Genomic DNA, 576716 nt, shown 5'->3' on the forward strand with positions numbered 1-576716 from the left:
TAATAATATAAAAGAATTAATTATTTAAGTAACTGCAACAATTCATTCAGGGATAAAAAAACCTGATACTACAGGGATATAATTACTTGTTTTATTTATTAAAAAAAAATTAAATTTTACATTTAGAGATAGATTAGATGATTACATACGGATAAAAGATCCATGTGAATATAAAATATCCTATTGGATTAAAATCACCAGGAAACGTAGAGTTACAGAAAGCCATTAGCTTTCAAGGTAATTACGTTACATAAAAACTGACAACCGAGTGGGAGAACAACCAATCGCGTTGTGGATGTAGGGAGTGGCAATAGACGTCTTGTCGTTTCAATTTTAGAAATCCAAACAGATCTGTTGTAATATTCTACGCATGTTTCCAATATAATCAGTTTTCTCAACCTCGTTGAGAAATAATAATGGCAATATAAAACATGATAAATTTATCAGTATATGGGTAAATTTATTTATACATCTTTTTTATTAATAGTTCATTTATTTAGAAAATTTACAAGTATATTCGGATTTTATATCCGGTAATTTTTTTTCTCTATAATACTGAAAATAGTATTTATAAACTATGTTTCGGAGGTGGTGTAGTGGTTACCATAGTTGCCTTATAAAAGTATTTATAAACTACTTTATTATATTAATTGACAGTTGTAACTCTGTTAAAGGTACGGAAATAGTTTATAAAATCTATTTAACAGTTTCTTTTTAAAACATACTTCACTGATTAATTTTTAATTTAAAAAATTCCAATAAAATTTATATTAAAAAAATGGAAGAATATAAAAATACATACTTGTAGGTGAAAAAGATGGATAAGTGTTTTCATTAGCCACCTGATGATGGTATTTGTTGAAGAATAGAAGAAAAGAAATCGAGATTTCCTCTGAGTTTAAGAGAAGATTACTATCGGAGAAGATAAATTTATTTACTATAGAAGAAGAAGAATTACTATAGGAGAAGAAGTTAAGAAAAGGTACTTCAGGGCACTTCTAAAACTAAACTTCCCAAAAAGCTTACAAAATTACCAAAATCGCTAAAGTTTTCACCAAATTTAAATTTACCAGAAGACTTGAAAAGGAATCTACTAGTTGTTTATAAATGTTTTTTTATACATTCTAATGTTAATCATGTTAACATGATTAACATGATCATGTTAATTTAAACATTCTTGGTTGAATAGCATTTACTCTTTTTTTAAGATAAAATATTTTAATTTATTTTCTGATAAAAAAAACTTATTACTAATCACTTATTCATTTTGTTATATCTTTTTAACAAATATCTTTTGATAAATGATCAAATTCTCGCTTTTAAAATAATACGGAAGATCTATTTACATTTGAGATATCTGTAATCATTTATTAGATAAAAAGTAAAGGTATTGAGAAATCTATATTTTATGTGACAAGTACGAGAGTTATTTTTTTTTCAAGGTCCGATCGGTCGCGAAATTAAAACCACAGTGAAACTAAATAAAAAATTATTTGTAACAAGTACTTACATAGTTACGCTATTTCTCTACATAGTCGCCACTCTGATTTAGACATTTGTCATAGCGTGGTACCAACTTTGCAATATTCTCGTCATAGAACGGAGCCGCCTGTGTTTTCAGCCATGTTTCTACGCTTGTCTGCAGCTCGATATCTGTGCCAAAATGTTGTTCTCCTAGCCAGCGTTTCATGTGAGCAAAGAGTTGAAAGATGGAGCAAAGCCCAGGCTGTATGGCTGGTGATCAAACACTTCTCAACGAAAACGCTGAAGGAGCTTCTTTGTTACAGCCGATAACAAAGAAGTGTGCGGCCGAGCATTGCCATGGAGAAAGACAATGCCTGATGACAACATTCCTCTCCGATTATTCTTATTCACCCACCATACTGCCCGGACTTGGCTCCATCCGATTTTCACTTCTTTTCTCACATGAAACGCTGGCTAAGAGAACAACATTTTGGCACAGATATCGAGCTGCAGACCAGCGTAGAAACATGGCTGAAAACACAGGCGGCTCCGTTCTATGACGAGGGTATTGGATAGTTGATTCCACGCTACGACAAATGTCGGATTGGCGATTATGTAGAGAAATATCGTAACTACGTATGTACTTGTTACAATAAAAAATCTTTTGTTTTCACTGTGGTTTTAATTTCGTGATCGATCGGACCTTGAAAAAAAATAACCCTCGTATGTTGAAAACAAATCTTCCTTTAAAAATCAGATAATGATTGAATTTATTATTCTAGATAAATGTTTTTAATTAAACAAAGATAAGTTAAGTAAAATTAATGAATTTAAACAAAATAAATAAGGGATAACGTGTATTATTAGCTCTTACTGTATTATAATCCTTGGAATAAATAAATAGAGAAGTTTGAAGAGTTAACTGAATCAGTCTAAACGTTTGGAGCCATCCACTCATAGTAAGTGGTTGAAGAACATAACTCTGTACTTCTAATTTGTCCTGTACTAAAAACTTTTGAGTGCTGAGTGATGTTTCCAATAATTTGCTACATTTTAAGGTTTTACTCCTATATACATATAAAAACTGTTTTGACTGAACCAAAATGTTTTATTATAAGAAAAGCAATTATATAATCCAAAATTTTCTTTTAAATTAAATTATATTAACCTAATTTAGCCTTTAGTAATACTAAAATTATTACATTTTATTTTACACAGTTAATAATTACGTAGTTTACACAATTTAAATAGAGATTTATAAATCTTTTTGTACAAGCCAATTTGTTATTTTAATATTTATTATTATACATCTGTTGTAAAAGAGACGCTAATGAGTAGTTTCTTCCTCTTAGCGGAATGATGTTTAAATATGTAGTCAGTTCCTATGGTGAACTTCTGATGGATGTTACTTGTATTGAATATGATTTACATTTCCACGAGCTTCGCATAAGTTTTATAAAACACAATGTTTATTTAGTGAAGAAGACAAGTGAAAAACCATTTCCCTTAATAAGACTGGTACAGAATATTTTTTTTTTATTTTTGAGAACGCTTAAACTGCTTCAGGGAAAGATGTGTGTATGAATTATTAAATTATAATTTAACAATTTTAATAATTATTTACTGTTGTAATCATAATTTTAATTAAAAACAGGACAAGTCTTCACACATACATAATCTTGTAACCAAGATTCGAATATATTTATACTGAGAAATTGTATTGTATTACCTACAACACAATCTGAAAAATCAAAAAAACCGAATGAAGATAATTTTTTGCCGCTTCAATACTCTTTTCCTTAATTTAATCTGTTATAACAGACGAAAAATTAAAAATATAATACGTACAAATCTTACTTTTTATATCATTAGTCAACAAACATCTTAAAGGAATTCCAATTAGGTTTTAATTATTCTTTTACAGTAGTTTTAATTAATAACTATAATTTCATTTATAATTGAAATGAAACAACTTTAAAAAATTAGATTTCATTTTATGTAAGATATGATTAAGATAACTTTATATAGCTAGTTACGTTTTTCATGAAAAAAATAAATAAATAAAGTTTGTTTACTTTTAATTAAATTTAATTATTTTTAAAAAGGCAGCATTAATTAAATCTAATAATTACAACAAATATAATACAAGTTTAATGATCATTTTATAATGATGAAGATTAATAGAATGATAAATTTAATTATTATAGATTTTGAATTGAATATGTATTTAATATCATGTTAAAAAAATAAATAATGTATATAATTGAAATGGGATAAAGCCAAACAACAGACTCTGGAAGTTGAAAAATAAGTACAAGTAATATGTCTCAAAATCTCCTTTGTAAAATCAAAATATTGACATACATCAAAATTCCACCAAGGCATCTTAAACTCGGGGAACAAAATCTAGAAATAGTCAAAGAATTTAAATATCTCGGAAAATGAATCAACGGCAATGCCTTCCAGAAAAATATTGCAGAATATAAAATAGAAGAAATAGAATATTTTGCAGAAATATTTGAAATTTGCGAAAAGAATAATTTCGTATCAATCACTGTACCCTATTTTAGTTTCATAGTTCATGGAATTGTTTTTTTTTTTTTTAGTTATTATTTCTTTGCTTAAGAAGTAGATAAATTTATGATATATATATATATATATATATATTTTATATCATCTTTACTTTATTATACGTTAAAGAATAATTTAGTACAATACTAAATTATTAATATTCATTCATAGAATATAATTCCATAATATAAAAACTAATCCTCAACAGTGTGTAAAATTTATATCTTAATTTGATAAGCTGGGCTACTATTTATGAAAATTAAAAAAAGATTTTCCAAAACAGTCGTACAATTTTGAAACAAATATATTATGTTTATTGTTTATTTCATACATTGAAATATTTTCTTATTTAAATTTTTATCGAGTGATTAAAAAAAATAAACGTTACAATATGATAATAGAGCCATATCTAGAATAGATTATTCTTCCATGATACCTTTACGCCCATAACCCTGTGAATTTCCTTCAAGTTATCCTCAAAGATTCAGATGGAACATTCATTCAAAATATGTTTTTCAAACTTATTTTTAATAATCAAATATTTTTTTCTCTTTTTCCCCTGCCTCCCGGAACCTAACCCCCAATTAAGCATGAACGCGGTTCCGGGAGGTGCCTTTGTCTCTAGTAGCCAGACGAGGGAAACGCCAGGCCCGGCTATGCCGTTCCCGGCTTCCATCACCCAGAACCGGGACTCGGTCCTTTGTGCTTCGCCTCTAACGGGGACACCCTCGGAGGGACGGTCCTGCCAGGACTCAGTCTGATAACCAAATTTGCTAACATATTTTTTTAACTTATTCCTATATTACCATGCTCTTTACACCTTCTCCATCCGATTCAACTGAACCCATTTCTTGAAGGCTAGATAAAATGAAACAATTTTACACTTATCATCGGAGGGATAAATGAATGCCATTGTTTTAGGAACTTTTTCTCGAACGATCATAGAATGCTTTGTATCTTTGTATTTCTCACAATTTTAAGCTGTAAATCAATTCAAAATCTTAAATCTAAGAAAGTTCTACACCGATTGCTTTAAAATTTTGATAGAACGTTGCATTCGAATAGGCGCGTGTTTTTATATACATACTATTTATATACCTAAGATGTCACACCTGTGACAGGTAAATATATGCTTTTTTTTTAAAAACAGCGTTACTTGTTGGGCGTAAAAGCAACACACGCTATACTAACTATTTTACGATTCCATTTCACTGTTGTCGATATGTGTATCCGCTATAGACTAAAAAACTACTGGAGCAATTTACGCGTGGGGGAAAACGGTGAAAGGGAAAAATCTAAAAAAACGGGAAAAGGAAAGGGAAAGGAGAAAAAAGGAAAGGAGAAACAGAGAAAGAGGAAGGGGGAAAGAAAATAAGAGGACAGAAAATGTAGGAAGGAATGGGAATGAAGAAAGGGATGGGGAAAATCGGGGATACAGGAAAATGGAGGAATGGGAAATTATCAAATTAAAATGGTAAAAAGAAATGTGGAAAGAGGAAAAGAAAAAGGGAAAGTGGAAAAGAAGGAGGGAGAGGGGAAAAGGGTAAAAGGGAAAGGTTATTTTGTGAAGTTCCATAATGTTCATATTGTTAATGTTTTATCAAACTTTTAATTGTGTTCATTTAATTTATATATACCCCAGATTTCTCAAAAACTGCAGTAGATACGATTCTGAGACTTATTTATTCGATTTTTCATGTCAAAAACCATAAGAAATGACTAATTCTGCACCTTAATTACCTCCTAAAAATTTCAGTATGACCTCATTTACTGGGGTAGGTGAAATCCGAGCGAAATCTTTCAGTAGCCGTATCTTGCAAAGTATTTTTGAACATAAGTTTATATCAACTTTTCCCATTATTTTTACAAGTAGAATAGGATATAGGATATGAAAATTCCGAAAAATCCTCGTGATACACTTTGTATATAAAGAAATGTTTATTTTTTCCTAAGAAGCTTAATTAATAAAAATAAGGATTTTTGATTTAAGAATTGAATAGGTTGAAAAGGGACTGAACATAAGAGCCAAGATCAAAGGAACAGAAACTTGATTTCTCTTTGGTAATTAGTTACTGCTAAGGTGAAGTTTTCCTACACTTACACTTACACTTAAAGAAGTGGTGAAGAGGTTTGCTGACCGATTTTCAGAATATCTCATTCAACTTGAAATATATAATAAGTAATATTTTAGTGCAGCAGTCCTCAGAGATTTACAGAACTAGCTGTACATTAAAAAAAATTCTATTAAGACGACTGCTTAGAAGAATAAGGGAAAAGAAAAATGCTTTCATTAACAGTAGTACATATTCAGGATCTATGTAGTGTTTTCACTCTATTTTATATTTCATTCAAATGTAATATACGCAAACTAAAATGTTGCTTTCACATTAACATTAGTTATAACGCCGCTACAACTGAGTCATAGACAAAGAAGCTTATTCCTGAGTTAGGACCATGATTCCGGAGGAAACACGCCTACGTAGGGTACTGCCGGTCACAATTCCTCTCCGGTCGCAGAGGTTTTGGTGTATACGTACACACATTTAGAAGAAGGGAGCTACCAAATTGTGTATACTGTGGACAAGAGGACACTCCCTGCCACACCTTTTTTTGAATGTGGACGTAGGGAGGACATAAAAACAAGATATAACATACAAGAGATTACCCCGGAAACTACAACAAAGTGTATGCTGAAAGATACAGAGGAATAGCTGGCAATATAAAGATTCGTGGCTGAGGTTAAACGAACAAAAGCAGTGGGAGGAGTTATTTTAAGAAAAAAAAAAATTAATGACCGAGACCCGGGTGCTGGGGTAGGGCCCGGAAACGGCATAGCCAGGCCCGGTGTCCGTGGCGGTTAGAGGTAGAGGAAAGATGAAAATAAGGAAAAGATCCGGAACCGGTGAGTCGACCTGCCATGCCCATGCCGTACGTACTGCCGGTAGGCGGGGATGCTCATTAGAGTCGCAAGGACACTCCCCTGGGGTTAGTAATACTTGATTGTTGTTGATTGTTGAGCAGGCCCAGGGGAGCAGGAGAAAAAAAAAATTTTATGGAAAAAATTATCGGAGGCCTCATTTTCATCGGTGTGATGCATTCTCGTGGATATTTATATCACGTTAAAACAATTACAATAAATTAACTTCAACTAATTATATATTTTGTTTTAAAAATAAATCGCAAAAGAACGTTTTTTTTTTTAAATTTTATATAACATTTGTAACAGATTTATCTAGAAACTATAAAGTCTGTAAACATGTTAGCTACGAAATTGTATAAAAATGAATTTTAGAATATTCCATTGCTGAAAGGAATTTTACTTTTAGAATGTTTTGGAAATGCTTTTAAAACGTGAAAGCTAATTCTTTAATACACACATATGTTTAAACATTCATTCATATCAAAGATCTAATGTTTCTATAGATTGATTTTTTGATAGTACTCGTCTGACGAAATATTTTTTGACAATGTACAGGCAAAAGTTAGAAAAAAATAAACTCACTATTCTTATGGGAAGATCGAATGTTTCAGTAACAGTTTTAAATTTTATTAAAATTTTTATTCAAACGTTTCTTACAGGCATTTATTAAATCTAATTTTAATTATACCTCAACACTTTATAATTTTTTACAAAAAAATGTTTGTTTTATAATTCTCGAAATGGTATTTAACGGCCATTATTTTCAAATCATCATATACTCTGTTTCATTCACTCAACTAGATAAACAATAATGAAAAAATGTTTCATGAAAATCGGTTCGGTCGTTCTGGAATTACACAGGAACAGAAAAACACCAACACAGAATCTTCTGGGGAAAAAGGGCCCATCAAAATAGCAATATTTAATGTAATTGATTTTTCAATGGATAAAACAATGATATAGAAATAATTTATTCCAAGTGACGGGTTTAAAAATTAAAGGTTTTCTTTTTTAATTACACAAAAAGAGGTTACAGGTAATTTTCGAGGATAAAAATAATAATTTATCCAACAACAGGCTAATAAAAGATAGATGTTTATCAAACAAAAAATGAAAATGTACACTAAAAGAATTTTTAATTAAAATCTCTTTTTTCGTATTTGAAAAGAAATAATAATTGAAAAATGATGAATCAACTGTCAGTCGTCCTGTGATCAGTTAAACTTCTATGTGGTTAACAAAAAAAAGACAAGAGTATTTTTATAATTATTTTTAAATTAAATTGCATTTTTAATGATATATATTTTGATAAATAAATAATAAATTCTTTGGGAAAAAGTAAAACATTTCTAAAAACACCCTACCAACTAGTAACCTAGTCAAAGTATAATTATTTTTAATTTTTATGTTTTACTTTATTTTTAAATAATTTGGGACCGTATCTAGAAAAGTGGATGAAGTATAATTTATAAAAATATATAAAATATACATAAAAGTTGCGATTGGTGAAAATGAAATAAATATTTCTGTAATAAGTGAAGATTACATCATTATTTGTATATGTAACAGACTAGAAAATAAATGTCAACTAATAGGTTAAATAAATAAATAAATTATTGAAAAGTACAAAGGATTTAAAATGTAAAATAATTATTATTATCCTAAATGTTTAAATTGTCTCTAAATTTATTAGAAAAAATTTTAGTCGTGAAAAAAAATAACATTATAAATAATGTTTCTTTTAATACAAATAACTACACAAGAGATAATAGATAATAATGTTTGTAGAATTATTCTAACTATTACTACAGTTGGTCAGTTCGACTAATAAAAATCATTATTAGCATTCCATAAACACTGAGTGCTAGGAAGTTCCTAAATATCACCGTTTTCAATTCACATTAGTGAAACCAATTTATCTGGCAGGCTTTACAAAAAAGTATACGGGATCCTTATTTAAGCTAAGTTTTAGAGAAATAAATCTTCCGGTTTTAATGTGGGACATTATATTGTAATGGCACATTATATTGTTTGGATTTTCCCACAGTAACTTTATTTGTTCTAATATGACGTGTAACTAACAAAATGTGTTTTTTTTTTTTTAAATTGTGCAAAAATGTTTTGAGATTTTTAATATAACCTTTATTAATTTATTTTATTTATTTCATTAATTTTAATGGTTATTTTTATTGCTTAGCTAAATATTTCCATCATTTCATTATACAGAGAAAGTAGTAGAAATTCCTTGAAAATTTAAGATAACCTATCATGAAATTAATTACGTGACCTTTTGGGTCATGGATAATGGATTTACCTGAATTTATTGATATTTATATTAATAAAGTACTTAAGAAGCTAGTACCCAAATAGAAACACTAGAACAAATTGCTGAAAAAATAGGTTTGAAAATATCATACGAAAAAACTAAAATTATGGTCAGGGATCCACTATGCATTAATCATGTATACTAAACGGAAACAAAGTGGAACTAGTGGTAAAATTTAAATTCGTAGGATATATCATAATACATAACATCAGTGAGAAAATAAACTGGCAAGAAAGAACTGAGAAGCTTAAAAAATCATTACTAACTACCAACAACATATACAATAAACAATGCCTAGCTACAAAAACTAAAATCAGACATTACCAAACAGTAATTCTTCTAGAAATACAATACGCCAGCGAGACTCTCCTCGGATTATACAAAACTGGAGAAGTAGAAAGGATCGAAAAGATACAAAGGAAGATAGTTAGAAAATGCATAAAGAAGTAAAACGTAGTAGAAGGACAGTGGAGGATAATCCCAAATGAAGTATATAAAATAATAACCCCACTAACAAATTTCTTCAGGAAAATAAGAATTTAATTTTTGGGGCTCCTACTTAGAGCAGAAAACACTAGACTTGCAAGCCAAATAATAAACTTATACTACGAATGAACAACAAAACCGAAATGGATAAAGTAAGTCCGAAAAGATATGGAAGAGTTGAGAATCTCCAAAGAAGATCTAATCACAAAAGCTGGAAAATACGAAAAGACGAATTAAAACTAATAAGATAACATTTGAACCTAAAATCAATAAGAAATCCAACAGGGTGTATTCAGACGAGGACAGGCGCCAAAGATCTGACGCCTCAAAAAGACGTGGGCAAAAAGAAAAAAAAGTAAGAATAAAACAACTCACACGATTCGGAAAGAAGAAGAACCGATTACAAAATGGACTGGCCCAGAAATTGAACTAAAATGATCCTATGAGGTCGTAAAAGAAACAAAAAAAAACTTTTATCAGGTAAAATTACTTCCAAATAACAAAATTTATACTAAAATTGAAAAAGTGTCAGACACGATAAGGAAAAGACGAATTGAATTTTACTCCCACTTATTTAAAATGAAAAAAAGTAGTTTGATTAAACAAATTTCTGATTTCTTCCAGTGTAAAAAAAACTAAAGGCAAATGGTTCACTCATAAGACCTAAAAGAACTGAAGATAACTTAAGAAATTATAAGAGAATGTGAAATTTTAAAGAGAAAGATTTAAAAGATCAAAAAAGAACTTTATTTAAAGAATTTATTTTAAAAGATCAAAATAAAAGATTCCAAGAAGCGCTAATTGGCAGACGATCTTAAACGTTATGCAATATGCACTCAACATTATATTTGCTTTTTAATAATTATTTCTATTACGTTTGGTGTACTTTTATATTTTAATGAATTCATATTTATTATTATTTCACGACCCATTACATATTTGATCTGACGATTTAATGTGTATGAAATTACCAATATTAATGCTTAGACCAGAATTTTATAAAAACTGAAGTTAAAGTTTTTCGTAGTCGACGAATAAACAAAAGGTTTTTTTGTAATCTTTTACAACTTATTTATAAGTATTTAAAGAAATAATAATAATAAATTTAGTCAACTAATAAAAGCAATTAAAAATCTTAAGATATAACAATTTATTCCATTATTTTAAAATTATATGAAATATAATAAAAAAGAGATTGATTTTTTTCCTGTTTAGACTCCGAAAATCACCGTCAGGTATTACTTCAGAGGATGATATGTTTGAGTGTAAGTGAAGTGTAATCTTGTACATTCTCAGGTCGACACATTTCTGAAATGTGTAGTTAATTGAAACCTAAACCACCAAAGAATACCGGTATCCACGATCTAGTATTCAAATCCGTACAAAAGTAAATGCCTTTACTAGGATTTGAAAGTTGAAACTCTGGACTTCGAAATTAGCTGATTTGTGAAGACGCGTTCACCTCTACACCAACCCGGTTGTTCCGTAGACATTATCTAAATCGATTGGGACTTACTGTGGGTTTCGACAAGCGAGAGTAACATCGAAGACGTACAGAGATTCCAGAATAATCTATTGAGAAATATAACAAAAACGCTGAAATACATGATTATCTGGGATTTCCAATCGTTCAAGAGGAGAATTATCGATTCAATGTAAGGTGCAAAATGAGAAGAAACATGTGAATTGGCTCGTGGTAGATCAGATCGAGAACGTTAGGCACCTAAACGACTAGATATATTAAATCTCTAAGTTCTCCGAGATTTGTGGTGAATAAGTTACCTTAGGGTGTTGTTCATCGTCAAAATTATTGATTTCATTTCCCCACTTACCTCTATTGGTTCTTTGATTTGTTTCACTGTTTCTTTGTTTGATTAGTTATTGTGCAACTGATAAGACTTTTTTTGTGTTTTCTTTGTTTTTTATGTTCTGAACTTTGATCATTGTTCTTTGGACTCTATTTTTATGTTCTTCTTTATGTATATATATATATGTGTCTGTGTGTGTGTGTGTGTGTGTGTGTGTGTGTGTGTGTGTGTGTGTGTATATAATATAATGTAAAATGAATACATATATATGTATACTTATACCGTAATTTGATAAATTTCAATGAAAACCTCTCTGTGCATGACATTTTTGTTTTCTTTTTAATATTCAAATTTTCTTATGGTTTCGGTAAATTAGAATCGATTGTAAATTAAATACTGCGGCAAAAAACGTTTCCTAAATCGATATTAATTTCATATCACACGTTTTTATCCTTAAAGCAATATTTTAGACGTCAGAATCATTGAAGATTTAGTTTAGTAAGAACCGCAGACCGTGTCATTTTGTTTCAAGAGTTTTGTAAATTTATATTGGTCGATTTTAATGTACTAAATTAGTAAAGTAACACTTTAGTGTTAAAAATTAATATTACTACTGAAACCTTTTTTTTTTTTGTAAAGGAAAAATAAATAATTCAAACGGAAGTACGTATTTGTGAACAGTCAAATACAATTAAACGATCTCGTGAATACGGTTGCCAGGAGAATATCTCATATTATACTCGAACAGTAAAATCTATTACTTTTATTTATAATGCATGTTATAAAATTAAAAAACATCTAACTGAACTGTTGAAAATTACTCTTTAAAAAACAAATCCAAAATTTCCTTTCGGAGTTGAGATAAAAATAATAGGTTAAAAAATGTACTGCGATGCAATTTAGGAGAGTCTGAAACTAATGCTAAACAGAATAAGCTAAAAGATGTCAAACTAAACGATAGAAGGAAGGCAAATAAAACAGGCAAGCACAGGCACGGGAAAAAGCACATTTCACAACAACAGCTAAGGAAGTAAAAGCAAAAGCAGTCCAGGGTGGCACCAAACTCATTTGCATGCATCGAGCTGGGCCGGGATACCAAATAACAACGCACAGCCTGAGGTATTATAGCATCGAATAAAGTTTAAAAAAAATCTGAACTCGCTTTAATATAATTTTAAAAAAAGTAGAACAAAAACGTATTTCATACTATAAGCACTAAATAAGTTTATTTTTATTTTATGGATAAAATGCCAGAAATATAATATAATACTTTAAAATATAATAAACATAAATTTTTAAGAAAACATATTTTTTTAAATAACAAAAATTTATATTTATTAATTTTTTTGTTTAAATGACTAATTTACAACTTAATTTCAAGTTTTGTTGGTTTATGATATAAAATACTTATAGTGAATAAAAAAATTCAGATAACGCTTATCTGGGATTCAAATCTAAATCTTCCGGAACGACGAAGACTACCACATAAGTTAGTAAAAATAAAATAAATATTTATTACTGTTTAAAATAAAAGAGTTTTAAAAAATATTAAGGACTTATTTTAAACGGTAAGAAATAAAAATAGGGGTTAAAACTGATTTCTAAAGTCGGCATTTCGGGTATTGATCGTGTCACATCTGTATAAAAAATTATATCAAGTATGTTTTTCTACAAAACGTATATATATATCCAAGAATACATCATGTCACATGTATCATTATGTACGAATGCTGATGGTCATCGTTTCAGCTATTATCGATCCGCTGCAGGATGAACGACTAATACGGTCTTACGCGACCTTAAACCAATTCGATCCAACGTACTTTATAATATCATCAATCCAACGAGCCTTTGGTCTTTTTCGTGGGCGTTTAACATCTAGTAGTATCCATTCAAATGCTAATTTAGACCATCTGAATCGGCGTTTAACGTGGAAAATTCATGTGAAGGAGAAAAGAAAGCAATTTAAGATGAAGTTCAAGGGGATGTACTAGTTAGTGGGTCGGAAGTCTTCGTTATCTTTGCCTTATAAACAATTTTTACACTCAGCAATTTTAAAAATAATTTGGATATAGGGCGTCCAAATATAAGGCACGGCAAGTAGGTCAAATGTTGAAATCATACAGCGGTTTCTAAAAACCTAAGGAGGTGTATACCAGAATCCCCGTGGTTTGTTAAAAATAATAAAATCTATGAATATTTGAGTCTACGGTACGTCAAGGAGGAAATGAAACGGTTTAGTTTGAAATATGAACTTCGGCTAAATGATCGCTTTAACCACTTCATAAACATCCTACACAAAAGTGAGGATGTTTGAAAATTTAAGCAGCTACACATTCTGAACCTTAGTAATTCTGTAGTGTGATTATACCCGCTGAGTGTTGTGCATTAATAAATCTTTCATTCCCTTCCCCACTGTTTCCGTTTTCACTTTCATTTTTTTATTTGTTGGTTTATTTTTTCTTATCTAACCATTTCATCGATCTTTTATTTTTATGATTATTATTATTATTGTTACTAGTTGCTACTAATTTTACAATTTTTCATAACTACATTGTGTACGTTCTACATTTAACCTTCTGAAGTTCTATATAGTATTAGTATATAATCTTTAAGGAATTTCAGTCGTAATTCCTTTTTAATGTGAATGTATCTGATTATACTTTACTTTAAGGAAAAAATGAAACAAGAAAAAATTACTTTTTAAATATAAAATATAGAGTATTTCTACATTTCTGTAAATTTAGATTAATAACTAACTATTAAAACAAGTCGTTATCTTTTATAACTTAGTATATTACAATTCAAAAAAATTACAATGAAATTGTAAATCGTTCGGTAAGAGTCTCGTAGATATTATTTCTAAAAACAAAAACAAAAAAACAAAAACTTACTGTAATATACATAAAACTGTTTTTAACAAAACGATACTGATATCAACAAAGATAAGACATTACATCTCAATTATGTAAATCTATTATTAATTTATAATTTTGTTTAAAAAATAATACATGTTAAATATGTGTAATAGACAATAGATATACAATAATAGATAATAAACAATATTTAATCGTTCCATATAATAAGCAAAAAATAGAAAAAAAAATGTTACAAAACTCTTACAGACCCGAATACATTTATTAAACAACGAATAATGTAACGTGATATGTATTACATATAAATTAAATTGGGCCGGTAAGAGTTCCGTAACAAATTTTTATTATTTTTGCTTATTATATAGAACGCTTAAAGATTGTTTATTATCTTTTTTGTATATAGATAGCCAATATTATATATATTTAACATGTATTTTTTTTTTAAAGAAAATTACAATTAATAACAGATTTTTATTATAGAAATGTACTTTCTTATTTTTTTTTTATGTCAATATCGTTTTGTTAAAAACAGTTTTATTTATATTACAGAAATTTTTCTTTTTTGAACGGTAGAAATAATTTCTGCGAGATTCTTGCCGTACGGTTCACAATTTCATTGTAATTTTTCACGGTCAATTTTTTTTGTTATATTATTCATTCACTTCATACCATAATTTAACTTTCTTAATAAAACTAGTACGAACCTTCACGAATCGAAGATCCGTGATGTAAAATTACACTATTACTTTGTAAGTGTAACCCTCGATTTTTATCGTTAAATTCGATTTTACCAATCAAATTTATTTCTGTTTTATTTATTCCTTTTTTAATAAAACTAATATAATATCTTGTAAACTAATTATTTTATTTTATTTTTTTTTTAAGGAAGTGTTAGGAATTTTAAAAAATGTTTCATTTACATAACAGCATTTACTATTAAAAAAGCTGTAGTATATTTTCTTTTAAATTTTATTATTTCAAGTGCATTATCAAGTTATCAAGTACGCTACTTAGTACTATCAAGTAATGCTATCTAGTGGTCCGATACGTAAAGATACATTAAAAAAATCAATATTAAAATGACATATTCGAGTCCCGCGGTTCATCAAATGGAAAAAAAAGTTATCTAACAAAATTCGAGGTATCTTTTAAAAGTATTCTTTATTACTAATCTAACTGAACTGAAATAATATGCGTTTTCACGCTTATTTTTCCCCCATTTTTATTTCATTGTTAGGTTAGGTCATGTTTAGAACTGTAAACGTAGTTCGCTGACTTCGTCGCCTCTTACCGACGAAGTTTTAACGAACTGTGATACGATAAATTAAAGAAAGTTGTACTGTGGCCAAGCGAAAAAGAGATTAAAATTGCGCACTGTGACGGCGAGCTCTAACTATCAGTCTTATCCAGAAATTTTGAATACATATTCGAGAATAGGTATTTTTGTATGTGTAACAGATAATTCTGATTGACTTCACTAGATATCGCTTAAGTAATTACTTCCAGTTTCTTCAAAATGAAATCTTTATCTATTGTGTATTTATCTATCTATTATGTATTTATAAATACAAAATTATAGCCTATTTACAAATATTCTGTCTTCAGAGAGGTTCTTAGAGATGAATGTCTGATTTTTAAATGTCAGGAGTTTGTTGTTATCTGGCTATAGAGACTTCTAAAAAGGAAAGAATTTTATGTTGGTTCAAAACTTTCAACTTTCTGTTCTTCTTTTCTTAGTTTAATGTAAACTTTCTATAAACAAGTGCAGCATGTTACATGCTACTGATAACAATATATGCTTCTATTTTAAATAATAAAATTATTTTCTAATCGGTTACATCAAAGCACACAAAATATCTAGAGGATCATGGAACAATTTTAAAATAGTTTCTTATTTCAATTAAGTTCTTTTCGTTTTTTTTGCCAAACAATGTTTAATATTTCACACAATAGCAAAAATTTCCAGCGTGGTAATTACTGCCCTGGTTATACAGCCAACAAAAATACACATTCTATGTTGCGAATCAAAGTGAAATCGATAGTATCAACATAAAACCTCCATTTATACTAAAAAGTAACCGCTTTCTTATTTTAATATTAAACCAGAATAAAGGAAAAGAAAAAATTCTTCTTTTGATGTTTGTGTAAAGTTCTTACCAAGATCCAGAATTTCCTGAAATAAGAGTATTTAACGGTAAATAATCAACATAAATACATTTATTCTTCTTCCTCATTATTCTCCCCTTCTATTAGAATAAATATTATTTATTGTTCTCTTTACTTTCTAAAAAATAATATGAGGATGTGACTCAGATAACAAATGATTGCAAAATTAAACCCCCGTCCAATCCAAGAGTCAAACGAGTGATTGATTCTAAATTAATAAAAATTCAAGCAAATATCTACCAACTAAGCTTTTGAGTGATTTAATAAAATAATCTAGGTAATAATAAAATTTACTAATAAATTTAAATTTCTAATTTTTTATATTTTTTCTGTTTCAGGTAAGTAATGGAAGCTATTGAAAAGGATATTTACAACAATATAATCATAATTCTCGCTAAATTTACTACTGTAAGTTAACAACACCAATGGTAAGTTTATAGCGTAACGTGTCTCTTTTACAGAAAAAAAAAATTATTAAAAAGGAAATAATTCGGGTCTTATTTCACAGACACAGACATTTCATAAACAGACACATTTCTTAATTTTCCATTTTCTGAATTAGTAATATCGTTCTGTAAATTATTTATAGATTAAGTGTTAATATACAACATTAATTTGCTAACATTTATCTTATCTGTCGTTTTTGTAATTATATATATCACAGTTATATCGCCGGCTGCGCACTAATCGGTCCAGTCAATTATTTCAATCAGCCGGCCTCCGTGACCCGAGTGGTAACGTCTCGGCTTTTCATCCGGACGTCTCGGGTTCGAATCCCGGTCAGGCACGGCATTTTCACACACGCTACAAATCAATCATCTCATCCTCTGAAGCAATACCTAACGGTGGACCCAGAGGTTAAAAAAAACAAAAACAAAAAAATAGAAAATTATTTCAATCGTGTACGGTGTGTTCGCTGTTCTTATTTTTTGTTATTTTTATCCGACATGGGTTTGATTGACTTAATTCGTGACCTGTCAGATAAAAAAAAAAAATTATATTCGTTTTTTCAACGAAAGGGATTTTACATAATCCTAGGTTATGCTTACAGGGTCATGAAATGTCTTATGTTAAGCGACAGGGAAGATAGACGGGGTTATTCAAAGGCGAGTTGTCACAATTCTTCTCGTTTAACAAGCGATATCGGAAATGGGAAGTTATTTATTTCCTGTACGCCTGGAATAGGGAATATACCAGTTCTAAGTTTTGTTACGAATAAAATGGTACGGGTGAGCTGTGTAACCAAAAAAATATACGATTAGCATAAATAGGTTAGGATTAGCTTCATTAGATCGTCGTTAGCCTTGTTGGCCAGTTTTCGTGTCATATTTATTGCGTTCTTCGTGTTTTCGCGTAATGGTTTATTTCTGTGTTCATTTTCATGCTGTATTTTCGTTTTATTTCCTTTTAAATAAATAAAATTAACCTGTAAGCTCGTTCGTTGTTTGCCGTATTGGCTTGTTTTCGTGTCATGTTCTTTTCGCGTTCATCGTGTTTTATTTCCTATTAAAGAAACAACATTAGCTTGTAAGATTGTTGTTTGCCTTACTGGTTTGTTTTCGTGTCATCATTGTCTTGCGTTGTTCGAGTTTTCGCATAGTTTTTTATTTCCGTGCTTTATTCTCGTATCTTAATTAAGCAAGGTTAGCGTAAGTTCGTTGTATGACTTATTGGCTGGTTTTCGTATCATGCTCATCGCTTTTATTGTGTTTCGCGAAAGGTTATTGCGCGTTATTATGTTATTATGTTCGTCTCAATCATTTGCGCTGTTTTTTTGGTACGAGAAGGTTCGTAGGGTGGCCTGCACATTATGAAGTTATATAGCACCTTATGGTGGTCCCGGGGTGCGTTGGATTTATTCCAAAAGGAGGATTGTTTTAGTCTGTAGTCTGCTGATGACGGTTAAATAAGATCACCAGTGAGAGCCCGATACTCGGTGTGTAAATACATTTTCATCTCCATCCCAAAAAAAATATAAAATAAAAAGAAAGGGAGATGTGTGCGGGCATGTTACTCCATAATCTAGTAATAATAGATGGAAGATATCTGAACGTGGATATAGACGAATCTCTTTTTCAAAGCGAAAGTACAATGTGAAGACGGTTACTCACAGCAGTAGGCGTTTGCGGAATCTGCAGAGAAAAAAAAGAATTTTTCGTATATTCGTTGCCCGATTGAAGTAAAGACACGTTACTAAGTGTTTAAAGGAGTTTAGTAAACCTGGAACAAACATAACTTCTGATTGTTGGCGGAGATGCAATAATGAACCTAATCTACAAGGTTAGAATTTTACAATAAAACTTTCAATCTCTCTGTTAACTTTCGAGATCCAGTTACTCGGGTGTAAATAAACACATTGGAGCGTTTATGGGCAGCAGTGAAAATATGGAATCACAAGGAGTGTGATACATTGATATCTACGCTAGACTGCTATTTATGCAAATTTATGTGACGCAACGTAACATCGACAGGGACACGTTCGATCAGATGTAGGATATTGCTTTGTTTGGGCCTAGACAAGAGTGAATATAAGAAAGACAACTTTTACTAGTATAATAGCAATTTACTAAATGAGTTCGCTTTCGAAAAAAGAGCCAATAATTCATTTAAAATGTATTAAAAATATAATTTTCTAATATAACTGAAAAACTAAAGAATACTAATGAACGTGTTTGTGTAATTTTTTTATATTTACTTAACAATGCTCATCATTTATGCACTTATTTATCTGTTTTTATTCTTTAATTATTGCTAATTATAAATCAGAGAGATTTAAGTAATAAACGAAAACGGAAAATAACTGGTTTCAGTAGATTATATTTTGATAGCGAACTAGGAATATCTTTTCTGAATACTAAAAGGGACGTAAGGATTAGGGTTACATGAAAAGTAGTTGCTGGATTGTAGAAGTAGTTGCTGTTCTTGTGATATCTCTCTTATCCTTTCTCACTTATTTTTTACAACAAATTACCATCGGGAATGTTCTCAAAAACAAGAAACTCCCTTTGCTTCTGAAAATTTCCTACCAAAGTTTGGAACCAATCAGCGTAAAGTTATTACGGTAAAGTTATTTATATTCAGCCAAAGGAGAAACCCCGAGAGTCCAGCGTTCAAGTCCTAGTAAAGTCAGTTAATTTTACACGGATTTGAATACTAGATCGTGGATACCGGTGTTCTTTGATAGTTGGGTTTCAATTAAGCACACATCACTGGAATGGTCGAACCGAGACTGTACAAGACTACACTTCATTTACACTCATACATATCATCCTTATTCATTCTCTGAAGTATAGTTTGAACCGTAAATACCGCAGGCTAAACAGGAAAAAGAAGTCAAAGGAGAATACCCATCGGATTGGTCTAGTGGTAAACTCGTCATCGCAAATCAGCTGATTTCGAAGTCCAGAGTTTTACAGTTCAAATTAGGATTTGAACCGCCTTTACTAGGGTAAAGGAAGTTATTTTTAAACGGGTTTTAATACTAGATGGTTGATACCGGTGTTCTTTGGCGGCTGTGTTTCAATTAACCATACACCGCAGAAATGGTTGCGAAATGGTTCCGAGACTTTACATGACTACATTTTATTTATATTCATAAATATCATCCTGATTCATCCTCTGAAGAAATACCTTACGATGGTTTCGGAGGCTAAACAGAAAAAGAAAGAAAGTCAAAGGAGATTATTTTTAATGGTTTTAATTATATCATAAATCGACCAGAGGAATTGATTTTGCTGGAAATAAGATATCACAGTTATTTGATTAAGAGAAAGTAGTATTTCAACGCTCGTTACATTCAAAATTGCAAATAACAGCAACTCTTCTTTTTCGACTACAAATGAAGAACGAGAAACAGATATATCATCAAAAACAGATATATTTCAATAAGAATGCGATTCGGAGATAACAGTAAATAATTTCTATAATAACTACAAATCAAGCCTTCATTAGATAATCGGTTTTCAAAAGCGTTCAGGACTTGGATTTTAAGATATGTTGGTCTTCATTTCGTAAATTAATCTTGAATCTTGGTTTAAAATGCAAAGTCACCTGATAATTGTCAAGTATTATAAAACACGATTTTATAGAGTGGGAATTTATTATTTATGAACAATAATGTAATACAGAAAAAAAGAACATAACATCGCCTAGATGAAATCTATGTTCACTCTAACCAAAAATTGAGTAAATGATGGAGTAAGGAAAAAGGATTTTCCCATTTCATTTTCTGAAGGCAAAAGAATTATTGTAATTCATCCAGGTGCGATAAAGGATTTCTTCATAGCAGTCTATGTTTAAGAAGTGTTTAAATTACGGGAGGAAAGGGTTGCTGTCAGGAATCTATAAAATACAACAATTTCAAAATGTGTGTTGAAAATGAGTTTCTACTTAAAAAATAACTGCGAATTCATTTCACGGTAGTGCGAGATATAATACAACAATAATACATAAAATTAATAGATTTTATACATACAACGCTATCATTGTATACAGTTTAATTGAAAATCCAAGTAAATATTTAAATTACCAAAAAAATTTAATGTAGGACGGCTAAAAAAACATAAAATTATCATTTAATATATCTATAATGAGACGTGATTTATATATCGTAACAATACACCAAATGGACAATAAGATTCAAATTATGTGCAATTTTTTTAAATAAAAGGTTTTTTTAATTTTAAAATTACCGCCCTACCAGCCGAACCTCTAAGCGATCGGAAGTCTTTAGTTCCTGATGAAAGATCATGCAAGTGTAACAAAGGCAAAAATGTTGACTGAGGGAGATTTTAAGACAACCTCATGAGACCGGAAACTATCCGTATAAGAATATAAAAAAAGAAAAAATAGAAAAAAACTTTTTTAGAACGGTAATACGTAACAGAAAATTGTAATCGATAAGTTTGTTTTAAATGTTGTTGAAAGTGAAACAAATTCAACGGACGATGAAATAAACAATTGACAATGACTTGCAAGTAATCTTTTTTTCTTTCATAAGAATATTTGAATTACAACTAGAACAAAGGTCTAATAGTTACGGTATGTTCGTCTTTTACACTAAATTGCAATTGTAATCAAAGAACTTTTTAATTATTACTATTTTAAATTTTTAATAAAAATAAAATTATTTTTAAATTTATTATTATTATAATTTTAATTAATAATAATAAATAAACTAAATTTATCATAATAATATTTGCAATATTTAAACAAACAATTTTTTAAATACCGTAGAATGAACTTGTTTTGGAAATTAAGATATACTGTTTTTTAGATTATAATTTAAGAATAATTTTAGATAATTTGTTTTAATAATAATTTTTAGAGATAACAATTGAGAAACTATTACAATACGGATGTTGTCACTTAGACTTAATTTTTTTGTTAGTTACTAACGTATTAGTTGAATACGGCTGAAGATCATAAATACCAACATTGTATTTGATGGCGCGTATTAAATCCATCACGTTGGCAACATTGCCGGCTATTCTAGCGCCAAACTGCTCTAATGATGTTTGAGTACTATTGTAACATGTAACTCTCACATAAACATACTCTGTTAAAACTAACTGAAGCGCGTAGCAATTTGGCAACGTTGTACATGCTTGAGAGGAATTGCAGCTTATTGTAACGACTAGAACTAATGCGTATGAGAAAGCTATGTATCCCTCCCAGCTGAATTTAGGAATAAAATAAAAAATACTGAAGGAGATAAAAACATTCGTAAGGCCGAGCGCCCCCCTTAATAATCTAATAGCAATAAAATTAAAATATGACATTTATATGATGTCTCTTAGAAGTCGAATGAAGATTACCAACAAAAAAAAAAAAAAAAAATGACTCATCGCCTACCGACGTGATACAAAAGTGAAAGACAAACAATTGCATCTCTGTGATAAGACTGCTTCATGTTACACTTATTGTTCCTTGTCTCTAATTCGTTGTTTTTATGACTGAATACATCTTCTTTTACGTTAGAATGTCTTCGTTTTCTATAAATAACTGTCTACCATTAAATATTCTGATTATTGTGTACAGTTAATATTACACTGTGCCTAATAAAATGAAAGGCGGTCCATATTAAATCGTAAATCTGCATCTTTAGTAGTAAAGCATCCTTCTTATATCATTACAGAATTTTTCTCACTGCCTTCTAGTACATTCCGATAAACTGGTAATTAAGGTCCTCAAAATAATTCTCCTTGATTACTTTCAGGACTAGCCAGACACGTTACAAAAATCTTCCTAGAGAAAGGTTGTCCATTACAGTTGTTAATTTCTTTATTCCGTAAAATATTTCATTCTACAGAAACTTGATTTATTTTTCTTTTTCTTAATAAGATCTACAAATCTATTATTTTGATATTTTCACTGAAATTTTAAGTCTAAGTAAGATTTATTTTATCAGGTCTTGATATTATAAAAAAATGCTCGCCGTAAGTTCTACCATTAGTCATCAATAGTTATTTTAAGCTAAATCGCACTTTTTTGGGTCTTAGCAGGATACATCCTGCAATATCGTATATGTTCTTTCTTCTTAAATTAATCTTATTTTATATTAAATTATTTTATTTCCTTAAAGGAAAAAACTTCACTGATTGTTTATTAGCCAAAAAGACAACAATATCTTGAATATTTTGCAACAAGAGAGTGTACAGTAGTTGAAATATGGTTGAATTTATACGATACAAAGCCTTTACTTAGTCAATTTTACAGATTCAAGACCGGGTAAATACTGGTAAAATTGTATTTACCTACATTAGATGGGAAAAGTTTTATGTAAAACCGATGATAAGAAAAAAGATAAAACAATTTTAACAGAATAAAATTCATTTTAATACGACGGATATTTCTAAAGTAAAGACCGCTGGGAAATTTCTCCCCTTAAGGTTGGAGAACCTATGTCGTTCATTGCCACGCTAGTAATGTACACACTGAATTGTTGTCTGTAAGTTGTTGCGTTGTAGTATCTTTAATTACGTGTGAGTTATTACGTTATAAAATGAATAGGAAAATCGGTGTAGCCGCCGACTGCGAAATACGTGAATTCATACGATTTTTAAACCATCAAAACGTTAAGTCGGATCAGATTCATGGGCAGTTGGTTACTACGTATGGCGATAATGTAAGGAATGAAATAAACGTCCGAGTATGATGTGAAAGTTTTGGAAATAAAAAGAATTAATGTGCACGATGAAAAACTTTCGGGGTGGCCCTCGATAATCACAGACGACTTGTTGAAAGGCGTCGATAATGAAATTAAAAAAAATCGTCACTCAATGATTTCCTACCTGGTCCTTCTTTTTCCTGATGTTTCAAGAGCTGTTATCGTTCACATTGTTCATGACCATTTAGGCTTCAGAAAGGTTTGTGCCCCCTGGGTGCCTCACGTCTTAACGGAACGTCACAAAAATATCCGAATGGAATCTGCATTGAAATTTTTGATGCACTAACAGAAAAAGGTGACGAGTTCCTTAATTTGATTTTTACCGGCGATGAAACATGGATTTCGTATTATACGCCAGAGAGAAAATTGCAGTCAAGTGAATGGCGTCATTCTCAATCATCAACTAGACCGACAAGGGTCGAGCCACAACCATTTGGACGCTAACTAATGGCCACAGTCTTTTGGGATCGGTTTGGCATACTGCTGATTGATTTCATGCCACGTAGAACGACTATAAATGCAGACGTCTACTGCAAAACTCTACGTAAATTACGGTGCGCCATTCAAAATCGGTGACGTGGGCGGCTGACTGATGGCGTCGTCCTGCTGCACGATAATGCATGTCCACATGTGGGTCATTGTGACCCACATGTGGGTCCATTTGTGGGTGCGACACGTGATTTACTGAGAATATTTAGATGGGAAATTTACAATCACTCACCATGTAGTCCGGACTTAGCTCTTTCTGATTGCCATTTAAATTTGGGAAATTGAAATAATTTTTGAGTCGTGAGTACGCGGGTGACGATGAACTTAAAAATGCTGTTAATCAGTGGCTAATGGACTGACGGCAGAAGAATACGACGAGGGTGTATTGAAGCTGATGTACCGCTACGTTAAATGTCTTAATTCATGTGGCGGTCATATAGAAATGTAGTATAAGGTATGTAATTTAAGAAAAAATAAAAAAAATATTTATAAAATTTTCAGAATACTTTTTGTACACAATGAAACGGTCTTTACTTTAGAGGAAACTTCTATAGAAATAAAACAAAAATATAAAATAGTTTAGTAGTAGATATAAACATTTTTATGTGTAATCTTACAAATAACAATAAAAATTACTACTACAAATGATAAAAAGAAACTAATCTTCTTGTGAAATAATATATGAAGATAATAAAAATGAAATACACAAGCGAAAAGTCTAAGAAAGTTTGTAAAATCTGTAATGTTAGCGTTAAACAGCAAACTGCGTATTATTCCGCATGAGAAGTACTATTATAATAAGGAGGGAGCAGGTGCTGCTCTGTTTCTTCCATTACCCTGATTAAAGTGTTTGACCGCGTAGTCGGTAGTCGTTGTCGCCGTTGTTGTTATATAATGATAATAATAATAGTAATAACAATAATGATAAAAGCAGTTATAATTTCAATAATACATATCACCAATAATGTTGCCGCTGAACAATATTTAATGCTTTAGAAAAAACTTTCTGCATCTTTAAATTATAGTAACCTCTTAGACTACGCTATTTATTTATTTTTTTAAGATTAACAGATAATAATACATTTTTTATGCATACTTGTTACAAATTTTTTTTCTATAAATGATAAATAATTAAAAAAATTAAATCCATGATCACTCCGCTATGAAGAGTGTTTAAACCAGCCGGCCTCCGAGTGGTAGCGTCTCGTGCGTTCATCCGGAGGTTCCGGGTTCGAATCTCGGTCAGGCATGGCATTTTTCACTGGCTATTGTCATTCATTTCATCCTCTGAAGTAATATCTATCGGTGGTCGGAGGTTGAAAACTGGTAAATACGGGTAAAAACCCGTAAAACTGACCCAAAACTAGTTAAAACGGGTAAATACTGGTAAAATTGTATTTACCTACATTACATGGGAAAATTTTTATGTAAAACCGATGATAAGACCAAACATAAAACAATTTTATCAGTGTACAATTCATTTTAATAGAAATAAAAAAAAAAAAATATAAAATAGGTTAGCAGTAGATATAAACATTTTTATATGTAATCTTATAAATATCAATTAAATTTACTACTACAAATGATAAAATGAAACTAATTTTCTTGTGAAATAATATATGAAGATGATAAAAATAAAACCGTTCAAATCCCAGAAAGGCATGGCATTTACACACGCTATTGTCATTCATCTCATCCTCTGAAGCAATCGGTGGTTCTGGAGGTTAAAAAAAAAGACATGAAGTATTTAAACCAAATTTATGTATTAAAAATCATCGAAATATGAGATAACTCGTAAATAATTCTTTTGAGACTTTTCAACTATATCTTAAGACGGTCTCGTAAATAAAACAATTAACAGAGGTAGAAGTTAACTTTATAATTAGGAAATGGGAAAATACTATGTATTAATATAAATTAACTATGTATAAATAGTTTATACATATATATATGTATATATATATATATATATATGTATAAACTATTTATACATAGTTAAATTTATATATATATATATATATATATATATATATAAATATTTTATTTTACTGAAATTAATCTTTTAAGATTTGTACTATGCCTCCGCACTTAAATTATATTTACATTCTGTTAAATAAACCAACTGGTACAGAATATTGAGATAAGACATATCTTACCTTAATTTTTAATGAAATTTCTTCCGCGGGATTCTCAGCATCCTCAGTCATGATTGAAATAAATCCGTTATTGCATAATAAAAATTAAAAATAAAAATAATGAAAATTACATATTAATTTACACGAGTTATTCTACGTGTAGCAGATTTTATAAGACCGTCTTCCTCAAACACTGTCTGATGGTTTTGTCAAATTGACTTTTTTTTTCTATTTATATATAATATTTTTCTAATATATTCAATTTTATCATCTTTATTAATTTCTAATATTTCTAAATTTGTGTTAATATTAAAAATACAATGTTTATTGTTTATTACGTGGTCTGCCGTATTAGATAAATCTGATTTATTATACTGTTCAAGAGATTGTAGTTACAAACGATTTGTTTTTTCTTATTTAAATATCATCACAATCATTATATTTATATTTATAAATTCAAAAGAGATTTTTTTTGTAATAAAAAAATGCTTTATTTTAATTTTATAAAAATCCATTTTTTCGTATCAAATTATATTTACAATCAGTTTCGTACATAAGAAAAGATAAGATAATTAGTTAACGATAAGTAATATTGATTAAACGATAATATAAGTAATTCCATCACAATTATCAAAGTTATAAAGGAGTTTCCTTTGAAACATCTTAATTACATTGAACACATCAACAGTAAATCAAGGTAGAAGTTAGCATATGCATTGATAATGTCCAACCTGTAATGAACTAGAAATTATAATAATTTTCGTTACTACGAGTAAATCCACAACGTAAAAAGAAATAAAATAGTAACGTAGGAACAAACAATACTGTATTACACACATAAATGATCATAAACGTAAATATTTTGATGATGCACAGTTTAAGAAGAGAGGCCTTCTCTTGACTATCAATATTAGGTCCAGTAGATGTACCCGATTTAATCACCTTACATCTTCCCCGTTGTTTAAGAGGTTTTGTTTTCACCCTCTTCCCCCCGGCCATATCCACAACAAAGCAAAGCACAGCCCAGGGGGTTGCCTAGTCAAACGGGCCTCCCCGTACGCCGGCCATAATTCTAGTCCGACAGATCAGCCCGCCGGTTAGATTTCCTGCCTCTAACCCCTAGGGCGAGGTATCCTAGCCCTATGTCGTTCCTGGTCTCATCCCAGAAGTCGGGACTCGATTTTGACGCCAATGCCTTTAGTGAGAGCATCCTGTATAGGGCACTCACACCGGGCCTCGGCCTTTTTCGGGAAGGAATGAGGGAGTCCCAGTGTCTCATTTCTAAGAGGTTAACAACTAGATCGTTTACAGTGTCGTTAAGTCTTATTTTTTACTTAGTTGCAAATCGATCAATCTTGTTATTTTAGTTCCTAAACTAATTTTATTATTATGGAAAAGTATTCTGACTTACAACAGTTTTTAAACTCAACTATATATATATATATTCTTTTGGTGCAGAATTGATTTTAAGTTACAAATAAAATACATCAATAAACAGAACATCTAACCTCAACTACTTTTAAAGAAAGATTCATCACTTCTGATGGTTGAATATCTTCTAAGTTGGTAAACATGTTCAATAACCACATTTATTAAAAAAATAAATAAATAAAAATTAGAATGCAGTATGTAAATTCTCTACCTTCAAAAATTTTATGTAAATATATTTACTGTATAATTTGTATTCTTTACATACTTGGGAAAATTTAGAGTTATTTACAAGAATCTTTATAACATCTGGTGGATCAAAATTTAAAAAAGGGAGACTTAACTAAAAAATATGATAGAATATTCACTTAAATTAGCATCATTATTATATATCATTAACGGAAAGAAAAAAACACTTTTTGCTATTCATAGGATTATATACCAATTAAACCTGTAAAAGTATTAATGAAAAGGAGAGTGAAAACGGATACCAAGACTGGAAGAGCTGAAATCTTGAAATGCAGCATTACAACAATACAAACTAGAAGTTTGAAATGCAGCACTGATATTTAACAGGAATATCTACTTCAAACGTATTCAAAATTATATGTGTAGGAATTTTTCTTAAAATTATTTCTAAGATTATAAAACATGATTAATGTTATATTCTTCAATTTCTATGAATTTTCCCACTTTAAGGTAATTTTAAAACTATCAAATATGATAAATTAAAAATTCAGGGAAAATTTTAAGGTTTTCCTTTCAATACATCTTAAAAGAATGAGGAGATTGAAGGGTGGGTTTTATAACTCTCTTATATTTTATAGTCCAAACTGCGATAATAGTTGAAAGCAATGATAACAATATCTGGAAAAAATAGAATTCCTTTATAATTACCGTTAAAAGAGTGAAAAATTATGATCGCGGGTTCCCTAAATCTATAAGCTACTTCTTACAAGTTGAATATAAAAAAAAATTCAGGTCAAATTTTACTAAGATATTTTAGGGAATGTTTTTCACGAATTCCCTTTAAAGCAGTATTACAAGGATGAAGCTGGATAAGGAGTTTTGTATTTCCAATTTATGTCACGAAACTGCTGTAAATGTTAGCATCATGCGAAGAACTAACTTTCGAAATTAGATAATTTGTATGTTACGAGTATAATTTTAACGGAAAGAATTTTAAATTGATTTAACTCTTTAAATCGCGTATTAATTTTGGTATAAAACTGTGTGTCCGTAAAGCACGGATGATGTTTTCTTGTGCTGGTACGGACTAAAACGTACAAGAGACAGTGAAAGATAAAATTTCAGTTACTTATTCTTTGTTACTGTAATTAGTAAGCACATTACCCCTAGAATGGATTAAACAAAATTATCGTAGTGTTGATTTTGTGAGGTATTATAAAAATTCTTTTCAGCAGTCAATTATTTTATCACAAAATTTATCTTTATTTGTTATTTCTTACAGTTGTAATTACTTTACAAATTTACCAATTCTATTTTAGTACTTTTTTTATTTTTCTATTCATTAACAGTAACAATTTAAATTATACTAGAGGCTAACTTAAAGAGATCATGAAGACAAAAATAACGAATTTATGGTTTCATAAGCTATTTTATCGCATTAGTTATTTTTTATCAAAATGCGATGAACGATTTAAAACTGATCATTAAAGCAATTTTTTAGTTAAAAAGATTATTTCGTAAGAAATCCTAAAAATCTTGGAGTTTAAAAAGTGTGGGAACGAAAGTGTATTGTGACATTCTAAAAATAAAATTATTCCCGTAATTAAGAAGGAAACGTCCTGATTCTCTCTTAAAAGGGATAATTCTTCTACATCATAACGACCTGCTCCCATACCGCTCAAATGCTGGGTAGGAAGGTCCACATCCACCTTGGAATCCCGATCTCTCATTACCAGATTTTTTTTGTTCGGTCCTCTCAAAGAGTTTTTACATACGTCAAGTTAATAATGAGCATTTCAAGAATGCGGTACTAGAGGCTGAGACATCAAGGTGAACAATTCACCTCTACTGGAATAAAAAAGACACAATGAAGATGGTTAAAATGCTTAATTTAGCCTAGGATTATGTTGAAAAGTAGCGTTAGTTTAATTGTCATTGAATAAACAGTAACTTTTTTATAGTCATTTATTTATTTAGTTACTAAACCACCCCTCATATGTATTAGAACAAATAAAAAATATAAAACATCAGTTGGATAATTAATTGACTGTAGTAAAAAATGTTACTCTTTTAAACAGATATTAAATAATAATAATAATAATAATAATAATAATAATAATAATTGCTTTTCAATATTTCTTTAAAATAATTATAACATTAACCGCAGAAGAAAAGTTAATTTATTTGGATGCAATTTTAAATCATGGAAATTCTATAAAATGAGTTATATTCGACTGCATAACACTAGTCTGCATTGTTTTCCCCCTTTTTCAATATTTTACAATATTCTGTCTTCATTAATTGTTAGAAAAAGCAATAATAGTATTGAACAAGCAGTGTGGAGGTTGGGTTGTGTCCAACAAGCGTAGCTTTGGAATTTTTCCAAAGCCGTCTTGTTTTCCGTGGCTTAAAAGATAATGATACACATGTTTACGTGTAGAGCTATATGGTGAGGTTTACTTTCGATGTTAATAGATATAAATTTTCTAGTACATTATTTAAGTAATGATCTTTTAAAAATAATAATTCTATAAAATTTACGATCTCCCTTTCTATATACACAAGCCTAAAGTACCCTTTCTTCGCACGGGTAAATTCGTAATTTTTATACTTTTTTTCTAATGTTGCCTGTTCCGCTACAACGAAGTATGTTGTACATTCTAAAATATATGGAATCAGTACATTCAAGTTAATTTTAAAATTTAACTGTGAACGGAATGTATAATAAGGTATCTTAATTTTAAGGTTTTATTTTACAAGATGTTTTGGTGAAATATTTTTTAAAATTACTGAATAAAAAAATTCAAAACCATTTATTTATTAATTTATTTATTTTTTTAATAGGATATTTTCACTCTCTCAAAATTGTTTTAAATTAAAATTTCAAATTATTTTTTCATAGAAATTTCGTAACTGTCATTTAGAAGTTTTGTTTTTCTGTATTAACCTCTTAAAAATGTTGATAATAATTAATAACGTATTCATATTGCTTATTCTGTTTTACCTTTTTCTTAGGATTGATTAAAAAAAAAATTAGGATGATAAAAAAGAAGATATTAACTGTGTAATCGAATTTTAATGTAGCTGCGTAAGTACATGGAAAGACAGTTTTGTTTCCACAGAGCTTTACCATTTATGCTGAATATTAAGTCTATTGTAAGTTTCTATTTCAAGGATGTCGGAAAATGCAAGAAGGTTAGAGAATTTTACTTCATTACTCTCTACTAATATGTTGGGTGTGGTTTTAAGGGACATTACTAAACGTTAGTAATTATTATTTTGAATATTGTTGAAGTTGTTATTGAAAATTTATCTTAGACCTTACTGGAATGATATTGATAGTTTTAAATATAATTCTTTCATTCTCTTTACCTAGTTAGATTTGGGTTAGGAAAAAGTATCGGCATAACTGTAATTTAATATTAAATATTATCTAATATTTACTTTAGATTTCAAGTTTCCAACACTTCCATTTACAACTCACATTAATCCCTTAAGGGTTAACAAACTAAACAAATTTTTCTGACTTCTCTGTTTTGTATATCTAATAGTGTATTTAATAAAGATTCAGGCGACTATTTTCGCTATAAATCCCCACTCCAATTAAAGGCTTTCTTAGAAATATTTATGCCAAAGTTAATGAGGACTTTTATACAGAATGTTCTAAAATGGTGGGCTGGCTATAATTTGTCGGATTCTGCTTGTAAAATTAAACAAAAAATATCCTTAGGAGAAATGGCAATTTCTTCTTCGTTCTCACCGTCCGTCATTTTGTTATTTTTATATCTCAAATTCGGATAAACGAATTACATTAATATTTGGTAAGGGTCTTGGTAATAAAGTTTTAAAGTTAGCAAAAAATCAGGACTTAAATACCTTCGCAAATTACAAAATGGCGGTTATGTCTATTTTTCGATCCATTATATCTCCATAAATATTAGTTTTATCAAAATTAATGTTATTTTCTAAAATATTAAGTCTTTTATTTTGAACAAAGTGGCATTCATTTTATTTTTGAAAATCGGCTAACAAATAGCACAGTTATGCCAGAAAATTGATTTTATAATATGTGTCTGTTTTCATATCCTCCACTTAGGTTCAATTTGATGAATTATTAATTGTTTTTATTTATTGTTAATTCTAGTATTGTAAATTAGTATCAAATTTAGTAATATTTTTTTCACAATAATAGACCTAATAAGTATGAAACAAAATTGCATACTTTTCTCCCATAACTCGATTAATTGTTAACAGATTGAAAAAAAAAAGTCATTTTGTTCAAAATAAAAGGCTTAATATTTTACCTAGAACATAAATTTTGATAAAACTAATATTCATGGAGATAACAGATTGAAGAATAAACATAGCTGCCATTTTTTAATTTGAAAAGATATTTCTGATTTATTTTCTAATTTTAAAACTTCATTTCAAAGACGCTTATCATATATTAATGTGATTTATCTATCTGAACTTGAGATATACATTATTATGTAAAGATAATAAAACGGCGGACAGTGGGAGAACGAAGGAGAAATTGCCATTTTTCCTAAGGATATTTCTTGTTTAGTTTTACAAGTAAAATTCGAAAAAGTACAACTAGCCCACCATTTTAGAAACACTCTGTATATAAGCATATTATATATTTCAAGGTAACGATTAAATATTTTATGAAGTAATTATTGATATTTAAGCAGATATTGCTTCTATGATCTTTTATTTTAATAACTAATTTAAACTACGGACAATATTAAAAAAAATAAAATTCTCATTATTGTAAAGAAACATTTATTTTTTATTTACCGCAACTAAATGACTTAGAAATAAATTATTTTATCAAATTTAAGTAATTATTATTTTTTATAATTTAATATCTACATAGAGTTGTTTTTTTATAAATTTAATTACAATAAGATGTCTTATTGATTTTAGACAAATGAACTTTGACGAGCAAAACAATTGTAAATTACTCAAGAGAACAAAGTATAATTTGTTTCTAATTTTTCCTTGTAATTAATGATTATGTTTCATTATTTAAATGTATTACTAATTTTTATTTGATTATTTTCAAATTAGTTACTTTATTTCATCTTCTACGAATAATCTATTAGTTTGGATAATAAAAAAAATATTTGCTGTACAGTACGTCATGTGTACGTGTAATTTTATAAAGGAGAAATGTGTATTTCTTCTTCTATTTATAGCAAGACAATTTTTACTTTTTACTATGCTCATTTCATAACAAGAAATTCTGTTGAGAGAGGTTGAATGCGATTCACAAAGAGCTGTCATGTTGCTCTACAAAAAAGTAAGGTAAAAATGAAATGAGACGAAGTAAGAGATATAATAAACGAGAGAGATAGAAGAAATAAGAAGAAGAAAGTAATATAAAGTAGTACTGAAACGGGCAGGCACCCTGTAATATTCATGAAGTGTCGTTAGGCGCACTTGAGCGTTGGCCTAGTGCAAGAAAAGCTCCCGGGCTATGAATAATATTAGCAGCAACCGAGGCTAGCGCTAGGCTAACGGAGTCCCCACCTAATTAAATCAAATGAGAGTTGTTGTTTCCTTAAATGAATTATGTCCTGAACAGTTCGGTTCGACCTCTTTCCTCATCCCTAGGGAAACTCCTCTACAGTAGTTTCAGTTCCTCTGTATTGCCCTTCTTCCTCTTCGTTACCATTTGTGCCCGTAGCGATGTCTAATTCTATCCAGTATCTGTAATAATTTCTTACCCTAGTTGTTTGGAATACTCATACTACCACTAAAACTAAATTTACGTGCAACTGAATTACGACCGACCACAAATAATATATATCAAAGACCCGATTCATACTCGTTTATTTTAGGCTAAGTTATAGATATCTGATAGTCGCGTAATTTTCGATAACTAAAAATCTTTTAACAAACGGCCATTATAGACGGTACGCTAATTAAACCTTATTTTGAATAAACTTCTGATAAGCTCAGATATACAATTAAAGTTAAATTAATCGTAATGTCTACAAAGTTAAGGTTAAATAGATTATATCAGCAATCATGTTTGAACACATTAAATTTTTATATTTCTATCGTATTTATAATATAATATTTTATATTTCTATTATAATATAATAAAACCTACGACAAAATAAAATACATTTTTCTGTATTTCATTAAATACAACTGGATTTTGCATCTAAATATAAAAAAATCCCTTTTGGTACTTCGGAAGGCGGAGGTAGATTTTACCGGTGCTAAGTACGGGATAAAAAAGATTTTCTCCTTAAAGTTGAAAAACTTAAACTTTACTCAATACGACAATGGTTGCATGTGAAAAAAATTTCAAATATTTAGTATACAACAAGCTCCATCTTCTTACAATTCCACCAACATTTTGGTCATCCCTTACATAAGGATTGGTCATATCAAAAATTGTTTCTTACAAACGTTTTAGGAAATGTTTAGAGGACTAATGATCACTTTAAACCGATTCGATACTGTGCCTATTAAGGGAGATATGATATTTTTTGTCTTCGATGTCCCATTTTTTCCATCCCTTGGGCCAGTGGTCGGTGATATCAAAAAACTTTACTTATATAAGTTTTAGGCTCTTATTCAATGAAAAGTATGAACTTAAAACGAGTTCGATACTTTAGTTAATAAGAGAGTTATAGCGCTATTTTTTTTTCGAAAAAGCTCCTCCCATTTCCATCTCCATGGTCCGATTTTACCCATTAACGAACTCGACTGAGAATTTTTGGTCGTTATATTTCATGTATCGATTTGAAAGTGGTTGGCGCAAAATTACGGCAGTTATCGTGCCAATAAAAAGTGAAATATATATATATATATAAACATTTGAACTGACAGTGGTTTTGGAGTCTAGGGGATGTGAAACGCGAAGATATCTCGAAATTTTCCGGAAGTCTAATCATGGTAGCCATTACAATAGGTAGCTTTCTTATGAAATCTAACTAATATCTTAATGACTACCTTTATCTTAATTCGTCTTTGCATTTTAATTACATCCACATTAAATAAATTTAATAATTTCATTATGCATAAAAATATCTATTTTTTTTTTTTGTCTTCAGTCATTTGACTGGTTAGCTGCAGCTCTCCAAGATTCCATATCTAGTGCTAGTCGTTTCATTTCAGTATACCCTCTACATCCTACATCCCTAACAATTTGTTTTACATATTCCAAACGTGGCCTGCCTACACAATTTTTCCCTTCTACCTGTCCTTCCAATATTAAAGCGACTATTCCAGGATGCCTTAGTATGTGGCCTATAAGTCTGTCTCTTCTTTTAACTATATTTTTCCAAATGCTTCTTTCTTCATCTATTTGCCGCAATACCTATTCATTTATCACTTTATCCACCCATCTGATTTTTAACATTCTCCTATAGCACCACATTTCAAAAGCTTCTAATCTTTTCTTCTCAGATACTCCGATTGTCCAAGTTTCACTTCCATATAAAGCGACACTCCAAACATACACTTTCAAAAATCTTTTCCTGACATTTAAATTAATTTTTGATGTAAAAAAAAAATAATATTTCTTACTGAAGGCTCGTTTAGCTTGTGCTATTCGGCATTTTATATCGCTCCTGCTTCGCCCATTTTTAGTAATTCTACTTCCCAAATAACAAAATTCTTCTACCTCCATAATCTTTTCTCCTCCTATTTTCACATTCAGTGGTCCATCTTTGTTACTTCTACTACATTTCATTACTTTTGTTTTGTTCTTGTTTATTTTCATGCGATAGTTCTTGGGTAGGACTTCATCTATGCCGTTCATTGTTTCTTCTAAATCCTTTTTTCTCCCGGCTAGAATTACTATATCATCAGCAAATCGTAGCATCTTTATCTTTTCACCTTGTACTGTTACTCCGAATCTAAATTGTTATTTAACATCATTAACTGCTAGTTCCATGTAAAGATTAAAAAGTAACGGAAATAGGGAACATCCTTGTCGGACTCCCTTTCTTATTACGGCTTCTTTCTTATGTTTTTCAGTTATTACTGTTGCTGTTTGGTTCCTGTACATGTTAGCAATTGTTCTGCTATCTCTGTATTTGAACCCTAATTTTTATTAAATGCTGAACATTTTATTCCAGTCTACGTTATCGAATGCCTTTTCTAAGTCTATAAACGCCAAGTATGTTGGTTTGTTTTTCTTTAATCTTCCTTGTACTATTAATCTGAGGCCTAAAATTTCTTCCCTTGTCCCTATACTTTTCCTGAAACCAAATTGGTCTTCTCCTAACACTTCTTCCACTCTCCTCTCAATTCTTCTGTATAGAATTCTAGTTAAGATTTTTGATGCATGACTAGTTAAACTAATTGTTCTGTATTCTTAACATTTATCTGCCCCTGCTTTCTTTGGTATGATGACTATAACACTTTTTTGAAGTCTGATGGAAATTCCCCTTTTTCATAAATATTACACACCAGTTTGTATAATCTATCAATCGCTTCCTCACCTGCACTGCACAGTAATTCTACAGGTATTCCGTCTATTTCAGGAGCCTTTCTGCCATTTAAATCTTTTAATGCTCTCTTAAATTCAGATCTCGGTATTGTTTCTCCCATTTCATCCTCCTCATCTTCCTCTTCTTCCTCTATAACACCATTTTATAATTCATTTCCTCCGTATAACTCTTCAATATATTCCACCCATCTATCGACTTTACCTTTCGTATTATATATTGGTGTACCAAAATATCTAAACCTTACTATATTTTAAAAGCATATTTCAAAAGATAAAAGTTAAATGAAACATTGTAAAAATACAAATATGTAAAATAAATTTTAAAATTGAAATTAAAATGTATTTCTAACCAAGAATATTTTAAAATTTAATTAATTAGGTATATTATTTTAATTTATATATAAATAATTCTATTTTTTGGGTAAAACAATATTGGAGTACTTGTTACTGGCCAATCAGGGCTCGCTTTGCTTTCCTTCCTGTCTAGCCAGTGTGTTCATTATCCTCATGTTTGTGAAAATAATACTGATAAGTAACGATTAGATCCTATTCTATTTATAAAAACTATTAAGTGTATTGTAATTTCTTCATAAAAACAGTTAAAATGTACAGGACTCGAAATTTTGAGTGATATGAAGTCAGCTCACTTATTAAAAATAGTAGTTGTAGCCGTTTACCAGTCCTTCGTAAGGGCAAAAATGTATTTTGCCTGGTTCTTAGCGATATCCGACAAACACTACGAAGAAATGATTTTACTTTGTTACTCATTTTTACATTCTTGTACGAAGTAAAGGAAGTATTGTGATCGCGAATAATTTCGGTTTTCAGATTTCAACCGAAATATCCATTTGACTAGTTTCGGTTTGACTTCTGTATGTACGTGCGTATGTATCTCGTAAAAGTAAAAAACTATTAGCCGTAGATGTTGAAATTTTGGATTTAGGACTGTTGTAATTGTGCACCTACCCTTTTTATTGCAATGAACTGGACTAAAATAAAAAAAAAAAATTGGATTTTGGACTTTTTCTTAACTGCAGTAATAAGCCTTCATTGAGAAATCTTAAACGATGTATCATAAGTGGTACTTAGTCTATTTTCATTGGTTCCAGAGTTATAGCGAAATAAGATTTTAATTAATGCAATATTTGCATCTTACGAGGGGAAGGCATGTCGGTTTGAATCTCCTTTTTTTAACTTTTTTTTAATTTAAATATATTGATTTATTAATAATTAATAACCTCTGATTGTAAAAAGAAAATTACCATAAATAATAATTCAATAACCACAAAAATAAAAAAATGCGAAAAAATATCTAAAGTTATTAATGAAATAAAATTTTATGTACTTTTCATTTTAAAAAAATGTGTAATGTAATTTAATAGGTGTACAAGGAAGTCATGTTATGTCCACATCAGAGTTTTCATTTCTAATCTTTCTGTTTAATTTTTTTATTTTATGTTATTTAGTCAAGTAACCGGAGGCAGGTGCTCCAGTCGCATCGCGTCGCGTTGTACACACTGTTGTAACAATGCCAGTGGCTGTTGTTTGGTTAAGCCACCGTGCCACATTTAAATTCTTTACACATTTAAAGTTACTTTCTTTGATAACCGAAAGAGATATTGAAAAAGAAAATTCAATTTCAAATACGGCAAGTAGTTTCCGAATTCGATTTGCCAATAGTAAAGTTGTATATCGGCAAGGAACATAATCTGGTTGTTACGGTAAGCCATTAAAACGAGCACCTTCTTAAAATGGTCAAACATTTCGTAACGGTAATAGTCCTACGTTATTTGCAGGTATAAAACCTTAGTTCTTTCAAAATTTCATCTCGATCGTTTTTGCGTGAAAGTGTTACAGACTCACACACACACGCTCGCGCGCGCGCGCACACACACACACACACACACACACCACTAGATTTATATGTATATATATATATTTATTTATTTATTAGATTTTATTTTGTACTGAAAATTCTATAATCTTTCTGAGATTTTCAAGCAAAATTTAAGCTTAGATAAAATTCATTTCATTTTAGCAGGTAAAGATTCCAGTAAATCTAGAACGCTGAATAATACTCTTTATAGAGTTTAATTGTCATACCATACGCAGTTTGTTTTAGCATATGTTTTTTTTAAGATCGCTGCTTGCATTTTTTTTAAATTCTTTCCTTTCGGGACCACTTTTAGGTATTGCTTCAGAGGATGAGGTGAATGATTTGAACCGAGTATGAAAATTCCAGATCTGACCGGGATTTGAACCTCCGGATAAAAGACAGAAACGCTACCACTCGCGCCACGGAGGATGGTAAATTTTATTATTTAAATATTCAAAACATTACAGTTAATTAGTTAGATTACTGAGCGAAGCAAGCGTAAGTTAAGTTTGGTTGGATTACATTTATAAAATAAATAAATATAAATGGTTATATCGTTATTTGCTTATTTCTCCAACCTGGTTATTGTTAATATCAATATTTCTTGCTAGTTTCAGTTATCGCCAGTGAAAAACTTGCAAAAGAGAAAAGAAAAATTACCAATTATTATTTTTTATTTTTAAACATACATATTCTTACTTAATTCTTATTGGATATTAAAATTACAACGATTTTTAGCCGATTGGTTAAACAATTAATTTTTTTTGGGGGGGAATTCAGAAAATAATCCCTATTTTTTTTTCTGAAGTAATCTATTTTTGATGTTACCCACCATTTCCTAGTCAATCTTTCAGTGATTATGTAAATTAAATAATTAATTCGCTGTTTATATTTTACCAGTAATAACAGTTATATTTTTAAACGGTCTTGCAGACAGTTTTCCTTTTATTGTACAGCATATAATGCTTTGATTAATGCATTACTAATTATTTATTCATATCTTAGTTTTCAATAAACATTTTTTTATTGTTTTCGAGAAGTAAACATACAAACATACAAAAAGAGAGAGAAATTACGGTTACAATTTCTTTATGGTTTTACACAATGAGCCCCCTGAAAAATTGGCCGCTTAAATGATTGTTTATTCGTACTTTAACAACGTTTATGCTTATGTTCATACAATAAGATTATATTTATTAAAATTGGTTAAACCTTACATAATCAATTATGTTTAAAACTTTAATCAATTTTAACTTTATTAATTTCATTTCATTGTAGACCAAAATTTGTTAAATTTAGTACAATATGAGCTAGATCTACTTACAGAGATTAGGAAAATCTAGTTTAGAAAACAGTTTATGTAATAGATAGTGTATTTAAAATATAGTTCATTTATTTCATTAATCTTTTGTTTGTTAATCCTGCCTACAATCCAGTTGTATTAATAGCCGTAATAATAAAGCAAAGAAAAAGTTCAATGAAGAGAAAAAGTAATCCTACCTGCATATATAAATGTTCTAATAATGTATACATTTGTTAAATATCGATCATTTCTTTATTAATATCGTATATTTGAAAATAAAATTCTATTAAAATGGAATATTTTTTTTTTGACCTTGCATTAATATGATTTCATTATGAAAGAAAATTATCGTAATATTTGTAGTAAAATTCAATGATCGGGAAAAATATTCTGTTGTTGGTAGAATTCTATTAAATCTAGGTCATAAAAAAAAACTGAATGTCTTTTAATTTTTTATTGAATTTTTATATATTATATTGTCATCCAATTTACTCTTGCTTTACAAGACTACTCCTTTCTTTTTTTCAATACATATTATTAATAATGTAAATTATATTTTCATAAATTTAATAATAAAGAAAAAAAAAATTAAACGGTATAGTTCTTGTTTACATTTATTCTAAAGTAAAAATAAGAGTAATTTAATGTATTATTAAAGCATAAAACTATTTTTTTTTAAAAACAAGAATTCTATGGAGACATACATTTTTTTATAAAGCAAACGTAAGTTTATTTCTTGTGTCAGAAGAATAAAGATCACGGTTTCATTTTGCGTGATGAAAAATATTAAAATCATGTAAACGTGTCAGTATATTTAATAGGAAAAATAGCTTTTACATAAAGAAAAATGCGTAACAAAGCAGCATTACCGGTTAAAGTGTTAGTGTATGTTTTTTTAGTGAACGAAAAGTCGCGACATTTTATAAGAACCTATACCGTTACTGAGAACAACCCCCATCTGTCATTTTCTTGAGATTTGCTTACACTCTTTTTTTTTAGCGCAGATTCTCACGATTCCCAAAGAGGAGTCCTGATACACGAAAAGAAATTAAAGACAGGAAATTTTTGACTATAATTTTTAAAAATTAATTTACGCAATTAATAGCCTAGATTTTTTTTCTAATTATGGAATCCTTAGTATATTACCATTCTTTTTCTACTAATCAAATTTCTTTTCTTTAAAATTAGGCGCATTATTCCTTCAATGGAAACTTGATGGAACGGTTTATACTTCTCACCTTGATACTATTAGACACATCTAATTCTTTAGTATTAAAATAAAAACGATTTGCATAACTTACACTGGACCAGACCTTCCCAAATTTATTTATTTTTATTACGTTGCTCACCTCCTAGATATTAATAACCTTTTTTTTTCTTCTTTTTTTCCCCTACTCCCTCGGGCCGGTTATCCAATTAAGTATACGCATATATTAATAACCTGATCTCTCAAAGGATTACGGAGGAATGAATGCCTAAAATTACTACAATGAGACGGGTGTTTTATCTCATTTCAGCGTTCCTGTATGGTCGAATTATCTCGTTGTCTTTAACGATCACTTTCCCTAATAGTTATTTCTCCCTCTCCAAGGGGTTCTGCGAGTGCAAGTTTTATCTTAACACTCCTTGGTCCAGGATGTGAATGTCCTTATAAATACAGAGTCCTAAGCATTTTTGTAGTTGGGTTCGAGAAGGTACTGCCAGTAGTGTTACGTCGGGGTCGGTATTTATCTATCCGATATACTCGTACTCGTAAGTTAAAGTTGATCTAGAAATTAAAGCTGATCTTGAAGTAATTAACAGGAAAGTTTGAACGTACTTATCCTTTCTATTAGACTAGAATATATTTAAATTATTAGGAAATACAATTTGGGCTTTTCATTTTAATTTTTATTTAAATATAATGTGAGCATTTCATTATGCGTGCACCTTCTAAAAAGATAAAGGTAAAATAAAATGAATATTTTCCAAATAAAAGTCGGATTCTTAATTAATACCTGTGGGATCTTTTGATAATAAACGTATTTAATTTATGTTAAAAAGAAGATTACAAAAAATGTATTTTTATTCTTCTCATAATATTTTCTTAGTACTTATGAATATGATTACCCTTATAATGAAATTAGGTTAAATATCCCTTAACTTCATTTGCAAATTAATAATTATACTTACTAAAATTCTATATATATATATATAGTGTGTGTGTGTGTGTAAGTGTTGTTCCTCGTAAAAAAAAGAAATTATTATTTTAAGTTAATTACAAATTAAATAGCAACATAACAAACAACAATTTTACAATCTTCAACCTGTATAAACTTTTATTTATATTTACAAGTAATACAAGCATTTTAAAAGATATATATGTCATAATACTGACAGTTATATTACTATCAGTTAATAACGAATATGTAAAAGATACATTATTATCCTTCCTTCCAAAATTTTAAATAGCCATCCATCTTTGTTAACTGAGAAGAAATATCAAGCACAGATAGAAAAAAATTACTTTTATTTTCCTCTCCATTTCATTCTTTATATTTCATTATTTTACATTGAAGAGAGGGTAGTGAATTGAGAGAAAGATGAGAGAGAGAGAAAGAATTGTGTGTTCGTGTGTGCATGTGTGTGAGAGCATGAATTTAGAAGAAAGGTTTGGTCTGCGGGGACTTCACAGTCCCATCTGTGCTTTCAGGAAATAAATACAATTCCCTTTCCAGTATCTTTTCTTCCACGCCTTTTCCAGTACTAGCTCTTTCTTCTTTTTCCTCTATTTTGTCTCTGCTGCCTTTACCTCCACCGCACTACGTTCTATCTTTTTCTTCGCTTTTTTCTCTCAGTCTTTATTTTGCTGTAGTAGTGTTGTTCTCGTCTTATTCTAGTCGCTTTATTCGATACATCGCTCAGTAATACAACGCTTCTGCATTAAAGGCCTTGCGGCCAGGAACGCGTTCTTAAATAAATAGTGAAAATAAATCTTTTTCATGTTATAAACCTCACGTTTCAATTTACAATTATTATACTTTTCTTTTTGGATTAGAGAAACCTATCGGTGATCTATTCGATTCATGATATGGTCTGACCAATAAAAAAATAATACTGAAATTTGTTGGAACAGTATTTACTTTGTAATGTACACAAGTAAAAATGACTGGGAAGCTATTACGCAGTTATAAAGATGTATACACAGTACTTTTATTTACAACATCAAATACGATTTAAAAAAAGTTATTATAGATAAGAAAGACTTCAGAATTTATAACCGGTGAGAATTTTTATTGCTGTGGCTTATAAAAAATAATATAGGTATGTATTATGAGAATACAAGAAATATTTGAATATAAGAAATAATATTATGGTAAGGCAGAAATCGTTAATCTCTTGGGCAGCCCTATGAGTCTTCCTATTAGGCCTTTCTCTTCAGCTGAAGTTCTACAAGTGATCAGGAAGGAAAAAAGTACAAAGAAGATTGTACTTTTTTCCTTCCTGATCACTTGTAGAACTTTGATGTAATTAAAAATAAGATAGTTTTTATGTTACGTTCTAAAGCAATAGTATATATTTCTCAATGGTAATTTCCGGACAACGTAATTCCCAGCGTAATTTACAACGTAATGTACAATCCCAGCGGATTGTAAAGCCACGTAAATAGTCATGATCATGAAACCAGGAAAACCGGTAAAAGAAATCTCTTCGTTCAGTCCAATAAGCCTGTAACTTATTGTGTTAAAGATATTTGGAATATTATTCCTTCAGAGGATACGGCCTATTTTAGAGCATGATCGTTTAAATCCTGACGATCAGTTCAGTTTGTAAACATTCCACTATCGGGCAAACGTATAGTAAATGTAATCAGCAAAAGCCTTACGGAGAGGAAATACTGTTCAACAACCTTCTTAGATACTCAACAGGCCTTTGAGGTCTCGTTCCCTGAGCTAAAGATGAGTCTTATTCAACCATACTAAATTTTTCTAAGCGGCTACCTGGAAGGACGTTTCTCCCGGATAATATATGACCAAAAACTGTCTATGTTCTTAAAAACTAAGTCAAAAGTACCTAAAAGCTCTGTTTTGGGGACCTGTTTTATACTTCATCTTTACTGCAGACCTTTCGCCTACAGACCAGATCTCTGTTGCTTCCTTTGCTGATGATGAGACAGTTATTTTGGCAGTCAACGTCACCCGAACTGTGTCATCAAATAATCTAAAATCTGAGCTGGATTTAACCAAAAGTTGATTGAGTACATGGAAAGTAGGCGATAAGCAAGCAAAATCAAACCATGTGATGTTCAAAATGTGGAGGGTGGCTGCCCATGGTTCCATTTTGATGGTGTTTTAATCCTATAGACTGAGAGTGTGAGATACCTAGGTCTACACCTAGATCATTTCTAACGTGGAAAGTTTATGTAAGAGAGAAGAAAAGCAACTTGAGATAAAACTCAAGTAAATGTTTTGGTCCTTAAGCAGAGGCAAATTATCTTTATCTAATAAGCTGCTGGCTTACTCAACAATTCTGAAACCGATTTGGAACTATAGGATCCAACTTTGGTAAACTGCGAAAAAAGAGCAATGTCGAAAACTTACAGCGGTTTCAAAATAAACTAACGAGGTGTATAACAGAGGCGCCTTGGTTTGTAAATAAACAACGAAATTCACGAATATTTAGGTTTACGATAAGTCTGACGGAAATAGAACGTTTTCTTCAAAGTACGAACTGCTACTTAACAACCACATGAATCACTTGGCTGTTGTTGAAACTTCTTCAACAACAGGAATTTTGTTAGAAGATTAAAACATCTACACGTTATGAACCTTAATGACTCTTAAGTTTAAATTTAACTGTGAGTGCTGTGCATTATTTCTTCAATTTTTATTGTTAATTTATTGTCACTGTTTTCTTTCTCTTCTCATTCTTTCATCCTTTTTCTTACTATTTACGATTTGTTTTATTTTGCTATTTATTGTTCTACGCTAAGTGTTAAATTTAGAACACAATTATATACTGTATGCCCTTACCACTAAAGTTCATTGTAGTATAGTGTGTAATTTTTGAGGTTCACTGAGAATTCTTATCATGCAATTGTAAGTGTGATCCAGTTTATTAAAGGTTTATATAAGAGGTAACCGACTGAAAATAAACTCTGGAAAAAAAGAATTTTATAACAAATAAATTTAGATGCAAATGCGTTTTTAAAGAGTACCAAAAACTTTCAAGATTGAGTAACAGAATTTCTACAATATTTTTATTTTAAATTTATTGACGCGCCCGAATGTGTGGAACCTTGCTACGTATCGAAAAAATTCTAAAGTATATCATATCTATTTTGCTTACTTCCAAAATATACATAACCATCCATGATATCAATTCATCCGTCCGTTATTTGAAATCAACAATTTTTTTATGTAGTTTTGTAGTTGTGTATTTTTTTTTTTAATAGTATAAATAAAGATTAAAATTAATACCGTTCGCTATTTTTGTCGTATTTATTTTAAATAAAATCGAGCAATCTCTTTATAATCAAATGTACACCCAAAGATTTCATTGTACGTCCTTATGAAAATCACTAATAATTATAAGTTATAAAATGTAACGAGCCTATAATGATAGCTGTCAGTGCACGAGTGCAAAGTAATTTACGTCACGAGCCTTGGCGAGCCTTGTCGTAAACTTTGCAAGAGTGGTTTAGTGGCCATTATAGAGCATTTTTTCTACGCTGAGAAAATATTATGATCATTGAATTAAATCAGTGATAGAATACACTGTTTACAGAATATTATTTTTAATTTTTCAAAAAATACATTAAATCATAGATTTTTGTGGCAATAGGTTACTAGTCATAAGTTCTACCTTTTCTTTAATATTGATCAGTGATCCATATTATTACTTAAAGACATTTCTCCCTCAGAATCTAACAAAATTAAGAAAAGTTTAACCAGTGTAATATAGAAACTTGGTTACCTAACGGGATATTTTTAAATTAACTTCTGCGTGCTAACTAAATCGGATTAAAATCAAAGTAAAAAGAACAGCTAATACACTAAAAACTCCCCGCTTCTGATCGGTCAGTGGTTGAAAAGAGTAGGCTTTTATCGATTGAACACCAGTATCATAATAAAATCAATTTCATAATGACCCTCTGGTTCCAGTCGCATAATTCAAACGTTATAATACAGCCGCAGAAAAGTATACATATTGCATATTATTTTATAGTCTTTTAAAATGAAGATATATCTATATTTGTCCATAAATTATAACGGAAAATAGCATGGATAGATTATCCTAATATTATTTTTCCATCCGCATCAGAACACATAAAATATATTTTACTTAAAATCAGACTATTATCCGAAGATATCTATTATCATTAGAGTGGGCATAGAAAAGATATGAACCAGTGGGGGGAAGCCAGAAACGGTTTACACCCGGCAAAAATCAAAAGTAGGGATCCAACCGGCGATCCTCATTTGAGTTTCAAGAACATGCCCCTGCGCTGCGCCATGCTTAACTGTTGATCCTGTGCAGGGGTGGAGGGAGAAAAAATCTGTTATCCGAACAAAAATTTATTTAACTTAACCTTAATGTAATATTTTAAATATTTTGCCTTTATTTTATTATTTTTTGTTTCAAAAAAAAGCTACACTAGAAAATGTGAATAAATTAAGAGTTTTCAATTATAACGTTATAAGAAAATGTTCCATATTTCACGAATAAATAAACTTACAAGGATTAATATAGAATATTTGTTTTTTTGTCTTCAGTCATTTGACTGGTTTGATGCAGCTCGCCAAGATTCCCTATCTAGTGCTAGTCATTTCATTTCAGTATACTCTCTACATCCTACATCCCTAACAATTTGTTTTACATATTCCAAACGTGGCCTGCCTACACAATTTTTCCCTTCTACCTGTCCTTCCAATATTAAAGCGACTATTCCAGGATGCCTTAGTATGTGGCCTATAAGTCTGTCTCTTCTTTTAACTATATTTTTCCAAATGCTTCTTTCTTCATCTATTTGCCGCAATACCTCTTCATTTGTCACTTTATCCACCCATCTGATTTTTAACATTCTCCTATAGCACCACATTTCAAAAGCTTCTAATCTTTTCTTCTCAGATACTCCGATTGTCCAAGTTTCACTTCCATTAAAGCGACACTCCAGACATACACTTTCAAAAATTTTTTCCTGACATTTAAATTAATTTTTGATGTAAACAAATTACATTTCTTACTGAAGGCTCGTTTCGCTTGTGCTATTCGGCATTTTATATCGCTCCTGCTTCGTCCATCTTTAGTAATTCTACCGCCCAAATAACAAAATTCTTCTACCTCCATAATCTTTTCTCCTCCTATTTTCACATTCAGTGGTCCATCTTTGTTATTTCTACTACATTTCATTACTTTTGTTTTGTTCTTGTTTATTTTCATGCGATAGTTCTTGCGTAGGAATTCATTTATGCCGTTCATTGTTTCTTCTAAATCCTTTTTACTCTCGGCTAGAATTACTATATCATCAGCAAATAGTAGCATCTTTATCTTTTCACCTTGTACTGTTACTCCGAATCTAAATTGTTCTTTAACATCATTAACTGCTAGTTCCATGTAAAGATTAAAAAGTAACAGAGATAGGGAACATCCTTGTAAGACTCCCTTTCTTATTACGGCTCTTTCTTATGTTCTTCAATTGTTACTGTTGTTGTTTGGTTCCTGTACATGTTAGCAATTGTTCTTCTATCTCTGTATTTGAACCCTATTTTTTTTAAATGCTGAACATTTTATTCCAGTGTACGTTATCGAATGCCTTTTCTAGGTCTATAAAGGACAAGTATGTAGGTTTGATTTTCTTTAATCTTCCTTCTACTATTAATCTGAGGCCTAAAATTGCTTCCCTTGTCCCTATACTTTTCCTGAAACCAAATTGGTCTTCTCCTAACACTTCCTCCACTCTCCTCTCAATTCCTCTGTATAGAATTCTAGAGATAGAATATAGTATTTTTAAATCTTTCAGAACAGAAATTTGAGCACATGATTTGATAAAAAAACCGATGTAATGTAAAGCAATAAAAACCGATAACTACCAAATTATGCACTAAAAATTACGAGTAAGTCTTGACTGAACTACGAGTTTATTGATTTTAATACTAGTTACACAGTATTCAAATTAATAAAACGAGGAAGTCGTTTGGATGATCACATCAACCGATCATTTTCCAAATTGAATTTATTAATTTATATTTAATTATTATATATAACTACATTAAAAGAGGAGCTTCATAAATTTGCTGAAATAGAAAAATATAAATCTTATATTTAAAAAAAAAATCATTAATTATATTTTAATTAAAGAGCTAGCTTAAAAATATGTAATGATTGAAAAATTTATAAAGAAATTATACGAAATGTTTTAACAAAGGATGCATTACAATTCGTTTTACTTTCTTAAATTCATTATAATCAGAAATAATAATTATATGGGAAAAAAGAACAATAAAGCAGGAAAAAAACATGTTTCCATTCTGTCTTTCATTATCCATTCACCTTAATTTTTTTCTGTTATCCGTTTACTTTAGGAAACTCTTCCAAACCGGACCTAGAACTTCACTAAAAGTAAGTCAAATAAATTACATTCTTTAGAAGAAATCATTACCGAAAGAATAATTAGACTAATGGATATTTAAAAACGGGTTGGTCTAGTTGTGAACGCGTCTTCGCAAATCAGCTGATTTCGAAGTCGAGAGTTCTAAGTTTCAGATCCTAGTAAAGGCAGGGTTTTATAGGGATTCGAATAGTGAATCGCGGACACTGGTGTTCTTTGGTGGTTGTGCTTCAATTAATCACACATCTCAGAAATGGTCGACCTGAGACTGTAATACACTTGATTTACAATCATATATATTATCCTCATTAATCCTCTGAAGTAATGCCTAACGGTGATTCCGGAAGACTAAACACGAAAAAAAGTAGCAGGAAAGATAAATCATTTGATATGATGCTGGATCATTTGTAATAGATCCGGTAAAAGCGTATTTTAATCTAAAAATTGTGATGATTTATACTTTTTGTCTTGTTTAACACATTAATTGCTAGGTTTTAATTGGCATTTTAACCCACCGTACTGAATTAATTTTTGTTTTTAACTCACTTAAGTATACTAGTAATCAACATTTATGTTGTCTTGGAATATAGATCGTTTGAAAATCCCGAAAAACACGACCACGCGTAGTGCGCACAGGAGACGAAAAAGCATCGTATTTACATATTTATGTAGCCCGTGCTGTACACTCACTCTCCCGGGGTAAAGCGTATTCGTAAATTTCTTATTCGTTCATCCTGGCAGTTTATGTTTCATAATTTTCTAGGCTTTTAATTAGATAAAAATAATTTATCTCTTGGTTTTAGGAAAAAAGAAAGACCTAAGTTTAGGGATTTTACTTATAAAAAGTCTTCATTAAATTTACCTGCAATAAATCCTCAATTTATTCCGTACCTTAGTAATTGATTTAGAATATTTTATTTCACTTTTGTATAAGTTAGATTAATTTATAGTTTATTTTCATCTCATTTTATGTATCATCTGAGTTGTTTACGACTTGAAAATTAGTTTACGTAAATTCCACTTAACGTTTTATAACAGATCTGACAAATAAATAAATTAACTCTACTATTTATGTTTTAAATACATAATGAAATAATATATTCTTTATTTTAACGTTTTTATTTATATTTGTTGAGTGCATCATTTCTTATCCCCCCTGGACCCGGACACACAACTAAGCTTTAACACAGCTCCAAGGGGTGCGTTCCCCTCAAACTACCTCATCGAAAAATAATTTTCCCCACAGGCAGCCGGGAGTCGGTCTTTTGGTGATATGCCATGCCACTAATGAGGCATATATATATATATATATATATATATATATATATATATATCTGAAGCCACGTGGAAGTCCCCGCCCAATCATCGAAGGTGCGATACCTAAGCGGCTCATCCCTCCTAGACGGGGCTGTCCCAACCCTAAATTCATCCTAAATGTGAAGATGACGGGATTCATTTCCGAGCGCCGGTCCTGCAGCCATGGCCCTCAAGGGCGTGCTCAAAGGCACTGCAGTGCGAACACTTAGCCTCGGTTGGAGAGTCTTTAAGGAGATGCCCCCCCCCCCCCAGCACCTCAATTGAAACATCGTCCCCTTCTGTCAGGACCGTCGCAGGTTCCCGCCCGATACCCTATATCCCAAAATCGATAGAAACGATCTTCGCTGGACCTCTTGGACACCCGAAAAGACACCTACCCGACTCTAATTCGGCTAACCTTCAATAATTCTGTCGCCTTCAGAAAATAACGTTTTTATTTTAAAGAATAATAATAGAATTAAAAACATTTATGTAACGTACATTTATGCTCGTACATCCTTTTTATAAAGGATGTAAATAATCGCATAAAGGTATTAATTTAAAATGAAAATAATAGTACCGGTATATAATTATAAAATAAAACTAAAATATAATTGTCTAATCAATACTAACTGAAATACATATAATTTATTAATTAAATATATTTATTATAAATTTATCCATTTATTATACATTTCAAAAATGATAAACATTCTCAGAAATTTAAAATTTCGTAAATAAAACAAACGGTTTGTTTGTCCAATGTAATTACAAACAAACCGCATAAGTTGACCCTACTCTACTAGTAGAGATAAAAAGATGCTGTACTTCCACGCGTATGTGGTAGTCAGCAAGTTGCATGTACGCATAGACCATCTGCCTGCAAGTGCTCATCAATGAATGTATTTTAAGGAGTGAGATTATTAATGGCTACTCAAGATTAGTAAATATTAAATTTCAGGATTTACAATGATTAGTAATGAGAGTACTAATCATGATATCGAACAGAGATTAATATAACTACATTAAGATGTTCAGTCATTAATTTCACAAAGTTAATTCATCTAAAATATTCAAATTTTATATATATTTACTACTACTACTTGAAGAAAACATAATAATATATACTAGTGCTGCTCGTAAATACTAATTAATATTGAAAGCTAAAGCCAAGAATTACGATCCATAATTAATTATTGATAATATATTCAATAAATTAATTATACTATAATTAATAATTAGATTTGAGGCAATAAATCTATCACGAAACTAAACTATTGACATTATTAAAATATTAATGTATTACATATACTGTGCACAACACATGTACTCTGCGCGCGTGCAGTATATACATTCATAAAATTTCTTGAACTTTCCCAAGTTGGATATAATTTGTTATACGTCGTACATAAGGACTGTGAAACGATGAATAAATCCAATTTAAATATAAAAGAGCACTCCTTCCGCGTTGCACCTGGGGGAGTCTGATGACTGTACAGCGAGAACGTCATCCTTTAACTCATGAATCTTCTCAGTGACTTGACGGAGAACCTGATTTCTTCTTTCTTTCATAATCTAATTGTGTTACTATTTTATTTGTCTTTTTTTGTTTCGTAATGTTATTGAATTTTGCTTTGTTTTTCGTTAAGTCTTTTATGGACTGAATCAGTTAAAGTGCATTTATATATTTCTACTATTTTCTTACATATGTATGTTTTAATGAGAGGATTCATTGCAAACCCTCATCAAGCGCTTATTGTAATACTATTTACTTGTGGTTCCTTAATTGGAACGGATTGTAAACAAACTGTGATACAAAAAAATATTTAAAATTAATACCATAAATCTCATAGTGGTTGAACAGTTGTAAAATTACTAGTCTTTTTTTTTCTTTTTAATTTGTTTGTGAATTGAATTTTTTGCAACCAAATAATAAATTTGTATTTATCTGTTTTATTTACACAATGAGTTTTGTACTTATACAATATATGAGATTTTAAAGAAAAAATCTTATTTTTTATAGTCAGAATTTCATTTTTTATTTTTTTAAATTAAAACTGAAACAAAAAAAGGGTTTTGGTCAATTTCACATAAATATATTTCATAAAAATATTATGAATTGTTTTATTCAGCTAGTACAAGTTTACTGTTTAAAAACAGCTTAATGTTACTTGAATATATACGATTTTAAATTATTTAAAGTTTTTATTATGACAGGATATTAGTCATCTATACGATTAATAACGAAATCACTCATGTATATCAATCGCTAACGCTACTGCCACAGTCTTTTATTTTCTTTTTCCTGTTTAACCTCCGGGAATTACCGTTCAGGTATTACTTCAGAGGATGAATGACATGTATGAGTGTAAATGAAATGTAATATTGTACAGTCTCAGTTCGACCATTTCTGAGATGTGTGGTTAATTGAAATCCAACCACTAAAGAACACCGGTATCCACGATCTAGTATTCAAATCCGTATAAATTAACTGCCCTTACTAGCTCTTGAACGCTGGAACTTTCGACTTCCAAATCAGCCTATTTGGGAAAACGCGTTCACCATCACACCAACCCGGTGGGCTACTGTCGCAGTCTGACGCGAAATTACAACTACCCATCTATTTTTCTGGTGATGAAATGAAATTTTAGCAACAGAAATATTCCAAATCTAACTCAGAATCCACTACAAAAAGGGTAATGATGATATCACTTCGTTAACTGTATTATGTTGTTCAAAAAATAAAAATATTCTAAGTGATTCTATAATTATAATAAAAGAGAGGTCGTATAATATCATATTCATAATACTTTACAGAGTAATAGTAATAACAGCAATAATAATAATAATAACAATACAAATCCAATTCCTTCTGTTATTGTTATAAATTATTTTTATATTAAATAACGATAATTTAATATATATTTACTTTAAATGACAATATTCGCCATTTTACACTACTTGTAATGTAAAACATATTGAAATCGATCTCGCATTTCTACATTGTTTGTTTCTATTATTGACAATACACAATCAAAGTTGACTGCGAGCCATCAAAGAGTAAAATTGTAGCGATAACCTTCAAATAAAGATATATTTACATACATTATTAAATTAACTTCTGATACTCCATTTTTTTTTTTTTTTATTGTCACAATGTTTTCTTGATTACACATTTTTTTTAATATTAGTTTCGTGTGGTTGTTTATCATAAGATTTATTTATGGTTTCACAAAGGAGAAACCGATTGTTAAATAAAGCATTACAGAAAATATATATATGCACATATATATTACATGTTACATAAATGCAATTTATTAAAAAATAATAATAAATGTATAAAAAAAATTAATTTGAAAAAAATGTAAAAATTGTTTAAATTTATTTACAATTATAACATAAACATTTTTCCCCCCAGGAGTTACCATAATTAATAAACATTAATTATTTAGTCAAAACCATCTTCTGAAGCTTAAAAATTAATACTAATTTACTCCAAATTTATCATTAAAAAAAAAAAAAACTGGTGGGGCTGTGTCGGGGCGCACGGTTTGTTTAATATGAAGCGTAACAGACCTTGGATGTATTTCCTTCGAGCTACAGACCGACCAACTAATCTGTAGAGTTAAATGAAGAGGCAACCATCGTATTTTTTGAAGAAAAATAAAAGTCCCCAATGGAAAATCTTAAGTCCTTTCATGTAGTCAACTCTACAGATACATTTGTCGGTCTGTATGTCAGCGAGTCACTTTTAGTGAAACGAGATATTGGCTGCATACGAAATTTAATTTTAACATAAAACACAGTAAATGGTACATGATATTTATTTCGACTAATATTCGACGATGATATTGTTCAACATCGGTCTGCAATATGAGAAGCAGGCGACATGACACAATAAGCAACGGTAGAGGTGCTCACGCCGTCGGCGTCGATCACAGAGCGCGTGCCAGCTTTGCGACTCTTCCGAAACAGTTTCGCTCGCTCGGCACCGGACATTGGGATAACTGTGGGTGGCTCATAACCTCCCCTTTCCAATTATATACGCAATTTATATTTCTGCCTGGCTTTTGCGCGGGTTGAGGCTGACATATTCAATTTTTATACTTTTTTACATGTTTACTTTCATATTTTACACATAAATATTGTCCAAAATACACTTATTATTACTTAAATCGATCTATCTTAACGAACTCTAAACAAAAGCACACGAATCACTATCACGTCTAAGTCGTGAGCTATACTGAATGGAAATTAGCAGGAGCGCCAGTTTTGGCCGATCTGCACTGTGCCTCCTCCTCTCCCACCCGCTCGCAGTGACGCACACTGAAGATGGTATCGGTGAGGTGACCAAGTAAGTTATAAAATGACACCGCATGTACGTCTCTGAGACTAATAGTTAGGGAGTTGTTTTTAAGGTAAAACGATATAGAACTTTTCGTTACGCTACAAATTTCTGTTTTGGTACCCATATGTCTCGGTGTGATTTTATAAATGTTTCACGTCAAAATAAAATAACTGCACATACAAACGTTCAAGAGAGATAATTTCCGAATAAAATTCAAAGTAATAAATAATAAAAGTATAAATACAGTGCCATTTTTAATTTACACTTTTTTTGGATAATTCACCATTTTTGGATAAGTTTCAAAGTTGGGCGAAGGAATATGGATGGGAACATTTTAAAGAATAAAAAATGCCATGCCTGTCCAGAATAAGTACCTGCGACCTTGCAGGTGAAAGGATGAAACACAACAACTGCATCGTGGAAGACGGGATAAAATGTTTTATAAATTTGTATTATGAGTATTTTGATAATTTAAAAAAAAAATATTGTTTGCGCATTATATTTCAACAAAAACATTGTTAATGCTAACACTAAATTCCAAATGTATACTAATCACAAATATATAATACTATTTCTTACTACTGCGGATATTAAACCCAAATTATAAAATCTCCAAATAATTATAAATATAATATTAAGTGAATAATATTTTAAATTTTCTTAGCTTATATCAACCAAACTAAATGTAATCCAACTTAAAGGTTTTGATGAACACAAGTTTTAACAGTTTTTAATATTTCTGATAGTACCTTGAAAATGAAGCAAAGCCCTTTAAAATTACATAGAAAAAAAGAAACATAGTGGAAGTTTATTAATGAGAAATTAAGTCAACTGTATAAAATGTACTCACGACCTACATTACTGATCATTCTAGGTACTATTATAAATGTAAAAACTAAGTTACTAAAAAAAGAACCTTGTTCAGTTACTAATTAAAAGAAAATCTATATTAGTCTCGCTTTATACGTTTCCCGATGACGTTTGAAATTTAATTCGTTTCGTGTCAGTAAAAATATCAAGAATTGTCTTACTTTTATTTACCAATAACCTTTATATTATTAAAAACGTAAGGCAATTATCTTGAATACTTACAGTACACTTAGAGTTTACACTTGTGCACTAAAACAAATATGATATTATAAGTTCTATTAACATATTATTTTTAAAGTTTTGCTCTTTTTTCTAAGTAGTAATTTTTCAAAAATGATAACATTACCAAGACGTAATAATGGTTACTTTTAACCACTATTACTAAATACTCATTTTCTTATAAAGATTATCAAAATGAAAATACCGATTTTTAAAGGACGGTATAAGAGTATATTTATACACATATGAGACATGTTTATAAAGTAAGTACCGTTTTGAAATTCGCCGCTGCTACGCTGCGGTCTGCATTCCGCACATGCGCACTGTGTACTCGAATCTGTTAGCAATCCACAGACGCCATTACGGAAATATTCAACTGTGTTTACGTTTTTTGTGAGTATTTAAAATGCCTCCGCTGATCGAGAATACCGTCGACTGTGAAATACGTAGTTTGATTCGTTTTCTTACTGCTAAAGGCGTGGAAGCGACTGAAATTTATCGTCAGATTAGTGGTGAAGTATATGAAGAAAACATTACGAGCGATGGAATGGTACGAAAATGGGTTAGAGCTTTTAAAGATGACCGTCAGAAGGTTCATGATGAGGAACAGAATGGACGACCAAAACCAAATTTTCAGTAATGAAGATTCATTACTGAAGATTTAGTGCAGAAAGTTGACGAAAAAATGAGAGAGAACAAACTCTTTACGATTTCTTCGCTATCTGAAGAGTTTTTTCAAGTTTCAAGAAGTGTTGTCTATGAAATTGTGATCTAACATTTAAATTATCGAAAATTGTGACAGTGTCGCAATGGTTATTAAGTCAGGCCGCAGACTTCTATGACGACGGTGTTCAAAAGCTGGTTGCATGATATAAGTGCCTTAATATTGGTGGCAATTATATAGAAAAGAAGATTAAGTAAAGGCTTTCACGTAAAAATAAAACTCGAAGCTTTATCAAGTGTAAAACATAACCTACTTAATCATATGTTCAACAATATTCAAAATGATCTTATTATTCACCCAAATTTGAAATTTAATTTTAAAAAAATAATAAATCATATACATTTAATATATTTATCTTTTATCACTCAATTTAAATCACATAAAATATATTAAATTAAACTAGCATATAACACATGCTTATCGGCAAAACGAATTTTATTTTATTCTGTTTTATTAATGGGTTAACTGGGGTATATGCTTGTATTGTTTAATATGTTTTATCTGAATTAAATGGAGTTATAAAACGTTATTGCATAAAAGAAGTGCTATTTGGGTATATGTAAGAGTATATGATGTATTATTATTTGTTATCAAATTTCCATTTTGGCTGAATAATAAAACCAGTTCCAATATTTTTGAGCATATGATTAAATCGATTATGTTTTTCAGTTACACTTTATATAACTTCGAATTTGTAGTGAAAAATCGTCTTATTTTTTATTTATTTTTTTATATAATAATATTTTAATATTATAAAATAGTTGTGTTAATTGAAGATTTGTAAAATAAAGAAATAGTTGTGTGTGTATATATATATATATATATAGTACGCATATTGAATTCTTAACGGAACAAACTATTATTTCAGAAATAAGTATTGAAAAATATTTAAAATGCCTAGACTCAAGGAGGTATATTAGAAAAGTTTATTTACCTAGCATTAAATATTTTTAGAAAGTTGTTTCGTGTTTTACAATGCGGTATTAGTATTAGTTAAAAAGTTTAATTTTCTATAGAAGAAAAAATGCTTCTAATAAAATAAAATAATTTACGTTAACTTAAACTGATTATGGAATAATATTAGACCACCTTTAGTTTAATACCGTGATCATGAAGTGACCTATTAAATACTGACATTTATCTAACGCAATTAGTATGACTACAAATATATAAACATTTTTAGGTGTTAGATCACTAGTTCCATTATCTTAATTTATAGTTAGAAATGATAAATGTAATGAATGTGTTGAAAACTCATCTCTACTGATCTAAAAACATAGACATACTTACAATTTGGCGTGATTATTTTAATTACTATAATCTTTACTTAGTTATAACTTCGGAACATCTAATATCATTTTCCTAATAGATGAATACTAGGTACAACCTTTACAAGTAATTTTAACGGGTTTTATAAATTATTTAACATTTTAATATGTTAATAATAATGAATATAAACTATAAACTACGAAATTAATTTATTAATTTTATTGTAGTTTACAGGATATAAATTAACAAGGAATACGTTTGATTCAATAAATAATATACCATCAAATATAATTATAATGTTCGTTAATTATATAAAGAAGGATAGGATTCTAATTAAGGAGAATGTAGCAAGGTATGGGAATTATGTTAAATACTAGTTTAAACGTACACGCATAACCCATAAGCACATAAAACCATCCGAACACAACGAAAGCACAAGTGGTTGATACGATTTATAAAATGCGTTACAAATAATTACATTATCATTTAGATGAAGAGGAAATTATTATTATTATAATTATATTACTAATATTAACGTAATTTACACCCATTTCCACATATTAAACAAACTCATATTACACAAACACAAACTCAGAGTAAACGTATAGCGAACAGAGAGAATTTTCACAGACAAGACGACATTGTCATAAGTAGATCGTGAAAGTGTAGATGGAATAAACGGGTGAATGTGATGGGAAGAAATGAAACGGCATCAAATTTCAACACACAGTTATGTTGAACCGTATGATTGGGTACTTCAGTGTAATTTGCACTTCCGTTCGACAGAGAGTTGCTGCAAATGTTCCATTAGCGTTATCGTTTCGATAAGTTTACCGTTTGTTATGCGAGAACGAGTGTGAAATAGAGAAAGTGATATTATTATGAGAGCGAGGAAGATAATATCAGAGAAATAGCGATAAAGGATGGAGTGAAGTAATCGTAGAATATTGTCGTCTTTCTCAACTGTAATATCACCCATTTTACAGTATATATGAACAATATGTGTAATTTTTTAAACTTTATACAATATTCGACAAAAAAATTTTATTCATAAAATTTTTATGAAATTAATAAAATATGCATTTTGCTATAATCATTATAAAAATAAACAGTTCAAACAATGATTATAAAAGCTGTGAAAATCAGTTTCCAAACTTTAATTTCTTTAAAATTCTAGTGTTAATTTGTATTCCAAACAGTTAATTAATCTTTTATTCTACTATATTAAACTTCTCCATAAAAAAATTCACTGGATATTTTCGTTTAGATTAATGTAATTATTTTTTAAAATATCTCTTATCTAACCCAAAGTAAAAATTTCATGGCTTAAATCAGTTGGTTTTGATATATTTTAGCAAGTTATAGCCCATTTATAACTTTCAGGTTAAATACCTATTTTATTTAAAATTTTGCTGGCCATACCCCATACTAAAATTATGGAGAATACTTCTTATGTAATCATATGATGTAACTGAAATTATATAAGATAAATTATTATATTGCGTTTATTTTGTTGGAATTATGTTTAACTTTTTATTGTTTAATTCAGCTTATCTGTACCGAATTAGAAGAATATATGTGGTAAAATTGTTTCACTTGAGAATTAATAAATGCTAAAAGCAGTGATTCCAAAACTTTTCCGAGTTGCGGGGCCTTTTTCAATTAAAATGTTTCCATGGCGTCCTACCCAAAGTAAAAGTATGAGTAAAAGTGTATTTTCAATATTTTTTTATTTCATTAATATAAATTAATAATTATAAATGTCTTAGTTCAATTAATTATGAAGCTTTTACAATATTTCACGGCGCCTCTGTGAAGAGCCGCCATATTAAAACACAATATAACAGGTTTTAATTCTTAGTTAAAACAATAATCTAACCAAAATTAAGTTTGAATAATAGAATTTGATTGTTTTGATGCTTAAACTGAGTTGACAGCCAATTAATTACCTCGTCTCTTATATAAGGAGCGAATGAACTTTAATCTCATAATTTTTGCATATACAAATACAATTTTTTTTTATATATACAAATGGTATGTTAACGTCGTAAAGAAGAACGAATCAATGGTTTATAATTTGAATGAGAATGCATTATTAAATAGTCATCTATTTTTTTCTTAGTTATTCATCGATCGATGTGAAATAAAGACAACGTTTTAAAACCTTTAGTCAATATTCCATTTATACCTGTATTTGTAAGGTGGCCTTTATTTAGATTAGACAATCAAGGTATAGCAGAACAAGTAGGCGCAGGGGTAAGTTGGCGAACGTATATTGACTTTTAGGCAGTTGGCAGTGCTGATGTCAGAAACTCTCATCTAGCTAGATGTGGTCTTTGTTGTATTGTGATTGTAGTGATCTTAAAAGCTTTTTTTGTAATTATACGCGAAATGTGAACATATTTATTAATGTGCTGTTCAATTGTCATGTATTAAAGCTTTAAAAGGGTGTAATATTGACACTATTTGTGCACAGTTAACAGGAACTGTAATACCGTAACTTTTAATGATGCATTTGGGGATAGTTGGAGACTCCGTACGCTAGTTGGCGCATGCGCCTATATACCCCGCTTTGTAAACAGTCAACATTTATAACTCTAATAACTTATTTTCGATATTTAAATAGGAATTTCTACATAAAATGCACATAATACATGATATGAATGATAAATAATATATAAATGATATGAAATCTTATAATATACACGTATAACCGCTAAAAATAAAAAAATGTATGAGCGGAAAAATTAGGGGTGAATAAAAATACAAAGAATATAAAATTTTCCGTTTACAATTATAAAAATTTTCAAAAATGGGAAAAACAACATTTAATCTTATTTTGATTTACAAAAGGTCTGAATACAAATTTACAAAAAGAAAAACTAATAGAAGCTAATAATGTGAGGATTTGCATTTTGCGTTTAAGTTTATACGAGATAACTTTTTAGATTTATTTTTTTATTGTTTTTGGACTATAATTTATGCTTATTTCTTCAGGAAATGTAGACCTACACAAGAAAAATAGAAAGGGAGAAAACTCCTTGTGTTGTCATTCTACGATCTACAAAAATAGTGTAGCTGGAAAAGAAATTCATCGATTTGTGCGACCGGAAATACTGTTCCACAATTTTTTTCTCCAGATTTACTTTAAGGATCATTTTATTCCAATCCTTCCATCTGGAAGTTCAGGAGGGGTTAATCCATCAAGCTGGATGACTGCTATTAGATAATGAGATATTTACTGCTATGAGATATTTTATAATTATTTAAAACATTATACCAAACTTAATTTCTCAAACATGGTACCGCTGATATGTTAAATGAATAAATTAACAATTAATGGGAACGAAACGCAAGAATGGCAGGATTTTCAATATTTCTCCCTACAGATCTCAGAGCCTGGACAATGTCCCTTCCTGCTGTATCTTTCTATTATCGAGCGGATTTCATTGATTATTTAGTGGTGGCTATAAATTTTAAGTTTTATTTATGGACGGATTTGGTAATTTGCATTCCTATATGGACCATGGTGTAATTTATTTACTGGTTCTGACCGTGATAGACTAAGCTTTTTAGCATAGTAATCCCGGTGTGATTCCTTCAGTTTATCCGCTGAAGTACCCTCGGTACCAGCACCTATGGGCTAGCAGGAGTGCGCCTACCGGAGCTCTAGTTATTCGGAGGGAGAAATGCGCCCCGTTCTCCGGTGGGAGTCGCATTTGCTGACTAAATGAAATTGTGGTCTCTTCGTGGAACGGTGTGTGGTGATGGCTAGCTTTTTATAGTTTTAACAAAATTTAATTGCGAAAACGTTCACTTTCGCGGCCGGAATTTTTGAGCGGTATCCATTTATAGGTTACGCAATATCCTCCTAAGCCTGGTTTGTCATTTTTGACTCTCGTACCGCCTCTAAACGTGGTTCGTTTAATACGGCATGAGGCCGTTTTCTTATACCCTGTGGAGTACGGTCCTCTCGGTAGATGTTCCGGAGATGGCCGAGATCCCCCGAACAGTCTGCGTGCCTGCGCCACTCCCACCTCGGATACGGTGTGTACTCCCGTGCTGGTAAGGTGGATTACATTAATTTTTAATATATTATGATAAACATACTAGATGTTCCAAGGATCAACCAGTAATTTTACTTGTAGATAACCATGATTTTCATTTCTCAGTAGAAGGTTTAGATTTCTATAAAGACAATGAGATTTCAGTTTTGTCTTTTCCACCGTACTGTCCACATAAGTTACAACAGCATGTTTTATATGTAAAAAATGCGGTAGTAAAACATGTCTATAAAACATGCGGTTACTTGTTTACCTGTAAACATATGTTTACAAAAACATGTAAACACGTAACCGCATGTTTTTTGATAAAATAATTTATGAGCCGTTAAAAATGTAAGTAAATAGTGCTTGTGATTCATGGCTGGTGAGCAATGCAGGTCATATCAGTGACTGTCTATGATATTCCGGAAATCGTAAGAAACATATTACCTTTAGCCGCTTGCCCATCCAACTTTATAAACGGTTTTAAGAGTACGGGGATCTATCCCTTCAACTGTGATATTCTCCAAGACAGTGATTTTATGTCATGCTATGTCACTGATATACTCAAACCTTAATATTCTGAGCTTGAAACTGATCCCGATGTCAATCCAAATGAAAGCGAAATGGTAATAACAAGAGTAACTGATAAAAATATTCCCGAATAAAAATTCAGTTGCATTGTCTTAGAGTTCTTTGGATAATCTGGTCACTGGCGTATTTAGTCGATCAGATATTTTATTAACACCAGAAAATACTGGACCTTATCCTAACGCTGATCCTCGTTCAAGAAAAAGCCATAAACCGAAGAGATCAACAGCTATATCTACGGAGATAGTGAAAAATACTCTTCAAACTAAGCAAAAGTGCGAGTTTTAAAAGAAAAATATATCATCATCAAAGAGAACGAAAGGAAAGAGTGGTAACCCAAAAAAACCCAATGGCCGACAGAAAAAAACAAAACAAAATCGATTATGAGTCAGTAGAGGATGAAGAAACCTATTGTCTCTACTAAATGTCACCCTTTTCAGCAAGCAATCTTGGGGAGTCATGGATTCAGTGCACCGATTGCCTTTTTTGGACACATGAAAAATGTGCTGGTGGTCCAGACATATTTTTTCGTTGCCAGATTTCTAATTCTCTTGATGATATATAAGAACTTAATTCTTTCTTTTAGAATCTTTATATTTAAAATTTATTGGTATGATAATGTTTTATTTAATTTTTATACAAGTTTCGTTTCATGAATTTGGTTACATTCGATATAAAAAAAAAAAATTGTGCAACAATATTTTATCAGAAATTCTAGGAATACGTTTATTAACTTTTTAAACGATTATTTCTGTTCTGTAAATATTTATACTTAGGGAACGTATATTTGAGTTAACGTTAATTTTCCTATTATGAATAATACGCCAACTTATCCTAGGCAGTTCGCCAAATAATCCCGTACATGGGGTACGTTGGCGCAGTTACAATATTTCTCAAAATTATTCATAACTGCTGTTATAGTTCTGATTAAGTACATTTAATTTTTTTTTGGTAATAACTAAAAACCTACTGTATCACGTAACTAGTTAAAGCACGTGAAAAAGCATTGGTCACCCCTAATCATAACTGAGTTATCGTTGAGTTGGAGTAAATATAATTAAAGAAATAAACAAGTGAATATTAGCACACTACTCTTTGAATCTAAATTTATAAAACACCTAAAATATTTAATTCAATACCATTTTATTTCCAACACTCAAGTGAGGTCTGGATTTTAGAAAAAAAAGACAAGGCGTAAAATAGATGGATGATTCCTTTCAAATTTTATCAGATCATTTTAATGATGTTTACCTAATAATAATCTTATTCCACTATAAGCATTGTTTTATAACATGTGATCTTATGATTCGTATTCAAATATTAGTTCCGTGTTTTACGAATAAATTAAATGAATAACGAAAATTTACCATCAGGAAAAAGAATACAACAAAAAACAAACTAAAAACTATCATTATGTGAAAATACAAAATAGTGCAGAAAGTTAATAAATAGATAAATCTACAAAAAAATCCCTTTCGGCACGCCAGAAAGCGGAGGTAGATTTCACCGGAGCTAAGTAGGGAATAAAAAATTTCGACCTTAAAGTTAAGAAAAACTTCAAATTTACTCTATACAATAATGGTTGCATATGAAAAAATTACATATGTTGAGCATACGACAAGCCCCATCTTCTTACAATTCCAGCAACATTTTGATCATCCCTCGCCGTAAGGGTCATATCAAAATTTTTTTCAGACAAATGTATTTGGTAATGTTTAGAGGGCTAACGACCACTTTAAACCGATTCGATACTGTGCCTATTAAGAGAGGCATGATTTTTTTGTCTTCGAAAACCAATTTTTTCCATCCCCTGGGCCAATGGTTGGTGATATCAAAAAACTTTACCTACATAAGTTTTAGTCCCTTATCCGAAAAAATAGTAGGAACTTTAAACGAATTCGATATTTTACTTAATAAGAAAGTTATATCTATATTTTTTTTTTCGAAAAAGCCCTCCCCCATTTCTACCACCATGGTCCGATTTTGCCAATTAACAAACTGGACCGAGATTTTCGTCGTTATATTTTATGTAACAATTTTAAAGTAATTGAGGCAAAATTACGGTAGTTATCGTGTCCAAAAGAAAGTGAAATATATATATTATAGTTTATATATAATAATAAAGTATATATATATATATATATATTAAATGTATATATAAACTTTAGAACTGACGGTGGTTTTGGGGTCTGGGGATGTGAAACGCCAAGATATGTAGAAATTTTCCGGAAGTCGATTCATGGTATCCATTACGATAGGTAGCTTTCTTATGAAATCTACCTAATACAGAGATCTACAAAAACGGGTAAGTTCTATAAAGAATCTCGGAAAGAGGAATTATAATAAAAATAGAGATTGCTGCAGGAAATAATTAAGGATGTTATTTAATAAAAATAAAATAATAGCTTATTTATAGTAGAAGATGGAGAAGAAAACTATAAAAATATACCGATTAATTAGTTTTATTAATTATATATTTACCAGTTCAATGGTAGTTCTACTTTATTGTAGAAGGAAAAAATTGTGTAGGCAGGCCACGTTTGGAATATGTAAAACAAATTGTTAGGGATGTAGGATGTAGAGGGTATACTGAAATGAAACGACTAGCACTAGATAGGGAATCTTGGAGAGCTGCATCAAACCAGTCAAATGACTGAAAACAAAAAAAAAATATATCTTTACATCATTTAATGATGATTTCTTTTTATCCATCTTCTATATACACATATTAATGTTTGTACAAATAATTGATAGTATATCCTATATTACTTGTATTAAAACATTAAGTAAAAGTTGATGGTTTAAGTAACTTTAAATTTTTTTCAACAAACAGAAGATAATATTAAGTTCGTTGACGAAAAAAGAAAACAGATGACGAACAAAGAAATAAAAGAAAAATATACTAAATTTAAGGGTTTACAGAGATCTACAAAATTATAGAATACTAATAATGATGTTAATCAATTTTTTATTTTATTTTTTTTCTAGGATGTAAACAATCGGGTAGTTAATTTACTATATGAAAAAAGATAGCTTATTTTATATTACAGCAAACTTCTTTATTTTCTAACACTTGAAACTACGTATAATCTAGCTTCGTAACAGCTAAACTTTTAACAAGGCAACAGTTTTTTATGACCCATAAAAATGATGAACGCTCGAATAAAAAAAATTAAAATTCTGTCTGTTTTCTGTTTGTTTTGTTATCATGCCAACACCAAAAACGCCTATTATAATTAATAGAAATGTTTATTTTTTTTGTTATTCTTTTTAACTTTTTTTTTCAGGATTATATTTGGAACAAAGTAATTCTACTTAAAATGTGACGTATTGTATGAGATTATTTAATCTTATACTGCCGAAAAATATATTTACGCAAATAAGGTCTTCAAAATAGAAAGGTGGGGTTTTGAACATGAATTAACTGAAAACAAAAATACTTACAGTTGCTGTTGTTTATTTATAAAATTTGCTATCTCAAACAATTTTTTTATAAACTAATAAATTTCAATATGTACACCATTAGTTGTTCGGCAAATGTCAAATCGATACTCAGTTTTGCCCATACTCGAATTAACATGTCTTCTATTACGGTTACAATTGCTTTATTAATCCTTTCCTTTAAGTGACTTAGATCGCATATTTTTTGCGAATAAAGAATGTGTTTTATATACCCCCGCATGAAAAAACGCAAGGTGTCAAGTCTGGACTCCTTGAAGGCCAAGGTTTAGGTTCTTTCTGGCATATCCATCGGTGTCCAAATTTTCCGTTCAAAGTCTGACTGACGAATGCATTAAAGTGCAAGAATGCGCCATCTTGTTGGAAATTGATTCCTTGTAAGTTTTCAAGTTCATCCAGTTGAGGAAAACAATAATGGTTTAACATATCGAGATAAACGTTTCCATTAATAGTCTTTTCAACCAAGAAAAAAGGTCCGATTACACGATTTTTCATCATACTACATCAAACATTAACATTATTTTTATTAACTTCGCGTCGTTTCTTAAAAATTACATGTGAGTTTTTAGATCCCCATATTCGTGAATTGTATCTGTTAACACACCCATTAATATGGAATTTAGATTGATTCGTAAAAATTATATCAACTAAAAATGATTCGCTTTTATTCATTTTGTAGAAACAGTTCTTCATCATCCGCTTTCAATTCTTGCATTACCTGGATTTTGTTTGCATGTAATTTCATTCTTTGTGTAAAATTTTGTAAATTTTTGTCTTCGGAATATACATATAACTCAAGGCTACGATGAGAGATGGGATTTGTTATGATTTCTGATTACAATTTCATCTGATACTCGTGGCCTGCCAGTTGATTTTTCCTTGAAAACCGATTCAGTTTCTTTGAACTGTTTAAACAACACGTCGTATGTTATTCTCATGCTGTGGCTCTTTTCTATACTTACGTTGAAATGGACGTTAAACTAAAATTACAGACTTTAATTCAGCCTGCCACAAAACACATTTTGCATTTTCTTGAACAGCGAACCTAGTAACAAACTAAACACATCTCAGCAACAATACAAAAACTGGTTTGGTGGTACACACAACCACAAACTGATGTTACACAAACTTTGGAATTGAAGGCTATCAGCGACACCAACATAACTTTTCAAAATTTCCAACTGCCTTGATCTTTTTTTTTCTGTATAGCCTCCGGGAATCACCGTCAGGTATTACGTCAGAGGATGAATGTGAATGATATGTATGAGTGTAAGTTAAGTGTAGTCTTGTATGGTCTCAGGTTGACCATTTCTGAAATGTATGGTTAATCGAATCCCAACCACCAAAGAACACCGGTATCCGCGATCTATTATTCAAATTTGTATAAAATTAACGGCCTTTACTAGGATTTGAACGTTGGAACTATCGACTTCGAAATCAGCTGATTTGCGAAGACGAAATCACCACTAAACCAACCGGTGTGTTCTACTGCCTTGATCTTCTTTCTTTCTTTTTTCTGTTTAGCCTCCGGTAATTATCTTTCAGATAATACTTCAGAGGATGAATGAGAATGATATGTATGAGTGTAAATCAAATGTAGTCTTGTACAGTCTTAGTTCGACCATTCGTGAGATGGTGAAACCCAACCACCAAAAAACACCGGTAACCACGATCTAGTATTCAAATCCTTGTAAAAATAACTGAATTTATTCGTACTTGAACGCTGGAACTCTCGACTTCCAAATCAGCTGATTTGGGAAGACGCGTTCACCACTAGACCAACCAGGTGGGTTCTATTGCCTTGATCTGAATTACAGAAACCTCACCATTCTTTTATGAAGACATTGTTTATACATTATATACGTAAATTTACAAATATATAAACAAAAAAAAAAAATTATTAGTAGAAATAACTACTAATATATGAAATACATATTTAGAAAGATGAATTTTTAGGCAGCGTTAAAATAAATTGTGGCAATGGCAAGAATCGAAATGGTACAACTGAGCAAAAGGTCTATTCTGTTCTATATGTATCGTAGAAATTTTAATTGTGGAAAAAAGGAATTTTATTTTGTTTTTTTTTGACAATTTGTATACCCTACCAAGCGTACAAAGTATTACAAGATATTTTTTAACAGTCACTTTACAATTTTTTCCTTAAATTTAATGTGATGATCAAATTCAAACGGTTTGTTTAAAGCGGGTATTGTTAATGTGAACATTTTTGTAATGAAACTCAATCTTTGATAAGGAGGTATAAGATTACAAGAATTAATTTCACAGCTATTATACATTTAATAACATACATTAATACTGATACTCTGCTAAGCTAAAATCTGGTGAGAATACACAATTGCAACATTTATGCAATAAACATACAGCAACTGACCTCAATGGGGACACATTTTCGATTTCCTAAAGAGATTACAAAAAGAATTGTAGCATAGATAAATGGGTCTCATAAGATCCAATAAAATAAATATACCAGTAAATTTAAAAAAAAAAATTAAGTATTATATAGTTTACTTTCATAATTTTTTGTCTCTTTAAAAATAAAAATTTTAGAAAAGAACACCGAAAAGTAAAATGTAATTTTCCTATTTTAATGTGTCTAAATATATATATTTTTTAATTTATAAATTCTAAAAAATTGTATCCGAAAACTCTTTAATAAAGAAAATAATTCGTTGCATTTTAAAACGTTATAGGATAAGCCAATGATTTTAAATTTAAATTAAAACACGGATATGTTTTCATGTCTCTTTAAAACGACATTTAATAAAAGAGATAAATATTTTAAATCTTACAGATAAACCGAGTTAATTCATAAATAAAACTGATAGAAATGTTATAAATTTTATAAACTAAGTGTCTGATAGAATTCATTTTTATTAATATTACTATTACAAATCTTACAAGATAATTTTTTTCTTTATTCGATCATTCAAGGGAATAAACTGACAGAGAAAAATGATTTGTTATAATAATCATGTGTCTTGAATTTATTTAAATTCTATAAAATGATAAAATGTACCGATAAAAATAAATATAGGTTCACAAAATAACAAATGTTTATTTTTGTTGAAGCACATTTCCCATTATAAATAATTATTTTTTTAAAAATGATCAAATACATCATAGAAAACTGTCACAAGTTTTCTTCTTTCTTTTTATATGTAAAATTATTACTTTCATTTCAGTTTGTCATTCCTTTAATTGTATTAATAAAGGTAATTGTGTAACGATTTCATACCGGATTTTATGCTTAACTAAAAGTAATTTGCTTTAAGTATCTTAACCCTAAAAGTTAAATTATGCGATTACTTAATCATATTTGTGATACTCATAGTATTGTAAATTATATGATGAATTTTTTCTGTATTAAATGAATCATTATCATCACCATCATGTGGTATTCTGCCTGCTGGCAGGTCCCTGGTACCATTGTTGCCTCCATCTGTTTCTGTCGCATGCGTTTCTTTTCATCTCATTATAACTACCCTTCATGTCATTTATTTTCATCACCCTGTGCCTTTTTTTTCACCTTCAACGAAGCCTTCAAGAATCGTATTTATTGTTTTCTTTCCCCATAATTATATCCCCGAGGCAGTTTCCTCCTTCCGATAGTCGCAAATATTTTTCAATCTTCATTTATTCTTCTTAATACTTCTACGTTACTAACTCTGTCCATCCATTTTATCTTCTCCATCCTCCTTCAGACCCACATCTCAAAATCCTCGATCCTATCTTTTTCCTTTTTTCCGAGTGTCCATGTGTAAGTACTCTACAAAAGTATACACCAAACATAACATTTTCCAATCTATTCCTCCAATTCAAATCCATGTTGCTGCAGAGTAGGTTTTTCTTTATCAAAAAAGCTTCCTTTACCATTGCAATTCTCGTCTCACTCTTCTTCAGTCCTCTAATCTTCAGTTAGTACTGTCCCGAGATATGTGTATATTTTTTCTTGATCAATTTTTCCTTCTGCTGTTACATCATCTTTCTTCTCATTCTCCTTCATAACTTTTGTTTTCCTTACATTTATCTTCATGCCATATTACAGTGATTCAAACTGTGCGCCGCGGCACCCCAGGGAGCCTCGGCCTCTTCACATGGACGCCATGAAATATTGTAAAACTTCATAATTAATTAAACCAAGGCATTTATAATTATTAACTTAATATTATTAAAGTAAAAAAATAATTAAGATACACGATTTTTATTTATTTGTATCTCTTACTTACCAGTAATCATACTTTTACTTAGGGTAGGGTGACATGGAAAAATTGTAATTGAAAAAGAGCGCTGCGACTCGGAAAAGTTTGGGAACCACTGCCATATTACTTTATCCCTACTTCCAATGCTTCTCATTCCTTGTAATGTCTAAGTGTCTTTAGCTACAGTCAGCAGATCGTCAGCATTTCTGGCCCAATTTATATTTCTTCCGCCTATGCTTGCTCCTTTTTGGCCATCCAATATTTCTTTCAAAATTTTCTCGATATAAATGGTGAAAAGTGTTGGTGATAAACAGCAGTCTTGTCTCACTCTTCTGACTAATTCTAACCAATTTGTGAGAATCTCTATTATTTTTACACCCCCTTTTTGCTTAATATCCACATATCCAGCTCTCTGATCAGTCTCCTATCCTTCCAATCAAACCTTTTCTATCAGAATCTCAAATAACTTTTTCCACTGTACTCTGTTGAATACCTTTTCCATATATATAAAACACAAGCTTAATACTCTTCCAACAGCGTAAAGAATCAAAGAACCAACAAAAGTAATTGACGAAAGGGAATTAAGAATTTTGATGATACATAACACTCTAGGGTAGCTGATTCACCTCAAATCTTGGAGAACTTGAAATTTAATACACATAGGCGCTTTAGGCGCCTATCATCCTCGCTTTTATCTAGGATGGTAACCGCAAGCCGTTTACATTTTTCTTAAGTCTTATTTTGAACCTTTTACGGAATCACCGAATCTCCTCTCGAACAGTTTGAAATCCCAAATAATCGTGAATTTCTGTGTTTTTCAAAAATCCTGGCGGTTCTGCTATACTTCTCAAAAGTTTGTTCTGGAAACGACTTCTATGTTACTCTCGCTTGTCATATCCCACAGTTAGATTCTGTAGGTCCAACTTAACTGCAGGATCCGGCCCTGGGAAGAAAGTGTAAGAAAAAAGAAAGAAATCGGTTTCACGAGCGCTGAGTACAGTAATTGCTTATTTGATAATGATAGTTATATCTCTGAACTGTTCAGGACAATCCGCAATTTTATAATAAGAAATGACCAAGAGTAAAACAACAGAATAAATATGTTAATGTTATGTAAAATTTTCTCTCAAATTTTACCAATAAAAAGATTAAAAATTCGCACATATTCACTCCTCTGCTAAAGTTGTTAGTAAAATATAGTCTCTCATGAAAGATAATATTCCGGTCTATTTAAAAAAAAATGTAACTAATAAAATTAACATCATATATAAGTAATATGGCTTAAAAATTATTAAACCGCCCCTAAATAATCTTACTCTAATAACTATTTGTTTTAGCTATTCTAATAATCTCTATATTGATAAATATGTAAAATATATCAAGTTGTTAGACTAAAATTGTAAAACATTACAAAAAAAAATCTGTGAAAAATTAACTTTTTAAGGGTTAGAGATTGTTTTAATTTGTTTTCATACTTTTTAAATGATATTATTCCTACTCCTATTTTTCGTATTATTATTTAATTAGCGAGAAAAAACTTACGACTTATTCTCATAAACTTCTTTCTTGTTATATTCTATGCCTCAACGGGTTATTTCTCTTAACTAACATTTTCTAGTTTTTTATTAAATCGTTTTTGTGTTTCAAGAAAAAAAAATGCAACAAATACTTCACAGGTGCGTGTATAGATATTTTAATTTTTTAAGACCTCGTCAAAACTTCGAGAAATACAAAAATCTGATTTGGTATTTTTTTGAACCGTAGCTTATTTACTGCAAAATATCGTATAAGAAAACAATGCTCTAGTAATGTCATTCATAGATTTCCAAAAAGTCTACGACAGAATTCATAAACCATCAGTGCTGAAAATACTAAGAAACCTAGGATTACAGCCGAAACTAGTAAAAATTATAGAACTAACGTTAACTGACACATACTCCAAAATAAAATTCGAAGGAGAGATATCAGAACCATTCCTAATCAAAACAGGTATAAGACGAGGAGATGGACTATCTCCACTGCTCTTCTACTGCACTCTAGAATATGTAATGAGAGAGAGGTACTAAAAAGACCCACTACACGTAACAGTTGAAGCAAGGAAACATGTAAACCACATCAAAGTAAACTGTCTAGGATTTGCATTTGACCTAGTGTTTCCAGCCAATAACATCACGTAAACTAGAATTCACGTAACCTCATTGGAAGAACTAGCAGGAAAAATAGGCCTAAGAATATCACATGAAAAGACTATTCTAGTCTTTTCATGTGAAAAGACTAGAATAGTCCCACTTCATGCAGAACACTACGTGCAGACTGGAAGCCATTTTTCGCGAATTCCACAACTGAACAATTTCCGCTGGTGACAGTTTCTTCACTCGAAGATTTCTTCCCGCACTTCTGATTTGTAGCCAGAGTAATACTTCTCGTGCAAGACCTACTGAATACGTAACTGTATTCAGACTGATGGATTTATTGTATCCTCGTCAAAATTCACAGGAGAACTGAGCAGTTCATGGCGGTAATGTGCTTAAAATGGCCTTCTAATACCTTGATCCAATGGCTGGATTAATGCCGTCATGATTTTTGGCAACAACATAACTCTGACGATTTCATTTCGTGACTATATGTATGTAACTCGTGACTGCATACGTAGGTAGTTGTGGTAGACAATGGTCAGGAGTAAAGAAGCTCTCTCCAAGTTTAAGTGATCGCAGATATTTCCTCACTGATGGAACAAATTTATCATGGAACCTCTTTGCGAAAATTTTACTAGTCAACCAGGCATTTTGCGTATTTCTGTACCAGAACAGTAGTGAAGCCATTTAACATGCTTAAAACATCTCGGACTACGACTTTTTCCTACGAAGACAGGTTTAAATTTTGTGGCTTCCTAATTTTTTTTACTGCAAAAAGGAGAATCAGTCTGTCCTTGTTCATTATTATTCCTGCTTTATTAACAGTATTCCTCATGTCCAGAGTTTATAAAGGATGCAATCGATAATAGAGTGCAGTTTCATCGCAGCTGTACTCTTAATGTTTTATTTGTTTAAACTGTTATCAACTTTGTTTAATTTTTGAGGAAAACGTTCTACAGATTTACTGTCACATGACCAAGATTTTTACTCAACGCTCGTTTCACTTATACCGAGACGGAATTTCCACAACGATAACCTAACATCAGATATATCTATCAAAATTAATGGTCTCATGTATATCTTTATAGAAGCTCACACCTTCAGCTCTGATGACCGGTCCAGATAGTGATACCTCTTCGCTACGTTTTATTAAGAACCATCGGTGTAAGCACTCATCAAAATCTATCTATTATACTATCTGTAATTTTTATTTATTTTCTGTTCAATTTCAATTTAAATTGTCCCACGAAATTTTTAAGTTTATCTTTCTTTTTCATCTACCTCCTAATTGTTGCTTTTGGAACGCCACACTCACGCGATAAACTTGCATTTGTTTCACCGTTTTTTTACACGATCGATAATTTTCAGTTTATTTTCTAATGATTACGATTTCCGCTTCTGCAATATTTTGTATTCCGAACTCCGGACTTTACACTCCGAATTAGTGATTCAGAATAAAATAATTTTTCAACTTCCTAAGGTTTTAAGAATTTCTGGCAGGTGCACATTTTTTTGAAGGGTTGTAGAAATACACTATTGTTTCCATGTCCTGTTAGTTCTGTGAAATCCATTGGCATGTAGTAGTCACGGTCAACTAGTAGATATGGGGACGGCGAATCTAACAGTAAAATTGTACTGCAGAACCTTTCTCTGCATATTTAAACTGTTTTCACTCAATTTTGAAATGTAAAAATTTTATTTAAAAAACTTCGGTATTTTTTATTGGGGGACATACTTTATCCACCGTCACATCCAAATCCGCGATTTTTGGAACTGCGCTATTTCGGCTTCTACATTTCTGAAAAAGTTAATTCACATTTAAATATTATATACCCATATTATAAATTTTGGGAATAACTAAAGTAAAATATATTAAAGAAACTTTCTTTAAAAATATGTTTGAACTAATTGTAAATCTTTGTTATATTGCCCCCCAAAAAAACAACATATTTTTATATTAGAAAATTATCTCTGCACTCTATAAAAATAATCAAACACATCAAAAATGTAAATATTTGATACAAATATTCAAAATCACCAAGATTCTGACATATCTATTTCTTACAAATTTATAATGTTTCCCTTAAACTCAATATAATGAATAAATCATTTTTTTAGTCTTTGAAAGGTACAATTTCAAAACTCTTTACACAAATAACCTAATCAATAACTGGTTTTATACCTAATCGAGATATTTCCGTTTTATCAACAGATAATATCAAATTACATATTTAAAGTTAGAAGTACGACATATTAGATAAGAAGTATTCATATATTATTTCAAATATGATTGAAATTAATAAAACATTTGTTCAACTACAAATATTAAATCCTGTTTTACAGAGAATAAAATGCGGGTAAATGTCTTTGATCTCTGACGCCTGTAATTTTATAACAGATTAATATGTATATGAGTATAACAAAACTAAACTAACTTTAATAAAATGTGATTGGTTTCCCTTCATAAATAGTTTACAAACCATTAAATAATATATGATGTGTATGTTCTCTTTTTTATACATGTATATGTATTAAACAAAGTCTAATACAAATTTTAGCATGCATAATATATATTCCAACTGGATATTAGTTTACAAGTAATCTATAAAAGTCATTTGCCGATTTATGAGCTACACTCTTACTTTCTACATGGACAGGTGATTACATGTATCACTAATGTATTCCTGCCTACAGGCTGGAAAAAGTATATAAATTCCAATTATTACTAACCCGCACCCGTTAATCTTTTTATTCTTTTTATCTTAAATGATAGACAAGAGCTCCAAAATTTTGTTTTATTCTAAGGAACTCCTTTTGCTTGATGCAAATATCTCCTAACGAATAAGAATTTAACGTTTCCAGTTTTAATAACGTATCATGTTCTACAGAGTAAAAGAATATATTGCACAATAATCTTTAGAAAAGGTGTAACCAAAATGACAAGTTTCACTTATTTTTTAAACAAATTTCGTGTTTCAAATCATTTTATATTTCCTTTTAATTTTACTAAAGTTTTTATTTTAGATTTCTTGCTTGTTTCAAATTATCGATAGGATAAGAGATCGCGCTCTTAACAAACTGCGTGACTTTTCTTTGGAGTTGTAATAAATAAGAAAATTTAGTGGCGATTTAGTCACAGCCACTATTGACGGTTCATCATTTAAAGATGGAGCCAAGAAAGTATTATAAGCTGAAACTTAAATAAGAGTTAGGGTTTTATACAAAAAATACTTAATTTTACGTTTGAGTAAGTTATTTCAAAATAGAAAGTTGTCGTAAATAAAAAAATCTAAAATTTAAAAACTTTTTTTGAAGATAGAATAGATTGGGAAAAGATTTTGAGATATGTATTTACACGAAGAAATTACTGCTTCAAAACCAGCTTTAATAAGAATGGAATGTTGAAATAAATACGGATTATAGAAATTTAAGTGAAGAGATTTTAATACGATTATAAAAGAAAAGGCTTGTATAAAATCAGAAAACACACACACACACACACACACACACACACACACACACACACACACACATATTTCCCCAGTCAGACGAAAAATGAACTGCATTAGTGTCTATCAAGCTACATGTTACCCGAATGCATCACTACAATCATCTACTTACTGTTGAATGCGGTAAATCGCAACCCTTAGAAGTACTTAATCTGATGATTGCAGTATATCACCTCGTTAGGCCATACGCTATTTTCCTACTGTCATCGTATTAAGATTTAATGATGTTCACCCATCAATATTCTCAGTTGAAGAACAATGGCAACCTCATATGAGGGATGTGTGGATCAATTTATTCTTATCCAACTGGATTTTACTGGACGGATTGAATACTAAAAAAAAAGTGTCCTTTATAACATCTGTAAAATTTCCAGTTTCTATAAAAATAAAAGTTTTAAGTAATCAAGCTGACATAACTTTGAAGGTATATTTTTAAATAAAATTTAATTCTCTCGGGTGTGGCGGTACTAGCGGCGACGGTCGGCACTAAATAATCGGTAGACTGGTGTAGCCGCGAGGCTTAACGTACCAAGTACCGAATCAACCGGGCGATCGAATTCGATACCCAGCTAGACTGACTTAGTTTTTTACACTTTAAATATTATTCATTTATTTAATTCTATCGCTCACCTATGAGAACAAACACTTACAACATGCACACCTAGCACAACATAGCAGACGACTGCAACAGCTTTACGTCAGTGCTACAAACTTTTGAAATATTAACTAAATCATATAAAATAAATAATTTATATTTAAAGTATAAAAAATAATTTGTATGGCAACCCTGTGAAATTTCAAATTTTCCGATTCAAGAGGTCTAGGAAAAAGGGAATTTCTCACAGAGAAAAAGGTAAATTCCACGACGGCGAACTGTGACACTAGTGCTACTTGATAGACAGGGGGTATTATTGATACAGTATACCATTTACTCACTAGTTTAGAATATGTTTACGGAGGAGGGAGTGATTTTGTAAAATTTTTTATCCAAATATTGTTAAATCTGACCTTAATTAAGAAAAAATTGGAAGATACTGAATGAGAGTGACCTTGCTTTTCAGCTTCATCCTCCTGACCTTGAGTCAGAAAATCTAAATCTGACCTTGAGTTGAAAATCTAAATCAATACCCCATATATAGAAGTAATCTGACCAAGTTTGGTCAAAATCCGTCCAGTAATTCTGGAAATATAAGGTGATTTAGAGGCAAATTAAAAATACACACACACAAATACATACAAACATTAATATCCGGAAAACTTCTATCCGGTTTTATGGGCTCCTTTGGTGTCAAAACGTCAAGATCCGGTGGCAACCGACTATTCCCAAATTGGACCGATTACAGTGCTTTCCCTTCTAGAGCTATAGCGCTTTCTAGAAGAGAAAGTAAAATGAGGTCGGATATCAAATCTGTTATATATAAATTGGATTAATGCATTATTTAGGCATAAAACAAGGTATTCATATTCATTGTATGCAGTATATAATACATTACCCACCACAAGATTGTGAAATATTCCATACCTGAAAACCTTATACGAGGGCTATTCAGAAAGTAAGGAAAATTTCCACCTGACGCCGCCAGGCGCACGCCAATTGCGTATATATTGGTGTGCTCGTGCTCTGCACCTCAGTCAGCGTCCAGCCGTGACAACGGGCACATCTCCGCACTGCCCGTTTTTTTATATACAAATTTGAAATGTGTGCTGCAATCGAAAATCCCGCCAGTTGTGAGGTGCGGTCTGTGATTCGTTTTTTGTTGGCAAAAAACTTAAAACCAATAGAAATTCATCGGAACTGTGTGAAGTGTACGGGAACAACGTAATGCGTGAAAGTTATTTCAGTAAGTGGTACATTCAGTTTAAAAATGGCCGATCAAACGTTCCGATAAAGGGAAGAGGAACGTCCGAGCATTGTGACTGACGATCTGGTCTCCAAAGTTGACGAAAAGATTCGTGAAAACGACCGTTTCACAATAACTGAGCTTTCTCTATGTTTCCCACAAGCTTCACGGACTTTATTCATTGTTTCACAGAAGCTAGGCTATCACAAATTTTGTGCAAGATGGGTGCATCACTGAGTGGTTGAGATCACAGGCGGCAGAATTCTATGACACAGGAATTTCAAAGCTTGTACACCGCTATGATAAGTGCCTGAATTTGTATGGTGATTATGTTGAAAAGTAGTATTTTAGTCCCTCTTTCACATGAATGTAATAAAAATTTTTCTTGTACTTGGTTTTTTTAAATTTCAAAACGTTCCTTACTTTCTGAATAGCCCTCGTATATTAGTAACTATGATAAATTTTAGGGATTTAAAATCAAAATATTAGATAAAACTATGATTTTGAAAATAATAAAATCATAACATCGGTAAAACACTTCTTAGCAGCCGATCTTTAATTAAGTCGGCACACCTTAAGAAATATACTTAAATAAAATAAGCAGGAAATATGATACCAGAATTCTCTAAACACGAATTATGTAAATTGTGGAAGGTATTTACTGTTACGATCAGCATACACCCTTTCACATTCAAGATTTTTGTTGTGAGCAGTAATGTTTGACATGTAAACGTTCCTTAGCAGATAGAGTATTTACAGGATTTATTTTTTAGTTTCTTTTAAAAAACGTTTTTGTTTATTAATTACTAGCAGACCCGGCAGTGCTTCTCTATTGCTACATTTAAATATATATATATATGTCGGAGAGGCGAGGAGATTTGTCAGGGATTCAACGCCTTGTGCTTCACTCATTCCCACCATTACAAGTGGAGAATATATAAGATTACAATAAAGTTCAATTAATAAAAATGAGTAGATAACTCGTACAATGAAATAATTACAAATGAAAATTATCACTTATCAATAACTCAGTAGCACACGAATTACAATATAAGATTAATTCAATTTAGAATTCAAATAATATTAAAACAACTTGCGATAGACCGAGGCTCAGGGAAATAACGAATTCGCGATCACCAGGACGTCTGTTCGATCTGGGTTCCAAAGCAAGACTGACTTTTCTCAATATTCTCAAATAATATGCCTACTGCATATTTCCCTTTCCTTATTAATTTTATGATACCCCTATCGTCCTGGGATCCCGACTACGTTGACAACCATGTGCCTACCTGGGCCTAAGCCTACCGCAATAAAACAATTTAAACCTTATTCTACAAAATATTACAAGTAATAGTACATTTCTTAAAACTACTAAAAATACAGATATTCTAAAGAATATTCTCATCGTTTTGTCGGAAGATACTCCACTGTACTTTATTCTCCGACATATATATATATATATATAGATTAAATGAACACAATAGAGAGTTTGGTATAAAATTAACAAGATGAACAATACGGAACTTTACAAAATTTAACTTTTCCCTTTTCCCCTTTCCCCTTTCAACCATTCCGGTTTCTTTATTTCCTTTTCCCCCTTTTCCCATTTCCTTTCTCCCATTTTCATATTCCATTTCCCTATCCCCCATTTTCTCCTTTCCATTTACATTTTCCCGTTTTATTTTCCCTTTCAATTTCCTTCCCCCATATCCCATTCCTCTTACACTTTTTCCTTTTTTATCATTTCCCCTTTCCACTTTCTTTTTCCCGTTTTCCCATTTTCCCCTTTTCCCCTTTTTTATTTTTTCCATTTTCGATTTCTTCCCGTTTTACATTCTTTCCTTTTATCTTTTTCGATTTTCCCTTTTCTGATTTTTTCCTTTCTCCCTTTTTCCCCGCGTGTAAATCGGTCCAGTAATTTTTTAGTCTACAGCGGACACACATATCGGAAACATTGAAATGAAATCGTAAAATAGATAGTGTAGTGTGTGTTGCTTCTACGTCCAAGAGATAACGCTGTTTTTAAAAAAAAAAGTATGGTTTTACCTGTCACAGGTGTGATATACTATTACGTATATAAATAGTAGGTATATAAAAACACGCACGTATCCGAATGCAACGTTGTGTCAAAATTTCAAAGCAATCGGTGAAGAACTTTCGGAGATTTAAGATTTCAAACAAACGAACATTTACATTTTTATTTATATAGATTTTATATTTACCTAATATTTTACTTTTTGTTACATATACAATATTTTAATGATACAGCACGACAAACCCTTTTTCATAATTGTATTTTCCAGTCGGATGTTCAGAATTGTATCACAACACAGAATTGAGATTATGAATATCGATATATAATTTTTATTTCAGAGAAAAAATTATTTCAGTCGTTTTAGAGAGAAAAAATACGTGTAGGATTATTAAATATTCCTGCTTAAACAGTAATGTAACAAATCTGGGCCGCATAAGTTATCATTTTTCAAAACATTTTTTCGAAGCAAATTCGGTTCAGTATTGGTTAATTTACACAACCATACAGCGAGAATTTCTAATAATAAAACTTGTAAAATTATATACTACATCGTAAAAAAAGAAATGGGGAAAATGGTTGATAATATACTACCATAAACCGTATTTTTTTTTTTTTTATACTGCTGCAAGAAGTTTATAGCTTATATTAACAGTTACGTGTTCTCATACAACGATTTATTGAATCCTTTTTCTTTATACGGTGTCAACAAAATAAGCTTTTGATAAAAAAAATCCGTTGTTATGGTTACCGATATTATTTGATTGACATGTGATCGTGCAATGAAAGCTTTTATTCACTTCATTTTTACCACCCTCCTTTCTTTGATATCAAGGTAAACTGAAAAGCTCTTGGATTTTTATTACATTGAGTACGTTTTTTTCTTTTATTTCTTTAATATATTTTAAAATTTTAATAAAGTTTAAAATTCTATTATACATAAATTTAATTAAAGAAATTTCTTTAACTTTCAAAATGTTATATTGGATTTACCTTTATAAATTAAGTTAAGAAATATTTTTATATTTTAATATCTTATTAAGTCTGTATTAACTTTAAAAGATTGGATGTCGGAACTACTTACATAATCATATTATTCTAATAATGTTGGGTACGTTCATCAAAATTATTTAATTTTTAAGTTTATTAAATAAATAAGAATGCTATTGTTATATTAATATATTATAATTATTAATTATAATAATAATAATCTCAAAAGAGATTAGGAAATCCCAATATTATTTTGAATTAAATATTTCATCCTTGCGATACATAAAGGACAAGATATCCACACCAATAATACATATTTTCATGAAAATTCTTTTTCAAGCACCTTTAGAAACATCATCATTACCATCAACACGGTCTTATAATTGTCTACCCTGGGTAATTCACTAAGCTCGACCCTTGTCCATCTTCGTCTACTTCCAGCTAAACCTTGGAAGTTTCAGATAGTCCGCATTTCTTTTTAGATCATGCATAATTTTTTTTATTGCCTTCATTTATTTTAATCAATCCTTCTTTCTTAGTAAGTTCCAGGCTTACCTATACTTCCTGTTCCAGTTTAGCTTCTATTCTCGTTGACCTTGCTCAGTATTTCTTCCATTTTAACTCATTTTTCTGTTTAGCCTCCAGAACAACCGTAAGGTATTAGTTCAGAGGATGAATGAGGATTATATGTATGGATGTAGATGAAATTTAGTCTTGTACAGTCTCAGGTCAACCATTCCTGAAATGTGTGGTTATTTGAAACCCAACCACTAAAGAACACCGGTAACCGTTTTTGTATTCAAACCCGTATAAAAGTCTGCCTTTACTAGGATTTGAACCTTAGTACTCTCAACCTCGAAATCGGCTGATTTGCGATTACGTACTCACCATTGAACCAAACCGGTGGGTTACTCGCCCGTTTTTTACTCTGTTTATCCATTTAATCTTCTGTAAACTTCCAAATTCTAGTTATTCAACGTTTCTAATGTATTATATTTCCTTTTTCCTTAGTGGTCATTTTTCATTCAAATTGCAACTTCAAACCTTTCACAGTCAATTGCAAATCCTTTATATAATAACTATTTATTTCTGTTAAACATTTACTTAGCCAATGATCTTCTAAGTTTTATTTAATTAACAATTTTGAATTCTTCTATTAAAATAGCAACAACCGTTTTACTTCATCAGTCGAATAACGTATGGTTCAAAAAACATAAAAATATTGTCACCTGTAAATATTATGAAAACTTTTCCTTTAATGCTATTTACTTTATACTTTTTTTTGGAAGTTTTTAATCACATTTTCAGAAATATTTATTAAACCAGTTTGGGGACAACTAGAAACTTATTCCTCTTTCGTCAAACCATTAAGTTTCGGCTTCCTCAATTTCCATTTTTTTTCTGATTAAAATGCAGTTCTTTAATTAATCTTTTACTTTTCGAATTTTATTTTAGGCTTTGGTAATACTGACATTAGTAATTCATCAGTCATCGTCTAATACTCTTTATATATCGATAAAATAAAATACAAATTTACTCTTCCTTTCAAAATATTTCTTTACTTGTTTCAAATGTATTAAGAACTTTAATTTACATAAAAATTCATTATTAATTTCTATCAATAATATTAATTGTATTTATGAAATACATTTAAGGTATTGTTTAATGTAAATTTAAATATTTTCATCTATATTTGGTTTAAACTAAATAAATACATTTCAAGGTAAGGAACTGTAACTATGATTTGCAACTGACGTTTTCCCGATCATAAATTGACGACGAGTATTTTAAATAGGTCATAGTCTCTGTTTAAATCTATTCTGTTGAAAGGCAGAGTTAGAGAATGAAGTTGTACGTTGAGATTATTCTAAATCGAAAATAGTGTTGCTAACTTTTGATGATAAATGGTTTTGATGCTAGAGACTTCGTTATTTTAGATTTACCACAGTCTATATCATATATTTCTCCTTTTGAGTAACTTTTAGCACTAAAATATAGGCGTAAAACTTTGTAACTATTCGTTAACTTATGAGAAATTATTTTCGTTAATACTTAATATTATTTATTACAGATAGAAATACTGTGAAATATTTGTCAAATGGTAATGTATATATTAATTACCCAGTATTATGTATTACTGTTGAAACGTTTCAAGATTTACCTCAGATAACAAAAAAGTCTTAAAAATACTTCATAAATATTTTAGTCCTTCGTATTTCATAAATACATCACAAATGAAGTTTAATAAAAAATAATAATGCCTTATTTTCGATATTTCATTTTAAAATAGATTTTTTTTGTGGGTGAAAAACGCCATGGCGTTATCATCGCCTGGGTATAAAATTTTATTGAAGAAAAAATAAATAAATAAATAGCTAAAGAAAATCAAACCTTGACACTAAAAAATTAAACAAAAACTTACAACTAATATCACAGCAAAACTTTCTTTTTTAAAAGAGACAAAACTAGTATCACAGTATTAAAACTAAAATTAGAAACAAGCGTAAAATTAAAAACGTAAAATCTAACTAAAACAAAAAAGAATTTAATAATGTCCAAGAGGGGTGTAAAGGGCCCCAACTTGAATAACGGGAAGATAAAAACTTATAAATAAATAAAAACAACTATGTACATAATATATAAAACTGAAATAAATTTAACGAACTCCGAGAGGAGTGTAAAAGGTTCCTTCTTGGATAACAGAAGAATAGATAATTAAAAATCAAACACATAACAGTAAAAATAGAACACCGCTATTGAAAGGTATGTAAAATATTAATACATCTAAGATATAAAAAGACCCGGTCCAAAACTTCCTTACTATTGCCCAGGTTTTGACGAATGTTCACAGGCAATTAAATTTACGATGCAATGCCGCATAATAAATGCAATTCACAAGAATGTAGCAGCGGCAGTTGCATTGTACGCATTTTGGTGCACTTACTTTTGACATTAGACATCCGTGTGTGACTCTAGTATGGCCTAACCGCAATCGACACACCGAAGAAAATCACGACATATAATTAGGTTAAATTCTAGAGCTTAATTTAAAAATCGTCATCTGGAAAGCTGGAGTATTAAGAACATAAAATAATACTATCATTCAACAATGGAAAACTACTTACTGATTTTAGAAGATTAATAAACAGAGTTAAAATGTTATTAAATACTTAAATTTTAACTAATAACAATAATATCCAATAACATTGTTATTTGCTAATACTAGCATGCTATCTTTGTAGAAAGAAACAATTTTCTTTAATACAATAAAGATCAAATTTATTTTAAATAACGAAGCGCAAATTAAAAACAAAAAGTAGCATGAACTGTAGAAAAAGATAAATTTACATAGCACGTATTCATATTTAACGTAATTCACACAATAACATAATTTAACAAGGAACTGAATACACAAAAAAATTAAGAAATTATATTTAATTTTACTTTTCATTTTTAATTTACCAGTTACATTTACTTTTTAATAATTCAAAGGTATAATAAATATATTGAATAGATTCGAGATCATCCACTTTTTTTTTCTTTTTAATAGATGAGTCGAAGAAATGCCATTTACGCATGCCCCAGTGTTGGACTCGCACAGATTCCGCTACATGCTACATATTGTTAAGAGCGTATGTATACCTGCAACCTACCGACTAAAACTCCTATCTCACCATCTCTCCCCACCGGGGCTGGGCCACAATGAAGTACTCTCAGCCCCGGGGGGTGCCTTCAGGCTCAGGGGTTCGAGAGTTCTCGTGTATCATCACCGTAGCCCATTCATGCAAGCACGAACAATCTACAGCTCCGCAGGAGGCTGTCCATCCCCCCTCACTCTTCTCACTTAGCAGCTGGAAAACTTAGGAATTTCTCTCTGACTATTCTGTCATTGTATCTGACTCCTTACTCCTAATAATCCGGGTGACCACACGAGAGTTGGAATCCCATGTTTGCTCATTGTAAAGCATCTTCCGTAATATATTCTTTGATGTGAGAGGACCCAGATGTCTGTAATTATGCCGCAAGGTTTCCCAACGTAAAGAGTGGAACACAACGTATTCCATGTCATCCAGGTCTCTGAAATACGGACAGGCGTTATCACCCACTCTCTTGAACTTGTGGAGATATTGCCAGAAACAGCCGTGGCTCGTCAGGAACTGTGTGAGCTCGTAACCGAGCTCACCAAATCCCCTCAGGACCCATAGCTTATCTTCATTGATCAAGCGTCTAGTCCACACATCGGTGGACGCTTCACTCCAACGGACCTGCCATCGCTCTAAGAGAAGATCGTACGCCTCTCTTTTACTCATACCTGAATAGCCTGCGCATCTCATTTTAGCAAGCAACTCGACTGGTGGGGTTCATGCTATAACAAAGACTGCCTCAGCCGAAATAGTCCTGTATGCGGAACACACTCTCAGAAATTCATCCACCTTAACTGAAATAACCGGAAATCAGGCAGAAAGTAACATATAAAAACATTGACATCTATATTGAAACTAAAAAGGTGAAATATTTCTACACCATCATAAATAACATGAACATTTTCAATTGAAATCCAAAGCAATTATTACTTGAATTTTTGAACTAGTTTCGTTCTATAATGCCGTGCATTTCTGCAACAGACTGCAAGCTTATCCAGTCCTTTCCGTTCAAAACGTTTATAAAGAAATTACATAACAGCTCGGTAAAACCTAGCCAGCGATTCCTCCATTCGGTGAGGACAGGACATCAAGCAACAGAATGAAAAGTGTAATACATAAAACAGATTTATTTGAAAATCCTTGTTGCCCTCCAATCAGCACATTTTGTCACTCGTTACTACAATATCAATATCTGAATTTTGAAATAAAAAATTATACAAATCAAAAAAATTTTAATTCCCAGTTGTTACCGTTAAGGTAGACCGACAGTAACCTGATCTTTTTTGAATCGCTTAATTTAACTTAAACTACTGTTTATTACTTATATTTACTAACTTAACTTTTACCTTAAACTTTGATGACCTTTTAAGACCAAATAACAAATTCTCACTAGCTCTTCCGAAACGAGTAATCTTTTTTCCGTACTAAAACTTTAAAGAAAAATCTATTGAAATATTTCTCTAAATAGATCAAGTGTTTTTCTAAAATAAAAGTTTCATTCAGAAAAATTATAACTTAATTCATTAAAAGACTTACAATATTAACCTCCTAAATTTTGCTTTTTAATCTACAACATTATAATACATGATTATTAGTTGTGTAGAATTCTCACCTCGAGAAGTTTCTATGAATTGAATGAGAGTACCTGGTCGAGCCGTGGGAAAATCCTATTCCACATGAGCTTGGCTGTTTTTAACAAGTCATTTAACTTGGTTGGAAAGATTAACATATAATATAGTGTTCAGCTTTAATATACCGTCCTCTGAACCGGCCATTAATCTCTTAATATACGATTAAAAAAATTCCACACTACCGAAAAAAATCGTAGGCGACGTTCAACCTTACGTTAAAAGGTAATTTAATAATTTCTTTTTGCAAAGTCAGCAATTTATTGCGCTTTTGCCTAATCTCCTTTGTGTAATCACGGTGTGTTAGAAATTCAGTGTTTCTCAGTATTTGTACCTTTTGAAAAAACGTATCATTATGTTCGTCCTTAAGTAAGTGCTCAATTATCGTAGTATTTAAAATTCCCAAAGGATGGGCTTTTGATATTTACCTCGTTATCAACCACAATACCTTACACGTTAACACAAATTTTTTTTATTTTAAATGCACAATTACCACCCTTAATATAATTAAGTCCTTTAAAAAAAAATTGTTTCTTCATGACCTTCCTTCCAAGTCGTTTAGCCTAGCCTCATTACTTTACTCCTTAAGTGCTCGATTTTCCTCTTCAAGTGTTCCGATTTTTGCCGTAAACTCTTGCACATTTTTCCTTTTTTTCCCCTACACTTCTGAGCCGGCCATCCAATTAAGTATAGCACAGCCCAGGAACGCGTCCTCGCCGCGAAATGGCCTCCCCGCCTAACGGCAGTACGTCCGGCATGGCAGGTCAGCCACTCACAGCCGGATCTTTTGATTTTTTATTCCCTCATCCATGTTAATCAATCCCCTTTTTTAATTTATACATATATATATATATATATATATATATATATATACATAGGCACCCATCCGAAATCTCCCCTGGATTCTTCAGTCGATCAACGAAACTCGGCTGTCCACCCAACCGTAACACGCACACATATTATCGCCCTAATCGTCATTCTTCATCATTCTTTTTCTTTATTACTTCGGCAACAAATCCGTTTACCAACCTCCAGTTAACCTCAGACGTTAGGACCTCTGGCTGTAGCCCTTCAATACCAGCAAATTTTCGTAAACCACGCCAAGACATGCAATGGAACACAGTATGTTCAACTGTATCAACATCATCGCAAAAGAGACATATAGGCGTTTCTCTCTTGCCAAATCGATCTAGGTACGCCTCAAAGCACCCATAGCCCGACAACACCTGGGAGAGATGAAATTTCATCTCCTCTCAATCCCTATTATTCCCCTTCAGCCTGTCTGGAAATAGTATTTTGGTCCATACAACTTTGTTTGTCTGCTGCCATCTGTCTTGCCACAATCGCATGACATTTAAGCTCGCGTCTGATTTGCAGATGCCATCATGCCTGAATCCCGCTCCATGATCAACAGTTCTACTGGCGAAACGCCTGCCAGCACGCATACTGCTTCGTACGGTATCCTGTAACCACTCCCAACAGAGATCTTCTTTGTATAGTGACAGCCCTGCTCAGACTCGGTTTAATGCGTATTACACTTTTCTAAACAGGCGTCGGATATAACAATATAAATGTCACAGCAGTCATTGTAGCCCTTCTTTTCGAAGCTGTTGGTGCCAAATGGGTCGACATAAATCGTCTCAACATCGTGAGTGTACTCTCTGCACGTTTACAAACGTATACCACATGTTCACTGAATGAGCAACGTTTATCCGAAAATAACGCCTAAATACTTAACAGTCTCCACTCCCCGAATCCGGTGTTCTCCTACCTCGAACACTTCCTTGGTAGTAACATGAGACACTTCTCATCCAGAATGACCCCATCAGTTGTTTTAATAATAATTATTATTAATTATTAATTTCTGTTTATCGATTACATCTGCGTGATGTCTTTTCACCTTCTTTTTAACTACTCTTGGAGAACTTTTTAGACGTCTTTTGTTAAAGCGTATTATCAGCACACATGTAGCAGAATAGTAGAAAATATAAAAGAAAGATAATTCAAATACACTGAATCTATAAGATTTTGTTGATTAATCAGGTAACGAAAATGTATTAAAAGTACACAGTAAATAAATGATTAATTAAAAAGATTAAAATTAAAATAATATAATGAAGAGTTAGAGACACTAGATTAATAAGAATAACTTATACATACTAGTCGTATCTCCACAATAATTAGCAACACAACAAAAACACGTTCGTTCCCCTCAAAAGATAAACTCAAACTCTAAGATTTGATAAATTAAGCAAAATAAAGCATAAGCAATATTAACGATACAGTAATAGTAATATTTAATTCGAAACCAATTATTCGTGTAGATCTGCAAATTACAGAAATTCATGAATAAGAAAAAAATTAAATACATTTCAAATCGGTAAGATGTTTTTTACAAAGCCTACATGAAAATTAATCAAAAAATGATTCATAAAGAAAATACCTTATTAAATGGTTTCAAATATTTTTAAAAAGACGCTTACGAGAATAATTTGTAATAACATAGTAGAAATTTATTTAAAACAAAAATAATAAAATCAATTACGCTTCACAAAATTATTCTAATGACCAAAAAGAATACACTCTGTTAATTAAAGTTTAAAAACAAAACCCATTACGATTCCCAACATATGCCAAAAGCGAGTAAACGATGTCTACGTAGAAGTGTGTAACCTTTGTTACTTCAATTACGCTCCCTCGAACTTACCGTTGTTGAGTTAATCGACAACGGTAAATAATGAGTTGTCTTATATATAAATAACCATCACACTTACTTCCATGATGCTAAGCGTAATTATAATTTGTTTAATATAATAAATAACATGACTTATCTATGACTGAACAAAGTAGAGGATACTAATTTCTGTCGATTGAAGAGTAGTTTGTTACCATGGTGATATCTCGTTTGAAATAATTACAATGCTAGTACAACATAAATAAAAGATCTTTCGGTTCGTTAACTTTTTATTACACCCTACTCATTCTGTCGCTTACAGCTTTTCTATCTCTCTACTGCTACTACACAAACTTTACTACTCTAAACTAAACTACACAAACTTCTAAGGTTATGAAATTTTGTGCTTAGAAATAATGCATCATTGTTAAAAATTATTGTGAATATGATGATTTTTCTTTGACTTATAAAGTAAAAAATACTGTGAATTATCCGTTAATGGATTACTAAGAATAAATTCACATTGAAACTTGTGACTAGTTTCTAGTAGTAACAATTTCCTTTCTTATTATGAACATTTTTTATGCCGTTGTTTTGTACGCTAAAAATTTAATCATTGTATTTAAAATGGAAAAAATATTTTAACAAAATATGCAACTCAGTAGTTATTTGGGATCTATTCTACTTTTCCCTAACATTTGAAAAATTTCAATTTTCAAGGTTATTTAATACAGCAGACCCGACAATGCTTCGCTACTGCTATATGTGAGTATATATATATATATATATATATAGATAACATGAACACAATTGAAAGTTTGATAAAACACTAACAAAATGAACAATACAGAACTTCACAAAATTTAACCTTTCCCTTTTATCCTTTTCCCTTTAACTTTCCTCTTTTCCCCATTTTCCTATTTACCTCACTCCTTTTCCTTTCCTCATTTTCCCTTTTCCTTCCCCTTTCCTTTCCTTTCCCATTTGTTTTTCCCTTTCCCATTACTCTTTTCTTTTGTTCCTTTAACTTTGCATTTCCTTTTCCCCGTTTTCCAGAGTTTTTATTTTTTCTATTATCCCCTTCTTCCCTTTTACCTTTTTCGATTTTACCCTTTCTCCCTTTTTCCCGCGTATAAATTGGTAAACTTTTTGGGGGGAGGAGAAACGAAAAAGTACCCATTTTATATTATGTTTTACCAATTCTTGAAGATTATTACTGTAATTTTTACATTCTTATACTAATTAAAAACATTATTATAGTAATTGATTAAATTTCATTTTTAGTTTATATAATTTAATTTGAAAGTTTAATTTTTACATCATTACTAATTTAATTAGACAAACAGAATAATATGTTCTTAGATAATTGACATCAAGAAAAATAAGAATTGGTTGTAAAAGAAGAAATTCACATATCATGATTGAACAGATGCCCTTTGTAACATTAATCTAGTAATGATGAAAATTAATAAAAATGTAAAAGAATTTCGGTAACATACACACACACACCAATACTATACATATATATATATATATATATATATATATATATATAATGAAGTTAGTAAATTTTTTTATAAAGAAAATCACATATCTCAAGGATTATTTCAGATAATAATTCAGTATCGCTCACTAGTATATGTTAGTAATATAGCATAGGATGTTAGTACTGGCCATATTCATACACATGGGAGCTGTTCATCTCGCATGTGAGACGTATTAGACTTGAGTGTTCGTTCAGACTGTAATAGATTGACGGTGGGCGGAAGAGTTTTGCCTCGCGCGCACCTTTGGGAAACTCCTTCAACCAAAATGTTTCCCTACTGAACGTTCTCTATAAATACTTCATGAAAAATTAATCGCCCCTATCTAACTGTAGCTTAGTTGCATTTTGTATGAGATTGTGGTGCTAACTTTGTGTTTTTATTATTTTTATTACATGTTTATTCGTATTTTTAACAAAAAAAAAAAAGTTATTTTTCGTTTTTAACTAAACTGAATTTTTAACTTTAAATGAATGGAATTAAAAACTAACTGTTAATAATTTTTATCCATGAAAATATAAAAAAAATTAACTTAAATCAAATGTCTAATGCGGTTGTCATTTTTATTATCTGAATTTCCAGTTTTCAAATCTCAAACTGAAATAAAATTAAACCAATAGTACTTTAGTTGATTATCGAAATATAAATCCGCTGGTATCTGAATAGAAAAATACATTTTTAATACATTAAAAAATTTATAAAGAAAAATCTTTAAATACAACTATAAATATTATCGAAATATATTTCTCTATGCAGATACCAGCGGGTGTTTGTGCATAGAGAAATACGTGTTTAATACAGTAATAAATTTATCAAGAAAAACTTTTAAATTAAAATAAAAAGAAATCATTAAAACGAGTGAAATGGATATAAATAACAAATATCTTCGATTTAACATTTACTGTGTATTTTAGTTTGAGCCAATTAAAATTAGTAAATTCGGTAAAAAAAATCTACAAATATCGATAGAATGATAAGATTTATTGATTGGAGACTAATATTTAAAGAGATCCAACCCCATTGGGCATTTTAATCTTAAAATCTATTTTAAAACTTTATCGGTTAGAAAAATTTCAGGAGTTTTATTCCTCATATGAGGTTCAGAAGTCCTTAAATCATATAATATGATGCTGATGAACGGCAATCGGATAGAATCCACTGAGTTCTACTATTCTGCAGATGATTGCCTCATACTGAAAGCATAATAAGAATCCCAATTTCTTCCAAACTTTCGTAGAATTTATACATTGGGTCGTACATTAAATTGGCCTCCATGACTAGAGTTTTTGAAACGAATGAAATTAACTCAACTCAGGGTTCCAGTTAAATTGTTTTTCCTTTTTAGCTTCTGGGAACCACGGAAGGTAACACTTGAGTGGATGAATGAGGATGATATGTATGGGTGTAAGTGAAATGTAGTCTTGTACAGTCTCAGGTCGACCATTTCTGAGATGTGTGGTTAATTGAAACCCAATCACCAAAGAATACCGGTATCTACGACCTAGTATTTAAATCCGTATAAAAGTAACTAACTGCATTTACTAGGATTTGAACATTGGAACTCTCGACTTCAAAATCAGCTGATCTGCGAAGGGGCGTTCACCACTAGGTATTCCGGTGGGTCCCAGTTTCTAGGGTTTTATTTTTTTATGAATACCTTAACTTATTCTATGTGTTAATATTCTCTCTGCAATTTATTTTGAATCTTTGAACATTTTTTTCCTCGTTTTTTACATATTTTGGCATATTATTTAAAAAGGTTTACTAGTCTATCTTTCATAACATCAGAAGCTAATTGCTATTAGATAAGAACACACAACCCATACATATACTGTGGTCAGTAATCAGTTTCTAGTGAGTTTGGAGTTAATATAAAATTTACCGGTCGACCACATAATTTACCACAAATACCATAATACACTGTAGTTATTTATAAAATAAAACATTAGTAATCATAACAAAACAAACTATATAGACTAGGAAGGCGTTAAGAATAATCACAAAACGAAATCGAAAACAAAATAAGTTATTTGATAATAATTTTGTGGCAATATAACCCACATTAATCATGGCATTACCACTTTAGCGACAATGTGCGTTGATGTAGTTACTACTGGTGTATATACATTTATCGTCAGTTGTAACAAGACTATTACTCATCATTCAACTGACAGTATTACTCTAATTTCATTATTAATATTTCATTTATTTGACACAAGGATGTTCGATAATAAAGGCTTCACCGGAATTTTTTTCTTTCTGTTACTTGTGACATACAAATGTGATACTACACCTTACGGTCACGAGTGTATATGTTACGGTAAATCCTATTAATCCGGTGATTATGAATAATGTACCAGTTATTGATTTTCCATTCAGGACGTTTTCTCCAACTATTTTAAAAACCTTTCGCGTGTGTGTAGTGTGTATATATATATATATGTGTCATGTCTCTCTGTAAATTAAACGTTATACCAGTTTGTTTTATACAGGTATCTTTTTTTTAATAATTGCTAGAATGAAAAGAGAATAATAATTAAAAACATTTTTACTGTAAAATATGTAACAATATTTCTCTCTCTCTGCAAACATAAAACAGAAATATAAAATTTATATATTAAAAGAATTAAAATTAATTAATATTTTTTCTACACCAAAAATATACTGGTCAGAAATAAAATTAATGAAATTTCTCCTTTATAAAAAAAATAAAATTCCAATTATTAATCGTTAAAATAAACAAAATACGTTTAACTAAAAAATATAAATATATATATATATACTAGCCGGTCCGGCTGTATTCCTTTTCCTCATAGTTGTGAGAACAATACTGATAAATAACAAAGCCTGAAAACTTCTCTATCCTCCAACGTTTTCCTGGTTCTTGACAAAGAAGCTCTTGTTGTAGACAAACATATTCCTTTTGGTTCCCCTTTCCATTACCCTAGAATACATTATATGTCGGAAAGGGGTCAAGATAAAGAGCTGATAGTGGAATATTTTATAAAACGTATACTCTATTATTTTTACGTCGTAAAACAAAATCAGAAACGGTATTAGGTCGTCGTCCAAGAAGAAAGATTCACAACTTCATCCCCAATGGAGTTAGGGCCTCGATTTATGGCTTAAAGCCTTCCCTGGGATAACACTAATTCATCCTTAAAATTTGAAAGCAATTAGTTGTTGGTTTGTTCTCGGGTGATACTTTTGCAAGGACAGAACCGTGTATATATATATGGTTCTGTGTATATTAATATACAAGTTCTGTAAATAAAGTAATGTAAGTTTGTAAGTAGATTTTATGGCAGCCTAGGTGGTAACACAGAAAAGTAAACATATAGTTATACGAACAGCTGATTTATATTAGGTATTAAGGTATTAATATTTTTAGTCTATTGTTGCCACGTAAGACGTAAACAAACTTTTCGTGAAACGAGTTTTTGTTGTGCGTTACAAAAATGAGTGATTCTAATTATGAGCAATGTTGTGCAATCAAGTTTTGTGTTAAACTCGGTGAGAATGCTACTGAAACCTTTTAAAAATTGAAAAGGGCGTATGGAGATGACACTTTGTCACAAGCCCAAGTTTTTAGGTAGTTTAAAGCATTTTTAGATGGCCAGGAATCAGTTGCGGACAATCCACGCTCTGGAAGATCGTTAACATCAAAAAGTGACAACGATGTTGAGCGAATCAGAGACTTGATACGGTATGACTGGCGATTAACTGTCAGAATGATTGCAGAACAATTGAATTTGAACCATAAAATTTTCATAGTCCATAAAATTTTTACAAACGAATTGGATATGGAAAAAATTTGGGCAAAACTGGTCCCAAAACACCTCACTGTTGAATAGAACAACAGGATGGAAGTGTGCCGCGATCTTCTAGGGTAAATTGAAACTGATCCTGATTTTCTAAAAAAATGTTATTACTGGTGATGAATCTTGGATATTTGAGTACGACTCAGAAAGAGAGCAAGGAGCAGCACACTTCAAACTCACCACGTCTCAAAAAAGCAAAAATGAGCAAATTAATAATCAAAACCATGCTAATTTATTTCTTCGACAGTAATGGCATTGTCCATAAGGAGTTTTTGCCTACAGGACAGACTGTAAATCAATATGTTTACCGAGAAATTCTTGAAAAACTGCGGAAAAGATTTTCCTGCATGAGACTAGCTATCAAAGACAACTGGATGCTGCATCATGGTAATGCACCTTGTCACACTACACTCTCAGTTAATGAGTTTTTTGCAAAGAAAAACATTCCTGTATTTCCTCAACCTCATTATTCACCTGACTTGAGTCCCTGCGAATTTTTCCTGTTCACTACTTTAAAAAAACACCTCAAATACACCATCCTGGAACAGTAGAAAACATTTAAAAAATGTAACCGACCATCTGAAGGATTTCGGTTTCTAAGTTTCAACACTGATATAAGAGTGGGAAGACCGTTTGAACCGTTGCGTTCCTTCCCAAAGGAACTATTTCTAAGGCGATAGAGTCCATGCGTAATTATATTGTAAATAAAAAGTTTTTCTGAACCAGTCTCATTACTATATTTACAGATCTCGTGTACCCGTACACACACACACTCATATATATTAATCTCCAGATAAATGTAATTTACGTTATTTTTACGTCAATTGCGGAATAAATTTTGACTTTATTTAATTTAATTTTATTTTTACTACGAAATAAAAGAATGTTATGCAAAGAAAAAATTAACCTCGTCTTCAACTCTGAAATTTATTACTATTATAAAATATACCTGCTAAAGTAGGTGAAAATAATGTAGATGGTTAGTGCTTCCCCACTCCGTGTTGGAGGTAGGTTGTTCGATGCTCGACTGGACTAGCTAGACCCATTTATACAATAACGGCACCTCGAAACTGACGTCCACTCAGAATTTTGTTGAATTATAATTAACAATACGTAAGGGTCCGATAATCTAGAGATGGTGATAATCTACACCAGTTTAATCTTATATTCAACTTAAGAGTAGAGATCTCAGTGGTAGCGTTCCTAATATTTTGGTTCAGAAGGTCTTCTGTTCAAATCCCAGTCGAGTATGACATTTTTATTTCCTAAAAAACCTCCAGCAGTTTGATACAAACCCAAAAAGGCAGACATGTGAGGAATCATACAAATAAATATTATACTGAAAATAATTAAATAATATCCATTATTAATAAAAACAATCTTTATACATCATATACTCTTTTTTTTAAATGATAATATCATTATATATTAAATCAAAAATTCAGTTTGTCAATCTATTTTTAACACTTTAAACTCAGGGACTACTGGACAGATATGAAAGATTCAAAATCAGAATATCTACTGAACTTTGTGAAAACTTTTTAGGTTTAAGCATATTCAGTTAGGCTTAAACCATCATATTTTACAGTTATCAAATCGAGTCAGGGTTGAATAAGTCGGGTTGTAAAATAGACGGCAACATGATTAATTTAAATAAGATTTAAAAGATTATATAAATCTTTTACTTTTTGATTTATTAAAATCTTTTTAACTGTTCCATGTCTATCACAGGTTAAATAAACATATGTTATATGTTACTCTTTTATATCTTCCTAGGTATATTTTATGACTGTTAAAATATTTATTGCGATTTTTTTTATTGTTTTTAAAATACTTTTTTAACGATAAATTCCTAAGAATCCGTTTTATTTCTTAAGGTAACATTGCCTCAAACTGAAACAAAGCCGTTTGTTGTACAAAATCATTTTACATTTTTCATATTTCTTTTTTTGTTTTTTTTCTGCAGAAATAGAATTAAAATTTTAATTTAAACTGATCTTATTAATATTTAAAAATAAACCAACGTCTTGATAAAAAATAGATTTATTTTTAGAATATTATTTTCGCTCAGGAATGAATTTAAAAATATAAAAAAATTAATAGGATAAAAAAATGAAAGTCACTTTCCTTTTGTTAAGTTTTACATGAGTGTTCCTTGTAAGTAACTGAGAAGAACAGGTACCCGAAATGGAAAGGAACTTCAAAGTTGTTTATCTGCTTATATTATTTGACTTCCATCATAAATTAAATTTAATTTGATATTATTTTGAAAGAGGTTGTTGAAGTTAATTATATTTAGCATGCTTTTATGTTTTAGCGTTTATAGTAATGGGAGAACCGTAAGGAGGATTAATTATTTCACATATCACGAAATTTGCTACTACTTTAATTTTCATATGATATATATCTGCTACAATAATTCTAAATAATGTAGAAATAAATATTTATTTCATTTTTTTTTGGAATTTTTCGTAAGTTTCTGTCAATATGAAAACTCCAAAAAGGTAAATCAATCTGGATATTAAACCAGTAATTGATTATGCTCTAATGAATGATCAATATACAGAAATAAAATTTATTATTTAATACGTAAATTAAAAGTTGAAAAATATTTATTTTTTATACATAGTATTGTATTTCATTACATAAAAACATTTAACGTTACGGAATATTCATTTACATATATTCTGCTGAAATATTTTTCTATTATGATTATTGTGATATAAATGGTGTAAACGGATACTTATTTATAAAAATTATTTCTTAAGTAAAAAGAAACACAATGGAAGAAAATTCTTTTCATTTAACAGCTTAAAATGTATTGAACTTTACCGTAAAAATCGTTTTCCGCTGCTTTATAACAAAAAGTCGTTTTGTTTTTATTTTACTGCAAGAAGTAACAATCCGACCACTCAGTTCACAGCTTCCTGGTTTTTATTAGCCAGAAGATTAAAGTGATGATTCAAATCCCCGTATAGCCGGAGCCGGGGTTAACGGAGGAGGCATCGAATTGCGGAACGGTTGCGGTAGTGGGGAAAGGCAATGAGGAAAGCTTACGGGGGAAGTTGAAGGTGTGAACAATCGATAGAGATTAGATTTTACAAAAGAGCCAGGAGCTGTACAAGAGCGACGAAACACTCCCTCGTGCTGAACCGCTTAATTCGATATTGCTGAAATAAATGAAGTTGCTTCAGAGGAAGAGAAAGAAACAGAGAGGAAAATAGAGTCACTTCGCTCGGTTCTTTGCTGAAATTTTAAGTATTGATCCACGTCTGTCAGTATAAAACGCATCTTATGTTACACAGGTAAAAGTATTTTCCGTTTGATGTAGTTTGATATTTCTGTTTTACGTAGACAGTTTTAACACGTAATCTACTGCTAAGTCACTTAAATAAATTCGACTACTATTTTGAAATCAAATATTAAAATTAAAGATATCCGTGTTAAAAAAAATTAAATCGAAAAAGACGCGTTTCCTTTAATTGGTACATAAAAACACACAATTAAAAATGGTTAAAGTAAATTTAAAAAGAAACTTTCTTTGAAACTTTATTTTAAATTAGTTATGTTAACTCATTAAAATTGTAGTTAAAATTTTGTAGATAAAACTTAATTGTTAAAATATTTTGTAAAATTCAGTAAAACTAAAACAAAAGACAAATAAAAGAATACAAACCAAAAAAGAGAATTGTATTAAAAAAACTTTTACAACTTTACTGAAATATGGAAATACAATAGTACATCTTTTATGCAAATAAATTCCAAAAATTTGAAAATTTGTATACAAGCATAAATTTCCAAATCAGTCGTTCTTTATGTATAAAACTAGAAATAAGTATTTTTATTAAAAATACATATACTCGTATATATTTTTCTTTAATAAAAGATAATCTTTTGTAAATTAAATATTGAATCTTTGTCTACATCACTTTCTGTGTCTCAGTAAAATAAGCTAACACTAAATACAGCCATTTTGAAAAAAAGAACAATCCAAACTGTTTAGTTTTTACCAATAAATGTCAAAGAAGCTGAAAAACTGCCCACACCTCAAAAAAGAATGCTTAAAAATTGACATCATAAAATATTTTTGGGTAGAAAGATACAACTATAATACCTAATGCTAGAGAGAAAAAAATACACTTTCAAAATATAAATTCAAAACTTACCGAGTCCGGAGGCCCAATCCAGAGGAACTGATAACTTCTTATTATCTATACTTTAGCATAGTATTGTATTACAATACTATTTCGAAAATACCTATGAAAATAAAACAACTTCATGAATGGTTAATAAGTGTTAGAACTAAATACGTACACTCACAATAAGTAATCAACAGGTTTAGCAATAAAAAAGAATTAATAATATTTATTGTAAAAATAAATAAATTCAAAATTAAGAAAAAATTGAAATGAAATTTTAACTATATTTAAAACGTAAGAAATATGAAAACGAAATACTAATACCAAATTTCGCTGTTAAAAATCCAAGCTTAGAGCAAAAGCTCAGATTATTCCATGACTACAATATACTCTTTACTACCTCAGAATGTGAACAGTACTTAAATTTTTCTGTTGCTTCAATTTTTTTTTTCATTGTTTGTTTCTTTTATCAACGATAAAAGAAATTAGCGACTTAAATAAGAATAAGTGTTTTTTTCTTAAAATATTTTTTTTTTATTTCAATATATTTTTACTTATATTTTTCTATAAAAAATAATTTGTTTTATACTTTTCTACAGTTGATGGTTGTTTTAAAATTGAAATAGACATTTTAGAGTTCTAGATTTTTAAAACTTTTGATGGTTCTTAATCGTGTTCCCCTTGTTATTTTAACCAAACATTAGTTATAAAATGTTTTACAAATTCTACGATAATTCATTTTATAGCAAATAAAATAATCGAAGTATTTATTTTCATTTTTTATTTATTTTTTTGTCTATACCTAAATTTTATCTTGGATTCAAAATTTACGAAATATCAATAAAAATAAGGATTTCCCAACATTCATATATTTTTAAATTCTTTAATTAGAGACTATAAACCTTTTATTCCCTCCTAAACACATACTGATTTCTGTGAAGCAGAGGATTAAATATTTTATATTATAACAAAAAGGAAGTAAATATTTTTACTGGCAAAAAATAATCAATTATTATTGTTTTTGTAGTCAGTTAATTTTTTTTTCAAGAAATGAATTGTAAAATAATGACAAAAGAAGTTAATACAATTAATTAATTAATATATGACTGCTTAGTTAATTTATTAGTTAAATTATTTATTTATTAGTTAATTAGTTCAATTTACTAGTTAGTTATTAGTTTATTTAATAGTTCAATATAAACACAGATGCATGCATATTAAATAACCATCATTAATAATCAAGATAAAATTTGGATCAAAATTAAGAAAATAAAATTCGGTACTCTTAGATACGGAGTGTTATCGATTACCGAGGTTTATGGATATTAGAACGTCATTTAGGGTATAGGAAGAAGCTTTTTTTTATCAAAGATGTGTCGTAATTTGTGTATAATTATGTACATGTATTGAAAAAAAGTTAATAAGCAAAACAATTAATTTAATAATTGCAGTCTTTTTTTGTTTGTTTCCGTATAAAAAATTCTCAAAAATAACTAAACGTATTACTACTTAATAAAGCCCCATTACATCAATAGAGTTATTTATATTCTTCTCATCAAAACGATTTCAAATGATTTGTAAAATCATTTGTAAAAGTCAAAGGATTTTTCGAAGAAAATTCGAATAAGCAATGATTGTTTTTTAACGGAAAGTTGAATAAGAAAATACTGAAAGATTTTCTGATCAAAGTAACAGCAAATTTCAATGCTGTTTCCTAACCATGTGCAACATTAAACTAAGAAAATCTCTGTTTTAATTATTTCATCACGTCATTACCATAATCATTTAGCTTTTACTTTCCCATCTAGCGCTATAGTGGAGCTACAGATCTAGAAGGGAAAATATTTTAATCGGTCAAATCTGAACATATACGGTTTTCACCGGATCTTGACGCTTTGACACCTAAGGAATCCAAAAACCAGATAAAAATGTTCGCATGTAAGTTTGTGTGTTCGGTATTTCACACCTTGTCTTCAGAACTACTCGACTGATTTTGACCAAACTGGGCAGATTACTTCTATATATGAAGCAATAATTCTATTAAGTTTTCAACTAAAAAGGTCAAGGGGGTGAGACTTTAGAGCAAGGTTACCCTCAGTATCTCGAGATTTCGCCTAATTAAGGTTTTATTTTTCTTAGTTACATTTTTTAACAATTAAACCATAATATTTCAAAAAAAAAAATTGCATAATTGCGACATCACCTCAAAAAATGTTTTAAATAATTTAATGGCTAACTGGCTATAGTGTGTCATTAGTACCTTCCCTCACCACAAGGAGCGCTAGTGTAACATTGACCAACAACTGCTGTAGTCGTCTTTTTTTCTGTTTAGTCTCCGGAACTACCGTAAGGTATTACTTCAGAGGATGAAATGTATGAATGTAAATGAAATGTAGGCTTGTACAGTCTTAGATCGACTATTCCTGAGGTGTGTGGTTAATTGAAACCCAACCTATAAAAAACACCGGTATCCACGATCTAGTATTCAAATCCGTATAAAAGTAACTGACTTTACTAGGATTTGATCCTTAGAACTCTCGACTTCGAGATCAGCTGATTTACGATGACGGGTTAACCACTTGACCATCCCAATGAGCCTACTGAAGTCGTCTGCTATGTTATAACGTCATAGGTGAGCGGTAGAATTAAATAAATGAATAATATTTAAAGGTTAAAAAAGTATTTAAAGCGGCCGCTAGTACCGCCACACCCTCACGAATAAAATACGGTATGCGCACGGGCTTTAGTTATCATAAATTAAACAAAAAAATATTACATTTAAATAAAAAGATAAATATTTTTAATTAAGTTGTTTGTGTAAGCCGTGCGACAGAAAAAAGGCCGCGTAACGAGAATGTCCTGTAATGTGTTGTTAGCTTTTTTTTAAGATACCATTGATTAGCCGGCCTCCGTGGCTCGAGTGGTAGCGTTTCGGCCTTTTATCCGAAGATCCCGGGTTCGAATCCCGGTCAAACATGGCATTTTCACACACGCTACAAATCATTCATCTCATCCTCTGAAGCAATACCTAACGGTGGTACCGGAGGTAAAAAAAGGCATTGATTAAATCTTCTTCTGTTATATTATTGCATGAAATATTTCCTGTCTTTGTATCTATATCGATTCATTATTCGATATCATCATGAGTGATTTTATTTATCGATTCATTGTTCTATTCATTGTTTATCGAAATTGTTCCATTCATTTAAAAATACTGTATCGCTTTCTTTCTACGTAACTTTCTGATGAATCTTTTTGCTGTGTTTACGAAATACGGACAAATAATTTAGAAAATTGTTCAAATAGTACAAAAACGAGTTTTCGAAAGTATTGTGTTTTGATTGTTAATTATGAAATATAATAAAGTACTCAGTAGAGAAATTGCCGTTATTATTGTACTCAGTGTATTGAATACTGGATATCGAACTTTTACACAATCATAATTATTATTAAATCCTTTTCATAAGTACGTGCAAGGAAGTTATTTATGAATATAATATTTTAACATCATAGAGCTAAAATTAAAAAAAAATACCTGTAATCTCGATCAACACATGGTGTGGTTATCTTTAATATTTTCGTATATACATTGTATTTTTTATGAATATTTTTTTCCGATTGTTTTCTTTCATTTTTTTATAGATAAAAAATATTCTCTCATAAACAAACAGATGAAGTGTATACTGTGGCATATAGGAAAACAATGAATCACACCTACTAAAGATAAAAATGGGGAACCCCGGTTTACAGAACTAAACTATACATATATTTTTTATACCGTACTATATAGTAATACAGTTCATCAAAAACAACGACTCCACAACACTCTCTTTGACCTCACACCTTCTTTCTCTCTCTTCCGAAATTCCCTCCAATAAAATTTTTCTGTACCACGACCATTTTATTCAACAAAACATAGGATTAGGAAGAGCGACTGTTACGAAAAGGGTTCTGTACGGTTAACTCGGATTTGTTTCCAAAACGAAAACAGTAAGTGTCACATCTGATCCTAAACAATACTGAACGTTTGGGAGAATTTAACAAATGTTAATCCCTTTATATCAACGTCACGAATCATACTATTTAATTGAGTTGACATTTTGTGAGGTTTTAACTTTTTGTTTTGTCAAATTCTACCACCTAATTCGCTTGAAACAAATAACATTTGTTTAGTAATAGTAATCCTAACTACATAAAACATTACATTATTTGATTAAATTTTTCAGTTAAAAAATTATTTTTATCGTCTTAAAATAAAATTACAAAACAAAAATCAATCATAGTTTTTATTAAAAAGATATATAATTTTAAAATAATCTAGCTCAAGTAAAATAAATTAGAATTATGTCTTTAAATACTAATATATTTTTACGTACACTAACATCTCCGTTGCTGCTTCGCCCGCGCTATATAGTTACTTAGGGGATATTTAGTCGGTCTTGGCTCGTTTCACTCGCCCTTCCAGTCCAGCCAGAGGACTCTGTCTCTTGGAACCCGCTGTGTTCATTAAACTCATGCTTGTTTGAATAATAATGATAAATAAAAATTACAAAAGCCTGATCAATTTATATTACTTTCCGTCTAGCGCTATAGTAGAGAGCTATTGCTGTAGAAGGCAAAGTATTGTAATCGATTCAATTTGGGCATATGTGGATTTCACCGGATCTTGACATTTTGATCTATCACGTTTGATATTATCACGTTTTGATATATGAGGAACCCAAAAAACCGGATATTCGTATGTACACGCGCATGTGTGTGTTTGGCATCGCTTTCTAAATCACCTTATATCTCCAGAACTACTAGACCAAATTTTACCAAACTTGGTAAAATTACTTTTGTAAATGGGACATTGATGTTATTAAATTTTCAACTTAAAAGGTCAAGTGGGTGAGGCTGTAGAGCAAGGTCATCCTCAGTATTTCGAGATATAGACTAATTAAGGTCTTAGTTTTCTTAGGCACATTTATTTACAAGTAAAAAATAATAATATTTGCAAAATAAACCTTGCAAAATCGCATCCCCACCCCAAAAAATACTCTAAACTAGTGGCTGAGTGAGTATACTTTTTTATATAGATGGCAGGAATACCATTTACGTACAAAGTGTCAGACTCGCTAATAGGTTCCGCAAGATGTTATATGTATGCCTGCGCCCTACTGACTAAACTTCTACCTCAGATAGTCCTTCCCCTTTCTGGAAACTGAACTGCTGTGTGGCATTACTTCAGAAAGGGGGGCTTACCTTCCTGCACCGAGTATCAGAGTGACCACGGGTACACCGCATCCGGGTGATTCCCACAGGTTCGGGACACTCACCCACAGTCTTGTCCAACGCACTAGAGTTCTCAGGCGCCGTCTGCTTTCTTGATTATTCCACCGTCCGGAGCATCTCCATATGGACTAAGCCATATTAACGACAGCAAGCTCTTCTTTGGTTTAGCTAAGTGGGTATACTGCGTCAAGGAACGCTAGTGTAGCACTGACCTATTTTAAATTAAGTTGTGTGTATGTGTGTGTAAGCCTTATATCAGAAAAAAGCCGCGTGACGAGAAAGCCCTATAAATGTTTGTCAGTTTTTTTTTTTTAATAAATTTATGCAGTGTACTGTAACTTCTTCAGAATAACAGTTTGGTCAGTAGAAAGGCCGAAACTTTGCGTGATTTAAGAATGTGGGTTTCAAAACAGTCGGCCACCATAAAAATAAAATATATATATGAATAGTTATAACTGGTTACCCGCACTTCGTACGGGTAAAAGCGTTCTTAGTGTTACCCGACAAACACCACTAGCAGGTGACCATACATTGTTTCCCTTCTATTTTTAAATTTTTTAATTACTTTTATTTTATGTTTTTTATTCAAGTAACCAGTTCCGTCCCACAGTAACAGTTCTGTGTTATTTGTGCCGCCACGACGTACGTACACCGTCGCACCCCTTAAAAAATCAAAATTCAAAAAACCCGAAAAAATGTTTTTAGATATTTATCTGAAGAGTACTTGCTAGCCTCAATCTAGTGAATATCTCGTTTATTATACGGAAATGGGGAAAATTTTTATCATTGTTCAAATTTTGTTTTACCTTTCTTCATCCCTTTGGTAGTCGAAATTGGAGAAATCTAGAAATTGGTTTTAAGAAATTTACATGAAAATTACATACACAAAAATTCACGTTGATATCTTCGTTTTTTTCGAATAAATAATAAAATAACCAGGTTTTCAAAAAAAAACTCAATTTTAACCCTTTAAACTCGGAATTTCAAAAAATCTAGACATAAGTTTTTAGATACTCCCATCAAAATTATAAACACCAAAAATCAAGCTTATATCTTCATTTGGTACCGAAAAATGATAAAAGTAGTAAATTTCATTGTTACTCATTTTATCCCTTAAAACTTGGAATTTAACAAAAATCCTTTCTTAGCGTTCACTTACACGGCAATAAGAGCATGTATACAAAATTTCATCAATTTATCTTCAGTATTTTTTGCTGGGGGTTCATGAATCAATCAGTCAGTCGTGACAAGTTGCTTTATAGGTACAGACATACCTTTACACAAATATATATAAGACAACCTGGCTGGTTTTAGAAGTAAACTCATCGTCGCAAATCATTTGTATTATTTTTTGTATTTCTGCTTGATGATATCGGCACAAAAGCTTAAAGTTTGTTCGTGGGATATAGAAACGGAAAGTTTTAGCGTATGATAAAACTATGCCTGATTAGGATTCAAACCCGGGACCTCCGAGTAAAAGGCCGAGATGCTAACACTACGCCAGGATGATCGGAAAAGTTGTTTAACAGCTGATTTTCGAAGTCGAAGGTTCTTTAGTTCAAATCCTAGTATAAGATTGTTGATGTTTACGGATTTGAATACTAGACAGTGGATGACGGTGTGCTTTGGTAGGGTTTAATTAACTACACGTCTCAGGAATGGTCGGCCTGACTCTGAACGAGACTACATTTCAATTACATGTCTACACATCATCCTCATCTTATTACTTACTTAGCCGGTGCTAAGTAAGAGATAAAAATGATTTCCACCTTAAAATTAAGAAAAACTTCAAATTTATTCAATACGACAATGGTTGCATGTGAAAGAGTTTCACATGTTTAGCATACAACAAGCCCCCATCTTCTTACAATTCCAACAAAATATCAGTCATCCCTTGCCGTAAGGGTTGGTCATATCAAAACTTGTTTCAGACAAAAGTTTTAGGTAATGTCTAGAGGATACTCTGTCTATTGAGGGAGGTATGATTTGTTTTGTCTTCGAAACCCCATTTTTCCACTCCCTGGGCCAATGTTTGGTGATATCAAAAAACTTTACTAGGTAAATTTTAGGCCTTTGTCCAAAAAATCGTAGAAACTTTAAACGAATTCGATATTTTACTTAATAAGAAAGTTATAGCGATATTATTTTCGAAAAAGCCTCCCATTTCCACCTCCTGGTCCGATTTTTCCCATTAACAAACTCGATCGAGATTTTGTGTCATTATATTTTATGAATCAATTTTAAAGTGATTGGCACAAAATTACGGCAGTTATCGTGTCCACAATAAAATGAAATATATATATGTATATATAAACTTTTGAACTGACGGTAGTTTTGAGGTCATGGGAAAGTAAAACGTGTACCTATTACAATAGATAGCTTTCTTATAAAATCTACCTAATATATATGAACATTAAAATTTCTTACCATATTTTTTTTCCAAATATAACATCAAACTTTGTTAAAATAACTATCAGTAAAACCAAAATTTTATTCAAAATTTTTAAATATTGTTATGTTAACCCCTTCTGAGTTTTATCAGATGACGTTACTAGAAGTAAAATGTAAATTTATTGAAAAATAAATTTCAGATTGTACTGATATATCTTTCTTTTGTTCTGGTAAAACTTTAGCTTATACAGATGTTTAGTTACCCGTCGCTCCATCGGTTGTCTCAGATCTTTATTATTACCTAGAAGAAATCATAATTCAATCCAAAAACCAAGTCATAATTTTAAAATAATTGTGTGAAATTATGTTAATTTTTATTTTTTTTATTCTAGTCGATTTAAATATTCTATTAAAGTTAAATCACAGCTTGTAAATCGTAAAATCACTCACTCCCTTTAAAAATTGTAAAAGAAATCAAATCATTAAAAGACCAATAATAACAAAAGCAATAATTTTTTCTAAGATTCAACCTTTAAAGGTAAATTTTTAAAAAAATCCCAAAGTGTTCAGTTTTTGGTCAAGGTTTCATTCGATCTATCGGTGGACACTTTATTTTAGCAGATGTTAATACTTCGAATGTTTTCTTTTCGGTATGTATGATCACATAGTTTTTGTTTTTATTAACACGTTATAAATGTATTTGCTAATTTTTTTGTTTGTGTGTAATCTTCTCAGTTCTTGTAATTCGATCTATAATTATTTCGTTTATTAAATTCATGATTTTTTATTGTTTTGTGTTATGTATTTTTTTCATAATACCTAACATACATATTAAACTATTTTTTTCTATATTCACAACTGTATATGTGTTCAAGTGTTTTATAATATGTTTTAAAATTACTACCCAATCCAGACCATCAGAATCTCCCAGAACATAAAGTAAGTTCATTCTCTAAATTCTATTGAACCGGTCGATCATGTTTCAATTGTGTAATCCCATAAAAATAAAAGGAATAGAGATTAAAACGGTAGACACGAATTTAAATAAGGAGTTTAAGTAAAAGCCCTTTTGTATTGAAAACTACGGTTTTCAATCACTAGAGCCGGATTGAGTAGTATTATGAGAAGAATAGTCTCCTAAGGAAACCCGAGGCCTCATTTTTGATTACATCCCTCCTAAAATCTGTTTATAATACCCGGCTCAATTTTTTGTTTAATTCCATGTACTAGACTCCATATAAGAGAGATTAGGAATCTCTAAAACGAACGCTTGGCTTTTTACCTTATAAGCTCACCCAAAATTCGGTTCATGAGGTAGTATTGTTTTCTGTTGGCTAAATAAATTATAATCCATTTCGACAGTGATTTCTTCATGAATGAAACTTTCAAAATCGCTTGTTCCCTTTCGATTACCGAATCTTGTATTCTTGTATATATTCATGAATCTGTTAAAAGAAGAATTCGATATATTTAAGAGCACAAATATTTTTATAAAATAATCTTCTTTCCTCGTACCAGTATAATATATCAATAACATATGTTACGCACAGAATCGCGGTCCTCTAGCTAGTACTTTTAGTTACGTTCTAGTAAATCTAAGTTTTGTTTACGAGATTAAACATTACGCTTCAAGATTGCCGAGCTGACGAAATATAATATCATTTCGTGTTTATTTTGGTATTTATTTTAGCATATTAAAATACAAAGTTCGTATAGAAAATCAATGATTATTTCCTCAGTTTCAGTTAAATTGCAGTTTGTTCTAGTCTTGATTCAGGATTAAATGAGAGAAAAACAGTATCAATAGAAATTGTATTTACTGACCAGCGTCAAACCATCACAATAATTAACCTGAATTGGATACAAAAACCTTAATTTAATAGAAAAGGAAACACACTATCTAATTTAGCTTTACTTTGTATTAAGACAAGATTTGATGCTCTCTTATAAATCACTTAATACAATTTGGAAAATATAATTTCCTAACGAACAGGTTTTTGAATAGAAATTATATCATTTAATTTATAATTAGTGCAATATAATTATTATAATAATAAATAAGAAAAAAAAACGGCTTGTGAAATGAAAGAAAATTAAAACGGAAAGAGGAAATTGAGATTACGTATAGAGATTATAAACTCCTGTAGAGAAGAAGCTGATTGTCATGACTGTTAGACCTAATCTTATTATCATTAAAGTAAATATGAGTTTATATATATATATATATATATATATATATATATATATATATATATATATATATATATGATTAATCCTACTTTTTAAATTCTTTTCCAATAATATTTATTTATTTTTATTATTTATTTTTACTACCAAATCTAAATTTTCTGTAGATTTATTAAAATTTTTATCCTGTAATATAAAACAGATTTATATATTTATCAAACAGAATACTTCACTTAACGTACCTAGATTTACTTATTAGCTTAATTCTCGATGCATAAAATTGACTTAGTTTATCCTAATGAAAATTAAATTTGAACTCACTATAGAGTTGACATTAAGCTAGATTAAAGTCATTTATTTAATGAAAATTCCTTTTTCATTTTAAATACACTCCTTAAATTATTCAAAAACGTTTCTAGTAGAAAATGAATTAAAATTAAAAGCTGATTTTGAGAATTAAGGGTAAAGAAAATAAAATAAAATTCACTGTTCGTAATTATATACATATATGTATATAACACAAAAATTATAATTTTCTATTGTATACATCTGGAAAGAAATTAGGATTTATATATTTCATTCCCATTTAGATAGTTTTCATAAGAAAGGAACCTATTATAGTGGGTACCATGATTCGAATTCCGGAAAATTTCGACAAATTTTCGCTATTCATATACCCCAGACCACAAAACAACCGCAGTTCAAAGGTTTATATCCTAATATATATCTTTATATATATTCGGACTTTCTTGCAGACACGATAACTTGATATATAAAATATAACGACCCAAAATCTCGGTCGAGTTTGTTAATGGACAATATCGGACTGTGGGGGTGGAAATGGGAGGGCTTTTTCGAAAAAAAATATCGCTATAACTTTCTTATTAAGTTAAATATCGAATTCGTTTAACGTTACTACTAATTTTTTTTTTTTTTTTTTTTTTTTTTTTTTTGATAAGGGTCTAAAACGTATCTAAGTAAAGTTTTTTTGGTATCACCAACCACTGGCTCAGGGAGTGGAAAAAATGGGACATCGAACACGAAAAATATCATATCTCCCTTAATAGACACAGTATTGAATGGGTTTAAAGTGGTCGTTAGTCCTCTAAAGATTACCTAAAACTTTTGTCTGTAACAATTTTTAATATGACCAACCATTATACCAAGGGATGACCAAAATGTTACTGGAATTATAAGAAGATAGGGCTTGTCGTATGCTAAACATGTGAACATTTTTTTCACATGCAACCATTGTAGGATAGAGTAAATTTGAAGTTTTTCTTAACTTTACAGTGGAAATCTTTTTTATCCCCTACTTAGTACCGGTGAAGTCTACCTCCGTCTTCGCCTATGCCGAAAGGGATTTTTTTTTAAATTAAGTATTACAAAACCATAATGTTAATGTATTAAAAACGAGAAGAAATTTACGACAATCATTCAGCTAATGATTATATTTTTTTTTTTTTGTGTTCAGTCATTTGACTGGTTTGATGCAGCTCTCCAAGATTCCCTATCTAGTGCTAGTCGTTTCATTTTAGTATATCCTCTACATCCTACATCCCTAACAATTTGTTTTACATATTCCAAACGTGGCCTGCCTACACAATTTTTTCCTTCTGCCTCTCCTTCCAATATTAAAGCGACTATTCAAGAATGCCTTAGTATGTGGCCTATAAGTCTGTCTCTTAGTTTAACTATATTTTTCCAAATGCTTCTCTCTTCATCTATTTGCCGCAATACCTCTTCATTTATCACGTTATCCACCCATCTGATTTTTAATCTTCTCCTATAGCACCACATTTCAAAAGCTTCTTATCTTTTCTTCTCAGATACTCCGATTGTCCAAGTTTCACTTCCATATAAAGCGACACTCCAAACATACACTTTCAAAAATCTTTTCCTGACATTTAAATTAATTTTTGATGTAAACAAATTATATTTCTTACTGAACGCTCGTTTCGCTTGTGCTATTCGACATTTTATATCGCTCCTGCTTCTTCCATCTTTAGTAATTCTACTTCCCAAATAACAAAATTCTTCTACCTCCATAATCTTTTCACCTCCTATTTTCACATTTAGAGGTCCATCTTTGTTATTTCTACTACATTTCATTACTTTTCTTTTGTTCTTGTTTATTTTCATGCGATAGTTCTTGCGTAGGACTTCTTCTATGCCGTTCATTGTTTCTTCTATATCCTTTTTACTCTCGGCTAGAATTACTATATCATCAGCAAATCGTAGCATCTTTATCTTTTCACCTTGTACTGTTACTCCAAATCTAAATTGTTCTTTAACATCATTAACTGCTAGTTCCATGTAAAGATTAAAAAGTAACGTAGATAGGGAACATCCTTGTCGGACTCCCTTTCTTATTACGGCTTCTTTCTTATGTTCTTCAATATTATATTATAAACATATATTATATTATAAACATTAATTATGAATATGCAGACTTTAAAACTATATTAAGTAATAAACTATAAAGTAATAATAATATTATATTAGAGAGAGGTCTACAATTCTACGGACACTTATGCAGGATGGATGAAGATAGACTAACTATGAAAATGTTCAACATCAGTAAATTAAAGTCCATTTGAATGAAAAAAACACAAGACGACCTGGAACGACTGAACATCTCAGAAGAAGAAATCAAGAACAGAAGGAGATTTAGGGATGAAATTAAAAATAAGAAAATTGAACACGGGCAAAAAAGAGAATAGGAAGAAGATGGAAGGAGGCGGGAAAGAAGAAACATAGTGAATGAATGAATAGGTTTGTGAAGTAAAAAGAGAAAAGGAGGAAGTAAAGTCATGATTGGCTTAAGTTCACGCGCTCTCCTAAACGGGAATAATCAGAAATAATAATAAATACTTTGACTATTTTAAATGCTTAATATTTTATGAGTTGTATAATAGAAAAAAGTTTCTTTTTAGTATTGTAATGAAAAATCATTAAAGAGTAAATAAGAATATCTACTATTAAATTACTAGTTTTATTTTACTCTTTAAACATTTCAATATTAATTTATGCGATTTTATTTCATCATTGATAACTTTCTATGTAAAACTGAAAACATCTTACAAAACACAAAAAATATGTCCAAAAATTACTGTAAATAAAATGGTTTATAATTATGTTTGATTAATAATTTACGACTATAAGAAATAAATAAATAAATTTAATACAGATATTAATCTAATACGTAATAATTTAATTAGTTGCCTCTGTAATACATTGTTGTATATAACTGTGCGAATTGTACATGTTAACACGTTTCTAATTATCATCCAATTTGTAACTAGAATTTATTAACGATGATTTATGGGAAATAATAAACTTATAATACACTACATCTAATAATTCATTTTATCGTAAATTATAGAAATAATATTAAAACAGCTATTACAAAATTTATACAAATGGTGGAAATCCAAATTTTTATTTCTACAGTTGACTAGAAAAATAGTACACAACTTTGGCTTTCCAAAATATATCTAGCCATAACTTATAGGTCCCAAATTACTTTCCATTCGGTTAAGAGATACATCATCGCACTATAATCACCTACACACCAAGATAATGAAAGCCTAAAAATTCTGCTTTAGCTGCCATCATGATAAGCCTAATGCTTTTTAATCATCTAGTATCCCCAGTTAAGTCGGCAATTATTATTTTTGCATGAGGAATATGCAAAACATTTTTCTCTCTTTAACTGAGTAATAAAACTTTTCGTAGGCGAATCTTATTAGGGCTTACCATAGGCTTCCTGCGTAGAAAGTCTACCTTTTCTGAAGTCACTAACTACTTCACTGTACCAGACATACTGAAAAACCACGACGAACTGGCACCTCACCTGGTCAGAAGCTAACCGCAACGTAGCGTGCAAATCCAGGATCTCATCAGTGAAAACGCGAAGCAGAGGTCAACGGGAGAGTTAAGAGCTTGTCCCGGTTTTGAAATCACATTATTCGTGCCTGTTCTGAGCGATATGGGTGTCCCTAACCCAACGAGTTGTAACCTGAATCGGTTAAAATAGTGAAAGTTTTGGGGTTATCATTATGTCAGAAAGCTACCAAAAATGTGAAGGAGGATAACCTTGGTCAGTTTTAGAGCACAAATTACCAGCCTGTAGACAGTCTATTTTCCAAATTTATATACTTACAACATTTACTCCCTTGCATGAAACTGTGTTCTGTATTGGCCCACATTTAAAAGAGGCAGATCTAAATAATAGGTTTTTTCTCACAAAATGTGTAAATGAATTTGTAAACAAATTAATTTTTGTAAAGAAATAGCTCTGTTACACGGCGTTCCCCGGGATTTGCGCAAATAAGAAGGCTTCATTTAAATAATTTTATTTATTTTATGTATGTAAGAGGAACTTATTCTACACGCAACTCTCGTTCCTGCAACGTTTTTCTTCCCCTTGCTGTAGAAAGCTGTGACACGTTTCTGGTGGAAGCAAAGTTCCTTCCTTCAAAATGTCCATCGTGCTTTACATAGAAGCTCTGATACGCTCCTGCTGTAGATGAAATTCCCGTCGGAAACATCTGAACAGATTTTTCGGACGCATGAATAGCTTTTTATTGGCTACAAGAGTTATCTAACCAATAATCTTTCTTTTCTTCGGTGGCATTTCGATAAGTTTAAAGGGTACGGGAGTCAAAAGTTCCAATGAAAAATTACCAAAATTATTAATTCTCCAACGCTCTATTTCCAATATAATTATTTTTCCACTCTACTTGTCTTACTATTTGAAAATCATTTTTTAAATAATCATAAATTCTCATAGAAACGATGTTATCTTCTCATTCTACTTTTGTAAACTTAATCGCAAAATTTGAGGTTGGGTAGAGACTAAACAAAGCGAGAGGAAAGTGGGATGGAGATAGTTTTTTTTTCAAATTAAATGTAAATAATAATTTTCCTCTTGTTTGAAACTATTAGTGTGCAAAATTTCATCACCATCGAAATAAAACTGTAGGTCTGTACAAAACAAAAATAGACATTATATATATTTATGTCTTATTTATATATATGTATAATAGGGTGGAAATTAAAAAATAAAATGTAACGACTATTAACTTATTTTTATAGGAAAGACCACTAGATCTTTCAAAACCAGATTTTTTTTAACATTTCAGATATTATAAAAATTAAAAATTGGGTTTTTCTAATGTTTCTGACTATCTTATTGATAATAAACATTCAATATCTGATATTTACACTAATTTAGAAAAATTAGAAATTAAAAAATGTAATATACATATTAATAATAAAGGTTTAGATATATATATATGTATATATATATATAAATGGATTCAGCTTGACCAACCAGCAACAGAGTATGAGGATGATACGATTATAAAGGATGCAATAGATAGCAGCACGTAAGCAAATATTGTTAATTTTTATTCTTACTCATTCATTCTTTTCTAACATATTTATCATTTTAACTTTTAATTAATATTTTTATTTTACGACATATTTTTATATATAAAATTTTTAACTTTTAACTTTAACTTTTAATTTGATTTTAAATCTTAAATTTTAAATGTAAAAAGAATTTTTTTTCTAATTCCATTTTAACTTTTAATTTTGATTTTAAAGTTTATATCCAAAGTTTTAACAAATTTTGTTTTATTGTATTTATAAAAATTTTAAAAATATAGATTATAAAGATTTATTTTGTTAATGTAGTATATTTATAAAATGTAATTTTACGTGAACAATTAAAAGATTGGATCAACTGAAGATGCAAGAAAATCGTGAAAATACTCTTGTGTATGTATAATGATATAAGGTAAGTGTCATCCTACCTAATTTAATTTTATTCTGTGCTTGGTGAATCAAGTTATATATATATATATATACATATATATAAACAAAGCGTATTAATCCTTTATGCTTAACTATTTAAGTAGTTTATGTAAAGCATCTCAAGAACGTCACTAGCGAGATATGTTTTCTCTGAAATTAATAATGTGCATTACTGCAGTCCACGTTCTGAACAGAATAAAAGTGTTACATTAATTGAGTATAACTTGCATTTCGTTGGACTAAGTAAGTATAATATTAAATTCGCCTTAGTGAAGCATGGCCTCTTGTATTTCAAGGGCTTTACATGCATCACAACCATAACAGAGACCGTAATGGATATTTAAAGCAACAAATGTACGTATAAAACAGTGTACTGTATAAAAAGTTTCCATTTAATAGGAAAACCAATTTCATTAATACAGTTATAAATCAACAAAATTTATTAAATTACTTATTTTAGAACAGTCACTGTTATTACAATATGAGTAAATAATAAATAAACATTTTTATCAATTATATTGATCGCGGAAAAATATATAACAAAATTACGTAATGTGATATGAATTTATTACCCGCATATACTCTATATCTATGTTTAACAAGTTAAAATATAAGTACATAAATACGGTTTCATGGATCTGACGCTGTTTATTGGCAATAAACAAATAAACAGAATAATGATTGTTTACTACAGAAGTCCCGCATCGCTAATGAATTCAATTTTTTTTTTTTTGTTTTTATTTCAATAAAAGAAAAAATATATATCGGATGCAATAATAAAAATAAGTAAATAAAAAAAAATAATAAATTAAAGTTGCGGTATAGAGAACACAATACGTACCAAAAATAAGTTCAATGCATGATTGACGTTTTCATAGATTTTAAATTAATTTAATTTGAATAGCAGATAAAAAAAAAACATTTATCATACTAAAATCTCATCAGATATAAAAAATTAATTTAATTAATAAATACTACAGTATATTATAAAAAATAAATAATAATATTATATATTTAAAGTTATTTTAATTAAAAAGTTTATTAAAATATTTAGAATATCTTTTTTAAGCATACTGTTGCTTTTTTTTAAGTTTATTTAAATAAGTAAACTGTAGTAATAATATTTCTATAAAGAGTACAAAAAGAATGCACATTTATGGAAAAATGTTTCCTTCTTTTGTTGAAGATTTAATTGAGGAAGAAAGGGTTACACAATGCAGCAGAGAACAATCGTTGTCTCCAATACATTAGATATGCCAGTTATGCCCAGACCCAGATTAACTTCGCAGATAAGTATAGTGTGGATGCACCAAACAAGTCCTCTACTAACCGCTTATACGACAAGTTCCAAAAGACAGGATATGTGGCGGATGCAGACAAAAGTGGTCGACCAAAAGTGCTAACACCAGGAAAGTTGATCGAAGTGCAAGCGGCATATTTTATCTAGCCAGTCTGGTCTCTAGATTGATAGTGTCCACACGGCATTGCGCAAGTGTTTCAAGATGCATCCGTGCTGAATTCGTGTTATTCACGAGTTATTACATGCAGACTCTAGAAAACGTGCAGCTTTCTGTCAGTGGTTCAAGTCATCTGTAACGGCAGATGGGGAAGAACTCGATGAATGGATTTGATCTGATGAAGCGTGATTCCACCTTGATGGATACATGAATACACAAAATTCACATATTTGGTGTATGGAAATCCATCGGCTGCACGGATAAAAAGTGGGTGTTTTGGTGTCCAATGTCACGTAGGCAAATCTTCATGACATTCTCTCGTGGGATAGTGAACAGTGAGCACTACATACAGATGGTGCAACAATTTGTAAATATTATACCAGCAGACCGGCTACAGTACACGTAGTTTCAGCAGGAAAATCCTACGGCTGAACTGCTAATAACACTATGATTTTCTTTAATTAGTGTTTTCTAAGGGGTTGAGGACACTTCGGTCTCCTGATTTATACCCTCCTGACTTTTTCTTGTGGGAGGGGATACCATAAGGATGCTGCTTATAAAAATCATCCTCACACCATTCCCGAATTACAGAGCAAAATTGAATGATAGTCGCACCCAATTCCTTAACAATCATTACAACATGTATTTAAGAGTATATGCTACGTCGTATTCAATTATGCGAATCGCATAATAGAGCCACTTTCAACAACTATTGTAACTTAATAATTTCCCATAAGGTTGCATCACTTTTTGAACATTCTGTAAAATAATAAAATATACATTATTTACTGTTAAAGATAGTTAAATAATAAATAGGTACACTGACTTTTTTAAAATTGAAGTTGCAAATTTTTACAATTCTTAGGTATTTTTAAGGATTTAACACCCAATTTAAGTTCCTGCATAACTGTAGACATTATTCACAGTAAGTCTTATAAAGAAATACGGGAACACGGTCCCCCTCCTGCTGTACTGTTAAAACCGAGACCTGGTTGGGTCCTTTTCGGAGGTCTGATTAGAGACGGCAGGGAGTTAAGACCGAGTCTCGGCTTCTGGGGTGGAGGGACCAGGGACAGCGTTGCTGGGCCTGGCGACCCCGCTCTGGAGGTTACAGGCAGGGCACAAAAGCAAGATCCAACTGGCGAGCCGGGCTATCATCCCGAAGCGGTCATGCTTGAAGGTACCTTCCGGGGATGTGTTTTGCTTAATTGCGGGTCTGGCCCCGGGAGGGGAGTTGGAAAAAAAAAATTTTATAATATTGCTTATTTCAGGTAAGAAAATTAACTGTTGTCATTCGATTCTACAATACAACTACCTCAACTTAAAACTACTGTCATTATATAAAATACCTGAATTCATTTTTACTTTTTTATCATAAAAAAATAAAATAATTTTAAACAACGTGTAAGTGATAACAGAAAAAAGATATTAAAAAAAAAACTTGTATTTAGTCGGTCAGTTCCTTTATTATTAACTCATTATTTAATACCAAACTGTCGAATTAGTAAATTGAATGGAAAATGTTACTCAAATAAAGAATTAATTTTGTAACGGTTAATTTTGTTAATTGTACTAGTCAGATTGCATAAATTTTATTTACTTTGAAAAAAAGAGTAAACAGGAAAAATTCATTTTAAATAAGCTCCATTTTTAGACTTATAAAAAGGTTTTAGATGAAAATTACTGTAGATATAGGATATGGAAAATACTGCTGCTAGTTCCATGAATTGAACGTAACGGATTAAACTTAAGAATAACTAGCCAGTCAGACTGCTGGTTTATTCTGTAAGGCTAGCTTCCTGGTAGATGGTCGGGCCGCGAACGAAGCGAGACCGACCGTCTAGCCAGGAACCTCAACTTGTTCGTATCATCATATTTGTGAGAATTAAGTATTTTACAGATATTCATTAAAGAAAAGAAGATAAGTAAGGATAGAATTAACACATTTACACACCATATATATGATGTATTATATATTACACATCGTTTGTGTCAAGAAGCATGGTGCTTGTACACTTATTTATTTCTATAAAATTTCAAAAAAAATTATGTCTACAATAGCTTTTTTTAACGAAATTGTAAAAAAAATAATAAGTATAATAAATGTTAATGTAAATAACGTATTTTAGTAGACACTACAATACATTATACAATTGTTAGGTTTTCCCGCTAAATGGAACGCTTCATTCAAAATAAAAATGTGAGAACATGCGACAAACAAGCCAACGAACCATGCTTTTAGATACGAACGAATAAATAACTTCTTTTTTTTTTTGTCTTCAGTCATTTGACTGGTTTGATGCAGCTCTCCAAGATTTCCTATCCAGTGCTAGTCGTTTCATTTTAGTATACCCTCTACATCCTACATCCCTAAAAATGTGTTTTACGTTTCCAAACGTGGCCTGCCTACACAATTTTTTCCTTCTACCTGTTCTTCCAATATCAAAGCGACTATTCCAGGATGCCTTAGTATGTGGCCTATAAGTCTGTCTCTTCTTTTAACCATATTTTTCCAAATGCTTCTTTCTTTATCTATTTGCCGCAATACCTCTTCATTTGTCACTTTATCCACCATCTGATTTTTAACATTCTCCTACAGCACCACATTTCAAAAGCTTCTAATCTTTTCTTCTCAGATACTTCGATTGTCCAAGTTTCACTTCCATATAAAGCGACACTCCAAACATACACTTTCAAAAATCTTTTCCTGACATTTAAATTAATTTTTGATGCAAATAAATTATATTTGTTACTGAAGGCTCGTTTAGCTTGTGCTATTTGGCATTTTATATCCCTCCTGCTTCGTCCATCTTTAGTAATTCTACTTCCCAAATAACAAAATTCTTCTACCTCCATAATCTCTTCTCCTATTTTCACATTCAGTAGTCCATCTTTGTTATTTCTACTACATTTCAGTACTTTTGTTTTGTTCTTGTTTATTTTCATGCGATAGTTCTTGCGTCGAACTATCGCATGAATAAATAACCTGAATTAAAAATGACTTAATCGATTAAAAATAGTAATACATACTATAGATAAGAATCACAAGTTCCTAAATATCTACAAAAACAATAATTTGCATAATAAAAATAAAACAATAACTGAAATATAAATAAGTAAATATTTTTCAACTTTACGTATATAAAGATGAAAAATATTTCCTTACATTAATTACTTAATTTTGTGCCCTGAATTAAATTAAAAGTAGATAAAATAATTATATTTCAAAATTTACGTGTAGTTCTATTTGTTGGTAAAGTATACGACATATTATCATTATTATTAATAGTAGTTAGTCTACATGGATAGAAGTATCGCGTCTTTTCTCAAAAGTAACGTGAGATTAGTATAATGTTTAACGACCCGTATCTTAGTGGGAACCGTTCCCTCTTTTCATAACCAACAAAGCAATACTCTCATCAGAGTTTAGTTGTAAGGGAACATCGATCATCTAAGTGAGCTTTTCATAAAAAAAGACAACTTTAATAAAGATGATATCACCGTAGCATATCATCATTAAAGATGAACAGTTATTACGACTACATTAGTAACAAAGTATAAATTTTTTTTCGGTTTCTTTAAAAAATAAATATTTTTATTTATGAGTAAAAAACATCAAGAAAACTGGAAAATGTTTCTTTAGTCTTTAACTGAATAAACAATCACATAGAGGTAACACAATACAAAAATTTCAACATTTTTATTTACCAGTTTTACAACATGAATAATCTTTAATAAAGAAATAAAATCAAAACCGATTATTACAAAAGAAAGAATCAAATCTTTGGAAACCAAATTATATTCAGAGTTTATCTGCTACTTAATTTTTAATTTTTTAGATTTTGTTGTCTTATAAGTGTAATTTTATTTTAAATGTGTATTTACATGACAATACATCATTCTCTAATTCATCTTGTTTTATGATAAAAATGTTTTTATAAGTATTTTTCAATAAAATCACGGTAATATATATGAGTTTTATGAGTTTATAAATAGATACTAATAATAAATAAATCTCAGGCCCCAGCTGGCCCTTAATTGGAAATATTCAATTCATGTAATTGATTCATTCATAAGATACTATAATAGATGCATAATTACGTATATATATCTTCATATTTCATTTATTTCGAAATCGGAATATTCGCCTTCATGTCTGCTGCCCTTCCTTTAAATTTATAAATCTCTGGTCCGACTATACGTAAGTATTCATCCAGTGATTATTTGAGAAAGTGTTGTTTAATTTATTTATTTTTTTGCACGAAAACAGAGTAATCCATTCCATGGATATTAGATTTTAGGAAAAAAGTTTATTATTTCACATTATTAAAAATATGTGAGAATACAATGTTTTTCATAGTTTGTCAAATGTAACATAAAATCAAACCATTTAACAGTTTAAATACGATTAACATTATATATTTTAATATTATTTTGCTTTCTAGATTTTTAGATCTGATCAGCAAGTATCTCTTATTAAATGTATAAATAAATACTAATATCTTCCAACTAATTCTTTACCAGAAACATTTATCAAAAACAAAACACACATCAAAAAACAGGTTAAATCTACCTAAATCAATTGGTATTAAAAAGTGGTTTAAAAAATAGTAAAAATCAATTTGACTTAAAGAAAATTTAATGCTGTATTAATAGACAAGCGTTCCAGCTAACTCATGATTGCAATCAAAATAATAAACGGCATTATATTTTACTTAGTTATTTTTTTTTTTTTTTTTTTTGAAAAAGATTCGCTGAGAATTTGGGATTTTTTATGAAAAGTAAAAAAAAATAATTTTATAATTTACATTTGTGTAATAAGTCATGTTTGTGTAATAAGTAAGTCACTTATCGAAGAGAAGTGAGTACTAACTTGGGTTTAAATTTCACAAGTTATTTCCTATTTTGAGATCAAATCTATATTAGAGTAAAAGGTGATAGATTAAATCAAATTAGGCAATTTTAGGAAATATTTTTCATCCATATAGGTAAAAAATAAATCTATTTTATTCAAAATGCCGAACCTACGATCTAGTCAAAATTTGCATCATAATCTAGTTTTTAAAAATGTGATATGTATCTCAAAAAAAACAAAAGAAAATCGTAGGATTGATTAACCGATGCAAACAAATAAATCCTTAAGAAAATATTTTCTAAATATTATTGTAATATTAAAATACTACTTGTAGGTCATCAATGGTCACAAGAGATTTATGTATGGATTTATATTTTACAAAGTTATATTTATTTCATATAAAATGATCTTGAAAATATTTTACGGCATGGAAACTGAAAGAATTTCAAATATTAGATTGATTAATGCAATGATAAACGAATCTGTGATTCTAAGAGCCCAACTTTCAAGTCAAATTTATCTTGCTGATTATTCATACATGTTCTTAAGCCAACATCCCAACCTCGTAGAGTAAGACACCCGCCTTGTGACGCTTTGTGACGTTTCCCCCACCCGTTCTTAAAGTCATGATGGTTTTTAACGAGATAAGCCAGGTAACAGAAAATGTTACGTTTAAATTTAAATTTTAGTTTTATTTGTTTTTTTTTTCCGTAGGGGGAGGAAATAGGTCTACAAGCCGCCGCCAGGCCCGCTTTGACGGCAAGTGCGAGCTATCACCCACTAAAAAACCTCCCCCTCTAGTCACGCAGAGGCCAGACCTTTCTTTCTTTCTTTTTCCTATTTAACCTCCGAGAATTACCGTTCAGGTATTACTTCTGAGGATGAATGAGGATGATATATATGAGATTATGTCTTGTACAGACTCAGTTCGACCATCCCTGAGATGTGTGATTAATTGAAACCCAACCATCAAAGAACACCGGTATCCACGATCTAGTATTCAAAGCCGTATAAAAGTAACTGCCTTTATTAGGACTTCAACGTTGAAACTCCCAAATCAACTGATTTAGGAAGACGCGTTCGCCACTAGACCAACCCGTTGGGTAGGGGCCAGACCTAATCCACATAGTGTGTATACAGTCCCTGCGCAATCACCCGGGCGCACTTGTCACCGAATTAGAATATCCAGAGCGACGTTTCCAGGGAATCATTGGCGATCGACGACTTTGAGGAGCCGCCCACCCCCTAAGGCTGCCCGCTCACAGCCATCCGGCATCGGTCGCTCCGTCTCAGGTCAACTGCAGACTTCCAGCCTGCCTGCCCCTTCTACTCTGCTGCCTTGTTTCGGATTATGGCTGACACCATAGTCATTACTGTTACATAGTCATAGCATCTCTGTTATCCAGCAAAACACTTATGACATTATCCACATTTACTGCGCCGTGGCTCATCATGGCGGCCTTCAAGTCTCTCCACCTCGTGCAAAAAACACTACGTGTACCATCGTATCTTGCTTCTCACAATCATAGCAGCAGCTAGAGGTACTTCCATCTCCACCGCATTCAATCTGTCGTTCCAAGCTCGACAGTCACTTTCCTTTCACTCCCCGAAACAATAGAATGTATCATCTTGGCCTGTAGGTCAATCGGTGGCACACCAACTATGACTAATTCCGTCTCTGTACCAATCATCCGGTACCAGGGTACCGGATACCGGGTACCCGGGTACCAATAACGACGGGTTACCTCGGGAGGTAACCCGTCGTTATTGGTTCAACAACCGCCTTCTGTTGCGTGCTCTATCCAGAATACCTACAAAAGTTTAGTTAAAAAGATACGATTTCCTCAAAAGTCATGTATTAATTAAAAAAGATAAAGAATTTAATAGATTTTGCTCTTCAAAAGTTATCAGTATTTAAAACAAACACAGTTCCATAAAAAAAGTCCGGCATTATTGTAAAATAATATTTCTTGAAAAACGGTTGAGAATTTAAAAAAAAACAAAAGTGAAGAATTTATAACGCAAAGACAGCATCTTGCAAGTTGTTGCTTATAAAAAACGTTTCTGAAATTTAACAGAAGAAATATTTTTAAATTAAAACGTTGAATATTTTAATAAATACAATTAAACAATTGTAATAAAAGAAATTAAAATCGGTTACTCTTCATTAAATTCAAGTTATAAATATGAATTAAATTAATTTATTTTTTATTTGTTAGTGACATTAAAAATGGTCTTAGTTAACATAGAAGTGGTTGATAATTTATACGATTTCCTGTATTACCCTGTAGTTGTAGTATTATGAAGGACGTCCGGCTGTAAAATACTATTAAATTCCTGTAATTTGAAATGGGAAAAAAATTTGCAACAACAAAACTTTAGCCTACACAGAAAAAATTTGAGAAAAAATCATCTTGACTTTTTTTTAATCGAATAAATAGGAAACCTTTCAAGAACCCGATGACCAGAGAATCAAAGATCGAAGGTCGATGATCAAATATAATAAGAGCTTTATAATTAATCTAATAAATAAATTTAATGGTATTTAAGTTATTATGTTTCTTACTGTTAACACCATTTCTAGAACAATTGATACTGTACAATCAGTACCAGAAGATTAATTGCAAAGATAATGCGTCTCTTTCACATTCCATGAAGTTCATTTAAACGTTCATTACATTAAACAGACAATAGGACCTTAAAAGATTAAAGTAATTAAATCTCCATCTAATATAAAATTTATTATCGTTATCTGTTTAAAGAGAAAAAAAAACAATAAAATCAACCAGTGATGAAAGAATAAACGAATCAGGGACAAAATAGGACAATTGTTCACACATTTACAAATGTACTATTTTATGCTAACTGAATGAATGAATGTGATAGAAATAGGTATAGGTAGGTTTTAATGGACGGGAAGAGAATGGGAAATGTTGTACGGTTTGGACCCTTTCCGTCCGTCGGGGGAATTTCCATTGAATTGCACTAACCGCGGCCAGTCTAATGCCCTGCTATTTCTATTACTACTGTTATTTGCAATTGATATCCCTGGTTCTGCTGCCAGAATGACGTCTTTGTTAACCCTTGACTGCAGTAAACACTACTTGTTTTTCTCACTTGTTTTCTGAATTATTTTAATAAATCTTATATTACTATTTGAAGTAAAATAAAAATGTATTATATATATATATATATATATATAATTTTTTTAATTAAATATCAATGAATATTTACTATAATTACTATAAGATAAGTAAGGAAATCTTTCATGAGATATTTACATAAAGTATAATTCTAAATTTAAACGCGCATTTCGTTTATTAAACCATCATCATCAGTACTTATAAAGGAATTACGAAGAAGTACAAACTATTTTTTTTCTAACCGAAATTTATAAAAAAATGTATAATCATTTTTGAACATTTCAAAAGAAAAATAAAAGAAAAGTTTACGTTATAGTTAACATCATCCAAACTTTCGATATACGATGCTTTTATGGTTCTGATACAAGATTTTTCGTCGAACGACTAGCTATTCCTAATTAAGCAGCTAATTTTGATGTTATATTAATAAAAATTAAACACTAATTATAATATCTACATGTCTATCATAATTTTATATAAAATAATATTTTTTTCGAAATATTTTTCAGAATCTAAAGAAAACAAAAGTGGATAAATTAAGTTTCCTTTTCAAAAAATCATCGACGAAAGAATACGGAAATTTTTGTAAAAATTCAAAAAAAAAAAACATTTTTTTAATTACCTTTTAAATTTTATCTTCTTTAACACATACTAGTAATAATAATAATATAGTGGTAAACAAGTAGCGTGGGTTTGAACATTAATTACCTCGGTACTTCATGGAAGAATTTTTTTAAGTAATTTGAGACAGATAGTTACGCTGTAATAACGATGAAAATATTATTAATTACTATAAATACACTAATAATTCATTTGTACGCAATTTTTTACTGTAATGGAAACTAGTTTCGCGAGATTTTCTATCTGGCTACAACCGCGGTACTTCCAAACTACGTCTTTAATAGTACAAGTAACAGTATCGTATGAAACATGTTTACAATGTCCTTGTATAACGAGTATCTTATATCGGTTCCGCTTGACTCCGAAAATTAGCTAAGAAACTTCGTTTCCTGATAATTGAATATCGTTGTGGTTCTCAGACGTGTATAAAAAAAAATAATTCGGGAGCGAGTTACTGGATTATATATTATTCATTATTAAATCCTGATCCAAATTTTTTATAAATATTTTTTTCATATGCGTACTTATACGATATGTTGTTTGAACAAGTATTTTTCGTTTATCTCTATTTTGTAACAATATTTATAATATTTTTTTTAACGATGATCTGTATTTAAAATATGCAGTTAATTATTAAAATTTAATCATCATTAAATAATATTTATCTAAATTATTATGTAGATTTCTTTATAGAAAAAAAGACAAAAGCTATATTCAAATCGAGCTTTAATTCTGATTCGCTGGTCATTCAAATGCTACCTAAAAGAATTTAGCTTAACAGTACACAATATCTAAAATAAATTGAAAATGACAAATCACAGTGATTGTGGAAAGATGTAGCAAATTAAAAGAATCCTTTCAATTTAATTAAACCAATTAAGAAATAAATTAAAAAAATTAAACATTAAAGGTATAGTGTCGTTTCGTTGAGTTATCTAGGAAAATGTGGACAAATTAGCTAGCGAAATTGCCAGTGGGGGTGAGGTGATTTGTGTTTGGGGACTGTTCTAATATTTTTTTTTGTAACTTTATAATCGTACAATATATATCAGAAAAGTACACGGAAATAGTACCAATTAGATATAAAAATAATATATTACAAAAACAGGATCAGGAAATACTGATCCAGAAATTTACTGGCAGTATTTTTCGGAAATATTTATTATTTCTTTTAACCATTTTTAAAAGGGGAAATCACAATGGAATCCGACACAAAATATTTAGTGTGCTCATTTATTATATTCATTCAGTGTTAGTATTTCTTATGACTGTAATACGTTTTTAACAACTGAGGTATAAAAGAATCCTTGAAGAGTAGTTTTCTCTGAGGGTAATGTTGTTCAATAAATATAATATTTTTACCTATCCCTATGGTGAACAGAAAGTTGACAACACGTGGCAGATTTAATATCATGTGCATTCCATTTTTAATAGATACTCTCTTAACATTATTTCATCTTTTTGTATAACTAAGAAGCAATTTTTATTTTATTTTCTTGGTAGTTATCGTAGGAAACTACAGAATGCAATTACCTTTTCTTGTAATATAGATTAAAAATAATAATTAAAATAATAATATATATAATAAAATAATATAAAATAATAAATAATAATAATATAATATAATAATAAATATATAATATACAATAATATATATATATATATTTAAAATAATAATTCCTTAAGTACACAACAGCACTTAAGGAATTGATTGAACTTTTGCCAATAAAAACAAACAGCTCAATTTATTCAAATGAAATCCTTTTTTATAAGTTTATTTAATTTCTAACAATGATGGGGGGGGGGGGAATTTTAACTCAATTATAGTAAATCTTTCGTAAAATTCAGTGGAAGTATTGTAAGTTATCAGGAGGAGACGAAATTCAAAGAAATCTCCTGAGAAGTAGTTGATAACTAACAAAATGAAAAAATATAAACAATAAACATTTATTATACTGAAATGTTAACAATTTAGATATCCAAGCTACTCGTTAAAATCCTATTAGTTACTACAAAAATTAGAAATGATATTTAGTAGCGGTTGGCATGCACATATATCTCTGCACTAGGTCAATTAAAATAAAAATATCATATAATGTAATATCGGAAGTCAGGATCTAGTTACAATAAGTTTTAAGGTTAGTTTACTAACAAGACAAATAGTTTAGTTCAAAATTGAACTGTTACGACTGATTTGCAATTAAGAATGTATAACTCAATCCATTGGGAACTGCGTATAAAACGTACTGAGATTAGCGATCACTCAGTCAAAATGTATTTACGCCTGACAGTAAAATATGCAGGGTCCATTTCGAAACACTCGCGATTCTGTATTAAAACATATATACTCCGTGGTATCCTTTTGTAAAATATGCAACATTTACATTTTTTTGATATGACCTCGTGTAGCGACAAACTTCTCTTTCCAGTAAAAGATGAAACTAAACACCGCTGTAAGCGGTTAGGCTTTTTCAACTCGTAAATGAATTATATGAATTGAAATAATAATTAGTAAATTTAATTCACAATTCCGTAAAATATATTGTCGTTCTCCAGAGTGCTGTTGCTTATAAAAATACATAAAATTTAAAAAGGTTATACTTTAATATTTATCCTTAAAACAGATCGATGTTTGCATCTAAAAAAGATCTAGATATATAGTAAAATGTAATATTAAAATTAAAGCTTAAAGAATATGTATAAACTGTGCTGTATATACTTATGTAAATACTAAATCTTAAATTAATATGGATTGTCTAACAAATAATAATGTTATGCTTAACGGATAAAGTAACGCAGATGGCAATTCTGTTTCGTGTTTGGCAAAACAATTGTGTGCGAATGTTTTTCAGATATGTTTATGACAAAATGTAAAGCAGTGGAGTTTTTATTAGTGTTAAAACATTCAGGGATAGTACGAGCTTTATCAGTAAAAAATTGTTTTATTCCAACTGATAAGTAATCATCATCATTCACTTATCGCTACTCCTTGTCGATTTAACCACGTCACTCTGATCTCCGCTTCTCTCTTCAAATCATTATATGAACCAAGGCCCATCTCTTCTTTAACATTATTGATGATGGTAGCTCTTGGTCAACCTCTAGGTATTTTACCCAAAAACTTGACCTCAGATATATTCGTCAGAAACTGGTCATGTCGTATTACATGTCCTCTCAATTTCGCTCTTCTTCGTATAACATTTAGCAAGGACCTCTTCTCACTCACTACTGCTAACGCTTGATCATTACTTTTCCTACCCACCCAGCTTGTTATTCTCCTCCAAATCTACATTTCCATTGCTTCCATTATTCTTCTTTCCCAAGCGTCCATGTTTCACACCCATAAGTTAGAACACTCCAGACGTAAGTTTTAGCGAACTGTTTCCTCATTAAGTAATAACTGTTTCCTCATGAAGTAGTACTCTCATTTTATGATTGGTTACACAACAACGAATATGATTAGTTGGAATATACCGCCTGATAATTTATCAGTACTTTTCAACTGTGTTTGGTGGATTTTAGTGCTTTTATATCGCATCTGTACGCGTGATTGGTTGAAAAAATACGATATTTTGATTGGTTAGTTTCTGAAGTAATCTCTGGGGGCGGAGAATAATAAGTATAATCTACGATACGCTTGGATGAATGTCAATTGCCATTGGTTTAATCTTATCTGCTTGTCTTTGGGAGGATTATTAACGTATTTTGGTCAATTTCATTTTTTCTATGAACGTTAGGTGACTGTTATGAAGAGCCAAACGTTAACCATTGGTTTGCATTGAAAACCAATGAAAAGAACGCCAAACGTTTTAAAATAAAATAAAAAGCCAATCGTTCAATAGATTTTCATCAAATAGCAGTTTTATTAAAAACCTACAGAATGCTCAATCTTAATCTTTTACATATACTTACGTTAGTCTGCGCCATTGAAAAATTGTTTCTAAAGTTATTTACTATGTATGCATGTATTTTTACGATTACCCGTAACAGATATTTGCATTTAACTGAAAAGTGATATAATTTAACGTGAAAATTTACCTGTTTAGAAATTTTATAAGGCTTGAATATTTAGTGTGGAATTTTACACAAATTTATTTCAAATTATAACTTAAAATATACCGTCAACCCGTTTTTTTTTTTTTTTTAATATAAAAACGATAACAATAGCAATACGTATTGTGGCTTTTAATATAGATTTATGACGTAGTGTTTCTTTATAAAAATTGTACATGTATTAAATGTTAATAACATTATTCTGTATTAATATATAATAAAATCAATCACCTGCGTGCTGGTCTTTAAATGCCCACAGAGTTGGTGGCTTAAATCTTCTGCAATCGGACAAATTATTGAAATAAATTCAACCCTGTAATTCGAGATACGTTTAGTCATTAAAATATTAATATTTCTGGTTTAAAAGGTATACAGTAGAACTTCAACACAAAATGAATATTATATATAACAGTGAGCTGAATTAAAACTGCAGATACTATCAAAACTGAAAACAACAATACATTTTTTTTATAACGAATAAAACAAGGAAAAAACTGCAAATAAAATTTTCTCTAGGGACTAGATTTTATTATAACACTAAGCGTTTTATCAAATGTGTTTTTCCTTCTAATTATTTTATCAGGTTCATTATAAAAACAGCAACTAAATGTTTTACCAGAATCGTTTTCTATATTTATTTAAATACAGATATCTTAACATTTTTTCCAGGCTTTTTTAAATATTATTACACTACACGGACTACACGCCCGGGAACCATCGAATGTCTGGTAGAAACTATTTATAACATAGACATTTATAACTATTAATCAAATTAGCAAGTATTTTCTAAATCCTGACATAATTTTTATAATAATAATAATTTGTATAATATTATTAATACTTTATTGTATTAAGTATAATGCTTACCTTATGCCATCTTTTCATAAAAGCTGATCCTTCATCGCTTCCTTGGCCGTCCCAAATCTCATGTAACTCTTATATACATTCTGTTTCCTGTTTAATTTGGAATAACCAGCCACTGATCTTAAAAGCCTCATCTCGGCATTCTGTGTTCTTTGTTTATGGAGACTAGTCAACATCCATGTCCCACTGCCATACAAGCAGGTGGGAATGGACATATACGTAAAATTTATATAGTGTCTCTGATTTAACTTCATTACCTAATGATTTAAGAAAAAAATAATATAAATTCATATATGATATTAATACATAACTTGCAAAAAATTAAGGAGAATTAAAATCAACATTTTTTTTTTTTAAATCTAAATTTTGAAATTATTTTTAATAAAGATCATGGAAAAATTGTGACATTAAATTTATTTTTTTAACAGTAAAAAATACGATTACGATTTGTATTATATAAGTCTGTATTTATATCATGTGATTTGTATCATTTATAAGTCTATAAAACGTTCTGAAAAGCTTTAATTAAACATATTCTTAATGAAGTCAAATGTTTCACAAAATAGTTTAACCTTCTTACTAAAATGAATAGTCTGATGGCTGAAAAAATAGAATTATATTTTAATAATTGCCCTATTTATTTCAATTTTGTTTCCGGAGATATTTTTACACAATGCACAATTTAATAAATAATTTTTAAAAGAATTATTACCTGTATTATTGTAAATGTAAATTTCTTTCTTACTATTTTTAATAATCTTAAATTTATTTCTGTTAAAAATAAAATACGATTAATGAATTTTTTTGTTCAATTTCTATAGCACTTAAATTAAAATGAAAATAATGCTAGTAATAATCAGAAACCAAAATGTGATTACGGACTTTTTATAAAAGAATTAAATTAATTTTTTCCATACATTGTTCTGTATAATATATAAGCCCCGATAAAAAAAAAAAAAACAATTTTTAAAAACTTAACTTATGTAAGCCAAGTCTAAAAAATGATTTCTTTTGAAATGAGAATACTTCTTTGAAAGCTGAAGAAGGATAATATTTAATAAAATTCAGTTTTTCTATCCTTCATTCAGTAGAAAAATAAAAGTTCTCAGAACTTAATTAGAACATGAAATTGTTTCTTCCATTTCCTATCACTCTTACAAATTCTCTTACTCACTTTTACATTTTCGCTCCCTTTTTGTTGCAGCCCTCTTCCCATCGCCGTATTATTATAAGACTTTTGCACAACCCCTTTAAATGTCTTTTGCAAGGAAACACGTGCAGAAACTGTTAATATACTCGCAAACAAAATGGTTGCTGATTGTTTTCAATTTGAAAACGTTTCTGTGTCAGGTGTTAGTCGGTGTTCTTTTCATTTACCGTTCATTTTAAAAGCTAGATTGTAATGTTTAGTAACGACGTATAGTACGTACAATTCGAATCATTTCATGGAGAAAATTGTCGATTAAACAATATTTCAAAAGATATATTTATTTTACGTTATATATAAAATTATTCAAATTATGTTTGCTTTTATGTAAAATGTATAACAATTTTATGATGTGCCTAACTAAAGGTTAATTTCTTAAATAATATTACACATATAGGCAACATATTTTTTTTAAATCTTTATTTATGTGAGTTTCCTGACGAACATCGTTCCGGACGTTCTGATTGCAGTTTCAACTCCACATAAACTTTCTTATCCATGAAGACAGAGATTGCAGTTGAGATTATACCTAACAAGTACGGTACAGTTCATATTATTATCACCGATAAGAACAAAATAGGTTCCAAGAGAGTTGGAAACCCCCATACGGAGACAAAACTTTGCATATGCACAGAACTGAAGAAAGGTATCAGCAGGAAAGTGATAATTTTTTGGCATAGTATTCTAACCCGATGAGACTCGGATTCACCATTATGAATTAGAATAAATAAGACAGAGCATGGAGTAAAAGTACACGAATTCACTTGTCGAAAAAAAATTCCAAACCCGGACTATCAGCAGGAAAAATCATGATGAAAATCTTTCAGATTGCAAAAGGCACGGTTTTTATCTACTTTTAAGATCAATGAACATAAATAGTAGATACTACTGCGATATGCTTATCAACAAAGTGAACTCAGCAGTATTGAAAAAATACCCTGGATCTCAACGCAAAGTTATTTTTCTGCTTCACGATAACGCTCGATCTCACACAACTCAGGTAACTTTAGAAACAATCGACAAATTTATTCAGGGAAGTTCTAAATCACCCCCATATAGTCCCGAGTTGGTTCTATCGGATTTCCACTTGTTTTTTACGGAAATATGTTATGAAGGGAAGAAGTAATTTCTGTTAAAGCAAAATAGGAATTTCCGATTTCTTCTAGAAAGAGTGTAAATAGTTTAGTGTTTCAAGAAAGACAGATAGGTAAACAATATTTGGTTTTTAATATATTTTACTGTTATATGAAGGGAGTTTTTTTTTATTTTAATAAACTGTAGAAATTCCCATTCCTTTCAATAAAGATTGCTCTTTCTTTCTTGCCTGCTGTTTTTCCTGTTTCTTTTTTAATAAAAATTTTCATACGTCATACATATCATACTCGAGGTTTAAGATATATTGTTTAATTTGAAAGATATTTAAAGGTCAAAAAATGAAATCGACCGTCGAAAAATTGTTTAAAATACTTTTAGTTACATCTGTCATAAAAATTGTTAAAGACAAATTTTTTATATAAGCTCTTAGCGAAGTAGCAGTTCATTGATAATACATTACTGGAAAAAATAGGTGAAATATAGGGTATATTTTATGCGCAATTACCCTTAATGCATACAGGTTTTCTCCAGATGATTTGCAACTCACTAGAGCTTTGTAAAAATGAAAAAGCATTAATATTATATGATACTTATCTTTTTTCAACGAATGGATAGTAGGTTATAAATCTAAAAAAAACGTTTTTTATTACATGACTATTCCAACATAATAAACGGAATTATTCTTAAATTAAAAGGAATTTTTTTAATTCACATATTTTGTAGGAATAATTACTAATTAATTATGTAATTAATAATGTATTTCAAAAATATCAGAAAGTGTGATTAAGTTAAGACATATGTTAAAGCTACTTTTACGTTATAGTTGGCATAGTTAACCATTTTACCAAAAGGCAAAGCTAAAATTACAACGTAGTATAGCTACTACATTGTAGCTATACTTGATGTACACGTTTGGCATGGAAAAAATTAATTTAAGAGTTTGCTTTGGGATCAGATCAATTACCATTTTAGGTTTCTTTCTGGCTATTCTTACATGTGAATAATTAAGGAATAAGTGATTGAAGAGATGTAGTCTCTCTCTCACACTCTCTCTCTCTCTCTCTCTCTCTCTCTCTCTCTCTCTCTCTCTCTCTCTCTCTCTCTCTCTCTCTCTCTCTCTCTCTCTCTCTCTCTGTGTGTGTGTGTGTGTGTGTGTGTGTGTGTGTGTGCGTGTGCGTGTGTGTGTGTGTGTGTGTGCGCGCGAGCAAGTGTGCGAGTGTGTATACATATATATATATATATTTTTAAAGGAACTGTCGAATCCCGGGTATCAGTATTCTGGGTATTTCGGACTAAATTATTAAAATATTTTATTTTACTTCTAAGGATTTACACCATTTTATATAAAAAATTATTTTATAATTTATTTAAAATAAAAACTGTTATATTTTTAAATTAAATATCACAATAATATAGAAGAATTATGAATAGTTATTAAAATATATTGGAATATAAAAAACTATAAAACACATTTTACGTAATATTTACGTAAAAATAATCCATTTAAATTGCTAAACAATCATCATGAGTAAAAAAAATGAAAAGTAATCATTAATAGTAATTAATAAATATACAATATTTATTAAAAAAATACATCGAATAAACGAAAATAAATAAATATCATTTTAGGTAATCCCAACTGAAAAGGTAACGTTAGAAAATATATAAACATTTGGAAAGTCCACCTCAATTAATAAAATTTGATTTGAGTATTTTTAATCAAATACTGGCCACTGATTATTAGTAATTGTTTAATGATTGAAACAGCCATTTCGTTTTAGATTTTCAAGTAATTTTTTTTTTTTTGTAACGGTCTTTTGCCACTTTTCTTTATTCAAATTTCAGTTATTTATTCATATTGAGTTATGTTCGTTCTGTTTTATAAATGCGGTTGTGTTTTGGAAGTTAATTATCATTAGGTGTAAGATTTAATTTTTTTTTTTAATTAACAATAAATTAAACATATTTTTAAAAATAAAAAGAAACTTTCAGCTTTATAAGCATCACTTTTTTCCAGATATTAACGAATATTTTATGTAGCTTTTAAAGCTTTAATGGATTTCTTAGTAATTAACATAACGAGCCATGGATTCGTGTATTTCCCGCCTGCGTTTTTCTTATTATTACAGTAAAATGGAAAACAGGTGTGTTTTGTACTGTACTACAGTTAGAACAGCGATGTTTATAACAGGTCTAATTAAAAATAAATTAAAAGAAATATTTATATACGTATATAATAAAAATAGAATATTACATTGGTATTTTTCAACTGAAATTAATAAAGATAAATTAAATTATAAAAATATAAAACATCACATAATAATAATTATTATTATTTAATTGAAATTAAATTTTTATTACAATTACCGAAATGTTTAAAGAAAAAACTAGAATTGTTGGTTAATAAGTTAAGAACATTATACTGATAATCCGGCATTTTTGAAGACTTTTTAAATTCCTAGTAACAAAGCTAAAAATATAATCATTTTCTATTTAATTTTTTTTTCTGAAACAATAAAAATTATTAAAAATATGTAATAAAATTAAGAAGAAAAAAATTGTATCTTATTTTAATTCAATCGATATAAATGCAAATTTTTGGGATGGAAGTTTTACCTTTTAAAAGATTTTCTAATATCTTTCAATGCAATCACATTTTCTTAAATATTAAGAAAGAGGAAGATACCATAGAAGTAACAGAATTTTTTATTTAGGGAGAATGATTACAAAGGATGGAGGAAGTAAACCAAAAAACAAATCCAGTCTCATTCAACTAAGAAGAGATTTCATGTAAAAAAGACTACTAATATATATATATCGTATAAGAATCAGACAGAAAATATTTGTGTAGAGTGTGGCATTTTATGACACTAAAACATAAAAGAAAGGAAAAGAATAGAGGCCTTTTAAAGTTGTGTTACAGAAGGATGTTAAAAAGTTAGTTCGGTTGAGAAAATATGAAATGAAAATGTTCTAACTTGAATTGAAGAGGCAGGTTCGCGCTAAATTTTCGTAACGAGAGAACCAAGTCGGCGGGTCATTTATTAAATAATCCAGGTTTAGTTAATCTGATAATAAATGAAATGAATTTGTAAAAGGTTAAAAATATAAAGGAGGGAAAAGATTGAATTATAAAGCAAATGGTTGAGGAAAGAAGAATATAGGTAATTATGTTGTGGTTAAAGGATTTGAGTAGTACAGAAAGGAATTAAAAACTGGTTTTATAAAATATTAATAAATAAATGTATTTTTGACAATTTAAAAAAAAACTAGGTAAATTTTTTTTAAAACAACCTTCTTCCAGAAAAAAACATATCAAATTCAATTTTTTTTAAATATTTAATATAATCGTCTCTAATATCCAACTTACTACACTAAACTTCATAATTGATAATTCACAGTTGTAATAAGAGAATTAAATGCCTCTACACGAGTTTTTAATTCCAAATTTGTTATTTTAGTCAATTGTCAGAGAAAACGTCAAAAAATACAAGCGTCCGGAAGGAGTAACTATTATTTTTTACAAATATTTTCCCGTTGTACTATAACATAGGGAAAAAAAATATTTTTAACAAAACAAAGGGCAATCTATATAAATAAAAGAAGATAAATTTTTGAACGAAAAATTTAATTTTCAGATAATGATACCGTTTACCTTCGGGACTTTAGATCGTGGATGAGCAGGCCATCTCAAAAATCCAATTTTAACTTTCATCGCATATCTTTAAAATCTAGTTATACCTTCCTCGCCCTCAATCATATTACCGGAGATTAATCACTATGGATAAACGGTATTTATTTTTTTAATTTTGGGTTGTTTTTTATGAAAGGTGAAAGAATAAACATTAACAGAATTGTACATACTGTAAGAGTTATCAGTAGATAATATATAGGTGATTCGGATGGAAAGAGAAATAAATGGATTTAGAGCTAGAAATAAGGGAAAAGTTCATACAAAATGTCCAAAAACGTTTTTTTGCATTTACCGCCAGCGAAAAATTTCATATTGAAATTTTTAAGGCGATATACACGAGTAAACCTGATGGTTTCTTAAGTCGTTGACGTGAAATATCTAATAAAATATGTCCCAGAACATCTCACTTAGTTTTTATGATACACAACGGAAAACGGAAAAATTCGGTGACAAAAGACATGGTTTTTAGATCTGAAGTACAGTAACTTTGTTAAATAATTAATAAATGTGCAGTATTTATTACACAACGTCTAGAGAATTTAATTCTGAAAAAAAATTGATGTAATAAATTTTATAAAACAAATAAATAAAAAATAAACTCGGTTATTAAAAACAAACAGAATAAAAGAAAAATGTTATGAATTTGTAAAAATTAAAAACGCCTGTATTTTAGTACAGTAAATTTAGACCTTTGAGATATTAAGTTGACAACACTAACTGTATGCTTCGAAATTAATTTGAATACTAGTCATCGTTGTCATAAAATTATATGTGTTAAAATCTCATAAGTAATTTCATGAACGAAATTGCCGTGCAATATTCGTTTTTATAAAATCCTCTCATATCTACAAATAGTACTGGTCAACAATGAATGGTCGATATTTGTTGAATGTTATGTATTTTTAGGCGCTGATTCAGAATATGAAATCAGAATTTGCCTATCCGTCTCAGATTTTTTTAATAATTGCCTTTCATATTTTTCAGCAAGTGCTTGTGTATGAACTATTCTTTATTTTTTCTGTAGCTTCCGGTAATTACCGTTCAGGTATTACTTCAGAGGATGATATGTGTGAGTGTAGTCTTGTACAGTCTCAGTTCGACCATTCCTGAGATGTGTGTTCATTGAAACCCAACCACCAAAGACACCGGTATCTACGATCTAGTATTCAAATCCGTATAAAAGTAACTGTCTTTGCTAAGACTTGAACGCTGGAACTGTCGACTTCCAAATCAGCTTATTTGGGAAGAGGCGTTCACCAGTACACCAACCCGTTAGTTGAATGAACAATTCTAGTATATTATTTATTTACGTTTAGCAGCAAGTTAAGTTGCTAAATAGACTATAATTTATTTGTGTTGATAAACAGACATGAAAAATAAGTATCATTATTTACGTAACAATTAAAACAGTTATAGATAAATGGCATTCACATGTATATACATATGATAAACATATAATTCGTGTCACGTTTTTTTTAAATGTAGTTAGGTCACCATTAGTCACACATTGCGCAGCCTATACGAATTTTGTTTTGGTAACTCATAATACTGTAAACAATAAACAATGTATCATGTTGGCTAAGAAAAATTTCAATTACGATATCTCGTACAACAATCAAGTGCAAACTCTCGTGTGTGTGTGTGTGTGTGTGTGTAATAATTATTTAATGGTGCAGTTACTTTCCTACCTATCTGTGATTTTATTTTTCCCTGTAAAAACAGTTTATATACTACATTAATGTGTATATAAAGCGTTCAAAAAGATTTTTATACTATTTATGAGTGTAGAGATAGTTTTAATAAAATTGCCGCGCATTTACATTATCCATCCAGACAGTTTTTTTGCTATAGATGCTTCTTTCCTTTAAATAATGGTGATGATTATATACGCTCATATTCTACAATAGATATACGAAAGTCCTGACTTTACATTAAAGATATTCTAACCTTAAGGTTATCAAGACCGGACCACAATCTTTGGTCTAATTACTGTGAACTACAGGAAAATTAATCTAATAACCCAAGAGATTATATTAACGACATAATAACTACTCAAAATTAAATCTTGATTGTCAAAAGTAGACTTATAGTTACGACAGAAAAAAATTCTTCAAAATATATTAAGATAAAAAATAGGAATTAAAAAAATTAAGAATAAAAACAAGAACTAATTACGTAAATAATTAAACAGTTAAAAAATTCACTGTTGAATTTATGTTTAAAAGACTGAGTGGAGTTTTAAATATTTACCCAACGTAAAACGTTTCAGTATAAAGCAAGCAATCAAAAATCTTCAGATTGATTTACGTAATACGTAAATTAGTGTTAGGAAAAAATATTTTAATTTTTTATTTTAATTTAAGGTAAGGAAGTTATAACGATAAGTAAAAAAAGGGTCGCGCTTAATTTTTTACTATAAAATTCTTTTTTTAATATAATAATTTTTACTAATATTTCACAACTTTGACTTATTAACTAAGACAAAAAAAAATCAAAAACCTAACAAGAAAAATTTATATTCTGTTTGAAATATAACAATTTAATTTATCGTTAGCAGAACTGAAAAGAGCAAACATTAATAACTGAAACGATCAACGACCTGGAAGCAATTACAAAATCTGACATTCTTTTGACAAGAAGTTTTCATTTAAGTTTTGTTGTTCAAGAAAATGCTGTAAATCAAGGTTGTTAGGAACAATCAGAAGATAAATCCTACATTACAATTTTTTAATTAAAAGAATAACTGAAACTACTTTGTAAGTTAAAATAAAATAAAAAATATATGAAATACATTTTTATTTTTTATTTTTATTTTTCTTGTTTATAATTTATTTATATGATTTAAATTTAAGTCGAAAAATGTAAACGCAAAATAAAGCAGTTTGACTGCTTTAAAATTTAAAAATAGGTGCTTATTTCGAATGTTAAATACCCATCGTTACTAAGTAAACAGAGAAAAAATATTAAATTTACATATTAATACATTATGAAAGTTCAAAATATTGCCAGAGGCAAAATATTTTTTGGAAACTTGTATAAGTTATACCTAATAAAACAGTTTTTTTTATATCTGCAGTAATAAGATAGAAAAATTAGGAAATCTAATTTATTAACAACAGTAGTAAAAAAGATTCATTATTGAAAAACGGTAGGAACTAATTCCTAATAATCTTTCAGATTTTCTTTCATAAAACTAATAAAATTTATTGTATTAAGAATATGGAAAATATTTCCGTGACGTTTGAACATCAATAATATCTATTGTTCTATAGAGGAAGCACTGGGTAATCCAAGTAGAAAGTTTAAGCTGCATTTAAAGTATCCTGTAACTTAGATTGTTCAAAGAAATATTGCGTAATTTCTTTTTTTCTAACACTTAGAAAAACATTTTTTTTGGTAATTTTTGTAAAAGTCTATTTTTTTATAATTTACTTATACATAAAAATTATCCATTACTTTTACGTTGAATCGACCACTAAGGTCATTAAGTGCATTAGTATGTGCTTGTTTAAATTTTTCCAAAAGTTAACCGAGAATCAAAGTATGCCTTTGCGAGATGTTTGATGAAGCAGGCAAGCACGCTGCACTCTACGTCACGGATACCATCAAAATATTATCTTTTATTTACAAGTTCGTTTAATAACTGTTGAAAATAATATTATTAATAATAATAATGGAAACAATTGTAGAAAACCCATTTTTTCCTGTTTTTACTAATAGTAATTTGAATAATTTCTTAAAATAGTTGATTGTATTAACGTTATAGTTAATGAATTGGAAAAAAATAAAAATCTAATATTTTCACCGATTATATTCATCAAATTAAAATATTTCTGCTCTCTTCTGATTATTATATCTGAACTGAACATATTTTAACTGACAGCCAGATACAAATAACAACTTGATTTGAAAAGTTATAATCGATAATTTATTTTAATTAGATTATAATTTAATTAACTTATAAACCTGCAGGCCTAATAAATGCCACATTAAACCGACAATAGAATTTAGAGTATTTGTTAATTAATTAGTTCTACATATATATATATATATATATATATATATATATATTCTGTTAATACTATTCGCTGGTATTATTTACTCAAGTTGGCTTAGGAAACAAAAAGCTGTTGACTTTTTCTAGCCAAATAAGTTGTTTCGTATGAATAGAAGATTTTTTTTTTGCATTTTATAACCAAGATTTTATAGGTCCAAAAATACGTTATTTCTTGCAAAAAACGAATTTTTTTTTTTTTAATCCAACTAACCCTGAACCTGGTGGAATTATTCATAGCTTTACATTCATACCCTTTATTTTCTTCTATGTACATTGCTTAATTTCAAAATATGAAAACAAATTTGGAAACGGTTTTACATTGTAATATTAGTTAAGTTTGAATGTCATCAAATACCAATGGTAAATACTGGAAAAAATAGACGTTTGTGTAGATTAATTTTTTTTTTTACCACCTTACATTTAAGTAGCACAATGTTCATTTTCATATCATTTTCATAAATATTACATGATCTTAAGGAACCGCATTAAGAGTAAGTTGGAAGAAAATTTATAAATATTATCCGTTTCAATGGTATTAAGAATTTAAATAAGCAGAAACAAAATTAGTTTAGAAAAAGTAATAAAATCGTTAAGAAATAAAACCAGGAAAAATAGGCTGCAAATATTTTTTTTTAAGAATAAACTTTATGAATCAAGATTACTTACATAATTAATGGTATCTTTTTGTTTAGTTAACGGCATTCATTATACCATTTCTAACATTTCATTCTTTTAACTGAAAAAAAAATCATCTGATTTTCGATCTTGAGGGTTCTAAGGTTCGAGTCCTTGTAAAGGCAGTTATATGGATATGAATGCTAGATTGTAGATACAGGTGTTCTTTGATGGTTGGGTTTCAATTTAATGGAGTAATTTACTCTAGCATACAATCACAATATATTTCACAACTGTTGATTAAATTCTTTCTTTGTAGATTTTATAGAACAACAAAAAAAGGCGCACACAAAAATATAGAAATTATTTGTTTTTAATATTTTTTAAAAACCTTAATTTTTTTGAAAAAATACATAATTCAGGAAAAAAGAGGTTACATTCTCATTGACTGCATAAATTTTCCTCTTTTAAATATACAATAAATATACTCGAATGAATATACTCGCATTTAAAGTACGTTTTTATTATCTAAACTAAAAAATAATATGGAATAAGTTTATTAATTTAGAAATAAAAATCACTGCTTTCTGATTATTATATTTTTAAGTATTTGAAAATTTTCTAATGGGATATTAAAAAAAGAATATGAAAAATTATTTTTATCCTTTTAAAAAGGTTTGGTGGGAATGTAACTTAACAAGTTACCGGAGCTAATAAGATCGAGTCCCGGCGGAGGTGACCTTTAGGTTGCCTCCGTTTGAGGCAGGCAATACAAGACCGAGTCCCGGCTCCCAGAATGGCGTCGCTGAACACGACTTTGTCGGACCTGATGACTTTGCACTGGGGGTTAGAGGCAGGGCAAGAAATTAAGATCCTACCGGCGGGTCTGCCTGTCATCCCGGACTTACAACCGGTAGGCTCGTTAGAATATTGGACACTCCCCCGGGCTGTTTTTATGCGTTAAGTAGATCCGGCCCGGTGGAGAAGGTGAAAAAAAAATAATGCCTAAAAGAAATGGTGCTAAAAAAAATACAAAATTCAGAATAATGTAACTGTTAAAATAAAGAAATTTCAACACCAAATCCTGGATAAAAGATATTTAAAAAACCATTTACGCAATATATTTTGGTTTACCTTTTAATAGCTAATTTTTTTTTAACCTCTCACACCAACAATAGGTATTACTTCAGAGGATGAAATGAATGACAATTTTTTTTAGCGCGTGAAAGTGCGATGCCATGTCCGGCATTCGAACCCGGGAACTAATTAATTTAAATAGCTTATTTGAATTATCACAAATATAAGTACCATCTTTTCACATCTTATTTATTGAGCTTTATACTTAGCAAAGGTTATTTATAGCGATATATTTGATTCAATAATTTTTATAATAAATTTTACAACAAAGAACAACTTTTTTTTACTGGAAAAAGTATACTGTTGTATATAATTAAAAAATAGTTTGTTGATACCAGGGGTTTTCTAATCGTAATAATAATTTAAAAAAATCTGATGTGGACACATGACTTCATTGTACGCCTATTAAATTATATACAAACATTTTTCGAAGTACATAAAATTTTATTTCACTAGTAACTTCTGATTTTTTTAAATTTTATTTTTTGTTATTGAATTATTATTGATTGTAAAACTTTTCTAAAATCACAGGTTAATAATTATTAATAAATCAACATATTTAAATTAAAAAAAAAAAAGTTATAAAAAAGGAGATGAAGTCTGATTCGAACCGATGTGCTTTCCCCGTATAAGATACAAATAGTTCATTAATTAAACTCTCATTTGACTATATCTCTGGAACCAATGAAAATAATTACCACTTATGATACGTCGTTGAAAAGCTCTCAATGGGGGCTTCTTACTACAGTTAAGAAAACGTCCAAAATACAATTTTGTTTGAATTTTGGTCTTTTTTGGACACTTTTGGTTCAGTAGATTGCAATCAAAAGGGGAGGTGCACAACTAGATGTTACAACAGTCATAAATCCAAAATTTCAACATCCTACGGTTAATCGTTTTTGCGGGTTACGTCATATACGTACGTAAAGACGTCACGCCGAAACTAGTCAAAATGGATTCAAGGATGGTAAAAATAGATATTTCCGTTAAAATCTGAAAACCGAAAGTTTTTTAATAATTTTGGCTTTTTTAATGGAGTAAGTAGAAGTAGAGTAAGTCTTTCTTTTATTTATAATAATACTGTCAATATTACTCTTCGAGTAATATGGACTATAATTTTACGTCGATTGAACTCTACTGGACACTACTGTTAAACGGTAAATGGTAGTAGTTTTTTAAACTAAAAAAGTATTTCTCAGTTTAAATTTTAACAGTTCTGATAAAATTGTATTTATTTGTTATTCAACTAATTAGTATGTATTTAATTTATTTTTATCACTTTTTTAATTTTTCACTAAGTTAAAAAAATTACAATAAAACGTCAATCTCAATATTTTTTTTATATAATTATATATTCAGCAGTTATTTATTGTTCTTTACTTGATTTTTTTTCATTTTAATAGTAGAATAATTTTAGTTTTTCTTCTATAGATCGTACTATCGTACTAATTAACGCACATTTGTGCGTTAATTAGTGATCTAAGTCCTAATGTACTATTACTATCGTTTATATATATTATTTAAATTTAATAAATATTATTACTGTATTTGCATTTCTTTTTTCGTTTGTTTAACCTTCTTGGACCACCGTTAGGTGTTGCTTCAGAGAATGAGATGAATGATTTGTAGCGTCTGACTGGGATTCGAACTCGTAACCAACAGATGAAAGACCGAGACGCTACCACTCGCGCCACGGAGGCCGGCAAAGTATTTGTATTATTTTTCTCTAACGTTACGTTAAAACTGTTCAAATAATGAACAATAAGCAACCTCCCTCGGATAAATGAAATGAGGATGATACGTATAACATGAAAATGAGGTGCAGTTTTGTGCAGACTCAGGTCTACCATTCCTAAGATGTGAGGTTAATTGAACCCCAACCACCAAATTACACCGGTATCCACTGTCTAGTATTCCAATCCATATAAAAGCAACTAACTTTTACTAGAATTTGAACCTCAGAACCTTCGATGTCGAAAATCAGTAGTTAAAACAACTGATTTTCGACGACGAGTTAACCCACTACAACAGCCCGGTGGGGTATTTGTATATTTATTAAACACTTAAAAAAATGTTAAATCATAAAAAATCTAGGTTCAGTTTTTATTTTTATTACAGTTATTTAGAAACAGATTGAAATAAAATTGTAGTAGTAGTAGTATTATTACATACAGAGTGTATCACGAAGTTCTTCCGGGACTTTCATTACCTATTCTATTTCTGAAAATAATGAAGAAAGAACATATAAACGTTTGTCCTAAAGTACTTCGTTTACGTGTTACGGCTAGTGAAATATTTCGCTTAGATTTCAGCTATCCCGGTGTAATGAGGATGTCCTGAAATTTTTAGGACATTAATTAAGGAGCAGAATTAGTAATTTCACGACAAAATAGAACCCAGAACCGTATCTACAGTAGTTTTTGAGAAATATGAAGTTTATATATGTAATGCACACACACATACACGAATAGAAAGTAGGAAGTAATAATGTGGAAATATATAATGGTTTGCTTGGCATTTCTCCCGCCACCACCCCATTCGGTCGCCCTAAAGCATAAGACCGAATGTCTGTGCCACAAACGGCTGCTGAGCCTCAAAACTGTTTAGCGACCAGTGACCTAAATAGCTCCGAGAGCTTACCTAACAGCGTGAGCGGACTAAGCGCGATGCTATACACCACCGGCTTACGTGTCCCAACCGCTCACTTGTCATATATTTACTAAAACGGGTAGGCGCATCACGTCAACTACTAAAAAGTATATATGACATCCATAAATTAAAATATCTAGACAGCAATTCGCTGCCACACCTAGGTCGCTGAATGCCAGCAAGTACATGTCCACCATATTAAAGCGCTTGGAGACCTAATTGGCTGGTGGTCATTCCGTATATCTCAAGGTTAGCTTCCCACAGCAGTACTTTTAAGAGATGATTAATTTATTTATATGGTATATTCTGTAATTTAAATGATATTAACAGTGCCAGTCTATATCATTAAAATATAAATCAGGATTTGCAGCACATTTAATGTTTAGAAACAAAATAATAAATAAATAAATTTTAGAAGGAATAAACATTTATACATAACATTTATGTTTGTAAATGTACAATAACTTAAAAGAAAAAGCGAGATAAAGGAAGCTTTAAAAAAATAAATAAATGTGTTAATATAAACTAATTAAATAGTTTAACTAACATTTTTCTCATAAAATGAATAATAAAAAGTTTAATTTATTATACATTGTAGTAGTAGTTGATTAAAAAACTTTGTTAAATTGTATTTATGTTCCGCTTGAATAGAATTCTTAACATAAAAAAGTAAACTTCTCAAATTAGAATACCCGTATATACCTTCTTTTTAAATGTATAACAATATATTTTATCTTAACGAAGCCTAATTATATTAATGTCTAAATATAATTTTCAACTATATTTAAAAAAAAAAAATTGTTATTAAGTTGCGTAGAGGAAATAGTGTAATATATACCGAAAACGGCTTCTCTTGACACGAGTTACTTTAAAAAGATTCTAAATTACGCAGATGTAAAATCGAAGTTTATATTAAAATATATATACTATTAAATTATTTTTTTTTTATGAGATCACTTTTCTAGATCGAAATAATAATTGACTGTTAAATTGAATTCTTTTAAAATACGGACGATAGAATCCACAATAAATATAATCATTACTACATCTTGTAAAAATTTGATTTAAATAAATTTCTTTGTATCAATTTCGTTCTTAATTGTAACGACGATATCGGAATAACGCACAAATAATATTACATTTATAGTAAACTGACGCTAGACAATGAACAAAGTAACGCAGCTTAACTCAACACGTAATATATACGTTGTTATTATAACTCCAAAACTTGCTCAGAAAAGGAATTTTTACATCTGTGTTCGTAATTATTTAGTGTTTATTTTTAAGTTAATTTCATCTTTTACACCATGAAAAAAGATAGTAGTAGAAAAAATATTATTTGTAGGGTTTTTCCTCCTGTTCCCCTGGGCCGGCTCGACAATCATGAATTACTCAATCCAGGGGAGTATCCTTGCGACTCTATTGTGTCTCCTCACCTACCGGCAGTACGTCCTGCATGGCAGATCGGTTCACCGGTTGCAAATCTTTTCCTTATTTTCATCTTGACTCTGCCTCTAACCGCTAAGGCCAGGGACACCGGGCCCGGCTATGCCGTTCACGGGCCCTGCCCCAGCAAACCGGGAACTCCTCCCATTTCTTGTAATCCACTTCCTTTGCTCGTATAACCTCAGCCACGAATCTCTCTATTGTCAGCTATTCCTCTTTGCCTCTCATGATATACTTTGTTGTCGTTTCCGGGGTAATCTCTTGTATGTTATATCTTGCTTTTAAATCCTTCCAACGTGCACATTCAAAAAAAAAAAAAAGATCTGGCAGGAAATATCCTCTTGGCCGCAGTACACACAATTTGGGAGCACCCTTTTTCTAAACCTGCGTGAGTGTACACCAAATCCTTCGTGACCGGAGCGGAATTGTCAAAGTACCCCAGCTCGCTGTGTTACCTCCCCAGCCAAGGTATTATCTCAGGAATAAGCTTCTTTGTTAACATCCCAGTTGTAGCGGCGTGCCACTTCTCTTGTCATTCTTGTAGCAAGAGATTAATGGCATCTTCCCTATCCATGCCCTTTCATTTGTAAAAATTTTCATAAATAAAACTGCTTTTACAAGATGATACTGATATCAGAAAAGGTAAGACACTACACTTCTATTATCAAAATCTGTTATTAACTTAGAATTTTGTTTAAAAAAAATACATGTTAAATATATGTGTTATACAACAGATATACAATAATGGATATAAAAAATGTTTATAAGTTCCATATAAAAAGCAAAAATAGAAAGATTTGTTACAAAACTCTTACCGGCCCGATTTCTTTATTAAACAACGAATAGTCATAATAATTTTATTATTTCTGTGATATGTATTACATATCACATTTTTTTATCGTAACACATTCAGTACGTCAAAGAAACTACGCTAAATTGTATTTTTATATATAAAAAATAAAAATAAAAATAATCAATATATCTGTTGCTAAAAAAAGATCAGAATATGAAAGAAAGTAGGAAGAACACATTTACTTGATTTTTTCTACCTTAGTAAAAATATTGCGTTAAAAGATATTCAATGAAAAAACCGAATTTTTATCACGTTGGAAAGTTAAAAACTTAATTAATGTTGAATACTTAAAATTAAGCAATACAAGTCGTTGTGAAATATAAGGTGAAAATTGCTTTCAAACAAATATGTAATTGAAGAAATTATGTTGAATCACTAATAAGTCAACATGCAATACAATACGCTAATAGATGATAAGCAAATTTATAATTGTTAAATTTAACCAAAATTGTGGTATTGAATTTACACTATCCCTGCTAATTACATTTGTTTAATAAATGAAAACAGTTTTGATAATAGAAATGTAGTCTCTTACCTTTTTAGATATCAGTATCATTTTGTTAAAAGCAGTATTATTTATATTACAAAAATGTTTGTTTTTTAAGCGGAAGAAATAATATTTGTGCGACTATTACCGTACGGTTTACATTTTTATTGTAAATTTTTTTTGTAAAATAACAGAAGATGGATAAATTGAGATTAAAAAGAAACGTAAAATTGTAAGGAGAGCTTCTTCGCAGAAAAAAAGTTACATAGAGTGCTCCTATAATTTTATATAGGAATAAAATGGAAAGTAAAAATATTCGACTAATCCATTTATCAGTCTTGCATTGGAAAGCACAGAAAAAATTTTAAAGAATATTTTTCTGGAATCCATAAAAGAAAATCATTTTTAAACAATACTACACATTGAATTTCGTTTCCTATTTCACAAATTGTCCGGTCTCGCCTAAATTAAAAAAGCGAGCGATTGATCTAAACGAAACGTAGTACGTGATGAATACTGTAACTTGTATGGAGTTTCAGTATTAATTAAATAATTTTTTCCGTTTATCTTTTCATATAGAAGCAGATTTTTAGAATTTAATTAATTTTATTTTTCATATAATTTTTTAGTTAAAAATTATATTTATCAATCACTAACTATTTTCAGCAAACTTAGCATTATATAAGATAAATACATTTTTGTCTAAATTTAACGTTATTTAACTGACGATATCTTTATATTAAAGAATTCTGAGTTAATGAATTTTTTCTACATACATTACATTTATTACTATTATATTTGCAAAACCACTGACATATTACAAACATTAAACTAAAAAAGTTTCTGATTTAGTAACCGATATAAAATCATGATCCCACTTTTATGTAAATTCCTAGAAGTTTATTCGCCTACGGGAAGAGCTGTTATCAAACTGTCAGTATCATGTGCAAGTTTGAATACCATCGCATATTTGGGATGCTTGTCAAGCAGACCGATTTCAGAATATCATATCTCTTTCCCTTTTTTCATTTATTTATACCTATTCAACTCACCGACTTTTTTCATTTTGTATGAAATCTGCAGTTCAATTCAGACGAATATTATTGTTCTGTTAATTTAAATTGGGAATCATTTTTTTAAATTGTTTATTATAAAATACAAAATATAACTCTGTTTAGTAAAAAAAAATTAAGTTCTATTTTAAAATATAAAGGACTGCTTCATTCATATTAAACACACACAATAATTTACAAAAAAAGAATTATTAATCGATATTTCCTAAATTTATCGACAGAAAAAGACATTTTTCTATAATTTTATTAAATTAATGTTATGTTTTATTTTTTACATTTATTTTATTTTTATTTTTTTATTTTTTACAAATTTAATGTGAAATGAGTTCTTTATTATTTATAAAAATGAATAGAAAAATAAAAATTTTACATTTTCTGGTTAAGAATAGCCAAAAATATGATTACTTTTTTTAAATGTTTATTTGATAATCATTATATTTCGTAATAGAATTAGTTATCGTTTAAATAACAAATAATATATTGTATAATTTACTCAGTTTGAAATATTGTGACAATTGAATCCATTTTTTCGAATTCTTAGTGGGAAATAAACTAGGATTTCTGGTTTATCAACCTTGAGTTTTTTTTTTGTCAAATGTATTTTTGTTTGGAGTTTATGTTAGTAAGTAATACACCGACGGGAATGTCGTTTCTGGCATTCGCATCCGTGGCATCCTGGCTGAAGCTAGACTGAAAGATGTCATTGCCGAGGTAATGAAGATGACCTCCGATAAAGCCCATAAGGACTAGATATTGAGGGGGTGGCTTGGCAACCGAAACCGTTACAAGGAGTATGTCTTTCCCTAAGGGGTCAGGATCAGATTGCGTACAATTAAAATGTAGAATCATTGATGATGTGCGCCATCTCTTATATGTCTGTCCCAGGTACGAAGCTGAATGTATCAAAGCAGCTAAAGAGCTTGCGAGGATCAATTCTGGTTTTGATCAGCAAGTTAATTGCAAAACCGAAAGGGAATGGAACATAGTTTCTGACTTCCTTAGATTTTTACCTTAAGGGGAATGATTAAGGTGGTCTGATGCTGTTATAAATGTATAGATAGGATAGCAACCCGGGTAGTTAGGGGCTCGCCTGAGTGTTTCCTTCGCCAAGATAGGCGTTTCAGCATCGATCGCCGTTTAGCTGAAATATTCGCTGTTAGTATCAGAATAAACGTGTGAAGAACTCTGCGATGAAGTTGCGGTGTGGGAGGGTGTAGACATTGACCTCGCTTCCGATAACGGACCAGAGCAGGGAGTGTTAGGTATGTTTTAATTAGAGGCTTATTAAATTTGTGAATCTGTTTCTTGATTTTTTTAAAAAATCAAGAGGATTTTAAACAAATTGAATTGTAAGATAAAATTATCGTTGCTGCTATGAATACTTGTTTTATTGGCATGAGGAGAGTATTTTTGTTATCTAAAGACTCAATCCAGTAATGATCTGAGTTCATAGTTTTATTGAAGGGTGTTAGAGAAAGTCTCGGGGATCGCGCTTCCGCGAATAATTTGATAGTTGAGAGTTGTAAGTTATGGTAGGGTGGTCGTGGTTGAAAGAGGCCATTTGAAGGCGATAATAGGTTGTGTGAATACACTGATGGAAATGTCTACCGAGACATTTGCGTCGGTGTCACTCGTCAGAGGCCAAATTGATGACTGTGTTTTGTTATCAAATTTAAAGGTTCTAAATGACGACCTAAGGTAAAGCCCGTTAGGGCTATTAACAGATGGGGTGGTTTGGCGAACGGGTTAAATACAAGGCGGGAATCTTCGCCTACGAAGGTCAGAATGAGAACAATTAAAGATTAAGCTGAATTTTAGTACCTCGTATTTCATTAGTAAAATTTAGTCAAATAAATTAATACTGTGTCAGTTATCATTAAGGATTAAAATAGCTGACTTTGAGTCAATCTTTGTTGTATTTGAATCCGTATACTGCATAGGATTTATTACATAAAAAATTGTTCTTCAGAGGAAATATTTCCTCTAAAGTTTTTCATAACTTTTTCTATTTCGTTATAAATTTATTTATTTATTTCTTTTAATGTACAGTAAAATATTTCTAAAGTATGTACGTAATGTGGTAGCGTCTCGGCCTTTCATCTGGAGGTCCCGGGTTCAAATCCTGGTCAGGTATGGCATTTTCATACACGCTACAAATCATTCACTTCATCCTCTGAAGCATGCCTAACGGTGGACCCGGAGGTAAAACAAAATAAAACTATGTACTTAAGATACACTGCACACACCACATACTGAAGGAGATATTTTCCTTGAGTCATCTTCTTTATTTCACTGGCTTTATAGATTATTAGCCATACCTATATAAATATTCTTTTTAAAAATACATCAGTATATAGTACAAGATTGACAAAAAAGAAAAAAAAATCAAAAATATCTACCAATATACATTCTTGAGGAGGTAATGTAATAACTAAGCCTCTCTTGAAATGAAATCATAATTTCAGAAATAATATACTTACCTCCTATTTCAAACAATTTTGAAGAAAACTTAATACGAAAATGGAAAAAAGGATTTGTATAAAATTGAAGGTAATAAGAAGTAAAATAGAGAACGATGGAGGATAACGAAATGACTGTAAGAGGAAATTGGAAACCCTCTGATAAGGAAACGTTGCCTCAGGAACACAAAACCAAAAGTTCAACGGTCGGTGAAAACTAACATGAACTGTTGACTGTTCCTTTTTATTGATGGTTTTATTAAATCCAAACTGTGAGATCGAAAAAACTACAAGATTTTACATTTAAAAGAGAAAAAAAATAGGTTAATAATAGTCTCGGAGTTTTATTTTAATCAATTATTTACCTTTTTCTTGGCTGATTTTTTAAACGTTTACATACAAAAGGAGTATTTAATTGCCTTGCAATGAATACAGTAGTAATAAATAGTGATCCCTAAAACAAAAATTTGAAAAAATTAGTTAATAAAAATGTGAAATGTGAGGTTAATATCTCCTGTGAGGTTTACATATATGAATTGGAACACGAAGTAGTTTATCCATTATATATTAACTCTCCATTATATATTAACGAAAATCGGATCGAATAATTTAGATACCATTCACTTTGTTTCGCTGCTCAGCCATTACTTAAATTAAAAATTTAAGGTATATATTTACAAATAGTGGAATGTATCACCTTGCATTCTTATAGACTAAACATTCTATTTTCATGTTTTCAATTGGATATTTTTTTTCAAAATTACTACAGATTTGTTTTTTATAAGAATTTTAGCGAATTCTTTGAACAAATTTAATAAAAAATTTTTATTTTTTCTTTGGAAAATGTTTGCATACTCTTGAACGCGACGAAAATTATTTTACATATTACCGTAAAAGCATACCGACCGATATTTTTTTTTTTAAATGTAAAGTTTAAAATTAAAAGTTTTGAATTAGATTACGAAACTTAATACTTTGTTTTCTAAGTGCAGCACTTTGAAAGATTTGTCGTTCAAGAGAAATAAAATAAAATTGATCTAAAGGTAAATAAAAAATTTTACTTGTGAACAGAAAATTCTTTTCTGTTAGCAGGTAAACAATTTATTTTTCTTTCAATGAATTACTATTACAAACAGTAATATAGTGAATTTGAATTTATTAATAGTAAATTCAATGGATTATAATATCAAATAATTATTTATTGTATTAATTTATGATCCGTATCAACAATTCTATGATAACTGTTCAAAATTAACTGTTATTTTGCATTACGCCTTTTCAAATTTAATATTGTTTTTAATTTAGTTGACAGTTAAAATAAATTGAAAGTAATGCGGCGGTGACGAACGTAAGCACAAATTCTGTCGGGATTGTAAAAAGGTAATACACAAATGATTTGTACTTTTGGGCATATTCAAATTGGAATGAACAAGGAAGATAATGAGTGGAGGCATTTGGCAAAGCTGTAAATAAAATATATCATGTAATCATAAGTACAACATGATAAAAATCATTTAAAATTGTACTGATTAAAATAAAAATTGTCGTAAACTTCTTACCTGGTTATAGTGAAAATATTCAACTTTATCATTGGACATAAAATATCAATTATCATGGGAATTGGACTCATAACTGTGTTCCTTACCGGTTCGATTAATTCATGGATTATCGTATCTAATTAGAAAAAAAGTTATTGTTACGCAATAATATCGTTTAATATGGCATTTATATCATGGCGTTCGTTAGAACTTCGTCGGTAAGAGGCGACGAAGTCAACGAACTACGTTTACAGTTCTAAACATGACCTAACCTATCAGTGAAATGTAAATGGGGGGAAAAATAAGCGTGAAAATATTATATTTCAGTTCAATTAGATTAGTAATAAAGAATGCTTTCAAAAGATACCTAGAATTTTATTTGGCTTTTTTTTCCAATTGGGACTAGCGGTTTTCAATTAGTGAACCGCTGCTATCTAGCAGCATGATTCGTGCTGCTAGATAGCAGTTCTTGAAAAAAAGAAAATATACTACAGCTTGTTTAATAGTAAATGCTGTTATATAAATGAAAGTACTGAAGATGAAACAATTTTTTTAATTCCCATCACTTCTTTAAAAAAAAAAAAAAATAAAAGTATTAGTTTACAAGAGATATTACTAGTTTTATTAAAAAAAGGCATAAATAAAACAGAAATAAATTCGATTGGTAAAATCGAATTAAACGATAAAAATCGAGAGTTGCACTTACAAAGTAATAAGTGCAATCTAAGGTAATAAATTTTAATAATAAATCTATAACTGTCAGTAATTCATAAAAAAAAAATAAATAAAAGAATGATCTAACAAAACGCAGTGGTAAAAAAAATTACACTGAAATTGTAAACCGTAAATAAGAGTCTCGCAGATATCATTTCTTCCCCTCATAAAACAAAAATTTCTATAATTAAATAAAACTGTTTGTAACAAGACGATACTGATATCAAAAAAGTTAAAACACTACATATCTATTATCAAAATCTATTAATTTAGAATTTTGTTTAAATAAATATATGTAATAGACAATAGATATACAATAACAGATAATAAATAATGTTTAAGCGTTCCATATAATAAGCAAAAAAAAGGAAAAAAATTGTTATGAAACTCTTACCGGCCCGATTTCATTTACATGTAATACATATCACATTTACAGAAATAATAAAATTCTCATGATTATTCGTTGTTTAATAAATGAAATCGGGCAGGTAAGACTTTTGTAACAAATTTGATTTTTTTTTTTCTTATTATATGGAACTCTTTAACATCGTTTTGTTATCTATTACTGTATATTTATTGTCTATTACATATATTTAACATGTATTTTTTTTAAAGAAAATTCTAAATTAATAACAGATGTTGATAATAGAAATGTAGTGTCTTACCTTTTCTGATATCAGTATCGTTTTGTTAAAAACAGTTTTATTTACATTACAGAAATTTTTGTTTTTTGAGCAGAAGAAATGTTATTTGCGGGACTCAGCGTACGATTTACAATTTCATTGTAATTTTTTTGGATAAGTATTATGAACAAAGGAACCCAACGTGTTATATTTGAAAACAATAAGTATATTAAACGAAAGATTTTGGCTAACAGAAATATTTGTTGAAGGTGCAGTCAGGGGTTTTTGTGCAAAAGTGTAGATAAATATAAGTGTAACGGATATATTTAATAACAATGATCTGCATGAGAACGAAAATAAGTCAGATTGAGTGCGATCTCATATTAGAAAAGCGACAGAATGTATTTGAAAGGCCACAGAAAATAATTAAACGTGAGCTTTTCAAAATTAATACCGACAATAACTTGGTTCACAATTTACATGATAAATTTACATGAGGCCATTTATAGACGATGGTGGAAGTGTATAGAACCGGAACCAAAAATCAATTGAAAAGGAAAATGAAATTTTTTTTTTTTTCTTATTGATGACCAAAGGAAAATAGCATTAATTACTTGTGATACTAACAAAACAAATAGGCCGTCAGGGTCCATATCCACTGGCGACCAAATTGCTGATTTTTCGGCTATACGTCCTGCCGATTCTAACATATGCTTACATGGCATGGGGAGCTTTGTTGAACCCCACGCTTCAAAAGAAATTAGAAGCCGTCCAAAACATAGCATTGCGGGCGATATTTGGAGCACCGTGGTTCGTCAGAAACGTCACTCTTCGCTACGATGTGGAACTACACACCGTATCCGAAGTGGTGGTGGCGCAGGCACACAGACTGTTCGGGAGAGCGGCCGTGTCCGAACACGGCCATCTCCGGGACATCTGCCGAGAAGACCGTACTCCATAAGAAAACGGCCTCATGCCGTATTAAACGAACCACCGTGAAGAGGCGGTACGAGAGTCAAAAAATGACAAACCAGTTAGGAGCCCCTATATCGCGTAACCTATAAATAGAAACCGCGCGAAAATTCCGGCCGCGAAAGTGACCGTTTTCGCAATTAAATTTTGTTAAAACTATAAAAAATTTGACAACACCCCACACCGTCCCGCGCAGAGACCACAATTTTATTTAGTCAGCATATACGACTCCCTCCAGAGAACGGGGCGCATTTCTCCCTTCAAATAACTAGGGCTCTGTTAGGGGCACTCCTGCTAGCCCATAGGTGCTGGTACCGAAAGGACTTCAGCGGATGGACTGAAGGGGAATCACGTCGGGATTACTAGGTTCAAAAAGCTTAGTTTCTCACGGTCAGAACCAGTAAATAAATCTCACGCTGATCCATACGGATAGAAACGAAAATTACCAAATCCGTCCATTAATAAAACTAAAAATTTATAACCGCCACTAAATAACCGATGAAATCCGCCCGATAATAGAAAGATACAGCAGCAAGGGACATCGTCCTAGCTCTGCGATCTGTAGGAAGAAATATTGAAACTCCCGCCATTCTTGCGTTCCGTTCCGTTACATAAAATTCCTGAGAATAATGAACAAGTAATTTTAGCCGATGGTACTTTTATCTTTGTCCAAAATTATTTCATCACTTATATACAGTTAACGTTTATAAAAGCGTAAAATTTATCAATCAAGTAATATTTGCTCTTTTACTTTCTAAAGCCCGCGAGAGTTAAGAAAATGTGTTGTCACTTATTAATAAACTTTTTTTAAACTTACTTAAACATTTAAAACCTAATAAAATGATTTTAAATTTTGAGTGAAGTGCGTATCCTGAAGTTAAATCTGTTTCCCCGACATCACATGTTAGGAGGTGTAGATTTCATTTGAGATAATCATGGTACAGAAAACTAGGTTTTCGCGATATCTATTGTTGCCATAATAACGAAACGCGTTTAGGTTGAAGTCGTTTTTTTGACTACTTTTACTACCAACTGCAGAAAAACCGGGTGCTTATAATACACCCAAAAAAGAAATTAACAGACAAAAGAATGAAAAATCATTATAAAGTCCTTTATAGACATTATCCTTTGTAGTATTATCCTAATTGTTCTTTATAGATCAATATTTGGTTCTTTTCTTTTTTGTTTTAAAAAATTTGATCTTTGTTTTTAAATTTGGCTTTACGTTTATAATGCAAGTAAATTTTTTAGAGGTTTTATTCTTAATGATTTTTATCTTATTTGTAGTTTTCATATTTTAAGTATTCCTCAGATTTTTTATTGTAAAGGGGTGTTTTGAATTATTTTCCTTCTCTAAGATTCTTTTGATTTTTATTTTGTGTAATAAATATATTTTGTGGGTTTTCACTGTTTTTGTTCTTTATTCATTTTTTAGTATATCCCCGTCAAAAGACAAATGCATTACTGATTTCTCGAATTACATTTCAGACACATATATTAAATAACTCCAATATTCTGCCACATGTCTGGATCTCTAATTCAACTGATGAGTCTTTATCGAGAACAAAAAATGGGCTGAAACTTTTTATCAACATTTCCAATCATTATTCCATTCAATGGTTTTATACTCCTTAATGAGTTACAAGTAAAACATATATAAAGATTAATAGTGGAATGTAATCTTTGACTTCAAAAGAAAATCCAAAACTAAAGCAAAATTGGTACAATTACACAAACAGAAGTATTTTCCTTCTAGTTTTATTATAATCATTGGCAGTAAAACCACTTACTCCAAGAGATATATTAACCTATTTAAATGCAACATTATCATCTTCCAACCATGGTGAGAAATTTATGCTTTTGACCTATAATACTGATTACTGTTTTTGTTATAATATTTTTGTTCATTTCTGTTTTTGTACTATTTTTTATCAATTTTTATGCTTATGTTCCCTACACACACAGTATGGGTATTAAGTAATCAAAATTGTAAGAGATTGTAAATTCTACACCATTAAGCGAGTTGGAACAAACCAACTGTATTAAGTTACTACTTCATTCTGAATTATTTAGTATAAAACTGGCTGAAGTAGTTAAAATAAGATGGAGGGGTCAAACAAAACTAAATATTATCTGCATTTTTAAGACCTTAAAATGATTATATGCTCCAGTAAGGTGTAAGAGGACACTTACATTTTTACCTTCGGCAATATTCCTACATCAGATCTTACTGTATTTGAGGATGGGTATGACATTTTTAAGAAAACCTGGGTTTATTATCTAATATCTTTAGGTTACCTAAAATTATTACTTTACGATTAAACAATCATAATCAATGAACTGCACATGCACTACATGTACTCTTCGTTAATGATATAGTAGTAAATGGTGCTCTTGTCTACTACATTATTTCTTTATGTATCACTGGCTAAAGAACAAGCTGTATTGCGTTGACTATTCCCTATAATCTGCTATACAACTACTAACAATTAACATACTAACTGATTTATTATTTTTATTTTATTAAAAAAGTCATTTGTAATAATTACACAACCGTGTATTTTTTCTTTATTTATTGAAAATACAGTTATCATCAGTGTTAACATTTATAAAGTAGTGAAAGATGAAAATAAAATAGAAAGAAATATACAATTGTAATAAATAATAACAATAATAAACACAATATAGGAAATGATGTGGGAAAGAAACGATGGCTATACAAAAGCCGGTTGCTCTCTATTGTAACAGGAGCACAAGGTAAGGGCAACAATCGTTGAAATCTTCCCCTGAATAACCTAAATCTACTGGTGTGCTTCAATGCTTCTGTATGAAATAATACAGTGAAATATCTCAAATTGAGCATCAAACCAATTCATTTTTCTATAGTGAATAGAAAAGTTGTAGTGGATTTACACGAAAAGAAGAGAGCAATCCTACTTTTTCAATTTTCTTCAGCTCTCTTTTACTGTATTTTACTCATCCTTCCCTTCCGTCCAATATAATATATCTTTCCCACTCTGTCTGGTTTAACAGCCATGTTTATGTAATAAGCTGTACTACGCCTGAGTTGTACCTTTTGATTTCTCTACTGTTTTGTTTGTTGTTTGTATGTTTCTTTGAAAACAATTGATTTCCTCTATTCATGGCAAAATATTCTACAATATTAAAACCAGATCCGAATAAAAGATATTAAATTTCAATGAAACATTTAAACCCTTAGTTTTTTATTAAAACCTAAAAAAGTATATAAAAAAAGTCTACTTTTAAAATGTACATAGTAAGTAATACAAAGAGTCTGTATGTAGTAGATTGATGTGACTGCTTACTCATTTGTATATTTTATTGGGTCTCTATTAAAGGATATTAAAAAAAAAATCAAATTTAACAAAATACTTATAAAAATGTATATATAAAAGTAATTTTTTTTTGTTTAAGAACAGACGTACACACATGAACATGTATACACAATGTGTATATATATATATATGTGTATTACACATATATAGAGAGAACTAATCTTCAATATAGAAAATAAAATAATTTGCTAAGATATATTTCAGTTTAATTATATATTATACCTAATACATTTGTGCTGCTTTATTGTGTAAATACTAAACAGTTAGTATTAAACTGCCTAGCCTGAAGGTAATCTGATGTGAATATTGCACAGATTGCAGTAAAAATGGCACAGTCATTTCCTGCAGTAAACATCAAATAAATAGAAATGATGGTTGTATAAAAACACATACATAATTCGGTAGTTTATTAAGTGTTATCAATACAGATAGAGAGGAATAGTTCATCACAGATATTAAAAAAAAAATGAAAAAGACAAAAATTAAAAATAGAAAAACCTTATAACACATTATAATTAAATATTAACTAACATTAACATTTTTAACTAATATTAAAATTGTTTTGAACAGTTCAAGTTGAAAGTGAAAGGTAAGCTGGTTACAATGTAGTCTATACAACTTCAGCTACTCTCTCAAAACTCATCAATTTAATTAACCTTGATTGGCATTTTGATTGTTTAAAAATCAAAATACACATAAATTTTATTCAAACAATTCTTGAACATTTTTTCTTTGCTTGTTTATTTCAATAAACATATAGTATATCTCATTTTTTCCTCTCAAGAATAAGCCCCCATACGTATTGTGGAAAGTGAGGAGTAAAGTGGTGTCCAGTTAATTTCTTAACAGATTTGTATATAGTACTTAAATCAATAAGCTATGTAATTTTCTCTATTTGTCTTTTTTTAATGAATAATTATCAAAAACTAATGCAATAATTAATAAACCTTGATTATCTACCAAACCCCAAATTCAAAATAATACTGTACGACAAATTATTGAAAATAGTTCTCCTGATAGGAATTGAAAAATAACCAAAATGTAGGCTACAATAAAATAATTTCATGTACATTCATTCATAGTGTTCTTCTATTAGGGCAGGTCCTGTGATGGCTGCTGCTCTCCCCCTTGTTCTATCCTTTGCTAGCCGCTTTTGTTTCAGCATATTTTCCTTTCTCCATAACCCAATCCGTCATTTGAAAATATCTTCCTTCCTCTTCCTTTCCATCCATTCACCAAGCCTTCTATTGCATCTACTATTAAACACCTTCTTCTCATACAATATCCTAGCCAGTTCCTTTTTCTATATTCAATCACATTTAGCATATTCTTGTTCTTTCTGATTCTCCTTAATGCTTCCTCATTTCTTACATGCTCTTGCCATCTGAGTTTTATCATTCTGCACTTAACCTTTAACACCTCAAAAGCCGCAATTCCTTTTTGTCTGCCTTTCTCTTCGTTCATGTTTCAGCTGTATAGAGCATCATACTTCAAGTAAAATATTCCATTAATCTCATCCTTAATTCTAAGTTTAAGTTTCCACCCAACAATCTTCCTTTCTTATTCAATTCCTGTTTACTTCTTGATATATTTGTTTTAAGTTTTACTTACATGTAAGGTCATCAGTTATTAAGGTTCCTAAGAACTGAAATTTCTTCACCTGCTCTAAAACTTCATTTCCTATCTTAATCTCAATCCTCGTACTCTTTTCCATCTAATACCGTACATTTTGTTTTCTTTTTTTGAACCCCATTCCCTAACTTTTGTAAGCTTCATTTAAGTCTTCAAGCATTTCATTTAATTTACTTGCGCTCTCCACCAGTACTGCCAAATCTTCAGCAAAATATATATATTTTATTCTTCTTCTCTCGATCTTTATTCCTCTTTTCCCATTCAGACAGTATTTAATTATTTCTTCCACATATAAATACTATCCAGTGTTGACAACATGCAGCATCCCTGCCTCACTCCCCTTCCAATCACTATTCTTCTTGTCATTTCGTCTCCTACCCTCCTAAGTTATGTCTCCTAAATTTACAGTAACTTGTACCACCTAAATCTTTCAGATGTCTTTTCTCGATAAATGTAACAAACACTCTCCACTTCCTTTCCATGTGTCTCTCACCTTTAACTATTAGTAGACCTCTAGTGTCTCTTGTTCCAACACCTCTTCTAAACCCATTCAGTTCTTGTTCGATACTGCCATCCAATTTATTGTATTCCACTTATTTAGTACTCTTAATAGTATCTTTGCTGCATGTGATATGCTGATTGTTCTATGTTCTTCATGCTTCTTTGTATTTCTTTTCTTTTCTATTGGTACCATTATTGTATCCCAGAGGTCTAATGGCCACTTTCCTTCTTCAAGTATTCTATTGCATAGATCTAGTAATAATTATTTTCCTGTCTCTCCTACTGCTTTGAACAATTCAATTAGTATTTCCTCACATCTCTCTGCTTTTCCTTTTCTCATGCTTTTAATTGCCTCATTTAATTCACTTTTTAATATACTATCCCTTTTCAATCTTTGTACTCTATTTCCACTCCCATATCTATTTCTCTTAATGCATATAAATTCATAGTGTTTTCTTCCCATCTCCTTTCTATTTCAACATTCTCGTTAAGCGTTTTCCCATCCTTTGCCTTTATCTTATACAGTTTCTTCTCTCATTTCTCTTTAAAAACTATTTCTGAAGCTTCTTTATACATTAGCTCATATCTTCATTATTTTTCTAAATTTTCTATCTTGGTACATTTTTCCTCGAGCCACTTTTCCTTAGCTTTCTCAGTTTCCCTTCTTAGTTCATTATTCAACATTCTATACATACTTCTACTTTCTTTTGTTTGTACATTTTTCTATTTTCTCCTTTCATTCATCTTGTCTAATTTGCAGACCTCAAAAAAATATTTTTTTTTTTTTTAATGATCCAAACCCCAAATATTCAACTTTGAAAATAAATGCTCTTAAAGGTAACAATACAAAAAATTACATTCAGTATATAATATTTTAAACAAATATATGCATAGCACATTTGAACAAGACCATTTCCAAATGATGAGTGTTAAGTGTTTTCTTGACACATTTACCTGAAGGAAAATAAAACGTCTAAAATAAAAAGTAAAATTTAACGAAATAATAGAAATTTAGAAAATTACCATTCATTATTTGGAAGTTGTTCGCAAATAATTTGAGATTTTCTTTCATCAGTTTTTATTTCTATATAAAACTACACGAAACTATTTTTCAAAAACATTTTCTGAAAACGTTATTTTACTGCTACAAAAAAGAATGCAGAAACCCATTTAAACGTTTTAAGCAATTTTTTTTCTTATTGAGGAAATCCGGAAATACGTTTCCGTATGTATGGTGGAGGTCCCCCAAGGATCTGTGCTAATCCCCCTCTTGTGGAACCTAGTTATTGACGGGGTCTTGAGGTTGGGGTTCCCTGAGGGGGTGAGCTCGTAGCGTACGCCAACGATCTGGCGTACGGTCGATGGGGTTAGACTAGAAACAACAACCTACCGATTTGATCTAATCGTGAATGCGTCTTCCCAAATCAGCTGATTTGGAAGACGAGAGTTCCAGCGAACAAGTCGTAGTAAAGTTAGTTATTTTTACACGGATTTGAAAACTATATCGTGGCTGCCGGTGTTCTTTGTTGGTTGGGTTTCAGGTAACCACACATCTCAGGAATGATCGAACTGAGTCTGTACAAGACTACACTTCATTTACACTCATACATATCATCCTCATTCATCCTCTGAAGTATTATCTAAACGGTAATTACTGAAGGCTAAACAAGAAAAAGAAAGAAAAGACTAGAAACAACGCTCTTTGTGAAATATCTCCAGGTATGGTTCGATCAAAATTGGCTATTCAACCGACTTGCATACTTCAGTGAAGTATGCAGTAAACCGGAGCAGATCGTCAACGCTCTGAGTAGACTGATGGGCGCCAAGTGGGGACTCAGCAGCTAAAAGAAAACTTTTGATGATAGCAGTGACTTCTATAGTATTGTATGCAGTGCCTGCCTTGTTTTCGACACTAAACAGCAAGAGGAATGTGAAGATGATGACTTTACTGCAGAGACGAATGAATTTAAGGATCATTGTGGCGTACCGACAGGTATCGGCGGATGCGGCTTTGTCCTGGCCGGGATACCGCCGATCCAGTTACGGGCTACCCAAAGGAAACGGACCTATGAGGGCATGGACAGGGAAGATGTCACTAATCTCTTGCTACAAGAATGGCAAGAGAAGTGGAACGCCGCTACAACTGGGACGTAAACTAAGAAACTTATTCCTAAGATAGGACCGTGGCTGGGCAGGAAACACGGCGACGTAGAGTGTTAAACCTGTCACTATTCCTCTCCGACCACGGAGGATTTGGTGTATACTTATAGCTGTAGAAGAAGGGAGCTCCCAAATCTACTGAGGTCTAGAGGACTCTCCCTGCCACACCTTTTTTGTGCACGTTGGGAGGATCTAAAAGCCAGACATAACATAAAAGAGATTACCCCGGGAACTACAACAAAGTATATGTTGAGAGGTAAAGAGGAATGGCTGACAATAGAGAGATTAAACTTTATTATTAAGCAGATGCCTAAACTCAGAACAGCTCATCATTAAAGTGTTATTTTCAAAATGTTTTCATAATGACTGTTAAGAACCTATGTTCTTAATGACGTTTCAATTTTGTAGTAATGGTATGCTTGGAAAAATGCTTAAATGTATTTTAAACACTAAGATTCATCAGAAAGATATCTAAATAATATGTTAATTAAATAAATTTTGCCTTCTGGTTGTTTAAAAAATTAAAGTTTGGCATTATATTTGTTCAGTCAGTTCAAGCGGTATTTTGATCCTTAAAAATACGTTTATTGTCAATATGAGAAACTTTAAGATTGATATCTTGCTATACTGTCACCAAATAATCCACTAATTTCATGAAACCAAACCCAAAATCGATATCTTTACTGTGCTATTAAAATGTCTTCAACATTACTGACAAAATCATAAACAAAATAGCCGATTTGTTTCTTATAACTATAAATAATTACAATTTACGAGTTTTAACACTGAAATATTTCAATTATCAGCAATTTATTGGTTTTTCACTATCTATTTTAATAAGTTTTTATTTTTCATACGTTCCAAGGGAACTTATGAAGCATCTATTTATTGAAACAGTTCCTTCCGTATTTCTCTGTGTCACTAAATGATCATATTGAACAAAATGAATTAAAAGTATAAGTGTGTTTCTTCAAAATGTTCAAGAAGGAAATTTTTTTATTAAATAGCAACTGGATCTTTTTATTAAAAGTATATATATATATATATATATATATATATATATATATATATACAGAGTGTTTCTAAAATGGTGAGCTGGCTATACTTTTCGAATTCTACTTATAAAACAGAACAAAAAATATCCTTAGGAAAAATGGCAATTCTTCCTTCGTTCTCCCATTTCGCCATTTTGTTATTTTTATATAATAATTTATATCTTAAGTTCGGGTAGACGAATCACATTAATATTTGGTAAGCGTCTTGGTAATAATGTTTTAAGATAAGCAAAAAAATCAGAACTTTAAATACCTTCACAAATTACAAAATGGCGTCCATGTTTATTTTTTAATCCGATATATCTTTATAAACACAAGGTTTATGAAAATTTTTGTTATGTTAAAATATTAAGCCTTTTAATTTGAATAAAATTACCTTTTATGTTTTAAAATCGGTTAACAAATAAATAGTCGAGTTATGGGAGAAAATTAATGTTGTAATTTTGTGTCATTATTATTATTAGGTTTATTATTGTGAGAAAATTATTACTTATTTTACTAATTTACAATACTAGAATTAACAATAAATAAAAACAATTAATATTTCATCGAACTGAACGTAAAGTGGAGGATATGAAAACACACACATAATTACAACATCAATTTTCAGCCATAACTCGGCTATTTGATAACCGATTTTCAAAAATAAAACATAATTTTGTTAAAATTAAAAGGCTTAATATTTTAGCATAACATAAATTTTTATCAACCTTATATTTATGGAGATATAACGGATTAAAAAAGTAACATGGACGCCATTTTGTAATTTGCGAAGGTATTTAAGCCCTGATTTTTTTTGTTAATTTTAAAACTTTATTACCAAGATGCTTACCAAATATTAATACGATTCGTCTATCCAAACTAGAAATATTTATGTATTTTTGATATTTATATGTTTGATATTTTTTTATAAAATAATAAAATGGCGAACAGGGAAGAATGAAGGAGAAATTGCCATTTTTTCTAAGGATAATTTTTGTTTAATTTTACAAGTAGAATCCGAAAAGTATAGCCAGTACACCGTTTTAGAAACACTCTGTATACACACACACATATATATATATATATATATATATATATAATTTTATTAAAATCATTCCAAGCATTATTATTGACATTATATTTATATTAACGTAATACTAAACTAAGCGTACAGCAACAGTAGTAGTATGCGATGAAACTGAACATCAAACGGTTCTATTTTAAAAGCATCCAGTTCATCAAAATATCGTAGTACCTAAACGTATTTTATTGACCTACATTCGTTCATTTTACTTTACCTTACTTTGATGTATATTTCAACTCCTCCTTATTTCGCATCAGTTTAACCATCAAATGACTTTGTTGATCTCATTTTAACTACAGTAAAGAACATGCTTTCAATTGTTCTTTAAACATTCTTTTTCTGTACAACACTAACAAAATACAAAAAGGAAATAAAATGATAATCATTTTATTTTAGTTCTTTATCAATATTCAATGTAAAAATAATTATTAATTTAAGAAGTTTTTTCTTTAAATTTAATATTAATATAAAAATAGTTTTGTATTTATAAAAATGTTGCTGCTTATCACAATAAAATATGTAAATTAAAATTTTACTCTTTCGTAACTTTAGAATTACGTGTATGGTCTTTTATAATGTTTACTGCTTTAATTGGAGACTTTATACACGACTGTTCTAAAAGGAGTATAATTTATTTAGGGTTGTTCCACCGTAGCAGCTCAACGGCTGAACCGATTTAGTTGTATGAAACCGCGTTGGAATCTTAACATTACCGTGAGTGTCATAGACTGTGTAAATGTGCCTTTATATATATATATATACATATAGGGATGATATTTAAGTATGGAAACAGATACATATACTCCATACCTGAGAAGCATTTGGAGGCATTTGGAGGTCGAGAGTTCTAAGGTACAAATCCTATTAAAGGCAGTTACTTGTATACGGATTTGAATACCAGATCGTGGATACCGGTGTTCTTTGGTCATTTTTTTTCTAATTACCTTTCCGTGACGGGTCCGCAATGAAGCAAATAGGGCCGCATCAGGAGAGGCGTTTTTTTGACTAACGGGCCTCCTCACCTGTCGGCTATACGGTCCGCCATGGCAGGTCAGCCCGTATCGTCGGCCGCTTTTTTTTCTTTGGTGGTTGGGTTTCAGTTATTCACACTTCTCAAGAGTGGTCGACCTAAGACTGTACAAGACTATTGTCTTCTATAGTCTTCATTCATATTCATACACATCATCCTCATTCATCCTCTGAAGCAATTAATACCTTACAGTGGTTTCGCGGCAAAACAGAAAAAGAGAGAATTACTTGTATACTATTACGACTTTATTTATTTCTACACTTATTTCTTGTTAAAAAAATATACTGAAAATTATTAACTCGAAGTGTTAAACGGATAAAAATGTATAAAGCTTGTCTAAATTCATTTCTGAGATATTCTGCTTCAAGCTATCATAAAATAATGTACTAAAAAAACATTTCATACGAACACACAGTGTTTTTCATATGAAAAATATGCACTTTTAAAATTAATCCTTTCTATTATTATAGAAAATTAAAGTGAGAAAAAACTGAGTTGGAAAAATTATTTCGTCCAAAATCCTAAGAATTCCATAGGAAAAGAGGGTTTCATTTTTTTATTTATTTAAACAGTATTATTTCCACTAAACATTTTTCATAATGGAGGTAAAAAACATAAAATATTAACTAATTATTTTGTTATATTTCTTGTTTTTCTATTATACCCCCCCCCCCACCGACTACATAGTATAACCGTTTCAAATATTTTTTTACGGCTTATTATAGTCAATTCCAACGTAAAGCTACGTAAGGTGATAATTTTTAAACCAATAAGACCGTAATTATATACATACCTCATATTTACTGTCAAAAGGTTGGAAGATGAGGACTGAAGTTTTAGTGGAAGCATCAATGGAATTTTCAAGTAGTATCTGCAACAATAGAATCAAAACAAATCTTCTATATTACTTTGTGTCAATAATTATAATTCCGTGCTGCGATATTTTCAAGTCGAATAACCTTTCCAAAGGGAACTCGTAACCGGTAAAATTTTTTGTCCAAATTTTTTTTGGAATTTCTACTCAGTTTTTTTTGCAATATTTTCTGAGTCATTTTATGTAATATTCATTACTGTATGATAAATAGATTTTTTTATGATTTTTTTTTTCAATTGCGTCACAGCTGTTTTGCAAACAATGACGAAATTTGCCATTAAAACTTCCAAACTTACCAATAAAAACTGTTCTTTCTCACACAAAACTTCTTTCCCAATGTCTGTTCAATCCATAAAGCCAGTATTTCAAAGTTTATCTAATGAAGATTTCTTGAAAAAATGTTTACATGGACAGACGAAGAACTCCAATGAGTCTCTCAATCAGATAATTTAAATTATTGTTAAAAAGAACACAAAAAACCAGAACAAAGTTTTGTATTACAGTATTGAAGGAAATCAAGGAAAAAAAAGTTAGTAACAAAGGTTTCTAAGGAAAATTAAATTTATATGATATCTACCGTGACTATTTCATGCACCTTGTTGAAGATAATTCTGTCAAAAGGGTAAAATTTGTGAAGAATTTATCATTCTATATGAAGAATTTCCTCATTTCTCTAGATCAAAGTTTGGTGATGCATGTTTTTCAAACGAAAGATCTGGTAAACATTAAAATTATTATTTATTGGTTTGATGAAAATCCTTATATAATAATGGAGCAGTAACTTAACGGAAATGAAGTTCACTTTTGATCTGAGATCACAGAAACTAGGTTTTGATGCCTTCTTTGGTAGAATCTTAGAAACATCAAAATATTTATGATTTTATGGTACAAGCAAATATAAAGTAACAATATCAAGGTATAATTGAGCATTAATTAGAGTATATTAATTTATTGTTGTAATGTACAGCAGAAACCTAAATATTGTGCTATTTTTTTACAGTAAATGAATACAGTTGCAATTTTTTTCATTAATTTTACATTAAATATAAAATATCACTTTAACTCTTGTTAAAGTAATATTCTTCCCTCCTCAAAAAAAAAATCAACCACCTTTATTATTAAAACACAAAAAAAAAGTTGTTATAAACAACAACGAGAATTTAATATATATTTCATTTATTTTTGAACGATGTCTGTCGTTTTAATAATTACGAAATATTTTTAATAGTCAAACAAATGAATATCTACATTAATTGTGTCGAGCGTATATATATATACATACATAAAATAAAAAAATAAAAAAATAATATATATATTTATTATTTTTTTAACCAAAATTGCCTGCAAGCAAACAAGTGAAAGTTAAACGTTAAAATCAGTATCAGACATTAAAAAATATTCTTGTGCCGCAATATTTTTTATAATCGTTATTTTTCTATATTTTATTGTTGCTATCAAATAAAGTTTAAATTAAAATGAATGAAGTTTATGGAAAAAAATATTGCATTTGTAATTCATTATTTAAAATACTTTTAACAATGACAATTATTTTCTATGAGGAAATTATTTCTGACAAAAAGTAATCATGCGATTTACTTATTAAGTAAGTAATTATTTAAAGTATGAAAAAAGAAAAAAGTATGAAAACAGTAAGTAAATAAATATCTTTAGAGAGATAATGTCTCAAAAATATAATAATTTTACGCCTGATATGAAAATGTTTTGAAAGACTCCTGAAAGAACTTATTAGAAAATCTACATTTTAAATTTTCCATGAAGAATAACTTATTGATAATAGATTGATTCAGGTGATATTAATCAAAAAACCTCTGGATTCCTCGTGAAACTTCTTTAGTTGAGGATGTGACATGTTCATATGTCACATCCTCAACTAAAGTATAACATGTTTACTTATGACGTATAATATGTTACTTACATGTTTAATTATGAAAATATTGTAAAATAAACAGAATTGGTATGTTAAAAGTTCCTGTATTTTCATGATAAAAATAACCAATCTCGATTCACAGTTTAATCCGTGCATTATTTCGAAGCTATTTTTTTTCTAAACAAAAATTTTCAATGTTTAATTCTTTTACGTTCTATTTTATAAAATCCTTAATGTGGAAAATTTTTTAGTTTATAATTTTTGGGTATCATTTAAGAAATAACATTGTAATGTGTCATACCGATCTGGCATGAAACATCTCGCAAATCAATTCTACAAAGAAAAATAAATTAATAATAAACAAATTCCCCAAACCAGGCTAAGAAGAATACATCCACATCATATCTCCGCGTGCCAGTTCAGTTTGTAAAATATTCGGATAACCCTTAATGTTTTGAAGGGATATATTTTTTATTATATTGTAATATTTATATCCGCGAGCTTCAACTTAGTTAAAAAAAGTAAATGAAATATCCAATGTAATTTTTATCTTCATGTAAAAAAAAAAATCGTTAATGATATTTAAGTTTTAATTAACAATATAGTTATTGTTTAAGTTTTGACTACATATATACAAGCTATTATTTAAAAAATACTGAGTATAGTGAGAGATTTGTAAGTGCGCTGTAAGTTAAATTATGGCACTTGAAACACTTCAAATATTTACTATGAAAAACTATATCAAATATATGGATTAAAATATTGCAAACAAAGATTTATTTAAATTAAGAGATTAATTTTCGGTAATCATTTTATCTTTGCGAGCAAAATAATTTAATAATCTTAATCGAAATAGACAGAAAGAAAGCACTTTATTCTAAATTTTCCTAGTATACCTGGCACCGTAAGCCGACTATGTTGTTACGAAAAGTCTTACAGTACTATGGAAGATGAAGTGGATTGCAATTTGTGGTGTACATGGAGGTGCTACTAGTATGTAGGACAGTAACGCAAGACTTGCAGATAAAGAAAAACGCCAATCACCGTATACTGTGTTGACGGTGGTTGTTAACGCAAAGGGCAAACTATATGCTGACTGTTAAATCTGAATTAGACCCCAGGCTACAGAGGTTGAAGTACTATCTATGAGGAAGGACTACCAGAACCGCGAAGTGATAAAGTTAAGGACAAAAAAAGATGAAAGGTTCGTTTAAAAAGAAGATGGCTCAGAAAGTTAAAAATGTTATCCGGGACAAACAAAGATGGCAACAATCAGGATACGTAATATGGACGAAGATGTATGCGAGAAGGATAATAAAAAAGGTGTGACGAATAGTGCCATTGGCGGAGTGATGCAGGCTGTACAATATTATTATCATGTATAAAAGTACATGATGAGACCAGTTACGTAGTTGTCAGGGTCACCAAGACGGCGTCAAGATTCTGATTAAAACTGCCCGGCTGAAAATTGGTCACATGACGGACATCTCATATAGAGAGAACGCGTGGCGCGCCGAAACCAATGCTTTAGGTGCTCGATCATGTTGCTGGCCGTTAGATATGTAAATTTTATATTTCAACTGCTGCGAGCTGGGACGTTTGACTAAGAAATGTACATCGAGCAGTAGATGCTTACAATGAGGCGGGGCACCGAACTGTTGTAGGGGATTGCCCGGAGAAAATTTTGAAGTCGACCGCTAAGGAGATAGTATTACTATTAGAACAAAATGAGTTAATTACAGGTGAATATTAATCATTGCAATGCAGCGTAGGATTACCTGAATAAAATGGTTAGAGATCTGAGAACTTTACAACGTCGGTGATACTAAGAAGGAACAACTCCCGTGCCTAGAGCGGAAGAAGTCCCTGGTGGGTCGCTCTCGTCTAATGATGCGTGCCGGACTCTCAAATGCTCAATAATCTGGGGTGGTATATATTACTGTACTTATGACTGTGTCTATGCATCCTCTGAAGTAATACCTAGCGGTAAATCCGGAGGATGTATGGTAGAATGAAAGGAAAAATTTATACCTGGCATGGGATCGATTTTGTTGTTGAGGATGTCTACATCTTTCTAATTAAGATTTTTGTTTACTCCTTTGAGTTATCTCACAATCATTATATTTATTAGAGAACGTAATGTAAACAAAACAAAATTTCAAAATAAGAGTAGAAATCGAAAATTTTAATATTTTAGTTAAAAATATTTTTTTCTTTCACTACATGTTTTATAATAATATGATTTTACAGACCCTTAATTAATAAATATTACAGGTTAAAATTAATTAATAAAAGAATTTTATTTTATTTTAAAATATCGTGAATAAAATGTTTAGATTTCTACATAGAATGATTTTGAAGAAATCGTTAAAGAAAGGGTTTTCCCTAACTCATCAAGTAAAATCGTCATGGTTTGCTGTATAATGCTGTCTTTTTTATTACACATCCTAAATAAATTGCGAAGTTATTAAAAGCAGTCTTTAAATCTGATGAAAATGAAAAACATCCAGTCATTAAAATTAATTAAAAATCCTACATCGAAACATGACAGAACAATTAATTATTTTCAAGTAAATTCCCGATAAAATAAAAAAAAAAAAAAAACTTTAAGATTTAAAACTTTTCATATTTTTGTTTTTATTTATTTTTCTTTTCATTTGAGAAAGATAAAATAATCATTAATATTTGGTTTTATAATGATGACATGCACACCTTTGAAAAATATTTTTGCTTTGCATCTCATAAAGTTCTAACGCTTAAATTTTCTCTTAGAAGTGAATACTTGTCAATAATGAGGTTCAGATTTCAGGTAAGTCTATACCTCATGATAGGGCTGCTCTGAAATCCTTTTTTTTCGCTTTTATACTCACAGGGATATTACCGTACGCCTTTGGCTGCTTTATATTCTATCGCTTTCATCTCTTGTATTATAAAGAAAGGGCCAACAATTTTCTCTTTTTTTAAAAATATTTTCTGTTAGATCCAAACAGCGTAAAATCCTAAAAATAAATTAAACAAGAGTTTTATTTTACAAAAGAAAAAACCGTACCAAGATAAATTGTATTATAAATCTAGGCTTTATTTTGGATTGTATAAGTCGCTTTTGAAATATAAAACATCTCAAAAATAATTTTACAAATTTATAAAATTTTGAAAAAAGTTTTGTAAGCATGTATTAATGGAAAGACAAACTTTTCGTATATTATCTTTACAAAGAAATTAAAGAACTAACATATGATTCTTATTAAAGGCTAGAATTTTTTTTTTAATCTACATTAAAGATATAGCATTTATTTACAGCAAAAATTAAAAAAACATTGTAAAACTTGCAAAGACTTATGGTTTAACGTCAATTGCATAATAAAACAACTAGTTACTATCAATTTCAACTTAATGTATTTGTTTTTATCGACTAAGGAGATATTTATTTATATTTTAATATTTACATAATAGAAACATTAAACATAAAAATGTATTTTTACGTTATAGGAAAAATTATTTTTCTTACTAAGTTATATTTGTTCGGTTTTTATTTACTTAATGTTTTTTTTTTCACCTAAGTTTTTTTTTTTAATTTACAACTGGTTCTGAGTAAGGAACCACAAGTAAATCATTATTACTACATACACACACATATGTATATACATATATATATATATATATATATACACCCGCACTTAATAAGACCACATACGTCCAAGAGTCCAGAACGGTCTCATGAAAAACAAAAAAAAAATCTCATTAAACAAACAAATCAAAAATATCATTAAACAATAAAGACAAAAAAATTGCAACATATCAAGCTCATGAAGGTAAATGAAAAGAGACTATATTCCTCATCAAGGCATAGAAAGATGTTAACAGACGTGATATTAGCTTGAGTCACTCAGATTCTCGGAAGTCTAGTACATATAGACGTTTCAATCGCCGGATATCCTCGCTATTGTCTATGAAATTAACTGGTAAAAAGATCACGTAATTATCTTACTACAACTTATTATTTCAACCGAACCGTTTGACCTCTTAGTCAACATAAGGCGATTCCAGATAGTTATGAATATCTTTGTTCTGTGCAAACCACGGGGCCTCTGTAATGATTCTCGCCAAATTCTGGAAACGTTGTATTACCTGAATGTTACTTCTGATCGTCGTACTTAATGTATATAACCGGGAAAACCTTTGTTATTTGATTACTAATAAATTATTTGTTTCATTCTTCTAACCCCAGTAAACGAAAAAGTTAATTATATTTCCTTCTACCCCCGTTTCTGTTGATAGATATTTCTTACTCTACAGAGAATATTTTTTTTTAACTGCTTATCCAAACAAATTATTTTTTAAAAAATCTTGTAACGTTTTCCACCAAATAAAAAGTCATAATACTTATTAAATAGGGGTAAAAAACATTGCCTACCTGTGGAAAAAATCGTAAATATTTGTAATATTATATTGAAATATTTTAATATAAAAAAATTCTCAAATTTACAGTACGTTATAAGCGAAATAATATAATACATATTAAATGTCCTACTTGAGCGTAAGAACAACACTAAAATGCGTTGAAATTATGTAGATAAAAAGCATTTACCTACCTCTCCTCGCGGAGTTTGATAGTTTGAGGGCTGAACTAGTTGCAATTTTACGGTAAAGGTTCTTTGAAAATATCTTCGATCCAATATTCTATTGTTGGTTTTAATTAATATCCATCACTGGCGATTAAATAATGAAACAACTTACACATAAAAAGATGAGAATCAGTTTCCTATCAGCCTCAAATCATCGAAGACTTTTGAAAGACTACAGAGTCGATAATCACAATAAAACCACCTAGTAAAGGTTAATTACCTTAAAATGGTTGCAAACAGAAATAACATTAATCAAATTACTATTGAAAACAATTTCTGAAGGAAATTTTACTCTAAACCTATTTAAAGAAAATGTTTTTCATTTATTGCTACAGAGATTTTAAGTAGAAGTCACATACAATTTTAATTATTCATAGTAATTGTACATTAATAAAATAAACAAAAGGGACTAATTATAATTTGCCACCTAAAATTTGCACAAAGCTTATAATTTAATCCCTCTCAGTTGAAATAACCAGGATTTTTTTTTCTCTTTGCTTTTTTTAATTAAAAAAAAATTAAATTATATTTAAAACACTTTCTAATTAAACAAAAATTCGTTCTTTTAAAAGTTTAATGTTGTTAAACCAATAAAATCGGATAACACTTAATTCAATTTCATAAAACGAAACTGGAACAAGTTAAAAATACGTAGTACTACTCTTTCTTATTACATTATTATAAGAGTTATATATATATCCTTTTAATAAGGATGATAATTGTTTTCGACATAATGGCGTTTTATTACAAAAACAATCATATAAAAGTCGATTCGATAAAACAATTCATAAATCATAAATACCAAATTTTTTTGAAGATGCTTTTGTGAATTTGCCAATAACAATTTTTTTTATAAGCATATCATATCGGCAAGTAAAAATGTTACTACTGCCAATCCAGTCTAATATATAGTGGTTACATTTAAAAATGATATTTTGTATATAGACTGATTATTATTCGAAATTACATTATTAATTGTAATAATCATTACATGCGTTACCTGTGTGTGTGTGTGTTTGTTTGTTTGTTTGTTACACCATTGTGTAATACAACATTTATAAAAAAATAAATGATCATAAATCCTAAAGTAGTTTATAATAGAAAAATTAATAATATTTTGTAAATAAATAAGTTTTTACAAAAGTTGTTAGCCTTCAAGTTAAGTATTAAGTTACAGTAAGTTGTGAATTTTATTTATCATATTTTCAGATTTGAACGGAAATATCCATTTTGACCATTTCTGAATCCATTTTGACTAGTTTTGGCTTGTCTGTACGTATGTACGTCTGTGCGCATGTATCTTGCATAACTCAAAAACGATTTGCCGTAGGATTTTGAAATTTTGGATTTAGGACTGATGTAACATCTTGTTGTGTACCTTCTCTTTTGATTGCAATAGACTGAACCAAAAAATTGAGACTTCAAAAAATGCAAAACAACCCGTACTCCATTTTTTGACTGATAACTATATTATTTTTCATGCAGGATAACTATAGAGCTATGAAGCCAGAAAAGTAATACTACAAATATATTACTTGGAATTCTAGAGCTGTGAACTAAAGAGCATAAAGTTTACGAAAAGCTTTTTTAGTTAATTTTAAATTTAAACTTTATACTACATATTGATTTATAAAGTTGTCATACATTTTTTTTTTTGTTTATGTCTTAGATCAGACGATTTAATAATTAAACATGGTTCAAATGTTACAAAATTTTTTTTTTGAATTTAAATTTTAAATTTAATACGTAACTTGATACGAAAAGTTCTTGAAGTTTATATTAAGGTAGTATTAACTCTTGAATTACAACACGGTTATATTTTTAAAACTTTAAATTTCATTAAATTGTATGTATTTAGAAAAACCTATCCGAAATATTTATTAAATTATATATTTTATACGATGAATAGAATAGTTTATTAATTTTTAAAAATGTATACTCTCATTGCGAAAAACAGGTATATATTTCAATTCCAAATTGAAGTGTGCTTTTTTAAGTGCGCTACTTTACTTCTTTATGAAACTGAAAAATAATAATTCTATTCCAAAACATCCTCTCAATTATGTAATATCATAAAATATCTTCACACTTTGTTCATTTAAAATCGGTTCCAAGTAAGAAACCACATGTATATCGTATTACAAAAAGCAAGTAACGAGAGGTTTCCAACGAACACCCTCAATAAAACGTACATTTACATAAAGTTATAAATAAAGTACATACATACATACACATATATAAATTTCATATATATATAAACACACTTGCACAGAATAAGAACACATAGGTACAAGGGTTCACAATGATCTAATGAATAAAAAAAAATGTGTAAGTTCATTAAACAATAGACAAAGACAAACAAATAGTAATATAACCAGATCATGGAAGTAAATGGAAAGAGGCAGGCTCCTCACCAAGGTCTAGAAAGATGTTCATCACATACGTGATAATGAACCAGTTTATGAGTCCAGCACATGAAGGCATTTCAGTTGTCGGACATCCTTGCTGTTGTCTAGGATGATTAACTGCTAGAAGTTCACGTGATTATCTAACCGCTATCTATACTTTGAACAGAACCGTTTAACGTCTTTGCGAACATAGATAATTCTAGGTAGTCGTTAACTTCGTTACATGTGATGCAAGGTGCCTCTGCATTGGATCTCGTCAACTTATTCTGGTTACGTTGTATAATGTTAATGTTACTCTTGCTCATCGTACTCCATAGCCGTATACCGTACATCCAAATCGGTTTTAGAATCACCAAGTATATTAAAAGTTTGTTGCACAGCGGTAAGTGGGAATTCCTGCCTAACAATCAATAAAAATTATCATATCTCGTGTTTAACTGTTTTCTTTTTTCTCCCACGCGGTACTTCCACGTCAAACAACGATCAAGGTGGGGTCCAATGTATCGGACGCGGTCAGAGTGTGGAATGAAAATGCGGTGTAAGTGGACCCTGGGACTAAAATATTCAAAAAAATTATAATTTTAAAAATATATAGATTAATTAAGTACTTTTTTAACAACTAGCAGATTCAGAAAAAAAAAATTATAACCAAGTCTATCTCTTAATTTATTTATTATTTAAAAAAAATAATTAAAATATTTTGTTTCATAGTAGACTAATTTACTTCATTATTGTAGCAAAAACTGATATTATTAATCTTATGTAACAAAGTCTAAATTCTGAACTAGCTGAATGAATCCCAATTAACAAAGTATTCCGTTTTGACACGAGAAATCTTAAAAATAGAATTAACTGTACTCGAAATCTTTACTTTGATTTGAACAAGGGCTTAAAAAAAATAACTGAATATGTAGTTAGTTACTATGACATTCACTAAAATCAGTTTGAGTAAAAGAAGAATATTGTCATTATGTAACAAATTTTCAGTTTGTCCTTGACCGTGTTAGAAGTTCTCTAAGTTAAAAAACCACTCATATCAAGTAATAAACTACATCAATGTATAAAAAATAGCCAGTTTTTTTTAAAACATGTGTTAATTGGTGAAGTATTTTTAATAAAATAATTTTAAATTGTGTGAAAATTAAAACAAAACTCTTGATTTATTTCTTAATAAAAAAAAGAAACAAATAAAAACGTAAGTGAAAAAAAAATATTTTACCAATTTCAGTATATTTTTTAATTATGGTTTTTAAGACATACAATCATATTTCCTTGTAGAGTAAAGAAAAAACTTTAGTACAGATTAATTTACTAATTTTATATGATTTTTAATAATAAAAACATTTCCATTGAATGATGTTATTTTTTACAGAATAATATCGATTTCACTAAAATATCAATAAATTATCATTCGAAAATTCAACCCCTTTATGAAATAAATATGGTAAATATCTCAAAATGGAGATTTCTTTTCACTCTAGCGGAATAAAAAACATAAGTTGAGATGTCGTTCTATGATGATGCGAGATATTATAGGAAAAGTATAGGTTGTACGTTCGGTGACAGTGGATTGCCACAAATATGGGTTAAAACCACTGTTCATTATATCAAAGTTTAATTTATTGTATTATATATATATATATATATATATATATATATATATATATATATATATATAAAGAAATCTGAGAAACATATATTATCTTAAAATTTAAATATACTTTGGTTAAAGGTTTCAATAAAAATATAAGTTGAATTTTTTATAATTATCGAATATGATAAAAACGTATGACTATACATTTAACAGTATAGGCTTGTACGATATTAAAATTGTATAAAAACAGATTAATCTATAAACAATATAAAATTCTAACTGATTATCAAATGAGTACTGAAACAAAGTAGATACGAGTATGGCAATGTGAGAGACAAACTTTATGTACGTTCTGTAATTTGTCTTATAAATTAAGATGAGGTGAACTACGCCCGGACGTAATGATGAAAAATTATTTTATTATTTTATTTAGAGAGTTTAAAAGAATATATTTTTTCGACAGCGATTTAAGAAAAAAAATTTGTTTTTTTTGGTAACAATATACTGTAGATCGCGGAATATTTTGTAATAGAGATTTATAAATTTCTTTAATATTGAAAAGTTATTTTTTGGTTCTTTGTTAAACGCAAACAAAAACAGATTTTATCCACAAATTTCATTCCTTTTTTATTAAAAAGGAAATATAATTAATCTATTATATGTAATACTAGCAGACACCGGCAGTACATACTAAAATACCGGCAATGCATTGCTAGATTTGAGTATATACTCGTATATAGATTAAATGAACTCAATTGAAAGTCTGATAAATCATTAGCAACATCCCAAAATTAAACAACTTCCAAATTTCCAACTTCCAAATTTAATTTGGAACATCCCAAAATTTAACCTTACCCTTTTTCCTTTTACCCTTTCTTCCTTTCCTCCTTTCCTTTTTCCCATTTTAATTTTTACCACATTCACCATTTCCCATTTTCTCGTTCCCTTTTCCCCTTTTCTTCCCTTTTTCCTCCCATTTCAATTTTCTTCCCCCATTGTTCTTTCCCTTATTTCCTTTACCCTTCCTCTTTCCACTTTACCCTTTTCTTTTTCTCCTTTCCCATTTCTATTTCCTTTTCCCTGTTTTCCACTTGTTCCATTTTCCCTTCTTCCGTTTTACCTTTTTCGATTTTTCGTTTTCTCCCTTTTTCCCCGTGCATAAATCGGTCCAGTAGTTTTTTTTAGTTTACATCGAAAAACTGAAACGGAATCGTAAAATATTTAGTCTAGCGTGTGTTGCTTTTACGTCCAACAGATAGCGCAGTTTTTAAAAAAAGCATGTTTTTACATGTTACAGGTGTAACATCTTAGATATATAAATAGTCGGTATATCAAAACACACGCGTTGTTTCAAAATTTCAAAGCAATCGATGAAGAACTTTCGGAGATTTAAGATTTTGAACAAACATTTACTTGTTTGTTTAAATAGATTACGAATGCTTCCATATTTTCTTTATATGTATAAAATTAATTAATACGTGAAGAAAATATCTCCCGCAGAGTACCCGAAAAATGTAAAAGAAATATTCTTTATTAAGAATTAATATTTTTATCCCGTCATGGTTTTATTAATAAGTATAAAATCTTTTATCTCAATTAAACATATAAATATTAAAATCAAATACAAACGTAAATCCTTTTAATCGCAAATTGCTATATTTAATTAATTTATGTAAAACTACTTAATATAGATTAACTGGTTAAGTAACAGATCATGATATTAATTCTATATGGATAGATTCTGAACTAAATAGGGAACTAAGTTGTCTCAAACTTGGTATGGGATCTGGATGGATGTGTTACAAGTTAAAACTTTACCGAGTATTGCCAGAGGGAAAGTTTTAGAACATTTCATGCGGTGTAGTACTGTTAATGGGTGGTGTCGAAGTCTTATACACAAATGGCAGGAGTCTCGATATATACTGATATACACACTTAACAACTGTTATATATACTTCAATATACTCGTACAATATCCCTACAATATAACATTATGATCTTTAAGTGCACTGAAAGCAACTTAGGGAAAGGGGTAACATTGAAATGCATTTGAATATAAAAAGCATGATGCACCTTGTATGACAATAGAAAAAGAGTTGAATATAATAGGAAACCTTCTATACCGATTCAAAAGTTTTAAAAAAGAAAAAACTTGAAATATCTAAATAATAACTTCTACTTACCACCGAATACAAGGTTAATGTTAGTATATCATACTTTTAATAAATTTATGCAATTTAAAACATTCATATATTATAAAAACTTCTGAAAAAAAAATTGAGAGATAATTTAATTAGGATATAACGTTTTTATTTAAATTGTTTATTTAAGATTTATTGAATTAAAAATAAACAAGCAAAGGATATAAAAGTAAAAAGTTGTTATAAAGTATACAATAATACCTTATTGTAATCGATAATAACACAATTTTATCGATCAATCTATAGCAAAAGTAATTAAAATTAAAAAAAAACTCAAAAACTCGGAAGGAAGGAATTTCGGAATTCTACCTCAAGATTTTGTTGATTAGAAAGTTCTATTACTATAATCAATCACGGAATATCTTTTAAGTAGTTAAGATGTTATTTTAAAAAGTAACGCTCATTTTCACTTTTCACGCTCTTCATTACTAGATATTTACTTCTCTGTACGAAATAAAGGAAATCCTGTGATCCTGAAAAGTTTCGGTTTTCAGATTTAAACGGAAATATCCATTTTGACAAACATTGTATCCATTTTAACTAGTTTCGGCATGACGTCTGTACGTACGTATGTATGTATGTATGTATGTATGTATTTACGTATCTCGCATAACTCAAAAATTATTAGCCGTAAGATGGTGAAATTTTAGATTTAGAAGTATTGCAACATCTAATTGTACACCTCCCCGTTTGACTGCAATTGACTGAAATAAAAGTGTCCAAAAAAGCCCAAAATCCCCCAAAAAATGGATTTTGGATTTTTTATTAACTGCAGTAGTAAGCCCTCGTTGAGAGTGTTTCAACGATCTATCATAATTGGTACTTACTTTCATTGGTTTCAGAGTTATAGCTATATTAAATTTTAATTAATAAAATATTAGGATCTTACAAGGGAAGGGAACACCGGCTCGAATCTCTAGGAAGGCTTTATCCCATTTATGCTTTACCTTTTTTTTTTACTTTTTTAATTTAAGTGTATTAATTCATTAATAATTATTAACCCATGATTGTAAAAGAATTTTTACAATAAATATAAATAATTATTCAATTAGCAATAAAAAAAAAAAAAAAAAAAAAAAAAAAAAAACATGAAAAAATGAAGTTATTAGTGAAATAACATTTTATATACACTTTTTTTTCTGAATTTTTACGGGCATCGACTGCTAGGGTCATTAGCCCTCGTCACATTCTTTAAAAGAAATTAGTATCACCATCAGGATCGTCATATGTAAGGTTGTAAAGGGCCCTTACATTTTATTTAAAAGCACAACCAACATAAAAAACATTAAGACAAAACTACAAGACAAAACAACACTTACGGGGTGTAAAGGGCCCCGATATTAAAATTTGAGATAAGGTTCTCAAAAAGACCATGAAATTAAAAATACAACTTATCAATACCATTTCTTTCTTCTACCTGTCTCGTTTATAGTTTGTTTATACACCCTCGGGGCGACAAGAACCGCCGTGAAGTAGTATATTAGTCACGCCAGGATGCCGTGGCAGTTGGCTCCTTATAAAAAGGCTACAGGCATCCATTGCGCTTACCCATAGTCTCGCGCCCTCAGTTTACCCTTCAAGGTCCCCCATGCCATCATTGGACACACCCCGACTCAATGCTCTTGAATGCAGACGAGCCAGGATGGCCTACGCAAAAGGGCTACCTCCGGTCACTACACAATGAATTCCACTTAGAGATTCTTCAACACAACTTTAAAAATTTTTCAACTTTTACAGACTTCTAAGAAGTCCACTGGCGTGTAAAAATGTAACTATCTTTTCTTCATTTCTATTATCCAGATCAGCACTAATATTATTTGTAAGACGGAACCTCTTTCTGAGGTCCTCATATATTGTACAATCTTCTATTAGATGCTTAATTGTAAGTGTTTTATTGCAAACACCGCACATTGGTCTCTCTTCGCCGGTTAACAAATATGAATTTGTCAATCGCGTGTGACCGATTCTAAGTCTGGTCACAGCTACTTGCTCACGGCGAGTCAACTTAAAGTCGCTTTTCCATTTATATGGAGATGTTTTCACTGAGGTTAATTTTGTATTTAACTCCTCCAATCAGTATTCCATTTGTTTCTTACTATGTTCGTTAGACAGTTTTTAACATCTGCCACTCTTACAGGAAATGCATCCAAATCATCGCAGACTGTTGCCTTTCTGGCAGCTTCGTCTGCGCTTTCATTACCTGTAATATCAGCATCCCCTGGAGTCCATACAAATACGCATCGCTGTCCCTCGTTGGTTTAGAACATACAAAATGGACAGGATGTTTGAAATTAGAACATCCTTAATGTTTTTGTTCCGAATTGCAACAAGTGCACTTAGAGAATCAGAACATATTAGCACTCTCTCTTCGCAATAGTGTTCTGTGTAGCGAAGAGCTTGCCGAATGGCAGTAAGTTCTGCCGTATAAACACTGGCCATATCTGGCAGTTTCCAAGAATGGGCTTCTCCATTTACATATATGGAGCATCCAACTCCGTGTTCGGTTTTAGAACCGTCAGTATAAATTCTGATATGTTCTTCATAGTTACTGACGGTGGCTAAAAATTCTTGTTGTTGTTTTATTTCTCCCTGAGAGAGATCCAACCTTGTATTTACCGCTGGCAAGAGGCATGGCGGTATTTCTCTTGTGGGAATTGCTAGAGTCTCCGGAATAGCAATTTCGTATTTTCTTCTTAATTCGTGGTACCTAATTCCGGCTGGTCTGGAATAGGTAGCACGATGTTCGTATAATGCAGCCATAGGATGATTATTAAGAAGTTTGTTATTTATATGAGCAGGAAAAGCCCATATATTTGCTGAGTATCTTAGCAAAAGGATCTCTCTTCTATAATGTAGTGGCAGTATTCCGACTTCAGACATTAGACTAGTCGCCGGACTTGTGCGGAAAGCTCCTGTTGCATATCTTATTCCGCTATTGTGAATAACGTCTAACTTTCTTAAATGCGACTTCCTAGCGGATGAATATACAATACATCCGTAGTCAAGTTTCGATTGAACCAATGCCTTATTCAATCTCAATAATATCTCTTTATCAGAGCCTCAATTAATGTTCGATAAATATTTAATAATGTTTAGGGCTTTTTTGCATCTAACACTCAAGTCCTGTATGTGTAGTCTCCACGTAAGGGATTTATCCAATACTAATCCTAAAAATCTCACATTGTCTTTATATTGTATTGGATCATTCCCAATTCTCAACATAGGACTTTGATGAGGAATTCTCTTCCTACAGAAGTGTACACAACACGTTTTTTCTGGTGAAAATTGGAATCCATTATTCCTCGCAACTTCATTTAGAGCGTTGATCGCCCGTTGCAATTTTTACTTTACCATAGCAGTCTTGTTGCTGGCATACACAATTGCCAAATCATGAACATAGTCGCTTTTGCTGATTTCTACTGGAATGGCTAATATCCTTTTATTAATGGCGATGGTAAACAAGGTACCGCTCAACAACGGCGAACCTTGTGGTATGCCATTTTCCAACATTCTTTCAGATGAATATTCATTGTTGACACGTACTTGGAAGGTACGTGTTTTTTCATATACATTTTTTATATACTTTTAAAAATATTTATAGGTAATTTAATAGGCAGTATTACATATGTGTATATGTAGTAGAGTTGGTGAAACATCTGATTATTTAATATTATAAAATATTAATATTTAATATTACATAAATTATATAAATATTTATTTTAATAAAAAAAAAAAAAAAAAAAAAAGTCGGATTTGATCATAATTTCGTTTATTTGTTTTTTGTTGCCAATCATTTAATTGCTCTTTGATTTGATATAATTCTTAATTTGTGTACACGTTCTGTAGTTTTAAAATTTTCTCTCTCTTTATATTTATCATCCTTTCTTAATTTTTATTCTTTCCTTGGTCTTACCATTTTCTTCCTCTTTATATTTATCGTCTTCTTTTAATGTTTTTATTCTTTCTTTGTTTGCAACGTTTTCTTCTTTTTTATTATTTCTTTGTTTTTAACATTTTCTTCCACTTTTTTGAGATGCATTTCCTCATGTTATCTTTCTTTTTTCTGTTTGATTGTTTCTTTTTCATTTTTGATTAATCACCAAATTATCCAATAATAAAACCTGAATATTTTACATTGTAAGGTCGAAATTAACATTTGTAACCAGTATATAGGAGTTCACTAAATGGAATAGTTTAATTATTATTAACTTTTATGTATACTACACACCAGAAATCTAAAACTTTTGTTAATCAGCAACTCACAAAGATACGAATAATACTGATTTAGTAAAAAATTCCCTTTATTACTCGTTTTTACGAGTAATAAAGGGAAGAGAATTGTTTGTAAAATTTTGGGATCAATAACTCGGTTTAAAAGTCCCTTTATTACTCGTAATAACGAGTAATAAAGGGACTTTTACTCTATCCTAATATTCATGAAAGATTGTTGAATTAATAATTTTACAAATATTTGATGTTAATAAGAACTAATATTTCAGCAATTGTGTAAATGTTCACTTTATTAAAGAATTGGAGGATCGTGTCTCACTTTCAAATAAAATAAGTTTAAATGAAGTACACTAAGAAATGTGTACATGTAATTTAATAGGCGTTCTAGGAATTCATATGGTGTCCACATCATTTTTTTCATTTACAATTTAAGTCCCAAAATCTAAAAATTACACTAAGAAAATATTGTGTAAATAATAAAGCCTAAATAATTATCTAATTTCATAGGATTTTGTTATGTAAAATTGAAAACAATAATAAATTTACAACCGAAAAATGTACTTTAAAATTCTATATTAATCTCTTTTATCAATGATTTCACAAAAAAAAACTTACTAAAAAAAGTTTATTTTAAAGTCGATGTTTAGTGACACAGGGACCTCAAAAAACAAAAAAAAGGAGAGCGTAATGTTCATACATATGTAAGTGTACATGCGCTGGTATGTTTGAACTTTAATAACGTTTGACTGGATAAACCGAGTTTGATGAAATTTTGTAATGAAGTGTAAGTAAGGAAATTTGTTTGTAAAATTTTGGAATCAATAACTCGGTTGTTAGAGAAGGGGTTTGGGGGGTAATTTTTTTTCAAAATTTAGCATTCATAACCCCACTTTATATTAAGATCAATAATGTGTGCATTCTTATCTACCAATTTGAATCAACGTTTTTCCACATAATTCTTCCCCCTTCTCCAAAAATTCAAAAAGCTATCTTTTAATTTCTTGAATGTTTTTTAATCGAATTTTTGTATAGTATTATGTATAGTATTTTGTATTGTATAGTATTTTGTATAGTATTTTGGCATAGTAGTAGTGCAAGCGGCCAGGAAAATACTTTGGGGCAATATTGATGGGGGGGGGGAAATAATAAAAGTTAAAAAATATTAATTTTTTTTAATTTTTCAAAACTTTTTTGGGTTTATTTTCATTTTTAATAATATTAAAATAATAAACTTTTACTAATAATATTAAAATAAAATTTCATCATAATTCACTCCCACCCTAAAAAAAAATTAGGTAATTTTTATTAGTTGTACTTTTTTAGTTTAAGTTTTTTAGATTCCTTCATTTAACATAGCAAATGTAGAAAAATCAAAAAAATATTTCCTGAAGGTGATTTTTGAGATGGGAGAGCAGAAAGAAAAAATACTGATTATTTAATTAATCAGTATTTTATATTTTATTTAAGAATATATAATTAATGATAATAATTTTTCAATAAAATTCCATAAAAAATACCCTTACTCCAATAAAGAAATCTTTTCTAAAAACGGTAACATTTTTATGTACAATTATCTTTCCACTATAAAAGATTAAACAACCAATGCCAAGAAAGTATTACAACTGTTTTGTTAGTTTTCTTTTTTCATTTATGTGAGCCATTAAAAAAAAAAACAAATTTACTAAATTATCTTCATAGAGAAGCAAATATTTTAATTGCGCGCTCGTGCGCGTGTGTGTGATGTATATATCACAATACGTATATCACACACATTTATCACATATATGTGATAAATTTTACAATATATAAATAAAGAAAAATCTTGGTTTTTTAATTTATTTTTATTTCTTCGTATTAAAAGAAAGAGTCTTATAGCGAGAAAAACACAGTAGATCTTCATTAATGCACACAGTACCTGTTGGCAAGGAGAATTAAACTACAAGCGAGGTTTCTTCTTGTATATTACTGTTATTACAAGAAGAAAAGTTTAATGTTAAAATATAACATTAGAGAAAATAAAGGAAATTATTTATCCTACCATAAATTAAAAAGTTTTTAAATTCAAAGAAAGAGAAAACTTTTAAAAAATGTAAATATTTTGTACCATGTTTATATATAACAATTATTTTATATATAAAATACAGTTATATAATCTACACTACCGGTCAGTCTAGCAAGAGGCCTCCGCCCCATGAACCTCAGGACCAAGGTCAGTCCAAGTGAGCTCCACAGAAAACCCAGGGGCTCCCCGGGGACACGAGCCCTATCCCAGGGCCGTAGAGTACGCAGCGCTCGCTAATTCCGTATAGTAACAGGAATCTGCTCCCTGGCCCCTCGCAGTGTTCGTTTCCTTCATGGTTGTGAGAATAATACTGATAAATAAAGATTAAAGTATTCATGCTTTATATAAACCTGAAAAAAATTTCTGAAAAGATAAAAGATAGAGTAATATTAACCTCATCGGTTGCAACACGACTCTATCCTGAAGATTTAAAAACAATCGATTAGTTGGCTCTTGCATGATGCCAGAACAGAGACAGACAGACAGACTTTCAGCTTTATTTATCTAAGATAGATAAAACAACATGCCGTGACTGTTTCATAATCAACGTCCAACATAAATTATTGAAGATAAATCTATGAAAATTTGTGTTCATGATCTTCTTAGAGTTGTAAACTAAGAAGGATTTTTTGAAATTCCGAGTTCAAAGGTTTAAAACGGAGTTAATGAAATTTACTACATTTTTAATTCTTTAAAAACATATAAATTGGGTCAGATTTGCTGAGAATCTGCTGATTGTAGCTAAAGACACTCAGACATTACAAGGCATTATAAAAGTATTGGGAGTAGGGATTAAGGAATATGGAATAAAAATAAATGTGAGGAAAGCAAAAGTTATGAAGGTGAATAAAAGGAAAGATATGGACGTTGTAACTGCCGAAGGAAAAATTGAACAAGTAAAAAAAAAGATACAGATATCTCGGGACAGTACTAACTGAAGACTCCTGAAGGAGGAAAGAAGAGATTAAGACGAGAATTGCAGTGGCAAAGGAAGTCTTTTTCAGAAAGAAAAACCTACTCTACAGCAACATGGATCTGAGCCCTGAGGAAGAGATTGGTAAAATGCTATATTTGGAGTGTTTGTACGGTAGTGAAACATGGACATGGACATTAAAGACAAATATAAGATCGAGGATTTTACATGCGGGTTTCTGGAAGGGGATGGAGAAGATAAAATGCGTGGACAGAGTAAGTTCTTGAAGGTTCTGTTGAAGGTGAAAAAGATGAAGGAAAAGGCTGAAATTAATAAATGACATAAAGTTTAGTGAAGGTTATGATGAGACGAAAAGAAAAGCATGGAACAGAAACAGATAGTGAAACAATTGTGCCAGGGACGTGGCAACAGGCAGAACACTACATGATGATGAATGACCAGACATATATTTACAGCTAACAATCGCTTTAAATCACGTAAATAAGGATGTCGTTAACGCAGATGCATGAGAATAACCTTTCTCTCATCTACGCAGATGCTAGGAAACACATTTACGATAAATTTATAAATATATATTTCTCAGCCTTACAATTTTGTACTGAATAAAATTCATAATCATTAACTAATATGTAATAAACACTGTCTGATATGTTAAAGCGAAAAAAAATGCTATATTACACCACTGTGTTGTTTTAGGATTTTGAAATTTTGAATGCGTTTGATGAGTATGTTGGAGTTGTAAATTAATTACCATTTTTACTTATCAGTTCTTTATAAATACTAAAATTTAGCAACTATACTTGAAATCATATACGCAAAATGTTTCCAATCTTTTGGAATATGATTCTCTAGGCAAAAATGAGAAAAAAAGTTTTTAAAAAAATGGTCAGAAAAGGATTTGTTAAAGAGTTTCGGCTGGCAAAATATATTTAGCCCTGCTTTTTTACTCCCTCTGTGAAATTAAATTGTGCTAAAATTCTTATGGTAAAAACAAGGGGTAAATCTGGTTCTTCCTTATGGATTTTAATCTAAAAAATTGAATAAAAGTGATTCCAGACTTCTATCTCACTTAGGTGTAAAGAAAAACGGGTTAAACACGATAAAAGTTTTGTCAGAAAATACACTTTTTTAATTATTAAATGAAATAATATTGATTTACCAATAAATAAATAAAAATTTCTAGTTAATTTTGTAGATAATTTAATTCTGATAAAATTGTTGTAAATAACATTTATTAAAATGAAACACAAATTTCAGTTCAATTGTAATTAGAACAAAACACAAAAATTGGATCGGTAAAGTGATACGATTTTAAACACAACAATTTCTATGATAGGAAAGAAGATGTGATTTATTCCAGTTTTTTAATTAAAAACAATTAAATATGTTCCATCTTAAAATTTATAATTTATTTCAAACAGAATCCGTAGTTTTCTTATTTAAATATTCAGTAACACAATTACTATTATAAGATCCTAATCTATTGTAAAAATTAACGGATAAATTAAACACAAAAATTTCAACATGTTTTTTAAAATTCTCTTGTGCAATAAAACATGTAAGCACGGTGAAAATCTATAAGCGGGGTCTAAAAATACACTGAAAGTATGTTTTGTTAATTTTTGACTCATTAATTTATCCTATTTCAGCTGTTCTATTTTAATCAGAAAATAGAAGAATAATCATTCGTTCCAATTTACATATTCTTTAAGTTTTCTAATTTTTGTTAATTTGTGTACTTAGAAAGAAAGTTGTAATTTCGTCGGTTTTTAATGAAAATAAAATATTTACAAGACATTTTAGTATTCCAACGATTTTATGGAACCGATTACAATTTAAATTTACAAATTAAAAGGGTGAAATTTGTTTAAAAATACAAATCTATTTACAAACAAAATGCTTTCTCGTTCTACGATAAAGAGACGTGTTGTAGAAAATTACGTGATACCACCTGCGAGGGTTTTCAGTTGTTAACTCACAGCGAGGGACCTAGAGTACAGAATTCATTTCCTCGAATATTCTTACATATATCCGGATGGGCTGTAAAAGGTTCTCCATTCTCGATTTTCTCTGCAACTGGCGGGGATTACCCCTTTGCGTTTCCCCTCGATCCCCCTTGCTGGTGTAAAATGGTGGTTTGCACGAGTGCCCGCTACAAATCCAATCTGCACGCCGTGACCTGCCAGTACGGACGCCGCTTCCATACGAAAGGGTCGGTTGCTGACAGGTAGGGAAGAGCTCTGGGTCAACTAGTCTATATAATTTATAAATTACCCCCGCCTTTCGTACGCTATCATCCACAGTGCCCAGGGATTGCTTCGTCATCAGAAATATTTACCGATGCTCAATTCTACCTACACTACGAGATGGAAATTGATTTATTTACTTAGTGAATTAAAATATCTTCAGTATTTTTAAATTATGAAGTTTTCATATTAAAGGTTTTTTTATAGAAAGAAAATTAAAAATATCATCTAAAAAGAAAGAACATTAAAAAATTGAAAACATCGTTGATATGAAAAAAGAAAAATATTTAATATACGAACAATTTTAAAAAAGATATATCTATAAAATTAAAATATATATCTGTGTTGATAAATAAAAAATTATTTTCTAAGTAAAACAGCAATATTAATTTTAATTAGTCATTTTTAAAGTCTTTTTATTTTGGCCGAGAGAAAAGAGTTTTTCTGAGAAAACATTATTTAGTTTTCAAAGAAAAAATGTAATAAATAATATGTTACTGAAAAACGATGGTTACAATAAAACTATAAAAACAAAGAAAACTAATAATTAGAAAAATGATATCATTATTATCCTTATTATGATTATTGTTATTATTATCATCGTCATTATTATTGATTTTCTCATTGGCATGATAATTATTTCATACCGAAATTAAAAAACACCAACAGATTACGGTTAAATTATGATCGTTCTTTTCATATTAGATAATGCATCTATTTAGGCTGTTTAGAAAGAAAGAACAGCAAATTCGAAGTTTCCTTACATCCATTTTACAACTAATGAATCAAACAGTTACCGTTTCCATGACACACATTTACCGGAAAGAATTAATCAAAAAAATTATTTTTTCTGATAATTAATATATAAGCGGCACGATTACGATAAAGAATTTAATTTGTAAGACTGCTGTTATATTTTAGCTAGTGAAGTTTTATCAAAACATTTTCCAGAGCGTGAAATAAAATTTTAATTCCCAGTAAGTAAAACTGACAAAACGCATCGTGAAAATATTAAAAATTTAAGGAAATTCATTATGAGATATCGGACTATTTAAATTGAGATTTTGCGAGTGTCGATAAATGGATCATCAATGATGATAACGAACCAAATTTTGAGATGAAGATGATCTTCTTCACAGGTGAAGAAGAAGGCGATTACTTGCATCCAAGACCGCATACGAAAAAGCTCCTGATATTTTAAACATCGCTATAGACTGGATGGAGCAACCAAAAGAATGGGATTCTAGACAATTTTTTTTGTTTAAACCATTACGTGATGTTGCAGCTCATAAACGATCAAAATTAACAAGTGACAGGTTACAAGTTACAGACAGTTACAAGTGACAGATTACTAATTTTTTTTTTAATTCATATTACATATTCATAAGAAGCAGATAAAATAACGAAAAAAAATTAACCGAATTTTATTACAATGTTTAGAATGAGATGAAGTCCTTCTAATCGTACTTTCGGTTTGAAAATTCTTATATTTTAAAATTATTTTCACTGTTCCCTTATGACTTTCCTAGCATTGTAACCGTAGATCGATGTTGCCAGAAGAAAAGTATAGTAATCAGCCAAAAATTGGGGTATGGATTTTTGTCATTTCTCTACGTTTCGCGAATCAGGGCACAAAAAAAAAATTGTATTCTTACGTATGTTCGTGAGTTGGCGTGTTTGAAGCTTTATAACTTTTGACTGGATAAACCGATTTTGATGAAAGCTTGAACAGAGACCCGTGTATATAACGCAATTTGTACGTATTTGTTTTTAATTTTCTCAAAATTTTGCATTCACAACCCCACTTTATGTTAAGATCAGTATATGTGTGAATCCTTATCTTACTGTATTTAAAAAAAAAAAATTACCTAAAAATTCCCCCTTTTCCAAAAATCAAAAAAAGTTACATATTTATTTATTGAATATTTTTTAACCGATTTTTACTTCTTTGTACGAAGTATTGTGATCGCGAAAAATTTAGGTTTTCAGACTTCAACGGAAACATCCATTTTGACCATCCCTGAATCCATTTTGACCAGTTTCGGTGTATGTACGTACGTATGTCTTGCATAACTCATAATCAATTAGCCGTATTGTTGAAATTTTGGATTTAGGACTGTTGTAACATCTAGTTGTGGTGCACAACTAGAGGGGAAGTGCTCCCCTTTTGATTGCAATCGACTCGACCAAAACTGTCCAAAAAAGTCAAAAATCAAAAAAAAAAAAAATTGGATTTTGGAGGTTTTATGAACTGCAGTAATAAGCCCTCATTGAGTTCTTTTCAACGATATATCTTAAGTGGTACATTGTTTTATATATTTGGATCTTACAAGGGGAAGATTCCTTGTAAGGGAAGCCCCTTACAAGGGGCAGCACATCGATTCGAATTCGACTTAATGCACATATATTTTTAAAAAAAATTTTTAACTTAAATATATTGATTTATTAATAATTACAAACGTCATACTGTAAAACGAATTTTATAATAAATAAAAATTCAATAATAACAATTAAAAAAAAAATAAAAATTCAGAAGTTATTAGTGAAATAAAATTTGATGCACTATTTATTTTAATTTAAACATTTTTACACAGGTTAATGAAAATCAGTTAACAAATAGCCGACTTTGGCAGAAAACTGATAGTAATTTTGTGTCTCTTTTTATGACCTTCACTTTACGTTCAATTCGATGAAATATTGTTTTTATTTATTATTAATTCCAGTATTGTAAGATAATATCGAATTAAGTAATAATTTTTCCACAATAAAAAATTAAATAATTATGATACAAAATTATATCAATTTTCTCCCATAACTCGACTATTTGTTACCGATTTGAAAAATAAAATGTCATTTTGTTCAAAATTAAAGGAGCAATATTTTAGCATATAGCATAAAGTTTGATAAAACTAATATTTATGGAGATATAAGGGATTGAAAAATGAACATGGCCACCATTTTGTAATTTGCAAAGGTACTTAAATCCTGATTTTTTCTAATTCTAAAACATTATTACCAAGATCCTTGCCAAATATTAATGTGATTTGTCTATCCAAACTTGAGATAACAATTATTATATAAAAATAACAAAATGGCGGACAGTGGAAGAACGAAGGAGAAATTGTCAGTTTTTCTTAGGATACTTTTTGTTTAATTTTATAAGTAGAAACCGATAAAGTATAGCTAGCCCAACATTTTATAAACACTCTATATATATATATATATATATATATATAAAGTAGTCCTCCCCTGCCGAATGAAATAAGAACATGTACGAGTGTAACATGAAAATGAAGTGTAGTCTTGTACATACTCAGGCCGACCATTCCTGAGATATGTGGTTAATTGAACCCCATCCACCAAAGTACACTGATATCCACTGTCTAGTTTTCAAATCCATATAAAAGCAAACATCTTTTACTAGGATTTGAACCTGAAAACCTTCGATTTCGAAAATCAGCTGTTAACAATTGATTTCTAGTTAACCATTAAACCAGTCCGGTAGGCTCTCTTTTTTTCTCATATATATATATATATATATATATATATATATAAACTTTCTTTCATTTTATTCAGCTAATATTTCTGAAACTTTTTACGAAATGTATAACGGCATGCTATTAGAACAATTATTAAAAATTACATGTTATGCAGTAATGGTAATATCATTATTCCTAATTTTACCAGAGAATATAATAAGTTAATGAAGAATAACCCATTTATGATTTGCCTAACACTACCAACAAGATACCCCACTTACCTAATCGCTAAACAACGTAGAATTTATACACGTGGGTTACCCTCATAAGCTACTGGAACGGTTTATTCTGATCAGCAAAGCCACTATAGTCCAAACATACAAAACAAGGAGATCATACTGTTCTAACCAACTCAATTGATCGTCTAATTGTGTTTGCTGCTGACGAAGGAAGGACTGCATTAAACATACTAAACATTAAACATTACGCATATTGTAGCATATACATGTTCGTTATATGAGATTACACTCGATTTACTCAACAATCAGTAGGGTGTATTGGTCAGACAGGGAGGTGTTATCAATATTGATTTAATATCGGCTACAGTAAGTTACAATATTTATTACATATTTGTTTGTTTTATAAAATAATTATATAAATGAGTTAATATAAAAATAACTGAAAGATATAACAATTTCTTCAGTTAGATGATAATAATAATAATAGTTATCGGTTATCTGCCCACCATATACTTTTCCGTTCCAATGGATTCAACCTGTAGTTAGTTCTTAGATGGCACCACTGAAACGCTATATTGAAACAAGAAAATAAATAAATGAAATTATAAATTTAATCTATCCAAGCGTAACCTACGCTCGCTTCGCTAGCTAGTCAATTTTTGTGAGCGCAGGTTAAGTTTGAGGGATTATATTTATAATTTTATTTATTTATTTTCTTATTTAAAATTCGAATCAACCAATCCCGAGAGAGAGAGAGAGAGAGAGAGAGAGAGAGTGAGAGAGTGAGAGAGAGAGAGAGAGAAAGAGAGAGAGTGAGAGGCAGGCAGATAACGGATAATTACTATAAAAATAATAATAAGCCATTAACTCTTGGTGTGTGCCAGTTCTCACGTATTCATTTGGAGTTGTTTATTGGTCCCAGACAGATCTCGAAAACCTGAACATTTTGGTACGCACAACATTAACAAAATACAGAATGCATCACCATAAATCCGCAGTAGAACGTTTATATATCTCTCGTAAAGAAGCTGGTAGAGGAATCTTCGACCTGAATTCACTTTTGTACACTAATGAAGAGATATTTTCTCTCCAGGTCTGAACATCATCATTGCACAAACAAATAGTTACATCTGACAAGGGCTACTCCCCTGACAAACTGAATAATGACAATTTCTACCTCAATTTCATTACAACCAGTGATAGGATCCAAGCATGGAAATCTAAGGTACTCCATGGTAGATTTCCTTATTCTGCCGAAAATGCCGATATGGACCCATCTACGCGTTGGCTAAAGACCAGGTCATTGCGACAAACAGTTACAAATAGTTCATAGAAAATCAGGACATCAGTGATGAGTGCAGAGTATTCCATTGATCATCAGAAACAATTCATCATTTGATAACTGGATGCTGCAATTTGGCTAACGCGTAGTATCTCTCTCTCTCTCTTTTTCCTGTTTAGCCTCCGGTAACTACCGTTGAGATAATACTTCAGAGGATGAATGAGGATGATATGTATGAGTGTAAATGAAGTGTAGTCCTGTACATTCTCAGTTCTACTATTCCTGAGATGTGTGGTTAATTGAAACTCAACCACCAAAGAACACCGGTATCCATGATCTAGTATTCAAATCCGTGTAAAAATGACTGGCTTTACTAGGACTTGAATGCTTGAACTCTCGGCTTCTAAATCAGCTGATTTGGGAAGACGCGTTCACCACTAGACCAACCCGGTGGGTTAACGCAGAGTATCTGCATCGCCACAATGTTACAGTAAACATTGTTCATCAGGCATTGGCAGTAAAATTAGAATTTGTAGATGACAAGGAGCATTGTCCTTATTATAAATATAAGGCCAGAACTACATTGGAAAATGAGCATTATAGACTATTATGATTTCTCCAAACATACTGATAAATTTTTTGCTGCAAGTAGGCCAGACATGGTTCTACACAACATTAGAGAAAAAACTGCTGTTGATGTCATGCAACCATCGGATCGAATTGTAAACTGTAAGGTAAGAGTCTCGCAGATATTATTTGTTCCGCTGAAAAAACAAAAATTTCTGTAATATAAGTAAAAATGTTTGTAACAAAATTAAACTAATATAAAAAAACGTAAGACACTACACATTTTTATTAAAATCTATTATTAATTTAGAATTTTGTTTAAAAAAAATGCATGTTAAATATACGTAATAGACAATGGATATACAATAATAGATAATAAACAATGTTCCATATAATAAGAAAAAAATAAAATCTTTGTTGCAAAACTCTTGCCGGCCCGATTTCATTTATATGAAATACGTATCAGATTTACAGAAATAATACAATTCTTATGATTATTCGTTGATTAATAAATGAAATCGGGCCGGTAATAGTTTTGTCACAATTTTTTCTATTTTTTGCTTATTATATGGAAGGCTTAAACATTGTTTATTATCTATTATTGTATATCTATTGTTTATTACATATACTAAACGTGTATTCTTTTTTAAACAAAATTATAAATTAATAATAGATTTTGATAATAGAAATGTATTGTCTTAGGTTTTTTTGATATCAGTATCATTTTGTTACAAACAGCGTTTTTTATATTACAGAAATTTTTGTTTTTTTCAGCGGAAGAAATGATATCTGCGAGAATCTTACCGTACTGTTCATAATTTTATTCTATTTTTTTTTTTTGGATTTGAGCTACTCTTACAAACTATTAAAGATTATTTTACAGAATTATTGAAATTTTTTTTTTTCAAAAGCGCAATATTAATTTATAAATAACAAATAAATGTAATTATCAAACAATATAAATATATATTATTAGTTCGTGTAATATTATATTTTGTATACAGTTTTAACATATGAAAGATAACTAAACGGTATCTAAAATAATTTAATTTCAACGGTAAATTTAACAAACATATTGTACATTATACATAAAAAACAAGGATTCCACTTGGTTAGTTTTATTCGAGATTTCTCAATAACTACTGCAGATACGGTTTTGGAACGTATTTAGTCTGATTTTTTTGATCAAATCCATCACAAATCGTTAAATCTCTATCATAATTCTCCTTTAATTAACATCCTAAAGATTTTAGTACGACCTCATTTCACCGGGATAGCGGAAATCCGAGCTAAATCTTTCAATAGCTGTGACTCGCAAACGAAGCATTTTGGGACGTGTTTATATAAATTTTTTTCATTACTTTCACGATAAGAATAGGTTATGAAAGCCCCGGGTAAACCTCTTGATACAATCTGTATATATATTATCTTCAGTCTGTAGTCTGTATATACATACATATTTTACTTCAGTTTTCTTCGAATGGTTCTCAGAGTTAATATAAAATATATTTCTTTCTTGGAAGATAAGACTAAGGATTTTTGTTTCCTTTATGAAATTTTTTAGAAAGCTCAACATCAGATTAACCGAAAATAAATAATAACAATAATAAAAATGTTTAACTGCATTTTAAAACATATTTCATGCAATTTTTTTTATCAAACATTGGCTCACAAATAAAATAAGGCAGTAATAAAAACTGCAGACAAATAAATTAATAAAATAAAGCGACTTATTAGCCTAAAAAAAAATTGATAAATAAAACTTATATTTTTAATATTATAAACGCGCGCTGTAGAAGGATGAAATATTAAAGCATAAAAGAAAAGAATGCATAAAAATAATTTAAAGGGATCTAACGAAATTTTTTCTTATTTCAAAGAATTTATTTAGTTCCTCTACGTATTTTATAAATATAAAGCAAATTCCTACTTCATACAACATCTTTCAGATGTTGTTTTAATGTTAGATTTGCATTTTAGTTTGTACAAATTGTTTCATCTGCTTCGTTTAGCATGTAACTCCATATGTTATTAGTATATACATTACAGAGCATAATTAAAAGGGACCTTCCCGTTAAAACAATACTTCAACTTGCAACAGGATTGCTTCACCACATGGTACATTATCGTTTATTCTCTCAACTTTCCGTAACATATGTGTTTTACTTTTATAGAAACTTGATATTACAAAATACCAGATCTTACCGTTATGTACTCGGTTCTGAGTGTATCACTAGGTACGGAACTGATATCACCATAGACGTTCATTCCTGAATCATTCCTGAATGACTCAGGATCTACATAATTACCCATTGCTGCTCTCTTTGGTTCATTATACGAAGTAAAGTAACTGTAGATTGCTGCAAAAGGATTTATTAAGTAGTCTACTGATAACTATCAATTAAAAATTATTAAATAAGTAGTTATTATAAATTTAATTTATTTAACAATAGTTATAAATTATTTCGATAATATAATACAGTCATTATAAATTTATTAAAATTCTTTAATGAAAAATGCCGTTTTGTTGGGCATTCCATAAAACAAATACGCGTTTAGCATTAATTTCGCATCACAATAAAACTTCATATTTAAACTCTTGATTTTAATAATTTTTATTCATTCAGTTTCCGCACGGAAACGTTTAATTAATTGACCTAAATTTGATGATAATTATAAAAACATATTACAGAAACTAGTTAAAATGAAATGGATGAAAAGAAAATGATATATTCAATAAATCAAAATGCTTATGTTCATGTATAAATATTTATAAAATATATGAATATAAATTATTGAATATTAATACGCATGAGTAGCACCCAATTCCCAGTCAAATAATCAAGAACTGAAATTATATTAGTTAAACCATAGTACAGTCCACCCATACGTAGATACGTATCACTGTTAACATATTAAATAAGATTAAATAGCCTGAAGTCACGTATAATATACGATATATTTTCAATAACGGGAAATAATAATATCTATCACTTTTACTGATAATAATGACGACTATTTCGTATCCATCTTTTAAAACAGAATAACCACAATCAGATTTTTATAAACAGCTTTTTCTTTTAAAGTAAACAAAGATTTCTATTTATACAGTCATAAATAATTTTTTTTTATACAACTGTATTTTCCTCGGCCCCGGAGCCGGATCAGCAACCAAGTATAAACTCAGCTAGGGTGAGCGGGGTGCCATCGTCTCAAGCTACCTCGGTACAAACAAATTCCCACCCAGTTAACCGGGACTCCAGTGGGGACCCCTCAACGGGACTCCGGTCTTTACGCCCTGCCTCTAATGAGGATTCCCCACTGGCACTACGGTCTTACAATCCCTCCGCGAAGGTGCTGCGAATGAGTCCCCGCTCAGTCATTGATGGTGGGACGCCGGAGCCACCCACTTCTCCTGGACGGGGCTATCCCCCACAGACACCCAACAGCGCGCTAAGCAAACGCCGCGTTTTAAGGCGCAGGTGAACTTTTACATACCCGCCTCCCGGGTGAATGCACATGCAACCTGCAGGAAGGACACCAGCCTACCGCCGGCAGTCCTTCTGCAGATGACCGGCCTCGCCGCAGGTAAAGCAGTGGCCACTACGGTCTGGCCCAAGAAATTGGCACTATGACCCGGCTTCCAGCAGCGGAAACAAAGGTCGTCAACTGAGCGCCTCATGACTCTGCAAACCACCCATCCACGTCCGTCGGCCAGTAATTTTTCCGCCAGAATGGGTGGCACGGCCACAGTGACCACCTGCATCTCACCATAAGCCGGTCACAGGACAGAACGTCTATCGACATTGACTCCCCCGAAACCTTTTGAAGTTTCGTCACTAACTCATCCTGAGTAGTTAGAACATCCACGTCCTAGACAAGAACGTGAACCCTCCAGCCGCCCTCCCTGTCAGGGCCGTGGTGGGGCCTTGACCTTCGCGGAAATGTCTTTGGTAATTTGTTAAGCTGCACCACTATCGACCCCCACACCAATCTAGTTGGGTCATAGTTCACAATTAAGTTAAAGTAATTATTAAAATTCGACTTAGCAACTCTTTCAAGTAAATGTAAACAAACTAAGTAAATTATTTTACTACTAGATGTGTAACCAAGCAAACAGTCCTTGGTTACCGTGGACCAAACATAAAACACGTTATTTAAATTAAATAAATCAGCGAAACGTGAACGTGAAACACAAAATAAACGTTATCTAACGAAATGAAATAAAACATAACGTAATTAAAATTAACGTAAAACGAAGAACAACGTACAGCCAAAAGTAGTCACGCGAATAAAATAAACTACAAAAAAAAAACAAGACGCAATAAATAACGAACAACAAAAGTAAAAAACTATAAAAGATAAACGGAATAATAACCGCAGTTACGCAGAGCCAGAAAACCAGACTGTATCCCATAAAATATCTTTGAACGTTGAAATGGTTACACGAAAACTGAGATCCATAGATTAAAGCTTGTTATTATGAAGTTTTCAAGAATGTTAACTATTACGATATTTTTCGTAAAAATTGTCTATATATATATATATATATATATATATATATATATACAAAGACATGAAGCAAATATAAAGGCAACAAAGGAATTACAATGAAGAACTTCTAGAGAGAAATGGCAACTTGTTATACTGAATAAAAGATATCTATAAGATGGAAGATATATATGGTGATTCAAGTAAAAGAACATAAGTAGGATTAGCAAACCTATAGTTAGAATTTATACAAGGAATAAGAAAATGAATTGAAAAAGCTGTAGGAATAGGTGAGAGCTCTTATTAAAAGTGATTAAATGTCTTAATGGCATTACTTTTTAACGAAGAAGGATTAAAAGAGATGATGAAACCGTGCAATATATCCTATCGTGTATATAAAACTATCCTAAGTTGATAGTTGAGAATGTAACAGAAAACTTTCTTATAACATCCATGATTCCAATCCACAAAATGAATGCTGCAAGATTAAAGACTATTAGTTTAATTTTGCGTTCAAAAAAAATTTTTCTCCAGATTTTGAACAGAAATTTGAACAAAAAAGTGAAGGAAATGGTTAGAGTAAAACAATATGGATTTAGAAAGGAAAGAGGGACAAGGGATGCAATAGAAAACTTTTGATGAGTGGTATGTAGTTTAGGATAGGATAAGTGTACTGTAGTTTATGCATTTATTAATTATAGATAAGGAAAAAGCATTTGATCGTGTCAAATGAGATAAATGGAATATTCAGAAGCCAAAATGTTGCCAAAAGTAAACTGTATCTGAAACATTAAACGGAAGGTCCTTACGGTTAGATCGACCTAAATAGAAGAATTAACGAAAAGTATTGCTTATCATCAACCTTCTGTACTATGTGTTATTAAAGGTATAATTAAAAAATGCTCTATAAAAAAATGAAAGAGCAGTGTTGGAGGAAGGAAAAATAATTATATTAAATATGCTGACATACTTTTTTAGGAAATGAAGCACTGAAAAATCAACAAACGTCATCGAAATTAGAAAAAAACTGTTACAAAATATTAGATATTATTGGTATGAAAACTAAACAAATGAAGGTAGAAGAAAATAAGCTGATGAATGTCCTCTCTAAAAGAAGGAAGAGAAATACTCAAGTAAAGAATATAAATAATGTTAACACAAGGTGGATATAAGTGAAAATAAAATAAAATCGAGAATAACAATGAGTAGTGAAATGTGTAACAAAAAGACACAATATTAATATCTAGGAAGATGAGATTAGAGTTGAAGAAGCGGCCTATAAAGTGGCTCCGATTTAAGTAGGCTAAAAGGTGGGCTTTTTTTCCTGTTTAACCTTGGAACCACCGTTAGGTATTGCTTCAGAGGATGAGATGAACGATTTGTAGCGTGTGTGAAAATGCCATGCCTGACCTGGATTCAAACCCAGGACCTCCGGATGTAAATAGCGGGTTTGGAAAAAATTAGACTGTCACACGAAGTAAAGAATAAAGACTTAATGAGTTCAATGAATAAGAATTGAAGATTAATCAAAATAATTCAGAATAGGAAGGCTGACCGGCTAGAATATACCTTGTGTGGAAAAGGATCGATCAAAATAATGCCAGAAGGATCAATAGAAGGTGTAAAAAGGAAAGACCGAAAAAATTTAAAAAATATACAAAAAATTAAATGGTCGAAAAGTCATTGAGAGATGTAAGGATGTTAAAACTTCAGCTGATAGTAGAGGATAATAAATATGTAGCCTGACTACACGTAACAATATAATTATTTAAAACAACATTAGGAAAATTATGTAAAAACTAATTTGATATTTAGGACATACATTAAAATACCCATGTTTTATTTATTTATTAATGGAACGAAGCATAGAAGATAAAAACTGCGAGGAAAGGTTAGGTTAGTGAATATTACGAAAATAGCAAATGTGTTATTAAAAATATAGCATAAAGTAGAGAATAATGGGTACATTTATCAAATTACTCTACAACTGACGATAACAAAAAGAAATAGAAAATCGAAATGTGCAGTATCGTCTTTGAAGTACTTTTTTAAACGAAAAGTTTTTAAGAAAAGAGAACAGTAACTTAAAAAACTAAGTATTTTTATTACTGCTATTACGATAAATAAAACAACCGTGTTCGATAAGTATTATTTTGAAACTGTTTCAGTTAAAATTTACAGTTGTTTTAATAGCCTTTCATGATATTTTGCAAGTTCATAAGTTTTTTTGGGGGGCAATTTACGACAAATTCGTATGTGTGTTTGTGTGTGTGCGCGTGCATTTATGTGCACATGCACTTTGTATGTACGTGCGGATGCGTGTATCTTCAGATAAGCCTATGCAGACAGCATTCCTCTAAGTGAACTAAGAAAGAATAAATAAATAAGGAAGAACATAGAGATCAATATACAAATACAAATAGATCTGTTTATTTAATGTAAGATTCAGTAGCTAATGAATGTTCTTGATAACAAAAGGGAATCAGTATATTTTATCAGATCAAGTGGATTTGAAATAAGAGGTTGTAAGTTTCAAGGAAATGATTTGAACTTGCTCTCCCTACCTTAGTGTCTGTTAGTTTTAACAGAGTGACAAGATGGAATATTCACTGTACCGATATATGTATATATATATATATATATATATATATGTGTGTGTGAGTTTGTATATGTGTATGTGTATGAGAGAGAATGAGCATACAGATGAGGGAGAAAAGTTCAGGTTGAAGTTGCGACATTACTTCGATCTCACTCGTTCACCAACAGACTTGTATTACCTCAGTTTAGATGCTTGTTTTCAGCTTACTTCTCTTTCTTCTTGCTAAAGATTTAACAGAACTACACGCATACTATATTCCCGCAATATATATATAGTTTCTACTCTTCTAACTCGCTTATTCCTTCTATCCTTTCCGAATCCTCTTTCTCTCTACTATTTTCTCCCTTTATAATCCATGTCATTTCTCCCATCACCGTAAATACGAACAGAACGAACCTGCTGTCTAAAATACTGAATTTCACCTTACTGTATGCAACTGCTATCTTTTACTCACCCTGCAAGTAAAACCGCACAAACTTATAGCTAAACTTACAAGTTTATTTGTTTAAACTGTTGGTTAAATATTAAACTCTTATTCATTTCTTTTTTAAATTTCATCGATCATCCATTTTATGAAGAATTTTTTAATAATAAATGTGTCTGTGTCGGTTTATTGTTACGATATAAAAAGTAAAGTAATGTATAGAAATTTATTGCAGCAGAATAAACTATATTATTCAATTTCATTTTATTTTAATTAAGATTACTATATGCTTATTAATTTGAAAATAAATTTTTGGTTTAATAATTAATTTTATGCTTTATTAATTTTACGGTTTCAAAATTATCAGGGAAAAATTGAGTAATTGAAAAATCACAAAATTTTGATGAAAAAATGTTATTGAAATAGAAAACGTTCCCATTAATTTAAGGGAATAGGGTTTAGAGATTATATTCCATGTCGATTATACTCTATTTGGACTGCATGGTAGCATCTTACCAACTCTGTTACTATCCGATGATGCAGGTTAATAATGACTGACGAATGAGAAGACTATTGGTGAGAAACTTCACGCTTATAGCGCTGGTGGGAGCTCGTTGCTACGACTACAACCAATGCGAACAGAACGACTGATATGGGTTAATCCATCTTCCAACAAAACAAATGTTTTTTTTATTTGCCAGTAATACTGGTAAAAGAAAAATTAATCTTCTAATCATATTTCATTCAATTAAAACGAAAATATAGTGTAAATTCATTCTTGATAATGTTACCGAAAATAAAACCGTGAAATAATTTTTACTTTACAAAAAAAACCTATGATGTTTAAATTTTATCTTTTAGGTTAAACTTAAAATTTATTACACTATTTTTAAATTAAAAAAATACGTAGAATTTATGAATATAATTAAGTGCCTTTGAATATATTCCATGTGATACAATGAGTATGAGTTATGTTTCATAATATTACATTTATAAGTTTAATAAACGACGATATAAAGACAATGGTAACAGATATTTTTGATCGAAAGATTTATAACTGATCATTTAAAAGGCACAAATGTAATTATTTGAAATTTTGATCAACTAATTATTACAAAGTAATTAATTTACGTTTGGTAATTTTCTTTGTGAAAATTCGAAAAAAAAATTGTTGTAGTCAATTCAATACATAAAAAAATCATCACCTATGCAGACAGGACTGAACTAAGCGAGCACGAAATATACAACATTCTGTTATGCCAGCTCAAAATTAATATTTTGTAGAATTTACTTCAATATATATTTGTGATACATAAATGTTAATATATATTTTTTAAATCATAATAATTTTGTATTTCAAATCTCCTAGTCATATTTTCTATAAATATTATGAATATTTAAATTATATATTCTTCGCGGTAGCTGATGTTGTTGGCAACTAACCACTGTGTAGATATATACCCACATAGTAATGGATCAAAAAGTATACGTGCTTTAAATTTCAATCGATTTTTCTCTAACCAACGTCTAATTTTCACGGTGACCGAAGGTATAATTTTATTTTCATGAATAAAATATAATCTTTAATCCGTAGAATTTTCTTTTAGAAAAGTCAACGTTTAAATATAATGCTGAACCGGTAACATATTTGCTATTAGAATTTAATCAAATTTTACGAGATATTTATTAAAAATATGATTATTATATTTAATTACTGAACAAAATGTCTGGTATCTTAATTTTATCAAACACGACCCGTTGGTATTATTAAATAATTAATAATTAAAAAACCAACTTACCAGCAATTCGTTTATACATGCGTTCAAGCGCTTTATCATAAGGGTGGAGATATTCATAACGTTGAGACATTATAATGATAGGTCGTTAAGTCGACATAATTTTAAACTATGACAACCACTGTTATAATATATTACGGTACATAAATAAATTTACATGAAAAAGGAGTTTTAGTTTTAATAAGATTATAACATAAAAAACCTTTTAGTTCCTGATGATGGAATTTTATTCTGAAAGCACTTGAACTCATATATAAAAGAATTATTAGTAAGTAGGTATTTTAATTATTAAGTCTGGTATCTTATTTATATATCGGCTAGAATATTTAAGAAGATTATGACATGTTGTTATGTATAAGCATATTCATACCTGAGCATTTACGAAAGATAAATGTTTATTTAAAACAAAACAAAAATATTATGAATTTATATATTTAATTGCACAGATATATTCATTAAATGTATGTTCTTTTCTATTACAGTTTGTAACCAGTTCTCCCGAGGGGTTTTTTCTATGTTGGGGGCCGTTAGCCCGGATTCATTTGATACATTACATTCCTATAGTAATACATTCCAAATGCCCTTTGTTACACCTTGGTTTCCAGAAAAGGTAAGTTTAGTTTTAATTTTAAAAACTAAATTTCTTTATCGATTACAATTACTTGGTTAACTGTTATTGTTTAGTATTATACAAGATACGAATGAATCTTATGTTGTTATATAACCACATAACTGTACGTTAAAATTACATAGAGTACGAAGTTCGTACTGTTAAAGGTTAAATTTAAAAGAAATATTTATTGAATTACCATGAAATTTCAATAAAAATTAAAAAGTAGCTATTCAAGTTAGTATAATAATATTACAGATATATTTTTTGTCCTAGATATTTGTATTAACACACACGCGCACGTGCCCGCGCTTATTCAGTTTTCATTATACGATCAGCTAGGCAATCTACAGATTAACTTAATTGTGTTAGGCAAATTTAGTGTCACTAATCAATTTAAATCGTTGTGTGAATTTATTCAGGCAGTTTCAATGTTGTTTCTAACGGTATTTAACCAAACATGAGTATAACATTAATTTACAAAGACAATTTTAATATATAAATTAGACCTCAAATTAGAAACACGCGGAGGAGATTTACTATTTAGTGGATGGTCTGAACACATCTAACTCTGAAGAAACTGATATTTTATATTTAAAAAAAACAAAAAATAAACAAATTTTTCTTTAAAAAATTTCTACGTTCATAGTTATTGTTTCATCAAAATATAAGAAATAGAATACATAAATCATTAAATAAGGCGATGCATAAATCCTTAAAATAAAATCTCATCTTACAAATCCAATACTTTTATTATTACAGCATTATATTTATTGTACTGTATTCATTCATAATCTTTCATCTGTAACTTTTTAACTTTTTTCTTGTTTAAACTCTGGGACTGCCGTTAGGTGTTGCTTCAGAGGATGAGATGAAATATTTGTAGGGAAAGTGAAATGTCATGCCTGGCCGGGATTCGAACCCGGGACCTCCGGAGGCATAGACGCTACCACTCGCGCCATGGAGGCTGACGTAACTTTTTAACTAAATCATAATAAAATTTTTGTTACCAGAGAAAAAATAATTTTTATCAAAATAATATTCTAAAAAAATTAGCCTCAAAAACAACCAAACTCAACATGTATTCTCACTTTTAAAATTGAAGTAACATCACAAAATAAATTTATTCTTGTTGCAACTTGTATTTTTAATAAATAGCGAAAAGTAAACAAACTGATTCTCACAAAAACCAAAAATTGAATCCCTGAGATTACATGGTTTCTTTAATAATAATAATAATACAACTAACAAAAGGGCACCACCACCCATACAGTGAGGTAATACCTTAGATACATTCACGACTTCCGGTTCCTGAAAGGAAGTTAATCAAAAATGAGTATCGGTTTAACTACCGAGTAGATCCAAAACTATAAAAAAATCCCTTTTGGCAGCTGGAAGGCAGAGGTAGATTTAACTGGTGCTAAGTAGGGAATAAAAAAGATTAAGAAAAACCACCTTAAAATTAAAAAAAAAAAACTTCAAATTTACTCAATACGGCAATAGTAGCAAGTGAAAAGAAATTTCACATGTTTAGCATACGACAAGGCCATTTTCTTACAATTCCAGCAAAATGTTGGTCATCACTTGCCGTAAAGGTTGGTCATATCAAAAATTGTTTCAAACAAAAGTTTTAGTAATGTTTAGAGAACTAACGACCACTTTAAACCGATTCGATACTTTGCCTATTAAGGGAGGTATGATGTTTTTTTTTTCAAAACTAGATTTTTTCCACTCCCTGGGCCGATGGTTGGTGATATTAAAAAACTTTACAAAAATAAATTTTAGGCCCTTATCCAAAATTTAGTAGAAACCTTAAAAAAATTTGATATTTTACTTAATAAAATAGCAATATTATGTTTTTTTTTTCGAAAAAGCCCCCAATTTCTATTCCCATTGTCCGATTTTGTTCATTAAGGAACTCGACCGAGATTGTTGGATGAGTTATTTTTAAGGGACAATTTGAAAGTGGTTGGCGCAAAATTACGGCAGTTATTGTGTCTATATATATAAACTTTTGAGCTGCCGGTGGTTTTGTGGTCTGGACGATTTGAAACGGGAAGATATGTTGAAATTTTCTGGAAATCGAATCATGATATCCATAGCTTTTTTATGAAATCTACCTAAAACATTAACTATCAAAAATATATTTAAATAAACTATTTTGTAATTTTGGGGGTTTTACCCATTTAAAAACTCCCTTAAAGTTGGATAATTCATTCTGTTTGAAAAATAGATATTTTACGTAAAAACGAGAACAATAATTTATTTTTAATTATTAAAGATGTTTTACTATTTTTAAATAAAAGTCCATTTAAAACCATGACCTCGTTTATATTATACATCGGACCTTTAATTATTAAATATCACGATATTATTTTCATGATATTTAAATATAAAGTGATGCGTTGATATTAAAAGTGTAAGCTGCCCTATCCTATTTGTACTATATTATAGTATAATATTAAATTTAACCTTGTTTTCGTATTATAATTTATTAAAAGTGTGTCATTGCACGTGTATAATTTGTATTTTTTTATAAACATTGTTTTTTAGATAAGATTTTTAAAAAATATTATTATATTTACTATTTAAAAATTAAATTAGCTCTTTAAAAATTAAAGAGATAAAACATTTCATTTGATAGGACATAATAATATTAAAAATGCCTATCAAATGAAATGTTTTATCTCTTTAATCTTTAAAGAGCTAATTTAATTTTTAAATAGCAAATATAATAATATTTTTTATTTCTTTAGACCGGAATACTCGTTTAAAATTCTGTTTTGTAGTATGTCGACATTAAAATAAAACAACAAATATATATATATGTATGTAACCATTTACTTCAGGGTTATTATATTTTTTCCTGTTTAGCCTCCAGAAGTACCGTAAAGTATTACTTCAGAGGATGAATGAGGATGACATCTATGAATGTAAATAAAGTGTAGTCTTGTACATTCTCAGGTCGACCATTCCTGAGATGTGTAGTTAATTGAATCCCAACCACCAAAGAACACTGGTAATCACTACGTAGTATTCAAATCCGTAAAAAAGTTATTCTTGCCTTTGCTAGGATTTGAACCTTAGAATTCGACTTCGAAATCAGCTGATTTGTGATGACGAGATAACCTCTTGACCAGTCCGGTGGGTTTACCAATTAAGCCTACTACTCTTCAAGATCTGCGAAATCAAATTGTTACGGCAGTGAATTCAACAAACAGGGACCAGTTACCAATAAAAATAATTTGGGACCAATTAAAATAATGTTATTTATAAATTTCGATTTTACTGTTATTTATAAATCTCGATTTTTACATCTTTGTACGAAGTAAAAGAAGTATGACTGCGAAAAATTTCGGTTTTCAGATTTCAAAGGAAATTTCCATTTGATCATCCCTGAATCCATTTTGACTATTTTCGACGTGACGTCTGTACGTACGTATTTGCGTATACATCTCGCATAGCTCAAAAACGATTAGGCGTAGAATGTTGAAATTTTGGATTTAGGACTGTTGCAACATCTAATTATGCACCTTCTCTTTTAACTGCAATCGACTTGACCAAAAGTGTCCAAAAAAGCCCAATATCCAAAACATTTTGGAGTTCGTTAATGGGAAAAATCAGACCATGGTGATGGAAATGGGTGGGGGGGATTTTTCGAAAAAACAAAAATCGCTATAACTTTCTTATAAGTAAAATATCGAATTCTTTTAAACTTCCACTATTCTTTCGATAAGGGCCTAAAACTTATTTAAGTAAAGTTTCTTGATATCACCAACCATTGGCCCAGGGAGTCGAAAAAATGGGATTTTGAAGACAAAAAAAAATCACACCTCCGTTAATAGGTGCAGTATCGAAAATATTTAAAATGATCGTTAGTTCTCTAAACATTACCTAAAGCGTTTGTCTAAAACAATTTTTGATATGACCAACCCTTACGGTAAAGGATGACCAAAATGTTGCTGGAATTTTAATTAGTTGGGGCTTGTCGTATGTTACACATGTGGAACTTTTTTTCATATGCAACCACTGAAGGCTTTTCTTAACTTAAAGTTGGAAATCTTTTCTATCCTCTACTCAGAACCGGTGAAATCTGCCTCCGCTTTCAGGCGTGCCAAGAGGGATTTTTTTTTAATGCTAAATTCTCTGAAATAAATTTATCTGATTTTAAGTGATTAATCTTCTTACTGTTAATGTTTTGCGTCTATCTTAAACTAGATAATAGTGTATAGTAATAACAGAAAATAAGTGTTCGCAGCTAGGTAGGGTTATACTTAGAGAATAGTATATATATAACACAGAACAGTAGGTTCTTAGTACCAGTACTAGTGCTTATACGCGGGATGCTGTGTACTCGTAGAACCATTAGAAGAGGCTTATTAACGAGCTAGCAAGCACGTAAGTATGAGTCACGTTTATTGTACAACCATCCTATCTCCTTCTATATAGTTGCGTGCTTAGTTTTGCCGTCCGCGCCGACGGCTGTCTTTATATTAGACCAACGCGATGGCGATGTCTCTGCACGAACGACCATCCCCCAGTAGTGATTTGTCTTAGAGCCACAATAAAGAGTACGTGCTTTCTATAACTTTACTCCTTTCATACCCTCTTATACAAAGCCAAATCCAACGTAAAATCTTTTGAAAATTCCACCTACACACGATAATAAAAATCTATTACTTTTTATAAATAAAAATACTATTTTTTCTAATAAAACGAATTCATAGCTTAAATTTAATTTAATTAAATAATCAGCACTATTATTATAGAAAGAATAACTAACTGGATTAATTAGTAACAGACAGTTATAATTATTTTTATGTTTTTTTTATATATAGACAACAATAACTTTATATAAATATCCCCATTTGATACCAATTTTGATTACTTCAGCTGTAAGAGATACTGATCACAGTTGATTAAAGTAATAATGTACATTATTAACCGGTTACAAGAATTAAAAAGGACATAAACGTGAAACTTCACATTTTTCCTATAATCTTGGTTGTTCAAAAAAATAAAAAATAAAAAATTTATGTATTTTATGATACTGATCTGATGAAGGCTTTTCATCAATTTCATTTAACTCGTCCTGAGGAATGTTCAAATCTAAACAATTTTTTTTTTTATTTAAATATGTTATTTTTGAAAATAGATAAGCAATTTTCGGGGCCGATTAGTATCTTATATCAAATTATACATGCAATAACCAAAACGTTTTTATATGACTTTATATAATAAATCACTAGTCGCCCTGAAAATAACCTATATGTTATATTATTATAAAAAGGAATGTCCTCCTAACCCCGTAGGAGAAGACATCTGCCTTGTGACGATTCTGTTCGCCCCCTCCCGCCGTTACTAGCCTTGATGGGCTTTAACGGAAGTCGTCTTTCGCCCTCTAACTTTTTACATCTCACAGTAATAAGCCAGGCCTCGTTGAGATACCACCGATGTAAATGCCTCGGTAGATATTTACATCGGTGATTCTTAAACTCAGCTTTTGCATTCGCTGTAGGTCTCTTCCGGAAATCTTGAATATCCTCCTTCATCATTGCCCTTTAAACTAGCTAACCGAGTTCGCGGAAGCACGAACCCCGCTCCTAGTTCTACTTTTAGTGAGCTACTTTATTGTGTAAATGTCTCATAGATTCGAGGCAAATTTAAAACAACATACCACAAGAAATGTTGTTCGCAACAACGAAATTTAGTCCGAGTACCCTTAGTGGACTACAACTTAGTTCATACCCCAGAATTAGGTTAGTTTACGGACTCCGATCTGGTCTACAAAGGAGAAAAAAAAAGGAATGTCAGTGCATCATGGTACATACACGTTAATATACTGGAAAAAAGAAGAAAATGGTAAAATAAATCGAATTAATTGTAAGGAACCTAATCGACCAAAAGTAGATGGAATAATATCTACCAGATAAAGGTATTAGTAAAAAAGCCACAAAAAAAGATACCGGTAAATAAATTTTTACAATCAAACACATTTAGAATCTGAAATAGTGTTTTATTTTTTAAAATAATCAGGTTTCAACAACGTAGAGTTCATTGATGACTTTCATTTTCATAGGTAATGAATGGAATGCAAAACTTTGAAGATAAAAAACACATTACAAAGTTAGAATGTATACAGCATATTTATTAGATTATTTCCAACTTTTTCTAGGTTAGGCATGTAGGATTAAATGGAATTTTGTGATTATATTGAGCCCCGGGCCTTAACTATTTACTATAGAAAATGAAGCATTAATATTTGTAAATTTGCATAAAAAATAAATTTCGTTAAAGTTTCAAAATAAATCAAAGCGCAATAGAATTCAAGATAATATTCTAGATGAAATTTATAATTTTTACAATCAAATAATACAAACAAATCGATTGCAAGATATTTGCTAGAAAATTATTGACTTATGAATAAATATTTATATTAATGGAATTAGCAAACATAATTTTAATAGCAAATGATTATTACACTATTTGTTAGATCTCAATTAAGCCAGGCAATGAAAATAGCGTTATTTATTAAAATATATTGGATAGAGCAAATAATTTGAACTGGAATATAGATATTTTGATTTTTTCTTTTTTGATTCTAATGCCTAAACTTCATAGAACTATTTCAGAATAGAAATTGATAAATTGTAAAAATTTATTAAACTTTTGAAAATTCTTTCAACAATTTAGTTGAAAATGAAAAAAAAATTTCAGGATACAAAAAGTTTAGGGCCGCTTTTGTAGTTCTTTATATAATTGGTTATTAACCAACAAAGAGGATTTTGGTAAGGACTAATGAAGGAAGAATAGAAAAAATAAAAACTTACTGATACTTACAATGGTGATAGAGGTCTGGAAGAGTATAATCGAAATAAAAGGAAGGATAACAATGGATAAGGAAGCCTTCAGATTAAGAAGAGGAAATTACTGTGTAATAAAAGTCTAGACATAGAGTTAAGGAAGAAGTTAAAAAAATGCTACGTATGAAATGTCTTCTTGAAGTAGACGATTGGAAGTGAATTACAGACGATTTAAGAAGAGGGAAGGAACTGGACTGAGGCTTTTGTGATGTGGGTATGGAGGAAATAAGATGGATACAACATGGATAAAATGAGGAATGATGAAAGTAATGGGTTAAACAAGAAAAGAGCACTTTTGTGGTGAAATATGAAAAGAAAAGGAAACTTTTTAGGACATATGGTCAAAGAAAGCGGAATCTTGACAACTGTATAGGAGGGGTCAATAGAAGAAAGAAGGAAGAAGAGGGACAAGTTAATAAATGAAATGAAGGGTGAAAACTACATGAAGACGAAAGAGAAGGCTAGGGACAGAAATAGATAGACAGAAGTGGCGTAAAAGTCCTGCCGCCAGGCGGAACACCAGATGATGACGATGATTTTGCAGAAAATTATAAAATTAAATCGACCAATATAAAATTATAATTCATAAATGTGAAGTAAAATGAGATTACGCTGTCATCTTGTATCTTGAATTCATAATTGTCTTGATTTAAATTTCATTTGTTTTTTTTTATTCCATAATTAATTCTGAATGAAAAAATTGGGATCGAAAAGCATAAAATGTAATAATACATAAGAAAAGGTATGAAAAATTAAAGTATATTTCATAATTATATAAAATTGGGAACATGTACAACCTTAAAGCCTTATTCAACCTTATAAAACCTTTCCTAAGCCATTTTCAAAAACAAAACTATACATTTATTCCAATATATACACATAACGACACAGTACGATAAATTTAATTGACCAACACGATTTTAGAAAATTATTGTCATCTATATTACGTATTACGAGACAAAGCTAACCAGCAAATTATTATCGGAATCGGCAAAAAAATCATATTATATTTTATTTTTTATTCAAATTTTAAAACTGTAAGAAAAAAAGAGCGAAAAATATAGTTTGAGCTAAAACAAGTATATTACAACAAACTTGAGTAATGAAAGAAAATTTAAAATAATTTCAATTCATATCTTAACACTTTCTTGGTACGCCAAAAGGTAGAGTAAAATGATAAATAATTGACTGTTATTCATTAACTTTTTTATTCTACTCTTAAATCTACAGGAAAAAATAATTTTATAATTATAAGGATAGAATTTGAACTTTATATCAGTTATCTAAGAGAAAACCGAGAAAAATAACCAATATAAAAGTACACTACCACAAAGAAATACAACAAAATACTAACCACGTAATGTCTTGTAGTTATGTTTTAAACTAGTTTAAAAGATCAAAAATTTATAAAACTGTACTGATCAAAAGTCTTTGAAGAGACTATTCCATAAACAAGTAGTATAGATAACCCTAAACAACAAATCCTTGTTCGCAAACTAAAGACTAGTTTACATAAAGAAAACAAGGATTTACGTTTAGTTTCAGAAAAACGTTTAGTCTCGGAAGTGTTTTCTTTATATTTTATTCACATAGCAAATCTGCCTAAAGGAAATAATTAGTAATGTAAAATACAGAATATTATAAAAGAAAATTTTTAGTTTTTTTTCATTAAGATTGAAATGAATAGGGTTTTAACAGTAAAGCAAATAATTGAAGATATCAGATGCAAAAAAAAACTGGTTGAGAATAAAAGCATAGGTAAAACATGGAAATGAAGTAATTCATTAGATCATAAGTAATATTAATACATCGTGTGTGCGCGCAGAGCAACAGAATGAGTGTGTGAGTGCTCCAGAAGAATGCCGTTAAATTTTACAGCTGTATTTCTCTGTTTAAAATAATGAAAAAAGTTCATAATAAACATGTGTCCGGAAAAGGCTTTGTTTTTAAATTAGGAATAACAAAGAATTTTACCTTGCTTAGGGGCAAAATGAACCTATACCAAAATTCATCGAAAACCAACTGGAATCGAAAACCGGGGAAGAAGGGAGAAAGGGAAAAATCGGAAAAGGAAAATAGGGAAAATCGAAAAAGGTAAAACGGAAGAGGGTAAAAAAGGAAGAAGGGGAAAATCGGAAAAAGAAAAAGGAGGAAACGGGGAAAAGGAAATGAAAAGGTAAAAGAGAAAAAAGAAAAGGGGAAGAGGGAAGGGAAATTAGGGAAGAGGAAGGGGAAAATGAAGTAAGGGAAAGAGAAACAAAAGATGGTAAGGAAAACGGGAAGGGAGAGCGAAGCGGGTCATGACTCTCTGATCGTGACGGAAAGTGCAAGTAAACATAGAGCATGAGCGAAGCCGCGATGGAGATGCTAGATTTGGGATTGTTATAAATTTTTTGTCTTAAATTTTTTGTTATAAATTTTAATCTTTTTTGGACTTTTATATTGAACTATTTTATTCATTCATAAAATGGATTGGTCTAACAAATATTGTTAACTTTTCTTATCTTCTTTATATGTTTTCCTTTATTTAAGTTTTGAGCAACAATTCATTGTTTATTCCTTCAGTATTTTTCAAACAAATTTTTAATTAACGTTTCATCAGGATTTAATGAAAATCTAAATATAATATTGTTGATTAAATATTTTTTATTTATAAAAAAATAAGATTGCTATTAAAAAAGCATTGTGAGTGAAGTTAATGTGGGCAGTCGCAACGGGGTGCGGTACCAATATCATATATAAGAAAATATCATATGTAAGATAAATCTATTTAGAGATTATAATTAAAATCGCTGCTAGACGTTTTTTTTTACAGTTCAGCTAAAAATAAGATTATCATTAAAAAATAAAAACGTAAAAATCTTTTGATATTAATACAACATGTACAAAAATAAAACTGAATATTCCATACTGTTGATTAAAAAAAAATAATAATAAAAAAAGATTGAAATAAAAATGATGAAAATTTTGTTTATGAACTCTTAAGTTTTTCTTGAACGTATGTCAGAGATGTTTATTTTATACTGATTTCTCCTCTTGATGTTCTCAACCGTTTTCTATTTTCACGAAGTGTTTCCCCTTTTTCACGAACAAATATAGGTATCAATCTTGTCACTGCTCTTTGAGTACTCTAAACGACGATGAGTGTGTTAGGTGTATTTTTCCATGAACTATGTGTATGTTAAAAGTACTTTTTTGTATTTTTTCATGAATTGTGAGGTAAGAAGAGATATAAGTAGAGTAGGTAGGGATGATTTGAGTTAGCAAACAAAATACGAACGGGAGCAACTCTCAAGTGTCATTATATTACTAGCAAGCATATGAGATCTTACGTTATATGGACGCCATTTAAAACTTCCTTTCTGAACTAGGTTAACTCCCATTTTAGTACTGCTAAATAAATTTTTAGGTTTCGTTATAAAGAACTAACAATATTATAAATGTATGATTATTATTATTATTTGCAACCTGCACAATATTTATTAAAAATATTTCGCCCTAATTAAGAATGTACATATTCCATTTCACGGTGTATTTATCTTACGTTTTTACCATTATATATATATAATAACAGTAATAATTGAAGAACATAAAAAAGAAGCTGTAATAAAGTCCGCCAAGGATGTTCCCTATCCGCGTTACTACTTAATCTTTACATAGAACTAGCATTTAATGATATTAAAGAACAATTTAGATCCGAAGTAACTATACAAGGTGAAAAGATAAAGATGCTACGATTTGCTGATGACATTGTAATTCTAGCTGAGAGTAAGGATTTAGAAGAAACAATGAACGGCACGGATGAAGTCCTACGCAAAAACTATCGCACGAAAATAAACGCAATGAACGTAATGAAAGTAAACGAACGAACGGAATGAAACGTAGTATAAATAATGTAGATAAACCACTGAATATAAAAATAGGAAGAGAAAAAATTACAGAGGTAGAAAAATTTTGTTATTTGAGAAGTAGAATTACTAAAGATGGATGAAGCAAGAGCGATATAAAATGTCGAATAGCACAGACGAAACAAGCTTTCATTCAGAAATATATTTTGTTTACATCAAAAATTAATTTAAACGTCAGGAAAACATTTTTGATAGTATATGCTTTTAGCGTAGCTTTTTATGGAAGTGAAATTTGGACGATCGGAGTACCTGAAAAAAAAGATTAGAAGCTTCTGAAATGTAGTGCTATAGAAGAATATTAAGTATCAGATAGGTAGATAAAGAGACAAATGAAGAGTTGTTGCGGCAAATCGATTAAGAAAGAAGAATTTGAAAAAAATATAGTTAAAAGGAGAGATCGACTTATAAGCCACATATTAAGCCATCCTGGAATAGTCGCTTTAATATTGGAGGGACAGGTAGAAGGGAAAAATTGTACAGGCAGGCAACGTTTGAAATATGTAAAACAAATTGTTAGGGATGTAGTATGTAGGGAGTATACCGAAATGAAACGACTGGCACTAGAGAGGGAATCTTGGAGAGCTACATCAAACCAGTCAAATAACTGAAGACAAAATATAAATATATGTATGCATATATTTTTGAAATGTATTAAGTTTTAATAATGAAGGAAAACGAACGCATTAATTTTCCTACATATGATTGGAGAACTTATCCTTTATCATTGCTCATCACAAGAGTGATATAGAGTAATGACATATAACTGATTTTATGATAAAATCATAAAATCAGGTATTTTCTCAAAGTATTTTCTCATTAAGATTCAAGAAAATTAGTTGGCAAACTTCTGCTTTCCAACACACACACATACATATGATTTATCATATACATATATATGATAAATACACATAAAACACACAGCACATATTTTTGCATTACAGATAAATTACTTCGTACTTGGTCACTGATCATGCTTGGTTTTGTTTTCATTGATTTTTGTAATTTTTTTCGTGAAAATGGAAATTTTATCATTTCGGAGAGCAATTTCTCTACGCTTACCTATGTTTTAATTAAAACGTAACAATTTTAAATTAACTTAAATCTAATTACATTAAAAATACTGAACATTAAAAAGTATCTACTGTTTCGTTTCTTTATAAATTTTACCTTTTAGAAGAAAGTATTTGAATTAAGTACTAAACTGTTCTTCGTTCGGCAATAACTTTATCAAGTAAAAATTTTTAAAAATACTGGTTTCAATTTTTTTTTGAAGTCGTTTTTATTTTTTAAGATTATATTTTGATAAAATTTCTGGATTCAAATTTAAAAAAAAAAAATGGATAATAAAATTTGTTTTACAATTATTAATTCATCACACGTTGAAAATTAAAGCAGCCTAATACATTTTTAAAAGTTATATATTTTATTTCGTGCCAAAAACCAAACAAATAATAAAATTTGTTATTATACCTGTAGCTAGTTATTTTAAACATTTGAGATATTTTCTCAAATTTCAAATAAAAATTATATAAATATAGAATAAATAAACAATAGTTTAATTATTTAAATAGAATAGAAAACCAAATTATAAAATAATAACAGATATATCATGAAGAAAAAAGGAGAAGAGTACATAAAAAAATTGAGTAGGAAAAAGCGGTATGATAAAGAGAAGATTATTACAGAAAGAAAATGCGAAAAAATGAAAACAAAATTACTTTTAAGGGAAATAATTCAAGATTGTTAGGATGAAACAAAGAGAAAAGTTAAAAGTTGTAGATAAGATCAGCGTGCTAAAATTTCATAAAACTGTCAACGGGTAGAACCCTACGAATTTTCATCCCGTGAGTATAAGGAAAAGTTATTTATTACGATGTACTATATTACGTTCATGGAAAATTCAAAAGTTCATTTATTTCCCTAAAAAAAATATCAGATTTCCATGGAAGTAAGAATCAAGTTTATCTGCAATATTCTTCATCGTTATAGATGGACATTAATAACAATCTATAATAAAAACAGTCTATACGAATGTAAATTTTTTTTATTTTATTTATCTGGTAAGCGCTATTTTGTTTTTATGTAAACTGTTAATACTACTTAAGGTTTAGCGTAAATGGCTTTTCACTGTACATAGAACAACTTAAGTACCTTACAAAGGTTAATAACTAAGATATACTAATCAACATCTATTTAGAACGAGTTAATTCAAAAATTACAGTGATTTGTTTATTATTACCACTTGTGATAAATATTGGGCACGTTTATAATTAATCCCGAATTATTTATTTTATTTTAAACGGTTTCCGTAAATATATATATATATATATATATATATATATATATATATATACACACACGAGAGGTTATCTCTGATTAACAACATTTCTAAGTTCATCGTCACCCACGAATTCCTTACCACTCTAAAATTCTTTCAATTTCCCAAACAAATGGTAAACAGGAGAAGCTAAGTCCTGACTACATGGTGGTGATCGTAAATTTCCCATCAAAATGTTCTCAGTAAATCACGTGTCGGTCATGCAACATGTAAACGTGCATTATCGTGAAGCAGGACGACGCCGTCGGTCAACCGCCCACGTCGCCAATTTTGAATACCGCACCATAACTTACGAAGAGTTTTGCAGTAGGCTTCTAAATTTATAGTCGTTCCACGTGGCATGAAATCGATCAGCAGTATGCCAAACCGATCCCAAAAGACTGTGGCCATCAGTTTGCGTCCAAATAGTTGTGGTTTGACCTTTGTCGGTTTGGTTGGTGATTGAGGATGACGCCATTCACTTGATTGCAGTTTTCTCTCTGGCGTGTAATACGAAATCCATGTTTCATCGACGGTAACGATTGAATTATGGAACTCATCACCTTTTTCTGTGTAGCGCATCAAAAATTCCAAAGCAAATCCCATTCGGATTTTTTTGTGACGTTCCGTTAAGACGTGCTGTACCTAACAAGCACAAACCTTCTGAAGCCTAAATGGTCATGACCAATGCGACCGATAACAGTTTTTGGAACATCAGGAAAAAAAGAGCCAGGTAGGAAATCGTTGAGCGACGATCTTTTTTGATTTCATCATCGTCGCGATTCAACAAGTCCCCAGTGATTTTCGAGAGCCTCCCCGACCGTTCTTCATCACATACACAAAAATTCCGTTACTTCTAAACTTTTCACACCATTTTCGGATGTTTCTTTCATTCATTACACTATCAACATACACAGCAACCAACTGCCTATGAATTTCAGCCGGCTTAAAGTTTTGATGATTTAAAAAACTTATGACTCCACGTATTTCACAGTCGGTGGCAACATTGATTTACTTATTTATTTTATAACGTAATAACTCACACGTAATCAAAGATACTATAACGCGACAACTTACAGACAAAAATACAGTGTGTACATTACTAGCGTGGCCATGAACGACACAGTTTCGTTAACCTTAGAGATATTTCCCAACGGTCTTTACTTCAAAGACATCCCTCGTATACTGTGAACTCATTCAACCCGTAATAATCACGGGTTTATAATCGCCAAGTATCTCAACTGATAGGTATAGATTAACGATACAATAATAGTAAACTATACAATTTGTGTAGTTATAACAAACAGCCTAAAACAAATATCTTTGTGTAAATCAGCAAAATTTTAACAGTTAAATTTTCCCAAAAGATTGTTAATTCGTATTACAATAATATACTTTTGCATAATCTTTAAAAAATTCATGGCAAACAAATAAGATTTTAATTAGTTTACTTTTTTTGGAATATTACATTTTTTCTTTATTTTCAGCCTTCATACTCTTTTTGAAAAATTAGAGAGAAGAAAAACACTTTTTTCACGACAATAACCATTATTTTAGTAATACTTATTCCAATTACTGAATATTAAATAATAATAATACATTATGCAACAAGACTATAATGATAGCCATTAATGCACAGTGCGAGAAGTTACAACACGCGCCTTGATGAATGTATAAACTTTGCAAGAGTGCATTTTTACTACGGCTGAGAAAATATTGTGATCAATACAAATCAGTGAAAGAATATATTTTTCTTCATTTTTCAAAAAATGTTTTCTTTAATAACGATTGGTGTTAAAGACATTTCTTCCTCAGAACCCGGCATAATTATCAAAAGGATAAACAGTGTAATATAGAAACTTAGTTACCTATCGGTATACTTTCAAATTAACCTTTGTTTGATAACTACGAAATCGGATTAAATTCAAAGTAAAAACAGCAACCTATACGTTAAACAATACCCGCTTCTGATCGGTCAATGATTGAAAAGAGGAGGGTTTTGATCGGTTGAACACCTGTATCATATGAAAATCTGTTTCATAACAACATTCGTTATGATACAGGTTCCAGTCGCTCATTGAACTCAATCATTGAAATTCAGCCGTAGAAAAATAATTTTTATTGCTATCGGTGCATAATAATACATTACATGTCAGGAATAGGTGGATATTTTACGAATACAATATTAAAAAGTTAAAAAACAGAAATACCAAAAAAAAAAAATACTTACAAACATTGTTGTTTAATCTACGACAATTAGTAATATTGGATAATTAAAGTGTGATCGGATGACAATTTTATATAGAGTATATATTTTTTTCAAATTATTTAAATATATTTAATATTATTTATATATATATATATATATATATATATATATAGCCTATGACACTCCCGAACGTAAGAATTCCAAGCGTGGTCATACATCTAAATTGGTACAGCCGTTGAGCTGCTATTGTTCCGGTGGAACAAATAAACACATATACACCCTAAATACAATTCGCACTTTTTTGGACAGACGTGTAAAAACACTAATAAGATAACAACTTTACACTTATGAGATATGAGGTTTCCGAATCGTTCAGAATGATGCGTTGAGATGCGAGTTATTCAAAAACGACTAATTCATCTGATTGATTTTTTTCATGTTTTTTAAATTTATTTAAACATATATATATATATATATATATATATATATATATAGACTATGACACTCGATAACGTAAGAATTCCAAAGCGGGGTCATATATCTAAATCTGTTCAGCCGTTGTGCTGCTGCAGAGGAACATACATGCATACATCCTATATACATTGCACTCCATTTTGGACAGTCACGTAAAAATAAAGGAATGTCTTAGAATTTGCTTGAATGGATCAAGGAAAACCTATGAAAAAACCTTGATCAGAGCAGTATACCCCCTCCAAAAAAAAAAAAAAAAATTAATTATAGAATAAAAGAACGATGTGATTAAATCTCATATAAATTTATTTAAAATATAGGCAAACTGTATCAATTACACGAAGATGCAAGATATAATTTATAACCACAAAATAAATAATAATTCAGAAAGCAACTATGAAAATTATTTGAGCACTTATTTATCTACTTGTTGAACTAAGATAGTGAAAGTTCAAGTTTTTTTAAATTATTTATTGGTATTATTTAAAAATTCATCGACAGAGTAATATTGTTTCTATAAAAAAATGTTTTAATTTATTTTTAGATAAATTTGTGGGAAGTCATTTTTTAATGGTTTTGTAATTTTAAAAAGTGACAATGAAACCATAATAAGGTCAACGTATAGTAATGAATTATATGAATATAGTTTTATTGACTGGTTTAATAGAGGCGAGTATTAAAAAAAAGAGCAATACTCGCCTTAAAAAAAAGAAAAGAAGTGTAGAACTGTATGTATGTATAGAAGATTAAGAAGTATGCATATTTCAACTAAATACAATAAGATAAAGAAGAAAACGTAGAAGACAAAAGAGTACAAGAGAAAGAAGCATAGTATTGATCAAAATTATTTACCTCTAACATTCTGGTTGAATTTTTACAGGGATCCATAGCGGATACTGAAACCTGAAAATGTAAGAATATCGAACCAAAATAGACTTTTTTATTCAATAATCATTGTCATAAAAAATATGAGTTTCGGATTGGAAAAAATGGATACTTACAAGATGGTAAAGCAGAAATTTTTTTAATAAACCTGAACTTCGTAAGAGTGTAATGTATGCTTTTAATTATTTATTTGAAACATTTATATTAAATTTATATTTATTCACAAATAGGCTACACTTATAACATAATTTTTGTTACGTTATAAAACATATAAAAATATAAATGATTCATAAATATACATTTTTATCGAAACGTTCATTTTTATAAAATCAAAAAAGGAAACAGTTATAATTTAATTATTGTCATTGTAATTATTTAAAAATTAAAGATTAGTATACTTATTATTTTTATTAATTTATAATATATTTTATATTAATAAAACTACTATGCTTTAATTGATAACTGATTTTAAGTAGTTTAATAAAAAATAAATAATTTTTAAAAAAATGTATATTAACACTTATATTAAAAAAAAGAATTCCCTCTCTTTATAAAATAATGTAAGCGTTAAATATTTTCATATTAATGAAAGGAAAATAAATAAACTTAGTGTGTAGAGAGAACACCATATCAATAGCATGCTGTGCGATCGTATCGTATAAGTACTGCAAGCAGTACCGCTTCTCTTCTTCCCCCAGTATTGATAAAAATTTAAAAAAAATTGAGTTCAATAACTCATGGATCTATTCAGAAGAGAAAATGGTCAAGTAACGAAATATATAAATAAATAAATGCGGGAATAATTTTAAAAATTATTTAAAGAAAAATGTGATAATAAATTCGCCTATTTTCCTATTATAATTTATTTTATTACAATATTATACTTAAATGCTTTGAAATATTATACAGTCGCACTATATATATATATATATATATATATATATATATATATATCGAGTATTTCTAAAATGGTGGGCTGGCTATACTTTTTCTTGTAAAACTAAACAAAAAATATCCTAAGGAAACGCAATTTCTCCTTCGTTCTCCTACTGTCCGCCATTTTTTATTTTTATATAAAAATGTATATCTCAAGTTCGGATAGAGAAATCACATTACTATTTGGTAAGCGTCTTTGTAATAAAGTTTTAAAATTATAAAAAAATGAGGACTTAAATACTTTCGCAAATTAGAAAATGCCGGCCATATTTATTTTCCAATCGGTTATATCTCCTTAAATATAAGTTTTATCAAAATGTAAGTTATTTTCTAAAATATTAAGCCTTTTATTTTGAACAAAATGACATTTCATTTTTAAAATCGGTTAACAAATAGCCGAGTTTTGGCAGAAAACAGATGTAATTATGTGTCTGTTTTTATGTCCACTTTACGTTCAATTCGATGAAATATTGTTTTTATTTATTGTTTATTCTAGTATTGTAAATTAGTATCAAATTAAGTAAATATTTTCTCACAATAATAGACTTAATAATTAAAAGAATAAAACAACTACCTGTGATAAGGTTACGTTGTAAATGTTGTAGAACATGAAGTATGTAATATATACGAGAAATACATAAGTTTACTTACAGATAAAATGACTAAATTACTCTTCAATAATATTTTTCAATATTAGAACGATAAGGCACTTAACATATACACTGAAATACTTATAGTAGTTATAAATGTATTCAATGTAAAACGAAACACAGCCAAGCACAGAAGTCACGCACAACTGATTGTTTTTCTCTCGCTCGGTCTAACTCGGTTCCACCGAATTCACCCGAATGAACGTATCACAATAAAGCATTACGTATCATACAATACCCAGCTGTATGTTTCTGCCTCGCTCGACTAAACTCAGTTCTCTGACTATACCCGAATGAGTGTTTCACTACGTAGCCTGACAGATACGATTTTTTCAATGCCCATCCAAAATTTTGCGGCGCGCCTAGTCTTCACTGTAAAAAATTATAGTACTTACGTATTAACGCCACCGCAGCTACAGTTTTATTTAAAAACAAAGTAGTCAATCAGATTTCGGTGGAAATGAACAGTCTCTTTATTAATTTTAATAAATGGTTATTTATATTTATTTATTTTATAAATATAATTTAACCAAACTTAACCTACGCTCGCTTCGCTCGCTAATCTTGACTAATTAACACCGTAATTTTTTGAGTATTTATTTAATAAATTCAGTAATTATTGTAATTATTTATTACTTAAATAATCAAAACACTCCTGTTAATTAGTCAAGGTTAGCGAGCGAAGCGAGCGTAGGTTAAGTTTGGGTAAATTATATTTATAAAATAAATAAATATAAATAACCATTTATTAAAATTAATTAAGAGACTGTTTTGCATATATGTTAAACTCCATATCGGCCCATTTTCCACCGAAATCCGATTGACTACTTTATTTTTAAATAAAGCTGTAGCTGCGGTGGCGTTAATACGTAAGTACCAAAAATACTCTTATTGAAATATATTTATATATATTAAAATATATATAATTTAATTCGATGCAATTCATTTTTTGATCAAACCGGTGAATTTCTAGCGAAAGCTACAATTATATAACGGTTGACTTGCAATTGAATTGAATCATTACTGGACCTGAACTCTAAGTCACAACTGGATCTGAGGTTTACGAAACTGTAATGTTTTTGAAAATATTAAATATAAAACTATCGTATTTGTAATATAAATTAATTAATTGAAAGCAGGGAGAAATAAAATGACTGAAATTAAAAAACTCTCTTTTAAAATAATATAAAGTGTAAAGTATAATAATAAGAAAGAAATTTAATAATTATCTAATTAAAGCATTCTCCTTTATTAGACCACAAAATTTGAAAAGGAGTTACTCAGTTTACAGAAGTATGAAATATATTCCAAGATAATAAAACCTTAATGACAGAAATTTGTCAACTATTCAGATATTTGGATATGAAAGTTTGAATAATTAAAATTTTAATTGAAATTAAGAGCATTCTGAAGTGAATAGGCCTAAACTCATATATATAAACGTATTATTCACGTGTGATAGAGGTTAAATTAATCATTATCTCTTTATTTATCCAATACAGAAAACCCATAAAACCATTAAAAATTCATAAAAAATGACAGATTTGGAAAATGATCGCGGAAATGCTCAATTTTAAATAAATTTGATCTTTAAAAATTAGTCCATAAATTCAACAGTTATAAGCATTTAAAAATGTTAACAAAAACAAAAAATTACTTGATATTTTTATTGGAAAACAAATCATTGACGATTGTATTTCATAGCCGAAGGGTAAAATACTAATAAAATAAAATCAAATAAAGTTATAAAAAAATAAGGAAGAATACAATCAAAGACACATAGGAGCAAAAATCGATATTTTGAGGAACTGTTCAAATTTCAGAAAACAACGGATTTTAGATAATTAATTTTAAGAAAATGTTGTTTTTTTTTAAATAAACGAGTATACATTGTTTTTTAATTAAAATTTACTATTAATTAAAAACAAGGAAGGCTAAAATTAAAATTCATACACTCTTTGAAAGATCAAGGTACCGATATACCGATTCATTACTAGAAAAATTTAAGTATGTATACTGTAAATACAGTAAAATACATTCAAAATTTGTTTTCCATATGATTTAATGAAACATTACAAAGTTGATGCATTCAACAGTAGGTAACTTCATACATTTAGTAATTACATTTTATATTTATTAGTGTAATTACTAAATTTTGAAGGCAGTAATCCAGAATTGCATCAACAGCATATTATTACGTAGCCTACAATTGGATATAATGTACAATATAAGATGAGCGACATAATAGTAGCGAATTCCATAACACACTGTCAAGAGACATATTGCTGTAACCTCGATGTGATGTATGCTATACCACATCATTATGGCACATTATGGCAGATGTCATGTTACAATCATTTAACTAATTTGTATATGTTATTAAATTATATTAACTTGTTATTCAGATCTTTGCACATAAACAATTACTATATTATTTCCTTTTTAAATATATATATATTTTTTTTTTTAAGAAATTTTGTCGTCAAAATTAGTAATATAATTTTTAAATTAACCAAATGGTATTAACAATTGATAACAAATAACATTCAATACTTATTTATCTTCCCATTTTTTTTTTTTTTACAACAGAATTATAGGGGGTACTGATTCATTCTGGCTAGTTTTTGACATCAGAGTACCCCCCCTTATTTATCGTTGACCTTGAATCATATCTACCGTTTTAGCCCATGGTTTTGTATCAAATACGATCTTTTAGTTACAGAATTTTTGTAATTGAATTATCACATAATGAAATTGTTATGTATATAAATATTATCACACTGTGATTATTATTGGTTTGATACTTATAATACTATCTGTTCAGTTTTTGGTCAAGGTCGCAGACACAACGTTGTTCGAGAAACCACAGTTTTGCCGATTTCGCAATAACGGGCTAGAGTTTGTCAACAAATCAGTAAATGGTGTTTTAAACAACATAACCCAAGGTAGTTTATTATTACAATTCTGACCTGTGTGCGAATGCTAATGTCAGCTGTTTGTCGGTGAGTTCTCTATGTGCGTTGGATGTGTTAGCTTCGGTGCTGTGTACATTGTTCTTTTGTTGTCAATAAATCGTCGCGTCAAGCTCTTTACATGATTTAAGTTATCTAAAGACTTTATTTAATTTTTACTTTCTGCTCACGGCTGTTTCTGTATTGTCGGAAAAGCTAGAATTATATTATTTTTTAAGTGAAATGTTGTGCTGGGTAAGACTGGTCGTGCTATGTGTTTTCGTACTATAAGTTAATTATGTGTTTGAATTCCTGTTTTTTTTTTTTTTTTTATTTTGTGAATGTAGTGTTTATTCAATTATTCTCAGTTTAAGTCTTCTGTTCTTGTAACACAAATGTTATTTACCATTGTTTTCATTTTATTACAGTTGATGCATAAACTATTCTTGCGTTTCTGGTATAATTATAAATTAAAAAAACTTTAAATAATGATGACGTGCTGTTTGATTTTTTTCTCTCTTTCGTAATCACTACCCAATCCAGACCATCAGATCCTCTCAGAACACTATCACACTAGAAAATGACATACCAACTTCTGTTTTTTTTTTTTGTATTTTTTTATTCATCTCCTGAAATTTATTATTTTAATTTATTGCATAAAGTAAATTGTAATTATTATATATAATAATAATAATCTCAAATTACGAAATTCACTAAAATATTAAATGATAATTTAACAAGAATTTTATTTCTTTTTACAATCTAGTGAACTCACTATACCAGAAATCCTATATAATGAAACCCACGTCCTTCACAATTAAAAATATATATCTTTAAAAATATTTTGTTCTCTTTTTTTTTTTTAATCGAATAACACTTCATTTTTCTTATTTTTTTTATTTTTGAGAGAAGAAAAAAATTCCAATTTTTCCTTCATTATTAATGGTTGAATTAATTTTAATCGTAAATAGCTGGATGAACTAATCGAATTTAGCTTTATATAACTAATACACGTTCTCCCTCATCCTTCCCCGCTTAGGATGCATTTCACAGAAATATTTTAGATGCCACAAATTTCAATAAACTGTTACAAATAAAACTGGGAACTCAAAAATACACTTTAGGAAAAATACGACTTAAAACGTCTTTGTGGAAAATAATTTTTGAAATTGTAACAAAGGATTTCGTACTTCTCATAATCTCTCTCATGAAAGATTTTTGTAATGACCTTGTTTTTTTATATCACTTTTGGTTAAAGCTTTGTTATACGAAATATTAAGTTAGATTTTTAACAAAACTAAAAATTCAATCCAAAAGAAAAGAATAAAATTAAAAAAATGTTTCTTAATTTGAAAGAAGAATTCAAAAAGTAATAAAGTAATCTTTAAAGAATACTGATTTCGACAATAAAAAACGAATTCTTTCTCGATTCTTTTTAAATTTGGATTTATTGAAGACGATACAAAATTAAAAACAATACCAATAATAATTTAATTTGAGAGCAACATTGGAAGGTCGATTAAAAGGAATTCTTCAAATTGTTTAAAAATGTACTTTTTAAATTTAATTTTCTACCTTTGTCCAGATTTTCATAAAGATTTGTATGAAAATAATTTGAATATAAAATAATATATTATTATGATGTAACGATATAATATTCCGCAATAATAACGAAACATAAATTATCTTTAAATCACCTAATATTACGTATTTCTTTTTTTATTTCTCCACTTCATTTATATGAAGAAGTTTGTTACAAAATCAACAAAGGAATTTCCTCTGCAAAATAAAGAACCACTGAAATCGATACAGATAAATTTCGTGAAGACTAAGTTTGAGTAAACTTAAAATAAACGTACTGACCAATTATTAACATTTTATATATATTGAATGAAAATGAACAGTCTTTAGTGCCTTGTGAAAAATATTTTAAGTACACTAATGAATAGTTTAGAATCAACAGATGGAGAGTACCTGGATACTTGGATAATGAACTACGTGAAACCAATATATATATATATTTATTTTTAATGGAAAAAATGACTTATTTTACAGTTGGTAAGCTTAATAATTATAATATCCAAATTCAGATTTTTCCGGAGAGAATATATTAATTTGATTTTAAAAGCCAAAGTAAAAGATGGATCTTCAAAGTCATTTAAAAGTAGCAGCAATATTTTTTAATATAAGTTGCTTTATTACAGAATAGTTGCCATATAAGGTAAAAATAATTTAAATTACTAATAAATAATAAAATTAAAATAATTGGTAGAAATCTAGTTTAATATGAATAAATCAAATAGAAAAATTGATTTTAAACAAAAGATATGAACAATAGAGATCAACATACAATTTTTAAAATTGTTACAGACTTTTCTTTGCTTGATGAATTAATTCACCACAGAAAAAATACGTGGGAATATATAAATGGAATTTTTTAGGGTATGAAAAATGCCATTCCTAATTGGAGTTTTACCCTGATAAAAAGCCGAGACTCTACCATACTTCTCCGAGGAGATCGATTTTATATATCATCATTAAGGAAAGGCCTACAGTGATAAAGAAGAAGAAACGGGTAATTTAAAACTGTTATGTAGATGTCAATTTTAGAATAAAATTATTAAGAATAAAACTGAAAATATGATGAATAACGGAGTACTTTTTCGTTTCTCCCCCCAAAACTTTGCAAGTTTTTCATCTGTAAATAACTCAAATTATTGATATTAACAATAATATTGCAGGAAATATTGATATTAACAATAACCCGATAATGCACTAACACGCTGTTTTATACCGGTCATTTTAAAGATTCTCCATATTAACATCTTTACATTTTAAAAATATAAGCATTATTGCTTTAATTATAGATATAAATTATAAATATAATCTAACCAAACTTAACCTACGTTCGCTTTGTTCGTTAACCTCGACTAATTAACAGTAATGTTTTAATTATTTAAATAATAAAAAATTGTAATAATTACTGACTTTATATTTTATTTGTATTCTTCCTATTTAGCCCCCAGGAACTACCGTTCAGGTATAACTTCAGAGAATGATATGTATAAGTGTAAATGAAGAGTAGTCTTGTACAGTCTTAGTTCAACCATTCCTGAGATGTGTGGTCAATTGAAACCCACCACCTGAAACACCAGTATCCACGATCTAGGATTCAAATCCGTATAAAAGTAAATGGCTTTACTAGGACTTGAATGCTGGAACTCTCGACTTCCAAATCAGCTGATTTGGGAAGACGCGTTCACCACAAGACAACTTGGTGGTTTATATTTATAAACCCATCGGGTTAGATTATAAATATAATCTAACCAAACTTATTAAAATGCTAACATTAAATGTTATATGGGATTATTGGGTTATTTCTCCACAACCCGGTTATTGTTAATATCAATATTTTCTACTGTTTTGAATTATTTCCTGGTGAAAAACCTGCAAACTCTTGGGGAGGGAGAGAAACGAAAAATACCAATAATTTTTTTTTTTTGTCTTCAGTCATTTGACTGGTTTGATGCAGCTCTCCAAGATTCCCTATCTAGTGCTAGTCGTTTCATTTCAGTATACCCTCTACATCCTACATCCCTAACAATTTGTTTTACATATTCCAAACGTGGCCTGCCTAGATAATTTTTTTCTTCTACCTATCCTTCCAATATTAAAGCGACTATTCCAGGATGCCTTAGTATGTGGCCTATAAGTCTGTCTCTTCTTTTAACTATATTTTTCCAAATGCTTCTTTCTTCATCTATTTGCCGCAATACCTCTTCATTTGTCACTTTATCCACCCATCTGATTTTTAACATTCTCCTTATAGCACCACATTTCAAAAGCTTCTAATCTTTTCTTCTCAGATACTCCGATTGTCCAAGTTTCACTTCCATATAAAGCGACACTCCAAACATATACTTTCAAAAATCTTTTCCTGACATTTAAACTAATTTTTGATGTAAACAAATTATATTTCTTACTGAAGGCTCGTTTCGCTTGTGCTACTCGGCATTTTATATCGCTCCTGCTTCCTCCATCTTTAGTAATTCTACTTCCCAAATAACAAAATTCTTCTACCTCCATAATCTTTTCTCCTCCTATTTTCACATTCAGTGGTCCATCTTTGTTATTTCTACTACATTTCATTACTTTTGTTTTGTTCTTGTTTATTTTCATGCGATAGTTTTTGCGTAGGACTTCATCCGTGCCGTTCATTGTTTCTTCTAAATCTTTACTCTCAGCTAGAATTACAATGTCATCAGCAAATCGTAGCATCTTTATCTTTTCACCTTGTACTGTTACTCCGAATCTAAATTGTTCTTTAACATCATTAACTGCTAGTTCCATGTAAAGATTAAAAAGTAACGGAGATAGGGAACATCCTTGTCGGACTCCCTTTCTTATTAGGGCTTTTTTCTTATGTTCTTCAATTATTACTGTTGCTGTTTGGTTTCTGTACATGTTAGCAATTGTTCTTCTATCTTTGTATTTGAACCCTAATTTTTTTTAAATGCTGTACATTTTATTCCAGTCTACGTTATCGAATTCCTTTTCTAGGTCTATAAACGCCAAGTATGTTGGTTTGCTTTTCTTTAATCTTCCTTCTACTATTAATCTGAGGCCTAAAATTGCTTCCCTTGTCCCTATACTTTTCCTGAAACCAAATTGGTCTTCTCCTAGCATTTCTTCCACTCTCCTCTCAATTCTTCTGTATAGAATTCTAGTTAAGAGTGGACCGACTTATAGAGTTTTGCACGAAGTATAATTTAGTAATTGCCAACACCCAATTTAAAAATCATAATAGAAGAATATACACTTGGAAAAAGCCAGGCGATACTGCAAGGTATCAGATAGATTATATCATGGTTAAGCAAAGATTTAGAAATCAACTCGTTGGCTGCAAAACTAATGGATGAACGTAGAAAATATAAGAATGCTAGTGATGAAGAAAGTAAAAGGAACTATCGGCAATTAAGAAATGCTATAAACAGGAAGTGCAAACTGGCGAAAGAAGAGTGGATTAAAGAAAAGTGTTCAGAAGTGGAAAGAGAAATGAACATTGGTAAAATAGACGGAGCATACAGGAAAGTTAAGGAAAATTTTGGGGTACATAAATTAATACCAATAATAGTTCAACGTATTTTTAATAATAGAATACATTTAAAATTACGAAATGAATTTGCCTGATAAAAACCATTCCGTTCATTTCAATATATTAAAGAAATTCTCCTTATTTTCGATATTTCTTTTATTTTGTCAACCATTGTTTACTGTTGACGATATACATCTGTCTTAAACCATAGGCAATAAGTTCATAATTTTTCAGTATATCTTAACACAATGATTCGGCCCACCAATCTCGTCCTTATTTTTATCAAATTCTGTCAAATATTAAACAAACTACAATAAACTTCTTTGTCTGTAACTTCTTTCATAAATTTTATATTTATTTTAAGGATCAACAAGGCTCTCGCACAAAATTTGCACAGCCCTTCTTTCTGTAAATTCATAGCTATTTTCTTAATCATTCTATTTTACAGAGACTAGAAATACCATTTTGGTAGGTTGCTCCTTTCAATCTGTCTATAAAAATTAACTGATGGATAACATTTTTTTCTAATCGAGAGGAAAAATCATCCATCGATTTTTTACGGATGTCTACATTATGCAAGCTGCATACCTAATAGTCATTAAGTCAAAATAAAGCTTAATTTTCATCTTTAAAAAATTTAAATTAAAAAAAAATTATCAATGTTAAAGATTTATGACTAGAACACGACCAGTATTTATTAACTGAAAAGAATTCTTTTCGAAATATTAATCTGAATAACTTTGAGAGATGGACACTATACTGCTGTCAACATATAATAGCGTCATAAATTATATTAGTCCCATACAGTAATACGATATAGCGAACGGGAAAGCATACCTGGCTAGTAGACAATAACAAATTTCTTGCAACAAAGTTTATCAGCGCGTAACACTTCATGGTCGAGAAAGTGGTCAGTGGGGGAAAATTCTGTGATGGTGGGAGAAGTTATGGTAGAGAGAAAACACCAGAAATGTTTGAGCCAACAACAATCTCTACCCCTTCCCTTAAACTATATTTTACCCGGTTCCTCCCGCCTCTTTCCACATTTCCTGCCCTTATCCTGTCTTCATCAACAAACTATGGTGACCCGAAATTTATTGTTGTCTTGCTAATTTATGTTATTAGTCAAGCAAGAGCTGTGACCACCCGCCGGCGCCGGGTAATGCGTTCATATAATCCAACCCATGTTGGCTACCTCAAATGAATGCTTTAACTAATGTTCAGGTCTATGTCAACTGTAGGCTACATTTTATAACAAAACAAAATTGTATAATTCCCGTTACATTATTAATATTTATGAATAAAATTAGTTAATTAATTTAAAGGTACTACTGCTTTATTTTATCTTCGTATTCGTTAAACTAATAAAAAATTTTATTGTTATAATTCCTATCGTTTATTATAACTGGTTGTTGCTTTCTGGGCTGATATAAAACTATTCTCCCTAGATGGATTTCAGTATTTATCGTAGTTTTGTCGTACTCTTAAGTTCTGAAAGATTAAATATCTCAATAAGAAATTATATATGAATATTTGTGTATGTATGTGTGATTCCGGTATTAGCGGAAATATTATAGCTTTTTATGCATCATATACAAACTTTTAATTTAATAAAAAACTAACTTTCTCGAAATAAAAAAATACGATATAACAGTAATGTATATATGTAGAATCTATAATCTTGAAGCTTATTGTGGCAGTTTATGTGTTAGGGGATTTATTCTTCTCAGTTCCTTTAATTATAAAGTTGACAGAGAGGTTAAGTTGCGGAGGTGGATGTTCTTTTTTTATATAATTTGTTTTACTTTTTTTTTTTTGGATTAATATCTTTTATGATACTAAGCAGATAGATGGGCTTTGAAGAAGATGAAAATATTATTCGTAATATTTTTTAATAGATACCGGGGATAGAAGTGGTGCATGCTGTTAACGCTAGCCTTCCCATGCGAGAGATTGATATAATTCAAAGCCCAACTGACCAATTCAATTTTTTTTTTTTTAATTTTTTTACTATCTCTAGTCAACTACCTTTCTGTTATTGGGGTTCTCATTTATTATACATCTTCGTTTCGTATTCCATGAATTTTAAAATTTCCTAGGAATTTTGGCATTCCATGATTTTTTTTTTACAAGGTATAAATTCTTTCAAACAACGGAAAGCTGCTTCCTTTGTTCGAAAGAACAAAGGAAGCAGCTATCTACGGGCTTCAAAAGCTACAATACATATCTCATTTGATTTCCAGAAATATCGTATAATTTCCATTAATCAATCAAATTGATGGAAACATATAATCATCTGAAAGGCATTGGTAATAGCACAAACAGATTTTGAAATGTTTCAAAATTAAAAGTTTTGCTCGTATAAGCATTTTTAGTTACAAATATTTCAATCTATCCAGTTGTTTTTTTTTATTAATTTTTCTAAATCAGGCGTTATCAGGATGAAAAAATTAGTGTACTTCCAGATGGATAGGAAATTGGATTATCCATTTTCCTAAAAAAATGGAATTAACTCCAAAAAAAAAAAATATCGATATAATATTGCAATCAATCTGCCAGAAACTGTTATGTACTTTTCCAAAATGAGGAACTAATACAACAGAAGTAGGTTTTAATTTTCACTAAAGAGGCTAAGGGTAAACATTCTGTTTACGTTAATTTTTTGTTTGAATAACCCAAAATATATTACATTTATATGGTTTTTTTAATAATTCATTTAAGTAAACAACCTTATTATGGTTTTAAATTGTGCTAATTTCTTTAACTATAAACTGGAATAAAATATCATTATTCAACTTATTTTTTTTATTATTTTTTCCTTGATAAGAAAATAAATAAGGTTATAATATTAATAATGATGTTCAAATTTATTTCCAAATGAGAAGTTAAAATGTAATTTCAGTAAAAAAAAATGAAACTGTAATTTCTCTGGAAATGTAATTTTCAGAAAAGTTAAAATGTAAAATGCAATTATGTGAATGAAGAAAAAATTCAGCAACATGGTAGCTTAAATATTTAACTTGTGCAATATAATTAATTAGTGTTGTGAATAAAATCTAGCATTTGCTAACTCTTACCTTTTTCTAAAAAAGAGATAAGTTTTGAGTGAATAAAAAGCTTAAATGTAAAAAAGGCTTAGTAATTTCTAGGTTTTACCGGGTTTCTAGCTGTAGCTTAAAAATTGGTTTGAATAAAGAGAAATTTTTAACCTTTATTTTTAGCAGTTTCTAAGGAATTTTTAAGTCGGGTCAGGGCTATGCTAGCTTTCAAGCTAGTGGTTAGTTTTATTCGAGCCATGGCGGAGTTCATGTATGTGCGGAAACAAAAGGAGTACGCTGTTTGCCAGGAAACACGTAATTGTAAAAAATTGTTAAGATTCGAGTCTGATAGTGTGGATTACTTAGTCGTCAAATTCTTAAATGAGGCAGCACACGTGGATGAATTCTTTTTTGAAGAAAGCAATTGGAAATATTTCTACGTGTTGTTGCCGACCTAGTATTTAAGTCACGAATTGCCAAAGATGTTGGTGCACACAGATCTAGGGCTTGTAAAATATGTAATGGCTCGAATAATCGAAAAATCTCCTAAATGGATCCACTTTCCAACAACAGCAGCAAAAGTAAATGAAGTGAAAGTTCTCTGGCAATGATATTTTCGTTTACCGAATGTAATAGGTGCTCTGGACTGCAGTTATGTGAAAATAACAAATTCCAGGTTACATGGGGATGAGTATATAAATCGAAAGGGATATGTTAGTATTAATGTCCAGGGTACTTGTGAGTCTTGAAAGATTTACGAGTGTAAATGCAGAATGGCCAGGGAGTGTACATGATGCACAAATATGTCGCAGAAGCCATGTTAGGGGAAGTGTCATGTTTTGATGGTGTAGCGTGTCTACTTGGTGACTTCGGCTACGGAATATCTTCGCGGTTAATAACAAAACCATTCAAACCAAACTGCTAACGCAGCAGATAAAAATTTCAACTTGTAGCATTCCAGGGAAAGAGTCATCATTGAAAGGTGTTTTGGACAGCTGAAAAAAAATTCCCAAATTTGGGAATCTGTGACCGCGTATCTTTGTATAAGTGCCCGAGATAAATTGTATGTTGCGTAGTCTTACACAACATTCCAAAATATAATACAATGTCACATTAATTCTAATAGTATACAGAGTGGTTCCAAATTACAAGGCAATCTCTCAGGAGATGATTCTACAGCCATAAATAAGAAAAAATATTCATATAAACATAAGTCAGAAAACGGTTCATTAGCAAGGTTCGGTTCGCGAAACATTTATCTTTGCTTTCTGCTCCCTCTGTGACTTTAGGCTAAAATTCTTGAGATACAAATCGAGGACTAATTTGGTGCTTCTACCCACATCGGTTTTGATCTAAGAAATTGAATTAAACTGGTCCCAGACCTCCATCTCACTTAGGTTTTAAGAAAATATTTGTAAAACACCAAAAGGTTTTATCAAACAATACACTTTTTCAGGTTTGGAAAAAATAACTTTAAAAAGATAAAAATTTTCAGTTAACTTTGTAGAGAATTTAATTCTCATAAAATTTATGTAAATAACGTCAATTAAAATTAAACACAAATTAGACAAATTCAACTTAAACTAAAAAAAAAAAAAAACACGCAAACTGGATCGTAAATAGATTAATTTTCATCAATCATTGAATGATTTTTCATAGTTTTTTATAACATAAGCTTACCAGATGGTAAGCTATAATGATCATGATGTAGATACATCATGATCATTATAACCATAATTTCTCACTTATTTCGAAAATTTTTACTTGATTTTTTTCGTACAAGCGAGATTATGGCCTTCTAGCGGTTGTTATTCCTAACCATAATAAATTTTTCAGATTACTCTGTACCAACGACATCTTTCTCTAATCGTTTAACACTAAATATATCACTTCTAAAAATTGACTGAGACATTCTGGTTCGGAGTAAAGTACTGGCATATTGCGATAATATCATCAGTTTAAGTTTGACGTTTCCCTTTTTTATATTGCAAATTTTTTTAAGGATTCTCTATATATTATGTTTTACAAATTTTAAAAATATAATATCAACTAAAAATAAGCTTCAACTAAAATAAGCTTCAAATTAAAAATTTGATGTTTTTCCCAATTTTTTTATATGCGTGATGAATGGCCTAAAGAGTGGGCAGCAAAGATTTGTACTTTGACATGAGCTCCCAAGATTGGGAGCTGCCAAAAGATAAGCAAAAACATCAAATTTTTAATTTGAAGCTATGAATCTCATGTAATCTTACATATCATCATCAAAGTTTGTGGTCAAATCCACTTTGAGATACCGTCCAAAAATTATTTTTTAACTTTTAGTGCGTTTAATTTAAAAGTGGTGTTTTAAAACATTTTTTACATATTTTTTTATTTTCTACTTTTTAATGCATTTAATATAGAAGTGGTTTTTAAAGTTTTTTATATATTTTTTGCACAAGTTTAAGCGATCTTTTGAAGTTTTCATGCCTCCAATTTTCAATACCGCAGACAAGATTATAGGCAGCTTTAAAAGTTCATATATGTTAAAATATTACTGTATATACTCATATACACTTCAAACATCACAAACAGAATAAATCTTAGGTCTCTAGTCTCACATATTAAAATCTCTCATTCATTCATACACTGAACCAGTCAGTAGTGTCACTCAATACAACAAAGGAGATTCCGGAATTCCAAATTATAGCCATAATATAACAAAAGATGCGGGCAATTTTTTTCACCGTGTATGCGGTCGCCTGTTCAAGTTCTCTCGGGAAAAAATTAATTTTTGATTTTTTGTTCTTTTTTGAAGCTTTTTGATGTATTTTTTTCCATTTATAAGTTGATTTTGATCTTAGTTTGTAATCAAGGGGAGGGGGGTGTGAAATATGCACTTCTCACTTATGATCGAAGAGTAATGACTTATTTACTAGCTCATAAGCATCATGAATGATCATCAAATATAAATATTAAATGTAACGGTTATATGAAATTTAAATTTATACTTTCGTTCAATTTAATCAGTTGAAACAACTATATCACAAACATGATAATTCTTTTACTAAGAAAATACGCATGTAAACGGGGTTGCAAAAGTTCAAGGGGCATTTTTTTTAAACTAATTAACATATCTTAGAGACTTGAAAATGTTGCTAAAATGTGTTGTAATCAGGTGCAAATCTGTATGCAAAATTTCAGAGCGAATGGATAAGAGGAAGTGCTTCAAACTTTCAACTGAAAGGTTCCGTACCATGAATCTCACATACATACGAGTAGTCCAAGAACGAGTTAAAATAAGAGTGTTAAAAAGTAAAAAAAAAATCTATTTCTGGACATCTATTATCTAACCTTCTACTCATTATATTATTTAAACTTGAATTACCAGTAAATAGTATATTTTTCACAAAATTTGGACCTTGTTCCCATTCCCAGTTGGTAATTTCACGATCATCACCTTGAACAGGTTCGTTGTCTGAAGAAGATTCACTTTCGCTACTTGCAGATTTTTACGATTCATCTAAAAATTCAGAGCTTTGATTTATTTCTGTATAAGATTCATTATTATAAAAAATATTATGAATAAATTCCTCTAAATTATCACTGTTTCCACTAACAGCAACGCGAACACGCGGCCATCGTAAACAAACACACAAAGCCTACAAGATGCACCAGTAAAAACCTCACATGTAGAATAGGAAATGCACAGTTACTGCAATTTTATAAACGTGGAAAACACATGAATTACATAGAGAATAGAATATAAAACATCATAAAAAGCTGTTTTAACACATTAACGAAATCTGTTGGTAAAACTGAAAAACAATTACATCGGCCGACGTGCGCCGCGCGTCAAACGACATCAATCTAGTATTTAATTCCAACATGCATTGCATGTCACTCGACAGGATTGGGTTTTTTCTTTTTACTGTTTAAGAGGATGAATGAAGGATGATATATATGATGTAAATGAAGTGCAGTTTTGTACAGTCTCAGGGCAACCATTCCTGAGATGCGTGGCTTACTGAAACACAATCACCAAAGAACACCGGTATCTAGTATTCAAATCCGTATAAAAGTAACTGCCTTTACTAGGATTTGAATCTTCGAAACGACGACTTCAAAATCAGCTGATTTGCGATGATGAGTTCACCACTAGACCAACCCGGTTAATGAACAGGAATGGACTAGAAAGTTGCTTCTGTTATTTCTCTAGAATTACAGTCAAAAAAAAGATAGAGTTCAGTAGTTAGGCAAATATAAAATACATTTTTTGTTGTGTAAAGATAACTAGTTATTTAGACAATACAGAATTATTATACCAAGCAATTAATTAAATTACAATCATAAAAAAAACAACTTAAATAAGAAATTTAATCTAAGTGTAAAATTCATTGTTATAGGTTTATTAGACCATAATAAACCAATAGTTTTTTATATTATTGAATCTAAATAATAGATATTTTTATTTTAAAATAGAAATTTGACCAAACTAAAACTAATATTATTAGAATATATATAAAAAAAAAAAAAAATAGTAGAAACCAGTAATGTAGAGTAATTTTATAATTTGTAGACTTTATTGGGCGTAAAAAAAATACGTTTTCTGCTTAGAGAGATCAATTAGTTTAGTCAACCTGAAAATTGGATAGATAATGCTATCAAAACAAGCTAAGCTATCAGTTCTATTCACTCTAACAGTTTACTATAATATGAAAACTGTCGTAAAAATCCAATCGAAACTGAACTAACAAAAAAAATAGAAAAATAAACCGCAATTAAGTTTTGAATTAGGGGAGTATTAATTTTACTAAAAAATATAAAATTCTAATATTCTTTTTACGGTTGACTGATAAAATCGCCATAAAGATGTGTTTTATTCAATTAAAGTTATTTAAAATTCCCTAAACTGCCTTCATAATCGAACTTAAGTCATCATTGTGTTGGCTAAATACATAAAAATATTTCATCTAATATTACTATAAAGCATTTTAATTATATATCTATATAAATATTAAAATAAACTTAGATTTTATTGAGGATGAAAAAGTAAAAATATGATAATTATCCTCATCATATATATATATAACAATATTATTTATCAGCGTTTCCTATTTGAGAAGGCAAATAGCCTTTATCTTTTTTAAGATTTATTTTTTATTTGTGAAAATGTAATATTTTTGTTCATAAGCGTCTGGAAGTCGTTGAGAAATGGTCAAAAAAAAAAAATCATTTCGTGCAAAAAATCGTGTTATCCATCCATGGCTTGCTTTAAGATCAACTTTATTCAATGATTTAGCGATTTCACGAGCATATGATTGACACATTTCTGTCGTGACAGCATAACCGCATTTCTTTTTTCCATAACAAAGTCATACAATTTTCTTTCTATGTCTGTGTATTTTGGTTTTAAGCCACGTAAAGCCCTTTTATTACAAATGCCTTTCACCAGATGTTTCTTCTTACGCCAGTCTCGAATGCAGCTTTCATCTACGTCAAATTTTCTTCCTGCCGCCCGATTTCCAATTTTTTCAGCCTCTTCTATAAGGCGCAGTATTTAATTTACTGGAAAGATCGTAGACGCTGTCCTTTCGTACTAATTTTAATGCCGCAATTAAAATAAATTACCGTATTAAATTTTACAAGATAAACTAAACAGATAAAATGCACATAACCGTCCACATATACAAACAGTATAGTAGTTACTATGGCGAATAGACAAGACGACAATGGGTAACTGATACTGTAACTGTAGTGTCATTAGAACCGGGTTCAGCCTATACAGAATTAATCAGTTTTATAAAAATACCATAACTTCGTTTCTATTGATAATATGAACAGGATGTTAATAATTAAGGATGTATTCTGTATAAGCGGCATCCGGTATTGATAAACGAAAGCCTAATGTAACTATATTTATGCGATTGAATTTAGGTACTTCCAAGAAAACGTTTACTTTACATAAATTATCCTGGCTAAAAGGCTATGTTTCAAGTAAGCCCCGCACCCTTATTTTTTCTCTCCAATTCCAAGAAAAAAAGTTCGTGGGGTACTCGAATAAATGCGATATTTATAATTTATTAAAATTTATTTATTTATTTTTTTTAATTTCTCTTAAACTTAAAAAAAGATCAATTTTTTTTTTACCGATCTACATTCTTTCCCGTTACAGCTGTAGCACTATATATCGGTATATATTGCTAGAGCCGGAAATGTAAAATTTATTGTAATTATTTAAAAAATTCATTTTATTTATATTCAATTATACTTTAATTAATTTTATTTACAAATTATTTATTAAATGTATTTTGACTATAATGATTATTTACTTAATGACCTTTATAATGAGTTAAACATCAAATTAAAGTATTAAATTATCAACTTTATATTAAAACATAATGGTTCAGATTTATCTTGTCGACCTCTGATGATGATAGCAGCATCATTTATCAAGAATATAAATGAAGACAAGAATATAGGTAGCGTCTCAGCATTTTGTTCGGAGGTCCCGGGTTCGAATCCCGGTCACGCATGTGGCTTTTTTTTCATACGCTACCATTTTCCACCGGGCTAACGATCATAGCTGTTGATGCTCGCTTTTCATAACAAAAAAAAAAAGATTTATCTTTTTGAAAAAAGCTCTAAATAAAGAAAAAGAAACAATATTTTTTTTCATACAGTGCAAATTAAATATACTTTTTTTAACTGAAAACTCATCATTTTAATGAAAAGGTAATAAATTAAAATTTCATGTTCATATAGGTATACAAAAAATCATACCTTTAATGTAGAAATATGTTTTTACGAAGATTTTTTTTCTCTTAATAACTTCACATCCAATAAGTAAATTACATATATTGAACATTTTTCAATTATAAATGTTAAAAAAGTATTTTTTCTTAAACGTAATATTGTTTGAAAAACATGAAAAGACTCATTTCATTTTGTTAAATGAAAGAATAAAATCGTAAAAAATATCAGCGAACAGAACATTTTATTAAAAGAAATCTGAAATAAATTAAATACATCATCAAATTATTTTAAAAATACAATACTTTTTTAAAAAATATTAAAATATTATTAAAAAGATTATTAATTCACATAAAAGTAATAAGGAATAAATGTTTATGAAGAAAGAGGTAGAAAGGTCACATACATAAAACGTCCATAGACAAAAAAGAAGGGGTAGGCGCAATTTTCACCATTACAGGATAGAGTTTTCTCTTTTACTGACGATAAATTACATGAACATATCACCTGTGATACACATGTTTTACGTTACCGCACACAAAAATGTCATTTTTCTCTCGGGAATACACCCTAACATCCCATGAGGCTCATTTCCTGCATCCACCATCTTATATGGAAAAAATGCAAAGAACGCCCAAAAGACGCTTCTATAACATTTGCGTTATTCAAAGCTAACTTTCTGTCAAAACTTATAAAGGGTAAAAATATATTATTAAAATATATTAAAAATGTTAATATTACTTTAGTTACCTCCGCTAAAAAAATTACTAGATTATTTCGTATTTACATTACGAAATGAAAAAGACAAAGAAAATTAAAATTACGAAAAGAAAAAATATTAAAACCGCGTATTTAAACAGAAATATTTTTTTATTAAAAAGGTACATCTTATTAAAAAGTTTGTATTTATTTATTTTTATTTTTTCTTGAGGTTAGGCTAACTATGGATGACGTAAATATCATTTCATCTGATTTCTTTTCCTTTTCTTCCAATATTCTTTCCGCTTGTTTGCTCTTTCTCCCTTCCAAACGTTTCACTTTGCTGTGATTCTTTATCTACCTCACCGTTTCATACTCACTTCGTATATTTTCTGTCTGAGTAGTTTTCACTTCCTTTTCTTGGAGCCCTAGGTTCTGTAATTCTTTATTTCTTTTGTTATAGGTATTTTTGGTCACCTCTTTTGCTTCCAAACTTCAACGAATATTTGTTTATTTAGTATCTGTTAGTCCGTTCTGTATACACGGCCCAGGAAACTCAATCTCCTTCTTCTCATCGCTCTTTCCACATCCTCTATCTCTACACACAGTAGTAGGTTGATTGTTAGTCTGTATCCGTCGGTTGCTTTCTAGGGGCTTAAGAATTTTCTGAGTGTTTCTCTCTGTACTTTCTTTAACGGTTCCAGGTTGAGCAGGTGAAACATTTTACTGTGAAGTGGGTGTGAATAAATGAGAGCTACAGTAGGGGTTGCCATTATAATATATATATTTTTTTAAATATTGACTCATGTACTTTTATTAATGAGAGAATTAATAATGTTAGTTTAAAAATAGGGATACAGTTTTAAACGAATTTTGAGATTTATGCACCTGAGGGGGGAAAGAAGAACGAGTCCGTTGTTTTTGACAATGGTCCTGCAGTCGACAATGGTTGGGCTAAACTCCAATGATTAACTTATAATTTCGGGCGACTTGAATTCCAGACTAAGTAACAAAGTGATGCCGGAAATCACAGAAAGGCTCGGAGAGGCGACTGTAAATGTTAAAGGACATGCTCTTGTGGATTTTGCATCGATGATTCATTAAAGATCGTGAATACTTTTTCCCGCAAAAGGATAATACACATGAACTGCGCGAGGGAGGAGCTCGATTATTGATTATGTAATAGTGAATCGATTCCTTCAATTCAAGATGCTAGAATTTATCGTGGTTATGATGTGAATATTAATCACTTCTTTTAAGGACAAAGATTGCAATAACTTTTGGAAAAGACCATAGTTAAGACAACCGATTTCTGAAGAAATCTGATGAAATTCTGATGAAAAGATTTAATTTACTTGACGATTTAAGTATTAGGGGCCATATAAGTGGGTATTCGATGAATATGTTCAGTAATAGAGGGTGGGAAGGGATTTTAGCTGTACTGTTAAAGACAGCTTCAGAAGTTCTTGGTAAAAGGAAAAAGAAGCTCAGAAAGCAAAGATTTCCGTTCTGGAATGAAGATATAGCTATTCTTATGCAAGAAAAAACTTCTTAAGATATTTACCGGGTACAAATCGTAATTACCATAGGAAGTCGGCTATTGTGACGAAGGAAATACGGAAATATAAAAGGCAAGGTTAGGAACGATTTGTGAGGCATAATGATCACGATGTTCATGGAAGGCAGGAAAAGACATAAAATTTTAAATCGGTTGAAAGTAAATTCAATTTCAAAAGAGAGACGGTTAAATTATTTTCAATTTATGGATTTCAAGAAAGAGTAATGTCATAAACATGCAAAATGACACAAATATTGATGATTTTACGATGGAGGAGCTTAGTAATGCTTTGAAGAGCTGCCGGAATAGGAAAGCGCCAGCGCCTTACAAAATGAATATGGAGCTAATTTTATGGTTTCAGCAGTAGTTACATTGCTGTTTGGTTCTGAGACTTAGACTCTTACTTCATATCAAATTTGAAGAATTGAATCCACAGAAAAAAGATTTTTACGTAGAGTTTTGAGTGTTTCTTGAAGTACCGTTTCAGTAACTGTGCAATACTTCACCAATCAGGAGGAGTCGACAGTATTGAAAGAACGACAGCAAAACGTAGCCGTCAGTGGAAGAGTCATATAGACAGGATGGATGGAAATATGATTCCAAGGATTATGTGGAATTTTAGAGCGGTTGGTATGAGAAAAATAGGATGGCCGAGGAAGAGATGGAACTTGTGAGACTGAATGGTTTAGTAATGGAACAGACTGTATGACCTATACATATCGTTCTTGTTGAATGAATTAATTATACTGTTCTTCCTATTGAAAATAAATTAAAAATGTTAATAAATGCTGACAGATTAGTTTATTGCTCAAAAACTTTGGGGAATCCAAAATTTTCACAGCATAATATTTTCAAATAATCTCTCTACAATAATATAACACAACTATAATTAAAGAAAATCTTTACGAACAGATAATGCGTGATTGAGTAGACAAATAACGAAGCTTTTTGTGTGAACCAGAATAAAGTAAAAGAAAACAATCACAACATATACAAATCCGAAATTTCTGAAAAAGTATGAATAAATTTACTTTACAGAAATAAAGTTTGTAATATATATGAGAGAAAACCTCTATTTTGAGCACAATATTCGAAATTTTTTCAGCCGTTTATGTGGTGTATTCGATGGATTTTTTTCAAAAATACTTCAAATTGAACGTCTTTACAGTTCTAGACATAGACTTAAAACACAAACCGTACCATTTTAATATATACATATATGTCTGACAGACAGGAAAAACGGAAAGAATTTCAGAACATATTCCACAAGTGAAATTAGAAGTATGATTAACAAAAAAATAATACAATAAAAAAATATGAACAACATTATTCCAGAACGGTTTTTTTCGAACTAGCGAAAAATTTTGCTCTTACTTCTGCTCCACTGTTAAAATGAAGCCACACTGAAATTCTTGAAAGTGAAATTAACTGGTAAATTTTACTATTTCATATGGTTTCTGGCCACAGATTTAATAAACTAAATTCCAGAATTATATCTAGTAATTTTTGAGAAAATATTAACATAAAAATTGATCTTTCAAAAACAAATTTTTTTTTTTAGTTTTAATGCACAAAACATTCTTTATATTGCCAATACACAAATAACATTTTTAGAGAATTAAATTTTTTATATAATCTACGTAAATAACCTCAATTAAACACGAAATAATGTTGAAGAAATCTGATTTTTATTAATAAAAAAAAAACAGACGAAACATGACAGACAATACTGTATTGCAATTTTAAACCGAAAAAATATCATTCCAATATTAGAATATACCTAGAGAGAGAATAAATTACCAAAAATTAAAAAAATATATTAAAAAATTACTATTATAATAAAATCTAGATAACAAAGAGCCCAATATTTGCCCCGCCTCGCCCGATCCAAATGTTTGCAATTTATTTTTTCAAATAATTTCTATCCTCTTGAAAAAAATGAGGAGAAAATCATAACTAATATCGCTAGTAATTGAGTGTCTTCTAAAAGAGGTGACAAATTATTTTTTAAGTACATATTTCCCATAAGATTATTTTCAAGAATGAAAGATTCAGTAACGCGTCGAATATATCATAATAAATGCTAACGTAAAACCTACGTTGGAAACAACTTTCTGTTACGTCATGTGGGTTTTTGAAATTCCAACGATTATTATTTCGCGAATTATTAATTCTATCGGTTGAAAAATTTCCTTCCAATTATTTGTGATTTACAAAAATTTTCTGAAAACTAACTATTGCTGGAGTCCGACCTGTTTTATTCAATTCTACAGATCAGAAACCTCATAAAACTCACAAATTTATATCTTAATTTAAATTCCAAGAATTTCAGTTAAGGCTTCATTTTATACATAAAGCTGAAATCAGGGGAAAACATTTTGCATGCTGTAACTCGAAATGGAAGCATTGTAGGATCCATATTTATATGGACATTTTTCTTTATTTTCACATGAGAAAATCCGCTGTACATATTTAATATATATAAATAAATTCATTTAAATTTATTTTTACGGTTAGGTATAAATATACGTAACTGTAAAAGTTAATTTGATTACTAGATGCACAGTTTAAATTTCATTCAAAACAATAATCTTTTAAGAGTAGTTAAAGAAGCATTTCAATTAAATAATGCGTTTAATTTGTGTTTTATTTTATCAAATAACTTTGGCCTTAATTTTGTTGTAATTATTTCGGAAATTTCAATTAATTTTACTTCTTTTTTTCTTTGGTTTTATATACATCCCTCCCGAAGCCGAACCTACAATCAAGCATAATTTAGCTTCGGGAGGTGTGGTCGCCATCTCACTCTAACCAAGATCCACCCGGGTCTTGGTCATAACAGTTACCTGCCTCTGACCGGGTTCCCCGAGGGGGCCCCAGCCAGCTCTCGGTCTTTACAGCTCGAGGGCGACAGAGTCTTCGTGTCTCATCACGTCGCCCATCCCGGACGAACGACGACTCGACAAGAGGCTGTCCATCACCCCCTCGCTACCGCGTCATCACTCCCTTTGTGCCTTCGTTGCTACATATTATGAAGCAGCCCTAGATTTGTCGACTCCAGATAACATGTTCGGTACAATCGTGTCTATATCGAGTGGTCCAGTTATTTGTTCGCAGATGCCTCTTATAACCATCCACCGACGACACCTGAACACAAGTTCAGGGGAATCATGGTCTCCGCAATACAGGCACTTGGGATTGAAAGCCCTCCTCCCCGAAAAGATATGACAGGAAGATCCCGTGCCCCGTTAAGAACTTGGTTAGCCAGAAATTGAGTTGGCGAAATTTGCGGTCAATTCTTGGTGCGACCTGTTTGATTAAGCGGTGGGTCCAACGCCTTGTTTATGATTGATCCCACCTCCTCTGTACTCTCGTATCATGCCCGCCCGAGCAACCCAACCCCGTAGAGAAGACACCCGCCTAGTGACGTTCCGGTCGCCACTCCCCCCGTTCATTGCCCTGTTGGGCTTTAACGGGAGGCCTGCCTGAGCAGTTATTTTCTCCCGTCCCGTAATAATGTTATACCGCATCACCGCCAACTGTCGGAGAGAGGGAACTGCAGCAATTAGTAGGACATCCTCTGTTGTGACTGAAGAGTAGGCAGACAGGATCTTGAGGGCTATTCTCCTTTGGACCCCATCCAGGATACGCCTGTCCGAGTTCTTCTCCAGCGCAGTTTCCCAGACGGTGATTCCATAGAGGAGTACTGAGTTTATGACATAAGCATTATATCCTCCTGCGAGGTGACCTCGGACCTAACAAGTCTGACCTGAGCAGTCTGTGTAATGCCTTTAGCAGTCGTTCGGCTTTTGCTGCAGTTTCCTTGGCATGGACTGAGAATGTATCTCGTTTGTCCAGCCACACTCCTAGACATCTGACGGAGTCTGAGCAACGTACGGGACTGCCGTCGAGTCTGACTGAAAGTGAGGCCAGCGGCCTTCTGCCAGCCATGGTGATGAACTTCGTCTTTTCATGAGATAGGCGCAAACCTTTCTCCTGCATTCAGTCCTGGACCTTCCGTATAACCTTGTTGCCCATAGCCGCCACATCTGTTTTAATAAAACTATATGTAACTAGTTATAGAGTAAGTTATTAAATGATAAGGTTTAAAATAATTAAAATATAATTTTATAAAAAAAAAAAAATATTATTAAACTAATTATTACGTTATTTTTTATAGGTGTTAACTCCGTCCTCTGGATTCCTGGATTACGCAATAAGCATGAGACCAGATTACCACCAAGCAATTATTGACACGGTAAAATATTATTCATGGGGTCGAATTATCTACTTATACGATTCACATGATGGTAAGTTATAATATTATATTTAATTTTTTACTATATAGAATTTTCTTACAAATTAAATTAGTTTTCTATTCAATGAATCAAGCTATGATACTCTTAATAACCACAGACATGGTGCTATATTCCTTTGAATGAATCTATCACTTCCTATCCGTTCCTAAACTCCCGTTTTTGATAATTAATTTTAAATTTTTTGAGGTTACACAGATATATTCGTTGATACAATTATGAAAATGAAAGGCTTTTTTTTTAATCGCGTAATTTTATTTTGTCTTCAGTCATTTGACTGGTTTAATGTAGCTCTTCAAAATTTCCTATCTAGTGCCAGTCGTTTAATTTAGGCATACCCCCTGTCATACATCTATAACAATTTGTTTTACATATTGCAAACGTTGCCTCCCTGTACAATTATTCCCACCTAATTGTCCCTCCAATATCAAATAGACTATTCCAGCATGCCTTAATATATGGCCTATTAGTCTGTCTTTTTCTTTGACTGTATTTTTACAAATGCTTCTTTCTTCATCTATTTGCCGCAACACCTCTTCATTTGTCTCTTTATCCACCGATCTGATACTTAATATTCTTCTGTAGCACTACATTTCAAAAGCTTCTAATCTGTTCTTCTCAGGTACTTCGATCGTCGAAGTTTCACTTCCATATAAAGTAACGTTCCAAACATTCAGAAATGTTTTCCTGGCGTTTAAATTAATTTTTGATGTAAACAAATTATATTTCTGAATGAAGGCTTGTTTCGTCTGTGCTATTCGGCATCTTATATCGCTCTTGCTTCGTCCATCTTTAGTAATTCTACTTCCCAAATAACAAAATGTTTCTACCTCTAATCTTTTTTCTTCATATTTTTATATTCAGTGGTTCATTTACATTATTTCTACTACGTTTCATTACTTTCGTTTTGTACTTGTTTATTTTCATGGATAGTTTTTGCGTAGAACTTCATCCATGCCATTCACTGTTTTTTCTAAATCTTTTTTACTCTCAGCTAGAATTACTATATTATCAGCAAATCGTTATCTTTTCACCTTGCACTTTTACTCCAGATCTAAATTGTTCTTTAACATCACTAACTGCTAGTTCTATGTAAAGATTAAAAAGTAACGGGGTTAGGGAACATCCTTATCGGATTCCCTTTTTTATTACGTCTTCTTTATGTTTTTCGTTTATTACTGTTGTAGTTTGATTCCTGTAAATTTTAGAAATTGTTCTATCTCTGTACGTGAACCCTAAATTTTGTAAAATGCTGAAGATTTTATTCCAGTCTACGTTATCAAACCCTTTTTTAAGTCTATAAATGCTATTTATGTTGTTTTTTCTTTAATTTTATTTCTACTATTAATCTGAGCGCTAAAATTGCTTCCCTTATCCATACACTTTCCTGAAACCAAATTGGTCTTTTCCTAACTCTTCTTCCACTCTCCTCTCAATTCTTCTGTACAGAATTCGTGTAATAGCACACCTATTCATTGAACATGATAGTTTTTATGTTCATTTACATATCTACTATTATGTGTTTACATCAAATATTATATTGCCGACAGTATGTGAACAACATCGTAAAATGAATTCTTAACATTTGTTAAGGGTTCATTTTATGATACATGTATCTTTCAGGTCGCAGTAAAATTTGTCTTTTCTCATCGTAGTTGTTTCTATTATCTGATCCTTATTTAATTTCTGACATCAGTAATTCTTATGTTTAAAAATTAAAACTATTCTTATGTGAAAAAAATTAAAACTATTTGTAATATAAATTATAAAATATAAAATTTAAATAAAAACACGATTAAATATACAGGACGTGTAGATGTAGTAATCAAAATACACAATTACGCGATTAATTACAGTAATACATGTCATATTATTTTAAGTAAAATAAGTTTTAAACAGTAATTATATCCCAAGATAAAGATACTAAATAAATTACGATTACAGTCGTGATGTAATATAAAATGAATTGTACTTAAAGAATTAAAATAAGCTATTGAGAGATTAAATATGCGGATAGAATAGATGTTACTATAGTAATAGATGAATACATGTTTAATCGTTGACTTTAGTAAGGGTTCTATAGCAACCATTACATCTACCAACAAAACTTTTCTAAACCCTACATAGTCCTGAATTTTTTTTTGTAGGTGAACGTAATATTTTAATGATATCGAATTTATATCCAACGCTTGTGAATATATGACATCGATGACCAGATATCAGTCACATAGCAATTAAAATAATAATCCAGATTTTCTAACAGAGAAATACAATCATAATAAAGCGTATTTTGGTCTATCAAGTATCAAGCATTAAATGATATGAAATAAACAACAATAATAAGTGCTCCTAAAAAAATGAAAATATAGTTGCTAGGTAATCATTTTCCCCAGTCTAATACTATAAAAAGTAAATATTTATTAAAATGTCTATTTAGGCTTTATGCATATAGTTAAGATAAACTAATAATTAATTTCATATACGGTTATTACCGTTAAAAAAAATATATATATTATCTATGAACAGTTTAATTATTGTGAACTGAAATCCAATTATAGATTAATTAAGAAAACAAAATATAAAAAAAAAGTGTACACCATGATAATAATGAAAAACAATTGAAGTAATATAGCTAGAAGCCACAGTATTGATTACCATTTTAATTTACTTATTTTTTACGTTTTAAATTTGACTCATTGTTATACAGTATTATTTTTACTCATGTCTTTTTATTCTACGAAACAAAGTTAAAATTAATTAGGTTTGAAAATTTTTTAAAGCTATTTGAATGACTTCCAATATCTCTGTTTATACCTATTATTAATTTTGTTTCATTAGAATCATGCGATTTTAACCTACAAGGTTTGCATATTCTAAAGCCTTTAATGAATGAATCTGAGAAAGAATTCACGATCACATCCACTAAAATAATCGTGATCATCACATGTAACTCAGAGCTAATATGTTTGGATAATGAATGAGTATATCTATGGAAATTTTTTTTTGTATTTTGTAGAAATCCATCAATTTTTTTGTAGAAAATATTTTCTTTGTAAAAGCTCTTTTTTAAGGTTTGTTGTGAAAGGAATATATAACTGTGTTTACATGAAGGGCTTAGCAGTGACGGGTGATTTGTTTAAAAAAATTAACAGCTTTTTATATGGTGGAAAAATTAAAGAAAAGATTTTTAGTTTAAAACATATGCATTTCCAGAGAAATAACGTTTTTAAACAGGGTTTTATTCAATAAGTATTTAAAATTTAAGATTTTCTTACTAATATAAAATTTTTCTTCCACAAATCATAAGATATAATCTTTCTGCAACAATAAATTTATAAAGATTCATCATATGTAAACCAATATTTTTCGTTCAGCAAAACCTGCGTTACCACAGAAACCGCTTTTTTACAACGGAATTTTTGTAAAAATATGTAGTTTACTTTTAAACAAAACTGAAACGGCTATTGCAAAGTCACCTTTACTTAGAGACGATTACTCCTTATATATCACCACGAGGAGCTTCCGTCAACCTCCATCTTCGCATCCTCCTCTAAAAACGTCTGATAGGTTGAAATATTATAAAAACGGCTGAAATATTAGCCACCTACTTGAGCGATATCTTTCAACCGCTTGAAATACGAAGATCTCGTGAGGAAGAAATCATTGTTTTCTTATCATAGGGATAGCCCGATCCATACGGATTTTCCTATTAAGCCTTTGTCTACAGCTGAAGGTATTCATGTACTCAAGGAGGAAAATTCACAGAAAAGACCTGGCTTTTATTTCGATATTTTCTTCCAAAGCCATCATTATTAATACAACCGTGTTCTCAGATCTTTCAACCTTAATTAAGCTCATTTCCTGACGTCATACAATGGTGAAGTTTTACACAGCGACGTAAGTCGAATGACACAATACAATATTCTAATGTTAATTTCATACATTTCTATATTTAAGCAACAGATTTATATGTTGTCGTATATGTTGTCGTATGAGGAGAGGAACTGTAAATTTATCCTCTAAAATGTACATACGCTAATCGTCTGATTTAGTTATAAGTAATTGGTATAATTTTTTTTGTCTGCTAAAAAAATAAAACAACAAAGTAAAAACTTTTACTTGTCGGTTTAAATACTTATATCTTGAGTAGAGATTTTATAACTTAAGTGATTTTAATTTGTTCCAATATTTTCAAACAACTCGGTCTGTAAATTTTTATTTTTATTTTTCTCTAAATTAGGATAGTTTTACAGTTCAAAACATTTTCAAAACTTACGGAAAGGTTTTAGTAGTAATATATATTTCTATTTATAAAAGAGTTTCATAAACCTTTTACTTTTTAGTTATTTTAATGCATTTAATCGGAATTATTTTCTATTACTTGTTAATGATTAATGTAATATCGAGTGGAAATACATTCTTACACATCACAGAGAAAGCGGAAAAAATAATTTTTCTAAATAGTTGTAGATTAAAATATCTATATCTTAGGAATATTTTAATGAAATCTTAAAAATTACAAATCACACAGTATAGTATTAGCTTGGTTAGGTTTTACTTATTATTTTTAAAAAATCATAATAAAATCTAATTATACGCTAAGCTATTATAAAGCTATTTTTTTTTTTTATAAGAAATAAAAATAAAAAATTGGGTAACATAGTATGTGTAACAATAATCACTACGTCAAATATTTGAAATTCGACTCCACCAAAAAAAATAATTTACTTATAATCCATAAAAACCATAAAATTTATGAAGAAAGTGGCTGTCAGTAACATAATTATATATGAGATAAATAATCCGTCTGACAGTTTCCTGCTAGATTTTCCTGAGAGTGACAGTTACCCCCTTGCATTCAGGTTATTGAACTTACACTTTAATTAGGCTACGCTCCAGTATTACTATCTACCTATCACAATTTTTTATATTTACACTGTTAAAGAAACTTAGTATTTAACTTAATTTTATGTTAAGATATTTTTAAGATAAAAAAATTAAATTAACGTAAAAATTTCATCTTTCGCGGAATAATAGAATTATTTAAAATGTGTAAAAATATCTATCTATGCGTGGATTTTTTATATAAATATTTATTTAAAAATATTTTTACAGATTACCATGAATTTTATTTTTTTCAAAATATAATATAAAAAGGCTGGTTTGTTGCGGTAAATAAAATAAATTTAGTTTATTTATAAAATTAATTTATTAATACACCTTTTTATTTTAAAAGAAATAGAAAAAAGATAAATTCTGAGATAAGAAGAATATGAGGATCTCATTAAAACTGAACAATTAATTTAAATATAATGGTAGTTAAAGATCCAAAACCCATACAAAACAGATTTAACTTCCGAGGTTGAGAGATTATTGATCATCTCTCATAAAGGTTAATTAAAATCATATTAAAATAATTCATACCAACAAATTTACGAAAATCTTATAATGGATATAATTTTTTTAGCATTACGAGGAAGTTAAAAATGTGTAACCGAAGAAATATTTTACTTCACTTTCTTCTATTCAATCCTTAATACCAACACATGAAAGCATGCTTCCAAATTTATATCTCACCTAAAATTTTTCATCATAGAAGGACACACCTGGGTATGGTAGTCTATAGTGTAGAGAAACACTTGAGGAAGCTATAAAGAAATGAACAGTTGAAAACTGAGAGTGAAAGTTACGACCGTCAGGTCTGCTGTAAAATGATAAAGTAAATGTAAGAACTCAATCCCCACTACCGCTCACTATGTCCCTTGCCCGCTTTCTAGTTCAACAAACCCGACAGAATAACCCTTTCCAAAGATCTGGTCGGCTAAAATAGCTACTGAAGTATTTCTGTTAGTGAGAAAAAAAGGAAAATGATAGCGTTTGCTACCTTTTACATAAAGATATATAAAAGGTTTTTCTACCATCCAGTACTTACTCTTATCTTAAATATCTGAAGTTTTAAGAATACCTAAAATAAATTATTCAACATTTTTATAATATAAAACATAACATCTACCTAAATTTTATTAAAAATTTTTAATTTTAATTAAAAACTTAAAAATATTCAGTTGTATTAAACATCTGTTTTACATATAACCATTTAATACCAGAAAGAAAGCGAGTCGATGGCCCACCGCAAAAATGTTACGAAGCTTCAAAATCCTGAACATTTTTAGCTGTTTCTAGAGTTACGATTTTTTAACACAGAACACTAATGTTTTCCTTTTTTAAGGAAAATATATTATATTACACAAATATAATTTTAGATAAATCGTTCGTGTACACAAGTATAAATCGTTCGAATAAATGAATCGTTCGAGAAGTATAATTCGTTCGCTGCGCGCAGCCGTCCGGCGCACCACGTGGTCCGCTCTGCGCCAATAGCAGCTAAAATAAAAATTTGAGCACATACATCAGACAAACAAACCCATGCAAGGTTCGAGTCCTTATATAAGCAATTGCTTTTATATGGATCGAATGTTAGACTACGGATACCGGTGTTCTTTGGCGGTTGGGTTTCAGTTAACCGCACGTTTCAGGAATGTTAGTCGTGAGTCTGTTCCAGACTACAAGTTTACCGGTACATTTCACTACATCTGCTGTTACATCAAGCCTGGTCAACCGGCAGCAGTAATTTCATTTGTCTACAGATCCGAAAGTAGCTACAGCATTGGTTGGAGAAAACAAAAACAATTATTTTTATTATTACCTTTCATACCGGTTATTATATTCGTCAAAGTTTTGCTATTGATTAAAAAATTAACCTTAACATACATTTGTCTTTCTTACTGGTTTTCTTTTATTAGGCTTCAAATCAGAATAAATAAATTTATTTTTTCATAATATTTTAGTAATACATTTTATGATGGGGCACGTGTGTCGGCCTGTCCACACAATAAAATCGAATAAGAAGACGATAAAAAAATCAAGTGTACGATGAATCGAAATATTCTTGCTGAATATTAAATCTCAGGGTTGAGTAGTAGTCATTAGCACCCAGCAGAATGATAAATGAATCTTCTTTAAGGAACAAATTAAAAGACTGTTATGAAATTAAATTTATTGACAATTCCAATCAATGATTGAATGGTGTATTTTTTAAAGTAAAATTCTGAGATGTTTCATAAAATTTAATATATTTATAAATATTGTTTTTCAAACAGTATTGTTTCCTCAGGGTCACTTAAAATAATTTATTCAAATCACAAATTTTAATTTAACTTAAATTCATATTTTTACATGAATTTGAACACTAGTCAGTGGATACCGAGGTTCAAATAACTACAACTCAGGAATGGTCGGTCTGAGTCTGTAGTACACGACATTATCTCATTTGTCACATCTCATACATATTACATTGGGCCATAGTTGCTTTAATATGGATTTAAATACTAAACAGTGGATACCGGTATAGTTTGATGGTTGGGTTTTAAACACACGTCTCAGGAGTGGTCGGCCTGATTGTACAAAAATTCACCTTATTTACATATCAACCTCATCTCGTTGGGCCGTAGACGGGAGATTAGCTTATTGTTCATTAGTTGTATAGATTGCATAATACAAATTAGGAAAAATAAATAAAGGTTTTAATTTTCTTTTTTTCTCTTCAAATAACGACTTATTTTTCTAATAAACTTTTATGAATTTTAAATTAACTTCTATAACAAATTTTCATATATGCTGATTTATAAATGATCTTAAAATGAATTTTAATTATTATTTCAATTATTTAAATAATCTATTCATTTTATTTTATTTTTTCTGTCGATTTCCGTGGCAGAATAGTAACTTCTCGGTCTTTCATCCGGAAGTGCCGGGTTCGAATCCCGGTCATTCATGAAAATTTTTCATACGCTTCAAAATTCCATTTCCAAATTCCCATGTACAAGCTTATCTTAATCCTCTGTGGTGAAATAATTCATCAAGCACACATTATATGATATATACCGTTCGCTATCTTGAAACCTTAAGAAGGTGAAAGAAAGTTAAGGTTGAGAAAAATATTTTATATCTATTTAATAGAAATCAGTATAGCCTTTCTTATATTTTAGATATGATACACAATAAAAAATACAATAAAAAAAAAATTCTAAGTCATTTGCATACCAATCTTGGGTGTAATGGGAATTAAAAAGTAAAAAAAAAGAAAACAAATGGTTATATGAAATATTGAATAAAATAATAATGGTTGTAAAAAGGTAGCATAAAAGAAAAATTCTATCTGTCATATAATTAATAAATCTATAATGAAAATCATTAAGAAGAATGAAGAGGAAAACTTAGTATTATATATGAATCTTTATAGGGAAATAAGCTTGCATTCTCATGTTACAACAGAAACGCTATAGGTTGGTTGGTTGTTTATTATCTTGAACACTCATTACGGGCCCATTACAGCTATCCACTATCCCAGAATGCTTGTTCACCTTTCCATAATTCTTACACTGATGCGAGCTTTACTCGTAATTCTTTACTGAATCACTAGATTGTGTTGCTTCCGACGCATTTAAGGTAACATTTACTCAAATTTAGTAGTTTACTTAAAAAAATAAAATAAAAACTACTCTCAACTATTTAGAATAGAAAAGTAAAGTACTGTACTATTTATGTTTAAAACACGTAATGAAATAATACACTGTATATTTTAACGTGTTTAGTTATAAGAATAATAAAATTAAAAATATTTGTGTAACGTACATTTATTTTAAAGGATATAAATAATCACCAAAAATTATTAATTTAAAATGAAAATAATAGTATCAATATATAATCATAAAATAAAAGTAAGATAAGTCTATTTATTATAAATTTATCCTCTTTGAAAAGTGATGAAAGTTCTCGCAAATTTAAAATTCCAAAAAAAAATCTGGTTCAACGTAACTACGGATAAATTGTACAGTAACAAGATATAAACTTTTCTGATGCGCTTACATACGTGTACGATACCGAATAACAGTAATATGCTGATCCCCACCGGTAGAGATAGAAAAGCCGTTGTACTACTACGCATATTTGCGTGGTCAGCAGGTTTTTATGTACGTACAGACCACGCGCCTGCAAGTACTTGAATTCTTATGAAGATTTAGTAAAATATAATTATAAAAAAAAATTTCTTAGCGACTTGTAACTAGAGGAATTGGCTTACATAAAATTGAAAAATATTGACTTATAAGATAAGAGTAAACAAGAGAGATTCTGGGTAACCGAAAAATAGTACATTTCTTTTGAAAATTAACTACATTATATTAACTATATACATATATTAATTACATAAATTTAAAAAATTCAATCTTACACAGAGAGTGGAATTTGTGTGTCAATTTTCATATGCAAGATTTTAGAAAATTCAGGGTATTGAATATTTTGTAGTGCACATTTTATTTTGTAATTGCTAAATTATTTTGAGAAAAAGATAGATGAGGTTCTTTATTTAAGTAATACTGCATTTTCTTCAACATTTATGTTCCATTAATCGTGCACAGGATTATAGCATTTAACGCTATTATTTTGTCTAACAACACAACGAACGATATGTTCAAACTGCATCTACATTCAACATCGGATAAATACTTTGGATGTTGTCGGTCTATTAAATAAAATTTCCACCAACTAAATTATTCAACATTTAAAAATCAGTTTACCCATTAAATAAAAGAGAACTTTAAAACAATTTATGAACTTTAAAATAAAAATGAAAATTACGATCTCGGTTAGCAATGAATTAAGGCGAGAAGTATAAGGATTCATATATGAATTAAAAAACCCTTTTAACTTAAGAAAGTTAAAAAAAAAGTCGTACAAAGTGAGAGGAAAATATAAATGCATAGAGAGAGATAAAAAGAAAGGGTGATATAGAAATAAAGAGAGGGTGTGATGAAACGCTGGTGATGAGTAACTTGAGGGAAGGGTGTAAAAACCACAACTTGGCTATAAAGTGCCATCTTTCATCGCACTTGAATAATTTATCTTCCATTGAATAAAACATTTCAAGTGCAAAGACGAATACTCGACCCATTTTTACATTAGCGGTTGATCCAGGTTTACTTTTCATTACTGATTCATAAAAGTATGATATTAAAGAAGCTTAGATTTGAATAAATGAAAATGAGAAAAAAATTATTTACGGGATTGGATTTTAAAGCAATTCTATCCCGCGTATATTCAATCCTGGTTCCAATAATAGTATTTTAGAGCTATCGATATTGTAATTTTTTCATTATCATGTCTTTTTATTGGTTACTCCGTGCATATCTCAACTTAATGGTGATTTCAAAATTTAGTGATTATGTATAGTGTATTATGTATTGTCTAATTAAAACTTACGGTTAAAATTTTGGCTTTTCCCTACCAGGGAATTCTTTTCCCCCAGGAATTTTTCGTCAGTTTTACCTTTGTCTGACGATTTGATGCCTCGATTCAAAAATACGGAAAATCTTATTTTGAAATTCTAAATTTTTTTTTGCTCAATAACAATTGGCTATCCTGCGGAGCCATAAGTAAGTTTGCTGACAAAAGCACGTGATAAGAAGGTCCTTAAGAAACCCCCAAAATAAATAATACAATAAACAGTTGCAAGCAAACTTAAAGTCAAATATGAAATTTCAAGCTCAGTCATAAATCACAACCATTAATTTTCCAGAAAACGAACATTAATAACAAATAAAGAAAAAGGAGAATTAACAAGAAATTAAATACGACACCGTTTCAACCGTCGGACGTCTCTGCTGTTATCGAGTAGATTACAAAGTGGTTCACATGATTCTCAAGCCTCATTGATGCCATTACATTTTCAACTTGAAAGGACAAGTGGGTGAGGCGATAGACAGCAAGTTCACCATCAGTATCTCGACAAAGTTTCATCGCATTCGGATGAATGGTATACGAACGCATACGGGACAAACCAACAAACATTCATATTAATATATATATATATATATACTAGCAGACTCGGCAATGCTTCGCTATTGCTAGATTTGAGTATATATATATATATATATTAAATGAATACAATTGAAAATTTGGTAAAACATTAAAAAGAGTATATATATATATATATTAAATGAATACAATTGAAAATTTGGTAAAACATTAAAAAGATTAACATTATGGAACTTCATAAAATTTAACCTTTCACTTTATCTCTTTTTACCTATTTCCCTTCTTCCCTTTCAACTCTTTTCTCTTTTTACCTTTTCTTTTTTCCCTTCTTATTTTCTTTTTCCCTATTTCCCGGTTCTTTTTTCTTTTCCCCATTTCCCCTCTTTCCTTTTAAATAGGGCGTAAATCTTCAACTCTTTTCTCTTTTTACCTTTTCCTTTTTCCCTTATTATTTTCTTTTTCCCTATTTCTCGGTTCTTTTTTCTTTTCCCCATTTCCCCTCTTTCCTTTTAAATAGGGCGTAAATCGGCCTAGTAGTTTTTTAAGCGGAAACACATACGAACATTGCCTTTTATATCTATAGAAGAAGAAAATCTGTATATTTCTTTCTTTGTTTCATAAATATCTCGACTCCGGCGCCAACTAGCGGGTCCATATTTTGTAAAAAAACTTTTTGTTATGTAACTAATATACATATATTCTAAATATGACCCAAATCCGACCATAAATGCAATTTCCTCCAACCCCAGAGCGCTATCTAGCGGTCCACTTTTTTCAGAGATATTTCTTTCCATGTAACACATATTCTGAATTTGAGCCAAATCGGACCATAAATACAATTTTTTTAAATATCTCAACCACAGCGCCACCTAGCAGGTCCAAACTAATTCAGAAACCTTCGCGGGCGTGCGCACAACAACTTACCCAAGTTTCATCGCAATCGGATGAACGGTTTAGGAAGGCATAAGAGACATACAGACAGACAAACATTCATTTTTACATATATTTTAGTATATATATATATATATACATATAGATTAAATGAACACAATTGAAAGTTTGATAAAACATTAATAAAATTAACATTAGAAAATTTAACCTTTTATTATTGTACTCACTAACATGAACTTAACTAAAAAGCTTTTTAAGTGTGTTTATTTTTTTCTTTCTCTTCTCAAATTAAGGATTGGTATGTAGCATGATCATTTTGCATGGATTTTTTTATCAAAAGCCAGTTATATGATTCGGTAATGTAGCTACCGCTCATTTGATATCGTTCAGTAACCTCCAGTTACCAGTGGACCAGTCGTCCAGTTCTATTCCTCCTATTTCCCACTTGCTGTCTTTTACCAATTATCCCTTTAAGCGGTGAGGTGCACTAGGATAACTGATGTAATGACCGATATTTCTTCACCAGAACGTCTAACCAGAAAGTCTAGGATATTCGTAGGAATCGGCGTCGGCATCACATTTCCAAAACTTATTCTTCTTTTTTTTTCTTTCAAAGTGATAAAATTCACTTTTAAAATTCAGTCATGGAACACTCCAAAGTGTTTTTATAAAATACTTTATCGCTGAGATGATGTAAGATATCATCCTAATAAGAAGAAGCTCAGGTTTCTTTTGCCTGAGCCATTCAAGAGCACACGTGTTTCATGCACCTTCTATCAGATGAAATAATAACTAACTTGCCATATTCGGATAATTTTTCTTCAGCCACCCAAATATTAGCTTTGACCGTCGTATCTCATTATGTTCATATTTATTTTCATTTTTTATTTATCTTCATGTTGCATCTCTCTTTCTGGATATCTCTTTATTATTTTTTACTTTTACAGTAATCCCATCTGTGAAGCATATTTTCTTTAGAAAATATGCTTAAATATTTTTAATTTAATTTTATTTATTTATTTTTTTTTATTTTGGAATATAACTTTATTTAATTATCTACTGTTAACAGTTAACGATAGAAAATCTAAATTTATTAGAAGATCTTTTTTGTGTTACAAATTTTTTTGGTAGTTCTCATGGTTATTTAAACCAATAAATATTTGAGATACTTCTTTAGTATGTATATTTATATGTATTAGTGTAAAAAAAAAAATTACAGTATAAAACAGCATAATTTTAATTTCTTTTTGATTAATTTCCCCTTTAATTTTTGAAGGGTAAAACGTAGCATTAAATATTTTAAATTCTAATTAAAAAAGTTTAACGAACAAATGTAAACGGAATGGGAAAATGTAAATAGATGGGTAAATGGAATGAATCCATAAATAGCGTAACCTATTCATGAGTAATGCGTTGTTACTACTGTTAAGGCTAATTTCGTACTGTAACCCCTGTTAATTTCACATTGGCATAAAAAAATCCATTCGTTATGACGATACAGAAAATATTAAAGACAATATTATATATTTATATTTAGTTTCTAATTTAGCGAGTTACATTAAATACAGAGGTAAGATTACATTAGTTGAAAATGTTTTCGTGTGTGCACTTTAGTTAATCTTACATATAAACCCTTGTTTGAGCGCGCTTTGATTAGATCAACCTAAAAAGGTTTAAACATAGTTTTTTTTTTTTTTGTTGAAAGAGCTCTCTGTAAGATTAAGCATCGTCCTATCTTTAAAGTTAAATACTCTAAGTCCGTGTATTTGGGAATTCGGGTTCTGGCTCTTTACAGAGCTAATAGATGAGATTTTCCTAGTTACATTTCATTCTTATGTTGGTAATTTTTTTTAAATAATTTTTTATTTAATATTTTTTTTTTTTAATTAATTTTTTCTGAAATATAATCCAAACAACATTTTATTTTCAAATAACGCATCTCGCTCAAGAAAGTAGCAGATGGAATACAGAGTATTAGATTATTCAAAACTTATTCCGGGGAAATTTTTCACTTGTTTAAAGAAATATTCTTAACATTTTAAATTTATAAATTTTATTTACTGAAAACTGTTTACCTTATTTCCCTTAAGATATTGGCAGTAAGAAAGAATCCCACCAATATATAAATTCAAAATATATGTATATGTATATATATATGTATGTATAAATAAGTTACAGTAAAATCCCGACGCATTGCATTCCATTGGCCACGTTTGCTTCAGATCATTAAATATTAAGAAATCCACCATGTGGTGGAATGCAATGTAGCTGCTTCCTTTTTGTCAAGTGTAAAGAATAATTAGTCAGTTGCGGTAGAAGACTGGTACGATGCACATCGTCGTTCTATATTAAAGTCGTTGTACAAGAATCGTTCGATGAACATCGTCCTATATTAGAGTTCTACATTGATTTTCATGATCTAATCGACTCTCGTAGCATAAAGAACTCGTTCGATGCACATCATCGTCCTATTTAATTAAATAGTTACCAATTAATTATTAACAGTAAAATGGATATTAGTTGTATAAAAGAATAAAGTTTATCTTTCAAAAACTTAACTCGTTGAGTTTGAAACTTAACTTATATATAAATAATGTATTCTATTATTGGAATACGTACGGGGCTCGACTGCAAAATTTTGCACATATGCGAAGCATGGGAATGAAAAGAAATATTGGAATGAAATAATATATACTGAAATGAAATATAAACTGAATAAAAGTACAATACCATAGCTACTACATAGCTACTAAATACACTATTCATTTTTCAATATATGATTCTGGCGGTCTTTCTCGGATGCAAGTGGTTACAGCTTCCTTCATCTCATCGTTCGTGGTGTAATGATTGCCTTCTAGATCCCTCTTGAGATGAGGGAAGAAGTAAAAGTTGCACGGAGCCAAATTCGGCAAGTATGGCGGATGTTCAATTGGCTACACTTCAGCGTGCGGAGAGCCATCAGAGAGTTGGTGCGGTACCCTTTTTCTTTCTTTTCCTTTTTAGCCTCAGGGAATTACCGTTCAGGTATATTCTGAGGATGATATGTATGAGTGTAAATGAAGTTTAGTCTTGTACAAACTCAGTTCGACCATTCCTGAGATGTGTGATTAATTGAAACCCAACCACCAAAGAACAGCGGGATCCACAATCTAGTATTCAAATCCATATAAAAATAACTGGCGGCCTTTACTAGGACTTGAACGTTGGAACTTTCGCCTTTGAAATCAACTGATTTGGGAAGACGCGTTCACCACTAGACCAACCCAGTGGGTATTGGCGCGGTACCCATTGTGCACAGATTTTACGGTAACGCAAATGATCGATAATATGGCCTACTGGTTCTTTAGGTATGACTAACTGAATAGCAATGCGTTGCTTGATGATTCGTCGGTCACTTTGAAGCAAATCTTCTGCCTCCTTTTGATTTTTCTCGTATGTCACAGAAATTGGTCATCCGCTGCAAGGTGTGTTCTCAATTGTCGCTTTACCAGCTTCACATTCGCGAAATTTCAACGCCTACCTATTCACAGTACTCCCGTCAATAGTTTCACTACCATACGTAGTGTCCTACGTACCCGTCGTCGGGGCTGTACAACGATCGGTGGCTGTTAGTCAACCTACGTTGCTGCAGCGTTTTTAACAAAGTAGCAGCGAAGTGTGTTGCAGTAGTGCCACCGTCGGTGGCACTACTGCAACCATTCTCATGGGGGACGACCGCTCTCTGCGATCGTGGTGGTGACTCTTCGGGTGTCTTCTGGATGCCCCAGTGGTCTGACGAGCAATTCACCGTCGTGCAGATCAGGAGGGGTACGATCGATGTCGTACTGGTGTCGGGATATTTCCAGCTTGGATGGAGTATCGACGGCGAAGTTGGATAGGATTCTGGACGGTCCCCGGGGCACCAGAGTGTTGGTTGCTCTGGACGCTAACGCCAAGTCTACCACCTGGGGTTCATCACTCATAGACCACAGAGGCGCTGGTCTCGAACAGTTCGCAGAAGCCAGGAACCTCTAATTGATTAATGATGCGCAGCCGCCAACTTTCTCCAGCGAATTGGGGGAAAGTTATATAGACGTCACCTTGGTAACGGGCGACTTGCTTCGAAACACAAGTAGTTGAACTGTCTTGCCCGAGGTCAGTGTGAGCGATCATAAGCTTATAACCTATGATATTGCTTACGGAGGCGGTCTAAGAGCACCAGATTCAGGTCGCTATAACCTAAGGGGCCTGGATCGACATTAGCTGAGGCGTGTATGCGATGCTGCCTTACAGGGATTGCAGTGGCGCATGGAGAGTAGTGAGTAGGTGGAATTGATGGCGGAGCAAATCGGCCGGGCCATCAAGACTGGCTGTGATGTGGTCCTACGGCGGCCTAGGCCAATGGTTGGACCCATCATAAACAGCCAGTCCGCTGATCTTAGCGTGCCTGGAGCCGTCATGACCCCTTATTCCGGGGGGCGTCGGTGGAACGCAGACGGAGGCCCGGTAAGATCTGGTAGTCCTCTGACCTTAGCGTGCTGCGCGCAAGAGTGAGGTCCGCGAGGATAAGGTACCAGCGCTGCCCCCTAACGGGGACCATCGTTAACCACGTGCACGCTGAGCGTCTTTGGATCTACCGGCGTGCCCGTAATGAATACGTTCACGCCATCAAGGAAGCCAAACTCCAGTTTTGGTAGGACTCCATGCGCGAGTTGCAACGCGATCCCTGGCAGCTCGCAAAGACTTGTTACAAGCTGAAGCAATTGCACGTGTTGTCCAGTGTTCGGTGCGGGTTTGGTGGTCGTGACCACACATTAACATCTGTGGCGCCTACCAGGCGTTCCTGGATACTCTGTTTCCAGATGCTCCGGAGGGTGAAGCGGAAATCGGTGTTAGGGCGGGTGAAACACCATTCCCTGGCGTTCAGACCGTGGAACCCGAAGATTTATTAATTACGTAAATAATTATCCTTTAATTCAAAATATATATTTTAAATAATACTTGTTTCTATCTACTCACGTAAAATGTGATCTTTGAATGTAAATTCGTATAAGCATACTTGAAAATTCTCTATTATTTATTCCTTTTTTTGTTTGCTAAACGTAAAGTCGTAGCTTACAAAGGAATGAATATAAATTGGTTCATACCTACAATTAAAAAAAAAGATGTAAAGGTTTTACAATCAAAAATTACTTTCTCATCGGTATCTATTTTACTAATTAATTCATTGTTATTTTTACTATTTGGAAAATAATATGTATTTATTTTTTTAATCTGATTTAATTAGTACAGTTAAAGTGGAAACTACTTAACAAACGATTAAATTCTAAAATAAAAAAATTATAAAATCAAAGTAATAAATCTTCTTATATCATTTATTCTCTTCTTTAATATGGATCCTTTTTTTAAATAGTTTAAAAAAAAAGTTGAAAATTTTTTAAGCCCAAAATAATTAACAGAAATGATTAAGTTTAAAAAAAAATAATAATATAAAATAAAAAATTAATTCGGTTTCAGTAAAAAAAGAATTAAAACATTTTTTTTATATTAGAGAAGATAAAATTTGATACAACGTTTTTTCTATAAAATAAGCTATTTTTTTCGATTTTGTAATTTACAGCTGACTTCAAAGTCGTAGGTTCTTAGGTTCATATCCTAATAAGAGTTAGTTACTTCTATACGGACTTGAATAAGACAGTGAATACCGGTGTACTTTAGTGGTTGAGGTTCAATTAACCACACGTGTCAGGAATGGTCAGCTTGATTTCGTGCAAGACTACACTCCTCATCTCACTGGGCCGTGGGGGTGCTTATTATTTACTAGTTGAACAGATTGCAATGTACACGTTAGGAAAAAAATTATAGTCATACAACTTTTATAAGAAAATAATTGAGCTTCATTTAAAGTTATGAATTGATGAAACTGTTTTAGGAATGGTCGGCCTGAGATTGTACAAGACTACACCCCTAATGTGATTGACCTGTGAGGGGGTGCTTATTTTTCAGTTCACTAGTTGAACAAACTATGAAAGCAACATATTTTCAGATGATACACAATACAGTGCTACGTAATTTACAATTCTCCAGTTATAATCCAACTAGTGGCAACAAAGTGTCCTCAAATAAGTATATATTGAACATGTAGAAAAAATTAGTCAAAACTTGTTAAGGAATACGAACAACTGGATAGAAAAAAATTATCTAACGATAAACATAGACAAGATACCATACTTTCTCTTCACAAATAAAACTGAAATAAATTTATAAATAAGTCTTTATAATATCCCCATTAAAAAATCAGGCTGGGCTTTTTCTAGGTGTATGTATAGATGAAAAATTACCGTGTAATTAACACATTAATAAACTATCTGATAAACGAGCATCAACAGAACTATTCCTTTCTTTTTTTCTTAATGTATTTTTTTTTTTTTTTTAATAATAATGTATTATTGTCTATTTGAGATCCATCTGAGATACTGCATTATTAGTTGGGATAGAACTGCTCAAATTTTAGCAAAATATTTAGACTGTAAAAAAGAGCAATCAATATAATAGGTATAAAGCAAACGAAAGCCTGCAGGCCTCAATTTAAATCATTGAAAATATTAACCCTACTTACCCTATAGGTATATACAACAATTAAACTTTATAGAAAATAAAAAAAAAAACCTTTGAACCGTGATATTCACAGATATGAAACTAGTAATCAGCAGACCTACACAGGGTTTAAACAAAAAAATTACAGAAAAGACCCCCAATATAATAAAAATTAGGTAACTTTTCTACAAATTATCGGTTCACACAGATTTACGCCCACCGGTTTAGTTTAATGATTAACTCGTCGCAAATCAGTTTTTCAACAACTGATTTTCGAAGTCGAAGGGTCTGAGGTTCAAATTTGATTAAAGGTTTGTTTCTTTTATACGGATTTGAATACTAGACAGCGGATATCGGTGCAATTTAGTGGTTTTTTCCCCTACTCTCCCCGGCCGGATATCCAATTAAGTATACTCAGTCGGGGAGAGTGTCCTTTTACTCTCAAAGGAGGCGTCCCCCACCCGCCGGCTATACGTCCGGCACGGCAGGTTGGCCTCCCCGGTCTCGGATCTTTTGTTTTACATTGCCTGCCTCTAATCCCCCGCTTTAGAGCCAAGGTCCGGCTATGCCGTCCCCCAGCGCCTCAGCAGGGAACGGGGACTCGGTCTTTACGCCTTTGGCCTCTAATCGACAGCGCCGACCCCACAAAGAGCCTAGGCGCCCGCAGGGACGACCCCGCCGACCGGGACTTGGTCTTTTATTTTACCCCAAACTCGAACTCCCCTGGAGTTCACCCCCTTCTCAGGTACCCGCACACCAAGGCGTACAGGCCCTCCATGGAGTGACTGTCCGCCCTACCCTACTGTTTATACTCCCATTCTTCTGTCTTCATCCTCTTTGGCCCGCAGGACCTCCCCGGCGAACCTGCGGAACCATTCCCAGTTCTCATTGTTGTACCCCAACCAGTTTATGAGATTTTCTGGTGTAAGACCATTAATTACTATTTGACCTCTGTTAACGGCCCATCTTGGACATATGAACAACGTATGTTCAGCATCGTCGTTCTCTGGACAATAGATGCACTGCGGGGTGGCTCTCTTCCCGATCCTATACAGATATTGACCGAAAGAGCCGTGCCCCGTCAGTAATTTTGTCATGTAAAAATTGACATCTCCGAGTCTATTGTTATTCCAGGTTTTAATATTAGGGATTAGGCGTCTGGTCCATTCTCCCACTCTGGACCCTGCCCAATCTTCTTGCCATTCTTGTTCTATAATCCCTTCCATCTCTTCTTTCGACATACCGCTGTGTCTGAGGGTTCTGGCTTTTATCTGAAGGTCTATGGGTAGGACCCCGGTCAGTACGCACAGCGCGTAATACGATACCGTACAGTAACTAGCAGTTACACGCAGCAATGCCAGTCTATGGACACTTCTCAACTTCTTTTTATTTCGCTATATGTTCATTGCCGCCCCCCATATGGGAGCCGCATACAGTACCGCCGAAGTGATAGCCGCGGTTATCAATCTTCGAATAACCATTTTAGGTGTGCCGTGGTTTTGAAATAATCCTCTTATTCCCTTTACAGCAGGAGTAACTCTCCCACAAATCATATCAATATGCTTGCTGAACCTTAAACTTTTGTCCAGAAGTACCCCCAAGTATTTTGTTTCTTTTACTTCATCAATTCTCTGTTCTCTGATATTTAGATTCACACTTCTTAATGGTCTTCTACCCGAGAGGACCAGGCAACAGGATTTATTAGGAGCTATTTCTAATTTGTTATCCTCCATCTATTCATCTATTGTTCTAAGCGCTTGGTTTGCCTTGTTCTCCAGTTCATTAATATCTCTGTCTTCTACTAATATTGCGATATCATCCGCGTATCCTACTATCGATACCCCTTTGGGGTAGTTCAGCCTGAAGATTTTATCATAGAAAACATTCCATAAGGTTGGGCCAAGGACAGATCCCTGCGGCACCCCTCCGAATACCTGAAATATGGCTTTCCTTTCTAGGGTTTTGACCTCTATGAACCTATTTTGCAGATATTGATCTATCTGATTTACTAAGTATTTACTTATTTGCATGGCTTGAAGCGCCTCAATGATGGCTGTGGCGCTTCAAGCCATGCAAATAAGTAAATACTTAGTAAATCAGATAGATCAATATCTGCAAAATAGGTTCATAGTGGTCAAAACCCTAGAAAGGAAAGCCATATTTCAGGTATTCGGAGGGGTGCCGCAGGGATCTGTCCCAACCACAATTTAGTGTTTGGGGTTCAATTAACCACACGTGTCAAGAACGGTCAGCTTGAGTCCGTACAAGAGTACATCACTCCTCATCTCACTTGGGCGTGGGGGTGCTTATTACTTAGTAGTTGAACAGATTGCATCGTAAACATTAGGAAAAAAATTATAGTTATACAAGTTTTATAAGAAAATTATTGAATTTCAATCAAACTGATGAAAGAAATAACAAATAAATATTAATTAATTAAAGGGTTTGTTATGCTATATTTATGATCGACATAGAAACAGATTTCAAGTATGTTTTTTTAATATTCAACTTCCCATAACAAATTCAAATAAAATCACAAAATAAATTTCGACATTAACATTGACTGAAATGAAAAATCTATTAAAAGTCAAAAAGAGTAACCTAAATTTAAACGGAATTTTAGAAAAAATATATTTTTAGAGTATATAATTCTAAAGAAAATTTGAAGTATAAAGTTTATCTTAAACCAGTAAAGTTCTATTGCTATACTATGAAAAAATCAGAAAAATCAATACATTGAAATTCTTCCATGATTTTAATCCCGACTACTTTACAACAGTCACGAAGTTAAAATGGACATTTCCACCTAAATTATCAAACAATTCTTAAAAATATCAACATTCATAAAAGAAATACGCAAATTTTTAAAAAACTATTCGTTGAAATTATTAAACCATTCAAACTAGAAATCATTTAACGTCTTAAATAATAAATTGTTATATTAATATACGATAGATTTATTTTAAAGAACAAATTAAAAACCAAAAAAATACTACTTTAAATAAATATACAACTATAATAAAATTTTTCAAAATTAAAAAAGTAATAAAATACATAAACTTAAAAAATTTGTAGTAAAAAGGAGCGTTATCAGGTATCTCCTCATCAATACACCTATTCGTTAGATGTTCATAATTATTAAACATATTTTTTATTACTTAGAAGATACTAACAGACCCAGCAATAGCATGATCCAGACCCAGCAGCTTCGCTATTGCTAGATTTGAATATATATATAAATTAAATGAACGCAATAGAAAATTTGATAAAACATTAACAAAAGAACGTTACGGAACTTCAAAAAATGTAACCTTTCCCTTTTCCCCTTTTCTTCATTTACTTTTCCCATTTAATTTTTACCACATTCTGTTTCCCTTTCCCCTTCCCATAATTTCAATTTTTTACCCCCCCCCCCTTTCCCTTTACTTCTCTCTTCTCTTTTCCTTATTTCCCTATATCCTTTCTCATTCCCCCTTTTCTTCTTTTCTTCCACTTTTCCATTTCATTTCCCCTGTTTTCCCTTTTTTCTTTTTTCCATTTTTCCCTTCTTTCCTTTTACTTTTATCGACTATTCCCTTTTCCGATTTTTCTCTTTCTCCCTTTTTCACAGCGCATAAATCATTCCAATAATTTTTTTAGTCTATACGGACACATATCTGAAACAATGAAATGAATAGTAAAATATTTAGTATAGCGTGTGTTGCTTTTACCTCCAACAGATAGCGCTGTTTTTTTAAAAAAAATATATATTTTTACTTGTCATAGGTGTGACATCTTAGATATATAAATAGTAGGATATATAAAAACGCGCGCGTATTCAAATGCAACGTTGAGTCAAAATTCAAAGTAATCTGTGAAGAACTTTCGGAGATTTATGATTTTGAATAAAAAAACATTTACATTTTTATTTATATAGATAGATATATATAATTTTTTTGTTTTTTTAAACAACCTCAAGGCAACTGGTTTCCGTCGGTGAGACATAACTCGGTTGCCTCAGGGTGCCATGGCAGCAGCCTGCCCTCCCTAGCTTAGCCCAACCCAAAGGCCACCCACCAGGGTCCCTCCTAGATCGCAAGGACGCTCCGACTCTCTCTTCTGGGCAGCCAAGACGCCCCTCAGGGGGGCTACCCGTCCCCGTTCCTATTCTACTAGGATCCAGGCATGCATTACGCATGCCCTTCTCCTTACTCGCGCCCTCTCACACCCCAAGAACGGTGTAATATATATATATATAATGTAATATATATTACATTATATTATTACAAAGATTTAATTTATGGTTATCAAAATATCAAATTTGAATCCATCAATAAGAGTAACCGCATAAAATTTAATACAATGGAAAAAATTTAATTGTAGCTATATTTTTATAAAAGTATGTACGAGTTAGAAGTAAGTTACGTGTAAAGTTTATGTAACTGTTAATTTTACCTTCTTTACTCGACAGTAACGAAGTATATTAACTTATTACTATATATATTTATTCTGTAGAAAAGTGAAATCAAACTCACTCATGTGGTTTATTTACACAGACATGAAGTTTAATTCAGTAAATGCAATTAGGTGTGCATCGAGTGCGATTTGTGATCATGTAGAAAACAGTGCAATGTAGATTTAACCGCAAAGAACGAGCCATGTGGTAAATACTTTCCCAATACAATATGGTTCAGTTATTCCAGTATACAGGTTTAAACTTGTAAAAGAGAATGCCAGATCCATTGAATTAGTTGTTGATATCGTAGCAGATATAACTCTTTCGCTCACTCATTTTCTCTCTTTTTCTTTCATCTACGGATACCGTAGTACACTCTCTTGCTGTACGGTCTCGCAATATATAAACCTAATTATTATGGTTGCATTGTCCACACTCATATTTTACCGAGATGAATTCACGATATTCTGTGTTTTTTGTGTTTTTTTTTAAACATGACCCTAAAAATAAAAGCTAATTAGAGTTGAGTTATTTCTATATACCGCATATACATCTATATACAGAAAAATATACGTATATTTTCATAGAAAGCATGAAAATTAAACTCTACGACGAGAAATGCAATTAAATATTCATTCTAAACAAAAATATCACAAAAAAATTTAACAACAATTTTTTTTAATTTTAATTTTTTTATCGTTGTACAGCTTTTGTGAAATACTATACTAACTTACTTCTTTTTTCTAATTTTCTTGCAAGGTTTTTACTTTTTTCAGCTTATATTTTTATTCAAAGTAATGTATAATTAATTACCTATTTCTTCTTCAGTCCAGTAAAAGTTATATAACATACATGAACAAAAGGATTATATGCTAATATCAAGTGTAAATAAAAAATAAAATTTTTACCCTTGTAGAATAATCCAATTCAAATATTCGTAAGCCGCTTGAAAAATAATTATTCTCAAAGAAAAAACTAAAAATCTATTATAAAAAAAAGGAATAAAACAGACAAATAAATACTAAAAACTATTATTACTATATAAAATATAAATGTTCGTTTGTTCAAAATTTTAATTCTCCAAAAGTTCTTCACCGATTACTTTGAAATTTTGACACAACGTTGCATTCAAATACGCGCATGTTTTTATATATCCTACTATTTATAAACCTAAGATATCACACTTGTGAGAGGTAAAAATATGTTTTTTTTTTTAAAAACAGCGCTATCTGACGTAAAAGCAACACAAGCTGTACTAAATATTTTACGATTATATTTCAATGATTCCGACATGTGTGTCCGTGTGTCCTCTATAGACAACTACTGGACCGATTTTCGCGTTGGGAAAAAGGGAGAAAGAAAAAATCGGAAAAGGGAAAAATGGAAAAAGAAACATGGGAAAACGGGGAAAAGGAAAATCTGAAAAAGGAAATGGAAAGGAGAAAGGGAAAAAATAAAAGGTTAAAAGAGGGAATGATGAAGGAGAAAGCGAAATAAAGAAAAGAGAAGAGGGAAGTAAAGGGAAAGAGGTGAAAGGAATAATGAGGGGAAAGGGAAAATGAGGAGAAAGTGAGAGAGAATGTGGTAAAAATTAAAATAAAAAATGGTGAAAAGGGGAAAAGTAAAAGTTATATAACATATATGAACAAAAGGTTTGTATGCTGATATAAAGTGTAAATAAAAAATAAAATGTTCACCTTCGTAGAAAAATCCAATTCATAATCCGCATGAATTGTTCTCAAAGAAAAAACTAAAAACCTACTTATAAAAAAAGGAATAAAACAGAAAAATAGATGCTAAAAAATGATGTCATTAAAGGTGAATAATTACAACAAAAAAAGTCAGTTAGTTCCCCTAATTTTCCCTTTCCTCCCTTTCCCTTTACTTCCCCCTTTATTTTCCTTATTTCTTTTTCTCCTTCCTCATTCCCATTTTCAACTTTTCTTTTTTCCTTTCCCCTTTCCATCTCCTTTTCCCGTTTTTCCTTTTCCCCATTTTCCCCTATTCCTTTTTTTCATTTTTCCCCTCTTCCCTTTTTACCTTTACCTCCCTTTTATTTGTTAATGACTATTAACAAAAATGAAAAAAAATTACAAACCAAAATAAATAAAATTTGTAGGTTTTTTAATAAAAATTTTATAATATAAACTGCCACACACCCGATTAAAGAAATTATAACTGTATCGATAGCAAATTAAATTATTAAAAACCAAACAAACAAATATTCTACTAATTATATGTAAAGAATAATATTATGACAAACGAACAAAAATAAATAGGATTTTCTTTTTATTTTACTATAATTTTTCAGGATACATCCTGAAACCCTGTAGGGGAAGACACCCTCCCTGTGACGATTCCGGTTGTCACACAACCACCCCGGTCCAAGTCCTGATGGGATTTACCGGATTGGAAATAAGTAATTTAAGATAGCATATGTTAGTTCTAGACCGAAGACCTGTTACTACCCAAAAGTTGGTTGAAATTGGTTGGATCTGTTAAGTTACAGAAGGGAACAAGCATACGTAACAGTTAAATACATTACTACTCCTCTGATATCGGGAAAAAAGATATTTGTGAATTCGAACAAAGAAATAGTAAAGTTACATTACATCAGCAACCTTCGTGTGTCTGTTCAAATAATTATTTTGAAGAAATAATGTATAAATATATTCCTATAAATTATTAAATTGAAAAGACATGACCGAGAAATCAAGAAATTATTTTTCCTGCAAAATCTATTTGTGTGGCACAAAGATATTCTTTTCAATTTATAACTGTATTGAAATACAGTCGTAAAATATTAAAAACAAACACAACCGATAAACTGTACCGTTAAAATATATTGATACTTCACCATAATATTTGAACATTACTATTTTTATTTTATATTGTCATATTTCATTTAATTTTGTTTGACTTGATTACTATTTCCGAATAATACAGTAATTATTTGTTTTCATTTATGTAATGTACGCATTTAATTGTGTATGAATGACAGTATGTGTGTGTGCGCAATTTTTTTTTTTTACTTTTTGTTTATTAATTTGAAACTTCCCTATATTATACAATTTTAATTAATTAATAATTACTTCCTGTAACAGAAATATTCTTTTATTTGTGTTTTCCATTTATTACCACATCTTATTTTAATTAATTTATTATAATATATAGAATAATGCTTCAAGATGAGAGATTTTATACATACTGTATTTCATAACTCAAACAGAAATTATTGCAAGGAGGTTGTACAGGTGTACAACAAGCATTATTATTATTGTTGTTGTTGTTATTATTATATAATGTGGTTTAATTTAATAATTAATAAAAACAAATAATTTATAAATTAATAATATATATAATATATATTGTAATATGATATTATATATTTATAATAAATAAAATAATTAATAACTCCATATGATAATGGAAAAAATATTAATAATTAGATTTTACTCATTTCCTGAATAAAATTGGAAGTAAATAGCAGAAAATTACTACATTAATAATCTTTTTAATTTATAAAAAAAAATCATTAGAATCAAAGGTCAGATAATTCGTCTTAAAAAGATTTATTCTCTATTCCATTTCCTACACACCTCATAAAGTTTAAAACGTGAAATATCTTCTATATTCTGCGATTTTATTATCTTGCTGTGAATAAAAGATGTAATAAATAAAGTATAATCAATCATATATTTCTATACCCACTTGTTTACACATGGCAGACCGAACACGCGTAGGGATCTCTTAATAAACTTTGAAATATATAGATATAAATATTTTTGTTTAGTTCTATTTTTTTACAAAATTATTACCTTAATATGGTAAATTTATCTCACTTTTATGATAGCTTTCTCAATATTTAACGATGAAAGGATAAAATAAATAATAGTTTTACTTGTAATTTTTAATTTATAATTGTAGTTATTTATAAAAATTGTATAATTATTTGAAAGTTTATTCAAATCTTAAGTAAATATTTTCTTTCTTTTTGCAGGTCTTTTACGTTTACAACAAATCTACCAAAGTTTAAAACCAGGAGTAGAATCATTTCAAGTTGAAACTGTAAAAAGGATACAAAATGCTTCAGAAGCAATTGACTTCTTAAGATATTTAGAAGAACTAAGCCGGTAAGAATAATTTTAAATTTTTTTGTAAAATATAACGTATTGAATAATTTATATAATAAAAAATTTTTTGAATTTTACGACTTGATTACATACGCTTATAAAATATATATACGTCATAAAAGGAACTATTACACATCATAAGACTTTAATAAATGCGCCGTATCATACATGTGCAGATATATCTCATGTATATTGTATTCTGGTATTTTGCTATTTAGACCCCTAAGCACGCATAGTACTTAGTGCACTACAGTTTAATTGGGCATTACAAGTATTCAGCATGCACTGGTGAATTTTAAGTACTCATAATTTATCTACAAGCTAACTTACTCTGAAAATAATATTTTATATATATATATATAAAACAATATTATTGCTTTTTTTTATTTTTTGTTTAACCTCTGTATCCACCGACATGTATTGCTTCAGAGGATGAGATGAATGATATGCAGCGTGTGTGAAAATTCCATACCCTACCGGGGACTCAAACCCGGGACCTCCGGATAAAATATTACAAACAACTATTTTTTTATCAGAACTATAAATTAAGGAAGTTTTTGAATTAAGTAGATTCAAAGTTTTATGTAATTGGTTTGCTTGGCATTTCTCCCGCCACCACCCCATTCGGTCGCCCTAAAGCATAAGACCCAATGTCTGCGCCACAAACGGCTACTGAGCCTCGAAATAGTTTAGCGACCAGTCTCCTAAATAGCTCCTACATCTTACCTAACAGCTTGAGCGGACTACGCATGGTGCCATACACCACCGGTTTACGTGTCTCAACCGCTCACTTTCATATATAACTAAAATGGGTAGGCGCACCCCGACAACTACTAAAAATATATATGACTACAATAAATAAATTTATATCGTCAACACGGCAATTTGCTGCCACTTCTAGATCGCTGAATGCCAGCAAGTACCTGTCCACCATTTTAAACTGCTTTGACCTTTAGTTTTATGTAAATCAAACTTGAAGGTAATTCGAGTTATTGTGTTTTATTTTTTCCATTACCTTAACAAGAAAGAGATCGGCAGACTATTTTTTATCATAGAGCTAATGAGTTATGAAGTAGGGCCAAGAGATGTTCTTTTAGCGTTGCCTTTTCAACTGCGCCTGATTGTATATAAACGCGTTGTCTAACTCGACACTTATATTACTTTAGATAAACTTAACAGTTATTCTACAAACTCTGAAATCACCGTTAGGTATTAACTTCAGAAGATAGATGAAATGGCAAATTTTTAGCATGTAAAAATTCCATACCTGGCCGGGATTTGAACCCGGTTATCTCCGGATAAACGGCCGAGACGCTAATATTCGCGCCACGGAAGATGGCTACATATAGAAATTTGCATTTACTCGTAACAAATTTTATTACTCATTCGTTAAACACTGACAAACCTAATATTTTTTTTAAATCTTTGTGAGAACGTGTCGGATCCAAACATAATAAATTAAAAAATTGTTACATAACCCAATTTTTATTTCCAGGATATTAAAAACTTGAAATATAAATCAGTACGCAGTTATTTAATAAAATTTAGTTTTTGGGGATACATATTTTATTAACCAACAATTTTTAAAATTCAAGGAATCATTTTATATTCTTCTTTTTTTAATTCAAGTTGTAGACTGTTGTTTCTTTATAACTGTTCGTTGCTGTAGTAAAAATAATATAAATTCTTATGAATTGTTATTCAAAACCATGCTAGAAAAACAGTAATTATATTTAAAGTTATATTACTTTTAAAGAAACATCGTAATAGCAATCCATAAACACCACAGTTTGATTCGTGCAATGAAACTTAATTCTTTAAAAACATCTAAGAAATAAGTCGATAATAGTTTCATTTATAATCCTAGGAAAAATAATTTAGACAATGAAAAAGTATGGACGAAATATAATTATTTAATGTGATTTTCTCCTACACATTTATTTTATTATTTCACTTTAATATACCATATTTGCTGTTTTGTTCATGATTTTTGGCCAAGGATTTAATATTTTAAAAGCCTTAAAATTAAAGTCAAAAACTTACTTCAAAACGTTTTCAGCAGGCGTTGATTCCACCACTCCATCTTCAAGACCACCGAAAAAAAAATACCATGAACTTGCATTGGAACTTATCTCAAATACTGAATCTCGTGACATGTAATAATCGCACGATCATACAAATAAGAACAAATTTTTTTCATTAAATTATTATTGGTAATGAGTAAAATCATGAATGAGTCAGTCTATCGGAGCGCTCAATATACGAAACGTCTTACGAAGAAATGTAGAGTATTTCAGAAAATGTTCAACGAAGGTGGTTTAATAATTAAACAGAAAATTGGAAATAGCGGAAAACCTATTTAATAATATTGTGACGCAGAAAACATCCGAGTACGCCTACCAGGAAATAATTTAAAACCTACGCTTCAGCAGATAAAATTATGCTAACAATGTTTTGTGACTATTTAGTCTTAATTTATTGTATTTATTTAGAAGAACAGAATATATCAAACAGCAATAAGGACTAAACGAACTGGTTCTTTTTCAAAATGATTAATATTTCTACTTAATAACGCTCGCCCCCATAACTCTCAAAAGCAATACGAAACTACTCAAAAGTTAGATACAAAAGTATCTGAAATTCGCCTTACACACCCGAATTCGCACTATAATTTCTTTGATTTATCCTCTCAAAATATTTTTACATAGCAATAATGAACAGGTCAAAAGTCCTCTGTAATAATGGCTCAGACACCGAGGTGAAGAATCGGAAAAAAGCATAAATATATTACGCTAGAAAATTATATTGAAAATCAGCGTTAGTTTCATTGTCATCAAATAAATAATAATTTTTCTGTACTCATTTGTTTCTTTAATTAGTTTTCTACTAAGTACAAGTTAAAAAATTACAAACACTGGTATTTTTTATACATTTTTTTTTTAATTCTAGATATTTTCCAGAATTGAAATGATTTTTGTTTTTGTTTAAAATTATGTTAAAAATATTTTTTTGCTATGTATCGTTCTGTTTTGTTTTTAATAAAAGTAAAATTTCTTAAAAAAATTAAAGATTTTCTCAATTAAAAAGATCGCGGAAAAAAACAATCCCATTCGATGAGTTAAGGGCGCTATGAGACTGGACAAGCACGAAGAACTAACCGATCTTCTTTAACGCTTAAATTTTTGGGTTTAACTCTCATTCTCGTTCTTCAATGTACAGACCGTTAAAAGTTTTAAGTATTTCCTTACCGGCACAGCTTGCTATCACACGGGTATTCAAGAATAAGCTGACTTTTAAGAAGTTAACATTCTTTCCTGTAACTACAAAATACGTTGGTATGAGACCACAATTGCTAAAAAAAGCCTGTCGACTTCTTAACTCTCTTCTAATTCTATCTGTATACTTACTCCGTTTCCGTTTTGTTTCTGGTGAATCGCCTGATTTTACAGGGTGTACACTTACACCCTCTGCCATATTTAGTTGCTCAAGATTCTGCATGAAATGTTGATCCCTTCTGTAGTAAGGCTAGCTGTAGGGTACAACCCCACTCCAGGGCTACTAATCTTGACTCCGTCCTACCATTCCAGTGGAACCTTATGTACTTACCTGGTATATGTCCTGGAGAGAGCGGATTCGCAATTTCTGCAGTAACTCCAGGTCCCTGCTAACCGAATATTTCAGGGCTCCCTTAGACGGATACAAGGGCACCTATTACATGCTTTCCATTGCGAAGGGCATATAGAAAAGGGAAGGATCTCTGATACACTTGCAATCACTACGACCCTGGTCTCCTTACTGGCAGCTCTAAAGATAAGGAGATAATAAGATCTCCTTATTGAAAACGCTTACAGCAAAATGTTTGTAGTCGATCTGCGACTGGTGATTTTGAAGATGGAGTGTGGAGTGGTGGAATCAACGCCTGCTGAAAATCTTTTGAAGTAAGCTTTTAACTTTAATAATATTAGGCTTTTAATATATTAATTCCTTGGTCAAAAATCATGAAAAAAACAGCACATGTGGTATAAAATAAATGTGTTGGAGAAAATCACATTAAATAATTGTATTTCGTCCATACTTTTCCATTGCTCTAAATTATTTTTCCTAGAATTATAATATTATAATTTTGGCGTGTCCAAAATTGTTTAGTAATAAATTATCCTCAGCCAAACATAACACATACTGACCTTTGTCGAAGGCTTACTACAAACATCTATATAATCTGGTTGAATTCTAGGTAATCAGCTATTTTCCTTTCTTTTTCATTTTCTAAATCAGCAGCAACATTATTTTTTAATCCGTACAACTTTCTGGGGTTTTAACATATTTTACACTCATCCAGTATACTTTAATAATGTTTATCGTTTTATAACGTATAAGAATAATACAAATCCACGGCGAGAATTGTGATATGCCATTTTCTATTGCGTTGGGGGACATTGGGACGCATTGGGGGATTGGGTCACTATTATTATCATTGAGAAATGACTCACAATATACTTTTTTCATGAGCAAATAGCATCTGGGAAAAATATTTTAACGCCTATTCTTTTTTTTTATAAGTTTAAATATACATTAACAATACGAGTATTATTTGTTTCAGATGGTCCCCTAAATACGTTGTGTTAGACTGTCCTACGGAAATGGCAAAAGAGATAGTTGTAAGCCATGTAAGGGATATATCACTTGGAAAAAGGACTTATCATTACCTTTTAAGTGGATTGGTGAGTAAAATTATTCTCTTACTTATAGTCTATATATGTCATTATAAATTCACATTTCTTACATTAAATGTTTTTCTTTCACACTTCGCTACTTATCATAATATAATTAAATTTTATAAAAAAAAAACCCTTAAATATTTAATACTTAAAACATTTATTTTTAATAGAAAAAAATGTTTGTAATGATTCATTCTCGTACTCACTATAACACATTGTTTTATTAAAGAAACGGGTTCAATAATTTATTAATTTATAAAATCAGTACTAATGTTTCTTATAATTGTGAAGCATATAAATTACCTTAGTACAAGTATTACCAGTCAGAGTTGTATTATTTGAGAGAATGATGTTCACTTCAGAGCTAGTTCATGAAGTGGACAGAGAAAATGTATCACTTGTAGGGCTGAATATCACGCACACTTCGACGGGATTATCATGCTAATGAACAACAGTACATTCAGCTCACTGAATAAGCCGACGGGAAAACCGATTAACCTCTTCGTTTACATTATTATCAAAACATGAGATCCTTATTGCTCTTAAAAACAATTTCATCGTTTTTAAGAAGTGTCTTGGGTCAAAGTTAGGTTATTTGTAACTGTTATCATTATGGTGCTTAGCATATATAATAGAGTGATAAATTTACAGTATACTATGCCGCAGGATATTTTCTATTATGCTGCATAATAAAAAGTACTATAACATACAATATTCTTGTATGCTATAATATACTATAGTATAATATAGCATAATATGCTATAGTATAATACACTATTTCGCAGAATTTTTTAGGCTTTATATATTAAAACAACAAGCAAACGCTGTTAATTTTTTAATAATATTTACAATATCTGGAATAAATTAATGATACCAAATTATTTTGGTTTCAAACACAAGGATACTCCCAAAAATTGGTAGAGGTAGAGGATAAAAAAATGAAGCACTTAGACTAACAGGTAGATTTCAAGTAATTAATTTTTTGACGATTTTTATTTATATCTAATAATGACTTATAACCTATAAAACATAAACCTATAACCAGTTTTATAAGATCAAATCAGTTTCGATAATCTTCGATTACAAATCCCCTAGGTTTTTTTCTGAATTGGCTAAAAATAAAGTAAAGCACATTGTAACAAAAAAAATTTCTTTTTTCTTAAAATTGCATCAGTGATCGAGACTAATATAAACTTGTTGTGTTTCACATAATACTATTAAGATACTAAAATTTTATATAAATCTTTTTGGTTTCTATTTATTTATTAAATTTTAGCATTTTATAAAATTATATTGAATTATTCCTTCTGGAACGGGAGAAAACAAACACATACTTACAATAATATAGTGAAAAAAATATTCAAAAGTAGGAAATATGAACTATTAATAACAGACTACGATGAATGATTCAAAAACAACCCAGAAACAGTAAAAATAAAAAAGAAAGAAAGAAATTATATTCTATCAGATATATAATAAAATATCGGAATGGAAATAAAAATAAACAAAAAATAGCTTTCCTGTATTCTAAAATAAGCCACATATAGAAGTAGTGATAATAATATAAAAGCCTGGAGAAAAATTACTGTGAAAAATTCATAAAATATATAGCATTTACAGAAGAAATTAAACAAATATTGTGAGAAGACAGTCACCATAGTTTCCGTAAGAATCTCCGCGAAAGGTGTCGTAGCACACAACTTGTATCTACCATAACATTTTTACAATCATCATAAAATATTTATAGGAATCTGAAAACAGACGTTGTTTTCAAAAAAATTGATTCTTGTTCAAAAAATAGAAAGATAATCTTCTTTGGTTCATCCTACTTTTTACCAACAAAACATAAAACTTTGAGAAATATAAAATTATGTGAATGAAAGTATTCAGTTATAAACGAAAACTATTTAATTTATCAGTAATAATAAAAGTATTATCAGTAAAAACTCTGAGGTTAAAGATTTTAACTATAGATTTTCCATTCTTAATATTTTCCTTATGAAAAATAACAAAGCAGTGAGAATGAAAAATATGATACCTTATAGTAATTACAGCCGTATTCAAATCGCTTGCTACTATTAAATATTTGATGAAAACACATTTTTATAATATTTATCATTATCTTTAAAATTATTTTGGAACTGGTTGATAATACTAATTGATAGAGGTTGATAATTATTTTGCTATATTTAAATTTACATTTAATTATAAAAACCTAATACATTAAACCTAAAGTTATCGTAAAAATATTTATATTATTACTAGAAGACCCGGCAATGCTTCCGTATTGCTAGATTTGAGTATATATATATATATATATATATATATATATATATATATATATAGATTTAAAGAATACAATTGAAAGTTTGATAAAACATTAACGAAATGAACATTACGGAACTTTTCGAAATTTAACCTTTCCCTTTTTCCCTTTTACTCGTTCTCCTTTTACCCTTTCCCCCTTTACTTTTCCCCATGTCATTTCTTCCATTTTCCTTTTTACCACATTCCCTTCTCATTCACCATTTCCACCCCGTTTCTCTTTCCCCTTCCAATAACTTGTTTGTTTGTCAATGAATTTTTATAAATGATTTATCATTTTATTCAAAAATTACTGCTAATAAATTGTGGAAAATAAAAATTTGATCAAACAAATAAATACTAAGATACTGAAGATTAAAAGTTTAAGTTAGCCGCCATTTTGAAATTTTTTAAGATGACGTTTTCAAAATTTTTCATTTTGTAGAATAAGAAAATAATCTTAGATTTTTCAAATTTAATTGAAATAGGTTTACCCGTTCCTAAGAAATAATTTCTTTGTTGAAAATCACAAAGTATCGTCCTGAAGGAAAACAAAGCAAAATAGGACTTATGTCGATATGAACTGTTTTGATCATTTTGTGTCCTGAATCAGTACCTGAAATTCAGGGAATACGTCCTGGAACACTCCGTTTTCATAAACTGCTTTACAGTTCAAAAAAAGACTAATACTTTTGTTTCATTCAAGTTACCTTGAGAATTTAAGGAAACTCACGTTTACTAAAACTATAATAACCCCATTGGAGAAACCAGTTAAATCAAGAATTATTATTTTAATATTACAGAAAAATCTATGAATTAAAGATACAAAGAACAATATAAGCTAAGAAAGCAACTATTGTAATACTATGAGACATCGAATAGAAAGCATGAAATTTGAAATTTACACAATCTAAAAATGATTTATAGTCATACTTAGATTCCCAAATAGATACATTCCAAATAGATTTTTAGAATTTTAATGTTTGAAATTTTAGGAACCAAATCGTTTTTGGTACCATCAAATCATGGATCGTAGCTAGGGCACACCTACGAATTGGTAAATCAAACTTTTTCTCATGCAGTATAAACATATACTACTTAAAAGAGCGTCCAATTAAGTAATAAATGATCTTGGGCCATTTGGAATAATTGGCTGTAATAATGTTCTGGAACTCCCTAAACACCTTGGGTATACATTTTTTTTTTTTACCAGAACGTACGCAGCTACGTTCTTTGTTATTGTTGCGATTTTTTTTTTAATATATAATTTTTTATTGTGTGAGTTGTGATTGTATACGATCACAGAATACAAGTTTTTAGATCTGTTGAATGCTAAATCATATCAGTAATATAATGAAATATTAAAATTTGTTATAATTTTAATCTTGTTTAATTTATAAGATAGATTACATAATTTATATTTATTAAGGTTCAACAAATAGAAAAAAAGAGGATGTTTCTTTTTAGCTACCTTGAAGCAAGACGTGAATCTTTTACAAATAGCCTGATACGTAAATATCAACCCTTCCGCTGTGTTCGTTCTTTGTGACTGGGTATTCATAACCTAATAAGCAGTATAGCTGCGAAAATGGAAAGGGACTAAAAGGCAACAGAATTACTAATGACTTTGTGTTAGTGAACCACATTAAACCAAAAATGTTTTAGTCCCTCTTTCTAATAAATTAACTCCAAAAATAAAATCTATGTATTTTACTGCACACTATAAAGAAATTAAATGTTATAAAATGTAGTCTGCCTCGAAAATTATCTAAAGTAGAATTTAGAATTTCAAAGTAAAGTAATTATATATATTTCCGGTAAATTAAGTTTTTGATCAATAAAATAAAAATTTGAAAAGATTGACTTTTCAAAGTCAACTAACTTAGCCAAGGTTTGTTATTGCTTCAAAATAAATTTGAAAATCATGAATGCAAAAACAATAATAATTCTACGGGAAAATGGGATAAATTTCTAATCTTCATACAATTTTTATAAAATTTCATATAATTAACAACAACAAAAATCACGTTATATATATTGTACTATAAGTAGTACAAATCAATCAACTAATTCCCTAATTTTAATACAAGAAGATAAATTACTAAAAATGTACTCAGAATATACTGTACAAATAACCTGAAATAACATTGCAATAAAACAAAATTAAATGGAACTAGAGAAATCGGATAAATACAATGAAATGAAAATAAAAATGAATGCAATAACATAATATTTAACAAGAGATAAATATTAAAATTAAAAGACAACACCTCAAAAAAAAAATTCTTACAAACATTGTTGCTTAATAGAGGATAATTACTAATAAAGGATAATATCAATATCTTATAATATCAAATAAGCCATCTCTTGGTGATTGATGAATAATTGAACAAATTTGGGAAAAATTATAATTTTATTCTCAGAAATTCTCTGCTAAATGTAATATTAAACTCAGAAAGTAACTCTATAAATAGTATATTTATAGATTTAAGTGGAACACATGAAGCAGGCTTTTTTTCCACACTATAAATATACTATTTAAAAACGCCCGCTTCATGTGTTCCACTTAATCACAAAATAAGACCCAGCGATACCTAATGTATTTGCTTTGTCGATGATGTGAATACAATAAAAAGTTAACATCAACTTATTAACACTGTAATTTATTATTTTATAAATTTTTCAACTATTTAACAAATTAACTGAAGGATGCAAAATAAGATATTGTTTTCCAAACAAGATAAAAATAATGAAAGGTTAGAGTTAACAAAAATGAAGGCTAAATCAGAGCAATTCAAAAAAAGAAAGCTAAGTCTTTAGCTTTACCTCCAAAATTACATGTTACCTAGCTGTTCATTCTCTTATCATAAGAAATGAATTGATTAGAAAAGTGACAGAAGGGTTAATATAAAATGAAAAATAAAAATATGATGATGAAGATGACAGGAATATGATTTTAATGAATACTAACAATGACAAAAATTGTTAAATTTTCAATTAATCCTTTCATAACAAATCTTAAAATCTTGTATTTATTTCAAGTCTTCGTAATTTTTCTTTTCGATGTCAGTAGTTTAAAACTCTGCCTTTTGTTTTTTTAGAACATGCAGTAAATAATTTTTATTAAGGCCAGGAATTATGTGACGTTATGACCATCATGGAAAGGAATCTTTTAAGAGAATTTTCGCGGAAAGAATCATTGGATAAAATCTCATTCCCAAAATTCACCTGCCATCCTATAAACTATTACAACATTTTTTAACCCCCTCTTTAATCAGAGAAATTATAAAAATTATCATCAAAGCCATTTTTTACTTCAAACTGAACTAAAACAATAAATAAAAATCATAGTTGCAATTCCTTGTAATTCTCTTGCAACTATGATTTTTATTTATTGTTTTAGTTCAGTTTGAAGTAAAAAATGGCTTTGATGATAATTTTTATAATTTCTCTGATTAAAGAGGGGGTTAAAAAATGTTGTAATAGTTTATAGGATGGCAGGTGAATTTTGGGAATGAGATTTTATCCAATGATTCTTTCCGCGAATTACGTAATCATTCTATAATTTTTAAATATTATGTCATTTTATTTTAATCTAATTTGAGAAAATATTATGTTTTTTAGGGCTTTTTATCCAATTTTTCTAGTTTCATTTAATTTTGTTTTATTGCAAAGTTATCCCAAGTTACTTATATATTCAGTGTACATTTTTAAAAAATTATGTCCTTATAATAAAATTAGGGGATTAGTTGAATTGTACTATGTATACTAAAATATAATAACGTGATATTTTCGTTGATAAATACTTTTCTCATATCTTTTTGCATACCCACAGATAATATCAGGAGTTACTCTGCAGAAAATACGAAAGAAATAATTGAATATGACTACGATTATTTGAAAGCAAACTTTTGGTATGCTTTCGTACCAAATAACTAATGGTATAATTCGGACCATTTATTTTCTTTGGAGTACCTACCGTGATATCTCGCAATCTATTGTGACATCTCATAACTACCTCTCTCGTATCCAACTTCACATCTCTTGATACTTGAATTGCCAGCATTTTCCCAAATAGGAAAGAATGTAAAATTTTAACAGAATAATGATCTCCTGCACTACACAAGATACTTTATTTTTGGTGACGGAGGAATACTTTGGGACTTACGTCCCAAAGTACTTGGGAATACCAGTTACGTACGCAAAGTACTTGATTTCCTCAATCAGACATTTTCCTAATGATGGATTGGAAGAGTTTTGCTAAATTCTTCTTTTTTTTTAAATAAAAAACTTTCTACGTTATTTTAAAGTTTTTTTTTTTTTTTAAATAAATCAAAATAAAACTGTATTTAAGTCAATTCTCTATAACATTTATTTTTAAAAAAATTAATATTAAAGTACTAATTAAAAATAATTTTGTATAATTTTTTTTTTATATAAGTATCTTTAATTCTAGCATAACCAAAAGTGGAAATATGAAAATTGAAAATAAAATACTTGATCCAGTACAAAATCTTAAATAGGTGCTTTAAAGAAAATCCGTATGAGTGAGTCTATACACGTCGCTACACGTTTTCACTCGTGTAGCAATTCTTAGTAATACACGAGTATATTAGACTATACACTCATGTGTACCCGGTTAAAATTTACGAAATTGCATTTTGTTTCAAGCTAAAATTACTGATAAAAACAGAGAAAAAAACATTTTAAAGGTTATGGATTGTTTGAATTTGAAATGCATCCAAAAACAGCTGTTTTAAAAGAGTGAAAATATTAAAACTATTATGTATTTAAATACTTTAAACCAACAAATTTGTAAAAATATGTAATCCCTGTGAACTGACAAAAAGATTCCTTAATTCAATCATTTATTACAATTCAAAATAGATATTGTCAATTTTGTCAATGGGTTAACAATAATTCCGATCAAACCATTTTCGAACGAAGCTACTTTTAGCCATAATAGCATAAACAACACACGGAATTCACATCGGTTGTCTGAAGAAATCCCATATGCTGTAGTTGAATTAAATTTCCAGCAAAGATTTTCAGTAACATTTGGTATAGCATGATTAACAAGAAATTTAATTTCTAGGAAATTAAAATACCCTTCATACCCCTTTGTCACGGAGAGAAATTATCTGGAATTTTTAAACGATGAAATTCTTACAGCGCTTGGTAATTTTTAACTAGTGAATCGAATTCAGCTTGTAATTTCTTTCATACTGTACTTTGTGGGATGTTAAATTGTGTAGAAGTTCTATGAACTTTATGGAGCACCAACACATTTTAAGAATAAAGTAAGAAAATTCTTCGAAGAAAAATTTACTGTTAAACTGATTGGACGTAATGAAATTGGGCTGGTAAATTTATCACCTAGATCACCGGATCGTACTCCCTTAAATTACTGTTTATGGATGAAATGGGAGGTAAAGAGTAGATTCAAGTGATCATATCATTAGTTAAGCGACAAAATATGTAACGAAACGAGTTAAAAAGTGCATCGATACACATTTATTGTAAATTAATACAGTAAAAACCACAGTATGTTTCTTTTTAAATGAATTAACACTATTTTAATTTTTCAAAGATCTAAATTTATTTTACTAAAAACAGGTACTTTTAATATTTAATAATTCATAATATTTTTCTGTTAAGTTTTGTTTTTAATAATAAAAGTTTTTTTTTCGTTTTTCATAGACTATTACACAATTTTCTAACAACTGAATTCTCTACAATTTTTAATATTAAAATTTACTCATTTATAAGTCATTTATCAAAGTTATTGTACTTCATACTTAAAAAATATGTGATTTCGTCACTAAATTTTTCTTTTTATTTGGATATCAGGAAAACTACAGGATATATAGTTAAAAACATAAGAAACCATCTAGTTTACCCCTTAAAACTTTTAGTACGACTTCATTTTACCGGGGGGAACTGAAATCCGGGCGAAATTTTTCGTTAGCCGTAACTCGATAAAAAAACGTTTTCGGATGAATGAACTTTTTTCCTTACTTCAAGGTCTAGAATCAGTTCTCAAATTATTTACCTTTCCTCCTGAGTATATAAATCTATTCTACAAAATTTAATTTTAAAAATTAGCATTTTTTTAGAAACAGAAATAAAATTAGTTTAAAATATTAAGCAGAATGTATCCAATTTAAAAATGTTAACCAATCAAAATATAACCTAATATTTCATGAAGCCATAGAACTTCTCATAGAGTAGCATATAAAAAATCTTAAGTATGAATAAAACCGCTGATACAAAAATTGTTTTAAATCAACTGGTTCCCGTTGATCAGAAAAATTAACGAAAGCTGAATGAATGTTTTGTTACTAAGAATGTATTTGTGGTTAGTAACCAAAACATTTGATATAACTTCTATAAAGCAAATGAAGAAAGTAACAAAATAAGTAACTATTTTTTAAATAGAGAAATATTAATGACAAATTTGCAGCGAACTAAAACCAGCTGCTTTTATACGGATTTGAATACTAGATCGTTCATACCGGTGTTCTTTGGTAGTTGGGTTTCAATTAACCACACATCTCAGGAATAGTCGACCTGAGACTGTACAAGACTATACTTCATTTACATCAATACGTTATCATCCTCTGAAGTATACTTTACGGTGGTTCCGGAGGCTAAATAAGAAGAGAAAGAGCTGTTTAAAAAATAATTGTTCAATTTAGGATCTCAATCATTTAAAACAAGTATTTTCTTCCGAAATTCCTAAAGAAAAATAAATAATTTCCTAATGTAAAATTTATCAAATTTTAGTCGATGATTTTACATTTGGGCATGGATATTTATTTATTTTATTATTATTATTTTTTTTTTTTTGATAAAATATAATGAAAATGAAAAATAGCTCTTCAAAGAAATCCATATTTTTTTTAATATAAGTTGTATTAAAATTAAATACAATGAGAACTTTATTAATACTTTTTTACTGTATTGGGTATACTTTTATGTTCTCGAAAATAAATATACTTTTCTTTGTTAAAAAAAAATTAACATTAATTTGCATTTTAATAATTATTAAAAGAAAATACGAAATGAAACGTTTCATTTAAGTTTACAATGAAGCTACATATTTTTTTTTACGTTTTTACAAAAAATTCATAATATAAAAGCATCCGGTATTTTTTGTACCATAAAAAACACAAATGGAATAGGGAAAACTCAAGGGAACTTGTCGGATAGAAAGAGGACTCACCAGAAACATCCCTTGAGCATTAAACACGTGACGGATCAAATAGGAAATACGAGGTATAATAAAGGGAAAAATAATGAAAAAACAACAAAAATAAAAATAAATTAATAATAAAAAAAAACTGTTTTAATAATTAATTATTTTTTTCAAAATTATCGAGTAATGCTAACACTTTAATTTGCTTAAACTTGCTTTTTTTAATTTACATTGATCTGTCAAGGAAAAAATTCAGTAACTTTAATAGGTTATATGATGAAGAGATGTTTCTTTGAAACAGAAGTAAATACCTTTTTAATTTTTGCCTCGTAATTTGTTTTAAAATCGGTACCGAGTAAGGAACCAAAAGTCATCATATTACAAAAGGCACTTGAGGAGGGGTTTCCAACAAACACCCTCAAGATTACAAAGGTACAAGAGTTCACAAACGTCAAATGAAAAAAATTTGATGTGGAAACCACATGACTTCCTTGTATGATTACTAAATTACATTACACATTTTTAAAAAAACGAAAAGTACTTAAAGTTAAATTCAGATTTAAGAGAATATGATAAATATAAACAGGAAGAAAACGTTAAGACCAAGGAAAGAATAAAAATATTAAGAGAGGATGATGAATATAGAGAGAAAATTTTAAAACTGGAGAACCTGTGCACAAATTCAGATCGGAAGAATTATATCAAACCAAAGAGCGATTAAATTATTGGCAACAAAAAACAAATAAACGAAATGATGATCGACTTAGGGAGAATATTCTCCGACATATCAGAGATAAAATGAACTAAGAGATAAGGATTTTTTGCAATCTATTAAAGATCGGACATGTAGCCCTCAGTGTATATGTTGTTCTTATGAGGGTCTATTTTTCAGTTACTCTGAAGTTAACGTTAATTTAGATAAAATTATTCAGTAATTCCAGAATAATTAAATAAAATTAAACAGAAATTAAAGTAGAAAATCCAAAAATAATACGATTCTAAATTATAATTTTCAATTAATATTAAATTATTAGATGTTTCACCAACTCTGTCACAAATACACGTATCTAATAATGCCCATTAAATTACATATATATATACACATTTTTAAAAGTACATAAAATTTTATTTCACTAATAACTTCTGGTTTTTTTTCTTTTTTTTTCTTATTATTATTATTATTATTATTGAATAATTATTTATTGTAAAACTATTTACAGTCATTAATAATTAAATCGTTGACAATTATTAATATATCATAATATTTCATTAAAAAAAAAAAAAAATAATAAATACATTTATACGTACATACCTACATACTTACATACTACATTCGTACGTACATAGGTTCATACGTACCTACTTACAGACGTCACGCGAAAACGCGAAACTAGTCAAAATGGATTCAGGCATGATCATAATGGATATTTCCCTTGAAATTTGAAAACCAAAATTTTTCGCTATCACAATACTTCCTTTACTTCGTATAAGGAAGTAAAAATATTGTAACATCATCAAAAAATAGACAAAAAAATAGTAATATAATAAGCTCATGATGATAAATGGCTAGACGCTAGACTCCTCATTAAAGTACAGATAGATGCTCAACACATATGTGACATTGAACCGATTTAAGAGTCACGCAGATTCCCCCACGTCCGCATATGTGGGCGTTTCAGTCGTCGTACATCTTTGCTGTTCTGTAGGAAATTATCTACCAGAAAGTTCACATAATTATCTAAACGTTGTTTATAATTGAAGAAAATCCTTTGACCTCTTTGCGAACATATGGTAATTCCAGGTAGTCATCAATTTCTTCATTCTGTGCAGAAACACGATACCTGTGCAATTGATCTCGCCAAATTATTCTGAAAATATTGTTTAATCTAAATATTACTCTTGCTCGTTGTACCTCATAGCTCTACATCATATATAGAGCTTTTAAAATGCCATTTTAACACTTAAATGATTGTTATCAATGCTGATTTATAAAAGAAAATCTTTAATTTAAAACTGACAGACAGAGATACGTATAAAAATGTACATAATTTTTTTTTTTGGTGAGGTCATAAGGTTGACTGAAACTATACTTAACAAAATTGATATAAGAATTATAAATTATATGAAAAAAGTAAACATTTTTGGATCAGATGAAATACTGATGACAAGAGTTGCAGCGTTCCAAAACGAGCTGTTTTGAAAAAAAAAAGGTTTTTGTTTAACCTAGAAGTTCAATTTTCTGAATCGAGTACTCTCCTTTAAATAAGAAAATTCGTAAATAAGAAAATAATTTCCAAGAAATTATAATTACTTTTTCATTTATTTTATAGTATTTATTACAAATGTTATGTTTATCCCATTCTTTTTTGCTTTGTCCTTTTTACCTCCAGCATATCCTAATCTCTCAGTAAACCTTTAGTATAAACGTATTTATGTAACTTAATCTATGTTTCCTTCTACAGTTATATATACATTCTTTTATATTACACAAAAAGAATTAAACTTGTGTCTACTGTACTTGTAAAATTAACTTTATCTTATAATACAATACAATTTTATTTCATACAGTAAGATCCCTCTTAAACGAAACTTATGTTAAATGAAAAAAGTTTAAATTTAGAACCAGTTAATAAATTTGAGAGATTAAAGCTTTTCACTGAAAATGAAAAAAAAAAAATGAAATACGATTAATTTGGCTGAAAAATAAAAATGAATTACTTCCTTGGTTTTAACCTCTAAAGTGAAAAAAAACTCCGCTTTCATGAGCAATGCTACAAGATAAAGGTATGTTATTAGCTATGCAAATAACTTGTTATTATTATAATTTTACTGTAAATTCGGTTTTTTAGATAGATAGAAAATTCAACATGGCATTAAAAAATGATAATTTATGGAGTAATATAGTCCGTGATTATTCAAGTAGTAAATTCGTTCAGATTACGATTTGAGGAATAGAAAAAAATATTTATAAGATAATCCCGATAAAACCAGTTTAATTTTAGTAATGATATAACTGAAGTTATTAGTAAAAAAATCAGGAGGACTATTTTCTTCTGGATTGAAGAGTATGGAGTGATAATTCTTGCTTGCATAGAGAACTTTTAAACTTCTTTAAAACTTTTTGAAAATCAGAAAATCTATTAAAAAAAAGTCTCTTACAAAATTTTTTCTTTAATACAGACGTTAAAATGTAACCAGTAAAGTTATTTAAGTAATAAACTAGTAAAAAATTTATTTAAATTAACATTTCCTGCAATTATTTTCTCCATAAGGTTTTGCTAATTTTTAATAAAGCTTCATATATATATATATATATATATATATATATATATATATATATAGCTAAAATTTTAAATTAGTTTTTCTATTTATTTCCCAATATTTCTGTTAATCCTAAAACCGATCAGATCTCATTATTTCAAGTGAAACACTATACTAGCAGACTTCTTATCTATGTGAATTATTTTAATCGACTTTTCGAAGAAAAGTACGTTATTACTTCGGTAGTATAATTAGGGGAAAAGGCATAAACAATACAGTTTTTGAAGGGTCCATTGAAAGTGAAAAATAATAGAAGGAAGAGGCTGAAGTTAATAAATAATATAAAGGGTAACAAAAGTTATAATGAGACGAAAAGAAAAGCATAAAACAAAAACAGATAGAGGCAACAGTTGTGTCAAGGACCTACCAAGAGACAGAACTCCTCATCATGATGATGTAGTAGGTATCTGAAGTTATGTATGTGACAATTATTTGAAGATTGGTTGAGTCATTCAAATTAATTAAGTAATTGAGTTACGTGTTCAATTTAAGGTCGAAAAACTTAGAGCGGGGCAAGTTATAAGTGTGGCTCGTTATGATCCTCCAAGTTGGAATTCACGTTTTTACGGTATCTATTGCTAGCAATTTTAACCCAAATTAAAAAAGATATTAAAATATAAATACCAAAATAAATTTACGGAAAATCGGTCTTGCGCAGTTCTGCGCAAGATTATTTTTGTTTGTACCATTCGACTTGTAATGTCATACTAACGTCGTTTCACTCTTTATTAAAAAAAAATAAAGAAAAAAAGGTAATAAACATTTCATGTAACATAGATGTGAAAATAAGTTAGGAAAACTTCAATAATTCATTTTTAGAACATGTTCTTAGACTTGTTATAATCGAATGATTTTCACTTTTTTTTTTTTTTTAATTCATCCTTGAAATTAAAATTTGAATTGTATTATGACATACTCCAGTTAACAATAATAAAACTATGGTGTTTTGTTTTTCAAGCAATTTTTTAAATGTTACTTTATAAATTTAAGTCGTAAAATGATAATTATTTTTGAAATATAAAACGTCTTATTTGTAAGATTTATAGTATTCTTTTTATTATATTTTTAAGTAAACATATTCAGAAAAAAACAGAATTTTTTGTATTTCTTATAATAAAAATATGATATGTGTGATAATAATTTACAATACAGTGTACTAATCGATTCGTTTAATATAAATATAATAATAAAATGTTTGGAAAAATTGTGACGGATCTTTGGACCCATATTCTTTAAAATTTAGTATTTTATTTTCTATTAAGTCTAATTGAGAAGTTATGTTGATAAAAAAGTCAGGAAATGTTAAAAAGAATATCTGTATTCATAAAAATTACTTATAAAAACTCAAAAAATAAAGTGCAATATTAGAAATAAAATTCGTTCTAAAGAAAATAACAATGATAAATAAGGTTATCAAGGGGGCATATATATACATATATATATATTTATAGAATTATTATAAGACTGATGAATACAGATGATATCTTATGCGTACGAAGAGAGAATAAAAAATAGGACAATGAATAATTGATGAAAAATAAAATTAGGTCACCATAAAAGCGTTATGACGTCAGTAAAAATAACAAATATCTATCATTATTTATGCCTACAACATTATATTATGTAAAAAGCAAAACCTACCATGTGTTGTTGTCATCTTAAAAGTTAAGTTTCTTCATAAAAAAAGATGAACATTTTTTTGTAATTTTACATTTAAAAAAAGTATTAAAAGTTGTATTGTAAGGCGAATTACAGTTTACCTATATTGTTGGAATTATTCTTTCTAATCACTATTGTACCATTAAAATAGTTAGATCGTTAGTCTTTGTAAGTTGTAAAATTTTTAAATAGTTCCTGATACTAAACTTAACATACTTGGTGTAGATATTTTAACCAGTTCTATTTTGAGTTGATTTTTTTACATGAAAATTTCATGTACATTAAAAACCATACCCAAGTTCATGGTTAAATAAAAATAAAATCCAATCAGTTTTGAATGTAATATATATTTTAAATATCAAAGAGAAAATTTCGAGTACTCGGTACAAGTTACTTCTACTTTCAAAAGGTTTTGAATACATTAAAAATTTTTCAACCAATTTTAATAACAAGAAAATAAAAATTTATAGGTGATAATAATTCTTTCTTTCAACTTATATTTAATTTACGGTAAGCAAGGAAGAAAAGAATATATATGAAAATTAGTAAACGTATAAGGAGGGATCAAAAGAAATTACTGGGTTATGTAATATATAATTTGTAAAAATCGTCTTCATTAAAAAAATACATGAAGAAAAACCAGGAAAGAAAAGTAAAAATAAGAATTGGAATACTATGAATAGGAAAGAGAGGGAGAGTGAAAGATAGAGTATTTTTTCTTTCTTTATCAAAAAAAACAAAAATAAAGGACGATGTTCAGGAGCTAGAAAACATTATTTTTATGTTGAATCATAAACATTCTGTCCTTTTATGAATAAATAAAAGAACAAAAATTTATTGGAAGAAGAGTACCAATATTTCAATCAAATTACATTAAAAAAAGAAACTTTTTACCTGGAATTTTGTAAATGGAAATGGTAAAGGGGATTATAATAAACGTAAAAAAAGTAAATGCTTGAACGGTTCAAGTGGAGGTATGATTGAGGGTTGAAAAAAAATTTTGCAATACTAATTTGTAGATCATGCAAAAATCTACAACTTTTGTAGAGGTCACATTTTAACATAACCTCAAAATTTTTGAGAAAAATGCGAAAAATCTTTTTTTCTCGTTTTATATTTTTATTTTCGCAAAAATAATTTAATTTTGACGAAACTTGGTGAAAGTATACCTTTCTGCGTGTTAAATAACCACAAATTTTTTTGACGTTATCTTTCACCGGAAATCGCATTAATACCATTTTTGACACTTTTTCAACCCCCCAAATTAACCGTCCACCACCTCCGCTCACGTATTTTTTTTTTTTTTACGTTTATTATAAGGTCTTTTACCATTTCTACTTATAAAAGGTAACAATTTTTTTTCCCCTCTAATTGAGTTATTTCTGTCGATCTACAAAGAATTATTTATGTTTAGAAACTTAAAACTAAGGTTTTATTCAAGATACAACCAAGATAAATTTCATTATTAAAGTTATAATTGTTCCGATCCCCAATTTGCGTCTAGATTCACATAAAATACGAGTGTAATTCATCAAACAGCCGGTTAGCAAGTTATCTTTGCTATCTTGTAATTAATTTAAGTTTCATCTATCACTTAATCTACTCCAGTATAATGTTTTATTACAATAGTAAACTTTTCAGCTTTTTCTTTTAGATTTAAAAAAAAATATATAGTAAAATGTTTGTCAGTTATTGAGAATATGAATTATTATTACATCTAATGTATTGAAGTTAAGAGAAAAGAAGTTCTCTTAATACAGAACATTATTACTAAGCAGCAGTGTAGAAATTTTGATGATAATGATAGAATATGCACGAAGGATAACGAAAAGGAAAATATTCTTGTTCTTTATTACTTTATCCGTTTACCAATTAGGAAAGAGAAAAGAACTGGTAGAGGTGAAACTGTTTGCTTCCTACCCATACTTTTTTCGCCACAATTCTCCGTTCTGTTCTTGAATAATAACAAACTGAAAATAAACTGAATCTAGGAATCTGATAAATTGGATGAATATCTTATAAACTAAACATTATAGGATATTATTATTAAGAAAGGAATTATAATAATCGATTACTATTATTACCAACTTTTGTTTTAACCTCCGGGAAACCACCGTTAGATATCGCTTCAGAGGATGAGAAGAATAAATATGCTTCAGAGGATGAGTACTGTGTAAAACTTCCATGCCTGACCGGGATTCGAACCCGGAACCTCCAGATCAAAGGCCGAGAAGTTACCACTCGCGTTACGGAGGCCGCCATTATTACCAACATAAAATATTCAACATTACGTCTATAAATATAAACCATTAATAGCTATGAAAGACGTTAAATTAAGTAAAAATAATTACCTTAATATTACATTTTTTAAATATTGAACTTAAAACGATATTTAAAAAATACATCTCCCCCTTCCTCTCTGACAGTCACGTTCTCTCACTCACTCTCTCTCTCTCTCTTCGCGCGCGCGCATGTGTGTGTATGTGAACAGTACTCATCCATTCATCAATGTAATTGATTAATATTAAAATAGAAATGGTATAAAAGGCATTACAAAAATTTAATTAAAATGTGATGCATATTCAGGGAATTCGTTGTTTTGTTATTTTCAGATTGATATATACAACAAAAATATGTAGCGTTTATTAATAGTTCTGCGTACAATACGATAAGAAATTTTTCATTAGTGCGGGTATTATTAACAATCAATCAGGGCTTATATTGATTATAATAAAATAATAATGAAACAATGAATAAGGAAGTACGTATCAAAATACATAAAATATATAATTCTAATAAAAAGTCAAATTTATTTTATGTTAACAAAAAAATATCACATGGTTTATCATCCTCAATTATTTATTACAGAAGTTAATCAGAAATTAGTTCGAATGATTGTGTAACTAGATTTAATGCATATACTCGAATTTTCACATATGAAAAAATTTTATTTTAAGAAACTTTTTTTTTAAAAGAAAGATTACGATTAGTTTTTCTGTGATTTCATATGCAAAAAATTTAAAATCCAATCACTTTCATTCATTTTTAAGTTAATTACTATGGCAATCAAAAAAAAAAAAAAAAAACTGTTTCACTGGTTTTGTTTTTACCACTCTTACATTAACTTGCTCTTGGATTATGTATGTGAGATTTATGGTACGAAACCTTTCAGTCGAATTTTGAAACACTTCCGCTCTGAAATTTTGCATACAGGTTTGTTCCTGATGACAACAATTTTAGCAACATTTTCAAGTCGCTAAAATGCCTCAACTTGCTAAGTGAAAAAAAAATCCCCGTTGAACTTATGCAACCTCATTTACATGCTTATTTTCTTAGTAAAAGAAATTTTCTTAGTGAAAGATGATAACCTAGCCTGTTTCAGTAAGTTTGGATCTAAAATTCGCAAACGTTTGAAATACAGGGTTATCATAAAAGAATGGTGCGGTTTTGAACATGGTTTAAACTAAAACAGAATTACTTACAGTTTATGTTTTTATTTTTCAAATTTGTCGTCTCAAACATTTTTTTACATAATTAATAAATTTCAATATGTACGCCCTTAGTCGCTCGACAAATGTCCAAACGATACTCAACTTCTCTCCAAACATTAGTTAACATTTCTTCGTTAATAAGTGTCATTGCTTCATTAATCCTGTCTTTTAAGTGGTTTAGGTCGCGAATTTTTTGTGTATAAACAACGCTTTTGATGTACCCCCACAAGAAAATATCGCAAGGTGTCAGGTCTGGACTCCTTGGAGGCCAAAGTATGGGTCCTTGCCGGTCTATCCATCGATCTCCAAATTTTTCGTTCAAAGCGTCCGTGACCGATGCATTGAAGTGTGGAGGAGCACCAGCTTGTTGGAAATGAAGTTGATGAATGTTTTCGAGTTCATCCGGCTGAGGAACGCAATAATCGGTTAACATGTCAAGATACACAACTCCATTAATTGTTTTTTCAGCAATGAAGAAAGGCCCTATTACACGATTTTTCATCACACCACAACAAACATTAACTTTAGGCGAATCGCGTTGTTTCTCAATAATTTCGTGTGGGTTTTCAGAGCCCCATATTCGTGAATTGTGTCTGTTAACACTTCCATTCACATGGAATGTAGCAAAAATTATATCATCTAAAAATGATTTCACTTATTCTGTCCAACATTTCAACAGCGAAATTGTAACGTTTTACACCATCATCGGGTTTCAATTCCTGCAGTATCTGGATTTTATAAGCGTGTAATTTCAGTTTTTTATGTAAAACATTGTGAACTGTTGATTTTGGAATACCTAATTCAACGCTTCGACCGGGGACTTCCCAGGACTTCTAATTGCCGATTGTCTAATTAGTTAAACCGTTTCGTATGGTACACTTGGTCTCCCGGTTGATTTCTGTTTCTTAACCGATCCACTTTCTTCGAATTGTTTGAACCAACGTGTTATGTTATTTTTGTGTGGTGGATCTCTTCCGAATTCACATCGAAACGCACGTTGAACTAAAATTACGGATTTTAATTCAGCCTTCAATACAACACACTTTGCTTTGCCTTTATCCGAGAACATAGAAACTCACCGCAACAACAATACAAGAACTGACGTTGTGGTTACAACTTGCTGATAAACAAAGTTTTGGGTTGGAAGCTTTCAGGGATACCAATATAACATCTAGAAATTTCCCTACAATCTTCCTATGAATTACTACAACCGCACCATTCTTTTATGATAACTCTGTATATAATCTTACAAAAACGTAGGGCTCTACCTACTATAACAAACGACTGGAGCTAAATGATAATACGCTATTAGTTTTATAAAAAAGTGAGATATATAAAAGGGTATACAGTTGCTACTAGAAATTCTATACAGTAGCGACCGAAGTTTTGGGAAAATTTAGTACTCTTTAACCGGATACAAATTTTCGGACGAAAATCGCAAATATCTCAAAAACGGTCAGTTCTAGCGCTCTGAAAAATCTTTTCAACGACGTTCCCCCATCTGCTCCTAGTGGTACCCGTCGGATGATAATATTTTCAAAAGCCTCCGAGGCGTCGTTCGGAAATTGGTGATAGGGTGCATGGGGTGCAACCGTAATATTTCGGCAACCGCTCGTCCAATTTTCACGATTCAAACAGTTTATGTATCAGCAGGTTGAGCACTAATTGTTTAACGCATCGTTACACTCTTGATCGACTGGATCTTGGTTATCCGGAAATTAAATCGTTTAGCCCTATGTTTGCACTCACCCACCGTAAAACGTACCGATCCGATCTTTCGCTAAATATACTCAAACCTGTGTGCTAGCGCAGCGGGTAAACAATAAACTTAAGATTAAAAAGTAGACAAAAATATATACAACAAAACTTTTTAAATACCACTCTTAAATTAAACGTACGAAAAGGTAAAAAGTAATTTTACGATGGTATCTCAGAATGGATTTGACAACAAACTTTGATGGATATATGTAAGATTACGTGAGAATCATAGCTTCAAATTAAAAATTTGATGTTTTTGCCAAATTTTTCTTATGTGTGATGAATGGCCTAAAGAGTAGGGTTCTAATATCAAAGTACATATCTTTGCACCCGACTCTTTAGGCCATTCATCACGCATAAGAAAAAAATGTCAAAAACATCAAATTTTTAATTTGAAGCTACGACTTTCACATAATCTTACATATCACCATCAAAGATTATTATCCATTCTGAGATACCGTCCTAAAATTATTTTTTTTTTAGTACGTTTAATTTAAGAGTAGTACTAAATTTTTTTTTTTACGTATTTTGATTCTTCAATTAGTTTTGCAGCTAATGCTGGGTTTGGGTACGTATATATAGGCAAATATAATTTCCACTACCGACTTGCCAAGCCTGACGAAGCTGCAGACGTAATGTAATGCAAGTGTAAATGTACCGTTAAATATTTAGTCTGGAACAGACTCGGGTCGACCGCTTCTGAGACTTGTAATTAATTGAAACCCGACCGCCAAAGAACATCAATATCCACAGTCTAGCATTTAAATCCATTTAAAAACAACTGCTTTTCCAAGGACTCGAAACTTTGGTTTGACTTGTATAAAAATGAAATTAAAATGTTTATATAAAAGTTTATTAAAAGTTTCATTAAAATAACATTCCTTAAGTGATGAGCATCTTCTCTATGCCTGGTGAAGGACCTAAATTCCTTTAATAAAAAACAATTATGTTACTGTTTTAGTTTGCTTTTCCTTTGGTATGCGATATTATTTGATTTTTTTTTTGCGTTAGGGTTTTGGATTTTTGTACTTTGTATGGAGTGAATCTGTGCAAGCACATATAATACAAATGAACTGTTGTCTTATGTATTTATACAATAGTATATATAGCAGTATTATTTATACATACAGCATAAAATAATACTGCATGTATTTATGCATACAGTAGTATTTATACAGCTGCCTTATGTATTTATACAGTTTATTGTCTTATGTTTTTATGATATTTCAACTGTTGTTTTATGTGTGTACGTTTGATTGAGGGGATTCATTGGAAATCCTTTATCAAGCGTTTATTGTGATTCTATTTATTTATGGCCCGTTCTTGAAGCTGATTACATACACGCAAAAAAAAAACTTTAAATAACGATTAACTGGCAATTATTTATCTTAAACGAAACTGAGAAAATGTCGGAAAATGAAATAATTAGATAACGTATAGATTTGTAAGAATAACAACAAACATTGTTTTCGAAAAAATTTCGGTTTTTCAAAACAATTACAAAACGGGAGGAACCTCCCCTTTTTATGGTATTCGACTTCACCAAAAATGTCCAAAAGGTCCCCAAAATTCAAAATATTTGGATTTTGAACTTTTTCTTAAATTCAGTAATAAGCCCTCATTAAGAGTTTTTCAACTATATATCTATCATAAGTAATACTTATTTTCATCGGTTTCAGAGTTATAACCAAATAAATTTTAGTTAATGAAATACTTGGATCTTACATGGGGAAGGCACATCGGTTCGAATCCGACTTCATATACATATATATTTTTTTAAATTAAAATATATTGATTTATTAATAATTATTAATCTATGATTGTAAAAAAACATTTTTACAAAAAATAATAATTCAATAATAACAATAAAAAAATGGAAAAAAAATAGAAATTATTAGCGAGATAAAATTTTATGTACTTTTCATTTTAATTCAAAAATTTTTACAGAAGTTAATAATTATTAATAAATCAGTATATTTAAATTTAAAAAAAGAAAATCAAAAATGTTAAAAATATCTATGTATTTGACCCGAAAAAAAACCTTGCACACATCGGATTTGAACCGATGTGCGCAAGGTTACGGATCCGACACGTTTTCACTTACACCACATTACTTGAGCGACGTGAAAGAAAATTAATATATATACTAATATAAAATACCGATACGGACAACCCAAAAAAAATGTAATGCAATGTGGTATCCAACACAATGCAATTGTGTAACTTTTAGTCTCCTTTAATAAAGTACTACTACTTCACTACTTTATTAAAGAAATACTAGTATGACTATAAGTAAATTATTACTACATTAATAAAGCAAATACTAGTATAAGTAAATATTAGTATTACTACTTTATTAAAGAATTGGAGGAACGTATCTCCCTTTCAAATGAAATACAGAAAAAAATGCGTATATGTAATTTAATAGACGTACAAGGAAGTCATGTAGTGCCTACATCAGATTTTTTTTATTTATTGTTTGGCTTCATTTCTACTAAAAAATCACGTACTACAATAACATTACTTTTGTTTTAATGATTATTGTTTAGCAGCAGATAAAGTATGGTTGCTGGAGGGCAAATAGAAAATTGTAATTATTGTAAATTTCATAACCTACTTCTATGGCCTCAGTATTCGACTGTAATTTTCTAAAATATTATTTTACATTTTACTACCTACAAATAATTGTGCGTTAACAAAATATAATTTTATAATAAATATGTTTATATAAATAAAATTATGTTATGTTAAAATTATGTTAATATAAATAATAATGTTTATATAAAAAATATGTTTTGCTTTTTCTTAGAAATAATGAAATAGTTTGAAATTTTTACCACACCGATAATATTTTCAATATTTTTTTTAAAAATAATTATAACTCACGTGAAATTTGAAATTCTGTAAGAAGAGAATATACGGTCCAAAATATAAAAATTGGCACACTGTGACGATTTTTCCTGATGTTTTTATTTTTGTTACAACTTGTTGATTACAATTATTTTCAGAAAATATGACCAAACTTATTATAATGTGTGATTTTTCGTCTATTATTACGTTTACTTTATTATAATTATTACGTTAATTAATTTTTAGTAATTTTTCATTGTGAGCACGTTTTTTCCCATTACTCTTGACACTAAATTTATACAAAATTATTATTACATTTCAATGAAAAATCAAACTAAATATAAAATAATGCAAAAATAAATTAAACTAATAAAAACCATTCAGTGAAAATAGCTTAAGAATTTAAAAATTATGGATAAATTAGTCTTCAAATAAACTAATTTTATTTTATATATGCTATATATATATTATTATTATTCTGCCCTGACTAAAAAAAAAATAGTAATTAAATATCATGCACTTTCAAATGAAGATAAAATTCGTTTAATATTCATTTGATAACAAAATTAATTAACTATTTTTCAACCAGGTCATACATGCAAACCACTATGTTTATTAATTAAATAAACTTCCTTCGAATATTTTTAATTGGTTTTATTTACTACTTAACATAGTTCACTAATAAAATAATAAACAGGAAATGCAATTTACCAAAGAATAAAATAATTATTTATTAATTACTCTGTCATTTTTTTCGTAAAATAATTTGCTTTAAATGTAACAAAATTTTAAAAAGAGGTAACTTTACATGAAAGTTATAACATACAACAAAAATAATTTTTTAATAGTAACGAATGTAAAAAGACAACCGCAAAAACATAAATAATACTGTTGAACAAAGAAAATACACAGACTTACATTTGATGCAACAGAAGAAAAGATAAATGTTTAGAACGTGGAAAGCGGAAAGAGGTGTGCGTATAAGTTCTACAGAATGGAGTTTATAAAGATAGCAGCAAGTGAAATGAGATGTTTAAAGTGAGAAGAAATTAAAATAAATAGTTGCGGGAAGCAGGTATTAAAAAAATTGCTTAGCAAGAAGAATAACTGCTGTTAGTAAAATAGTTCATATAGAAGCATTTGTCTCTTGTGTGTAAGTGAAGAGAAATTTTTGTCGTAGCTTGTAGTCAGCACATGAAGGATCATTTGTCCTGATTAATTGACGCCCCCTCTCTTTTCTCCTCCCTTTTCCCTCATTCCTATTCCCTTCTCTTTGTTATTTCCCTCCCACTACTTTATCACTTCGACCATTTTTCCCCCGTTCCTCTCACAGAAGCTCTCGTTCAGCAGTTTGAGCGACCTAACCTCTATTACAACCTGATGTAATCATGACCGATCCTACAACCTCTAATTTCCACGCAATGTCTATCTAATAAACGAAACTATACTAATACTACCATTATGTTTACTAAACTGTATACCTAAGCGCTTTTCTAACAGTAGATGAGCTAATGTTTTACAAATATTGATATCCATTTCTGACTGACTTATTATCTTATCCAATTAAACATTAATTTGCCTTTATGAATATTCATATTAAAAAAATCTCAAAAAATATTTGGCTAACACCAAAAAAAAAATGAATACGTAATGGAAGGTAATATATCAATTAATTTTTATCAAATAGGTAATGTTTTTATGAACTTTAAATTATATGCTCCGAAATATATTATAAATCTAAATATGTGCAAATTGTTTCATGTTTCTATGATTTAGTTTTAAATCTGTTGTTAAATTCTGAAAATCTGATGTGATTTTAGTGCAAATTTTCAAGATGTTTTGACATAAAGTAACTATCTTGGATTAACAAAAATAAATCCTTGAAAATGGTCATTTTCAAAGAAAAGATAAAGCTACGAGTAATCCGGCTTTCACTTAATTTTTCTAGGGAGAATCTATTTGGATAAAAGTGTATAATAGGAATTTTCTGTTACGTTTAATCTGACTAGGAAAGATTAAAAAATAAATATGGAGTATAACAAGGCATTATGTACCTGTTAATAATAAACTTTGTATCAGATTTTTTCAAAGGCTTTCTTTAAGTAGTAGAGTTGAGGTGATTTTCTTTTCTTCCAGTTCTATTACAACATCGATGATTCTATAATATTTTTGGCAGTAGAGCGCTCCCTTCAGTAAATAAACTAGTATTTGGATATAGTTGTTTACGTCAATGCGTAAAGTAGCTTTAATCCAATAAATTCAAGGTCTTCTCGTAGTTTCAAGTTCACCGTAATTTTCTATTTTGTCTGCTGTGGTCGTAATGACTCATAAAAACAATTTCTATTTAGCCAAATTAGTCATAACTGCTTTGTTATCTCCAATTTTAAGTGTCAAAGTTCCTAGAAGTCTAATTTTCTTTGTCTGCGATGATGTCATTTCTCAACTTGTTCGTATTCAGAAATTATTTTATTAGTCTTACGTAATTCTTTAAATGGTCTGCTTGTGTATACAAAAATAATAATAATCTTTGTTATGTCTATCGTTCCCGAATTCCCGCACTAACACTTGCACACTACCTGTTGTCGTAAACACACACACACTTCTGTCTACTGCCTAGTTTGCTTCCCCTTCTTTTCATCGCGACACCTTTCTTCAGTGCAGGTCAGACTTCTTCTTGGTGCGGATGTTCTGCCTGCGACTCGTTCACGTTTTCGTTCTCGTTGTTATATTTCTGTCATTGTGTCCATTTTCTTCATAATTATACATGTTGTTATTTATTGATTTGAAGTGGATTGAATAATAATTTATAAAATATTGTTCAAGTTGTGGATGTGACTTTTTGTTAATAAAGATTAGTATGGTGATAGTCTTTGTTTAAAAGTCAGTTGATCTTATACATTTTAAAAATATTGATGAAGTTTTTCTTGCATTTTTTAAGCTCTTCAGTGCAAGAGCAAGTTAGGAATAGATGAAATAAGTGGATGTTTGTTTTCTTGCGTACCTAATCCTTAAAGTGTCTACACATATGATTCGTATCTTTGAAATATATCTTTGATTCGTATTTTAAAATTATGTACTGGTGTTAAATTGATCTCATGTTTTCACGTTAACATTGTGCATAAATGAAAATGAAAATAAAGACTGTCTGATTTACTACTGTTCTTCAATATGTTAATATATACATAGTTTACAATAGCGCACAATATTTGCAGTACAGATGAGTGTGGTACTTTTAAAACGGTGCAGTGGTTGTCACATTTTTGTGTATTATTTATGAATTTCTGCGACGATGTTTAATCTCATTGCATTTTGTAACTAAAGAGATGGCACCACTAAAAGTTGAAAATTCAGAATTATGTATCTTGCTTTTAGAAGCTCTGTATTCGATTTAGTTGTGTCACCGATAATTGTGTTGTGAATTTTTACTATAGAGATAACATATTTTTCAAAACCTTTTATGCTATTTGTTTGTTTAAATTTAAATACATTTTTTTTGTTTGGCTTTATGCCTGGTTTATAAGAATAAAATATTTAATTATTAATTAAATTCAGCCATGATTGTAAAATTTTTTATTATTATGGCAGGATAGAATTTTCAATAGCATGAATGTAGCTGTAAAAACATTAAGTTACTGTATAAATTAAAGTCCAATACTTTATCAATAGTTCAATACTTTAATTTTTGTAATTTACCCAACAATAGTAATATTTGTACGAAGAATGGAAATCGTGCCTGCTTTTATTTTAAGCATTTAATATTACTGGAAGAATCTTACACGTATAAACAAGGAAACAAAATATAAAGGATTTTTTTCGATTTTGAGAATACACCAGAAAGTTTTTATTGTATTATAAAGCAGCAAGTTTGTAGAATTCCATTAAAAATTTCTTTCAGAAATTTTTATTTGATTTTTTATTAAAAATATCAGCCTTAATCAAATCTTGTGGAAGACTTTTTATGTAAAAGATATAAATTGGCAAATTTCATCGATCTTGATCCTCCGTATAAGCGATAAAATAGAGATGGAGCCTTTGAAAGAGGTTTTCCGATTTCTTATAGTTTAAGAATACTGTTTACCATATTCTTAAAAATGTTTAAAAAAATCTCATATATGTTTTACAAATTTAAGAGCTTTGATTTTATGTTTATAAAATCCTGCATGGTAAAGGGAAAGGTAAGGCATATATATAATAACCAGCATGGTTTAACATACGATTAGTTTTCAGATTATTCTGTCATAAACAGATAAATAATATCTTATTTATATTTTAAACGTATTTAAAATTTCAAAATAATAATTAGACAGAAGTAATTTGAATATAAGACATAATTTTACATTTAAATTCACTAATAATTGGATTTTTTTTTGCCGTAGTCTTTTATTTATAATCGGTTCCAAATTATCGGAACTATAAGTAAATTTAAATACCAAATAAATGAAGTACCTAAATAGGTTTCGATTAAAATCGCTCAAAGAAATTTATATATATACATAACTTATACACTATACATAAATACGTAATAAGCATTACGATGAGTCAAACAAACACTGATCAAGTTCTGAACATAAAAAATTAGTCTTGTCAGTCACCCAAGAATCACAAATAACTAATCAAACAACCAATAAAAGTCAGAATCCAAAGTAAGGATTGCCGTGTCTTCCGTAAACAATGCAACTGTGATGTCCTTTGGAGTCGGGAGGTCTTCAGTAAAGACCGAGTATAGAACTGGCCCCAAAATTGATTCATAAGGGGCACCTGACCGAGAATCAAATAATACGACAAGTCTTGATTTTACTTCACCTGTCCGTCCAGGTAACTGTGTAGGATCAACCAGTAAGATTGAGGAAGGCTCCTTTTCAGTTATACAATAAGCTAGGAATTTAAACTTATCAAATGCCTGCTGGACATCAAAAATAGCCGAACAGTACAATTTCTCTTCTAGGCACTTGCTAATAAAGTTGACAATCCTTTGAACAAAAGTTGAATTTTTGTTCAAATGTTGAGGGATCACATCTGAAGCCGAACTGATGGATAAGAATAACGCTCTTCTTCCAAAAGGGTCGGCCATAACCTAAAAAAAAAATAAGTCTCTCAAATACTTTCGAGAAAATAAGTAAGAGGATTATCGGCCTTAGAGGATGTACATGGCTAGATCATGGGCCAGCTTAACCGATATTGGGACCTTTACCAACTGCGACATCTTCCATTCCATCGGGAAGCTCGTAGTTAGAAGAATGCCATTAAAGATCTGTGTTATATATTGGATGACTTTGAATGGAAATATAAAACACATTTTGTTAGTTATCAAGTTGTACCCGGAAGATTTCTTTGAATTCGCTCCTCTCCTAATAACCCGCAGAATGTCTGCTGACAAAAAAGGTTTCACAGGAAGACTCATACGAATCAGGTTACTCAGGCTCATATATCAAAAGACTGAAAGACCTTCTCAAGATGCCTTGCGAATACGTCAACTTTCTCATAGTCGCTTCGAGCCCTCGACCCTTTCAACGTATTCAAAGGTAGAAACGATGGTTGTGGTAATTTCTTGGTGGCCTTCCATATGAATAGCCATCTTTTTGCAAACGGGAGAGATTCTCAAATAAGTTTCTAAATGTCTCGTTTTTAACAGACCTCAGTAGCCGTTTTAATCTACGATCAGCACTGTTGAAAGGTGTTCTATTTTCAGTTCTACGGTAATATTACCACCTCCATCTAATTCTCTTAGTAGAAATAAGGTCCATAACCTCCCTCGGGTAGGTCGTGCCTTCCAGCCCTCCATGTCTATCCGCCGATGTCGACCTCCATGCTGCCTCTTATAGGATTGCGTTCAAGGAATTCGTCGCATTATCTATATCAGCACCTTGTTTTAAAGGAACAGACACGCTTAGCTTGTCCTCAATCCAGTTTTGACAAGGGGCCTCAGTCAGTCCGGTTATTGAGTAAGGTAGACGATTTGTCCTTTTTTACCACTACCTTGCTAATGGTAGGAAGTATACAGCTGAATGATCAGATGGTGAATCAAAGCTATTCCTAAATTCAGTGTACATCGGCGAAATAATTGTTAATAATCGGTGAAAAACATATAAGTCTTAATTTTTGTTGGATCCGACGGCCAGTATATTTGTTTTATTCTGGAGATGATATTTAGGCGCTTGTTGGTAATGCAGTCCCTTACAGCTCTCCCCCGAATAGTGATAAGCCGGGAGCCCCAGAGAGGATGCTATGCACTCCAATCACCTCCTGCTATAAAGCGGGTATCGAGTTTAAAAAGGAATTCAGAAAACAAGTCGTCCCTGATCACATGGCGGGGAAGACAGTAGACCGCAGAAAATCTTAAAACCTCAATCCAGTCAAGTATCTCAATTGAGGTTGCCTGTATGTGTTCTGACCTGTATTCCGATAGAGATAATTACGGTTAGTGAAGTGCGTTTTGGAGATTAATATACCATCCAATGAAACGGTAAACCCAATTCTTCTGGTACTGACATCGATAAGCGAGGCCATTCATATTCCAGGTAGCAATCCTGAGGAATCTAGCCATCAACGGATTTTGGTGATAACTGTGGTATTTTTATAATATGGAAAAGTTCTCAGAAAATATTTTCAGAAATTTATCTTTTTAATCCATTCATACAGTGGAAGTTATATTAGTATTTTTAATCGACTTAGGATAGTATACCGTTAAATTTCAGCATAAATACATGTTGTGCCGACGAAGCAATACGTAATTGAGGCAAAATTGATAGTTCCATGGAACTGGTGTAAAAACAATTGATTTAAATTTGAACTTTTGTAATGACAACCCTAAAAATATTGCACATTGAAGTGTTTAAAAACAAAATAACTTCAAAACGTTGATGGAAAAGGAATACTATGATGACAGAAATTTCTATGAGTTATTCTTAAAAATGATTTTTTATATAATTTATTTCTGTTTGTCAGTAAAAAAGTTAAAATTAAAATTAGAATCATCGTAAATCGTCATGGACAAGAACATAGATATAAAAATATTTTTTTTTGAATTCAAAATTTTCAGTTTAAATAATGTATTTCAGATTATTTTTTTTTTTTATTTAACTTTTTAATTAGAAGATTTTAATTAAAAAAAAAGAAAGATGTACTAATAATTATTTTGAAATTAACTAAAAATATCAATATTTTACAATATTTTAAAATATATTTTTTAAAAGTTATTATATTGAAAAATTTAGTAACGGTATCAAAAAGAAAAAGAAAAAAAACAGATTCTCTTTAAAGTTAAGTATTATAAAGTAAAGAAAGGTATGAGAAATATTTCTTCCTTAAAGATAAAATGCAGCAAAAATGTTCGTTCTCTGGAATGAATTTTCAATTAGTTTCTTCCATAGTACTTTGCATCATAATAATTTAACGCTTAATGTAAATTAAGCTTTTAAAATTTTTCTTTTTTTACGTTTTATCGTGTAAGAAAGGACTTTTTTTTAATAACATATACTTATTTATAAAATTAACTTTAAATAAGTACAAAGAAATGATAATTTGTTTGTGTTTTCTCAAAGAACCAAACCATTTTTTGTAGAATTTGATATAGTAATTTTGAAAGCAGTTATATTTTTTTTTGGAATCAAGTTCTAAATTTTAATATTTTTACATTAAAAAAATTGAAAAAAATCTAGAAAATAGTTTTTTTTAAATGATTGTAGTTTTTTTTCCACCGTAAACACCCTCTAATATTTACAAAATTGACAAATTTAATTGTTTATTACATGTGTCAGTATGTGTGCGATATATTTACATACATATTATGTGTTCAATAGCTTAGAATAATGGACAGTCTTTACACACAATGAAAAAACTATGCTAAACAATTATTGAAATAAACTTTAAATAAAACAATTCTTTAAGCTTAAAAAGAAATAAAATGAAAATCTCTAGAAGACTAAATTTCGATCTACTACGTTATTTTATTAAATCTAGATTGAGCATCAATAAATCTTTTCAGCAATATACAAACTACCATTACATTTAAGTGGACCATTTATTTATTTTTTCGTTTCAAACTGCACTGACTTTACTTTCTCAACGTAATGAATGGCAGAAAAAAAGTATTGCATGCAGTCAACAATTAATTAATTTATATTTTAGATTTCTCGATTTTTTTAAATTTATCTTGACTCTAAAAATTCTAAAATCTTGATTACAAAATACTGTGTGTGTATCAATGTGTGAGGTGTGTGGGGTGGGGAGTTGTATTGTTTCATTTTGTTTGATTTTATATCTTAGGGGTTTAACTCGGTTATGAAATTTTGGAGGCATTATGTAGAATTATAAGGATTATATTTTTTGAAAAAACCTTGAATGAACGAATGTAAAATTTTGCAGGAATTTGGAATTTATTAATATACTACTTAATTGTAGTTTTATACTTTAAAAAAAAAAATAATAATAATGTCATCAAAGTAATCCTGAAAAAACTAAAAGCACACAATGAGTACTTAAAAATTCTATTGTTTCTGATTTTTCTAACTTTTTACCGTTTTAACCACTCGAATTGTATTAAAATAAAATTTTTTTTTTTTTTTTGTTTTTTAAGAGATCATGCAGGGAACAGATTTTTTAAATCAAAAATTTGATAGTAATGAAACTCTACTATTAAAAAGAAATAGTTCAATTAAAATATTTAACCAACCTGAAAAATATTTTATACAAAGATATTATTACTTGAATAGAAACAATTTTTTCTAACTTATTAGAAGAATTGACAAATTTAACATTACTAAATAAGAATTATCGAAATATTTATACTGATATTTTCGTAAATAATTTGTTATAAGGGTGGAAATGAAGTTTTAATTTTATCACAAATGTTGTACTTTTTAACTCTATTTTCTATAAATTACGAACATATTGTCGTTTGAATTGTTTTTAATTACTTTTCATAATATATATCTTTTTTATCTATTATCTATTATCTATCTTTTTTTTATCTATTTTTTTTTTCTATCTTATCTATTATCTATTATCTTTTATCTTTTTTATCTATTATCTATTATTATTATCTATTATCTATTATCTTTTATTCTTTTATATATATCTTTTCATAATATATAATATCTTTACGAAAAAGAGAAGTTCAGACTTCAAAAAGAGTATTATTGTCAGGATGCCGAAGAAATCAGGAGTAGTTAAATGTAAAGAATAGAGAACAATTAGCTTAACTACTCATGCATCAAAAATTTTAAATAGAATTCTGTACATAAGAATTGAGAGGAGAGTGGAAGAACTGTTAGGAGAAGACCAATTTGGTTTCATGAAAAGTATAGGGACCCTATACTTTTCTATTAATGAAACTCTACTATTAAAAAGAAATAGTTCAATTAAAATATTTAACCAACCTGAAAAATATTTTATACAAAGATATTATTACTTGAATAGAAACAATTTTTTCTAACTTATTAGAAGAATTGACAAATTTAACATTACTAAATAAGAATTATCGAAATATTTATACTGATATTTTCGTAAATAATTTGTTATAAGGGTGGAAATGAAGTTTTAATTTTATCACAAATGTTGTACTTTTTAACTCTATTTTCTATAAATTACGAACATATTGTCGTTTGAATTGTTTTTAATTACTTTTCATAATATATATCTTTTTTATCTATTATCTATTATCTATCTTTTTTTTATCTATTTTTTTTTCTATCTTATCTATTATCTATTATCTTTTATCTTTTTTATCTATTATCTATTATTATTATCTATTATCTATTATCTTTTATTCTTTTATATATATCTTTTCATAATATATAATATCTTTACGAAAAAGAGAAGTTCAGACTTCAAAAAGAGTATTATTGTCAGGATGCCGAAGAAATCAGGAGTAGTTAAATGTAAAGAATAGAGAACAATTAGCTTAACTACTCATGCATCAAAAATTTTAAATAGAATTCTGTACATAAGAATTGAGAGGAGAGTGGAAGAACTGTTAGGAGAAGACCAATTTGGTTTCATGAAAAGTATAGGGACCCTGGGGCGCTGTTTCAGGAGATGCAATGGGGTGATCATATAATATCTGTAAACAATCGTCTGATGTTTAAAATTCAAACAGGGTATTTGTTATTAAGTTGAAGGCTAACCTTTGCACGCATCATAATCCCTCTCGTTCTAACATATCACGGTTATTTGGAAATTATATATATATATATATATATATATATATATATATATATATATTTCCAAATATATATATATATATAAGTTTGTCTGTTATCGCATAACACGAAAACCAACCGAAGGATTACTTTAAAATTTTAAGGATACATTCGTGTTATCCCTGGGAAGGTTTGAAGCCATAAATCGAAGCCCTTACTCCCTTGAAGGTTAAGATATTAAAAATACTGATTATTTTTTCGCCCCCAACGAGAGTGAACTTGTGAATTAAAGATACTCGTTAAGGAAAAAAACATTAATTCTTTTACTCTATTATTATATTTCTGCCACCATGGCAAAAAAAATAAGTTACGAATCGATCTTTCGTTTTCAACGGTGTGTATACTTAATTAAATATTATTCTACCTTTTATAATTTAGTTTCATTTTAGATTTCTATAAAGCCTGAATACTTTAATTATTATTTATCAGATTATTTTTAGAACCATGAGGATAACTTACAGTGCGGGGGTTCAGGGACTGGAGCCCTCTGGATAGATGGGAATGGCGACCGAAGCGAGCTCTGCGAATGTCCAGAGCGCCGGTCTCCTGGTAAATTGGAAATGGTGAGCTCTGCGGCAATGAAGTATCCCGAATAACCTCTGAGTTGGCTCCGGGATTCTCCTAGGCTGTCCTCAGCCCCGAGAGTCCAGGTTCTGATAAGTTGAGCCGGCTAGTTTAATAAAATTTTCATATCTATTAATAAATTTTACTTTCCGACCCGTACATCCGTTTATTAACATGTTAAGTAAATATAGATGCAATAATAAACAACCAAAATAATCTATTTTTTTCGTTTTTTAAATTTTTATAAGTTACTGTTTCTTCAAATAATAAAAAATAAAAATCAGAAAATATGACTAAAAACAACTTATTTTAATATGTTTTTCTAAAACTTAATTTTTTTTTTTCAAAACTACCTTTATAATTCTTATCTGTATAAATATTTTATTCTCCATAATTTATCATAAAAGACATCAACAATTCTTTTAACAATCATATCATCTTGAAATAGAAGAAGCTAGCAAGCATTTTAAAATTGTTCAGTCTGCAATATTCTATTAAGGTATGAAGTGTTAAGTTAGAATAACCTATTTAACTATTTATAAGGTTCGAATAGCCTATTTAGTCGGCACTGTTTGACCCATTTACATGGTACAGCTTGTAAACTTGTTCTGTGTTTATCAACTCGAGCTGTTTTAGTGAAAAGATGTCTGAAGTAAAATTACTTCTAAATATTATTTTAAATATATTATTATTAACCAATATGTATTACATATCTAGTAAAAAACATTTTTTATTATGATGTTTAATTCGTATAATTGTTGACTTCCAAGAGTAAATTCTGATGAATGTTTGTGCTTAATATTGTGTTTTACCATTGATTTTAATGCTAAGTTGTAATACTCTGATATAATTAATTTTACGTTATAATAAACTTATATTATATTTAGGAATGAAGATTTCAATTGTTTCAATCAATAAAGTTGTTATTTAAACTTTTTAAGCATTTCACTTTTTAAATTCCAAGAACACGGCATAGGTTACAATAATTAAAATTTTGCAATAAAAATTGGTGTTAGTTGTATTATTTACTATTTTGAAGTCACTTTCAATAATCAGGAAAATAATAAAATAATCCGTTTCGGCACGCCGGAAGACGGAGGTAGATTTCACAGCTGTTAAGTAGGGGATAAAAAAGATTTCTACCTTAAAGTAAAGAAAAATTTCAAATTTACTCAATATAACAATGGTTGCATTTGAAAAAGGTTTCACATGTTTAACAAATAATAAGCTCCATCTTACAATTCCAGCAATATTTTGGTCATCCCTTGCCGTAAGAGTTGGTCACTACAAAAATTGTTTCAGACAGAAGTTTTAGCTAATGTTTAGAGTACTAACGACCGTTTTAAATTGATTCGATACTGTGTCTATTAAGGAAGGTATGATTTTTTTTGTCTTCGAAACCCAATTTTTTTCAACCCCTGGGCCAATGTTCGGTAATATCAAAAAACTTCCCCTCAAAAAACTCCCTTATCCAACGAATAGCAGGAACTTTAAACGAATTCAACGATTTACTTAATAAGAAGGTTATAGCGATATTTTGTTTTTTCGAAAAAGCCACCCCATTTCCACCCCGATGAACCGATTTTGTAACTCAACCGAGACTTTGAATCGAGTATTTTTAGGGAATAATTTGAAAGTGATTGGTGCAAAATTATGGCAGTTATCGTGTCCACAAGAAAGTGAAATATATATATATATATATATATATATATATGTGTGTATATAAAATTTTGAGCTGACAGTGGTTTTCGGGTCTGGGGGATGTGAAACGCGAAAATATGTCGATATTTTTCGGACGTCGAATTATGGTACCCATTATAATCGGTAGCTTTTTATGGAATCTACCTAAATGTGTTTTAACTTATAGAGAGAAATGAAAAAACAATACCTAAGTCTGAAGATCTACTAACGTCAGATTAATTTTTATTTAATATATCAGAAACAAGAATAAATCAGAATTATTTTACAAGAGATTTTTTATTCATTTTTTGGTGTAGCTAGGTATTTTTGTATAAAACAATATTAACTTTTATATGTGGTGTTAGAGTTGTGCTAAAAACAACTGCCTAATCGCTAAATTAATTAAATATATAAATAACAAAACAGTATTAGTTTAAAAACACTAGATTTATTTAGTGTGAGTATTTTGTGATTAATAATATAGATATTCTGACAATGAATTCTAAATATTTATTTTGTTTTTAACTTAATTAATCACTATTTTTAATTAACTGTGTGTTGATATTAACAGGTGATGGATGACCGTTGGGAAGCGGAAGTTGTGGAATACGGAGCGGTAAATATAACAGGTTTTCGGATAGTGGATGCGTCCCGAAGGAATCTAAAGGACTTTCTAGACGGATGGAGACGGTTAGATCCAGCCGTATCCCATGGCGCCGGCAAAGAGTCAATTTCTGTCAGTTCTCCTCATGTTATTTATTGTATTACTTTATTGATATGTGTTGTCATACTGTCACACATTCTTTATATATACTATCAGAATGTAATTTACTATACATTTTCAGTCATGACTGGTATAAGTTATATTTGCAACAATAGAATCTGTGGATTAACATATGAAGATTGGCAGACTTAATAAATAGAATTATTTTTCATTTTTTTGCCTTTAATGCTACTTCAAACAAAAAAAAGTACTAAATATTTTTCGTAACAGTCGTTTGTGTACGTTTTATTATTTTTTCTAAAAAGTACCGCGAGTATGAAAGCTATACATTAATTCCGTAACTATTAAAATTTTAATGTAGATTATTTCTTTTTATTTTTCGATTGTAAAAATAATTTATTATGCAATTGACGTATATTTACAGAATATACAAAGAAACTTTTATTAGTTAACTAAAAATATTCATTCTACAGTTATACTTTTATGCAGTGGTTCCCAACCGGTAGTCGCGGCATACTGGTGTGTTACTCACTCCCGTGGGATGTGTCACATAATTTTAGAATTTAAAAATATATTTTATGCCAATCAGAAATTTTTTATACGAAGAAATTTATATTTACCATGAAACCTTTAATACGTTAAAATTTATTTTTAAACAGAATGTACCAGAGAATAAATACAACAATGCTGAGTTTAATTTTTCTTCCTGTCGGTAGTAGTGAGTGATGGTGAACATCTGTAACGATTCTTTGTTTATTCTTTCCACTTGGTAATAAACTGATTCGTTGTTGTCATATTGAGAAATTTATCCCTCAGTGTATGATTTTTAAAGACTGAGGGAAAATTTTGAAAATCAGCTTACTCAAAATATGAAAGAATGATTGAAGAATTAAGGAAAATACTTCTCTACTTTTTTTCCGTTTCAAACTCAGAATAGGTAATACTTCCTTTTGGCACATTTGGTGATATCAACATATAAAATGCTACTACCTAAATGTCAATGAAAAAAATTAATTGTTAAACTTGTCATGCGTTTATATCATGAAAACAAACTTTCGAGACATTCAGTACATCCTTTAAGATTTATGTGCGATGTCAGCATCCCAAAATCGCAAAGACGGCCATAAAATTTAGCTGCAGCTTTCAACGTCACTTATGCGAATCAGCATTTTCTACAATGAGAATTATGAATATAAACAGAAGAATAGACTGGTACATCTTGAAGATGAATTACGTACCAACCGTAAGGCCACGTGTTGACAAACTCTGTGGAAAACACCTAGCATAGATTTCACATCAATTCATTTTACCGTTTTAACATCGGTCTATGTACACTGGATATCTGATACTTAGAATGAGATACTACATATTATTATTAGTATCGGTATCATCATTACTATTAATCAAAAACAAATAAGTATGTCACGACATGGTGGGCGTTCAGTGAAGTGTGTCATCAGTCAAAACAATCCATTGGAAACCACTGTTTTTATATATTTTTTTCCATGCTTATAATGCTTTTAAAGTAAAATGCCTGAAACTCTTTTTCAAGTTAAATAGAATAAAGATATGTAAATTAAATTGCTTTGTAATAATTCCGTACAAATAAATCCTGGTAGAATAACAAAACAAAACTTAATCGATATTAAATAATACAAACCTTAATCGATATTAAATAACACAAATCTAAAAATTTTAAATGATAATTTTTCTATTTTTCTTTAAACTACGAATTTACAGAAGTCGACACCAAGTTAGAAACAACTATCAGTAATTTTAATTTATGTCTTAATAACTTTAAACTTAACGACTATTATGAAATTCCGGAATTTAAAAAAGAATTGAAGAGTAACTAGATTTTTATTAATAGTTTTGTTCATTTATTTAAATAGTTTATTTTTTCCATATTTCACTTTCATGTATATTTAAAATAAAGGTAGGCCTACAAAAAATACAGTCCTCTTAAAAAAGATATTAACATGAAATATAAAGATTAAAAATTTACATCTTAACAAATAAAAAAGGAAAAATGCAGAGGAAACAGAATACTATAGAAACTTAACAAAATGCTTGTGGATTAAGCGTGCCACGGTTATGACTAACACCTCTTGGCTGACGTCATACATTGTGGCTAAAATGTACAATTTACGTACTTAAGATTATAACAAGATTTTAACTCAATTTGACAGCTAATATGATACTTTTAGTTAATAAAATTATAAGATAGTATAAGTATAAGATAAATTTGTAAAAATTTTCATTAAAAATTTACCACAGATTGATAATGCTTCGTATAGCTGAGTGATATCAGACTATAATAATCCAATACAAAGGATTGATAACAAAAATGAAAAATAACTTTTTATCATGTATTTATACGATTTAGTTTTTCGTTTAAAATATCATCACTGATCTCCGTGGTGGAGTGGTAGCGTCTCTGACTTTTACCTTAATGTTCTAGTTTGAGTCTCGGTCAGATATATCATTTTTCACATGTTTCAAAATTCATCATCACCCTTCAGAAGCTGTTGTTAAAAAATGTCAGAAAGTATAGATTACAAATATAAAGGAATTAATTGCTATTGGATTTTCAAATCTTTTATAAAAAAGAATCATTTATTTTAATTACTGGGGAACGACTAACTAATTGCCATCAGAGCTTCTTTTGCGAAAAAAACAATCGGTGAAATTCCATTGATAAGTGTAATGTATGAACATACATAAAATGTTTAATAATATTAAAAAACAGGAGGTCGAAACAGAAAATATCATTTTTGGAATTTGGTTAAAATAGATTGAATAACATTCAAATAGGATTTTCAGATGTTTTATGATTAAAAAAAATGTTTCTTTTAAATTTATGGATCCTACTTTACTAAGCACAGAACTACGAATTATTACAAAAAGTAAAAAATTAATAAAATTTCGATGAAATTGTAGAAATATTTAATAACCTAAAAACTGATCAGATGAATAAATAAGCCTTCATTATTTATAAGCGGTAATGTATCATCGTTGCGATGTCATCCGTACGGTTCAAATTTCGAATCCCAGTCATGCTTGGCATCTTTCACATGTAATAAAACAGATATTTCATTCACTAGCTTCAAGCGTAAATAAATACTCACTTGTTTAAAAAAATATGACTTTGATTTCCATATTTGATGCAAATAATAGCTATTATATACCAGAGGTTATCTCTAAAGTAAAGACCGTTTTATTGTAAAAAAAAAAAATGTATTCTGAAAACTTTATAAATATTTTCTATTTCCCTTAAACACCGTATCTTATACTAGTTCTCTATGTAATCGCCACATGAATCCAATATTTCAATATACCCTCAAAAGTACAGCTTCAATATACCCTCGTCGTATTCTTCTGCCGCCAATCCATTTAGCCACTAATTAACAGAATATTTAAGTTCGGCACCCACGCATCGCTTACCACTCAAAAATTCTTCCAATTTTCCAAAAAAATGGTAATCAGAAGGAACTAAGTCCGGACTATATGGCGGGTGATAGTAAATTTCCCATCCAAATGTTCTCAGTAAATCACTCGTCGGATCCGCATCATGTGGACGTGCATTATCGGGCAGCAGGACAGTCAACCGCCCACGTCGCCGATTTTGAACGGCGCGCCGTAACTTACATCGAATTTTGTAGTAGGTTTCTGCATTTTTAGTCGTTCCACGTAGCATGAAATCAATCAGCAGTACGCCAAACCGATCGCAAAATATTATGACCATCAGTTTGCATCCAAATGACTGTGACTTGACCATTGTCGGTCTGGTTGGTGATTGAGAATGACGCCATTAACCTGACTGCCGTTTTCTCTCTGGCTTGTAATACGAAATCCACGTTTCATCTCCGGTACAACAACAATTGTATTATGGAACTCATCTCCTTTTTCTGTGTAGCGCATCAAAAATTCCAAACCAGATTCTATTCGAATTTTTTTGTGACGTTCCGTTAAGACGTACAGCACCCAACGTGACAAATCTTTCTGAAGCCTAAATGGTTATGAACAATGAAACCGATAACAGTTCTTGAAAGATCAGGAAAAAGAAGGGCCAGGTCGGAAATCGTTGAGCGACGATCTTTTCTGATTTCATCGTCGATGCGTTTCAACAAGTCCTCGGTAATTCCCGAACGTTCTTTATCGTACACATTAATTCTGTTGTTTCTAAACCTTTCACACCATTTTCGGCCGTTTCTTTCATTCATTACATTGCCATTGTACACAGCAACCAACTGCCTATGAATTTCAGCCGGCTAACGTTTTGATGGTTTAAAAATCGTATGACACCACGTATTACATACACAATTGTCGGAAACATCGATCATCCTGTTCATTTTATAACGTAATATTTTAACGTAATCAAAGATACTACAACGTGACAACTTATAGACAACAATGCAGTGTGTACATTACTAGCGTGGCCATGAATGACATCAGGTTCGCCAACCTTAAGGAGAGAGATTTCCCAGCGGTCTTTACTTTAAAGATATCCCTCGTAGATTAGCATGTAATAAACGAAAAGTGTTCCAATGAATAAAATATAAAGCTTCAGGATCCTCTAAAGCATTGAATATTGTATATTTATATTTTCAATTTCAGATTAAAGTGTATTAAAATCAAGGTTTTAAATTGTTTTACATATCACATGGGTATATTGTATATATACGTGCCTCACGAATAGTTTGTCTTACACTTGACAAACTTAAAGATTTGGTGTGGTAGCTCATATATGAGAAGGAATGACTCTGTTAATATACCAATTTTATATACATATAAAAGAAGAATGAACTTAATGAAAATTTTACTTACTTTTTCATCCAGAATCTTTAATGATTAGTTTAGTAATAAGAAGAAAATAATGTAAAAGAGTAATCAATTTTTACCTATGACTAAAAAAAAATTACCTACTATACTAAAAAGTAAATGAATATTAATGAAAGAAATAAAAAAAATTGTAAAGCGTTTGGTTACAGAAGATCTTGTGATAGTGAAGTAGGAATCATAAAACCAAGTTTAGTTTATCAAGATTATTTCAGTTAGCTTTGTCATGTAGTAGTATGTAACTACAATATTATACTTATTATTTACAGTTTTTTTTTTATCTGAAACATTCATTAATAACAGTAAACCCACGAATACGTAACATGGTCTTTGAAAATGGGTAGGTGTTTTGTTGTGGGTGTATGAATGCGCGATAGTTAATGTCATCAAATTTTGGCAAATTTTTTACCTACAATTTTTTAAAACAGAATTTAAAAATTTAATAATAATGTAACATACCATAATAAATCAATTTTTTATGTTTTTAGTTAATAGATTATACTGTACAAAATAGAATTGTTTTTAGTTAGACCTGAGAACTACGTGAAGGAATATTTGCATTCAGTTTTATTTCATTTGAGCGTTCTTTTACTCACCTTCCATTAGTTCTTCATTCTTTTGCATTGATGTTTCCTTTTATTTTTCTTACCAGACGAAGGTAGTATCTACTTGTAATACCTTGAAATTTTATTTGCTTTTTCTGAACCTTTTTCGTTTTGAATTATTTTTTCAGATGGCTTAGTTTCTTTCTGATAGTTTTAAACTGCTTAGGTTTATTGAGTTTTGTTGTTGATTCTAAATTTGGTTGTTGATTTGTTTTGTGAGCCTGTTATTCATTTTCATAGAGTGACCTAACTCTTTGGCTTTTCGTTTTCTGATCGAACCTAATATTTCTCAGTTTCATTATCTTTGTAAAGATTTTTATTGATTCTGAATTTTTTTTCACCTATTGGTCAAAGGACTTTTCTAGTCTTTTTTCTATTGTATTTATTCCACCTGATTTTAATCTGAAGATGTATCCTGTTAGATACAGGCCTTCTTATTTCATTACTTGAGATGTTTTTGTTTTAAATATTTTTTGTTAGTAGTCCAATTCCATTTTTCTCGTTTTTATTTTTCAAAATAATTTATCTGAACTGCTTTTCACAGATATTTAAACATTTTTAGCTTTGCTAACTTTTCCCACATTTCGTATTTTTAAGAATTTAATAAAAAAAAATAGATTTTATTATAAATCTTTTTTTATTTTTTTTTTTTTACTAGAAGATTATGAAATGTTACTAAGTAAGATATATAAATAGATTTATTAAATCGGTTCAAACAATACAGTTTTACTTTATTTAAAGGTTATTTTGAAAAATCATTTTCAAAAATATTTTTAAAATATAACAATTAAAACATTTAATAAAAACTAATGTAAATAGTCCATTTATTAAAATATATTTCAATCTATTTACAAAATGAAAAAATTAAATAAAATGAAAATTAAATACTATAGTTAGGTGAAAAAAACAAAAATATAAGTGGCAATGAACAAATAACATCCTAGAAAATTCTTCTACTATATATGTTTGCAGTTTTCATTAATTTTAATATGTAAATAACAATCATAGACTGAATGTTATTTAATAATACACATACAATCCGCAATTTACTGCATACTTCTGGGATTTGTATATATATTTTTATTATTATATCTCTTTTGCATAATATCCTTTCTTCTTTCCTTTTGCATGCGAAATAACTGAAACACTCAATTTATTAACTAAAATAATCGGGTTTAATGTATTTGTTTATATACTAGAGAATTAACTTCTTTTCGGATAGAACCTATGAATTAGAATATATTAAAATCATAATTGTCTGAATCTTAACGTATACGAATAGAAGTATGGAATGAACATGAAGAGAAAAACTTGTAAATCCCGATAGAAGAAATTATAAAATAAAAAATAATCAGCTGGACGATCTAAGAATGAGTATAACTTTAGAGATTAATTGCGGTAATAATAAAATGGGAGAGAGAAAAAGATACAAATATGTTAACAAAAAGAGAATTGAACATGAGCTTAGAGAACTGTTATGAGAGAACCTGATCAAACAGAGAAGAAATACAAATAATGATTGGTTGCAATCTAACATAGAAAGCTAGGGAAATATTCTATAAATCTCAATAATTTAATTTTCAGCCATTAATAAAACCTGAATCTAAACTGTCAAATAACATAAAAATCATATTCATCATTTCTGCATTAAAATATGATTTCATTTTTACTGGTAATTTGTCACCACTATCCATCTGTGAATGAGCTAATGGAATCGTAGCGAACCTCTATAAATTGCATGTAGCATTGAATCACCTTCAAAAGAATTTACAAGTTCCTTTATTAATCGCTAGATCGCGCAGAAGTAAAACACCTCACCTATTTCTCACCACCATAGTAGGATTGTACCGGATTAGGCAAACTGCATCAAAGTATATTCAGTTCACTTAAGACTCCGAGAACTAAATGATGGGATATGGGAAAGAGAGAATTTTCACAACCTAACTTGCCTCGTTTTCCTTGAGGTTCAATTATTACTCTTCACGCAACCGATTCCAGACATCATATGTGGCTCTTCGAGAAGGAAGTGCTCTAGACCTTCCATAAAATTAGGAACCCTCAGGCGCATTGCTATTAAGACAGAAAGACCTTTAGCGAACGGAAAGAGAAGGATGCAAACATCTTGCTAATCTCTCAAGAATTAACACGTATGAAAATATTTTTACAAACAGATATACAAAGGATCAAAGCGCAATCCCGAAATCTGTCCATCTTAAAAAAGAAACAAAAAAAAACTGACAACACAGTCTTAGGACTTTCCGGTCACGCGGCTTTTTTTCTGATGCAAGGCTTACACACACAATTGAATTTAAAATATTTATATTATATTTAAATATTATTTTTTATTTTTTTTATTTGATTCAACGATTTTAATTAAAGCGCGCGCGCATACCTTATTTCAATCGCGCGGGTGTAGCAGTACAAGCGGCCAATTTAAATACCTTTTTACACTTTAAATGTTATTCATATATTTAATTTTACCGCTCACCTGTGACATCACAACATAGCCGAAGACTACAACGCCTGTATCAGTTCTACACTAACGCTCCTTGCGGTGAGAGGCCGTACTATTGTCGCAATGTACAAACTTAGACACTAGATTATTTACAGCATTTTTTGTGGTGAGGGATGCGATTTTGCAAAAAATATTTTTAGAAATATTATTATTTTTAATCGTTAACAAATGTACCTAAGAAAAAATAAGACCATTATTAGGCGAAATCTCGAGATACTGATGGTGACTTTGCTTTACAGCCTCACCCCTTGACCTTTTAAATTGAAAATTTAATAGCATCAATGCCCCATATATAGAAGTAATCTAACCAAGTTTTCAAAATCAGTCCAACAGTTCTGGATATATAACAAGTGTGACACCAAATATTAACATCCGGAAAATTTCAAAACGGTTTTTTAGATTCCTTAGGTGTCAAAACTTAAAAATCCGATGAAAACTGCATATACCCAAACTAGACCGATATCAATGCTTTCCCTTCTAAAGCTACAACGCTAGACGGGAAAGTAATAAATGTATAATCGTCACAAAAAAGATGATATATCTACCAGATAAATAAAAAGACCCAACATCAAGGAACTGATTCCAGGCTCTGCAATAAATTGGGGGATAGAATATCCTTTTGTTTGTACTTTTTCGATTTTTTCCTTTTATGATATTTCCCTTTCTCCCTTTTTCCCTGCGCATAAATTGGTCCAGTAGTTTTTTAGTCTATAGCGGAATACACATATCAGAAACATTGAAATGAAATCGTAAAATATTTAGTATAGCGTGTTTTGCTTTTACGTCCAACAGATAGCGCTGTTTTTTTAAAAAAAAACATGTTTTTATCTGTCACAGGTGTGAAATCTTAGGTATATAAAATCACGCGCTTATTGGAATGCAACGTTGTGTCAAAATGTCAAAGTGAAGAACTTTCGAAGATTTAAGATTTTGAACAAACGAACATTTAAAGTTTTATTTATATAGATGTTAGATACTGTTGTATTGTTATAATCTCATGTATTGTTCCAGAGAATTAATGCGCACTATTTTTATATGTATTCTTCCAAGAGTATACTCGATACTTCTGTTACATATAATTATTTGTTATGCAATTTACTTTGATTTCAATTTATGAGAAACCGATTGTAAATAATACATTGCAGCAAAATAAAAAAATGCAGTAACTCAGTAGCAATAATAATAAAATAAAGCAAGAGAAATAAAATAAAAATCTCATAAATTTTTATCACTAAAATCAAAGAGAATTAAAAATTCACATTTCATTCTTTATTCATTTGCTTAATTTGTTACATCATTCAGTTAAAAGATACTTTACTTTTTATAGAATAGATTGCCAGAAAAATTGCAATAATCAAATTTACAAAAAAGAAAAAGAAATTTGTCTTTAAAAATAAACCTGTTTTATTGACATCGAGTAAACGACATGAATATTTCTCCTTGAGAGAATGTAAACACATCCGTCAGATTCTGAGAAATTCAATCACTTTCTTCTTTCTTCAATTTCAGTATTTTGGTTGTCTGTCTTTTACAGACTATCTAACAGTGTACTTTTGTAGCAACCTCTTGACAATCTCAACAACTTGCATTCAACATAAAGTATTCTTAAAACTAAATTACCCTTTATTCATTGAAATTAAATCATTCGATCAAGCAAAATAAATTAAATAGCTTTTAAAAATTACCATAAAAAGTGAAATAAATTAATTTATGAGTTATATAAATCTGAGTTATCATAAATAAATCTACATTTTTAAATAAATAAATCATAAATATTTTTATAAATAAATATTTTAGATCGAAATAAATATAATAAAAATATTTATTTAAATTATTTAAAAGATAATTAAGAAAAACAGGTAAGATCTTGATGAATAACGAAACGATGCCTTGTTATTTTAAAAGAATCGGGAAAAAAGGAAATAATATAAAATGGAAATAATAATAAGGATTTCCGAGAAATAATAACTTTAAATCATGAAACAATTAACCGGTTATTTAAAAATAAAAACACTCAAGAATTACACTGTTCAACAATGACTTTCTTAAATGAAAGTGAATAACTGATTCTTAAATTATTTTTCATTCTGATTTCAAATATGACATCAGAATTCTTCTATCAAACTTATTTCACATATTTAAATGAAAGCTTACAGTGTAGGTGTAAAATTTATAAACTGGGATGTATATAAAATAAAGTAAGTATCGTTTATAGTGACATCGAATAAAATGATGTATCGGATATATTGACCAAAAAGATGTCTATTGGTATGCTGTTAATACATAAATACAGTTTATAATTACATCGGTTGTAGGGATATACGTATATATATATATATATATATATATATATATATAAATAAATAAAATCATATATTCTTTTACATCTATTAATATAATTTATTTAAAAATTATAACAGAGTCATAGTTCAAAGAATGAATCATAGTATTTATCAATTCATTATGTGATATAACAAAGTTTATAAATTAAGAAAATTTATTTATAAATTAAAAAATAATTATTGTGTGAATAATACAGGCGGCTGAAAAGACTCTATGTGCTGAACCTGAAAAATGCTACATGATGACTAGATGACTAGATTGTTAACTTCTTGAACTGGGATGATAAAATGATAACTTAGATGATGCTTGATTATATAGCCTAACTATGTGTAAATCCTAAAATTGTAACTGTTATATCTGACACTAAATTCCCGATAATAATACAGGAATTTTGAAGCATAAAAAACATAAATGCCAAGCTTACACATGGAAGTGAGAAGCGAAATAGTTTCTCCCTGTAGAATTCTTACTACCATATATATATTTAGAATATATATGTGCTGACCCATATCGGCACGCTAAATACTGATTTATTGAGTGGAGGGGGGTTCAAATGTATGCAGATGATATTCAGGCTAAGTATTATCTTCACTATGTTCGTTACAGGAAATGGCTGTAAAACGAATAAAATTACTTTTACAGAGCGCAATTCTTACCAATACATTCTTGTACCGCATAAGTTAAAATGATAAGAAAGATAGAGTGATAAATGGTATAATAATTTATAAGAATTATCCATTTTGAATGTTGTCTCCACTTAGTAGGTAAATATAGCCCGTTTATCTGTTCAAAAATAAAATCAACAATTCTATTTTTCAACAAACAATTTACGCGTATTACAAGTTTATAAATTTTAATGTATGTATCTTATATTTAATCGTTTATAATCTCCAAAAATTACCTAAATCAAGTGCAAAAATCCGTTTCGACACGCCGGATGACGGAGGTATATTTCACCGGTGCTAAGCAGGGGATAAAAAAGACTTCATATTTACTCAATACGACAATGGTTGCACGTGAAAAAAAGTTTCACATGTATAACATACAACCCCACCTTACAATTCCAGCAACACTTTGGTCATCCCTTGCCGTAAGGATTGGTCATATCAAAATTTATGTTTCAGAGGAGTGTTAGATAATGTTTAGAGGACTAACAACCACCTAAAATCGATTCGATACTGTGCCTATTAAGAAAGGTATGATTATTTTTTGTCTTCGAAATCCCATTTTCCCCACCCCCTGGGCCAATGGTTCGTGATATCAAAAAACTTTACTTATAAAGTTTTAGGCCCTTATCCAATGAATAGTAGGAACTTCAAACGAATTCGATATTTTACTTAATACGAAAGTTATAGCGATATATGTTTATCGAAAAAACTCCCATTTACACTCCCATGGTCCGCGATTCTGTCCATTAACGAATTCGACCTAGATTTGTGATAGGGTCGTTTGTTATGTGTATCAATTTGAAAGTATATATATATTAATGCATATATAAACTTTTGAACTGACGATGATTTTAGGATCTGGAGTATATGAAACGCCAAGATAAGTCGAAATTTTCCGGAAGTTGAATCATGGTACCCATTACAATAGGTAAATAGCTTTCTTATGAAATCTACCTAAAATGTGTAATAATTAAATTTATTTTTATTACATATCAAAAGTAAATGTAAAAATAATGATTTAATGATGCTTCTCATTCATCAATAAAATAGAAAAAAAAAGAATAAAAGAAATTATTAAAAAAATTCTATTTAATAATTCATGTTCACTGTCATATTTCTTCCTAATAAATTTATATATTAACTAGTTAATTAATACGTATGATGTACTTTCATTTGAACAATAAATAAATATTTAACTTTCCTTTTTAGTTTTTTAACGAAGCCCGTTGATTTAAGAAAACTTTTGATCAATTAACACAAATCAAAAACATACGTATAAGTAATACATATTTATTTTGACTTCAAAAATTATTGGGAATAATGTGAGGCGTCCAGTGCATCAAAAGCACACTGAAAATGTTTTTTTTTATTTATTTATTTTTTTAAAGTAAACGGGTAAATTTTAAACCGTATGGTTACTAAACATGTTTAGTAACATACTATCCAGTATGGACATCTATCCAGTATGGTTATTATGAAGTGTCCGTGAAAACTTGACTGCTGTCACATACTCCACAGCTACCATTTCCTTATGTAGAGTTCACTGTTGTTGCTTAATAAGTTATTTGCTAAACCGCCTTGTTGCCTTAATTTTTAAAACTTGACCGCTTTTCTCGCTCAGTAATCATCTGATACCTCAAACGCAATTTTATAAAAAGTCTGATTTGTCGATTTCGCTCTTGTTGCACGGAAAGCGTCATATGTGTTATATTTTTTTAATAACTAAAGTTACATTTCTGTACTATGTTTAACAAATTTTAAAAATTTATTATTAATCTTTGAAATAATTATCTTCAGTAATAATCATACAATTTTTTTTTTTTTACTTTCCCTCCTGTTAGGCTTATTTAAAAATTTATTGCATTATTATTAGTCAAAAATCTGCCTACCAAGGCTAGACCGATCAAAATAACTCATTAAGAGAGGAAAAAAAATTTTACCCGGACTTTTATAAGTGAAAATGGTAAAAGGGTTTATAATAAAAAAAAAAAATAAATGCGTGAGCGGAGATGGTGGAGGGTTGATTTGGGGGGTTGAAAAATGGTATTATTGTGTTTTCCGGCGAAAGTTAACGTAAAAAAATTTGTGATTATTTAAGAAACAGAAAGGTATACTTTCACCAAGTTTCATCAAAATTAAATTATTTTTGTGAAATAAAAAATAGAAAACGAAAAAGAAGATTTTTCGCATTTTTCTCGGAAATTTTGAGGTTATGTTAAAAAATAACCTGTACAAAAATTGTAGATTTTTGCATGATCTACAACTTTTGTATTGAAAAAGTTTTTTTCAACCCCCTACCAAATCACTCCTTCACTACCTTCGCTCACGCATTTATTGTTTTACGTTTATTATAAGCCCATTTACCATTTCCACTTATAAAAGTTCAGGTAACAATTTTTTTTTAAAGTGTAATTTGGTTGGACTAAGCTTTAATTTTTCTCAACTTTTTGAGATCTTTTCAGTCGAATGATACTGAAATTTGAAGTACAAGAATGCTTACATGTTATTTTTGTTGAACTCTACTTGGCTTTGTATCTAAGAAACTAATATCTCATAAACAAAGATTTCTGTGGCATTTAATCTTGTATTTTGTCTGTTAGTAGTAATTTATTACATAATCTAGAACTATGAGGTAATGAAGGCAGTGCTGAATCTCGAAAATTGTTGGAATTTATAAAACTTTTATTTATTCTTATTTAGTTTATCAAAATGTAGATCAGAAAAAATGTTAGAAATAAAATAAAACATTTGGAAAGATTTTTTTGTAAAAAAAGTACCTCCTATCCTAAAGTAGTACCTAAAATTTTCAGTTATTTAAATTAAAAAAATTATTTATTGTTTTTTCATTAAAAATTTATATTATGCCTATTAAAAATTAACAACTTTATTTGTATTTTCCGATCTAGATTAGCGCTATAGCAGAGCTATAGCTTCAGAAGGGAAACTATTGTAATCGGTCCAATTTGGGCATATGCGATTTTCACCGGACGTGATGTTGAAAGGAACCCAAAAAACCTGATAAAATTTTTCCGGATGTTCGTATGAACATGTGTGTGTTCGGTGTTGGCCTCTAAATCACCTTATATCTCCAGAACTCCTGGACCGATTTTGACCAAACTTCGTCAGATGTATTGGCATTGATGCGTTAAATTTTCAACTTAAAAATGTCAAGGGGGTGAGGTTCCAGAGCAAGGTCACCCTCAGTATCTCGAGATTTCGCCTAATTAAAGTTATATTCTTCTTAGGCACATTTGTTAACAGTTAAAAAATAACATATTTTGAAAAAACGTTTTGGCATAATCGCATCCCCACCCCAAAAAATGCTCTAAACTTTGAAACTTTGTTATTGTCGCTATGATGGTTGTTTTTCGTTGTTTTAATTTCATTTAAATTATTTTAAATGAATTTTTTGCTTTATAAAATATTCTAAAACATTAAATAAATAGCAGCAGGGTATTATAGTTTACATTCTTTTGTAAGCAAATTTTACTTACAAAATAATATAATCATGCACCAAAAAACTGTATAATATACGTTAAGTAATAAAATATACAATTAAAATACTATTACTATTAATGGAAAAATTAATAGTAATTAACCAGTCGCTTTTATTAATATGATGGAACGGATAAAACCAGTCAAGGTCGAATTTATCTGTCCGTTTCTGCACACCATGACATTTAACTGAAAATCATTAATACGTATAATATAAGGAATAGATTTAAGAAAGATTCTATTAAAATAAATTTAACAAGTGTTAAATTTATGAAATAAATATAACAACTGTTGTATAAAATGATGAGATAAGCCCATACTTTAAGATTTATTTTTCCTTAATTCTTTTAATTGTATGTAATGTCATGGAAAGATTAAAAGTCAAAAATATTCTTTTTATTTTGCTGTTATTTTAATACTTTTCTTTGCAAACCGCTTTAGTTTTATTAAAAATTTGCCTTAAGCAGAAGTAATATTATTTTAACCTTTGGACAACAGCCTCATCGTGTTGGTTACCATGGCCTTAAGGCATAGACGAAGTGTTATTTTAAGCAATAAGCAACAAACTGGTTATTATAAGATGAAACGGTAATATTAAACGTGTCACCATAAAATAACACTAATTCTCTGCTAATTATTACGTTACTACTTAATAATAATCTTACATAATTAAATTTAATATTATTTATAAAATACTGCCATTATATATATTTTAACGTACCAGTGTTTACCACTATGAAATACGATGATATATTATTTCAGATAATTAAGCACCTTTACAAAAATATGTAGAAATTAGTTAAGACTATGAAATTACGTTAATAAAAAATCAAAATTGAACAAATCAATTTTTTTTTAATTTTATTTGAAATAAATCTTTCAGAAATACGTTTTTATGGAGAAGAAACTTAAAAGAAGGAAGTTGTACTAAAACTGGTTAAGAGATTTCAATTTTGAAAAAGCTGAAGCAAAAAGAAAATGCTCTACTATACAATGTAACTTAATAATGAATGAATTGTATGTTTCTAAAAGTAAAGCATAGACAATTAACTACTATTATGATTGTAAAAATATTGTGTCCCGGTAAATGTTTAAAAGAGATAGGAAATAATGATAGAATTCATGGTTTTAGATTGTTCGTAGTGAATGGAAAATATAAAAAAAGTTGACCGACTATATACAGTTTATATTACCTCCGGAACCACTGTTAGGTATTTGCTTCAGAGGACAAGATTATTTGTAGCATGTGTGAAAATGCCATGCCTGACCGGGATTCGAACCCGAGACCATCAGGTGATAGGCCGAGACGCTACCACTCGCGCCACGGAAGCCGGCATTGGTGTACATATTTAAATATACGAATACTAACACTACAAAAGACTTTTCACAATTTAAACTGGAACAGAATAATTGTTAATCTCTTATTTTGCTTTCATTTTTTGAAATCATCGACCGATATACTACAATAAGTTTTTCATTACGATTATACGTCACTTATTTTTCGTATTTAAAGGTGTTATACAAATTTTTTATTTAATAAGATAAAAGTTTATCATTTAAGATTATAAACAAACAAGTTACGTAAGTTAAAAGTTAAGATTAAAGTACGGAAAGTGAACTAGTATCTTTTATTTATGTTTTTAATAACACGAAAGTTTGTAAAAAGTTTTGTTACACGCAAACTTAATTAATTAATTTTTTTTTTTTATATTACAAGTAAGTAGGCAATCTTACGGGTACCAATTTTGTACTGAAATAAGTTATAATTTTTTTCTTCTGTTTTTATTTTTTCTCTTATTAGGTTGTTATAATATTTATTTTTCTCAATAGTTAAAATGCCAATTTTAATTTTTTTTATTATGCCATTAGTTATCTCAATTTAATATGCCAAAATATTTTCTTTTCTTCATTAAATAATAAAATCTCTTCATTTTCAACCATATTAACTAATCTAAATGGAAAAACATTCCACTTTAATGATAGATTTCAAACTTTTTTATCATTTACGTTTTATTGTCGTAAAATTCTAAACGCCATAAAATATTTTTATATATTACTTTCTAATTTCTAAATCTAAATTTGATAAATATTTTATGTGATCATTACATAAAAATCAAAGATACTGTTTGGCTGAAGAAAATTGAGGAGAAAATTTAATCAGAGTAGTAACGAAAAATTAAAAAAAAAATTATAATAATAAAAATAATACAAAATTACAATTTTACAGATAACGCCGAAAGTCTGTTTGTTTGTTCTGGCATCACAAGTGCATCAACCAACCGATTTTTATGATATAGTTTTGTTATACCAGGGAAGATATTAAGCCACAGCTCGAGGCCCTATCCCCCTTGGGGCTGAAGTTGTGAATTAAAGATATTCATTAAAGATAAAAATATTAGTCCTTTTACTTTATTATTATATTTCTGTCACAATGGCAGCAGAAATAAGTTACGAATTCTTCATCACCAAAGATGTGTATACTTTAGTTACCTTAGTAACTACTATTCTAGTATAGGGAATGGTGGACACCTCCAGCCACGAGGGCCGACATGCCGAGGTATGCCGGTTCCAAAGAACAGCTGGAGCTCCAGGTGAATTACGGCATTGCGCGGTCAGCTGGACGTCATCTAATGTCAACGGGGTGGGAGTTAAGATCGCTGTCCCGGTGGGGATCCCCGTGAGTGTTCCCCATTAAAGTCTAATGCACCTACGGACCAAGACCCGGCCGCTGGTATGGGGGTGTCAGGATCGGCACACTAGGTTCTGCACTATTGGTTAGAGGCAAGCGCAGAGCAAAAGATCCAACCAGCGGACCACCTGTCATGCCGGATTAAATCCGGTAGACGGGGAGGTCCGTTAGAGTTAAGGACAACCCCCTGGACTGAGTTATACTTAATTGTGGGTCCGGCCCAGGGGGGGGGGGGAAGAAAAAAGAGAAAGAAAAATAACTACTAATCGGTTTTTTGTAATTTACTTTCTTTTTCGGGTTTCTTAAAGCCTAAATACTTTTAGTTGTTATTCATCATTATTATTTTTAGAACCAAGAGAGTAACGAACACTGCGGAGATCCTGGCTATATGGAAATGGCGAGCGAAGCGGGTTCTGTGGCCCGGGTATTGGCTCCATGATCCCGGGGTCTGCCACGAGTCAGCTGCGGGGTTTGCTTGAGCCGACCTGGGCGCCTGGGGTTCCAAATCGGCCCTGTCCAGACGGTCGGGTGATCGAAGCGAGCCCCAACTGGCTAGTATGTAATAAACAAATATGTGTGTTACAGTTGTTAGCTCACAATCAAATAAAATCAAAAACCATATAAACTAAAAACTTACTGTTACAATTCATATTGCACTGTAACAAAAAAGCTGGCAAAGTATTACATGACTTTCCCAGCTAGGCCGGTCAAGTATGACTTGATAAAAGTAAAACTTTTATAAAAATAATTAAAAAATTGCTTCTCATGTTTACTTCGGAATAAAATATAGATACCAAAGACAGTTAGATTTTAATAGGCCTTTAAGTGATCAAGCAAAGTAAAAAAATGTTTTGTTTAATAATAAAAATTAAAAAACTTGGAGACAAAAATTTTTTTTTTTTCATCAGTCATTTGACTGGTTTGATGCAGCTCTCCAAGATTCCCTATCTAGTGCTAGTCGTTTCATTTCAGTATACCCTCTACATCCTACATCCCTAAAAATTTGTTTTACATATTCCAAACGTGGCCTGCCTACACAATTTTTCCCTTCTACCTGTCCTTCCAATATTAAAGCGACTATTCCAGGATGCCTTAGTACGTAGCCTATAAGTCTGTCTCTTCTTTTAACTATATTTTTCCAAATGTTTCTTTCTTCATCTATTTGTCGCAATACCTCTTCATTTGTCACTTTATCCACCCATCTGATTTTTAACATTCTCCTATAGCACCACATTTCAAAAGCTTCTAATCTTTTCTTCTCAGATACTCCGATTGTCCAAGTTTCACTTCCAGATAAAGCGACACTCCAAGCATACACTTTCAAAAATCTTTTCCTGACATTTAAATTAATTTTTGATGTAAACAAATTATATTTCTTACTGAAGGTTCGTTTAGCTTGTGCTATTCGGCATTTTATATCGCTCCTGCTTCGTCCATCTTTTAGTAATTCTACTTCCCAAAGGCAAAAAATAAAAAGTAAAATATGTATATATATGTTAGAGATGTGGAATAAAGTTTAGAAAACATTTTCTAAAAATATTCATATATAGATTAAGCTTAACAAATTTGCTAAAGTAAAGATTTTTCTAAACTAACAAGCCCTTCAATAGGCTAAAATAAGAAAAAGCTTTTTTTTTTAAATTATACATTTTAGATTCAGAGTCTATTATTTTAAACAAATTGTAGACATTTTTTGATACCTCTATACGTGAATTATAAACTTTCAAAAAAAATGTTGAATGGTATTTAAGCTAAAGAGGGATAGAACAAAAGATCAGAAAACAAATATTTCAATTTTATGTGGTGGGGGATCGATTTTTTGATAATGATTTTTTGGATTATTTATATATGCATTGCAAGTGCAAATTTCTGCATTGCACAAATTTTGTTTAATGAATTTTTCTGCGCTTCATTTAAACTTATTTCATTTGAAGTGAGATATGATCCTCCAATTCTTTAATAAAGTGGACAGTTGCACTATTGCTGAAATATTTGTTTTTATTAACATCAAATATTAGGATAGAGTAAAATTCCCTTTAGTACTCGTATTACTAGATCAGTATTATTATTACATTTGAGAGTTGCTGATTAACAAAGGTTTCAGATTTCTGGTGTGTCATATAAATAAAAGCTAATAATAATATAAACTATTCCGTTTAGTGAACTTCTGTATAATGGTTACAAATGTTAATTTCGACCTTATGGTGTAAAATATTTTTTTTTTTTGATTATTTGATGTATAACCAAAAATCTAAAAGAAACAATCATATAGAGAAAAAATGATAACATGAAGAAATTCAGCTCAAAAAAATAAAAAGAAGATGAAGAAAATCTTAAATCCAAAGAAAGAATATAAGGTGTAAGAGAAGATAATAAATATAAATAGGATGAAAACGTTAAGACCAAGGAAAGAATAAAAAGATTAAGAGAGGAAGATGAATACAAAGAGAGAGAAAATTTTAAGCTAAAGAACGTGCACACAAATTAAGATCAGAAGAATTATATCAAACCAAAGAGCGATTAAATGATTGGCAACAAAAGCAAATAAATGAAATGATGATCGACTTAGGGAGAATATTGTTTGACAATATCAGAAGAGCAATAAACTAAAAGATACATTTTTTTGCACTTTATTAAAGATCGGGCATGTATGCCTCAGTGAATTTGTTGTTCTTGTGAGGGCCTATTTTTCAGTTGTTAACTTTAATGTAGAAAAATTAAACAGAGATTAAACTAGAAAATCCAAACATAATATGATTATAAATTATAATTTTCAAACATAAAATAATCAGATGTTTCACCAAATCTATTACATATACATACATGTAATAATGCCTATTAAATTTCTTATTCATATTTATAAGTACATAAAATTTTATTGCACTAACAACTTCTCATTTCTTACATCTTTTTTTTATTGTTATTATTTAATAATAATTTATTATAAAAATCTTTTTATAATCACGGGTTAATAATTATTAATATAATAATAATAAATCAAAAAATTTAAATTAAAAAAAAAGTTAAAAAAATGGAGATGAAGTCTGATTCGAACCGATGTGCCTTCCCTTGTAAGATCCAAATATTTCATTAATTTAATTTCATTTGGCTATAACTCTGAAACGAATGAAAATAAGTACCACTTTTGATACTGTTGATATCGTTGAAAAGCTCTCAATGAAGGCTTATTACTGCAGTTAAGAAAAAGTCAAAAATCAAAATTATTTTGGATTTTGGGCTTTTTTGGACATTTTTGGTTCAGTCGATTGCAATCAGATGGAAAGGTGCACAATTAGATATTATAACAGTCCTAAATCCAAAATTACAACATCCTACAGGTAATCGTTTTTGAGTTATGCGAGATACATACGTACTTATGTACATACATACATACGTATGTATAGACTTCACGCCAAAACTAGTCAAAATGAATTCAGGGATGGTCAAAATGGTTATTTCCGTTGAAATGTGAAAACCGAAATTTTTTGCTATTACAATATTTCCTTTACTTCGTATAAGGAATTAAAAATCTTTTTTTTGCGATATCCCCCTCGTTTAAAAGACTTTAAAAAAAATTAATACGATCAATGCTCCCATATACAGAAATATTTGTAAATATTGAATACAAGTTGTTTAAAGGAAGATAGTAAAAAGTGGATGCAACATACTTCGTAAAGCTTTTGTTGCAATTTAACTATAAAATATGATTAAAATCTTTGTATATAAACTCTTTTTGCTGTAGACAAATCTATTTAGAATTATTTAAATTATATGGCTGTGTAAATAGTTATTATGGTCAATTAATTTCTATTTTATAATAGAAAATAAATTAAAATTACTTAGTAAATTATTAGATTATAAAAAAACTAAATTACTTACCAAATTATAACTTTTATAACGGATTTAATTAATTCTAAATAGCTAATTTATACATAAAAATTTATTTCGTTACATTAAGTAATAGTACAATTGTAATAAAAGGTAATTAATTACTTATTTTAGTTTGCAAAAAAGCTGCATATACGTTTGAATCTAATTATAACGGGTAAATTTAATTATTTCTGTAAATAAAATTCTTTACGCGACAGCATAAATTGTTTGCTTTTTTAAAATCCCATCAACCATTACAATATTAATACTAAACTTTAATTAAATGCAAATTTTGTATATGAATATAATAAATTTAATTAATTAATAAAATTAAAAAATTCATTAGTACAAAAATTAATTACGACTAGCACACAATTCTTTGCTGTATTTAGTTCTCTTCTCTCTAATGCTATATTTTTTTAACTCGTATCGTTCATGTTTTGTCCAACCTTTGTAATTTTACTACCTTTGAACACAATATACAAGAAATTCTTGAATTTTGTTATCTTAATATATTTAAATCCTTATTATCTTCCTTTCTGTCATATTTCATTACTTTTGTTTGATCCTGTTTACTTTTAGATTAAACTTCTCCCCTAGCAATTTATCCATAAAATTCCTTGCTTTTAACGTATTTTTAGTTTAAGCTAAAAGAACAGGTGTTTGTAAAAACATTAGTGTGTTATATTACTATATATCTTCTTTTTTTTAGTTATTACTCCATCTCAAATTTCTCTTTGAGTTCTTTTTACCCTTATCACATCTTACAAAATAAAAAAAATTTAATAGTAAGGTTGTTGTTGAAGTGTTTCATTTGCATTAGAGCTTAAAAATTAACACCAAAGTGATAAATTGAAAATTATTTTATGTTTATGTCCTTACTTATTTTCTTGTATTTTTATGTAATTTTCTTTTTTTATTTAATACAAAATAACATAAAATTAATACAGATTTTTATTTATACAGAATTATTTCTTTAGCTATGAAATTAATTTCAAAACCGCGTAAGTCTAATCATTTTCAAATGTATTTTTTCGTAAGATATCATGAAATGAAATTAAAAACACTGAAATTAGTATATTTTAGGTTCTTCAAAAACCTTACCATGTGATAAGGATTGTTGTAAACTACTTTAATTTTACTAACAGTTTATTTAGAATAAAAGTATAAATTATTAAGTCGATAGTTTAGTCATTAAAATTGATAAATATATATCTTTTTGTAATTAATTTGTTTGGGTAAGGATTCTTTAACGAATTTTTAAATGAATTTTAACTGTTAAAAATTTTCAACTTGGAATCATCAGAAATATATATTTTCTTTTCTTTCTGATAGGCTAAAAATATTTTTCTTCTTGATGATTTCGTCAGGTAAGCTTAAAGATTTCCATGGGATATGGAAATAGAAAAATATCGTATGAAAAATACCATGTTTGGCCGGGAATCAAACCCGGGACCTCCAAATGAAAGCCGAGACGCTACCAATTCGCCACTGATATAGGTTAATTTATTTTATAAACTCCGTGAAGAGTTAAACTAATAATATTTTTAAAAATCCAAATTCGCTAATAACTCACTATCATTCTTTTTTTTTTTCTAAAAGTTAATATTATTTTTCCCAATAATATACAATACAGGCTAGAGCACCAGATATATTTTTAAGCATATTAAATAAATGAGTTATTTTAAGCGCCTACAAAAACATACAAATTTTGATATATCAAAACCAAACGTTTTACACTAAAAGACTTGAGAGAACTTCAATATATTGATAACCGTAAAAATTCGAGGTTTATTTTTTGACTTAACTATACATTTCCTCTATAGTATAGTAAAATATCAAGAAAAATAAAAGCAATACAAACCTTCTAAAATCGGGTATCACCGCTCTTGAATTATTTATTTTTTACTCACTGAATTTATTTTTTCTTCATCTATTATTTTTAACGCTCCAACAAAATTTTTATATAGGCTAAATTTAAAAAATATTTTAAAAGCATTCTTTTTATGTTTTCAAATGCACGTTAAAAAGTAATATTGCAAGTATTTTTGCTAGTTAAATAAGTGTTTGAATACTTTACTATATTTAATTAAAAAATTAAAAAAAAGAAGAAAAAAACAGAAAATTTAATACGAAAAATTTAACTGTCAAAAAATTCAATTTAACAACGTTTCTTTATGTAATTACTTGTCACTAACCGTAAAAATCTGATGCGGATCCCACATGACTTCCTTGTACGCCCATTAAATTACATATACATATTTTTTTTTAAATAAAAAGTACATAAAATTTTACTTCATTAATAACTTCTGATATTTTTTATATTTTTTATTGTTATTATTAAATCATTATTTATCTTAATATTTTTTTAGAATCATACGTTAATAATATTAAAAAATCAATATATTTACAAAAAAAAAAGGTAAAAAAAAAAGAAAAGGAGATGAAGTCTGATTTGAACAATGTGCCTTTCCCTTGTAAGATCCAGATATTTCATTAATTAAAATTTCATTTGGCTGTAATTCTGGAACCAAGGAAAATAAGCACCACTTATGATATATCGTTGAAAAAATTTCAATGTGGACTAAATGTTGCAGTAAGAAAAAGTCAAAAATCTTCTTTTTTTATTTTGGACTTTTTTGGACACTCTTGGTTCTATCGATTGCAATCAAAAGGGGGCGTGCATAACTAGATATTACAGCAGCCCTAAATCCAAAATTTCAACATCCTTCGGCTAATCGTTTTTGAGTTATGCGAGATACATTCGTACATATATACGTACAGACGTCACGCTGAAACTAATCAAAATGGACTCAGGGATGGTCAAGTTGGATACTTCCGTTGAAATCTGAAAACCGAAATGTTTCGCAGTCACAATATTTCCTTTATTTCGAATAAGGAAGCAAAGAAAGAACCTGATAAAATTGATTTTCAGTTGTAAAGTATTTTCAAATGAGGAACATATTTATTTAGAGATAAAAGTGCCCTTTAGTTTTTCTGGAAAATTATATAAGTGTTTGAATACATTACTATATTTAATAAAAAAAATTTATTAATTAACAAATAATAAAAAAAACACTCATAAGAAGAGCTTAACATGTACATGCTAAATGACATAATACCGGAAAATTTAATTGTGATAATTATTCCTCTTTATCTTCCAATTCATTATTATTATTTATTAAATTTCATAATTAAATTATTAATTATTTTCAATTCTAACTAAGATTAAGATAATTTATTTTATTTGCAATGAAATTTTTGAGGTTTGAATAATTTTTAAAAATATTTCCATGTAATTATTAAAGATATAAATTATTTTAATTGGAGTATTGTAAAAATAACACCTGTTCAACTTTCAAGTACTGATATATCCATGTTTAATGCTTTTCAATCATCAATCGACGGTTCAATTGTAATTATTCTATAACCTTAGGCATACAAGTCGGTAACTATGGTGTAGAGACATACTGATTACTTCTGAAAGCGATCTGCCACATATAGCTCGTCGACGCTGACTAAATTAATACTGAATTTCGAAATTACCATCCGGAAAATAGAATTATAATCCTGTTGATTAAGTTTTTTTTTATTAACAGAAATAGAATAATTTAGGAAACTTATTAACCAAATTGTTATTATTTTTTTTGTTTATTTTTTACTGTAAATGTGTGGAAACGGCAAGAAAATTGAGTCATGAACTTTTCTTTTCATAAATACTTCCTATAAACTTCCTTGTATGCTTCCCATAAACCTTTTCTTTGTCCCAAATGCTGTGAAGTTGCCGGTCTCCGTAGCGCGAGTGGTAGCGTCTCAGCCTTTCATCCGGAGGTCCCGGGTTCGAATCCCGGTCAGGCATGGCATTTTCACACACGCTACAAATCATTCAGCTTCATCCTCTGAAGAATGCCTAACGGTGGATCCGGAGGTTAAATAAAGAAAAAAAAAAAAAAATGCTGTGAAGTTCATCGTTCAAGCAAAACTTCACTTGTAGTAAACATCTATACGCTTAGAGAAAGAAACTCTGGTCGGTGGTTCATGTTCGTTATATATGTTTCTTTATACATTATGAATGTCAATAAATATATTAGTTATGTCGTTAAAATGTTCTTGTATGACTTTCTTTACAATCGAATTGAGTCATTCAGTCATCTGCATACTATATATAATATTGTGCATTACAGAATTAATGTTTGAAAATGATCTATTATCGTAAGTACAATTACTAAAATTTTCCAAGTATGACAGGCCGCAGATCAATTAAAAACTAAACTAGTCTTAGAATAACAGATGAGTTACATTGATATAAAAATCTATATTTTATATAATTGGTAAAAGTATTTTCACGTAACTCTTATTAAAGATATAAATTATTTTAATTTGATTATTATCAAAATAACATCTGCTCTACTTTCAAGTATATTTCATGTCTAATTCGTTTTAATTATCAGTCAATGATAGGAAGTTGAGGAGGATGAAATGGGAGAAACAATACTGAGATCTGAATTTAAGAGAGCATTAAAAGATTTAAATGGCAGAAAGGCTCCTGGAATAGACGGAATACCTGTAGAATTACTGCGCAGTGCGGGTGAGGAAGCGATTGATAGATTATACAAACTGGTGTGTAATATTTATGAAAAAGGGGAATTTCCGTCAGACTTCAAAAAAAGTGTTATAGTAATGATACCAAAGAAAGCAGGGGCAGATAAATGTGAAGAATACAGAACAATTAGTTTAACTAGTCATGCATCAAAATTCTTAACTAGAATTCTATACAGAAGAATTGAGAGGAGAGTGGAGGAAGTGTTAGGAGAAGACCAATTTGGTATCAGGAAAAGTAAAGGGACAAGGGAAGCAATTTTATGCCTCAGATTAATAGTAGAAGGAAGATTAAAGAAAAACAAACCAACATACTTGGCGTTTATAGACCTAGAAAAGGCATTCGATAACGTAGACTGAAATAAAATGTTCAGCATTTTAAAAAAATTAGGGTTCAAATACAGACATAGAAGAACAATTGCTAACATGTACAGGAACCAAACAGCAACAGTAACAATTGAAGAACATAAGAAAGAAGCCGTAATATGAAATGGAGTCCGAGAAGGATGTTCCATATCTCCGTTACTTTTTAATCTTTACATGGAACTAGCAGTTAATGATGTTAAAGAACAATTTAGATTCGGAGTAACGGTACAAGGTGAAAAGATAAAGATGCTACGATTTGCTGATGATATAGTAATTCTAGCCGAGAGTAAAAAGGATTTAGAAGAAGCAATGAACGGCATAGATGAAGTCCTACGAAGAACTATCGCATGAAAATAAACAAGAACAAAACAAAAGTAATGAAATGTAGTAGAAATAACAAAGATGGACCACTGAATGTGAAAATAGGAGGGGAAAAGACTATGGAGGTAGAAGAATTTTGTTATTTGGGAAGTAGAATTACTAAAGATGGACGAAGCAGGAGCGATATAAAATGCCGAATAGCACATAGCAAAGAAATATAATTTGTTTACATCAAAAATTAATTTAAATGTCAGGACAAGATTTTTGAAAGTGTATGTTTCGAGTGTCGCTTTATATGGAAGTGAAACTTGGACAATCGGAGTATCTGAGAAGAAAAGATTAGAAGCTTTTGAAATGTGGTGCTATAGGAGAATGTTAAAAATCAGATGGGTGGATAAAGCGACAAATGAAGAGGTATTGCGACAAATAGATGAAGAAAGAAGTATTTGGAAAAATATAGTTAAAAGAAGAGACAGACTTATAGGCCACATACTAAGGCATCCTGGAATAGTGGCTTTAATATTGGGAGGACAGGTAGAAGGGAAAAATTGTGTAGGCAGGCCACGTTTGGAATATGTAAAACAAATTGTTAGGGATGTAGGATGTAGAGGGTATACTGAAATGAAACGACTAGCACTAGATAGGGAATCTTGGAGAGCGGCATCAAACCAGTCAAATGACTGAAGACAAAAAAAAAATATCACTCAATGCTTCAATTGCTATTATTCTATAAGAATATGAATATTTCTATAAAAGTACTGAGAAAATACAAAAAAAGAAATTAGTTTAAGATAATAAAATATGAAATTGCAAAATAATTTACTTCAAATCAAATATTTAATCAAAATATATAATTTAACATTTAAACGTATCAGAAATTTTTCTTGACATTTAATTCCAACATTTTTCTGATGAATAAATATGGTCTTCTAATAAAGAGTATATTTATTATCTTTCCATGAATCTACAATCTACTAAATTTTAATTTCGCGTTAAAAATAGCATAACTGATTAATATTAATACAAAATTGCCGGAAAATACGAGCTCGCAACTGACCAGAAAATATTTTTATGAATTATATTTCTCATACAATATTAAAGTAAACTAAAAAATACATTGAAATCAATAAAATTTAAAAATAATAATAATAAAAAGTTTCTTCCGCAGTTATGTACAAGAACACCGACGTTTCGTTATTTTATTTTGTAAAATATTTTTTTGAATAATTATTTTGTATAACGTTTTGCACAAGAAATAATATAAATTAAATAAGAAAACTAAAAGATGAATATTTTTTTAAATTTAATATTAAAACATATTTCTGTTTAAAAGAAAATTAAATTATTATAACCGTAATTTGATGAAATAATTAAAAATAACGAGTAGACCCTAGACACCAGCATTAAATTTAACTCCTCACCACTGTAGTTCACTGCATAATCGTGTATGAAAATTACACCAATACAAAGTCTGTTGTCAACCTTAAATTGAGCATAACTGAAGAACGAATCAACCAATTTCCATCAAATTTTTATATTCACAACTTACTTCAGATTCACTTTTACAGCATATCTAAATTTCATTGAGACTGATCAAGTAGTTTTGAGTTTTGGAGATTTCGAGTCACAAATTTTATTAATAGGCACATATATATATATTTTTAAGGAAATTATATTTTTATTGAATGGTATTTTCGTACTTCTCATAACTAAAAACGTAAAGAAAATTCAATTTCGCCACCTAATCCCGCTGTGTGAACGAAAAGTCGGTAAAAAAGCTGTACCTTAGGGATATCCTTTTATATTAACAATTTAAATATTAACAAGTAATATTTAAAATAAAATCTTAAAACAGATTTTAAACTATAATATTTGGTATCAAAGTTAATGTGCTTATAACAATTTAATATCGACATGGATGAAAATAAAAAAGAATTAAAAATACTATAACGAAAATATTAAAAAAGTAATTAATTAAAATTGTAATTTATTTATTTAAATAAGTTAATAATTTTGAAAAAATATATTATTATTAAAAATATAATGTTTTCATAATCTGGAAATTATAAAGTTATTATTATATATTTCCTTAAGATATGTAAGGATGCATTTGTTATTATTATTTATGTGCTTGGCAAAATTTGAATAATGTAATTTTTAAACAAACAATGAAATTAAGTGAACATCAAATTAGCGGTTAGTCATGTAAATATATTTAATATTACGATAATGTATTTTTAAACGATGTATTTTTTGTTTTTCCTCATCATAATAACATGTTCAAAATTATCACTAATATATATATATATATATATATATATATATATATATAAGTATAATTTATATAATATTATAATATTTATATATATTATACTTATATTTTCTTTAAGTGAAGTAACATATTTTTTTCATTAATTTACAAGTTTTTAATGCTTTTTCGTTTATATAGGCTTTCTTAAGTTTTTTAGTAGGAAATTTATTTTATTGGAACAGATTCATTCTTTTAATATAATAAATTAATTAAAAGAGTAATATTAAAGCTTTAAAATTGAAGATATAGGTGATTTTTATCTCGTTATTGAAATAAAGTTACGATTCCGCTGTTTTACAGCCTTTCAGTATATAACAATATAATTGTTTTGATACAATATTTAAATTACAACTTTTTCAATAATTAATATTAGATTTATTCTTCCTTAAGACTAGTCATTGTGTTCAAATTATATTTGTTCATTAACTATATTTTCATTATTGCATTTTTTTTTTCAAATGTAAGGGATTTAAATTTATTATATTAATTTAAAAAATTTATACGTTTACTAAACTTGAAAATTACGTTTTATTTTCCTTATATGATTTTCATATTATATTATTATTTTATTTACAATTGTATAAATTAAAGTTCCACTTATCAAGAACTTTAGAAATATGTATCCGAGTACTTTTGAAGCCGTTACTTCATCATCAGGGATCTTCATAATCATAATTAAATTAAAAATTGTTACATTCATAGTAGTAGATCGTCAAGAAATAATAATAATAATAATAATATAATATAATAATAATAATATAACTTCCTGATGTTGGAGTAATTGCTCCGAAAGTACTCGGATATACATATCTAAAATTGTTGGTAAGTAGACCTTTATACAATTGTATTAATACCAACGGTACCAAATGCTTAGTAAATTTTATTTACATGTTTGTAAGTATTTTTGAAAGCGTTTTTTTTTAATTTTATTTTTGTTATTACTTTGTAGAGACTTTTACGATTTCATATTTTGCATTATATTTTAAGAATACTTGTTTTATATTATTAATATTAGAATTAGATTTATTAGTTCTAATTATTTTCTAATCAGTATTTTTTTAATGTGTGATTAAAAGTAATACTGAAATTGTTATCTGCAGTGAATTCATTTTATTAATGTGTTTAAATGTATAATTATTTATTAATTTATTTATGCCCTTTATTTCGATTAATTCTCCACATAAGCCCAAAGCTTGTGCCGTGGAAATATGAAGTGGAAATCTTTTAGCGTATGAAAGTGCCATTCATGACTGGATTTCGAACCCCGGACCCTCTGAAAGGCCAAGACTCTACCAGTCTGCCATGAAAGCAGTGGCAGAGTGTTATATAGTTTTCAGATATTATAACAGTTTTCTTCTTTTGTTATCACCAAATAAGCTTGATGGTTAACTGTGGGATATGGAATTGGAATTTTGTAGGGTACAAAAAATGGATACCTAATCGGAATTCGAACCCGGGGCCTCCGGATAAAAGGCCGAAACGCTACCATTCCGCCACGGAGATCAACATTATATAATAATCTTTTATAACAGTTTTCAGATGCTATGTATTATATCAAACTAAATTCCTTATTAATTTCATCATTATCTTTTAATAGTTATTAATAACGACTTTATGTAATTTATTTAACATGAATGTAATATTCGTACGAAAATTTATTTTAAATTTTGTTGTAGTACGGGTGTAAAATTTCTCTGCTTATTCAGAAGCAGAAATATTTAAGATTTGTTAAAGAAATCAACGAAGAGTATAAAAAATAAAAAGTTCTATGTGAAAAACACTGAAAAATAATTTTATCAAAACAATAATCCCTTATATAGAATTTATTTTTTCTAAACTAGCTAAATTAAATTAATAATTTAATATGAAATATATTTTTTTCATATGAAAAAAAATTATCTAAATTTTGTTTATTCGTTTTATTAAAGGCACTTTTGAATATTTTATTAATTCTATAATTACGTTATTAGATTTACATTTACAAGAATACATACATAGACAGATATATATATATATAATGTGATATATGATATATATATATATATATTATACACATACACACACGACTACATTAATATTATTAATTCACGCCACTTATTTTTGTTGCGTATGAAAAATACTCTTTTATTCGAACATGGTAATTTCCGAATGAAAAACTGAGAAGTTATCACTCCACCACGATGATTATCATTTCATTACTCGTTTCATTAATTTTAGAATTTAAAACGTTATTGCATCTATTTTTATAATTCATTGTTACATTTTTAATAATTTAACTTTTTTTTTATGAAAGAGTGGACATCAAAAACTATGGTCATTAGTACGAATTTAACTATTATTTTATTTATTATAAGCATTTTTATTAATTTTATTTTTTGATGGGTTGTCTATTTAATAATTTTTGTTACAATTAAGATATTTTCTATTTCCATTAACAAAGAATCGATTTTTTTTTTGTTGCTGAGTAAATAAGATTTAGCATTACGTATTATGTTTTTTGTTTCTTTTTTTTAATATAAATTCTATGAAAAAATTTTTCGTATCAAATGGCAAATTAAATAATTAAGTGGATGAAATAAACAGCAATTAACTTTTTTTTATTAAAAAGTAATAATAAATGAGGAATTAAAATATAAAAACTTTTAAAACAAAGATATTTTTAGTCTTACTTCATAAAAAAATAAATACAAAATTTTTCTCCTTAGAATTATAGCTAGTATAATTTACATAGTAATTTAAAAATATTTTCTTACATGCCGACGTGTATATTTTAAATGATATATATAAATATGTTTTCTTGTTTTCATTGTTTTTTAGGCACAAGCAGCTCTCATGTACGATGCAGTGTTTGTTTTAGTAGAAGCGTTCAACAAGCTTCTACGTAAAAAACCGGACATGTTCCGGAGTAATTTCCGTCGAGGGTTGATATTCAACAACGGCAGTCGTGGAATAGACTGTAATACTAGTGGGGGACGAGTTTCACCATGGGAGCACGGAGATAAGATATCTCGTTTCTTACGCAAGGTTTGAAATAAAGTTATTGTATACTAAGAATTTTTTATACGCTTTTCATTTATAATACTAAATATTTACTATGTAGTAAAATTCATTTATTTAACTTAAATCTAATTTGAAATATCTAATACTCGTAAAAAAAAAATGTTTTTATGAATGTTTATAGATACACGTGCACGTTTATTTATTTAGCGTATGGCACCAAAACATAACACCAATTACAAACAAAGATTTAACAAACTAATATATGCTACTGATTCTGGAGTCGCCATCAGGAAATCTTCAGGATTCAATTCATAAGCTGTCCTAGGGCAAACTTCTGTGATGTATCTGACAGTTTGATTTTCACCACACTCACAAAGGGGCGTCGGTGTTTTACCCCATTTATACAGGAAATAGGCGCACCTACCATACTGAGTCCGTATTCTGTTTAGCGTTTACCATGTCTTACGTGACAAGTCAAAACCCGGCGGTCTTTGAGTAACACATGGGATTTGGTTATTCTGCTTTGTGGTCCATTCTCGACGCCAGGCGTCAGTTAGGTTAAATCCGTCGTCAGAGGCAGCAATTGCTGTTTTGATAGGTGGCTTTCTAGATCAAAGGGAACCACGATTGGTACCCTCAATTTCCTCATGTATTGGCAGATTTCGATTGTCCATAATCTTCTTGTACTCTCTTACAAGAGCGTTCATACGGCTCAGGTTCGGGGGTGGTATGTGGCTCAATACCGGGAGCCATTCCAAGGCAGTAGACCTGACAACCCCGGCAATCATTCTCATAATGTTATTAAGTTGAGCATCAATTTTATAAGGGCTGTTAAGCCACACTGGCGCACAATATTCAGCAGCCGAGAAGACCAGGTTCACAGCCGATGTGCGCAAAGTGGAAGCCGATGCTCCCCACGTCGTTCCACAGAGCTTATGTATGATGATGTTTCTCGCTCTCAATTTCCCTGCAGTTTACTTTAGGTGCTCCTTAAATGAAAGCGTTCTATCAAGTGTCACGCCTAGGTATTTCGGTGTCTCATTGTTAAAGAGCCAGGTATCCTCGAATAGAATTTTAAGCTCTCTATTAGCAAACTTGTTACTCAGATGGAAGCATGACACCTTTGTTTTACTAGCATTCGGTTGGAGGCGCCATCTTCAGAAGTACCTACCTAGTTTCTCCAGGTCAGCCATCAGGACCTCCTCCGACTCATCAAATGATCTACATTTTATTGTTAGCAACCGGTCATCGGCGTAGCCATGCTTTTTAAATCTTGTCTCTGGCATTTCCGCAACATAGAGGCTGAAAAGGAGAGGTGCAGTACCGACCTTGTGGCAGGCCGTTCCTGAGTTTCCTCGGTGAGCTTATATCGGATCCCATGATAACTTGGAACATTCTATCGTTCAACATGTTATTAAGGAGGCGAGCTGTTACTTTGCATGGGATTATACGGAGGACCTTACAAATCATGCCTTCTCTCCAGACAGTGTCGTAAGCGGCTGATAAATCAACAAATGCAGCAGAGGTTTTAAGATTTCTTTGGAACCCCGCCCCATTTTAATTTTTAAAACGTTTTAGTAGTATTCTCACCGAGTTTAACTCAAAACTTGATTGCACAACGTTGCTTATAATTTACATCACTAATTTTTGTAACGCATAACAAAAAAAAAAAAATATGTTTCTCTAAAAGTTTGTTTAAGTCTCATGTGACAACAATAGACTAAAAATATTAATACCTAATATAAATAAGCTGTTCATATAACCATATGTTTACTAGTAACTCTACAGTGTTGCCACTTTAGCTGCCAAAAAAAACTAGTCTCATTTTTTTTTATACCACTCACTCGAAAATATATAAAAGCGTACAAACAATAAAATTGTTGTTGCTTTACTAAATATTCTTCTATATGATTTGTATTTATCAAAGCAAATAATTATCAGATACCTCAATTATCTGAGATTATGAATAGCTCTTAAACACAAGGAATAATTCACGATAAATATATACATCTTCTCCCTATATTACAAAATGGTATAAAAAATTCTGAAAACATGAAAATTGCAATAACTCATAACCTAATTGATCAATTGAAACGGGCAATGGCTTAAAACACTCGCAGAATTAAATACACATAATGAGGCCTCATCTAAAGTTTATCTTCAATTCTGAGTCAAGATATGAGTGAACGCTATTTCTCCCTATGTTATAACATGGTAATAAAAATGCTGAAATGTTAGTACCGAGGTGACCAGGGACGTAGCCCCCTAATATATACATATATATATTTAGTATTTATAAAAAAAAATTTTTAAATGATATATATATTATAGAGGCATGCCTGAATAGAATATTTTTTTAAATTATTGTTTATAAAACATGTAGCTTAAGCAGACAATGATGACGTCATAGAAAAATAAATTGTAAATGAAAACGTTTTTAGTAGAATAATTGTGAATTTTGAGGCATATGTTTCATACTTAGAATAACAGCCTATAATTCTCCTTAGGAGATTGGCATCATTCTAATAATTTAAATAGAAAATATATAGAAGAGTTATACATAATTTTAATTATATTGATGAAACAATTTAAAAGAATAAAGGTTATCCAATAATTAAAATTAAAATGGCAAGAATTTTAACCACTATCATTCGCCAACTTAATACCTAATTATATCATATTATAACATTGAAAACAATAACTTCTTTTATTGCATTTTGGTTTGTAGAGGAAAATATAGGCAAATTTGACTTAAAAATCTTATTTAAATTAAGAACCTTAAATAATTTTTTTTTTTTTTTAAATGATGAAATCATCATTCAGATTTTATTGATTGTATAAAACTATATTCCTTGTCTCGGTTATCAATGTGTAAATATAAGATTGAAGTACGATAAATCACGTTAATAAGAAATACTAATAACTTATAACAGAAAAAAAGATCTGTAGAAATTAGAAAGCACAAAACTTCTTATTCTAACAGATTGATCTCAAAAATAATAAATAATATTTATTTATACAATGAACGTTATAGAACACAACAATTTAAATTTATCTTGTTGCAATAATAATACGTATTTTAGAAGAATAGTCATTTAGGTTCTAAAGTATAACAATAAAATAATAAAATGCTATCCGGAGATCTTAAATGTCCATAAACAAAAATCTACTTTTGTTCTAATATGAAAAAACTATATAGAAATTACAAACTATATTCAAATATTTGAATCAGAACGGCCGTTTATTTTTTGTTTTATATAACTTTTGTATATCTTAAACAATTAAAATTGAGAAAATATTATTAGCCTACTTAACAGAAATATATATTTAAACTTATCTGTGTTCATTGTCTCATATTTTTAGTTCGGAATAGTTGTATTTAAATAACATTAATATAACTTCCATTTACGATTAAAAAAGTTTATCTGAATAAACTCAAAATAAAAATAAATTGGTATTTGTTACACGTCTTTTAATAATCAGTTGCGCGGAAAAACTTTAAGTTGAAATTTAAATAATAAATATTTTTCAAACTTCGTAAGAATGTTTAAATTACATATTATAGTTTCAGTTATTTTATACGTCAATTCATTATAGATATAATAGTTTATAATATAAAATTAATTTTTATACAATACGAGAGTAGGAGTAATTTTATGAATAAATTATTGATTAGAAATTGTTTTAAAATTGTTTCTAACTTATATACATTTTTCATCTACTTATTTTATTTTTGATAAAAATTAATAACATTTATTTTTGTTTATAATAATGAAAGAAAATCACTAAATATATGTATAATAATGTTAACAAAGAAGGTTTGTGTTATTATATCAAATAATACCGTGTTTTTCAAAACGAATATGGAGTTTTAAAGTTATTTAATATTTCTCAAGCTTCACATACATTGATTGATTGATTATACATAAAATGAAAGAGTAACTTTATCTGTGTGCAGGCTCATAAACTGTTTCCAGTACTTTCCGCTTGAAAACACTAGTAGCAAAAATGACGACTCCCCCAACAGAAAGAGTCCTGTGTTTTGCAGTTTGCTAAGTAATTACCGTTCAACACGCGTTCCGTTTGAAGTTCCTTTGTCATCCCCGAGTGACAAAAACATCCGTAAATGGTATAAACAATTAGGAACCACTGATGTTATTTTTTAAAGGGAAGTGTACAGGACGGCTGAGTGTGTCCGAAAACAATGTTGAACGTGTAAAAGAGTCAGTCTTTTGTGCGTAGTCCTAGGAAATCCGTTAGGAAGGCTAGCCACGAATTAGCAATTCCAGTGACTTCTACGTGGAGGGTTTTAAGGAAACGCAGAACAATTGCGTCCATATCATTTACAAGCTTCAAAGCCTACAGATTATGGTTTGCGTGCTGGCTTCGCAATTGAAGTGATGCACCGTGATAATGAAAACTTTCTTTATAATGTCGTATTCAGTAACGAATCAACGTTTCATGTTAATGGAAAAGTAAATACTCATAACGACTGAATCAGAAAATTCTCATGAAATATTGCAGTGCGAACCACACTCCCCAAAACTAAATGTTTTTTGTGCCATATCCCGACGGAAAGTTTACGGGCAAGCGTTCTTTTACGCGGAAGCAAGTATGTCTGGAATGAACTATCTTTATATCAAATAAAACTCTTTCCGCAACTGCAATACGAATACGGAACTTTATTTGACAACAAGATGGTGCCTAACTGGCACAAGGCTTTACGTGACTGGTTGAATGAAATTCTCACCGACTGCTGGCTTGGTCACCGGGGACTAGATGTCAGGGCCTTTTTTCAGTGGCTTCCACGTTTGCCCGATCTGACCTTTGCGATTTTTCTTTGAGGGTTTATAAAGGATCAAATGTATTTGCCACCGTTACCAGCTGGTCAAACGACTTGAGATCCAAGACTGAAGCAGCTGTCCCATCAATTACTCCAGACTTGCTGATTAAAGTATGCGTTAACTCTCCTGGATGTGTGTCGTATGAGGGATGGTGCTACATTCACCACTTATAGGAAAAACTGTTTCAGCTATAATTGATTTCATGTATAATTTATTAATGTAAGTAAAACTTAAAAAAACTTTACATAACTTTAAAACACCGATAGTCATTTAGAAACGCACGGTACAAATACCAGTTACTGAAAACAGTTGAAAACGTAAAATATTTGTTTGAGCAAATATTTTGTATTACCATAACGATAAAACAAATAACTGTAAATCCAAAATTTATTACTCATATTTAAGAGAGAATCCGTAATTATCAGCAATATACTTTTGATAATGAATGTGAGGCTTTCTTAAACATAATCATTATTAGGAACGAAAAATAACTCTTACTATTTCCAGTCAGAGAGAGAAAATGTCAGATTATGGAACGGAAACATCCAGACTCGCCTACCAAGAAAGAGCTAAGAAATCAACCATGAGCAGGGAAATTGATATTAATAGTTTTTTGGAACTTACAAAGCTCAGAACTGGAATATTATCAGGATAAGGTACTAACAATAAACAGTGCTCGTTATTGTAAAATACGTAGAGAAGCATAAGCTTACAATTCGAAGCAAACGCCGAAAAAAATTTTCAAAAGGTATTGTTCTTTCAAATGCTTTTAAATGTATTTCAACTGTGTACTGCTGCCCAGACAGAAATTTGAGATATCGGTTCATCCTCCGTATGGCTCATGTGTATGTATGTATATATATATATATATATATATATATACATACTAAAATATATATACTAAAATCGTAGGAGTGGGTATGTGTGCGCGTGCGAATGTTAATACTAAATTTGGGATTCTAGTCTTTTAAATGTAAAAATTTTAATAAAAAATAAAATAATTTAGTATTTATAAAACAATTAGCCTAAACATAAAACCAGGATGGGTCAAAATTGAAGAAACTTCCATGTGTCTCTTCATTTCGCTTAATATTGTAGAAATTACTTAATAGAAGAGAACTTATTACAATGATATTCGATGTAAATCTATCAATATACGTATACATTTTATTTCCTTAGAATTATCAGTAGTTAACCATCGGTAAAACTATTGCTTTGTTGCCAAGTAATTGGATTACATAAATATAATCTAAATTTCATTTATAATTCAAATCATTAATCTTTATTTATTTATGTATTTTTAATGATTCATGCTAATGCAACAGTCGTATTTTAATGAGGAATAAGAGATGGGTGATTGATGTATGAGAAAATTTTACAAGATCTTACTGGAAAAACTTTGCCAGTTATAATTTATAATTTAATTGGTTATTATTTTTTTTTTGGGGGGGAAAAAATATTTAATTGCCTAAAATAAGAAATAAAACTGATTTTAAATGGTTTTCCAATTATTAAAACGTCATCTTTCCGATTCATCAATGCAAAATTATTAATTTTTTACCTACGAATTACATTAAATTTTTCTTTGATTCTTATTGTAAAAAGTACTTGATTAAAACGCTTTATATGATTAAAAATTGCTTATAAATTCGTTATTTTATATTATGCTTTTTTTTTTGTCTTCAGTCATTTGACTGGTTTGATGCAGCTCTCCAAGATTCCCTATCTAGTGCTAGTCGTTTCATTTCAGTATATCCTCTACATCCTACATCCCTAACAATTTGTTTTACATATTCCAAACGTGGCCTGCCTACACAATTTTTCCCTTCTACCTGTCCTTGCAATATTAAAGCGACTATTCCAGGATGCCTTAGTATGTGGCCTATAAGTCTGTCTCTTCTTTTAACTATATTTTTCCAAATGCTTCTTTCTTCATCTATTTGCCGCAATACCTCTTCATTTGTCACTTTATCCACCCATCTGATTTTTTAACATTCTCCTATAGCACCACATTTCAAAAGCTTCTAATCTTTTCTTCTCAGATACTCCGATTGTCCAGGTTTCACTTCCATATAAAGCGACACTCCAAACATACACTTTCAAAAATCTTTTCCTGACATTTAAATTAATTTTTGATGTAAACAAATTATATTTCTTACTGAAGGCTCGTTTAGATTGTGCTATTCGGCATTTTATATCGCTCCTGCTTCGTCCATCTTTAGTAATTCTACTTCCCAAATAACAAAATTCTTCTACCTCCATAATCTTTTCTCCTCCTATTTTCACATTCAGTGGTCCATCTTTGTTATTTCTACTACATTTCATTACTTTTGTTTTGTTCTTGTTTATTTTCATGCGATAGTTCTTGCGTAGGACTTCATCTAAGCCGTTCATTGTTTCTTCTAAATCCTTTTTACTCTCGGCTAGAATTATTATATCATCAATAAATCGTAGCATCTTTATCTTTTCACCTTGTACTGTTACTCCGAATCTAAATTATATTATGCAACTTCGAAAAATGATTAATTACAATATATTTTAATTCGAATTTTATTAAACTGTAAAATATAAACCGTAAATGTGAAACCAAGTAAAGCTAAAATAAAGACATCCATGTATATCACTCCTTCACTAAAATTCAACCCCCTCTCACATACATTCGCTCTTACGCATAGAATTTTGTATTAATGAAATACACCTTAAATTTAGTATAAAGCGTTTTCACTGGTATTATAAATTAAGATAAAGCAAAAAACATCCTGAAAAATTTGTTCTTCACTAGATTTTTCTTTTGCGTAAAAAGGAAGACCTTGTTTCTGTAATTTGGTAGATTGCATCTTTTCATTCCATTTAAAAAAAAAAAAAAGGGTGGTGAGCAAGTGGAGTATAAATGATGAAAAAGAGTTAAGAGTAGGACTATAAGGAAAGTTAAAAAGAAGGAACTAAAACGGACAGTAGTACACTCTACCGTATGCGAGTTGAAGTATAACAATCCCGTACCGTTCTCTTCATACGCGTACTCGTTAAATGAAGATTGAGAACACAACAGCTAGTGGTGCGGGAATCAAGTCGGAAAAGTAGCAGAATTCACGATTCCGTGCAAGCGAACGATGACGAAATTTAATTCTCTAACCGTCCCAGCAGCTACCTCTACCAGTCCTTTAAGCAACTACTTTTTCCCTTACAACTCCTTTTTCTTTACTCCTTATTTTCTTACTTTTACTTCACTTATATAATTGCGAAACTTTCTGTTAGAACTCAATATTATTTAGTCTTTAAAAAAAAAATCAGTTTTATAACGTTCATTATGCCCTTTATTCTATTATGAGCCCTTTTTTTGGAATAATTATTTATTAATAAATAATATAAATTACTAAACAATATGTAAAATTGAAAGTAGCTATAAATTAGATTATGTATTGCATACCTGTCTTTTTCACATCATATGCGGGTGATTGATTCAAATCATGCAGTTAAATAAAATGAAAGAAGCAAAATGATCCTCTCCTGAAAAAAAAAACGCGAGATATTTAAACATTTTATAATTAATAATAATTTGTTATAAATGCTATAAAATCATTAATACGATTCTTTTCGTTAAAATTTCCGGATTATCTCAAACTTTATTGTAATTTAAATAGCTTATACCTAAGTTATTATAATAAAACACCGTTATTGTAGTTATGGAAGTGATATAGCAACATTTCTCATGAAGTTTTTATAAAATAAAAATATAATAAATTGAAATTGCCATCCCAGAATCATACGGAAAGAATTAATAACAATTACACGTTTTGAGATAGCTTTTAAATAATCTAATATATAATATGTTCATATCATACTTAATTGCATTTTCTCATAACAAAAAACAAGTGACCATCGGGTAGAAAACCAAACAATGCTTAGAACTTAATTTTTAACATATCCGTTAGTTCTTAGGATTGTTTGCTCTATTTCTGAAGAAGTTAAACTATCTTTACAATACCTATAACACAAAATTGCAAACATTATAGATATAAAGGTTTTGTTCATTAGTTTTCCCTGCACTTACACATTTCTTGTGATAGTAAAACAATAATTATGTTTATGTCTGTTAATTAATAGCAAAAACAGCTTAAGTTCTTACATAAAGGTATTACGGAGAAGATTTATAGTGAATGGCCAGAGGTTCTTACAACTCGGAACGCAATACAATTAATTAATTATTATCAGAGTACGTAGACTTAACCTGTTTAAGAAAAACGGATTAATATTAATATAAAAATTAGTTATATTTATATTAGAGCAAATAAAACGAGTTCTTTTCAAGTACTGCTCCTAGATTGTATAACATACTTCCTAATCATATAAAGACCAGTAGGAACCTAAACACTTTCTTAAAGCTACTAAGACGATGGCTAATTAATATTGATGACGCTGAAAGTATGTTTCATGTAATTACTTGATTTATGATTACATATATAATTAATTATAATGCTTTATTGGTCTTAACATAGTAATAGATTTTTTACATATATAACTTAACAGGTAGCACTGGATGAAAGGTTTATTAGTACACATAAATATTTGACGATGATTTATCTTCTCTATACTTAACTGCAGAAAATATAATTTTGTACCAGAGTAAATCATGAATTAAATCATAACTAATTCTCCTATATAAGATAAAACTGTTTACTTTTTGTGCCCTTATTCTAACTAAAAAGATTAATATAAAAGGGATGGTGCCACAAAACGGGCAAGACCCTTGTGGACACCTAATCTTTCATCTTCTACAAAACCCACTTCTAATTATAAATCATATACATTAAGTAATAAATATTAAATTGTATTACAAAGCAATGTTAAATTAAGTATGATTAAGTTAAGTAATGAATATTAGATTGTAGTATAAAACAATGTTAACAATGGTTATAGACTATGAATAGATAACCTTAGAGTACAATTATAATTAGTATTAGGATTACTCCATTAATTATTAATTTTGTAAAAGTGAAAGAAATAAAAAAAATTGAATTAGAGTTATTGTGATTTATGTATTATCTGTCACATCCGAAAGATTATAAATGTGATGAATCACCAATCATTCTCAAAAATGATACAATCAATTCTAACATTAAAAATCTTACCATATCCAGACTACTACCAAACTGAAAAGTGAAATGGCTTTCCATTGGCTTCTTCTATGAATCGAAATATTACTATAACACAATACCATTTCTAGAGTACCCAAATGCAGTTTAAACCTAAAAGTAACACCACTATTCTTTTTTCTATAGGTTCTAGTTAATAACTGCTCCCATAGTAAGTAACTCATTAGTGCCGTTTGGATCTTATTTACTTAGTAAAAATCACCGCTACATAAAATATCGGTTCATAACACTTTCCTTCCTGTAGGAATCACTGCATTATATATATAATGCTCCTTCAACATGTCAAAAAATCTATAAATACGGCTGTCATTCTCCGGAGGTCCTAGAGCAACTACTCATGGCAGCGAGAAGACCAGTCCGAAGACAGAGGGTGTTAAGAATCACCGCGTGAAATCAGGCTGCCACTGGAATTTGGCATAGAAACGCTTAACATTTGGACAATGAAAATAAAAGCCCGACTACAAGAATTATTGATAGAACTCGACAATATTAATTGGGATATTATAGGATTGTATGAAGTACGTCGAAAAGGGTGAAGAAATAGTTGTACTTGATACAGGGCATTTACTCTTCTCCCGTGGCACTGATAAGAGACGGTGTGATGGAACTGGATTTCTTGTCAGTCGGGAAATAAAAATTCAGTAGTAAAATTTGAAAGTGTACCCAACAGAGTAGATTAGTGCATCATTCAATTAAACTAACATTATAAGCTCCAAATTTTCCAAGCTTATCCACCAACAATAAGCGGCAGTGATGAGGAGATTGAAGAATTTTATGACAATAAATATATTTAACAGAAAAAACGATCCATCAAAAACTTCTTTGGAAGCGATTTCGACAGGTTATTGTCACGGTCGATAATAGCGATTTACCTCAGAATCAACCACACAAATGGGTGGTTGGGAAAGCAGACTAGACCGGGTGCAAAGATTCTTTTACTTAATACGAGAAGAGTAGTACCGCAATCCATCAACTTGTCAAGTTTACACACGTGATACTCGATAGTGCAAATGAATTATCCCTCTAACATCTGGAAAGCAAAGGCGGCTTGCTGTTCTTTGGTGGGATGAAGATTGTAGAATGCATTGTGGATACAATTTCTCGGACAACGCCATCATCTGTTGTTTGGAGAAAAGTTCGGGCCGTATGTAAATTATACTTATGTAAATCACGACAATTTCCGCAGCTGATTGGACTGGAAAACAACGGCATCCTCGTAACGAAACCAATCGATGTATTGTATTTCTAAACACGATTGGAAATACGTTTTGTCAGTTTCACTTAGTTTATCAGGTAAAAATTGCAGGTAATAAATGTGCCATTTATTATCGGACATTCGCAAAACGAGTTAAGCATTCCTTTTTCTTTTGTAGAGCTAAGATATGCTCTTTTTTTAACTTCCGGGACTAATGTTAGGTATTGCTTTGGAGGATGAAATGAATGAAATTTTTGTAATGTATGAAAATGCCATGCCTGACCGGGATTCGAACCCGGGACCTCCGGATGAAAGGCCGAGACGCTACCACTAGTGCCACGGAAACCGGCTAAATAATAAGGTTTGCCTTGAATAATTTCCGTGACACTTCCCCTGAAAATGATAATATCAGGTTCAGGTGTGTTATCTCACGTCCCGGCTACTGCATTACGACTACGTATACGGATTTAAAATAAAATATTTTCTGATAAGATGTTTTCAAATTCTTGGTAAGAAGCATTGGTGATTCCCATACCGAAACCTGATAAAAATAAATCATGTTAAGTTATCGTCTTATCTCCTTGACCAGTACCCTACGCAAGGTAATGGAACGAATGGTAAACCGTCATCTTATGTGGTACCTTGAGAGAAAAGCCTTAAATACCCCTTAACAATGCGGTTTCCGTCAAAATAAATCGTCCTATCGATCATGTAGTGGCATTGAAATCTGTCATTCAAAACGCCTTCCTACTTCGCCAACGTCTCGTTATCTGTAATATACAGTCTGTTATCTCTGAAATAACTCTGCGTGACACAATGTGAGACCGATCACTATCAATTAGTTTTTGCCACACTATCAATTAGTGTGGCAAACAGGCTTATTTGCAACCTCCTTTCACTCATCGCGTTGTTTATGATGATCTTGTCTGTTTTATTAAGAAAATGGTCCGTGATTAGTTGCAAAGTAAATGGAATGCTACCATAGACAATAAACTTTGTGTAGTTAAGAACACTATGTTGTCATGAAAATCTTCATGCAGAAATAACCGTCTAGAAGAGGTTATTATTTGCCGTTTGCGAATAGGGCACTCAAGGTTTACTCATGGTTATCTCATGACTCAGATGCAAGTGTTTGTGTTTACTGCGACTGCCAACCAACGGTACATCACATCCTTGTGAACTGTGTCTTTATGCGGCATTGCGTTGAAAGTTTAAACTAGAGGCTAATATCCGAAATATCGTAGGGAACAATATAACGATGTTTTTGAATATCTTACGATTCCTTAAGACCTTGCATGTGGCTTCAAAAATTTGATTATTCATCCAATATTTTTCGTCTATCTCTTTTTCTAATTTTTTTAAATTAAATTTTAAATATCGTATTCTATTGTGGTTTTATTTCGCTTTTAGTATACGACATAGGCGTTTTCTATCTATTTTGGGTTTTTTTATTACTGTTGGTTTAATTTTTAATATTTAATTGTTTTCTGCATAAATAAAAACATCGTTCTGGGTGCTGATGACGAAACTTCGTTGTGCACCTAGAAAATAAAATGTAAAACAAGTTAGGAGGCAAAAAAGGATACATTTGATATAATTAATATCTTTTTTGCAATCAAACGATAAACTTAGGGTCTTTTAAATATAACAAACAGAATACATCTATGTAAATATTTCCTCTTTATTAATTTACAAATTAACATAAAAATTCAATTGATAATTTATTTAAATGACTTTTTGATATGAATACAGGTAGAAGTTGAAGGTTTAACAGGAGAAGTTAGATTTAATGAAGATGGAAGAAGGCAGAATTACACTCTTCATGTAGTAGAAATGACAGTAAATTCTGCTATGGTAAAGGTCAGTACCAGACTATTTATTTACAGTAAAAAATGCAAGTAGCGTATATAAATTTTAATAAATCTACATTATTTGTGGAAATTATGTTTTTAAGGGTAGGTTTTTTCAGTTTCTTCTTTTTACATAAATTTAAATATTATTTTTTTCATTTGGAAATATCGAAGTTGATTATTATCTTTCTATTATAAAGGAATCTAAATTATATATTTTTTGATTTCTATAATTATTTATAATCAATTTACCAATTCTATTACAGCTTTCTAATACAATGAAATTTTAAATTACTGATTGGAATACAAGTGAAATTATTGGTAAAAATTAAATTTATATTTTTAATTAAAATTAATTTACGACATAGTAATAATGTTAATAATAATAATAATAATAATAATAATAATAATAATAAGACATTACCATAAAACAATATGATTTGCATTTATTATACAATATAATTTCTATTTAATAACTTACAGTAAAGATAATAATAAATTTTATAAAATTTTAGTATTACATGAGAAAAACAAATTGTTAAAACGTTTTAAGTTACCACAAAATATTTTCAAAAAATAATTATATTTTCATTAACATTATGAAAACAGTCACATTACTTTGAACTAGCTTGATCTTGTGTTAATAATAATTTATTATTTTTATAAATATACGTAATATTTCTTTGTACATAAATTAGATAATAAAATAACATTTTATCCAAGCTAATTTAATTTTTACTATTTTTCTTTTGCAATTAAAAGAGAAAGTAATTATAGTGTATATTTAACTATTTTTATAAAGATCGTTCCACTAAATATAATTTATTATCTTGTAAGTTCTTTAATAAATGTATTTATTGTGATTATTCCTTAATGTTATCACTACAAAGCATCTACATTTTTTCTATTTGGAAAATGAAGTTTGAAAATTTCCAGATCACAAGAATCTTCTTTAATAATTACTGTAATATATTTTTAACTTAATATGAACTCAATTTAATAAACAAAATATTAAAGAGTCATAGTTTGTTGTAAAAATAAAAATAAATAAATGTTAACGAAGATGAAAATATAATAAATTTTGAATTCTTAAATAATGAGATAAAAAATGAAGTAAAAGAAAACTCTTGTATAATACTAATTCAAGCTAATAAATTTAATTTTATGTAGATCATAAAATTACAGTATGCCAGTAAGTGCGTGCATTTTCCTGTACGCTTAGTAATAAAATTCATATGTATTGTATTTACCTGCAAATGTTTTATTAACTATCCGTTTTGCGGTTAACCGCAGTCAAATTGGTCAGAATTAGTAATAACTAATTATTTTAACAATAGTAATAATAATTATTATTATTATGATAATGATGATAATAGTAATAATAAAATGGTGGTTTACTGCAGGTGGCAGAATGGACTGATGTGGCAGGATTCCAGCCTGTGGCTGCCAAATACGAGCGACTCAGGCCACACCCAGACATAGAGAAGAACCACACCTACATTGTCACAACAATAGTGGTCAGCCTCAAAATTATATATTATTAAAAAAATAATCGTAATACTTTATTAGTTAATAAATTTATAAGGTAATTAAGTTCTCTATAAGCTACTAAATCGGATTGAATCTTAATATCATCTGTTAAAACAATCTTAGGGAAAAAATATCCATTCAAAATGAAATATTAATAATTATTTCTAATTTCTTTTTACGTAAATTATAAAATATATTTCATATAATGTTATACACCAATATAAAAATAAAGAATATAATAAATAGAACACAAAAATTAAAATAAAAAAAGTAATAACAAAAATTTACTTTTAAGTAATTTAAAATAATTCGAAGGGGTAATACTTGACCATCAATTTGGCTTTAGGAGTGGTCATTCAATTGTGGAATAAACTCATAGGATTATTTGCGTTATCTTCAGGTGTCTGGAAGGAAAAGGAAATTGTTCGGCAGCCTTTTTGGACGTCGGGCAACAGACCTTTGACCGTTTGGTTGCCTGGTGTTATTTTTAAATTGAAATCATACCTACCACACATCAATGTTTAATCCTACACAACTACTTGGTTGCTTCTCACAAGTGAAATGCAACTAGGAACTGCTGTCTAATCTTTTTGATAATAATGCAGGAATTCCGCAAGGCTCAGTTGTGGAAACGATTATATTCCTGGATTAATTTTCCTAATTCAGACTATGTTACAGTTACATCATATGCAGACGACATAACAATTTTGTCGGCTGACGATACCCAGACTCTAGCCTGGGATAAATTACAATCAGCACTGAATACCGTCAGCATATGATACATTAATGGAAAATACTGGTTAATCCGTCGAAATTCAATCACGTTACATTTACAATTAGAAGAGAAGACTGCCCTGGAGTTCACTTAAACAATGTTGAGATCCCTCATTCCTGTAGCGTAAGGTAAGTAAGCTACATGGATCGTATGACGATCCACACATGGATCGTCGTATGACTTGGAGAGATCATGTAAGGGAGAAAGAAGGCATCTTGACATAAAAAATGTACTGGCTATTGAGCAAGAGATCTCAACTATCTTTGTCTAACACGGTTCTGTTGTACAAGGCTTTCTTGAAACCAATGTAGATTGATATAATTGAACTCTGGGGTACAACAGCAATGTAAAGGTCATCCAAAGGTAGTAGGATAAGATACTACAAAGCATAACATAACCGCCGTGGTTTATGAGGAATACTGAGATCCACGAAAACATAAGAATTTCATACTTTCGGGGAGAAGGTTGGACACCTGATTTCGAAATATGTGTTTAGACTGGATACACATCTTAACAACCATCTTGTTTTAAATTTATTAGATAACAGTGAAGATATGAGACGGCTAAAAAGGCTTCACATGCTAGATCTGGTTGGTGTACCTTGATAGTGAAGGTATATATGTGTTATATTTGAGTCCGTATTTACATTTATTGACTATTTGTCTTATTTTTATTTGAATTTTTATTTAAGACAATATTTAAGTTCGTATTCAACGTTATGAATGTTTACGTCTATTATTTATCTATATTTACCCTTCTTATTTCGGCATTTTATATTTGTACTTTTGTTCACAACTGACTTTATGTGAATTATTTTTAATGATTAATTAATCAGGACTTTATATATTACCAGAGGAGGTTTACTGGAATCTCCTCCTCGTGTGTAATTGGACCTAGATGGTAGATCCTTGGGTGAACATAATAGGACTCTCGAATTGGATGTTTTCAAATTAACAATCATGTGTATCTACTTTAATTGATTCTTTAGTAAAATGATGATAGATGTAACAATGAAGTTGATTCATCTGAGATATTATTTAACATCTGACGTACTAATTATTTACTGCTTTATCTGTGATTTAGTTGTTCATTTTTCTAACATTTTCTGGTTTTAACATTGTTATTTACCGTTCGTCTATTGTTTATAGCATTCTCCAGTTATCTACTGTATTTTCCAGTTAATTCATAACAGCTTACTTATTTTCTCTTGCTCGATTGTACTTTTGTACAAATCGATTGTACTTTAATTTTTGTACTCGTTGAGAATTATCGTTTGATGCTCCTCTTTCGTGGGCTAGATTAACATTCGGGAAAGTGATTGTAAATAGATAACTTCAGCAAAAAACAAGTTGATAAGTGAAAATTACACCATCCTCCATCGTATTTTGAAAATATAACTACAAAAACTATTTTTAATGATTAATTAATCAACGTAAAATAAATTTTATATTAAGCAAAAACTTTTTGCTTTTTTTTGAAAGAAAGAAAACCTCGCATTAATTTATAAGATCATTATTATGAATACCAACCGATTTTCAACAGACAAGCAGGCAGATTTTATACATAAATTTCTCAGAATATCTCCCAAAAGAGACTTATAAACCCTTACACACAAACTAAATAAATTATTAAATAACTGCAGATCACAGGGATACAGGAACACAGACATAGAAACAAATAACGTTACCAACAGTATACATTGTACGATTCTGAAGGATATTTTTCGTTGTACAATGGCCTTCAAAACAGAAGATTAAGGCTGTTTTAAAATAGTACTTTATATGGACAGAATAATTTTTTTTCTAGAAATACGGTATATATTTGAACTAGTAAACGGAAAACGGATGATCAGTCCTGTTAAAATTTCTAGTTAAGATACCCTAACACCCTAAAACTGTGAACAGACACTTTCTACTTAAAGGAACCTTGAAACCATCCTTTGAATAAGTCTGTTTGCTCCAATTTTGTTAATTTAGTGGGTAGTAGGTAGTTTCCACATCTTTCCTTTATACAGCACCCAATTTTTCATGAAATTTTCTCCAATCTTTGGCTCTTCATTAAATAATCGTATATACAGATTATTTATAACTACGTACTTTCGTATGTTTGAGCTCAACCATACTGATTTAAAGTTCCTGAAGTATGTCAGAAATTTCAAATCATCGAATAAAACAGTAATCCATGGAAGAATATTTCCCTCTCACCATCGGGGGAAGTACTCTTTAAATATTACTTTTCCTCTGTTATTCAAGTATAACATAAAATCTGGGTAATTTAAATGTAAAATATCTAAAATAAATTTATAAATCTTGTATATCTATAACTTTTTTATATGACATTTAAGGATGTAATTTGATAATTTTCGTTATTTTCGTGTACATACTTACTGACTAATAATTTACATTGTACCGGCCTCCGTGGCACGAGTGGTAGCGTCTCGGCCTTTCATCTGGAAGTTCCGGGTTCGAATCCCGGTTAGCCATGGCATTTTCACACACGCTACAATTCATTCATCTCATCCTCTGAAGCAATACATAACGGTGGTCCGGAAGATTAAAAAAAAAAAAATTATCTTTTTTTCTATGTAGCCTCAGGATCACCGTAGGTATTACTTCAGTGAATGATATGTATGTATGTAATTGAAGTGTAGTGTTGTACAGTCTCAGTTCGACCATTCCTGATATGTGTGGTTAATTTAAACCCACCCAACAAAGAACACCGGTATCTACGATCTAGTATTCAAATTCGTACAAAAGTAATACCTTTAGTAAGATTTGAACCTTAGAACTCTTGACTTCAAAAAGTCGAGAGAACTTCGAAAAGATTTGAATACTAGATCGTACATACCGGTATTCTTTGGTGGTTGGGTTTCAATTAACCACACATATCAGGAATTGTCGAACTGAGACTGTACAAGACTACACTTCATTTACATTCATACATATCATCCTCATTCATCCTCTGAAGTAATACCTGAACGTTAATTCCCGGAGGGTAAACAGGAAAAAGAAATAATTTACATTAACTTTTTTAAAACGGAACATACGAATTTGAAAAAAATAATGATGGAGTTTATATAATAACGCTACTATGTTATACGACCTGAAATTAATTATTTTTAAATAATATATTAATTTTAAGAACAAAATAAAAAATAATTACCTAAAAACATTATGTACTCCAAGCAAAATAAATATAAATACACTCTAATATGGTGAATTCTATTAAAAATTGACAAAAGATTGATTTTTTTATTTAGGCTGTAGCCTGAAGTCATAATTAAACACGGAATCAAAAGCCATATTATAACTGCACAAGGAACCAGGGTGTTATCTCATTCATTTCACTCTTAATATTGAATAAAAGGGAATGAATAAACCCTTAAGGTTAAGGGTTAATACGAATAAACCCTTACATGATCATCTTTTATCCAACTCCTCATAAATGAAGACGAGTGCTTATAAAAGTAGTCTTAATAGGCACGCATTAATTCAGAAACGTGATCTGATTTTTTTTAAATATAATCCGTATTTATGCATCTCTTTATAAATATAGACAATGAATTTTTTCTTATAAATGATTCTATTCACACACTAATAATATTTTATATGATTGTTAAATAAAATAGGAATAATTAAATTTAATAAACATAAATGTGAAGAAGTTTTCAATGCAATAACAGTAATATAAATTATATAACTTTACGTTTCATATAGTTAATCAACGTGTTATAATTAATTAAAAACTGAAGTCCAGTTTGGTGTAATTATTTTTAGATCATATACAACCTATTTAACCTTTTTTATATCTGTTAAACAGCATCTATTTATTTTTATGATATAAATTATAAATATTAAAAATTAAAAACACGACTGCCAAACAAAAAACATTGGTTATTAATGTAGGATAATTACTAATATAGGATAATCAAAAAGCGTGCAGGTGAACATTTTGTATTAGTATAATTTCTTTTTCAATTTTTTCAAATTTATTTAAACATATAATTTTATGTATAAATTATTATTATTATTAAATTAATAATAATTATATTATTATTATTATTTATTAAAAAATTATTATAATTTTATTATAAATTATTATTTGTATGTATAAATTTATTTATACGTATTTATATAGTCTATGACACTCCCGGTAACGTAAGGATTCCAACGCTGGGTGATATATTTAAATCGGTTGAGCCGTTGAGCTGCTGTGGCAAAAAAACAAACATACATACATCTTAAATACAATACATTCCTTTATGAGCAAAACATATTTCATGAGCATATGCAGTTTTATTTTATTATTAGCATAAATGAAAATATACAGATCACATCAATAAATGAAAATCGGAAGATTTGTTGCGAAGATATAACGTTTCCGAATAACGGTGATCTGTTAGAACGAGAGTGTACCTGATGTGTTAGCCTTCAGTCTACTAACAAATACTCTGTTTGAATTTTGAAACTCCGATTTGCGTTTACAGAGGTATTATAAGAGCACCTCACGGCACTTCCTAAAACAGTGCCTCCGAGCTACCCCGTTTGTTACTAGTTGAGGGTGATAATTGGTCTAACCTTGCACGAGGTACTCGTATCACCTCACTACTCTAGCCTCACACGCAGTTTCCACACGGGAAGCCCATTATTATTATTATTAATTTTTTTAAAAATATATTTAATATTATTTTATTTTATTTAACTTATATTTACCGTAATTTTATTATTTTTGTAATATTATTCATTCGATTAATTCGAATCATTCAGTTCTAACCCAGCTCACACAGTAACAGAAACTAACAGTTCACAGTTCATTAATTCAATTCATTAAAAGTTTGTGCTTCAACCGTTAAATCTCCAGTACTACATATATATATTTATATAGCCTATAACACTCACAGGAACGTAAGGATTCCAACGTCGAGTTATATATCTAAATCGGTTTAGCTGTTGAGTTGCTACGGTGTAACAAACATAAACATACATTACACTAATTTTTGGACAGTCGTGTAAAAATAAATATATTTAAAAATAAAAATAAAATTTTATTTTCTAAAAAAAAATATAATGAAAATTAAATTTAAGCTGTTTCATATTCAGAAAAAATTTGAAATTACGAATATAAAATTGACGGAATTTTTTTAAAAATAATTTAAAAATTTTTACAAAATTACAATACATAACAACCCAATTTTCTATTTAATCTGCTTACATTATTAATTTTTATTTTTAAATTAGACCTCAAAGAAAAACCAAGACTTGCTGCTGTTTACGTAAGTGAGGGATCATACATGTATCGCATGTATGACAGTTATAAAGTACTTGCTACTTACCTATTCTGCTAATTATCATGAAATTTATTTAGAAGAATACAAATTTTTACAAGTTTGTTACTTAATATTTGATGCATACAACTGTATGCAACAGATAAGCATCGAGTGAATTATTCAATTCAACTTAATAAAAAAATCACAATATATTTTATATTTGAAGCCTTTTTTTCTGTTTAGCCTCCGGGAATTACCGTTCAGGTGTTACTTTAGAAGATGAATGAGGATCATATGTATTAGTGTAAATAAAGTGTAGTCTTGTTCAGTCTCAGTTCGACCATTCCTGAGATGTATGATTAATTGAAACCCAACCGCCAAAGAACACCGGCATCCACGATCTAAAATTCAAATCCGTATAAAAGTAAACTGCCTTTAATAGGACTTGAACCCTAGAACTCTCGTCTTCCAAATCAGCTGATTTGGGAAGACGCATTCACCACCAGACCAACCCGATGGGTTCAAATATATTTTAAGCCTATACTGGTTTTAATATTGAATTTATTTTTCCATTTTTAATAAGAACTGAATTTCTTTTCATTAAAAAAACCGAACCTCAAATAAAATAAAGATTTTTAGGAAGAAAAAAAGAATTATCCGTTATGAATAAAAAACTATAAAGTCCTGTGTTACAGTTACTAAAATATGACAGAAAATTAAATGCAAAATTTACTGGCAAATACTAAATAAAAATTTAATCCAACTAAAATACACACATTTGTAATATATGACTATAACTTGTATCATAAAAAATAAATAACTTATAGCATTTTACTTCCATTTGATACGGATAAAATCTACTGGGGAAAATATATTTTCTAAACATAAACAATAACACACAGACACACATATAAATATAGCAATCGTATATCATCATTCTTATAGACATTACGTTAAAAATAAGTTATATACTTTATACTACATGAAATGTCAAAATAGAAGATCAAAAAAAAAAGTAAAAAACATTTCGGTTATTCTATCGGGAATTGCATATCCCAAGTGAATATAAACTGATATTGTAAAAGGAGAAACTTGCTTGTGACAGTATAAGAACGATAGTGGATAGAATAAGAAGTAAAAAACAAAAAGAAGAAGAAGAAAACTAGTGAGCTGGACTGTCGGATAAACTCCCATGAATGAATCATTGTTTGGAAACACCATGGGGAAAAAATTTGTAGAATTGGTTCCCGGATCAACGTTGTACTGGTCAATATTATTTTTATAAGTAACTTATAAGATGAAAGAAGAATAAAAAACATTTTTAATATTTTAAACAGCGCATTACGTTTTCTTTTATTAAAAAGTAAATAAATAAAAAAAATTATTTGATGCCGTATGTAATGCGTCTAATATTAATATGTCGCATTCAGTATTTATGTTTGTGAGACATAAACTTATCAATTATTTATTTAGGCCATTTTAATAAATATTTTTTTATAAAAAAAGAAAAGAAAAAACTAATTATTATTTCCAGTAGAATCAGGTTTAGGTAATACTATATCCAAATAATAAAATTCACATTAAACTAATAGCAACTCTCAAACGAATTTATTGAATTCAAAAATATTTTGTGGTAAACGACCACAGTGGGATCTAGTCCCATTTTTTTTTTCTTTTAACTGTTATAATGAATGAATTAATTATAAAAACTTCGATTATTCCTTCAAGTTAAACATGTTTATAGAAGAACCAATGTAAGATCACCTAATTAAAATTGCATGCATTCATTAGACTATAAAAAATTAAATATATATTAAATAAATTTTTTATTCAGATCGATTGATAATATCGCATTATGAAATATATATATTTATATAAATTTCAGGTAAAAGAAGATGTGAATCAAATCCACATTAAACACTTAAATTCAAGCATAAATATAATAATGTTAAGATAAATATAAACATAAAAAATTACAACCAAATAATCACAATTCAGAAGCCGCTGTTGAAAATTATTTCGGCACATATTTTTGTACACATTGAAAAAATGCAGAAAAATTAGTTTTTTTTAAAATTAGTATTACTGAAAAATTCTTCAACAGAATTATACCGAGTGATATTTAAGTATGGAAGCAGCTTTATACTGCATATTGAGAGGTATTTTCAAGTAGAAAGAAAAGAGATTCTATATAATAAAAAAAAATCTGCATTAGGATGGGTTTTTAATTTTATTTAAATAGGAAGGTGGACATATGAAATATCATTTCGATTTAAAATTTTACGAAAAAAACAACAGTGAAACCAGGTTTTCTCTTAATCCCTTTGTTATCGAATTATAATCATCCAAAGTATAGCCATTATACTATAGCATCTTATAGCTATAGCATAGCATCATATTCCCTAAATTAGTTCCCCTAAAATTCCCTGTAGCTGCTATATAGCATCATACATCGCTATAGCCAAGAAAGTAATAAACACATAATAACTAGAAAATACTTAAAATTATATTAAAACAGAATGAAATGATACAACTTATTCCCTTTACATCTATGCTAGTTCCAACAAACATATTTTTTTATTTTTTTTTTTGTAAAATAATAAATTTTTATAGAAATTACTATAAAATAACTGCCATTCCCGGTCTAAGGCCGGTGAACTTTTCCCCTAATTTTTTTTTTCTCTTCGTGTCACCAGAAAATTTCCCTAAGTTGTGTAGGACGTTAGTGGTACCATTTACAGTAATTTTTTTCCGCACTTCGTTTGTTTTAGTAGAAAAAATATTTAATCTGGGGCAAAGCTCACTACATATTATTTCCCGTATAATATTTATTTCTTTAATTACTACAATTTTTAGAATAAAATGATATAAAAAAGTTTGAATAATACTCTTTGGGTTAAAGAAATGTATGTGTGTGAGCGCGCGCATGCGCATGCATTTTGTGTTTATATATATATATATATATATATATATATATATATATATATATATTCACGCGCATATATACATACATAAACGACCGAATGCGATTCTAATCTTACTATCTATTTCTCTTGTCAAATAGTTGTATTAACAGTAAGATATTTTGAATTGCAAATTCGGTGAAATGTGTGTAAGTAGGTAGGTAAGGAGACTTAATTTACACCTAAAATGAATAATAGATAAGGGAGGTTGTTGTAAAGTGGTATTATTATATTATCATTATTATTATTACTATCTTGCAACTAATCTTATTATAAAGTATTGTCTAATTGTGGGTTCAGGTTACATTGTTAGTTAACTTTTGTTTCTAACTTTGTTTTTTTCTTGAATTTTAAGATGAATATTTTATAAAATTTTTAAAAAAATTGAAAAAAGTTTCATTTATTTATCATTAAAAATGTTCTTAAATTTACTTTTATAAAAAAATTTATTCACTTTGAATAAATTACATAAAGAGTATATCTTTTTAATATAAAACGTGCACTTTTTTAATTAAATTATTCTTGAATTTCATTACATATTATTTGCTTAATCTTTACTTTCCTTGTTACAGAATTTGTTGTTATATAATATGTAATATTGAAAAAGTACTTACATCTGATAAAAAAAAATCAACTAAATTTTTGTTTCTCTCGATGCTTTGATGTCAGATGTTTTATTAACTCTAGCAGACATAAGCAAAAAGCAAATTTAAAAAAATCGTGTTTTGTATTATTCGCTTTATTTTATTTATATTTATATATATATATATTTATATACATATATATTTTTTATTTATATTCATATATATATATATATATATAATAAAAATTTTAATAATAATTTTATATTTTACTAGTATAAAATATAAAATATATATTTATATTTTATATAAATAAAATATATATATTTTATTTATATTCATATATATATATATATATATATATATATATATATATATATATATATATATATGTTGACCTCTATTTCTGTTTACATTTAATAAAAGATTTAACCACAAATTGTAACATTTTGTAGATTATAAAGATTTATGATAAATTGTTAAAAAATTATGACTGGAATAGAAAATATTGGAGAGGGTACTAATATATTCCAAAAACGTATTGAAATTAGTGAAAAGTTATTTCTTATTCGTAAATTTTTTGTTAAAAAAAAATAATATCAGAAATAACGCTAATAAATCTTTCATAAATTTTCTGAACAGCATCCTAAACTTTTATTTTTATTTACATATATTTTTCTTTAAATTACTTCAAACTCCAATTACTCCAAACTATCGGCTTTTTTTATTATTCTCTTTGAACGAGAAGAAAATTATTTCTACTTTTTAGGGTGGGAATGGTTTTCGGCTATAAGATCAGATGGTTATAGAATCAACATTCTACACCTAAAATAAGATTTCTTCAAAATTTTGCAACTTTTAATTTTTTTCCCTACTGTCCAAAAATAATAACTGATATAATATAGTTTTGGAAAAAATCATTATTTAATGTATTTTAAAAGATAATTTTTTTGAGACTGACAGATTATAGAACAAAATAAGTTATCGAGTTTCAAATTATAAAGGTTACATTACACAGTAGAGCGTGACTGCTGACTAGATAAGTTTTAGAAACTTTGCTTATATAGCAAAACACTAACATGTTTCACTATGCGTTTAATAAACTAGAAAAAATGAAGTAAAATATTTTCACTTAATTAAATACATTTCATTGTATAATTTACTAGTATAAATCTCCGTAAATTTTTTAAAATAATAATTATAAAAATATTTTTATTAGGCTACTAGTAAAGTAGAAAGATGAAGCTATTTACTTCGATAGAATTTTCACAAAATTCACAACAGAATATAACCGGTAACATCATAAATCACATCGTGTGTCAAGTCCCGTCAATGTTTCACTATATTAATATACGGTCGGGATTCCAACGTGACGTAAGGTAAACCAAATTTTATATTACTACTGTAACATTATTTCATAATATTACATCCATATACATGAAATATGATCAAAAGAAAAATAAAAGAGCCAAACTTATTTACATATTAATTACGCTTTAGTATTTTGTGTTTCGCTTGGAGAACATTATTTTTCTTTTAATGAACAATAAACTTATTTTGAATTTCTAAATATTATTTATTACCTAACTTTTCATTTTATTAGAATATTAAATTTACTGCAATATAGAACGAGGATTTTCTATTGAAGCGGCATGCATATATGTATTTACCCCTATACCATCACATTATTGTATACAACAGATTATCATAATAAATATATATTGTGAATACAATTTTTTTTCATATATATATTAAAAAAATAATGTGACCAGTACACATTAGTAAGTAAAATAGGAATTTTAAACTGTTAAATCTATTGACTATAAATCATCAAACTTATTTATTTGACCGAAAAAAATATATATAGTAATAAAAACTGGAAAACAGGTAGCATTAAGCATAAGGTAAGAACATTCATGTTTTTATACTTCAGTTATTGACTAAACTTTAGTAATAGTTATTTAAGCTTTCAAGTACCTGTCAAGAGCATGATTACAAATTAAATATGTATTTTCCGCTGGTTATTTAATGTTAATTAAATAATAATTAATTTATTCTTTATCTCAAATTTGAATAACAAAAATTGTAATTTACTGAATATAAAAAAGAACCTCATAAGAAAAGTTTTAATCTAAAATTCTAAATATACTCTTCTAAATAACATTAAATTATTTTTTACGAGAAAAAATCTAGCTGTACTGGGTAACACTGATTTTTCGTAAAATAGTTCTTAAGAGTTCAAACAAACCTCTTCTTTAAGTTAAAGAAGTTCGAAATTAATTCTTAGAATTTTATTAGAACGAATATATTAACTTATTTAACAAAATATATATATATATATATATATATATATATATATATATATATTCCTGATAGAATTTTTAAGTCAAAAAGTTATGAAATCTATATAATAAAAGATTTCATTTAATATATACTAGTCTAAGATAAAAGCGCTTTAAATAAAAAAAAAAAAAAAAAAATAGGCTATTTGGACGTAAATTTCATTTGAACGTACTCTATAAATATTTTTAATTAACTTTAATTCTTTGTTATAACGTTAAAATATTATTTCAGAAGATAATGCTTGTAAAAAAAGAAAAATAATATTTTAATCGTTTTGCAGTCGACAATACGTAACACAAATAAAGAACGAGCTTGTAGATAATACTCTATAATTCTATTGGTCAAGTGCCACCCGCTTAATCTTGACAGCATCAGTGTAATCACCTACCTACCACTGAGCACAAACACCTGCCTACCTCATCGATAAAATCGCAACGATTTCTCTCAGCTATTGTCTTGATAAGCTAAATGATATCTTACTGCTAATCATATTTTGTTGTAAGTTACGGAATAAAATTTAGTGCCATTCATCCACTGGTGTTAATAGGTACAAATTAAAGATTACCAGTCATTCAAAATTTTCTCATAAAGAACACATAATTCGATTCTCTTAGCGGCAAGTAAGATTCGTCTAATTGTAGTAGATACTACTTGTCAGAGACGATTTTGGTCCAACTAACCCACCGCAGACCAGCTGCTACAAGAACCTGACCTAACATAAGACTGTCACTTATTTGGCATGTAAGCTCAGGAGCGGTATAAAGAATAGGATAGTGGAAAGTCAAGACGAAATAAAAGACATTCCCAGGATAACTCAGTTCATCTCACGTTTGAAAGCGCAATCTTCCTGGCTGCCCAAGCAGTTAGTTTTAATGGTTAGTCTAAATCTTAATCGGCTGATAAGATGAACTTTTTGGCATACCTTCAAGTTATTTTGGAGCTACAAAACCATCCGTGACAGCTAATCTTAGCCAGAATTCACATACGAATCTGTAGCTGGTAACTAAGCCAAGCCAGCCACTTCACTCATACAGTTCCCTTTAATATACGGAACTCTGGGTGAATCCAAGGTAGAATGAAACGTTGAAAGTCCAGTTTTATATGCAAGTATCCTCTTCAAATATTTCAAGTATTTCTTATAAAAAAAAAAAAAAAAAAAAAAAACATTAAACGGTAGTATTATTTTCATTAAATCCATACCACGTTGAAATACAGCAAAAGACAGTCGTAGAATTGTTTACTGTATTATAATTTTTTATGTAGATATACTTTGACTTTAATAATATAATTTTACTAATTCTTTAATATATCCTAATAAAATATAAGAAAATATTATCATTAAAAACATTGTAATGTATGCAATCAAAATTACAACACAGTTATCTTTGATTACATTGTTAAATACTGTAATTTATACGAATGTAATGTTGTAAGGAAATTGAAATCTAAACATTTAAAGTGAGGAATAGTTGGTTTTCAGAACGGTAAACACAACAAAGAGAATTGAAACACAATATGTATAGCAACATCGAGCCGAGCAAGGTCTATTAATGGCTACTACAGTTTTATGTTAGCATGTGTCTACAAGTAAGAAACACTGCATATTGTATTCCATTCTGAGTTTATAGCCTATGTATAGTGTGCGGTATACGTGTTTGTCTGTGTGTGTATGTTTTCTCTCCATATTCCGTAGGGACAGTTGAATTTATAAGTTGACAGTTTAGCAAGTGGGAGAGAGAATCTGTACCGCAGGAAAACCAACATACTCCCCTCTTCCTTTCGTTTCTCTACCGCATGTGTGTAGATGCATCCGTTTGCACAAACAAACACACACATACACACCACACACACATACATATACATAAACATACACGAAATATATATATACTATGCATAAACTCTCTCTCTTTTGTGCTTAAAATATAGAGATAGTAAAAGGCCTTAAGCCCACATCATCCACAAAAGGGTCACTGTTGCGCACATCAGTATAATGGACGCACATTATTCTTAAGTCATCCTTCACTCTCCTCCTTTTATTCCTTTGATTAATCGTAATTATACAACCTCATATGTAAAAAGCCTTGCTTGACATAGGGATGGGCAAAGAACAGCAATTAATATGCAGTGTGTTGTTGGACAAATAGCATTAGTACTCAGAATAAAACTTACTCCATAACATCTTTAGTAAACACTTACCAAATGGACTTTAGTTTCATAATACAACATAAAAAATGTACATTATACGGTAACTTTCTGAATTTTAATTTTAATCAATAAATAGTTTACGAATGACCGTTGCTCGTACCAATTTATAAAAATTTTACATTAAAACAAAATAAAATTCTTGTCACTTAACGTGCAATTTACCAAATGTAAAGAAATAAATATATTTTTTCTTCTCCTCTTTCTAAAAAAGAAAAAATGTTCGTAAAGTAGCGCTGAAAACTATTTTAAATATTTCATCATAACAAGCAAGTAAATATTTGACGCAGTAATAACTACTAAAATTGGTAATTAAATTAATAAAAAAAAATTTCGAAGAAAGTTTTCTGTACGTGAAACAATATTAAAAAAAAAAAAGTACTGAACTCTGTTAGAATTTTTACTGTTAAAAACTTCTTGTAAAGAATAAAAAGCTGACAACAAAATTGTAATACTTTCTTGACATCGGTTATTTATTCTTGTATAGTAGAAAAATGATGATACATGAAAAGTATACAAAAAAAAGTTTTATAACATTCAAAAATCTATATTTTTTTAAACTTTGATCAATTCCCAAACCCCAGTACTCCCGCTAACGTATTTATTTTTTGGTCACTATTATGCGTAGGAAGACATAAAAAATCGGTTAAAAAAATATGAAAGAAATAAAAAGATAGCGTCTTTAAATTTTTGGGGAAAGAAAAAATTTGGTGACGAAATTATTTTAAATGATAAGATAAACATGCACGCATGTACTGGCTTAGTATAAATCAGGGTTATGTTAGCAAAACTATGAGAAAACTGATCCCAAAAAACTAACTACCCTCACCATGGAGATATTATTCCCAAAATTTTACCAACAAATTCCCCTATATACACGAGCCTTTGAATAAAATTTTATCAAAATCAGTTAATCCAGTCAAAAGTTATTAAGCTTCAAACATGCCAACATACGTATATTACCGCCACGTTTTTGTTTTTTTGGGTTCCTGGGTCATGAAACGTCGAGAAATGAAAAAGAAAATCATACCCCATTATATGATTACCAGACGATTGCAACATAGCACAGAGTTATGATGGATGGAAAATAAAAAAAATGAGAAAATACAAACGTTAAAATATATGAAATGGATAGATAAATAACGTTAAATATATGTTAATTACGTCAATAATGTTAAAATATACGAAACGGATAGCTGAAGACAAAGTAGTGTAATATAATATAATGAAAAAAGTCGAAAAACGAATCATACAATAAAACGTAAACAAAACATAATTTAACTTATTCCTGGCTGAATATTTTCTGGATATATCTGTCAATGGTGACTGAATTACTTTTACACACTACATTCTGATCGTTGATTGTATGCAATATCTCATAATATCACAAAATTTTTCTTACCTTATTTTATACTAATCCCCTAGTGTTTTAAACTTATATTCCAATTCCTAATTTGTTTTTTACAGTTGGCACTCTTTTGCACTGATAAACAGTTTCTGATCTCTTTTTATAAGCAGTACAAACTTGAGATTTTGTACAAGGTCTTGCTTTAGTACTTATTAATTTTTTTTTAAAATAATCCCATAATTACGAAGCTTCATTGCTGTCAGCTGATGAAAGTGGAGGGACTAATTTTGCTGCAAGGTAGTATAATTTACATTTAAATCTCTCCAATAATTTTACATTTACATTTACGCTTTTAGGTTTTACATTTTATGCTCTCCAGTAATTTACATTTCAACAAACTACCCAACCCGAAAGTTTGAGTATATTTTGTTTTATTTTTACTAAGTTATTTATAAATCAAACTGGCATATGTTACATTAATAAGTAAAAACTAATTTTTTCCCCTATGCTACAACGGCATAGGGGAAAACCCCGTTAACAGGAAAACCACATTGTCTTTGATCGTGTTTATCCACACTATAGATAGATTTTTGAACTCATTTACAACTTCTGGTTTAAAAACAAGCTGTGGTTTTTATCCTATTTTCCCTTTGAGGTATAACAGAATCATATTAGGGGTTAATATAAATGCAAAGAATATTGAATCAAGAAATTTTTTTCTGACCATTTTAGACACAATAGATTATAACATCATGTTTAACTTTTTTTTAATTTATCATTTTCATCGACAACGGAAGAGAATTGGAGTTATATTAAAATAATTTTTAACCGGTCTCGTGGCATTAGTTCAGAATATATTGGACAACGGATAATTCCTCCAGTCAATCAATAATAATTTTTATTTTAAAATGTTTATACTGTGGGATCAAATTAATCAACGCAAAATACGCACGCATCTCATAGGGTGTAACATTGACCCAACTATCTGAATAGTTTCGCTCGGCACAAGCGTTTGTTTCATTTACGACATGACCCAAAATAGGTCATTCAAAAGTTCTTTTACAGCATTAATTATTATGCAAGAACAATAAAATACAATATATATTCATATTGAATTTTTAAACGCTTCTGCATTGAATACTTGATTCATTCTCTGTAAACAACCATCACTTTCATCTGCTCTTTTATTTCGTAATTTTTCAGGTTAACGCTCTCTTACAACAGTAGATCGACGTTGAACGTTTATCAGTCCTCTGAGTATAAATACGTTAACGAATCAACAAGAAAAAACAGTCGGTTTGATGCTTGTTCTTGAATCTCATTTGAAAAGCGCTTGTGGATCAAATCATGTTGACGTTGCCGTTGAGATTCCTTTTCTTTTGACAACTTATTTCATGTATTGTCATATTTTAGACGGCCTCTGTTCATATACGATACCAGTCTTTTGACTCCAAAACCTACTTATCCTTTCTCTTGAATTTGTTTTGAACGGCCCTCATTACATTCAAGAGAATATTTTTTCTTACAAGCCATCTCTTTTGTAGGCCTCCACTTATTTCCGCTTCAACAAAATTAACAAAACTAAAAGAATAAAATAAAAATCTTTCGAAAGAAATGATTGAACTGACTCCAAAAAGAAAAAAATATATAATAAAACAAAAGCATTTTTTTGAAATCGACGGCAAATCTTAAATGAATTACGACTGCACGAGTAATGGGTTTTGAAATTTATTTGAATTTCACACCGACTTCAAAAAAATAAGTTTCAAAAATTGTATAGAGCATGCAAAGGGACATTTTTCCATTTCAGGTTTTTCTTTCGTTTTTTGAGTCAGTTCATTCTTTTATTTTTATTTTTTTTATTTTTATAAAATGTTTAGTTTCTGGTTATACAAAATATACTACAAATATTTTTTATAAAAAATTAATTATGTAAATAAATAAAGTTGTAAAGATAATGCACATTCAAATTAATTTTTTTTGAAAAGAGATAAATTTAATTCAACAATGAATGTGATCCTGGAAAATTTGAGAAATATCATTATCAAATTTTTATTATACAATATGAATTTAGTCTATTACAGTGTATGAATGAATGGTTTATTGTTAAGCTAAACTTTATTGAAGTGTAATTAAACTAATTTTAAATAAAATAACCGTCTATTACCTGAAGGCAATTAATTATGTTTGTGTTTTAGCAATATACGAGTATTTAAATAGTGTATTTCGTATATTAATTTCAAATAAAATACATAATAAAAAGCTAATGTTAAAGGAAACGATGTTCTATATGCAATAAAATAAAATCTCCGAAAGTAATTTATTAATTCAGTATATTATTATATTTTAATGGTTGGGATTAAATTTCATAGCATAATATTTTTGACTTGATCATTTTAGTTTCAAAATTGAGTTTTTTTCAATACGTAATAATTCAATTTTATATTCATAAAATGTTATTTTATGTAATATATTAAATAACATTTTATATGTTAAGTAATAAAATTATATGTAATTTTATGAATGGAGAATGTCCATTCAGTTGTGGTTCGATTTAATTAATTTTAATCCACAATTTAATAAACAATTGTGTAAATATATTAAAAAGTAAAATGTATTTATACTTATTTGTATTTTGAAATTCAAATTATTATTTTAAATTCATACAGCTTAAATAAATTTATTTGACAAATAATAAATTTCAATTTAATATTCGGAACGTATTATTCATAAAATTTGAATAGTGTTCTTTGTCAGATATAAAGTAAAATCTCCCTTTCGGTTATTGAGGAATATTTCATATGGATAAGCTATCAATTATATAAACGTTAACCCCGGCTTTATTCTTCCTTTCTATATTCATGTAATCTCTTTCTTGTCGGCTAACCTCGTTGCACCTCGTTCTAACAGAACAGAAACGATAGATGTCACGTCTGTAACATCTTTTGAACTATTCAAAAGACACACTGGTAGAATCCAATTTCCGGTGAGAGATTCCTCTTCAAAAAGGAATTTATCTCTTAGATTTCAATTTCTAAATGACAATCTGCGTATCCTACTGATCTATCTATCTCTTTTCAGCAATACAGTACTTTATAAAAGATTATAATGAATTATTAATGATATAATACTATATTATATAATCGATTAAAACTTTTTTAATTTATTATTTTTTCAACTTTAACTTTTTAATAATCTTTTTAAGTTGATAGTATAATTTACTTTTAAAGATTAGATAAAATTACTATATTATCATAATTTTTTTTTTTTTAGTAATTGGTTTTATTATAATGCATTAAAAATCTTCTTTTTTTTCATTGTTTGTTTACACAGTCGCATCAACGTCATTAGCGGATTAGGTTTTCTTACAATTATGTACCAGCCAGCAAATGCGACTCCCTCCGGGAGAAGAGCGAATTGCTTCCTCCAAGCTATACTAGGGCCTGTGAAAGGCGTATTCCTGTTAAACCAGATGGCGCTATCACCGAAAGGACTTCACGAGACAGACTGAAGTAGAATCACGTCGGGAAAACGAAGCTTATATGCGCCTAGTCAGGCACATATCATCCCAACCCTGTAGGGTAAGATCCATCTTGTGGCAATTCCGGTCACCACACCACCTCCTCCGTTCCGAATCCTGAGGGGTTTTACAGGAGGTCGTCTTCAGACTCTATATCACATCTTACAGTCATCAGCCAGGCCTCAGTCGGGGTGCCACCGATGCAAATACCTCGGCAGATATTCACATCAGTAAAAATTATTATCTTAGCCAACGCTTTCGCTTTAGGCTTCTTTCGGACATCTTCACTCTTCTTTTCCTGCAACATCACCCTCTCTTTTCCGCCACCCAACTTTAACAACTAACTATTACTCTAAATTAACCGCGTGATATTTACTCCATCACATTCGAAGACCGCTCTCGGCAAGACAGTGCCACGATCAGCCCCGGTCAATAATTTCTCACCGGCCTAAAGGATCGGAACGCAAATAAGAATTCCGTCCATAATTTAAAAAAAAATAAATATAACCGCCACTAAATAAATCGCCCGCCCAATAAACGAAAGACACAGCATAAGGGACATTCGTTCAGGTACTGCGATTAGTAGGAAGACGCAAATTCTCCCGTTATCCTTGCGTTTCGTTCCGACTTGGGTAAAACTAAGTGCTCAAAAGTAACTAAGCAATAAACACAAAACATTGGATAACAAATATCGAAACAGTATCATGACCATTAGACTATTTTCATTACGCACACTGTACTCTGTAAGGGATCTATTAAGCAAATCCGCTAAATTGAGTTCTTCATCCCACTAACATACAGAACCGCAACAGTCTTTCAGCACTTTTCTTCCGAAAACCCTTCACATCTGAACCCAGGTTTAATTGATGAAGAATAGTCCCGACCATTGGGCAAAGGAGTAAGTGGTTTACGGGCCACTTACGTAACACGCCTCACAGTTCTGTGAAAAGAGTCAAATATATAAGTGTGGGTTAGCTTTTTGTTTGCCCAATCCTCAGCCGCGTTAGGATGACTTGGTCTCTTCTGTTGTTCGGGATAAAAGGTTTCTCGAACACGTTCTCCCGGATGCTGTGTTAGCCCATAGGAGGACTCATCAGCCAGAACTTATTCCACTGAGTACGTAGTTTAACACGGACTTCGTGAAAGTCACTTTCACACGTAAATTTGAATGGAGGCCATTTGTTGTCACTCTCTTGGTAGCCTCCTCAGCCCATTCCTTCCCGAGGATCCCGTAATGGTCCGGGATCCATACGAATACCACTATGTTGTTTACTCTTTAGAGGATGTCGTAGATAATTTGAATGGTGGGCTAAGATCTTATTTGAATAGTCTGCAGTTAAACCTCACAAATTCACTCTTAGAGTCAATTATTAACAGGAAGCTGCCGTTAGTGCGGGCCTCAATAACTCTCAAGCGGAGAAAATTGCGTAGGCCTCGCAAAAGAGCTTAGAGAAGTAGACATTAAGCTTATATATTATCTCGATTCAAAGTTTAATTTAATGTAAAACACATTTTTTTATGAACTAAATTGAATCAGTAATGAACATTTTAAATTACACTTTGGAAATTGCGTTATTTTAATATACTATAGGGTTATATACTGCTAATCATAATTTTACTATGACACTCTTATTTACACAATAAATTAATTTCTATACATATATTAATGTATAATATTGTTATGTTAGCAATGATATTTAAAAATGAAATAATTAAAGATTTTAATAAATTTGTTTAAAAGATGTTGAATTTTTCATGTTTTTTTTTTTTTTTTTTAATGATGAAATAAACACTCAGCGGTAAAAAGCTATTATTATAGATAGATTATTATTTTGATAAAAAGATATTATACGTATATGTATGCATTTACTCGAATATGAGTTAGGCACATCAGAGGATCAGTAGATGTTATCGAGGAAATACACACGTGGCAAGATAATTTTTTTTTTATTTTAAGCCTCCTTAAATATATAAAAAGATAGATACAATGTTATAAATGTTTAGATAATTTTTATGTTTAATTAACTCTACTTATAACATTACGCTAAGAAAGTTTCCATCTCTGTCAACGCATCAAACGGCTTGTGCTTGTACTGATACTTCCTAATATCACTACACTATTTTTTAATATTGATAAAACGTATTCTTTATAATAACAACCTATTAGAAAGTCATTAATATATTAATAAACCAAATGAGTGTACATAGCCAAAGTTATGAATAAGTGACATCATTATCAAAAATAAATGGTAAATTGTAGAGGGAGTACTAGACAAGAAATCTTTTTCATTAATATAGGAGCGCTAGAAGTTAAACGATTTTTATTACTATCAAATATAATCACCACAGTTTTTGATAGCTGATACTCTAAAAGAATGGATTAACTAAACTGCATTACTATCATTTCGAAATTAACGGTTAGATGTTGAAGAAAACTGTATTGAAGACTTAATACAAAATTATGTTGGTAATTATTGAAATGGTAATATCACTAATCTTCAACTAGAAGATTATTCACGCAAAGGGGTTAAATTACGTCGAAATCTAGTCGTTTAATAAATGATTAGAATCATTTTAAAATCAACTTTTCTTCATTTATGTTTATGTACTGGAAGATAAATATATCAGCTATCTTTCTTTTTCTGCTTAGCCTCCGTAACCACCGTAAGGTATTACTTCAGAGGATGATATGTATGAATGTAAATGAAATGTTTAGTCAGTTACATCTCAGGTCGACCGTTCCTGAGATGTGAGGTTAATTGAAACCCAACTACCAAAGAACACTGGTATCTACTATCTACTACTCAAATCCGCATAAAAGTAACTGTCTTCACTAGAATATAACTTTCTTTCAGCTATATGCTGGATTAAGCTAACTATTACACAATGGTAGCGTCTCCATATTCATATCAAACGTTCCATAATTAAATCATGGTTACATTTTTCATATTCTATCAAAAATTCTATATTACATCCTCCCCGAAATCATGAATATTTAAGTTTAGAACATAATTTTATTTTAGGAATATTATTTTAGATAATATCTTAAAAATAATATTTTTAGGATAAAAATATTATTTTTAGGAAATTTTAGTGATATTTTTTTGTTCTCAGGCCGGTATTTTGATGAACTATACACTTTGAGACTTTTGCAAAACCATCAAATAAAAGAAAATATCTTTCACCTAAATAACTTACGCAAACAATTATTAAACATTCTGATTAAGTCACTGAAATAGTTTTGTAAATAAGCTGTTCATAAACAAACGTTGAATTTAGTTGACGATTAAATCACGGATTAGTTTTTTAATTGAAAATAACTAAAATAAATTGCATTGTAACTAGGAAAAAGTCATATTATTTGTTTAAATACTAACTCTAAGTAATGTTTTCAAAAAGCAAGAAATGTACGAAAGCTGACTTTTCTATTCGGATCGTCAAAGAAGTAACTATTGTATATTGTCTGAAACATATAGTTTTCTTTATTAACGTTTTGATAGTAAACTTGAATCTAATATATACTCGTATGTTGTTTTTGGTAAAGCCTCATATCCATTATTGTGAAAATCGTCGGAAAAAACTATCTAATGACAAATTAAATAAAATAGATCATCAAAACTAGAAATTTTATCCTATAAATTCACGTAATGTGACTAAAGTACGTAGTAATATCGAAAAATTAGTGTTTAATTTAATAATAGTTATTCTTATTTTTCTCTTAGATTTTATTTTTAATTATAAATGTAATTTTTCACAGGAAGAGCCATACATAATGTTACGTACACCAGAACCAGGAGAAAATCTTCAGGGTAATGACCGATTTGAAGGTTATTGTAAAGATTTAGCGGATTTAATTGCTAAGCGACTTGGAATATCTTGTACGTATTACTTTATAAAAATTAGTAAATAATTTTTATTAACTCAATTGGTATTAACTCAATTATTAGGTTAGGTATACTTTTTTTTTATTTATAGGAGCATCAAGTTCTTAGGTCATTAGCCCTGACCACATCGTTTAAAAAAAAGAATTAAATCACCAGCAGGTTCATCAGATATAAGGGTACATAGGACCTTTACGTTATACATATATGAAAATGAATGTTTGTTTGCGTGTTTATCCTGTATGTGTTCCTACACCATTCATCCGATTGTGATAAAACTTTCGTGAGTTGTGCGCACGCCCGTGAAGGTTTCTGAATTAATTAGGATCAACTAGGTGGCGCTGGGGTCGAGATATTTAAAAAAAAATTGTATTTATGGTCCGATTTTCACATATTCAGAATGTATATTACTTACGTGAAAATAAATATTTTTGTAAATAATGGACCCATTAGGTGAAGCTGGGGTCAAGATATTTGGAAAAATTGTACTTTGGTCCGATTTGGCCCGTATTCAGAATACGTTTTAGTTACGTGAAAAGAAATTTTTTTTTGAAAAATGGTTACAGGAAGGTGACGAAGAGGGGAAGGGGAAAAGATCGAAGAGGGAAAAAGGAAAAGGTTAAATTTTGTGATGTTCCGTAATGGTCAGTTTTTTAATGTTTTATTAAACTTTTTTTTGTGTTCATTTAATCTATATGTATATATATTCAAATCTAGCAATAGCGGATCATTACCGGGTCAGCTCGTATTTTAATAAAACACCAAAATAGATGTAACGAGAGATTTAAACAAAACGTAAACATGTAACACTTACAGGTCGCAAAGGACCCTGAAATTTACATAAAACACAAAAATAAAAATAAAACATTAAGCATACAGTAAGATAAAATATACAACAAATTTGAACAATACTTTATAAATGTACGTTAGTTTAAGAAGTCTCTTCACATAGAGGATTCTCAGTCAAATATAACCAATTCTGACTTCGTCAAAGGCTTACTACAAATTTTGCTATTTTCTTAATCAGCAACAATGTTATTTCTTAGTCCGTACCTCATTCTGAGGTTTTCATATACTGTACACGCTTTCAGTAGATGCTTAAGAGTAAATGGTTTATTACATACACTGCATATTGGTATTTCTTCGCCGGTTAAGAAGAATCAATTTGTTATTCTCATGTGACCGATTCTGAGCCACCTGTTTCCAACGAGTCAGTTTTGCGTCCCTCTTTAATTTATATGGAGTAATTTTAATTGCATTTAATTTTGTGTTTAGTCTTCTCCATTCATTACTTCATGTGATTCTAATAGTCATGGTCACGATTTTTAACGTCTGCCCTTCGAATAGGAATCATGTCCGTATTCTCACAAATTGTTGTCATTCTGATAGCTTCGACTGCGCTTTCATTTTCTGTAATATCAGCGTGCCTTGGAGTCCATATAAACATACACATCGCTGTCCCATTCGGTTTAAGACAGGAGTCAATATGTAGGCAGGAACAGACAGGATGTTTGCGATAAGGTCATCCTTAAGGTTCTTGTTATGAGTAGTAGTTGGGGAGTTTAAAAATTGGAACATGTAAGTAATCTTTCTTTGCAGAATGTTCTGTGTAGAAAAGAGCAGTTCCCATCAATGAGCATTTCCATTTATGTATTTAGAGCATACAATACAATGTTCAGTTTATGAACCATCAATAAAAACTATCATATATCCCTCATAGTTAGTGATGATTGTCGAAAATTTCTGTTAGATGATCACTGCTTGTTTTTCTTTTATTTTACCATGTGAGAGATCTAATCTTGTGCTTACGGATAGTAAACGCCATAATGGTATTTCTCTCGTTGAAATTGCTTATGTACTTGGAAAAGAAATTTAGTTTTTGTTGTTGACTCGCGATACTGTATTCTGGCTGGTCTGGAACAGGTAGCGCGGAGTTCATATAAAGCAGTCAAAGAAATATTATTAAAGTTTTATAGTATATGGACATGACGACATATTTATAGATTTATTTATATTTTTATGGATGTATCATATTTTTTTTTACACTATATTTATGGATATATTTGCTATATATCTTAATAGTATGATGTCTCTTCTATAGTGATATTGCATTATGCAGTCTTCAAACATTAAACTAGTCATCGGGCTTGTACGAAAACTGTGGCATTTCTGATTCCACTGTTATTTATTACTTCTAACTTTCATAGATGCGACTTTCTAAACAATTTAAAAAACAGAATATTCGATACGGATGAATATGTAATACACCCGTAATCGAGCTTCGATCAACCAGTGCAGTATATAATCGCAGTATGTCTATTTATTGAGCCCCAATTCATGTTCAATAAAAAATGAATAATGTCCAGGGTTTGCTTACATCTAATACTCAAATACTGTACATGTAGTCCCCAAATAAAGGATTTACCTAATAATAAACCTAAAAAGCGTACATTATCTTTTTACTGAATAGGCTGGTCATCGATATACTGACAGAGAGCGGTTGCGCAAACTCTGCACTGATTCCAGGCCCCTACTCACCGAAGCTCCCATACACCGACATACATGGGTAACTTACTACGCTTACGGGGGCATTTGGAAAACTGTAGGCTCTCTATTACACTACAATCACGTCGAGCATGGCCGCTACATTTCCAAATCTAAAGAGGTGTAAGTCCATATCCAAAATCGTTTTCAAATGGGGATGTTCTGCAGGTTACCGAAAAGTCCAGTCTTTATAGTAACCTGTTGATGGAAATCAGGTCAAATGAAAGTTAACATTTCCAAGGAAAACATTCGTTAGCCAGCTATATCTATATAGTACTTATGTTCAATAGCTCATGCCACCCTGAACATGGAACGTGGATTTTATGTTCTGGATGTGGGGATTAACTACCTAAGGGTGTTAAGTATTCTTTTATTAATAAATTAGTAGATCGAACATTTTCAAATAAATTTAGTTTATTTCATAAATTTTTTATGAAAACAGTGTTTCTTTTGGTCTAGGTAATTTATGTATAATTCGTAAGTATATTTTTTTAGACTAGCAACCGCAATGGTTGTAAGCGACCTGACACAAAAATAAAGTCGCTCTTTATGAACATCAAACATTCAGTTAAAAATTTACTAAGGTGAGTGGGAAATGAAGCGGTTTGCTAACTTCAATAAGTCAAATACGTGCACTGTTTATATATATATATATATATATATATATATATATATATATATATGCATGCATATCAAATGTAGGGGATGTTTATCCCTACAAGTTTATCCCTACATGTTTATCTCTTCACTCTGTTCACCAGAGGGATTGACAGGATAATGTCATAAATACAAACAGAGAAATCAAATAAAATTAGTGTAACTTGTAGGCTACTTTAAATACTTTATACCTATCACTATTATAAGATGGACAACATTATGTCTGTGATGGTATAAAGCAAGAAATTTATGTACCATTTTCTGTTCTAATGCAGCTTATTTCCACTCAGTTTTGGAAACAATTCCGTACAACAGCATATTTTCTTCTATTATTTTCTCGACAGGAGTATAAATAAAGTAAATAAAAACGGTGTAGCCAATTGATTCTTTAATTATTCCGATAATACAATTTAAATCATCATTTTAGATCCTTCTTCCGTTTCACAAATCAAATTGTAGGAAAGCCAACATTTATATATATATATATATATATATATATGTATAAATTGATACGCTAATATATTTCTGTTATGAATTTATACAATACTAGATGACCCCGTAATGCTTCGTCATTGCTATATTTGAGTACATATCTAGATTAAATGAAAGTTTGATAAAACATTAAAAAACTGAACATTATAGAACTTCACAAAATTTAACCTTTCCGTTTTTTCCTTCTTCCCATTTTCCCTTTCTTTCTCTTTCAATATTTCGCAAAAATATTTATTTTCATACAACTAATATATATTCTGAATATGACCCAAATCGGATCATAAATACAATTTTTCGAAACATCTAGACCCCGGCGCTATCTAGCGAGTCAAAACCAATTCAGAGCGTTCGCAGAACAGCTCACCAAGGTTTCATCGCAATCGGGTGAATGGTATAGGAACAAATGCGGAATAAAGAAACTAAATTCATTTATATATATATATATACCTGCAGATACAGTAATGCTTCACTATTGCTAGATTTGAGTCACACAATTGAAAGTTTGATAAAACGTTAAGAAACTGAACATTACGGAATTCACAAAATTTAACCTTCCACTTTATCCCTTTTTTCCTTTTCCCTTTCCCCTTGGCTCCGTTCCGTTCCCCTATTTCCATTTCTCCATAATTCCCCCTTCTCCTATCCCCGATGCTCCCCTTTTCTCTATTTCTCCTTTTTTATATTTCTCCTTCTCCATTAACTTTTTCCTTTTTTCAAATTTTCCCCTTTTCACCATTTCCCTTTTTTATTTTCTCCCTTTTTCCCGCGCGAAAATCGGTCCAGTAGTATTTTAGTCTATAGTGGACACACATGCAAACATTGTCTTTTATGTGTATAGAAGAATAAAGTACAGACTTTCTTCTTCTATACACAATAAACGAAAAAAAACACACAATATACAAACAGTTGTATATTGTTTGTTTTATCGTAAATATTTAGATACTGGCGCTACCTGGCGTGTATAATTTTGTAAAAACTTTTTCTTTTCATGTAACTAACATACATTCTGAATATGAGCCAAATCGGTCCATAAATACAATTTTTCCAAATATCTCGACCCCAGCTCCACTTAGCGGGTCCAAACTAATTCAGAAACCTTCGCGGACGTGCTCAGAACAACTCACCAAAGTTTCATCGCAATCGGATGTATAGTATAGGAACGAACGCATATGGAACAATCATAAAAACAAACAAACATTTATTAATATATATATATATATATATATATATAAGATTTTAAAACAACATGAATTTCTCTTTTGTTAACTTATGTTCTAGTTTGTTAGTTTTGTAAAATTAGATATAACTGTTTTGTAATTTTTTTATTATCTGAAATTTTTCGTTTGGATATTCTCTCATGAAACTTCTAATTTTACTTCAGTTTTAAGTAATTTATCATTTACTGTTATGAAATAGTACAATTTTTCAGTTCTGTAAAACATTTTTGTGTTAAAATAAGCTTAGAAACTTAAATTTCGGATTCTCATGAATATACCTGATCTTTTATTTAATTACAAACTCAAAAAAATCGCTTATCTTTATCTTACGACTTTTAAGAAATAACAATGGGAAATGTAATTTTGAGTTTCAATTAAGGTTTTCAAATCAATTACAGCAATCTACTAATATGAAATACAGAATAAGGTGGTTAAAATTTCTAAAATGAATTAATATGTAGCATAAAATACTAGAAAGGTTAGCTGATGAAAACCTAGATACCCCCAAAAGAAGCAAATATTATTAAAGATTAACAATAATCAAATTGGAGGTTAACAGTGGTAAGTGAGAAATTGAAGTGATTATCCATTTCTTTTTTTAGTAAGACAAATATAATGAGATAAACTACCTTGCAAAATTCACCACAATGTGTTCAGTATTACAAGTAAAACATTTTCTCTGTTCATCGCTGGAGTAGAATATATGATAAATATCATTATTGTTAGAAAAAGTAATTCTGATCTCGGGTATTTTATACGCGTCACAACCACAAGAAATATTAATACAGATGCAAGTATCCATTTCTGTTGTAAAAGAAAAACGTGTATATACTACTCAACTCAGTAAAGTAAATTTTTGTATTAAATTTGAAGTCCAGGAAACATCCATTACAGATTTTAGAATACCTTTTATCAATTTGATAACTAGATATATAAATTTAATTTTCCCAATGAAAAATTTAGAAGGAAAATTCTAATCAAAATGTATTGAGGCATGAAAATGTAAAATGTAAGATTATGTAACCCTATCTCAATTTAACTGCTAACAGTAAAAGCATTATTAAATTGTAAACTATTAAAATTCATTTTGAAACAGAAAATATGAAGCAATTGTTTTTGAAAATTTTATACAATATGAAAAACATTTTAGAGTATCAGTGTGGCAAGTATCAAATAATAGATAGATTCAGATTCAATGAGAGCATTTTTATACAGGAAAATTCTAATAGTATATAAGTATATACTATGTTTCTAAAATGGTGGGCTGACTATACTTTTTTCGGATTCTACTTGTAAAATTAAAAAAAAAGTATCCTTAAGAAAAATGATGATTTCTCCTTCGTTCTCCCCCTGTCCGCCATTTTGTTACTTTTATATAAAAATTTATATCTAAAGTTCGTATAGACGAATCAAATTAACATTTGATAAGCGTCTTGGTAACAAAGTTTTAAAATTAGAAAAAATCAGGAATTAAATACCTTCACAAATTTTAAAATGGCGGCCATGTTTATTTTTCAATCCGTTATATCTCTGTTAATATTAGTTTTATCAAAATTTACGTTATTTGTTAAATACTCTTATTTAACAAATAAGTATACAAATAATTTATATAAGTATAAATAATAATTTAATAAGTATATAAAATAAGTATAAATAATTTATTTATTTAACTAAATCCTTTTATTTTCAACAAAATGACATTTTATTTTTTTTTAAATCGGTTAACAAAGAGCTGAATTATGGCAGATAATTGTTGTTATAATTTTGTGTCTGTTTTCATGTCATCCACTTTACGTTCAAAGGCGATTAAATATTAATTGCGTTTATCTATTGTTAATTCTGGTATTGCAAAATTAGTATCAAGATAAGTAGTAATTTTCCCACAATAATAGACCTAATAATTAAAAATAAAACAACTACCTGTGATAATCATACTTTAATTATTGGAGAACATTAGGTGTAATTAAACAGTTAAAAATTGTTAAAAGTTATCAGAGATGTTGAAAATGTCCACCATTAGAAATTACACAAGTCTCCAGTATTTTTCTGAGAGATTGTCTTAACCGTTCAAAAATTCCTGGAGTATTCCTAATTTCTTGAAATTCATTTTGCATCCTTTGTTGAAGATCCTCAATATTGAGTTGAATAAACAATAATATTTTTCAATTGGCCCCACCGGTAGAAGTCAAGAGGGTTTAAGTCAGGTGATCGGGCAGGTCAGGGTACTGACTCTCCGCGGCCTATCCATTTTTCATGGAAAGTTTTATGCAGGAAATCTGATACCGACTGACTGAAATGTGCTGGAGCTCCATCGTAGTGAAACCATATATTTTCTCTTAATTGTAGAGGTAGGTCTTCCAAAAAAATGTGGATCATTATCGGTTAAATGAGCAAGATAATTTTTTTTCATTTAAACGATTTGGTAGAATGACAGAACCCAAAAAATAGTCATTAAAAATACCTGCCCGTATTTTCAGGGAAAATCTTTGTTGATGGCTACTTTGGAAGTTAAAATGAGGATTCTCATCGTTCCAGATATGCTGGTTGTGATAGCTTTGAACTCCAGCCCTGTTGATAGAAGCTTCATTTTTACATTGTTAACATGATCAACAGTAATAGTCGCTGTGTAAAATTATTCAAAAGTGAAAAATTAATATCAATTCTTTTATTATTATTTAATCTTAAGTTTTATTGTGAGAAAATTATTACTTAATTTGATACTAATTTACAATACTATAATTAACAATAAATAAAAACAATTAATATTTCATCGAATAGAACATAAAGTGGAGGACATGAAAACAGACACAAAATTACAACAACAATTTTCTGCTATAACTCAGTTATTTATTAACCGATTTTAAAAAATAAAATGTCATTTTGTTAAAAAATAAAAGGATTAATATTTAGCAAATATAAATTTTGATAAAACTAATTATTACGGAGATATAACGGATTGAAAAATAAACATGGTTTATCATTTTATAACACTCGAAGGTATTTCTGATTTTTTGCTAATTTTAAAATTTTATTACCTAGACGCTTACCAAATATTAATGTGATTCGTCTATCCGAACTTGAGACATAAATTTTTATAAAAAATAACAATGGCGGACAGGGGGAGAACGAAGGAGAAGTCGCCATTTTTTGTAAGGATATTTTTTTATTTAATTTTACAAGCAGAATCTGAAAAACTATAGCCAACTCACCAGTTTAGATGCACCCATGCATATAATTTGTCCTGACATTGTTGGCAATGCGTGAATCTAAACATTGTAACTGCCAACGTGTTTGTTTGTGATGTGACTGGTTATTAGATCAGTTTTATTATACAAATTTTGGAATAAAAACATTAAAAATTTAAAAAAAAAAATCAACATATAGGTTGTAGAATTTCCATCAGGTACGTTACATACATATTTTTTGAATATATCTCCATGCGTATTATAAGGTTTTTAATAATACTGCTAGATACTTGTCTTTGTTTTCTTCTGCTGTTTTTACGTATGGATCCATAACTTTTTTAAATTATTTTCTCAAACTTTTTTTTTATTCATATACTGTATTATGAGATTATGTAGTTTTCTATATTTTGCCCTTTTTGACTGTAATAACCTGCAACCTGCAACGATCTTATGTAAATTTTGTTAATGTTAATCACGTCAGTCCCCGACAAAACCCCTTATTAAAGCATACGAAGGTACAACGCCTAATATATTAGAAAAGCACTTGTAGAAGTGGTCCAAATAAATATCAATACTTAACATAGCACTTAAAATAAATCCCAAGAAGAAAAAATAAAAACAAAAACAATATCATCAGTACCTATATGTGAAAACAAAGTTAGAGATAAAACAAACATTCGTTGGTAAATAGATACATATAATTTCTAGAATACAAAAGTGACGTTCACTACGTAGTGACAGAGTCAACCTGTGTTCCCACTCCTACGTTCCTTCTCCAGTTCACTTACCTGGTTACATCTTCCAGGTGCAGCACATAAAAACGTTTCAATCACCTGATTCATCGCTGATGCTTAATAGATTTATTGCCTGATGATTTACTTATTTATCTAACATATTTATCTTTGTTTTTACTGCGAGCCAATTTTTTTGACTCTCTTTGCTAAATAGAAGGTAATTCTAGATACTCATGAATTTCTCTACCCCTAACAAACCACGGCGCCTCTGTTATGGTTCTCACCACTATATTTTGGAATCTTTGAATTATCTCAATATTGCTGTTACTCATCGTACATCATAGTTGGATCCCATACATCCAGATTTTAAGGATAACTTTATAGATCAGCAGTTTATTAGGTAACGATAACTTTGAGTTTCTACCCAGCAAACAGTTTATTTCCCTATACTTGATAAGCTGTTTCCTTTTGTGGCCCTTCCACATCAGACGACGATCCAAGTGTAGGCCAAGGTACCGTACCCGGTCCGTGGAAGGAATGTAGACAGACGGCATTCAAGTGGATCCGTGGACAATCACCTCTTGTCTTCGCAAATGTCACACGGCTCGATTTGTTCTGATTCATCCTCATTTTCCATTTCTTCAGCTACGCGCCGATCTCGGCTAGCTCTGATTGTAGTTTAGCAAAGACTTGATTCGGATCTTCATCATCAACTAGAATTAGCTAGGATTTTGTAAAAATGTAAAAAAAAAAGTCGTTTGTAAACGAAAGTAATATAATCCGGAGCAGGAAGTTCTGATGTATATAAAGAGTAAATATTCTCTTGAATTGTTATAATTATTTCTTTTAAACTTCAAACACGAAACAAATTGTAGATTTAAAACTTAATTGTTTAAATTATAATTTTTTTCTTATAACTGCCACTGACAAAAAAGGTTTTGTATTGAACACTAAAGACAAGTGCTCTTTTGTCAAGAATAGAAGATACAAAAAATTAATCCGGTTTTTTTACAACTTGATTGCTATATTATCCTTATTTATAATTTTCAGATAGTTGTCTTAAACGTGTAATGATATACGGTTAAGATTTTATGCTGCTTTATTAATGCTTCCTTATTGCTAATCATTAATTTTTAAATTTTCAGACGAACTAAGGATTGTGAAAGATGGTCAGTACGGAGCTGAAAATTCAGACGTCAAAGGTGGATGGGATGGAATGGTTGGAGAACTGATTCGTAAGGTATAATAGTAAATTAGGATATTGTATAATTTATTTTTCCTTACCTAAGTTCATTAATATTTTTAACAACAGAATCCGGTTCCAAGGGGCGGGGAAATCGACAAAGAAAAAACCAACAGAATCAAACGATGATGGTAAAATGATATCACTTAAAATTTATGTAATCCATTTAATCGGTCGATCAAATTTATTTTATTTGTAATAAACAACTGAATACTTTCTTTGTATCCACAATTTTTTCACACAGGTAAATAATGGAAATGGAAATGAAAATAAATAAAACTTTTATTCTGATCAGTAAATAATAACACATTAAAATGGATCACATCAGGAATGCTTAGACAGGCTACTCATGGATAAAAGGAAAGGAAAACCTACCCAGCGTTTGTCTGAATGGATAAAGGGAAACTGCGGTAAAATCAGCATCACAAAAACCTAATTAATCAAAAAATAAAAGATAAATTTAAAGTCCATATTAATTAATTACTTAAAATATAATCAACATGATATAATTTTAAGGTGAATAGATAAAGATAAATTATGTTGTAATTCCTTACGAAAGTAAAAGATACATTACACGTTATATCGGCAATTTATGAAGTACAGAATATGGTAAAATGAAAAACTGAAATTAATTTAGTTTTATCATCTTATATTATTCAATATTTTCAATAATTTGAAAGATATAAACAGTATCAAGCAAACATAACTATTGAAAAAAATATATACTTTTTTTACATTTTACATAACTACTTACATACAATGAATGAGTTTTAGTTTTTTATTTTAAGAATAATATAAAAGTTTTTTGATGCTAAAAATGGATTTGGTATCTGAACATTAAAAAATTTAACATATTTAAGTCCTAATCTTTTGCTACTTTTAAAAGTGTATTACGAAGACCCTTACAAAATAATCATCTTATTCCTCTCTCTGAACTTGAGATATAATTTTTTACATAAAAATACCAAAATGCCGGGGGGGGGGGAGAACGAAGGAGAAATTGCCATTTTTAGTAAAGATATTTACTGTTTATTAATTTTGCAAGTAGAATCTGAGCCCATCATTTTAAAAACACTCTGTATAATTTATCAGATAAAAAAATACGTTTTTAAAAATAGTCTAATATAATATGAAAAGAATCATTAAATCTCACAATGAAAACCTCGATTGAAAAAACCTTAATATACAGTCAATAAATTACTTTATTATAGTTTATATATTTATTTTATATGTCATATACAACCATTAAAAAGGGAGGAGATAAGCTGATGTAAATCACAGTGGAAAACACATGGTGAACTTATATACCACCTGATAAAAAACATGTAATATATGTAGCTTAAAAAGCTTTTTAATTTTTATTTAATTAGTCGAATTAACGATTATTTTCATTATAGATACGCCTCTACATACCGCTTAAAAAATTTGGAGAATTGGAGAAACTTATTTAAAAATTATCCCTAAAAATTACAGACAAAAATAATGATTTGATTTTATCTAGATTTGGTTGAAATATATAAACGTTCAAAATTATCACAATTCTTTCCTTAAAGTTTGTTTTTATTTCTACATAAAAATAAAGCAAGTGAATAATATCGTACAAAATAACTTAAAAGTACTGTTTTTATTTTGTTCTACTTTCAGTAAAGTAGAATTAATTACTATAATAATCTACATCTTACTGGAATTATTAAACCAGAATAAAAACAAGAATTTCGTTCTGTAATTGCAGTTAAATATATCTACAGAAATAATGATTATATTCATTTATTTTATTCTAATCTCTTTTATTTTGACCTATAATTATACAATAGTTTATCTTATGTTTTTTTACTAAAGAAAATGCAAATAAAAATTTTTTCTAATGCAAAACTACTTTTAATTATAAAATATTACCTTATTTTTTTCATCAACTTACTCTTTGAACTTTGAAAAAAAAATTAGTTATTTTCTGTTATAATTTTCATACGTTGTAAACTTTAAATACTTAAATAAAAATTGGTATAAATTAGTTATTAAAAAACTTACATGTTTAATTTAATTTATATTTTTTAAAAAATAAAAAAATATTTTAGCAATTTATTAAAAAAGCTTCACCAAAAGTACTTTGTCCAACTTTAAAATTTTGTAGGATATAGAATTAGATATAGAATTTTTACTTTCCCGTACGATAGCGCTATACCAGAGCACAGCTCTAAAAGGGAAATTATTTTAATCGGTCTAATTTTTATATATGCGGTTTTCACCAGTTCTTGACATTTTGATACCTAAGGAACCCAAAAAACCGGATATAAATGTTTGTACGTACATGTGTGTGTTCGATGTTAGCCTCTAAATCACCTTATATCTCCATAACTAGTGGACCGATTTTGATCAAACTTTATCAGATTACTAAACTAGGGGGCAATGATATCATTCAATTTTTAACTTAAAAGATCAAGGGAATCTGGCTGTAAAGCAAGGTCATCCTCAGTATCTCGAGATTTTGCCTAATTAATACCATAATATTCTTAAGCACATTTGTTAAAGATTAAAAAACAACATTATTTGCAAGAAAAATCTTTTTAAGATTGCACTTCCGCCCCAAAAAATGATGTTGTAGTCGTTTGCTATCTTTTGACGTCACAGATAAGCGGTAGAATTAAATGAATAACATTAAAAGTGTAACAAAGTAACTCGGTCTGGCTGGGTCTCGAACTCGATTGCCGGGTTGATTTGATATTTGGTACGTTAAGCCTCGCAGCTAAATCAGTGTGCCGGCGCTACAAGAGAAACCTATTTAGGTAAGTTGTGAAATTATTTTAGTTTAGTTAGTACCGACTGTCGCCGCTATTACCGTCTTACCCGCGCAAATTAAATACTGTATGCGCGCGCTTTAGAATCATTAAATTAAATAAATATTATAATCATTTAATTAGAATCATTAAATTTAAACTTTAGTTAGAATAATTTAAACGGTCTATAATAAACAATGAGTTTATTTCTTTATGAGTAAAAATAATTTTATTGGTTATCAATTTTTTTATGCTTTATCGTATTCAACAAAAAAAGAAAAAAAAGCAGAATATTTACTCAATATTTTGTAGCCAAGTACATAATATCTACTCTTAGATAGAGATGTATCAATATTATTTCTATTAAAAGGAAAAAAGGAATGTTTATATTGACGAAAGCAAAAGTTTTAAACCAATTAAAGTTTCTTTTTTTTTGCGTGGAAGGGGTTAAATTCGTTTATATACAATCAGCTTCCATATTGAATCTATAAGTAAGTTGTATGATAAGACTACCACTTGAAATAGGATAACCACTGATAATCCTCAATGAATACAAAAACAATTCAAAAAAATAAATACAAAAACTATTAACTACGAAATAACTTTGCAATATTTGATAGTGTCTGAGAATGTAATTAAATGCAGAATTAATAAATATTTTCAAGCCATTAGTCAAGTTGGGAATATAAACAGAACAATAATAAAACATTAACTTTAATATAACCGTAGATAAATAATAAACAGATACATAATAATAAATATAAGCATCCATAAACCGAAAACAAAACAAAAAGAATTAAAAAGTCGTATCTCCAACAAATCCGGATCATTATAATAGTCCATCAACTAGATCAAGCACGTGTAGTCTCTTCAGCCACCTAAAATCCTCACTGTTTTCAAATAAATTCAAAGATACATGATTGACATGCTTTTCAAGCCTGGGCACATATCTCGAAACTAGGCGTTAATCTTCTTCGGGAACGTATAATTCCTATTTAATCGTGAATCTCATTATTCCTCGCAAATCACGACGCTTATTTTTCGTACCGTTGACAGTAAAATGCTAAAAAACTAAACTACTAAGTTTTTAAAGAAAACAAATTAAATCTATTTCAATTTCATTGATTCATTTAATATGGTTGTAAAAGTGAAGGAAACTGTTGAGATGTTGATTTAAAAAATCCCTTTTGGCAAGCCAGAAAGTAGATTTCACCGGTGCTAAGTAGGGGATAAAAAAGATTTCCACCTTAAAGTTAAAAAAAAACTTCAAATTTACTCAATACGACAATGGTTGCATGTGAAAATATGTTTCACATGTAGCTACGACAAGCCCTATCTACATACAATTCCTGCAACATTTTGCTCATCCCTTACCGTAAGGGGTGTACATATCAAAAGTTGTTTTAGAGAAAAGTTTTAATTAATGTTTACAGGACTAATGAACACCGATTCGATACTGTGCCTATTAAGGGAGTTATGATTTTTTTTGTCTTCGATACCCCATTTTTTCAACCCCTGGGCCAGTGGTTGGCGATACCAAAAAACTTTACTCAGATAAGTGTTAGTCTCTTATTCAAAGAATAGTAGTAACTTGAAACCAATCGATATTTTACATAATAAGAAAGCTATTCCGATATTTTGTTTTTCGAAGAAGTTCCCCCTCATTTTCATGGGGTCAATCGGATCCCCACGGACCGATTTTTCTGCATCAACTGAGCGTTACCCATCAGTTAACTATCTTAATACGTTCAGTTTTAGTTAATATTCTTTGTTATTAATTTTAGTTTCATAATTTCATTTTATTTTTCCTCTCAGCGTTTCAATGTTTCTTAATCCTTTGATTGTTTTTGTTTTGTGTTGAGTTAACAATGATATTGTTCTCTAACAAACTGTATGTGTGTACATACACTGAATGTTCTGTATAGGAATATTATTATGTAACCTCTGAGGAGCTTCGATGGAAGCTTCTATGCATATGATTTTTTATGTAATCATATTTACTATCTTTAATATTGCAACCGATTGAAAATTTTATTTTGAGATAAAAAAAAAATGTTAAAATGAAAACACATTATGATTGGTCTAATGAAGAAAAAATGTATTCAATATTCAATTTTACAAATTATCACATTTTTTTAAATTTGTTAATTATTATTTCTTCTTTTATTTATTACTTAGTTGTACAATATTCGCTGAAATTATTCTTTTCATGCGACACAAATTTTGAGAAAGACATCATCTAAAAAAATTCCCTGTAAAACGAGACAGATCTACCCGTTTAAAATTTCAAAAAGTCAGAAATTTTAACAATTATTTCTTTCTTTTAATTTTCATAATTTGAAATGTATTACTAAAGTGCTTCCGAAGCGTATAAAATAAAAAATTACTAAAGTTTAATTTTGGATTGAATTCAATTCAATTCAAAAGGAAAAGGGGTTTAATTCTTTGTTCTGATAATTTTTATCTGTAAAGTCCATTCTGGCAGAGTAAAAGTACCTAAATTTTACTTTTTATCAAATAAAAAGTACTTTGAAAAAATCAAACTTAATTTATGATTTTTCTAATGGGTTTTAATAAATAAATTATACTATTATTAACTGTAAAATATATTTACTTATATTATTTACAACAAAAATATTACAAACCAAATAAAATAAATAAATGAAGAATTACCAATATTTTGTCCTCCAAAAGTTAAATGTAATAAAGCGTTTTGTAGATGTGATAAATACAAATAGGTAATACAGAAAGGTATTATTATATAGTAAATAGCAGTTTTACTGTATAGAAAACAACATATTACATCATAATGTTGCTGATTATACTACTATAGGGGACGAGAGACAAATTGTAAATTTGCATGTAAGTTGAAATTACTTTGACGTAAACAAGCCATGTATACGAGCATTGTTTGTAACTGCGTCGGTTGTGTAGACTACTTGTTTGTAATGTTGTGGCCATGAGGCATCAAGCTAGGATACCGTATCTGTCTAGTGATCTGTCAACACTGAATCTTCAAACAAAATATAGTAAATCTATATATACAGCGTTTTAACTAATTCCCTATGTTGCTGAATTAATTCGTTAATGACATGAAATTATGCGTATACGTTTCGGGTAATGTATCGCACTAGTATTAATAATTACAAATAAATGGAATCCATGTTTCAAATAATTATTGAAGCTATAAATTAATAACGTATATTAATTTACTATTTATTATGTAAACTGACCGATTATCTTTCTGTTACTAGACTTTACTTATTACATGGAAAGAAATCCTTACTAAAATAGATAACGTTCAAATTTTGATTTAATTCTTTACCCTTAACTTTATTAAATTTATCGGTAATGTGTAACAAAAAAAATTCCCTGAAAAAAGGGACAGACCCGTTTCAAATTTCAAAAAGTCTGAAATTTTAACAATTATTTATTTCTTTTAATTTTCATAATTTGAAATTTATTACTAAAGTGCTTCCGAAACGTGTAAAATAAAAAAAATTACTAAAGTTTAATTTTGGATTGAATTCAATTCAATTCAAAAGGAAAAGGGGTTTAATTCTTTGTCCTGATCATTTTTATCTGTAAAGTCCATTCTGGCCGAGTAAGTACCTAAATTTTACTTTTTATGAAGAGAAATCAATTCACTGGTAAATAATTTAAGCTACGATACAATAGACATTTCTAGGATTTCAATTCTGTAAATTATTTAAAACGTAACTTCGTATGAAAAAGAGCAACGGAAAATATTTACACATAATGGGAAATGTACTCGTATTTTAAAAAGTCTGTTATTATATCAATGATTATTAATAATAGTAATTAGAAAATAGCTTATATTTTGCCAAAATGGAACCTTTGTGTTATTATACTATTTAAGAAATGGTCAGCAGGTATAGAAGTGGCTGCTTACGGAGCAGAAAGGAACCAATCAAATAAGAAAAATTCAGTAGATTGAATTCAATTTAAAATAATTTTTAAAATCCAAATTTTTCAAAATGGTAAGATAAGATTTCTTCATTCTTTATCAGTAATACTTCCATACATTTTCGCTGAGAGCGATAAAATTACTAAACTGTTCAAAAGCATCATCACGAATGAAGTAAAAATTCTAAAAACAGTTAAAAACAATATTATTTTTTATTATTACCTAGAAATTACAAAGATAAATAATTTTTTTAGAAAGTCTGAATAGTTATTAACAATTATATATATATATATATATTTTTAAATTAAATTACATAATGAAATACAATATTTGATATTTTTATCTTTTGCTTGATAAATTAATTGACCAGAAAAGCTTACAGAGACGTTTGTGCATGGGAATATGAAAATGGATATTTGTAGCGTGTGAAAAATGCTGACTGGGATTCAAATTCATGACCCCGGATAAAAGGCCGAGGAGCTGCCATCCGCCACGGAAATCGGCAATTTTAAAAACTATTAAAAATAAAAATAAACTAAGTGATCATGTTAAAATGTTTACGTAGGAGATCTCAAAAAGCGTTAACTAAAATATTATATATTGCATCATGTAATTTGAAGCATTTACTGTCACAATTTAAGGAAATATATCAAGTGTATTGAGAAACTAAAAGTCATCATTAACTTTAATTTTGCTAGAATTGATCAAAGAGAATACTGTTACTTTCCCGGCTATAGCGATATGTTGCTGCTGTAGTAAGGACACCATAATGGAAAACATATTATAGCAAACTATTATTATCATAAATTTTAATAGTATATTTACGTTCTTTTGTATCTTGTTTAAATACTTAATAATTATACAAAAGAAATATTCAAAGCTCATTTTCCCACTATTTTCCAAACCTTTTCTATAAAAAATTTACTTCTCAAGTTTTTTTCTTACTTACAAAAAGGATTTCCCTCATATTATTACTTGAATATCACGTTTAATTATTCCTGAAGTTATCTACATTATCTACTGAAATGAATAAAAATGTATTAATCATTTAAAATAAATAATAATTTATTTTTTTTTTAAATTTCATCTATTATAATATTTTTTGTAAATGTAAATAAAACATAAAGAAATACTTTTTTAGCTTCAGTGGAACAGTGGAAGTTTTATTATAACTATTAATTATTTTAATCAAAAATGTTTACAGGCAACTCGATACAAGAACCTTATTAAAAAAAATAAATGATAAACCCATTCGTTACTGTCTACAGCCATTGTGAAACATGAGAAAAAATGGTTTCCCGTTGATATATTCTTCACCTAGATAAATACAATAATGTAACTATACACATCAGAATGGAAACTCACTGAAACCTTAATAATATTCAAATTGATACCCTCATCAGTCTGTTTATAAAGAGAGTATCGGTTAATTTTTTTATTCAATATTATCTCTCCAATGAAAAGGGTGATGCGTTGGATTGATGTATGTGCTCAGATTTTTATTTTGAATGAAGCACTACCATCTAGCTGAAAAAAATGAACTAACAATTGTATAGAGAATATATTGTACTATAAACAGTACCTTCTTTAGATTAATATTTAAAATTTTTACATTTCATTAAAAAAAGATATAGTAAGCATAAGCTTTTTTGAAATTTGATAAAAATCAGTGTAGAAGCACCATGCTTCTTGATACAAACGATGTGTGTATGTGTATGTGTATGTGTGTGTGTGTGTGTTTTTTTAATTTCATTACATTTCTGTCACCATGGCAACAGAAATATAATTAAGTAAAATTATTATTTTTTTCTTTAATGAATATCTATAAAATAATATGCTAACAAACATGCGTATACGGACACGTCGAGGATCCAAACATATTACTAAAGTATAGAGAAAATGACTAGTCACGTTAAAAATAATTTTATCTTATGTTTGGTTAAATAAACAAAACTTAGATACAATGTTTAGTATATATTTATGTATGCTGCATAAGATATGTGTACATAGACATTTACTAAGAGATTTCAATGGAAACCCCACTCAGCATATGCAATTTTTTTGTACTCAAAGTTACTTAAAGTTCCGGTTAATTGGAACCGGTTGTAAATTAAACATTGCGGCCGAAAAAAAAGTTTGGTATAGATGAGTTCTCTAATTATGAGACAACTGGAGAACAAATTAATATTGGAATCAATCCCTTTGTTTTATTAAATAACACAATATATTATAACTGTCGATATCTATGCAGAAAAAAAGACAACTTAATATAAATATTATATTTTCTGAAGTGAGATAAATATTTTTTAATAGAAGTATTAAATATTCTCAAATTTAAATATAAAATAATAGTAATTATAGTTATCAGTTTGGCTTGTTCATATCTACAACTATGGATATGATATACAATAGTAATTAAAAAAAAAAAAATTGAGGTGTAATTACACAGAAATCTAAAAAAAAATCATTTAATATTATCTATATTATTACTAAGTATTTAAACATAAAACATCTATGAAATTGATCAATTTAACAAGCATAGTATCATAGATGATGCATAATGGTTTACCTTTAATATTGTTTCCATAGATACTAATTGTTTTCCGAATAATTTAAATACATAGTTGATTTATTGGTATAAATGCACAATTAAATATTAACTGAAATGGAATGTTTGTTTACTGGAGGTTCTATAAATTTTTATTTAGTGGGAAAAAATTCATGATTTTTTTTTAAAATCATTATTATGATGAAGGCTTTCGATATAGTTTCAATTAACAGCAAATTTATCGAAATAAACTATTTTGAAGGTTTGAAAGACGAATCAGAAAACATTTAAAACAATGTTCTTTTTAAATTGTCGTATGTTTAAACTTTTCATTTATTTCCTAAATTTTAAAAACCGGTAAAAGAACAACCGGTAACATGTTGTTAATTTTTTCTATTTTTTTTTTTTTTTTTTATGTGTCGTTCTTCATCAAAATTGATAAATTATTAATCTTTTAATTCTTACTTTGAAAGTAAAATGTTAACACTGGTTAAAAGTAAGTAAAAACTTTTAACTTATTGTGCGATTTTTCACCAATAAAATAAGAAAAAGACTTCTCGACGGTTTAAAAACTTTTATTTCTAGTTAAGCTTCTTGAGTTCAGTAGAACGACATTTATCTTTACAAAAGATCAGGGGTTTCATGTTCTTTTTTTAGATAAAGTTTCCCATGTAAATGGTAAAGTAGTTTATAAAGCATTATGTCAGCTTAACAGTCATTATAATCTGTACCCATAAAGCTACTTGTCCTGACTGTTTCACCAATGCCCAGCAAAAAGTACTGAAGATAAATAGATGAAAATTTGTACTCAGGTTCTTCTTACGGTAAGAGTACACACTAAGAAAAGATTTTTTTTTTTAATTTACGTATTAAAGAGTACTCAAGTTATTAAAGAGTTAAAATAATAATAAAATTTAGTTTTTTTTAATTTCCCAATAACAAATAAAGATTTCAACTTGATTTCTGGTGTGTGTAAACATCATGTGAATATTTAAATATAATTTCTACTTTTTCTTAAATTTTAAAATAAAAGGGTTAGAATTGCCCAGCAATTTTTTTTTTTTTAATTTCTTGGTGAGAAATAAAAATATCAACTTGATTTTTGGTGTGTGTAATTTACATGTAAATATTTAAAAACCAATTTCTAGATTTTTCGAAATTCAACCTTGAAATGAGAATGCGTCAAATTAATTAATTTAATAAACAAAAATTTTAAAAATGTTCTCAAATTTTCCCCATTTCCTATTATAATAAATTCTAAATCAGAGCTTGAAAATACTCTTCAGATAATTATCTGAAAACCATTTTTGGGTTTTTTTTGATTTCGATTTTTTAAGGGGTGTGACAGTGTACGGTGCTGGGGCTCAACCAACACAGCCACTGTTACTGTATGTGTGACACAATTGGTTGTACCTGCCTTCGGTTTCTTGATTAAGAAACAAAATAAAATTAATTACATTTTTTTTTTTAATGAAAAACGAAGTACGGTCACCTCCTAGTGCTGTTTATCAGGTAACTCTAAGAACCGGGCAAAATACATTTTTAACTTTGTACAGTTAACCAGTTATAATTATTATTTTTAACATGGAGGCCGACTATCTTGATTTACACATTCTTAGATTACTCAATTTTCTTGTCCTGTACTGACCTAACTGTTGCTTTGAAGAAATCACAATAAACTGATATTTTTTTTTATAAATTGAACAGGCTAAAATTTTTGTTATTATTCTCAAAAGCAAAAGTTTAATGAACGCAACGGGGTCCAAGGGGCCGAGCTTTCTTGCTAGACGGGATGGGCGAACGAGACGAGCTATGACCGGATAAATATCTACGGAAAACGCAAGTAGCCATATAGTTCGGGCGACGGGGATGCTAGAATGCATCAAAATTAATTAATTTAATGAACAAAATTTCGCATAGAATATTTAAATGTTAATGGAGAACTGTTACCTCATACAATTATACCCGCTGTAGGAGATGATGCGTGTCTTTTTCGATCTCTTTCTCATATCATGTTTTATATACAGATATTGGCGTACGAAGCGCGGGAAATAATTGTCAAATGTAGTTGAGAATTCCTCCCAATTCTCAACTAAGACCGAAAATAGTTGGGATCAATACTATTCTAGTTGAGATAAATATTTCGTTCAAATATCCAAAATTATGACATGGTGGGTTGTGAGCTGGTAGCGAGCGGTAGATTATTTCCATTTTTATTCCAGGTTTACCGCAATGGTGACTTTATACCACTTTCGGTAACAACATTCATTCTGTATTAAGGATGCGCTTCTCTGGTAACTTTGAGGCTTACAAACCCTTACCGTTAACTGACTACCAATATTTGACAGCGTCGTCTGTTTCCAAGGCAATATCTAGAAAACAACATCCGAGACACACAAATGCTATGCGAAAAAGGCTGCTTATTCATTCCAGCACCATAAAAAAATAACTGCCAATCTAGTTTATAAGAAAGTCGTGAAATAAGAATATCTCAAGTAGCACTTTTCAGTGCTATATTTCAAAATTCCCCTTATCAGGGCCATTTATATTTAACCGTTGGGCAACAATCGTTGTTTATCGTATACAGATTCTATCTTTTTAATAAACATTTTTATTATCGTTTTATCAGGATTTATTGAAAATCTAAAAACAATATTCTTGATTAAATAATTTTTATATATAAATAAATAAGTCTACTATAAATAAATATTGCGTAATAAAGCCGCAACGATTAAACGCTAGTATTTTATCATTTATTAAATTCAATTCAGTGGGCTTTTCTAAATGCTTTTGATATTAAACATAAAACCTAGTGAAAATTTTTTTTGATAATTATCACTTCATATTTTTCTAAGTAATTGCAATTTGAATATCTTAAAGTAATCATTATAAAAGAAATAAAGTATTCAAATTTTCATGAAAAACTTGTACTCAAATTATAAAAAGTTTGTTAAAACCTACACATGGAAATAGATGTGGATATTTTGTAACGGATGAGAAATACTAAGATTAATAGGGATTCAAATCACTAGCCTTACAGAAAAAAATTCTGAGATGCTACCATTTTCCCATGGTAATCTGAATTTTAATCTTATAAATCCTATTTTTCTATCTAAACTAATGTTACCTTCAACATAACCCCAGAAAATCTTACAGGAAGATGATGGAGACAATTTTTGTCATCAATTTAGTCAAAAAGTGATAGTGAAAGAGATGTTATAGCGTTATATAAAAGAACGCGTCAACAGCGTTCTTTTCCGCAGCAGATTGTGCCTGTATCTCCTAAACATAGGGTGTCACTAACCCTGAACAATTCCTCTCATGACTTATCTTTGTCGAATAACTTTGATAACCTTCTAATGGAAGATACAAGAGTTATTTTTAACCAAAAAAAATGCTATCAGACCTCTGTCAGTCGTCCTGTATGGGATCACTGACGTAATACGACTATATGAATTACTTAAAACAGTGATAGAGATGATTATAATGTGAGGCTGATCGGTGCAAAGCAACTTCATGTTATCTCAAAGGATGTTGAGATATAAAAGAGAATTGTAGACTTGGTCCGTGAGCAAAACCTAACTGGATATACATTCACCAGAAAAGATCAAAGGACTTTTAAGTGGTGATCAGGGATTTACTCTACTCAGTTCCGATGGACCTAATCAAGGAGAAAATTGAGAAATATGAACATTGGGTACGGAGCATAATGAATGCCTATCAAAGATCAACAAAGGATTCGATATCAATGTGTTTTTGTGAACCTCGAACCTCAACAGAATAATAGGGATATTTATAGCTTAAAATGTATCGTTAACTGCAGTGTTACTGATCAGCAGTATTACTGTTGAAACTCGAGAAAGATTCCGGTCTAGTACAATGCATGCATTTCCAGCAATACGGTCATAAAAACAAGACCTGCATGCAATCGTTCCGCTGTGTCAAGTGTATGGAGAGCTACAGGACAACGGATTGCCAAAGAAGGGAAAAAGCACTTCCACCGTTTGTGCACTCTGTCAGTCGGACCGGCTAGCCAACGACAAAAGTTTCAGAGTATATAAAGAAATCCTAGAAAGAAAACAGATACAAGGAAGCATTGTTTTTTTCAGAATAGCTCGGCTTGAGTCTATGGATTGACAATCATATTGCTTTAACCTAAGTAGTACCAATTTATCCTCACTAGGATGAAGAGCATCCAGGAATCCTAGTACCGATCCCAATAATCTCCTCCTATCATATGCGATGGTGATTGGGCGTAAATTTGGAGATTCTGAGGATAAACTAAGGAGAATCTGTCCTGTAACACAAAGTTCATGGTCCAGAAACAGGGAGCCTAACAGGCTAACACATCCAAGAGATTGCCAAAATCTGCTGATGGCTAGATTTCTTAAAATTGGTAATTGAACACCAACGGCCTAAATAATCGATGAGAGAAGCTAGAGGCTCTCGTCCTAACCGAATCCTTAGATGTCATCCTCATCTCGGAAGCACACTTAAATAACAGGAACTGAATTTGGCTTCAAAGGTACTCTGTATATAAGACAAATCATCCAGTTGGTAGAGCACATGGTGGTACTGCGGTGCTTATTTAAAGTTCTTTAAGACATCACCAACTCCCTGGATTCAGCATGGATGAAATTCATCTGACTTCGATTGAAATTCTGATGTGGATGGGGCCTATTACATTATCTGGGATCTATTATCCTCCTCGCCACGCGATTTACGGATCTATTATTTTCAAAGTACTTTGCATCCTAGGTTTCAGCTTTACTGCAGGGGAAGTGGAATGCTAAGTATCCTATATGAGGCTCTTGACTTATAAACACTCGAGAGTGTAACTACTTTGTTTTTCTTTTCCGTTTTCTTGTAAATTTTTTTTTATAAGTGTTTTACGGACTCTTGTAATTTTTATGGAGTTTTTTTCCTAGGCGCACAAGGAAATTTCGCAATCAGCGCCCGTTCACGGTATTTATATAGTAAACAAATAAATATTAAAAATTAACAATTAAAAATCAACTTATAAAACTAAGTAACAACATATAAAATCACATTAAGAATGGAAAACGCCTACGATATATGATAAAACCGAAATAAACCACAATGAAATTCATAATTAAAAATATAACTTGAAAAAACAAGATTATCATCTGGCATATGCCAAATGACATAAATAGCTGAAAAATTTATAGAAGAAAAAACATATGAATAATTAAATTTTTGAATCCAGATACACGGCTTTAAGAAATCGTCATATTCATCTATACATTGTTGTATAGGATATTTCGGATGTTAGCCCCTAGTTTAAAATTCCGATGTATTGCCGGATAACAAACACAGTCCACAAAGATGTTGTGTACTGTAAGTTGGCAAACGCAGCGAAACACAGACACGTGTATCGGTCTGATTCATATGATGTCCTTGAGTAAGTTTAATGTGCCTTATTCGCAAATGGCAAATAATAACCTCCTTACGTCAATTATTCCTGAATGAGAGACTCTAAGTTGAAATTGTTCTTAACTAGACGAATTCTATTGTTGACAGTAGCATTCCATTCACTTTGCAGGTTAGAAAACACCGCATTCAAGGTAAGATGATTTTTTTGCTCTTTAATGGAACTGTATAGGAACATATCATTTGGTTTCGTCCATTCCAAAGAGATGGCTCATCACTGTTCATTAGTGGACACACAGGACTTAACGAAACGCACCTATAGCAAGATGAATGAATGATGGACTGCAACGAGCATTTTTAGAGCGGTGACGAGTGCGGACGAATAAGCCACGCAGCCATACTCTATGCGGAAACGGACCAGTGCTTGGTAGAAACGCAAAATGCATACTCGATCAGCTCCCTATTAGATACAATTCTCAGCATGTTTAACCTTTTTGGACAATTTACTTCAGTTTTTTTAAATGTTTTATCCACGTTAGTCGTTGGTCAAATCACAATCCCAGAAATCTAACCCGCGACATGGTTTAATTGGTTCACCATGTAAAAACAGTTGATGATCATGTATCCTCAAGCGTGAAAAGCAAATGCATATCATTTTCTCCAGAGAAAACGTGAATTGTCGTTTTGCACCACGATTCTAAACGGGTTATTGTGTTTTAGAGTAGCCTCTTAGCAGTAGCTAAATTTCTAGATGCAACATATTTTGAAAAATTACTTATGAATAACAAACACATAAAAAGTTTCCGCACGCAGTTTGTTTATAGTATTTATGGCTAAGGCAAACAAGGTAATACTCAGGATATTTTCCTGTGGTATTCCATTTTCTAGTATAAAATTTTCGGATACCGTCGTTCCAACTCGAACTCGAAAGGACCTACAACTTAGGAATCCCTCAGATTAATGCAAGGAGATTCCCTTGTGTACCCCATTCATGTAATGTATTTAAGATTCCTCTTCTCCAAGCCGCGTCGAACGCCTTTCGTATATCGAAAAATACTACATCATCCGATGTAGGTTATCGTCTAGACTTAAAACAGTATTTTTATGTTTGGTAAATGAATTATTGGGTTATTGTAAATTGCTTAAGTAAAATACAGTATATTATTATTAACATCTAAGAAAAAATTTTAATAAATTACATTTTCTAGTTAACTTCAAAAGTTAATTACTAATTAAAAAATTATTCAATAAAGAAAATTACAAATCAACTTCACTTATTTTATTCTTCAACAATTAAATAAAATATATATTATAAATAGTGAGTGGTAAACAAACTTAAACACATTAAATAGTCTTAAAACAATTTATCAATTTATTCGAACGGTAACAGAAAATATTACAAAACAGAAATGAGATTTTCTTAAACTGTTATAGTATGTTTACGTAAATTTCAACGTCGAATGAAATATTAATATAGGAAATAATTTTAGTTATTGAAGAAAATGAAAAATTTTCATTATTATTCTTCAAAATATGTAGTGTAGATATGGATATCAAATTTAGGATTTTATTAAAATAGAATAAACAAAAGCATAACATCAAAAATAGATTAAATATTTTAGTGTAAATAAATGTAAAAAAAAGGAGAGTAGTAGTAGAATTGTAAAATGGTTGTTTTGGAAAGCGTAACTAAAATCGCTATATAATGATTCATCAGATATAAGTGGATTGATACGGGCGGTTCGTATTCTAGCGATAATGACAAGAAACTTAGAAATTTCAGCTTGTTAGATGGCTACAGTAAAAAATTCCAGTATCAAAGTTGGGTTGTTCGAAGAGAAAAATATAAAACTGTTAAATATCCATTTCGTTAGTGGGTAAAATTTTACCACTGATTCTGTGTATTCATGAAAATTTTGCCAAAAAATTAAGTGTACTCTTCGATATATTTTTTATGAACGCCTATTTCAATAATTTTGCATACATTTTTTATTAATGAAAATATAATTTTAAAAAAAAGTTGTTATAATGTATTATAACAATACATGGATTGTAATGAACCATTCCTGTTAAAGGTTTATATGTTTTCTCACCTTATAAGGTTATAGTGTATAATACATTCATACTTAATTTAGAATTAAAACCTACTGTAAAATCCTTCAAAATAAATTTAAATAATTTTTTTACTAATAATGCCCATATAGACCGTTTGTGCGTAACAAGTATATAAAATATCGTTATAGATAAGTTCAAAGGTGAACCAACAGAGGTAGCTAAATTACAAAGCGCTTAGTGCTGCTATCTGAAAGTAAGTCGTTGTATTACATCTACATTACTCAAATCAATACAAAATACAACGTAACCAAACCCTCCCCTATAATGTTTACCGGAGCAGAAATAAATTCACTATTTATATATAAATAAATCATAACAAATTTTTATCTTTATACAGCTTTATTTATAAAAAAATTTAATCAGAGGTAAAGTTAGAAAATAATTAATATAAAAGAAACGTTTGAAATCTTAAATCATAATTTAAATGCATGAGAAAACAAATGTTTTATCTTAAAATTATCCTTAATGAATAAAGCGGAAAAATAAGGAAATTATTTTTAAAGTTATACAAAATTTATTATTTTTAGAGATGTAAAGATAAATCATTATACGGTTTATAAATTACTTGCTAAACATGGTAATATATCATAAAAAAAGCAAAATCATAACCGAGGTGAAAAATAATTTACGCTTTTTTATTTATAAATATTATAATAAGATTAATGCAAAAACATAACTTAAACGCCTACACTGTCCTTGAAAATATAAGATAATAAAATAGTTTATATATATGTGAGATAAGCAGCTGAAAAATATGTGCTCTATATATATATTTACATATATATGAAATATTTTTAAAATTATTACATACTCGTAATTATAAATATTACCACAAACAAATAAACTGAAATGGAACATTAATAAGTACAATATATTATTGTTATTATTATTATTATTATTATTATTAATACTGAAAAGCATATTTAAAGTACTTGGAAGTAAGAAATATGGATTTATTAATTACCCTACTTATTAGTTGGATAATATATTTACTGTAATATAAATTACAAGTAAATTCAATATATTACTTAGAAGTATATTTATTTCATACATTGAAAATACGAGTATAGGTTTATAATAATAAATTAAAAATTGTAATGATGGATTTCATCATATTAATTACAATTGCATAACAAGAACAATTACGTAGTGTTAATTAAACTTGGAATTTTGACATTAATTCAACATGTAATCCTAATTGCCTACCTAACGCTTGCGTCATTTATGTATGTGTGTGTATATATATATATATATATATATATATATATATATATACACTTACGCGCACACACACACAAACACACGTATCTTCTTTTTTCTTCAGCTTTATTTACAAATAAAAACTACAAGTAAATTAGATGTGAAATCAATGACAAGAAAGACGGAGTTTCTAATTAAACCCCTCTAAAAAAATCCACTAAGAAATTCTTACGTTATATGAAAATCAACGTACAGTGAGAAATATTAAAAATATAAAAATATAAAATACTACTGAAAGAAGATAACAAAAAATAAATAAAAAATTGAATATGAAATAACGTAAGAAAACATAATCGAAACATTTTAAAATAAAATGTTCAGATGAACGACAACAGTACTTGACAGAAGAATTATCAAACTAGATATCACACATTATATGTTAGATCAAAGGCATGATGCCATTTCAAACGTCTAATAACCTCACTAATACCCAGAAAGTTCACAGCCAGATAATTTTTAATGGTTGTTAAGTCGTAATTCACATTTCGAACTGAATCGTTGAATTTCCTCGTGAACGTATGGTAAACTCAGAATTCATGAACCTCGCTGTTCTTTACAAATCATGGCTGATGTACTCCTAATTAATTCATTTTGGAACCGCTGGATGATTTAAACATTGCTTTTGTATGTCGTTTCCCTAAGCTGGATACATATTTCCATACCGACTTTAGAAAGGCTCAGTGCTATTCTCTATTCTAGCTTCAGTGCAGACCTTCCAGTTATGGACAATACCATTCGAATCAATCCTCGGCTAAGTTGCAATCAGAGTTGTATAGCTTGTCCAAGCCGAATTGGCACAGATCTGAACTATGTGACTGATGGTTGCCTAGCTAGCGCGGGTCTATAATATGCTACTCGAGGAAATCAGTGTATATATATATAAATGTATATATATATATATATATATATATATATATAGATAGATAGATATACGGTATAATAAATTTTACGCTATATATACGATATAATTTTTTTTTTTATATTATTGTAATTTTTTAATGTAACTAATTTTTGTTATTTTAATTTACGGCATAGATTTTTTTTTACTACTTTTCATACTAATGTTTATTCGAATCAAAAAACAAATTCACATCATAAATTTTTCAATTATTTTTAGTCTTATATTTATATAAAAAAGTAAATAAATTCATAACCAAATAAACCAATACACAAGTATTTAGCTAACTTATTTTTAAATACTAAAAATAAAATAAAAAGTACGTAAAAAAACAATTTAAAACACCACTCTTAAGTTAAATTCACCTATACGAAAAATGTAGCAAAAACATCTCATTTTTAATTTGAAGCTGTGATTTTAACGTAATTTTACATATCACCATTAAAGCTTGTTGTAAAATCCATTCTGAGATAAAGTCCTAAAATTACTTTTACCTTTTAGTGCGTTTAATTTAAGAGTAGTTTTTAAACATATTTTTTTATTTTCTTCATTTTAGTCTTCATAAGTTTATACTTAACAACTGTGAAGGCGCACTGGTTTGAGCGTATTTAGCGAAAGATGGGCCGGTAAATTCCGGATAACTAAGATCCGATCGATCAAGAGTATACCCGATGTCTTAAAAAGTTAGCGTTCGACTTGCTGATACATACGCCGTTTGAATCGTGAAAATCAGACTAGCGGGTGCCAAGATATTACGGTGGCATCCCATCGCACCCCTTCCCAATTTTCCGAACAGCGTCTCGGGGGCAATTAAAAATATTATCATCCAACGGGTACCACTGGGAACGGATTACATCCCCCGTGTTGAGGGTGTGCGGTACTTAGGTATTCACTGGATCGTCATCTAAAACAGAAAATTCATGTGAAGAAAAAAAAGGAAATTACCGGATATCAAAGGAAGGTGAAGAAATTATAATGATTACTAGGCGTGATATCGCAGTTATAACTGTATAACAAGTTACGGATTTTGAAGCCGATTTGGAATTACGGCAACCAACTCTGGGGTGTACGAAAAGCACCAGTAATGTAGAAATTATTCAATGATTCCAGTGCAAGTTAGTGAGTTCCATAACACAGGCTCCATGTTTTGTACGGAACACTGAGATTCACAACTATCTACCGTACGTTCTAAGTTATGGTATTTTCGGAAAGAAGTCCATCGATTAGCATCAAAGTACAAACTGAGACTTAACAACCACGTGAACTATCTGGCTGTTAACCCTCTAGACAATGCACGGGTGGACGGTGATGATGAAGTGCGGGGACTCTCGAGTCCCTGAGCTAAAAGACTGAGCCCCAGTGGGGCTGTCCCGTCGGGAGTATCCACGTTAGAGGTGAAGCACAAAGGACCGAATCCCGGTTGCTGGGTGATGGAGGCCGGGAACGGCATAGCCGGGCCTGGCATTTTCATCGTCTGGCGACTAGAGGCAAAGGCACCACTCGGAACCGTGTTCATGCTTAATTGGGGGTCTGGTTCCGGGAGGCAGGGGAAAAAGAAAAAGACTCATAGTGATACTCTGGGCGAGGCTTCATTTTTTTTTTTTTTATTGTGCATCTAAGTATGTAAAGTCTTTTTTTTTTTTTTTTTTTTTTTTTCCACCTACTCCTCTGGAACGGATCTACAATCAAGTTTGACTCGCGCCAGAGGAGTGTCCTTTACTCTAGCTCGCCTCCCCGCCCGCCGGCTGTATGTCCGGCACGGCAGGTCAGTTCACCGGTTAGCTCTTTTATTTCGTAGGTGGAAATTCCACATACAAGCCGTCATCAGCGAGCGGTTTCTTCTTGACGAGCTTCCTCATCTTTCTTCTTTATAACTGCGGTTATAAACGACGAGATCACATTAAAGTTATCCTCGTTAAGTAGCATTTTATCCACCACATTCTCCGTAGATAATTAGAGTTTCGATGGAAGCTCCTTTTCCCGTGATTACTGTGATACAATTTACCTATGGTTTCTGACTGAATGAAACCGATTGTAAATATAATTTGAGACAAAAAAAGAGTAACTGATGTACGATTATAATGTTTGCCTCTAGATCAGCTGATCTTCAGTTTGATTCCTGCAGTGAGTCTGATATATTTATAGTTTTTAATTAATTGTTAAATTTAATAATCATTTATTAATTATTATTTACTGATTTAATTAATTAAGTAATAAAATTAATTTCATTTTTAATTCCATTTTATTAATATAACTTTCCTCGCCAAAATAATATGTAGCGTAAAATAAAATGTTTGAGATGGTATTAATAAAAAAATAAAACTCATAGATTATATAAATGTACTAATAATAAATGAGTGACTCCTTACCATAGATTACTTCTTGAACACATCTTAAATTTTTATAAATTTAATCTTCCAAGTCGATTAAGAAAAACATTAAAAATATTTCTTCTGACTGAATTTAATTATAACTACTAATACTATCACGCAAAAATCTTTAACTGGACGAACACCTTCAAAAAAAACATAGGGAAAAAGTTTTTTCTTTTGTAGGCAACAAGGTAACATAATTTAAAAAAATACATTCAGATGACAATACAGACTAAAACTCTTTATGTATACGAAAAAATATCTTATTACAGAAGTAACGTTTTCTCCAACACTGATAAAAATCCTTTTAAGTGAACATAACTCATTTAGAAAAATCACAAAGATAATTTTGTGATCAATTGTGTATAATTCTAAAACTTTTTTCAGATTTATACAAAAATGTATCATTATCATTATAATTTCTGTAATCTTTTGGGGATATTGGCGTTCCTGATACACTACGATAGTTTAAGCTAAGAATAAAAACAATGTCAGAAAATTACTATAGATATTACTTTATCTGCGTGACAAAGAATTTTATTATGTTTAAGCTTGTCATCCCATTTTTGAGTTTGATTTGTAGCATATAAAATTATTAAAATCACAGAATTATACAACTAATTAAAAATATAATAATTGTATATCCAATTTTAAAACTATTTTTTGGGGGTTGTTTTTAGATCTGATAATCCAACAAAATGCTGAATTAGATAAATTATATTTATTAATAGTTAACTAAACTTACGGTAATTAATTGATTAAAAATAACAATAACAACAATGTTGGAAGCATCTAATTCTCTACTACTGAATGTCTTTTAATGAAAACATTTTTTTTTTTTTTTTTAATTCAAATGGAGAATAAACTTAAACAAAAAAGTGCATGTACAAAAAGAAAACAAAAAAAAATACTGAGAGTAAGTAAAGTGTAACAAAACAATGAACGACAAAAACAGGGAGAATCGACAACGTGAAATATGCAAATATGTATGTAACTAAACGAGACTGATCTTAATAATGAATATCTGTTTTAATTTTTTACGTGGAAAATGTATTGTTAAAAAAAAATAGAGAAAAAATTAAATCCTGTTAAATGATGACATCGTTTTGTGAAGATTTTGTAGTTATGATTTTGGGAAAAGCTTTATAAGATGGTTAAATTTTATTTAGTAGCAAAAATTAAAAAGTAAATTCATAGAAATTAACATAAAATTTAAGATTATTTGTTAAAGTTACAAATGATATTTTAAACATTGAAATTTGTATTAATTTATTATTTTTGAGTGAATTAAATGGTGTAGTATGTATGTGAACATAACATTTTAACTACATTTAATCTATTAATAAAAAGTTAAAACAATATAATTAAGTTTTATTAATTTTCAGACAAATTTTTGTATACCGGCCGACATAAGTATCATTATATTTATGTACATCTTTAATTACTTAATTTGCATCTTTGACACAATTTAGTAATCTGAGCATCTAATATTATTGTTAAATAATAGCCAGAATTCCTGGTTAATTTACATCCAATTTTCAGTTGAATTTTTAGGATATATATAATAATAATATTACCGGTTCTATAACGTGAAATAAATTATCCTGAAACAGAAATTTTAATCGAGCTGTAAATTTGGTATGTTGAGTTAATGAGCAATTGATTAACACTAATTTTACCAAGCATAATTACACGTTATGAAATCACACCATGAATTGTCGGTTTGCTATTGCACGAGTAACAAACGGAACTGCTCTAAAAGGAATGATCAAGGGAAACAGTGAAAAGCCTTAAATAAAATTAAAAGGCTTAAATTATAATTATATAAGAATAATTATTCTATAAAGTAATGAATGACTACTACTTAAGAATGCTTTATTCTATAAAGTAATAATGATGTAATTATGCAAATATTATCATAAGATAATGTTTATATATAAATATAAAACCGAAAGTTTGCTTGTTTCTCTGTTTGTTTGTTTGTATGTTCTGGTATCACGCGAAAACCAACCGACAATTGTTTTCAAATTTTCCTGATACATACCTGTTACCTCAGGGAAGCTTTTAAGCCATAAACTGAGGCTCTACCTCCCTTGGGGAATGGATTTGTCAGTTAAAGACATTCATTAAAAAAAAATTAATTAATAATTAAAATTTAAATTAATTTCTGTTACCATGGCAATAGAAATAAGTTGTGAAGGTTTCCTCGTCAAAGGTCTGTGTACATTAGTTACCACCGGTTACAACTACTCTGTCTTTTGTAATTTAGTTTCGTTTTCAGATTTCTATAAAGCCTGAATACTTTAACTGTTATTTATCAATATTATTCTCACAAATATGAGGGCAATGAACACTGCTGGGCTCCTACCTAGACGGTAATGGTGTGTAAAGCGAGTTCTGGAGCCTTGGGGTCGGCCCGTGGTCACATGAGTCCCGGGACCGCCCATGAGGAGCCCTTGGTTGGCACCGCGGCTGGATCAAGAGTCAAGAGGGCTCCGCCCCTTGGCTAGACGGTAGGGCGAGCGAAGTGAGCCCCGGATCGTCTAGTAAATGAATAACATCGCTACAGAACTGTTTTAAATAAACTGATTGCTAAATATCTGTGTATTGTTTAAGTACAAAAATTGACTGTACAAATATCATCATGACTAACAAAATGTAACTCAAATTAGTGCCATCTGCGCCTCGGATACGTTATAGTATACGTTAAGTTACGTGAGAACAACTGGGCGAGATATTGTAAAAAATAAGTTAATAGATTCTTTACTATGGATTATATTTATTGTTTCAATTCAAAAGCATATTTTAGAATCTAGTAAATAAAACCTCTCATTTCTCCACTCCCACAAACATAATAAAATAAATCAACAAATAAGTTCTAATGAAAATCTAAAAAATTAGACTAGCTACTTTATTCACAATTTATTTCTTTATAACGGGCATTATAGTTCTTAAAATAAGAGTATTAACTTCAAGCATATTCTTATAGTATATATATATATATATATATATATTGCTAATTTTGCTATATTGCTAATTTTGCTAATTTGCCGTGTATATATATATATATATATATATACAAAAATCATGGAACAGCAGTATTTAAATATAAATTCAGAATTTATTTATCTTTTAATGATCTAATAAATAGGCTTGACAAGAGTCAAAATATTGAATATTTCTAATTCCTATTATCTCCCGTAATTATAAAATTACTTATATATTAAATATCTAAATTAACAATATAAACAATTAGTCGATGTCAATTTAGGATAATTTCCTAAAGCTCAGAAATATTTTTTTTTAAATCACAAATTTTAGAATAGGTCGGCTAATTTTAAGTTAGTTTTTTGTTTGTGCTTTTTTATAAATTAAGGTTCCACTTACCAACAATTTTCAAAATATATTTCCAAGTACTTTCGGGGCTGTTACTCCATCATCAGGGATTCCTTATAAGATGTTAATTAAAAATTCAAATGTATATCTAACTTTAAATTAAAAATTTATACATACATAATAGTCGATCGTCAAGAAATAAATTATTATAAATAGATAATTTATTTCTTTTTAGAATATTCATTCTGTGTGTCAAGAAATAAATTATCTATTTACAATAATTTATTTCTTGACGATCGACTACTATGAATGTATCAATTTTTATTTTAAATTTAATCATACATTTCAATTTTGAATTAACATCTTATAAGGAATCCCTGATGATGGAATAACAGCTCCGAAAGTACTTGGAAATATATTTTGAAAATTGTTGGTAAGTGGAATATTAATTTATACAATTGTATTAATACTAACGGTGCCAAATACTTAGTAAATTAAATTTATGCTTTTTATCTTGGTTATTCATCAATCATTAATTTATAGTATATGCTACTTTTACACCTCTCTGTTATATCTAGGCAAAGGAAAAAAGTAAATATACAAAAAAGGTAATTAAGTGATTGTGGTTAAATTATCAATATTTAAATCTACTTAATGTGTAATATTGTATACGTATGCATTACACTACCTGCCATCACGTTTGTTACATTATTTAACTAGTTTTACTTTTTTTTTATTTTCAGGAAGCAGATATGGCAATAGCACCTATGACAATAACATCAGAACGAGAACGCGTTATTGATTTTAGTAAACCATTCATGTCGTTAGGGATCAGTATAATGATTAAAAAACCTGTAAAACAAAAACCAGGTGTTTTCAGTTTTTTAAATCCATTATCTAAAGAAATATGGGTTTGCGTTATATTTTCATATATCGGTGTTAGTATCGTACTATTTATTGTATCAAGATTTTCACCGTACGAATGGAGATTAATTTCGTACGCTGAAGAGACGCATCATCATAATATGCTACACCAAGTACCAGGTGCTGCACCGAGCGTACTCGCTAATGACTTCAGCATTCTTAATAGTCTATGGTTTTCACTGGGTGCTTTCATGCAGCAAGGATGCGACATATCACCTAGGTCAGCAGTTTTCTAAAAAAATAAAATACTATTTTAGTTTTAACTACCGTAAGATAATTATTATACAACAAATATTTATATATATATATATTTTTTTTTAAATTATAATCTTTAAAAGATATATTCATCACTTTAAAATTATAACACGAGTAACTTTTATATAATTAATCAATACTTTTTTTACGTAAAAGTTTTTCTCAATAATTATCTTTAAAGATTTTATTAATCAATTCATTTAGTAAGAATTTTAATAAAAAAATAATTTTATTTCAAAAAAACGAAGCTGTTAAAACATTTCGTGATTTGTATTTTATTTCATTCATTTTAACGATTTCCCATTAGTACATACACACAAAAATAAAAAAAATGTAATATTATTCAATTATTTTAAAACGTTTGATTATTTAAAAACTATTTTACAGATAACAAGAGGCATTTTTAAAAGATTTATATATATATTTTAATAAATATATATATATATATATATATATATATATATATATATAATGGATTATTATTAAATTAAATTTTTAAAATTTCCTGAAAGAGCATGTTTTTTTTTTATTTCTCACTGCAGCACCTATTCAACAACATTAAATAAGTAATTATGATTAAGATATAGTTTACTAAATGAACACAATTATCAATTTATCAATAAAAAAATTCTACTTTGTAATGACATAGATCAACTTAGGATGAAATGAAGAAGAATATAACATTGTAAATGTTCTCACATGTAATTATGAATTTGAATAACTTTATTTATTTATTTCGGATTATACGAACATACAATAATTAATTATAACTTTATTATTAAAACAAACGTTAATTCTAAAAATACCCTCTATAATCTTATAAATTAAGCAGAATTATTTCGCAGGAAGTTAAATGCTACAAAATTAGGATTTTCCTTTGTTAATAATTTGTATTGAATATAAAGAAATAAATTTACAATTTTATTACGAAAGAAAAGGAAAATAAATAATTGATTTCTGATTAAAGATTTTTAAATTCGGGAATAATTATGAAGACTTCACAAATAGTATAATGTTTTATAAATTCTTTGTTTCTCGAGTTGTCATTTATTTAATGACAATTGTATATCAATATAGCTATCAAGCAGAAAAAAAGTATTATATCTTGTTCATGAATATTAACGAATGTTAAATTCTATATTCTCCAAAACCATATCAATTCAATTTAATTTTCAATCAATTAATTAATCAGTTTAATTTTTTCGTCAATAACAAGTAGTTTTCTTTCTTTTCATCACTCTTAATAAATATGAGCGTTAGAACGTTTTTCAAATAACTTACCATAATCCATTAAAGTTAATTTTAAGTTAGAGTTGTTTATTCTTATAGACAAATTTTGTTTATAAGAATAAATAACAATTTGTAATGTCACAGGTGAGCGATGAAATTAATTTTTTTTTTTTTCATTATAAAGTTTTTCTTTTTTTTTAACCTCTGGGATCACCGTTAGGTATTGCTTCAGATGATGTGATGAATGATTTGTACCGTATGTAAAAATGACATGCCTGACCGCGATTCGAACCCAGGACCTCCGGATGAAAGACCGAGACGCTATCACTCGCCCCATGGAGGTCGGCTTATTGTAACGTTACAGTAACTTTACAATCTGCATCTATCCACATCGGCCGGTGATTTTAAAGACACGTCCAACCTTGTATTGTCCTCTAAAAAGTCTTGAAAACATTTTTTACTGGTCAATGTATTAAACAGAGTGAGAGCTCGAGTAGTTAGCATAACGTCAAAGATATTGTAAGCACAATAGGTGTATAATCTGACGACAAGTCAAAGTGTGGGTCAACATGTAAATAGTTATTTTCATAAATACCTTTGAAAATTAAAAAAGAAGATCTGGAATTTTATTAAGATCTGAAGGCCGGTAAGTTGGTTCTCCAGAAGACAAACACTTCAAATTATTGTCAGTAATTCATCTGAAAAGCTGCCTGCCTTTTGCTGTCGTTAGTCGCGATCAGCAGTGTAGGTGCTTAGAATTTCCATCTCAGATGAATCTCAGACCCAAGGATCTAAAAAATGATGTAAACAAATCCGCTTTCACAGCATACTTGGTAGGCAATAAATGGAAGAAACAGAAAATTGTGGTTGTTCATGGTGGACAACCACGGTAGTGGCTTGTGTTCCTTTTGTCCTTTTGTGCTTGTGGTCCTTTTTGTACAAGCGATGAAAAGTGAGAAAAAGTACTTTTAATAATAACAGCAATACCGCCGTGTGCATACTCCAAAATTAAATAAATTAATTACATTTAAAGTGTAGGAAAGTATTTAAAGTACCACTCTAAGCGCGAATAAAATACGGTATGCGCGCACGCTTTAGTTACAATCACTGAATTAAATAAACAAAAAATATTATATTTAAATAAAATTTTAAATATTTTAAATTAAGTCGTATGTAAGCCGTGCATCAGAAAAACGCCGAGTGGCGGAAAGTTCTACAACTGTTTTGTTAGCTTTTTTCATATGTTATATATCCAAAAAAATTAGATATTTTTAAAACAATGTTTTCGATCTATTTCATTTTACACACACCTCTCACTGGATACGAATTAAAAAATTCGTCTTGAATAAAACAACTTTAATCATTTGTCATTTTTTTATTGTTATGAATATTTTATAGTCTACTAGCTATTTGTAGTGATCATTAAATATCTATTTTATAAAAATTGATATAACCATGATATGATTATAAATATATAAACTACCAAAAATATCACTATCTTAATGGAATAGACGAGTAAAACAAAAAGTAAGATTTTCTTCAGTTTTTATAAATAATTAATTAACTATAAGTTATGTAGAAAAAAATTTTGCAAGAGAAATTTATAAACTTTACTTATATAAAAACACAAGTATTAGAAAAACGTTTACTGATATGTATTCAAGCAATACCGATTATTAGGCAGAAAATCGTAATTATCCCTCTCTAACATGCCACTTTTGAACAAAGTGATTGTAAAACCGGTTTTGACATTCGGAATCTAAATCTGGGGTTCGGCAAATACCAGAAATAAAACAATTAATATAAAAATGATATAAAATGAATTAAATCAACGTAAGTACATCATAGATCAAAATATCTTTCAAATGTACCCTGTAAACTATGCTTCAATGTACAAAGTTTTTATGGAAATTTCTTCTTAGGTTAGGTTTTTACTTCCTTGAACGAAATAAAGGAAGTATTGTGATCGCGAAAAATATAGGTTTCCAGATTTCAACGGAAGTATCCATTTTGACCATCCCTGAATCCATTTTGACTAGTTTCGGCGTGACGTTTATACGTACGTACGTACAACTCGCATAACTCAAAAACGACTAGTATAATGTTAAAATTTTGGCTTTAGGAATGTTGTAATATCTTGTTGTGCACCTCCCTTACTAATTGCAATCGACTGGACCAAAAGTATCCAAAAAAGGCCCAAAATCCAAAAGAAATGGATTTTTTACTTTTTCTTAACTACAGTTACAAGTTCTCATTGAGAGCTTTTCAACAATATATCAAAGTGGTACTAATTTTTATTGGTTCCAGAGTTATAGCCTAATGAAATTTTAATTACTGAGATATTTGATCTTAGAAGGGGAAGGCACATCGGTTGAAATTCAACTTCATCTCCTTTTTTATAACTTTTTTTTTTAATTTAAATATATTGATTTATTAATAATTATTAACTTGGGATTATAAAAAAGATATACGAAAAATAATAATTCAATAATAAATAAAATGAAATATGAAAAAATATCAGAAGTTATTAATGAAATAAAATTTTATGTATTTTTCATTTAAAAAAAAAGTGTATGCGTAATTTAATAGGTGTACAGGGAATTCTTTGATGTTCACATCAGATTTCTTTTTCTTTTCACATGAGTTCATTGAGAACCGAAATTCACTTCATGTGAATTCACTTGTATGCGTTTACACTCTGTGTGGTTTATTGTTTAGAAGTTGTTTTACCCTTTTAATAATAACTACCGGGCGATGATAACGCCCAGGCGTTTTTCGCCCACAAACAACAAACAAAAAAAAAACAAAAAAAACTTGTATGCGATGCATTGTATCATAGATGAATATTCCCATTACAATCTAATTGTCTAAATCAGAAATCAGAAAATTTATTTTAACATTCCTTTGTATTATATTATTTTTAATAATTTATATATTGTTTTAGGTCTATTTCAGGCCGTATAGTCGGAAGTGTATGGTGGTTTTTTACATTAATATTGATATCATCGTACACAGCTAACTTAGCTGCATTTCTCACAGTTGAAAGAATGGTTGCGCCAATCAATTCAGCGGAAGATTTAGCATCACAAACTGAAGTAGAATATGGAACATTGTATCATGGTTCAACATGGGATTTTTTTAGAGTAAGTAAAAAATCTGTATAATAATTTTACATTATTATTATTATTGTCATTATATTGTTCTACATTAGTATTAAACTTTAATCGTTGTAAATTGTAAAATAAGTTTTTAAGAGAACTTTTGAAGTTAAATAGAATTATACTTTTGATCATATAATGGATCTTGAGTTAATTTTTTAATAGTTTTTCTTATTTGTTTTTTCTGTAAAATTTCTGCACTTCTAATCATGTTAAACGTAAGTATAGTATAATAAATATTTGAATGCCTGATAGCTACCAATATTTGCTGTCAGATAATGTTTTTATGTTCCTATTGTCTGTTTTTCGCACTTGTTAACGTAAAATTTTCAGGAAAATAGGTTTTGTCAAAAATCTCTTCTCCTACTCCGATTTAAATTTCACATAAAATAATAGTTTAAACACATAGGTACTCTCCGGAAGGTGACCTGAAGGACCAGGCGAATCCCCTACTGGTCCTGCTAGATGTTTGCAATGTGTTTAATCGTGCGCCCTGGGTTACTGTGGTGGAAGAGCTTAGAAGAAGGAATATCTGGAATAAGTGGATACTTGAGGGCGGTCAATAATGATTTTCTTCATCATCGGCTTCTACTGACAGCTATGGAGGACGAGGACGTTAGTTTTCAAATGTATGGGAGTTGCCCCTTCTGTGGAACACTGCTTTCGATGGGGTTCTGAAGGGTTCTTTCGATTGAGGTTCCGAAGGGACTCATCCATACGATGATGACCTAGCGTTGCTGGTGAGAGGCGCTCTGAGGACGAAGTGGAGTACCTGGCGACCTCGGCTGTATGCCAGGTGAGTGGTTGGCTTCGGGAACGGGGATTGGAGTTGGCGCCTAGCAAAACTCAAATAGTACCTGTAGTGAGCCGTCGCCAAATCCGACAGATCAGTGTTATGGTGAATGGGTTCCGGGCGACTCCATCACCGTACGTTAAATACTTAGGGGTGTGGCTGGCGCAATCTGGTTTTTATAATAAACATTTTGCAGAGGTCATAGCCAAGGCTGAGTTGGCTAGAGTCTCTCTCGGACCGCGATATGGGGACCACGGGCGGCTAAAAGGAAGCTGTTTATGTCGGCCGCAACTTCAGTGCTACTATACACGATTCTTGCCTGGTTTGAAGTCCTGGATAAAAAGAATGAGGGTTGGTTGGCTTCCCTTCAGCGACGGGCGGCGCTGCGGATCGTGGCTGCCACCAGGACCGTGTTGGAGCAGGTGATGGGGGTTCTGGCTGGTATTCCGCCCATTCGTCTCCGGGCCATGCAGCTTAAACGAGTATATGAGGGTATTCAGAAGTCGGACGCTGCATCCCTCCTCATATAGGTATGGCAAGAGAGATGGGATGCCGCAAACACGGGTGCTTGGACCCAGAGATTGATTTCAAGACTGGAACCGTGACTGGAAAGAAACCATGGGGACGTGAATTCCAGCTCCTTTCCAGTCACGGGAAATTTGGGTCCTATCTTCTCAAGTTTCGGAAAAGAGAATTTCAAAACTGTATTTATTGTGGGTTATTGGATACCCGAAACATACTTTATGACTGCCCCAGGTGGGAGATGCTGAAAGAACGGTCCGGCCTGAGGTGGATCACGCCCGAGAGTACGGTTGCCTTCATGTTGCAAGGGATAGATGAATGGAGGGCAGTTGCCGCTGAGTTAGCCGCTGAGATCTTGAAAAAGAAGGTGGCTGACTATCGTGAGTGGAGAGCCGACTGGCTGGGATGCTGGGTGGACGTGGGGGAAGGGACATCCCTCTGCGGTAGTGCCGTACGTCCATCTTACATGCATGGGTGGTGGCGATGAGGCACGGAGACTCCTGAACCCCTACGTAGAAAATTATCAAGTCCCGGCAGGGATATCCTCTTCGGAGGTATCTGTGTTAGAGGCATTGGCATCACGACCGAGTCACGGCTTGTGGAACGGTGTCCGGGAACGATATATTCGGGCCTGGTCCCTTCATCCAGGTTGACCTGCCGTGTCGGACGTACTGCCGATAGATGGGAAGGCCAATTTGAGTTTCAAGGACACTCCCACGGGCTGAGTTATACTTGATTGTAGGTCCGGCCCGGGGAAGTAGCAAGAAAAAAAAGAAAAGAAAATCATCCTATATGGTGAAAATTTAATTAAAGTAAGAATTTTATCTAAATTTCGGTCGGCTAGATCTCAACATAGTTTTACAAATTAACGCTAATTTGTAAAACTATGTTGAGCTCACTGAAGAAAACGAAAACGCTTTCATTCTTCATTTTCGTAAGCATAGTACGAATTTGTTATTCTTGAGAAAGAATAACCGTTTTTGAGAGTTTCTTGAGCCTCGTTTTAGATTGCTTACAACTTCTGTTTATGGTATATAACAGAAAGAAATAGTCTGATTGTAATTAGAACAAAAATTAGTGAGTACTTTGATTAATGAAATGTTATTAAAATTTTTACACAAAAATACTAAAAATAATATTGCATAATAATGTCGTTTAATAGAAAACCTAAAAAAAGTTAAAGTTTAATGTGTCACCTTTATCTTTAACTGATTTCAGTTTTCTACTAATATGTTCTTTATATAAATTTTCTTTCTTTATATCAATTTTAAATAATGAAAGTTATTCTTAAGTATTTATCTAAGAATAGCAATTTTTATACTAGCTTTTGTACCAGGATTAATTTTTTTTTCCCCCCGAGTAGGAAAGATTTATCTTAGTTTTGTATTTTAATGTTGAATAATTTTTTATAAGGGTCGTTTTAAAATGAAATTAGTTTATTATATCTGGTAATATTAATAACTTCTTAAAAAAAAATTAATGAATTTACCTTTGTCATAGAATAGGTGATTAGAAGTTTTATATTTTAGATTATGAAAAGTTGATTCGACCATTTGTAGTTCTTAACTAATATTTCATTCTTTATTGTTATAACATTCATAATTTTGAGGAGAAAGAGAACATTCCACTATCCCGTTAAACAAAAATAACGCTCACTTCCTATCTAGACTTTTTATCAACTGAGAACATACATACATACAAAAAAATGACAAACTACCTTCAATTTTTAATAGAAACTTCAAGAAGAGAAAGGAACTGACTCATTAATGCATAATTCTTGGTCGAAGATATCTTTTAGTGATATACAAGCTCTACTTATATTACTGTTGAAAATCAATAAAATTGCACAAACCAATGAACAAAAGAATAAATATGCGTGGAATAAATAATTATAATATAATGTTTATTGTCTTAATTTTTCTTATATTGTTGACGTAGTAAAATATGTAATAGAATCTAGATTATGAATAGGCATTTAAAAAAATGAAAAAGTGGAGAATTATTAATTTATATTTAAGCTACAAAAAAAATAACAATAATAATGATACAATACCCTTAGCACTAAATCATACAGAATTACATATTTAATAAAAACAATAAAGTAAATTAGCTGACGTATATTTACGTACTTTTTTCTCTTTAGAAAACGAAGCTTGGTAAAAACTTTTTTCCTTTTTATTAACAATGAATATACGTAAATCACCATTAGAAAGGGATAAAGGACGACTATCCTATTGTATATATTGCTTGGGTTTAATAAATAATATTTGCTATGATGTTTCCATATTAAAACAATGCTTTATTTTTCATATTTTCTAAAACATAATTTATGCGAATTAACGAGTTTTTCCATTTTCACGTAATATTTTATTTATAAAGATATAAATTTTATTTAAAAAATATTTGTTTAATATGTTGCAATTATTTTATCTAAAACTTATTATTTTTCAGAGGTCACAAATAACCCTGTATAGTAAAATGTGGGAATTCATGAACTCAAGAAAACATGTATTTGTAAGGACATACGATGAAGGAATTCGTAGAGTTAGAATGTCAAAGGGTAAATACGCTCTGCTGATTGAATCACCAAAGAACGACTACATCAACGAGCGTGAACCATGCGACACTATGAAGGTCGGGCGTAACCTGGATGCAAAGGGATTCGGAGTTGCCACTCCCTTAGGCTCACCACTAAGGCAAGTACCTGAATATTTTATTGGTTACGGTTTTTGCTGTTAGGTACGCTATCCAACTGGAAATCAAATGTTACATCGTACAACTGTGGAAGAGTGATTCGTTTTGTGTGTGTGTGTGTGTGTGTGTGTGTGTGTGTGTGTGTGTGTGTGTGTGTGTGTGTGTGTGTGTGTGTGTGTGTGTGTGTGTGTGTGTGTGTGTGTGTGTGTGTGTGAGAGAAGGATATTTGGTTAGGTGGGTGAATTTGTGTGATGTTAACTTATGTACATGTAGTTTTATCTGACAGAGAGAGAAAAAAGAACGATGGTGGGAGAAAGAGTAGAGAGGGAAATAACTGATATTTCAGTAATTCTAACGAAAATGAACAATACTTTAAATTATTTATAAATAATTTAATTCAAGTCAAAATTGAACTATGATTTGAATTAAGCACTTAATTTTATATCATATTTTTTTATAATAGTTTAAAAGGTTTTAAACTTTTAAAAACATTCTCTCTCTCTCTCTTACACACACACACACACACATATATATATATATATATACATATATATGTATATACATATATATATACATATATAAATATACACACATAGATAAATGAATATGTATGTAAGTTTTTACTGTGGTAACGCATAAAATAAAAAAAATACAATTTTTTTTTTAATTTTCCAAAAATCATGTATAATACAAAGTAGTAATTCCAGATCAAATGGAGACCTGAAAGTTTATCACCTGATAACTTTTCCTACAACCTGTTTACTTAAATTTCATTCCATCTTTAGTTCCTTCTAACTGTAGATAAGTATCTTAAGAATTCAAACTATCATTCCACTGACTTTCTCTTTAGTATCATCCTGGCAACTTCAATACCAATCGGAGAAATCAAGTTTTTATTGGAGTTCTGTGGAATGATAACTTTGTGATAAAGCATAGGTCCTGTTATTTCCCGTCGCAAGAGAAAACTCCTGAAGTTCTGAAGTCCCTGAGTACTGCAGTTGCAAGAGAAAACAAAATGAAAATTAAGGTTGCAATCGAGTAAAACTAGGATTTCACCTGAAAATGAAATATTCCAAGGATCCTTAAACCCTTATAAAAAATATTTTAGACTGGAAAAATCTTGCCAGTACGGGCGTATAACTATATATTAAAAAATATTATCTCAAATGCAGATTTAAATACTTCAATGTTTTTAGAGGAATTTATAATAAAAGAGGTTTACAGGAAATTAGTACGTATTGAATATTGGCTACATATTATATAAAAGTTGAAATGAAAAAAGATTTTTATTTTTTAATTGTGTTACTACTTATTGCGCACAGTTTTAAAATCCAACTTTTTTTCATATTTAAGTTGAAATAAGCATTTAGAAATATCTTATCAATATAGATACGCGATTTGTTTGTTCCTATAACAATTTTGTCATTCATTTTATTTTTCTTATATTCTTTTAACTAATAATTTAAGAAGTGTGCTACATATTAGCATTGTAAAACTTTGACAATGTAGAAATGTTAACAGCTATCGGTGTAAAGGATATAATTATTACAATATCAATTATAGTTTTCTCTTTTTAATAATGTATTCCCGTTTAGCTTCATTGTTTTTTCAAAACTGAATAGAAAAAGTTAAAAGTAATTGAGGTAAAGATCATTGTACATTCTTTTTCTTTGAGAGAAATGATGATTATTATAAAAAGAATTCCCACACAACTAGATTTTTCACATGTTAAACTGAATATTAACCGAATTTCTATTTGTCAACCATGCCAACCAAATATATTTTAATCAATATATTTGAAGTATGAATAAACATCTGGAAACAAATTCTGCTCTGGTTAGGCTAGTACAAGATTATTATTATTATTATAATAATACAAGATTATTATTATTCTTTAAAACGGTTGTACGATTTTTTTTCTTTTGGGTGGAAGAGTTACTTGTAACGTCATGTCACGTCAGTTAAAACATTCAGTTATGAAATATAAGAGACAGATTTTGTTAGATATTAAAAAAAAAATGAGAAGTCAAGGTTTTATTTTGACAACCATTTATAATTAAATTATCGTAGATGCCAAATATTACAAAACACGAGTTGTTCAGAAAATTTAAATTATTATTACCCGATTACGTGCGGAGTATAATATTCACAAAAATAATAAAATTGAAGAAATGTAATTTTTCAAGGTACTATAATTACCATTTTTGTGTAGTCAATATTTTAATACATCTCTTTGCTTTAATAAACTAGCTTATGTCTATTATATATAGTAAGAACATAGGTTTGAAATGATTCAAATAGGAGATTTAACTGATTTAATAATAAATAAATTTTAATTTAAAAAAAAACCAAATTATTATGAGAATTTCAAAAGTTGCATTATATTTATTAACAGCTCAAATTTATAAATAATCTGACAACATAATTATTTAGAAAAAAAAACCAATTCTCATTTACTTATATTTATTAGTAATTTTTTCGTTTACTTTCCGGTCTAGATAGTGCAGAGCTATAGCTCTAGAAGGGAAAGTATTGTAATCGGTCCAATTTGGGCATTTGAGATTTTCACTGTATGACATTTTGACACCTAAGGAACCCAAAAAAACGGATGGAAATTTTTTTCGGATGTTACTGTTCGTAAACTACTGAACCGATTTTGACTAAAATTGGTGAGAATACTTCTACATAAGGGGCATTGATACCAATAAATTTTCAACTTTAAAGTTCAAGAGGGTAAGGCTGTTTGGCAAGGTCATCCTACGTATCTCGAGATTTCGCCTAGTTAAAGTCATATTTTTCTAATCCCCCCACCCCGAAAAGTTTTATTGTAATCGCCTGCTATGTTGAACGTCACAGGTGAACGGTAGAACCACCGGGTTGGTCTAGTGGTTAACGCGTCTTCCCAAATCAGCTGATTTGGAAGTCGAGAGTTACAGCGTTCAAGTCCTAGTAAAGCCAGTTATTTTTACACGGATTTGAATACTAGATCGTGGATACCGGTGTTCTTTGGTGGTTGGGTTTCAATTAACCACACATTTCAGGAATGGTCGAACTGAGAATGTACAAGACTACACTTCATTTACACTCATACATATCATCCTCATTCATCCTCTGAAGAATTATCTAAATGGTAGTTACCGGAGGCTAAACAGGAAAAAGAAAGAAAGGTAAACGGTAGAATTACATAAACGAATAATATTTATCGTGTAATTAAGTAATTCGGTCTCGAACTCGATCGTCCGGTTGATTCGGTACCTGGTACGTTAAGCCTCGTAGCTAAACCAGTCTTCATAACTTACTTCTATGTAAGTTATGAAATTACATTAGTTAGTGCCGACCGTCGCCGCTAGTGTGTATTTAATTCGCGCCACACCGGCACGAATTAAATACGGTATGCAAGCGAGCTTTAGTTATAATCGTTAAATTAAATAAATGAAAGAATATTATATTTGAATAAATGTTACAAAACTCCCGCGAGTAAATACCTACTGCAAAGATTGTACACAGTTTTTTGATTGTTGGAAAATATTTTTTCCTGACCAAACTATATAAGTAAGATTCTCCAATTTACAAATGAACAACTCCTAAATATGAGAGCTAATTATTTTCGTGGAATCAGATTGCCAAACTACAAGTTTCAACGAAATCTTAGAATTTTTTGGAGTTCTGTAGATGTTAGGCGTGAAGAAAGCCAACCATTTGAACATTGCCGAAGTGTATTGGTACAGCACCAAAGTATTTTAGAGCTGTGATGCCCGAAAGAAGATTTAACCAGCTAATAAGAGTCATTATTGTTGATGAGAAATGCACTCGAAACGAGCGTAGAAAGTATAAACGGGTAGCTTTGTTAATTAAAATACATAATCATAAAATACTCAATATAAAAAACACTTAAATCCACTTTTAATTTTATTATTAAAAATACAAAATTAGATAAACTGTAGTTAAACAACTTTCAAACAAAGAAAAATTAATAATTAAGCCATTTGCCAATTAAAAGTGACGTTATAAGGCAAATAACAACAGCTTACGAAGCGTTAGATTTCTCCTATACAGTTGATCACTCGCGGAGCTAAAATAATGTAATAATGTTTAACCCGAGTTAAATATTTTTTAACTAAGAACCTTAATTTATGCGCGCAGAGTTTAACGTAAAATTTATTTTTGTTGTACATTTCTTTAAAGTCCAATATAAAATTAAATGTTATGTTTACAAATTTTTAAGTTAAATCTATTTTAAGAAAAAAAAATCAATTTATCAATTTAAAATATTTATTTCTATTAAAAAACATAAACGACTTAGCTTTATGAATCGGAAGTTACAGCCAACTTATATTAATACAATTCTATATATAAAACTAAGAAATGTGTTATTACTACCAGCATTATACAGAAATTTTTATTACAATGTGATACTTAATATTATCTTATTCTTTTCTCTGAAAATTAAAGTTTGTTGAAATTAAACTTTAAAAACAATGTATTTTTATCTTCAATCAAATAATTTAAGTATACTAAGATTTTACTTAATTCCATAATATATTAATTGAATACGATAAAAAATGCTAAAAAATACAAACAATTTTTTTATATGTAAATCTCATTAGATGATTCTGTGTTATACTCTACTGTATATTCCTTGATAAAATTATTTACTTATAAAGGTAAATACTTTTTATTAAAATACTGATTTATTTATTATTATTTGATTTAGCTACTCTTTGAATAAAATAGATAACAGTAAATAGTTACTTTTAAAATGAAATATTTAGAAATATTAAAGTTGTTAAAATAAATGTTTTCATTATTTAATTTCATTTTGAAAGTCGCATGACATGACGACCAAAACTTTATATAATTTACGACTACGGAATTTTTGACAGATAAAAAGACTGCAAGAGGCGTCCTTCCAATTCCTTTCCTAGTACTTTTACTAGTATTACTACGGGCTCTTTCGTTTCCCGTTCAGAAAGCTGTCAGTTTCAATAATTACTTCAATCCCCTCCCGACATCATTTCTCATACCATCGTTAAAACGCTGCTTATTTACTACTAGAACTCTTCCCATCGACCGACACCTTACAACAATCAATCAACCTACGACGACAATCTGTGAAAAATGCTGTAGGATACAAAGGATGACGCGGAAGATTCATTACGTGTGCATTTAGGACCATTCAACAAAAAATGTTTTGTAATTTACTGTAAACATCTCTCAAATGAATAAAATCTGTAATATTTTTTTAAACATTATTTACTTAATAATGTTATTATTAATTACTAATTACCATATTGTCCAATAATCAAACGATCTGTAAAATGTGTGAATTGAATAATATAAAATTAATAAGTTTTGCAAAAAAGTCTTTATCTTTGAACTGATTTTGATAGAAATGTTATAGGTTTTTATAAATAAAACTTTAAGAAAATTTCAAGTAAAAGTATTAAAACTTGCTGTCGAATATAATATACCAGTAATACAACGTGCTCAATAAAATTTAACTCCCAGTATTAAAATTTATAAAAATTATAAATGGATTCTTGAAAATAATTAACAATAAAGGAAAGGTAACTCTATCAAAAGAAATTCGTTGCATTTAGAGTACATTTTTATTGAAAATCTTTACTTATTAAAGTTTAGTATAGGTAATGCAATAATAAATACCACGCCGGCCTCCGTGGCGCGAGTAGTAGCGTCTCGGCCTTTCACCAGAAGTCCGGGACTCAAATCCCGGTCAGGCATGGCATTTTCACTCACGCTATAAATCATTCATCTCATCCTCGACCCGGAGATTAAACAAAAAAAAATAAATAAATACCAGCCTTTTGGTTTGCTTCATAGGAGAGCGTACCTGGAATTTTTAAAAAGGGTATATTCATACAATCCGATATCCAATTTACTGCTCTATTTTCTATTAATTTACAGTAAAAATCAGTCGATAACTCGTCAACCCGGTAACTACGATTTGTTTTTTTTTTTTGTGTTTATGAACCGCTAGTTTGTATCTCGCTGTTGCTCGGGGTCATAGTTTCTTCATAGTTCCATCAATTTTTATTTTATAAAAATTGTCAATCACTAACTTTCCACAACAAAGACAAATCTCTTTTGCAATCCTTGTTGTTGATTTTAACTTTCCAAAACTAGCCTGTTTATTTCCCTATAATAGTATGGTTTGAATGAAAACGCGAGGAGTTAGAAGAAAGAATATGTATTTCAAATACTTATGTACAAATACGCTGAATAAAAATATCTTATACAACTAAAGAAATGTACAGTTTAATTTAAATTTAATTTGATTTAATTTTAATTTTTTAATAATTAATTAATCCTGCTATGAGCATGGAGAAAGGGGCTGTAGACAGCTATAAATTGTTTAAAAATATACATACAAATGTACAATATACAAATAACTAATTCAACTATAAAAATATTTATAAATCTATAATACACATGAAAATAAGCACAGCTTTCAAACAACATAATTATAGAATTTAAGGCTGCAAGAATTTTAAACTAATCCAATGTTGGCCTGTAGACAACATTTTTTGTCTTTCTTTCTTGTTCGAAATGCAATAATTAAAATTATTTAGAATGCTCCAAACATTCTAGAAACGTTTAGTAAGTTCTACAAATTTCCAAAATGTAGTAAAATATCCTAGAATATTCCCAAATGTTCCAGAATTTTAACCTTTTACAATGTTTTAAGATTTTAACAAGTCACCTCTCCCACAAGGGTTACGATAGGGATGTCTTAACAACCACAGCATTTTTTCTTAGTAAGTAATAACTGGTAAAAGTTTGGTTGAAATCGTACCTACATACCCATGTACATACACTGACTTTTATTTGTATTATGATACGATAATTCTACTTTATTTTTTGTCAACTTTTTACACGAATTCCCAAAAAGGATTATAATGTATTAAGGATGTATGTATGATACACCCTAAGGTGTATGTATGTTACACCTTAATCTTAATGTGTAACTCTTAACCCTTAACCCTAAGGTAACCTTAAGGGTGTATAATTGTTTTACCGTAGCAGCTCAACGGCAACCATTTTAGATGTACGACCCCGCGTTGGAATTCTTACGTTACCGGGAGTGTGATAGGCTATATAAAAACTCTCTCTCTCTCTCTATATATATATATATATATACATGATTACTACTATATACAATACTGTCATCCGCACGCTCTTTAATTATCCTATATTAAAAAGCAACTTTTTTTGGGAGTCGTGTTTTTACATTTTTAATATTTATCTCTTGTTTAGCTTTATTTCGAAAATAGTCTTATATAACAAATTTATTTTAAAACGACTTCATATTATTCTTCACAATTACTTTTAATTATCAACAAATTAATTTTTTATTTTCAACTTTACTCAATATTTTGAAGTCCCATTAATTAATAAGGCTATTAGCAACATAACTAACAATCACTAGTAGTAGGTTTTTCTAGCCCGAACCTTCAATATGGCATGCAATTCCTCTACCACCGACATTTTTTACCGACTTTTCGAAGAAAAGTACGGTATTTCTTTCAGTCGCATGGTAGGAGTCGAGGGTGAAAATGAGTTTTCTTTACTTTTTGAGGTATGAAGAGTACAAAAATACCATTCATTTAAATTGAGGTTTTCTTATGTATGTATTTATAAGCCTATGTTTAAAATTTTGTGGCTCGGAAATCTCCAAAACTGCTAAAACAATTTCATTGAAATTTAGATATGCTGTATTCCTAGATTTGAGGTTGTGCGTGTAAAAATTTGATGAAGACAGGCTGAATCTTTTTTAAGTTACGCTCAACTTAAGGTCGAAAAAATTTGAGCAGGGCAAGTTAGAAGCGTGGTTAATAATGATTCTGCAAGTTAGAAAGTTCTTTAACTGTGGTGTATATATTGCAATATTGTTCGGAGTATTCAGGTACAGTTACCAACTGAGGTTCATGACGACTGTATATGTGTTTGAGCGGTGCAAAAGGAAACAACATTAAATAACGGAAAGTCGGCCTACTTGAGCAGAACTGCGGAAAATTTTTTTCTAAATTATACATAAATCTTTTAACCGTTAAATAAATTAACAATTAATATAATCCACCTTACCAGCAGGTTAATACATTCTCTAGATCTTTCGAATCAAGTATACAGTATACTAGTAGGACCGGACAATCATGACTATTTTTAAATTTTAACTATGATTTTTTAAACTTTGACTAATGAATTTTTAATTACTGATGATGGCTTCCAAGTAAGCCGAAAGATCTAGAGAACATATCAACTTACTACATTTATTAGTCATTTAACAGAGCCTATTTTTACTACAAACCTAAAAAAACTTCGTTTTCGACACCGAATTTTGTGTTTTAAGTCGGATATTCTAAAACTACTGGGTTATACGGCTAACCATCAAAGATAGTGCTGTACGAGCTGGATTCTTTTCACAGATATTTACAGTCACTGGTTTATAAATTGCGAGAAGAATATTGCTGGTACTGTCTTGAATCGGCAAATTTTGTTAATACCGTATGTGATTAACTCCTAAACCAAATTTATGACCTATGATCTTCAAGAAATTTCCAAGGTCATATGTGTGACCACATATTCCATTGTAAAATTTTCTGCTCTTTTCATTGGTGGGATCAAAAATAGGTAACTCAATTTGAAAAAATTGTATTAACCTTAAAGTAAGGGGAAATTCAAAATCATCATGATGTGTCCCCTCCTATCTGAGTATCCTCGTTTAGGTAATTTTTTTGTATTGTGCGTAGTTTACGAGAAACCCGCATGGGGCGATTAAAATGATACACCTAAAATGAGTCCCATTAACTAATAAGGCTATTAGCAACAAAACTAACAAACACTAGTAGTAGATTTTTCTAGCCCGAACCTTCAATGTGGCATGCAATTCCTATAACACAGAGATTTTTTACCGACTTTTCGAAGAAAAGTACGGTATTACTTTCAGTCGCATGGTAGGAGTCGAGAGTGAAAATGAGTTTTCTTTACGTGTTTTCTTTATGTTTATGTATATATATATATATATATGTACATGATGACGATGATGATCCGAATAAGACGAGATTGGCGCGTAGCTGACGAAATGGAAAATGAGTGTGAATCAGAACAATTACGAAGAGAAGGAGTGATTGCCCACAGGTCTACCTGAATGACATCTACATCCCTCACACGGAGCGGGTACGGTACCTAGCTCTACATTCGTCGCCTGACGTGGAAGGGCCACGCGATAGAAAAGAGGAAACAGCTTAACATCAAGTAAAAGGAACTAAATCGGTTGTTGGGTAGAAACTCACTGTTATCGTTATCTAATAAACTGTTTATCTACAGAATTATCCTTCAACCTATTTGGACGTATGGGATCTAGGTAGGGAGTATGACTAGTAATAGCAATATTGAGATAATTCAAAGATTCCAAAATAAATTGGTGAGGACAATAACAGTGGTGCCGTGGTTTGTTAGGGTAAAAGAAACCCATGACTATCTAGGATTGCCTTCTGTTTAGCGAAGAGATCCAAAACATTAGCTTGCGATACATACGGAAGTTGACAAATATGTAAATTATTCGTCAGTGAATCTGTTGGATAACAGTGATGACATCAGACGACTGGAAGGTTTCCATGTGCTGTACGTGGAAGATATAACCAGAGGAGTGACCTGGAGAAAGAACCTATGAGTGAAAACACAGGATGACTAGTGAACATTACTAGTATTCTAGAAATTATATATATTTCTATTCACCAACGAATATTTGTTTTATCTGTAATGCCGTTTTCACATATAGATAATGATGACATTGTTTTTATTTTTATTTTTTCTAGAGATTTATTTCTAGTGCTATGTTAAGTATTGATCTTTATTTGGACCATTTGTACAAGTGCTTTTCTAATATATTACGCGTCGTACCTTTGTACGCTTTAATAAGGGCTTTCGTCGGAAGCATCTCTTCACGTGTATCATCACTCAAATTTACTTATAGTCTCCTATAAGGTACCCATTGTGTATGCTAACAGATGGACACAAGAAAAATTATTTTCTTTCAGACTTAATTTTATAAAATTAATGTGGTATAGTTAGAATTGTTTTATTTTTTATTTTATCTTTATAAATCAGATATATGTATGTATAGTCTAAATTCTAAAAAAAAAACAAAAAAAAACGGTAAAATACAAAAATAAAATGCTAAAAATATAAATGTATAAATCTTTAAAATTAGATAGTTCAGAAAAGGTGTTGAGAGATTTTATAATCGTTATGAAATATTTTTAATACTTTTACGGGTGTTTCGATAACAGTAAAAGGTTTTGCAATTTCAACATATCAAAATAGAAATATAAAAGTGTTACTTTTATATGTATCGTTATTACTGTACAGTATATGTATAGTTGTGTTACTGTACAGCTATACTGTAGAAATAATAATAGTAGTGGTAAAAGTAATACTAATAATAGGGTGTATTTAAATGTTAAAATGTTATCTCTGTGAACAGAACGCGTTGAATATCATGTCACACCGGTTTTTTCCCCTATTTCTACCACCCTTTCTCACAAACATAACTCTTTCTCAAAATATATTCGGTATACATTTATAACATAGACAGCAGCAAATTGAACTCTATTTATAACAAGGAAATAAACATTACTATGAATTATTTTCATTGTTCATGAATAGTAAATAAATTTTCACTGAAAATTATTCTCGTGAGCAGTAAGCCAAATATGGTACAAAAAAAAACAATGAGAATTAGAACATGGACCCAATACTGTAATTACAGTAATAATATGAGTATGATACGTTACTTTTTATATGTCGAATTTCATGAAACAAAAACGGTTTAGAGTATTGTCTTCATCAACCATTGAACTGGATCAATCTATCGTTTTTGAATACATGGAGTTAAGATTTAATTATAATGAAACTTATTGAACATTGCTTGTGTAACTTTTAAATCATCTACTCGCGCGCGCGCGCGTGTGTATGTGCTTTTTTTTATTTCAGCTATTAAAGGAAAACTACTTATCGGTAATGTTGTGGATCCGTCCCAAGTAAGAGTCCCAGATCTTACAAGGGTTTGCAGAGTGTAGGGGCAGCCGTTACCCGGAAAGAGGATAAGCTATCTTTTTGAGTAGGTTTCTTTGTATAATTCTGCTATTTCTTCAAAGTCGGATGGTTCTTTTTGCAAACTGATCCGTTTCCTTTTTGCTTGAACCATTCTTACCTGTTTTGGATTCAAAGCGGTGTTATTGAAATTTTTGCTAGATATTTGGAAAGAATATACAATCGGTATACTATTTGTATTCCGTATCCGAATACTATTGGTATTCTATACCCGTATTCTAATAGTATACATTGTAGATTCAGTATACTATTGGTATTATCTAATAAGGTAACACACATTTGTCTTGGTTTCCTTTCATACTGGCCTCTACTAACAGATTATTTTTCTTTTTAAGCTACCAATGCAGAAAAATGATGTGGACTTCCTTGTACGTCTATTAAATTGCATATACAAATTTTTGCTGCTCTTCATTTTAACTTATTTCATATGAAAGTGAAGTACGATCCTCCAATTTTTTAATAAAAGTGGGCAGTTCTAAAATTGCTAAAATATTAGTTTTTATTAACATCAAATACAATTATTAATTCAACAATCTTACCTGAAATATGAGTTTAGAGTAAAAGTCCCTTTATTATTATCTTTAACTAAATTGTTTACCAAATAATCCACTAATAAAAAGTGATTATTCTACACATTAAGGTCAAAATTAATATTTGTAACCAGTATGCGGGAGTTCACTAAATGGAATAGTTTAATTATTATTATCTTTTATTTTTACGACACATCAGAAATCTGAAATACACAACAGAAATCTTGGGTGAAAAGTGAAAAAACATTTTCAACAATCACTTTAAGTTGAATACAATTCAAAAATGTATTCTATATTTCTGTCAGATAATTAAACAAAACGATTTTTTTTAAATAAAATAAATATAAATTTTTTATAAGAATTTGCTAAGAATATCAAAAATAATACTATTCTAAATTATAATTTTCAATTAATATTAAATAATCAGACTTTTCACTAAATTTATTAATTTTATTTCATTTTACTTGTAATTTTATTTCACTAATAAAATCACAGGTTAACAATTAAATCTATATATTTAAATTAAAAAAATGTTTAAAAAATTAATAAACATCATCCAAATATTTCATTAATTAAAATTTTAATTTCGATTTCGATTGCAATCAAACAGGGTGGTGCACAAAAACACAAAAAAAAAACAGTGCTAAATCCAAAATTTCAACATCCTACGACTAATGGTTTTTGAGTTTTGTGATATACATACGCTCGTAAGACGTCACGCCAAAACTAGTCAAAATGGATTCAGGGATAGTCAAAATGGATATTTCCATTGAAATATGAAAACCAAAATGTTTCGCGATCACAATAGTTCCTTTACTTTGTAGAAGGAAGTAATAAAGATAATTCTTTGCTCTCTATAAATTTAGAGAACTGTTCATTTCCTTACAGAACAGTCTGTATCTTACCGAATTAACTTAATTATTAGTAAATTTAATAATGAAATTTCCTATCGAGTAAAAATAGGTCTTTTTATCTTTGCTCATTTTTTTTTTCTTTCAATTAGGCAACGGCAATTGAAGTTGTTAACCAATACCGTAACATACAAAAACAAAAGAATTAGCAATTTAGCCTCATTTACTGAAACTTAATGGATACATTCGCATAAAATATCAAATATATTCACATAAAAGTAGGGACATTTAATTCAAAAAAACGTTTACGCATTGTATACATCGATTAAAATATTGAATTTATAAAAGATTAAAACAATTTTATGATTAAGAGAAAATTAATCTTTACTATTTTGGATGATAATTTTAAGTGATTTTTTAAAAGTATTATTTCCTTAATTGAAAACTTAACATAAAATAACTTAACTTAAAATCTTAACTAGAATTCTATACAGAAGAATTGAGAGGAGAGTGGAGGAAGTATTAGGAGAAGACCAATTTGGTTTCAGGAAAAGTATAGGGACAAGGGAAGCAATTTTAGGCCTCAGATTAATAGTAGAAGGAAGATTAAAGAAAAACAAACCAACATACTTGGCGTTTATAGACCTAGAAAAGGCATTCGATAACGTAGACTGGAATAAAATGTTCAGCATTTTAAAAAAATTAGGGTTCAAATACAGAGATAGAAGAACAATTGCTAACATGTACAGGAACCAAACAGCAACAGTAGCAATTGAAGAACATAAGAAAGAAGCCATAATAAGAAAGGGAGTCCGACAAGGATGTTCTCTATCTCCGTTACTTTTTAATCTTTACATGGAACTAGCAGTTAATGATGTTAAAGAACAATTTAGATTCGGAGTAACAGTACAAGGTGAAAAGATAAAGATGCTACGATTTGCTGATGATATAGTAATTTTAGCCGAGAATAAAAAGGACTTAGAAGAAACAATGAACGGCATAGATGAAGTCCTACGCAAGAACTATCGCATGAAAATAAACAAGAACAAAACAAAAGTAATGAAATGTAGTAGAAATAACAAAGATGGACCGCTGAATGTGAAAATAGGAGGAGAAAAGATTATGGAGGTAGAAGAATTTTGTTATTTGGGAAGTAGAATTACTAAAGATGGACGAAGCAGGAGCGATATAAAATGCCGCATAGCACAAGCTAAACGAGCCTTCAGTAAGAAATATAAGTTGTTTACATCAAAAATTAATTTAATTGTCAGGAAAAGATTTTTGAAAGTGTATGTTTGGAGTGTCGCTTTATATGGAAGTGAAACCTGGACAATAGGAGTATCTGAGAAGAAAAGATTAGAAGCTTTTGAAATGTGGTGCTATAGGAGAATGTTAAAAATCAGATGGGTGGATAAAGTGACAAATGAGGAGGTATTGCGGCAAATAGATGAAGAAAGAAGCATTTGGAAAAATATAGTTAAAAGAAGAGACAGACTTATAGGCCACATACTAAGGCATCCTGGAATAGTCGCTTTAATTTTGGAAGGACAGGTAGAAGGGAAAAATTGTATAGGCAGGCCACGTTTGGAATATGTAAAACAAATTGTTAGGGATGTAGGATGTAGAGGGTATACTGAAATGAAACGACTAGCACTAGATAGGAAATCTTGGAGAGCTGCATCAAACCAGTCAAATGACTGAAGACAAAAAAAAAAAAAATTGAAAACTGTATGTTTTTCCTATTGACTTTCAAATGGAAAAATCTTTTTATAAACTCATTCGCATAAACCCTATATTAAGTACTGTATTCATCTATGTATATTTTCATTAAACCTGCCTTAAATCCCCGTAAAAAAGAATAAATTTACTAAGCATAAGTAAAAACTAATATAACGTTTTAGGATATAAAAAATACATAAAAATTCGTTATTAAGAGATGAGATTAAATTTTTGTATGTTGGGTTTGTGAGTTAATAAAACATACAGGCACACGAAAAGAAGTATATTGACATGCATCTATAGATATTTTTTCTTTTCATTTAATTTTCTTATTACTATACAGATTGAAAATTTAAAAATTTAATTTACTTTTTTCTTAACTATTTTGAAAAATTTGAAGAAAATTATTGATTAATAAAAGAAAGGGAAGATTTATAGCGTAAATCTTTCCATATGAAAATTTTTCCGGGCTCTTCAAAAACTATTAAAATATCTTTTTTTAAATTAAGATTTTAAAAGTTATACAACTTTTTTTTATAGAAAAGCTTCATTTGATAAATAAATTTATTAAAAATGGAAAGAATTATATCCACTCTGCATTAATCACTTAAAAAAATGTAAATAATTAATCTATTAATAGAGCACAGTCCTCTAGAGGAAGACAAAAACTGCATTTATATAACAGGTAAATAAAGGTGAAGGATTTAGAAGTAAGATTAGTAGAGATTAAGAGATAACTACAGACCAGAAAAAATAAATAACTAGTTGAATGACCTCTCTCAAAAGAAAACACAATCAAATACAAATAATTAGAACAAATAATAAATCGAGGTTGGTAACCTCTCCTTTTAAAGTCAATTACAAATTATTTATTAAATGTAAAGACCAAATTTTTTACAAAATAAATGACTATTTTTTTCATACAATTAATATGTTTTGAAACACATTCTAAATTACACCGCAATTTTTGGACAAAAGGTAGTTAGAATAGAACTAAGCTTCTTTTGTAATTATCTGTCTTATAAGAACTAGCATAAAAAATTAATGTCTTATTATTACAATTAACTAAGTTATGCTGTGTTTTTTTACAGGGAAGACATTAATCTCGCTGTATTATCGCTTATAGAAAATGGCGAGTTAACAAAATTACTAAATAGATGGTGGTACGATAGAACGGAGTGTAGACATAGTGATAAACAAGTAAGTAAAAGAAAATATTGAATGATTTAAAAGTAATGTAAATAAATTAAAAAATAAAGATAACAGTAAATTTCGTGGAAAATATTGGAAAAGGAAAAACCAAAAACTACTAATTAACAAAATAAAATAAAAAATATGTTACTTAATTTTCACAGAATTATTTAAAACCCGCAACAGCTGTTTCGGTACACAGTATCTTTCTCAGGTGTGACAAACAGAATACTAAAGCTGAACCAACTATTGAGGGTATTTTTAAAAATAATTTTCTGAAAATCAAATGATGCATTTGTTTTTTCTCTTTTGTTAAGGATTATCATCAAGTAACGGCTTCATCCATCGATTATTCAAAACTAATTTTCCTGTAATAACTTGAAATAGTAAATTATTAAAAAATAAAAAGGACAGTGCTAAGCATACACAATGCCCTAAGAGATACTAACTTTTTCTTGAGTTTTTGTAGGATACAGCATTATTTGATAATGCACAACTACCTCGAAGGACGTTTACCCCAAGTAAGTTACAATAAGGACTTGTGATTCTATCTATATCTTTTGATACTATACTGGTCAGGTATTCTTGATGAGTTGGTTGTAAGACCTGTTTTATTCTCATTTTCACGGTGGACCTCCGGACTCTAGAAGGCATCACAGTTGCATCATTTGCGGATGACACGGCAATCCTGGTTGGGAATACTGACCATATCGTAGTTTCTACTAAAATGCAAACTGTATTGGATCTGATTAATGAATGGCTATTTAAATGGATGATGAAGGTTAATCTAAGGTAAATCTACAAATGTTACGTTTGCGATGAGGAGGAATGACTGCCCGTGAATTCAACTGAATGGCGTTTTCATCTCGCATCCTAACAGCGTGCGATATAGGATGTGCATCTAGATGGGGGTGGAGAATTCATATCTAAGAGAAAAGAAAACAGCTTGCCATTAAGTTCAGAGAGATGTACTGATTGCTAAGCAATTATCATTATAGAACAAGCAGTTGTATATGACGATCCTGAAACCGATTTGGACGGACTCCAGCTGTAGAATAAAATAAGTGAGAATAATATTGACATCGTACAGCGATTTCAGAATTATTGATAAATATAACGGAAACGTCGTGGTTTGCGAAATACATTGATATACATGATTATCTAGGAGTGCCAAGCGTTGAAGAGGAGATACGGCGATTCGGTAATAAATCCAAATGACAATGAATGTGAATTGGCTAGCAGTTAACCTTCTCGAAAATATCGTGCACCTGAAGTGGCTGCACATACTGGATTTGTGAGATTTGGGGTTAATCAGCTAAGTTAGTATGTTATGGATCGTCAAAATATTTCGTTCCGTTTCATTTCATTTTGTTGATTCTAATTTTTTTTTTCATTTTCTTTTTGGTTGGTTTCTGATCGGGTTATTTCTTGGTGTTTTTGGTTTTTTGCTGTTTTTTTTTTACGTTCTGGACTTGATTAATGTTCTCTGGACACATCATTGTACGTACTTGTATATTTTTGTAATATATTTACGTGTACTGTATAAGATATGTATAAATATGCATAAATGATTCTATGAGATATTTCAATGGAAACCTCTCTTTGCATGTCATTTATTTTTTGTAATTAAATTTAATTATGGTTCCTGTTAATTGGAACCGATTGTAAATGGAAAAAAACTTTGCTAAAAAAATAAAAAACTTTTAGGATAAAAACTAAAATTCTCATATTGAAAAAGATCAAAGAATAGATTTAGTTTCTAGAGAAAAATTTTAAGGAATTTTTGTGGTTGTTCAAAATAATAAAAATAAGTTTTATTTTCATTATCTATGTATTTTATCACTTTTTTAAAGTGTGGAACTAACTTTACCTTATTAGTTAATTACTGAGGTTATATGATTTTGCATATTTAAATTTTAAAATCTAAGCATGTGCTAAGGAGTACCATTTTATGATTAACTGCCAAATATTTGCGTTTACCATGTGTAAATAAGAGCCGAATTTAATTTTGTTTGTTTACATCAGATTTTGGTGATAGCAAATTGAGTAATTACTCAATTTTAGAAGTAATTACTTTAGTTAAAAATAACAATTTTCACAGTATTTTATATTTCTGCTAGGATTATCATAATTGATATGAGTGTTATTTCTTGTGCCCTTCCTAGCACTGTCACTCCCGAAACGCGTCAACATTCGTATTTGACGCGTTTCAAGGTACCTCCATTTTCAGAACTATTTTTAGCACTGAGTCTTCTTGAGATGGGATCGTCGTATAACTATAATTAAATAATTAAAAAGTAAATTTATTGGACGATCCCAACTTACGAAGACACAGGGCTGAAAGTAGTTTTGAGATTTGAGATTCTCTGAAATGCGTCAACTACGAATATTAGATTGAGAATGGTTACAAAAATAATAAATAACAATGAAATAATAAAGCTGATTTCAAAAAAATTATTTTTTGAGAGAAAAAACACATATTTATTTATATTGTATTTTAAGTAATAGAAATAAACTAATATTTGGCTACAGTAATAATAAAAGTGCTAAAAAAAATTCTCACCTTTAATTGTTTAATTTTCATAAATGAGTTGAAAAACTAAAATTTTAAAAATGTTTAGACCATAAATACAGATTTTTAAAAGAGAAAAATTTACGTAAAATAGATACCTTCTATTACCACACAAGAAGGTTTCTAAACTATGCAAATCGTTTATGGTCAGTTAAACAAGAAATAAACAAATTGAAGCTCAATTTCTCATTTTTATACTGGATTACAAAAAATTTAAGAAGATTCTTTATTATATGCTAAAAGAAAAAATAATGAATTATTGTTTTACCGAAATTAATAATCAGTTACACGTAAAAGCTGATAAAATTATTTCGTAAAAATAAAACGTGACTAATGAAGCGTGATTAAACAGATTGCTTTCAGCTACAGGTTGTGCAGCGAGTGAAGAATCAATCGATGAATAAAGAAGGGGAAATAGGTTAAGGAAACGTAACCCACCGCGATAGGGATTGAAACCTGTTATGGCTTCAACCTTTGTTTGACTGGCTAATAGTTGTCACTTTTTTTTGGCTCTTAATTACCAATCCAGACTTATTTAACTACGGAAAAATTTAATATTTAGAATTCAGTGTTTTAAAAAAATATTTAATCACCATAAAGAACTGTGATTGTAGAAATAATCCAAAATACAGGTTTAAATAAAGAAACGAGTAAATCAGGAATAAAGAAAAAATAACTGTCCTACCGATTAACAAAAGATATTTACAACAAAAACATTTCAATACAAGTCAAAATCAGGCATTACAATACAGTAATCAAACCAGAAGGTCTGTACCCAACATAATGCATCTTCAGTTTCAAATCTAGTGAAATAAATGCAATAGAAAAAAAAAAAAGAAAGAAAATTTTTTTTAAAAATCCTTGGGCCAATGAAATATGTAAACACGAGTACAGATTCAAAAGTAAAATAGATTTTTACGAATAAATTGAAACTAAGAAAATATCAGAGTCCATCAGCAAAAGAAAAGCGAAATTCTTCCGTCACCTTTACAAAATTAATGATAACAAACACACGAAACAAATCTTCAATAGCGTTTACAACATAAAACACGTAAATCGATGGACCTCAGTAGTTCAAAATAACAGTAAAGAAATGAAAATATCTGAAAAATAGCACAAGATAGAGCAATGCTAATAGATTTCATTGATTTTCAAGAGCAGGAGAAAAAACCAAGAACATTTGGTCAGAAGACAAAAATAAATTTGAAGAAGTAAAACTATTGAAAGACAAGGAAAGAAAACTCCCAGGTGAAAGAGAAATGAATGCAAAATATTGCTTCTTCAGTCGGTAGAACTTGAAAAAATGAGAAGAAAAAAATTACAACAACCGGTCAAATTCGCGTTATATTATTATAACGCAAATAAAAATTTAAAATGCGAATAAAAACGTAAAAAATTCTTTTTTTCTGTAAGTAAACAACTGTGAATAAAAGTTTTAGTTAATAAAATTTATGACTTGTAAAATACAACAACATTGATTGGCAGTTAAATTTAATCTTATAAATTGTACTGAATATAAAATTACAGTATGTTTAAGCTAAGTAAATACATCTTTAATTAAATTATTTATTTGATTACTTACTAATTTTATTTTCTAGGATGCATCAAGAAATGAATTATCGTTAAGTAATGTGGCTGGTATTTTCTATATTCTGATCGGAGGATTAATTCTCGCAATGGCAGTGGCTTTACTAGAGTTCTGTTATAAATCTCATACAGAGGCGACAAGAGATAAGGTTTGTAAACCGTTTAAACAATTCTGAATGAATTATTAATAGTACTTAGTTGTTTAATTAAGTTGCGTCAAGTTCAAATTTCTGTAAAAATATTTTACGAGAGTTACCTATCATCAAGGCTGGGAAAATACTTTTTAAATCGTAAATAGAAGCAGACACCTAACCACTTCAGTGTATCAGAATTATGATAAAGTATGCATGATTGCATTTAGCATTTAATCTTCAACGTCTAGTTTATATACATAAATTGTTTTATTATTATTATTATTTAAACTCTTATTATTATTATTATTATTATTTAAATAAATAATAAATAAATAAATTAAACTCTAATAAATACTAAAAATAATAAACTCTAAACTCTAATAACTAAACTAAACTCTAATAAACTCTAAATAAATAAATTAAATAAATTAAACTCTAATTATTATTTAAACTATTTATTATTATTATTTAAACGGAGAATTTTGGTCAATAAATCAAAATAATTACTTTTTTATGTCAAAATAAAACATATTGGTTGTTAGGCAGGAATTCTCACTTGTCGCTGTCCAACAAACTTTTAATATAAAAGGAGATTCTAAAACTGTTTTGGACGTATGACAGCTACGGGGTGCGACGAACAAAAGTTACATTGAGACTACACAACGCTTTCAAAATAAGTTGGTGAGATCCACTGCAGAGGCACCGTGGCTCACGAGAAAAGAAGAAATACATGACTATAGTGAATTACCTTACGTTCACGAAAAGATCAAACGGTTCGGTTCAAAGTATAGGTAGAGGTTAGATAAAATCATGTGAATTTTCTAGCAGTTAATCATCCTAGACAATAACAACAATGTATGTCCTGTAATTGAAACGCTTATATGTGCTGGAACTTACGGGAGTCTGAGTGACTCTTAAAATGGTTCAATACCACATATGTGATGAGCATCTTTCTATACCTTGATGAAGACCCTAGCCACTTTTCATTTATTTCCATAAGCTTATTATATTATTATTTCTTTGTTTTTGTCTATTTTTTAATGCTATAAATTTTTTTGTAAATTTTTCATTAAACCTTGAACTCTTGTATATATGTGGTCTTATTCCATGCGAATGTGATTATATATATATGTATATATATCGGAGTATCTGAGAAGAAAAGGTTAGAAGCTTTTGAAATGTGGTGCTATAGGAGAATGTTAAAAATCAGATGGGTGGATAAAGTGACAAATGAGGAGGTATTGCGGCAGATAGATGAAGAAAGAAGCATTTGGAAAAATATAGTTAAAAGAAGAGACAGACTTATAGGCCACATACTAAGGCATCCTGGAATAGTCGCTTTAATTTTGGAAGGACAGGTAGAAGGGAAAAATTGTGTAGGCAGGCCACGTTTGGAATATGTAAAACAAATTGTTAGGGATGTAGGATGTAGAGGGTATACTGAAATGAAACAACTAGCACTAGATAGGGAATCTTGGAGAGCTGCATCAAACCAGTCAAATGACTGAAGACAAAAAAAAAAAAAAAAAAAAAAAAAAGTATATATATATATATATATATATATATATGAACTTTATATATGTATGTATATACTTTATTTATATCTCTATATATTTGTTTTATCGAAGGTGTTCATTGCAAAACCCTCATCATTACTTACTGTAATTACGATTTACTTGTGTTTCCTTATTCGAAAATTAACGATTGCAAATAAACAAATTGTGAGGAAAATAAGAAAAACAGAATATATTATATGCTCAGTCATCGATTCAATTACCTCCTATGAATTTATTTTACAAAATCACTTTATGTAAAAGGTTTCTCAACCTCTTTTATTTTTCGATAATATTCATTATTTGAGTTTTGAAATTAAAAGAATCCGTATTAAATTTTTAACCTTTTGTTATACAAACATATTAAAATTAAATAAAAATGATAAATATTTTTTTAACCCTAGTAGGAAATTTTATGGTTTTTACTGAAAAGATTTAGGATATTATTTTCTATTGTTCCACATATTTCGGTCAAGGGCAATCTTCTTGTCTAATTTCAAATATTTATTCCACTAGAATTAAATTTTGATGATGTGTATAGAAATGAAAAAGTGACAATTTTATAATTTCACGTAAAATACTGCTTTTTATTTAATATGAAAGAGAATTATAAATAAATTGCTAAGGGATTCTTGATTAACATTCAATTAATAAAATAATACTGCTAATCCATAATAAGTTATACACTTCTAGCACAAAATGGTGAAATAAAAACAAATGTTAGTTTGAGAAATAAAACGTATACGCTAGAGGAACGTTTGAGAAGGGTAGTAAAAGCCTGCTGCCTTCGTTCACGTCCAAATATAATGATATTAGTGAACGAGGTAGTTCCAACGTCAATCGCTGTTATCTAATAATGTGATTCTGATTTAGAGCCTAGATAACCGCATCAAAGAATTGATGTTCACTGATCAACGTAGTAAAATTGATTCGTTTAGTATAGAAAATATAGGTGCAAATTTGATTTATCATAAATGTTATACAATCTTTTTTTTCTAAATAAATAAACGTCAATTACGTACAATTATTAACGTTTAATTGGATTTATATTATTATTTATAATCATTATTATAATTTTATAGAAGCTTTTTATATTATAGAGCAGGTTGGTAAATAAAAGAATGCTTTTCTCGTTGATTTTTTTCTTACCTTTTTGTTAATTTTCATCATATATATATATTTAATTGAAAGCAATTAATTTTACCAATTTTACCGCGTGTTACATCCTTACCTGTTTTACTTGTTGTAATCATTGTGTTTCTCTCCCGATTCATACTTCTCTATTAAAAAGTTAACTAAATTCACCTATCTTAAATTGGCGCATCTCATTAAAAGTTTATCTAAAAATAAATTCGAAATAAGAACTTCTCATTTCGAATTTTATCATCTACCTAATTTTTAACACCTTTGTATAACACGAATAGACTTAATTATTTTTATTTCCGGCCATTTCCTCATGTTATACTATCATAATTTTCTAAACTCTACACATTTTTTTTTTTTTAAGTAACAGTTCCATATTTGATACTAATAGAATTCTTTTCTATATTAAACTTTCATTTTGTTTTGATGTTTTACAACTTTCATCCATTCTTTCTTAGTAATTGTACTTATGCAAATTTATTTTAATTTTGTGGTAATTTTAAATAATTCATTCCCCTATATTATTACTTCGTTCTTTATTATCCTCTCTTCTGTTTCATTTCTGCCTGTGACCTATAGCCATATTTATATATTTATTTATTTTCAAATTAAATTTTATTGTGAGTAATAAATTCATGCCCTTGGTGTTTCTTCATTTGCGTAATTTCTGATTCTGCTCACATGAGCGACTCTTAGCATCTTTATTATCTATTTTGTATAATTAATTTGTCTTGAAATTTATTTCTTATTTCTTTTTGGTTGTAATATGTACAAGTTAAATAAAGACAGATAAACTACATCTATGGTAAACTCATTTCTTTATCTTTCTTTCTTTACCTTTATCTATTCGTATCACAATGAGTCTCTTGTACAGACAGTATTTCATATTGATTTTTTCTACATGTAATTATGAGGTTTTTCAAATACTTTTTAAGCATTTAAAAAATTTATCATTTAATTTAAAAAATCAAATAAACAGAATTTAAGTTAAATTTTAGCAAATGATTTTTATAAAACTAATATTTTAGAGAAAATTTTCATTTATTTAAACAATAACAAACTGATGAAAGAACAAACTAAATTTTATAATGACATTCTACTTCAATTATAAACAATAATTAATGTTTATTGGGTTGACCAAACTGTTTTCAATTCATTTCCATCAACTGTCTCATTTCATATTACCATAACAATTGACTGAATTTTTTTACTCTGACTGTTATTATACTTCTGGTACTGAAGTTTTTATACAATGACAATCAATTATTATGATATAAAACATTTAAACATTTTTGAACCTAACCAAGTACATATTCCTAATGATAGGCGAAGGTCCGAAAGCGCTTGAATAGATGTAACATTTTATAATTGTTGTTAAGTTGTATTTTATACATTATTTATATTTTATAAATAAACCGAAATTAATTTTATTATTTTGGAGTGTATTATTAAAAAAATAAACCTATTTATCTACACAATTTTATTTGTCTCAAGATAGAGCATTAGCTTAATAATGTCTAAATAGTATAATTCTTTGGCGTTTTAATTAAATTTTTAAAAACCTTAATTTACCGGACATTTAAATTTAAGGATAAACTTAAAATACATCAAAATAAAATCAATCTGTGAAAGTTTTAAATTTACGTAAATCAAAATTTAAATCTATTATTGGCGAAAGTCGAAATTTAGTCAACCTGCTGTTTGATAATTAATAACTCAACGTGAAATAGCTGCTACAGTCTTTGTGTTATTACTTAATTTAAATCAATTTTCAGTTACTGTTAGTTTTAGAAAAAAAAAAATATCGTAGAATTTTAAATAATATTACTTCGTAACTTTTTAAATATCCATCATCAGCTACTTTCCTTTCGTTCCTTCCTCTCCTTGACCTATCCCTCGTTTACTTCCTCTTTCTTTATCTACCTCTACTCCTAAACATACCCTCTCTTTTTTTAATTTCAGCTTTCATTGAGACTAACGACTATTTTAAACGTTTTGCTCATTATTTTGGGGTTTTCTCAGATGTTTTCATACGACAACCCGATAACAATATTCATCTATAAATTATGAAATACGTCCACGCTAAGTTCTTTACTTTATACATCGATATTGTCCACTCATAATTCTCACTTATAATTCAATTTTTTCACTCCATTTTTACCGATACATTGCTAAATTTAAAAGTGGAGGATATCATATCTATTATCTACAATAAATCTTACTCTTTAATAAATTTTATAGAAAATATTTATTTTCTTGCTTATTATTATTATAATCTACCCCCAATTTAGTAAAAATTTACCTAATATATAAATCAGCGTAATCGGTTAAAAAAGATAGAAATGCGTGTTGAATAAGATATTGCTTCCATATGCAATATTCTATCTCGGTTGGAATATTTTATACTTAGATGTTTTCTTACCTTTACCAGAATTTTATTTTATCTAGCAAAATGATATATTTGTACGTATTTCTCTTGTAAAGTTTTTCCCCTCTCTCACACATTGGATTCCACAGTGAAGCACAACACAATCCGGGGGAGTGTCCTTTTATAAACCGGATGGATCTTGACTATTAATGCCTGCCTCTAACTCCTAGAGTAGGGTTAACAGGTTCGACTATGTCGTTCCTGTTCCCTAGCAGCCGGGACTCGGTGTTTATACCTTGTTTGCCTATAAGGGTAGAGGAGCCCGAAATCCTCAAGGCGATCCACAGCCAAAATCCAGAATTGGATATGGCGGTCGAGGACTTCTTTCGGGAAACCGAGGTGGTTCGGCAGCTGGGGAGGAAGGAATCCCTGAAGAGCCACTGGGTTCTCGAGACCTCGGCTAAGATCCGGCAGGTCTTAGTAGCCGGTGGAAGATTGTTCTTTGGGTGGATTGCCTGTAGGGTTGTCGACCATATAGAGGTAGCCTGATGCTATAAGTATCATGGCTTTGGGCACACCTCTCTCCGATGCCGTACGCAGAAGGGGATGTGTGGCCACTGTGCCGCTCCGGGTCACAAGGCAACCAATTACCCTGCCAAGTCGTCGCCTGCTAAGTGCGTCGCCTGTACTCAGGTGAAAGGTAGCAATGCTGGACACCGGGTCGGGGGCAGGCAGTGTAAGGCGTACGAGATCACACACTCAAAGGACACCCAAAAGAGCATTCTCGCCGAGACTACGGTCTTTTCTACAAGAGGACGAGAGAGTCTTCGTGCCTCATCACTGCTACCCATCTCTGCATGCACAAACGATTAGCAGCTCAGCAGGGAGCTGTCCCTTATCCTCTCGTTGCCCTAGCAGCCCTATCTTCTGTTGAAGGACCCGTGTGATAAAATCAGATATAGCACGATATTGTACCTCATTCGCCAACATACGGCCCACGATACTCTCCACCATATGTGGCCAAGTAATCAACTCACTCTTGTAGAGTTTATGCATGAAAATACACATTATTTTATTACAGAAATGTGTACATTAATATGTTGCTGTAAACTTTTCTTCTCTGCATTTTTTAGCTCCCGTAACGTGTAAAACATGTGAAGTGCACGAGACACATATCAAAATTGCTTTCTCAAAGAGTAGTGATGTTCATTATGTAGCCAGTCCCAATAGTTAATAAAATAAATATATTACTCATAGGATTGAGGAACTGAAAAATACTTCACTCCTCACTTTTTCCCAGTAAGCCTACAATCATCTATCGCTTGTTATTCTTAAAGATAGGTATATAATTTTTGGTAGTAACTTGTAACTAAAATCAGGCTGATAACAGTCATGACACTTAACATACACAAACAATAGAATAAAGAGTTTTATCGTTGTGTTTTTTTTTAGATTTTGTCCCAATTCTAATTCTATTATTTGATTATATCAATCAGCAAAATTGCTAAAATTTTGTGAAATATATATTCGTTAAACAATAAAATTTATTATAAAGAAATATTTCTTTACAGATGTTATATATTAAAAATAATTAAATCGTAAATAAAAGAGAATGTGGCTCATTATTTATATCTTTACATATAAAACAGGAAACACTCCCTCACAGACTCATTTGCAGTATCTCCCGATTTTTTTTAAGATATTATTTAAATTTCAATAACATCGTAAAAAACCTGTAAAGAAATGAACTATTTTTTTTTCTATTCCTTTCAGTTAAAATGCACATCAATAATTCTTTCCGAGGATGAACTGGATTTTATTACTATTTTTGATAAGATAAATCTACTTGCCTCATTCTAGGATTTAACTAGTATTTTGATAATCGGGTCAGTCTGAAATTATAAATAATAACTAATAAATAATACATTATTTCCCATTTTAATAGCTGCTTTCAATAGCTATTTGTTATAAATAAATGTATTAAACAAGAAGGAAACTTATATCATATACACGGTTCTATTCTAGTGTAGAAAAAGGTCAATTGTACTATCAAATATTTGTCTTAATATGCATGATAATAATAGTAATAATAACAAAATGCTGACTACATTTTCTGCTTAATTAAATCTTATTCTAACTTTTTCAGATACCATTATCAGATGCAATGAAGGCAAAAGCACGAATGACAATTGGAAGCAGAGACTTCGACAATGTAAGAGTAAGTTATAACGGACAATTAACGAAGTAGAAAAAACCATTAAAAATAAAATAAACTGCATTAAGATGCAAGTGCATGGATTAATATAACCTATACCTGAAATCTTCACTTCAAAAACTGTGTAATTTATAACATAATATTAAATGTTATTATTTTTAAATTATTTATTTATTCTAATAATAATATATACCCGTAATCATAAACCATTTCAATTTCTACTTAACGATGCATAAAATCAAAAAAATTAAAAATATTCAACTTTATTCTTATTTAATTTTTCTTAATTTTAACCCATTAAGACTAAAAGTATTTATATTTATTACGTTTTAGATTCTTGTGATGTTTTTATAGACATGACTATTATTTTCTTTTTCCAAGACTTATATATGCGTTTATTAACAAAAATATATTTTTTTTAAATTCTAAAATTTCCATGATTCTAATAAAGCTTAAAATTCAACCCTTCAACATAAAATAAAATAAAATGTTTTATTATCCTTACAAACCCATTTACGTTTATAATTTTTTTCTTAAATATAAATTTAAAAAATACACGTTAAAAAAAAATTATTGAATAACTAAATAAATTAAACTTAGCACAAATCAAAACTGTGATAATATCTCCTATCTTAATAAAACATACTAAATTATAAGATGTAACAACTTTTGATAATATTTATTTTTGTAATTGTTCAAAAAAATTTGTGATAACGACATTTAGAATGATTAATCTTGCATAGTTTAGTGCGTCCAGATCCAGATGTCCATTGTGCGATTATCCAGATAATCGTACAATACATCTAAAAGTACTGGCAATTTTAGGGATGCATGATAGTAAATAGTAAAATTATGAGTGTAAAAATCAGTAAATGTGATGCTATAAAATAATTATTAAATATTTTCATATAAATTCGAATAATAAATAAAATAAATAGGTTAATTTTTTTCATGAGATATCTGCGAATGTCCCAGATAAATGTAATCTCGAAGAACTTCAGATTAACTACTACTACCAAACTGGTCAATTTCTTTCTTCGTTTATTATTAATAAATAAAATTAATATACATCGGTTTTTTCATTATTAAGAAAATATAAGCTCATTTTTCATTATTAAGAAAATATAAGCTCATATGTTTCTGTGACCTATTGAAATATTTCACTGTTTCCCTGGTTCAGTTTTGTGCTTGATATCACTCTTTAATTTCACTAATTTGTCTACTAAAATTTCGCTCAATACCTTTCTTATTGTAATAAGGTAAATAAACATTTAATGTGCTATGTAGGAATAAAAAATAACATTTTTAAACACAAATAAGTGTTGTGCTAGGTATCTCAAATAGAAGGAAATAAACTTAATTTTAAGATATTTAAATGATTCAAACCTCCAATTTTGAATTTCACCACGAAAGTGCTTGCCTCTTTTTTATAGATCGCGTAGACAAATCTTATACCAAGAAAGATAAAGACATCATGCACGTTAAACCAATCTATAAAAATATCCCCGGCCATCTACAAACTTTTAATGGATGTATTAATCTTATATATATATAAAGCCGAAAGTTTGTTTGTTTGTCTGTTTGTCTATTTGTATGTTCTGCACGCAATAACCAACCAACCAACCAGTTGCTTTCAAACTTCAACAACACATATTTTATATCACAGGGAAGGTTTTAAGCCATCGATTTAGACCCTAGCATCTTTGGAAGTGAAGTTATGAATTAAAGATATTCAGTTAATAAAGAAGAAAAAATTTATAATTAATTGAAAATTAAATTAAAATTTCTGTCACCTTGGCAACAAAAATAAGTGGTGAAGTTTTCCTTCAAATGTCTGTTGTACTTTAGTTACCATAGTTACTACTATTTGTCTTTTGTAATTTAGTTTCTTTTTCAGGTTTCTATCGGCTGAATACCTTAATTGTTATTTATCAGTATTATTTTCACAACTATAAGGGTGACGAACAGTGCGGGGTTCCTAGCTAGACAGTAATGGGGAAGCGAACTGTGGGGTCCAGACAGACGGGAGTGGCAAACAAAGCGAGCTTTGCTGCCCAGAGTTCGGCCCTATAATCCCGGCAAGTCCCCAGGATCCCACTGGTCGGTTCTGGAGCTCGCCTGCACTGGCCTGGACTGCGGAGATCCCGGACGGGCTAGTTTTCTCATAAATGAAAACTTAACGAAAGGATTTTTTCTAATGTTAAATTCAAATAGACTGTTAGATATTATTGGTCCTGTTTCATTTTTCAACAGTTAAGTTTCTGATTCATTGTTGACTCAAGTAGTTTCCCAAACATGTAATTCCTGTTTACTAATTTTGTAAGTAGTAAAAGTTAATGCTGAGTTCAGTCACTTTATAATGAGCCAAACGTCCCATTATTCTAATTTCAATCTTAAAAGGAGGGAATAACAGTAAACCATTCAACTGACTGATGACTAAAAACAAAAATACATACTATAAACCTTTTACTCTAATTCCTCAAGATTTGTTTTTTTACTCACTCTGTCTTTCTCTTGAAGAATTATTTATTTATGTAATAACTTAAACACCTTGTGTGTTTTTTAACATGGAATGGAATAAACTGATTAAAAATTCAAGGATAGTCATGTAGAAATAAATAAAGAAAAGAACTACTTAAAATCTTTACGTATGACAAGAGTAGAGGATGAAAGAAAAGAAGGTGTAATTTAAAAATAAGTGAAAATAAAAAGGATCTGTAGTCTTTGCTTAACAACTTTCAAGTAAATTTAAATATATATCAGTAGAAAAACAATAAATTAATGTAAAAAAAATGAAAAATTGAAAGATGTAAAATCTTTAAAATATTATGCTACGTCAATCGTAAGGGATAATAATTTGGAGGAATTTTGGGCGTGCTGGATGTCCCCGGTCCCCTTTAAATGGGTCTTGGACACTCCTTGAAGTAATGAAGTCCCTCATTTCGAATAGTAAAACTAAAAAGTGAGAATATTTGACTTCTTTTATCGTCCCTCTATAGATTGTTAGTTTTGCATATCCAACAGTTACTTTACTGCTTATTTGCTTATGTTTTGGTGATGTTCTATAAAGTTTGTCTAGACATGTTTAATAAATAGAACTGTATTAAAGATTGGAAGATTACATCTAATCCCTACAGATAAGATCTGTAGGGATTCTCTTACCTTTCCGATTGCTGTAAAAAAAGTCAAAACTGGAAATGAGATGCTGGATCTTTGCTCCAGTGGATCCCAGTAAAGTCCTCCTAACGCAAACAAGTACAAATATATTTTTAAAAAATAATCAAACTCGATAAAAAGTAATAAGAAACTATATACGTGTATCATTATTTAGGAGTGAAAATTTTGTTAATATAAAAATTAAATTAAAATTACGTAAAGAGCGAGTTTTAAAATAAATTTCATAAAAGCAAACTGTGTGGCAGATTCTGCTAAACCTAAAAATTAGGTCAGTGGGCTTTACAGTATTGCATTTAGGTTAAGTTAATTTAGTAATTGAGGGTAAAACCTTTAAAGAGAAAATAAAAAGTAAAATACATAAAGCAGATATTTTAATGTACAGAAAATATTTTTAAATGAATAAAATATACTTTTAAAAAATTAACAATATCTGCTGTAAAAATTAAAAAATAATCCTTTTTAACATTTTTATTTAAACCTTGAGTTTTTTTTAAAACCAACAATCTATCAACCCTTGATTTGGCATATACCTAAAAATTAAAAAATTTAAATTATTGCATTTATTTTTTTAGGATTTGTTTTGTTTATTTTGTACAACCCATTTTTTATTCTAAAATTTATTTTATTTTATAGTTTAATTTCTTTTGTTGTTTTTTTTATTATTTAAATAGGCCCACAAAAATCGATGCCCGTACGAAGAACGCCGCTTGCAAGAAATACAAATCCGACAAATTTGGGGCTTAAAAGTAGATAAATGTAGTGTGATAGTAATAACACTGCTAAAATAACTAAACACAACTTAGAGCTTTGCGGAATAATAAAATAATAATAATAAATATAGAGTTTTTGCGAAAATTACTTAAGTATAAAAATATTATAAAGCGTATGTCATTAAAATATAACAATCCATTAATAAGCGAAAATGATGAAGAAGAAAATATCTTCATGTCTTTTTAATGAACAATATTTTGTTATTAAAATAAAATCTTTCATTTAAGATGAGTTGAGAGATCTTATGTCGGTTCAAACGAAACAAGAAATCTGGTTAAAAAAAAAGAATAATTATTCATCGTGATTGGTTCATTTGTTGAAGAGATTAATATTCACTCGTTAAATAATTAATTAATAAAAAACTGTACTGGTAGAACTGAGTATGATCTCTTTTCATGAAAGTCCAATAAAAATTCATTAACTAAAAAAATTGTGGAAAACAATCTCCTTTCTTATAAAATAAGTTTTATTTTTCCTTTTATTAAATAAATTCTATTTGTTTTTTTTTCTTTATGTGTTTGTAACAAGATGCTTTATTTACATAAACATCATGGAAATCACAAGTCTACTTTTCTCGTAGGATGATTGTTATCAACTTTACATTCAATTATATAAAACTGCTTAAATTTATTAATAGACGAAATTATCATTAAAATAGCTCAAGAAAAAATCACCTATATGAGAATACACACACCACGTAAATAAAACAAAAAACAATTCTTCAAAATTCGATGATTCGATCCGTGAGGCAGAAAATATCTCCCATTCTTCTTATACATACATTCAACTTACTGCACCATTCAATCACGTCATACATGACGTCACAGTTCATTCCCCTATTTTGCCCTATATACCATTATCTCTCTCTCCCACAACGGACCGACCTCTATCAGGTCACTAGGGAACAGCTTCACGTGCTCTATATACCTCAACATTCGTACGCTCTCACTCGTAACCTTTTTCTCTCTTTATACAACCACTCCATAACCTCTACATTTTAATAGATATTTTCTTTTCTTTACTTTCTAAACTAGCTACTACATCTTCCTTTTCCCACTACTGTTTCAATGTTTTCTTCTTTCCTTTTTTTATAAATACTTATCATTTTTATTTTGTTTTTCCTCTAAGTTAAGTGTTTTAAAGGGCCAGTTTGAAACCTTTTTCGCTCAAAATATTGCTTAATTAAATAAATTATTAATTTAAATGTTATTATTAATAATGAACTATCTTATTTAAAATTTTTTAAACCAAATAACACACGTATGAATTTATACTTTTATACGTAGACTATTGTTTTGCATTATTAAACAAATATTAAACCATTAATTTACAAATTAAGTAGATATCAAAAAATTGTTAACTATTACTAAGCTCTATTACTCATAATTTTTTTCGTCTTCAGTCATTTGACTGGTTTGATGCAGCTCTACAAGATTCCCATCTAGTGTTAGTCGTTCCATTTCAATATACCCCCTACAACCTACATCCTTAACAATTTATTTTACAAATTGCAAATATTGCCTGCCTGCATAATTTTTCCCTCTACCAGTCCCTCCAATATTAAAGCAACTATTCCAGGATGCCTTAATATGTGTCGTATAAGTCTCTCTTTTCTTTTAACTATATTTTTCCAAATGCTTCTTTCTCCATAGATTTGCCGCAGCACCTCTTCATTTGTCACTTTATCCATCCATCTAATTTTTAACATTTTCTTGTAGCACCACATTTCAAAATCTTCCAATATTTTCTTCTCAGGTACTCCGATCGTCCAAGTTACTGTTCCATGTAAAGCTACGCTCCAAATATATACTTTCAAAAATCTTTTCGTGACATTTAAATTAATTTTTGATGTAAACAAATTATATTTCTGACTGAAGGCTCGTTTCGTCTGTGCTATTCGGCATTTTATATCGCTCCTGCTTCTTCCATCTTTAGTAATTCTACTTCCCAAATAACAAAATTCTTCTACCTCCATACTCTTTTCTCTTCCTATTTTTATATTCAGTGGTCCATCTTCGTTATTTCTACTACATTTCATTACTTTCGTTTTGTTCTTGTTTATTTTCATGCGGTAGTTCTTGCGTAGGACTTCATCCGTGCCGTTCATTGTTTCTTCTAAATATTTTTTACTCTCAGCTAGAATTACTACATTATAGAAAATCGTAGCATCTGTATCTTTTCACCTTGTACTGTTACTCCGGATCTAAATTGTTCTTTAACATCATTAACTGCTAGTACTAAGTAAAGATTAAAAAGTAATGGGGATAGCGATCATCCATATTGGACTCCCTTTTTTATTACGGCTTACTCATAATTAAGTAATTTTAAAGTATCGTGCTTAATCAAAAATTTTATTGAATATTTAAATAATTCCACAAAAATTAAAAAAATTAAATATATATTTTATTCAAATTAAAATAGAGAATAAATTAAATAAATTATTCAACAACAATCGATATTTTAAAGAGATTTTGGAAACTTTTTCCAGTGAATGTATTTTGTATTTGCAATATATTTTAAATAAAGTTTGCTGATTTTTCTGAGCAAAATTTTGTCGAATGACATATTCATACGCAGACAACAAAATATATTAATTTTATTATCTTTCTGCTTTTCTGTTTTCCTTTATAACCTTTACAATTTTTTTTTAGACTAATGAAAGCAGAATGAGAAGTTACATGTCAATTACAAAATGACAGTCTTCATATAGAAAATTAAACAACATATTTTGTAATCTAAACAATTTCAATTTCAGTAGAATACAAATATAATTGCTAAGCTTTTGTTTCTTCGTATTATACACTTAAAATTTTTCTCTTCATCTGAACTAATTTTTTTTTTTCAAAAAATATAAAAATTTCATTTACTGTATTACTTTTGATATCAAAATACTATGACTTTTAAGCATTTAAAATTAATTTTTAATTACATCGCAAATAAAAAACATCCAATTACTCATTTTAAGCGATGTAGGTTAATATAAAACTCCCATATAATTTATTTTTTATTAGAAATTACATAAATGTTATTATGAGAATTAAAAATTACGCATGAATATTATTAAATTTTATCTAACTTTAACATATATTTAAGCTTAAAAAAATAACTTTAAGAACTGTTAATCAAAACCGTTATTAAAGATTACAAATATTTCTTCTTCTTCTTGAATTGGTAACCATCGGACCACAATAAACATCTTAATCATTTTTCTCTTTGACTTCCTTTATTTTTAATATTTCTTCATTCTTTCTCCTTGTTTTCACTTTCTCTCTTCGCGCCAACTGTAGTCTTTTTTCGGTTTTTCCTGGAAACTTTTCTTTTGTAAAATAATATTTCTAAGTTTATTTCTATTCAAGATTATTTCTTCTGTAATATTTAGTTCTCTCATGTCTTTTAAAGCTTCATTAAACCAGATATTTTTAGATTTTTGATTATAGACATAATTAACGATCCTTTTAGTCAGTCATTTTTCCTTCATTATACAAAAATTTACAAAATACATCAGTCTTCTTTCCGTATAACACCTAAAATCTGATATTAAATTTATAAATTTCTTCATTTTTTTAATCCTCCATTTATTCTCTTCAATTTTAACTTGCCCTAATATATATATATATATATTTTAATATTTTCCTCTCGTTTCCTCTAGCTCTTCAATTTTGCCTATCTCAATCGTACATAAACATTTAGAGGCACACAAAAAATCAGTTTTAACAACTGTATTTTAATCATACTTTTTTTTTTGGAGATTGATTTTTTATTGTATAAATGCTTTGTTACGTGATATGCAATATCAATTTTATTAGCTCTATCTTTATTTGTTTCTTTATCTAAAGCATTGCGTTTATTTATTTTACTTAGATATTTAAATTTATTCGTTTTATTAATTGTTCAATGTTCGGTTTTTAAAGTCTTTGGAACAATTTTAATATCTGCAATAAATTCAGTTTTTGAAAAGACATTGTAAACCTGTTTTTTTCAGGTAACATTTTTAAAAGATTATTTTGAATTTCTGTAGTTTTATTATCTGGCAGTTTTAAAATTGTCAGTTTATTTGCAAAGGCCAAACTATTGATTTTGAAATTTTTACCTTTACTTCCTAGTTTAACATTTTATAACTATAAAATTTGCGTTTGTTGGTTTTATTCCCTAACTACTTTTACCAAAACTATATTAAACATTAAGGACGATAGACCATTGTCTCAACCTTGCTTCAAACTTGTTTTGTTTCAAAAGGTTCATAGCTTAGTGCTTGAAAATTAATTTTTGAAAAAATATATGTAATGATTTCTTTTACAAAATTTAACGTTTTATTGTCTACTTCAAATTTCTCTAATATGTTAAAACAAATTTTATTTAAGTATATAGTAAATAAATAAAAAAACTAATAACCTTAAATTTATACAATCTTTCTTCGGACAGTAAAAAATTTATTTAAAAAGTATATTTTATTATCTAAAAATTTTATTTCTTTGAATTTAATTTGTAATTGTATAACGTCCTGGAACAATAAACCATTTCATATATGAATAATATTTAAGCATAAATATAAAGTTTTTTCAATTAATTTCGGCTGATATTGTGAGTAAACTCCCTGGATCATAAGGGGTTACAGGGGAAAAAATGGAAGCGAGAGGTTTCCCTCGTTCAGTGGATCGCCATACTCCCGAACAAATTGTTAAAGTTATCTTTGCGTAGACAGGATTTTAAACAAAATATCGTTTCCTACACCTTTGGCTGCGTCGGTATCTAGCATCAACATTCTTTTATCAGGCACTACATTCCCACCTCTCCCCCAATTGTGTGGCAATTGCGTTAGGATTACTTTACAAACGGGGAAGGATACTGGTAATGTAATAGTAAAAAAAATTTATAAAAACCAAACCTTCTCTTTTGTGTATTTTGTCCAGATCTTTGTATTGTATATGTGATTATACACGAGCATGCATGTTATGTTAAACGATTCCTAACTTTAAATTATTGCATGTTTCAGTATTACACCCCAGCGGGTCAAATGACACCTCAGGACGGTGATCAGCTACACAGTAATACACATACCCAGGTCTGATCCCAGATCCTACTGTCCTTTTCTTCGTCAGTCTTCTGAAGAAAAATCACCACAGTGCCTCTCGTATCAGCCACACCTGCTATTGCTGCTGTAAATAATGTATATTGCCGCCTGCCGACAGACATTCCTTACTGTGTATCACTATAATGGACGTTAGGAAATATTTAATCGACAAATATTATGATGTTTTTTATTCTAATATAAAATTAGTTCTAACTTGTTGAACTTTGTATATTAATGTACGATAATATTATGTGTCAAAGTATAAGTTTCCAATTCATCTAAATAAATACAATTCATTAAATTTTGTAATTTCTAACGAAAACACTGATAAATTATATTAATAATAAATAATTGAAACTAAAAAGCTGAAAAGGTTTCAAAAGATCTCTTTTAACAATAATTATTATAAAATCGAAAAAAATATATAATATTTTAATTTATTTACTCTATAACACAAAAAAAATATTTTTCTATAAAAAAAAAAAAAAAATATTTCATTGAGAAATATTATTCCTGGATCCCTTCCAGGATGAGAAAACATAATAGTATTTGAAGTTATAAAAAATAAAAAAATATTTGCATTTTTTAATGAATTAATTTTTAAGAAATATTATTATAATCTGTTTAATTGTAATTATATAGTAATTAACAGTAATCATAATCTTTTTCACGGTGTTTGGAAATACATCATCTATAAACGGAAGTACATTTTAAAGATTGTTTAAGCATAATTTAAGAAGATTTTAAAAAGATAAATAATAAAAAAACTACTAAATGAAAAAAATACATTAAAAAATAAATATTTAATACAATAAAAATATATATTGTGATTTTTCTCCCCATTATATTAAATGTAAATAATGGTGAATTGGTAACATTTTCTAATATTGGTGTGTGTGTGTGTGTGTGTGTGTGTATGTGTTTTGTCTGTGAATATATGTTCATGATTGCATAAATGCGTAAAAAACGTAACAATTTGTTTTAAATGCTACAGAAGATAAATTTAAATTAAAAAAATTATAATTTATTACTGGCTCCAGAATCCTAAAAAAACTATACTTTTATATGTACTTTGTTCAACATTCTTTTTTTTTTGAAGTATTTTTTGTTATTACTATTCTTTTAAAACTTCCCGTTAAAAATGTTTCCTTGGCATATTATATAAGTTATTTTTGTTTTATCTGCACATATTATCACTATAACCTCAATAATCCGTCACCTGATTTAATCACCTTTAGTATTTCAACAATAAAAAAATAAATTTTTTTTGATTGAATCAACAAACAATATGTCCTTCCAATCGTCAAAACATTACGCTTTTTTGAGAATATAATGTATTATTCACATTAAGCTTAAAAAAAAATTGAGATAAATTTAATAATAATGTCAGATTCAATAGCTTATAATAAAAAATAAATGAATGGATTGGGAAAATGAATATTTTGTTTATTAATTAAATATTAGTGGTAAACAGAAATGTATACGTTCTTAAAAATATTTTCTATATATGCAAAAATTACAATCAACAACACTATTCTAGTGTTTCTTTTATTTTATTTCTTTTTACTCAAATATTTATCCACAAGGAAACTCTCATCAGTACATTTTAAATAATTGAAACATACATAATTAAATATTGATTCCGTGCAATTGAACGTTATAATTAATTAAAATAGATGACTATATTAAAAAATAAATTAAAATGCTTGATTTATTTCTCAGTTTCTTAACGGAAGTTGTATCCTTACTATTTTTAAGGAACCGCTTTCTTTTCTTTTTTTTTGTGCAATAATCATTCAACCTTTTGAATAAAAATGAATACAATTCTTTCTTTATTATTTTCATAAAATTATCACACTATCTGACCATAACGTAACGAATTATTGAGGTTATAACGTATGATATAAATGTATAAACAACCTATAATTTAATTTGTAATTTACCTGTCAACTTAAATGAACCGATAATTTTTACTTTATTGCGTATCTCATCATCATTATAGATAACGTAATTTTATTTTTATTTTGTCTCTTTTTATTACACTATCGATTTATAAGTCCAATGAGAATTAGCGGTAGAAATGCTTCAAAATTGATTAATATCCTAATAATATCCAATTGTCTGCTATTAACTTTGATTAGTCTATCAAATCTACAGAAATATAAACATTTATAATCAATTATCGTCACGATTATTCAATCAATAAGAATTACAGTTTGTAACTTGTGAATTTCTTATTCATGCGTCAGATTATAAAATATAATAATAAAGTTTGACATTTCATTCAAGCAACGTTTCCAGTTCCATATACAATGAATTTCAATTTATTTAAAATGAAAGGTCCAGTCAAAATTTACACCTCATTATCCCCACCAAAAATTACGATATTTTAAATTTTAGTAATCTAATAATAAACTAAGTAGTAATATAGTCGATTCACTTTAAGAGATATACTGTTGTAAACAACGCGCGTGGCGTTGTAATAGACTGTCTCGTAAGTTATGCGTACAAATAAGTAAATAACGTAAAAATTATTTATTTATTATTTGATGTTTTCATTTGGCGCCGACTGAATAGAATTATTTAGGAATTAATTACATGACAACTATATGTATAAATTTATATCAGTGTTGAATAAAATCACGATAGACGATAAAGTATTGTAAATATTAATAAATCTGGTCACCCGGTACATTACTGCACTAACACAGTCGCACACGCTGCAGTAAAATCTCACTGCTACAAACAATATCTAGAAGAGCTCGTACGCTCAACACAGTGTAGTGTAATTTGTATCGACTTAAAGAAACATAGTCTAGGTTATTATATTTCATACTACTATCCAATTTTCAGATTAACAAATATTTATGTATCTACAAAAAAAGTAAAATTTCGTAATCATTATCAAGTTCAAAACTACAGTTATGAATTTAAAACTGTTAAAAACAGTTAAGCTTGTCAAGAAGCAACCTTATTTGAATGTGAACAGCAGATAATGATTTGATCTCAATTAAACTATTCAAATAGTTATAATTAAATCAACAGAAATTATTAAGACCACTATACCATTTTTAAGACAAAGTTAAATCATAAAAATATAAATGCGGATAAGAAGTTCATTGACTAAGTTCAGTAGTCACTTAGTTCAATGACACACTTGTGACACATTTTTTCTTTGATTTTAAAGCTGAATAACTTTTAATAACATAATAACAATTAGCTACTGAAAGCAATAGCATACTGTTTTACTTTACACTCATTTTTTCTATACGCCTATTATACAACTTCATTTTATTAATAAATATTAATTCTTTAAAAAAAAGTGAAATCATGAAAATGGGTAACATCTTGAAAAAAAAGAATTCTGACAATATCTTTTACCCTATAAAATACGAAAAAAATTCTTAAATTCATTTTATAATCGATACTCTTTTGAATATTTATTAAGAAACGATTTTGGCTTAAAGAGAAATCATAGTCTTATAAAAATATATGATGATTTTAAGATCACAATTTGGACAGAATGCACTTTCTTTTTATATAATTCTTTTACAGAATCCTTAATCTTCCATTCGTAGTCTGTTCGAAAGGATTATAGTTCATTTAGTCATTGTAGTAATAACAATTCTAAAGGTAGGAAATACTGTTCATTTTAAAACCCATAACCAGATATCAATTTTTTATAAAAATTTCTGGAGGAAAAATTGTTTAAATATTTTTAAGCGGATCAACAACAAAATGTTGATGAGTAATAAATTATTTCCTTCTACGTAAAAAAAATGTTAATATCTTGAAAGATGTTGGGTGCCAATTGCTTGGAGTAAGTTTTGAGCAGTATTGTTTATCTCATATTACGCTTCATCTGAGAACAGATCGTTCTTTTACATCACCCAATTATTTTTTTATCTTTAGTTTTGACGGATTTGTTCCTTAAACAATCAAGGGTACCTCAAGGAAGCGTTCTCGGGCCCATCTTGTATGTTCTGTTTATAGCTGACTTGCCAATTACGGTAGATACCACCGTTAGAACATTTGCTGGCGATACTGCAATTCTTGATCTCCACGAAAATCCGACTAATGCGTCTCGTTTTATACAAGTTTATAACACTCTCCTCGAATCGTGGCTTACATGTTGGAAAATCAACAAAAAAAACGAAACAAAATCAAAGCACGTCACGTTCATCCTTTGTAAGGAGCATTCTCCTCCTGTTTCTATCTTCAATGTTCTGGTTCCTAGACCTCAGGACTGTAAATACTTGGGTTTTCATCGACGACTTACTTGGGTGAAATATATCACTTCTAAGCGGAAACAGTTGGTTCTCAAGTTTAAACTCATGTACTGGCTGACAGGACATAGATTTCGGCTAAATTATACGACATTGATTTCGGCATAGATTTACTTAGAAAGTAAATTATTGATTTATAAATCCATTTTGAAGCCTGTTTGGACTTACGGGATTGAATTGTGGGGTACAGCGTGCAACTCCAGTATTGACATACTTGAACGCTACCAAACAAAAACACAGCGGAAAATGCTCAACATACCCTGGTACATAAGGCATAGCATTATATATAATGATCTTATGTTGCGAACCGGACAGCAGAAAATCTCTCTGCTTAACCTAGGGTATCAAAATCGTTTGGATCGGCACCAGAATTAATTGGCGGTCAATTTATTAGATAACACGATCAATGATCTTTCAATATTGCTGAGGAACAATATTCTTGGTTTACCTTCTCGTTTCAATTAGGTGACTTTATGGTCTGGCCGTACGGAGTGCTCTTTTATTTCATTATTAAGCCACAAGCCACTGGGTCTGTGGCAACTTAATATTAGTTAAAATACATCTTATTTACTTATTGTTCAATTATCTTTCCGAACAGATGGTGTGTCGTTACAATAAAAAATAAATAAAAATCTTTAGTTTCTTCTTTTTTATCATTATGAATAACATTGGTGTATTTTTATCCGCTGTGTATACAATCCTGAGGATTCTAGAACCGTCACACCCTGTGCATTCTTAACATCATCTGATAGAAAAGCTGTGGTGAAGTATTTGAGGATTTTTTCTGTCTAGTAGTTGCATAATACTGTAAACGTTACTTGGATGAAATAATATAACTCATACATTTTTTGTTAGATTAAAACCCCATATATAGTGAAAGCTTTGCTGTAGTGGAATAATTTAATATTAAAAAAGAAAAAAAATCTTAAAATTTAATGAAAGATGAACATAATGTTTTTAATACATATTTCCCCTAACAAAATTGTTTTATTTTGCAATTTTGGTAAATTATTTATTTTGATTTTTTTTTAAATTGTTATTTTTACTGGATTATTTGTTAAAATATTAATATAATATTTCTTTCTACAGGTGGTTCACGATAACACATATTTTGAAGTCTAATAAACCTATATGTTATAACATAATTACAAATAAAAATGTGTGTACATAAAACGAACTATGTTTAATGTTTTATGTGTGAAGTTAAAAAAAAAATGTGTGTTTACTTACTGCCAATAAATAATTTGAGTGGAAATGTTGCTATAAGAATTTTTTTCGTTAATATTGTAGATTTGCATATATATATATATATATATATATATATATATATATATTATATATTGTGATGTTTTAAGTGTATGTCTAAATGAATAAAAATTATGTGATCCTTTGCTATATTTTTGTGTGATGGATTATTTATTATAATGTACTTTAATAGTACTATAATTGTAACATTATTTGTAATTATTTGTTTCATTTTCAAATAATTTACATGTAGATAGTACTGTTTGTATAAAAACAGCTCGTGAAAAAAAAATCTCCTAATTTTTTTTTGTCAATCAAATTATTAATCCTCATTCGTGGTATATTAATTAACCGATCTCTTTATTTTAAAAACAATTTTTGATAAGAACAACAAAATTCATAGATTAATTTTTGTTTAAATATCTGTAATACGAATAAATACTACTACTGAGAACTACAACGTGAAGAGGCTATCTATAGCCTAAACTAGACAGTAATTTAAAGACTGTACTAGTAAAGAAGTAAACTAAAATTACTTTTCACCGATTACGGTTCCTTTATTCAACATTATTGCCGATCGCGCGTCGATCAGCCTCACGTATATGACTATGTTCTGAAGCCGATTCGTATCGTAGGTCGTGCTTAAGCGCGATCTGATCATCTATGTCGACCGGAGGCCCGTTGTCTATCGGGTTTCCGGGTCCCAGATAATTGTGTCCGGGAAAGTTCATGGGACACTGAAGCGGCGTCGGCGGCTTTTATACGCTTACATACGGCTACCATCCCCACCACCCGGTTCTAGCGAACTGGTCACTTGTTCGGATCTTTATCCCGAAAGGGAAAAGATTCAGCCTCGCGCCGAACGACCGAACCGCATAGCCGCTAATGTATCGGAAGTAACGAATTATTATTTACGGTTGGTGAATTATTATTTTATTCTCCCGGTATTCGGAGAATAACATTATTTTTACAATATACGATGAAACAAGAAAAATAAAATTTTTAATATCGATTAACAAGAAATGCAAAAATAAAGAATTTCTTTAAAATTATTTTCGTTTTATTTTATAATAAAATAAGAGAAATTAACCGTATTAAAGAAAGAAATTAACGTATTTTTAAGCACAAAAATTATTAAAATGCCCAGATTTCGATCTCAATTTTTTCTCAGTAATTTTTAAAAATTAAAAAAAAATTTCTTTAATACTCTTATTTTTCCAAATAAAAAAATTTCTTTCGATATTTATAAAAATTAATAATTAAAAATCTGTGTGATTTAATTTTTTTTTATTAGATCATCAAAATAAATATCCATTTGCAAGATGGAAGAATAAACACTAATATTATTTACGTGGAATTATGAAAAATAAATAAAATATATACTAATACATGTAAATTTACCATTAAAGAAAAATTAAAATTAACTCTCAGTACATGTTTATTTAATTTTAATTTACCGATTAACCTTCAAAATTATTAGTATTACAGATTAAATTGATGTATTAACAAATAGATATCCGTTGACAGTTCGGTTTTTATGGTTATTTTCTTAAAAATTTATTTAATAGCTACAATAATTAGATGTTAGATTTTTGGCCTTCTAGTACAATATTCCATCAGACATTTTTCCATAATTAATCAGTTCTTTACGTACTCTTAAATCTCCCCAATTCATAACAGAACCTTCAATTCTACAGATAACACATACCGAAAATGCGAGAATTTTCATCTTGAAAAAAATAATTTATTTTCAAAAATCTTTTAACCTTGTATCAATAGACTGAGCATTGAATAAATAAATATAAATTAGATATCTATTCATTGTGAAATAAATTAAGATTCTTTTTAGTATTTAAAAAAAAAATATTAACATCGATCGATAAACTACCAAACTTCTTTAATTACAATCTTTTTTAATTTATTACCAACAAATATGAGACGCTCAGGAAATAATTATTTTATCTAGAGCAGAATAAATCATTTTTCTTTTTTCCATAGATTAGGGCAGCCAGATCTATTTGGGTGCCCACTTTTTCCTTGGTGGATCTATTTTTTTTACTTCCTCTTGATGTATAACATGAAGTTTGTAAATACATTCGAGGCATTCAGAAAAGATGTTCAATCAGAGATCTTTATATCGTTTCATGATGTCATCGATAGAGCAAACAACTTATTCTCTAATTACATAATTTTTCATTCGGTCTTCCTTAAATCATTTAATTTAGGTTTATTTCAAATTCTCTCAAGAAAAAATAATTCTTTTCAGTATCCACATACAATTAGAAGAAAAAATATTTAAAAAATAGTATACATTTTTTTCTGGTGAATTATGTAATTAAAAATTTATTTACGCGCAATTAATAAATTTATCGCTACATTATGTTGAATTTTAAATGAAATTTAATCAACAAGCATGTTTTATTTTGCATTTATTTTTCATTAATTTTTTTATATAGGTTATTTAGTAACTTAATGTGAAAAGGTATTTAATTAACTAACTTATTTATATTATTAGTTTTAAATATGTTATTTAATACTTATTAAGTATGAAAAGGTTGTGAAAATTAATTATGAATAAATTTTGATATATTCAACAAAAAAAAATATGCAAGGTGTATAATTAACGTTTATAAATTTCTATATTAAATGCCTATTCGTTAAATAATTTACAAATTAATGTTGTTTTTTTTTTCTAATAATTATATTATGATACTATTTTAATAGTACGTAGAACATAAAAACAGTCATAAATTGACGTATATTAATTTATAAAAATGATTTTTAAAATAACTAGTATAAAATGATTTAAATGTATTTCTATTATATTTTATGCAATTTATTTATTTAGTTTATTTTATTTTTTTGTTTTTGATAATATTTTTAAATGAGATAATTATGCTATAATTGACTATTAAAAACGCTAGGTTTTTTTTAATTCCTCATATTTATAACAGTGAACGAATTTAATTTATACAAAAAAAAAAATGAACTGATGTAAATAAAAATTTGTGTGATTATAAATAAACCGCTTTAATCAATAAAAAAAAAAATATATTTGTTAAGCATATTTTACAAAATATATTGCTGTTATAACCTTTTTTTAATAATTATAAATAAAACCAAAAAAAGACAGTATTTAAAAAAATTTCATTAGCTGATATTTATTACTAATAATAATCATAATTCTAAATCTAGTTGGTTTTACGAAAAAATAAATAATTAAAAAAAAAATGAAGAAAATATAATTATATACATACTATTATATTATATATATGTTTAATAAAATAAATTGCATGTTTTACTTGAAAAGTTTTATATATAATTTAGTGCTGTAAATTATAAGCAGAATAATAATTGATAAATGATAATTTCTATGATAATTACAAAATGATTATTATTCATTTAATATAATATTAATAATATCATTAGCATAAGAAGTTTAACAAATGCTAAAAAAATGAATGAATTTGAAATAATTGTGTATATTTAAAACAAAAAAGAATAAATTTATGTAATAAACACACATGTTATAATTTCCTAAATGAGCTCATTCCTTCATACCCAAAAAATATAGTCAAAATTTCTAATTAAAATAAAAAAATATATTTAACTTTATTTTACAGTAAAATAAAAATAAAAAATAAAATTTTCAATTTTTGTTTTTTATGAATATTATATCTTCATAATAGAATTTAATTTTAAAATAAAACTTAAATAACGAATTATATCGTTTCAGAGGATAGATACAAGATAATACATAGATAGATAGATACAGTTAATGAAGAACTACACTAATAGTGAAATTATTATGAAATGACGAAACACGATATGTTATCTAACAGCAAAAATAATTTTCCAAACAAAAAAAGAAATTCATTGGCATCAAACAACCAATTTTGTGATGAGAAGTAATTTTTTTTTTTTTAAATTAGGGAGGAGAAATATGGTACATGACAATTCTACATGAAATTGTGATATTTTAAAATAAGTTTTAATCATTTAATTTTTATATTACAGGAATATATATACATATAATAAAATAATATTGTAAAGAAAAAACACCATACACAGCAACAGAAATATTCAATAAAATTCCAAGAGTTAACTTTCACGGTTATCTCGCATCGTCAATTGGCAAATAATATAATTATATGAAAAAACTGATGTGGACACCACATGACTTCCTCGTACGCCTATTAAATTAGATATACATATTTTTTTAAATGAAAAGTAGATCAAATTTTATTTCATTAATAACTTCTGATATTTTTTTCTTTTTTTTGTTATTAAATTATTATTTATTGTAATATTTCTTTTACAATCAGATGATAATAATTATTAATAAATCAAATATTTAAATTAAAAAAAAGGAGATACGATCTCCTTTAGATAAGATACCCCTTGTAAGATCCAAATATTTCATTAATTAAAATTTTATTTGGCTATAGCCAAATAAAATTTTAATTAATTGGTTCCAGTGTTATAACACTGGAACCAATTATAGATACCATTTCAAACAATCATAAGTACCACTTATGACACATCGTTGAAAACTCTTAGTGAGGGATTATTACTACAGTTAAGAAAAAGTTGAAAACCCAATTTTTTTTGGGTTAAGGGCTTTTTAGACACTTTTGGTCTAGTCGGTTGCAATCAAAAGGAGGCGCACAACTAGATGTTATAACAGTTGTTTATCGTTTGATGTTATTAATTACGGCTAATCGTTTTTGAGTTACATACATTTGAGATACATACATACGTACGTACAGAAGTCACGCCGAAACTAGTAAAAATGGATTCAGGGATGGTCAAAATGGATATTTCAGTTGAAATCTGAATACCGAAATTTTTCAGAATCATAATACTTCCTTTACTTCGTTCAAGGAAGTAAAAATGAATAAATAAATAAAAAATTTAAGTGAAGTATAAAATCAGTTGGAATTATTTGAATCATGTTATGTAATTATGTTTGTAAATTTTGTTGTAATTCATCTAAATTTTGTTTGTAAATCATCTGTTGTAATTTACTGTCTTTAAGTAAATCGTCATTTTAAAAAGTTATTTGTTGATTGATAATTTTATGGTTTTCATTAAATTTATAAATGTAGTATTTTCGAGTGTGTTCATCTTTTTATATAATTTCTAAAATTTCTAAATTATTTTTGTAATCGGTGATAATGTGTTTATATTGTAGCAAACGGTCAGCCATCTGCTTGGAATACTAGATCGTGAATACCTGTGTTCTTTGGTGGTTGGGTTTCAATTAACCACACATCTCAGGAATGGTCTATTGGAGACTGTACAAGACTACATTGACACATATCATCCTCATACATCCTCCGAAGAAATACCTTACGGTGGTTTCGAAGGCTAAACAGAAAATGAAGAGAAGAGAGATGGTCAGCCATGATAGATATGTCTTTTTTCTTGTTTTTATAGGAGTTATAATGTTCTGTGAATATTTTTTTGAAAGATATGTTAGTTTTACTAATATATATGTTATTAAATTCATTACATTTAGTTCATTATAATGCACTTAAATTTTCTCCATCATTTTTATTATTATTTCTTAAATATTTTAAAATGCGATTATTAAATTTGTAGGCTTTTCTATATTTATTTTTATCGTAAAAAAAAGTAATTTTTTACTATTATTTGTTTATTTATCTTTTCATACAATTATAATATTATTTACTAATTGACAATGCGGAGTAACCGTAAAAAATAACTCTTAGAATTTTATTGAATATTTAAAGAACTTTGTAGGGTTTTTTCTTTACAATATTATTCATATTTTAATATTAATTTACATAGTGGTAACTATGCTAACAATATATTTGAATTTTTTTGATTTACAGTCGCATCAAAAATAAGCGACTCATCAGCATCGATATGAATGTACCGGTAAACGTGTAGTCTTGAATAGACTCAGGTCGACCATTCCTGAGACGTATGTTAATTGAAATTCAACCACCAAAGAACACCAATCTAGTATCTAAATCCGAATAAATTCAACTAACTACCTTTATTAGGAGAAAAAAACTAATTAATATTTTTCTTAGTAAAATCAACATAAAAGATGAAGTTTGAAGGAAATTGAAAAATAAATACTCTAAAATAATTTTTTAACGAACGAAAGAAATACTTTCCTGTTTTACTACATATTCTAATATGGACTGTTATGGTAACACGAAACAACTACTATTGGGTAATTAAAATTAATAGTTATATACTAAAATTAAATAAGCTGATTGTTGTGTAATTCAATACTTATTTATCGGTAAGTAAATAGACATCTCTGAAAAACAAATTATCAATTTAAAACAAATTTAATACTTATGTTTTTAAATCGAGCTGTATGAGTTGATATCACAATTTTAATGAATTTTATGAATTACATATATACTTCGGAAAGTATGAGGTTAAGCTGCTCGGAAAGTAACATATAGTCTTAAAGTTTAACGAAAAAATAAGTTAATTAACTGATATAAAAAAAAGGTTTTCGTTATAACACATACAACTGCATTATATTCTTTATTCAGCTGCTTTATGAATCGAATAATTTTTTTTTTACAATCGTTTACATATTTGCCTTGAAAAACAAAATATATATGTATGTGTGTGTATACACATGATCAAAAAGGTTTTACTTATTAATCGGCAAGTATCCTATAAATATTATTAGGTAACAAACTAATCTACCAATTTTACCTTTACGAATATGAAATCATTTTAGAAAATTATGTTTATTAAATTTTAAAAATAATTTTTGATAATTATATAGGATGTATTTCTACCTCTGCTTTCGTATTTATTAATTAAATATATTTCAATCGGTTAAATGTATTGCCAAAAATATCTGCACTAAATTATATATTCATTAATACTCGACATTCCACACTAATATTCTAACTGCTAACGAACACTACATTTTTCATTAATATAATATTTATTAATATAAATCAATATATATACCAACATTCTATCAGTATCTTGTTCAATAGACAAAAATAACAATCTAGAAAAATAATTTTCAGAATTCACACAAGTAAAACTTTATAAAATTGTCTCTTCTTTCTTCTAGCATAACTATTATTTATAAACTGTTAATATTCATAATAATATTCAATTTTACTTAATATTAATTTCAGTTTCGATATTTCCAAGATAATATTCAATAACGAATAAATAAATCTCTATTCCATATTTTATTTTTACAATAGTTGGTTTAAAACGGTGTCGTCACACCTCATTAAACCTACTAAATTAACTAAGATTCTTCAGGAAAGTAATTTTTAATAAAAATTCAATTACTGAATTAAAATTAAAATTCAAAGTAATGAATTAAGTTTAGTTTTATGGTTTAAAAACTCAGTAGGATGAGATTAGATATAGGTGTAAAAATTGTTTAATTATTGATTTTAAAATTATGGATCAACAACGTTCGATTATTTACGTAATCAATATTGCCTGTAGCGTCTATAAAAAATTTAACTGAAAAATATCCCTCAGTTTATAATTACGAAAATTTTTTGAAACGTTTATATGAATTGGTTTTAAAGTTTAACAAGATGTGGTTTGAACAACGTTAAAAAAAATCAAAGATTAGTCGTGTAGTTTATTGTAGAATAAGTGAATAACATAAATTATAGAGTAGGTTAGTGGCGTATATCACTAATAACATATGTTAGTAATAAACTGTTAGATTTTCTAATGGAAAATCTCGGTACATAGAAAGAAAGAAAGTAAGAATAATAAAAAATAGCTAGTGAGTTAAGAAGTATACAAAATGTCATTATTCAATAATAAAAAAACTTATACTCCACATTTTATTTTCACTACATTTGATTTAAAATGGTGTCTACGCCCTAAATTAAGCCTATATTAACAAGGAGATTCTACAGGCAAGTAATTTTTGATAAAAATTCAATTAATGTAGGTATAATTAAAGGTACTATAGTTACAATAAGTATAGAAAACTAACTGAATATTTACATTTATTTTTTTCCTCTACTCTTCCAGGTCAAATCAAACTGGTAGGTATAACTCCACCTGAAGGAAAGTCTGGTTATTCTAATGAGCCTTCCCAACTACCGGCTGTATATCCGACATGGTAGGTCGGCTCACCGGCCAGCTCTTTTGAGGAATCTTTCTCAATATTTACAATTTAATATTTAGGAATCTCAATATTTACTTGACAAGTAATTGACATAACTCTAGGTAATATCTAACGTATACTCTGAAAACAATACGAGGTGGATATTCTGTGCAATTATAAATGAATGATAGATTAAAGCAATCTATAACTCCTAAATGTAAATTTTGTTGTGAGAGTGGCTATCACGTATACATTTCATTACTTTGAGTTCTAGTACACTTACTGAATAAATTACATAGTCTAAGTCGATTAAAAAGTTACTAATTTTTTAAAGAAAATGTAAAAGTGAAAGGGAAATGCGGAGACTTTCGAGCCCCTATACTAAAAACTGAGTCCCGTCGGCGCCGTCCCTTCGGAACTTCCTTGTAAGAGGCGAAACATAAAGAAACGAGTCCGGTTGCTGGGTGATAGAGGCCGGGAACAACATAGCCGGGTCTGGCGTTTCCCTCATATGGCGGCTAGAGGCAAAGGCAGCTCCCAGAACCGCGTTCATGCTTAATTAGGGGTCTGGTTCCCGGAGGCAGGGATAAAAAAAAGGAAAAAAATTTATCGTTATATTCAATTATATTTCTTTTTTTTACTGAATTATATTTTCTTTTTCGTTGGGGTTAAACGTCTTAAAAATTGTGATATATAGATAGATAATATATATTGAAATTAATTATACTAATATCATGACAAAAAATAAAACTTTCTCATGGTTTGTATCTGTCTAATAAATAATTTAGTTGCGTAAAACTTCTTACATATTAACCTGTTTAAGACTTTTATGCCAAGCACTTACAGTTAGCAATTATAAATGACAATTATAACTTAACACCGTTGGAACAGTAGAAAGAAAAGTAAAATAAACAAGTACAAGTAAAAAAAAAATGATGAACCAATGTAAAGAAAACTCTACGTAACAATTTGAAAATAGAAATCGGATAGATAATACACAATACTCACGTCCGAGTTAATTAGAGACATATTAAAACACTATAGGGACACTTAGGTCTGGACCATTCGTTCTGAATGTGTGTGATAACGCATCATTGTGAGGACTGGAGTCCTTCAGGGGGACGGTAGAAGGCCTACAAAAAATTGAAGGCGTTCAGGCGGTCTAGGAAGGCAATGGCTGATTAAAAAATTAAAGGTAAAAATTATGTATGGCTACCAAGAATTCTGGCTGCATAAGCCAATCCCGCAACTGTACCCTGGATTACGGTCGATTGTTCAACTATTTCTGTGAACATTCCCATCGTCGTATTAGACTGAATTTAGATTTAGTTCTGTAGCAACGTTGCTAACATAAATGAGAAATCGGCTGCATGTAACCGTACGCGGCTGTTTAAAGTAAATTCCAGCTTGATATTAAGAAACTCGTTAAAGCATATCAGATTCATCCTTCACATTAATGTAAGTATTATTTTTCAATTGAAAGCTTTGCTTTAATTATTGTATTGTTATATTGAATATGCTATCCCTATTGTTGTTATATAATTATATAGATACATTTGTAATTTTTTAAAAGCAATTTTAATAAATATACTTCTAAAAAGTTATTAAATATGCGTTTTAATTGCTCTCATTTAAAATGTAGGTTTCAATTCAGAAGTAGAATATGCCACGTTTAAAAACAATAATTGCAATTGCTGTTTTAAAGAGCGCATCTTAAAAACAGTAATTTCAATTATTATTTTTAACAAATGGTAAGTTTACAAATTTTGGGGAGCGTTGGAAAATTTTTAATTTTCAATGTGGGCGGTGGGCGAAAACGTTTGAGAATCAATGGTCTAGACTGTGTACTCAGTTCAACCTTCTAATGCCACCCCCGTTATCTAATAGGTTTACTCCCAAGTAAGTTTGACCTGGAAGTATTACGTGAGTTTAAAAAGAAAACAACTGAACGCGAACTATAAAGAACTGTACTGGTTGGAGAAGAAACTCACACCTCACATTGTCCAATAAAGGTTAGATTTACAAAGCTATCCTACGATTAATCTGGACTTGTGGTGTGGAGTTGTGGAAGAAAACAAGAAATAGTAATTTTGATATCAAACAACGCTTCCAAAACAAGGTAACGGGAATATTGCAGAGGCGCCACGGTTCACAAGGAAAGATGAAAATAACCAATATCTGGAGGTTCCGACTGTTGGTGGGGTAGTGAGATAGTGCAGTGTTTAATACCATCCATGTCTAAGAAATCATGTCAACCACTTATCGATCAAGCTGCTTGACAACAGTGGGGACATCTGAAGGTTGAAACGTCGCCAATGTGCTTGAGGTAGAGATTACTGAATGACAGTTTGCAGTTACTATCGCCAAATCTATTAATGTTATTTTTGTTTACTTCTTCACTTTGTTCTTCTTGTTTGTACTTCTTTGTTTATAGCTACAGGTTTTTTTATTCTAACTTAATCTCTTACTTGTCTATCGGCTCGCTATTGCTTGATTATTTGCTTTTTATTTATCGACTATTTATTTCCTTATATGGACTATGAAGTAAAGGAACTTCATTTAGTTGTTTTGATTTGTTTTATGTTTTCTGAAAAGTATTTACGGTATTCTTATTAGTTTTGTAAAAGTAACATGTTTCCAATCACTATCTGAATCTTTAATTATTATCTTTATTACTTAATTACCTTTTATTATTTTTATATTACTGTTTTCAAGATATCTTCCGTTTCATATAATACAAAAGTTATCATTCTATTAAAACAGAGTTATTAATTTGTTGTACTGATTGAAAATTAATTAAATTTTGATTTCTTTAACCTTTTTTTTATTTTGTGACCTTTGTAATTTAAATTATTTTAAGCTTACTAATAAAAAACACAAAACTTCACTAATGCAGTTACCCTTCAATATCTCACAAAATCAACGATGAATATAAATTTTGAAGAATGTAACTTATGTTACATTTTATGATGTACATGGCATATATTTGATTGTTGACCAGCTGTTGACATTACAATTTATTAAATAAAAATTACTTTCTTAAAATTTTCCAATCAAATTAAGATTTTAATATTAAAAAGAGGGTATTTAATTATTTTTAAATTCAAAACTGTAAATTTAATTAAAAAAGTATTTGAAAGATTGTAATAATTAAGTTTTTAAATCTAAATGGCATTTGTAATATGTAAATCGTAATGACATTTGTGGTCGCCATTTTGAATTAAATAATCAGAATTGAATTTTTTATACAGTTTTGCTTGTCTAGCAAAGACCCTAAAATCAAGGTATTACATGGCCATGTGTCCTATTTAAAATTTTTGAGCTGCCCCTGACAACCGCCTCCTCTGAGGGCCAAATATTAAAAATTGGGGCCTGTTGAATTAGCCTCTCTTAACAAAGAAGATTTCAAAAGAGAGAATCAGAATACCTCAAATAACAAAAAAATTACTGGGCAGCATACAACCGTAGTTCTAGCTTCCTGAAACAGACACATTGTTGGCTGCCATTTTGAATTATCTGATCAAAATTTAGTTTTTATTGTATAATTTTTCTCGTCTCATCGAGCTCTTTAAATTGATATATCAAATAATCAATGGTCCTATTTGAAATTTTTGAGTTGCTCCCCACTATCCCTAACACCCAAAAATCATAAAAAGTGAAGTATAAGTTCATTAAAGTAGCCTCTTTATACAAGAAATAATGCCGGAAACCGCATCCAAATATCTTAAACATAAAAACATTTACACGAGATGTAATCTAATTTTCAGCCACCCGGTATATATATATATATATATATATATAATCACACAAAATAAACTTCATTTTGAATGCACTTGAATTAAAAATTAAAAACATTAAAACCAGTGCATAAAATTTTTCAAATAATTTTAGAAAATGAAAATGTTTATTCAGTTTTCAAACAGGAAATTCGAATCTTTTCCCTTTATTATTTTTTAATTTCTTCAGATGATACCAAACATTTTTTAAGAAAAGCTACAGAGAGTAGGTTAGTTGAAGTACTTTTTTTCAAAACTTTGACCAGATTCCATTAATATTTCGTGAAACTGTTGATTTAATATTTATTAAAAAGAAAACCTTTTTTTCTTTTTAAGCGGGGAAAGTAAGACCATACTAGTCCCTTTGAGGGATTCCTTTAGGGTTCCTCGTTAGAGGCGAGGCGTTAAGACCGGAGTTCCAGTGAGGGGAACCTTTTGGGATCCCCTAATTTGATGCACGGCAAGCAAGGAAGAGCGAGTCCCGGCTGCATGGACGAAGCTTTGTGCCCTTCTAAGGTAATTTGAGGCGATGACACCCCCTGAAGCTGAGCTTATGCTTACTCGCAAATCTAGCTCCGTAGGGTGGGGGAAAAAAACTTAAAAGTAAAAACTATGTTAAATTTTGCATAAATCAACGTTCAACTTATTTCTATTTCTACTATAACTTCAGAAATTATTGAAAAAACTAATACACCAAAGTTATAACTTAACGAAATATTATTTCAAAAATTAATTAGATAATAATTTAAAATAATTTTATGAAAACATTTTTTCAAGTTTTAATGGAAATATGTATTCTACCTCTTTTGTTTAACCTCCTGAACCACCCTAAGGTATTACTTCAGAAAATGAATAAGGATCATATGAATGAATGTAAACGAGTGTAGTCATGTACAGTCTCAGGTTGACCATTACTCATATGTGTGATTAATTGAAACCCAACCACTAAAGAACGCCGGTATCCGCAATATAGTATTTAAATTCGTATAAAGGTAAGTGCCTTTTACCAGGATTTGAACCTTAGAACTTATACTTCAAAATCAGCTAATTTGCGATGACGAGTTCACCACTAGACAAATCCGGTGGGTAAATGGAGATACTGCCACTTTTTATTTACTCATAGAGGATAGATTTTATCATATGTGTAAAAGGGAATTACACAAACTAGAATAAATTTCATAAAAGACATTTTTGGAATTTATCGAAGTAAAAAATAAGAACTGATAATAAGACAAGTGTTGCCTTATTCAATTAAATGTTACATACCAATAATATTTATACATGATGTCATATTTATATATATGTAGTAATTTATTTAATTGACTTCATATGTTTTTGTATATATGATTGCAATTTTAATCTTTTAATTTTAATTAATTTTTTTTTTATATACGTAATTTCATATCTTACATACAACTGATGATGCGGGATCCCGCGAAAGTGCTTTTGGAATAAAAAAATTAGGTAAGTGTCATTTCATTTACTTTATAATTCTATTTGGGTTGTTCAAGTTGGTTTTTGATTATAGAAATACAATATATTGGTACAGAGGAATGTGGGTCTTATAAGTATTGACTTTAGAAAAAACCAATAACATTGTTTTAGCAATTTTTTTCAAAATTTGCTACATTTAGATAATTATTTTACGTATATTTTTCCAGTTATAGATAAGTACTCCATTACTCATTTGTTATAAAATCATACTGAACATGTAAACGTACAATGATTAACACTTATAGAATGTATAAAGTTTCATGTAAATCTATATATCAAATCAATCACGTTGTTTTATTTAATTAACAAAATAATTACTTAATAAAAAATTTACTAAAAATTGATAAAAGATAATACTAGAAAACTTATCAAAAATACTTTACTGTTTTATTATTCTAATTTAGCAAAATTATTAACCAAAATATATTTTGTTTACTTATTATAATTTATACTATATGAAATGTTTTAACGCTCAAATTATCAGATTGTACATTTTTTTACATATTATCAACATACGTTGGACCACTGACTACATGTTATCTTAAATAATATCTACACCTCATAAAGAAAAAATAAAACAAACATAATTTTTCGAGAAGGTCATTTTTTTCTTTGTCAAAAATTACTGTATTCCTTACAATTACTAAATAAACTTACACGTGGCAAGTTCGTTTTTCTCATGCACACATGCAAATACACACTTATAAATAAAAAAGTATTCCAAGTTATTTTAGACGCAATAAAATTAAGTAAGTATGCAAACTAATAACATGGTTTATCACGATGTCCTTCAATGTTGACATTATATATTTTGACACGAGAACTCGAAATAAGAACATTCCTTCCAACTATGCACACATTTTTACATCTATATAAAACTACCCTACGTCTTAAAATTCTACTAAGTAAACTACAGTGCGCACAATGAAAATGAAATCTCATGTTGAAGAATGTCGAGATTGCATTACTACTGAACCTGAAAACATTAACACCCATCTAATAGGACAACACAAATAATCGTTGTACTTTTATTTATGCATGTTTAATATGTTATCGTTTTCATCTTTTATTATTTATAATTCATTATTACCTAATTACTATTAATAATTCAATAAATAAAGATTGCAAAAACATAATTTTAATTTTAGGTTATTTTTAAATCAAAAATATCTTAGCTAGTGCTTGAATGTATATTGTTTCCGTAATTACTCTAAATTAGATGTAGAATTATTATTGTACAATATTTATAATTTTTCATTATTTAAATTTTCATTTTTTTTAGGATAGTTTTCATTTTTGATAGAATATTATTATTATTATAACAATTAAAATTTGCATTATACGTTCAGTTCCTGTGCAAGTTCACAAACACTGCTCTGTCTTCATCGGAACAGTCCCTTTTACTACCATAATCTAGATTTATGGTAAATTTAACGTAATTTCGTCGATTAACGGTTCCTTCTTCTTATACTCAGTTTCAACTTTTTTCTTACATGTTCACAATATGGATTCCAATCATCCTTATTCATTTCATTCATCTTTTCTCAACTAATTTTTTAATATCTGACAATAAAAATGTTGTGTTTTTACTACCAGCGTAACTTATCAGAGCCAACGTCCCATTTGACGAAAAAATCGTGGTCTGATGACAGTGATACAGGATTAAAAGTGCCATTAATAAAGGTGATCCTTTAATTATAATCATCTTTGGAGGAGAAATGGGGTTCAGTCCGAACGTAATGTTAACTTGGAAAACGAGTTCAAAAAGCGACCATCTCGATCGAATAAAAATCGGGATGGTGAGATGGAAGTTGTAGATCTTGATACCCGTGTTTTTATAATAGTTCATCAAAATAGTACTTTATTTTTTAATTTCTATGTGATTTAATTTTCATACAGTTGTGATTTTAAAGTTTCTTCATTAAATGGAATATTGTTTTTTCTAAACGATTAATCATGCCAATTTAATTTGAATTCGCAGGCTCCTATAGAAGTAAATTGTGGTATGGCACATCATCGACAACAAACAGTGACTGTAGGGAAAGATCAGGAATTAATTCTTCTGTTGACCGCTTATTGAAATTGTTGTTGACGCTGTCGTAATAGTTACCGCTTTTTGAACTCGTTTTCCAAGTTAAAATCACGTTCCGAATGAACCCCATTTCTCCTCCAACGATGATTATGATTAAAGGATCAAATTTATTAATGGCACTTTTAATATTGTACCACTTTCATCCGATCACACTGATTTTGTCATCAAATGGTACGTTGAAATATACGATTCGTCCAAATAAACAATCATGAATTTTCTGTTCTGAAATCGGTCATTTTTCTTAAATAGTCTATCTTCTTCCACCGGATATCTCCATTCTCAATTAAACGGTTCCTATTAGTAGTTTTACACCACTTAATCCCTAACTCTGTCAGGATAGTTGCTAGTGTAAATTTAGAACCTTTAAACTGAATACTCTTTTGAATTTCTTCACATAATTTATTTAATGTAGGCAGTTCCATTATGTTTTGCGTAAAACTCGTTAATTGTTATCTTGATCAAAACTATCTAATGCACTAACTGTTTTTGAACGTTGTTTATTCTTTTTGGCCGTTGTTTAAATCGCAGTCGTATTCATACACGGCTGCGATTTAGATTTAAGAAAATCCCGCTTTAATTTTCGGAGTTTCTGAACTTGTGATCTTGAAATCGCACAACCTGTGGCAGTTCTTTCTTCACATTTTAATTGCGTATTAAATGTGTTTTATCTTCCAATTTTCCTCACTTATAGCTTCCTTTTCATATAATCTTGTACATTATTTATAACTTGTATAACTATTTTAGGTGCTTGACTACGGAGCGTTTTATTCTCATCATAAACAACACATTCAATAAGCGTCATCTTAAATTTATCAGGGCTTCTACCCACCACCAACATCACCCAAAATCCGCCCACTAACAGTCCATCCTTCCCCCATTAACCGCCCACCAACCATTCACCATATGCCCATAAACCACCTTTTTTTCTGTTTAGCCTCCGGGAATTACCGTCAGGTATTACTTCAGAGAATTAGTGAGGATGATATGTATGAGTGTAAATGAAGTGTAGTCTTTTACAGTCTCAGGTCGACCATTCCTGAGATGTGTGGTTAATTGAAACCCAACCACCAAAGAACACCGGTATCCACGATCTAGTACTCAAATCCGTACAAAAGTAACTGCCTTTATACTCTACACTTCCAAATCAGCTGATTTGGGAAGACGCGTTCATCACTTGACCAACCCGGTGGGTCATTATTAATAAACTTAATATAAGATAGGCTTCGTTTCTAAAATATGAATATCGCCTATTTTCTGAATTTACTAATAAATTTATGTATTACTGAAATATGTGTAAACTCTCTATCGTTGCTCTATTTTTATGCACTTCATCTCTACCGGTAACGTATATTTACCTTGTTCTTTATATGAAACTTTTAAGCTTTATCTTGTACGTAACATCTAAGAAGGTATTGTATTTCGAAACAGTTGTATTTTTAAATAACACTTGTGAAAAGCAAAAAACATTTTGTTTTCATTCTCCAATTTATTTTTATAGACCTAACTGGCTCCCTATCAACGAAACGTGTTCCCTTACGTTGAACATAATTGACTACTACTACGTTCAGTATACGAGATATAAAACAAGCTTGATTATTAAGAATTACAGCAATATAAAATATTAATACATTTTTTTTGTCTTCAGTCATTTGACTGGTTTGCAGCTCTCCAAGATTCCCTATCAAGTGCTGGTTGTTTCTTTCGGTATACCCCCTACATCCTACATTCTTAACAATTTGTTTTACATACTCAAAACTTTGCCTGCCTGTACAATTTTTTCCTTCTACCTGTCCATCCAATATTAAAGCGACTATTTCAGGATGCCTTAATATGTGGCCTATAAGTCTGTATCTTCTTTTAACTATATTTTACCAAATGCTTCTTTTTCATCTATTTGCCGCAACACCTCTTCATTTGTCGCTTTATCCACCCATCTGATTTTTAACATTCTCCTGTAGCACCGCATTTCAAAAGCTTTTAATCTTTTCTTCTCAGGTACTCCGATCGTCCAAGTTTTATTAATAAAATAAATAATATATTTTGGTGGTATTAAAAAGTTTAGTTACTGCAATGTTTTCATTTAATTATTGTAAGTAACTATAGTTTGTTATAAGAATCAGTGATACTTTTTTAATACTATGTAATTAGATATAACTTCAAATCGGTCTATTTTATCCCAGAAGATTTCTTGTAACAGGGAAACTCTTTGTGCAGAATGAAGTTTAAATATTCTGACAACATGTTATATTGTCCAAATGATTTACATGTTGAATTCATTTTTGTTTAATTTGCATTTTAAATTGCCTATCCTTCCTAAAAAAATTTAAAAAAATTGTTTTGAAGCTGGAACAAAATACAATTTTAATACTAACAATTTTCTATTGATCTTTTTGTTTTCAATTATGGTCCTTTACATTCTAGTAAATAAGTTATTATTGTAGAAATGTTTTATGAGTTCATTATATTATGTAGGAGACGTTTTCATTAAAAAAAATAATAAATTATAAAAATAAAAAGTTATACAAGTAAATGGTTTTTAATGTCATTATTTATGACTGCAAAAAAAATTAACTTTAAAAGTTATAGTTTCTCTTGTGTTATTGTATAATCTTAACAGCAGTATTCGGTTTTTGAATTTATCAATGTTTTTAAATCCTCTGAAAAAAAAAAAATATGTAAAACCAAACTAGGTGCAATTTTCTATTAAAATATATATGTATAGAGCTGTGTGTGTATTGTTTATTATATACTGACACCTAATTGTCCTTAATGTCTGAAATAGAAGAATATATAATTAAGAAATGTTTTATGCTAACTTGTTTATACGGGATACTGATGCTAATAAATTTTTATGAAAATTTGTCTTGGCTTAAGTAGTTCCCTTTCATCCTTGAGATTTAAATACACCGGCATAATTTAGCAACAACGTTGCACACAGTTAATGTTTTTTTTCTTAATTTGCTTAAAATATAGAAGGTAGCGTTTGCTCCAAAAGAAATCTATCATAAAATATAATTTTATATACATATACATACACACACACACACACACATATTTATTTATTTATTTCAGTGTGTTATAACAATTTACCTGAATTCACTCTGTTGAAAGAGTTTTTATCAAAGGGATGACAATAGCCTAGTAGAATTACAGAAATGATTTCAACGACGTATCACGAAGATTTCACGTCGTTGAGTATCGTCGCCAAGCAACGGAACTGTAAGTAAAACAGATGCAAGGCACGTATACTAAGGATGGTTGGATAAAGAAGAGGTTTTCTCTCAACACAATAAACAAAAGACGTGCACAGATATTGCTTTATGCATTACATTCTATCGCGCGCATTGCGGTGTGTGCGGCGTCGACGAATTCTGTAAGCGAACAGCACTCTACACCTACCACTAACTACAAAATATGAGCTTTAGAATGGCAGTCAGACCATTCCTTCTGAATATCCATCGTATTTTCAGTATGTAGTCCTGCACAAATAATATTAAACTTTAAACAACTAACATATTCCAACAACTTCTTAGTTCACCTCCTCCTTTTTTTTGTGTGGTATGTGTGTACGTTGTTTTTTTTTAACTGTAATATACACTCAACTGAAAACACCTTGATAACATGACATTGAAATTTATCGATTTGATATAAAAATGAAATACAAAAGTTGTTTTTCTTATTTAAACGATAGGGACCTTGATGCTGTATAAAATGACTCAGCTTATATTCTATTTTACTTATTAAAAAAAAAAAAAATCTTGTTTAAGTTTAAGGTTAAAGTAGCATTTAACATGTTTATGTTTATACCTATTTCTTTAAATACCTTATCTAACATTTATAATATGTTTTACTGTAACTTATCAAATCGTATAACACTGATATATTAATTATTAGATCAACTAAACGTAGCACTAAATAAGAAGTAAGTTGAAACAATTTTAACGTTTCGTTTCTAAAATCTATAAAATAATATGTTAAATTATACAAAACCAAGTTCATTAAGTATTTGTAAAGAAAATTTAGTCATTATTGAATTATTTATTTATTATCGAGTCATTCTAATATCAAATTAAACGGAAAAGTACATATTATTAAAAAAAAACCTTTGTAAAAGAACGGGAAAAAATTTTGTATTAAATATCTTAATTCCTTTACATAATAAAGAAAAATAGTAGAAAATTTATGTGAAATATCAACTTACCACTATGCTTTTAATTCATCATCGAATAAAATATACGAACGAAAATAAAGGGTGAGAAGTCAAATCGTGATCAATATTTTATTGTAATTTGGTAAATATTTAATCATATTTCACTTTCTATACTTAAATGATGATTTACCTAATACATTAAAAACAAATTGCAAAACTAAAAAATATAAAAATAAGAATAAATATATATAAAAATAATCGAAACAAAGAATACAAAAACTGAATTAACAACATTCCATACTGATATTCACCATTTCTACGAATTATGAAATCTGATCGTTGTTAAGGGAGCTTTCGTGCCTTGAATAGAAAATAATTTTATTGAACAGATATTTGTAACCGTAATGAATGGGTATTTGTATAGAAGACAAACTTAGGAATGAATCCTGAAAGATGGTTATGGCATTTTACATAGTTCTCATGGGTACAAATATTGATGGTTTGTATTACTTGAATTACAAAAATTTAAATCTAACTCTTGATAACTTTGCACGATTTGTTTAAAAAATTAGAAAATTGTCTTATTTAATTTCAATTTCAGTTGTTTTTTCATACCAGTTCCTTTTTAATGTAATATTATGGATCGTCTTTGGTAAAATATTCAGATATTAAAGTAATCCTTGAAATGAATTTCTGAATGAAAATTACACAAGAGGAGGTACAAAAAGTACAAATACCTTGACGTTCTTCGAATGCAAGTAATATTTAGTAGATGTTAAATAAGAAACGAATGATATTAAATCTGGATTTTAGGATTAAAACCAAACAAGAATTTGGTTTAAAACTAGATGAGATTCGAATTAACGAGGTCAACTGGGAAAATGAGCAAGATTGTTTTTGTTATAAAATTGTATTAGCATAGAACAGAAGAAAATGTAGTAGGACGTAATAATAAATAAAAATAAAAAGACAAAAATATGGAGAATTATGATAATTCAAAAATCTATAACAATAGTCAACATATGTCAATATCTTCAGCAGAAACTGTAGATATTAAAAAATAAGAAAAGAAATACAAATTTAATAAATAAAATCAAAGAAAGAATTTTTAAATAAAAATAAAATAAAAATGTTTTAGTGCTAGAAGAAGTAAACTTAGTATTTTTCTTGAAACTCATTCGGGGAGTCCTGAATCCATTATTTTTTCTTTTAACCATGTTTCAGGAAGAAGTTTCAAAATTTCTTGAAATTTCATATACTTTTCTTGAATTTTAAAAATATCGTTGACTTCTTTTCAATTAATTATTATTGCTGATTTCGAGAATTACTACTTTTTAAAAGACAAAATAATTTAAACAATTATTTATTAGCCTGCATAATCAATAAATAGTTTTTTTGTATATTTTTTGCTTCGCGTAAGTTTCTTCCAAGAATTTTTATCTCTAATCTCAATGGTATAGAATGAGCAAAATTATATTTCTACCTAATTAAAAATTATATGTGTTTTACACACAACTCTTTCCAGTTACATAGACTATCCGAAAACCAGTTACATATTAATTAATTAATAAAAACTTATTACAGACCAGCAATTGTCTTTGACGTCAGCTACAAAGATTAATAAAAAATTAAATCCATTTCGACAATAAATTTTATTACAAAATTGACAAATTACTAATCGTTTGCATTGCTCATTTACTGTTAATGACTCAAAGCTGCAATCAGAATGATTCGTATTTAAAATGTTTGTTAGGAAAGTCAATAAACGAAATTCATTTAAAATTGTTTTAAGCTTACATCAGATAATTATTTTGAAGTATTTATTTATTATTTGATTTAAATAAAATAAATGACATATATACTTGTTATTTATAACTAATTACTTATATTATCAAACAAATATATATCTGTTAAATACACATATACAACTAAATTTAAAATACTTCATTTGAATAAAAACAATTTTAAGCAAGTCAGTGAATTCATTAATTTTACGTCTATTCATTGGCCTCTAAGTATAATTATATAATTGTCAAATGCATTAGTTTACATTTAATTTTATTCGTTTAATAAATATATGAGAACAATAAAGTATCAAAACAAGGAATGGTAACGCACATAACAACAAAAATCTTTGAATTATATTATTTTCAAAATATATAAATTCCTATTTCAGTGTATAAATATATATATATATATATATATATATATATATATATATATATATATATATATATGTTACGTCAAAAGATGCACCTAAAGATGAACTGGTTTAAAAAAAGTGGTTTAATAAATTCAATATTTCACGTCGTGAGACTCACCTTACCTCACAAAAATAGAATGTTATTAATATTTGTATAATGAGGTACATAAACACAAAAAAATTGTATTTTAAGAGAAATTAACAAGACTTGGCTTTATCAATCGCTCCCTCCCATCATAGATTTAACTAAAGAAAAATTGGTTCTCTATAGGTTCTAGCATTAGTATAGACCTATTAAAATCAGATCTATACCCCATAGTATAAAATGAGGAAGATGGGATTATTTACTAGACCCACTGGGTTGGTCTAGTGGTGAACGCGTCTTCAAATCAACTGATTTGGAAGTCGAGAGTTCCAGCGTTCAAGTCCTAGTAAAGGCAAATACTTTTATACGGATTTGAATATTAGATCGTGGATATCGGTGTTCTTTAGTGGTTGAGTTTTCAATTAATCACACATCTCAGAAATGGTCGATCTGAGACTGTACAAGACTAAACTTCACTTACACTGATTCATATCATCCTCATTCATCCTCTGAAGATACCTGACGGTAATTCCCGGAGGTTAAACAGGGAAAAGGAAGGGATGATTTACTAGAAAAAAGAGTTGATTGTGAGAAAAGACGACTTATTTACGAAGAAACTGTAGAACAAGACAGATAAATCCATCCACAGGAAACATTTTGTACGGTAATCAGTTTCATCCATGGAGACATACATAAATGTGAACAAAAAATTATTAATGAACTATTTTACGCTGAAATCATTGTTTTTTCCAGAAGCTGATGATTCACACCAAAGAAAGGTCCTAAAATATCTACGAAATACCGAAGACGGATTAGGCTCATGAATGTATCCATCTGAACTGTAACATTCACCCAAAACCGCATTAATAGAAACGGTTAAAATAGGTTCAATTATACGGTTAAATTAAAGGATTCAATTATAAGAGTCTTTAATTGAATTTTTGGAAAATAGTTATTTCAAAAAGCGTATCGACCTTTCAAATGTAGTAAGAATAAGGGAGATTAAGTAAGAAAATTTTTTCCCCTTTAATAAAAAAATACCCAAGAAAATGTTTACCCATATAACATACTAAAAATTGTAATTTTTACGAATCATTGTGATAATGGACCTGAATTTTGTTATATTAATCATTTAATTGCGCTGTATATTTAATAACTTCTTTTTTTTAATACCGCGGATTTTGGTTAATAGGATCATGGGTTATTTGGACCTACCGTTTAATTGGGTCAGATTTGTAAAAACAAACATTTTGGTTTAGTAAGTGATGAAAAATTACGCCAATTTAACGGCCCAAAATTACGTTTATAAAGCCCACTAATTCGTTTTTTCTACTCGTAAAATAACAATTTTAATAGTTTTGTAAGTTTTTAACCATTATTTAAATGCTATACAGAGGGAATTAATAACTTTTCCTTAACCAGTAGAAAAAAGATTTTGTTCATACTTGTCTGCACAAAACGTAATTATTTCAAGCTGCGTGGCAATAGTAACGAAATAAAAAGATTATTCAAAAACTGTACAAGTTGAAAATGATGAAGACGAACCCGAAGTCAAACGCATATCTAACAAGATGCATAAAAATTCATCGACGATTTCAGCAGTATTTTATGCAAGAAAATTGTGAAGGAAGCCGCTCGCTGAACTGCAACTCTGTTTCAAATTTTTAGAACGCCAGGTAATGTTAGGGAGAGTGAAGTAGAGGAACTTTTCAAAGAAGTTGAACCAAATAAGAGAATTAAAGTGCATATTTTTGTATTTTACTGCCCTTACAAGTCACTAATTTTTTTGATTTGTATCTATTATGTTAATAATGCGGTTTATTTATACTAGTAAGACTACAAAAACAATTTAATAATGGTTTTATTTAAAAATGTTGTTTATGTAAATTTAATACTAGATTAGAAATAAAATTCTAAATAATAAGACGTTAAATCGTGATTTATAATTAGTATGAACTATACTGTATTTACATATATCTCTTAATTTTTCATTAATATCGTTTAATTGGGCCAATCGTTTAAAATAACCATATGGTCCTGCTCCCGAATTGGTCCAGTTATCCGGTAACACAGTATTACATTATTATATAGCTTAAGTTGAGACACATTTTATGAAATTAGGATATTTTATATATCTATGAAAAATCCACATTAAGCTTAAATTTGGTTATGTAGTGTTAAGATCTGAATTACTTATAGTATTTAAAAAACTGGTTTCAAAAACTCATTCTCTCTTGTAACAACTGCTTAAAAATTATGGTTAATGAGAAGTAATACGTCACAGGGAAAAATATATTCGTGATCGATTACGGACTAGATTTCATCGAAATCGTTAGGAAACAACGAATAGGAATCGATTATAAATAACCGATTTACATCCTTGTACGAAGTAAAGAAGTATTGTGATCGCGAAAAATGTCAGTTTTCAGATTTCAACGGAAATATCCAATTTTTACCATTCCTGAATCTATTTTGAGTAGTTTCGCCGTGACGTCTGTACGTCATTGTATCTTTTAAAATTCAAAAAAGATTAGCTACAGAATATCGAAATTTTTTATTTCGTACTGTTGTAACATCTAGTTGTGCACCTTTTGATTGCAATCGACTGGGCCAAAAATCTGTATAAAGCGGATTTCAATTTTGAAATATTTGGATTTTGAACTTTTTCTTAACTGCGGTGATAAGCCCTTGTTGAGAGCTTTTCAACAATATATCATAAGTGGTACTTATTTTCATTGGTTACAGAGTTATAGACAAAAAAATCTTAATTAATGAAATATTTGGATCTTACAAGGGGAAAGCACATCCGTTCGAATCCAACTTCATATAAGTTTTTTCTTTAACTTTTTTTTTTTTTTTAAATAAGTATATTGATTTATTAATAATTATTAACCTCTGATTGTAAAAAAAAAATATTAACAATAAATAATAATTCAATAATAACAATACAAAAAAATCATAAGTTATTAGTAAAATAAAATGTTATATACTTTAATTTTAATTCGAAAAATGTTACAATCAGAGGTTAATAATTATTAATAAATCAATACATTTAAATTTTAAAAAAAAGAGTTAAAAAAACATGTAGATGAAGTCGGATTCGAACCAATGTATGCATGGTTACGGATCCAACACGTTCTCACTTACACCAAATATATACTTTAGCTGCGCGAAACAAAATGAATATATTAACTAATATAAAATGCTAAGGAAATTTTTACGGCCATTTTTCTTGATTATAATTGAATATTGCGTTTTAGTATTTTGTGATGAAGACACATAATAGTGAGTACACTATTATGTGTCTTCATAAATTCATGTGATTGTGAATAGTAATTCACACAAGCAATATGGTTTAAATCGGTGTCCCGAAATCCGTGCCTTTCCCTTATTAGCTACAGTAATATAGATCTTAAGTGCCTTTTACTGATTAAGTAGATATAAGTTTTTATTTAATGAGTATTAAAGGGACTTTTACTCTATTCTAATATTTCAAGTAAGATTATTGAATTATTAAATGTATAAATTTTTGATTTTAATAAAAACTAATATTTTAACGATTGCATAACTGCCCACTTTATTAAATAATCGGAGGATCGTATCTCACTTTCAAATGAAATTAAGTTTAAATTTAAGTGCAGTAAAAATGTATATATGTAATTTAAAAGTCATATGTACAAGGAAGTCTTGTGATGTCCACATAAGATTTTTTTCTAAAATATTTTAAATCATTACTTTGTTAATCTCTAACCAATTCTAATTCAAAGTATTAAAACTAGAAATACAATAATAATTTATTTTGATTTAGAAAAAAATAAAATTAAGTTCAACTTTAATACAACTATTAGTTTAAAGAAACTCTTAAGTTCGAGTTTATGGGTCAGAGACCAATATGATCCATAAAGTAGGCAAGGTAAATCAGAATAGACGTAGTCTATTTACTGATATACTGATTTTGATTCTTTTATCTGAATATTTGTTTCAATTTCATTAAATTCAGAGTAAAAAAAAAAAAAATTATTAACATATTCCAACTGCAGGCAAATTCTTTACTGACTAAATTGCATCAAGGCTGTTTCGAAGTACTGTTGGCAAAATTTTACGGAAACCAACTCAAGATAATTCACCTTTAACTACATCCAGATAACCTCTAAATGGTAAATGAGTTTGTATAATATGGTAACAATCTTACATCAAGGTAACAGATTTAAATTTAATAAAATTTTAGATTTAAATTATCCAAATCAAAGAATTAAAATATATTTTATATATCTTTCTTAATCTATCTTATGTTTTTTAATTATATATTTATATATCGCGTTTTGGAGCATATTTTCTGCCATCGGACTTATTATGTTCCGGAACGTATGTTTTAATTTAAACATCAAAAGTGGCAGAAAAGATAAAAAAGTTACCTAAAAAATAGTAAAAGGTATTTATTTTTATTATGATAGAGATGTTGTCTTATTTTTTAATAATAATTTCAGTCCCTCTATTTTTTATGTAAACGAAAAAAATATTTTTTTCATCGTAAGTTTTGAGAAATAAAGAATAAAAGCTTATTAATCTGTTTTGGCGGCATTTTTGCCTTTACAAAACCTTAGCTACCCAAACGTAATTAAAATAGTTTATCATAAAATGAATGAAGATAAGGTAGAAGGTATAAAAACATCTGTATTATGACGAAATTCATTCGAATTTCGTCAGTCAGGTGAACCCTTTTTTTTGTAATAAACCAGGTAGTCAGGTGAATACCTAACTACAATAAACTCACTTATACCGTCACACAGACACATTTACACACAAACACGAATTAATATGCCTTTTTCTTTGTATTAAGTTTCAGGTAAGTAGGTAAATTTCAGTTAGATATAAAGTATTCGTAAACAAACGTACTGGTTTATGATATGCAAACGTAATTGTAGTTATACAGTAAGCGTCATCGATCCTAAAATAAATTCTTTTCTTCAGTGTTGTGAAAAAAAAGTTTGAAAATATTTTCTTAAAATAGTCTACGTACGAATATAAAATAAATAAAAATAATACATAGTTATGTATCATTATCTTTTATATAAAAGCTAATATATTAAATAAATGTACTATGATAATGGGAATAGTTTAATGTAAATAGTTAAGATCATAAAACTAAGATAACCATTGAAATTAATTAGAAATCGTCTAATACTTTTTTTTATAGATTAAAATTACAATGAGCTCCTCTTATAATTACAATAATAATAATTTTATATATAAAGCCGAGAGTTTGTCTGTCTATAATTTTGTTTGTATGTTTTCGTATCACGCGAGAACCAGCCAACCGATTGCTTTCAAATTTATAGGATACATTCTTGTTATCTAAGGGAGGGTTTTAATTCATACATCAAGGCCCTAGCCTCTTTGGGGAGTGAAGTTTTCAATTAAAGATATTCATTAAAGAAAAAAATTAATCTTTTTACTTCACTGTTATATTTTTATCATCATGGCAACAGAAATAAGTTGTGATGTTTTCCTCGTCATAAGTATGTGCTCTTTAGTTACCATCGTTCTACATTTTGCAATGTAGTTTCTTATTCAAATTTCTATAAAGTTTGAATACTTTAATTGTTATTTATCAGTATTATTATCACAACCATGAGAGTAACAAACACCGAGGAAGCTCTAGGGCGAAGCCATTTGGCTAGACTGTAACGGTGAGCGAAACGAACTGCGAGTGGTTGAAGGCCCGGACGGGAGAGCGAAACTAGGCAAGTAGCGAAGAGAGTAACTCACTACCCAAATATCATCCATTGGTGTTCTGTGTAGAAACAGTGAGTATTGCAGTTCAAAAATAAAGTGGTGGACATGAACGTCATAATTCGTGGCTTTATCTTTTGAAGTTACAGCAATTCTTCCTTGGCTGTATATACGGTTTTCTTTAAAAATAATAATTTATTACCAAAATTACCCATATTTTTAATAAAAGTTTATTTTACATATTGATCACACTTCAGAATAGTAAATGATAATTAGTTCGGGACTGTTAAATAATTGTAATTTTATGATTCGTATAACTATTATAAATAAACACGAATACATTAGACGTTTTAGTGAAAAATTATTACTTAAACAACTCTCAGTATTGATTTAAATTAAAATAAGATAATGTTTAAAGAATAATTTAATTGTTTAAGTAAATTTATAAGGTTTCACCTTTATGTACTTTATATCAGGGAAGATGGAAATAAAAACAAAAAGTATTTCAGGTATTTCCGGCACGACATTAAGAAAAAGACCAAACGAAAAAGTTTTTTTTTTACTGCACGTTTTAACAAAGTTTTTCGTGGTCGGGCCGCGTGAAATGGCTTTCTTTTGAGTTAGACCTGATTTTTATCGTTGGACGGAACAAATTTGTCCGATGCTAACTCGAGGATATTAAAGAATAAAATAGTCTTGAAGGAAAAGAATTACTATTAATCATACGATACTATCTTAAGCACTTAATGCAATAAAATGTTAGGTTATCAATTTTTTTTAACTAATTGCATCAAAGATTTTTATCATATTTGGTAGGTAAAGCTGCTTTTACTCTTGTTTTTAATATAAAAACTATATTTATGTGAATGTTTTTGTACAAAATAGTATAATACCGAAGAGCAAAAGAAAGTTATCTTAAGAGAAATTAAATTTTACACTAAGGTTTTACACAATTTATTACTGAACCAAAGTAAAATTAGATTTTAAATGTTTCATATACATGTAATAATTACTCATTAAATTATACTTTTAATGCTGATATATATATATATATATATATATATATATATATATATATATATATTATAGATATGTAATTAATGCAAAGATTTTTTTTTTTTTTTATTTTTGTCTAAAATGAAAGTGTATTCTTTTATAACCCGTTTGTTGCTTTTATTTTTCGGTGAACCAGAAGCTGGTTCGTCTAGTTTTGGTGCTTGCATGACGAATTTTGTAACAAAATTCTCTTATTTTTATACGGTTTGAACTGTATGTAAATTTTTATTATTTAATTAATGAGTTAGCCTGATTAACCAATAGGCTAGTAAACTGTAAACATGAATCAGCTGTCAGCTGGTCCAGGCGGCGATGAGACGACATCTCCTGGGCCTTGCATAAAACTAAAATCGCGAACCGCTGGTGTGTTCAGACACGGACCCAAGGAGATCATCTAACACAAAGTTACTTAGAGTAAATGCTATCTCCAGTCTTGCTAATGCGTCAGAAAATGACTCTGAAATAGAGACACACTTCCAGCCGGATCGCCTTCCGTGGCAGATAATAATCACTGGATTTTTGTCAGATAATGAGCTTTGGAAACAACGGGCACCACAATCCCCCAAAATTATCTTTGAAGAACTGGCGTTATTGAATCGTTTAAATAACCTTCAAATGGAGAACGTTGAGGTAAACCAGAAGAACACTTTTCCCTATATAGTGTCCTATGGTATCACTGCTCTCATGCGGTTTTATGAACTTCTTGAAATAGCTGAGGCAAGAACGATTACTATGTATTTAATAGGTTCTAAAAAAATACGCAGGTTCTCTAAGAACATTGAGATATATAAGAGAATAATTAGTTTGGCACGCGAACGTAATCTCATCGGACATACGTTCACATGGAAAGACGAAAGGGCTTTCCGAATAGTGGTCAGGAAACAGAAACATCTGTTCCATGGATACCATTAAGGAAGAGATTGAAGAACAACTCTACGGACAAGAATTAACTCTACGGACATAGCGTCCGTAGTGTTAAAAACGTCCGAAATAGCATGACAAAAGAACAGACATTAACATTTTTTATTGACCTTGAATTTCAGGACAACAACAAGGCGATACCTAAACTGAAATTGTCGCTAACTATAGTATGACTTTTGAAACTCTAATAAATTCTCCAAGTATAGTAGAATATGCGCTGTCAGCAGTATGGAAATACCTAAAACAGCTGTATTCGACCGTAACGCTGTGTCAAGTGTACTGAAGGGCATAGTACTGTACAAGTAACTGAAACAATATAACTAAAGATGAATCAACAATATTTCGATGTGAAAATTTAAGTGATCAGATTCGATCAAACGAAACTTCAAAATTACAATAGGTAAACGAAATGAATAATTGATTTTAAACTCAGCAAACATTTCTTATTTGTTTAACTAATTGCAAACGAACAAAGTTGAAAAATACTATTCGTTTGTTAACGCCAAAATTTACTGTTTTAAAGTAAGAAGCTGATTAATCGACAAAAACAAAAAATCAGTGTAACTGCAGCTTGTTAACCTTTAAAGAGAAATTGTGAGTAGTTACGAAAATTAAGAGAAAGAAAGAAACAGAGCGAGTTAGAGGAGTAATAATCATCCGTGATTGGACTGACAGCTCATGAAAGGGGGACAACACGCAACTAGCGTCATCATTTATCGATCGTTTGACGCTGTTATTTCCCGGATCTCCCTAAACACAGATCTCCGACAATAACATTACTATTGTAGCGTCATCAAAGGGTACCAGTCATGTTAATATTGCAATGTAACTAACCCCAAGATATAAATTTTTTAATGGATACAATTGAGTGCACGCAATGTTACATACAGGCAAATTATGCCGCAAACGAAACGGTGGTTTGCAGACATAATAAAATAGTGGGCATACACGCACTTGGTAACTCACGCATTCATTAACCAATCCGACTCCGACCCAGAAATATTATCACTGAGTTAATAAGATGGACTTAAACGGTGTTATAAATTAAATTTACATCAGATGTAATTATTCTTTTGTTAAAAGTATACTTGTCGTGAAAAAAAAAATTATAGGCCATATATCAAAATCAATGACCGATTGCATGAAAGAATTAGCTCTTAATACTGGGCTAAATAAAAGGCACAGAACATTTTATTAAAAGTAGGCTAACAATTTAATGAATAAAATACAAGTACTCGTGCAGACATTATTGATTTTTTTTTACACGTATTAGACTTTATGAAAGGAATTTAAGAAACTGACCTCATATTTCATCAGTTATATTAGGCACTCTTTGTTTCTTACCACCTGTAGAAATTCTTTACAAATGTTAAAGCTTTCCTAAAATTTTCAAATAAATACCATATTTTTATAAATACATTATTAATCTTTTTTAAAAATTCTGCTGAATAATTCGTTAAATACAAACAATATCTCTTTCGTATTTTTTACGTGACTTCCCCCAATGATGGAATTAGCATAAAGCATTATCTTCGGAATAGTTAATTCCAAAAAATATTTTTTACAACGTAAAACGCTGTAAACCTGAAGATTTTCAGTTAGGATTCAATCTCTTTAAGCAATATTTATTTTACTCGGTGTTATTTTCATTATTCATTCTAATAATACAACACCATCGCTGGAATATAAGGGAGAAATTAAAAGACTGACTTACCATGTAGAAGGTAAATAGATCGGTCTTACTAGATAAATTTTACCGCTATCAATTTCCCGATTGTATTTACTGACCGTGATTTGTTGTTCTTTTCTAATTAACATATATTTGCCATATAAACTTGGAATTTATTACAGGTACATAATTATATTCATTAACCCGAGGTTAATCTAGTAGTTAAACTCGTCATCGCAAAATCAGCTGATTTTTCGAAGTCGAGATTTCTAAAGTTCGAGTCCTAGTAAAAAGCAGTTGCTTTTATATCGATTCGAACGCTTGACTATGGATACCGATGTTCTTTGATGGTTGGGTTTCAATTAACCGCATGTCTCAGGAATGTTCGACTTGAGTCTGTTCCAGAGTACATGTTTAACTGTATTGCGTTATTGTGTACAAGCTAGGTCAGACCTAGCAAGCTGATAGTAGCATTTACTAATTAATACACACCCATCTAGACCTTGGAAAAAATGTGAGTGCTTAGATCTACGACAGCGCTATCTAGGGTAGTCCCTTGTAGTTTATACAGCGTCGCAGCCCAGCACAATATTAAGGGCAGCATTCACCGTTCTACTTTGCCCTATCCCCGAATATAAAATTCAGAACTAAACTTCAAATTCGACAATAGTGAGCTCGATCATCAATCCGATGCGACAGCTTTACCTGTAATCTTACTGTCATCAAACTTTACAAAGACCAGTTGTGGGAGCTCTCCGGGCTCAAGCTGGTCTCAGCGTAGCGCAGGCTACCCGATTTTTCTGATTACATCAATTAATCTTTGTTCTGATTTGTTTCAATCGTGATTTTGTATTATACTGCCTAATACCCCGTTTGAATTTTAAAATTCGGAAGATTGGTTGTGAAGATATAACATTTCCAAATTACCGAGATCTATTAGATCAAGAGCGTACCTTATGCATGCAAAAGTTAGCCTTCAACTTACTAACAAATACCTCTTTTGAATTATTAAAATCGGACTACTGTTTGTAAAGATATTATAAGAGCACCCGTTGCCTCCCAAAACAACACCCTATTGGCACCCCGTTTGTTACCAGTTGATGGTGCTCATTATTATTGAAGAGAAACTTTTTTCATTTATTCAATATTATTTTATTCTATAAAGTGTAAATTTAATTTTATTATTTTTGTAATATTATTCGATGGATTTGAATCATTCAGTTCAAACTAAACCGCAAATATCCACAACTGCATTATTTATATATAAAAATAAATTTAAAAAAATATATATATACGTATTTATATAGCGTACGACACTCCCGGTAACGTAAGGATTCCAATGTGGGGTCAACATTTAAATCGGTGACCGTTGAGCTGCTACGGTGGAATAAACATATATACATACATACATACACCCTAAATACATTACACTCCTTTTGGGGCAGTTGCGTAATAACTGCAGCATACATTCTGAACAGTCATACTACTTCTAAATTTAAAAGAAAGTTAAACTGTGTACTATGCGCCGACCGGTATAGGTTAATTTTGACATTCCTATTTATTTTGCGCTAAACAAGTCATGCGGGAAAAGAATTATTAAAATATATTATTTACGCTTGGAATTTTTAATCGCATTAACGAAATCAAATATTGTAATAAACATAGTAATAATAAAAAAACAAATAATAATGTTGGATAACTTTTCATAAAATCACACAAGCACAATGAAATATAAACGCTTTTTGATTGTTATATAGTCAACAGATATGAAGAAATTACAAAAAATAACAAATTTGTATACTAAAACCAACCTAATAAACAAAAAATCATATTCACAAAGCATTAAAAAAATGTCTATCTGTATTCAAACCTGAAACCCTATCTGTATTCAAACCCTATCTGTATTCAAATATGAAAACTTCAACTTATGCTGTTTGTAGCCAATCTGGATGATTTTTATTACACTTCATTTTTTTAAACCACTTGGCAGCCAATAACAGCAGAGACGTCCGACGGTTGAAACGAACCTCGACTTAGGGTCTGCGTAACAGTTTGGAATCTAAAACCGTCAAGTTTAGTGGTGTCGTATCTAATTTCTTGTTATTTCTCTTTCTTTTTCTTTCTATTTGTTATTAATGTTTGTTTTGTGGACTATATGGTGCTGAAATTAATGGTTTGTGATTTATGACTGAGCTTGACATTTCATATTTGAGTTTAAGTTTACTTGCAACTGTTTCTTGTGTATTATTTATTTTGGGGGTTCCTTAAGGACCTTCTTGTAACATCCTTTTGTCAGGAAACTTACTTATGGCTCCGCAGAAGAGCCGATTGTAATTATAATTATTATTTTGTGTAGAAATACAACTAAATTTTTTTTTAGTGTTTTTAGTAGATCGATGGTTATTTGTTAATCTTATTGTATTTTGCTTTTCCTTATGTTTACATATCGATGATTGTTGAACAATCAAAATGCGCATCTTATTATAAATTAATAATTTTTAATAAATTATTAAAAATGAAAATCCACCTTACCAACAAATTATTAAATTAAATCAAATAGATTTAATTTTCCGGTAAGGTGGATTTTCATTTTTAATAACTTATTACATAAATTTTCATTTTTTGTTAACTGAGTATTGATAGTTATTCTTTTTATTTTGATCGATTTCATTTTCATAACCGTTCATCATATTTCGATAACTATAACAAGTTGATATATTCTGAAATTACGTATACTCATAAGTTTTACGTAAAGTTTACCAAGCGATTCACATATGTAAAAATGTTTCGTAACTCAATTCAGTTCAATTTAAAATTTAAATTCGTTATACTTTATAATTTCTGGGTTGAAATCCATTAAAAAGTTATATTTTATACATTCACGCTTAAAAAGAAATCTTATTAAACTTCATACCTTTCGTGACTGTCTTGACTATAATAAGAAAAAGAAAACAGTTTAGCTAAAAACCTTGGTCGGTATGATAAAAGTGACTCAGGGACGATATAAAAGTTTTTGTTTTTTGTTAGCGCATGTGTGAACGCGTAACATATATGAAAGAAGAAGATAAGGATGGAAAAAGAAATAGTGAAGAAAAAAGATATTCATTACTAAAACATTTGTGCATATATATAGCTTCCAGAGACACACCCAAACATCTGTTCTATTTCTCTTTTTCATTACATTTACGAAGTTGATTCATTTCATTATTTATATATTTATTCAATAACATAAATGTTATATAAATATATTTATTTGTAATAAAATAAATATAATTAAAGAATGTATATGAATATATAATACACGTTGCTTATCAAATTAATTATGTATTAATAATAATTTCTACATATAATTCCATAATTATTTAATACAGAAATAAAAAATCCGGGATTAAGTGTGTCGTACGAAACTGTGAAACTTCTCATTTTAAATAAATTTTCGTCTTATGAACCGGAAAAAATTATCCCTAATAATTATATATTAGTCTTTATATCTATTTAAATCCTCCTCTTCAAAAAATAAAATCTCGTAATGTCAAGTGACTTCTTTGTTCCAATCACTTATAACGACTTAGTAACAAAAGAATTTTAAAAACCAAATCGAATTACTCATATTCTTATTTCAACCTTTATTAAATTCATGCCATAATTTTTTGTGGTTTCTTTAGTTTTACAGACTTTTATACTTTTGAGCCTCTGACAATAAAATCGTATTCTATGAAATAATGGAATTTATATGAAAATCTAATAATATATTAATATATTATTATTTAAAACAAAGAAAAGTACGCGTAAACAAAAACAAAATATTTACCGGGAATATCACTGACATATTTATTTAATATACATGTTTATTTGGTACGGAAATATTATTAAATGAATTTCTCTGGAATTAAAAAAAAAAATGTACGAATTATTTCCATAATAAATAAAATTTTCAAACGTTATCAGAAGATTATGGCGTTGTATTACGATTCATTGATGAAAATAAAATTAACAAGCTAAAATCTAAACATAGGAAATGTTAATCCATTGTTTTAGTGATGTTAATAAAAAAATGTTCTATAATAAATATGTTTTTTCTCTAATTTTAGATCTATAACTATAGTTCCGTACACTGTATCACAACTAGATAAATGATAACATATGAAGAACATAAAGAGATTATTCAAAGAAGTAGAGAATCCAACGATTTCTCTTCTCTAAGGATTTGGAGTTTTGACTTAAAACTTATAATTCATCAAAAGATATATTTAAATTTAGTTGATAAAAAATAAATAAATGTTTTTCAGGTACGTTAATGATCGATACTGTTTTTAAATATAAAAATTTTGAAATCAAATGGGAAAAATTGTTATAGAAAATCTGTAATTTATAAAAGGCTGCAAATGTTCTGCATTCCTGTAATTCTAGGGACCTACTAGATGGATACATGAGTTATTGAAGAGATCTGATATAAGACGTCTGTTAAGTCTCAACTGGTATAATTTTCATATATCTTTTATAAACAGTAAATAACGATTTTAAAGTGACATAAGATTTCTATGTTAAGTACTGCTTACCTTTCTTAGGTTTATTCTTTTATCACTTGTTGACGCTTTTCGGAACCACTCCATTGTCAAAACTTATTGTACTGGTACTAGATTTCTGTTAATCTTTATATAGCGTTTAGTCAACGCCCCTCGCTATATTTGACGTTATGCCTTATCTGGCCTTCTTCTTGTTTATTTGTTATTAACGGATATACTTATCTTTTAATTTTATTTATCTATTTCCTGTTTTTTGTTCTTGAAAACAAAAAATAGATAAAATAAAAAGATAAGTTTACTATTAATAACAAACAAGAAGAAAGCCGGATAAGTTAAAACGTCAAATATAGGGAGGGGCGTTGAATTAACGCTATTTAAAAATTAACAAAAATTTGAAAGTACCAGCACAATAAATTTTGACAATGGAATGGTTCCGAAACGCGTCAAAAAGTGATAAAAGAATAAACCTAAGAAAGGTAAGCAATACTAAGCATAAAAACTATGGGGATCTAAGGACAAAAGATAATAGTAATTGTTATGGTAACAATAATTATTTTGACATAAGATTTTTTCCATAAAGTGAGCAACAGTGACAATTTTTAAAATTTACTGTTGAAATGAATAAATGTTTTATAAGTTTAATCTAGAATCTGCCCAAAACGGTGGATTCCACTGATAAATACAGAACAATCTGTATTGATTACCGTAGCCGTAGTATTGATAACCGTGCATAACAGCACCGTAGGTTGCTGTTATAAGTTTGTTGCCGACAATGGTTTCTGGACATTTTTCAATTAAATTGTTTTATTTTAATGTGGCGGTTCCACGATAGGTTCTGCTTAATCAAAAGCGAGGTAGTCAAGTTCTTGTCATATATATTAAGTACATAGAAAAATTTTATTTTATGGTAGAACAACTAAAACAATAAATTTTTATGTTAATATCAAGCATAATAATCGGTTAGTTATTTTATACTATTACATCTAATAATGATTTTTTTAAATAATAAAATTAGAATAATACAAGTAATATATTTTTTTTATATCATGCGTTGTTAGAAATCTTTGGTCACGCAACGTGTAATCTTATTTTAAAACGTGTAGTTAAGTTTCTAACTTCAGTAAGAAAAATGTATCCGTTTTTCTATTTATAATCTCTTTTGTTGAATAAATCGATAATTTCTATAATATTGCTGGAGATATCCACGTAATATGGTTTTGAAATACAATACACATTTATATATTTACAAGAAAAATCATTAAAGTCTAAAACAAATAAGAAATGATCGATATATTCTGTTGTACGTATGCGTGCGCGCGTGTGTGTGTTTATTCTGTAAAAATTTATTTTTCAGTAAAAGTTCAGTCTGTATTCATAAAAATTTTCGTAGTAGCTTCTGAAAAAGGAGGATAATTGTATTACAGTTTTTAAAGAAAAAAAAATTTCTTTACATGGAGATATGAATAGAAAAGAGGTAAACCACGTGATAAATTCCAGAACGGGTTAGGTTTTGACTTAAAAATTTTATTTAACCATCAACTCATTTTATTTAACTCAACTATTCAGAAATAATATAATTGAAAATAATACCACTGAAGGTAGATAATTAATCTTTGCCCGAGGTAGATAATCTCCAAATCCGGAACATACCATCTATATTCCAAGTCCAGGGCGGTAATAGCTGTACGTTAGTACAATACTTATAGGTGGCTAACGGGGCTTCGAGTGCCTTCCCTGGAAATATTAACTTTCTTTTGATCTGAATTACATTTACAGGTCACTAAAAGGATTGGACTTTTCACCTGTAGATCATCCACCATTAAAAGCGATTTTGGAAATGAACTTACACTACTTTTAGAGTTGGCGATGTGGTGGCCAGGATCGAGAAGATTGCAGGTGTTGACCCTTCCGTTGTTTACATGTTCCTCCGCGATGGCAATATGTAATAAGTTTTCCCTGTTTATCGGTGCCCTGAAAGCTTCAGTGAGTAAGGGCCTAGAGTCAGTACAGAGATTGCGTACATGATCCGCTCATGACGATCATGCAAGTTAAACAATTTATCGTGGCAGAGCATTTATATTAACACCCTCGTTTAGAACCGGCTTTGTCGCATGAATCAAAACGGTACAAGAGTTATGAATCAGTAAGAATTCGACATGAGATGAGGAGTCTGCAGAAAACCGTCTTAAGTACAGTTCACCCTGACCTAATTACATTGTGATCACAAAGGAAGATGGTAATTTTGTGAGGGTAAGCCCTTTTTTTGTCGCTTGTGAAATAAATAAATGTAACTGTACTGGGCTTCCATCGGTCCAGTAAAGGAAAAAAGGAAAACTTTCAACGATCTTTACGTTAAGACGACCAACGATATCCAGTCGCAAAATTCTTACATTATACAAAATAAGCGAGTTTACTGTACGTGTCAACCCTCAGAAAATACTCAATACCTCATAGGTTTAGTGATTTCACGAGATCTGCTCTGTTGTGAAGAAATACATGAACGGAAGCCATGAAAGGACCTACCGTCTGCGTCAAATGCTAAGAACAGTATTCATGCCGCTCAAGAAACTGTCCTGTTTACAAAGACGAACTAAATTTTTAACAAGTTAAAATCTTACAAAAGATATTTTGAAGCTAAAAAATGTAAACAGCCTTAAACTAAAACTATTTATGCTCAGGCAACAGCTGCTGATTCTACCGCAAGTTTTGATGCAAATCAGCTTCTCAGTAACCTTGATACAACGTTAGCTTCAGTGATAGAGAGGATAATCCGTAACAAAATGAAATCTCTCTCAAAAGGAAGCTACGAGACTGCCTAATTTACAGTTACCAGCAAATGTATCGAGTAAAATAAGAGCGCATCACAACAGAACAAAAGGAAATCAAAGTTGAGGTTAAGGTACTGCTACACAGTTTGACACATGAACTTGTTAAGAAGGGGTTTTTGAAGCCATATACTTCTGAGATAGTTTCACAACCAAAATCACAAAGACCAACTAAAACCACCAAAGGGAAGCCTGTTTCCTCCCTTACCGAGGCGGATGCGACCCCTATAATGGGTGTTCTTCTGTTCTCACTCTAAGTCGGCGCTTACACCAAGCTCCGAACATGCCCGACCTCATCCCGCCGCTTTCTTGGTCTCCGCCTTGGAGGCCGGGAGCTTAACGAGCGTCAACATAATCTTCAAACATAAAGCAGTTCGTAGAATGGAAAAAAGAGAAAAAAGGGCTGGCCGAAAGGCAAACTCAGAAATTAACCTTCTAATATAAACGAGTCGCTTTAGCAATGAAGCGTGAAAGGATGTTTGTCAAATATCTTTGACCCTCCAGTGCTTAATATATGACTTATACTCTATTTGTATATATCAAAAGAAAACTATTTTTGCCAAGATGTAAATTTTCAATTTAAGAAAATGTAATATTTATCAATCAACCGTCAAATACAAAAGTTTGACGTGGAGTAGCCATATTAAGGTAGACTAGAAGTAACACCGAAGCGGATAATATAAATATAAATCTGCAAGCGGTCGCAATCAGAGTGAAGCGCCCACTGCAGATTACTATCTGTAGCATATATTTGCCCAATTTGAATTGAAAGTTGGACGACATAATAACATAGAAAGAAGGAGGATGATATAGCACAACAAACAGTATCTTTTATCAAAGAGAGAAGAATGAAGTAGCCGTGGGTTGCTAAAGAGATTATCGAGAAAAAAATTGAATTCAAAAGAAAATATAAGAATAGGACTGTTGTAAAGAAAATTTAAAAATAAATTTTAGAAAAGCAATAAAAGAAAAGGAGAAATAGGTTGCAGACGAATGCTTAGAAACTAAAAAAGATTTTTAAGAACTATAGTAGAAAAATAAGGTTGAAATGGTAATATTGATAAATGGAAGAAGAAATATGGAACTAAAGAAACTGTCTGTAAAAGTAGAAAAGTACTTTTACGAAGATACCTAACAGGTGGAAGTGATATATGGAAAACTGAACCAGTTTAACAGCAACGCAAATGAACTCTCCACACAATCCCAAAATCCCGAAACTGCTCAATTTTGGGATTTTGGGATTTTGGGATCTTGAAGAAATGAATTCCTTCATATCGTGAAGATATGAAGAAAGAAAAAGATGTGGGGATGGATAAGCTACCAGTAGAATATGTAAATGACCAAGGATTACAAGAAATAGTGAAATTGTGTAATGATCTACTATTGTGAGATGTGGCCAGAAAACTTCTTAAAATAAAGCATAGTGAAGTAAAGAGTCACCACCGCAGGCTAATTAGTTAAATTCTGCATTCATAAAATATTTTTCAGCTGATTCTGAGCAGAATACTAATTAAAAAGTTCATGTAAATTGTTACAGTAGAATATATGGATGCAAAAAAGAAAACTCACAAGGGCTACATTTAAAATAATAGAACTATTGGTGAATTATTTGTTTTTATATATCGTATGGTATATAGACGTACTTTGTCCGTAATATTAAAACTATACATTAAACAACTATAATAGTAATGTGTATATAATATTTATACAGGTATAATTACAGATTTCAATTTAGGTAATCCAATTTTTTCAGCTTTCTCGATTCTAGGTGAATAAAATTCTTGTGGGTATGCTCGTTATGGACATTAGTTAATTCGATGTTCAACAGTTTGAAGCAGCGTACCACACACACATTCAGCCGTAGGTCACATACCCCATTTGTACATAAACTAATTACATCTACCATATCCAGCTCTTACCCGATTAAATCTGCACCCCAATCGTTTGGTAGATTAAGCCCGGTATACACCGCCTCTATGCCAGGTTGTTTGACACTACGTGATGCTATGTTACTAAAATCCTCCTCTATAACCTTTTGGGCCAGTCGCCAAGCAGGTTTTCGAGATTTCAAGCGTCAATTAGTGATGGCCATGTTGATTGATGTCACTGCATAGGTAATCTTTTTCCAGAGTAGTACGAGGGCATTCTGACGCCTAAGATGAGGTGGCATTATATTAGGTAGTAATGGGAGCAATCTAATTCGGATAGAGGAGATTGTACCAGTAACTTTTCTCATGATTTTATTCAACTGAATATTCACCTGCGGTAGCTATTCAACATACAGGTGCAAAGTACCCAGTAAAAGTATAGGCAAAGGCTAACGGTGATGTACGAATACGCTTACGTCCGATCCACAGTACTTTAGCCAGCTTATGAATAATGTTAACTTTAGTTCTCAATTTTGCAGCAGTATTCATAATATATTGGTTTTAAGACAGGGTTCCGTTAAGAGTCACACAGAGGATGAATTAAATGAGGAAAAAGAAAAGTGGGGATTGGTAAAACACTCGCCCCTCTAATGGGATAAAGTAAAGGACATATTGAAGTCGAAGAATAAATTGAAAAGATCGACGGTAAATTAAAAATATTGTACCTGTATCTTGTGAAAACAATAAAGCACTTATCTGACCAAAAAACAGAAGTAAAGCCACGGAAATATCTAAATCTAACTTGCTTGTCGATCATATGATCAAAAATTCTTTTGAAGAAAATAAAAAATCGGCATAGGAAAACAGGAAAATAGGTTTTACAAGGTAAGTAGATGACGTGGTTAGGAGATAAATTATAGGATATTTACCAGATGATTTAAAATTTAGAAAATATTATAAAAATTTATTCTAAGAAAACGCAAGAAATGAGGACCGGAGATATTAATTCATTATATTTTATTCTATATGAATATTTACATAAAATTAATAAAATATTAAAAAGTAAAACATAACATGAAATACTATGTCAACAGAACAATGATAAAATGACAAAGAAAAATAATGTCAATAAGAAAAGCTAACGGAATTTTTAATAAAAAATTTTAAAATAATCAGTTATCATAAAGTAGGATAGAGTTAAGCTTATGAAGAAGCATTTTGGGAATATTGTGTTTATATTGTATAACTTAGATGTGAAACATATACTCCAAAAAAAGAAGACAAATGAAGAAAATGAAATGGAAAGAGAATGAAAAAGAATTTGTAATTCGAAGAATGAACGAGAAGGAAGCTTAATTGTGAACTTATAATAATTCATAAATTTATAATTAGATGTGCTAGAAAGATTTCTAGAAGATCCAAAAAAAGAGAGTGGAAAAAGCAAAAATTAGAGGTAATATAATTTAAAAAAATCAAAATTATTAGGAATTCAAAGAATTAGTCGGAAGCAAAATAAAATAGAGATGGATATGTTCTAGTGTTTTGGGAGGTAAGCATTTATGATGAACAGAAACAACTTCAGATTCTACTAATTAAATTATAAACCAAAAGAATAATGAAATCATTTATCCAACTACTCATATCTGAAGCTCACGCAAAGCATCCGAATTTTAACTTATTTAATCACGGAGTTCGTTAGAACTTTGTCGGTAAGAGACGATGAAGTTAACGAACTGCGTTTACAGTTCTAAACATGACCTAACCAACAGTGAAATGAAAATGGGGGGAAAATAACTGTGAAAACATTATATTTCAATTCAATTAGATTAGTAATAAAGAATACGTTCAAAAAATACCTTGAATTTTGTTAGACAACGTTTTTTTTTCCATTTGAAGAACCGCGGGTCTCGAATATGTCATTTCATTCATTTTTTAATGTACCTTTACGAATCGCGCAGTTAGTTAGCAGTACTTGATAGTACTAGGTAGCGTACAAAAACTTGATAATGTACCTGAAATAAAACAATTAAAAAGAAAATATACTACAGCTTGTTTTAATAGTAAATGCTCTTACGTAAATGAAAGTACTGAAGATGAAACAATTTTTTTAATCCCAACACTTCTTTAAAAAAAATAAAAGTATCAGTTTGCAACAGATTATCCTAGTTTTATTAACAAACGGATATATAAAACAGAAATAAATTCGATTGGTAAAATTGAATTTAATGATAAAAATCGAGGGATACACTTACAAAGTAATAAGTGCAATATTACATCACGGATCATCGATTCATAAAGGTCCATTATACTAGTTTTATTAAAAAAGGAAAAAATATGGTATTATTTTTTTCCTTTTTATAGTCATATCATTCAATATGACTATCAACAAAGAAAATTAGACGTGAAATTCAATTTTTTGTTCTAGAAAGACAATAAATTTTAATAATACATTCATAAGATAACAATCAGTAATTCATAAAAAAAATAAAATAATAATCTAAAAAACGCAATGATATCCAAAAAATAAATTACAACGAAATTTTATACTGTACAGTATTGCAGATATTTCTTCCGCTCAAAAAAAGTAAATTTCTGTAATATAAATAAAACTGTTTTTTAACAAAACGATACTGAATCAAAAAAGGCAAGTCAAAAAGGCATTTCTATTATCAAAATCTGTTATTAATTTAGAATTAAAAAAAAATGTAATAGACATTAAATAATATACAATAATAGATAATAAACAATGTTTAAGCGTTCTATTATAATAAACAAAATATTAATAATTTTGTTACAAAACTCTTACCGGCCCGATTTTATTTATATGTAATATATCAAATTTACAGAATAATACAATTCTTATGATTATTCATTGTTTAATAAATGCAGTTATTTAAGGTTATTATGGGTTACATTAATTTTGTTTTTGGATTTTTTATTTTGATTAAATTTGAATTTGTGTTTAATAGTAATTTGAAAATTTTTTTTTTTTAAATTTTTCTCTTAATTATGTACATATATAGAACTACAAAAATAAAATAAAAATAATATTCAAATAAAGATATAATTAACTTAAAATATTTTTAAAAAATAAATAAGAATAAAATTAAAGGAAGAAACCTATAATCAAAAGACAAAACAAAAAAATAATCATCCCGAAACGCTTAAACATTGTTTATTATCTATTATTGTATATTTTCTATTACATATATTTAACATGTATATTTTTTTAAACAAAATTCTATAATTAATAACATATTTTGATAATAGAAATGCATTGCATTACCTTTTTTTATAATAATTACTTAGCTAATAATATCCACTCTTCCACGGAAGGAATGAAAGATTTACTTGTGGGACTGAATATGTCTCAGCTAACACACATGTATCAGGCCTCTGAGAAGATAACTGTGGAGTACAGTTCCCCACCCGTTCCTTAGAAGTCCTACCTTAGGTAGCTTGTAATTCTTAGTAATAACCGTTTACAATTTTTAGGAATGACTAATATATCTTGATGGTCTGGAAATATTTATTTACGACACCTAATAAATATACAGGTAGTACATCTAATATGATAAATTCGTTTTGTTTCGATTATTATCTTTTTAATAAAAATGATCTAAAAATATATAACTAGGTATTAGATGTCGGAAGTTTTTGAAAAGAGGTTGAAACAATCAAGTGTTCAATAATTGCAATTAAATAAAAAACAAGGAAAAACCATATTGAGATTATTAAACAGTTGTTATATTACTGATGATACGAAGGGTGGAGTACAGGATTTTCCGTGTATTGTTACTTATTACAGACACGAAACCAAATAACTACTAAGAGATTAGAAATAAAATATTGTTTAAAAATGTTTTACATCAAAAATACATAAAACAGAATTTTTAATAATATTGTTGTTATTATGATGTTCATTCATGTCAGTTACAATAAAATTTCCGGTGTCAAATAAAACTAAAAAATTATGGCAAACTCGTTAACATTTATCACGAAAGTATAAACAGAAAACAAGTATCGTACATGAAAAACATATTTTAAAGATACTGAATATTCTCAGATATTTTTATTGTGATAGTTATATTAATTTTTTGTGGGAACTCTTTATAGTCTCCCACTCGATTGTTTGCAATTCGTCGATAAATTCATTGTTAAATTTTTATAAAGATTTTTCATTTAAAATTTAGCCCAAAAATTATACTTTTTTATCGGTTTATTTTTCTTATCGATAGATTTATACAATGACAAATAATGATACCAATTTTCGGAAAAATATATTTTTTAGATTTATTAATGATTTGCTTGTAAGATTACGAGGAAATTATGCTTTCACAAGATATTTTAAGAGCTGAAAATGTAGCTGTTTTTTAATGACATCATTAATTATAGTGTTATTAATAGTTCCATACTAAAGTTATCAGGATACACGAAAGGGGTTTCAAAATACTTAAAAAAAAGCATCATTGATAACTCGTTCCAACAATACCTCCACTGAATCAGAGCTGCATAATTACCTTCTTCACGGAGGAGTTTCTAGAAATACAATTTTTACAATTGAAAGTTATTTATCATTTTTGATAATATTAAAAATAATATTGATACTAAAATAGAAATAACCCGGTTAATAAAATATTAATAATTTGATGACAGACGATGAATAAGTAGAGTGAAAAGAAAAGGAATTAAGAACTCATAATTTTTAGATAAATTCCAAAAGTAGGGTTTTTCAATTTGTGGATAGTTTATTTCAAATTATTAACTAAAATTTCTTGATGTAAATATTCACCAAAAATAATCACTTAAAATTCCTATTTTGAACGTACAACGATTTATTTACTAACTTATTCACACTATCTTAATGCAGAATTCTATTTACTTTTTGATTTTTTTTTTGTTAAAAACTTCATCCCTAACTCGGATTTGAATCCTAAACTTTTCATGTAAAAGAAAAATATGCAACCACTCCATCAGGAAGTTCGACGATATAAAGAAAACTTATGAATGCTAAACTGCAAGCGGAAAATCAAATACGAGAAAAGAATTCTGTGTAACTCAAGTAAATAATGTTAAAAACTTCTCTAATTAAAAAATTCAGTTTCATAAACATGCAAATATGGCTTGAGAATAAACCGGGCAACGATTTTTTTACAGTTTACGAATGCTTATGTAAAAGTTACTTGTAAATAAGATATACTAAACTATTTATAGGTATTATTAAACTATTTATTTTTTAAAAATAAAAACCATTGGGTAAGAAGATTCCCATCAGTGAATAATATCGAATTACAGATACATCGTTAACTTACTCAACTTTATTTTAACGAAATTTTTATTATTATATTTTTAATATAACTTGTAATTTAAAAAAATCTGATGTGGACACCATATAAATTCCTTGTACGCCTATTAAATTAAAATTACATACACCCTTTTTTTTAAATGAAAAGGATATAAAATTTTATTTATTAACTTCTGATATTTTTTTATTATTTTTATTGAATAATTTATTGTAAATATTTTATACAATCAGAAGTTAACAAAAGTTAATACATCTTCCAGAAATTTCTATTACTTTTTTTTTATTAAAGAGGGTTTCTAACATCAACATTTGCTAAAACCTTGATACCCAATATTTTGGTCGATCACAATATTTTCCCTTTATAACTGTTCTGCTGCAGCAACAAAAGTACTATACATGGGAAAATAAAAACTTAAAAAGTCATAACAAAATTAAAACACACACTAAAAGAAGGTGGCGTCGGTAGCGGTCCCGCCACTGTTGGCCGAGGAACTGCTAAAGGTTGGCCGACTTCGTGTAGGACGGGTATCTTATCGAATTTCGAGGGGTCCGCCGAGAAACGATGCTGTCAGTGCTGGGACATAGGACACCGTGCAGAGTCGTGCAGCGGCCCCGACAAAAGGGGACGTTGTTTTAATTGTGGAGCTGAAGGACACCTCCGGAAGGACTGCCAAACGGAGGCTAAATGTTCACCACTATGCAACACTCACCGACATTCACTTGGGGGTCGGGACTGCAATGCCAGCAGCTAAATATATATAAATATATATATATATATATATATATATATATATAGCGAGTCCCGTCACCTTTGCTTGTGGAGGGCCTAACATTGGGTCAGTCCCGTCTTTCTTTTTCCTGTTTACCCTCCGGTAACTACCGTTTAGATAATTCTTCAGAGGATGAATGAGGATGATATGTATAAGTGTATGTAGTGTATGAGTCAGTCCCGTCTAGGAGGGGTGAGCCTCTTAGGTGTCCCACTCTCCTTGACTGGACGGGGACTCCCTTGTGTCTTCAAAATTGTTGGAGTGGCAAAGAAGGACCGGAATCCCGGTTGGGGTTCCTTGGGGTCCCCTTATTAGAGGCATGGCGTATAACTAAAAGACCGGGTACCGGCTACCTGGGGGGAACTTTAGTTCCCGACGTAGTTTGAGGCAATGGCACCAACTGGAGTCTGAGTAAATACTTAATTGCGAATCCTGCTCCGGGGGGGGGGGGTGATAAACCAATGATATAAAAAAACACCACAGACTTAAAAATAACCACACAAAAATCTCCCAGATGTGAACCATCAAGAATATAAGAACTGTCGGATAAATGTTTTGGAAATATTTTTCAAAAACACCTCATCGTACCACCTACTTCTACGTTCCAATCAGACTGTAGACCGACTTGTTCTTTACAACTCTTCCAGAATTTTAATAAGCAAATAAATAAATCGATGACCAATAATAATTCCTTATTTAGATTTTACGTTTAGTCTATTTGTATTAGAATAATTGTTTATATACAAACCTATAGAGGAAGAAATTATAAAAGTATTTATAAATTGACAAATTTAATTATGATGTAAATACGAATACTGTTTACGAATACGAATACGTTAACTGTTAGTAATAACTAAATATTACTCATCAATCAACTTAAAATATTTTTATTTTTTTCTTTCTGCCTAATATAAATTTAAATATATTTTAGTCCTAATTAATAATCAGTAAATTTTTGGTTAGGTAGAAACTACAAGAAGTTCCGAATAAATAGTGATATATTTGATTTATAATCAAATAAAAATTTATTATTAAATTTTCATTAACGAATTCTTTCATAATAAATGAGAAGAACCTTTTTCACCGAAAAAATTACAATATTAATAGAATAATTAAAAAGATAAAAAATAAAAGTAGATACTTTTATTCTATTCGGATTTTAATACTAGATCTTGATGCCGGTGTTCTTTGATGGTTGGGGTCCAATTAACCACACGACTAATAGTCGGTCTGAGTCTGTTCAAGACGAAACTTTTACAGTTATATTTACAGTTGCACTGCAATCGCTAATGACTTAATGTTTAATGCGACTATAAATAAAAAAATATAAAGAAAAATAATTATTTAGAACGTTTCTTTTTAATTTTATTATTCATGAAGGACGAAAATGACTAAAAAAAATATATAAATTTTTTTTTTTTTATTGAAACAAAAAAGATATTATAAAAAGAAAGTAATTTTTATATTTTAAAAATGTAACTACTTAAATAATTTTATATAATTTATGAATAATCGTTAAGCGTTACGTATAATTCTTAAGAAATAAATTTTTCATAGCCCATTTAACACAGAAAGAGCTTAACGTCGCCACTTTTGTTCGGTTCACTTCATCAAGAGTTCCCATTTCTTATAACATAAACATATAAAAAAAAGTGCATCTTTCCATATTAAAGAAAAACAATACTTGGTTTATGACATGTTGTTACCATTATAAAAATAACAGCATCGATATAAATTACTACAGTAATAAATTTAAAAGCTGTAATATAAAAAAAACTGTAAAATTTATCAAAACAAATACAGAAATAAATTAACTATTTATTTTGTGTAATAATAAACCGGTAAATACTGTTAAAATAAAGTCCAATTCTACAGCAACAGACTGTATCTACATTAATATGATTCTTAAATGATAAAATTCCTGTATCTAGTCGTATTTTTTTCAGTAACAACAGTTTACGCTCAATTACAGTAAATATATTATAAATGAATTTCTTAGTGCATGAAAAATGCCAAACCTGACCGGGATTTGAACCCAGAACGTTCCGAATGAAAGGCAAAGACGCTGCCACTCTACCAGGGAGGTCAACGTAGAAAAGCATTTTCTGTTTAATGAATAAATAAATATTTAACGTAAAAATGTTAATTTTTTTTTCTTCTTTTTTTGCTTGATGATTAATTCGCCACGTAAGCTGAAGTGAATTTGTTCAAAGGGGTATGGAATGCCAATTTTATAGCTTATGAAAAATGCAATGCCTGATCTGGGTTCGGACCCAGGGCTTTCCAGATAAAAATTTGAAACTCTCCTTGGCGGGATGTTGATGTTTCCTAATTTTTTTGAAAACTAAATAATATTTTTTTCATGATTATGATATTTTTTTTACATTTTAATTTTAGTATTTTACAAAATCGTTGATACATTAACTACTTATAATAAATTGTATATCGAATGTAATTACAATCTGAATTTACATATTCTGATACTTACATATTTATCTCATTTTACATATTCTGTTACATAAAATGCAGTAGGTCTATAGCAGTATGCATTTTTTTATGTTTCAGAATTTAAATACGTTTCCAACAACTAAAAGGTTTTTTAAAAAAATGTTTTTTAATTGCAATTACGTCTCTGAAAAACGTCTTAAATCTTTATTTACGTTTCTGTTTTTTTTTTTTTTTTGTTTTTTTTTAGAAAATTTAGTATAATTTTGTATATTTATTTATCTTGTGGTTAGATAGATTGTAAAGTGAAATTAACACACATATTGGCTACTCATTTATCTGCAATTTTTAGAGAACGAAAACATTGGAGCCACTGATTGAATTTTTATTTAAATTATATTGAAATGTTGTTTACTTACCGTACAGTAATATGAAAGAAACTATTATAATAAATAATGTTTTATGTAAATAATTATTTAACACTAATGTGACACTTATAGATTTAGTAATTACAATGTGCTCATTGCGGCAAAATACGTTAAACATACTTATAGACGCGTTATATATTTTAGGGCAACAGTAAGAAATAAAGACAATGAGAAACCACTGAACTCCTCATATATATATATATATATATATATTGTTTTTTAAAGAAACCTGGTGGGGGATTTTTCTTAAGATACTGGTAATACCGTTTTCGTAAGTGACTGGTTTTTTTATTTTAGTTCCTATTAGTAGCAAAAAAAAAATTTTTAACTATTTCTACAACGCTCTTATTAAAATCAATTAGATTAAAAAATAAAATAAAATTAATAGAGTATAAACAATATAGATTAATCAATAAAAATTAATTAATTATAAATCATTATTAGAAAATCAATCGAAATATGTAATGTAATTTACCGCTAATAACTTTGTATCTACAAAGTAATAAACTGTTTTGTATGATGTCTACTTTCTGCAACTTATTGAACTACAATTTATTGTTCGTTTTGTGGTTGTATATATTCTTATATAACCAGGTTAGAATGTGTTGTTAATTAGAATCCAAAAACAAGTTGGAGATCCGGAAACAGTTTCCAGGAAGCAGTACTTTTAATATATAACCGATAAAGCTTGGTCGTCGTTTTGGTGAAACAAAACGATACCAAACTTCTCCCAAACAAGAAGTAAAGCGGTATTCATACCCTCAGCAATATAGTGTTAAATACTACTTAATGGAAATTTTAAAATAAAATTTATCATTTCAAAATAAATTTTTACAGTCGTTTGAACCACTATTAATATGTAAAGCACTTTTAATCAAAACGTTCTAAAAGTAAAAACGAGAACCTTTATTGATGATAATGATAAAATATTTCTTTAACAATTTTAAACCACTTAAAACCAAGTGTAATCATGAAAAGTCGTAATACGTTTGAATTAATCAACATACTGCATATCATATAACTTTTATCAAATTAATCATTAGACTGATATGATAAAAATGTTTAACGTAGTATGTGTTTAACAATGATACGCACAAATAATTCTCATTTTAATTACTTTTTTTAGAAAACCGATAATAGGAAAGCACCATCTTTTACTTTCCCGTCTAGATAGTACTATAGCAGAGCTTTTGCTCTAGAAGAGAAAGTATTGTAGTCGGTCCAATTTGGGCATATGGTTTTTTCCCTGGATCTTGACATTTTGATACCTAAGCAACCCAAAAAACCGGATGTAAATTTTTAGGATGTTAATGTACGTGTGTTCGGTGTTGTCCTCTAAATCATCTTATATCTTCAAAACTACTAGACCGACTTTTATTAAACTTGTTCAGATTACGTTTGTATGTAGAGCATTGATACCATAAAATTTTCAACTTAAAAGATCAAGAGGTTGAAATTGTAGAGCAAGGTCACCTTCAGTATTTCGAGATTTCGCCTACTTACGGTCATATTTTTCTTAGGCACATTTGTTAACGATTAAAAAATAACAATGTTTGATAAAAAAGATTTTTGAAAAATCGCACTCCCATCCCAAAAAAAATGCTCTAAATTTCTGCTATGTTTTGATGTCACAGGTGAGTGGTAGAATTAAATAAATGAGTAATATTTTATTTTTCTTTTTTTCTATTTAGCCTTCGGGAATCACCGTCAGACATTACTTCAGAGAAAGATATGTATGTATATAAGTGAAGTGTAGTCTTGTACAGTCTCAGGTCGACCATTTCTGAGATGAGTGGTTAATTAAAGCCCAACCACCAAAGAACACCGGTATCCACGATGCAGTATTGAAATTCCTATAAAATTAACTGTCTTTACTAGGACTTGAACGTTGGAGCTTTCAACTTCAAAATCACCCGATTTGCAAAAACGCGTTCACCAGTAGACCAATCAGATGGGTAAATGAGTAATATTTAAAGTGTAAAAATGTAATTCGGTCTGGCTGGATCTCAAACTTGATCGCCCAGTTGACTCCGTACCTGATGCGTTAAACCTCGTGGCTACACCAGTCTGCCGACCGTACAAGCGAAATTTGTTTTATGTAAGTTGTGAAATAACATTATTTTAATTAGTGCCGACCTCCGCCGCAAGTACACCACACTCGCGTGCATTAAATACGTATGCGCGTGCGCTTTAGTTACAATCATTGAATTTAATAAGCGAAAAAATGTTATGTATTTAAATAAAAAAAGAAATATTTTTAATTAAATTGTGTGTCTATATGTGTGTAAGCCGTGAATCGGAAACAACCCACACTTGTAGGACTTTCCCGGAACGTGGCTTTAGCCGCTTGACAGGAAAGTCCTACAATGTTTTTTGGCGCAAACAGTGAAACCAGTATACATGAAATCCTTTACTTATCCACATATAAGGTAGCTGTCGCAGTCTGATTAATAATCTTTGTATTTAAACCTGGAGATTTCTAAGTAGACTATTCAATATTTCTAGTGTAATATATCTTATAAATAGCATTAATGAAAATAAGTAAACAAAACGTACATTTACTGAACATATTTTATTTTATTTTCAGTGCAACAGTATTCTTCTTCTTTAGAGGAACTTCCTACAGACCGAAATAGCATTCTCCATGATGGCCTGTCCTGAGCTTTTTCTTTTAAATTACAGTATCTTTGTCTCCCTTCTTTCAAATCATCCAAGATTCCTATCCTCCTTCTTCCTCTTTCTCACACACCCACAATCTATGGTTCAGTGATTACTTTTTGAGTAGGTATGCTTAGGATGTAACCTACCACTTTGCCTTCCCTCTTTGTATTGTATTAATCAAACTCCTACTCTCATTTATATTTGTAAAGACCTGATGATTAGTTACTCACTCTCGCCAATTAATACCTAGCATTCTCCTCTCTATAACCACATTTCAAAATTTTCCAGATATCGTGTTCCTCTTTCTTTATTGTCCATGTATCTGCACCATATAATGCCACACTTCAAACAGAATATGTTGCAAATATTTTTTCTCAGATCAATAGGTATACTTTTTGCTATAAGCAGATTTCTATCCTTGATGAACAACATTTTACAGTCCGAAATTCTACTTCTAATTTCCTCAATGCAACTTCCATCAAACTTTATTATGCTTCCAAGGTGTTTAAAACTACCGACCTGTTCCAATTGTTTCTCCTTAATAGTTATTTTTGTTGCATCTTATTCCTTCGATATTTTCTCATTTCTTTGGATTTATCATTCCATATTTTTCTCCCACCTTGCTTATCTATCCATCATTTGTTATATTTTCTCTTCAGTTGTAGTCATTACTACTTGGTCATCTGCATACTTAATTGTCTTTGTTTTTTTCTCCTCCTACTGTCACTTAATCATCATTCTCTAGGTCTTCCAAAGCTTCTTCTATAAACAGAATATCCAGAAATAATTTCATAGAAAAAAATTACATAGAATAATGTATTATATTATACATCATAAACAAGAATATATGCATATTTTTAGTTGCATTTCTATTAATAGGATATATATATATCTATATATATATATACTTAAGGGACTGATTCATGACACAAAAGGCATATCGACAAATGCCTTATGTCGCCCGTTACTTGGTTTTTGTAATAAAAAAATATATATATTTAGGTCAAATTAAGATATTTTTAATTAAATCTGGTGTGTACAGGGAACTTCATTGGTTGCTAAGAAGGAACTCAGGCCTCACGTTATCCTACAAGATCTTAATTTATAAGGCTATCCTGCGCCCAATCTGGACGTACGGTGTAGAATTGTGGGGAGCGGCTACTACTAGTAATATGGAAATTATGCAACGATTCCAGAACAAAGTAGCGAGGGTAATTTCCGAAGCGCCGTGGTTCACGAGGAATGATGAGATTCACGATTATCTGGAGCTCCTAACGGTTCGTGAGATTGCACAACAGCGCAATGTCAAATACCTGCAGAGGCTTGAGAATCATGTAAACCACTTTGCAATTAATTTACTCGATAACAGTAGAGACGGCCGACGGTTGAGACGTGCCCATGTACTCGACTTAGGGTCTGCGAAACAATTTGGAATCTAGCACCGTGATCTAGCAAGTGATGTCGTATCTAATTTTTTGTTACTTCTCTTTCTTTTTATTCTTGTTTTTTTTTCTTTTTCTATTTTTAAATCTTTCTTTTTGTTTTTATTCTTTGTTATTACTGTTTGTTTTGTGAACTATATGGTACTGAAATTAATGGTTTGTGATTTATGACTGAGCTTGAAATTTCATATTGGACTTTAAGTTTACTTGCAACTATTTATTGTGTATTACTTATTTTGGGGGTTCCTTATCGCGTGTTTTTGTCAGGAAACTTACTTATGGCTCCGCAAGAGAGCCGATTTTAATTATAATTGTTACTGAGAAAAAAATTTGTTGTGTATGTACTCAACAATATTTTCTACTACATAATTTACCTTTATAAATTCCAAAATGGTGACCAGCAAATATGTTTAATCAATAATATAGCCGTAAATATTAGTTTTATCGGATTTTTTTTATAAAATAAAATGTTAAACCTTTCATGGTGAACAAAATGACATCCTTATTTGTTCAAATCAGTTGATAAACAACTGAGGAAACTGAAGCAATAAACTTAATTTATAAAGAAAAAAACATTAATAAATTTATTATTTCTATTGTATTTGTAATCGATTAAGTGTTGCAAGAAATATTACATTAATATGAAGTATTGAACAGTGAATTTTCTCTACGAATACATAAATTAATTCTCATTGACGTCTACTTTTACTCCACTTTTTATAGTTAAAGAAAGGTGTTTCGTTCGATCAAAGAACAATATCAGGGCAATCCCCCTGTTCGTGTTTTCTTGCGCATTTTCCCTTCCTTCTGTAACTACCCGCCCCGTTGCCATCCCTTTAAAATCCACCAATCACCAGCCACATCCCGACAATCGTCTTGCACGCCACGATGTCACGCACCAACGAAATTTTTCTTGCGTAATAACAACAGGTACAAGATTGTTCATTTAATTGATAAATATAAAAAATCTTGTAAAATGTTAATTTTATCTGGCAAATATACTACTAACATTTTTATACATAATACTAATTTGCTTTAAATTACACAAAAGCTATTCACAATTAGTCTAAATAAATTTAATAATATGACCAGAGACGCTATCAATTTTTTTTTCAAAACAGCTTTTTGCCGTTTTCTTGGTTGAATTTGTTACGAAATAAATAATTATAAGACGTTTAGAAAAGGTTTTAGGTTAGAACTTTTTGGATCATTTTTATTATTATATTACTGTTTTTTGAATTCAGCTTGCGACAGAACTACAGGTTATCTTATAATATTAGCTCCGTCAAAATTATCTAAGTATTAATGAAAAGCTTACGTAAAAACGTTGTTATAAAATTAAAAGGAACTAGAAAACAAAATATTTTTTGATAGGAGAATTTTCTGAATATGCATTTCATAATTGTTTTCTTATTAACTTTTTCAACTACTTTATATTATTAAATATGAATTGGAAATTGTTATTTTTATTTATGGGTCAGATGTTTGACAACAGTTTTTGAAAGACTTTTCACCCACCGTTTTTTGATGATCATTAGGCTAGATGTAATTTGGGTGGTCGAGTACAGCTGGAGCTCACTGCTACCGTGAGCGTCTTCCCCGTTACGATATACGAGTAAATGAATCTTTGATTGCAATTATATTTGCAATTTAAATAAAAGTTTAATTTAATACAATGTTAAAAACTATATTTAACCATAAATGTACGATATACTTGTATGGTATATATATATATAAATAAAAAAGGGGAGGATGAGAGTAAATATGTATGTGTGGGGAGGGGAGAGCGCGCGTCAATTACTACAGTGGTGTCAAATATTATATATAAATCATGTTTAAAGATCATAACATAGAAAAATGATAAAAACTTTAACTCTAGTATAAAAACAGTTTTCCACGCTGCATAAAATGTCATAAAAAAATGATTAATATATTTATGCAAATATGTAAGAAAAACTTATGCATTTTATTTCTTAAAAAAAAAATAGAAAAAGAAACAGAAAATAAAAATATAAATTAATTCATATTGTATAATTTATCACTAAATATTACCTGATTTTTTTTTTTTACAGAATATTGCTGTTATAAAGAGGTAAGAGTTATTTTCTACTTTTATTGTGTCTGTGTCTTTTTTATTTAGTAGACAACAATCGTTAGTGCAATGCGGTTCACGAAATTACAAGAAAAGGATGTAACAGATTGTGACAGAATGCGAACTGAGATCGTGTCAGTCTTTTCCCAGAGCTGTTGGACACCTCTGTCAAGATAATACAATTTTATTGTAAAAGAAAAAAGGGACTTATCTTAAACAAAACTAACTTTACGAAATAAGAATTATAATGTAACAACTTCTTTTTAATCTACGAGTAATTTTATAAAGATTTAATATTTAACCAGATAATACAATTCATTCCTAAACGATATAAAAAATAATGTATTTCTTGAAAAAGAAGAAAAAATGATTGAGGGTTAATATAATACAAGATTTACAACAAAGATAAAAATGTAATACAAATTAAATAGACTTTTTTTTTAATACTTTTATTTATAGTCGTATTAACAATTAAAGATATTAGCGACCTATCAGTGTACTGCAGCTGTACCGGTAAATATGTAGTCTTAAACTAACTCAGGCCGACCGTTCCTGAGACATATATTTAATTGAAATCCAACCACCAAAGAACATCGGTATCCGCAATCTAATATTAAAAAATCCGAATAAAAGCAACTACCTTTATTTGGATTTGAAGCTGAGAACTTCGACTTCGAAATCAGCTGATTTACGACGACGACTTTACCACTTTTCCAATCCGGTGGGTTAAATAGCTATTTTTTTATGTTAAAACAAACATTATATTTCATACAAAAGTAAATTAAAAATCATTAGTGATGAGTCTCATAGTTATAAAATGTTTTATTTACTAGTTTGTTTTTTGAAATCTCATTCACTATAATATTATCAATTTTATACTAACAAAAAGTTCACCTACCTATGAATTAAGTATAATCATATAGTTTATGTTCTACAGCAGAAGAAATCAAATAAATTTTTTCTTTTGTATCATGTATCCTGGTATTTATATTGGCTACGTTGCATGTAGACACCGTAACTTCATGTAATTTGTGTGGTAAATAAAGATTTAACTTGTAGGATGAAACAGCACGTGCATTCATTGGCCTGGTACATTCATGCATAATAAATCCTTTGGCTCAGAGAAGAAAGCAATGGGAAACCAATCCACTCCTCATTGATTAGTTACTTTTTAGAACGCTCACATCATTTTAAGGTTTAAGCCTTCTGTCTACTATCAGGTCACTTAAATTGTACGGTACGTAAGGAAATTAAAATATATGCGTGTGTTTGTATATCTATATATATATATATATATATATATGTAAGAGAGAAATGGAGGGAAAATGCGCGCGCACGAATTCTCACACACACGCGTTCGCGTTCACGCCCGCACAGACACACACAATAAATAAAATTTTTTTAATTCAGATTAGAGTACTTTTAGACTAAAAACGTGTTTTAGACCAAAAATACCTGGCTGGGTCATATGAGATAAAATTCTATTGACAGAAATCACTGGAACAAAGAAATTAGAAAACTATTTAATACTTTACTCCATCAATTACTTCTGTCTTTAGTTGCCATTTCATTCAACGTTAAATTTAAACAAAATTTACGATTATAACCAGTAATTAATCGATTTACTTTTATTCCAGGAGAACACAATTAACAAAAGATTAGATGTAGATATGCGTACGTAGTAAGTGATAAGAATTTACCTAAAGGTACCTTATTAACTTCTGTTACGTAGCATGCAACAACATTGTCAGATTGTAGATTACAGTCTGACATTCCTAGAACAATCTGTCGCCGCCCCCGCCTACTTTTATAGATAACAAACTCACGTTACTGCTCACCATGTAATTCTCGGACCGTTCATAACGTGCGGTTTCACTGGAATAAAGCCAACATGTACGACTTATTCTTCCATTAAATATATCTTCTCTTAACGATGCCGCCTTAAGTGAAACTGATATATTAAGTGTTTTATAAATACTCACTCACTTAAACAGATTCACTTTCAGACAAGATATACAAATTTTATTATAAATTTAAACAAAAACAAATTGTTTGCACATAATTACAGTTTTCCTAACGATCCAAACACACGTAAATTTGTGAAAACAATAATAGTAATTTGGTATAAAATCAAATTTTTTGTCTATAAATTATCATAATTGAAATATATTATCAACATAAAGTGAATACAACAGAAAATCGACCCCGATATCCGGTCGTTAACATGGTCATGAGATATCCGATACAATCAAAATTTACAGTATTATCGGAATATGTATTTACAGAGTAATAATCAGTATCTAGATTTTCTGTTAAGATTTCTGTAAGTATATAATTTATACTAAAATTATTTTTTCTGATCATATTTTTACAAAAATATTTTTAAAAATCTTTAAAATAAAAAAAATATTTCTTTCATTAAACTTTACTTTTAATAATTTTCATATATTCATAACATAAAAAATAATTTTGCACCAAAAAAATAATGCTAAAATTTTATGTTTAATTTCTACATTAAATCATTTTTGGCATTTTAAGATGTTTTAAAAATAATGCAATTCTCACGAAAACCTCATAATTTATTTTTCCATTTCGTTTATGTTGGGTATGTGTGTATGTATATATATATATATATATATACATACACACATACCTACACATATATATATATATTTATATATAAAATACAATGAAATTGTAAACCGTACCGTAAAAGTCTCGCAAATATCATTTCTTCCGATCAAAAAACTAAAAATTTCCGTAACATAAATAAATCTGTTTTTAACAGAAAGATACTAATATCAAAAAAGGTAAGACACTACATTTCTATTTATCAAAATCTGTTATTAATTTAGAATTTTCTTTAAAAAAAATACATGTAATAGACAATAGATGTACAATAATAGATAACAAACAATATAACAATAGAAAAATAGCCAGCAAAAACAATATAACAAGCAAAAAATATAAAAATTTGTTACACAAATCTTACCGACCCGGTTTCATTTATAAACAAGGAATAATCATAAGAATTTTATTGTTTCAACAAATGTAATATGTATTACATATAAATAAAATCGAGCGGGTAAGAATTTTGTAACAAATTTTACTACTTTTTGCTTATCGTATGGAACGCTTAAACATTGTTTATTATCTATTATTGTACATCTATTGTCTATTACATGTATTTAACATGTATTTTTTTAAAAGAAAATTCTAAATTAATAACAGATTTTGATAAATAGAAATGTAGTGTCTCACCTTTATTGATATCAGAATTGTTTTCTTAAAAGGTGTTTTATTTATATTATAGAAATTTTTGATTTTTGAGCGGAAGAAATATCTACAAGACTTTTATCGTACGGTATAAAATTTCGTTGTAATTCTTTTTGGATATTACTGCGTTTTTTTAGATTATTCTTTAATTTTTTTATGAATTACTGATTGTTATCTTATGGATTTATTATTCAAATTTATTGCCTTTCTAGAACAAAAAATTGAATTTCACGGCCAATTTTTTTGTTGATAGTTATATCATTCACTTCATGCCATATTATTCCTTTTTTAATAAAACTAGTATAATTAATTCCACGATTCGAAAATCTGAGATTAGTATTGCACTTATTACTTTGTAAGTGTACCCCTTGATTTTTATCGTAAAAACCGATTTTACCAATCGAATTTATTTCTGTTTTATTTATTCCTTCTTTAATAAAACTAATATAATCTCCTGTAAACTAATAATTTTATTTTTTTTTAAGACGTGATTGGAATAAAACAAATTGTTTCATCTTTAGTATTTTAATTTACATAATAGAATTTATTATTAAGACAAGCTGTAGTATATTTTCTTTTAAATTGTATTATTTCAAGTACATTATCAAGTTTTTGTACGCTACAAAGTACTATCAAGTACTGCTATCTAGCGGCTCAATTCGTGAAAGTACATTAAAAAAATTAATAAAATGACATATTCGAATCCCCTGATTCATCAAATGGAAAAAAAAAAACGTTGTCTAACAAAATTTGAGGTATTTTTTAAAAGTATTCTTTATTACTAATCTAATTGAATTGAAATATAATGTTTTCACACTTCCCCCCCCCCCCCAATTTTCATATCACTGTTAGTTTAGATTTGTAAACGTAGTTGACATCGTCGCCTCTTACCAACGAAGTTCTAACGAACTCCGTGATATAAATAAACAGGGTGTCCCATATAAAACGCAACCCAACCTTATATTGGTAGGTATTGAAATAATAAAAAGGCATGTGTAAATGTAAATGTAATTTTTATTATTACCATCCATTACCTTACATTTAGAGTAAATGTTGGAAGTGGTCGCCATCTTCTTGAATACAAGCTTCAATTCTTTTTACAGCGTTTCTTGCAACTTTTTTCAAAGTTTGTGGCTGGATATTTAATACAGCTTGTTCAACATTGACTTTCAATTGTTCGTGGTTTGTTACTGTAGGCTTTTTCTTTGAGGTAACCCCGTAGAAAAAAAAATCCGCCGCAGTCAAATCTGGAGATCTTGGTGCCCACAAGCCTCGACCGATAACACGATTACCAAAGAAATCCTCAACGAAATCAGAAGTTGAACCTGTGTATTGCGATGTCGCACCGTCATGTTGTAGCCAGCAGTGTCTGTCTTCCTCTTCCAAGAGTGCAATGAACTGAAATAAAAAATCCTGATATCCTTCTGCATTAATGGTGTACTCGAAAAAAATAGGACCGATTATTTTCTTCCGCGATATCGCGCACCACACGCCCAACTTCTGCGGGTGTAATTGTTTTTCGTGATAAATGATGGGGATTTTCAGCGCTCCAAATTCTACTGTTTTGGCTGTTTACGTAGCCATCCAAATGAAATCGTGCTTCATCTGTGAAAAATAACGAATCCATAACATTAATTCCCTCACGCAGAAATTGACGGAACCGTTGACAATATTGTAGCCGTTTTTCTTTGTCGGACTCAAGAAGTTGATGATCCGTTTGAATGCGATAAGGTCGTAATTGTAATCGTTTGGTCGCCCGATTAACAGTTGATTTAGACAAATTAATTTCAGCAGACAAACGTCTGATCGATTTATTTGGCGAGGCGAGTAATCAGTCTTTGATTTCAGCGACTGTATCTGTATTCAACACTGACGCAGATCTTTTGTGTTCCTTGTTATTAACAGAACCGGTCTCTCTAAATTTTGCGACTAACCTTAATACTGATGTTTTGTTAGGAGCCGGTTTATCTGGGTACTTATGGCGAAACAAATCTTCCACTGCAACCGCTGATTTCGTACTGAAGTACGACTCGACAATGAAAACACGTTCATCTAGCGGAAACTCCATCTTGTCTCTAGCAATACACTGAACGTTATGATTGCATTGTTGTTACTATCGGTAGTGTTGTACTGCGTCACCGCGATGTTCAGATGTTGGACGAATCCATTTCAGTAACGAGTAAGGGAGTAAGCTTGACTTTTAAACTTTCATGGATGAGTGATTGATGGGTTGCGTTTTATATGGGACACTCTGTATATATATATATAATATGTGTGTGTGGGTGTGTGTGTGTGTATGTATGTATGTGTTGGGTGTGTGCGTTCGCGCGTGTATCTGTGTAGACGTGAAAACCTATCTGGAGACATAACTATCTATTGGTCTAACATCTTTAACCTCTACTTTCTCGTTCATGTCACTACAATAAAAGAATAATTTGTATAAATAAACTGCATTTCCATAACTATCTAAAAAATGTTATCAAAAAATGTTTTTTTCGTTTTCCGAGACTGGTTGTAAATTGAAAGTAATATACCATTTAATATTGTATCAAATTATGATAATTCTGCTACTGTATTACTCCCTTCTTGTATTTTTTGTTATAAATTTGTTTACGTTTGGAGCATTAGTACAACACTACTTTTCATTTTTATTAAGTAAATATATAGAAATTAATCATGTAAATAATAGTACCGTTCCTTTTACATCAAAATTTAAACAAAAAACAATTATTTTATAAGCTACTTAAAAATTATTATTTTGGAATAGATATATAAATTAATGATAAATCTTGCAATAAAATAAAATTATACTAAAATTAATAATTAAATTTGTTAAGGAAGGTAGATTTTAATGTGATTGTAATCGTGAAGTCATACATAACAGGCAAAATTCATTACATAATATTTTTAAATAACAAATAAATTATACTTGTATAAAATGATATAAATTACTATAAATTATATAAATTACTATAAATTATATTTGTAGAGTTTCTATAAATTCTATTAACTATGTATTTTATATTTAACATAATTTAAAAACTTAACAAAAATACCACTGAACTCAATTTTGTAGACTAATGTAGTAGATTAATGAAATTCAACAAAGTTGAATTCACTGTAGAACGAAGTTAAAAATCACAGAACACACAAATTCAGTGACTGTGTTATGTGAAATTAGGACAGTTTTGCATCATAAAAGTGTAAATGGAGTGAGTGATTCTGTGTATTTCCGTCTTAGAGATTGACAAGATCCTATTCGGAAGTCGGTTTGAAATAGTAGCATTAATTTATTTAACATTATAAGTAACTGTTCACGATGATTTAAGCAAGCTATAAGTTGATAATGAATTATTAAACATTTTATAGTAACAAAATATTTGAAAGTTCTTGAAATACATTTTTAGTTTTTTTTCTATATATACACTAAATAAAATTTTTCTAAAATGTAGAATAAAGAAATATAAATTGTATTTGAAAAAAAATATTTATAATTATACTTTTATGCAGGTTAATTACGAGTTAATCAACCAAATTATTTAACTGTAACATGTTATGTCATCAATAAATTCCTGGCTGCTTCAGGGCGAATTTGAGAAGCAACAGAAACTCGTTAAAGTGTTCAAGTTATTCATCGTTATTAGTAACTATTAATAATGTAATCAACAGCTTTATAAAAGTAAAATTCTTTTACTTTTAAAATACAGATAAAACTATCTGTATTTTTCACATTGCTCAATAAATCGTCTTATTCAAATGAATAATTCAATCGATCAAGTTACCAGACAATAATTTCATCAGGAACTGCAATACTCACCGCAACCGACAACCTACCGCCAAAATTATCAATCAGTATAGACCAGATCATCTCAACAATAGTAACTAAATAGGAGATTGAATAAAGATCCATCATCATCCTAGCAAGGATTCCCAATTAATGACATTGTTTTATTGTAGTGTTTTATTATAAGTAAATGTGCATGATGATATGAGCAAGCTATAAGTTGATAATAAATTAATAATACTTTATACTTCCTTATACGTCTATTAAATTATATATACGCATTTTTAAAATTACATAAAATTTTATTTCCCTAATATCTTCTGATTTTTTGTTTTTTTTTTTGTTTTATTGTTATTATTGAATTATTGTTTATTGTAAAAAATTTTTCATAATCACATATTAATAAATCAATACATTTAAATTAACAAAAAATAACCTTAAAAAGAAAAGGAGATGAAGTCTGATTCGAACCGATGTGCCTTCCCCTTGTAAGATTCAAATATTTCATTAATTAAAATTTTATTTGGCTATAACTCTGGTACCAATGAAAATGAGTACCACTTATGATGTATTGACAGACACAATCACACACATAGAGAGAGAGTGAGAGAGAAACAGACAGACAGACAGAAACACACACAGAGAGAAACAGACAGACACACAGAGAGGGAGAGAGAGAAGAGAGAGAGAGTGTGAGAGAGAAACAAACGTCTGTTTGTTTCTCTTTGTGTGTGATTGTCTAATCACACACATAGTGAGAGAGACTGAGAGAAACAGACAGACACACACACACACACACACACACACACACACACACACACACACACACACACACACACACACACACACACACACACATACACACACACACACACACACACACACACACACACATACACACACACACACACACACACACACACACACACACAAAGAGAGAGAGAGAGAGAGAGACAGAAAAGCTCTGTTGTAAGCTCTGAATGAGGGCTTATTACTGCAGTTAAGAAAAAGTCCAAAATCCAAATTTGTTTGGATTTTGGGCTTTTTGGACACGTTTGCTTCAGTCGATTGCAATCAAAATGGAAGGTACACAACCAGATATTACAACAGTCCTAAATCAGTCTAGTTTCAATACCCTACGGCAAACCGTTTTGAGTTAAGCGAAATACATATGAACATACGTACGTACGTACAGACGTCACGTCGAAAATAGTCAACTAGTCAAAATGAATTCAGGTCAATCATTCAAATCAATTTCCGTTGAAATCTGAAAACCGAAATTTTTCACGATCACAATACTTCCTTTACTTCGTACAAGGAAGTAAAAAAGTTAAAAAGTCAATAAAAAAAAGTACAACTTGAAGTGAAAATTTTATCTGATAAAGTTCGTATAGCACTTACCACCACGATAAATAAATATTATTCCATGTAGAAAGAGCGGCTTTAAAGTTGTAACATAAAACGTAAAAACTTGTAAAACTTACAGGTATTTCTTAAACATTAACGAAAGCTAATGTCAAGCAAAAACGTGTGTTAAAAAAATAACAAAATTAAAATAAATCAATCATATTAGTAAATTTTATATTACAATAAAAAAAAAAAAAAAAATGTATAAATATCATTTCTTCAGTATTATAACAGTTAAGATGTTTAATTGACAATATAACAACCATTTCTAAGAATTTAGAATGTTAGTTAATGCACGAAATTCAGTCATTAACTTTTTCCCATTAAGAAAAAGTATAACTTATATAATTTGTTTAACTTGAAGCATTGTTAAATAATAATCAATACGTCAATTTTCAACGAAAAAAATTTTAATGCGTAAGTAAGGAAATAAAGAAACATCATCTTCAAGACTCTGTGTCATGAATTTCGGTTGACAAAATTGTGTTATTAATATCCTGCACCACAGTCAGCACTTGAAAATGTTTTATCCTGATATTCAACTTCCATTAAAGCTATCTAATATCTGTATATTTATATATATAAATATTATTAACTATTAATAATATATTAATATTATAATTATATAATTATATTTATATTAAAATTATAACTTATTCATCCCAACCTTGAAGAATAATACAATTCCTGAAGATTATTCTCGTGTAAAATTTCTTCTGAGAAAATAAACAGAAAAAGATTAGTTTGATGAATTTTTTATCCTTTTTTTTATAATTATTTCACCAAATAAATTCACGTCTTTTGGATAATATGATGCGAAAAAGATATGTTTGATAAATGGCAAGCTTGACTCGGATTTGATGCCAGAACCTTCGGATGAAGAAGAACGGCGATACTTCGCAATAATCGTCATTTTCATTAATTCGTTTTTTTTCTAGAGCTTTGATTTTATTTTAATATTTTTTAATTACCATCAGTTTACTCGTTTGATTTACTTCTTCATTCATTTTATTCCATGATAATAATTTCATTTAAAAACATTTCTTACATATATAACTTTGAATTATTTGGTTTATGTTATTCAACATTTTATATCCTTCTTATGCACTTCCTTCCACCGCAGGGCATTAATATATAACGTACAAACGTAAATTTTCTTCTAATAAGAATTTCTCACCATTTTCCTCCGATTCGTTTTCAAATATTTTGAACTTAATCGTCAAAATTTTTCTATAATATTACGTCACAAGCAGTTCAGTGTGGACAGTGGACGGATGAATGAAGAAAATTGTTTGGTAAGTTATTTGTTTGATATCCTTTTTCTTTTTAGCCTCCGGAACCACTGTAAGGTATTCAGGGGATGACTAAGGATGATATGTATGAATGTAAATGGTATTGTGAAAGTGATAGTATTAAATTTATTCATAAATTGTTAGAGTAGTTCTATTGTGAACAGCAAAAGATATTTGCAAGAATGGAAATGTATGAACCTTAGACTTGTCTAATCTTATCTTGTTATTAATGCAATACTATCGGGTAAAGGTGTTAATATTAGCAGAAAATTTGGTTATTTTGTTAACTGAATTGTATTCTGGTTTTAAACTAGCTTTAAATAAATTCAGTCCTTATTTGAAATACTACTTTGTAGATTTTTTTTGTTTTTTTTTTTTTGTTATTATTAATGATGTTTTATTTTTTATGTTCTTAAATTAATAAATTATAACTATATAAACATTTGTATTTGTTAGTCTCTCAGTATCCTAGTCGAGCCACGAACACGCGACAATATATCAAAACAGAATGTCAATAGACTCGTTCGTGTCGAATACTCTAGTAAAAACAGCCAAGCGGTTAAATCTGTTACTAGGAACGTCGAAACTGAAGCCAAAACTTATTAGCAATCCCAAACGTTATGGTCCTTAATTAAGATTTACACTGCCACGGCTGCTGAATTCCACTTAATAGAAAAAACAAAATTACTGGTTATAGTTAATTACAGTTTTTATATTTGCTAAGAATTTGAAAATCTGACAGTTTATACTATAATTGTATTAAATAAATTATTTTTTTCTTCTTGTCCTATTTCATTACATTTGATTATTATCTTTTTTGTGGTGTTCATTTCGTATCAGTGACTGGAGCTCAAGCAGATAATTCTCTATATATTTTTTGTAGGCCCAGGTGTGAGCGTGGTGATCCAGAATGAGACAAACCGGATAATTTTGTAGGACAGTTAGAATTTGGGAACTATGTATTTTTGATCTGTGAAATAACTCTGTAATATATTCATAACCTTTTTCTCCTAATTGTTAACTAAAGAAACACGTTTATTACAACGAAAGAAGAAGTTAATTAATGTCATTAATGAAATATTATATATTTTGTTCATTTTTCTTAGTTTTATGTAATTAAAAGAGAATCGGTAATTGAAAGTTTACAATTTTAACAAGAAAAAAGTTCATATAAACTGAATGAGGACAAAGCAAGCAAAATGATTCCACAACCGACGACGTGGTAACTACTCTGAAATAAACCCTTTTTTTCCTTTTTCCAGTTTAGCCTCCGGTAATTACCGGTCATATAATACTTCAGAGGATGAAGTAGGATGATATGTATGAGTGTAAATGAAGTGTAGTCTTGTACAGTTTCAGTTTGACCATTCCTGAGATGTGTGGTTAATTTAAACCCAACCACCAAAGAACACCGGTATCCACGATCTAGTTATCAAATCCGTGTAAAAATAACTGACTTTATTAGGACTTGAACGCTGGAACTCTCGACTTCCAAATCAGCTGATTTGGGAAGACGCGTTCACCACTAGACCTCTGAAATAAACCCATATTACTCGTACATTACCTTTCCGATTCTTTTTACTAATCAAAACAACTATTAAAACTGAAATATATTTCAATACAAAAATGAATGGAGATGCAAAGTAATAGCTCATAATTACCTCGAATTTTTACATGCTTTTCTGTAACTTAATATGGTTTAACCGTGTACTCAAATAACCTTAATTAAACTCATTTTCTCCACGTCACCCAAAGGTGAAATTTTGCCCAGCGCCATAAGTCGGATGACAATGCAATATTCCAGTGTTAATTTCATATATTTTATATACAAAACATTTATATATAACTTCTCTGAGATGCAAGGAGAATATCTTGAGAAAGGGACTTAAATCGATAAGATTTAGCTTAAGATAAGATGTATTCAATAGATTTTTAATCTCGATTCAGTATGAGTAGATCAGATGGCTGTTGAAGCAGATTTTAATACCACTAGTGTAAATTTACCTTCAAAAATTTATGTAAGCTAATCTGATAAGTAACTGATATCAATTACAATAACGGAAACTAATTATCCACGTATATAGATTAACACTGCATATAATTTTTTTTTTTTTTTGGTTTGCTAAAGAATTAAAACAATTAAAAGCAAAAGAATTACATGTCAGTTTAGTTTATACAACTAAAAGAAAAAAAAAACAAAGTAGAAAAAATTAAAAACATGCTTTTCTTCAAAAATAGCAAAAACTAAAAAAAAAAAAAAAAAACAATTTTGGCTAAAAAGTAAAAATAATTTTATTTTCAAGAAACTTACTTTTAAAAAAATTTTCTATTTATGCATGACTAAAAAGAATAGCGTGGGGGGCGCTCTTATATACAACCACTTTACAATTAAAGCGCGCCCCACATTTTTCTTATTAGTTATGCATAAACATAGATTAATTTTAAAAGTAATTTTCTTGAAAACAAAATTATTTTTACTTGTTACTACGAATTTGTTTTCTGTTTTCGTTATTTATTTATTTTTTTGTTGAAAAAAAGCATATTTTTCAATATTTTGTTTTACTCCTTTTTATTTATACTACTGTATACATTATTCTCTCAAGCTTAACCCATTTTAACCCGATTATATGCTCCGCTTGCACGTACCACCCGACAGAATCGTACACAGGTCATATCTACTGAAATATATATTCATTTTGGTATAATTATTGCATATCTTATAATATATTATATTCACCATATTTCAACCTTTAATAATCCAGATTCGAGATCAATTATCATGCCCATATTATACCCAAATTATTTCTAGGTTTAGCCTGAGAGAATAATAATAATAGCAAATCTTAATAAATAAATAAATTTAGCCATTCAGACATGTTCGACTCTTGGCGATTCCATATTGGAATTTTCCTGCCAGGTTTTACGGGTGGTTTGCCTCCCTAATGTGATTAATTGAAACCTAACCACCAAATAATTCCGGTATCCAAAGTCTAGTATTCAAATCCATATAGAAGCAATTGCCTTTACAAGGACTCGAACCTTAGAACTCTTGACTTCGAAAATCATCTGATTTTGAGATGACGAGGTTAACCGTTACAATAACCCCGCGGGTTCTTAAATCTTAATATATTACCATAAATTGTTAATCTGTACTCGATTTTCACCTGTTGCTTGGTATGTGTATGTGTACATACGAAAGTGTCTATGTGTCAAAAAACAACCAGATAATTTTAATTAAAGATGTTACAAGAATTAAACTGTACACAAATTACTCACAAAATACTCTGTTAATTAATCAAAGTTATGTTTGATAAAAAATATATTTTTTTAAGATAATAACAATATTATACATTTTGACGCTCTTTAAATTAAATTATGCTCTTTGTATTAATAAAACAATATTTACTTTTTAAGTAATTTAATATAAAGAAGAAACAAACCTATTAAAAGGATGAATTAAAAGCCTATTAAAAGAGATAAAATAAATTGCCAAATATCAAAGTGAGATATGTTTAACTTCATCCACAACATCTTAGTAAATTTTTCTTTAAGAGAGCAGATAAACGCAATTTTCTAAGGCATTCGTTCAGCCGTTAAATTGTAACAAATCTTTCAGCAGAAAGTAACAAAAATACAAGTGTGCTTGTTTTTAATTTTTTTAAATTAAAAAAAAATTATAATAGATTTTTAACATTTAATTAATCACCTACTTTGGATAAAATAATTATTGTAAGTAACCATTCAAATTAATTAACTTTGTCTACACGCATACGTACATGTGCACAACACTAATAAACGGATTCAGATGCATAAGAAAAAACTAATTTTATAAATGTATTCATCTAATAAATTGGAAAAAAATAATATGAGTCTGTTGACATATTACCCTTGTGCGGGTCGTATCGATTTTATATGCAAAACTTATAACGTGTACCGATTGCTTCCACTTTGTAATATGAATATTAAAAAAAAATAAACATTTCTGACATGGATTATTTTAATATTTAAAAAAAATAATAACACGTAGAATTATTGGAAGCTATAAAATAAATTGATTTAAGATGTGATTGTAATGTAAGACCTAACAATGTTGAAAATATATTCATAAAAAGAAATACTTGCAGAAGAAAATATTCGGCACGTTTTGAAACAGGATTATTAATAAGGAAAACAGTCCATTAATTTTTAGTTACATATCAGTCTAATGAATATTGATAATAAAATAATATAGATATTATTGATTTAAGTATCTTTTAGGCCGCTTTACGCTTCTACATAAAATCTGTAAAACTTTTTATTTTAATAGAATTAAATAATTTTGTGAATTATAAGCTCGTGAAATATGCAATGTTAACTTGATATTTGTAAGAAAAAAATAGAATCGCATTAAAATAATTCAATGTCTTCGAAAATAACTCTGGTAAACAAAAAATAAAAAACTGTTATTTATTTAGGAAATACGTAAAGTATCTTGTTTCCATGGTTTATCTAATTCTGTAATTAATGTTACAAAATACACAAAACAAAGAAAGATTTTTATAAATTCAATGTATTTTCTATACTGGTAACATAAAACTACATAATTCAATGTGATATTTTTTACCTTATACATATTATTATTATTAATATTTCAGGCAGGTGGCCGCCTGTCATCCAACCAGTACGTTTTCCAGCAGGGACGGTTGACCCTAGATGCAGTTCAAGAGGTTGTCGAGGCAGTGCGTCGAGCAGAGGACCACAATCATTTTTCACAACTTGTGGTCCTTCTCGTTACGTTAGACATTAAAAACGCTTTCAACTCTGCACGGTGGAACTATATGATTCGAGCCCTGAAGCATTCGTTCCATGTACCTCAATACCTCCTCAGAATTGTGGACGAATATCAGAGGAACCGCTGTCTCATCTACGAGACCGTGACAGGCTGGCGTAGGACTGCGATCACGTCAGGGATGACACAAGGGTCGATTTCCGGCCCCGACCTTTAGAACCCTGTCTATGACAGCTTGCTGAGGCTGGAGATGCCTGAAGAATCTGCCTTGGTTGGTACGCTGACAACGTTGCGCTACTTGTCGCAGACCGCGACATGGAGCGCGCCCAAATGAGGCTCAGCCGTGCCATGCACAGAGTCAGTGCCTGGCTGGACTACCATGGGTTGTCTCTAGCCCTCATTTCATCCCCAGGGGAAGATACCGCCTTGCAGCAAACGTCACAAGGAGAAATCGACTGGAGAGCGAAGGGATGACGGACAGCCTCCTGCGGAGGCGTCGCGCGTCCGCACTTGCGTGGATGGATGACAGTGATGATGCCCGGGGACTCTTGATCTCCTGAGCTCGAAGGCACCTCCGGAGGATGTGTTATACTTAATTGTGGGTCCGACACCGGGAGGGGAGTTGGTGAAACAGGAGGTAGAGCACAGGCACTCATACGCACTTATCATCTGGAGCTTCTATCACTGTGTTAGCTATTATAAAAATAATAGAATTAAATCTATGTTAAATAAAATTAATATTATATAATAAATTTATTTTCATTAGAGATTTCTGATTAATAATAATGGGCTTACCGTTGGGGACTGAGGCTAGAGTGGTGAGGTGATGGGAGCACCTCGTGCGAGACTAGACTAATCATCACTATCAGTTGATATCAAACGGCGTTCCTCTGGGGCGCTGTTTGGGAAGTGCAATGGGGTACTTTTATAATATTTTCAAACAATCATCCGTTTTTCTAAATTCAAACGGGGTATTTGTAGGTTAAAGGCTAACTTTTGCATGCTTCAGGTACATTCTCGATCTAACAGATCAAGTTTATTCGGATATGTTATATCTTCGCAACCAGTCTTCCGATTTTCAAAATTCAAACGGATATTTGCTTGCATAATTTAAAAGTATGACGGAAACAAACCAGAACAAAAAAGCAATGGTTTTTCGGCAATCTTGAGTTTTAATTTTTAATATTTTTCTCTACATATAATATTTACTCGAGCAGAGTTTGACGTATATTATTCGTAGTCACAGATAATTATTAAAAATAGACAGTTTTTTCACTGAATATCAAAATTATAGATTTATTCTGTCTGTACAGGCAACAAATTATATTGAATATATTTTAATATGATTTTTTATTACACATTTTTGGTAACTTAAATTATTAACGAGGTGGTCTGATAGACCTAGGAGGGCGCGCCCAATAAGTTGAGAAACACTTCGTTTTACACTCAGAATCACGGTGTACTGGAATGTAATAAAAAGTAGATTTCTTACAGGTGTATTTAATCTATATTTGTTTCAGAGAAAATTAGAAGGTATGAAACTAATCGATAAGTACCTTATTCCGTAGACTTTATGCGTAAGCACCTATAATGCGTATTCTAAACCGCTATCTATTAAACGAGCTTCAGATAGTTTCATTGCCAGAACAGTCATTGAGCCTCGAGAAATTGAAAGAATTTTTTTGTTTACAAATACTGCAAGGTTTTATATTTTCAGAATGGATTGATAAACCTATCAGACACAAATTTAGCGAACATTTCAAGGTAAAACGTTGATCAAATTTAAGGCGAAACGGGATAAAATATAAAATTAGGATGTCAATTTGCCCTTACGTTGATTGTATAATGAAACGGGTAATCATACCACAAAATATTTTTCAAGGCCTCTAGCAAACAGTAAAATGAAGCAAAACTCCAATGTAACGAGCGATAAATGGAAGCAGTATATTACTGAAAAATAACATCTTCGTGAGCAGCTGAAAACTTAAAATCTTTTTTTTTTCAAATACAGAAGAGCATCCTGAAAATAAATTCAGATTTCCATAAAGAATATACTTGCTTATCCCGGGAATTGTGTGGTGCATGAATATTGAACAGTAAGTTAATTATATTATAAATTCAAAAATGATGTAGTCATTTTCAAGAATAACAATCATGTCTGGCGGAAAAAATTAGATCAGTATGGTTTCCCTTTGCTTTTTGAACTGAAAAAAAAATACTTTGCTGCAAATAAATACGTAAAGCCATTGAATTGAAATACATGTAATATTTTTCCCTAAAATTTTCATTCTGTTCAAAAAGCTTGGGAGTACAGTGAATATTGTTACAGATCGAAAAATAGTGAAAATTATTACCGATTATAAATATTAATAACCAAGGGCAATTTTAAAATTAGATTTATTTTTAATCAGTTATGTTCTAATAAACGATATTATAAAGTGTCTCTCGTTAAATATTTCTGTTTCAAATAGAAAGAATTCTACACAGCATACATAAAAGGTAACTGAAATAAAGCAAAAGAATAACATGATTTATTTTAAAGCCCATCTCAAGCGTGATGAATTTACTAAGAACTGACATGCCTACAGTACACGTTGTACTCGTATTATGTTAAAAGCAGCTGCAGTTAGATATAGCACGGGAACCGTTACGGATTAATAAAACGACCCGTTAACTCTTTATGACGCTTCAAAAAGAAATCCCATTAACCCCTTGTTTTTACAAATTCACTGTCAAGAACATAGGAACTGGTACAAACGTTTTTCTCGAGTATGAATGAAATGTTAAATACATTCAAACAATAAGGTACCTATTTTAGAAATGTATAATGATTAAGAAGTTAATTAAAAGAGTAATTTTATATTATTTTACTACATTCAGTTGTAGAGTATAAAATAATACTTTTTGTTTATTTTCTATTCACAAATTTCTTCACTACATACATTTTTCTCTTTTGTACAGTGACAAGACTTTTTAAATTATTTTACACTTAAGTACATTTAAATAATCTAAATTTTAAATGATAAATATTTAAAAAATGTGATTACAGTAACTATGAAGTCACATGAAGTCATAAAGATTGAAAGATATTTATGAAATATAACTACTGAATTACATTATTCGGAAACACGAATATGTAAGTAAAATATTTAATTTTTAATACCTCTCAAATTTTTTATATGGGTTCCTATTTTAAAATTTTAAATAATAGTGTATGAGAACTCAAAATTTGAACTATCAGAACCATTTTATTATTTTTCTGTTTAGCCTCCGGGAATTACCGTTCAGATATTACTTCAGAGGATGATATGTATGATTGTAAATGAAGTGTAGTCTTGTGCAGTCTCTGGTCTACCATTCCGGAGATGTGTGGTTAATTGAAACCCAACCATCAAAGAATACCGGTATCCACGATCTAGTATTCAAATACGTATAAAAGTTGAAAATTGTCTTTAGTAGGACTTGAACGCTGGAACTGTCGACTTCCAAATCAGCTGATTTGGAAAGGCACGTTCAATATTAGACCAACCCGGTGGGTTATCAGAACCATATCTATGGCTCCGATACTCCAAATTTATCTTATTTTAAAAAAATTTAAAGAATTATCTTTTCCTCCATTGATTTTCCGGATTTTTGGAATTTATTTGGTACATAATTTATTTTCGAATATTTAATAAAACTAAATATGTTTAAATTTTAAATCACCTACATGTGATCTTTAAATCACCTTACTTAGCCCTTATTAAGAAACATATTATTCCTCTAAAAAGCAAAAACTATCCTCATTTCGATTACTCTCTAGAAAAATTAAGCTTAAAAATCAAATTTAAATTCTCAAGTTGGCACAGTTCTGTTTTATTAAAACACTTGTCAAATTAAATCAAACTTTGCTTTACTACATTCAGATATGTAATACCTTTACAATAGTTTTATTATTCTCTTAAATATAAGTGTAGATACATCATACATGTACATTTCAATTATTAATTTATTTTTAATATTTATTACTTTATTAATGGTATTCTGTAAATATAAAATATATATATATATATAGATATATATTATCGCGTGTTCAAAGTTCGACAAGGATATTGAGAAATAGAAACGTAAAATTTCTTATAAATACTCTTACTCTTAAATAACTTATAATGTAACGTATAGTAATTAAAATTACACAGAAAATTAATTAAATAACAATTAAATTATAGATACCAAATACAGTTCCGATTTACTAAAAACAATACAGAGTAATATTAAGTATGAAAACAGTTTTATGCTGTATAACTGAGAGGTATTTGTAGGCAAAAAGAAATGGGGTTCTACATAGTTAAAACAAATCTGCATTATGGTGGGTTTTTAATTTTTTTCCACCATCTTGGATCTTCCATACTGAATCAAAGTTGATTTTTTTTAAACAGGCATTCAAAATTTTACAAGGAAAACAATGGTGAAACCCATTTTCTGTTATCCTTTCATATTGAGTTATAAGCATTCAAAGTTGCAATAACGGAAAATCGTGTTAACAATAAAACGAGGTAAAACACGATGCATGAACAATTTTATTGCATTTTACATTCATAATGCACACAATATAAATGCATTATTAATGCATTCATAATGCATGGCAGGCTATGGCTACTCTATGACCTATCCAGCTATTTGGAAATTGTTCATTTAAAATTTCCCGTGCCCTTAGATAATAATGAGGTGTTGCCCCATCTTGTTGAAACCAAACGTTATTTAATCCTTGTCTAACATTTTCCCGGATATTTGTAAAATCCTATCGGCTATCAAGTTGCAGTAAACATATCCTGTAAAATTGTCATGTAAAATAAAAGGCCCTACAATACAATGACCAACGATTCCCACCCAAAGTTCACTTTCTGAGGGTGTATGAGCTTCCAACATCTATCCGGGATTATTATCGCTCCAATATCGACAATTTTGCTTATTCACAAGGCCGATTAACATAAATATCGATTCATCATTAAATATTATTGAATTAGAAAAACTTTCGTCTGTGTCTAATTTTTTGCATTGTAATATCATAATACTCAACTCGGCCGTTAAAATCATCTTCCGAAAGTTCTTGCACTAGCTATAGCTTGTAAGGGTGAAATTTATTTGTTTTAAGAATTTTCTGAACTGAAAAATAACTGATGTCATGTTTGGATAACAGCTTTCCGAATCGATGAATGAGGGTCTTCAACAAAGGTCTGCAATACATCTAATGACTTTGCATCAGTTTTCAAAGGGTATCGGTCTAACGTTGCGAGGACGGTTCTTTACAACAGTATCGTTTTCTTTACATTTCTGTACTGTCTTGACCACAGTCGATTTATATCGGTTCTCTATTTGGATATTTGGAAATATATTATCAAATCACATACCTCTTGTAAAGGCCGAACTCTGTCACCATACTCGTACATCATCAACAGAGTTATTCTTTCGGTTTCCCTTAAAGAAGGCATTGTTATCTGAGAATTTAATATTTAATAAAACTAAATAAATGAACGAGGAATCTAATAATAAATCTTTCACAAAAAAAAAATTTCAACCACTAGGTCTATTACTAAATTTTTACTTGCACTATCAAATTTTACAATTACAAAAATAATCTATTTAACTACGTTACAAACTGTACTGATGTAAATTAACAGCTGATATTAACATTGGAAGTTATAGAAAATAATATCAGTTGATATAGCCGTTTAATCAGCTTTCTTGTACTTAACTATCAGTTATTGTTTATTATTATCAATATTATAGCACTGTTTAAACTTTGTTAACATAAAAAATGCAATGAAATTGTTCATGAAGCGTGTTATCATATTTTACTGGTAACACGATTTTTCCGTCATTCTCTTACAACTCTAAAACAAAGGCATTAACAGAAATAACTAATAATAATAATAACTTACAGAAACTAATATTGAATTAACCATAAGATAACAATAGAAATATCTGTAATTGATACAATTCGCTTTATGCTAGTATTATTCACTTTAACTGTTTACAAAAGGACTACCTTAACCTTTATGAACGAATAGAATATTGTCACTTTCAGTCGTGTTCACAAGTAATTCACCGAACAGTTGTCTTCTTTTCAACCGCTGTCCAAACTGAATACTTGTGATGCACTCTTCACTTGCTTGTTAACAAACATTTACAGTGATCACACACTGCACCGAAATCGAACTTGAAAAAACTATCTGACACTCTGGAACGTAACGCAAAGATAGCGGGAGATTTATATATCTCCTTACTAATTGGAGAACCTGGACAACAACTGCCTCTAGCTTCTAGGTTTTTCTTGTTATTGGATGGGTTTTAACTTTTGTTTAATTTATTTAAAAAAATATATTTGTTTATTTTTGTCGGTTATTGCATATTAGTTTTGTTTATGGATGGAATTGTGGATTGCGTTTCGATCCTTACAGATCAATTTGAAATCGTTACTTGTGCTGACTTTGGGAGACTAACAATGTATTTCTACATTTTTTTTTTCTCCCGGCACGATTCACCTACAGTCCGTTCACTGAAGGCCTGTCGTTACTAGTGCCTTTTGGTCTAGTAGGAATGTTCCTGATGGGATCTAGTTGTTGGAGGATGCAATGCACTCCCTATACCGAAGGGAGTCGCATGTGCCACTCTGCTGGTCCCCGGCAGTATTTATTTCACCTGATCTGCACTACCATTACCCGACCGTCCTTTTGATAGCGTTCAAAGCGTAATAATTTTTATTATCCGCGCCTTCTACGCTTTTCTATAAGTTCTTTTCTAGAAAGAATCCCTTTGTCTTCCTTCTTGATTCTTCTTTCTTTATTTTTTTCTTTCTTCTTTCTGTTAGCGTCTCTACTCGTTACAATATATTTTCAGTCAGACAATATCTATAGTCGAATTTTTATATTAAATAAATATTATTTTACGTAAAGCGTTGCTTGGCAATGTGAAATAGTAGGTTAAATATTTAAAGACAAAATTTCTTTGTATTTTTAATTGCAAATAGTAATAAAGATAGGTAACAAATGAACGGGCGGATATCGATCAAAGTCACAAAAAAACGACCAATGTCCATCGTTTGTATGAAAAAATAATCATTGTCCATACAACATGGGAAACAATGATCAAGGTCAGAATGCTCAGTTGACTTTCTAAATCAGCTGAGTGTTAAAGCACTGTTAATTTGAGGTTAAAAGTTGTTTTTAGTGAGAGAAATTGGCGTTTCCTAATGCAGTTACAATTAGTGTTATTTTAGCATTTTTCAGTTATAATTTGTTATTATTTTATTGTAAAAATGTCCAGTGAAGATAAAAGTGAATTACAAACATACAATACAAAGAAAAGGAATTCAATCAAAACCAGAACCTTTTGTCGTTCAGAATTGTAATCAAAATATATTTAAACCTCGGAATAATGTAATGGACATGTACTTTCATAAAAAATGTTTTTTCCCACCCGACCAGTAAAAGAAATAAAAATTATGAAAAATGAACAGGGAGTAATTCTTCATTGAGAATTCTACTCGTCCTCTTTTCAGAAAAAAACCTGTTTTAAAAAGAATTGCTGGCAAATTTTTTAAATCTTCTGGAGATGACTGTGGACCTGCAATGCTTTATTCAAGTCCTTTACTAGTTAAGGATACAAAGTTTAAAGACCTGAATTTTCTAAAGCGCTTCTGTGTGGGCCTGATGCTTTTATTCTACCAGAATATCCAAGATTTTATTGCTGTAGAATCAGGAAGTGATAGTGACCAAATAGATGAATGAGTAAATTAACTGGCAAAATATTTTTAATTTTGTTCTTTGCTCAAAGTTATGTAATTATTTACTTGAGTTTTTCATAATTTATCAGTTAGAGTAGAGGTTTTTGTTATAAATATTCTCTTACGTTGGTATATAGGTAGATTTTGTTCATACATTGTTTTTTTTTTTTTTATTTTAACTTCATTTGACGATATAATTTCGAATTAGCCACAAACATAAATCGGTTAAGTTTTACATTTTTTTTAGTGTAGGCTATTAAACTGTAACTACATTTATAAAATTATAATGTAACTTTAAAGAGAATAATAACATGATATAGTCACGATGTAATTTCATTAATGACATGAAAAATAACTGATGTCATGTTTGGACAACAGCTTTCCGTTTCAACAGCTCTTATTATGTTGTCTAAATTCGCAAATTTAAATATATATTTTTTTTTTATAAAATATAATTACCATTAATAATTTTATCATTACTGTTTTTAAGTAGCTATTGTTGGAATATATAATGAATGTTTTTTTTAAGTGAAAGGAAAATATTTAGCAGAGTCGAAAAGAGCTATTCGAATATATTTTATTGTATACAGTGTATACAATATTACCTAATTTTTTGTATATTGTGTTATTATAACTGATTACTTACATCCTAATTACTGGACTATGATCGTTTTTTCAAATTATAAAAGAGACTTGTTGATATTTTTGTCATGGTTTTTGAAAAATATGTTGAAAAATTGTATTTTTATTAAACTTACTTTATAAAAAATTGTATTCTATTTTATCTACAAATTAAAAAAGAAACATAAATTATAGTTTTTTTTTTTCAAATTCTTGTTTAAAATAGTTTTTTCAATTTCCCATAAAAAACGTTTTCGTGACATTGACCATTCACATAAAATACGATTTAAAAATATTTTCTATATAAAATAATAATTTTCTACTTTAAGATAATTATTTAATTGCGCGTATTTACTTATGGGTAATTTGGTACACCCATTATCGTACTAAATACGGTTTACCGACCTCTATTCAAAGGTAAGTTTGCGCCTTTACAGTACAACCAAGCATCAATGACAAAATGAGAGCAGCTCCGATACAAAATGTATTAAAACTTTGATATCTATCATAGTATATAACTTTTAATTGAAAACTGTCAAAACTACGGTAAATTTTTAACATACTTTTCCATTACGCGCCAATCAATATAGTTTGAATGCTTATTATAACTGAACATACTATAACTAAATCAAAAATTACCGGCTTCCTATACTATAGATCAGAAAAAACAAAACTTAAATAGCATTATATAGTTAAAATTTAGCAGACCTCCTAACCTTTTAAATAGTTTGCATGTGCTGGCAGAAATGGGTTATTACATTTTCCAAAAGATTTACTATGAAATGATTATATTGTCTACTATGATGTATCCCACTGTTTTCCAGTCCTAACTATTGTGGTTTATGATGTGATGTATTGCGAAATAAATGATAATAAGGGTTCACAGCTACAATACAGTAGAGGAATTTTTTAAAAATGTGCATTTTGCCTTACTTACTTCATCGAACAACTGCTATTGAGTCGGTAGCTTAACAAGATTGTATTTCTGTTTCGTGAACAATGAATTATCAACTATCACTCCAATATCACCGATAACTATGCTTGCGCTATAACAATTAAGCGCAAAGATATTTTAACTTCTTGCAAAGTAGTTATTAATTAATTATTAATTATTATTCTTGAAAATAATTATCCCGATTGAATGCTTCTGTCACTTATGCCTACTAGCTCGCGGTAAAGATGTTTAATTATCGACAGTTACAAAGCTAAGGAATAAATGAAACGTATTATAAATACGTTTAAAAAAGAGATATTCTGCAACTATCTAACTTTGAATATGAACAATATGACACTTAAATTACAGATAACTATATTCTCGTGACTGAAAGATTCATATTATATCCGCGGCAAAATTGTTTACTTTTTACATAATACTCAATTATTGTTGGAGAAACATTATGGCCCAATTATTTTGCAACATAAATCATAAAAGATTTTTTCTGCATTGTTTAATTTACGATCGATTCCAATTTAACAGGACTATAAGCAAATTTGATAAAAGTGACATGCAGAGAGGGGTTTTCATTGAAATTCCTCAAAAAACTGTACATGTACGCGTATTTATACACATCTTAAACATTAAACATAAATTTATACTAAATATTAATAAGTACATATAAGCTTTAAGCAATACAACTTGAAATTATATAAAAGTATAATATACTATTAACTTTTATAAATACCTTAAAAAAATGAAAAACAAATAAACCCTAAAAAAATAAAATATAATTTAAAGTAACAGGTAAATAACTTCTTCACCAAGCAATATTGATCAAAGTCCAAAGTTCAGTGCATAAAAACAAAGAAAATACAAAAAGTAGTCATCAATCACACAAAAATTAATTAAACAAACAAAGAAACAATGAAACAAATTAAACAATCAACAAAAGTAAGTGGCGAAACGAAATGAAGAATTTTGACGATGCAATCAGCCTAGGATAACTGATTCACCTCAAATTTCGGAAAACTTACACATCTAATGTATGCAGTCGCTTTAGGCGCCTAACGTTCTCGCCAGTTTACCCGCGAATCTATTCACATGTTTGTTAAGTCTCATCTTTTACCTTGTACCGTATTCCGAATCTCCTCTCGAACGGTTAGCCATCCCAGACAATCGTATAGTTAAGTATTTTCCGCAAACCGCGGCCCTTCAAACTATTCTGAAATCGCTATACAATTTCAATGTTACTCTCGCTTGTCATATCCCACAATTGAATTCCATTGGTCTAAATGGATTTCAGGACCGCTTACTACAGCAGTTTCTCGTTAGTTAATGATAGTTGCGACAACCTACTTAGCAAGTACATCTCCCTGAAGTTATTGCTAAGCTGCGTCCTTTTCTCTCTAATATGACTCATTTACTTCAGACGGCGATCAAAATTTAGTCCTAGGTATCGCACGCTAATATCACGTTGGATGAAAACGCCATTAAGTACAACTCGTGGGCACTTACCTCTCCTCATCGCAAACGTAGCATGCGTAGATTAATCCGCAGTCGGATTAATCTTCCATCTAGTGAGCAACTCTTTAATTTGATCTAATACAGTTTGTAGTTTACCAGAAGCTACGATAGGGTCAACATCCATAGCCAGGATTGCAACTGTAATGTCCGCTGGAGTCGTGAGGTCCGCAGCGAAGACAGAGTATAGAACCGGCCCCAGAACTGAGCTCTGAAGAACACCGACCCAGTATCAAAGAATAAAGACAAGTACTGATTGTATTGTAAAACTTTTTCCGCTATCTTAAGAAGAAAAAGTTGAAAGTACTGTACAATTTTGATGCAATTTGAAAATTTTATTGCAACAATAATGATAATTAAACTGGTAATTCGATATTATCTATATTATTTAAAAATCATTTCATTTAAAAAATAGATAAGCGATAAGTGATTTTAACAATAAAGATAAATAACTGAAAAATACCATTTTTAATAAAATTATAATTAAAGAAATTTATGAATTTTTATTTCACTAGAAACTGTAAAAATAAAAAGCAAGATATCCTGAAGACTTACAAATTTTAATTAATATTAATAAAAGTACCCTATGTCGAGAAAAACATTTAATTACAAACTTTTAAAAAGTACTTTTAAGGAAATAATCATGTTATGTAGTTCAACGTTTAGAAACAAATAGGCTAAAGTAAATATATCTTAAGTATCGTGACAAACAACAATGAAAAAGAACTTTGAAAAAAGTTTCCTCTAAGACAGGGGTTCTTATATGTATTTAAAGAGACTGCAACCGCTAATGAAACCCACACGCAGTACTGTTCGATAAATCTGTTGTTATTGTTATTGTGTTTCTAACTTGGCGTGCGTTGTACTTAAACTACTTATGCTAGTGTAACTCAATGTTCAGTTAATTTTTCTTATTTCTACTTTTTTTTTCTATCATTAAAACATGAAGTCATGCGAACTAAATAAAACGATATTTTTACTTAGTTGTAAAAGGTTTAGTTTGTACTTCTACGTTTTCGTAAACCTAAACTAAGAATAAATTGGGTTATTACAGAATATTATATAAATAATATTAAATTATAATAAACAAAATAATGAAATAGTATATAGCAAGAATTAGGTGGAATCATATTTACCGTAATAAGTTTTACATAAAAATACGTTTGCAAGTTCCATTGCCATAATATAAGCTGTCCGACGTGCAGAAGCATATGCAATTAAAATAGTTCTATAGTAAGTATTTTAGAATAGATTGACTGGTAAAAGAATTTTTTTAAACCTTAGCTGAAAATAGATTCATTTAATAAGTGACAGTTTTCGACAATAACCTTAGTCGTATAAAAGCAAGTGTACTGTTGCAAAAGTCATCACCAAGAAAGAATAGCAGTAAATAAATTGTCCTCTTTCGTTATAATCTCTTTACTTTACTTTTATTACCTTCTGCCATTTCGAAAAAATGGCTTTACGTATTTGTCATTTTTTGAGCGGTTATAAACTACCTCTGCACAGAAAGTGTTTGAACTCGTGTTAAATTTTTATAATTATATTGAGGTATAACGTTCACGTAGGTAATTATTAAAATACAAAGCTGATAAAATACATTTAACCGATAGGATTTTAACAATATATTCTTAAGCGTATTTACGTATTATGAAATAAAACTTAACAATAGCACAAATTCAGCGTAATTAAAGTAACTCAAATTTAAATTATCAATTCAGATTTCATTTAATACAAGTTATTTACTCCGTAATAATTTATATTCCAGATTTACCACATTAAACTTGTAATACATATTATTTTTGGACTAAATAATTTGGTTTCAATGAAATTAGATTCACTTACGACTAAATTAAGTTACGTTAAGTTTAAATTGTAGGTTTTGGTAAACGTGCAACATAGTATTTACGGAATAAATAACTTGGTTTAAGTGAAATTTGATAGAGTTAAGTAAGGTTTGGTCAAGGTTAAGCTCAAGGGTCGAATCGTGGACACGTGCAGAGCCAGGAATTCAGCCTCTGCTGAGGGCGTTCGGGTCCAGCAGATGGCTGGATCAGGACATTCTGATGACTCATTGAGGACCCTCAAGGTTTGTGAGGTGGGCGCACGATTCAGTAAGGGTATGCGTGGGGTGCATACCCGGACCTAGACTAAGTGATAGGGAAGCGAAAGGTAGCCCTCTTGGGGAGAGTCACCATGGCAACCGGGAGAGTTATCATGATGTCTCAATGATCCAAGAGGTACCCCGTCGGAAGCTGCACTAAGGGGGGGCTAGTCTTCAGCCACGTCACTTGGGACCAAACAAAATAACGTCTTCTAGGCGGTTACCGGTTGCTCTCAAGTTGTAAAAAAAAAAAGTTAAGGTCAAGGGAAGGTCAGCAATGTGAATTGATTACTGGACCATTGTCAGTAGTAAATGTTGTGGATCATATGTTGGCGGATGAGACGCAATTTCGGGCAATATCTGATTACGTTACATGTATCCTTCAGCAAAAGGGTAGATCTGATAGGGCAACGACGGGATGAGGGACAGCTCTCTGCTTAGCTGTCATTCGTTTGTGCATGCACAGATGGATGGCAGTGATGAAACACGAAACACTCTTGTCCTTTTGTGGGGAAAGAAAAAACGGTAGTCCCGGCCGAAATACCCTTTCAGGTGTTTTAATTAGAGGCAGAATGGCATAAAGACCGAGTCACAGCTCTTGGGATGTGTGAACAGAAACGACATAGTCGGGCCTGATAACCCTACTCCGGGAGTTAAAGGCAGGCAATAAATTAAGATCCGACCGGTGAGCCGACATGTCATGCCGGACGTACTACCGGTTGGTGGGGAGGCTCGTTAGAGTGAAAGGACACTTCTCCGGACTGTGTTATGTATAATTGTAGCATCCAGTCCGGAGGCGAGGGAGAAAAAAAAGGTTAAGTTATGTTAGGTTAGGTAACTAATGATTCCCTGAAATGGTACGGAACGCAAGAATAGCGAAATAATTATATCCCCCTATTAATCGCAGAACTTGGATAACAATCCCTTATTGCTGAATCTTTCACGTTATCGGGCGGGTTTTGTTTATTTAGTGTCGGTTATAAACCCACCGGGTTGGTCTAGTGGTTAACGCGTCTTCCCAAATCAGCTGATTTGGAAGTCGAGAGTTGCAGCGTTCAAGTCCTAGTACAGACAGTTATTTTTACACGGATTTGAATACTAGATCGCGGATACCGGTGTTCTTTGATGGTTGGGTTACAATTAACCACACATCTCAGGAATGGTCGAACTGAGAATGTACAAGACATACTCCTTCATCCTCTGAAGAATTATCTAAACGGTAGTTACCGGACGCTAAACAGGAAAAGAAATGTCGGTTATAAACTGGTTTTGTTCATAGACGTAATTGTTGATTGCGTTCGGAACTTTACAGAAAAATTTGAAAATCGTTACTTGGGCTAATCGTGGGAGACTAAGAATATATTTTCATCTTTCTCTCGGCACGATTCCCCTTCAGTCCGACCACTGAAGACCTGTCGGTGCTAGTGCCTTTCCGTCTAGTAGGAATGCACTTGATATATCCTAAGTTATTGGAGAATGCAATATACTCCCTTCACCGGAAGGAGTCGCATGTGCTAACAATGAGTCTAAATTTTTAGGTGTAGAAAAGAAGGATGGTTGGTGAAATATGTTTCGTAGACTGTTCTTTTATTGGCCGGGTCTCGACTAGATTGGGAGAGGTAGTCGATTCCGTGTACTGAACTTTATAAGGTAAAAACAAAAGCTAACCAAACGCTCGCTTTGATTGCTAATCCCGCCTAATTAACCTTAAATATTAAACTGATCGATTGTTAGGCCGAGTCGATAATTGTATACACCAACCAATAATTAAATCGGAAAATAATGCATATTACACTTATACAGTGCTGAATTACCATATTTTTGGTGACTGCATTGTGTAACTTACAAAGAATCAAAATCAAACTGAGTGCATAATTGTACATAATTACCGACAAATGTATAAAAACATTTTAGCGAAATGTCAAAAGCTGATAAATTACCAGCAGCCAATAAGAGATTTTAAGCTCAGATTATTGATTATGTTTATTTACAATGAGGTAACTTAACTAATTAGCAAGCAGATATTCCGTTTTTTTGCAAAAAGATAAACTGAAAAATCGTATGTAACCCATATAATTTTAAGAATAAATTATTGACGGTGTTTACTCTCTGTGTAAAATAACACTTTCTAAACAGTTAGCAGTCAACTAGTATATTAAACAGTTTATTCAAAAATTAAGAAGCTGATAAAATTAACTCAACCGTTAAGTTTTTATGGATACTTTTATCGTCAGCGTTTATTATGAGAAAACATTTTCCAGACAATCAACAGCCCTCATAAAAATTCAAAATGTCTATTACAAAATGAATTTATCATCATAAGAATCAGATTAAATCATTACTTGTATAAAGTAAGCAACAATTTGTGTAAATACATCGATTTATTTAAGGGTAATCTAAGAAAAGGTTATCGAGAAACTAACCTTATAAGGCGTTTTTTCTTCAATTTATTTATAAAAGTATTCGATACACGCAATAAAATCAACAGAAAAATATAGAGACTAAAAAAATCTTCTACCCTTATTTTATATCACTATTTTTCTTAGGTCACTCGTCACACAATTCGCTCGCTCTAGCAAATAAAATATAAAATATAAAGCTTTCTCTTCGTATCCAAGTAGAGAATGTATGATATATATGTAAGAAGAATAAAGTAGACAAAGAATAACGCGGAAGTCCTCTTTGAGTTTTCCTCAGTGACGAACTGTATTACAATAAATGCGTGTCTCAAAATGTTATTCTATGTTTATCGTTACATTTCTGATACAAAGGAGATACTTCACCTTATTCGGCAGAGCGAATATCAGTCCACAGAAAATAATAGTGTACGTATCGTGATTCCATTGAAACCTGATAAGGTTCATTGATTTTTTTTAATCTTAAAATAGATTTAAATGTTAATCTCTAAAACAAATTAAATGTGATAAGACGCCTATCCGATCAAAAAAAACTGAAAAAAGATTAATTAAGAATATTTAAGAATTTTCTATTCATCTAACAAAGAATTGTTGATTTTAAATTCAGACTTCAATTTTTGAGCTTATGTTACAGGGTTCTGGGATCATCAATCGTGATAATTTATTATGGTATTAAGTTTAGGAAAAAAGAAGGAAATTATACTGTAACAGAGAAAATTAATCTAGATAATATTTGTTCATTTGACTGATTACCATTTTGAATAGAAGCAGAATAGCAAACATTTATTTTTGTATTTTTTTTTTTATTTACATATTACCCCTTAAAATGAAAATTACTCGATAATGGTTTACATTTTAAAATGTTGATTTGTCTTTCCAAAAGTAAACATAAAGGAGGGGAATTAACTCGATGCAATCTGATACGTTTGATTCAATAAACATTACAAATTTATGCTTTTTATTTCAAATAAAAGTTTTTTAAATGTTACCGAGCACTTCGGGCTGGTCTAGTGGTTAACTCTTAAGTGGTTAAGTTGATTTTCGAAGTCGAAAGTTCTGAAGTTCAATACTAATAAAGATTTTTTGCTTTTATATGGATTTGAATGCTAGACAGTGAATATAGTCTTCTTTGGTGGTTGGAGAACAAATAACCACAGATCTCAGAAATGGTTGACCTGATAGAACTACAAGCAAAGCGGTGACTTAAAGGTTACTCAAGAGAAGAGTTAGGCAAGGTCTACGGCTTCGCAGTGAGGTCCCACCAAAGGAAGACAGGCGAACACTTTACCAAATTCCGCTCCCACTTCCATACCCATCCGGCAGTATGACTGCCTTAACCCGTCACCACCCACGGTGATGAAAGAGCAATCTTTCTCACCACTTCAACAGTTCAATCCGCTGTGCGCTTGGGCTTTTTCTTTTTCAGGTGAAACTCCAAGTACTACAAGGACAGCTAGAAGAAAGCGTGTTTGGCCAGACACCACCAGACCCCCCAAACCCTCCGCGGACCATTATATTTTGTAGGGCTAGACCAGCAGCTGCATCAAGTCCAAATTTATATATAATAGGGGGGCGTCTTATTCGAAATTGTCACCACCCCGACGCACGGGCGCACGAAAAACAACCTGCGTTATGTATATCTCTCCTACCTGCCCTTACGGCGGGCAGACATCTAATCCTTAATAGAGGTATATCGCGCTCAGAATAGTAAATCGTAAACCATACTGACTGAGATAGTTCTGAGGCGCAACGCCCCAGAGCAATCCATCCAACCACATTTCCTTAATTCAAACCAAGTAAAATTGAATTGAATTAAGTAAATAATTAAGTGTAGGTCCAAAAATCGCCTCCGACGTCCTTTCCTTAAGAGAGGACGCCCCCTTAAATGAAGGATTTCAGCCAATCCTTGGCTGAAATGGAGCGCGTCACGGAAGATAAGCTTATTAGCAAATCGTTCCGTCGGGCCCCTACCGACAAACCCTCCATTGGATCGGAACGCAATCCAAACTTCACAAAACAAATAAACGTCAGCCACTATAAATAACCGTCAGTAAATTAGAATCATCCAGCAGCAAAGGACGGAAGTCCGTATACTGCGGAAAGTAGGAGGGTATTGCACCCTCAGACATCCTTGCGTTCCGTTCCGGTTGACCTGAGTATACCACGTTAGAAGAGTACACCTCACTTACATGTCATACATATCATCCTCAACTCATTGGATCCGGGGGGGGGGAAGTGACTTATTGTTCATTAGTTGAACAGATTGCAACGTACATATTAGGAAAAAAAGCAACGGTATTTTTCAAACATATTCTAAATTTATAAACTACATTCATACACTATTCTGTGAAAGATTCATTTAAATCGATCAAGATATTCCTGCTTCAAGTAAATGCATACAACCCAAAAAATTGAGAAATGTTATTTAAATAATTTTATCGTTTAAGTACAATGAATTTTAATAAAAAATAATATCATTAATCAAAACAGTTAACAAAATAGGACCTTAAGTTTCCCTACTAAAATGATTGCTAGTTAGTATTGTCGGACAAATGAGCGGTAGAGTTTTGGTCATTTCTAAAGACAACAGTAGAGTAGAATATAAACTTACTTCGGTTGAGATTACAAATTACCTGGAAATAACAGGACATCCAGTCGTCTGTGTTACCTCCCTCGCAAAACTACAACAAGAAGTCCCAATACCCCACCGCCGTTAGAGTACAGTATACCGACTGAACTTACAAGATTCACCTAATCCGTTTAAGGATCACCTTTCCATTCCTTCTAAGCTATTGATCCTTATCACTTCTGTTTATTTTATCGTTCGTTTTTCATCCGATTACATCTTGAACTTCTTTATTTACCAGTTCTTCATTTTCTTTTTCTTTCGTCAACCTAAACACAAATATCATAATTTCTGCTTTGTAGAAAGTGGGTTTTTCGATCGTTCTAGAATTTATAAGTGTTTTAATTTTATTTACTACATCTGTATTTTATTTACAATATAATAATTATAAAATATCGAGAAAAATAGCAGTATTTAAAAAAAAATACTTTATTTCATAAAACCTTATGATCGATACGTTGTAGTACAGACTCTGTTGCTGTAATAATTTTAAGATAAACTTAACTGAAGTAATCAAATAAAAATTATACGTATTAATGTTAATTATAAATGGAAAGAATATAATTTCATTGCTTCTTTTATTTAAATTGGAAAGCTAAATTATAATTATTTATAATATTACAAATGTTTTACATTAAAAATTAATATTTTTAAATATATCTTTTGTTGAAAATTATCTTAAGTGTTGGATTAATTAAAACTAAAGCAGTATTGCTTATTCACTCTAAAATAAATTCGCCAGTAAATGCGTGTACATGCCCTTACTTAAGGAAAGGTTTTAGATGAGAAAAAATAGCAGTAGATTTTTACAGAAGAAAGGTGAAATGCCCGAAGGTGAAATTCGCATGACGGATGAATCAAAAAACATATAGAAGATAAAGTAACCTAAATAAAATAACTTTAGGGATGTTTTAGATTCACTGACAACTAATCAAAGAATTCTACATAAAAACATCTAGCGTATTTGGTAAGATAAAAAGAAGCACAATGAGGAAAAATATGACTAAATTTATGAAGAAACAATAATAAATTTAATGAATTTAACTTAGAATAATATTATAATAGAGCAGGCTATATAAAAAGCTATAATCTTTAATATTTTTTCAAGTATTAAAAGGGTACATTAAATAGTTATACGAGTTAAGTTTCATGTAAATTATAACAGTAAAAAACAAGCTTGAATGTATGTGCTTTTCTTTTAGATTAATTTTGAACGCTTTGTTTTTTTTTTAAATATTTTTATCTAACATGCAAATCAGTTATTTAACAGAGACATCTTAAACCGAAAATTCATTTATAATTTGTTACTAACACTTTATTTACCGTAACGCTACATTTTATAATGAACTCTTTGAGTTCATTTGCCTTTTATAAACAATAATTTAAACAAGACTAAGGAAAATCACTAATAAATCAAATACATTAATATCTTGATATAATCTACTCAGAATTATCATATTATATATTAACTATTAGATAAGATTAATAAAAAATAATAATAGAAAATAAAAACAATGTCACGTTATTTTATGTAAAAATTTAATATATTTAATAAAAGAGATAATTTCTCGGTAAATTTCTGGTCCAGATGAATTGCAAGTATACATAAAAACAAAAATATTCCAGATTTAAATTTTATAGTAGAATACATAGATTACTATTTTTTAGGATTTCAAGTTAGGAAGATTTAAATGGCACGTTGCGCCAATTATTTCTAATAAAATTGAATATAGATGAGTAGAATTTCTATATACTTATAAACTACAAGAATCTTGGTCTGAAAGTACAAAGATGAAGAAAATGATACAAAGACACTGTTATATGATATACCATGTGTACCATGAAGAGGTATTTGATTTAGTAGCACTTGCCCATTCCTCGAACGATTCTACTTAGACATTACATACCTTTTGTCAAAGGTTTTAAAAATAATCGCTGAAAACTCCAACCTTCAAGGATTTACAGAAAAAAATGGCGGCTTCCAAATAAAAACATCAATTTCAGATAAACCATATTTTTTATTCATTACAAAAGCTAGTAAAAATGATTAACAACAGATGATGTTTTATTAAACAGCTGTTCACATTGAATAAAACAAGTTAATAGGTAGTTATAATCATGAATAATTATCTGTTTTTAATCATTTTTACCAGCTATTTTGTAATGAATAAAAAAAATGTGGTTTATCAGAAACTGATGTTTTTATTTGAAAGCCGCTATTTTGTTTCTATAAATCATAGAAAATCAAGGTTAAAATTTTCAAAGGACATTCTTAGAACCTTCGTTAAAATGTCTGTGGACTTCCAACTGCATCGGTGGAGAAATGGGCGAGTGATACTAAATCAAAAGCGTATATCTCTTTGTGGGACACACGGTACATAAACCGAAATTAAAATTATACCATCTGCTATTACGGCTGAAAATACTTTCTTTAAATTAAAGAATAGTATCTGCTAAAATCAATTGCAAATAAGAGAATAAGGAAATATGTAAGGAAAATTAGTTACAGATAAAGAATAATGACAGGATAATGCACAAAATAAAAATTACAATTATGGTTTGGTTAGGTAAGAACCAAGATTGTATAAGATGACAAATGGATTGAAGAAGATAAAAGGATAACTAAACTGCAACGCTCAACCTGTATAAGGAATAAACCATGTTAAAATATCTAGGTAATGTAGGGAACGCTTATAACAAGGATTTTGATTAAACTTAAACCAGAAAAGAAAAAAGACATCAGAACTCTGTTATTTTTTTTTATAATACAACTAGTAACTTAATTTTGAATCGGCAAAGAACTACGGTTAAAATAACATTACTACATTATTACAAACTGTATCGTTTCAAGTCTGAATTTAATTAAATCATCTAATTGATGATTTATCTAATTCTTCTTCAATGTTAAAATCACCCTTTTTGTATACCTATATTTATATATTTTAGAGTTAGAAATAAGTATTAAAAAAATTATTTTTATTTATCATTTTGAACTGTTTCGTAAGCTGATTATTTGTAAAAAAAATTTTGTCCAGTTCTAAATAAGTGCGATTATTGTTTTAAATTGTGGATTATTATAGTGAATCAAAAGTTTCTAGTAGAAGAAAAATATATAGCGTTAGCGTTTTATGTATATGTATATATATATATATATATTTATATTGTATTGAAAGACTTCAATATTACTGAGTTCTGCACGTTAGTAAAAGATGTAAACTTACACAGTATCTGTACAAATATTATTTTATAATTTCGAAAAATTAAAAACAAAATCAACGTAAAAACTAATAAAAGTACAACTAATTAAATATTTTCAAAATGGAGGAAACTAAAAAGCGTAGCCGTACATTTTTTTTTACATATTTATATAAAATTTTCTAAAACATACCTTGTTAAAAATATTAAACAATTCATCTAACTTACTTTATATTTAATTTTTTTTTCTTTTTTTTAAAAAAAGTAAATAAATTCCAACAAAAAAAATTCTTACAAAAAAGTAAAAATTAATTTTCTTTTCAAGGAAATTACTTTTAATAAGAGACAAGTATTAAAAATTAAAAAGAACAATTGTTTATTTTTGTGTTTGTTTGTCCTTTTGCTCCCCTGGGCCGGCTCAACAATCAAGTATTACTCAGCCCAGGGGAGTGTCCTTGCGAATCTAATGAGCCTCCCCACCTACCGATAGTACGTCCGGCATGGCAGATCGGCTCACCGGTTCGGGATCTTTTCCTTACTTTCATCTTGCCTCTAACCACTAAGGCCAGGGACGCTGGGCCCGGCTATGCCGTTCCCGGGCCCTGCCCCAGCAGCCGGGTCACGGTCGTTGTTTCTTTTTTTTTCTTCTTAATTTTAACCCTAAATTCTAAATTTTTATCTTGAGACAAAAGAAAATCAGATGTGGACATCACATGACTTCCTTGTGCGCCTATTCAATTACATATACACATTTTTATTAAAATTTCATTTGGCTATAACTATGGAACCAATGAAAATAAGTACCTCTTTTGATATATCGTTGAAAAGCTCTAATTGAGGGCTTATTACTGCAGTTAAGAAAAGTCCAAAATCCAAATCTTTTTTGGATTTTGCACTTTTTTGAACACTTTTGGTTCATAGCAGTCATAAGAGTAGGTGCACAACTAGATATTACAACAGTCCTAAATCCAAAATTTCAACATCCTAAGGCTAATAATGATTTTTGAGTTATGTGAGATACATACGTAAGTACATTCAACCGTCACGCCGAGACTAGTCAAAATACTTTCAGGATGATCAAAATGTTTATTTCCGTTGAAATCTAAAACCTAAATTTTTCACGATCACAATATTTTCTTCACTTCGTACAAGAAAGTAAAAACAGGGTATATTACCCCAATTTATGGGTTTTCACCCCAGATTTCACAAAATCTACAGCGGATACAGTTCTGGGACTTATTTTACTCGATTTTTCCGGTTAAAAACCATAAGAAATCACTAATTTTGCTCCTTAATTAACGTCCTAAAAATTGCAGTACGACCTAGTTTCACGGGAGTAGCTGAAATCCGAACGAAAGTTTTACTAACCATAACTCGCTAACAAAACATTATAAGATATATGTTTATATAAACCTTTTTCTTTATTTTTATGAGTAGAATTGGTTATGAAAATCCCGGGAGAACTTCGTGATATGTACGTAAAATATCACCTATAACTTTTTTTTTAAATTGTATTTTAACTGATAAGAAGTACTTTTACTTTTTTTTGTACTTTTTACTTTTAGTTGTTTTAATTTTTTAGCAAATAAAAAATATTATACATGATACCGGCTATTTATAACTAAATCAGATGATTAGCGTACATTAACGTTAGGAGGTAAATTTACACTAGTTGTATTAAAATCCGCTTCAACAGCCACCTGATTTACTTCTATTTTATCGACCTTCAAAATCAAACGAATCAATAGCTACGCCTAATCGATTTAGCTACCTTCTTCTACATATTCCCCCTTTATTTTTTATTTATTTTTAGCCCCCAAAATCACCGTAAGGTATTACTTCAGAGGATGAATGAGGATGAGAATGATATGTATGGATGTAAATGAAGTGTAGTCTTGTACAGTCTCAGGTTCACCATTCCTAAGACGTGTGGTTAATTGAAACCCAACCACCAAAGAACACCGGTATTTACGATCTAGCATTCAAATCCGTTTTAAAGTAACTGCCTTTACTAGGATGTTCCCCTTGTATCTCCGATAACTTATATATATAAATGTTCTATGTATAAAAGCTAGAAATTTATGAAATTAACGACAGAATAATGTACTGTCAACCGACTTACGTCGCTATGAAAAATTTCTCTTCTATATGATGTCGAGAAATGAGTTTAATTAAGGTTGCAAGATTTGAGGACACGGTTGAAAGTTAAAAAAAAAATATTTAAAAATATTTCAGCGTAAGAAAACTATTTTAATTTTCAGGAAAAATCAATTTTCAAATATTATAGTGATAAAATTACAGAATTTTATTTTTTTTTAATAACAACAACGGCTATTAATTGTACTTGTGTTCTGAAAATTAGTAGTGATTATAATTAATGACATAATTTTTGAAAGATAAAATGTGTAAAAATAAATCGTGTTACTCTTTATTTTTATTTATTAGTAGACTGTAGTTTAAACCTAGAATGTTATCAGTTATTGTAATATATAATATTTTAGTAAAACAAACTTGCATTAATAACGTAACCTATTAAAAAGAATATTGTATTAAAGTAAAATATATAATATATTCTGGTCGTAAAATCTAGCTATGAGCTGATAATAAAACTATTAAAAGCATTTTTTAGTTATTATTACTATATATTTTAAAATATTTAACGTTGAATTTATTATTTAAATAGAAAAAAGAACTTATTTAAAAACACGAAATTTTTAATGCCCATTATAAAATATTTAACGAAAAGAATCAATTTGAAATAACCACACTTGAACAGTAAGTAGTTACATAAAATGGCCGTTAGAAAGCGTTTGCCATTGCAAAGGGAAGTTTATGTATATTGCAACTCCTTTAATATTATATATTTCCCACATAATATATAAAGTTATTATTAAATCACTTTTACGTAAAATCGATATCATAAAAAGTAAATATTTTCGATAATTACATCTAATACTATTCATATAATTTTAAAAGGGCTTTTATTGAACAATTTTAATTTATAATCAAAAAATAAAATATTAATAAACAAGATAATTTAAATATAATTATATTTATTTACAATCTCTATGAGTAAATCGGTTTAAATTAGATAAATATTAAAAATTTACTTCCTTTACTAAGTTTGGTAAAGAAAAAGAATAAAAATATACCGCATACGAATATAAAAATATTTATATTATACACTACAAACAATTCATGAACACTTCTAAAAACTTTGAAAAAATCACTGAACTAAATTGAATAAAAAATAATAAAATATAATTAAATAATTACGCACTAAAAATTAAAATCTTAATTTAAAAATCCTTAAATAACCAAAAAATAAAAATTTTTTTTTTTTAATTTGGCGCCAATTTCAAAGTTAAATGTTATCTAAAAATCTGATCACATGACTTCCTTTTACGCCTATTAAATTACATATATAAATTTTTTGCTGCACTTCATTTAAAGTAATTTAATTTGAAGATGAAATACGGATCCTCCAATTCTTTAATAAAGTGGACAGTTACACAATTCCATTGTGGTGTACACCACATTGCATCACATTTTTTGTGGTATCAACATTTTACGGAACATGTCGGATCCGTAACCATGGACACATCGGTTCGAATCAAAGAAAAGTTAAATATTTAAAAAAAAAGGAGATGAACCGATGTGCCCCTTCCTCTTGTAAGATCCAAATATTTCATTAATTAAAAATTAATTAAATTTAACTCTGGAAGCAGTGAAGATAAGTACCACTAATGATATATCGTTGAAAACCTCACAATGAGGGCTTATTACTGCAGTTACAAAAAAGTTCAAAATCCAACTTTTTTTGGATTTCGCGCTTTTTTAGGCACTTTGGTCCAATCCATTACAATCAAAAGGGGAGTAGAAGAACTACATGTTACAAAAGACCTAAATCCAAAATTTCAACAAACTACGGCTAATCGTTTTTAAGTTATACGAGATACATACGTAAGTACAGAAGTTACGCCGAAACTAGTCAAAATGGATTCAGGGATGGTCAAAATGGATATTTCCATTGAAATCTGAAAACCGAAAGTTTTCTTGATCACAATACCTCCTTTACTGTGTAAAAGGAAGTAGAACGGAATTATTTTGTACTTCGTCCCGATCTTTAAGTCCTTTGTTTATAGTTTATTTCGTTATTTATTGTTTCAAGTTCATCCGCCTAGGGATACGTTAGATCAAGTTATTTCCACGAGTGTTGTTTTTTCTATTTTTCCAGAATTCTTTCATTTTTTCTGAGATGCTTTGCTCCTTTCTTCCCACATCTTTGATGCCTTTTAACTGAGACTTTTCTTGAAATCTTAGCGCTTCGTTTTTCAGTGTAATATTTATATAAGTGTGGGCTTTCTATATTTTTTTAAATGTTCTAACTATCCAAAAAAATGTTACATCCCCGTAAAATTATATATACAAAAACAACTAAGAGTTCACAAACCGATTCTATCGTTCAAAATGGTGAAATAAACACTCAAAAATTTGAAAAAGAGAACAAAGAAAATATTCTTTCGATAGATTTTTGAAATAGTTAAAATTTTAAATTATACTAACGATTCTACTTATAGATTTTTTCTACTAACGATTTTTTATTAAATCTTAAAACAACTTTTTTTTAACTTCCGGGACGACCGTTAGATATTGCTTCAGAGGATGAGATTAATGATTTGTAGCGTGTGAAAACGCCATGCCTCACCGGGTTTCGAAAAATTATTCAATCAACTCTCACCGTTTAAAAAACAGTAGATACAAATATAGTAAAATTCATATATTTGAACAAGATAAATATGATTATTTCTGTAATACAAATCTTTCAATCATCAACAAACCTAATATATACGTTTTACTTTACATTAATTTTATTCATTATCAGGTGTTTTGTAACCGATTAGATAAGCCGTTAGTGTAATTTTAAAGCGTAAATAACAGTGAATTGTTACAATACTAGCGTAATATGTAGCAATACAGGTTTATTTAATTATAAGTAAACCAAGGAATTATTTTATTCTTGAAATGTATATTTTAATAAGTATTTATTAAAGTGTATATTTTAATAAGTAGATTTTTGCCCAACAATTTATCACACAAAAAAATTATTATTTTCCTTACTGTTTTTTAGAACTTTATTTAGTGTTAAATCTGAAGCATTAGATCTTTTATAAAAAAATAAAATATTTTTATTTTTCTATGTTATTTAATGACTGGTATAATTAGACAAATATATTTGGTATATATATATATATATATGTACACATATTTGGTATAATTAATTAGACGAAGTTAGCGAGCGAAGCGAGCATAAGTTATGTTTGGTTAGGTTATAATGATATAGTGAGCGATACGTTATTACGCGGAATCAACATAATCTAATCAATCATAACCTACGCTCGCTTCGCTCGCTAACCTCGTCTGATTAACGTTAAAAATAAAAAGTATATACAGTAAGTTATACGGATAGGTGATTTTATTTTTATATACGCAAACAATTGGATTTCAGTACGAATTAACAACGCTACTGCCATTACAGATTCTGATGAAGAATAGTGAGATAATTTCACTCTTCCGACTTATTTATTGAAACTTTATTATTTATTTAAAATACGACTATTATTATTATTATTATTATTTAAATAAAATACGACTATTTATTATTTATTGAAACTTGTATTTTTATTAATTATACAACATATTTTTCAACATACTTCAATTTGAAAAAGATTAAGGTTGAGGACGTTCAGGCTCACAATTACCAAATAAGTTTTCATTTTATTCTCTAAAAAAATATTATGCTTTATCTATGAGATGATCTTTCTTCTGTTACATTAGAAAACGATGGAATAGGTATGTTTTAATTATGTTTAATTCTGAATGTAACCGCATCTCACTTGCGAAGTTCTGACATTAACATAATGTAACTTTAATTTTTTTAGGCAATATAAATATATCACGTTAGAGAGCCTTTAAACGTAATCTATTCCTAATTAAACAAATTTCAAAGATATATGTAATAAATTCTGTTCGTATACGTAATTTATAATTTTTTAACTGTACTATCATTTAGGTACTTGTAGAATTAAAAAAAAACCTTCCATAATTGAACACGTATTTTAATGTGTATTTTACAAATTGTTATACAATATTTAAATATTACTATCACTCCATAAAATTAAAATAAAAACTAATTAAATCGCGAAAGTTAAAAGTCGAAAACATCTATTTTACAAGATGGGATTAATTGCCCACTGATTTTCTGTCTTTATTTAGTTCATTCGGTAAATTTCTTGACCCAATGAAAGAATTTTTTTCTTAAGAAGAAATGACAAAACTTGAGTGTCAAACAATCAAAACATCATACAAAATTAAGACGGTTTAAAAACTAGTGTTCTGTTTCAATAGAACAAAAGTATTAATAATTAAAACGTAGTATACATGAATCGATAATATACATATATATATATATATATATATATATATATATAAATCTTTGTAGTAATATAAATCACAACATTTTAGGAAGTTTTGCAGCCAAATATTCAATTTGGAATAGAGATCTGATTTTTGCTTTCAGTTTGGTGACTGTACCGGCTCTATAGAGGGAAAAGAGAAAGAGAGAAAGGGGCTGTATAGAACACTAGCGGTAAATCATTGATCCGAATGTACATAATGCGGCATATTTTTACTCATGAAATGATTTACTGAATCATGAGGAAAGACCTGTAAGAATTTTTATTTCTCATAATTTGATGTTTTTTTAATTTTTCAACGTTGATTAATAAAAAAATATTTTTAAATGTTTATAACGGGTATAATTTATTATGTAATATTGTATATAATTTATCATAAGATATTTCAAACGTGTTGATTTAAAATCTACGGACTGTAGCACAAAATATATCATCTAAATGAAGTATTTACATTACTTTTTAAATTTTTATTTACATTCGGTTACATTTTTTTAGGAACATTATGATTAAGTAAATTATCACATTAAAAAGGAATCCCCATTGAGATTCTTCAAAAATTATTTATTGGTACTAGAAGAACTTAGAACGTACACAAGGTAGTTTTGAAGAACCGTACCATCAGTAGAACAGCAGAAAACAATAACAAGAATCGGGAAAAATTGCAGATTGATGAAATACTCAGAAAAGAAAAAATAAACAAAAAAAAATGAAGGAAGATAAAGGAAACAAATGACTGATTAATGCACAACAATCAGCGAATGTAATTACATTATAGGGGACCTATAATGTAATGGTATAGACTCCCTTGTAATGTAATTACAAGGTCAAGGACGTGTTCCCGCTTGTCTTCTTACATTCTCACCGTTGTCTAGAAGGTTTATGATTAACGTGCTCATTTAGCTGAAGTTCAAACTGAAACATTGTATTTCTTCCCTGACGTAACATAGGCCCAAATATTAGTGGATTTCACAGTCTTTAGCAAATCACAGCGCCTCGCTATACACCTCGCTTGTTTTTTCTGCTGTATGATTTCAACATTTCGACTTGCTGTCGTGCCCCATAGTTGGACGCCACTATATTAATTATTCTTTTTTTTTAAATTGCCGAGTATAAAAGTAGCTTATTACACAAAGATAACTCAGACCTTCCGCTCAGAAACCAGTACATTTTCTTGAACTTAATTTTAAGTTGCTTTCTCTTCTCCCTCACGTGAACCTTTAACATCAAACGACGATCCAGATGAATACCAAGGTACACTTTCAGATGCGGAATTAAAATGCCATCAAGTACTTACATTTAAAAATGAGTTTTACCAAAATTTTATCAATTTATAAATCTAATGTAACTGTGCCTCAGCTGATTCTTTGAATTTACACATAACATTTGCTATATCTTTAATTATGTAATTACGATAATTTACCTTCTAAAGTATATCTTTTTTTAACAATAAACAAAGAAATCGCTTGAAAATATTATTAATTTATACAGTATAAAATAAAAATTACACTGTTTATGTATTTATACAATTACAGCGTTTTAACCTACTTAACAAAAGAACGTACTTGAATTCAACTCGTGTGTAGATCTTTTAAAATAAATGTTTAAACATTACTCTTCATATAATTGACTAATATTTGGGGTTTTCTTTGTAGAAAAAGGAGGTCAAGAAGTAAAATTTTCCCACATCGCTTAAAATAAATTTTTTTTAAAAAGTTTAAATTATCTACACAAACAATTTGAAGATATTTTCAATCTTTTTCATCATCATTCTTCTTGTTAGATTGTTATAAATTATGATCTGTAGTAATATGATGCTACATATCCATAAACTTGTATTCCAAATGGCCTTAGTTCACGCTTATTAGTGTATCCCTTTATGCTGTTTCTTTACGTTCTTTTCCTTGGTTTTATTTTTGTTTGAATTTTTTTTTCTAAGGGCATTTTTAACATAAAAGCATCTTTTTTATTTTACCGACTTATTCATCTATATATACGTATAAAAAAATTTAGGAACTATCCTAAATCCTAAGGACTATCCTAGTTATTAGGATACAGGTTAGTTGGTAGGATACAGGACACAGGGACTAGAATAGTTCCTGTGTGCGTATCACGCAAAAACTACTGCACAGAGTTTAATAAAACTTTGCAGAATTACACTTTTGAGGTTTGCCCATTTTTTTCAATTAGAATTATTGAAAAAAATTAATACTTTTACTTCATTATATTTCTATAAAGATCTCCGAATTAAAAAAAAAGCTCTCCTAGTAAGATCTATATATACTTTTAAATATTTTATTACATGATTACTATTAAATTATTATTATAATTCAGGAGTTCATGGATTAGGGGGAGATTAGGTCATATCTATATCGAACAACCTTCAGGATAAGAGTTAATGGATAAGAGATAAATTGTCTAAGGTATTTACGGCGGCGTCTAGTGTGCTACAAGGATCTGTTCTGGACCATTCGACTCGTTTAAGGGTACCGTATTTGCTAGTTCTGGCATTTTCTCATGACTTGAAAATTTACTCAAAGATTATAATAATCTAATCGGTTCTATTCCAAGTCATTACCGCAGATACTCTGGAGGACATCACAATTGCATCTTTTGCGGATGACACGGCAATCCTCGCTGTATGACCCTACTGTAGTTTCTGCTAAACCACAAATTTTATTGGATCAAATTAAAAATTATTTTCTTTTATTGGCCCACTAGATGGAAAATGATAGTTAATCCGGCTAAGTCTACGCGTGTTACTTTTGCGATGAGGATAGATAAGTGCCCACGAATTGTACTTAATGGCGTTTTCATCCCGCGTGCGATACCTAGGATTGCATCTTGATCGCCGTCTGACGAGGATGAGTCATGTCAGAGAAAAGGACGCAGGGTAACATTAAATTCAGGGAGATGTACTGGTAGCTCGGCTGGGTTCACAACTATCAATATCTAATAAGCAATTGCTGTACTCAGGGGTCCTGAAACCGATTTGAACCTAGGGAATCCAGTTGTGAGGTACGACAAGCGAGAGTAACATTGAAATCGTTCAGTGATTCCAGAACAAGCTATTGAAAACAGAGGCACATGGTTTGTGAAACGCACTGAAATACTCGATTATCTAGGATTGTCAACCATACGAGAGGAAATACTTATTTTCATTGGTTTTAAAGTTATAGCCAAATAAAACTTTAAGTAATGAAATATTTGTATCTTACAAGGGGAAGGCATATCGGTTTGAATCCGACTTTATCTCCTTTTTTTAACATTTTTTTTTTTTTTTTTTTAATTTAAATATATTGATTTATTAATAATTAACTTCTGATTGTAAAAAAAAAATGTTACAGTAAATAATAATTCAATAATAACAATAAAATAAAAATATATATATACAAAATATCAGAAGTTAATGAAATAAAATTTTGAAAATTTTTCAATTTAAAAAATGTGTATATGTAATTTAATAGGTGTACAAGGAAGTCATGTGGTGTCCACATCAGATTTTTTTACTTTTATATTGCATAACAGTTTAAAATTAGTATTATCAAAATACCATTTATTAGTTCTTTATTAAATACTATTCTTTGGTTTTTATTTACTTTATCTTTTGCTGGCGAAAGTTGTAGCTCTTCTATTTTAAGTGATTTTATCATGTAAGGAGAAAATGAAAATATCTACCGAAATGGATGACTAAAATAGCGAATAACTTAAGAGAAATAGGATTTATTTTTTTATTACGAAATACTGGAGAAAAGTTAAAAATTTAGATAATTCATTTTTCTTAATATTTTATTTTTAATAGTAAAGCAACTTCTTTAGATCCACGAATTGGCATGTGCAATACAATTATCTAATTGTATGTACCTATAAATACGAACTTATATTATAAAAGCCGTTGCTAATCAATTTATGTAGCATTTTATAGCAAATACGACCGCAAATTGTAAATTCAATAAAAATAACTGAAACTTAGGTTTCTTTGGCTTATAAACTGATTCACAGTAAATGTCATTGAAAGGTTTGCTTCTTATTGGAATCATTACCATTTTACCCTCTTCTGGCAGATATCCATAAGATCTTGAACTCTTAAGGTCGAGGCCAAATTAAATTAAAAAATAATTTATAATATTATCAACACGTACATAATTAGCTTTAATTTCTCCTTTTTTTTAACCTAAAAATTGTAAAATTATTATTTTTAGTCCTATTACGATTTTTATAAATGTTTTCAGAAAAAAAGTAAGCCAAGATTTTCCTCTACTTATCATAAATAGTACACCAGAATAACTCGTATTTTTTCCGCTCATATTTTATTTTATAGATAATTAAAATAAGACATAATACGTACGTTTAGTAAATTATATAAACATATTTTTTTTAAATGAAAAGTACAAAAAAAAGGTTTTTTGTACTTTTTAACAAAAAATATTTCATTAATAGCTTCTGATATTTTTTATTGTTATTATTGAATTATTATTTATCGTAAAACTTTTTTTACAATTAGAGATTAATAATAATTCAATATATTTAAATTGGAAAAAAATAGCATTTGTAACTTATACGTAAAATTATTCCAACGAAAGAAAAATACCCGATGGTAATCTTCCAAAAATTCGTATATTTTTGGTGAAATTAATCAGTTTTTAAAAAAAATTATTCTTTTTTCATGTTTCCTCTTAAATTACAAATGAAAATTTTAGGTAATTTTTATACCAAATGTCTAATTTTTTATTATTAATAGTAATTATTTTATTGTTTAACAATTATTATAAAATATTGATAAATTTTTTAGAGATTCATGATGCGTACATTAGTGAACGTACTCAAAACTTTGTATGAAGTCTCTAAGAATTGATATAATACTTTTAATTGCTCTTTAAAAGTTTCAACGTTCCCTTTTACACAAGAAAGTTATTACTGAAAGAAAGAATAGATTTCCTTCTAGTAGCCAAAACAATTTTTTATAAGGATATTTCATTTTTTTTTTTTTTTTTAACAGAATAACTTTAGGATGATTAACGAAAAGAGATTACCTTTATTAGCTGCGTATAAATTGCATTCCTTCAAGGTTAATTAAGGAAAAACGAGTAATAAAGAAACTAAAGTCTTGGTTTACACTAGAAAAAAAATCAAATGATATAATTAAAGTTATTTTAGGTAGTCTAATAATTAAATTTTTACTTATAAATAGATGCTTAAATAGATATAAAATCTAAAAAAATTCGTCAACTAGTCCCAAACGGCATAAGATTTCAACTAACTGAAAATCAGCAAACATAAGACAAAACTAATAGTCTCCCGTTGAATTTAAATGGGAATGGAATTGCTAACTTTCGATCGAAGTTTATCTAAGTTTAACATTCTAACTACGAAACCATTCCAGCCGATTAACTTAAATTAAATTAAATTTCGTCTGCCTGTTTCAAGAAGATTATTCACGAAGTTCATAATACAACATATTTAAAAGTAGATAAAATAAATAACTATAATTTACAATAGTTAGCAAGGCTTTTTTTTATTCATAAAAGATATATCGGACTGTATTAAAAACATTTAACCGTAAATATTTTAAGAGAAAATTAGGTAATAACTTATTACTTTATCAAAATGTATTAAATTTATGAACGAGACATTCGAATTATATAAAACTGCTGAACTAAATAGCATATAAAGTAAAATAGGTGACCTCAATTTCAGTAAAGATATAGGTAATCCAGTATATTGAAAAAGATAAGCAAATTTAACAAAACGTAGTCCGTTAATAAAAAAAACAAAAAAAAATTAAATAAGACTGAACGAATTTATTCACACTAATACATTTTTATTATAATTATTTTTTTTTTTTTTAAGTAAATCGACAAATGTACGAATTGAAAAGAAAGAAATATGTTTGCTGGAATGAAACCTGTGAAGAAATTTTAAAAGAAAGTGAAAGAATATGGTAACAACTCAAAGCCTAACAGAATCAACCCGGAAAAGTGGAATAAAAAAATTAATGAAAAATTAAAATATGGTAATTAACAATTAAAATTATTACAGAAAAACTTTAAAAAAAACAACTCTCCAGATTTCTAACAGACTTTCAAATCTAAAATAAATGGATATCAAGCACTTTTTAGCAATTTTAAAAATGAAAAAATTGAACTAATAATGAATCCAGAAGAAAATCTTAAAGCCGTAGAGAAATACTCGGAAAACCTGCTTAACTGGCCGGATCCATCAGAAAAGTTTAGATTTTAAAAAAACGAGAACAAAGATAACTTTTCGGAAACACCGGAAAAAAGAGATTAAGAAAGTAATAAAAATTCTAAAACCAGCAAAGCAAGCGAGAAAAATAACATCGTTGCAGAGATGCTTAAATTTACTCCTAATACATTAGGTGGAAAACTAAAAACTCAATCTAAAGAAATCTGGATTACTGTGAAAATACCATCTGACTGGAAGAATTCGCTGGTACATCCACTTCATAAAAAGGGCAATAAGGCAGATTTAACTATAGAGGGATCTTCCTTTTGTCAATACCATACAAAATTCTATTAAATAAAATTCAACCGATCCTTGAAAATGAATTAGGAGAGTATCAGAATGGTTTTCTACCAGGAAGTAGTTATGCTAAACAAATTTTCAGTCTTCAAACAATTTTTCAGTACCGTAAAGTTAAAAACCAAAATCTAGTAGCAATTTTTGTTGACTTTCAAAAATCTTATGATTCAATTCATAGAGAATCACTTTTCTAAGTTCTCCAAGAACTTAAAGTCGATCAAAAAACTGTAATTATTATTAAAGAAACATTAACAAAAAATTTTTCTTAAGTAAAATTTTTAAGAGTAGTTTCTGATCCTTTTGAAATTAAAACTGGTAAATAATATCTTCCAATATTCTTAATATTCCAATATTATTAATCTTCCATATTGTTTAATTGTGCTTCGGAAAAGGTTATAAGAGAATGGATCAAGAAGCTTAAAAAGTTAAATACCTATGATTCTCTAAATACTGGTACTAAAAATAAATCTCTGTCGACCAATCATCTCGCTTGATTTGATTGAATGATCTAGTAATCTTGGCTAACTCAGAAGAAGGAAAACTATTAAAATTATTAAAAAAAATGTGCAAGTAAAACAGGATTACTAATAACAAACGAAAAAACGGAATGGATTTCCAACACAGAAAGCTTAATCAGTCTGATTAAAATATCTCCAAAATAAAGAGATTAAAATAATATTTAAATTTAAATACCTTGGAGAAGTAATCACTCCTAATATTCTAGAAGTAGAAAGCATGAAAGAAAGAGTACAAAAAATGGAAAAAAAACTTTATGTAACAGCAAAAATTCATTATAAAATTCAATACCGAGAAATGCTAAACTTAGGCGCTATAAGACAGTAATTTTACCTGCAGCCTCATATGAATTTGAATGCTTGAATTTCTTTACAAAAAAAATAATTGGAAAAAGAGAGATACTAAGAAAAATTCATGGTTCGATTCTACAGAAAGGAATATATTAACTTAGGCAAGAGAAAGATCTTTAAAAAAAGACTGGCAAAGAATTCATCATCTTTTGAGGAAAAGAAGATTATATTATCATCTGCATAGAATGTAAAACAGTAGATTAATAAAACAAATATTTTAATTTTTTCGAAACAGAAAAATTAAAACGTGGTTTCAAGAAGTCGAGAAGGATCTTAAACTGTTCAAAATATCAAATGAACATATACTGGACAAATCTCTTTTCAGAACGTTGATTTCAGAAGTCAAGTTTCCTGAGGAAAAGAACATCTTAAAAAAATCTAGCACAGACAGTAGAAAGAAAGAAAAACCGTGAAAAACTGCATTTGACTGTTCATCCATTTTTCCAATAATCAACTGTTTGTATATGTACTCACATTTTTATTTTGAATAAGGCACTAGCATCTAGCGCGAAAATATAGAACTGACAACTGTATAATAAATTGTACTATGTACTAAAAACAGAAAGTTGTTTACATTAACATTTATTATACTTACTTTTTTACATTAACAGAAAAATTATATTTTATAAAAATAATTATGTATAGAATAATGGTGTATGGTATGTAAATGCAAAATACTTCATTATATTTCTGTCACCATGGCAACAGAAATATATTCAAGTAAAATTACTAATATTTTTTCCTAATGAATATCTGTAAAATACTTAATATTCTCATAAACATGAGGATACGAACGGGTGCAGATGATTATCTACACGGTCGGGCAAGCGAAGCGAGCCCTGACCCCCTTCGCTCGCCCGAAGCATAGTGTATATTACTTAGTATGTAATATAATTACTAATACATAATACAAATTAATATAATTACATAATACATAATTAAAAATTAAGTTAATTTGTATAGTATGCAATATAATCCAGTAACTTCTAAGATCCCGTAACATCTAAGCATTACAAAATTTTTACACTAGCCAAGAATTACGGGTTAAAGACCGATCTCTTTCCTTCAGAAAAAGTATAAAAATACAACAGAGTATTGCCTACAGACAATTTTTTTTAAAATAATTTTTATAATTATTATGTGTAAGGTCCTCTGACTTTTTTTACTGTAAATTTTTATAAAAAAATATTTTTTTTTAAGATATTATTTGTACACACAAATAAAAGATACGAATTGTGAATATGTCTACTATTAGAGTTAGTATTCATTTTTAGGGTATCGTAACTACAAACACGTCAATCTGTTACGAGGGAGGGTCCTCCTACATTTCTCACTACAATCCCCTAAAAATTGAAAAAATAAAATAAAAATACTAGCCTTTTTCTTATTATCACTATTACTTCTGCACTTCACTAACGGCCTTAACCCACACTCTTTTTCTAAGAACTCATAACAAAAATATTAATTGCGATAACTTCAAACAAAATGATTAAATCTAAAATTTGGTAAATGATAATTTAAATATTAGAGGGTGGAACTTTTCTATTCGAATTCGTAAAATCGTGTTTTCGTCACTCTGATATCTTATCTTTTCTCTTATATTTTTCCTAATTAAGCTATCCACTTAGTTAATAACCAATAAACGGACAGGTTTTGAGGCATAGAATATTTGAACAAATATCTATAAATGCTCGGTCACCGTAACAGCGCAACTGTACAAAATCATTGCTGTTCGGTCATGGAAGAAATATGTTACGACTTCATATATAATTGGTTTGTTATAAATAAATTAATTAAATTACACTAAGAATGTATTATCCAGTTATTTTATAAATACTGTTTTTTAAATTCTTTAAACCATTATAAACTTAATGAAAGTTCAAGCTAAATTATCTGCGTAAAGTGCCTATAATGAAATAATAATATTAAAAAAATGATTTAAATATTAAAATAAAACATTATCTAATTATGTGAATAATTTGTACGTTTACATGATTCAGCATCTCTATGATGCGATGAATTAGCCTCTCAATACACCGAAAGGCAAGATTAGTATATTAAACGATTGCTATTCCTTTATAATTGGCTTTACCTTCTCAAAGCGTAACTTACTCGTAATTTTCTAATGTTGAGAACTGAAGAACGTAACCTCTTCATAGTTCAACAATAGGGGAAGGGTCACAATGCCTTGCCCTTGATGAAAAATCAAAATATTACCCAGATTCTGCACTTCCAAGGTAATACGAGATATTGATATCTAGATATCGATGATATAGATATGTGATACAATTACCTACCCCCGACCATGCGAGTGGGGCAGTCATTCATCTAATGATAATGTGACTGGAATCCCTCTAGTCAACATTCACAAAGTCAGTTAACGACTTAGTCAAACGTTTTTACACGTCTGACGAAATCTTGTGATTGTACAAGGTCTTTTAGCGTTACGTATGTAATACATTACAGGCGTCCGACTACGGTATGAATTTATGTACTGACCTTTTATTTGTTTAGGTATCGAATGGAAAATGTGTATTTTTACAGGCTCATCCAAGAAGGTTAACTTGAAGAAAGTTTCAAGAAGGGCAGGCTTCTTCAAACCTCTTCTTCAAGGCAATATTTGGCAAATGGAGGAATTAGGAATAGCTGTTTCAGTTAGTACTATCACTAAAACAAGCATTTTAATTTTAACGTGATATCTGTTCAGGTTCATTTGTTTTCATTGTCCTCTTGCTTAATGTAAACATTTCCTGTCATCTTCTTATTTCTTTTTATTTGTTAATGAACCATCTGATCTTAATTATTGTTAGAATTAATTATATTAATTTCTTTTCCTTTAAGATGTATTAGCAACCACATCGCTAAATTTTTATTTTTCTAGCTACATATTTAATATATATTTAAAATGTGAACTTAACTAAAAACATAATTATTATAACTCATTGCAATGTTTAATTATTGAAGTGTAAATTTTGAAAGTAAATAAAGGAAGTGATTATTAATAACTGGTTATTCAACATTACTTAATGTATACAGTTTACAACGAATTGCTCCGCGGCTGAAATTTTTGTGCAATATCTTTTAGCATTTTTTCTTAAAACGGCTGTTACGTTAGTACCTAACTCGCAATTATTTTATTTTTAAATTAAGCAATATGACCAAAAAATAATATAAAAATTAAAATATATGAAAACATTATAAAGTTTCATTGGTAAAATCTAAAAAAATATTTTATCAATGACACTTTATAATGATTTTACTTAATAATTTATAAGTTTTTTCAAAATAAATAATACTCCTGATTTAAATACGTATTGTATACATGAATAAGTTTGTAGTAAAGTTGCCAATTTTTGTGCTGGAATCAGAAATAAACTAATCTTTAGGAGATGCAACAGCAAAAACAAAATTCAATTGAAAAAATAGTTTTGTTATAAAAATTCCGTCTTTAAACACAGGCTAAAGCAGTTTTTTTTTAGTTCCGCTGCGTACAATTTGTACGAATGTCAAAGGCCTCCGGCATATTATTTTCTGGTTAGGTTTCCAGTAGTCGTGATCCACTTGTTGATGATCTGTGGCAAATAACATGAAGAGAAAAAAAATTTCATTTTCCTTTTTATAAAGAAAAAAAAATCAGACGTAGCCAACGCTAGACTTATCTTCCTAAAATTATCGTGTAGAAAGATTAGTATTGTTAGAATAAAATTAGTTCATAGAACTAATAGATCACAGATTATCAGTGATAAAACTCTGATCCATTTGGTTGAACACAAGCGTAATCACACACACACACACACACGCACATATATATATTAATATAACTACAGTAAACATATTTAAAATGTGTATTTTAATTATTTGTAAAACAAAGCTTCTGTTGCAAAGTATATGTAGCCTATTTTGTTTTATATGAATCGATTTGATGGTTCAAAATCTAAAGTTGACAGAACTTTTGGCGGGCATAGATTCATTTTTGCCAAAATAATTGTTAGATTAGCAAATATGAATAAACAAAATAGAAAAATAAACATTAAAAAAAATTGCATAACCTATAAAAAACGGATAAATAGGTTAAAATTATTTCCTAAAAAAAAGGTAGAAATTTTTTTTAAAACCTTTTATTTATATAAATAAAAATATGGTAATAATAAAGAAGAATACATATGAATATAAAAAAAAATCAAAAGAAACGAAAAACTGCAGGCGATGTAGGCATATATATTATCAGACGTACAAAAAATATACAATAGAATTCAACGAATTGTCATTTTATGATAAAGCTCAGTCTCGCCGATCATTCAAATCTCTTATAATAATACACACAAAGAAAATATGAAATTCAAATACATATTCAGCGTAAAGAAACCACATGATACAGACTAAAAGCACAGTCAAAGACATTGGTAATATGCAAATACTGCAATAAAACTACAATAATATAGAAAAAAAAGACTTTGGAACACATGAGAAGAATTTAAAATCAACAGACTCACTATATTACACCTAAATATGTTTGAAAAATAAACACCGACACAGAATTCACATTAAACCTTTTATTTCACGCATCGAGTATTTCAAATACTATTCATCTTCAGGAGTATATATATATATATATATATATGTTGCAATGTATAAATACATACACACACAAGAACAGACACAATAAATTTGTTTAATTAATCTTCAT

General features: G+C 29.6%; 1 protein-coding gene across 1 annotated transcript; it reads left to right on the forward strand.

The window, feature by feature from the left end:
- The first annotated feature begins 201780 nt into the window (after positions 1-201780).
- GluRIB (Glutamate receptor IB) lies at positions 201781-452285 on the forward strand. The gene is made up of 16 exons (XM_075372702.1): positions 201781-201903; positions 244396-244525; positions 271309-271441; positions 276042-276162; positions 311755-311919; positions 343346-343552; positions 356473-356580; positions 357974-358087; positions 380856-380976; positions 390954-391048; positions 416417-416817; positions 421027-421225; positions 425007-425251; positions 440574-440682; positions 444844-444981; positions 452177-452285. Exons 1-16 carry the CDS (start codon positions 201808-201810, stop codon positions 452276-452278), a joined length of 2484 nt encoding a protein of 827 aa, XP_075228817.1. The 5' UTR covers positions 201781-201807; the 3' UTR covers positions 452279-452285.
- The last annotated feature ends 124431 nt before the right edge of the window (positions 452286-576716 follow it).

The sequence above is a fragment of the Lycorma delicatula genome, chromosome 8, assembly GCF_047948215.1.
Source record: "Lycorma delicatula isolate Av1 chromosome 8, ASM4794821v1, whole genome shotgun sequence".
NCBI classification, from domain to species: domain Eukaryota; kingdom Metazoa; phylum Arthropoda; class Insecta; order Hemiptera; family Fulgoridae; genus Lycorma; species Lycorma delicatula.

Bases quoted from the DNA above. Each gene is read 5' to 3' on its own strand.
- GluRIB (XM_075372702.1), top strand. From the start codon at position 201,808: ATGTTGGGGGCCGTTAGCCCGGATTCATTTGATACATTACATTCCTAT. The intron at 276,163-311,754 runs GTGAGTAAAATT...TGATATTAACAG, and splicing joins ATTACCTTTTAAGTGGATTG to GTGATGGATGACCGTTGGGA. The intron at 416,818-421,026 runs GTCAGCAGTTTT...ATATTGTTTTAG, and splicing joins GGATGCGACATATCACCTAG to GTCTATTTCAGGCCGTATAG.